The sequence below is a fragment of the Petromyzon marinus genome, chromosome 49 (genome assembly GCF_048934315.1).
Source record: "Petromyzon marinus isolate PM22_M1 ecotype Great Lakes invasive population chromosome 49, UKy_Petmar_22M1.pri1.0, whole genome shotgun sequence".
Taxonomy (NCBI): Eukaryota; Metazoa; Chordata; class Hyperoartia; order Petromyzontiformes; family Petromyzontidae; genus Petromyzon; species Petromyzon marinus.
In genome coordinates, this window is record NC_133715.1 from 11,031,401 (window position 1) to 11,436,815 (window position 405,415).

The following is a 405,415-nucleotide window of genomic DNA, read 5'->3' on the forward strand; positions in this document are numbered from 1 at the left end:
ATGTCTATTCAATTCTGCTCGTCGGTGAAAGGAGCAACGCATGTGTTGTACAGATGTAATCTTTATTCATTATCTGCGTTTTAATAATTTATTCCGATAATTGAAAGCTGGCCGTCCGAGACATTTGCAGATTTTCGCTGAAAATCATATGGAACAGAACTTCATGCAACACGTAAGACTGGCTTTTGTATTGTTTGATACAGACATCCCACGGATATCAAGCACAACTGGAAAAGACTGCTAAATAAACACGGATAATCGTTTTTATAACATTGAAATGCACAACCAAAGAACCAGAGAGAGACATTCGCTAACGTTGGCACACGTTTGAAAAAAAATCGCACACGGCCTGAACATAAAGCTACACGTGCGAGCAATCATTTATTCAGTCCCTGAATAAGATCCCCAGCATGTGCAGCGAAACATCGGACATTAATCCAAACAAAAACGCATCAATACCTTACGAATAACAATCGTGCGCACAATGTACAAATCACGGCCATTGTAACCCAAAGCAGTGGCGCGTCGTCTACAAGCAGTCTTCCCCGCCCTCGCTCAGGAGATGCTGAACTTCCTCTCCAGGATGCCGGCTGGAAGACCATCCACAGGGGGCCATCTGTCACCGAGCTGTCCGCAAGACGGCGACGAGCACGGGCTCTCCCCGCCGCCAGCGCCGCGCTCCTTCCGCCCCCTCGGCGCCACCGGCGTGGAGGCGCAGCAGCTCGTGGCGGTGCCGTGCGGCTGACGCGCCGTCGGGTGCGGGGTGGAGGACCTGGCCCGGGATCCGGCGCGCCGGCCCGCGACGGGGCTGGAGCAGCCCGAGCTGCCCGCCGAGTCGGGCGCGTGCGCCGCGCGAGGCTCCTCGCGCGGAGCCTCTCGCGAGGCGCGCGTGGAGCCTCTCGCGAGGCGCGCGTGGAGCCTCTCGCGAGGCGCGCGTGGAGCCTGTCGCGAGGCGCGCGTGGAGCCTGTCGCGAGGCGCGCCGCGCTCCCCGGGGCGATGGCTTCGCCACCGCTTCTGTGCGGGGCGCCGCGCCACCGGGCTCCGAGCTGCCAAGACCGTGGCCAAGGATTCCTCGCGTTCTGTGACCGACCGATCATCCAAGCGACTTGCGTGCTGCAAGGGGCGATAGCTTCGCCGATTTACCAGACTCGGTGGCTCGAGCCGTGGCGTCACGTGAGGCCGTGGTCAAGAGGTCGAGTGGCGCGAGTGAAGCCCTGTCGCATTGTCCCTCGGGCGATGCGGTGTCGTCGTTATTCGTTGCCGCTTCGGGGGGGAACAAATCTCGTTTTGCACGACCGCTGTGCGGGCGTTTCTGTGCCACCCGTCCACACCTTGGTCTCAGCTCCACAACCGTTCCCAGGTTCGCCAGCGGAATATCGCAGCTCGCACGCACTGCCAAAGGTGGCCACCACTTGCTCGTACCTTGGGGGCACCTTCACATGTGGTTGTCGCGCAGTCGAAGGAGTGCAGCGGCGCAGCGGTGGGTCCACTCTCTTGTGTGGCGGTTTTGTGAAGGTGTCTCGCGCTGTTCTCTTCCCTGGTGGGGGAGTGAACTCTCTCATTCACCGTGCAGTTGGTTTCCCTTGTCCTGTGGACATCGGTGGAGCATTTCAAGGTCTCTGTGGCCACGTTGAGTTGTTGGTCGCGCTGCTGAGAGATCGATGCCACGTCTGAGACTTGCCTCTCGTCACCCCCGCGACTACCAGGACGTTCAACCCCTGCCATTGGTGTCTTTTATAGAAACACAATCCTCAATCATTGAACATCGACCAGCTCCGTTCGTGGAGGTGGCTTATATACAAAGAGAGGAAGTGAAGCGGTGACGTGGCAGCAGCTTCATAGAGGTGTATGTTTTGAAATAAAATGCAACACACACAGGGACATGGACTGTGAAAGTAAACACGCGCAGTATTATTATTATATCGCGATATTACACAGGATTGTTGAACCTTTTGTGTTTCAAGTGTTCTGTTGCATCACACTGTACCGAGCAACACATATTGGGAACGAGAGGTGCACGTGTCCGAGTCGATGCCTTTCATCTCACTGTCCCGCACAGATCGTCATTTACATAATTTCAATCAGCGGGGTCTCATTGCATGCAGATAACTAGCCTTGAGTGGGTTTTCAATTGCGTCACTTTACAATTAAAATGCCACTTAAACGCATGCCCTACAAAAATAAATATGTAAATATTTACAAACAATCGCGAATATTGTTTTTGGGCTAATGAACATGGCGATGAGGGGTGCAAACATTTAGGGCCGGGATCACATCTTGACTAAAATGACCGATGCACATCAGTGCTCTTGATTTACCCAGGCAAGCCTCACTGAGTCTCAAAACTTGAACTGCGATCATCCTAACCGCGGCTTTTGGCTGGCCATCGAACAGAGACAGTGGTCACCACATCGCGTGGCGCTTTCAGATGCGCTTCTGCGGCCGTTTCGAACGCTCTTCCGTCCGATATTAGGAGACCACTGGAGCTACGTACTTTTAAACCTAGATTCAAAGCTCGTTTCTTTAGAACTGCTTTTTTGTGTCTAGTTTGTTGTCCTTCCCCCGCACCTCCGATTGGCACGGTGGGCTACGTACGGTGCGATAGAAGTTCAACATCCATACATACACGACGTTTGGCTAAGCACATTAAAAAGCTTGCGACCTCGGATGTGGTGGGTAATGTTGAGGGTTCGAGCATCCTCATGGGGTTTTGATGTGAAGGCGTTGACGTCTGTGGACGTCGCGACGCACACGGTGGGGGGGGGGGGGGGGCTAGCTCCTCGTCAAAGCAGCGCCACACTCCAGGCGGCGCCTCGTGCCAGCATCAAAGGGCTCCGAGAGCTTTTAATGCCCCCGCCCCGCCCCCTGAGACTCACACAAATAAGGGGCCTCGCCAGCTCAGAGGGATTTTGAATTTAAGCAGTGAACCCAGATGCACGTGTCAAGGTTTTAATGGCCCTCGTTTAATGCAGTAATATGTGTGTATGTGTGTATATGTGTGTATGTGTGTGTGTATGTGTGTAAGGTGCCTCAAATATTGGAAGAAGTCACCCCCTGTGAGTGGCTGGCTGAAGTGCCATCTGTTGAGGAAGTACTGAAGGCGATCTGGAGTCTGAGACCAGGAAAGGCAGCGGGCAGAGATGATCTCCCAAGCGAAATGCTGAGGGAGGGTGGCATTTGTGCACAGACTGCCCTATATGACATCATAACAACAGTCTGGACCACTGGACGGGTTCTGCAGGATTGGAAGGATGCCCTGGTGGTCCCCCTCTTTAAGAAAGGGGACCGCACAGACTGTGACAACTACAGCGGCATCTCACTCCTAAGTGTGCCGGGAAAGGTCCTGGCAAGGATTATTCAGCATCGCCTTGCCAGGCACGCTGAGGAGAGGCTTGCGGAGCCCCAATGTGGTTTTAGGAAAGGGCGGTCCTGCAGAGATGCCATATTTTATGTTCGTCTGCTACAGCAGAGGTGTAGGGAATTCCAGCAAGACCTACATCTCTGTTTTATTGACCTGGTCAAGGCCTATGATACCATCAGTAGGCCTGGGCTCTGGGTTGTTCTTCGTGCTTTTGGAGTACCTGACCCTCTGCTCACGATCATTAAGGACCTTCATGATGGTGAGCGGGCCCGGGTAAAACTACGTGTCCGGGAGTCAGAGCCATTCCCTGTACACCTTGGGGTGCGACAGGGATGCCCTCTGGCTCCCACATTATTTTACATTTATTTTGACCACGTAGTTCGTGAAGCCTTCAATAGCTGTACCGGGGAAATCTCCATATGGTACAGATATAATGGGAGGCTGATCGATGCCCGGGTGCGGTCAAGGGATGGCTCTCTATTGCTCAACCACGTTATGTATACCGATGATTTGGTAATAGCTGCTCATTCAGAGATGGAGTTGGAGACGCTGCTGCTGAGACTGGAGCGTGCCACTAAGAGGTGGGGCCTTACCATCAGCCCCACCAAAACTAAGCACCTGCCTGGGTATTTTGTACCATCGGACACTCCACCCCCACAACTCCCAATCGGTGATGGGGCAGTTGTGGAGAGAGTGGAAAGTTTCCCATACCTGGGCAGTGTGCTTATGACCGGCTCCAGTTTAACAGCGGAGGTTTCACTCCGAATAAGTCGAGCGGCATTATCTTTTCATCGGTTGCGTAACGCTGTGTGGAAGCTACCTGGTCTGTCGCTCCGCACTAAGCTTCAGGTCTTCTCGGCCACGGTCATTCCCTCCCTTCTCTACGCTTGCGAAACGTGGACCCCCCTAATGGAACATCTTCGCCGGTTAGAAACATTTAGGCTAGCCTGCCTACGATCCATCCTGGGTCGAACCAGGCTGGATTGTGTGAGGAGCTCACAAATCCTTGAAAGATCTGGGCAAGGTCCCATCGGTGAGCTCCTCCGGCAGGCAAGGCTGCGTTGGCTGGGTCATGTAGCCCGCATGCCCAGCCACCGCATGCCGAAACAGCTTTTGTTCGGCCGGATCGAGGGGGCTAAACGGGCGCGACACGGGCTAGAGAAGGGATGGAGTGATGTGGTACAGGAGGACGTGGAGCTGAGTGGACTTGCCGATGACTGGTACCAGCGGTGTCAAGATCGGCCTCTGTGGAGGAGGCTCGTGAAGGACGCTACTGGGCAGTTGGAGGTAGTCACCCTCAAACAACAACGGAGGGCGGAGGAGCGACGCTCACAACAGCGAGCGGAGCGCCGGGTGGCTAAAGCACAGCAGGTTGGCACAGTAGGGGGCACAGGTGGTGCATCAGCCAGTCATCTTAGTCAGTCGACCCGTGGCACTTGGGTCTGCCCCGTGACCTCCTGCCCGCGGGCGTTCGACACTTCACGTGGCCTCAGGGTGCACACAGCCTGGCACAAGCGTCGTGGTGACGTCACCGCCACTTAGTGGCGAATGGCGGTTGTTGTTGTTGATATGTGTATGCAGTGTGTGTATGTGTGTGTCCAAGTGATGTTTTGCTCACATTAGCATGAAGGCAAAGCGCATCTCCTGCTTACAGCCCTCAGCCAGTGGTGGGAATTCCACATTCCTATGACAGGGGCGAGTTTATCTACAGGACACCCACTGTTAATTTCCCCACAAAGTGGTTGTTTTATCGACCCGGGAGGGATGATTGATCCTGGAGGAGTAACAAATGAAAATGATTGTTTCGTCGGATTTGATAGTACTTATAATGTAATGATTGTAATATTTTCACGAAATTGCAAGTGGGATTTTTGTTTGTATTTTAAACCATCATCATCATCGCCATACTGTATTATATATATCGTTCCTTCCATACACGAATAATGCTCGGAGGTGCCCTGTATTTTCCTCCAAGGTCACTCTGCCAAGAGACACATTATCTCTGTGAGATCTCAATTGGGGATATCATCTGATGGACTGGAGTATGCTCGTGATCGGTAAACATAAATGGGACGCAGAGGCTCGAAGTGCAATCATTCATCGTTATCAAATACTCTTACACATCTCAAATTAGTTATTTTAAACAAATGCAGGAGATGTTAATATTGAATAAACCTTGTTAATTTTAGCCTCTACATTTTTATTCTCCGAGTAATACTAGTCCGATATGACTCATGCGAAACGAACAAAAACATTTTGGATCCAAACTGGTATATCTATAGCGTTGTCCAGATGTCTTGTGAGCCCCATTTAATTCTCTCAAACGTAATGTCTTTTTAAAGTAAGGTTTATTTATAACATAAACGAAAATGCAAAGGGGAAAACGAGTGAGGGGTTAATTAATTGGGGGTCATAATACATCTGGACCCTCCTGTACGTCTCATTATGGGAATTTTATAATCCACAAATCGGCAACACGTCTAAGGCTACGTGGTAAACGGACGTCTATCTCGACTCACCACTCAGATTTATCTCTAGCTGGAAATCGAACGAAGGTCAACGGATTCGTCGCGCGGTGATTAAAACAACCGCACCACCGCTCTCGATCCCCCTCCCAGCCCTGATAACTGAAGGGGCCACGAATATTCATTCCGTGTGAGCCTCATCACGAGCTCATCAACAAAGGCGTCGAGAACAGAGGACTGCCACCCTCCCTCCCTCCTCTCTCCCGTCGCTCAGAGTCTTCGAGCATTCACATTTACATTCACCACAAACAGCAGCAGCAGCAGCGAGGCACTTGAAGGCTTTGACGGCTTGAAATTTCAATTACGATCGTTTGATGGTGGTTTGTCGGCCGCCCCTTTCCAAAGCCGACGGCCGCTTTCATGTTTAAATTACACGCCCGCGAATACACAATCTCTGACGAGCCCCTGTGTTCCAGGCCAAGGGGTTGAAAAGAGATTCGCCAGCAATTATCTTCTCGATTCGTATTGCCGATATTAAATGGATGTAATGGGCTACATTGTCATTGTCGCCTCTGGCAATGAATAATGAAGCGGCATTAAATGGTATGTGTTCATGCGTACACGGCGCGGACAGACGCGGCTTAGCGCCACCTCGCCGTCAACACGACAGTTAAACAATCAAATTGATGAAAAATAAAGGAATAGGCTTTAGCCTTTATGGCAACAAAACAAGAGGTATTAAGCTGTTCAAACACCAAATAGATTCCTATTGCAAGGCATCAAGTCTGCATTAACCACACATACCTGGTCCATAGATAAATCATCAAAAGCACGGGACAGCATACTCTTGGTTATATTCGGTAAAGTCACGTAGGTAAAAAAATAAAACAACAAAAATCACGACGTTTCGGCCACAACACAAGCGGCCTTCATCAGGTGAAGGCCGCGTGTGTTGTTCATCAGGTGAAGGCCGCTTGTGTTGTGGCCGAAACGTCGTGATTTTTGTTGTTTTATTTTTTTCTACCTACGTGACTTTACCGAATAGAACCAAGAGTATGGATCCTTGCAGTCACGAAAGCTTCAAATCTACACGTGACAGCAGTGAAAGGTAAAGGCGCAACCCTGCAACTGCTTGCTCACCGCCACTGCTCCACAAGAGGGAGCTCTGTCCCTCTAGCCTCGTCGAAAATTGGCCGAGCCTTCCACACTGGTTAGACTCTTAAACTATGTAGATGTGCCCACACTTTACCCTACCAAACTGCTGGGTGAACAGAGGCGGGGGCAATCACCAAACAAGCGTGCCCATTGGCTCAAATGCCGCCCCGGGAGATTGAACCGCCACCTTCCCTGGATTGCAAATTCCATTTTCAAGTTAATTTTGTTTAACCATGTGAGAACTCCAGAGACCAGAATCTCAATTAAAGAAATCTAAAACTTTTTTATTTACCAGGTAAGGCCCACTGAGCTATATAGCCCTGTTTTAGAAGCAACCTGGCCACAAATGATAGCTCAATGAAGTGGCTTATCACGTGGAAATTTATAACAGCCAAATACTCTGAACGCAAGAGTGATCTGGACATTATTTTTTTTATTTAAGTGCACAGATGTTGACATCTATTTTGCAAGTCCAGTGTGCTGACCATTCACACCTCGGCAGCTCCTACTAGAGCAGCAGGAGACGAGATATTTTCCGAACCTACAAAAAGCATCGGGTACCAATCTCTACCCAGCGTGTGCCAGTATCTCACGTGCATTCCCGAGTGCAAAAACATTTCACTTGCTCAACATTATATTCTTGGTTCTTTCGGTAAAGTCACGTAGAAGGGAAACAATGAAAACATAATAAATACTTTATATAATACTATTTTATTTTATTATTTCCCTTATACGTGACTTTACCGAAAGAACCAAGAATATAATCCCTGCAGTCACGAAAGCTTTAAATCAAAAATTGATCAACATTATTAAAGAGAGTTTTCACTTGCTCCGGTGGTGTTAAGTTGGTGGTTAAGCCAAGACTCCATTAACAAGGTCTGTGAACCGCACGAAAGCTGCACATCTTTTCCTGGAGGTCGTGCCTCGTGTGGTCTCAACTGTACCAGCATCGATTCGTTATCGAAACAAGAGCTTAACGCCTTCCAATCAACCGATAACACAAGTGCGCTTTTACTCGGCACTGAAAAACCAGAGGCAGAGTTTGCTTCCTTCGCACGCATCCGATTAGCACGGTTGGCAACGTACGGTGCGAAAGAAGTTCATGCAATCATACATGCGCCGCAGAGGCACGGATGTGGGCAACTTGTCATCATTGTGACCGTTCTCAAAACGGGTCATTCAATTTTACAGAGACGCTGTCGTGTTAAGCCATGGCGCCCCATAGAGGGCACCAAGGAAGTGGGGGCAGGTGAGGTTGGTCTTACCAGATTCCCTGTCTCTATTTAGCGATGTATTTCTCTCTGTCTGCACTCTGTTTCTCTTTCTGTGTTTCTCTGTACCTGTAAGTGGTTAGCTTTTTGCATCTGTCTCACAAGCTCTCTAAAGGACATATCCAGGTAATTCGTTAATAAAAAAAAGAAATCACTTAAATAATGAAAATTAAACATAAATTATGTTTTCTCTCTGACGCTGTATCTCTCTGTGTCTCTCTACGTTTCACTACGTCTGCACATTTTCAGAATGCCTCATACTATTATGCCACCACTGAATAGTAAGCCCGCTTGGTTTGTGAACTGGGAGAATGGGCTGAGTCAAGATTCCCACGCCACGTTTACCCCGTGAAGTGAGCTCAAACCAGGCCTTGTGGCCCACTTTAACTCGGTCGTGTAGCTCACTTTACTCCCTTGGCAAATTGTTCAATCCACCAAATAATCCACGCGACCCACACGGCCTGGGGAGGCCCTCATCCAGAAGTGGACTAACTCCAAGCTCTACGCGTATTATTATCACAGCAGGAATTCAGCAGTAAGAAATATTCCAAACAGGGTTGAGTATAAATCATTCCCAAGCATCCTCCTGCATCTCACAATGCAGACCAATTCAATTCCACGTTCAGGCCAATACTTAAAACTATCCAGTTTTACTGATCTGATGCATAATCTGGTTTTCCTTGCCAATGACATCTGCATGTCAATGTAGATTAGCAAGCTTGGCTACGTACGATGCGAAATAAGTTCTACATACATACATATATACAATATAGATATATACAAGACAGAGAGCTGGTACACTCGCACCTTCGTGATTTTAAGCTACCTCCGTGCTGCGTGTGTCCCATCGATATTGTAGAGCCTTGATGCCTGCCGCGTAGGATTCTTCACCACTCGAACAACACTTCTGCTCACGAGCCATGGATTACCAAACTGCACAGTAGCACAACCTCCTGTAAGATTCATCTGTCTTCACTGTTTCCTTCACCTGAACCTTCGCTGCCCAACACGACCACACTGGTCACCATTACCTCGGGAATACCCAGACTGCTTGTCCCTCACAGAGGAGTTCCCCGAATTGACACCGCCACTCGAGACATTTCAGCAGTGGCCTGTGATTATTATACAATGATCTTGAACAGTGTTCTTCACTCATTTTCAGTGGGGGAGGGGGGGGGGGTTCACTTTCGCCGATAACGCATCATCAGTGTGAGGACCGCCACACAATTTGAAACGATTGGCGGTTTGACAGCAGCACGACGATGACGGGCGGTGTGTCCACTCGCTGTGTCTTGTCGGGGCCGCACGCCAGGGGCCGCACTGAAGGCCCTCAGGGACTGCCAGTGGCCCGTGGGGCCTTGCACTGAAGAGCGCTGCTCTAGAACATCAAGTGGAGATTCAATTTGACGGTAGGAGATTACCCAAGACCATACACACTAATTGATCAAATATAAGTTCGTAAAGGAAATGTGTTTCATGTTTAAGTAAAGAGATAATTATAAGGTTACAGAGCTCTGCCAAAAATCTGCAAAGGCAAAAAAAGTTAAATATTCTAAGAAAGTTTTACAATTCTTTGTTCCATGCCCCGATAAATGAGTGGATTTCATTTTCGTCTAATGGTGAAATAATGGGATAAATTACAAGCCATGTGGAACTTGAAATGGGCAAAGTTTGAAGCAACATGCAGGAAACATTGCACTATTGTAATTACAAACAACAACAACTAGATGTCTGCATGAGTGCTTCCTTGTCAAAATACATAAATTGGAAGATCACTTCAATTCACCCTTTCATTATCGGGAATCTCTGACGACGGCATTCGAGCATGAGATTTAGATGACCACAACTTCTGCGCGTGATATATTGTGGCAATAGCTTTCATCTGTAATTTAAATCCATTTTTTAATAAAGGCTTAAAAGTGAAACATTTTAAATTATACGTGTAAATCAGCATCTTTAAAATCGAAAAGTTGATTGAGAAATTATGTTTTCTATTAATATAACGCCAAGCATGCATTTGTAAGATACTCATCAGCGCATTCTCATCTGCGTTCATCCTCTCATGCATTCGAATATAAATGGCTTAGCATGCTGAGCCAGCTATACCTTGCCGTTGCTTGCACCTTATATTTAAATCCTGAATTAATGAAACTAGCAAATGTAACCACTAATTCGCTGTGTGACTGCCATTATGTGGAGCGATGACATCACACTGCCCCTCTTTATTACTCTCACTTACCCAGAAAAAAAATCCAATCATCCTACAATAGACAAGAAATATGCCAAGAGTAAGGAAGGACTTTAATTTTAGTCGTTAGATTTTAGACGTTTCTTGTAACGTGTCACATTTTCACACTTAGGCTTCACATTGCTTCATTTTTATCACAATTCCATACAAATGAGCCCCCGTAGATAACCAAATGTTAAACTGTGCAGCACGTCAGTGGCGAGTGATGTGTGAACCAGGCCGAGGCCCACGTGGCCTTCACCAACCCCAACTGGCCAACACGGGGAGGTCTTCATCCAGCAGCACAATGACAAAGGGTCCATAAACGATTTCATAATAATTGCCATGACTGCATTTAAAAGAACACGGTGCTGTTAATGAGAACACGTGGGTGGAGCTGTATAAGGTGTGACGGTCTGCATGGTGTTATCTTCGCTGGCTTCATTAGAACAAGTTGACCAGCTGCTGATCTTTGGAGCATTCGCCTGCTGTTTTATAATTAACTCTTTTCCCATGGGAAGCCAACAGCTCTAATTTCGCTGCCAGGTAAAACCCGAAAGAATTAATCACAAGCATTTTTTTCCTATGCATTTTTTTAATTATATGTATTAAAAATAAGTCAAAATGCATGCGTTCTCAAATGAGCATGGGGCACTACTCATCTCCATTGGTGACCCTGAGCTGTCATCACCATCATCATTTATGATCTATCCACCACTGCGTGAATTCCAATGCCGTCGCCATATCACAGTCATGCGATGCAACAATTCACATTGGCTCCCGCACACAAGCTGATTTATTTCAGTGCCTTGCTTACATTTTCTCTACGTTTCACTCCTATCGGTTTGTTGTACTGTTTGTTGTTGTAACTTGCTGACCAGACCCCTACTGAGCTTTGTAGCTCATCGGCTTCCTCCAGGATGAATAAATATTCTTATTCTGATTTAATTGATCCGTCACTGCAGTTGGCGTCCTTGAGGAGGTGTTTCCTCATTTGTCTGCCACTCCATCACCAAGCTCGACTACCAGCTGTAAACTGTTCCTGCCATATAAATGTGGAATTTCCATCAGTGGGCTCAGGTCCTTGTTGTTTTACTGAATTTTAATTATCTGTAACTTGTAGTGGTCCGAGAGCCTCAATGTGAGCTCGGCTTGAGCCATGGAGGCAAATGTTAACTACCTCGCCTGGTATACAGGAGGTCGTGAGTTTTTGTCCCGACCTCTCTGTCTCTCTCTCTGTGGTCGCCCCCAAGTGGAAACAAATGTACAAGTCTCCCGTAGCCAAACGCTGCGGTGACCTCCAGTGGAGGTTGGCACACTGCACGTTGCCATCGGCTGTGTGGCTCAGCCAAATCTCACCAGGGGTAACAGACTTGTGCATTTCCTGCGGTGCCAGGGAGGATCTGCCCCACCAGTACTTACGTTGCCAGCGGCTCAAACCAATGTTCCGCCTTTTGGGGGACATGTTCAGGAAACTGGGGGTACCCTTCTACAACAGCAGCTTCGTATATGGGGTGCCTTACCTGGCTGACAAGCGCCATGACCTCGCCAACTTCGACTGTGCTCGGGCGAAGTTGTCGGTGTACAGAACGAGGAAAAAGACGCTGGAAGGTGACACTGACTACTGCTCTGTGCTTCTAGTGTTCAGGGGCCTGCTTAAGGCGCGGCTCCGGCTGGAGCACGCCACGTACCACATACATGTCGGTGATGTGCACGTCTTCGTCGAACGCTGGGGAGCCGGAAAAGCCCCTCTCTGTACCAGCGTGGACGGCACCCTCGTGTTCACCTTCTGAAGCGCTCGCTCGCTCGCTCGTCACCGTGGCGTGCGCGATGACCACCACCACCACCACGTTACTTTTATTTCGTCTTGTGCGCGCTGCATTTAGCGCCACAGTGCATGGATTTATAGCGATTATTAATTTGTTTGTTGGTGACTGTATTTCATATCGGAATCGCCTCCAGTGCTGTTGCTGCTGGCGGCAATAAAAGTTGTTTAAAAGTCAAAGGTCTCTGTGGTCGTGAGGAATTTTCTCCAGGTCCTCCGGATTTTCCTTCCACATTTAGAAACATGCATTTAAAGTATTTGGCTGTTATACATTCCCACATGGTAAGTCACTTCGTTGAGCTATCATTTGTGGCCAGGTTGCTTCTGAAAAGTAGTTTTATAGCTCAGTGGGCATTACCTGGTAAAATAAAAACAAAATTAGTTTAGTTTTGAGCCGCTCAACTGCATCCAAAGACGTACGAGAGGCTCAGCCAGGGCTTGGCTCATTCTCAGCGCATGCGAATCCTAAGCGTGGCTAGGGCCATGCTGGCTCAGAGCCGGCTCAAGTTAAGCATGACTTTGAGCCAGCTCACTTGAGCCACAGTCAAGCTGGAGCCGAGCCGTGACTGACAAAACGGGCCTAAGACTAAGAATCCTACTCTTACATAAATATCTAAGGTGGACCTGGATGTAGATTATGATATAAAGAGGCAAGTGGGAGCAGGTTAGAGTGCTATCGGAAAATTTAATGTCATCATGAAAAGCAGCATACAACTGTGCCTGAATAAAACATTTTGATCAACGTGTGTTAGCTGCTATGACGTGGTTTTGAAACATGGATCGTGACAAACAGAGTGGAACAAACATTTTAAGCGCACAAAGAAGCACGGATAGATGGATGCTGGGAATGACACTGTGATCAGAGAACAAACTCAGATACATGATATTAGCTGCGCAAAGTCACATGGCTATGATGGCTGCTAGTCCAAGACTTGGTGATGGAATGGCAGATGGAGTGAATATATCAGCCCAGCGAGGTTGTATCGCAAGCCCATGAGGGATGGTGGCGATGTGGGGAGTCCTCCATCATGGCTGTTGACGATAATGGTATCAACGATGGTAATGATAAAAATATCAAGTAAATAATATGTCCTTATGATGCAGGAGGAAACATTTGAAGGAGACATTTTATACAGGGGATTATCGAATACTGTACAGTATATTTATTTATTTAACGATTCCCACACAGAGCCAACGTTTCTACAAAATAGATGTGGCGGGTTCTGTTCATCTTAACACCAGGCGTTACTTTTCGCCACAGAGGCTTAAGAAAAAAATTCCTGGCAGCTTGGCTGCTCGGCAGTGACATTAAAGAGCTCAATTTGTGAACCCCATCTGTGAACTCCACGAACATTCCTCATCCCTCCATGCCTCCCTCCCCGAGAAGAATTAACGTGGCTACGGGGTGAACATGCGAAATCCAAATATACAACAGGCATCGTCAGGGTCAAACCCACGACCCCCTTCTGAGGTCACCGATTTGATGACCTCATAATATTCTGGGGGGGGGACAGAAATAGGACGCCCTTCACACCAACATTTAACAGCTAAGAATGAGTGACTAAGCGTCTGACTGCTTTCGACTAAGAGCATAAGTAACTGTCGATAAAATCCTCAAACTAAGATGTGACTGAAATTGCACAGGCTGTCCTCGACTAGACTAAGAGCACGACCGCAACATTGCTGGCTGAATGAACTCTGCTGTAGATGTACTGACACGGTGCTCGAAATAGCTTCGTTGGTTGGATACTGGAACAGTGTGCCAGACAGCACAATAATCATTTACAATATTTTACGTTTCATAAAATGTTTTTGTAATTGTTATTCTTCTGAGTAGTGTATTATCTTTCTTAATTTGTGCGTTCTTAAATATATGCAATTGAGCGTTGTGTAGTGATACATTACAAAAATATATCTAAGTCTGTGCTCTCCGGTTGCATGAGTGAAAAATGGGCAACGTCTTTGCCCAATCGTGGCCCAGCTGACTCACAACGTGATCAGCGAGACGTCGACACTGTGGCCACAAACAGACCAATAGCCGGTCGATGCATCACCGGCTCTTGGGCAGGGGTCACAACTTGCTGAACCTAAAATAAATACAGATGAAGAATCTTTCACAAAAACTCAATCTCATTTGGTGAATGCTTGACTTTAAAAAAAGGTAAATTATTGACCATTTAATTAACACAACTCTGTGGATTGAGCAAGGTGAGTGTTAATGACACAGCAGCAGACGCTCTGAGGACGATGGTATATTTGGCAGATGGGTCGGCTCATGGTTAATTCACTCTGCACTAAGTCGACAATTCGATTGCTGCTTCTGCTGCTGCCACCCGCTGATTTATGTAAGTTTAAAAAAAAAGTTAGTCCGGGCTGGCTGTCTCGTGGTGCTAATGGATTGAATAATGCGTTCGAGCAATCAGCTCGTGGTGCTAATGGATTGAATAATGCGTTCGAGCAATCAGCAATCAACTGGCACTGCTAATCGACATCCTGGCTTTCAACCCAGGCGGTCCACCCATGATGAAAATGAGTTTATGATCTCACCAATGTACATATATTAAAGTAGGGTGGGCTAAGAGGCCTACGTGAGGCAGAAGGCCTTTTTGTCCTGCTGCTCACACGTGGCTCGTCTGCTGAGCTGCAAAAACTCGTAGCGGGTGCCACTCTCGAACAGGGCAACCTGCACCTCAAACTGATGATGGCTCATGACATCATTTTTTCCATAATAGAGTTTTTTTGGGTTAGATCGCGTAAATATGTGTGTCACCACCCGACACAGCCAACTAGTAAGGGTTGTCACGTAAACAGAACATGCCAATTCGTCACTAGTACAGCACACCGGTGTGTTGGAGAGCCAAGTCACAACATTTACAATCTGAGTACGACGTTTCGCCAGTAATTACAACTAGCTTCATCAGGCTGTCGCCGAATGACGCGTGTTAAACTGACAATTTATGTCAGCATCGGGAGAAAACAGCTATTTCACCTCACATTGGCCTCACAACCCAACTCTACAGTTTATTTTTGTCAATGCACTGCTGGATGAGGGCTTCCCCATGCCTTGTGGGCCATGATGGATATATTGGCCATACTTCACTACACATGGTGGTCACACATTTAACCACTCTTCAGGCTAACTACCATGCTTAGCTCCTCAGATCTGATGAGGTCGGCACTTTACGGCAAATTGGTTATAAGCTCACCAATGATTGCACAATAAATCTCACGATACAAAACTTCGTTTTTCACTTAATTCAGATACTGTCGTGGAGTAATTGCTAGTACAGTGGACTGACAATCGAGACGTTAATCGGTTAAATTCGATCTTCTGGCTCGACAGTTGAAACAATGGTCAAGGATGTTTAAATTATTCCGCTTCTTGATCTCCCAGCAGCGTATATGTGGACACCACAGCTAGTAGATCGGCTAAAGAGTGCCTCCTGCCACTTGTTTCAAGACGTCTGGCCCGCGTGTAAAATTAGGTCAAAATATCCTCCAAAGGGGCTCTGTAGAGATCCATCGAGTGGAGGCCCTTCCGTCAACAGTGGCCCAAATAAACCATTTCAGGCCTGCACATTCACCTATACCTTGTAGACAATGGTAAGCAAATGCTCCAATTCGTACAAATCCTGCTGTGTTCCTCATGCTGGTTGCAAAGTGCTGGCCGTAAACATAAGAGACCTGAATCTTGACTTAAAACTTTTGTGACTGCAGGAATTCATATTCTTTGGGTCTTTCGGTAAAGTCACGTAGATAGGTTCCAAGAAAATAACAAGAAACTACGACGTTTTTGTTATTTTTTTTGAACCTATCTACGTGACTTTACCGAAAGACCCAAATAATATAAGAGACCTGTATACGATTATCAGATGAAAACGGCAACAGTCATTCATGCACAGCTAAGCGCTTGACAACTTTCCATCCACTGTGTATTGAGCTCAACACTGCCCACACCAAGCTCAAAATGTGATGACATTCCTGTCGCCGACGAGAATAGCCGTACAGCTCACGTGAATAATTCAGCCCTGGCCCGGTCGCGCTGACCTTTTTTGTGATTAAAAATGCAACGGTGAAACGAGCGGCGTGGAAATTAGCGAGTCTCTCCGCGTCCACTTACGGCAAACAGCACCCGGGAGGTGGTTAATGAACGGGGCAGCGGTGAGAACTTGGGATGGCAGCAACAAACGCGGAACCGTTGTCAATGATACCGCTGTGGCGATACTTAAAGATAATGTCCCATGAGTCAAACTGGCGAGGTGAATTTGGCTGTTGCCCGGTACAGAGCACGAGCGACACAAAGAGAAGGGGGCACAGCAAATCCGCGGGCAGAATCCCGAAACGCGGTGCTCACACGGGTTGCCGAGAAAGGTAGAGAAATGGGCTCGCCACCCCATGAGTCAGGGACTGCGAGCGGGGGCGTGGATGTTTTGTTTACAAGGGGAAGCGAAGGCAAGGAAAGAGGAGCAGAAGTGAGGGGAGGGGGAATGTGGGGAGTGAGGGGGGGGTGTCCAAAAACAACAAGGTCTGTGAGTAAAATCACAATTTAAGGTCTATGAGATCAAGTAGCCGACACGCACGCAGTGAAGTTTGCATCGACACGAAGGGGCGCCGAGGTGGCGAGATGTTAACGACCTCGCCTGGCAGTCAGGAGGTTGTGAGTTTGATCCCGAACCTGACGCATGATCTATAATTGGAGTTTGCGTGTCGCTCTTGGGTTAGATCGTGTCGTTAAACCCACCACAGCCAATTATTGAGGTTTGTCACGTTAACAAAACGTACCAATTATCTTCTACTCCAACACAGCGGTGTGTTGGAGAGCAAACCCCCAAATTTACTTTACGAGCACCGTGGCGTTTCGCTGGGGTGGGGCGGTGGGGAGTGGGGGGGGGGACTGGGGGGGGGGGCTCGGGAGGGGGACTGGGTGGGGGGGGCTCGGGAGGGGGCCCAGCTTCCCCAGCTTCCCCAGCTTTCCCCAACGCTCCGGGTCGTGCTGAATGTCCCCGCAGTTTGCTGAAACATGATAACGAGCATTGTTAAGTAATTATCGGCAACAAGATAGATGTTGCACTTATAGCACTGATGTGGGGTTTTATTTTCAATATGACTGGTCACAACACTGTAGTATCTCTGAATAATGCATATGTTTTCTCCATAATAAATGACTACGCTATATATGTGTGTGTATATATAGACCATAATGCATCATGAATTGCTCATTAAAGCACAAGGGACTCGAGCGGTGGCGCAATGGTTAGCACATGGCATTGTGAACCGGGCTACGGCTAACATCTGAACCGGCTCTGGTCTTACCCACCCCAGCTAACCCTTAGTCAACCTGCGCTGGATGCAATGAATGTTTACTCTCAAGTAGACTGCACGTGGAGTTTGGCGTCTAGTTAAAGACAGCTAGAATTAGCTAATTGCAAAAACGACAACGTATATAACCCATGACGTCAGTCGTGGCTGTTAAAGAAACAAAATTCATTTTGACGTAAAGCTTTCGTGACTGCAGGTAGTCATACTCTTTGGGTCTTTCGGTTAAAGTCACTTTACCAAAAGACCCAAAGAGTATAAAAAAAAATAATTTTGCAAAACACAAAGTTCCTTCACTGACATCAATACGTCTTTCGTACCACAAGCCATGTTGTGTTATAGCTATTATTCGAAATCAAGCGAGCCAGGGAACATACAAACGTTGGTCAAACGCGTGTAAACATCGCTGGTATTCGTTTGGAAACGTTGCACTAACGTTGGCTAAAGTTCCATGCTTACTGGGGTGGTGGCGTAGCTATTGAGTGTGCAGGAGGTGCAACTGCGTCAGGGTCCAATGGGATGGAGGGGCCCAAGTTCTGGGCTACTATGAGGGGGGTTGGGCGAACGTTGGGCGTACGTTGGACAAAATGCCCCATTTAATTCGTGGCACCAGGGCCCAAGTCAACCTCGCACCTCCGATGATGACGGTTGGTTACGTACGGTGCGAAAGAAGTTCAACACACTGTGCATACATACTGTGCCGCTGAATCCGGCGAATGCTGTTGCTTGCTATTTTCAGAAGTCAACGTTTGCCAGTTCATGAGCAAATGTGTCCAGGCCTCGGTTGTATCCAATGCCAAGTTAGGGTCAAAGACTACAAGATTAAAACGGCGGGAGAATAAATGGCTTCATAATGAAGTGAGCCAATGCGAGAGAGAAGATGATATATTGTTTTGAAAACACTTTGCCAAAAGCCATGCCAATTTGAATGTTAATATGCACCACCTATTATATGCCACATTAATACTCCTCACCATAACGACTTGTAACATATCGCTATTACAAAATATGAATTTTCTATCTAGCCCTAAATCATTTGTAACGTGCTAATTGTTTACAATTTGTTGGTATGTTTTTATTTATGTATAATTGCGCTAATCCATTATTTGAATTAATTCTTTGGTTTGTATTTCTTAATCTACAATGTTATTTGTGGGCTTCATAAAAGCTCTGGGTGAATTCAAAATCTCCACTCGTCTGCATGAATGGTAATTTACGGTATAACCCTTGCTTCAGTACATATTACAACATAAATTTTACAGATTTGTATATCTACACATTTAAACATCTTGGGTGAAACAACGTCATATCATCATAAGCCATCATTAATCCACTGCTGGATGAAGGCCTCCCTCCCCAAGTTGTCACAATCGTTCACGATCCTGTGATGTAATAGCATCAATTAATTGATTCATATTGGCAATCAGGTTTATGATACATGCATTATGTTGTGTGCGTAAAAAGCTACTTTTTTTTCTTCCAACTTGCATGTTCTATATTAAGGGTCAATGACAGCCACTAGAGGCGCTACCATTCACCACAGCGCTATAAATCGAATTCTTGGTGACAATTGTGACACATTTTACAAAATATTTAAAAACTAAAAACATTAACGAAGTTTAAAAAGAAGCTGTTTACCCAGTTGTGAGTTGATAATGGCATAATACCCTGGAATGTAACACACCACAATACTCCACAATGTAACTGCCTTGGCCACACATCTCAGAGCCGGTACAGAATAAATAGTACAGCTCTTTGTCAATACAATGCCAGACAAGTTTCAGTCACGGTCAGTGCGGGTTGGTGTAAATAAGAAACAACAGAGTACTCGTAGTGATGTTTCTCCAACCAGGCAACTATATTACACCTCTAAGAAATGTTCTCGGATTGTGCCATGTCCCACATTTCACTCCACGTGCTGGGCGCTTCTTCAAACAATTGTCATAAGAAGCTCACGGCACGTGGAGCGAAACGTCGTACGTACATCGTGCAGAACAACGCGCGTTAACAACCCCATAGACACATCAGAGAGCTGCACAGCACGGCCGCGAAAAACCCCACACCGATGCAGAAAATCATTTTTTCTGAGTTGTCCCAAACCATTTTCTAACAACGACCACCACCATCGACCGTCGACATCGTCACGCACCGCCGATTGAAGCTCGTCGCACGACTCACAAAAGCGTTCTGACTCTCACACAAAGCGAACGCGATAAGCGTGTTCTCCGGAGGGGCAAGGAAGCGCAGTTCACACAGGACAGTGTGCACGTGGATAATAAGAGGGGTTGGGGATTGAACGGTCAGTGGATGTAATTTATCATTGTCTTGGCGGGGTTAATTTAAACAGCCAACTTTCCCTTATACCCCAAGCACATAGATGATACTCGCCAGCAAAGATCGCCGAGAATGAAAGTGAAGGCTTGCCGACATAGATAGTGAATTTGTAAAGGTAATTTACAATCCACGTAACAGTATAGTTTTGCGATGTAATGATACACCAACATCGCATTGTTCTGCACATTTTCAATAAAGATTGTTGAAACTTGATCTATCTAAAATGCACTGATTTGTGCTAAGGTATGAATACGATAATGAAGATGATGGATTTATTCATTAATTGGTGAAGCGTGAACTACTTGAGACGTCATTTTTTAAACTAAATTATAAATATTCCTGGGTCTTTCTGTGAAAATAAAATAATGAATAACAAAAAAACTACGACGTTTCGATCGCAACATAAGCGGTCGTCTTCACTTTTCCTGAAGACGACCGCTTTGTGTTGCGATCGAAACGTCGTAGTGTTTTGTTATTTTTTTGTTATTTTCTTTGAACCTATCTACGTGACTTTACCGAAAGACCCAAGAATGTGAATTCCTGCAGTCACGAAAGCTTTAAGTCAAGATTTAAATTATAAATGTTCGTTCCTATTTGCTTGATTACACGTTTGCATACATAGACAGTGATCCATTCACTGCAATCTGCACCCTACCTGAGTTCGATTCCCACATCCCCCATCAGCGTCGAGTGATGTCTCAATTAGGCCCTGGGACCCCCATTCCTCTGCCAAAGCGATATGACCAGCATGGTGAAGTATGGTCAAACAATCACCATAAACACCACCGTGTGAGGAAGCCTTCGTCCTGCTAGTGGATTGACATAAGTGCTGCAAATTATAATTTTATTAAAATGATTATTCGCAATAGTGTGATGAGACGTTGTATACTTTTCAGCGGGGCTTAATTGGAGGCGGTGTCCGCAGCGACATCCTGGACAATATTTCCCCGCCCGGCACACCACATCCAGTATACATCTCGGTATTGCTGTGGCTACCGGTCATGTGCCACCTGCCCCAGTCATCGAGACGGTTAAACGCATGCTCGGGTTTAGAATACAACCGCTGTGATTTAAAAAAAAAACGGCTGATGCATACTCGGAAGGACAGAGCAATACTTTATGTTTGAAGGCTCGTGACCTCCCAGCCAGCCCGCAGCAGCAAGAGAGAATTCTGCAGCGGATCACGCCTCATTTAACAAACGTCAGCCCTGAAGCTTCATTCCCTTAGCAGGAGACCACAGTCCCCATGATGAGCAATCCCGATGCTTCAGGCATAGCGTAACCCGCCAAGGTGGTAAGACTTCCTACCGAACAATACATTCAGTTCTCTTTCGTAAAAAAGTTAGTACTTTAATGAATTAGTTTTTACTCAGTAGAGAATGCGTTTTTCTTTTCTTTTCCTTGATGTTTTATGCTCACGCACCAAAGGACAGCAAAGTGGAGGATGGGTGACTCATTGGACGCCAAATAGAAGTGGAACGCGTCCCAGAAGGAGCCACGGCGGCTAGGAGATGTTAACTCCCTCGCCTGCTATGCAGGAGGGCGTGGGTTCGATCCCGACCCCGACGCCTGTATATTTGGAGTTTGCATGTTCTCCCCGTGGTCATGTTGATTTTCTCCGGGTCCTCCGGTTTTTCCCCTCCACATTTAGAAACACGCGTTTAGAGTATTTGTCTGCTTTCAATTTCCACATGATAAGCCATATCATGTGTGGCCAGGTCGCTTCTGACAAAGAGCTATACAGCTCAGTGGGCCTTGGTAAAATAAAATAATGTAAAATTTATAGGTGGTAGCTACCTTGGCGACCCACTTTCTTCGCTGCAGTTGGAAGGCATACGTGAGCGTGACGGTATTGAATGCAGGCCTCAATTTATCACTCGATGTTTTTTTTACAACTTGCCAGGAGACCGACCGAAGTGAACTCTTCACCAGTAGCCACGGACATGGCGCGAGGTTGTGGTGGGTTTGGAGTGCCCGGTGCTGGGAGTTCAGCCCCAGTTAGACGCCGTCTGTCATTCCCTCGGGGTTCGTCTCAGTTCCCGGAGCGTCGCATCATCCAGGGGAAATTGTATTGGAGGCAGTTCGATACGAGAATGTTGACATAAAGAGGTGAACAAGAGCATGACAGACTGTCTTCGGAAAAAAATGAAAAGCAACGTACTAATGTCCCTGAAAAATAATGTATTTCGTTCATTAGCCTGCCGTGACGTGGGTGATAAACATGGACAATGACGAAAGAGGAGGAAAACGTGAAACATGTACAAAGAAGCATGGGAAGGTACAAGCTCTCAATTACACCAAGGGACGGAAACACGAACACAAGTCATGTAACAAACACATATACAAGAGTTATTATAGTGGGCTTCACCTGGTCAAACAAAATAATTCTAGATGTGAAGCTTTCGTGACTGCAAGGATTCATACTCTTGCAGCATAACAAAGGCGGCTTAACTTAACCCTCCCCCCACCCACGTCCCTTCCTGGATCCTCCACCCTCCTTAACCTGTATATATAATCTCGGGTGACTCAGAGCTCTTCACTTGGTACAGCTATTCTGCTGTGACTGTTCCACCTGAAGACGGAAGCTTGTGTTGCCTCCGAAACGTCGTGATTTAATTTGGTTGTTTTCATTTATTTAATTTTACCTACGTGACTTTACCGAAAAAACCAAAGAGTATCAAACAAAATAGTTAGTGTTATTGTTATTTTTAACAGATGTCCCTACCGGACACCCTGCGTAGTGCAATCAATAGCGCGCCCCTACTGGACATCTGTGGGAAAAAAGAGCTTTATAGCTCATCGGATTCCTCCAGTATAAATACATACTCTGATTCTGAATAGAAGGCCAAAATAGCCTCTCGCAGAGGCCCTTTCGCCAGCAGTGGCGTGAGCAAGACATTGCAGGGCTGCCCTTTTACCATTAGCAAGGCTACCATCAGATCGTCACTTCCAATACACATTGTATCGGTGGCATCTCCAGTGCCCAGGGGTCCCGTGTGCTGCGCCAGAAGGCGCCACGCGCAGTGCAATCGACAGCGCGTGTGGGCTTCCACCGAGCTGCAGTTTTGTGTCGGTCTCGTCCACAACATCCATGTTTTAATTAGACGACCACGAGGCTTGAGCCCCACATCTCAGGGGATGTGACCTCTGTGTGGGCAGGGGCTCCCACAGCCTCCAGCCAGCACTCATTACAACCAGGGGTACAGCCACTGTGGAAGTTGGTGGTGTGCCGCCACTACTGTGTGTGTTGTGTGTACTGACTGTGTGAATGTGTGTGTGTTGTGTGTACTGACTGTGTGAATGTGTGTGTGTTGTTGTGTACTGACTGTGTGAATGTGTGTGTTGTGTGTACTGTGTGAATGTGTGTGTGTTGTGTGTACTGACTGTGTGAATGTGTGTGTGTTGTGTGTACTGACTGTGTGAATGTGTGTGTGTTGTTGTGTACTGACTGTGTGAATGTGTGTGTGTTGTTGTGTACTGACTGTGTGAATGTGTGTGTTGTGTGTACTGTGTGAATGTGTGTGTTGTGTGTACTGACTGTGTGAATGTGTGTGTGTTGTGTGTACTGACTGTGTGAATGTGTGTTGTGTGTACTGACTGTGTGAATGTGTGTGTGTTGTGTGTACTGACTGTGTGAATGTGTGTGTGTTGTTGTGTACTGACTGTGTGAATGTGTGTGTGCTGTGTGTACTGACTGTGTGAATATGTGTGTTGTGTGTACTGACTGTGTGAATGTGTGTTGTGTGTAATGACTGTGTGAATGTGTGTTGTGTGTACTGACTGTGTGAATGTGTGTGTGTTGTTGTGTACTGACTGTGTGAATGTGTGTGTGCTGTGTGTACTGACTGTGTGAATGTGTGTGTGTTGTGTGTACTGACTGTGTGAATGTGTGTGTGCTGTGTGTACTGACTGTGTGAATGTGTGTGTGTGTTGTGTGTACTGACTGTGTGAATGTGTGTGTGTTGTTGTGTACTGACTGTGTGAATGTGTGTGTGTTGTGTGTACTGTGTGAATGTGTGCGTGTGTTGTGTGTACTGACTGTGTGAATGTGTGTGTGTTGTGTGTAATGACTGTGTGAATGTGTGTGTGTGTTGTGTGTACTGTGTGAATGTGTGCGTGTGTTGTGTGTACTGACTGTGTGAATGTGTGTGTGTTGTGTGTACTGACTGTGTGAATGTGTGTGTTGTGTGTACTGACTGTGTGAATGTGTGTGCTGTGTGTACTGACTGTGAATGTGTGTGTGTTGTGTGTACTGACTGTGTGAATGTGTGTGTTGTGTGTACTGACTGTGTGAATGTGTGTGTGCTGTGTGTACTGACTGTGTGAATGTGTGTGTGTGTTGTGTGTACTGACTGTGTGAATGTGTGCGTGTGTTATGTGTACTGACTGTGTGAATGTGTGTTGTGTGTACTGACTGTGTGAATGTATGTGTGTTGTGTGTACTGACTGTGTGAATGTGTGTGTGCTATGTGTACTGATTGTGTGAATATGTGTGTGTTGTGTGTACTGACTGTGTGAATGTGTGTGCTGTGTGTACTGACTGTGAATGTGTGTGTGTTGTGTGTACTGACTGTGTGAATGTGTGTGTTGTGTGTACTGACTGTGTGAATGTGAATGTGTGTGCTGTGTGTACTGACTGTGAATGTGTGTGTGTTGTGTGTACTGACTGTGTGAATGTGTGTGTTGTGTGTACTGACTGTGTGAATGTGAATGTGTGTGCTGTGTGTACTGACTGTGTGAATGTGTGTGTGTTGTGTGTACTGACTGTGTGAATGTGTGTGCTGTGTGTACTGACTGTGTGAATGTGAATGTGTGTGCTGTGTGTACTGACTGTGTGAATGTGTGTGTTGTGTGTACTGACTGTGTGAATGTGTGTGCTGTGTGTACTGACTGTGAATGTGTGTGTTGTGTGTACTGACTGTGTGAATGTGTGTGTTGTGTGTACTGACTGTGTGAATGTGTGTGTGCTGTGTGTACTGACTGTGTGAATGTGTGTGTGTGTTGTGTGTACTGACTGTGTGAATGTGTGTGTGTGTGTACTGACTGTGTGAATGTGTGTTGTGTGTACTGATTGTGTGAATGTATGCTGCGTGTACTGCCTGTGTGTGTGCTGTGTGTACTGACTGTGTGAATGTGTGTGTTGTGTGTACTGACTGTGTGAATGTGTGTGTGTGCTGTGTGTACTGACTGTGTGAATGTGTGTGTGTTGTGTGTACTGACTGTGTGAATGTGTGTGTGTTGTGTGTACTGACTGTGTGAATGTGTGTGTGTTGTGTGTACTGACTGTGTGAATGTGTGTGCTGTGTGTACTGACTGTGAATGTGTGTGTGTTGTGTGTACTGACTGTGTGAATGTGTGTGTTGTATGTACTGACTGTGTGAATGTGTGTGTGCTGTGTGTACTGACTGTGTGAATGTGTGTGTGTGTGTTGTATGTACTGACTGTGTGAATGTGTGCTGTGTGTACTGACTGTGTGTTGTGTGTACTGATTGTGTGAATGTGTGTGTACTGACTGTGTGAATGTGTGTGTGTGTGTTGTGTGTACTGACTGTGTGAATGTGTGTGTGTTGTGTGTACTGAATGTGTGTGTGTGCTGTGTGTACTGATTGTGTGAATGTGTGTGTGTTGTGTGTACTGACTGTGTGAATGTGTGTGCTGTGTGTACTGACTGTGAATGTGTGTGTGTTGTGTGTACTGACTGTGTGAATGTGTGTTGTGTGTACTGACTGTGTGAATGTGTGTGTGCTGTGTGAACTGACTGTGTGAATGTGTGCGTGTGTTGTGTGTATTGACTGTGTTAATGTGTGTTGTGTGTACTGACTGTGTGAATGTTTGTGTGCTATGTGTACTGACTGTGTGAATGTGTGTGTGCTGTGTGTACTGATTGTGTGAATGTGTGTGTGCTGTGTGTACTGACTTTGTGAATGTGTGTGTGCTGTGTGTACTGATTGTGTGAATGTGTGTGTTGTGTGTACTGACTGTGTGTGTGTGCTGTGTGTACTGTGTGACTGTGTGTGTGTGTTGTGTGTACTGACTGTGTGAATGTGTGTGTGTGTGTTGTGTGTACTGACTGTGTGAATGTGTGTTGTGTGTACTGACTGTGTGAATGTGTGTGTGTTGTGTGTACTGACTGTGTGAATGTGTGTGTGTTGTTGTGTACTGACTGTGTGAATGTGTGTGTGCTGTGTGTACTGACTGTGTGAATGTGTGTGTTGTGTGTACTGACTGTGTGAATGTGTGTTGTGTGTAATGACTGTGTGAATGTGTGTTGTGTGTACTGACTGTGTGAATGTGTGTGTGTTGTTGTGTACTGACTGTGTGAATGTGTGTGTGCTGTGTGTACTGACTGTGTGAATGTGTGTGTGTTGTGTGTACTGACTGTGTGAATGTGTGTGTGCTGTGTGTACTGACTGTGTGAATGTGTGTGTGTGTTGTGTGTACTGACTGTGTGAATGTGTGTGTGTTGTTGTGTACTGACTGTGTGAATGTGTGTGTTGTGTGTACTGTGTGAATGTGTGCGTGTGTTGTGTGTACTGACTGTGTGAATGTGTGTGTGTTGTGTGTAATGACTGTGTGAATGTGTGTGTGTGTTGTGTGTACTGTGTGAATGTGTGCGTGTGTTGTGTGTACTGACTGTGTGAATGTGTGTGTGTTGTGTGTACTGACTGTGTGAATGTGTGTGTTGTGTGTACTGACTGTGTGAATGTGTGTGCTGTGTGTACTGACTGTGAATGTGTGTGTGTTGTGTGTACTGACTGTGTGAATGTGTGTGTTGTGTGTACTGACTGTGTGAATGTGTGTGTGCTGTGTGTACTGACTGTGTGAATGTGTGTGTGTGTGTTGTGTGTACTGACTGTGTGAATGTGTGCGTGTGTTATGTGTACTGACTGTGTGAATGTGTGTTGTGTGTACTGACTGTGTGAATGTATGTGTGTTGTGTGTACTGACTGTGTGAATGTGTGTGTGCTATGTGTACTGATTGTGTGAATGTGTGTGTGTTGTGTGTACTGACTGTGTGAATGTGTGTGCTGTGTGTACTGACTGTGAATGTGTGTGTGTGTTGTGTGTACTGACTGTGTGAATGTGTGTGTTGTGTGTACTGACTGTGTGAATGTGAATGTGTGTGCTGTGTGTACTGACTGTGAATGTGTGTGTGTTGTGTGTACTGACTGTGTGAATGTGTGTGTTGTGTGTACTGACTGTGTGAATGTGAATGTGTGTGCTGTGTGTACTGACTGTGTGAATGTGTGTGTGTTGTGTGTACTGACTGTGTGAATGTGTGTGCTGTGTGTACTGACTGTGTGAATGTGAATGTGTGTGCTGTGTGTACTGACTGTGTGAATGTGTGTGTGTGTTGTGTGTACTGACTGTGTGAATGTGTGTGCTGTGTGTACTGACTGTGAATGTGTGTGTGTGTTGTGTGTACTGACTGTGTGAATGTGTGTGTTGTGTGTACTGACTGTGTGAATGTGTGTGTGCTGTGTGTACTGACTGTGTGAATGTGTGTGTGTGTTGTGTGTACTGACTGTGTGAATGTGTGTGTGTGTGTACTGACTGTGTGAATGTGTGTTGTGTGTACTGATTGTGTGAATGTATGCTGCGTGTACTGCCTGTGTGTGTGCTGTGTGTACTGACTGTGTGAATGTGTGTGTGTGTGTTGTGTGTACTGACTGTGTGAATGTGTGTGTGTGCTGTGTGTACTGACTGTGTGAATGTGTGTGTGTGTTGTGTGTACTGACTGTGTGAATGTGTGTTGTGTGTACTGACTGTGTGAATGTGTGTGTGTTGTGTGTACTGACTGTGTGAATGTGTGTGCTGTGTGTACTGACTGTGAATGTGTGTGTGTTGTGTGTACTGACTGTGTGAATGTGTGTGTTGTATGTACTGACTGTGTGAATGTGTGTGTGCTGTGTGTACTGACTGTGTGAATGTGTGTGTGTGTTGTATGTACTGACTGTGTGAATGTGTGCTGTGTGTACTGACTGTGTGTTGTGTGTACTGATTGTGTGAATGTGTGTGTACTGACTGTGTGAATGTGTGTGTGTGTGTTGTGTGTACTGACTGTGTGAATGTGTGTGTGTTGTGTGTACTGAATGTGTGTGTGTGCTGTGTGTACTGATTGTGTGAATGCGTGTGTGTTGTGTGTACTGACTGTGTGAATGTGTGTGCTGTGTGTACTGACTGTGAATGTGTGTGTGTTGTGTGTACTGACTGTGTGAATGTGTGTTGTGTGTACTGACTGTGTGAATGTGTGTGTGCTGTGTGAACTGACTGTGTGAATGTGTGCGTGTGTTGTGTGTATTGACTGTGTTAATGTGTGTTGTGTGTACTGACTGTGTGAATGTTTGTGTGCTATGTGTACTGACTGTGTGAATGTGTGTGTGCTGTGTGTACTGATTGTGTGAATGTGTGTGTGCTGTGTGTACTGACTTTGTGAATGTGTGTGTGCTGTGTGTACTGATTGTGTGAATGTGTGTGTGTTGTGTGTACTGACTGTGTGTGTGTGCTGTGTGTACTGTGTGACTGTGCTGTATGTGCTGTATGTACTGACTGTGTTGGCCACCCGCCACCTCGTGTGCCGTGCTGGCCTTCATAGGTGCTAACAGCACTTTCCCCAAAAGTGCATTAAGGCTATACGGGGTATCGTTGTCTTTGTGGGATTGTGCAAATGTGCGCGTGTTTTTGTGGGGAGCAGTAGTTTAGTGGTTGGCGAACCGCGCTACGAACCCCGCCACCCGAGTTCCATTCCCGCTCACAGCCAACATCGGTGACGAATATCTGGACCATTCCTGGGTCTCCTCTAGGTCGACTCCGCCTTAAAATGTGTACCTGTTTCAGCATGTAAACATCAGCACTGGGGAGACAAAGGCGGCCGGGTGTGTTGTTGGCCACCCACCCCCTCGTGTGCCGTGCCAGCCTTATTAGATTCTCGCTTACAGCACTTGCCCCAACAGTCTGCTAAGGCTATAGGGGGATCTTTGTCTCTTTTGACTGTGTGTGTGTGTGCTGTGTGTGTGCTGTGTGTGTGTGCTGTGTGTGTATGTGGTGTGTGTGTGCTGTGTGTGTATGTGGTGTGTGTGTGTGTGCTGTGTGTGTGTGTGCTGTGTGTGTGCTGTGTGTGTGTGCTGTGTGTGTGATGTGTGTGCTGTGTGTGTGCTGTGTGTGTACTGTGTGTGCTGTGTGTGTGCTGTGTGTGTGTGCTGTGTGTGCTGTGTGTGTGTGTGCTGTGTGTGTGCTGTGTGTGTATGTGCTGTGTGTGTGCTGTGTGTGCTGTGTGTGTGTGCTGTGTTTGTGTGCTGTGTGTGTGCTGTGTGTGCTGTGTGTGTGTGCTGTGTGTGTGTGTGCTGTGTGTGTTGTGTGTGTGCTGTGTGTGTGCTGTGTGTGTGTGTGCTGTGTGTGTGTGCTGTGTGTGTGCTGTGTGTATGTGTGCTGTGTGTGCTGTGTGTGTGTGCTGTGTGTGTGCTGTGTGTATGTGCTGTGTGTGCTGTGTGTGTGTGTGCTGTGTGTGTGCTGCGTGTGTATGTGCTGTGTGTGTGTGCTGTGTGTGTGCTGTGTGTGTGTGCTGTGTGTATGCTGTGTGTGTGTGCTGTGTGTGTGCTGTGTGTGCTGTGTGTATGCTGTGTATGTACTGTGTGTGCTGTGTGTGTGTGTGTGTGCTGTGTGTGTGTGCTGTGTGTGTGCTGTGTGTGCTGTGTGTGTGTGTGCTGTGTGTGTGCTGTGTGTGTGCTGTGTGTGTGTGTGTGCTGTGTGTGTGCTGTGTGTGTGCTGTGTGCTGTGTGTGCTGTGTGTGTGTGTGCTGTGTGTGTGCTGTGTGTGTGTTGTGTGTGTACTGTGTGTGCTGTGTGTGTGTGTGCTGTGTGTGTGTGCTGTGTGTGTGCTGTGTGTGCTGTGTGTGTGCTGTGTGTGTGCTGTGTGTGCTGTGTGTGTACTGTGTGTGCTGTGTGTGTGTGTGCTGTGTGTGCTGTGTGTGTGCTGTGTGTGTACTGTGTGTGCTGTGTGTGTGTGTGCTGTGTGTGTGTGCTGTGTGTGTGCTGTGTGTGTGTGTGCTGTGTGTGTGCTGTGTGTGTGCTGTGTGTGCTGTGTGTGTGTGCTGTGTGTGTGTGTTGTGTGTGCTGTATGTGCTGTGTGTGTGCTGAGCAGGCAGTGTAACATTGTGTTGGTGTCTCTTCGCTGTTATCTATAAATATTGGCGGTGTCCGGACACTGACGACTCCCGACGTTGACTGGCCCCTCTCGCAAGTGAAGAGCCCAGATTAACATCGAAAAATATCGCTCGCGAAGGCTTAAGAATGAATTTACAAATTATTCCGTTTCAAATTCACAGGCGACGGAGCCACAATGCCTGGGGCTTCAATTTTAAACGAGGGCGCCGTCACGTGGCACGATGGCGAGCCCTGTGAGGTGCGTGCTTGAATACTGCAACGTTGAGTCGCCCCTTGCTGCTGCAGAATTCAACGACCACACACACATCTTTCTGCTTTTGACTGCGAGCGCGACAACAGATGTGGCCTTCCCTCGGGCGGCTCCGGCGACGGCTCCGCCACACGAGCACGGCGATCGTCGCGAGCACCTTTGAAGTGTCGCACAAATTCACGTCCACACACTCGGCCCCGCAGCCAGAGGGCCCTCGATGAAATATTGAGATCGACCACCGCGTGACTCTAAAGCCTCCATGGCATCGCCAACACGCGAGCTGTCTGCAGGGCGGACATTGAGACGCCTTTTTATGTTTTTCTTCGATGTAAAAAAGTTTACTTCATGCTAGTCCCCGAATCGGGACACTCTGAAAGTCGATTTGTCAACTACATATTTTTTTCTTGTCGCGCCAAGGATTCTGAGAGGATATAACAAACAGAACTTCTGAGAGGATATAACAAACAGCACTTCTGAGAGGATATAACAAACAGAACTTCTGAGAGGATATAACAAACAGAACTTCTGAGAGGATATAACAAACAGAACTTCTGAGAGAATATAACAAACAGAACTTCTGAGAGGATATAACAAACAGAACTTCTGAGAGGATATAACAAACAGAACTTCTGAGAGGATATGACAAACAGAACTTCTGAGAGGATATAACAAACAGAACTTCTGAGAGGATATAACAAACAGAACTTCTGAGAGGATATAACAAACAGAACTTCTGAGAGGATATAACAAACAGAACTTCTGAGAGGATATAACAAACAGAACTTCTGAGAGGATATAACAAACAGAACTTCTGAGAGGATATAACAAACAGAACTTCTGAGAGGATATAACAAACAGAACTTCTGAGAGGATATGACAAACAGAACTTCTGAGAGGATATAACAAACAGAACTTCTGAGAGGATATAACAAACAGAACTTCTGAGAGGATATAACAAACAGAACTTCTGAGAGGATATAACAAACATAACTTCTGAGAGGATATAACAAACAGAACTTCTGAGAGGATATAACAAACAGAACTTCTGAGAGCCTCCTCGTGCAACTGCAATGATGTTGTACAAAATGCCTCCTCGTAAGCAGAATTTATCATTCGCGTTCAACCCTGATTACTGTACTCTAATGTTGACTACAGATTTCTTGTATGACCTTGGTCACCACACCATCATAACCCAATTGCGGTGAAGTTCATACATATGTATATACATATACAGTTTATATAAGTAATATTAAAAGCAAACTATTGTCTTCCAGTTGAAAGCCGCATTAATTTTAACATTCCCCTCTTGGTGTTTCCTCTTTAATGGGGCTTGCTCCACCATACATCCTGGACTTGATGGCACCCACCGGGATTTTGTCCGCACGGCGCCCACGCTCTGGAGTTCCCTGCCCTTGCGTGTGAGGAACTCGCACTCCCTGGAGACTGAAGTCCCGGCTGAAGCCCTCACCACCTGTCCAGCACGGCCCCTCTCTCTCTCTATCTCAGGGTCCCCATCTCTCTCTCGAGTCGCTCTATCCCCGGTGACTACTAATCTGATTTGTTTCCCTCCATTACATACTGGCACTCGGAAATCCATTGTTTTAAGAGTGCCTTATCAATCTGAATTTTAAAAAAATCCTGCTTTCCTATCTAAATGAATGCATGTACGAGAAATCTGTGGAACAAATATATCAACGCACCCGAGCTACACGTGCAATGCATCATCTTAATAGGTTAGAGCGTTAGGGAGGAGAACATCCTTTCAACACAGAGCTCATCTCTGGGAAGGTGAACTCTGTCCCCACAAGCCCTCGGCTAAGAACAAACATCCTTATCTCGACCAAGAGCGCAGATGTACACGATGGCTTTCCTAAGTATTTTTAGAAGTCGCATGAAACGCACGCAACAAGCTCTGATTTATGTGTCCGTTCATCCCGTGATGGGGTATTGCGTGAGTATCGCCTGTATACAGTGGTGTGGGTGTGTGGGTGAGAGAGAGAGAGAGCAATGTGACCTTCACAGCTCTGTCCATTCCGTGGCAGTCTATGAATAGAATGTTGGCCTATTCTTTTCCCTTCTCATCCTGTGCCCATTTCATCATCCAAAAATCACAACGATATGTAAAATATATATATCAAACTAAACTATAAACTTTTTTTTTTTACCAGGTAAGGTCGACAGAGCTATGTAGCTCTTTTTCAGAAGCGACCTGGCCACAAATGAAAGCTCAACGAAGTGGCTTATCATGTGGAAATTTATAGCAGCCAAATACTCTAAACGCGCGTTGCTAAATGTGATGGGAAAAACCGGAGGACCCGGAGAAAAATCCACGCGACCAAATATACAGCGGGCGTCAGGGTCGGGATCAAACCCACGACGTCCTACATACCAGGCGAGGTAGTTAACATCTCCTATCCACTGGGGCTCCTGTTTAACGCGGCCTCCTCTCTCTCTGCTTCTGCTATATCGGTTTTGTTCATACATTTCAGTTAGCCAGGTGGGTGACTGAGGGCTCTAACTCACAGTTGACAGGATGTTGAGCTCAAATCTTGGTTGGATGGTGATACGACCCATCATCCCCCTGGAGGTTGATAACATAATCACGAACGAGTGGCTCAGAGGTCAACGCTCTCGCCTGGCCCCGTTTGAGATCTTGGGTTTGATTCCGAGTTTCAACAGCTTCTAATGAAATCACGTTTTCTAAAATAATGAATTGATGGTCTCCGGCCAAGACACCAATGACTGCACACATCGCGTCAAATTCGGTGCCGCATGTAATTCGTAGAAAATTCCAGCTCTGAGGATGAATACAGTATATCAGACTGGTTGTCACGTCACAAATATGACTCATATTACATTCTATTTTTTGTATATTTACAATCTGAAACTGATACGTGTATTCGAATTTGTATTCAATTATTGTTAAATATAGCCTAGATTGGTTTAATTTAAATGTTCCAATTTTCTGTTCTATATCTCAGGTTGCTCTTGCAAAAGTGGCAATATCCCATGTCTCTTAACAGGTCGATGCTTCATCTCCCGGTTAAATCAAGGATACTACTACTCTACGACTACTATTACATAAGTCAGAGTGGGTGGGAAAGTGCTGCCCTCTGACTGTGTGACCTAGAGGCCACTGGAAGAGATGTCAGAGGTAGCTCTGCAGTGTCCGATCACGTGGTTGGTTCTCAAACACGAAGGCTCGTGCTGTTCTGCAAGAGACCCAAATGGTTACATTTCGATTTGAAGCTTTCGTGACTGCAATGATTCACCTTCTTTGGTTCTGTCGGTAAAGTCACGTAGAATGAGAATAAACTAACACAATAAAATTCTCACGACGTTTCGGCCACAACGCAAGCGGCCGTCTTCACGTGAAAGGAACAGACCTGTCGGGACGACAGAGCTTCTGTTGAATATAATGAGAATTGTATTGCTTGCGTTGTGGCCGAAACGTCGTGAGAATTTTATTGTGTTATTTTATTATTTTATTCTCATTCTACGTGACTTTACCGAAAGAACCAAAGAAGATGAGACCCAAATGGATTGTTTCTTCTGACGACGCGACGCCGATAGCACAATCCGGTTAGACTTGGGACAAATGACAGTCAACTCTGATCCGCCCCTACTGGACATCTGTGAAAAAGAGATTCAGAGCTCATCGGATTCCTCCAGCATGAATACAGTCTGGTTTTGAAACATTCTGATGCTGATTGTCCCACGAGACAGCTTGCCATTACCAAAGGAACGCGGCACAAAATCAGGACTCGTAAAATGAGTCGCAACACTCAACAAGGCCTCCCTGGGATAATTGTGGCATCACAGAAAATGTGAGGGATGACAAATTCATGGAGAGGCCTTCATCTAGAAGAGGATGAACAATAGCAGATACTGATGGGTACATTAATATATGTTCTCATTATTCTTCTTCCTGGTTATTTCGGTAAAGTCACGTAGAATGGAAACAATAAAATAATAAAAATAAAACATGATAAAATAAAATTCTCATGACGTTTCGGCCACAACACAAGTAGCCTTCTTCAGGTGAAGGAACAGAACTGTCGGGACGACAGCGCTTCAATGAACGCTGCTAAGATTCGCAGTCTTTTAAGCTAGGTGAGAGAAGTAAAGCGCCTTGACAAAGGAGTTTACATAAATGTTCTCATTTCTCTTACGAACGTCGTGGGGAGTGGTGGCATAGTGGTTCGTGCACTGTGATATGAACCCAGCAACCCCGAGTTCAATTCCTAGCTAATGTCCGAAGTAATATCTGAACTGGGCTGGTGTGTCCCGCTTTCACTAGGTGACCAGCGTGGTAAAGTATGGTCAAACAATCGAATGGTATTTATGGAACTGAAAGGATGATTCCGCGATCCAGCATTATTTTAAACAGTGTTGCGTTTAAAGAAAGGTTTGTTTTATATAAAGATATCCGAAACGCGATAACTGCATAACGCAATGTTCTTGTGTCAATGTCCCGAGTAGGAGTCGTGTTCTTTGCCCTCTCTATGAGGGAATGGAAAGCCCTCTTCCTTGAGATTTAATTCAACAAAAATAAGGAGGATTTTATGATGCGTAAGCCAATTTATAATTAAATGACGTCTTCCGATAAACATGCAAAGTGTTCACATTCAAGGCATTTGCCCTCCACATTGCTTTTCATTGCAATTTTGTCTGCAGAGTTGTGAAATGTGCCATTCCATTACCCGTCTTACACAGATTACAACACAAGACAAATGAATTCGTCAATATGGATTTGCATTTTTTTGGACTAAATAATTATTACGACATTTATTTTCTTAATGTTTGGGTATATTATACATATAATAATTTGCACACCGGGTAAAAGTCTAAGAGGTCTAGGTGTGATCATAGTCTTTACTAAACGTTGCCTATCCACTTCTGGATGAAGGCCTCCCCGTCACTGATATTTCTAGCAGTCCTACAATGTCACAATTCACCTCCCCCACGTGGACCAATTGAATTACTCCATCTCCACAGTGCACATCTTCTTGAGCTTTGCCAAAAGACATACATGATTCGGCTTCAATTTAGATGTTTAAGTCTCCACTTAAACATTCTTATTTAAGAAGGTGTTCACGTAATTTCATCCATAATAGAGTTTTTTTGGGGGAGTTAGATCGCGTAAGTATATAAATGTGTCGTTAAACCCGCCACCACCCGACACAGCCAACGAGTAAGGGTTGTCACGTAAACAGAACGTGGCCAATTCGTCACTAGTACAGCACACCGGTGTGTTGGAGAGCCAAGTCACAACATTTACAATCTGAGTACGACGTTTCGCCAGTGATTACAACTAGCTTCATCTTTAGGCTCTACTTTTATTATTATTATTAGAAATGTTAATTGATAGATTTTTATGAATATTGCTTTTTTATGCATATTGTTTACAGCTCCACGAATGAAGAGCCCTATTAAATCCAAAATGTATTATTATCCTTTGACTGCCATTCCATCACCAGTCTTGTCAATTGGCCATAAACCCTGCGAGTAATGTGTCTTACCAAAGCCCAATGACTTTTCTCAGCAGGCTGTGCGATGTCTCTGGTTTGCATTTGTTACCTAATCGGTGTGTTCCCCTTCCTCTCTGTAATTATGGAAGTTCTGAGCATGAATCCATGCTTCTCTCAGCCCTTTTCAGTTTTGTAAAAATTATCTTTGTCTGTGTCAATATCTCTGATGTAGATGTAACGCAGGTTGACATCATAAGCACGTAACATTAATAACAATCGTGTTATTTAATCCGTACATTCCGCATCCATGTAGAAAGGCTTTACGGGTTACATAAAAATGTAATCTAACAGAGAAAAGATTGTGAGTGCAGCTTTCACATGTAAGCTGTATACGGTACTTGTGTTTCAAGTACTCTTTATGTGTTTGTGTGGGTAATGATGTGTATCGATCTGCCAATGCACGGAGTGATTGCTCAGTAGTTAACACTACGCTACAAACCCGGCTAACTGTGATCGATTCCAAGGCATCATTAACATCAGTCGTGAGTGATATCCAAATCGGTATTGGGCCTCCACTGGGTAGAACGAGTACCCGTTGCGGTGTGTGACAATGCAACTGGGGAGACAAAGGTGGACGGGGACAGTGCTGACCACAGCACCCCGTTGTGAGTCGTGCTCACTCACAGCACTTGCCCCCACAGTGTGGGCAGGCTATACGGGGGGCCTTTGTCTTCGTGGTGTACTATTGCGGACAGGCAGGAGAAGGACACTGAGGCGTGACGTCCCCAGGCGCTCTGTGCTGCTGTGTAACTGGTGAATAGGTTCGAGCCAAGTCTTGCAATGATTCGTTACGTAAAGAAGAAAAAAAAACCTCACCCCACCAGGAGTTGGCAATATTATTCACTCGTCATTATGGAACAAGCAGGGGCTTGGGAGCGGAAAATAAGTTAATTAAAGCCGATATTCCCAAATGTCATCGCAGAGACAAAATGTAACGTAACTCCATGCTGTTCTTTCACAATGCCGTGTGTGTTGACTTGTGTCATCTCTTGTGTATTTGTGAGCATGATTCTATTCACACAGATAAGGCAGTGCTGCTGTGATTAGCATGCGGAATGATGTTTTGGACAAACTGAGTTCCATCCCTGGCCTTGAACACCACACCAGTGACCAATGATGGCCCAACCCGGCCTGGGCCCTCTCGCCTCGTGTGTGTGGCGTGCTCATTGCTAACGTTCAGGAGACACATTCGGTGAGGCACACGTGGTGCTGCTCACACCAGGCCCCAATGTCCTCGATAGGTCCTCGTTCATGGCTGTCCAACTAAAACAGAAAATCTTTGTTTATTTTTAAGCAAGTTGTACACATGACCATATTATACATTTTAAATCGTCTAGATTGAAAACTCACTTCTTTAGGATTGATTTTTGTGCTTAGTTTGTTGTCCTTCCACGCACCTCCAATTAGCACGGCTGCCTACGTACGGTGCGAAAGACGTTCAACGTACATACAACGTACACGTACACTGTAAGAAGTGAAACATTTATACGATGAAAGTGGCACTGCACGATGCCTCTGCAGTGGAAAACGCTGGCCGGAGGTGAGAAAAAGATGTTTAAAGTTGCTCTCCACTTTTCGTGGCTCAAGGGGCTCCACATTTTTGGCATGAAAAAAATGTACAGCTTGAATTCAGTGGCAAAATTTTTACGTATAAATGCGATTAACAAAAAGTTAATTCACCTCATCTTTATCTAGTTGGCAACTCTCTTTTCTCATCTCACTCCACCTCAATCTTTTGTCTACATCGCTCTCATTCTGTCTCATCTGTTTCTCTCCTCCTGTCTCATCACCGCCTCTATCTTTACCCACATTTCTCTCAGCTCGCTACATCTTTGTCTCTTGTCCATATTTCTTCTTCCATCTCACTCGGAGATTCTAAATTGAAGAAAGGGAGATCCTCAAAAATAGTTTTGCTTTTAGGGCTCAGTGAGGGTCGGCTCAGGATTGGGAGCAATTGCTTCTCAACAGCGAAATTGGAAAAACTCCCAGAGACGCAAACCCTTTCACCACCACTGCACACATGAACACAACTCGCATTCGGGTGCTTGACGATCTGGTTTGCCACTAATGGACCACTAGGATGGGATGCTGCCCTCGCGTCACGGGGCGCACACAGAAGGATGCCGATTTGATTTACTCTCCCGGCACGGCAGTTCAAGCAAAGACCACGCTCCTTTAATTATCCCACCTCTGTCCACCCCGCAGTTACAACGGGTACAAGGCAGGTAGTCTATCGGCAAGTCACGTGTGGTGGGGTAAAGTGTGGGTACAATCTCCTCTTCCAAGATGTCTGGCCAGCATGGATGAGTAAGTTGAAATGCCTTCTAGAGAAGCTCTCTAGAGCTCCCTCTAGTTGGGGGCCCTTCTGCCAGCAGTGGCGTGAGCAAGACATTACAGGGCTGTGCCTTTACCTCTTAATAGTGGCAGATAATGCGGCAATGAATGTGGATTCCCTTAAGCTTTGAGAGGGTATTATATGGCCTCTGCTTCTTTCCCTGATCAATATTCATTGACTGATGAATACAGATGTTGGTATTTAATGTTTTAAACTCTAATCTTGGGTTGCTGTAATACAGTGCAAGAGAGCCGGTGAATAATTCATCCTTGATTTATGGCACAGAGCTAAATCGGCCAACACAAAAGAGCGGGGAAGAGTGGTGAGTCGGGGATGACTCTGCTTTTGGAAACTCGTTGCTTTGCCCAAGAATTAATTCAGAGTCTGAGAAATGTCCACACAAAAACAGCCGTGCATTTTTCATTCACCCCATAACGCCACGCTCTCGTTTAATGAGCACCTGAGCAGCAACTGCGAGGTACAAAAACCTGGGACATATAATGGAAAGAAGGATGTCTCACACTACCAGAAGACGGGGGTACTACATGTAACTGAATTGTCTCGAGTGGTGTGTTCGTACACAACTGATTAAAACACAAGCATTTAATACCCCAGGAAGATTTACAGATTTCCCAGGACAGCAACCAAACACAGAGGACAATATTATCCCGCACCTCCAATTAGCACGGTTGGCTACGAATGGTGCAAAAGACATTCAATATACAGATGTAATGACAGGGGAGTCAGCCTACGGTGTGAGTGGACTAGTGGCCACGGGAGGTAATGACAGGGGAGTCAGCCTGCAATGCGAATGGACTGGTGGCTACGGGAATGATCGAGAATAGGAGCATGGCCAGGTGACGTAAGACGACGGTAGAGTCAGCTGGTAGAACGAGTGGTCTAGAACCAGCGAGAAGGTTCGAGAATGGGGGCGTGGCCACGGACCGTATATAAAGGAGATGCGCGAGTGACTCGGGACTGTTGCAGTGGGGGTTTCCGCCTGTCCGAGTGTGAGCACGTGGCTCCTGAATAAAGAAAACATTCCCAGGACAAGTGCGTCAAAGTCGTCTTTCCACATACATAAAATATTTATGGGAACTTTTTGCCAGTATAAAAAATGATGAAAAAATAAGAATGGACTTTACCTTTTCTGCAATAAAACAGGAGGTGTTAAGATGTTCAAATACCACATAGATACACCTATAGCAATTCCTTAAGTCTGCATTAGCCAAACATACTTGCAAAAAACAAACATACTCTGCTTAGTTACTGAGATGTTGAAGAGATCGGCCACATTCGGGGTGATTTGGCCATAATCACATGTGTACTACTGTACCTAACAATACACACATATAAACATGAATTCTGGTCCACTCAGCGTGTGTACATTTTCCAATGTGCTTTTAAATGTCATGTAAAAACATTTTGTAGACGAGTTTTTAAAACTATTTACCTCTTCTTAAAGTAGTCCCCCCCCCTCCCCGTTTGTTTTAGCTTGACCTACAGAACGGAGCACTTTCTGCCCATACTTTGAGAATAGCTCCACTGTGGTTATGAGTTGTCAAATAGAATGCGTTCAGTACGCATTATATTTTACACTGGATCTGGTTCAATTCAAACTCGGTCATCGAAGGAATAACTTGAAACCCATTAAAGTGTGATTGTTTAGCCACAGAACATTTGGCTATTAGAATTATAATAATAATGATGATATGTGAGAGAATATGCATAGAGATGCTATTGAGAGGGTGCCGCGGTGGTGAGATGTGAACTGCCTCGCCTGGTATACAGGAGGGCGTGAATTCGATCCCAACCCTGACGCCTGTATATTTAGAGTTTGTATGTTCTCCCTGTGGCCATGTGTATTTTTCTTCACATTTAGAAACACGCGTTTAGAGTATTTGGCTGCTAGAAATTTCCACACGATACGCCATTTTGTGAGTTATTATTTGTGACCGGGTCACTTATAAAAAAAGAGCTATGTGGCTCAGTGGACCTTACCTCGTAAAATATACATATTTTCATGTTTAGTTTATAGCTAATACTGCTGCTCATTTTCTGGGGATGAGTGGGATTGGATAATGATGGTAATGATGATTAATTGATATATTGGATCACGATGATATACAGATTACATCACCATCACTAAATGATGATGCAATGATGAGATGTTTAGTTCTACTTTTTGGGTCTTTCGGTAAAGTCACGTAGATATAAAAATAATAGATCACGACGTTTCGATCGCAACACAGGCAACCGTCTTCAGGTGAGAGAGTTCTAGTTTCCATGCTGTCATGATTAGCATACTGGACTTGCAATCGAAAGGTCACTGATTCGATCTTCCGGTGCGGCAGCTGAAACAATGGCCATGGTTCTCTTGAATCCTCCTCCACCTCTGTCCATCCCCCACCATACGCAGGTCACGTATGGTGGGGTAAAGTGTAGGTGCTGTACTCCCACCTCCTCCGAGACACCTGGCCAATAGCGTTGCCACGTGTCCTGGCTTTCCCAGGATCGTCCTATTTTCGAGGTAGCTGTCCTAGGGTATTTGTAAGTTTTTTCTGGGGCTTTAACATTTTCGGTTGTTGCCAGTTGCATTATAATAAAGCACTCAAGGCAGAGGACTGACATGTAGTTCTCCCCTCGTCCAGTATTGTGAGATATTCTTTGACGCATATGTCCCAGTTTTTGTACCTTAGAGGTGAAAGCCCTATTGGACAGGATGGAAGAGTAGGCCAAATACCCATCTATAAGGGGCCCTCTAGAGCTCATCTAATGCAGGTTATTTTGCCAGCAGTGACGTGAAGTAGATATTTCAGGGCTGCGCCTTTACCTTTTTGTTACCTCTGCTGTTTGTTAAACCCTGCGTACTCTCGACGTGAAGGTCTCTACCCAGTTTCCTCTTGGTCTACGATGGACAGTTATTTATAGAGGCTGTCAGGAGATGATCTATTATGTTTCTTAGCCTTACGTACACAACTGGAAGTTAAAGTCATCTGTTTTGAATGCTTCCTATAATGTGTCGCAGAATGTTCGAGCATCATGAAATGAATGGACACGGCTGTCCGTAAAATTGAAATATTTAATCAATGATGGCCCCTAAGTGGTACGGACAATTTAATAGAGCAGAGACCTTCAATCAGAAAATGAGAATTGGCTGCTGTTAATGTGCATTCACCATCGCCGTGCAATGTCGGAAATTATTGACCCAAATCACTCGATAACTGAGCTAATATTTATATTATATTCTTTTGGTCTTTCGGTAAAGCCACGTAGATAGAAAAAAAAATATCACGGCGTTTCGATCGCAACACAAGCAATCGTCATCAGATTAAAAAATAGCGGGGTGGAAACGCTCCCCGTAGATGCGGTTAAATCTTGACTAAAAGCTTTCGTGACTGCAGGAATTCATATTATTTTATATTATACTTGGGCGTTCACGACCAATACGATGTTATTGTTTACAATTGTCAACATTTTGCTTGCTTTTGAACATTCCAGTCTGCTGAAAACCGAGTGGCGTATTTGCCCACGTGGCAACTTGATTTGCTTGGCTCTGTTGGGTGGTGCTGGTTAAAGTAAAATAAACATTATACATTAAGTACACTCTAACCCAAAATCAATAAAATTATACATTAACTACGCTCTAACCCAAAATCAATAAAATTATACATTAACTACGCTCTAAAATTGGTTGAAACTTTGCACTGAGAAGAAAATCATGCACGCCTGTCGGAATGTATCTGGAAAGAGCATCAGCATCATCGGTTGTGGATTCATGGTCAATCGACTGCTGGATGAAGGGCTCACCAAGCTTCCATTCTCTCTCACAATCCTGTGATGGAACAATCCGCCTAGCTCGTGAAAGGGAAGAGCTACTTTACCTAGATGTCCGTGCGTCTACAATACAACTTTCAGCTTAACATGCAGGCTTTCGCGACCAATATCATCCATAATAGAGGTTTTTGGGTTAGATCGCGTAAATATATAAATGTTGTGTCGTTAAACCCACCACCACCCGACACAGCCAACAAGTAACGGTTGTCATGTAAACAGAACGTGCCAATTGGTCATTAGTACAGCACACCGGTGTGTTGGAGAACCAAGCCACAACATTTACAAACTGAGTACGACGTTTCGCCAGTAATTACAACTAGCTTCATCAGGCGACAGCCAGAGTTGTGGAGGATTTCTCCACTGGTGTTGCTGACACCAACACAATCAGCCCATAACACTGACCATTAAAATAGTCTTCACGTCAACAGGGCTCCTTCTCCATACGAGGAGCACCACCTTCTAACGCGCAGCACAGATTGTCAATCGCGTGACATTTAAACGAAGATTAGGTCTCAAAGCTGGAATAAGCCATATTATGTGAAAACTCAAATTTAAAAGTTACGGGGGAGTTTTTTGTAGTCATTGATGAATGGGTTGAGACCACCAATGCATTACCCATGAGAACCCCGTTAAATCACAGGAGGCTGAGACCCAGATGCTAATGCTGGATCTCAGCGGTGCCAGCTCAGGGTTCTGACCTCTGAGTTACTCGGCTACACCACAGAGTAATTGTATGTGCATAGTAATTAGCAGGGGAAATTGTATAAACTGAGCGCAAAGACGGGGCAAAATATATCCGAGTTTCTCATTCATTTGCCTGTTTGTCCTTTCCATGCAACTATGTCTCCTGGGTAATTGTACCATAGAGAATTGAAATTGTTAGGGTCATGGGTCATTCCCAGACCCAAATCATGGTGATCAGTTTAGGAAGCCTGACGCCGTGTTACTATTGTGTGGCCCCTACAGATGGACAATGCAGGTACAATAATAAAAGATCCAGCACTCCAATTTCTTACCATGCCACTGCTGGCAGAAAGGCCCCCAACAAACAGGAGCTATGGAAAGGAGAGGGTATTTGGCCTACACTTTACACTTTAGCTCTGAAAGTTCGACGGCTTGTGCACCAGATCTTATTTATTCACGATGTACTTACAAAAAAATCCGCAGACTACCTGCTGGATCTCCTCTCTGTTTCAAAGAACAAATTTGACCTCAGGTCTTCGCTCATTTACCAGCTTCACATTCCCAATTGCCGTACAAAAACTGGAGGAAGGGCCTTTACTATTGATGCCCTCAGGGTCTGGAATGCTATTGCCAATAAACTGCAACTTGAATCGCTACCAATGAGATCTTCTCTAAAAACTGCTCTAGAGGAGTTGTACACCCCTAGCTGCCACTGCTATTCATTGGCGTATAATAAAATAAAAATGTTTCTCTCCGGATGACGCTGCAAAGTATTATCTGTATTTTGATTTAGCGTGCTGATCTTAAAGGTGCATTGAAAAATTTGATATTCCGACTGATGCTTCTGTTGTTGTGGAGTAACTCATGCAGCCAGCTATGGCTCTAGGATTTGGTGTTACATGTTATTTATGTAGTTTATTGTACAAATTCGGTTAGTCCCTATGATCACTGTTACGTTGCAATTATGGCTTTATTTTTTGGTGATTTCGAAAAGTGTTTTGGTTTGGACATGTTTGTTTTGTTGTAGTACGGAGTTAGACTGACGGCCATAAACTACGTTTTCTTGTGGTGGTTGTTGTTATTGTTTTATTTGCATCCCACCGGGATTTTTTTGCACACAGCGTTGGTGTACGGTACTTTTTTCAGGAATATTTTGCTGGGTTTATTCATGGATTTTCTGTTTGCACAGTCACATAGTCACTTTAAGATGTTTTCTTGTTCGTGTTTTTGTTTTTTTGTTTGTTGTGGTTGCACCCGATTCAAGAGCCGAATGGCTCACAGGGCTATACCAAAATAAATAAACTGAAAACTGAAAGCTGACGAGAAGCGACCTGTTGATCGACTGTGGTGATTCCCAGGTATATATACTATAGGCGTGGGCTGGTATGCTGCCATGGTTTGATCTTCTCGGCCTGATAAATAATGAATCAGCCGTTGTGGGTTGATGACCAAATAATAATGTTTGCATTTTATATAGCGTCATTCATGCTAATTGCATCCCATAACGCTGTACATTAATCATATATAATGACAAAATCCCATATACAGCCACTACCAAGAAAATGAAAACCCTACTAAATTTCGATTTAAAGCTTTCGTGACTGCAATGATTCATCTTCTTTGGTTATTTCGGTAAAGTCACGTAGAATGAGAATAAAATAATAAATTGATAAAATAAAATAACACAATAATATTCTCACGACGTTTCGGCCACAACACAAGGGGCCTTCATCAGGTGAAGGGAGGAGACTGTCTGGTAGGACAGCGCTGGAGTGAAAAAGCCACGTTCAGATCAGCTTAAAGGTCGTGATCTGAACGTGGCTTTTTCACTCCAGCGCTGTCCTACCAGACAGTCTCCTCCCTTCACCTGATGAAGGCCGCTTGTGTTGTGGCCGAAACGTCGTGAGAATATTGTGTTATTTTATTTTATCAATTTATTATTTTATTCTCATTCTACGTGACTTTACCGAAAGAACCAAAGAAGATGAAAACTCTACTACCAAGATAAAATGAATATAGCACCTAAAATAAGCACAAACAACAAAGGAGTTACCACAACAAATAAGCAATGAGTCCATGGAGCACAGTCCCAACCTCCCAACCAAGCCAGGAAACTTTCACAGGGGGGGCGATGGAGTGTCAAACAAGCTATGACCCATTCATGGTGACAGAGGAAGTTGAGGGTGACCCTGGTGGGAGTCTCAGAAGGATCGCACGAAGTCCGCCCCCCAATTTTCCGTGGATTATCGAGTGAAACTGTACAACAGGTACATGCTGCACATAACTTCCACGCACCGACTGCTGGCTACTTTTCGTGCGCTTCGGCGGAGATAAAGGTTCCGTTGCCAGCGCGATGAGTATGTCTCTGCCGCATTGCTGCAGGGGTCAAGGAAATACCGCCACGCTCTTAGTCCAACATCTTGTGGGTGTCTCTGAGCAATGTCCACGCACGGTGGACACAATCTCCATTTTGAATCTGGATTGAAAACGCATTGCTTTCGAACTGCTTTTTGTGCTTAGTTTGTTGTCCTTCCCCGGCATCTCCGATGAACACGGATGGCTACGTACTGTGCGAAAGAAGTTCAACATACACACCCGCAGTGTCTGCGCCTCTGCCAACTGCTCTCCTCATCAACCTCACAGCCCTGACGGTGGCGCGTTCATTGTGATCGTTCGCCTTCACTCGAGTATCCAACGCTGCTTAATTAGGCTTAAATGCTACAGCAGGCATTGCAGTAACGTCTCATTACGTGTACAGCAATATATCAGGTGTAATTAAGTTTTAATCCGCGACTCGATAATAAAGAGAGAAATACGGCAGCTTTGCATTACACGGGTGATTATTCACCGCACAGAAATACTACATCACACAGCAAAGTCAAGAGGGCACTCTTAAAGTAGTGCTTCGCGGGATTTTATGACATTTCCCATGAGCCTGACGATGCCCCTGCCACTTTGCTAGCCCGTGAGCAGACGCTATCATTTTCAGGATGACCGTGCCAAGTAGAGGTAGCACCAATCGAACGCGAAACCTTTAACATCCCCACCAGGCCCTGTATGGTCTCGTGGTGTAACTCGCAGAAGCGCAGGTCCAGCTGTTGTGGAAATCAATTAAGCGATACAAAAATAATAAAACATCTGAGTGGATGCCAGCTGAAATGCGCACAGGACAGGGGTCGTATTCCGCTCACACCGAGCGAGTGGATTTCCGGCCAGGTTTGAAATCACAACCTTAAAATCGCAAACAGCGTTCTCTCTTTTTGATTTAAAGCTTTCGTGACTGCAGTAATTCATATTCTTAGCTCTTTCGCTAAAGTCACGTTGAAGGGAAGCAATAAAATAATAATATATATATAAAACAGAGCTAAGAGTATAGCGTTCTCTCTCTCAGCACTGCATCGCCTGACCAGGTCAAAGGGAAATGAATAACTGCAGGTAGAGAAGAATAAACGTTAAAATATATATATATTCTCCTTAACAACCACCGTTCTGATTCTAGTGAGACTACATTTCTCAATATTTGGTCAATTCTGAACGAGTAGAGCTTTGAAGTCGCACTCAGATTCTGTGGCGTTAGATGGTCCTGACGCGCATTGGTGCCATCTCACCGCTACAGCCAAGGACACGGAAGGGCTGACACGCACGACTATCACTCTCGAGCTAAACGCGGATTGATGAGCTAAGACGCGTTCATACGTCGAGAGCGAATGGAAACAAAACGGATGAGTGGACATAAAAAGAGTCTATAACCTCTTGTTGTTGTAACAGCTCTCTCGCTGGTTCAGCAGTTCCACGACTGGATTGTGTTTCCGCCTGAGGACGGCCGCTTGTATTGCGACGTCGTGATATATTATTTTATTTTTCTACTTACGTGACTTTACCGAAAGAACCAAAAAGTCTAGAAAAAGAGTAATGAGGAGATTCTATAACAGGTTCAGGAGGAGATAACATCTCAGAACAATCCAGAATAGGCACAATATGTACGTATGTTGAAGGTCTGTCGCACGGTATGGAGCCAACCGTGCTCATCAGAGGTGCGGGGAATAGACAACAAACTTAAATGCAAAAAGCAGTTCCAAAGAATTTAGTTTTAAAACGAGATTTAAAAGTGCATAGCTCCAGTGGTTTTCTAATATCGGAAGGAAGAGCGTTCCAGACGGCCGCAGCAGCGCATCTGAAAGCGCGCGACGATGATGATGATGATGCGGTGACCACCGCCTTTGTTCGATGGCTGAGCCAGAAGCCGCTGCTGCTGCTGCCGCTGCTGCTGCTGCGAGGTTAAGCGGGGGAGTTGGTGTGCCGATGGTTCATGGTGCTCCTTGACGAGATCAACAAGGAATTGTGGTCTATTCGTGGCAAGCTCGTTGTGTGTAATATCTGAATTGGACGCATTCTCACTGGCGGTAGCTTGATGCCGGAAGTTCTGGAAGGGTTAGCGATGTTGAGAGAGAGAGAGAGGTCCCAAGAGACAGAACGATACAAATTGCCGCTTGACGACTGCAAGGAAGGAAGGGCCGGAAAAAGAGATGAAGGTCGGACAGGATGTGATGCGATGATGAAACCGACATTCAATACATTGGCAGGAGTGTGACGATGCATTGAAACTTGCTGTAATTCATATTCTTTGGTCTTTCGGTAAAGCCACGTAGATAGAAAAATAACAAAAATTCTATCTACGTGGCTTTACCGAAAGACCCAAAGAATATGAATTCCTGCAGTCACGAAAGCTTTAAGTCAAGATGCTGTTATTCATCCATCTGTCAATAGGTGTGTCTCGCAAGCAATCACAATTGACCAGTCACACCACTCAATGTTTTTTTTTTCCACTCTGCAGGCCAGGTCACAACCTCTCAAAATAAAAATATGGATTTTGAAAAAAGGGAAATGTGTTTGGTCGTGTTGGGTGTCCTGATCAACCTTGTGTACGTGTCAGTTCTCAAGGCATAATGGTGACAACCATCTTTCAATAATACATCAAGAGCAGTCTGACAGTGTAAGTGCCACGGTGTTTGTCGTGCTGCCTATTGGTAAGCAACGCTGAACTTGCCAGTACGAGTTTACTCTTAATACTTCGTTTTCATTGATTCCCTCAATTTTTCTACGAGTATAAATGTTGTGGATTACCCTAAACAGCATAATCATAGTAATAATATTCACCATCCCTTTTCCAAATCAATGATCAATGAAGGATTCACTTTGCCACGTAAGACGTGGGGTGGTTTGGCCATACTTCACCATGCTGGTCAATGTGGGTTTATATCACCCACCACTGATGTTAGCTGTGACCGATAACCAAACTCAAGCTGCCAGGTTGTGTGAAATACTGCAACAAACGCAGTATTATTACTTCTAATTGTATGATGTATTCATGTTCTGTATACATAAAATGTAATGTACTTCAACACTGGTGCTTGTATTGTGTGTACTGTTAACAGTCATGGAAATGTGGAATCTCCACCGCTGACTCTGTGTCCCATTGTTTATTTGAGCAGGGAGACAATGGCTTGTATTAATGTTGTAAGTATTACAACTGCTGTATTGTATGTATGTCGTATGTATGTTGTATGTAGAATGTATGTTAAACCTTTTTTCGCACCATACGTAGCCAATCGGAGGTGCAGGAGGACAACATATAAGTGTAGAGATGCTCCAAAACAAAAAACTTAACACACTCGTTAACAACATCGACTTAAAAGAAGAAAATATACTATCGTCGACGTTTCAGGCAATGGTCCCCTTTCATCGCTCATAAACAGAGACGCCACATAAACAAATATATAGTCAGGGCCATCCATAGCGGGGTGCTGGGTCTGGGGCAATCACACGACATCTGACACTAAACTAGAAACTAAACTATGTTTATTTTACTTAGGTGAGGTCCACTGAGCTATGTAGCTCGTTTTCAGAAGCAACCTGGCCACAAATGATAGCTCATCGAAGTGGCTTATCGTGTGGAAATTTGAAGCAGCAGCCAAATACTCTGAACGTGACGTCGACACGCCGAGCCCCTCAAATCGCGGGGTCCGAGGCGGTCGCCCCGATTAGCCGTACCCTTAGGAGCGGCTTTGTATAGAGCTAATGAGAGTTAAAGACTGCACTTAACACCTGGGTACCTGATGACGCGAATACAAAAAAATGATGACCAGTTTCTAAGTGGGCATAGGAATAATTACCTAAGAGTAGCTATTGAGTACCAAAATAAACCCACTAAATAAACGAATTTACATTCAAAGTTAAATCATAAAATGTTGCTGGCACAACGCATTTTGGGTAAGTTTGTTCTCGTTAGGACAAACAAGGCACCATTCCTGGGCGCAATTAGCATTTGCTGCTTCGCACTCCCGGCTCCGCGATCTTGGCCACATTTTGTGCCGAGCCCAGGCGGAGAGAGAGCGGCACCGCTCGCGCGCGGGGTGGAGGCGGCGCTCGAAGCCACCAACCCCGAGGCCTCGCCGTGAGCAGCCGGACAAAACTACAGCGCGTGAATTTGTTTACGATTTGGAGCAGCCAGTGCCAATGTGAGTACCTACCGACAGCCATTGTGGGGGTAATTTATCCCAGCAGCGACGACGAACGGCTTAAACTCCGTACTCTAGCACTCGATCTTTGTGTGTGTGGATATTGTTGCCACATCATCATTGCCTGTGTCGACTTAGCCCAAGTGTCCTAGCTGAAAGCTGCGCAAAGTGTACATCTGATGCTCATTCCGTAACTCAATGGCAATGGGTTCATTGCGTGCGGAGGCATATATCGGTGAACAAGCTCCATCTGTCACGGTTAGTAACGTTTATCTGTGACAATGTCCAGCCGGTACCTAAAACAAGCCAAGTATATTAATTTCACATCGGTGGATTCCGTTCGTCATCTGAATACAAAAACAAATCAGTTGACTGCCGTGTTATAGGCAACGTCGTGCTGTATTGTTAATGCATACATATCCAAGATAGAAAAGAGCTGAACTCCCACGGCTGTCGACATGGACTACACCTAGAGCTATCTCTTAATTACTCCTCTCTCGTGATGTACAAATGAGATCGCAGTGGCTTTGGAAAGAAGAAGCCATAGAAAACGAAGACCCCAAGAGGTTCACAACTTAATTAGCAACAACGGCAAAAATCAACGCTGGGGCCAGAATCGGACAGAAGATTGATCTCGTGGTCGTCCTTGGCTGGCACCGCCACCGTCTTTGCGGACCCGCACGGACATGGGCAGCAGTGACCACAGTGGGCCTCTCTCGGAGGAGCACGCGAAGTGCCGCGTGTGGAGCCGCGGGACCGAGGGGGCCGTGTTCCAGCTGGCCTCCGTCTTCATGCTGCTGGGCGCGATGGGGGGCTCGGGGCTCGCCGGCCGCCTCTACTCGTACGGCCTCCTGGGAGCCGCCTTCCTCTGCCTCGTCGTCTGGGCCTGGGTCGACGCTTGCGCCATCGACGCGTTCGGGTGGAACTTCTTGCTGCTCGCGGCGTGCCTCGGCCAGGTGAACGTTTTGTGCCTCACCTCCTTCCTTCCCGGCGGTGGCGTAGCTAGCCACATCGGTCAGGTGGGACCCCAAGGTTTGATTTGTCTCGCACCTAGGCTATTGTATACGCGGCTCATCTTGCATAATCACATCGCCGTTACGCTCACGGTATCGAACATTTAACGCTGTAGGGGCGCTCCGTTTTAAATCAATATTTGTTCTTTGACACTGTTGTTGAAAACACATCTAATGGTGGTTGTCAAGGGGGCTCCAACTCGTAGCTTTCGTCATGGGGGGGGGGGCAAGGCACCCCCTTGCTCCACACTCGCTACACTACGCAAAGACAAAGATCCCCCTATAGCCTCAACAGACTGCTGGGGAAAGTGCTGTTAGCGAGCACCTATTAATGCTGTCACGGCACACGAGGTGGTTCGTGACCAACACTACGCACGGCCGCCTTTGTCTCCCCAGTGGTGATGTTCACACACCGCACCAGGTACTGATTTGAGGTTTACTACCATTGCCACCAGCATCCACAACCAGCATGGTCTACAAATGGACACCTCTCCCTCCCATTGTGCTGGTAATGACCAATGGGCCAGTGTGTAGATCAGTTGTGGGGAAACCTCTTTATTTATTGAGAAACGAATAAGAATTTCAAATTCCTTTGGCCAGCCGCGCATTACTAATACACATCTCAGTCATATCTGTCACTACAAGAGGCCCTTGTAGTGACAGAAGTGACTGAGAATGCTAAACTTCTAAAATATTCCCCTCTAGTATTCGATTGTTACGGCTCATATGTTTCCAATAAATAATAAATATTGTTTTCGGTAGTTGACCTCATGTGAAATTAAGTCAGAGTTAACATTTGGCCCAATGGTCATTGGTTCCGTGGTGGAGTCGGAAGCTTTATAAACAGAACTCAGGGTATGTTTTTTTTTTTAAATAAACAAGTTGACTTGGCAATAATGTGAAGGGGAACGCACTGAGCCTGCGTTTATTCCTATGCTACCACTCTCCTAATAAAATATTAATTTCATATTTATTTATACAGGAAGGGTCCATCGAGTCTCGAGACTCTCTCGTACAGGGGAGGCCCGCATTGCTGCTTGTAGCCCAACTATTTGTGGCAAGTAAAATGTTTACATTTAGGCGAGAGCCACCCGTGAGATGGAGTGTTTTGACGTGCGCTGCGGGGAGTTCATGATGTGGCACTGATTTGTGTTTGTGCAATGTTTAAAATTTGCCATGCGACGCGGCTGTTTCTTTGTTGTTCTAATTCCTGTTTGCTTCTTTGCTGTAAGTGACCTTTATTCGTCGTTTGTTTTGCCTTCGCCATGTTTGTTGACCCAGCACAAAATAACTTAAACTTGGCTTCGTTATGAAGTGTGCAAGTGGTGCAACTGCAGCACCGCAGCATCACGGGTTAGAGAGGCCCAGGCGCCGGTTGTCGAATGAATACATTTCGAGTTCGCACATGAACCACAAAACCTGCTGATCTTGTCAAGGAGCATAAACCATCATGCAAACTCCGGTGGTCATCTTCGCAGCGGATTTTGGATGCGCTGCTGCGCCCGTCTGGAATGCATACGTAAAATAGAGAGAGGTAAATTGTACAGAGGCCCCCCCATTCAATGTATTTCACCAGGGCTCTTGTGAACCACGCTTACACCACTGCTGAACTGACTTCTCTTGGCCACCTCACAGCACAGTGGGCATTTGCGTTTCACAAATCTCTCTGCGATCCACCATCTGGGGCCGTCCAAATCGCCGAATGGCAAGGATGGCAAAAGGCGAACGCCACCGCAGTCAGCTGGCCGAGAGCTTTGCTTTCTCTTTGTTGTCAAGATGCAAGTTGCTTAAGACTCGATGAGGTGAGAACAGGTTGGCAACCCTTGACCCAAGGAGGACGCACCGTGTCAACATCTAGAGCAGCAGACAGGGCCTATTGCGATACAATTGACTCCTCCCCCAGCCAGAATATCGAGCAGGGGTCAGCAACCTGCGACGACAGAACCGCATGCGGTGGCTCTTTAAGGACTGCTTCGTGACATTATTAAGGACCACCACCTTCTTGTATTCACATGGCATTGCGGCTCTTGAAATATAATTCGAAAAAAATGCCTTTTGTTGTTATATTGGGTGCCGACCCCTGATATAGAGGTACCACTCTTCTCACTTTGAGTTGGTGGTCTGACATAGCATGCATGATGGGAGGACTGAGCCTATACAATTACTCTCTGCTGCCTGTACAGACACATACCATGAGTGTGTGTACATCTGTATCAGTGTTATATATCTGTATCAGTGTATGTATAGTATATGAGTAACGCTATACAGATACAGACTCGAAAGGTGTGCGTACAGAATATATCTATGAGTGTGTGTGGATAACTCTGTGTCTACATCTCTGTGAACTCTAAACAAACGCGGACTGAGTCTTTCGTTTGTTCTCCTCCTCCCGTACCTCCGATTAGCACGGCTGGCTGCGTACGGCACGAAAGAAGCTCAACTACACACTACGAGTTTTGCGCTGTATCTTTGTTTGGCCATTTTCCATAACGTATCTTCCGTTTGGTTTCCTCCATGCACGTGGATTAACTAAAACAAAGTTGCGTGACTGACCAGATGATGAAGTTGATTCTGCCTACACACACATATATACATACATGTATCACATATATACATACATGTATTATCGCTGCAGGTGTTCTATCTCGCATACCAACTGAGACCGGTGCAGTTGGACCAAGCCTTTGAAGAACTTTACACGAGCATCTTTCAGCCTCTCCAGGTACCAAATGAAACAGTTTACAAATCTTGGGCAAAAAAATAATCACAGCTTAGTGTTGCAAACATCACACCACGGCCTTTCATGACAGCTACAGTGCTCACATTAAAGAACACCACGTGCCACTGCTGGATGAAAGACTCCCCGTGCTGTATGAGTCACGGGAGTTGTTTAAGCATACTTCACCACACTGGTCAGCATGGGTTGGTGAAGGAGGAGGAGTGGGGCGACTAGGGCTGGATCAGGTTTCGCTCGCCACTGATGTGAGCCGTGATCGGTGATTGGATTCAGGTCGCTGGTTTTGTAGCGCAGCGCGCTAAGCATGACACTACCGCACTCTCGTTTCGTACACATAGAAAAAGATCCCCCCTATAGCCTTTACCAGACTGTCCGTGTCTGTATGGAGTTATTCATATATACACGCATTGATACAGATATACACAAATACGAATGTTCAGTTTGATGTCCTTACCCCGCACCGTACGTTGGCTACATATGGTGCGAAAGAAGTTCAACATAATACGTTAGGGCAAGTGCTGTAAAATGAGGCACCGATGGATGGCCAGCACCACACCCGGCAGCCTTTGTCTCCCTCGTGAGGCTGAGTCGACCTAGGAGAGGCCCAGGACCGATTCAGATAATCGTCACTGGTGTTGGCCGTGATAGGGACTCTAACTCGGATCGCCGAGTTCAAAGTGCAGCGCGCTAGTCACTCCAGCACTCACCGCTCTATTAGACAACTTGTGTCACTGCAAGAGGCCTGACACAAGCACTGCCAATACCTCACCACACTGGTCAGCACGAGTGGGTGAGTTGGTTACAGCTGACGGGCGTTACGCTCCTCCTCCTCTTCGTGTGTCGTGCTGTCCAAGGTACCACGGGAAGCCTTCCGCAGGGTCATGGCGTGCAGCGCCCAAGAGGTTCTGCTTCTCAAGCCCCACCACCTCTATGCCATGGAGGGCATCACACCCATCGACAGGCTCTCCATCCTCCTCACTGGCAGGTGTTCCGTTCACTCACCACCACCACCACTGCCATCATTGTCGTCATCATCATTGCTATTATCACCACCACCACCACCACTGTCATCATTGTCATCATCATCATCATCGCTATTATCACCACCACCATCACTGCCATCATTGTCGTCATCATCATCATTGCTATTATCACCACCACCACCACTGCCATCATTGTCATCATCATCATTGCTATTATCACCACCACTGCCATCATTGTCGTCATCATCATCATTGCTATTATCACCACCACCATCACTGCCATCATTGTCGTCATCATCATCATTGCTATTATCACCACCACCACTGCCATCATTGTCATCATCATCATTGCTATTATCACCACCACCATCACTGCCATCATTGTCGTCATCATCATCATTGCTATTATCACCACCACCACCACTGCCATCATTATCATCATCATTGATATTATCACCACCACCACTGCCATCATTGTCATCATCATCATCATTGCTATTATCACCACCACTGCCATCATTGTCATCATTATCATTGCTATTATCACCATCACCACCACCACTGCCATCATTGTCATCATCATCATCATTGCTATTATCACCACCACCACTGCCATCATTGTCATCATCATCATTGCTATTATCACCACCACCACCACCACTGCCATCATTATCATCATCATTGCTGTTATCACCACCACCACTGCCATCATTGTCATCATCATCATTGCTATTATCACCATCACCACCACCACTGCCATCATTGTCATCATCATCATTGCTATTATCACCACCACCACTGCCATCATTGTCATCATCGTCATTGCTATTATCACCACCACCACAACTGCCATCATTGTCATCATCATCATTGCTATTATCACCACCACCACTGCCATCATTGTCATCATCATCATTGCTATTGTCACCACCACCACTGCCATCATTGTCATCATCATCATTGCTATTATCACCACCACCACCACTGCCATCATTATCATCATCATTGCTGTTATCACCACCACCACTGCCATCATTGTCATCATCATCATTGCTATTATCACCACCACCACTGCCATCATTGTCATCATCATCATTGCTATTGTAACCACCACCACTGCCATCATTGTCATCATCATCATTGATATTATCACCACCACCACCACCATTGCCATCATTGTCATCATCATCATTGCTATTATCACCACCACCACCACTGCCATCATTGTCATCATCATCATTGCTATTATCACCACCACCACCACTGCCATCATTGTCATTATCATCATTGCTATTATCACCACCACCACCACTGCCATCATTGTCATCATCATGATTGCTATTATCACCACCACCACAACCACTGTCATCATACTAACTATCATCATTACTATTATAGCATCATGATCAACATCGTCAGCACCATCACCTGCACCACCATCAATACCATCACCACCATCATTAGACGATTTGGAAGATGTGTTGTGCCCACACTTTACCTCACCACAGGAGGGTTTGAAGAGATTTATTTATACCGTCTTGCCAGGAGACTAAACTGGTGACCTTTGGATTGCAGGTTCAGCATGCTAACCATTACTCATGAGCCTCCATAACAATACATAAGTTCGCGTTGTATCTGACGCACACAGAGGAACACTGAGCGTCGTTAAACCCGAGTCTTGTCTGTGGCCGTCATTGTCTAACCCCCAGGATAAGGGTGACTGTGGAAGGCCAGTTTCTGCACTTCATCTATCCCTACCAGTTCCTGGATGCCCCAGAATGGGAGTCCCTGAGGCCATCGGAAGATGGGAAGTTCCAGGTGAGCACGTGTGTGGCAGTGTGTGGCAGTGTGCTGGTGGTGAGCTGGTGGTGAGCTGGTGGTGAGCTGCTTGTGAGATGGGCGCCGCGGCGGCGAGATGTTAACTGCCTCGCCTGGTATAGAGGAGGGCATGGGTTCGATTCCAACCCTGATGCCTGCTGTATATTTGGAGTTTGCGTGTCTCTCTCTCTGCGGTAGCCTGGATTTTTCTCCGGGTCCTCTGGTTTTTCCCTCCACATTTAGAAACATGCGTTTAGAGTATTTGGCTGCTATACATTTCTACATGATAAGCCACTTCGTTTAGCTATCATTTGTGGCCAGGTCACTTCTGAAAAAGAGCTATATAGCTCAGTGGGCCAAAATAAAAATTTTGGTTAAAAAAATAGTTTATATTTCGATTTAAATCTTTCGTGACTGCAGTAATTCATATTCTTAGCTCTTTCGGTAAAGTCACGTGACTTTACCGAAAGAGCTAAGAAAATATTTTATAGTTTAGATACAACACATTAACAACCAGGCTGGTTGTGATTACATCGATGACTGAAGTATGTCCTAACACTCGCAATAAATGCCTTCGTTCGTGCGTATGTAAGAGTATATTTAAGATTCATGAAAATTACATGCAAATGTGACTTTGATGCCTCCACAGGGATATCCAAATAGCTGAGATAACATATAGGCAACATATCACTCAGGGAATATATCACACAGAAGAAATATCACAGAGCTAGGATATCACGCAGCTTGAATATTGATCAATTGGACTCTGCAAGGATGCGTGTTGATCAATTGGACTCTCTGTGGATACGTGTTGATCAGTCGAGAGTAGCACAGTCCGGTAGTTAAGTGCAGGGTGATGCATCCTCTTAGCAGCAGTGGCTTTTGGTTCACATCACGTGGCTCTTTACATGTGCCTCTATGGCCGTCTAGAACGCTCTTTCTTCCGATATTATAAAGTGACTTGAGCTATGCACATTTTAAATTTGAAAACTAATTTACTTAGAACTTATTTTTGCGTCCAGTTTGCCGTCCTTCCTCCGCACCTCCGATTGGCACGGTTGGCTACGTACGGCGCGAAAGAAGTTCAATGTACACACTTAGACAATACGGTGAGTCTGGCACCATCAAATACCCCCCCTCCCGCCCCCGTCCTCCGTGCTCTCTCCTCCACGTGACAGGTGACGCTGACGGCCGACACAACCTGCTGCTTCGTGTCGTGGCGCCGCAGGGACCTGTACCTGCTGCTGGCAAGCGACCGCTACATGGCGCGCCTCTTCTCCCTGCTCATCGGCCACGACATCGCCGAGAAGCTCTACCTGCTCAACCAGCGCCTCGGCGGCCCGCGGGGGGCCTCCCGCTTCGACGTGCGGCTGCCCGGCCTCGATCGCGACGCCGACGACGGTGATGGCTGCACGAGCGTCGCTCCGGCGAACCGCGTGCAGCGCGGGAAACCCGGCGGCGGCGGCGGCGGCGGCGGCACGGTGGACGAGCCGCGCGCGGGCAACGTCGGCGACCCGACCTGGGCTGAGCCACGGAGGGAGGAGGGCCCCCACGTGAGACCCACGCGCAGTTCTAAGGGGGGGCGGCCGGCGACGGGAGAGCGCGCGCCCAGGTTGGTGCGGCGCGACGTGTCCCCTCTGGTCGCCGCGGACGGGCGAGGAGAGTTGCTACTGAGGGCACAACGCTCGGAGGAGGCACGGTCGTCGACGCAGACTCTGAACCTCTGACCGGCGTGTGCCCGGAGGAGGTGGCTTTCCGTTGGCGCTACAAACGCTGCCGTGAGCTTTGAAGTTCGGTTTATACGCAGAGAACTCAATTTTCACAAGCACTCTACTCGTACCTGGCTTACGATCGCCGTTACAAAACGCCACCATAGATTTTGAAATGTACCCGAGAAATATTCCTTTACAAGAACACGTTCCTGGCTTTACGAACGCCATTTACAAACATTGTCATAGAAGATGTAACTAGACACACGAAACACATTTTCGACAACAATTCTGTGACACCTTGTCTCCCCGCTGTAGTTTAGTCACCTGTTTCGATCAACCATGAAGAATATTACTGTATCCATCTACAAGTTCACGATCCCACCCCTGTCTACGACGAAGCAATGAAGATAAATCATGCACGTGTATGGTTTACGTAACGCTTCGCAAACATGCGTTTGTCCTCTTAAATATATATTTTTTGCAACACGGAAGCCAGCGGGGCAGCTTACAGGGCAAAAAGAGATGAGCGTGTTTGCAAGCTGCCCCTTTCAGTGTTGGTTTTGTGTCTGCAAGTTTTGGGTAACCCTTGGGCTGCTTTTAATAGTCCATTATCGCAACACAACTTTCAACCACAGGTTCATTCATATTGGATTATCTCGATGAGAGTTGCCATGTCCTGCAATTATGGACACAGACGGGCGGACGTGAAGTCCCCACACCTCCGATCAGCATGGTTGGCGACGTGCGGTGCGAAAGAAGCTCAAGATACATCTCTACAAGACAGAGCGCTGGTGCACAGAGCGCTGGTGCACATGCTGATACCCAAAACTTTAGCTTGCTTTACTGCACACGTTTCACTTATACGGCAGTGTCAGTCAATTGTGGATAGTGTCAGGAGATAGGTCTGCACTGTAGTTAATGAACGGTGACGGTCATTACCAGAAACAGTAACATCTTGACATATTATTTTCGTATCTGCTGATGTGGCGGTGTTTGTTATACACAAACGATGAACAGTTGAGAGTCCACGCTTTTGAAAAATGCGATCGCATATTTTCTGAGATCATGCTGCACACCAATTGGGAAATGATTCACCATCCTTTCCCTGAAATTTGATTGGAAAAATCTAATTGTGTATTCATCTCACTTCTGTCTGTTTGTGTCTCCTGCTCTGCGAGGTACGTCTCATCCTGCCTTATGTGTTCCACAGCTTTAAAATAAAGTTCGCATTTGCACGTGATTTTAATATGAAATAATTTATTTTGTCATAGACTTAAAGTATAATTTTATTAAAATAATCAATTATTATTTACATGCCTAGACTTGCAGATGGCTGGACTGTTTGACCATACTTCACCACAGTGGTCAGTGTGGGTTATTGCAGGCAGGGGGCCCTGGACTGGTTCAGTATCACTCGCAACTGATGTTAGCCGTGGCTCAGATTGCCAGTTCCATAGTGCAGTGCGTTGACCAACGCATGACTAATACACCCCACACCTCGGGCATAAAATAATCATATACTAAAGACCTTTTCAAATCCACTGCTGGATGATGCCCCCCCCCATACCAAGTTTGTGAATGTACGTATGTTGAACCTATTTCGCATTGTACCTAGCCAACCGTACTAATTGGAGGTGCGGGGGAAGGACAACAATTTGACTGGGATGCTTGACCATATTTCTGGGATGTTTGACCATACTTCTGGGATGCTTGACCACACTTTTGGGATGTTTGACCACACTTCTGAGATGTTTGACCATACTTCTGGGATGCTTGACCATACTTCTGGGATGTTTGACCATACTTCTGGGATGCTTGACCACACTTTTGGGATGTTTGACCACACTTCTGAGATGTTTGACCATACTTCTGGGATGCTTGACCATACTTCTGGGATGTTTGACCACACTTCTGGGATGCTTGACCATACTTCTGGGATGTTTTACCATACTTCTGGGATGTTTAACCACACTTCTGAGATGTTTGACCACACTTCTTGGATGTTTGACCACACTTCTGGGATGTTTAACCACACTTCTGAGATGTTTGACCACACTTCTGGGATGTTTGACCACACTTCTGGGATGTTTGACCACACTTCTGGGATGTTTGACCATACTTCTGGGATGTTTGACCACACTTCTGGGATGTTTGACCATACTTCTGGGATGTTTGACGATACTTCACCGCATTGCCAAGTGCAGGTTGATGAAGCAAGAGGCCCTGGACTAGTTCAGAGAACACTCATCGCTGATGTCAGTCGTGGACAGATATTAAACTCAGGTTTGTAAGCCAGCATGCGAACCACTGCACCATTGATCAACTCCCTTACCCTTGGGTATGTGCCCTTAAAAGCTTCTGTTATGACCTGTGAAATATTTTCAGCGAAAGTGTCCACTTTATGCCAAGGAGCGGAAACGTCCAATTGAACGTTCGCTTTGTAAGTCGCAAGACACAGCAAATGTAAAAACTTTTTGAAGCTGCCATAAAGTTGCAATATTTTTTCAAAGCCAATAAGTTAAATCGGTGGTCACGTGAGTACGCAACATTAAGGTGACTAAACCGAGACAGTGCATTTTACGTCTAACATAGGTGAACAAAAATACGTTTTGTATGCGAATTTAAACGTATGTTGGAAGATCCATTTGCTTTATCCAGGTCATCCCGGATAAGACATTACCCCGAATAACCCCGAGTTGAGTTGATATATTTTGCAGCATCACCAATCGCACGTGACACTGCCAATTGTCCCAAGTGCAACGAGAGACGTGAGTGTCTCGTTGTGCACAAAGGCACCTCCTGGCCCATCTCCGTGCCACTCAAGACGACATTGTTTGACACTTTGCTCTGGGTCAGGGAGACTTCTGTTGACCGCCCTTGTGTGCAAAGAACATGACACCTGTCCTGATGGACACGTCACCAAGTGCCAGACTGGACAGTGATCTGTTTGAAGGGAACAACTAAATGGGAATAGTGGCGTCGACTGTAATCGCGTGCGTCGCAAGTGTGGCACGTGCGATTTAGGAGGAATTTAAAGAGTTAATCTCTCTCTCTATTCCAGCGTACGTTTCGGCAGTTACGCTGGTCAGTGTTTTTGAGTTTCACCGCGTGCTGTTCTGCACAATGTCTGCTGTTGAGAACCGAATTCACTTCCCGAAAGAAGCTCACAGCACAAGGAGCGGGACGTCGGACATTGTGCCGAACAAGATGCGGCAAACCCAAGACACATCAGAGATGTAACCGTCATCATCCTGCGATGCGGCGTGGGGTTTTTGTTGTGTTGAGTTATCTGTATGTACCGCTGTACGATAGCTTCCTGCGATGCGGGTCGGATATTTGTTTACAGATAAGACAGAGTGCTCATTGTGAACCAGACAAGATAGAGCTCGATTTCTACCGTTGATGTAGCGGCTGATTTAAAACGCCGCGTGAGATGACGCGTTATCGCGCAAACACGTGCTTCATTGGATTAGAGGCTAGGCTCCTGTCACATCCGATCTTATAATTGCCCGTTACAAACAGAATGACCTAGAAAAAAGTTAATATATTTTAAATATAACAATTCAGCAATAATGTTCCCGTTACAGACCAAGTTGTCATATATTTGGTTGTGGTTGGTGAGCATATATGCTTTGGATAAGTCTAATGACTTCAATTAACAGAGATAAATTAGTAACACATGAAATCAATCAATTATGTTCCATCGCTCTCCTTGAAATATCTTTGAGCGGCCTCTGGGGCCTTCCAGACTTCGGTTAATGATCAGCATGTACTTAAACATGCAAACTCTGGACCAGTTTTACCCATCTTGGGCTTACAGCAGAGTCAGCTGTGCTAAACATATCCTTCTAGTCTGCTGGATGTTATTGGTAAGGGTCCTCTCTCTACACGACTGGCCATAAGCATAGAAAACAATATTCTACAGAACGTCACTGAGCACTGTCGTGGAATATACAGGGTAATAATGTAGTAACTTCTTCCTAAGCAATTAAACAGGGGTAGGATTAAGCGTCGAGTTATGTTGGATATTAAGGTTTTATAATCTTGCACTAATGTCTAGAATATGCTATGGTTATAAAAACACGACCTTGGCTGTCCTGTGCATTTTGTGCCCTCTGTATTTACAATGGATAACGGCACACTAAGTACTGTACTGTATAGCTGAAATAATACAAGAGACAATAGCGTGTGATATTACCGAAGGCACAGACACACACACCTTCACCTCAACGTCCTGTAATTATGTATTTAAGATAAAGGTGCAGTCCTCCAATATCTTGCCCCTTACATCGCTGACAGAAGGGCCGCTCCTTATGAGGGAGTTCTGCGTGGCTCCTCTATATATTTGTAACTATGTGCAATTTAGGGGGGGGAAAGGGCTCAATGTTTTTTTCTTAAATATATGATGAACACCGATGTTTCAAGGACAATTTAAATCAGTAATGAGCATTTGTCCTAAATCTTCACTTAAAGCTTTCGTGACTGCAGGAATTCACATTATTTGGGTCTTTCGGTAAAGTCACGTAGATAGGTTCAAAGAAAATAACAAAAAAACTCCAACGTTTCGATCGCACACAAGCGGCCGTCATCAGGAGGATGGAATGACCGCATGGCATCAGGAGGATGACGACCGCTTGCGTCGCGATTGAAACGTCGGAGTTTTTTGTTATTTTCTTTGAACCTATCTACGTGGCTTTACTGAACGACCTATAGAATATGTCCTCTAGCTGGTTATATATATGTTTATAAAAGCAAACTATTTTTTAATGCAAAGGTGGGTTTTTTTTTACTCGTTGATTTTAATTTCGGCCAACAACTTCATGAAACTGAAAATTTAAAAAAACATCCGTTATAAAATACCCGTCCGTCTATTACAGATTATCGCAGTCAATCACATTCGCCCTATTTCCGCTGCCAAGGACATACATAAATATTGAGGAATTTAAGGGCAACAAAACAGACCAGCGGCGAAAGTCAACATAAGAACGTTGATTTTGAAAAGCCCTCGTATTGAAAACGTTACATGTTCCTTTTACAATAGACATCAGATGCACCGCATCTTTATTTCAAGAGGTCATCGGTTAAATTTTATCTCTCGGCACGGCAGTTGAAAGCCTGGTGCAAGTGTCTGAAAGCTCTCTTCCTCTGTCCACTCCAGCAGGATAAATGGTTAGTCGACCACGGTCAGTCTATTGGTATGCCACGTGTGTTGGGATAAAGTGTGGGTGCTCCCACCTATTTCAAGATATCTGTCCAGCAAGGAGGAGTAGGCCAACATTCCCTCTGGAGGGCCTCTCTTGAACTCCGTCTTGTGGAGGTCATTCCACCAGCAGTGGCGTGAGCCAGCAGTTGCAGGCCTGCACCTTTGCATCTGTATACTCTAATGTATATATTATCGCAGCAATTGCGAGCACCACTCCGTACATCTATTTTATCTGCAGATAACAGCAAAGACTTGCATTGTATTCCTATGTGTTTGTGTACGCCCGGCAGGCAGGTTTGTTTTTTTTCCATCCAAGTGATCAATGCACAACATTTAAGGCGTGTTCCGAGTCCCAAAGGCTCTCCCCACCCCCACCGCCACCCGTTCGTCCTTTGTGTGGAATGACCGCATGGCAATTGGGGGCCGGTGCGAGCAATCAGGTCTGTAAATGTCAGCGTGATGTGTGCCACTTATAAAAGGGGACACCCATTACCGGCCCCGTTCGCGCGCGACGTTTACAGACCGCGCTGCGTAAATCAGTCGCTGCGCCGAACGGGGGCATTTGTTTCATAATGAGGCGCCTCGCCTCCAAATGCATTCCCCGTGGGCCCCAGCGCATGCACATGTGGGTGGGGGTCTCTGTTAGAGACGGACCTTCCTCCTCGCATCTTGACATTGGAGCTGGAGCAAACACATACACATGCAATTCACGAGTTTTTATATATTTACATATACAAAGATAAAGACACCCCTATCCCCGTATAGTCTTAACATACTGTTGGAGCAAGTGCTTGTTAGCGAGCACCTTTCAAGACCGGCACGGTAAACGAGGGGGTGGGTGGCCGGGACCACGCCCGGCCGCCTTTGTCTCCCCAGTGGTGATGTTTACACACCGCACCAGGTACTAATTTGAGGCTGAGTCAACCTAGGGGACGTCTGGTCAGTGTGGAAGAGTAAGCCAAATACCCTCTAGAAGCGCGCTCGAGCTTTTCTCTTTGATTAGTATACAAGCAGTGCTAATACTCCACAATATGCACGGTGATGTAGGGATGTATGTACGTAAGTCCGTCGATTAAAATATTTTCAGAATTCAATATTTTAAATGTAAGCACAAACCATAGCAATAAAATAGTTTAGTCACCCACAGGATATGCGTATAATTTAACCAATAACCATGGTATTACTCGCCTTATATGAACGTGGTATTGTAGTTCTAATAATAGATCTGATTATATCTTAAACTCTTTTACACATTATAATTGCCAGTTGTGCGGTTGTGACCTCATTATCAACAATCATTATGACCGCCTTCTAAAATTAACTACGGTATAACAAGTTACCAGTTCGGTCAGCTACCCTTCAACTTATAGCAAAACAAGGTTTGGACCTGTTACACCGTTGTTATTTCGCACGTGCCCAAGGCTGCATTGCATATCTCTTGCATGCTGAAAAATGTACGACTAACCTACTGTGTTTTGTAAATTGTATTTTTGACACTCCATATGTGTGTATCTCAACCGAAACAATGCAATTGCTCGAAATAAGGGTATTTTCTATATGTAATTGAATAAATACTACGGTTTCATTATTTTGCACGTGTGTTGGACTTGTGAATAGCGTGAAACGAGATACAACGGTGCTCTGTTTGCTTTCCAACTCCTCCCAAGGCATCGCCACCGTCCCCCATCGCCACCCTCGCTCGGCTCGTCTCCCGGTTCACTCTGCCCCAGGGACCAAACGCCCCCTCCTCTCCATCAGTGTCAAACTTCTACTCCATGGGTGGTGGTGGCTCCTTCTCCTCAGCTGACACCAACGTCTCGAAACCCCGCCCGTGGACTCGTCCCAGACTGTTCACGCTGAATATCAAAAACCTTCCAAATTTAGAACTCGCTGCCACTGTGCTGGAGGTTTCATCGCTCACTCCGCGCGTTACTCACAGTAAGACGCCTCCTCTCGGTCATGTACATCTCATTTCTGTGTGCGCCTCTCATTGTTTGAATTGCACCGACTATATATTTACCATCAGTATTTTATTTGAAAAATAGAGACCCAGAGGAAGGGAGAGCGTACGGTCAGACAGGGTGTGTTGGGAGCTAACATCTCGCCACGGTGGCTAGGAGATGTTAACTACCTCTTCTGGTATATAGGAGGTCGTGGGTTCGATCCAGATCCCAACCCTGACGCCTACTGCTGTTTATTTGGAGTCTGCGTGTTCTCCCCGTGGTCGCGTGCATTTTTCTCCGGGTCTTCCGGTGTTTGCCTCTACATTTAGAATCAACATCACGCGTTTACAATATTTGTCTGCTATACATTTACACGTGTTAAGCCACTTCGCTGAGTTATTAGTTGTGATAGACAGGTCGCCTCTAAAAAAGAGCTATATAGCTCAGTAGGGCCTTACGTGGTAAAATAAAAACTAGTTTAGTTTTGGTTTAGGTAAAGCGTAATGGGAGTAACACCAACAAGCGGGTCAGGGCCCCACAAAGCGGTGAGGAGAGCTGTGGGGGAGGCACGTTGAGGGTGTTAGCGGGTGCTGTGTGCGTTGTAAGGGGAGCGGTGGTGGAGCGGTTAGCGCTACGCCGTGCTACAAATCCGGCGATCAGGATTCGATTCCCGCTCACGGCCACCACCAGTGACGATTATCTGAACCGGTCCTGGGCCTCCCCAAAGGTTGACTCAGCCTCAAACGAGTACCTGGTGGGGCGGGTAAAAATCGCCACTAGGGAGACAAAGGCGGCCGGGCGTGGGGCTGGCCACCCACCCACTCGTGTGCCGTGGCGGCCTTAATCGATGCATGCTAACAGCACTTTGCCCCGACAGTCGTTTAAGGCTACACTGGAGATCGCTGTCTCTGTGTGCGTTGTGGAGGTTGTGTGACACACCGGGTGGTATTCGGTGAGTGTCACTGGATACCGTTACAAGGCCGCGCCTACATTCACCATCACCGTGCAAAGCTTTCGGAAGATTTTTGTTTGATGACCCTTGTATAAATATAGTTTGATTATGTAGAGTGCTGTACATTGCCATTCTAGAAGAGATAGGTAAACCCACAGTACACAACGATCTCAGATCATTAAAATGTGCCAAGTTTGTATCCTGCTTTTTGTTCTTACATTTTTGTCTAAGGGGAGCATATTTAAATTGGTCAGATATTGGTCATAGATGGCTATTGTGGTATTATTATGATTATCTGTAATTATCATTACAATCATTATGGGATGGTACGTTTCCGAGAATGCGGCCTCAGAGGAGATGGAGCGACGCGCTAGGTGGATTATATCATGGCACGATCATGAGCGATTGTGCTGGTTTGGGAAGGCCTTCAACAAGCAGTGGATTAACCATGGCTGGCGATGATGAATTGTCCTGTGTAGAGAGGGTAGTAGTGGCGCAGGAATCAGCACACACCACTACGAATTTGGCAACCCGAGTTTATATTCCTAGCCATGGGTAACGTTAGTGGCAAGCAATATCTTAACCGTTCCACTCACACACTCACAAGTTTGGTGAAGTATGGTCAAACAGCCCCCATGACAGACACGGCATTGAGAGGTCTTCTTCGAGCAGTGGATTGACAAAGGGCAATACATTATTATAAAAGTATAAACACCGTATTATCCGCATGATAAGACACAGATTTTGCCCTGTATTTTCATGCAAAGTTTGGGGGGTGGGTTTTATAGTCGGGTAGCTGTGTACAAGACAAGATTTATACACTTTTATTGACAGGTGTTTGGTGAGTCTTACTTTCCGGAGTGTCTTAAAATCCAAAGAATACGGTGTTTAGTGGTGACGTTATGGTAACTGCAGATATACCACTTTTCAGCGCTCCTCGTGGATTTGACAACTGCATGCATCAACCATTCTGGCGAATTTCCCGATGATACGTGATGTAATTACCAGCGAAACGTCGTACTCAAACTGTAAATGTTGTGGATTCACTCTTCAACACACCGGTGGGCTAAAGTAGTTAACTATTTGTCTTTTGTCAACGTGATTGGCCGTGTCGGGTGGTGGAGGGTCACCACACATTTATAAATAACGCGATCTAACCCAAAAACCTTTATTATGCATGCATCAAGTTCCTTTTGCTCAAGGTTATATGGTCCTCTTCACAGAGGCCTCTATTAATCTCAAAACACGAGTTTGTGCTCAAAAACAAACCACGCATACAAAAACCATTAGTTGCCAATTAGCGATGTACATGCCGTGTGTTCCAATGAGTACATTTTTTACTCACATGATGTGCTTAATGAGGCTGATCGTGTTAGAGCACACGATAGCGTGTTGAGTGTAAGTGTATCACGTCGGCTTTCGCGACCAATATTATTCATAATAAAGGTTTTTGGGCTAGATCGCGTTATTTATAAATATGTCGTAACCCTCCACCACCCGTGGCTTGGAAGTGTATTATTAAATCATACATATTACAATTCCTTATAGGGGAAACACATACTAATTAACGGATTACTAACGTAGCATATAATCACAATAACACACATTACAACTAAATCTACAACTCATTACTAATCATAACCATTGAATGATTACCAATCGATGATATAATTGCAATACCCCCTTCCGCCTCAAATCACTGCACCTGAAATGAGTTAAGTGATGACGTCACCCTGCTGCTCTATTTAAGACCGGGAGCAAGCGAGGGCTTTACCATTCTGGCGAATTGCCCGATGATGCTGGATGTAATTACCAGCGAAACGTCGTACTCAAACTGTAAATGTTGTGGATACACTCTTCAACACACCGGTGGTCTAAAGTAGTGAACTATTTGTCATTTGCCAACGTGACACTTTTTTGCTGATTGGCCTTGTCGGGTGGTGGAGGGTTACGACACATTTATATATAACGCGATCTAACCCAAAAATCCTTTATTATGAGTGTAAGTGTGTTTGTTGTGGGGAGCGGTAGTGTAGCGGTTAGCTCGCTGCGCTACGATTCCCGCTCACGGACAACACCAGTGGAGGATTTCTCCACAATTCTGGCTGTCCGCTTGATGAAGCTAGTTGTCATTACTGGCGAAGCATCGTACTCGAATTATAGAAGTTGTGAGCTTACTCTCCGACACACCGGTGTGCTGTACTCGTAACGAATTGTCATCTTTCGTTTACGTGACAACCCTTACTAATTGGCTGTGTCGGGTCGTGGCGGGATTAACGACACTTTTGTGTTTACGTGACCTAACCCAAAAAAATCTCATGGATAATATTGGTCGCGAAAGCCTACGACGTGTTAAACTGCTGTGGTGTGTAAACATCGCCGCTCGAGAGACAATGCCGGCCGGGCTTGGTGCATGCGACCCACCCTGTCACGTGTCGTACCGGCCTTCATAGGTGCTCGCAAACAGAACTTGCCCCAACAGTCTGTTAAGGCTATAAGGGGGGTCTTTGTTGCTAAATCGCTCTCCCATTTGTTTCACAGTCCTGAACAATGCGTATTTATTAGACAAATGGCTCAAAACATGGCTTATTTGTACCGAAAATTATACATGATAGAAATTACACGGCTTATTATAAGATTGTTAATTTTATTTGAAGGTTGCCATAGCATTATGATAGAGAATAATGTTTCGGATAATAAAAATAAGTAATATAAAATATCTATTGGATATAAACAAAAACTCAACAAATTCATCAATTTTTTATTTAAAGCTTTCGTGACTGCAGGGATTCATATTCTTGGCTCTTTCGGTAAAGTCACGTAGAAAGGAAACAATAAAATAATAAAAAATATAAAACAATACAATTCTCACGACGTTTCGACTGCAACACAAGCAATCATCATCAGGTGTGAAAACCACAGCAGGAAAATTTGAAAAAAGTGGCGTTTTTTAACGTTAGCACCACAGAGAGCGATTTGGCAGTTATTCAGATGGACGAGTCCATCTATGTTCGGAAAAGAGGAGGGGGGAGACGAAAATAATGGATGGGGTCTGAAAGCTACCATAAGCGTGAACAATCAATTATGGCCCGAAATGGTTTATCAAATCCTTCCAATGATTGCTAAGCCAGAATCCATCTTCTCGGTTGAAATTGTCTCTGTGTTTGTATATGTGGATAGCCTCATGAACGAATCTCTCATGGTAGCCAGATGGCTTGCAGAGAACCTCTGTCTTGGAGAAGTCAATGTCATGTGAGTCTACTGAATTATAACAGTGATCTGCCACGGCCGAGGTGTTGGTTCTACCGTGTTTTAGGTCTGCTTTGTGTTCACGAGTGCGGTCAGAGACATGTCGTTTGGTTTCTCCAATGTAACTACTACCGCAGAGGCAACTTAGTTTGTAGGCGCAAGGGTATTGTATGTCCGGAATCACATCTTTTACAGACGGAACCAGATCACGGATTTTATGTAATGTGTTGAATCGGACCTGGATCTTGTGTTTATTCAAGATTTTGGAGATCTTTTTTGCGATCCCCGCAATGTAGGGTAAAGTGATGGTTTTGAATGGAGTCAATAAATAAACGAGCAATTTGTAGCATCCCAACACTTGCTGTCCTGTGGATAAACTGGCCCCCAGTTCCATATGAATGTGGAATTTCCACCACTCAGAGCACACAACGGAGACGAGCAACGCACAATGCTGGCTTCAGAATGGAGACACATTGGCCCAGGCGAACAAATGTCACCCAGGCTCATGGGCTCTGTAATATTTTCCTACATGTGTTTGTCCTCGAAGCATCTATTTGAAAAATATAGGTTAACTTCTTAATAGTAACACAACTTAATACTAACGTTTAAATTACATTGGGTCACATGTACGAGAGTTAGAGTGACACCACGTGATACACAAGAGCACCGAGGTATGCATTAATGCTTGTAACATGACGTAGCTGTAATGGGTTAGAGAGTGAGTGGCAGTGTCCCCATTAGTACAATTGTTTTCGGGTCAATTTTGTTAACATCTGAAGCTGACCCTTTGCCTTTTGATTCCCCTTCACTCCATCTTCTCTCTCCACCCACCACCCAGGTAGTCAGGCAAGATCAGTAGCGAGGCGTGGTTGGCATGGGCCCTGGAGGAAGCAATGAAATGAGGCCGCTTGGGTCCGAGTGCAGTTGCACCGCCTGCGCACTCGATAGCAAGGCCACTGGGTATAAGTTGTCTCGGTTCACCTTAAAGCGACGATGTTCCACTGTGGAACAATCGTCCCCCGTGGCATCGAGCACGCAAGGACGTTCGGCATCCTGACCTTACAGGATTCCATCAAAGCTCCATCTGCGGTCTTCACGCCCCTAGCAAGCCGTGCAATGTTATTCTGAGGTCTCGTGATAGCAGCCGTGTGTATATTTAACACAGGTCCCCGTGCGTTCCAAAGGGACCTGACGTCACCGTCACATCAGGTTCTCACTTTCCGGTTTCGAACATCTGGTTTAATTGAAGGTGGGATGCACAAACACGGCGGAGCGGGAGCAGAGTTTTTGCGAACCGCTGATGATGCTGGTCGTAATCGCCAGCGAAACGTCGTACAAATTTGTCAGATTTTGCTTGATTTTCAACATTCCTCTGGATGTGATCATATACCAAGTGGGTTCGAGAGTACACTATGCACATGCGCACGGTTGGCCACGTACGGTGCGAAAGAAGTTCAACATACATACAATGGAAGATCGTCAATTCTTGCGTACGTCAAACCAATGCATGTGTCATGAGCTTAATAATTAATCGGTATTTGAATTTATGAATCGATGCAAGATTAAACTATGGAAAAATGTCTAGTATCTATGTATATGTTTTTAATATTTGTAAATGCAGAACACGGCTGTGTTACAAAGGTAGACAAATTCAGTACACTGCATTTCTAATTTATTTTTGCGGTAGTTAGTCGGCTGACAGGTCACGTAGAGTGGGGTAAAGTGTGGAGTTTCCCACCTATTCTAAAGGGATCCCACCAACCACCTCGTTACGAAAACCAACAATATCGTCACTGATTAAGGCAGATCTGAAACACGGTAGGACCAATACCTCGGCCGTGGCTGATCATTGTTCTAATGCGGTGGGCTCACACGAAATTGATTTCTCTAAGACGAAGGTACTTTGCAAACCCACTGCCTATCAACAAAGATTCGTTCATGAAGCCAGCCATATTTATCGACACAACTTCAATCGAGAAGAGCAATCATTGGCAGGACGTTATTAACCACCCAACCTTCCGATGTTAGTCGTTATTTTCGGATCTCTGAATTTACATGAACAAGTTACATTTCTCACACTAACACAGCCACCTCGCGCGCTGACGCGGCAGCGGCTCTGCGATCTCCCATTAACATGCTAATCTCTCATATTCACATGTTAATCTCCCACATTAACATGCGAATCTCTCACATTAACATGTTAATCTCCCACATTAACATGATAATCTCCCACATTAACATGCGAATCTCTCACATTAACATGCTAATTTCTCACATTAACATCACTAGGCCCGCCCACTTTGTTTATGACCCTTGGGCTACACCCATTATACACCTTTAAAACAGCCTGCCTCAGCAGGTTTACTCTTTCCTCCTCCTGATGACGATCGCTTGTGTTGTGATCGAAACGTCGTCGTTTTTTTTGTTATTTTCTTTCAACATATCTACGTGACTTTACCGAAAGACCCAAAGAATATGAATTCCTGCAATCAAGTTTTAAGCCAACATTTAAAACGTCTGGTCAATGTGAAAAAGTAGACCTCGATATTGGCTGTTGAGAGCTCCCCCTAGCGGAGGCAGATGAGATGTGTCCGGTTCGATCTCTCGTCACGGCAGTTCGAGCAAGGGGCCAGTATCTTACATCACCACGGCGATGTCCACCCAGCAGGATAGAAATGGGTACCACCACGGTCGGCGGGCAGCGTGTGGTGGGGTAAACTGTGGGTTCTCACACCTCTTCCAAGACGTCTGGCCAGAGTGGAGGAATAGGCCAAGTACCCTCTAGAATTGGCTCTCTAGAGCTCCAACTTGGCTGAGGCCGTTCCGCCAGCAGTGGTGTGAGTAAGCACATGCGGGGCTGCGCCTTTACTCATTACCTTTAGACGAGATCCAGGTGAAGTCTAAGGCTCTGAGCCATGGGTATAAGTCGAGTTTTTTGTTGTACAATCTCTAGAATGTATTGTGCTGTTAACAAGGGCAGGGTTTACAGTAGATGTGACGAGTTATGTTTTGCAGAAAACCTCATTATCAACACAAGCACGTGTATACAATTATCATATTTGTTCTTATGGAAGTAATATTGATTGTTCTTCTTCTGCACCATTAATCCAGGAAAATGTATTTTCTTTGTAAACCACATTTCGGAAATATATCGATGTAGCATAATGCACAGGATCACTCACTCACTCCACTCACTCACTCCACTCACTCCACTCACTCACTCCACTCACTCACTCCACTCACTCACTCACTCCACTCACTCACTCCACTCACTCCACTCACTCACTCCACTCACTCACTCCACTCACTCACTCCACTCACTCACTCCACTCACTCCACTCACTCACTCCACTTACTCCACTCACTCACTCCACTCACTCACTCCACTCACTCACTCCACTCACTCACTCCACTCACTCACTCCACTCACTCCACTCACTCACTCCACTCACTCCACTTACTCCACTCACTCACTCCACTCACTCACTCCACTCACTCCACTCACTCCAATCACTCACTCCACTCGCTCACTCTACTACCCCCCCCCCCGCTCCTGGTCCATCATGGCCCATGCACCTCCTACGTACATCGTGCTCATTTTTATGCTAATTCCTTTGTCAAGCGTTTTGCTTCCTCCCACACAGCTTAAAGGACGCGACCTGGGCTTGACTGTTTTCACTCCAACGCTGTCCTCATGACAGCACGGTCCCTTCACCTGATGAAGGCCACTTGTGTTGTGGCCGAAACGTCGTGATTTTTGTTATTTTATTTTTTACCTACGTGACTTTATCGAATAGAACCAAAGAGTAAGGATATTAGCAATTGCAGAACACGTGCCAGGAATGCACTGCGATCATGTCATGAGCTGGGTAATCCATTCAAAATTCTCGCAGAGCAGTGCAACCCTTCACGTTAGAGACCGGCCCCCGGAAGAGGATATCACAGAGTTACCGCTCAGATCTCTTCACGTTACCTCTGACCCTCACATCAAGAAGGAAACACTTTCTCAGCTGCTTTGCAGGTGACAACGATCGTTCGCCGCATGAGAGTCGAATTGCAGAGCTGGCATTTACACCAATTAAGTGCAAGAACCAAACTGTGTATTGTCGTGCAGTGACGAGTGAATGGGCTGCGCCCATTAAGTCACCACACTCGAGAACCCGGTTTAGCCAGAGGCGGATTAAATCTGGATTCAAACCCAGGCTCTCGTCGGGGCCAGCTCAGCGATTGTGCACCAACCCCGGCTCCAACTCGCTGCGATGAATCGAAACAATCGTAAATCTTGTGCGTGCTCTGATGAAGCCATTGTTCGAAACGTTGCCTATTATATTCAGACAGACCTCGCTTAGAGACAACCCATAGAGCACCGATTCGTTATAGCGCTCACAATCTGCATCTTTATTTAGACTGGAGGAATCCGATGAGCCAAGAAGCACATTTTCACAGATGTCCTGGAGAAAAAGATTACCACTAAAAAATGAAATGAACAAAAAAATCTACAAAAGTGCACAGGATTGAGAACATGCAGCGCGAGCCGAGTAAACACCCCCACCCACCCCAACTTTGTTTACATTCACTCAGCCAATCTGAGCCAACCAGAGCCCATCCCAGTCGTATCGATTATCACGATTCCTAGTCAGAATTCAATGTTTACTAAAATAAATTATCCAGATGAGAACACACACGACCTGGATAGTCTCAAGCTCCACCTCAAAGGAACCTCACCACAGAATTTCGGATTGAGGGCATCACGAAGAACCCTGCGGAGGCCTTGGGGCTCTTCTCTAAGAATGTCGCAGACGGGAGCGCAGCAAGCATCAAGCAGCAGCTGCTCCAACCTCGACTCCCTCCGCTACTCGCGAGTACAATACAGAATAGTTACTGATGTTATAATAAATTAGTATTTAAAATGAAAACGTCACCATCTGCGTTGTTAGTGTGGTTACCCTGAATAGTAGCGCTCATACGAAAGAAATTGATGTCGGGAACGCATCCCCACACATACACTGGGATAATGACCCCCTTTCAACGCCGATTCGATTAGCGCTCCTCACTTCTGCAGGAACGCATCTTGCTCGCTAAGCGAGGCCTGCCTGCACGTGCATTTCCCTATGAAGGCCACGCGCAGTGGCTGTATCTGTGCACTCGCAATGAGGTCGCCATCTAGTGTCGACGCAAACTCCACGCGCGCTTGGCCGCGACACGGGAAGAACACGCGTGTGCGTCCCTCCTTCCGAGCAGCAGGACAAGCACACGTTCTCCACTCGTCCCACACCACCGACGTTAGCCAACTCTGCCCCAGCACACCGCATTTGTCCATCCTAAAATAGCGCGCGGACGCTCACGGAGAGAGAGAGAGAGAGTCGCGCGCGGCACAGCCCAGGGCAGTCAACGCACCAGCACCACCACCACCAGCAGCAGCGTTGGCATATTGCTGCCCAGAGCCCCCGGTAAGTGTTGAGCGTTCTAGAATGTCGAGCCGCTCTCCCGCCTGTGCTTTTCGGGTTGCTACCGCGGTGTTGTTCGGCGTTGATGTCCGACGATTCGCTGCACGTGCTCTATGAAGGCTTCTTCTTGACGGGCTGTTTCGGTTCATGATAAATTGTTCAGAGGATCCCACAGAGCACATGCAGCGAAACGTCGGACATCAGTGCCGAACAGCACGCCGCACACCCCGAAAACGCACGGGAGCGACACAGCGCAACACTGAAGACCGACGCTGCTGTATTGTAGAATTTGCCTTTTGTATGGTGCTGTATAGTGAACTACAGTATCTATGTGCAATAGCCTATAGATGTATTTAAACATTTAAAAGTGTAGCTCAAATAACATAGACACTGGTGATGAGTGTTTTAATTCTTGTATTTTAATCATAAGAACCAAACGCTAATGTTGATGCACTTGTGTGTAAGTAGATGTTTGTCTATCATACAGCAACGGCAATGTACGGACGGAACTTTTCCAAATCTACTGCGAGATGGAAGCATCTCCAGGTCATGGAGTCGTGTCGGTTACGAGGGGTTATTTGACCATACTTCACCCGGCTGGTCAGTGGGGGGGGGGGGGCTCACGACCATTCGCTGCTGATGGTATTTAGGCCGAGCAGGGAGTCGAACCCGTGTTGCCGGGATCATCGTGATGAATTGTTCCCCGATTCTATTTCATTCGGCTTCATTGCTATCCGGTTGTACAGCAGCGCGATACTTGTACAGGTGAGTGTGACAGTGCTTGTACAGGTGAGTGTGACCGTGCTTGTACAGGTGAGTGTGACAGTGCTTGTACAGGTGTGACAGTACTTGTACAGGTGAGTGTGACAGTGCTTGTACAGGTGAGTGTGACAGTGCTTGGACAGGTGAGTGTGACGGTGCTTGTACAGGTGAGTGTGACCGTGCTTGTACAGGTGAGTGTGACCATGCTTGTACAGGTGAGTGTGACAGTGCTTGTACAGGTGAGTGTGACAGTGCTTCTACAGGTGAGTGTGACAGTACTTGTACAGGTGAGTGTGACAGTGCTTGTACAGGTGAGTGTGACAGTGCTTGTACAGGTGAGTGTGACAGTGCTTGTCCAGGTGAGTGTGACACTGCTTGTACAGGTGAGTATGACAGTACTTGTACAGGTGAGTGTGACAGCGCTTGTACAGGTGAGTGTGACAGTACTTGTACAGGTGAGTGTGACAGTGCTTGTACAGGTGAGTGTGACAGTGCTTGTACAGGTGAGTGTGACAGTACTTGTACAGGTGAGTGTGACAGTGCTTGTACAGGTGAGTGTGACGGTGCTTGTACAGGTGAGTGTGACAGTAGTTGTACAGGTGTGACAGTGCTTGTACAGGTGAGTGTGACCGTGCTTGTACAGGTGAGTGTGACAGTGCTTGTACAGATGAGTGTGACAGTACTTGTACAGGTGAGTGTGACAGTGCTTGTACAGGTGAGTGTGACAGTGCTTGTACAGGTGAGTGTGACAGTGCTTGTACAGGTGTGACAGTGCTTGTACAGGTGAGTGTGATACTGCTTGTACAAGTGAGTGTGACAGTACTTGTACAGGTGAGTATGACAGTGCTTGTACAGGTGAGTGTGATAGTACTTGTACAGGTGAGTGTGACAGTGCTTGTACAGGTGAGTGTGACAGTACTTGTACAGATGAGTGTGACAGTGCTTGTACAGGTGAGTGTGACAGTACTTGTACAAGTGAGTATGACAGTACTTGTACAGGTGTGACAGTGCTTGTACAGGTGAGTGTGACAGTGCTTGTACAGGTGAGTGTGACACTGCTTGTACAGGTGAGTATGACAGTGCTTGTACAGGTGAGTGTGACAGTGCTTGTACAGGTGAGTGTGACAGTGCTTGTACAGGTGAGTGTGACAGTGCTTGTACAGGTGAGTGTGACGGTGCTTGTACAGGTGAGTGTGACACTGCTTGTACAGGTGAGTGTGCCAGTATTCCCTCTGTCGCTGTATAATATCGATACCAATCATGATGGTGACTATTTCCTATTGTCTTAAACACCGCTTAAAAGATAGACCTTTGAAATGAAAGCGTTTGTGATGTTTAAACATCCATGTCTATTTGTTGGAAGTCGTTGAATAATCGGCAGCAATAATCATGAATCATCTACAAATCAACCTCATTATCGCTAGTAATTTGACATACTGTAAATCATCACAATCATCCTCGAATTAACCACTTCTTGCGTGTTTAGTGTTGTTGTCCTTCCCAGCACCTCCGATTCTCACGGTTGGCTACGTACGGTGCGAAAGAAGCTCAACATATATGAATGGTAGAGCACACTGGACAGTCCAGAGGTCGACCTGTTTCTATCTCCCGGAGGGGCAGTTGAAAGATAGGGGGCAATTTTTGTTATCCCCCCCCCCGCTGCCCGTTTAGACAGCAGTGTCAATTGATACACAACACAGTCAGTCGATAGGTGGGAACTTCCTTCACACCGTACGTAGCCAACCGTGCTTATCGGAGATGCGGGGAAAGGACATAAAACTAAACACAAAAAGCAGTTCTAAATAAGTGAGTTTTCAATCTAGCTTCAGTGGCTTCCTAATATCTTTTTTGAGACCCATAGACTCACCACACAGATACCCATAGACTCAACACACAGAGACCCATAGACTCACCACAGAGAAACCCATAGACTCAACACACAAAGACCCATAGACTCACCACACAGAGACCCATAGGCTCACCACACAGAGACCCATAGACTCACAACACAGAGACCCATAGACTCAACACACCGGGTGTGGCCATGCCTGGTCCCCTCGCTGTCGCATAAGACATGCACTGCACCAAAAACAAGTGCTCCTTAAAGCTCACAATGACAACATTTCAACCATCATTGGGTCCTCCCTGCAGTGACCGGCACATAGCAGTGGCTCTGGGAGCGGGCCGTGCTCATAGATCCTGCATATGTCACGGCGCAAGGGCTTTTTTGAGCCCCCACTATTAATAGGTCGTGCCAGCTGCCGGTGAGCAGATATGTCCAATGCGCGCCTTCAATTCCCCAGCGCCGAACCGTGCAGTTTCAAATTGGTTCTTGGGGCTTCCCATCGGTATACACCAGACGAGCGCGCGGGTGGCCACGCACGCCTGTAATTATCCAGCACTGTGGAGGTAGCGACGGTTGTTGGATCACCGCACACAAATGTTTTGGAAACCCCCTTCCCGGGGGCGTCAAGGAGGTTGCTATACCCTGACTCGCCAGGAGAATGGGGCGCAGCAAAAATGTGGACTCGACCTGTGACGTGTGTATGGGATAGAGTGTCGCCACCTCGCACGACGTGGGTTTTCCGATTTCCTCCCACGTGTATAAGCACTCGTTAATTGGCTGAAAACATCTCAATATATGGAGGGCCGCAGAGCTTGGACAATTTTTGGTCTCACTGGATAACCCCCTGGCTACTTACTTCCTGCTCGTCTGTGGTTCTTCGCGCATCTGAGCCGTTGAGAGTGAGCGAATACTGAGCAGTGCGTTTCAAGTTTAAATAATTGTAATATTGTGAGAATTGTATATGTTAAATTACATAGAGCTATGTATACTACGGGGTGTCCATAAAGGTATCATCCGTTCAAAATAAATCCAGAACAGCACTTTGTAAATCCACTGCTGGATGAAGTCAGCGGCAGCAATCGACTTCATCTGTAAATGAATATCATTACCAACCACCATCATCACCACTAACATCATTACTACCAACATCAGCACCACCAACATCACCAACATCACTACCACCATATAACATCATCACCACCAACATCATTACCACCGCCGTTGGTGAAGTTCGGACCAAAGACCGGTTCAGAAATATCTCAACCGATGTTAGCCATGGCTGGTAATCGAACTCAAGTTGCATGCTATGCGTGCCAACAGAGCGGGCTGACCACTCTGCCCCACCTATAAACCGCTTGCTAAGGGTAGCTAGGAGACATGCCACGCCATGTCAGACCGTCATAGTTGAGGATAAGTTTGTGTCTCTATGATGCGAGACTGAGATAATATTGTCGCTGTACCTGATTGCCTTAATTTTGAGATATGCGTCGATTATAACTGAGCATCTGGCATGGAATGATTTGGGCTTGGTTCTGGTCCTTGTGGTTTTGTGTTTGAAGGCTCATCATATTTGAAAGGCAGTGCAGACGCAGTACATCACTGCCCTGTTGATTTGAACAATCACTTCGCAAGCCCAGATCCAGTGAAAGCCCAGTAACAGAGATGTCACTTTCAGGATAATTATTACTGTCATCTCAAGACTGAAACTATCGTGTACTTCCAAAACTAGACCGGCTGGAATTCAGTTTTAAAATTGTTACTAATAATAAGCTGTGGGGAATGCAGAAAAAAATGGAGGCTGACACATTACACCAGTTTATTAATGCTACTGTAATCAATGGTGTAACTTATATTTTATTTATACTCTTACATCTGCGTGTGTGCGTCATACTCGTGTGTGTGGGCTAACGTGGAGAACAGCGGCGGAGGTTGGCGCACTGCGCTACGGACCCAGGCATCCGAGTTCGAGTCCCGCTCACGACCATGAACAGAACCAATATCTGAACCATTCCTGAGCCTTAGAATAAGTACTGGGTGCGCCGTGTGAAGATTTGGGAGATTAATGCGGCCGGGGGTGGTGTCAGCCACCCAACCCCGTCTTGTGCCGTGCCGCCCTTCGTAGGTGTCCACTAACATCACTTCCTCCAATCGTCTCTACAAATCTATAATGGAGATTCTTCGTTGCTAACTAAAGTCACTGGATGTGCAATCATCATTGGCATTAGCAGCCATTATCTATCCACTGCTAGATGAATGTGCCATCCCTCGTGCTCCTGCGATGCCAAACCGCAGCGAGCGCTTGCACGCAAGCTGACGCCATCGCTCAGTCCCGGTGGCCGCCGTTCTCTTGGGGCGTGCTCCCTGCTTTGGCTTGCACTCTGTGGTCAGGCTTGGCCGCTGATCGCTGTCCATTGAGACGTGTCTCTGTTCAAGCCCACCTACTTTTCTCAACGGTCTATTCGGAGGTTGTAATTTGCATTTGTTCCCTGATCCATGAATGTTGAACTCTGTAGCAATCCGTGCTAAGGAGAGGTGCGGGGGGCGGACAACAAACTGAACACAACAATCATTTCTAAACAAATTAGTTTGCTATTTATATTTAAAAGTGCATAGCTCCAGTGGCTTCCTTATATCGGAAGGAAGAGCGTTCCAGACGGCCAAAGAAACGCATCTGAAAGCACGCGATGCAGTGACCATCTCTGCGCGATGCAATGTCAGGTGTTCCTATCTCCATGTGTAATCATGAGTAAGCATGTGTCTTTAGGCACTTTTAAGATTTTGTGTACTGTATATGCTTGCCATTGTTCATTATTCCAATACATTTTTAGTCGGAGGTATTATGCATTGGTTTAGAATGTTCTTCCATGGACACATCGTCATGCTGATTTTCATCGTCACGCTTAATTTTCCGAACGCAACTTGCTCTCGCTCGCCGCTTTAATTCAACATCTTGATACTGAACTGTCTTCATTGATTGCGTAAGGTTCCATACTCCGATGTGCTTTTCCAGTTGTGATTCTGCAACAAATATCTTCATTCGCTTAATAAACTCGTCGTGGGATAACTTTCGTTTTATTTTGGCTATATGCACAACGCTTTCGATATTCAAGATTGTATTTGGTCGATTTGTATAAAACAAACTTCTCCTAAATCCATTTGGTGAAAGTGGTTGGTTGGCCCTGATTGGACATCAGCAAGGAGCAAGTCTCATTTGCAACAGATGGGTAATGGCTTACCAATGCACTTTTCATTCAAATAATTGCCATTTGCCGGGGAACAACGGTGTATTGATTAGTGTAAAGAACCTGGAAAACTGAGTTTGATTCCTGACTACAGGTAACATCAGCGGTGTGTAATATTTGAACCATTGCTGATGTATGACCCCTAACCCCCCCCCCCTCCACCTTTCTTATACCAACCTGTATTGACCTCCACAGCTGACATGGTGGAGGCCTTCATCCAGCAGTGTATTGACATTTTTTGTACTTAAGTGACATTTATTTGAATCAAAGTTTTTCGGTAGATGGGATGGATTCAGGTGTGTACATCCTTCCAACAAATGTATCCTACCCACGAGCAGGATGAGAATGTGCACAGTCCCCTCGAGTATTTTTGGTAAACGAATTCCGTCACGATTTAGTCAAGCAGCCCATGTTGGATTCAATTTAATTCCAGACAAGTTGTAATCAGGCCCCACTGTGAAATCGGTGCATTCACCACAGCACACTATGCCAGTCGTGCCCGTTATAGAGAGAGAATTACGTTTTGGAAAACGGTGAGTTACTCAACTTATTCAATACAAACATGGCATTTTTTATTTGAATCAGTTGCGTTATAGCTTCAGCTTCAAAGTGGAAAACCACGGAATGCCTTCCGTGGCCTTGTTAGGCATATTATGTGCCTAACAAGAAGGGCCACGGTGCTATGAGGAAGGGCTATTGCCCGAAACGTCGTCTGTTATGTATGTTTCCTTTTAAGGCCGCACACACACACACGATGTCATTGACGAATGTGTTGAGTCGTTTGTTACATCAGATGCGTGTCGACATCTGACGAGCTGGAAGCCCATGTGAGCAATTAGAATAAAGGCTTCAGTTACCCACATATTTGAAACCAGCAAAACAGATGGCACCATCGCTCGTCACTCGACTGAAGCTCCTTGCTTGGCAGGGGCATAGCCACTGGGAGTGTCGTGAGTGTCTGGACACCAGAACTCATACCAGGACAAAAATCCTTGTATGAATCCGCATTTTTCTCCCTTTTACAAGGCGACATAAATGCCGATCATGCTGAATACGGAACCTTTAAATATCCCCATTAACAGTACGCTGGGTATGCGAGTCAGTATCCAGCAGTTGTGTAGCCTTAATATAATGATAGCTCAGAAGAACTCCTCTCATTCGCGACAAAGTGCAAGGAGTGTTGGAACGTCCTGGATGCTTTCTGTGATCCAATCAATAACCACCGAGAGCCGTTCGTGTGAGAGGACTCCCCAAACTTCCAAGCGTGGCCCGGTGCGTGTCGCTAGCTGTGGAGCAACCGTCCATCGTCGTCAACTCACAGCGGTGTTATTATTCACCATCAGGACCACAAGAGCGAAGCATGGCAGCACAGCCACCCACGGCGGGCGGCGGCAACGTCGCCGCCTCCGCCGCCTCGCTGGTGGCCGCGTCGACTCTGAGGGGCCTCCTGGGTCTGGCCGCCTCCTCCACGGCGCTGCCCCTGGCGGGCACGGCGTCTGTCGACGCGCAGGGGCCCGCCGCTCACCGTGGCGCCGCGGCGACCTCCTCCTCGTCGTCGCCCAACGCCACCTCGGGCGACGAGGGCGAGCCGTGCGTGGCGTGGATGGAGGTGCAGCACTTGACCTTTCACGTCGCTAACGCCTGCTTCCTGCTGGCCCTCCTCGTGCCCAGCACCGTCTTCCTGCACATGGTGTTGTTTCGGACGCTCCTGGGTGCAGGTACGACCCTGGGGGGAGGCAGGGGAGGTGGGAGGGGAATGAGGGTTGAGTCCAGCAGTGGTGTTGGTGCTCGCTCATTGGGGGCCCTGAGCAGAACGCATTTTTTTTGGCGACAGGAGAGATGTAAACAAGAGATAGAGATGTAGGGAGATGAGAAGAGAGCTACAGATGATGACCGAGATGTAGTGAAATGAGATTTGAATTCGAGTTCAGATTTGGTTCGGCCTTATTTTTTCCGCAGATCTGGGACCCCTTGGACTGCTTGAGGCCCAAAGCCTTTGCTTAGATTACTCTCGCCACTGGCGGAATCATTTGGCCCTCTCTCCACACTCACATTGGCACCTTCATTCACACACTGCTCGCTGGAGGTCATTCATTGTTCTCTGCTGTTCTCGCTGGATTTCCTCCCTCATGTTACTTGTATTGCTAATTCCCTTCTAGTTCAAGGCACCACACAAAGCATTTACCTACTGTCCTCTGCGTAAGATTGATGATAGTTAATTGTTTAGTACGTATTTTCTTAAAACACTGTAAGCCGTCATTTGAATTTAAGTCAATTATCACCTCTACATGTGTTTTATTGTTTTAAAGTGTCTCGATGATGTGGCATTTGAACGTTTTATATATGAAAACATTTAATTGTCATTGTAATTTAATTAAAATTACGAATAAATGCCTTCCCAGACCGCCTTCGGGAAGGCCCCAGCGGATGGCACCACAGGAGTGCCTCATTAAAAAGAACACGCAGCTGCTCCATTTTGTGACAATCTCGGAGTAACCACGGGCATTACCTTCGCCGAAAATAAATACGATTTGCATTCCCCTGTGAATACCAACTGTGCCTGGTGTCATCGCCCATTCTCAGAGAATTACCGGCTCGTCACTATCATAGCACCACCGGTTCGCTGGTGTCACGAAGCTTCTTGGCCGTTTCGCTCTGCGTGGGTGACCTGTCGCCTCCAGGTTGTGCTCTGTTTATCACGTGGGCGGCGTTGTACCGCTGCGCCATTGACATCGTGGTGTGGAATTCAATCTTGCTCGCCATAAACCTCGTGCACCTTGTCTACCTGCTCTACCGAAATCGCCCGGTGAGTGTCACCCCACCACGGCTGTCATTGTGTTGTTGGGTTCACACGAGCGGACGCCCACGCTGAACCTGGCGCTCATCGCGGATCATCGCCCTCGATGATTTGGACCATACCTAACGGCGAGAGGGCCATCTGGGTCGTTGTGGGGAGCGGCAGTGTGCCCTTGTGGTTAGTGCGCTGCTCTGCGAACCCAGCGACCCCGATTCGATTCTCGCTCATGGCCAACATCGGTGATGATTATCTGAACTGGTCCTGGGACTCCCCTAGGTCTGCCTAGCCTCAAATCAGTAACTGTCGCGGTGTGTAAAAAACATCGCCACCGGGGGAGACTGAGGCAGTCGCGTGGTGCGGGCCGCTCGCCCACACACCCCGTCTGTTCGTGTACCTCACCGGCTTCACCTTCGTTCTCTGTGTTGCCGGCGGGGGTCGTCTCCCAGGTGAAAGTGCACGGCGAGCTGAAGCGCGTCTACCGCCGGCTGTTCGAGCCGCTCAACGTGTCGCGCGAGCTCTTCCAGACGCTCACGGGCCAGTTCTGCACCATCATGCGGCTGTCGGCGGGGCAGCCGTACAGCGTGGAGGAGCGCACGTCTACCGACGGCCGCCTCAGCATTCTGCTCAAGGGCAAGTGAGTTGTCGTCCGTGTGCCGCAGAGTCGGACCGGCATTCAACTGCCCCGTGAGTCGTGCTTGCCGCTAGCGCTCTTCATTGCTGAGCAAGATCGCACTTGCAACGCAGATTTGTCCCCACCGGCGTGATAAAATGGGGGCAAGTTTCTTAAATGCCCCCCCACTCCACCCCCTACCACCACCAGCAGCCACCTCTGTCCACCCAGCAGTGTAAACGGGTGCACCGCGGTTTGGTCGAGTGGCAGGTCGTGTGTGGTGGGGCAAAGTGTGAGCGCTCCTGAGTCTTCCAAGACGTCTGGGCCAGCGTGGAAGAGTAGGCCAAATACCCTCTATCGAGGCTGTCTAGAGCTCTTGCGAGTGGAGGCCTTTCCGCCAGCGCTGGCGCAAGCAAGAAAACAACCGGACCTTTCTCTCTTACCTTGTGAAAGCGGTCAGTGCTGTAGATAAAAAAAATTTTACGTTGACGCAGAGCAGCGACTACAACTTCACATCCAGGCGGTCAAGCCGGATCGCTGCATCAGGAGCAGCGGGGTGCATCGCTGCGATGCCTTCTTCATATTTGTGGATAGTGCTGCTGTGAGAGCAGTCGAATAATCGAGATTTCATGGAAAGGTGGCACAGTGGTAACAATCATGGCTCACAGCAAGAAGCGCCAGGGCTTGATTGCCGACCCGAGTCACTTTCTGTGTGGAGTTCGTATGTCATGCCCCTGTTCTTGCGTGGGTTTCCTCGGGGTTTTACGGTTTCCTGGCTCGCCAGGAAAAGGCAGGACAGCAAGTAGACTAATCGCTGTTTACATTTGTATGAGGGATAGAGCATTGCCCCTCACGCGCGTGGATTTTATCCGGGTGCCCCGGTTTTCTCCCACTTGTATAATAAACACTTATCGCCAATTGGCTAAACACATCTTAAAATAGAAACCCAATTATAGTGACAGGGCCCTTCGGAAAAAGTCTCCTCCGACTTGGTTTGGCTTTCCTGGATAGACAACGAAAATAACTAATGAGGTGAAACTAAGCAGCGTTGTGTCTGTGTCTATCGAGGGTTTGAAGCCGTTCAACGGCCACTGTGTCGGCTTGGTTGGATGTCGGTGACACTGCCCGCTAATCGGCAGTGCGAGGTGCAATGTGGGATCACGTGACCCATGCTCTGGCGCTTGTGACCGCAGGAGTCACTTTGCGAGTCGTTCTTTATTGTCCATCAATGATGGGGGTGACCACGTGCCCATCCCCTGTCCTGCCGCGGTTTAGGGCTTATCACTGTTTGCTGGGTAGGTCAACCCGTGGAGTTTTTGTGTATAGAAGAGTGTGCCCCCTAGTGTTTAGATTTTTAACAAGAAAGTCACTTGTCAGAATCTCTTGCGTACTCTATGGTTCTACCTGGACCAGATCCCCTTGCAGGGCCCATTGCCCAACAGACACCGTGATGCATCGCGCTGTGACAGTAACAAAATGACTGCTCCGCCTCTTGCCATGAAGCCCATGTCGTTGAAGTGAAATGTTTAGAAAAATTAGAGGAAACCTGTTTATGAAGAGAATGTTTATCGCATCCTTTACATCATGTACACAAATCGGAATGTGCCATCCAAAACGTACCATAATACTTGCTGTTGTTAGTCTATGGCCACGGCTAGTTTGGTATATTCCGGTCTGAGGTCAGGATACTAATTACATTACAACAATACGTGAGGAAAATCATGCATATGCTTGTGTTATGTAATTTTTTGCCAATGTGTGTTTCCAATAATATTTGATTTGTAATACGAGCAGCTATCAAAGGAAAATACTTTGCATATTTGCAATCTTTTTTCTGCGGTTTTTATTTCTAAGTTTTGGGCATTGAGCAATGAATCAATTGGGGCAGTTTACAAAAGGGCAACTTTGTAATAGCAACACAATCTTAAGACGAAGGTTTGCTTCATATTGGGTCGTCTGTGGTTGAGCTACTGTGCCCCTCATTACGGATGGACAGACAGACGGACCGATCGCATGAACAGATTTAAAAATTATTTCGAAAACGTTCACGAAAATGTACAATTAGGAATATTTGTCTCCATTTGTCCGTGTAACCAGCTCCTGAGGGCAGGTGTTGTTTTATGCTGGACGGACACCTCGTGAGAGAATGTTTGCAGATTTGTATTGCCTTCCTTCCGTGCCACCAGAATGAGGGTGACCCATCGCGATCACTTCCTGCACAACATCTACCCCAACGCCTTCGTCGACTCGCCAGAGTTCCGCTCCACACAGCTGCACCGCGGAGAAAAGTTCCAGGTGACCGCCGGCCTGGTCCGGCCAAGGCCGACCGCGGAGCATGTGGCGAGTGGCGTTAGTCTCTGTGGAAACGAAGTTGGTGATGAAAACATTAATTCATCAAAGCTTGCTTTTATTCTATTTCCTGTCAACAATAACTATGAGAGGACAACACGAAGCGTGGTGATTACGACGACCATTTTCACATTTTTTCAGGAATTTCTTGACAGAAATATTGGTAGAATTGTATTTATTTTAGTCAACAATTACTACTATGGGCTGGAGGAAAAGTCAGAGCATGATAAGGGAGGAGTCTACCACTACCAACAAAAGAGCAAAGCATGACTGGCCATGACGAGACAAAATAAACTAGTCCAAATGTACATATGTATGTTGGACTTCTTTCGCACCGTATGTAGCCAACCGTGGTAATAATATATATAATCAAGAGGCGAATGAAGGTGCAGACTAAGATAATACCGAGGAAGACCAGCATGGTAATTGGTTGTGGAGAAATAATGTGCACCTCTCTCACCAAAATTTTATTACTAAATTGTTTGGCTAAATGTTTGAATGTTGTAGTTGATTAGACAAATAGATAGACTACATGAAATCCACAGGTTGTCATTAACTAGTCTAACACTATGATTAAAATATTTTTTTAGCACACGAAACGAACACTGGTGATAAATGCATCGACGACTGCATTGCAATCCCGTGCACGATTCCCCGCTCTCCCATTCCACGAGCAGGTGACGATCACTGCCGACGAAGACTGCGAGTTTCTGTGCTGGCATCGGGAGAGGCTGACCTTCTATCTCGAGGTGGAGCCGTTCCTGAAGGAAGTGTTCAAATACCTCATCGGGAAGGACATCACCAACAAGCTGTACTCCCTCAACGACCCCACACTCAACATCAAGGTGATGCTAAGCCTCAAATGAGCACCTGGTGCGGTGTGTAAGCATCAGCAGAGACAAAGACGGCCGGGGCAGGCGTGGTGCTGGCCACCCACCCCCTCGTGTTCCATGTATGCATGTATGAACTTCTTTAGCACCGTACGTAGCCAACCATGCTAATCGGAGCGGGGGAAGGAAAATAAGCTAATGCCAAAAAGCAGTTCTAAAGAAATGAGTTTTCAGTTTCGAGTTGCCACTGCTGCTGAAGCTGCATGGGCAGCGTTCCCTCTGCAGCGAGATGGAGCACGCCATTCATCAGCCATGTTAAATTGACAAACGTCCTCAATTTAACAAGGCAATAATGGTTGGTGTTTGAAAAAAAAGTAAATTATGCAAAATGAGCTAACGATATAGCAAACATCGAAGAAAAAATTCCGTGAAGGTTCATTACGGAATCTCACACGTATTTCATTTTCACAATTACGTATATAATGCTCATCTATAATTTGTTTGACCTCATTGTCATTAATAGCTAATGGGAGGGACGGATGATGAATATATCTAGCGAATGAAAAGTCTATATGCTGTATTTGGTTTCTGCTTACATACATATGCAATAGAAAAAAACCCACTTCTCACCTCCATAGTGGTACCTATTTAATCGACCTCGAAGTGATGGTGGGCCATTGACCCAGCCGTATGAATTATATGGGTACAATCGATGCATCGATTCACCAATTAAAATGAAAAATGTACATAGGAGAGGATATAATTTCTTTATTTTCTGCACAGTATTTAGTTCACGTGACCCCTGCAGCCAAAACGTTTTGCTCAACGAAAGGAAATAATGGTTGGAGTGACGCAACTGGGAAACACAATGGCGTACGTTGCGAACCGTTTTCTCCGGCCACGACCTCTCGACCTCTGTCTCCCCCTCTCCGTCACCGACAGGCGGCGAAGTGCCTGGACCGACAGCCATCGCTGTGCTCCCACCTGTCCCTGACGCAGGTTCGTAACAGCCTGGCCAGCTCGTCCGACCCCGAGGAAGGACTCGCCCAGCTCCGCTCCACCTCGTCCAATGGGGGCGGTGAGTGAAATTGGGTAAATGTAACCGTCATTACTATTTATTACTCTTTGGTTATTTTGGTAGAACCAAACTCTGGTTGAAAGCATCAATGCAACTGCTGTGGTCCGTCTATAACGTGGGGTTGTGACAACTCTCAAACCGACGATCCCTGTATAAACACAACTTTAGTGCCAAGTTGTGTTGTTCTCTTATACTTTCCCATCGAAAATTGGCCACATTAACCGAATGGTTGCCCACAACAACTTGGAGTCACAGGTAAGAGTGAAAGAGGGCTATCTTGCAAATATGAAAACACGTCGTGGCCTGAGGGTCATGTCAATTAAACACTTCCGTGGAGACGCACGTCGGACAGCGTTGCAGAATCCGTGCGAGTCCATGATTCGTGTTTGTTTTTCTCCAGCCAGAGAGATCGTACCACTACGGGAATCATCAGCAGGTTTGCCACCTATCCCAGTTTCCCCAGTTTTATCCTGAATTTGAGGGAACTGCCCTGGGAAATTTTAAAGGTTTCCCAAGGCGTCAAAAGGTCCTGATCGGCCTTCTCACTTGTATGAAAAGTGGGCCTTGTGGGTAATGCACCTGGACAATGACGATGACTAAGCACATAACGATTCAAAGTAGGGTTGCTATTTAATGCAACGATTATTCCTTTAGCACCAAGTAGGTTTTCATGATTGTGATATATTTCTATATATTCGGCAGGGTGTCCGTGCTGCACAACACTTGGTACAACCCTAAAATATATTCGAGCCCTAAGTGATTGCTTTGTTTCTGTTGCTGTGTGTCGTGGCCTCCAGTGGCAGCAGGGGTCGTGTGGACCCAATGCAAAAACAATCCATTCTCGCGTTGCGTACACGAGTCAATGTACATAACGTATGAGTGGATGCAATTGATTACTCGATGCATCTTTACACCCCTAATGATGATGGTAATGATAATTCACACGATATTCCTTTCTCTTCAGGCATTCCCTCACATATGCTGCCCATTGAAGAAATCGGGGAAGATGATGTTTTCCAGGACAGGTCATGAAAAAAAAGACCCACTGAATATTGCAACCAACATCCACCCAGTGACCAGTGAAATACAGACATTGCTGTGGGATTGACTCTGAACAGTCTTTATGTACACACAGCATATAGAAACCCTGGCCAATTACAAGCACTAAATAAAGTATCTGAAAGTATCAGGCTCTTTCAACTTGGATGTAACAATCCCCTTCATGCTCCTATGCCAACAGTTGGGAGCCTGCTGCTAACTCGTCCTATGGTGGCTCTCCGATGCCATAATTTGCTGAAGCGGAGCTTCTGATTGCACTATACATTGTGCCAACGACGGGGCCTGTAATGGTAGCCAAAGTATGTATGACCTTTGATTTAAAGCTTTCGTGACTGCAGTAATTCATATGTATGACCTGTTTCGTACACAGTACATTGCGTTCCCGGGTAATCTACGTCTGGACTACCGCGTAGGGATACCCGGTTGCGCCGTGTAAATATATATCTGATGTATTTGTGGTCGTACCCCGTGTTGTTCGTCGGGACTTCAGAAACTTCGCTGGAAGCTTCTTTCCATTTGAAACGATGTCCGACATTTCGCTGCATGTGCTGGGAGCTCCTTCAGCAAGCTTAGGAATGAGCTCTTAGCACGTGGGGTGGTAAACGTCGGACATCTTTGCCGAACCATGATGCGTATACAACCCGAAAACACATTTGTAATGTCTGTATTATTATGTGTATATAAAAAATGTATTCAAACAAATGCAACAATCATCCAGTATAATTGTTCTTGAAGCACAGATAAAAAAAGCACAAATGTTTTAAGAGACACAACATATCATTTATTGCAGATAGTTTTACATCAATCATTCAATCTCAGCCAACACTCAACGTCACCTCAAAAAGTATTATTTTTGTCCCCATTATTGCCAGACATCGTGTAAAAGGTAGAGGCGCAGCCTGCATTTCTTACTCGTGCCACTGCTGGCAGATGGGGCTCCACGAGAGGGGGCTCTGGAGAGCCCCTTTGAGGCGGGGGAGTAATTTTGACTCTTCCACGCTGGGCAAACATCTTTGAAGAGGATTTTGTACACGATGTATATATAAACGTTATGAACTTGTGACCAATGTCGATGGCTAAACTTCTAATAGGATACTCGTAAGCGTTGTTTAGGCTGGACAGGACTAAAACGATGTTTGTCGTAAGTGTTGTACCACACATTTTCCACGAATGCTCTGACCGCTTTGGTGTGTGTGCATGTTGTATACTTCCCACAGGATTATAAGATCGGCGTCGCTATGTTCTCACAGGTCAGCAATCTTTAAGACTCGATGGTACATTCCATAACTAAAGGTTCATCCTCTGTTCCTTAGGATATAGTAGTTTTTGGTTTCTTAGTACACCAAGCGAACGGATTTGAAAATAATCATTTTCTCGGAACATGATAATAACTTTTTTTGAGGTGACTGCGAGTAACCAGCTGTAGTTTCACATCGCTCAGTGCAATGATACTACTCAGATTTATGTTCCATTAGAAGTTAAGATTACGTTTAAAAATCACGAATTACTTGTACACACTTTACGTCGGTAACGCTAAACACACGAACATTCATTATGAACGATCAAAGACAATTGTCTGACGTTGTGATTTAAAAGTGTCTTACAGAAATTCAGTCAATTTAAACCAACACGTCACCACAATTTATTGTTTTTCTTTTGTGTAACCAGTTTTCTGCGGGAAGACTTAAAGTCAAATTGTGTATACGCACACAATAAAACGCATCCCACGACTATTGTTTTTGTGGAGTTTTATAAAAGGATGAACATTCAAGTTTGTAGCGAGCACGTTTTAACGCCTCTGATTTTTCATCTGATTCAAACCCCGAGATATTTCAATGCTTGCATCTCTCATTGCCACTGACAAAAAATGAATTCCCTCAAGTTAAAAATGTTTACATAACGATGCAGAAATTACGATGCACTTTCGAATGACTTGTACTATTTTACTGTTCAACGCCTGGCAGAGGTCAGACTACACGTTAATGCAAGCATAATTTTTGCAAAAAGAAAAGTTTCAAAAATTTACATGGTTTGGAGTCTCATTACAAAAACATGACTGAAACAGTAAAAACAAAGTGTTTACAGACATAAAATCATAGTTAATTAGAAAATAATGATATATTTCTTCTGGACACAACAGTGTTCTCTCCAGAAGGGATGATAACACTTTTTTGTTTCAAATATATATATATTTTTTTATCTCAAAACGAATCCAAAAAGACGACCCGGCAGGGCAAATAGGTTACTTCCACGGTCTAGTTGATTGGTTTCATTACGAAGTGTTGTAATTAAGGACAAGTAAAAAATCCAAATGTCTAAAGTGAAATACATATTTGTGGTTTAGATTTAAAGCTTTCGTGACTGCAGGGATTCATATTCTTGGTTCTTTCGGTAAAGTCACGTAGAAGGGAAACAATAAAATAATAAAAATATAAAATAAAATTCTCACGACGTTTCGACTGCAACACAAGCAATCATCATCAAATATGAAAACCACAGCAAGAAATTTTGAAAAAAGTGGCGGGTTTTTTAACGTTAGCACCACGGAGAGCGATTTGACAGTTTGTTCAAATGGACGAGTCCATCTATGTTCGGAAAAGAGGAGGGGGGAGACGAAAATAATGGATGCAGTCTGAAAGCCACCTTAAACGTAATCAATCAATCAAGCGTGATCAATCAATCACACTTAAGGTGGCTTTCAGACCGCATCCATTATTTTCGTCTCCCCCCTCCTCTTTTCCGAACATAGATGGACTCGTCCATCTGCACAAACTGTCAAATCGCTCTCCGTGGCGCTAACGTGAAAAAAACGCCACTTTTTTCAAATTTTCTTGCTGTGGTTTTCACACCTGATGATGATTGCTTGTGTTGCAGTCCCTTCTACGTGACTTTACCGAAAGAACCAAGAATATATTTGTGGTTCTTCAGGTGCTTACAAGGGCATTTGGAACAGAGCACTAGCTCCAAGCTAATCAGTGCCGTTGCAAAGTTGACACGCTTTGAAAACACACAATTATTTGCAAAATTAGTTGATTGGGAGCAGGGATGTTGATTTAATAACCACGCTTTGCTGTCTAGTTCTGTTCACCGCACATACACATTACCAGAAAATACGCAAGTTGACATGACATAGCCATTTTTAATTGTTTCACGGGGAAAAGTTACAATGCATAGATAATATAATACTTAAAATTAAATACAAACCTATATCATCTAGGTTTTTTTTTTATAATTTCAGTCTGTGCTTGAGAATTAAACATTAAATCTATATTTCAACCAATTTATGGATTAAAAGTGCTGTTCGCGATTGATAACATTTAGATAGACGTAGCCGTCACTACTTGCGTAGGTTTTTTTTCGCGGCTGTGCGGCTGCTGCTGCTGCATGTCTCTGCGGCGATCCTTATCGGGTTGTCCCGTGTGCCGTTCGGCCTCACGTCCGGCGTCAGACACGCGGTAGGACCCGAAGGGACATCGGAGAACTACACAGGCAGCCGTTGTTTGCATGATTTAATGTTGCTCTCTCTGATCGTTTGAAACACATAAATCTACGATATTTAATTAAATTAGAGCGTAGTTATATTTCAGTCATGGGCAAGCATTGGCTCATAATTTAAGCACTCACATTTGCTTTCAAGTACACGGAATCACAACTTACCGTCACAAAGTTACGGGGTTTTTTTAAAATCTCACTTTAGGTTGTGTTTAAAGCAATTAAAGTGGCTACTTGTGAATAAGATGACTCCACTTAGAACGCAACGGCTGCTCAAGAGGCATGTAGCCACCCCAGGCCTCATCACAATGCATTCTCTCCGTGAAACAGACCCCACGCTCAACGTTGCACAGAATATCTCTACGGAAGCATTCGATCAAAGCAACGAAGGGCTCGTGTTACACAGAAGCCTGTAGCTGGAGCCCAACCTACAGCGAGGTTTTGGTGCTGTCTCTGAAGTTACATTTCCTTCATGTCTGGACGAGAGCCCTTTTGTGAGATGGTTTCTCCTTGGCAAACAAGATACAGGTCACATACAAACAAGATACAGGTCACATACAAACAAGTTACAGGTCACATACAAACAAGTTACAGGTCACACACAAACAAGAAACAGATCACACAAATGCAGTCAGTTACTTGGAAATTCCCATAACTTAGTTGCGAGCGATTTTGGCAATGCCTCGGGCAAACAAAATACCAAACGGATGTGTCCAATGTCCACTTTCTGGCAACAGGCAGTACCACGTGGCCATTTTAGCTGTTTAAAAGGAAAAGGTGCTGGCCTGCGATTGCTTGTCCACGCTACTCCTGACAGAACTGCTCCCATTACAATCTCTAGAGCCCCTCTAGAAGGTGGCTGCCCTACTCTCACACACTAACAAGAGGTGGGAGTACCCACACTTTACCCCACCACACGCGGCCTGCCGATCGACAATCCGGGGTGTATCCATTCACATACTGCTGGGTGGACAGAGGTGGTAGGGATTTACGTAACTTAAATGCCACGCCAGGAGAATGAACCGGCAACATTTGGATTGCTACCCGGTGTGCAATTATGAAACAGAGCCGACTTTTAGAGGTGGCCACAAGGTTGAGGGACCACACAGCGCCGAGCTATACTGTTGAGAATCTGGGTTCGGATGGGGGCAGACGCCCAGGATGAAACTGGGTTCCCAAGTAGAGAGTTGATGGTCTCCAGGAGTCACATCAATGCCTGCCCACAAAGAAATCATGACATTTGCGGCTCTACGCATTCAGATAAAGGATATACGGAGCCTTGAAGGATTTTTCATCGATGTCCCATGAAAAATCTCTTGCATGGGCCATTCTGCAGCACGTGTCGCACCGCTATGAGAGTTCCAAATTAATTCTTCACCTCATGAAATGATGCTCATACATAAGACAACCAGAATGCACCGAACACAAAAACAAAGATGATCAGCACTACTTACTGCAACTGTATCCCCATATCGTCCGTGGCGTCATAGGTCAGTGTCATCGTCCAGCTACAGCCTGGATTGTAATAAACTCGCACGTTCCACGCGCACCTCCTGGTTTCTCTCTGCAGTCCATCAGGGCCAAGCAAGAAAAAGTTGCTTAAGAGCACAGAAATCAGCAACACGTTTAATAAACACAGCAAATAAAACAAATCGAACGGTCGGAAAAAAAGTTTGGAGTAAAGAAACAGGAAATGAACCACTTCACCCCCCACGTGGACATTGTTGCCAAAAACCGCCAGACTGCTAAAAGAATTGTCAATGCGAATGTATTTCCAAGAAAATAGATAAAGATGTGTTCATTAAAAAAGAGAGGGTGACGACGGATTATATGTGAAGGACGCCAACACCACGTGCCACATCCACATCCAGCTTAAGACGTGTGCATCTGTAACAATGGGGCGACATTTCTCGATTTCTCATAATAATTTAGCAGTAATAATAACCGTGCTCCAACAGGAAGTGGCAGTTCTGTGATTGTAGCAACGTGTCAGATTTTTTAAAAAAAATTCTCGACACAAATCGTCTAGTACACAATACATGACGGTGATGTGAGGACGTGGGTTTGTTGAGTATTCTGACCACTCACAACAACCTAAAGACACGTTTTACACAGCAAGATATCTCACTTTGAACAGCACAGTATAGTCAAGATATAGAGTTAGCATATACTTTTATTTTAATTTCTTATTAATGATAGAGCTTTTACGGCGTCACGCACACACGTACACACATGAGACGCTTTACATTACTGCACGGCCACAACAAACAGAACACCAATTTATCCCAAATCTTCATGACCACACAGACATACGTACGTTACGTCAACTTTAGAAACTTAATCCTCACGAAAACAAAGAACCACTCGAACCAGAACATTTAAAAATAGTCTCTAATATCGATTAGAAGCTGTCAATAAATACACCAATTGTTGGTTTCGTTTGTGGGGTCGGTAGGGGGGGAAGGGTCACGGTGCTTGAGAGAGCGTTGAGGGACTGGCACGGGGGGACAGGATTTTCACGTCACGGGATGGGATGCGAGTACACTCTGAAGTGGCACGTGCCTAAAACTTGATGGGTGTGCAGGTGCTCCGATGAAGCAAGACGGCTGAAAAAAGAAAAACATGCGGATTAAAAATTCGCCACGTCTGGCCTAGGATTCCTCCCTCTGTGACAACACAACCTAGGACGAATACAGTACAACCCTTTGTCAATCCACCATCTGAGATGTTGTTACTTAACGTGTGTAGTGGAGGGCTTGGGCAGGACACACCGCTTTGCCAGATATTTGCCCAATGGTTAAGCGTAATGAGGGAGTGGTAGCTCATTGAAGAGGAACAATGGAATAAAGTGGTGTGCAGACACTCGAATTATTACATCACACGGTGGTCCTTCATTACTGGCTCACGATGAAGATGTTTGTATGTCCCACCACCTGCTATGTTGAACTTGTTTCGCACCGTTCGTAGCCAACCGTGGCTAATCGGAGGTTTGGGGGAAGGGAAACAAACTAAACACAACAAAAAAGTTCTTAAGAAATACATTTTCAATTTCAATTTAGAAGTGCATAGCTCCAGTGGCTTCCTAATATCGGAAGAAAGAGCGTTCCAGACAGCCACGGAAGCGCATCTGAAAGCGCGCGATGCGGTGACCGTCTATGTTCGAGGATGACCGTAAAGGTGACGATGGCCGGCAGAGTCACGCGCAGCTCACCCCAGGCAGGCCGGCGTGGGCTGGGCACTACTACAGCGTGGTGGCCTGGATGAGGACCTTGGGATTCTCGATGTCTCGCTTGCTCTGCACCATCCTGATCTCCAGCTCCGCCACGCGAGGCTTCCCACCACCTGCTTGGGCTGCAGGCAGAGTGATTGTCGCGGAGCGACGGCGAGATTCAACATTCTCTCCGCCTATGGTGATTTTGCACATTTTATGACCTCAAATGTGTCAAGGCTGGCAGTATTCAGATAAGACCACGCGGATAAGAGACACAATGTGACATTTGTTTTAACTTGGCAGTAATTTCAGCGGCACAACAATCAATGTGTGTACAAATGCAGGACTTCATAAAAATCTCCGTGAACTCTGTTTACAAAGAGACAGATATATAAACACTTCCAGAATGATCCATAGAATTTGTTATTCAATACGAATTTTTCCTTTCATTTTCGATAAATAATGTTTATGAACAGGATTAAAGTGCAATTAAATGTTTAGCAATGGCGCTTGGCTCTTTAAGTGTTCTTGTGGTCGAGGGTGTTGAATAATGAATGATTTTACACAACCACACGCCAAAGCAGTACCTTGAGCGCAAGACAGGGTCCTTTTCAAAACGTGCGACATAGCCGACACGGCTTTTTCACAGGCCAGCTGTGGACACAAACAATGGCGTTTAATTTACAAGAGGCGAGGGTCACGCACTACCAACGCGTAGGTTTTTGCGCTTGTGCCGTACAGCTCCCAGATTTGTTTCCGGGTTGTACCGCGTGTTGTGTAGCGCCATGTCCGACGTTTCGCTCCACGTGTCGAGAGCTCTATCCTTTGAAAACCACCACGTCTAGGCCGCCATTGTCTTCCCGATGCTGATAACGCTGCACTACAATCGATATTTGTTTAATGCCAGGTGCATGCACACAAAAAACTGCTTTTTTCGTCCAGTTTGTTGTCCATCCCCTGCACCTCCGATTAGCATGGTTGGCTAGGTACTGTGCGAAAGATGTTCAACATACACAAATGTCTACATTGTCACGGGTAAACACCTACTTAATTTTGTAAGTAGAACAAAATGCCGCTATCTATTTATCATACGACCTGAATAGAAGCTCCAATCACGAGGAGTAACAAGGCGGGCATCACGCCAAACAACAGGCGGAAACAATCTGAAAACCCCTCATGGTGAGGTCAAACATCGGTCATCTCCTAAAGCCACCATCTCAGCATGAACCGCCAATCCTCACTTCCTACTGACTAGATTGCAAGCTGCGCCTCATGCCCAACCGGCCACCACAGCTGCCGTAAATTTAAGACTTGGTGGGGCACGGGGGGGTGGGGTGGTCTTGGGAGTGCTGCGGTGGCGAGATGTTAACTACCTCGCCTTGTATACAGGAGGTCGTGGGTTCCGATCATGATGCCTATATATATATGGAGTTTGCATGTTCTCCCCGTGGTCGCGCGGATTTTTCTCCGGGTCCTCCGGTTTAATCAACATTTAGAAACATGCATTTAGAGTATTTGGCTGCTATAAATTTCCACATAACCCACTTCGCTGAGCTATAATTTGTGGCCATATCGCTTCTGAAAAAGAGCTACAGAGTTCAGTGGGCCTTACTTAGTAAAACAAAAAGTTTAGTCTGGTTTCAAATGGATCTCCGGTGAATAAGACGTGTCGTGTTTTCTAACAAGATGCCCGTTACTGCTACGAAGTGGCGTGAGCTCGGTGGTGGAATCGTGGGCCAGTGTCCAAGGGAGGCTTGGTGTAAGTTTCCGCACACATGCTTGAGTCGATCATGTATGGCCAACTTAAAGGTCCCATTCATTCGGTTTCCAAAACAGGATCAGGAATTTGGAGCGGACATCTACGAATCCTGGCAGCGTGCCCTACCAAAAGAGGGTGGCGCATGTAGAGAGACACAGGCTGCTTCCCACTACCGATGTATAGAATCGTGGTGGGATAATTCTATATATCGCAGGGAGATTGGCGAGCTGTGTTAATTCACGTGCTGTACTTTTACCAATGACTTTAAGTTCATCAATCAACGATGTCTAACACAATCAGTGCGCTGAAGTAGTAACTAATTGCCGCATTTTGTTCACGTGTCAACCTTACTAATTGGCTGTGTCGGGTGGAGGTGGGTGTACAATACATTTAACAAAACAAATCGCAATATTGATCGCAAAAAGCTGACATGTCACATCCACAGGAAGTAACTTGGGTCATATCTCCTGCTTGCACAATGCACGGATTCACGCAAGGGCCGCGGAGATGGAACTCTTTTTTTTTTTCCACGGCCGCGTCACCTTGAAGTTGTCAGGGTGGTGGTGGATCCACGCAAGGAGCATGGCTGCAAAAAGGTCCCCGGTTCCAACAAACACCGCGTCGAGTTTCGGGATTTCCAGTCGGATTTTCTCCTTGCTGTTGGTACCGTCCGGTTTGCCTGCGTTAACACACAAACCAAGACAGAGATCTCCCATATGGCCTTACCAGACTGTTGGGGTAAGTGCTGTTAGCGAGCACCTATAAAGGCCGGCACGGCACATGAGGGGGTGGGTGGCCAGCACCACGCCTGACCGCTTTTGTTTCCCCAGTGGCGATGTTTACACACCCCGCACTGGGTACTCAATTGAAGCTGAGTCGACCTGAGGGAGGCCCAGACCCGATAAAGAAAATCGTCACCGGTGTGGGCCATGAGCAGGAATCGAACTCCAGTGGCCTGGGTTCATAGCGCAGCGCACAAACCACGCAGGTCCACACGCGACGGGATTACAATAAGCCGCATGGCAAATCGTAAAGTTAGTAAACGCTGCCGCGGAAGCGTATGGAACTTTCGTTACTTCGAGCACACGTGTGTGCAGGCCTCTCTAGATGATCGTGCGACGTGCGCGCCATCCTCACAGGTGATGCGGCTTCCCAGCACGACGAGGAGGTCGTTTTCGCAGCTGGGAATGAAGTCGGAGCTCGTGATGAGCACCGTGTGGGGCCCCATGGCGTGCAGTACCTCCATGACCTAACGGCAAAACCGCATTCCGCCTGCGTTATTCACCGCGTGAGTCCAGGGGAGCCGGCTGTGTAAACTGCGGAAGCCACACCGTTCTCCACCCCGTGTGAGGGATTGCCCCCAATGGAAATTACGCTTGGTTTGTAGTCCTACGTAACGTACGTACGTATGTATTTTGAACTTATTTTGCACTGTACATAGCCAACCATACTAATCGGAGGTGCAGGGAAAGGACAACAAAAAGCAGTTCTGAAGAAATTAGTTTTAAATCTAGATTTTGTAACATGTTGAGACACCGAATAAACTGACAGTCATTATTTGGCAAATGCATCCAGATAATCACAAGGCAGGGTGTGTACAAAAACAAAGATCCCACGTTTCGACTTGATAGACTTTTGGGGTAAGTGCTGTTAGCGAGCACCTATGAAGGCCGGCTTGGCCTATAAGGGGGTGGGTGGCCAGCACCACGCCCGGCCGCCTTTGTTTCCCCAGTGGCGATGATTTACACACCGAACCAGGCACTTATTTGAGGCTGTGTCAAGCTAGGGGAGGCTCAGGACCAGTTCAGATATTCAACACTAAGTGTCAGTGACGTCACCACAACACTTGTGCCAGGCTATGTGTACATTAAGGTCACGTGAAATGTCAAACACCCGCTGGCAGGTCACCGGACAAACCCAGGTGCCATGGGTTGACCGATTAAGATGACTGGCCGATGCACGACCTGTGGCCCCCTACTGTGTCAACTTGCTGTGTTTTAGCCACCTGGCGCCTCCACTTGTTGATTGTCGCTCCTCACAGAACACAGAACAACCGCCATTCGCCACTAGGTGGCGGTGACGTCACCGCGGTGCTTATGCCAGGCTTAATTACTACTAACTCGCGTGCCACGCGCACCTACACGAGCACGGAATGTCAGGACACTGCTGCATTGTTCAGGTTGACTGTGCTGCCCCATCCATTATACAGCTCAGATCTGGAATGGTCAAGATTTTTTATGTCTGACACTTTGAAATATTTCCTAGATCGGTATTTATTGATCAACACCGGCATGATCATCATAGGCCGAGCCGCCAACGCCTGACTGGGATTGAAAATGAAAAGCTAGCATGTGAATGTGTCACGGGTGCTCCGAACCGCGCCACTTGGCCAGAACCTGCATTGGCACTTCACCGCTCCGCGAGTTGTGCAAGATGTTTCGTGAGACATTAAAATACCTCCAGAGCTTCCTTCTCGGTGTTTAAAGTCCTTCCTGTTAGGAGCCTGTACAGAAAGACGCGTTCTCGTCAGCCGTGTTTCAGGGTTTTAGGTTCAGTGTCAAGAAACAATATCCTAAGCTCAGGAGAATTTGACCAAAATGGACACATGAAGGATTTCCTAGAAATGAACACATTTTGGTCATTAATATTTTTTTACATGCATTGAACAATTACATACGTTTTGATTAATCTCCCAGGTGGTTCAGATAATTGTGGAGATGTGGTTGTAATTTGATTCGAGAAATGATTGATTCTGGGTTGCTTTTACCATTTGGCGTGCATAGTTTTTTCGTCAATTTCTCTGTCGTTCGTACATTCACTTTACAAGCCTACAAGTAACAGTATTATATAATTTTGATTTAAAGCTTTCGTGACTGCAGTAATTCATATTCTTAGCTCTTTCGGTAAAGTCACGTTAACAATAAAAAAATAAACCAATAAAATAATAAAATAAAATAATAAAATATATATAACAATAAAAAATTCTCACGACGTTTCGACCATAACACAAACGGTCATCATCAGGTGTGAAAAGCAACGGCAAGAAACATTTGAAAGAAGTGGCGGTTTGCATTTATTTATTTTTTAAACGGTGTATTTATTTCTTTTAAAAAACGTTAGCGCCACGGGCAGAGATTTGGCAGTTTATTTAGAAAGACGAGTCCATCTATGTTCTGAAAAGAGGAGGGGGGAGAGGAAAAATTAATGTATGCTGTCTGAGAGCCACCGTAAGCGTGAACAATCAATTAAGACCTGAAATGGTTTATCAAATCCTTCCAATGATTGCTAAGCCAGAATCCATCTTCTCGGTTGAAATTGTCTCTGTGCTTGTATATGTGGATAGCCTCATGGACGAATCTCTCATGGTAGCCAGATGGCTTACAAAGAACCTCTGACTTGGAGAAGTCAATGTCATGTGAGCCTACTGAATTATAACAATGATCTGCCACGGCCGATGTGTTGGTCCTACTGTGTTTAAGGTCTGCTTTGTGTTCACGAATGCGGTCCGAGACATGGCGTTTGGTTTCTCCAATGTAACTACTACCACAGAGGCAACTTAGTTTGTAGACACCAGGGTACTCTATGTCCGGAATCACATATTTTACAGACGGAACCAGATCACGGATTTTATGTAATGTGAGGAGCCTTTCAAAACCATCACTTTACCCTACATTACACAAGATCCAGGTCCGTTTCTGCCAAATCGCTGCCCGTGGCGCTAACGTTTTTTTTAATAAAAGCACCGCCAAAAAATAAATAAATACAAACCGCCACTTCTTTCAAATGTTTCTTGCCGTTGCTTTTCACACCTGATGACGACCGTTTGTGTTATGGTCGAAACGTCGTGAGAATTTTTTATTGTTTTATATATATTTTATTATTTTATTGTTTCCCTTTAACGTGACTTTACCGAAAGAGCTAAGCATATTATATAATTATCAAGTTATTTGCATAAACCAAGGAAAGAGATGCTTTCGTACACAATTCGACGCGGATATAGTGAGCGACAAGAACCGACGCCGATGGATGAACGATTCCAGGCAGATGCATTATTGCACTAAGATAATCTGTCGCAAAAAAAAAAAACATTTCCCACTAAAGTCCACAACTGAATAAAACTCAGCTAGTTCATAGTTCTTATCAATATATTTTTTTTGTCATACAGGAAACGTTTAGGGTAGAAATGTAAGAACACAAACGAATCCGGCAAGGAAAGCGACCATGGCAAAGGCGTGGATGCAATGCGCACTCGGCCTCAAACTGGTTGGGGGTGATGATGTCGGCGAGAGGAACCACTTGGTCTCGGTAGACAGGAAGCAGTTCCTCCGGAACGTACTGCGTCGCACGAAAGTACACACACAACAACAACAAAGACCCCCCCGGCACAAAGCCATTTGTCAGTGCAAGCGCTGTTTGCGAGCAGCACCTGTGAAGGACGGTGAGGCACACGATGGGTGTGGTGGCTCCCATACACCCCCCCCCCCCCGATTAGCACAGTTGACTACGTACGGTGCGAAAGAAGTTCAACGAACGTACATACGGTGTGGCCAGCGTCACACCCGCTCGCCTTTGTTTCCCCTGTGCTGACATTTACACACTGCCTCAGGTACTCGTCAAGGGCTGAGTCAAACTAGGCGAGACCCCAGGACCTGAATCGGTGTCGGAAAAACTTCCCGAAAAAGCTCCCACAGGACGTGGGGTGAAATATCGTACACGTGCCGAACAACAAGCGGTACAGAATCGCATCTATTATATTCTTGCGAAAGGCAGCAATATGTTCAAGGAGCTAATGCCAATGTCGAGGTCTGATAGCCACAAGAGGGCTTCAGGAGATGGTTCGTGTAGTTTTGGAACTCCTCCGTGAAATGAGTGCAGAATACAGTGGTTTACTACATGGTCCAAAGTTTTGAATCAAGTAACCCAGAGAATTATGATGAAAGCAAGCATTGTAATAGCACCAATGACAGTGTATATTGCAACAATAACAGTCTACAAATTATTATAAACCATTCAGACAAAGGGGTACACGCAGGCTGTAAACCATCAAGAGTGATAACACACCTTTCATAAACATTACTATGCTCGACGTATATATCTTTCCGCACTTATGACCCGAGCCACATTATGGTGAAAGAGGCACTGCATTCGGCCGCTCAGTTCGTTCGTAAATCAGCGTGCGGTTATTGCGCCGCCCGCCCCTTTGAAACGCGTGGGTAGTGCAGCGCACGCCAAAATAAAGGAATGTTTTGCTGAATTGGTCCTGGAGTAAAAGCAAACGAGCCAGCTACGGCAGGCAGTTTTGGAACAATAACATCGCAGGTGGACGCGCAAAATGTCGCGGCCCGGTGGACAGATGGCACGCGGACGATCGTTTTACTTAAACTAGCCGGGCGCGCCGCGGGAGAGACGTGCCCCAGCCTCACCATAGATCCCTCGCCATTCCACTTGTCCCCCAGGACTGGGTCGCAGACTGCAATGCAAAAGCAAGTTCGAACACAAAGATAAAGACAAAGATCTCCCGTGTCTGCTGTTGGTTTGGGCAAGTGCACCGACGAAATCCGGCATGCAGCACGAGGGAGCCACGTGGCCAGATCCACACCCGGCCGCCTTTGTCTCCCAAGTACTGATGTTTCATACACACTGCACCAGGTACTAATTTAAGTCCGAGTTGACCTAGGGGAGGCCCAGCATCGGTTCAGATATTCGTCACTGATTGTTGGCCGTGAGTGGGAATCCAACTCGTGCCGCCAGGTTCATAGTGATAACTACTGCGCTGTCGTTCAACAACACACCTGCACACACACACACACACGTGTACGCAAGCGTGCACACACGTGTGTACGAACCATTCATAAAACACATTTGGCAATTAAATAAAATGACAACTGCAAGGTTTGATTAATGAGACGCTAATTAAAGGTTGAAATATTAAGGCCCAACCAAAGAGTGCAAAACTAAGCGCAAAACAGTACTCTGAAGGAGCTAAGGTTCAAAACATTTACACTTTACATATCATGTCTATTTGTAAAGTGTACGTGTGGTCAATTATTACTGTGGTGAGTCTTGCATCGTTGCATCTGTGCAAGTTGAGAGGTGTTAATCAATCTTTTTTTATTACTGCTGTTGGCATATGCCAAAAATGCTTAATCTTCTCCTTAAAAGCTCATCGATGGCAAAATGTGCTCTTGTATTCTAGATTTGAAGCTTTCGTGACTGCAAGGATCCATACTCTTTGGTTCTATTCGGTAAAGTCACGTAAAAAACAACAAAAAATAAAAAAATTCACGACGTTTCGGCCACAACACAAGTGGCCTTCATCAGGTGAAGGGACCAGACTGTCTAGACTCTAGAGGATAGCGCTGGACAGTCTGGTCCCTTCACCTGATGAAGGCCACTTGTATTGTGGCCGAAACGTCGTGAATTTTTTATTTTTTGTTGTTTTTTACGTGACTTTACCGAATAGAACCAAAGAGTATGTGCTCTTGTAGTTGTGGTGAGACATCACAAAACACATAATCGATCAAACAGAAATACTCCTGCAATTAGAGCTCAGAAAGAACATTCAGGAAGGGGCAGTTTAAAATCTGATTTAATCAAAAGTTTCAGACAGAGTCCTGTAGGACCAGCAACTCAAGTTTCAGTCCAGCTTCCATACTGCGTATTATGTAGATTAACAACAGCATTTGTAAAAAAAAAAGGGGGTGACAGATTGTTTAAGTCACAAATATATTTATAATATCGCTCAGCGGAACTTCCGTAACCCACCAACAAGTGGTAGCAGTGAGCTGAAAAGTCTGACACTGTGTGCATGCGCGTTTGCATTAGAATGAGTTTCAGGTAAATAAAATAGAATTTAGATTTCCCATTTGTTGGGATATTTGGATGATGTACATCATGTAGTCATTTCACGTGTCTTCGTGCATATCGAGCAGGAAAAGTGCAAATGTGACGTCACCTCCCACGATGTCATAGTTTTCGATCAACAATAAACAATTTTCTTTTTGAGACATCCAAATATATATACATTTGTGATTTTCGGATTTTTTTTATTAACCCAAAAATCAGGAACACTTCCCTCATGTGTACACTATTTGTAAAATAAAATATGTTGCTGCCTAAGAGCAGAGTTGGAAAAAATGTGTATTAGCCAGGTTATTCTGGCAGCTTCATGAGACGTGCTGGATTATTAAGCTGATATTTTGGACCTTATGGACATCCGCTTAGAATATTAAATTCCTTTCGACACATTTGGGTGAACCCAGAAGGTCCGGACATTTGTTTTATAGTTTAGACTGATGTTTATAAAATGTGTCAGTCACAAATTAGCCGAATTTGAGAAGTTACTCACAAATTACGTGCTCAACGTGAATATGCCTATGTTTACATTATTTCGCACCATAAATAGCCAACCGTGCGAATCGGAGGAGGTGATTAGCACCTGATACCGGGCCTCTTGGTGCTAATCACCTCCTATCCAGGAGGCCTGGCTAGGGGCGATGGATCGCGACACCTCGAGGAACATTCAAAACGGCCCATTGATGGCTTTGTGACTCCTACTGTATAGCAACGCTGCCCCCTACTGGTGAGACTAAACCCACGTGTGATAGAGCACCTTCACGACAGCCTTGCGTCACATTAACTGAAGGGGGTACAAATTTCAGCATGGAACTTGACTCACGAAATGGTGTAGACCAATCAGTTGCAAAGACAATGCATATAATATCAGAGCATGTTTTGTTTGCATGTTCACCACAACTATATGTGGCTAATGCAGACATGATTGCTTGCAAAAGGTTTCAGTTTGTTGTTTTAACATCTTAACACAACTGTTTTATTGCTAGAAAGGGTAAAACCTATTTTTATATTTTGATACTGGCAAGAGAGGTTCCATGATGCAGCAGGGTTTCCTTGGGCTGGTGAATCAGACTGCACCTTTGATCTCTCAAAAGAGGGGGAATGGACAAAATGTATAAATGTGGAAGCAAGGTTTTACTTGGCAACAAAGCTGTTTCGCTTACCGTAAATAACTTTGGGGTTCTGCTTTTTTAAATCCTTCACAATGCCCACCAGCTGTTCCAAGAAGGATTTGTCAGCTGTGTAGCCTGTCAAAAACCAGACGCACATCGACAAGTCTCACAAAGCTCTCGAGAAGCCACCAGCATTCCTGCATGTTGAACCAACACTTTTAGAAGCAATACATAGAATGCATATTTACACATACATTTAAAGCACAGCTTTTATGACAGCATAGAGTGAAACAAGGAAATGTTACAGATGTATGTTGAACTTCTTTCACACCGTTTCAAGTTTCATTTATTAGGTATAGCCCTGTGAGCCATGCGGCTCTTAAGTCGGGTGCAACCGCAACAAACAAAATTTGAACACAGAACATTCCCAAAGCGACGGCGCGCAACAGAAACATCCTGGAATAAACCAGCAGATATTCCACACAAAAAAAAGCTTATTAAAACGCTGTGTGCAAAAATCACAATGTGGTGCAAGCCAACAACAACAACCATAAGACAATTTAGATTAACCATGTTTTTTAATACCAAAATAAACCTATAAAAACAATGTAACAACAGTAATCATAGGAACTGTGATTTTAAATTTAACAATAAACGTTATACATAACACGTACGTCAAAGCCTGCAGCCATAGCTGGCAGCACGACACTCCCAGTGTATGATGTGTGAGTGAGTCAGCAGCAGCGTGAGTGAGTGTATGATGTGGGAGTCAGCGCATGATGAGTGAGTCAGTGTATGATGTGTGAGCGAGTCAGCGGCAGTGCGAGTGTATGATGTAGCCAATCGTGCTAATCGGAGGTGCGGATGAAGGACAACAAACTAAACACAAAAAGCAGTTCTAAAGAAATGAGTTTGTTAAGCTAGATGACTTTAAAGTGCACAGCTCCAGTGGCTTCCTATATCGGAAGGAAGAGTATTCCAGACAGTTGCAGAAGAGCATCTGAAAGCATGCGATGCAGTGACCACCGTCTTTGCTCGATGGCGAGCCAAAAGCCGCTGCTGCGAGTTTGATGTCACTGCAAAAGCTTTGAGTTTCATTCCACGAGAGAGAACCAGAACCTGTCAGAGCGGGATTCAGTTATCGTTTGAGTTTTGATATATTTTCCCACGATTTATTGCAACTGCGCTAACGGCATTATATTATACTAAGAATCCCATCGGAAATCTCGCCGAGCAGTGCAGACCGAGTATCAGAGAACGGCAGCAGCAGGTAATATCCGCGCGACTTCCCAGCAAAAATCCTGCAAGTGACCTTTTTTTCCTCTTTACAATAGGTGTTGTGCACTCTCATACACTCTGCTATGAGATCGCTCGTCGCATGAGAGCCAAATAGACATTTGTAATTAGCTGAGCTAGAATTTAGCCAAAGGAAGCGAAAACCCGAATTTTTACGCAAACATCAGGGACCAGGAGGGGGGGGGGGGTGGTGGTTGAGAGCATCAACTCGTTACACTTGAGAATAAGGTTTAATTACAGGAAACCCACGTGTTGACCCAGAATGTAAGACTGATGGTTCAGCGCTCTGACCTGAGCCACCTTGGGATTTGGTTCAAATAAAATAACATGAGCCCAGCGGTGCAGCCTGTGTGTGGCGGCTCTGGTTACATAACCTCTAAATAAACTGCTGGTGCCACAGTTTAAATCATCCCTGAACATGTCTCAAGCAGGGCTTTTCCCTTACGAGTCTCATTTGACACCTCCGTTAAATTATTGAAGGAGGCGTGGCAGCCGGCGCACCGTGGAGAATCCAACGGGTTATACAACAACAAAAATGGGTAATGTAATTGCTCACATAAACATTTCAGTGCTGTGTGGGACCAAGACGGCCCCCATCTCACTTACAGAATGCTGACTTCTGCGATGGCAAGGGGCGATATTCTGCTGACAATTGTGCATTGCAGCGAACGTAGTGAAGCAGATCAACACCACTGCAGATCATTGCAGATGACTGCGGTATCACTCAGGGTACTGACAACCAGATTTTTTTTTAGGGCAAGGTGTGGCTAAGCATTTCAGAGCTCATTAAAGTGACCATGTGATTTGACGGAAGCGAGGGTACTGTGGCACCCCAGTTGCTGTCACAAAAAAGAAACGGCTACAAACGACAACACCATACCTTTGTGAGTCAGGGACCAAAGTCACGTGTTGGAGCAAGAATATTTTCTCCAGATTTTCGCGGTGGTATTGAAGTAATGAGCTGGCCACAAATGATAGCTCAATAAAGTGGATTATCATGTGGAAATGTATAGCAGACACATACTCTAAAGGCATGTTTCTAAATGTGGTGGGAAAAAACGATGAGAACACGCAAACTCCAAATATACAGGCGTCAGGGTCAGGATCTAACCCACGACCTCCTCTATACCAGGCGAGGCAGTTAACATCTCGCCACCGTAGCGCAGCCGGCGAGCGGACCCACCAGTGAGAACATAGTCATAGCGTGTGATATCGTTGAGCCGGAGGCCCTGGTACAGTTCCTTGAGCTCGTCGGACTTGAGGACTTGGCCACGCCAGTGAGCGTAACCTGCACACGTACACACAACAAAGATCCCCCCCGTAAAGCCTGAACAGACTGTTGGGGCAATTGCTGTTAGCGAGCACCTATGAAGGTGGGCACACCTTGCGAGGGGGTGGGTGGCCAATACAACGCCCGGCCGCCTTTGTATCCACCGTGGCAATGTTTACACACTGCACCAGGTACTCATTTGAGGCCCAGTCGAACTAGGGGAGGCCGAGGACCGGTTCAAATAATCGTCACCGGTGTTGACGGAGCGGGAATAGAAACTGGGTCACGAGGTTGGTAGCACAGTGCGATAACAGCGACACAAGCGCTCCCCACACACACACACGTACACACAAGAGACACGTACACACAAGAGACACGTACACACAAGAGACACGTACACACAAGAGACATCACCAAAGTAAACTTAAGGGGAAGAACCCTCCCACACACCCCCCCTCCCCCCCAAAAAAAACGAACAGCTCTTATTTTGTGGACATCTGGCATCACCTTGAGGCCTCCTTCATTAAAACAGCTGCTGGACTTTTCAATCAATGTTTAAGAGCAGAATTGTATGAAGTGGGAAAACAGTGGACCAGTAGAGTCGGGTTTTATAAAGCGTGCCCCCTACCGTGTTTTTGTGTATACCTCAAAAGTGCTAAAACCAATCTGACTTTTGAAATCCGGATTCATGGAACGGGCAGTGTCGAGTAAGGTTTAAAACTAGAGGTTTGGCAGCCCTAGCTAAAATACAGTATTTGCCCTGTATTTTAAGCCTTTACATCATTACGAAGGTTCAAACTTGTGTGATAAAGCCGAGGCCGCACACAAGTAGTCTAGATTGAAAACGTATTTCTTTAGAACTGCTTTTTGTGTTTTGTTTGTTGTCCTACCCCGCACCTCCGATTAGCACGATTGGCTACTTACAGTACGAAAGAAGTTAAACATACATAAAGTATAAGTAGCTACACTATAAGAGTTGTTTATATTTTGGGTTAAGTGTTTCTTGCAAGAGACTGCATTGGCAGTGGTCTCCAAACACTAACTGAATCAACATCTTTACAATCCTTATCAATCCTCATCAACGCAGTGCCTCACCAACGCCTCGACACTGCCTCTAGCAAACTACACGTTCATCTCTAACAAGGCAATGTTAATGACATTGACTTCCCAAAACGTGGTACTTACTTTATTGACCCCAGACAGCTGAGAAGCTGGGTTCATCTTCAACAGGGATTTGAATTAGGATGCTTAAAATGACGTGCAAATCATTTCTTAATTTCCGTTTTAAACTTTATACTGGACGTTTGCCTTATTGACAACAAGGCATGGTGGTAAGACATTCATCCAGTTGTGGATGTATAAAGGGACTGAAATCTACATGTTAAATGATTCACGTTATTTTTTTCTAAATGGCATTTTACTGCCGTGTTGCTGCTGTATTTTCTTTCGTGAGACCGGCCTCCCGAGAGAGACGTCTCGAATGGGCGAGCACCTGGTTTAAAATCAGGATTTATTACTCAGACAGACTAACCACAGCACCATCTGGCAAAGTTTTAACTTACATTATACTTGAATGATAACAGTGGTGAGGGTTCGATTCAACCACAGGTTTCACAGTCGCAGTCACAATAAGAACTCCGTATGCAGCTACCAACATCTGACTTGTTACCAATGAGGCAAGTAAGATGATTAATCTCTCTCACGATTCGATGGCTCATCGCGATATAGGGAGTCACGATTTTATTTTGGAAATGATTTTTGTCTTCAACACTGTTGGGGGTGGGGGGCATCGTTGTGCCTCTAGTGGCTGCAGGGATCACGTGACATGAAATAAGTGCACATTGAAACAAAAACAATTATCACACCCAGAATTAGACAGATGCATGCGTCGCGAGTGTAAGAATCGGTTCTAGAACAGGAATGTATTTTCAGTCTAAGAGGAAAGCTAAGTGGTTGGCAACAAAAAAAAATCAACAGACCATCGGCAGATATGGTGCATCGGAAATCTACTTGCTGTACTGTCTTCTACAGGAAGAGTCTTTTTTCACCCAAATAAAAACTGCTTTTTTTTCAAGTCCATGTCGCCGTCCATTGGCCTAACTTCAAGAAGAACTTCCCCCGGTGCACAGAGCCACCACACAGTGAGGGCGGGGGGTCAGGTGTTGTACCTCAGCAGAACGACACAAATCTCCGTAGATAAATTTTAATGTAAACACACACACATATATATATGGGGCTGTGTTGTGAGCAGCAGAAGGGCCATACAGCCAAACCTGCTGTTGTACTGCACGTCTATTCTCCGGCATCTATGCTCCCCGCATTGACCGACGTGGCCACCAGGTACGGTCCAATAACCCCAACGACCCGCACGGCGATGTGGGGGTGGGATTTCATCCAGCAGTGGATTAACAGAAAGCGCTGTACAATGTTTATCGTCACTTACTTGACCTGCGTATTCGTAAAATGCATTTGCAATCAAGTGGCTCCCCGCTAATTATTAAGAAAGCACTCGATGACCTGAGAGTCGATGTTATCCTGAGCGAATGTCAATAATCCATTATCTCACACTAAATCCAAGCTGCTGTTAAATTGGCCGCATTCCTCGGCGTGTTACTGTATAATTACCCCAAGCTAATACCAAAAGTCCCAAGCACAGGGAGCTCAGACAATTCCTACGCGGAGCCTAAACATGAACAAAAAACCCTTAGAATAAAATAAATTACACCCATCCTGGAGCCATCAATGGAAGGCCTCCCTCAGGGACCTTGGTTATGAGGGGTGTGTTTGTTTTTAACCATACTTCACCACGTTGGTCAGTGTGGGCAGCTGAAGGAGAGGACTGATTCAGATATCACTCGCCACTGATATTAGCCATGGCAAGGAATCAAACTCGGATGACCAGGTTCGTAGTGAAGCACATGAACCACTACCGATCACTCCACTCATGAAGCACTTGTTCATAATGTCAGGCTGTATTGTGGTCTTAATGAATGCCAACATTACCACCGCTGGAATTAGCTTTGGACTTTGTTATTTCCACTCTTGGTCCCAAGTCAGCAGGGAAAATTTCACATTCACAAGCCAGGGACCTTAGCAATTTAAGTCTTAAATTGCAAGGGCCTAAGAATCAGCCTAGCTCCGTTCAGAAAACAAGACTCTTAAATTGTCTTGAACTCACACAATCTCTCCGGCGGTTAAGAAGCAGTAGGATCCGCCCATTACAACCTGCTTTGGTAATTAGTGCTCGATTAAATCCGACGCAGCCGTCTCAATGGAGCAATTTAAACGTTTTCAAATTGTCCGCTGTCTAGTGGTGAAAGCTCATTAAAATGCACCACACTGACGCATGCGATGCACGAGGCTGCGTAAATACGTCGAGGTGAAACCGAATTGGGAGAAGCTTCATTCAGGAATGCTTAACAGCAGCGAACGCAAACAAAGAAACAGAAGTGCTGTTTTTGGCATCCTGCCTTGACATAACGACAACAATAATAACGTCAACTTGTAACACGTTACACAGTATTCACTCACTCTCCAAGACGGAGAATGGCTCAGAGGCACGCGGAACACCAGACAAAAAGAAAGGCAGCTAAGCGACGAGCCAGCACTAACTATTGTCCAAGCTCTGTGGTCCTGTATATATATTAAAAATGTGGGAGGAAACAGGAACACGTGGAGAAAACTCACGCGTGCGAAGGGGCAACACTACCCCATACAGATGGAACGGAGTGTGTGCTCATTCGCTGTACTGTCTTCTGGGTATGGCTCCTCGACATCCATGGGAAGAGAGTACCACAACATTTGTGCAGTGATCCACCTACCCTTGCATCCAGTGCTGGATTACAGGCATGCACCACCACCATTGAATTACTACAATGGCCAATACAAACACCAGATCAGAGGCTAAAGAGTGGTGATTAGTCGTACGGCTCAATGAGACAAGTTTGATCTTTTTGCCCTCTCAGCCAGCCAGATTTACTGCCTGCCTTTGTCCACGAGCCCTCCTTAAGAAGAGATATAACAACAATAATATTCTAGCTGCCCTCTCTAGCTGATATGAAGGGCTACTACTTTAAATTGAAAGTAGTAGCCCTTCATTTATGCATCTCTAAAAGTATCTTCCAATCTGAAAGAATTATGATCAGACAGTTTGAAATGTGCAGGTGAAATGCTGGCAACATATTCCTTACATACTTATGGGGGGTTTTTAAACTGAAAATATTTAAGCATTCGAATCTATCATAGACAAGATGTTGCTGAACATCTGGGACTCTCATATCTCGATGCAACGTGTGGCACGAATGCCACGGTGGGTACATGAAGGTTTAGAGGGGTAAAACACTAAAACTTGTAGATAAAACCTTCACCATACCACGTGTGTGTGTAGTTTTATTGAGCATGCTCAAACTAGGGTAATTATAACTCTTTAACAATGGATGATAAAATACCTTTACAGACACCCCTGTACTTTAGCCTATTGGCTTTCCGTCTCAAATTGACCGGCCGCATTTGTTTAAAGGCACACACTGTGACTTCTGGTGCCTGGTGCCAAGCGGAGTTCACGCTTGCATTCCGGTTCTAGGTTAGTGGACTAAAACCTTGTTTCGATAACGCCATACACCATGGGTGTTCTTCACAATCACTCTCGTGTGTATTCCTTGTTTCTTTCGGTAAAGTCACGTAGATAGAAAAAAATAATAGACAACAAATAAACACTAATGTAGACTGTAGCCTGGTTCTTAATCGGAGTGAGTGTACTGGCAGTCTATAATGTAGACTGTAGCAATGGTTATTAAGTTTGTTGAGTACTACCAGTCTATAATGTAGACTGTAGCCTGGTTCTTAACCTGAGTGAGCGTACTGGCAGTCTATAATCTATACTTATTCTTGGTTATTTCAGTAATTGTAAAATATAATAAAAATATAAGAAAATAAAAACAAAAACCACGACGTTTCGATCACAACACAAGCGGTCGTCATCAGGAAAAGGGGGGTTAGCCTCTAAAGGCAAACTGTTTATAAAGGTTTAGAGATGGGCGTAGGCCAAATGTGTCAGCAAGTGTACTGCCAGTACGCTCACTCAGGTTAACAACCAGGCTACAGTCTACATTATAGACTGACAGTACACTTACCAAAGGTTAACAACCAGGCTACAGTCTACATTATAGACTGACAGTACACTTACCAAAGGTTAACAACCAGGCTACAGTCTACATTATAGACTGACAGTACACTTACCAAAGGTTAAGAATCAGGCTACAGTCTACATTATAGACTGACAGTACACTTACCAAGGTTAACAACCAGGCTACAGTCTACATTATAGACTAACAGTACACTTACCAAGGTTAAGAATCAGGCTACAGTCTACATTATAGATTGCCAGTACGCTCACTCAGTTTAATAACCATTGCTACAGTCTACATGGTAGCCTGCCAATACGCTCACCAGCTTAAAAACCAGGCTACAGTCTACATTATAGACTGTCAGTACGCTCACCGAGGTTAAGAACCAGGCTACAGTATACATTAGTGTGTTTTTGTTTATTATTTGTATTATTTTTCTATCTACGTGACTTTACCGAAAGAACCAAAGAATATTAATTCCTGCAGTCACTCTCGTGATCATCTCTAGTTCACACCTTCATCCGCTCTGCTCTTCCATGGCAAGATTGTGACATTTGTTCACGGAAACGTCGGGAATAGATTCCGAAATCTTTGAACCCGTCTCTCCACGATGGTGACAATTACAAAGTAACCGTAATGGTTTAAGGGGCGGCAGGGGGGGAGAAATCAATTAGAGATGGAGCAACAACAACAGCAATCAGTCGCTACAACGCACCGGCACATCCGACGGGGTGGCTGGCTGTAACTGTGTTTCATTTACACGATCTGACGGTGCGCCGAGAATTTATAAGCAAAAAAAAATCAAATTATAACGATCAATCGTGGGGCGCATCATAAGCGGATTGTCAGCCGCGACCTAAATCTATAATTACGTACAATTTGACATTTGTAAAACGCGGCTTTCAATGAGCAATGCCCACGAAATGAATGTCAATGTGTTCAGAGAAAGGAATCTGTCAAAGGAAATTACCGGACGGCATATGTGCATTCTCTTTCATCTTGAAACGCGCTGCAGTGGATAGTGGATAATGATTTGCCCTTGTGTTTCTCTTTTTCTTCGGAGTTGAATAAAAAAAAACATCACCAGCATTTTACAATAATAATAATTTTGACACATTCTGTTCTAGGACAAACTTACCTTGCATTGTGTTGGGTCACACGATAAGCATATACTATGTACATTTTCCAAGAACAGAGAAGGTACCAAACACAGTCCAGTAGGACCATGCTTTCCGCTCAATTACATACATATCGCTTCAGCAATGATTCCAACCGTAACGTAACCCTGGGTGTCTCATCAATGAATTGCGATGTTCAGGAAAAGAAGCTGTGCAGCATTCCTCATCTATTTCCATTGGTTGGGTTCTCTCCATGTGTATCTATAAAGATGAAAAACATCCTAACAGATACGAGAGGACCGCAGAGCTTGGACAATTGTTTGGCGCCAGCTAAATGCTTGGCTGCCTTTCAGCTTGTCTGTGCTTCCTCAACAATTGTGCAATGTTATTTGCATGCAGGACGCCACTATTTAAAACAAGCCGTCATTATTAGAGTTTGAAGAAGGGTTGGCTGGGATAAAGGAAATGTATGCAAGGGTTTATTATAAACTATATCTCTCTTGCTACAATGCACTTCACCAAGCTAATTTAATGACAATATTATTTAAAAAAACTGTATACATATTATTTAAATACTCTAATACAGGGTTCTTCAGCTGTATTTTCTGGCCAAATAATACTAATATATATTGTCTGTGCTGGCGGGCAACGTTACGCCATGACATTCGTGAGGACTTTATGACGTCAAGTGGTGTCGTAGCATCATAACGTCGGCACATGTGACCGCAGATATGCATCTCTTGTCCACAGCTCTCTCATCTCCGTCAGGATTGTCTCTCTCTCTCTCTCTCATGTCACTAATCTGTATCTCTTATCCACAGCTCTGTCATCTCTACCTCTATATATCTTGAAGCGCCGCATCTCTTAGTGGGCCACAGCTTGGCAGACCACTCCAAGTGCATTTGCAGGCCACATCTGGGCCCGTGGGCCACCAGTTGCAAAACACTAGTTCAAAATAAAATTCAAGACATAGCACATTATACACAATAATTTTTGTTTTTTTATCATAATCAGCTGAATCAACCCACTTGGCTATTTGAAAACCATGATTTCCTCTGGCGTGGTTGGGTGGCTCAGGGGGCAAATGCTGTCAGAGAACTGAACAATGCCTGTGCCCTGAGCAATGCTACTTGGGTCGCCAGGACTCACGTCTGGCTCCACGGTGGCGAGATGTTAACTACCTCGCCTGCTATGTGGATTTTTCGCCAGGTTATCAGGTTTTTCCTCCACATTAACAATCGACACGCATTAAGAGTATTGGGCTGCTATAAATTTCCATGTGATAAGCCACTTCACTGAGCTAACATTTTTGGCCAGCTCGCTTCTGAAAAAGAGCTATATAGTTCAGTGGTAACAATAATCAATATTTGTTTTTTGAATACCCTTGGGGCTGTTGACAATCTCAAGGAAAGGATGCAAAATTTTAATTGTTGGTATCCCCAACACCAAGGACGACCAGCCTGTAAGGGCAACAGGAAGGTGAAGAATATTATTATTATAATATATCATCATCGCCATCAGCCATGGTGGATCCACTGTCGGTCAGATACTCTGGGAGAGGGGCACCCCTCTCAATGTCTCCTCCTATTGGAGGCCCTTCCACCAGCAGTGGCATGAGCGAGCAATTACAGGGCAGCACCGTTACCCAAGTCGTGTTATTTCTCCAACTGCTCAATGGAAAAACGACAAATAGTACTTAAAATGTCCATCTCTGAAAAAAATTTGATCGCAAACCGCCCATTGCATTTCTTACATCTAACTGTGTTCATCTTTCTTAAATCCCCCCCTCCCCCGCCGACCTCAGCATACCTCATTAATATGAATGACTTCCCGTTACAAGGAATCAGCTGAGCGACAAGAACGATCACCAGGATGTGTCGACGGGGGTCGCGGGTCGCGGGGCGGGGGAGGGAGTGGCGGTGAGAGCTCTCCCCACCACACCAGGCCGCGGTTCACACGGCTTGGTGGGAGGTGGGGGGGTGAGTTGAGGTGGGGGGGGGGGAGTGGTGGTCAAAAGACCGAAGGCAGCAGCGGGGGGGGGGGCTGCAAATGACGCAGCATCGATCGCTCTCGTGCCCGCAAGCTCCGCATCAACGATTCGCTGCTTATCTGTGCTGAACACAAACGGAGCCCAGCTCTGCTGCGCTTCCCCACACACGTCCCGACACACGCCCCTGCGTGGGCTGAGACCCTTTACTGGCCGGACATACGTGCAAATATAAGACGGAAGAAACAATTTTAATGCCATCCACACGTTCATGGTTAAGTCCTCTGTTTCCCTTATAAAAGCGCTTTGAAACCCCACCCAGCGTAAGGATCCATATTATTTTTTTCTTATTATTAATAGTGTAATGTGTTGAGTGTGTACGCATCAGTTTAACTATACATTTTACCATCGTTTTCATGCATAAATGATGGCTCGTCACAGAAAATATATTGAGCAGCTGAATTAATTTTTTGAAGCTCACAGCACGTGCAGCGAAACGTCGGACATCGTGCCGAACAACACGCGGTTGAACCCAAACACAAATTAAAGCCAGGCGTTTGTAAACGAGGCCTTCTGTAGCTGAAAGGAGACGCTGCAGTCTCAGTGGGCTCTCTCCTGGTTATAACAATGATACGTATTAAATAACGTGTGCAAAATAAAATATGACAATAAAAAAAAATCCATTCACAATTACATTTCACACAAATACATTGCAAAGGGCAAGTGCTCTGATACAACACCATCCACCTGAACCGACAAGCCATGCGCGAGCTCGTGTTCTGGCCAATGGCCCTCCTCCTTAGTAGAGGAGAGACAGCGAAGGGAAGGAGACAATCATTTTGCAGCCTTCAAAATGAAGACTGAAACATGAAGAGGCAGTTGCTATATGAAGTTTCTGAGGAGATAATAACAAAAAAATCATTAAACCAGTACAAGTGCAACATTCTTCATACTATGTAGAAATATTGTTGTCCAGGAAATAATCTACGGTGCTTTGTCAGTGCACTGCTGCATGAATGCCCCCCACCGCCCTCCAATGTTGGCAATGACATGAGTTTGACCATACTACGTCATATAGGATACTGTGGCTTAGTGAAGGGGTGACCAGTTCAGATGTCATTCACCACTCATGTTGGCCATGGGTGGGAAATGTATCTCAAGTCGCAGGGCTTATCGGCCAGTGCACTAACCAATGCGCCACCACTCCCCCCACCTCAGCTCAAAATGTTAGCTTATTTCACATGTACTCTACCATGAGGATGATGACATGGGGAAGGGGGCTTCATTCAGCAGTGGATACGTAATGGCTGATGTTGATATTCATGATGTGGTGAGGTTTAAAAATTGACAATACATTTATTTGAGTTATACAGCTGTGTGACGATGGCATCAGTCATTAATAATTTCCAGTCCATATTTACACTCATTTGCCAATGCAGTCTCGTAAGTTTTACTGAAGATGTATGCAATATACACATAACATAAATAGAAAACAAATAGATTGAACCAGGTTCAATGGATTATCCATGTGACATGAGTGAATGGGGGAGGCCATACAGATGCAAGGAATAAAGCTCAAGATTGGAGAGGAAGGGGGCAGTTTGAGCCAAAGGTCTGTCTCGTTGGGCAGAGGATCCAAAGTAAATGGAATGGAAGCCATTGATATATGTATTTTGGCCAAGTGTCCTTTCCTAGGCGAGATGTCTCAACAGTCTGGATCAACCTTTCTCATCCTTCCCACCTATAGTCCGAATACCCTTCAGAATTCAACCAACTGTATGATCTCAATTGATCGTTCATGGCCATCAACAGGATATGGAAAAGGGGGGATAGGCGGTTAATTTTGGTCAGATGCAGCTGAACCAAAGTGTATCCGAGTTTAAATTATAACAGTCATGGTAATTATCAACTGTATGGATACACTATACATTTTAAAGTTATTTTTCCAGTAAATTTAGAGTGTATCCAAAAATTACAGGTTAATAAAAAAAGCAAATTATTGGGATGACCGACCTTCAGGAAAAGCTGAGGTTTACAGTCTCACAATGTTGGTGGAGGAGGTTTGGTTTCCTACGCCTCCCGACTTCGAATTAATTACGTGTCTTATTTGGTAAATGTGTCCCCTATAAATTGTTTATTATTACGTAAATGTACAGCCCTTTTTGTCAATCCACTGCTGGATGAGGCATCTTCACACCGTACAGCTCATGGGGGTTATTTGACTACACCAACACGCTGACCAGCGCCGGTTGGTGAGGAGGTTGTGTTTACAGTCTTAAATCGTCTTCGTGGGTGACTTTGGCTGGTTGGTGATCTCTGTTTACAAGACTCACTGGGGTGCTATCAGCCACCATCATTATCGTTTGAAGATGTTTTTTAATGCACTGCGCACATTACGCTGTGAATTGTCCGACTGAAGCGTAATTGGTTTTCTCATTGTGTGGACATCCAGAAGTCGGTCAAACTCAGATGACTCATTGCACCGCAGAGAGTTCGTCACCTGACACAACACCGCTCTCCAACCTTGCAGATGAATGTGACCCCTCGAGGCTGCTGGTATTGGGATGTATGAAGACAGCTGGCCCCCCAGGAGAATCAAATCCCACCCCGCTCCCCTTGCTTTGTGTTTTTTAAAAATTTGATATCTTTAAACGTTCATGCAAAGTGCATCTCAGACTCATAATGTATTCATTCTGGAGGAATCCGATGAGCTATAAAGCGCTTTTTCACAGATGTCCAGTTGGGGCGGGTCAGAACGTTACAATAACAAACAATACAAAAACACGATAGGAATACAAAGTATAAGAAAGGTTAGAAAACCACTTCAAAATATACATAAAACTAAACCATGTTATGTTACCAGGTAAAGCCCACTGAGCTTTATAGCTTTTTTAGAAGCGACCTGGTCACAAATGAAAGCTCAACTAAATGGTTTATCATGTGGAAATGTACAAGAGCCAAATAATCTAAACGCAACTCACAATAACTTAGGATCCAGAGAAAAGTTGGAAGGCAGTCAGGCGGTGAGCCAATCGTGCAAGCTCTGCGCTCCTACACAAATTAAGATGTTTTTAGCCAGTTAACCAGTGTTCATGCACGTGGGAGGAAGCCCGAGAACCTGGAGAAAACCCATGCGTGCGAGGGCGCAACACTCTATCCCATACACAAAGGACAGATATTCGTTCGCAGGAGCCGTCTTCTCCTGGTGAGCCAGGGGAAGAAGCGAATGTCACAACATTTGTACGATCAACCAAGCCCTCGGCTGCCTCCAGAATGCTGGATTACGGGCCACGTGCATAGCCACCACCACAGGCACTGTGGTGTACAACACCGTGTGAGATGTGTGCTTTTGAGTGACGAACTAATCTCCACAAAACACACGACCTTTCAAAAGACAACTAGGGGCACACACACAACCTATTATTTGAGAATTTACGTATTCCCTTGCTTCGCTGCAAATTTTCCGGCTCTACGAATTTATATTCACCCGCACGCGGAACAGCTCAATAAATTAGATATTCAGGGCTGTCTATTTGCTCCGATGTAGCAGACATTTGCCGAGTTCAGTCACCACGACTGTCCACCTCGTTTGCCTGTCCATTGCTTTGACCCCCCCCTAGTTGGGCAACGTGCTGCGTGTAAAGGCGATCCCCTCTCTCTGTTTGCCTCTCTTGTAGCCGTCGCCGTACAATTACAAACGGCAGGAACGCCGAACAGGAAAGCTAAATCAATCACAACTGCGGTCCGTCGTCTCTGTCGATTAACGCGAACGCGGGATTTTTGTTACAATCAGTGCGAGAGCTTGAAGGAGGGCGGAGGGGGATGTGGGAGATTGCGTTTTTGTTGTTTTTATTTATTTCTTTTTCCGCGACAAATACAAACGTCAGGCTTTTTCACACGAGGGCAATTTTTATTTTTCCATCACTGCACGTCCGCCGCGGCCGTGTGACAGCATAAGGGGCTAGAGGAGCCGGTTACCATGGCAACGCGACGACGTCAGGAGCCGTGAGTTCAGAGGCAGCCACATCGCACGGCTGGCGAGGTGAGCGTGGTGAGGGTGGTGAGGTGAGGGTGGTGAGGTGAGGGTGGTGAGGTGAGGGTGGTGAGGTGAGGGTGGTGAGGTGAGGGTGGAGTGGTGAGGGTGGTGAGGTGCGGGTGGTGAGGGTGGTGAGGGTGGTGAGGGTGGTGAGGTGAGGGTGGTGAGGGTGGTGAGGGTGGTGAGGTGAGGGTGGTGAGGGTGGTGAGGTGAGGGTGGTGAGGGTGGTGAGGTGAGGGTGGTGAGGGTGGTGAGGTGAGGGTGGTGAGGGTGGAGTGGTGAGGGTGGTGAGGTGCGGGTGGTGAAGGTGGTGAGGTGAGGGTGGTGAGCGTGGTGAGGTGAGGGTGGTGAGGGTGGTGAGGTGAGGGTGGTGAGGGTGGAGTGGTGAGGGTGGTGAGGTGAGGGTGGTGAGGGTGGTGAGGTGAGGGTGGTGAGGATGGTGAGGTGAGGGTGGTGAGGTGAGGGTGGTGAGGGTGGTGAGGTGAGGGTGGTGAGGGCGGTGAGGTGAGGGTGGTGAGGGTGGAGTGGTGAGGGTGGTGAGGTGAGGGTGGTGAGGGTGGAGTGGTGAGGGTGGTGAGGTGCGGGTGGTGAAGGTGGTGAGGTGAGGGTGGTGAGGGTGGTGAGGTGAGGGTGGTGAGCGTGGTGAGGTGAGGGTGGTGAGGGTGGAGTGGTGAGGGTGGTGAGGTGCGGGTGGTGAGGGTGGTGAGGTGAGGGTGGTGAGGATGGTGAGGTGAGGGTGGTGAGGTGAGGGTGGTGAGGTGAGGGTGGTGAGGTGAGGGTGGTGAGGTGAGGGTGGTGAGGGCGGTGAGGTGAGGGTGGTGAGGGTGGAGGGAGAGCATGGGTTGGGGGGTTGTGGGGAGAGGGGGCGTGGGAGGGTGTGGGGGGGCGATGTGATGGAGGAGGGAGAACCCAAGGCATTTCATCACCTCGGCCATTATCATCCCACGTCCCAATCACCGTCACTCAAATACAAACGCCGTTCCCCTTTCAGGAACATCCGCCACGATTAGGTAACGAGCGTGCGGATTGAAAGCCTCTGCCACTTGCACGCATTGGGCTCGACGCCGTGCGTTAACATCCATTTAGTCGGTCGTCAATTTAATTTTAATTTATCTAATGGTGCGCGTGTCATTTTGAGGGAGGCCGATTGCTATTTGCGGAAAAAGCAAGGTGTGAGAAGATAATAATCACTCATACATTCCCAAAATAATAAATACTCTCTTATAAACGATATTGTTAGCATGTAATTACCCGTTAATATTTTGATTTAAAGCTTTCGTGACTGCAGGGATTCATATTCTTGGTTCTTTCGGTAAAGTCACGTAGAAGGAAAACAATAAAATAATAAAAATATTAAACAATTAAATTCTCACGACGTTTCGACTGCAACACAAGCAATCATCATCAGGTGTGAAAACCACAGCAAGAAAATTTGAAAAAAGTGGCGTTTTTTTAACGTTAGCACCACGGAGAGCGATTTGGCAGTTATTCAGATGGACGAGTCCATCTATGTTCGGAAAAGAGGAAGGGGGAGACGAAAATAATGGATGCGGTCTGAAAGCCACCGTAAGCGTGAACAATCAATTAAGACCCGAAATGGTTTATCAAATCCTTCCAATGATTGCTAAGCCAGAATCCATCTTCTCGGTTGAAATTGTCTCTGTGTTTGTATATGTGGATAGCCTCATGAACGAATCTCTCATGGTAGCCAGATGGCATCTACAAACTAAGTTGCCTCTGTGGTAGTAGTTACATTAGAGAAACCAAACGACATGTCTCTGACCGCACTCGTGAACACAAAGCAGACCTAAAACACGGTAGGACCAACACCTCGGCCGTGGCAGATCACTGTTATAATTCAGTAGGCTCACATGACATTGACTTCTCCAAGACAGAGGTTCTTTGTAAGCCATCTGGCTACCATGAGAGATTCATTCATGAGGCTATCCACATATACAAACACAGAGACAATTTCAACCGAGAAGATGGATTCTGGCTTAGCAATCATTGGAAGGATTTGATGAACCATTTCGGGTTTTAATTGATTGTTCACGCTTACAGTGGCTTTCAGACCGCATCCATTATTTTCGTCTCCCCCCTCCTCTTTTCCGAACATAGATGGACTCGTCCATCTGAATAACTGCCAAATCGCTCTCCGTGGTGCTAACGTTAAAAAAACCGCCACTTTTTTCAAAATTTATTGCTGTGGTTTTCACACCTGATGATGATTGCTTGTGTTGCAGTCGAAACGTCGTGAGAATTTTAATGTTTTATATTTTTATTATTTCCCTTTTACGTGACTTTACCGAAAGAACCAAGAATATGTACCCGTTAATAGTTAATATTATTCGACAGAATATATTGTATAGTTATTATATTGGTGGCAAGGCTTCAATGGAAGCTTTTCACAAAAAGTTGGCCTTGTGTTTTAATCTTGTCCGTCACAGATGCCTTTGGACCACACGACTGCAATGTACAAATTACCACGTGCCTTATGGCATTCTAATTATTATTATTATTGTAATTTGTATGATCATTTTCACTGCCCATGAATGTTCCCCAGAGCCTAAGAGTTTTCTCTGCCAAAGCTTCACCTTCCCCAGGGACCTGGATAGCAGCTTCCACGGATGTCTATTGGAAGTGGTTATCAGAAATTTGCACACCACTCAGAGCTCCTTCACCCGCCCGGGGTTGTACTGAGAGCACACCTTGAAGAGCACGCACATGCTAGCCTCGCACGCACAGAACACGTGGCACAACACGCACGGTACGCCACATGACATCATCAACCATAGCACATCACGCACAACACCACCACGCACTGCATACATCACTCGGCACGCCACGCACAGCACATCACTCGCCCACAGCAGACCACACGCAACAAACACCACATTACCCACAGCACAGCACCACTAAAATAATTAGTATTGTTATCAGTCGAAGGATCAAATCAACAAGTACCGTGTGTTAGAATCCTCTGTGACTTGATAATAAGCACACTTCAGGGACGGTGCACTTCGTGTCAAGAGACGGAATGTTCCACTGTACGGTAGTAAAAAACATCACGCACTCGAGACGACCAGATCACCTCGTGAAGAATCACAGCCCCCGACAGATACATGATCTCAGCTACTAAATAAGGGACAACCGATTTTATACAACAGATGATTCTATTGAGCATTAATAATTTTTCGTACGAATTAGATGTGGTTAACAGGGCCAGGATCAGAGATTACGTTGGGGTTTCAGGCAACGCACCAAGGATTAGGCAAAGGTGCAGCAATGTAATGTCTCAGTCACGCTACTGCTGGTGGGAGGGCCTGCACTGTAACTCATTTGTACAGGGTGAGTTCGCCTGCTCTTTCCACGGTAATGAGGGATTAATACCCCGGCAAAATGTGAAAAGTTTGCCAACAAAAAGCATTCGATCGCAGACATTCGTGTGCACAGCTCCCAGAGTTCATCATTATCAGTCACGATCAGTCCACTGCTAGATGAAGGCCTAGGGAGCGCGTTCCCTCCCCTTAGCTGCTCACTTTCTCATTATCTCGACCACCGGCTATCATCCCTTCTAGAAGTTGCATGTCCTCCCCCGAGCTCACTTTCCTTAAACTTTGGTGATACTGTGGTTAACAGTGGCGCTCAAGCTAAATAGAAAAAAAACACATTCGTCAATAAAGGCATTGTTGACGAAAGTGTTGAGGTTTTTTTTACTTATATTGACAGAATTATGTCCGTAACTTATAGACGTTGTCAAATCCATTTATTCCCCTTAATGTCTCTCAGTGTAAATCCAAGCGTGTTCTCAAATTCACAGAAGGCTATTTACTATCTTTTGTAAGAGGAAAATTACGACGGAGCCTATTTGCACGAAGTGAGACGACCTCGCAGTGCTTGATTTCAAGAACAATGGCCTACCTGCCACAAACTCATTGACCCAGGGTTAGCTTGTCGAGACAAATGCTGCTGGATGATATTGGTCTGGAAAGCAAATAGGCCAATCGACAATTACTTTTTAATGGATATGTGAAGACTCACAATTGCGTTATACTGTACTTATACATTTGTAATGACATGATGACACCTGCTGACTAGAAAAGGGAAGCACAGGTACAGGTACCTCTAAAACAACATCCAATCTTAAAGGAGAGGTATCTGGGGGCAAAGGTAATGGGCGGGGTTCGCCGAGATGCTCTGGGAAACTGCTCGAAGGTTCCACGATAGAGGGCGTGGCTGGAGACGGAGCCTGGCCACGCCTGGGGAGATATAAGCGGGGGCGGACCGGGGCTTGGGGTTCATGTGTGGATTCTTGGGTCCGGACTGCGTCGCTGCTCGCCGTCATCTCTCTCCGTCGTCCGGCCACGTGGAAGATCCCCTGCGGGCTTCCACCACCCTCCTCGGCACGTCGCCGGCCAGCGGCGTAGCCGAGTGTGGACGGTGGAACCGCGCCGAGTGATCGGCCGTGTGTGTGTAGCCAGTAGAGACGCTAACATCTAAGTGTTGTACTCAGAGTGAGAAGATAAGGTTGGCCTGTGTTGTGCCCGTATAAGAATAAAGAAGAAGTACCCTCTACACGTCGTGTCGTGGAAGTTGCTCTTTACACATGTTTAACCCACAACGGTTGACAGCAACGCAAAATGAGTTTGCTTTTGCCATGAACAGGGCTTCAATTTAGATTCAGTGCTCTTGCCGTAACATCTGCTAATCCGGCAGCAATTTGTTAAACAAATCTGTCTCTGCTAATGAGACCCTGAAGGACAAATATGGTCCAATCTTTGCTTGCTTAAACAAATGCTGCTGCAATGACATTCGTCTGGAAAGCAAATAGGCCAATGGACTACACTTTATTTTTAATTCTTAGTTGGAGACGAACCAGGCCACAATGTTTGTCGTGATAGATTACACGTGAGAGAATGAATGACAACCACCAGACGTTCACCAGTCCCGGCCGGCTAAACACCTCAATAGAAGAGTCACGCTGTTGTATGGCATGCTGAACTTCTTCCGCACCGTACACCGCTAACCGCTTGAATCGGGAGGTGCAAAAGACGACGCAGAAGCTGACGCGCATCCTGCACCACGGCAAGTGGGATGGAGGGTCAGTGATTGGAAGAGTTGAGAATGGGTTTAGTTGAGAATGGGTTGAGGAATGGGATTGTCCCGAGCACAGCCTCTGTATTGAAAAGATAACATCAAAACAAGGTGGCCAGGGGGCTCAGAGGTCAAAAGTGGTGAGCCGGCACAGCTGAGGCCTTGGGTCTGTATCTGGGTTCCATCAACCTGTGATTAAATTGGGCTCTCAAGTGTAGAGAGTTGATTGTCTCAGTCTGGTCTCCAATGACTACAAGAAACAGATCATTTAAATTTGGTTTTACCATTTTATTTTTATTATTCCAGCTCTGAGACTTAACATTTTTAGTTTCATTAATACAATTTTGCAGGGCGTATAAATAAGCTCCTGAACGTGGATAAAGCTGATGAAAGCGATTTCAGAATAAGTCGTGGGAAATCTGGGGCATTCTCTGCCATAGGGTGAAGCACTGCAAGCTGTAGAGTTATGAATATAAATGTCTGTCTTGCAATGAGGCAAATAACAATTGTAAAAACTACAGACATGGAGCAAGTAAGCGGGTAACGCTGCAGGGTTATAACCTGCTGCCGCTAATCTAAAATCCATTAAATAAGATAATACTTCCAACACCTATACAGTGTGCACATTCTGCAAAAGATTTGCCGACGTGCCGCAAATTCTGCTGCATGTCCACAAGGCACACCACCCACAGTACGACACCCACAGCACCCAAACATGGTACACCACCCACGGCACATCACCCACAGCACTACACCCATGGCACACTACCCACGGCACCCATCCATGGTACACCACCCACGGTACACCACCCACAGCAACCAAACATGGTACACCACCCACCGCAGAACACCCATTCCACACCACCTATAGGAGACCATCCATAGCACATCACCCACATCACTCAACCATGGTACCCCATCCATAGCACACTACCCAAGGCACACAATCCACAGCATTCCATCCATGAGACTTCAGCCATCATCCAAAACACGCGATCAATGGCACACCATCCACAGAACACCGGCCACATCACGGACAGCACACCATCTACAGCATGCCATCCGAAGCACAACCATGCACTTCCAACACGGCGCTTGCTGCTGATTTAGCCAGCCATTGTGATGGCAATCCGTGGTGGCGATGGGCATAAACCAAACTAAGCAAATGTATAGGTCGTGCTTGAAGAAGGGCCACTTCCCAAAATGTCGTCTCTTACGTATTTTTTTGACGGCCAGTGTTGCTGACAATGTTTTAAGTTTTGTTAATTGTTTGTCCACTATTGTCAACACAAACACGATCGCTAATTTACATAAAAACAACTTATTTCTCATCATTATCAAGTCTGCATCTCTCTTAGGTCATAACTACATTTTGGCTCTTGTCTACATCTCTAATGTCACGACATCTGTCTCGTTGGTATTTGCCGTAATCTCACGACATCTCTATCTTTTGTCTATATTCGTCCAAATTCTCGACATGTATCCCCATCACACTGCACCTCCATCCCTTCCGGCATCTCACTTGGAGTTCATAAACCAACATTGTTATTTGTGGTTGCCCACAAAATGTATTTCTGCTTCGAGTCCCCAATGGGGCAGCACCAGCACTGATGGCATTGATCACGATGATGGCGTTGATTATGGCGGTGGTGTTGATGGTAATTACAACGGTAGTGGCGAATTAGGCAGTGGATGGGGAAGAACACAGGGTGGCGTGTGGGAAGCAATCAGTTGAGTGGTGCACAGACACTCACTTGCAATTCAATTACACTAAAAACTTGAGCCACCAAATAATTTTTATACCAAGGATTGTAGCACATCTATAACCACAGTTGACACGGTCACTAAATTATGTACCCAGTATTTAGACATGTTTGTGTCTGTGTGTTTATGATGGGTGGCCAAAAGCATTTTTTATTTAATTTCACAAGTGCCACTAACTACAAATTACGTTCTATTATGAAGCCCAATGTTCATCAGAAGATTGAATTATTAATGCTGTTTATGAACAGCACCTTCGGTCAGTCCAATGCTGGATGAAGGTGTCCTCACGCATTGCAGGTCGTGGGGGCTATTTGACCATACTTCACCACGCAGGTAAATGCGAGTTCGTGAAGATGGGAGCGTATTCCAGTACGGCAATGTATTTTTGCTGCAAAGTCCTCTGCTGACGATGTAGTCCCATATCAGCCTATAACACCCCTGTTATATACATGGTGGTCGCCCATCCAAGCACAATCCAGGCTCAACCTGTATAGCTCACGAGATATGTGCACGATCACGTGTATTGCAGGAGCGAGATGTTAATTACCTCGCCTGGTATAAATTAGGTCGTGGGTTCAATCCCAACTCTGACGCATGTATATTTGGAGTTTGCGCGTCTCTCTCCCCGTGGTCGTGTAGATTTTTCTCCGGGCCCTCTGGTTTTCCCTCCGCATTTAGAATCAGCATCATGCGTTTAGAGTATTTGACTGCTATAAATTTCCACTTGATAAGCCACTTCGTTGAGTTGTCATTTGTGATAGCCAGGTCACGTGTGAAAAAGAGCTATATAGCTGAGTGGGCCTTACCTAGTAAAATAAAAATGGTTTATTTTAGATTAAAAGCACAAGCGCCTGCATGCTCAATCAAGTGCTGGGTATTGCTCATTTGCATTAGAACCCTTAAGGCAGTGATGGAAATGCATGAATCTAGTTGCATGGCAAAATAAGTGGAACCTCATTGCGTATTGCTATTCAGGGAACAACTGACCATGTAGTGCAAATGCATCACATTATAAACTATTTTTTGTTTTACTAGGTAAGGCCCACTCTGAGATTTTTTTTTTCTTTTTTAGAAACTACCTGGCCACAAATGATAGCCCAATGAAGTAGCTTATCACGTGGACATTTATAGCAAAACTCTAAATGCATGTTAATTCAAAATGTGGAGGGAAAAACCAGAGGACCTGGAGAAAAATCCATGCGACCACGGCGAGAGACATGCAAACTCAAAAAACACAGGGCGTCAGGGTCGGGATCGAACCCACGACCTTCTGTATACCAGGAAAGGTAGTTAACATCTCGCCACCGCGGCAAGATGTCATTATCATGCCAAAAGGATAATGATCATGGTGGTGGCAGTGATGTGGCAGCAGCGGTTACGGTGATAATGATGATGAAGTTGTGATGACGATGATAATGATGAAGCTGGTAGTGCAACGGTAGCACGAAAATGATAAAAATGACATCATAATGGTAGTAATGCAGAAGCGGTAATTTTGATGATGATGAGGCAAAGGTGGCAATTATGATGATGATGAAGGTAGCGGTGTGAGGCAGCATTGAATGTATGCGTTGCATGAATATGATCATGATGACTAGATGATGCTATTGGAAAATAACACAGGCTAAAATATGAACTTGCAATCTTATGATTGCTGCAATTAACATCATGCTGGAGAAGCTGTGTGTAACAACCAGAGAGCAACAACAAGTACGGTGACAATATTTGCAGTAGCGATGCAAAGGACCGAAACAACAATATATCACATTTAAAGGAAGGAGGCCCATCTATAAGCCATAAAATGTGATAAACATTCATTCCCAACGTAACGGGCGCGAGCTGGTGATTGAACTGCTGTCGCCGGCGTGCCCTGCCGCGGCATATCAAGTGCGCCACGAGCGTGCAAGCGTCGTAGTGGGGAGGCTGCAGCCATGAATTTAAATTCACGATCGCCTCCCGTGTGAGCCGTCGTGTTCACGGCTGGAACTCGCAATGGGCACATTTCTATTTTAGCGCTCCAGTGTCAAATTTTCAGCAGGTGAGGTAAGTAAAGATGCAGACTAGCCCTGTTATCGCTTGCTTGCTCGCACCACTGCTGGCGAAAGGGCCTCCACGATAGAGGTCCCTCTAGAGCAGTGGTCCCCAATCCCCTGGGCCGCGGACCGGTAGCGGTCCGTGGCCTGTTAGGAACCGGGCCGCACAACAGCAGCAGGAGGTGAGAGCGGTGAGTCCGCACGTGGCCCGCCTCCATTAATTTATTCTTTACCACTTCCGTCCGCGCCTCTTTCCCGCACTGCGCACTTGTCTCAGTCACGTGGTGTTGGTAAGCCCACAAGCTCTAACCCCTAGTAGCCACAATGAGTAAGCCCACAAGCTCTAACCCCTAGTAGCCACAGTAAGTAAGCCCAAACCCTAGCAGCCACAATGAGTAAAAAACAAACGTCGCTGGAGAGCTTCTTTGAAAAGGGGGAAAGACCCAATGATGAAACCCCACTCCGCCCCGGACCGTGAAAAAAATTGTCTTCCACGAAACCGGTCCCTGGTGCCAAAAAGGTTGGGGCCTCAGAAAAGATGGGAGTGCCCACACTGTACTCCTCCCACTTGCCCATCAACGAAGCACGGTGTGCTCACATTTACTCTGATGGGGGGACAAAGGTGGTGGGGGGTGAGAAACTCCTCCATTGTGTCAAACAGCCAAAGTCCAATGTCCTAACGTTGCACCACGGCAGCATTCCAGAGCAGTGTATCTTTTATTATTATTATTATGACGTGGCACTCATTGCCCGTGAGGCAAGACTTGCCATTTTAATGCGCGTACTTTTACATGTTTACGTAATAGTGGTTATTTTTTCGCGCTCACAAGACCACAGTTTTAATTTCACAACCAACCCTGCAGCAGTGACGACAACCTTGTCTACACACATAGCTGCTCTGGTGCAGAATCCCCCAAGCACAGACATGTAAGCACAGATCTCTTTTTATCGTCACTTATTTGAATGATTGTGATGAAAACGAATGAAAAGTGAATAAAGGGGCTCGTTAAACTGCTCATAGGAATTTACATTTCAATGATTTGTTTAAAGGGTCTTCGAGTAATGCTTCTAAGTAATGCTTCTAAGAACGTAATGCTTCTAAGAAGCATTACGTTTGCAAAGACACCCCGAGTCAGTGCTGAGTTCACTGGAGCTGAGATATTCGATATTTAAGTATTGTATAACACTAATGATTAATAAATCAGAAAAGTAATGGGCAGAGATTGGTGATGTCACCGGCATCATTTGCTGCGTCACGCTAGACATGGATTTACGGGGGTTTCCAGACTTGGGAAGAAAATGTGGTGGTGGCCATCATTATTAAAGGGGTGCCACAGTGTTGAGATGTTAACGACCTCACCTGGGGTACAGGAGGTCATGGGTTTGATTCCAACCCTGACGCCTGTTGTATATTTTGAGTTTGCATGTTCTCCCCGTGGTAGCGTGGATTTTTCTCTGGGTCGTACGTTTTTTTTTCCTCCACATTTAGAAAATGTGTTAAGAGTATTTGACTGATATACATTTCCACATGATAAGCCACTTCGTTGGGTATCATTTGTGGCCAGGTCGCTTCTCAAAAAGAGCTATATAGCTCAGCGGGATTTGCCTGGTAAAATAAAAAATAGTTTGTTAGTTTTAATAGTTTGAAGGGGCCCGAGTTATCCACTTAAAATGAGTCGATTACAACTTTTAGTCAATGAGATTACTAAGCTAATGGTCCCAGATCTAGACCTCACTCAGTTACCACAAAGCTGGGGTGTCCTGTGGGGTATTATGGGAAAAAGCAGCCGCCCAGAGAATGTGGGAGCCAAACAGACTTCCGGCAACTTACAGCAAATGTTGATAGTATTTGCAACATCTGGGAATCGAATGTGATTGTAACTGCAATAGGCAAGTGAAGAGTGATTGAAGATATGGAATGTCAGCAAATACTATGCAATATATTGGTATACGAGCTTCCCAGATAAATTTTTCCTAAGGCAGATACGTAAAATGGTAAAAATAAGTTTAACGGTGATAGAAACGGAAAAAAAACATTACTGTATTTAAAAGTACTATAGCCTTCCAGCACAGCGCGAAACGCAAATGATTTAACCTCAACGTCCTGTAAAAACTAAAAGTTAACCGTTTCAAACTCAATTATGAACCCAATGTACCGCATTCTAAATGGAAGCTATGGGACGTGTACATTTATTCCATGTAATGTTGGCGGGGCTGCGTTTCACCAAGGCGTCTTCGTCTCTGTACTACATGCACATTGGCGTGCACCGCCAAACCAAAAAGGGCTGCGGCACGCTGGCGGCAGACGCTCGAACAAACACATCCAACAACCGGCAGCCGATAACGACAAAACTGAAATAAACCCGTGCCACCGGACCGATGAAATATGTCTCGGGTAAAGAGAAATTGAGACGCAATGAAAAGCGCGAGAGAGAAACGAAGGGGGGGGGGGGGATGGCGAATCACCGACTGCTCGCTTGCCGAGCTGACGAGGCCTCGCTCACAAAAGCAATTGCCGCGCGGCGTAAGCGTCCATCAGACAAGTGACAAACACGAATTTCATATTGCACGCGTCGGCTCAGTAAGCCGACATTGTAAACCACAAATGGCACCGCAAGGAGGAGAGGAAAGGGAAATAAATACATTCATAATGAAATACAAAGCGCAAAATCAGCGCCGCGGGCACTCGTGGCTGCAAACGGTGGAAAGGAGGAGGGGGGGGGCACTCACCACTCATCTTGTGACGCAGCTTCCAAAATGCTGAGCATCACGCAGCAGGAGCAGCTGAAATGGCCATGGCTGCCGTTGACAAAATGCTCGTCTGCTGGCGTACAGCAAGCCATGCCCACGTGGCTTACAAATAGAATTCGGCCGCGTGCCACTTTTACACATGCAAGTCGTACTTACATGTGTGCATGTTGAACTTCTTTCGCACCGCACATAGCCAACGGTGCAAATCGGAGGTGCATGCAAGCCACATGGGAGTCGAGTTTCTTTGTTGGCAAAAAAATGTCAAGGTGCGGCCCTGCAATTTCTTGTTCAGGCCACTGCTGATCGAAGGTCGTTCACTCCAAGGAGCTCTAGAGAGCCGCTCTACTCTTCCCTCCTCAATTCATACATGTATAATAAAAGATTCATCATTTACAGTCCTCTGTCAACTCAATTCTGGACGAAGGGATCCTCCTGCCATGTTATGCGGGTTGTTTAACCGTACTTCATCACGCTGCGTCAGTGCACAGACATGGAAGCATATAAGTATATTACAAACGCAACTATGAAAACCTGGCATGCATTATGGTCACCCATCCAGAGTCCTATCCAGACTCATGTCTGCTTGGCTTCCGAATCTGTTGGGATCGGGCACATTGAGTGATTTTGTCAGGCAGCCAACAATACAAGTCGTGTGATAAAACACAAGGATGTATAACTCTCTGAAAGTGTACCAGGCACCGGATGGTGTTCAAGGTGCAGAACGTGCCGAAAACAACAAATGGTTCCAGGTCTAATTAACGGAAAGGTAAGAAGTTAAAGGTGCAGCCCTGCAATTCCTTACGCCACGCCACTGCCGCTGGATGGGCCGCCGGACGGGCCGCCATTGGAGGCGCCACTGAAGGGTTTTTTGACCGACTATTCCATCCTGCCCAGAAATGCTGGAAGAGGTGCGAGAGTACCCACACTTTACCCCACCACACAGACTGCTATTCTACAGACGGCTCAAGCAGTGGAACTTGTTGGATAAAAGTGTGCAAGTCGCAGATCAGATGAAGCGTCAATAATCTTTTTGCAGCTTCTTCACCCGTCAAAATGGGCTCTGCTTCTGCCACAATGTGGCCAGTCTGTCCGAAGCAATCGGAATCGCCTGTAACCAGAATGAGTGGCGCCTCTTCATTGACAGCTCCTCCAGGAGCCTCAAAGCCGTGCTGCTGCATAGTGGTAACATGTACCCGTCTCTTCCCCTGGCTCACTCAGTGCACCTCAAAGAGGATTATAACAGCATCAAGACCTTGCTGGATGCCTTGAAATATGAGGAGTACGGCTGGGAAATCATACGAGACTTCAAAATGGTTGCATTCCTGATGGGTCTCCAAGGCGGTTTTACCAAGTTTCCCTGCAATATTTTGCCTTTGGGACAGCAGGGACACCAAGGCGCACGCACTACCAGGCGGGACTGGCCACAGCAGATCGAGTTCTCTGTGGGGAGGAACAACGTCAAGTGGGAGCCACTGGTGGACCCCCGGAAGGTGCTGATGCCACCACTGCACATCAAATTGGGCCTTATTAAACAATTTGTCAGAGCTGTAGATAAGGAGTAGGCAGCCTTCAAGTACCTTCAAGACTTACGACACAGGAACAAAAATTGTGTTACATTGTGTAATTATCTTTGAAACGGATTGGCCTACACCAGAGACAGTCTCCTTTAGGGCCTAGGTTCACCAGTGTCAGACCAGAGAATGCAAAAGGTGAACAGTACAAACACAATGCACTGTCACGGAAATTTACAGCTCGGGGTGAGCAACTACAAAATGGGACCTTTTTGCCAGTATCCAAGTTTTGCTCTTTCTGAAATCCTGCGTCCTTTCACTGGAAAAACCACCTCTGCGGTACAAAATTCTACTCACCTGGTATCGACAATCAAGGGTATTTCCCTGTCCCCAGACGACCTGCTTGTCAGTTTTGATGTAGTTTCCTTATTCACCAAGGTTTCTGTACCTGACACCATCGCAATCATTGAAGACTTGGTTCATCTAGGACTAAACACTGAGGTACCCCCCCTGGTGAGACACTGCTTAACCAATACATACTTCACTTGGAATGGAACTTTCTAGAAACAAACTGAGGGCACCCCAATGGGCTCCCCCCTATCTCCGGTTATAGCTAACATTTTCATGGAGAAATGTGAGACTGACGCCATCCAGACTGCCACTCTGGGCCCAACCTTATGGAAGAAGTACGTGGATGACACTTTTGTCATCTGGCCACATGGCCGGCCTGCTCTAGACCAATTCTTCGATCACATCAATTCCATACACCCAGCCATCAGATTTACCATGGAAGTTGAAAAAGATGGCAAGCTACCTTTTTTGGATGTCCTAATAAAAAAGAGACCTGATGGTTCAATGAGCCACTCTGTCTACAGGAAAGCTACCCATACGGATGCTTATCTGAAACCGGATTCCCACCACCATCCATCACAGAAGAATTCTCTCATCAAGACTCTGTACCATAGAGCCCAATGCATATCCGACCAGGAACACATAGGCAGTGAACTCAAGCACGTACACCAAGCTCTTAAGGCTAATGGTTACTCCGACTATACAATCCGCAAAGCTATCACTCAAACCATGAAGAAGGACCCTCTTGAGGAGCCTTTCAAAACCATCACTTTACCCTACATTGCAGGGATCACAAAAAAGATCTCCAAAATCTTGAATAAACACAAGATCCAGGTACGTTTCAACACATTACATAAAATCCGTGATCTGGTTCCGTCTATAAAAGATGTGATTCCGGACATACAGTACCCTGGTGTCTACAAACTAAGTTGCCTCTGTGGTAGTAGTTACATTGGAGAAACCAAACGCCATGTCTCGGACCGCATTCGTGAACACAAAGCAGACCTTAAACACGGTAGGACCAACACATCGGCCGTGGCAGATCATTGTTATAATTCAGTAGGCTCACATGACATTGACTTCTCCAAGACAGAGGTTCTTTGTAAGCCATCTGGCTACCATGAGAGATTCGTTCATGAGGCTATCCACATATACAAGCACAGAGACAATTTCAACCGAGAAGATGGATTCTGGCTTAGCAATCATTGGAAGGATTTGATAAACCATTTCAGGTCTTAATTGATTGTTCACGCTTACGGTGGCTTTAAGACAGCATACATTAATTTTTCGGCTCCCCCCTCCTCTTTTCAGAACATAGATGGACTCGTCCTTCTAAATAAACTGCCAAATCTCTGTCCGTGGCGCTAACGTTTTTTTAAATAAATAAATACACCGTTTAAAAATAAATAAATGCAAACCGACACTTCTTTCAAATGTTTCTTGCCGTTGGTTTTCACACCTGATGATGACCGTTTGTGTTATGGTCGAAACGTCGTGATAATTTTTTTATTGTTTTATATATTTTTTATTATTTTATTGTTTCCCTTTAACGTGACTTTATCGAAAGAGCTAAGAATATAATAATAAAACAGGTGTTAGGAGAGTATCAAAGCATGTGTTTGCATGTTCACCACATGTACGTGTGGTTAATGTAGACTTGATTCCTTACAAAAGATTAATATTTGGTTTTTGAACATCTTAACACCTGTTTTATTGCAAGAAAAGGGTAAAACCTATTCTTATCTTTTCATACTGTGGTGTACCTATTAAAATTGCTGGGGTGATTTAAGAAACATGCACCATTGTTTCAACTTCTGTGCACCGGGAGATTGAGCCATTAAATTGTGTATTGCAAATCCAGCGTGCTAACCATTACACCATGGCAACGACCACTAATATGTGCATAATGATACGTATGAATGGTGATTACAAATTAAGGGCCGAGGGAGAACAGCAAGAGTGGTGGTGCCCATCTCAGACGAGCCGAACGTCCAATCAGATGGCAGGAAGAGTCGTACGAAGAGAAGAAGACCACGTGGGAAGAAGTTAATGAACATGAAGCACCAGGGAGGAGGACAAGCAGGAGACCAATAGAGAGGTGGTTCCAAGGGGCGAACTGGGATGTGAAGGATTGCGGAGTGGACGTGGAGACGATGGCCCAGGACAGGCGTGAGGAGAGACAGGACCAGGGAGGCCGACCCCACACAAGTGGGGAAAATGCCCAGAAGAAGATGCATCGTGAATATAATTGTGTTGAGTGGTGCTTACTTTAATTTTAGTGGACATTTCAAATAAATATGGCAGGGGCCAGTCCAGTCCTCAACTTAGCATGGTCAAATTTTACACACAATATGGACAAAGGCAATCAATGGCTTATCATGGGAAGTACATGCGAGCACAATGATCGGCCATATAGTCATGGGCTGTCAGTGAGCATTTATGAAGGTAAGCGTGTTCGAGAGGGTGGTGTCAAATCAGTGAATTTACTGGGGTAGAGCAGTGGTGACACAGTCATTAGAGCACTGAACTGTGAATCCAGCGACTTGAGTTCGATGCCTGTTAACAGCTAACATTCGATTCCCGGCCACAGCGACCGTTTGTGGTCAGTGAGGCAGGAGCCAGTCCCTGAGTTCCCTCCGTCACCAACCGGCACAGACCAATGTCGGAGTTCATAAATCTCCATGACCCATTATCTTGACCACTAAAGCACTGGATTACAGGCTACCCGCTGCATCAATTAATATTTTTTGTCAGCAATGTGTCCATGATTATTTCAGGACCGGGAGTTCATTAAAGACAACAGGACAGATATCAGTATGGTAGAGGTACAAAGATGTTTCCAAATGAAAGGGTATTCATTCAAAGGCAGAGTTGGCGAGACAGAGGGGAAGTGTCAAACTAAGACAGCATCAACGGAGAAGGAGCGACCTCGACTTGGGCTCAGGTTCACTATGGGTTTCAACAGGAGGCCTTGGTTGCCCAAGAAAACATGTGGGAGGGGTGTAGTAGCAGGAGCTGACGAGGAGGGAGAAGACGTGGGGATGATTCCTAGGACGATCGTGGAACAAATGTGCACCAGCCCCAACTGGTCTAGGAAATGCTCACAGAAAGGTTCAAATGTCATACGTGCTGACCAGGTGTCACAGTCACCAGAATTGCTAAGGAGTGTTAGAACCACTCTGCCACCACTGCCCACATATGCACTTCAGATAACGTAATTGGTGATTTTAATTGTTCATTTTTAATATCAAGATGATACAACAAAAACAGAATGACAGAAATATGATATTGATGAAGATATTATATGATTGAGTAAAAAGTATCATTGAGCAACATGTTGACCATCCAGTGCATTAAGTAGTTACTCTAAAATTAGGGAATAAATGAGGTAAACATTAATGGCAAATTGACATTCATTTAAGGTGCAAAGTATACAGCAGACATCCCTGGCTATATATGAAACATTTTCTTCACGTACATTTCTGAAAATTGTCCTTATCTATCCGACTGATCGTTGAGGAATTAAAAATGTGGTGCCAATATTTGCTGTGTACACATAATTGTCACTTTTAAGGCCTCCTGCCCAATGCTGCTATCGTCACCCCATAGACCAAGTGCAAGGCTGGGCAGTGGGAGGGGGGCATGAGCCGTGACATCACGGCAGCGTCATAGCGACAGCGGTTCTAATTCAACGCAATTACAAACATAATTGTATTGCCACTTGCACAACCCCACACAGTATACTGTATAGATTGTTTTGGCTTTAAAACAAATGGTGAATTTATTCTACGAAACAAATCCCATTATTTCACACCAATCTACGCTAAACGATAAGATAAATATACCTCACAGACACAGCAGAGCGCTCGTATTGCCAGCGTATAAATAATTATTAAAACGCAGATAATTGTCATATGAACATTTGTGAGGTAGTCTCAGCTCATATATATTAAAATAAAAGACAACCCTTTCCATTCTATGCATGCGGATTCGAATTATATAACATTGCAGCCAAAGACGTTACACACATTTGTATGTGACGTTCCCTGCTTATTTGTGAACAGCTCATGAATTTTAAAACGCTACACGAACCCCGACAGAGCAAACGCATCACTCACGCACCACGGCTACTAAAAGGGCTTCAATTCAATACCCAGACCCCAATTATAGAGCCGCGCGCCCCACAATAAGACCAACGGCATATCTACATTCTCAATCGGTTAAGAAATTGTCTGAATTAGGACATGTCCTTCATGAAAAGAGACCCGTCAATAAGGCCAATCGTATAAATATTGTGTTTCTTGTACACTATGCTCAACGTGGGATAAATTCATACCTAAGCAGTGCCATGGATTTACAAAGCCTAACTCAAGAGCAGAAAAATATTCACCACTGATAACCTTTCCTCTAAAACAACCATCATGAGCCATCATCTTCTAATGATTACAGCGATCCACTCCGCTGCTCCTGACGCGGTTATCTGGCTTGACCACCTGAATGTGAAATTGTAGGTGTTGCTCGGCATCTACAGCAGCTGTAGAACAGAAAATAATCTAATGGAGAAAATAATGGTATGCATCCATTAAAAATGTATACATTTTAATATGTAACATGTTTTAGCGGTATGGTTGGCTACAGGACTTATCGCCATTGTTAATAATGAATGTACTTTAAAATCCTTTTATTAATCCGCTGCTTCATGAAGGTCTCTCACAGTGTTGAGATGGTGATGGAGGATGTTTGGGCATCTTTCACCACGCTGGTCAGTGCGGTGGGGGCATGCCCAGGATCAGCCGTGGTCAGGAATCAAACTCAGGTGGACCGGGATCCCATTATAATACACTTACAACTGCGCCACCACTCCAGAGTATAAGAAATTATATTTCATATGGCATATTATACATTAATGGGGTTGTATACAATAATTTAGACACTACTTATTATTATATCCTTAAATATATTTGTATTATTTTATTGTTTCCCTTCTACGTGACTTTACCGAAAGAACCAAGAATAAACAAATTTAAATAAATTTAAATACAAATAAAATTTAACATCACTTTACCTTGCTGAGAGGAGTTGATAGCCTACAAATTAATTCGCAAAAAAATCACGTTCAAATGACAAAAAACACGTGCAAATTCACAGAGTTATAGCAAGTGTTGTGCACCGAACGAGATCTACTGTACAGGCTGACTTGAGGATCGGCGCTTTATTTCAGTCGTGAACGGGGTCTACGCGGGTACGCGGTGACTCATCCCGACCCATACATTTTCTAGCAAGCTCGTCGTATCCCAAGCAAGACGTCGTATCCCAAGACATTTTTTTCTCGTCAAAACACGACGTATACCAAATTCGATGTATTCCAAAGCAGTCGTATACTGAGGTATGACTGTACTTGTATACTTGTGTAGTGACATAGAATCGGTCACGTAGCAGCATAGCCCTGGCTGCTGGCAGGGAAGGGGATCTGCAGCTTACAGCAGCCCTGACTGACAGCAGGCCAAGTGAAAGACCAGAGAGGGATGTAGGGGAAAGGTTACAGAAGGGGCACATCGAGAACCCGCTAGTAGGTTCCAGAAGGGGGCGTGGCCGGGGGCGGAGCCAGGCCACGCCGACAGTATAAGAGGGGCCCCGGGAGGGGACCTCGGGGCTGTCGTGTGGAGTGGGATCCCCGTCGTTGCTGCTGCCGGAGTCTTCACCGTCGTCTTCATCTTCACCATCTCGGCGGCGCCAGTCAGGCAGTCTACCAGCTGCCCTGACTGGGAACCGTAGTTACTAAAGTTTGAACTGTTAAGCCATGTTAATAAACAGAGTGCCTCCTACTCTTAGTGTCTCTGAGTCAGTCACTACACTTGTATGCAATCAAGGATGGAGAGGTCCATGCTTGGAATTACACTGAGAATGGAGAACAGATGGATCGTTAAGCGATCACAAATCACAGATATCCTCATAAATGTTAAAAACGTAAGTGGACTTGGGGCAGAACACATCATCGCTAGCAAGGATGAGACTGGCGATGGAATTGCAGCCAAAAGAGTGAGATTAACTATGTACTGTACTTATTTCGCACCCTACGTAGCCAAACGTGCTCAGCGGAGGTGCGGGGGAAAGGAGAACAATCTAAACACAAAAAGCTGCTCTAAAGAAATTCGTTTTCAATCTAAAATTAAAAGTTCAAAGCTGAAGTGACTTCCTAATATCAGAAGGAAGAGTGTTCCAGATGGACGGAGGAGCGCATCTGAAAGCACGCGATGCAGTGATCCGTCTTTATTCGATGGTTAGCCAAAAGCCTCTGCAAGAATGACCTGTGGATATCAAGCACTGCAAGTGCATTAATAAGTAGCGTAGTGTGCACATGCGTTGTTTTCTTATCATGTCCACTTTCCAATTACTGCCATCTGATTGCAAGAGCAGCGCTCCTTTGGCGTTAAGCTAACTCCAGCTGTGACAAAACTGTCTAACCAACCACCTAGAGCGGGCACTGTGAACCCACACACTGAAACGCCATGCCTTCTGATACTCGTCAGCAGAGGAATCTCGGGTAAAGAGCACGGGCTAATTCCTAGACATGCTGGCCTAGACGAATAGTTTACGACTTTATATTCGAACGCTCACACAGCACTGCGATGGTAAACGCGTGTCGCGTACGCGCATGCAATACGTTACTTGATTCGTGTAACTTGTAACTGGGTGAAGTCACTCCCTGGAAGGCACTAGGAACACTACATTGACCACTATGTTTAAAAAAAAAACTAGGAAGATCATTCATATGCACAGATTACGTAACAGGCAGCACAGTGCCGAGATGTTAACTACCTTGCCTGGTATGCAGGAGGTCGTCAGTTAGATCCCGACCCTGATGCCTATATTTTTGCAGTTTGCATGTTCTCCCCGTGGTCACGTGGATTTTTCTTTGGGTCCTCCGGTTGTTCCCTCCACATGTATTTGACAACTATACATTTCCTCATAAGCCACTTAGTTGAGTTACTATTTGTGGCCAGGTCGCTTCTAAAAAAGAGCTATATAGTTTAGTGGGCCTTACCTGCTAAAATAAAAAGTTTAGTTAGTTTACCACGAATATACCAGATGTGTAAATGATTGCAACTCACTGCATCTCTGAGTGCAGGTTCGAAGTCGGCTTAATCACTCACCGACCTCGCCCATTAAACATTTGCGCAGAGGATACAAAACTAATTCTGTGGAGAAAAATCCATAAATTCCAATCCACCGAGTAATTCTAATCCATCACAATTCTAATCCATCACACGGCTGATGAGTGTGCAAATATGCATCGGCAAAAGTAATCAGCACAGTAAAACAAACCACTTTAAACGCTAGCCTGCACAAACACACACATCTTGTTCAGTTAAGCAGAACCAATAGTCATAAACACAAGCGAGAACAATAATTCATACGCACATTAATAACGCACACACACAACGACAAATGTATCACCCAGCGCAGCGTACTGGACTGCTGAGGAAATTTATGCTGGCAAGGAGCTGGCAAGACGGGCACAGAATTCTCGTGAATGCCAGGTGCGGTCCAGTACCACATGGTTGCGTTTAGCTCACGTGTGTTCGCGACTACCACACTGCACCAGGTACTAATTTTAGGCTGAGCTGACCTAGTGGAGGCCCGAGCCAAGCTCACAATAATCCAAACCGATCGATAGATGATGTGGAAAAGCAGGGCTAAACAACGGTCAGCCAGCATAGACTGGTGTTGCTCATCACTGCACTGGGGTAATTTCAGATTTGCGCAAACAGTAGATGCTGCGGTTTCAGATAAGCGCCACGGTGGAAAGATGTCAACTACCTCGCCTGGTGTACAGAAGGTCGTGGGTTCCATCCCGACCCTGACGCCTGCTGTATATTTGGAGTTTGCATGTTTTTCCCGTGGCCGCCTGGATTTACTCCGGGTCCTCCGGTTTTTACCTCCACATTAAGAATCAACATGCGTTTTAGAGTATTTGGCTGCTATACATTTCCACGTGATAATCCACTACGTTGAGCTATCATTTATGGCCAGGTCGCTTCTGAAAAAAGAGTTATATACGTCAGTGGGCCTTACCGAGTAAAATATAAATTGTTTATAGTAAGCGTAGGAGTTTTCACTTAAGGGTGTCCATAGCGGAGTTGGAGTGATCAGATCCGTCACTGTGCAGGTGCTCCGTGGATTGTTGCATCGCGAAACTAAGGTATGGCGACAGCTTGTGGAGGCCTTCATCCAGCAGTGCCTTGGTCTTGGCTGGGATGATGATGATGATGAATAACTGTGGCTTTCATCAATCTACTGCTGCACCAAGGCCTCCCGACACCATGGCAGGGACTGTTTGGCCATACCTCACCACGCTGGTCAAGGTGGGTTGACAAGAGGAGGGGGGGGGGTGTGCACGCGCGCCCCCAGGCAACGGTTCAGATATGAATCGCCACTGATGTTAGCCGTGAATTGAAATCGAAATCGACCGGGTCACCGGGTTCTCAATGCAGTGCGCAATCCACTACCCCACAGCTCCCCAAAGTCTAAATGGGACGTTTATAACCAGCGCAGTAAACGGATAGCACACGTTAAAAATGTTTATAACCAGCCAGTACACGGATAGCACACGTTAAAAATATGTTTATAACCAGCCAGTACACGGATAGCACACGTTAAAAATATGTTTATAACCAGCCAGTACACGGATGGCACACGTTAAAAATATGTTTATAACCAGCCAGTACACGGATAGCACACGTTAAAAATGTTTATAACCAGCCAGTACACGGATAGCACACGTTAAAAATATGTTTATAACCAGCCAGTACACGGATGGCACACGTTAAAAATATGTTTATAACCAGCCAGTACACGGATAGCACACGTTAAAAATATGTTTATAACCAGCCAGTACACGGATAGCACACGTTAAAAATATGTTTATAACCAGCCAGTACACGGATGGCACACGTTAAAAATATGTTTATAACCAGCCAGTACACGGATAGCACACGTTAAAAATATGTTTATAACCAGCCAGTACACGGATAGCACACGTTAAAAATATGGGTACAAGGGCTGCAGAAATGCGCATAGCACATCAGATATATAACACCCCAGTGACTTAACCAAAAAAATAGCAAATGGAAGTAATATTTATTTGGTCTGGTCTTGCTTCTTTTTGCACTTCCTTAGGAGACTAATTACCAATCCCCCTTGTGGACAGACTGTCCTGTTGGTAGCGTAAAATAAATAAATAAAGATGCAGCTCCGCAATTGTTTGCTTACGCCACTGCTTGCAGAAAGCCCTCCACTCGAGGGAGCTCAAGAAAGACCCCCCCCAGAGTATTTGGCCTATGTCTGACTATGTTGGCCAGATGTCTTGGGAGAGGTTGAAGTACCCACAATTCACCACACCACACCTGACGAACTGCGGTTTACCCATTTACACAGCTGGAAGGACAGAGGCGGGGGGGAGTTAACAAACGTGTTTTTCAGCTGCAACATTAGGAGATCACGCGGTGTTGATTTACGGACAGCGTCATGTGTGGCTCATCTCCATATCCCCGAATCTGAGCCAGTTTTAAAATGGACTTGCTATGTATCATCAGTGTGATCAGTGTGGCCCATTCGTCATGGAACGGACTCATAAGGGTGCGTAATAGCAAATGTTCAGACTTAACTTAATTCTATTGTGTTGGACAAGACCAGTCTATTTTCAAGGACAATGACCGCTGGTGACGTTCCACAACTTAGTACATATTCTATTGGCTCCAGGAGCGTAATGTGTGGAATTGACCCCCGACTGAGATGTAGACTCTAAATCCTCGTGATTGAGTTTTGGTGCTGGACCGGTTGGATTATTTGGATGAAGTTGCTGCCCAGCCAATAATTGCACAGATCCAAATTTCACCGTAACCAGTCTGCCACCAGAGGAACTGTGTAAGGGTTTGTTCATTTCGTTTTGTTCGTATTACGAGTCTACTGCAAGCAACAAAAATCCATGATCGCTCTCAGAAGTGTTTTCGGATGTAGCGCGTGTTGTTCGACAAACAAGTCCAACGTTTTGCTCAATTTGCTGGGAATCGAATTCAGTTCCTGAAGCTCCCAAGCACGTGGATCGAAACATCGGAGGTCGTGCCGTACGACGCGCAGCAATGGCCCGAAAATGAATCAGAAATCTCTAAAGCACAACTGCAAAAGTTGTAGCAAAAAATTATCTTATCGGTTAACCAACCAGCACTGACCAACGTTGAGTATGTTCAACAAAATCCTCTTGACTCTGACACAGCATGAATATGGGCCTTGATACAACAGTGGACTGACAAAGGGCTGTAAAGTTTTTTTTTTAACTTGTATGGAATGGGTCATCATGTGACCAATCCAGTTGAAATGCACCATGTGGTTTGGACAATAAAATTTAAATTGGACTTGATTATCGATTACATTACTTTTTAAATCAATAATCGATTGGGTAAATGATTATCGAAAAATCGATAACCTATTAACAACCCGAGTGAAGTATACAATGTTTGGGAGATCACTTAAAAGAAATGTAGCCCCTGCCAATTTTAGGTTAATACGTTAATGATCAAAATAGGAAAAAATATTCAGTTACAAAGCAAACGTTGTTGACAGGCCTGATATGTAGGTAAAAGGGCATGTCTCCCAGTCATGGAACTGGGAGTTACAATCCCAGTCAGGGCCAATGCAGCCCCTCATCCATACATCCATCATCATTCATAGCAGCCATCATCTGTGCACTGCTGGATGAAGGCCTCCTCAAGCTGTCGCCATCCATCACATTCCTGTGATGCAACGGATCCTTTCAGCTCCTGCATATGGGCTGAATTCATCACTCCATCTCCACAGTCGTCTTGCTTCCAGGCTGCCATTCCATCGTTTTCCTCGACCATAAGTCATCATCCCTTATGCCCAAGCACACTTATTTTTCTCTGCAGTCAACAATTTCAATATGAGCTATATCATATGCCCAGGGTGGATAAAATTAGCATTGCCTTTTAAGAATTCTCCACTTGGTAGGAAGCCAGCAGCAGTTATTCTGAGACCACACACATTCATGGTAAGTCACATAGGAATGTGGAACCAACTGCTCACGAAGATACATACACCCAGATAAGACATTATTGGACCTTAAACCATTTTGGTTAATTTGTATTTAATTGCAAACAAATAGAACATCCAGTCCCTGACTGACAATAACTTTAACTCAACAGCCCATAAAAAAATCACGATATACCCTTTTACAATGTATTGGCCGAGGCAATACTACCCAAATAACCTGTTGCACTCTTTAATCCCATAATTTGACTCAGGCATTATGGAACATATTTAATTGATGATGGACTGGTTGGGGTAGCGTTATGAAGCAGTGAGTCACGAGCATGCATGTTTGGCCAGGCGTGATGAAGCCATGGGAGCGGTAGCGTGGTGAACACAATGGTGCGTCGGTGCTACTGGCGGCGCCGGGCAGTGGCTTGGTCCAGCTTGCTGTGTGAGAAGCAGGTGCTGTATGCGACGGTGCAGGCACAGCTGAGGCACGGCATAGCCATCGCTGTCATCGTGAAGGTGGGACCGTGTGTGTGAGTGCATGTGTGTGTGGGGCGTCCGGCAAAACAACCCCCTACCTCCTCGAGGTGCGGGCAGCAACACTGTGGTGGGCAGTGCTGTGGGGGGAGGGCCAATTTTTTTAGCCTTTCCCCTCATGGCGTTTGTAACCGCCACAGCGGCCAAATGGGGGCTCTGGACGGGTGTGAGGGGCCAGTAACCCCTCCACCTTCAATTAATTACCACAAAACCATTACGAAAAAACTTAATTAATAAGCTTGTGCCGGAGGCCCCGGGGGGACATGCGTCCATGATGTCTCCTGGCCAACCCCATTTGGCGGAGCCAGGAAACTGAATCTTTACCCTCGGGACTCCTCCAGAAACAACAAAAAACCACGACGTGTGGCCACATGGAATGTTCGAATGCTCACTGTGGAGGAGAGGCTGCCACTGCTCTGTCGGGAGCTGGACCGGTACCGCCTGGATCTCTGTGGTATTCAGAAGGTCCGATGGACCGGCTCTGGTTCCTGCCATCATGAGGGGTGGACAGTCCTTTTCTTGGGGCAGGAGACTGCCAAACAACAGGGAGTGGCTCTTCTTATGAATAAAATAATGAAGGGGGCGTGGGAGCGTGGCGGTGAGGTGTGCGAAGCTGTAAGCCCCAGGCTACTTTGGGCTCGCTTTCCCATCAATCAGAGGCAAGAAGTGGTGGTCGTGGTTACTTATGCCCCCACTGAAGACGAACATCCGTGGAGGGATGCAGGCAATGCCGATGAGTCCAATGCCTTCTATGACCTCCTGTCACAGGTGCTAGCTAAAGTGGGCCCTCGGGATAGAGTCATCCTTGTTGGGTGACTTCAATGCCCGAGTTGGTCATGATGCTGGCACCTGGTCTGGAGTGATTGGAAGACATGGGCCAGATCAGCTCAATAACAACGGCAGGAGGCTGCTAGATTGTTGTGCAGTTTATGGGCTTGTAATTACCAACACGCTGTTCCGGCAATGGCGCATCCACACATCATTGATGCATGCCGGGTCCAAGCAAGAACATCTGCTGAACTACATAGTGACGGAACAGCGGATGCGGGCGATGTCCTTGACACCAGGACCTACCGTGGAGCTGATCTGCCCACTGACCATCGACTTGTCATCTGTAAGATGTGCCTGCCATTCTTCCACCCCGGTGGTGGGTGTACACCCAGGACCCCATTCAAACCCTTAGTGGCATGGTCTCAGCTAGCTGATGAAAGTTGCAAGCGAAAATGTAATCACTTGCAGTTGGAGTTGGCATAGTCCCCCACTCCTCCTGATGTCGAGGGGAAATGGGCGAGGTTCAGGACTGTGGCTCATGCAGCTGCAATGGCTGCTTTGGGTACACGGTCCAGACCTCCCCAGAGACCCTGGCTGACAGAGGAAGTGTTCAAGCTGTCTGAGAAAAAGCGACAGGCTCACTCTCATCGGCTACAGCATCCCACGTCAGAGAATGAGGAGGCTTACCGCAGCCTTTGCTCGGAGGTTCGGAGAGCCGTGAGGCGCTGCAAGGATGGGTGGTGGTTATGGGTTGCTGAGGAGATGGAGTCTGCCTCAATGGCTCTTTAATTCCATCAAAAAAGTAACCTGCCGCACCACACCTATTACCATCATTAGGGGAAAGAATGGTGATCCAATCTCTGACCCCCAGGAATAGGTTTGCAGATTTGCTGAGCATTTCTGTGAGGTCCTGGGGGAGGGGAAATCCCTCAGCCTGGAAAATGTGGGACAAAGTGGGGATGACCCTGCTGAGGCTGTGGTGCCTTAAATATTGGAAGAAGAAATCACCCCCTGTGAGTGGCTGGCTGAGGTGCCATCTGTTGAGGAAGTACTGAAGGCGATCCAGAGCCTGAAACCAGGAAAGGCACCGGGCAGAGATGATCTCCCAAGCAAATGCTGAGGGTGGCATTTGTGCACAGACTGCCCTACATTACATCATAACAACAGTCTGGACCACTGGACAGGTTCCGCAAGATTGGAAGGATGCCCTGGTAGTCCCCCTCTTGAAGAAGGGGGACCGCATAGACTAACAACTACAGGGGCATCTCACTCCTCAGTGTGCCGGGAAGGGTCCTGGCAATGATAATTCAACATCGCCTTGCTAGGCACGCTGAGGAGAGGCTTGCGGAGCCACAATGCGGTTTCAGGAAAGGGCGGTCCTGCACAGATGCCATATTTTCTGTCCGTCTGCTACAGCAGAGGTGTAGGGAATTCCAACAAGACCTACTAATCTGCTTTATTGACCTGGTCAAGGCCTATGATACCATCAGTAGGCCTGGGCTCTGGGTTGTTCTTCGTGCTTTTGGAGTCCCTGATTCTCTGCTCACGATCATCAACGACCTTCATGATGGTGAGCAGGCCCGGGTAAAACTACGTGTCCAGGAGTTGGAGCCATTCCCTGTGCGACAGGGATGTCCTCTAGCTCCCACATTATTTAAGATCTATTTCGGCCACGTAGTTCGTGAAGCCTTCAATAGCTGTACCAGAGGAATTTCCATCTGGTACAGATACAATGGGAGGCTGATCGATGCCCGGGTGCGGTCAAGGGATAGCCCCCTATTGCTCAACCATGTTATGTATGACGATTATCTGGTAATTGAGTTGGAGGCGCTGCTGCTGAACATGGAGCTTGCCACTAAAAGGTGGGGACTTACCATCAGCCCCACCAAAACTAAGCACCTGCCTGGGTATTTTGTACCATCGGACACTCCACCCCCACAATTCCCAATTGGTGATAGGGCAGTTGTGGAGAGAGTGGAGAGTTTCCCATACCTGGGCAGTGTGCTCATGACCGGCTCCGGTTTAACAGCAGAGGTCTCGCTCCGAATCAGTCGAGCGGCATTATATTTTCAATGGTTGCGTAACGCTGTGTGGAAGCTACCTGGTATGTCGCTCCGCACGAAGCTTCAGGTCTTCTCGGCCACAGTCATTCCCTCCCTTCTCTAAGCTTGCGAAACGTGGACCCCCCTAATGGAACATCTTTGCCGGTTAGAAACATTTAGGCTGGCCTGCCTACGATCCATCCTGGGTTTAACCAGGCTGGATTGTGTGAGGAGCTCACAAATCCTTGAAAGATATGGACAAAGTCCCATCGGTGAGCTCCTCCAGCAGGCAAGGCTGCGTTGGCTGGGTCATGTAGCCCGCATGCCCAGCCACCACATGCCTAAACTGCTTTTGTTCGGCCGGATCGAGGGGGCTAAACGGGCACGGCACGGGCTAGAGAAGAGATTGAGTGATGTGGTACAGGAGGATGTGGAGCTGAGTGGACTTGCCGATGACTGGTACCAGCGATGTCAAGATCGGCCTGTGGAGGAGGCTCATGAAGGACGCTACTGGGCAGTTCGAGGCAGTCGCCCTCCAACAACAACGGAGGGCTGAGGAGCGACGCTCACAACAACGAGTGGAGTGCCGGGTGGCTAAAGCACAGACAGTTGGCACAGTAGGGGGCACAGGTGGTACATCAGCCAGTCATCTCAGTCAGTCGACCCGTGGCACCTGATGTAGCCAATGACCTCCTGCCAGCGGGCGTTCGACACTTCACGTGGCCTCAAGGTGCACAAAGCCTGGCACAAGCGTCGTGGTGACGCCACCGCCACTTTGTGGCGAATGGCGGTTATTGTTATTGTTCGCGTAGTGTACCGGTTAGCGTGCTGCGGCTAAGAACCCGGCGACCCGAGTTTGATTCCCACTCACGGGCCAAAACACCAGTGACGATTATCTGAACCAGTCCTGGGTCGAATCAGCCTCAAACGAGTACCTGGTACGGTGTGTAAACATCACCACTGAGGAGACAAAGGCGGCCAGGTGTGGTGCTGGCCACCCACTCCCTCGTGTGCTGTGCCGGCCTTCATAGGTGCTCACTAACAGCACTTGTCCCAAACATTCTGTTAAGGCTATATGGGAGATATCTTTCTTTGATCAAGCCATTGGGGGGGCGAGGTGGGAGGGGCTAGCAATCCCGAGCGCTCAAATCGATATTCACACACACATGACGACACACTGCACGCTCTGCCCGTTGTCAAGGCAAGGTGAAGAGGTCATCACAGCTGATGTAGCCAATGTTACCACAAAACATGGGAAACTGGGGGAAGAAATCAGTAACAGTGAGCGGCTTCTATCAAAGTGAAAAGCACTGGAGTGGAATAGTGCGTGGCCGCACCCGTTTAGCGAGAGATGGTGGCCACTAGGGAAGGCCTTCATCCAGCAGTGGATTGACCAAGGCTGAAGGTGATGACAAAACGTACTGAGTCAACACTAACATAGGCTGTGGAAACGTTAACTTTAAGGTGGAGGAAGGACAATAAAAGACAAGCCGTTGAAAGGAGAAGTTGATGAAATAGAGTGAGGAAGAGGACACAGAGGCATAGTAGAAGGTGAATCTATGCAAAGGAACTATGGTCACATTAAGAAGAGGTAAAAACACTAAAATCTATTATTATTATTTTACGATGTAAGGCCCACTGAGCTAAATAGCTCTTTTCCAGAAGTGACCTGCCTGGCCACAAATTATAGCTCAACGAAGTGGCTTATAACGTGTAAATGTAAAGCAGCCAAATACCCTAAAGGCATGTTTCTAAATGTGGAGGGAAAAAGTGGAGCATCCAGAGAAAAATCCATGCAACCACAGATGGGGAGAACATGCGAGCTCCAAATATACAGGCGTCAGGGTGGAGATCACACCCACGACCTCCTGTATACCAGGCGAGGTAGATAACATCTCGTCACCACGGCGCCCAGATTGCCAAGGCAAGCTATTTTGAGATGGGAATAAAGAACCAGGTAAAACCGTAACTGCTTCATGGTTGTGTCTATCATAACTATCACATCTGCCCGGGTACTAGTCTATTTTTCCGAGTTAATTCCCCCCCCCCCTGCATCCCCAGCTCTCTCGGCCTCCCACTTCCAGCCCCACCCACTTCCCCCCCCCCCAGCCTCACGTCCCCTCTACGAGCGCTCACGAAGCTCTCCCATCCCCCTACCGCCCCCTTTCTCTCTCCCCCCTTGCCCCTCCCCCTTCTTAACTATATATCCTCTTGCCACAGCAGTTCTCTCCCCTGCTTCAGCAAAAAAAATATTGCTGTGGTTTTCCCACCTGATGATGATTGCTTGTGCTGCAATTGAAACGTCGTGATTTGTTTTAATTTAATTTATTTCTAACTACGTGACTTTGCCGAAAGAACCAAAGAGTATAGAATAAAGCAGACCAACAGGGCCAAGAAAGGAGCGGGACAGATGGCGTTATGGAGGCCTTAAAAAAGAGAAACCAGGACAGGGCAGTGTTGAAGAAAGAGGTGACAGGTAAAAAGGGAGACAGGGAGAGATGTCATCTACCAACTGACCCACGAATTTCCTGGACGTGGAGACCAACGATGGGAAATGATGACAATGATGACTGTAATGGCGATGATTATGAGAATGATGAGTGGCTAAAATAAGTACAAGCTCATGAGGCTGTATCACTTGGCAGTGATTATTATAAGACACGTCTGACATCAGTGCCATAGGAATGTGGAATTTACACCCATGGCTTAGGAGCACCACCAGAGTTGAGAATGGGCAGGGAAGGTATATTCTGGTAACGTGTGTAATGTGTAAAGTGCCTGGTACGTATGGTAATGAGAGAAGTTAATAAACATTTGATTAAATTCCAATAAATGTTTCATTCATGCCAAAAAATCCAAGATAACAGAAAACTCTTAAAATCACATTTTAAACACATACTGTATAATAATCAAACACTCAACCAAATATCACCAGACAGGACCTTAGACTCCCTTGGTTATTGTTTTACTTCATGTACATACCAACTTCTTACTGATAGTGAAAGGTATGCAACTCTACCAAGGTAGCTCCATCCCACTCAAAGAAGTTCATCCAGTACAGGTGTAGTGACATAGAATCGGTCACTTAGCAGCATAGTGCTGGCTGCTGGTAGGGAAGGGGATCTGCAGCTTGTAGCAGCCCTGACTGACAGCAGGCCACGTGATAGACCCGAGAGGGATCTAGGGAAAAGGTTATGTCGAGTGCCCGCTCGTAGGTTCCAGAAGGGGGCGTGGCTGGGACGGAGCCAGGCCACACCCCCCAGTATAAGAAGGGCCCCGGGAGGGGACCTCGGGGCTGTCGTTTGGAGTGGGATCCTCGTTGTTGCTGCTGAAGATCGCCACCATCATCGCTGTCGTCTCACCGCCTTCGTCGCTGTCGTCGTCACTTGAGACATTGCGCTGCTTGACGGTAGTTGGCTGTCTTAGTTCAGCGCCGTCAGTGTCAGACGGATAGCGTTGTGTGTAGGCTAGCAACCAGTGTACAGTTTCGTATAAGTGAGTGGCAGCAGAGTGTGTAACAGTGTAGGGTGTGTATTGTACAAAGTGTGCTCGGTGTTTAATTAACGAACTGCCTCCAAGAACTTATGCCTTATTATCTCTCTAATAAGGCCAAATCCCTCCTTTACACACAATTTGTAGGATGAATGCTTCCACTGTGGTTGCTGAGCATGGCTACAGGAGAGGTGTGAACAGCGCAGTGTTGTGCATCTGGAATTATGACATTCAAACAAATTAATCTCCTGGACGAGATGGAGCCACTTTGGCAGACAGAGGATTAGTGTTCACCGATTAGTAAATTGGAAAATGCGGCAAATTTAGTTTTGTTAGACAATTTAGTTTTGTTAACAGTCTTACCTACGGTGCCATCTTTTATGCAGTCATGGATTCCTGCTAGACATTGAATGAGAGAACGAGCTAACTTAAAATGAATGTTAACACTCCAAATAAAAAAAAAGCATAAAAGGCAACAAAAATAAAACACAAGTAGCACAGGCTGAACCCATTGACTCTGTATCAACCATGTAAACATACGACACTATCCATATCACAATTCGCACAACAGCTTTGGGGAGTTCAATTTGGAGCATTCCAATGCATATGGGGGGGGGGACTTCTATTTGTCAATAACCTTTCCTTAAATGCGACATTTCAGGCAATAGTCCTTCTTAATAGCAGACAGGCCAGAAAGATAGAGCGATATCGAGGTGACACAGAGTCTATGCCCTGCACAACAATACAAATCAAATGATTGAGAAAACCAAACAAACCATAAAAATGTAATGGAATTGCTTGTGGTTGTGTTCATACCTGTGTGATTTGAAAACTGCACAGAGTTGATTGTGTCCACTTCAAACCCCAACACCTGGGCAAAAAAAGAAAACTGGTTAAAATTCCGACTCATGTCCATAATAACATTAAATTCCTCAGAAAGCAAGTCCGTTTAAGGTGCATGCTGCATTGGGAGGTGGGCCAGAGCAAACATTGGCACCACCTAATGTGGAAAGCTTTAATAATACCAATGTATTAATATGGCCTATGAGTGAATAATTTGATAACCCACTGATTTCCAATGGTTATCACACAATACGCTGTGATTGACCAAAAATAAATTGTAACCGTTAAGTGAAACATCTCAACACACCCAACAACAACCTCATGCAGCAATGGATATAATAGGACACATGAAAGGCAATGGCCATTTTGCATCTACTGCCTAAAACGTCACCATTTATATATTTATTTTCAAGGTAGCATTAATGAGTGTGTTGAGTTTTGTGTTAATCGTGCTTGCACTCCACTGCCAAGTGAAACATCTGGTCTGGGCCCAAGGACCAATGAGTAGAAGAACACTAGAGAACACCCACACTAAAGAGATTATAACACTCAAAATCAAAACAAATGGATATCAGAATCATAACATTTATTTCTACTGGAAGAATCTGATGTGCTATAAAGCTCTTTCACAGATATCCAGTAGGATGGGTCATGTAATGCCCTCCCTCCTATACTCCCATCTCCTCATAGCCCCAAGCCAACAACAACTGCCAATGCCTGGAAGTCTGCCATCCAAATGCTCACCAATCTCATCCCTGCTGAGCTTTAGTGATCCACCAAGAATGGGCTTACCAGCGTGAGTTCTGTCTTAATGCCGAGCCGGTGGTAAAAAAAAGGACCTGCAGCCAAGAATGCTGAAAAATTTGGCAATTACATATTGACAGCTTCTACTTTCCTACAATCTCCTTGAAACTTTTCTGTTCCAAGTGAAAAAAGGTGTATTTGGGCAACCAGCAACCGTGTCCTATAAATGTGTACGAGCGAGTGTTAACCTCACAGGAATTCAAGGTTACTGAGAAGCCCTTCTGTTTGTGTGCTACCAACCAGACAATGGCATTGTGCATTGATGGCTCTGGCAGGGGAACATCTGTCCATACCAGATCCATCTGCTTCCAAACATTAATGAGGCAGGACGATCTTTCCCCAGAAGCAGGGTTTAATATAGAATCAAAATCAACACCAAGCATGATCGATCAACTCCTGAATTAAGGCCATTCCAAGCCGACGTGATCTCTCAGGGTACCGCGATGCAACAATCCACCCGGCACACGTGCCGATCTCATCGCAGCGTCTTCTTGCTGGACGTACTCTCTGACGCACTCCCTTCTGTGCCACTCTGTCACCATACTTGACCTCCGATTAGCACAGCTGGCTACGTATGGTGCGAAAGAAGTTCAACAAACATTAATTCCTTCCAGAGTTTGAATTAACCTTGCACATGTTCTGTAATCCGTGTGTTCCTCTCCTTCTCTTGACGTAGTCTCCAAGTCTGCGCCTCTCCGGACTTCGAAGCAAACTTTCAGTTGTTTTCATTTTTTGTTGATGACCATGTTTCTAAACTATATGGCCTAGCAAGTAATATACACTACTCTGGAATGCCTCTGATATTAGCCAGTTCACTGATTTTAGGTTCGTCAAAAATTACTGTCAAAAGCCAGATGTTTATTTTAGCATTGATGGGAATGCCGAGGCACATGCTGTAAGTGAGCACCTGTTCAGGTCGGCAAGCCAAAACCAAGCTTATTGTTTTTCATCTAACCAATGCTGATGATAAGACCACACTATTTAACCAGTGTCGCTACCTCAGGAAAGGAAAGGTTGGGTTCCGAAATGTATTTTCCACTGGTATAGTTCACGGATCAGAATCGAACCCAGGTTCATTGGTCCCGCAGCACATTGGGCTCACAACCATTTCATCGCCACTCTCCCTTAAAATGCACACAGACACACACGTGCGGGCAATTGATAAAAATCACGAGCACAAATCATAATGGCTACTCTACAAAAATGCTAAAGAGGTCCATGAATCAGATGATAGTCAACACGGCGCCATTAAGAGAAGGTAAATGCACACAGCGTTCACTGCGGGATCCAAACGCGATTGCTTTGCAAGCGAGGCATCTGGCACTCCGTGTGCGCAAGTGGTTTAGACCCCCTCCTTGCCCGCCCCCACCACCGCCCCATCATGACTGGACCCCTGATCCCAACCTTCTCATCTCGCCTGTGCACATGGCTAGGCAATAGGGCCATTTTGCCAGTCAATTATTTTTAAGGCCACCTGGGGAATTGAAACCCAAGGCTAACCCAACTCAGCATCTGCTCCAATCGCAACAGCAGCGTCACATCAGATGGGTTATTTTATTTTTTACAGAGTGTGTATTGAGCTCATTATTATCATAATCATCAGCCATGATTAATCCACTGATGGATGGAGGCTTCCCCAAGCCATCGCAATCTCAGTCCTGGGATGTAACATTCCACCTAGCAACATGAGCTGATTTCATCACTCCATCTCTGCAGTCAGGTGACTTCCCTGTTGGCTGCCGCTCTTGAATTATTCTGAATCCTTGGCCATCAACTCTTGACTGGTGGTCAAGAATAATGAAGGAGGTCACTAATCGCATTTTAAAAATCAGACAAATTAGATTGTTTGATGCAGTAGAATGCAAACAGCTTCATGCATGTGCTTCAAAAAGTTAATTAATTTGTTTACTATTGCTTGTACCTACTTACTTAAGTATTTACATTGAATTATTTACAATTACTTGTTAATTATCTGCATCAGGCCATTAACTACACTCATTAATGTACAACCATTTATGTGCAACTTTTCCAGTTACCCATCAAATCTTTCTTTAAATCTCAAAACCTTTGTGGACTGTAATGTCACGTAAGAATGTCACTGTTTAGAGTTGAGTAAATTATTATTGATTTCCCTTTTAGGATGGCGATCAATTAGGGATTTAATTCACCAATTTTTTTACAGGGTGTAATTGTGTTTGTGAAATATAAAAAAGGGGCAGCTCAATATAATTTACTTTTCCAAAAGTTCAACGAGAACCTCGAATGAGCAGATATTTATGCAGTCACGTAGCAGACAACAAAATATTACATTTCGATGAAAATATTTCGGAGATAATGCGCCCATGCTAAAAGGACAGAAGGTTGTAGGCAATTACGCTGTTACAAGCCACGTGTAATATATAATAAATATGCTTGTTTAGCATACAGAAACATACATTTGACAAAATGACATGACAGACAGGTTATACGACGGATATTTAATCTGTTTCTTAATATCAAATTGTATAATACAGTGACAGTTTTTTTACATTTGTAGTTCAGCTTACAAACACCACTGTACAAGCTACTGGACGAAACTCTTTAACGGGATGCACATATTGCTGCTTGTCATTAAGACTAAAAACACATGTATGGGTTACATCTTCTTAGTTATTTCGGTAAAGTCACGTAGAAGGGAAATAATAAAATAATATAAAATATAATGTTTACATTTTATTATTTTATTATTTCCCTTCTACGTGAAATTACCAAAAGAACCAAGAAGATGAATCCCTACAGTCACGAAAGCTTTAAATGGAAATGTATGGGTTAGTTAATTTAATGAAATTCTTTTTAAAATACTGTCAAATGCAACAGTTTTCACGGGTTAGTTAATTTAATGAAATTCTTTTTAAAATACTGTCAAATGCAACAGTTTTCACAAAGAATATAATACTTTAGGAAATGTAAGAGGCAATGCATCTTCTTTCACGCGTCACATTGTAATAGACAGGGGCATATAACCTCCGAAGTGCCACTGTGATTAATACATCATTATAAAGCGGTCTGCTCTAAGAGAACGTCAATATATATCACGTAAATGGCATCTTCGACATAGCAAGTTGCCATATCGCAAACTTCAACCATTTACAATGTTCAAAACAGCATCACTGCCATTTTTTATAGAGCATTGCCATACAACAAAAAATATAAAACATAAACAGTGGCAGAACTGTGCGTCACGGCAATGAGACACCATTGCCCACTTCGTAAATAACCTGGGTTTTGTGATTTCATTGTAGGCAGGGCTCATTACACAACACCAGGATTTGTGGTCTTGAACTCAGAACCCGTATAATACCGGGGCATACGCTCCACTGATTACAAAATGACAGTCCGTATTTTTTTCAGCATCTAACACACAACCGCAACACAATACACTGCACATCAAAGACGAGGTACCGATGTGCACAGGGTAGGATTAAGGTGGTAGTTAATGGAGGTGGGGAGGAAGATAATACACTGTATGGATGCAGAGAGCCCGGTGAGAGGCATATAAATGAATGTGAAGAGAGTAATCATGATTTACAGCGGATTGTCAATCCAGTGGAGGAAGACCACACTATGCCATATGGTCATGAGGGGTTGTTTGACCATACATCCCCAGACTGGTCAGCTGCAGATTGGTGAAGGGGAGGAGGGTTTAGAACCAGTGCAAATGTCACTCACCACTGATGCTGGCAATGGCCGGGAATCAAACGGAGATTGCACGGTTCATTGTGTAGCGAGTTAACGACTGCGTGCCACCACTCCAACGAGATTAATTCGTATTTTTTACGTGAAAATAATTAAAAAGTGTTTCACCGCTCGAACATAGAGGCAGTGCTCCTCATCTCCATCAGCAGCCATGAGCCAACGGTGTCATGAGACTACGCCGTCGGCAACAGCGGGGACAGGACAGCAAAATCCATTGTTGTACTATACCTTCAAGGTCCCACATCTATGCTAGCCGCCTTCACCATCCACACTGACCAGCATGGTAAGGCTGTTCTAAGCCAAAACCCTGGGCCAATGGTGGAAATTCCTCCCTCATTTCCTATGGTATGAGTGGGCCTTCATCACACCCCAATGACAAGTGTGAATGATCAAAATTACCCCCAGGACCCACATGGCATGGCGAGGCCAGTAGTGGATTGACAAAAGGGACTGTAGATGTATCATACAAGGTTTTGTGTATTTTATTAAATGGATGGGTGCTTGTTTTAACATGCAAAAAACAAATTTATTCCACTTAGCCCGATAAAGACAAGTGCTGTGATTACGCGCCTATTAATGCCAGAACGTCACATGTGAGTTAACTATTACTAAACTACGAGTGAGTGAAGCAGTGGTATGGCCATGAATGCAAATCCCATTAGTAGGGGAACCTACCTAGGTCCTGTGGGCTGCATTGCACAACACCCACAGCCACTTGGAAAAGGCCTGCCAATTATATTACCCGTCACTGCAAGCATATTTGCCACACTAATCGGGCAGTAAAGAGGTATATTTTCGAAACTGTCAACACTGCGTATATAATGTGGGTTAAGCCACTTTTATGACTTAACTATGGGTCTTAATGTGGACAGTTAAAAAAAGTGAAATACCTGTTCAGCCCTGAATGATGAAAAAGTTCCAATATATACCTGGCCGAGCCACGAATATCCTCGTGTGTATGTTCATGATCACACTGAACCATTCCTCATGAGGATTATGGGTCATTGGAATCAAAGCTCTGTGCGCTAAATGCAACACTACAGTAGAACAGACACCGTACAAAGACAAATAGCAAATTCAGACATTCCAGATGAGCAAGCGCCGTTCACGAGCACCTATCAAGGATGGTTAAGGCACACCAGAGAGTCACTTGGACACAGCCCTCTGTCCGTCGGTATGAACGCCTCCAGCAGGTACCGATTTCAGGCTAAGTCAACCTAAAGCGAGTCCAGTACAGGAGGTTCTAACCTCACGCGCCACTGATATCCATGGGCAGACATTTAAACCAAGTCAATGTCAGCATAGCTGTGTACCATGACCCAACAACCGCCGTTCACCACAAAGTGGCGGTGACGTCAACACGGTCCCTGTGCCAGACTAGGTGCACCTTGGACTCAAGGTAGACCGAGCCATAACTCGACACGTACACACGCCAGACATCCAAGATCCAGCATGATGTAACTGAGGGTATAGGTGTCAATGGCAGTGTGGATGTCTCTGTCGCGCCAACCTGTTGTCTGTCACACTATCCACCTAGCATTTCGCACACAGCAGCAAGCACCGGTGATTGGTAGATGATAGAAACCAAACAAATCGCGTATACCACATCTCCCCTATAACCTTGCAGAACGTAGGGGCGAGAGCGATTGGCGAGTGCATGTTAATGGATATCAAGGCAGTCGTGTTTATCGAGTCCAGTATCACTATGTGCGTTAACACACGCGATCATCTAAGGCTGGGTCGATCTAATGGTGGCCAAGGACAAGTTCAGAAGCCATGTGCCGCTGATTGTCTGCAACAGAATCGAACCCAGGTGACCCGAGATCATAACGCACGGTGAGAGCCACCGTGCCACACACGTTAATGCACGTACTCACTCGCACACACACACACGAGCATAGGTACATACACGCACACATCTTACACACGTGCGCCAAACCAACCACATCCACATAGACCACACGGCGACAGTGGAGGAGTGACTGACAGATAAACGCTCCAAGCTCCCCACTGTAAACATTGCCACAACAAACCTCACCATTAACAATCTCTTTTAACGTCTACATCCACTAGCCCCAATACCAACCACTACGATAATTAAACTATCAAACCAGCAGTCATTCACTCCCCACCACCATCACTAAGCAACATAACCATCTCCACCAACATTACCACCATAAAATTCACTACAGCCACAATCACGACCATTCTCACAATTGGCACCATCATGAACCACCTCCAACCAGTTACCACCCCAACATCACCACGACCACCACCAATAAAACCACAACTCACTCCCCCCACCATCACCGCCTCCTCCCAGCCCCATCGTCACCTGCAGCGGGAAGGCTGCCGACTTGTTGCCCACGTATCCGCGCACCACGTGGCTCTGGATGGAGAGCACGCGGCACTCGGGCTCGCACTCCATCTGGGCGTCGCGACTTTCTGCTCCTCGGCGACTCGGTTGGACTCCGGCTCCCAGAACCGGCGTGGCTTCGGTTCCGGCTCCCGGCTCCGGCGTGGCTCTAGCTCCGACTCCGGCTCCCGACTCTAGCGTGGCTCTGGTTCCCGGACCTGGCGTGGATCTGGCCCCAGCTGTGGCTCCCGCCGGTGTGGCGTAGACTCTGCCCGTGACTCCCGGTGTGGCCCTGGCTGAGCCAAAGAGCCGCGCTAAGCTCACCACGTGTGTACGCAGCGCGCGCGCCAGCATCGCTTCTACAGCGGCCCCGCCACCAATCACCGTCAAGGAACGCCGGTGGGCGTGCTCAACCCTGACCAATCGGAGCGCGCTGTAGCGCAATGTAGGCGTGACCGAACGCGCGAGATGACATCATTGAGACGTTGATTCAAGAGGGCTGCCCAATCGGAAGGTGACTCTAACGTGACATCACTTTACTGGCTGTTCTATGACGTCATTCGATTATATACATTAAATTTTTAACAAGGCGACGTCATTAAAATTGAGGGCGTGGTATCCATCGGCCAATCAGCAGTGCCCTTAGGGGTCGTCTTGAGTCTATTTATAGCCTGCATAGAATACAATAGACAGCCCAGCCCCCCTATACAGTGTTGTAGGTGTACAATAACATTTAAATGAAGGTTAATAAAAATAATGCTATGCTGTACAGTATTTTCAAATGCATTTCATTACCAGCTATACAATAACCTATTCATATTGTAATGGAGAATTTAATTGCAAAATATGGTGCATGCTAAAGCAATGTACCAGCATGCACACTCAAGCCTTCACATTTCATTATAAACAATGGCTTATTTAAAATTGCAGTCTTGCCAGATTATCTGGGTTTCAAAGTGAAGGAGTTCCACCCAAACCCCCAGGCAAGCCACACAAATGATAATATCTTGTGCTGTAGGTTTAGGAAATTTGCTGGACCAGTGGCAATGACTGTGATGTTCACCCCACTTGGTTGTAAAAACGATTTCCAAAATCATGAGCAAACACAAGATCCAGGTTCAATTTAACACAGTACATAAAATTCGTGATCTAATCCCATCTGTGAAGGATGTGATCCCTGACATGCAATACCCCGCCGTCTACAAACTAAGCTGTCTGTGGCAGTAGTTACATTGGGGAAACTAAGCGACATGTCTCGGACCGTGTTTGTAAACATAAGGCAGATCTGAAACACAGTAGGGCCAATACATTGGCCGTGGCTGATCATAGTTTCGGTGGGCTCACACGAAATTGATTTCTCTAAGACGAAGGTACTTTGCAAACCCACTATCAACAAAGATTCGTTCATGAAGCCATTCATATATGCAGACATAGACATAATTTCAACCGAGAAGATGGGTACAAACTGAGCAATCACTGGAAGGACATTATCAACCAGTTTAAGTCATGACTGGCTGTAATGTTGCCATTTCAGCACTGTCCGTTGCTCACCAGTTTTTTTAACCCCCCCCCCTCCCAATTACATTAACATAACCATCTCCGCCCCACAAGTGGCAGCCTACCTTTATAATCCCTGACATTAACATATGCTCCTCCGCCCATGCTGTCCCAGGGCCCTTGTGCCCCGCTCACTCCGATCTGACACTCCACGATCATAATCTATCTCATACGCACAGTTTGAAAGCTGTGTTATGTTGGCACATTTGGGTGTTGTTTTTAATTTAGCTCCATTCTCCGAAGGTACTCCAATCTGCTCTGGCTCATTCCTTTATTTCATCATTAGATCCTGGTTTGCCTTCAACAATAGTCCTGAGTATACAAACTCAAAGCACGTGGTCGACCGAGAGATCCTCCTTTTGCCGATCCGCCTTGACGGCCGTGATGTACGATCACGTGACCCCACAACTGACGCGTCGGAGGGAGTTCTTCAATTAGATAGAAGTAGCTTTACAAAGGGTTGCAAACAATCATGTATATTATTCCTTGAGTAAACATACTTAAAACAAGGGTACATATATTTTTAATAGTTTATAACTTGTATGAATTTTGTAGAAAACACATTTCTTTTATAATTTTTACAAAAATCAAACTAAATATACAGTAGAATTCAGGGAGTGTTTTGGATTGTGATCATACGGCATAAACACGAGTTTTTTCTATTTTTTTATCGTAAGAAAAACTAAAATAAGTGACTCATAAAGGTCAGCAGCGATTGGTTTTGATGTCTATGGCACGTACACACTTGCAAATGCGTTGACCTCAATGCATGTGAAGTTATCAAAATGCACTAATAAATATTTTAAAAGATTCCACACTTACCCAAAAATGTTTTACATTTCAAACTATTCTGACTAATGTATAATGTATACATTTAAAGGCCCTATCACCATAAGCATTCTGTATCAGGTCTACAAATGTACTTATTTTAATATGTTATAAACATTAAAATATTAACATTTTTTACGTACCATCGCTAAGGTTATATGTGCATGAGCATGTGATGGAGTGAAATTATAATATGCACACACTGAACAGGATTATCACAGAGCAGTTTTCTTCCAGACCACAGTAGCGAATACACAGAGCCTTATTCACACAACTGCACGTCTAAAAATACAGCCGGCTTTAAGGCACAGAGAGGGCTTCTTTTTTCCTCAGTGCATCAAGCAATGAAGCATATAATTCTCCATGTAACTTTGGAGTGGGAGGATTATTGGATAAGATTGAAGTGGCTCACAAGAAATCCTCAATTTTTATTTACTGTATATTGAAATGAATGTTAAAAGCTAAAGACATACTCTCTTATAAGTTAATATTTTCACCACCATCAAAAAACCAGCCTCACACGTCTGGACGATGATCTTTAGACAACACATCTTATTGAAATCTTGCCCGAATATGGAACTAACTCTTGCACAGCACTGTAACTCAAAAGGTACCTAAAGATGGAAACATTTTTCATCAAATAGGACAACTTAAGGGATTAATTCAATTTGACATTCTACATACCAGGGCTGTAAGAGATAGTTTGTGTTTTAAATAAGAAAATCATTATTAATCCAATAACAGTGATCACCGTTCATTGAAAAATTGGTAACCTTTTGCAGCGCTTTCCATAAACTATTTTTATTTATACATACATACATAAGTAAACGTATATTAATTCCATTTGGTATTCTACATACCACGGCTTTAAGAGATATCGTTCATGTATATAAGAAAATAATTATGAATCCAATGACAGTGATTACCGTTCTTTGAAAAATTGGTAACCTTTTGCAACATTTTCCATCAACTATTTTTGTTCATACATATAAACATAAGTAAAGGAAGACTAGATTACAGCAGTCTTTAACCTGAAATGCCAAGTTGATTTAAGCTCAAGGAACCACATGACTCAGTAGGATTTACTTGAATCACGAAGCTGAGAGGTTAGGGCCCGGTTTGACCTTCAATACGACCTCTATCTCGGACATTGACGTTAGCAGTTTCTCCTTTCCATTAAATGGTCTGTCAATAGAATAAAGGAATGACTTTTTATTTTCTGTAGTCGAATGAGATAAGCACCTCTGGGATTAGCAGTACTGGAGAAGCACCATTGAATGAGATCTGATCGAGGTGTATTGACAGATCGCTATAGAGTTTGGAGCTGACTCATTGGGTTAATTGAAGCTGCCCTCCTCACTCAAGCAATAGATGAACAACCACCACGTTGGTTAGCATATCTTTATGCCAAACAGTATTTGCTGTACAGTACCATGTTCATTTTGTGAATATGAATCCTAAAATGTTTGCTTTCACAAAAAACAAATTAGGTGTTATACCTAATGCATGCCGAGCAAAATAATAATATTCATACAAGCTTAAGAATGGTATAATCTGCATTGTGTACATTCTTTGAAGCAGGGATTTAGAGTACTGTACAGTATTATTACATTATGCCCATGGACTGCATACAGGCAGAAAGGAACATGACTTTCTAAATGTAAAGAAATTACTGGATAAGTTAAATTCCACTTCATGAAAAAAAATTATATTAAGCAGTAAAATTTGTATTTATCTTTTTATAAAAAGGTGTCTATGGCTTATTGTACTGTTTACCCATTCTCGTGGAGAGCCTCTCATCCAGCAGTGGCTTGACAAAGGGCTGTTCGTGTACATACCCATTGTCATTAATTACGATACTTTTATATAAAGCGTAAATGTAACATGATAATTCAAGAGCAATGCTGAGTTAACTGACATTAACCCATCATTATACCAGGTAACCAATTAAAAATGTGTAAAATCAAAACCATTACACAACATTGCATGGAATTAATTATTATATTTTATTAACAGCCCATGTGAACAGTTTGGCTAAACCAGATCAACGTACAATGTGATCCATTCTTATTGCTTTCATTAAAACATTTGTTTTTATTATTATTAACAATGGTTCATTTTAGGTTCATTCAAAAAAAGTGATGGAGTGGTAACCAAGGAATGGTACACGTTCCATAAGCACGTGTACCGAGGAGATGAAGCGATAACATGAGGATGTTTGCAGGTGTTGGGCGGATTATCACATCGCAGGATTGTGAGGGATGGCAACAGCTTGGGAAGGCTTTCACACACAGTCAAGATCCAGTTATACTGGTAGGAACGAAGTTGTAAACTGAGTGTACCAGCCTGCAATAGATTAATGTGTCCGTCCGTCCGTCCCCTTTCAAAAGCCCCATACTACCGTATACCGGGAAACAATTCCTCATTTTAAAATGCAATTGTTGTCATTTTTCGGCCCAGCCCTTAACGATTTTATGATACATTGCTCCAAAATGAGCAGATTTCAGTCAATAAGGATTTCACCATTCCATTCCTCTACAGAGGTTAATTTGTCCGAAGAACCCTCAACGATTTTGAGGGCAAAAAGGTGGGCAGACGCTCTCAATTTGCACAATTTTACGTAACAATGTCATAAAATTGCGCAAAATTCCAATGTTCCTACCAGCCCACCCTGCAGGGACCTGTTATATCAAGAAAGGACACTAATACAAAAAAAGACAACAGGAGAACGTACGACCACACGAAACAACTTACACGCCACCGTCTCTACACTCGCTGTGGTGAGCGGCATGAGGCCACGCTTTGGTAGGAAATACTTGCATTGGCGGTGCAGGCAAACGGACATCGACTCAACGATCATAAACTTCTCATCAAGTTAAACTCGCCACGAGATTCAGCACCTGCACCCAGGCCGCAATGGCCAGCAGCATTCTTATGGAAAAGCCAAACACACCCCAGAAATTCTGACAACCATACATTTCCATAGTCTCACCCTAACGCTTCTCTTCGCAGAGGGCAAGAATCTATGCATGGAACCTTTTTTTTGCACGATGCATTTTCAAATCTTATTTTTAATTCCAAGAAAAATAAATTACACAGATGCCATTACACATAAACCATATGGACACAGTATCAAATTCTGAATACAGTTAACGCATATAATATGCAACCTTTGAATGTTAAACCCCATGTCATGAAAGGGCTAAATTATTCTCGAGCATTGGTTGAATTTGCCCAAAATCTATAAAAAAAATAGTTAACTATGTTAATTATTTAATTGATGGAAAATATATTTAGATGAGGAAAAAAATCCCCAACAGTAATGGACGTTACCCTCTGTACAATTCATGGCTCACAAATATCTGCAGATAAAGAAACTATTAATCAATTGGAAACAACATTGCAAATGTTACGTTTACTATCGTTGATATAATTACAACAGATATCCGATAATTTGAGGTCCCATAATCCACAACTCCCTGTAATTCTCAGAAACGAGGCAGGATTCCGATTAAAACGCTGCCCAAAACCAATTCCATCACTTGCAATTCAGCTGGAGTGTTCTGAAGCACCATCGCAGAACTTAACAGTTGTAAAGGCTAACCGGTGTTACAAAGGCTGATTTGGATCTGGTGAACTCCACATCTAGTTCGACTTTCCAGTACCATACCCCGACAAGAGATCAAAGTGTGCTGAAGAAAGAGGCCCTTGAGGGAGTAGCTCATCTCTCTGTGGAAGGGGTCACAGCAGCTCCGGAGCCGCATGCATCAGTGGCTCTTTAAGAACTGCTTCGTGACGTTATTTATTCAGGACCACCGTCTCATATTCATATGCATTGTGGCTCTTGAAATATTGAGTATTTTGGCCGAATTCGATCAAAATGGCTCTTCTTGTTATTTATGTTGCCGACCTTTGGGATATAGCATTTGCCAACGTGACACATTTCATCCGTATTTACGTTATTGTACACATTATTGTGCATGGCAGCCACGTTTCAAGATTTAAAAAAACATTCAAATGAGCTAACTGTAGGTTGGTTACGCCACCGCCTGACCGGTATTTCACTATGGCAGTGATCAAACAGGATTGGCAACTGTGTGAGGAGGGTGACCTCTGCTGGAATTTTCATAGAGGTGGACACCGCCAAGACGACCTGTTAAAGATGCCAGAAGCTTTGAAGCAAATACTGTATATCGGGTGTGTAGGTAACAGGTCCCTGCAGGGTGGGCTGGTAGGACAAGTCTCTGCGCTGTCTATTGCTGAATTTACACCCAACAGCACGAGATTTCACTTCGTTAAAGTATTGAAAGGGGACGGACGGACACATTGATCTATTGCAGGCTGGTACACTCAGTTTACAACTTCGTTCTTACCAGTATAATATATACCTACACAGGGGTAAATATTTATTGAGGGGGGAGTCGACAATTTTTGGTAACCTTTTAGATCAACCATTTTACCCGCCCCCCACTTTCGATAACTTTTTGGACTTCAATTTTGATTTAAAGCTTTCGTGACTGCAAGGATTCATATTCTTGGTTCTTTCGCTAAAGTCACGTAGAAGGGAAACAATAAAATTATTTTGTTAATGGAGAAATGGACAAACGGCCCACCGGCCTTTCACAATAGCTTAGTATCTGTGTATGTATATGTAAGGTTTTTAAGAGAAGTTTTGAAATATATTTTTCGCCCGGGAAACGCCGGGTACTTCCCGCTGGTATTATTATTATTATAAATATAATTTACGTGCTCTGATAGATGGTCGCCTATTAAACGTTCCTTTTAAGGCTACATGATAATGATTGAGGAGGAATATATGGCATATCTATTGCTGTTATTTTTTTATTTTAAAAATATATAAGGGTATACAGTATATTAATTTATGTGATCAATAATTGAGGATATATTAAATACAATATTTTTTATTTTATTTTTGAACATACAGTACAGTATATAAAATCATCTACTGAGCTTTATAGCACATCGGATTCCTCATGCAGTCTAAATACACATTCTGAGTCAAACGTAGCAACAATTATTACCCCGTACATGTTGTCGATAATTGAGCATATACTGAACGAGTTTAGTAAACATCTTGCTGATCTTTGAACATACAGACAAAATATTAAACAAAATCACACGCAGCAACACACATGGCCATGTTACGTGTGTGTTGCTGTTACATGTGTGTTGTTACGTGTGTTGCTGTTACATGTGTGTTGCACAATGTGTGTTGTTGTTATGTTGCTGTTACATGTGTGTGTTGTTACATGTGTGTTGCACAATGTGTGTGTTGTTATGTGTTGCTGTTACATGTGTGTGTTGTTACATGTGTGTTGCACAATGTGTGTGTTGTTGTTATGTGTTGCTGTTACATGTGTGTGCTGTTACATGTGTGTTGTTACGTGTGTTGCTGTTACATGTGTGTTGCACAATGTGTGTTGCACAATGTGTGTTGTTATGTGTTGCTGTTACATGTGTGCGTTGTTACATGTGTGTTGCACAATGTGTGTGTTGTTATGTTGCTGTTACATGTGTGTGTTGTTACATGTGTGTTGCACAATGTGTGTGTTGTTATGTTGCTGTTACATGTGTGTGTTGTTACATGTGTGTTGCACAATGTGTGTTGTTATTATGTTGCTGTTACATGTGTGTGTTGTTACATGTGTGTTGCACAATGTGTGTTGTTATTATGTTGCTGTTACATGTGTGTGTTGTTACATGTGTGTTGCACAATGTGTGTGTTATGTGTTGCTGTGACGTTGTGGGCGTTGCCGTTCCGTGAGGGAAGCCCGCACTGACGTCATCACTGCGCGTGCCACGAATCGAGGCCCCCCCCCCTCCTCCCTCAAGAGTCGAGGCCTCGTCCCGTGCCACACGCGTACCTCTGGTAAAGTCTAACAAACACTTCTCTTGAATTTGGAGCTTTCGTGACTGCAGGAATTATTCTTTGTTTTTTTTCCGGTAAAGTCATTATTTCTACGTGACTTTTGACGCCTTAATGATTGACGCGTAAGTTGGTTGGTTGTCATTCATTTTGTTGAGTGCTTGCAGCGTGTGAAGAGAGCATTGTTGACGTTAAGATTGTGCGCGTTGCAAAGTTTCGCTCTCTTAATGAGTGACGGGCACGGTGATGGTGATCGTGAGCCAGTATCGATCGCCTTTTTGTAACGAGGTGAGCTGCAGTGATGGTGCGTTGACATTTGAGAGCTTCGTCGTAATAAAGTTACAATGGGGCCAAATAAACAGAGAACAGGATGGGCCCTAATACTGATCCCTGAGGGACACCGTGAGGAACTAAGTTGTGGATTTACTTGGAATGGCACCTTCTACAAACAAAATGAGGGTACCCCCATGGGATCTCCCTTATCACCAGTGATAGCCAATGTTTTCATGGAGAAATTTGAATCAGACGCCATCCAGACTTCCACCCTCAGACCTTCCCTGTGGAAGAGATATGTAGACGACACTTTCGTCATTTGGCCACATGGCCTCCCAGCTTTGAACCTTTTCCTACACCACATCAATTCCAGACATCCCGCCATCAAATTCACCATGGAAGTGGAGAAAGATGGCAAGCTGCCATTCTTGGATGTTCTGTTTGAGAGGAGACCTGATGGCTCATTGGGACATTCTGTCTACAGGAAACCCACCCACACAGATTCCTACTTGAAACCTGATTTCCCACCACCACCCAGCTCAAAATAATTATCTCATCAAAACGTTATACCACAGGGCTCATTACATTTCGGACCAACACCACCTGACCAGTGGATTAAAACATGTACACCTGGCCCTCAAGAGAAACGGATACTCTGACCGTACCATCCGCCAAGCTGTTTCTCCCTCCATACAGAAACAACCTCTTGATACTCCGGTCAAAACCATCACACTACCATATATAGCAGGCGTTACTAAAAAGATCTCCAAAATTCTAAACAAACAAGATCCTGGTCCGGTTCAATACAGTACACAAAATTCGTGATCTGATCCCATCCGTGAAGGATGTCATTCCTGACTTACAGTACCCTGGGGTTTACAAATTGAGCTGCACTTGTGGTGATTGCTATATCGGGGAGACGAAGCAACATGTCTCTGACCGAATTCGCGAGCACAAATCAGATTTGAAACACGGCAGAACGAATTCTTCTGCCGTAGCTGATCACTGTTACAACGCTGTGGGTGATGACGATATAGTGTTCTCCGATACCAAGGTTCTTTGCAAACCCACGGGTTATCATCAGAGATTTATCCACGAGGCAATTCAGATTTACAAACACAATTTCAACCGAGAAGATGGTTTCAAATTAAGCAATCATTGGAAAGATGTTCTAAATCATACCAAACATTAAACTAATTTTCAATGGTACAGTATATCCAAGTAGTGATATACCAAACTTTCACAGCAGCTTATTTCCCTTCAAAACAACGTTTGTAATCTCCCCTCCCCGTGCCGGTCCGTTACGTTGCTGTACGGTCATTTCCTCTCACCATCATTTGTAAACTCCCCTCCCCCCGTGTTGTTACTCTATGAGCATTTTATGCTAATTCCTTTGTCAAAGCGTTTTGTTTCCTCCCACACAGCTTAAAGGACGCGGCCTGGCTTGACTTTCTTCATTCCAACGCTGTCCTCGTGACAATACGGTCCCGTCACCTGATGAAGGCCACTTTTGTTGTGGCGGAAACGTCGTGATTTTTGTTGTTTTATTTTTTACCTACGTGACTTTACCGAATAGAACCAAAGAGTATGGATTTATAGGTGCCCATTTTCACAAATTGCATGCGGTTTGAAAGATAGAAGTTGAACCATTTCAACGTTGTGCCTGAGATCCCCATCAAGACTTCCAATCGGTTGAGTAAGATATTGTGATCAATTATGTCGAAGGCTGCGCTTAGGTCAAGAAGGAGGAGAGCACTTGGAGAACCTTTATCAGCAGCAATTAGGAGATCATTAATTATTCTTACTAAGGCTGTTTCAGTGCTATTGTGGTTGTATAGGCGACCTACCTTGTATGCCAGATTTCCTTAGGCGGCTGTGGAACTGCTTAGTGAGCAGCAGAAGAGCAGTGCAGATACATCCATTGTTGTACCGTACTGTGCTTTCATGTCTATGTTCCCCGCTTTCACCAAAATGCACTGACCGGCGTGGTGAAGTATGGGACGATAACTCCCACCTCCCCGCACAGCGTGGGGAGGTCCCCTTCCAGTCGTGGAAATACTGTACAAAAGGGCTCTACATGTGCAACTAAGTCATCTACCCATATAAGAGTTTATCCAGATGCTTTGCATGTTCGTTGCTGTTTTAATAAAAATAAATGTAAAGCAGCTTTGTACAGGTTTGCATCAGCACGTTAAAATCTCTTCATTCGCGTATTTTTCTTTCATGAAATTCGATTATTCGCAATTTTAGAATTTGAATATCTTTTCAAGTTTCACGCCTCTTTTCTCCTCGACTATTCGCAATGTGGCATTATGTCAGAGGACTGCGTGTAACGCGCACTCGACGCGCTCACGCACAGCGCAAATGTGCGCACACATTATTGCCATGTGCATATAGTCGTCCACTTGTTGAGGACGTGTCATAGGGACGCTTAGATCAGTGTTCTGAACTAATTGTCAGAGGGGGGCCGCTTTCACCGATAATACATCAGTGTGAGGGCCACCATACCGCCTGCAAGGGGTGTTTTCACATTTATGTATTGTCGGGGGCCAAACGTCAGAGGCCGCACTAAAGGCCACCAGCGGCCACCAGTGGCCCGCAGGCCTTGCAATGAAGAACACTGGCTTAGGTGATGCATGCGATCATGTAAAACATACCCGACACGCTCACGCACAATGCAAATGTGCATCCTCCGTATTTGCCACATTTAGAAGCTTGAAGTTAAACGTAGGCTTTCGTGACCAATATTATTCATAATAAAGTTTTTTGGTTTAGGTCACATAAATATAAAAGTGTCGCCAGAATTGTCAGATTTGTCAATTCTGGCAAATCGCTTGATGAAGCTGGTTGTATTCACCAGCAAAACGTAGCCAAATTTTAAATTTTGTGGATTTTCTCTGTATTACACCGGTGTTCTGAAGTTTCAACTAATTGGCACGTTTTGTTTACGTGACAAACCTTACTAATTCGCTGTGTTGGGTGCTGGTGGGTTTACGACACATTTATATTTTTGCGATCTAACCCAAAACATTTATTATGAATTTAGAAGCGTGTTCACGATATATATAAAAAGTTATTATAATGACGACTGCCTGTTCTTGTTTCTTGTAAGCGTGGAGGTGATCACGTAAAGAGTCACATGTCAGCATGGCCGTTCGTGATCTCCAACAGTGCTGCCAGCGTTTGGATGGAGAGAAAGTGACAGAACGCAAGGCATGCCACCGCAGCCCACCTCTTTCACCTAACCCAGGAATCGGAAATCTGCAGCTCCAGAGCCGCATGCGGCTCTTTAAGGACTGCCTCATGACGTTATCTATTAAGGACCACTGTCTCTTATTCACATGCATTACAGCTCTTGAAATGTTGAGGGTTTTTTTTACCAAATTTGAAAAAATGCCTTCTGTTGTTTTGGTTGCCGACCCCTGTCGTAACGTGATGCTCTCGCATGGCCATTAATTTCCTTCGCCCAGATTAGACAGAGCCGAAAGCCATAGAACACAATTTGTGTTTTGGCATGCGTTGGTTATGATAAAAAATTGGTGAAAATGTGCCAATTCGTTACCAACAATGTGTATAATTGTAAAGTTGATATATATTTTCTCTGTATTGTGTAGATTTCATTAGTAAAAGGTAAAGGTGCAGCCCTGCAATTGTTTGCTCTTACCCCTGCTGGCGGCAGGGCCTCCATTAGAGTAAACTCTATAGATCCCTTCTAGAATCTAGAGGGTATTTACCCGACTTTTCCATGCTGGTGAGGTATCTTGGATGAGGTAGGAGTACCCACATTTTACCCCACTTATATGGTGGGTGGAAAGTACTTACTAATGAGTACTAATAGGTCAAGGGTTTCTGGCCATATCACCTAAAATGGGCCTAATTTTATCAGATCTTGGAAGCTAAGGAGAGTTGAGCCTGGATAATGCTTGGATAGCAGGTTATTATAGGCTGTGGGGCTAGGAGGTAGAGAGCAGAGCCAGTGCAGGAATATCCATTGTTGTGCTGTATGTAGTTGTATGCTCCACATCTTTGCTCCTCCGCTTCAACCTGCACTGACCATCCTGTTGAAATATGGTTAAATAACGCTCATGACGCGCATGGCATAGGGAGGCCCTCCTTCAGCAGTTTATTGACAACAGGAATGTACACAGAGGCAGAGCGATTCAACCAATAGAATTTGTTTGCACAGTTCAGTCAAACACTGCAAGCACCCGAAGTTCCACTTGGTCCTGCCAGTTGATGCCACCTGATTGGCCACGTGGCCCTGTGTTGTCTGATGGGAGCAGAAGGAGGCGGAGCGCTTCAGCAGGTTGATCGTGCTCCCTGACGTGATCGTGGAGCTGGACCGGTGCTCAGACTTGCGGCCTCCTCGTGGCCTCACCTGGGATGCTGTCTTCAAGTGAGCACTGCTTTGTCTGTGCTTCCCGTTAAATGGAATGACTTAACCACCACCTGGTTGTAATGCGTCAACAACGTATTGCAATTATTGTGTTCCGTGTACGTCACCATCCAGCAATTAAGGCGAGTACATCATTGTGACCCTTAATGTTAATGCCACTATCACACTTGCTTTTTGTAGAATTCTCATCTGTAGTACAGTTAACACCCAACCTCCTACGTCTGCTCTTACAGTCTCAACAAAGTAATCTGGCTCATGAGGACGATGAAAATGACAATAATTGTGTTATATCAATGGTTTCATGATGACATGGACAGTGTTTATCATGAGACCATAAATTCCTAAAGCAGAGGAGGGGAACAGACAGGCTGGATATTACTAATGAATGGCATGTATGTTAGTTGTTGATCCATCAAAAGCTTTTGAAAATTCTATCTGGCCCTTAGAAAAAGATTCCACACCCCTGTGTTAAAGCCTGCGACCCTGTTAATACGCTTCACAGTTGTACAAAACACAAACACGCGGATATCTTAAGACAGAGATAACGGTGGCCGCTTGCGTGCGTCAGATTTGTGCAGCGTTACATGCAGCGGGAGACTGATGCTCTACAGGCAGCGGCCTCCACTGCCTCCACCTCCACCACTGCACGCAGCAACCGCCAGACACGGAGCCGCGAAGTCGCCACGCTCTGCAAGCGCTTTGTGCGCATCGCCAACCGACGTGCGTGCACACACGCCTAGAGCCAATCCGCATACTTGTCTGTATACACTCTTGCTGTCAGTGCACTGCTGGATGAGGGCCTCTCCATGCAGTACGGATTTGTGGGGGTTATTTTATCATACTTCACGCTCGTCAGTGAATGCATGTTATGTAAGTTGAACGTTTTTCACACCGTACGTAGCCAACCGTGCTAATTGGAGGTGCAGATTGGTAAAGGTAAGGAGTTTAGATGTGGAAGCATAGACTCAAAGTGCAAAAATTATTTGTTCCTCTGCCTTCTGCTAACGACCATATAGTATTGTCCTGCAGTTGCCTGGGGCAAACTGGTGTCCACGGTAGTCACCCATCCAATAATCATCCAGGCTCAACTTTGCTTAGCTTGCAAAATCTGGCATATTTTGGTGTATTCTGGGTGATTGGTGATGAGTCATGATTTTTTTTACTGAACTTCTGGTCATCTTAATTGTGCTATTGCCCAAGTCATCTCTCAAGGTAAATCAACATCCATCTTAATATTATTGTGTTGCCTAGGTGGCATATGTCAGATGTGTAAATACTAATCAAATTCAAAGTGTACTTTGCTGCTCATGTGTGCAATATATTGGTGTTCATTCCTGTTAAGGACCAACATAAAGGGCCTGGGTGTTTATTTACATCACAAAATATAGCTGCAGATCTGGGAATGTGTCCTCAAGACCCACTTTTGGTCAAACGAGTGGGGAACCTGGAGAAAAGTAGGAACAAAAGCCAAGGCGTTAGAGGGAGTCAGAACACAGTCGACAATAGCTTATTTTATCTCCTGCTGCTGCCCTGACAAATGGTAAACCTGTAAGTAATGTAGTATGTCTGGGTAGTAGATTAACACTAATATAATTTAAGAATGATGTTGAATGTTGTCATTTGTATTGGTGAGTGTCGTTTTGGTTGAAGCACTTAATTAAAATAATAAAATTGCAAGGTCAAATCCCTCTGCCAGGTGGCACGCGACTCAAGTGCTCAGAGCTGGTGCGCCACGTCCTCGAAACCCTGAGCAACAAGTTCGCTCGGATGCAGTTTGGCTCCGAGTACATCATGCTGCTCATACGCGACGTTCTCTCCGTGCGACGCTACTGGTGTGAAATCCCTGCGTCCACCTGGGCAGGTACGACACAATCGGAAGTGGCAGTGAGGAAAGGGGCTGCTTTCACATTGCAGATGCGCAGCGCCTTCCCCATGACAAGATCACCCGAAACGCGCCCAATCTTGTCATATCTTTGGAAGCTAAGCAAGTCCAGCCTCCATACCGCTTTGATCGGCTACCAACATGTCATAGGGACTCCACGGTGACGAGATGTTAACTACCTCGCCTGGTATACGGACGGGCGTGGGTTCCATCCCGACCCTGACGCCTGCTGTATATTTGGAGTTTGCATGTTCTCCCCGTGGTCGCTTGGATTTTTCTCTGGATCCTCCGGTTTTTGCCTCAACATTTCGAAACGTTTTGATTTAAAGCTTTCGTGACTGCAGTAATTCATATTCTTAGTTTTTTCGGTAAAGTCACGTTGAAGAGAAACAACAAAATAACAAAATATATATAAAACAATAAAAAATTCTCACGACGTTTCGACCATAACTCAAACGGTCATCATCAGGTGTGTCGGTTTGCATAAATTTATTTTGAAAACGGCATATTTATTTATATATATAAAAATAACGTTTGCGTCACGCGCAACGATTGGCTGTTTGCCAGGACTAGTCCATCTATTTTTTGAAAAGAGGAGGGGGGAGACGAAATTTGTTTTTATGTATGCTGTCTGAAAGCCACTGTAAGCGTGAACAATCAATCAAGAACTGAAATGATTTATCAAATCTTTCCAATGATTGCTAAGATAGAATCCATCTTCTCGGTTGAAATTGTCTCTGTGTTTGTATATGTGGATAGCCTCATGAACGAATCTCTCATGAAAGCCAGATGGCTTACAAAGAACCTCCGTCTTGGAAAAGTCAATGGCATGTGAGCCTACTGAATTAGAACAATGATCTGCTACGGCCGAGGTGTTGGTCCTACCGTGTTTAAGGTCTGCTTTATGTTCACGAATGCGGTCCGAGATATGGCGTTTGGTTTCTCCAATGTAACTACTACCACAGAGGCAACTTAGTTTGTAGACACCAGGGTATTGTATGTCCGGAATCACATCTTTTACAGACGGAACCAGATCACGGATTTTATGTAATGTGTTGAAACGGACCTGGATCTTGTGTTTATTCAAGATTTTGGAGATCTTTTTTGTGATCCCAGCAATGTAGGGTAAAGTGATGGTTTTGAAAGGCTCCTCAAGAGGGTTCTTCTTCATGGTTTGAGTGATAGCTTTGCGGATTGTATAGTCGGAGTAACCATTAGCCCTAAGAGCTTGGTGTACGTGCTTGAGTTCACTGCTTATGTGTTCCTGGTCGGATATGCATTGGGCTCTATGATACAGAGTCTTGATGAGAGAATTCTTCTGTGATGGATGGTGGTGGGAATCCGGTTTCAGATAAGCATCCGTATGGGTAGCTTTCCTGTAGACAGAGTGGCTCATTGAACCATCAGGTCTCTTTTTTTAATTAGGACATCCAAAAAAGGTATCTTGCCATCTATTTCGATTTCCATGGTAAATCTGATGGCTGGGTGTATGGAATTGATGTGGTCGAAGAATTGGTCTAGAGCAGGCCGGCCATGTGGCCAGATGACAAAAGTGTCATCCACGTACCTCTTCCATAAGGTTGGGCGCAGAGTGGCAGTCTGGATGGCGTCAGTCTCAAATTTCTCCATGAAAATGTTAGCTATAACTGGAGAAAGGGGGGAGCCCATTGGGGTGCCCTCAGTTTGTTTGTAGAAAGTTCCATTCCAAGTGAAGTATGTATTGGTTAAACAGTGTCTCACCAGGGGGGGTACCTCAGTGTTTAGTCCTTGATGAACCAAGTCTTCAATGATTGCAATGGTGTCAGGTACAGGAACCTTGGTGAATAAGGAAACTACATCAAAACTGACAAGCAGGTCGTCTGGGGACAGGGAAATACCCTTGATTGTTGATACCAGGTGAGTAGAATTTTGTACCGCAGAGGTGGTCTTTCCAGTGAAAGGACGCAGGATTTCAGACAAAAAACGAGCTAGTTTGTAGGTGGGGGAGCTGATAGTAGAAACTATGGGACGAAGAGGTGTATCAACTTTATGTATTTTTGGTAAGCCGTATAATCTTGGTGGCCTGGCAGCAGAAGGTTTCAACGAAAACTGTTTAGATTGATCAATTAATGCGGTTGAATCAGAAATTATTTTGTTGGTTTGTGTGACGAGGCTGTTGGTGGGATCTCTTTTTATTTTTGTATAACTACCATCGTCGAGTAATTCTTTAATTTTGTTGTTGTATTCTATTTTATCCATGATAACAGTAGCATTGCCTTTGTCAGCTGAGAGAACTACAATATCATTCCTCTTTTTTAATTTATATAATTCAAAACGCTCATCTTTGCTGAGGTTGCTAGCTGGCATCTTAGCGTTTTTGAGGGTTGCAGCGATTTCAGATCTTGCTACGTCTGCAGCGATGTGACCCAGGCCCCTGAGAGCAACGTCTACTTGGGCAATTATATCATTAACTGGTATGTGTTTAGGTGTGACTGCAAAGTTTAGACCTTTAGCTAAAACGGATTTCAGACCATCGGAAATAGAACTGTTACTGCGATTAATTACGACTTTATTAACGTCTAACTTTTTGGTGTGTGGGTCCGGTCTTTTGTTTAAGAGGAGGTTAAATTTGGAAATCAGGTTTTCCTTACATTTGGTCGACATAGTAGCAGCTGAAGAGGCAGTCATATTGTCTACATGTTCCCAATCCGATGTGGACATTATTGCCGTCAATGATAAGTGTGATTTGTAGAGTGTCTTGTCTAACTGATCTAGTTCTGTGCGTATAAGTCTGATTTTTTCTGAGATAAGAGCTAAGCTAGTTTTGAAAAGAATTCGTTTCGCATTAGAAGAAGTTACAGTAGCAGAGGTGAGTGTAAATGCGATTGGTATTACCCCAGAGTCGCGGCATCTCTTCAGGAAGGTGAGAGACTCGATCAGCTGAGCTTTCTTATCCCGGAGTTTGTTGAAGGATCTTAAAGTTATGTGAAAACCCTCCCCGTAGAGGCGATTAAATTTTGATTTAAAGCTTTCGTGACTGCAGTAATTCATATTCTTAGTTTTTTCGGTAAAGTCACGTTGAAGAGAAACAACAAAATAACAAAATATATATAAAACAATAAAAAATTCTCACGACGTTTCGACCATAACTCAAACGGTCATCATCAGGTGTGTCGGTTTGCATAAATTTATTTTGAAAACGGCATATTTATATATATAAAAATAACGTTTGCGTCACGCGCAACGATTGGCTGTTTGCCAGGACTAGTCCATCTATTTTTTGAAAAGAGGAGGGGGGAGACGAAATTTGTTTTTATGTATGCTGTCTGAAAGCCACTGTAAGCGTGAACAATCAATCAAGAACTGAAATGATTTATCAAATCTTTCCAATGATTGCTAAGATAGAATCCATCTTCTCGGTTGAAATTGTCTCTGTGTTTGTATATGTGGATAGCCTCATGAACGAATCTCTCATGAAAGCCAGATGGCTTACAAAGAACCTCCGTCTTGGAAAAGTCAATGGCATGTGAGCCTACTGAATTAGAACAATGATCTGCTACGGCCGAGGTGTTGGTCCTACCGTGTTTAAGGTCTGCTTTATGTTCACGAATGCGGTCCGAGATATGGCGTTTGGTTTCTCCAATGTAACTACTACCACAGAGGCAACTTAGTTTGTAGACACCAGGGTATTGTATGTCCGGAATCACATCTTTTACAGACGGAACCAGATCACGGATTTTATGTAATGTGTTGAAACGGACCTGGATCTTGTGTTTATTCAAGATTTTGGAGATCTTTTTTGTGATCCCAGCAATGTAGGGTAAAGTGATGGTTTTGAAAGGCTCCTCAAGAGGGTTCTTCTTCATGGTTTGAGTGATAGCTTTGCGGATTGTATAGTCGGAGTAACCATTAGCCCTAAGAGCTTGGTGTACGTGCTTGAGTTCACTGCTTATGTGTTCCTGGTCGGATATGCATTGGGCTCTATGATACAGAGTCTTGATGAGAGAATTCTTCTGTGATGGATGGTGGTGGGAATCCGGTTTCAGATAAGCATCCGTATGGGTAGCTTTCCTGTAGACAGAGTGGCTCATTGAACCATCAGGTCTCTTTTTTTAATTAGGACATCCAAAAAAGGTATCTTGCCATCTATTTCGATTTCCATGGTAAATCTGATGGCTGGGTGTATGGAATTGATGTGGTCGAAGAATTGGTCTAGAGCAGGCCGGCCATGTGGCCAGATGACAAAAGTGTCATCCACGTACCTCTTCCATAAGGTTGGGCGCAGAGTGGCAGTCTGGATGGCGTCAGTCTCAAATTTCTCCATGAAAATGTTAGCTATAACTGGAGAAAGGGGGGAGCCCATTGGGGTGCCCTCAGTTTGTTTGTAGAAAGTTCCATTCCAAGTGAAGTATGTATTGGTTAAACAGTGTCTCACCAGGGGGGGTACCTCAGTGTTTAGTCCTTGATGAACCAAGTCTTCAATGATTGCAATGGTGTCAGGTACAGGAACCTTGGTGAATAAGGAAACTACATCAAAACTGACAAGCAGGTCGTCTGGGGACAGGGAAATACCCTTGATTGTTGATACCAGGTGAGTAGAATTTTGTACCGCAGAGGTGGTCTTTCCAGTGAAAGGACGCAGGATTTCAGACAAAAAACGAGCTAGTTTGTAGGTGGGGGAGCTGATAGTAGAAACTATGGGACGAAGAGGTGTATCAACTTTATGTATTTTTGGTAAGCCGTATAATCTTGGTGGCCTGGCAGCAGAAGGTTTCAACGAAAACTGTTTAGATTGATCAATTAATGCGGTTGAATCAGAAATTATTTTGTTGGTTTGTGTGACGAGGCTGTTGGTGGGATCTCTTTTTATTTTTGTATAACTACCATCGTCGAGTAATTCTTTAATTTTGTTGTTGTATTCTATTTTATCCATGATAACAGTAGCATTGCCTTTGTCAGCTGAGAGAACTACAATATCATTCCTCTTTTTTAATTTATATAATTCAAAACGCTCATCTTTGCTGAGGTTGCTAGCTGGCATCTTAGCGTTTTTGAGGGTTGCAGCGATTTCAGATCTTGCTACGTCTGCAGCGATGTGACCCAGGCCCCTGAGAGCAACGTCTACTTGGGCAATTATATCATTAACTGGTATGTGTTTAGGTGTGACTGCAAAGTTTAGACCTTTAGCTAAAACGGATTTCAGACCATCGGAAATAGAACTGTTACTGCGATTAATTACGACTTTATTAACGTCTAACTTTTTGGTGTGTGGGTCCGGTCTTTTGTTTAAGAGGAGGTTAAATTTGGAAATCAGGTTTTCCGTACATTTGGTCGACATAGTAGCAGCTGAAGAGGCAGTCATATTGTCTACATGTTCCCAATCCGATGTGGACATTATTGCCGTCAATGATAAGTGTGATTTGTAGAGTGTCTTGTCTAACTGATCTAGTTCTGTGCGTATAAGTCTGATTTTTTCTGAGATAAGAGCTAAGCTAGTTTTGAAAAGAATTCGTTTCGCATTAGAAGAAGTTACAGTAGCAGAGGTGAGTGTAAATGCGATTGGTATTACCCCAGAGTCGCGGCATCTCTTCAGGAAGGTGAGAGACTCGATCAGCTGAGCTTTCTTATCCCGGAGTTTGTTGAAGGATCTTAAAGTTATGTGAAAACCCTCCCCGTAGAGGCGATTAAATTTTGATTTAAAGCTTTCGTGACTGCATACATAAAAACAAATTTCGTCTCCCCCCTCCTCTTTTCAAAAAATAGATGGACTAGTCCTGGCAAACAGCCAATCGTTGCGCGTGACGCAAACGTTATTTTTATATATATAAATAAATATGCCGTTTTCAAAATAAATTTATGCAAACCGACACACCTGATGATGACCGTTTGAGTTATGGTCGAAACGTCGTGAGAAATTTTTTATTGTTTTATATATATTTTGTTATTTTGTTGTTTCTCTTCAACGTGACTTTACCGAAAAAACTAAGAATATTTCGAAACGTGTTTAGAGTATTTGGCTGCTATAAATTTCCGCTTAGTAAGTCACTTCGTTGAGCTATCATTTGTTTCCAGGTCGCTTCTGAAAATGAGCTATATAGCTCAGTGGGCCTACCTGGTAAAATAAAAAAAAATAGTTTGGTGGGGTAATTTGTGCACAGCAAAGGGCATAGTGGTAAAATCGATTGTTGTAGTCTACTTCAGCTTGATGAAGTATGGTCAAACAACCCCCACATCCAGTAGATTGACAGTGAGTGGACAGAAAGGCTGTTTCTTGACTGAAAGGTTGTACATGTACTTGTCTCTGTGGATTTGTCACCAGACCTGCAGAAGCTGTGCTGCCGATTGCTGGAGAGCAAAGAAGAACTGGACCGTGCTGTCTTGGCCCTCGCTGTGCGGTTGCTGCTCTCTGCCTGCAGCTTCCAATGCGACACACCCTATCGAGACCTCCCGTGCTTCTCTTTGCGCGCCCTGCATGCCCTGCGGTCAGCATTAAACGCACACACACGCTAATATCACCACATGGATTAACACTACTGTTTAACAGGAAAAGTACACATGAGGTTAAAATTGCAGGCATTTGACCATCAGACGAGAACACAGGTAAAAAACGATGGCCTAGTCCGTGGCATCTCCTCATATAGCCTGCAACCAAATGAGACCTACCACTGTGAAATGACCCACTTTGTACCCTTTAATGCAGCCACTTTAGCCACACTAATTGTGATTCTTCTTTTTTCGTATGGCATTCTACGTGACTTTACCGAAAGAACCAAAGAAGATGGAAGCAACAGTTTGTATATATGTCATAGTTGAATGTTAAGGTTTTTAACCATTCCAAGGCAGCAGTAGTTGCTGTATGGATTGCAGCGATACCGCCAGGGTATGCATGGATGGCGCACTCGTCGATATGTTATCAAATTAAGACTCCAGCATGTATCTGCATCATCTTCCACTCGCACGTTTGTTCAAGGTGGTAATTCTCAAGGCTTGTAGAGCCATAGACGACACCCTTAAGATTGCGATTAAAATCCAACTTTCTCGCTGCACAAAGAAGCAATCTCAGCTGGTGGCTCTGAGCGAGGAGTGAAATTCAACACTCCCATGTTGAAGGCCAGGATGATTATGGCTCATTGGTAATACTGACATTATTATTCTTTCCTCCTCTACCCCCCCCCCCCCCCGCACATCCTATACAAATGTAATGGGCTCAGATAGGCGCACACAACTTCTTGGGAGGCAACACTATTTATTAACACCAACACGTTCCACTTAACATAGGGTGGTAACCACTGACCTGCTCTAACACATACCATCACTCGCAAACACGGACTCTCGGATACACAAGCGTGACCCAGCCAGGTGGGCTACTGGTGGGTCCGCTGGCTGCAGGCTTGACTCTTCTTAGGAGGCGTCTTCAAGATGCATCTTCTTTCTTGACACGAGCAGCCCCGAACCCGGTGGGGAGGCTGCTTATATGGGCCTCGGCGTGTCCGGGCCCTAGCCCGGTCACACCTTCCTTCAAGAACCCTCTCGAAGCTCCTCGGCTGTTCACGTGGCCCCCCAAGGTGCCCCCCGGGCCCCCGGCCCCCACCTTGATCCGGTCACGTGTCCAGCCGGGTTCACTCAGAGTGCCACGGTCTTACACAACCCCCGTGGCCTCACCCATGGTCTCCCGATTTCTGACACGGCCCTGACGTCATTCCCGCCTCCAGACGGGATGACGTCATGTGTGTGTGTAGACCCGTGTGGTAGTGACGCTCCCCCGCAAAGTGACATCACACGTGTGCGTGTGTGTGTGTATCCAGTAGTGACACTGTAAAGTCACTACACAAACATGCTGCGTGTTTGCTTCATCAAACGTTAAGGTCTACAACCAAATCTACCTGAATGCACCCAATCTTTTCACATTTCTGGTTAATACTTGGATAAGAGGCTGCCAGGTCATACCAGGTGTTGGAGGATTAGGCTGCGAGGTGCCCAGGGGATGGCAGTACAGGAATTGAATCTTGATCATATCTCTGGGCTTTGAGGACTACACCTTTCTCTCCATGGATTTTTTCTGGGTACCCGAGTCTCCTCTCACCAAACCCTCAAAAAGGAAATTAGCCAAACTTCCCAATGCAAAACCCTACTGATAGGGAGTGTTGAGATTCAGCGAGGCTCTTTCTGGATAAGGGACATTATTGTAGAAAGCATATCGAAGCAACCTTTGTATTTTAAAGCAAAACATATTAATGTGTTATTTACTTTTTTAAATACTTTATAACTAAGATTGACAGCATTAAGGCAATTGCTCTGTCTATAATATTGGATCTGATTATATCACATTGCAATATTAAGTTGTGTTGATATTAGGGATTCGGCCGATAAAAAATGAAATCGATCAAATTGACCAGATGCTTCCCCAATATTTTGCAATAAAATGAATTATGTCACATGTTGTGCATGTACCTCACCTCCTTTTTCGATAGTGTCATCACACATGACCCCATCTTGTCATGCAGCTTCGAAGGTAACATTTCGACATTATCGGCAATTAAATACTTCCCAGGACAAACACGTCGGGGAAGCATTGCAAAATTCACGCTCGTTCGTGATTTTTCTTCCCTGCTTTAAGTTGCCATCCATGGGTTTCGCACTATCGTAGACACGAGCGCTCACCGGACGTTCTGGAACGCACCGCGACAGCGGTGACCGCCTTCCTGCGTGCCGCCGGCGCCAACGACGGGCAGCGGCGGCTGCTGTGCCGCGTGGGCGAGGAGTCGGGCGCCGCGCTGCTCTACGTGTGGCTCAACATGCGGCCCTGCAGCTCTGCCAAGCGCGTCCTCTGGGAGTTCTTCCTGTTGCAGATGAGCGCCCACCACCCGCGCGGGGCACGCCACGCTCACCACGGTGTGTCCCCATTGGCTTCCCCGGATGTTTCATGAACATATGCATTTTCTTAACACTAGTTTGCAGATAATGAATAGGTGTGCCCATCCCCAAATTGACCAACACAGTCGTAGCAATCCTCGCTGTAATAAGCATTGCAGAGAGTCTTTACAGATTCCATTGGAACCATGTGAATTTAATTTGGTCTTTGTGATGCTGGCGGGTCTGTAGATTTGTAAGGATGTTACTGGGCCTATATTGATCCGATTTGATCTCCGCATGTCCCATTGGTTTTAATTGGTTTGCTTTTAGACACAATGTAAAAAAAAAACACATTGCATGATATATATAAAATTACCAAAAATTTTTATCTTAAAATGCTAACGTACCATATTCTTTGGTTCTTTCGGTAAAGTCACGTAGGTAGAAAAATTCTCGATCACGACGTTTGGATCGCAACACAAGCAATCGTCATCAGGTGGGACAACCATAGCAGTTTTTTTCTGCTATGGTTGTCCCATTGCTTGTGTTGCGATCCAAACGTCGTGATCTATTATTTTTCCGAAAGAATCAAAGAGTATGGATTCCTGCAGTCACGAAAGCTTAAAATCAATACTAACGTACCACTAAAGATCAATGAATGTGTTGAGGAGTAGAGGGATGACGGAATGTCACACTCGCCTCGGGAGGCGTGACGTCATGTCCCCTCGGGGTATTTGAGGGGGGACCCGTGACGTGGTCGGGGTCTTCGCCAGGAGCCGGGTTCGTGAGCGGTAGGGAAGTGGGGACCCAGGGTAGGGGATAAATAGCACCAGGCTAGGGGGGGGCTGCTTTACCCGGCTGGCCGAGTTGGTCAGCGCTGTGGGAAGAGCCCATTAGCCTGGGGGGGCGTAGGGATTCCCAGTACCTTTCCCCCGGGGAGATTTAGCTTATCCAAGTCCTGTGTTAGCCCTTCCCCAAAAGCTAGGCGACAGCCCTTAATAAACTGTTGGCGTCACCGCCGACAACGTCTGCCTTCGTGTCGTCATTTACTCCACAACAAATGTAGTATATATAGCAATTCCTTCATCACCACACCTCAAACGGCACCGGCTTAATCACGCAGATGTTTCATTCAGAGCCGCTGTCCCCACTTCACCCCGCGACACCCAGCTCCACCCTGCTCCACCCCGCTCCACCCTGCTCCACCCCGCTCCACCCCGCTCCACCCCGCTCCACCCCGCTCTCGCTTCGACCCGTTCTACCCAGTTCTGCTTCACCCTGCTCCACCCTGCTCCATCCCAATCTCGCCCTAACCCACTCCAACCTGCTCCACCTCGCTCCACTCCAGCCCGCTCCACCCTGCCCCAACCTGCTATGCCCCGCTTTGCTCCAACCCGCTCCACTCTACCCCGCTCCACCCTACTCCACCCCACTCCACCCTGCTCTAACCCGCTCCACCCCACTCCGCCATGCTCTGCTCCACCCCGCTCTATTCCACCCCGCTCCACAATGCTCTGCTTTACTCCGTACCACTCCACCTCACTCCACTCCAACCTGCTCGACCCCGCTCCACCCCGCCCCGCTCTACTCCACCTCGCTCCGCCCCACCCCGCTCTACCCTGCTCTGCTCCACCCTGCTGCAATCCACCCCGCTCCAACTTGCCCCACCCTGCCCCACCCTGTTCCACCCCGCTCTGCTCCACCCCGCTCCAACCCACCCCGCTCTGCCCCACTCCACCCCACTGCACTCCCCTCCACCCTGATCTGCTGCACCTTGCTCTGCTCCACTCCGCTCTGCCCCGCTCCAACCCACCGTAGGTGCACTTGCGGGCGACATCGCCGCTTGGCATCGCGTGCTGGCCCAGCTGTACGACGCGGTGTGCTCGGAGCTGAAGGAGATGGGAGGTCGCATCCGTTACTCGGGCCCTGGGCGGCCTGCTCGGTCCGCGCCCTCCCTCCCGCCAGCCTTCGCTGATCTTGCCGCTCACGTCTGCCATCAGGTGTCCCCTGCGTTAGCCCACCAGCCACGGGGATTGGTCGGTTCTGTTTGAGGAGGAAAATTCTACCAGAATCTACAGTGAGCAGTATCTTCCATGGGTTGAAATCTTGGCGTAAATCCTATTTTTTTTATACATACGCTTCCTGTTTGTTTTCCTCTTCCGTGGATGTTTAATATCACGGAACTTTTTTTCCCCCAAATTCTCTGAAACATACTATTATCGTCCTTTAGGAAACATTTTCCCGTAAAAAAACTGCCACGGTAACCTTGCTATCATACATATTTTATATCTGGGGATAAAATAATTCAGGAAAATAATCGTTATTCTTTGGGTCTTTCGGTAGAGTCACGTAGATGGTTCAAAGAAAATTATTTAAAAAAACTTCGACGTTTCAATCACAACACAAGGAGGAAAGAGGAAGAAAGCTGCTGAATGCAGACTGTTTTATAGGGTGTAGTCTTAGGGTCATAAACGAAGTGGGCGGGGCTAGTGATGTTAATGTGAGAAATTAGCATGTTAATGTAAGATCGGAGAGCGGCATCCACGATGAGTGCACGGGTGGCTATGTTAATGTGAGAGATTAGCATGTTAATGTGAAATCGCAGAGCCACCGCGGCGCAGAGGTCAGCGTCCGTAGGTGGCCACATTGGCGTGAGAAATTCAACCTGTTAATGTGAAATCTGAGAGCCGAAGCCACGGGGAAATTTTTGTTATTATTAACATCGGAAGGTGGCAGGAAGGGAACATCACAGCCATACACCCATCCATCAATGTCACCATGGAAGTAAAAAATGATGGCAAGCTACCATTCCTGGATGTTTTGACCGAGAAGAGACCTGATGGCTGTTTGGGACATTCTGTCTACAGGAAAGCCACCCACACGGATTCCTATCTAAAGCCTGATTCCCACCACCATCCAGCCCAGAAGAACTCTCTCATCAAAACACTACACCATAGTGCACGTTGCATCTCCGACCAGCAACACCTAGCCAGTGAGCTGGAGCACGTACACCAAGTCCTCAAGATGAATGGATATTCAAACCGCACATTCCATAAAGCTATATCCCCAACCATGGGGAGAGAGCTATCTGAGGACCCAATCAAAGCCATCACCTTGCCATACATAGCAGGACGTAACATCAGCATAAGACTAAAAGAACACCAAAGAAATATTAAATTATCTCAAACACAACTGTCGGCAGTGGCAGAACATGCTTGTCAGCAAGGACACTCAATTGATTTTGATAGCGTTGAAGTGTTGTGTAAAAGTAATTATTACTGGCAAAGACTAATTAGAGAATCCATTGAAATTGAGAGAAACAGAAATAACTTTAATCGTTCTGATAGCTATAGGCTTAGTGCGGCTTGGAAGCGTATTATTAAATATACATATTACAATTCCTTATAGGGAAAACATTAATTAACGGATTACTAATGTAGCATATAATCACAATAACACACATTACAACTAATTTACAACTCATTACTAATCATAACCATTGACTGATTACCAATCGATTATATAATTACAATACCCCCCTCCGCCTAAAATCATTGCACCTGAAGAAATGAGTTAAATGATGACGTCACCCTGCTGCTCTATTTAAGACCAAGAGCAAGTGAGGGCTTTACCATTCTGGCGAATTGCCCGATGATGCTGGATGTAATTACCAGCGAAACGTCGTATTCAAACTGTAAATGTTGTGGATTCACTCTTCAACACACCGGTGGGCTAAAGTAGTGAACTATTTGTCTTTTGTCAACGTGACACTTTTTATTGCTGATTGCCCGTGTCGGGTGGTGGAGGGTTACGACACATTTATAAACAACGCGATCTAACCCAAAAACCTTTATTATGAAAAACACAAGATCCAGGTTCGATTCAACACAGTACACAAAATCCGTGATTTGATCCCATCTGTGAAGGATGTGATTCCTGGCATGCTATACCCTGGTGTCTCCAGACTAAGTTGTGTCTGCGGTAGCAGTTACATCGGCATGTCTCGGACCGTGTTCGCGAACACAAGGCAGATCTGAAACACGGCAGAACCAATGCCTCTGCCATGGCAGATCACTGCTTCAACGTGGTCGGTTCACACGACATTGTTTTTTTCCGAGACCAAGGTACTCTGCAAACCTTCGGGCTATCATCCAGATATATAAACACAGACACAATTTCAACTGAGAAGATGGGTACAAACTGAGCAATCATTGGAAGGATGTTATTAACCAGGTAAGTCATAACTTGCTGTGATGTTTCCATCCTTCCTGCCGTTGTTTAGCAGTTATTTCTGACTCTGAATTACATCACCCTGTTAAATGTCTTTACATTAACAAACTAAGGTCTCACTAACATAGCCACCGCTGCTCCCTTTTGCCTGGATGTAACGGTAGCTCTCGCTGTTCAATAGGCTGTATGTCTCACTGGCACGGCCACCGTTACGGTGGTTCTCTTTCGTTGATACGCTGGCATCTCACTGTGCAGCAGCCAACGCCGCAGCTTGTGTTGCCCACGAGGTGGCGCTATGCCCGGTCCTCTGACACAGACATGCTATCTTCCCATTTAACTCGTTTACATTGACATGGCAATCTCTCCCATTAACGCAGCTGCTGTGGGTGTGTACGGCGACGGTGCTTGTGTGCGACGACGGGGCTCATTTCCCATTATTCTCGTTGACCTTAACATGCCAATCCTCCTTTAACGCAGCTACTGTGCGTGCGTGCGGCTGTTGTATATGTGGGTTATGAATATTTTGATGAAAATTAAATTAAATTCCAAATTTGTAGGATTATCAAAAATTATGTTAATTGATGTATTTATGCGCATAAATAATGATAATTCGAGAGATAATCGTATTAATTTATGTGAGTGTGTGTGATTATGCTAATGCGAGTCGTTATGATAATTAGGTCCCGCCTCGCTGACGAGGTCGTATTATCAATCGGGATAATACAATTAATCGTATGCAGTTATGCAGGTGCTGTGAGCATGTCAGATTGAACTCGGCTTCGCTGTTTAACTTCGTATTATCGATCAGTATAATACAATTATTCTCGCTTTAACATTTATTGAGTATGGATTAGTGTGTTATGCCAGGTCTCCAAGTTCAGATCTCACCGCAGAATACAGTTCTTATGCATAAATTTCAGGAAAGAACACACAACCACTTCTGCATTAATCAATTTATTTTCTAATTAAACCTTAACTCTAAGAGATGCGACTCTCAATCTTGGAATTTCAGCACAGTATCAACACAGTATCATCAACGACTGTGTTGTTTCACTTTGACAACGGCACATTGATTCCTTCCCCCGCATGACGCGAACCCAGTTGGTGAGAGAGAGAGTTAAAAACATGGATATGCTATTCTAAACAAAAACCTTAACCTTATAATATATAATTTTAAAATTGCCCACACCGTCCTGCATTCATTTATAGATCCATAAGCAACCTTTAAGGCAATTCTTATCACGTTTCACTTTTGATATCAGAGCAATTAATTCTTATGCAGCGTAACACGAACACGTGCGGCAATTATGAACGAAAGGTACTTAAAGATAATACCGCGATATTCATACGAAAAGACAATCAAAAACAGTTATTATTCTCAAAGGCACAAATATCAATAGATCCATTGGCAAGATTATATGATTACAGAAATGGCTTGGAGTGAGGGCGTGCAATGGTGTGCGCGCTTTCCCCTGAGATCCTTATCTTGGGCCAACTTTTAATTAATTATGGACCAGATCGCCTGATAAGGAAACCGGTTGGACACGCTATTCCCCCCCCCCCCCTTGAGTGTAGTTCCGTGGCGAAGGTGTCAAGGATGAATTCGTATTGATGGATCTGTTGGTAATTTGTGCGATTAGAAGTACAACCCAAAATAAAAGCATTGAGGAGGAAAATTATTACTGTACTTATAAACGACGGATGGTTATCCTTCGTCTGTCGCGATGCTTTTACGGCCACTGATGGTTCACGTCTTGAGGAATAAGCTTTAGTTAATGACTTGTGTGTGTTTTGAGTGATATGGATTGTGGGGAGTAGGCCAATGTTCGGAATTAATTATTTGCGTCAAGCAGACGCCTGGTTTGTCGTGTGGTGGGGGGGCAGTGCATCATACGTATGGTTGATCCTCCTTTCACAGTAGTTGATTCGATCCTCGCTGGTTGACGGAGTGGCACGGTGCTGTAGTCGCGGCGTTCGGTCGGTAGATGGCGATCACAGCTCGCTGCAGCTGTCGCGGTCGTGCGCCGTCGGCGTGATGGCCGGCTGACGGCTCGCTCGTAGCGGGCCGAGCTGTACGATCGGTAGATGGCGCTTGTCTGCTGGTCGCTGGCACGGTTGTCGTTGACGTGATGGTCACTGGCGCTGGCGATGCACGTTCGTTGCGAGGCTCCCTTTTGATGGTGCTGACTCGCACAGCGTAGCCTGTCGCTAAATAGCGGGTCTTGCCATTCTGGCGAGCTGTAGAGACTTCTTCTGCGTCGGTGATGGTTGATCTTCTGATGATGGATCTTCTTCTGCAGGGATGAGTTGAGCTGGTCCGCAGGCTGATGCTGATTTCAATGCTGTAGCGTTCTATCTTTATGCCAAAATCTCTCCCCTTGGCTCCTCCTTACGTGGGCGGAGCCCCCTTTGATCTAGCTGTGTGTCGTGGGGATGGTGTGTGCGTGTCTGTATGTGTGTGCATGTGTGTGTCATTTATGACATAGTTCCGTTGTTGGCTTCCTCGAGCCATAAACCATCAAAGGATACAGTTCAAAATCGTCCCGCAGGCGTCCCTCTGTCTGCGCTATACAATCTGGAGGGAGGGGCGAGATTCCCCCCTGTAGGACATTTTCCGGCGCACAAAGGAGTTTAAGGTTTTTAAAGTTAACATTTATTTTATCACGGTTTGGCATCGTACCACTTGCAGCTATGATTCTGTCTGTGACTCAAGGTATTTGATTTTATTTCCACAAGGAGATGATGCTCTCTTGAGCGTATGCATATTCTTATCACGTGCTGCAGGAAGACAAAGGTGGCCGGGAGACTCTCTTTTTCCCTGGCCCCCGGTTTAACATTGCTCAAATATCATGTGGTTTATGTTCAACAAGGTTGTAATTCACCCCGTTATCCTGGCCCTTCCTCAGTTTTTTATTAATTTCGTCATTCCGTGTGTATGCTTATATCATTTTATTTCCGATATCCTGGGTTAAGAGGTATGTTTCTTGATCCTGGGAATACGTATTCCTTGGTGTTTGCAAGGTTATATAAACTGAATATAGTTTACATATTATATAGCGTTAACATTAATGTTATGTATGAAATTATGTATTGTGATTTCTTTAGCTTAAAACTTGCTCGCCTGGTTTTGCTGTTAATTACTTGTCTGCCCGCGGTAGCAGGGTGGGGTGGGGGGCCATTATTAAGGCCCGCACATCGGGTGTGCAGATGGCCCTCGCGATAAGGTGTAATTCCTGCTCCCCCGCGCTGCGGGAAGACAAAGGCGGTCAGGGTCTCTTGGAATATTGTTTAAACTCGTTTCGTAAGTTTGCCCGTTCGCCTCATTCCTTCTCGATAACCCTTGATGTGACTCTGTATTTTCTGTCCCAAAGATTTGTGATTTAACAGTAAAAGTATTAAAGGTGAAAATCATTTGATATCGAATTAATAAATGATTAATGATTCACTGATGTAGATTATGGCCCGATTTTTATTTGGAGTGGGTGTGAGGATCGATAATGTTGGCTTATTCCTGTTGTTGGATTTTGAACTTTGTAACCGTCGTTTTAATAGCAAAATAAGAGGCAACTGTTTAACTCTTAGCGTCACTATGTCTGCGGCTGACGGAAAAGGGGGCGAACTCTTGGCTTGGAATTTTCCCTCCCCTCTTGGTGACCCCGACCTAGTGTCACATCAAACAGGCTTGTCCATCTGGAGATCTCTCAGATAACCACCAACCTTTCCTTCGCCCCGGGAGTTTGTTATTTGTTTATTTATAATTGCCCTATTTACAATCTACATCTGTTGTTTGCTGGGATGAGGTTGCTTGTTGGTTCGAGGGTGCTATTATTTATAAAAAAAACATATCTATCGGCAAATATTAATATCAATTTTGAAAAAGGCTCATATCCAACACGGCGACGTTGCTCGTGTGCGACGACAGGGCTCATTTCCCATTATACTAATTTACATGAACATGCCATTCTCTCCCTTTAACGCAGCTGTTGTGCGTGCGAACGGCGACGGGACTTCTTTCCAACTCTGACCCCGCCTGCTTACCCTTGGGTGACACCCACCTCAAACATCTATATAACCTCTTGTTGCAACAGCCCTTTCTTGTTCAGCAGTTCTACTGCTGTAACTTTCTACCTGATGACGATTGCTTGTGTTGCGACCGAAACGTCGCGATTTCTTATTTATTTTTCTACAAACGTGACTTTACCGAAAGAACCAAAGAGTATGGATTCCTGCAGTCACGAAAACTTCAAATCAAGCCAGTTATGACTTAAACTGGTTGATAACGTCCTTCCAATGATTGCTAAGTTTGTACCTATCTTCTCGGTTGAAATTGTGTCTGTGTCTACATATATTGTTGATTATAATCAACAATACTTCGAACTGTTTTTTGTGTTTAGTTAGTTGTCCTCCCCTCCAATTTGCATGGTTGGCAATGTACGGTGCGAACAAAGTTCCACATACCTACATAACTCTTACCCAACACTGAAAGGTTGCTCTTTCATGCATTGTACAGAGTGATTCGCTGCATGTCATCCGGCGTGTATTTACAAATGGCATGTCTCTGGTCTGGCAGCTGTTCAACTCGGAGACAAACGTTCTGGAAATGATTGAAGCCGGTGGCGGTGGCGGCAACGGTGTTCCTACCAGTGGTGACAGGGGCCATGTGAACAGCCGCGGCGCTTCTGGGGGCAGTAACGGCAGTCTCTCGGGAACGAGCCGGCGACGGGGAAGCTCGTGGGACACGCGTGACGTGGCGAGCAAGAGGCGCAGGGTGGATCTGGGCTGGGAGGTGCTGAGGGAAACTTTTCTCAAGTCACAGGTCGACGGGGAAGTCCTGCCCTGGTGGGAATTCTTTCATTTGTATTTTATTTAATAAGGAGATGGATGCTCTCAGCGTGCGATGGTTATCATACTGGATGTAAATCCAGACGTTGCCTGTTCATTTTTCTGGTGCAGCAGTTGCAACAGTGGTGCATGTTTCTTAAATTATCCACTGTCTTAACACAGCAGAATAAATGTATACACCACAGTCGAAAATTAGGTCGTGTGTGGTGGGATAACATGTGGCTACCCTCACCTCTTCAAAGATGTCCGGTCAGCGTGGATAAGTAGGCCAATATACCCTTTTGGAGGGCTCCTACGGTGGAGAGTCTTCCAGCAGCAGTGGAGTGAGAAAGTAATTGCCTTGGCTGGGTGTAACTAATGTGGTAAAGCAGCCAACTGGTGGTAGGGTAAGTGGATCTTGCAGAGATGTCGCCGTGTTTGTGTGTCACCTGCATGGCAGAGTTATGTTTTACTCGAGTTCAACTACTGTCCAGGGTTAATTCATTAGATTGTGATTTCAAATTGCGAGTCTAAAGTGAGCTCATCCCCTGTGTTGTCATAGTCAGCAGTGGAATCGATATCACCATGATCGCCATCATTATCATCCTTCTGAGGTTATTACAATTAATACAGTCTGGTGTCTGGGAATATGGTATTTATACTGCTGGCTCAGGACTATCATTACATAACATGATAACAAAGGAAACAAGTATAGAAGCTATCTTTTCTGTCTGTGGCTTTAGGTTGGAGATCATGAGCCGTCTCTTGGACAGGCACCCCGACAGCCTGCCAAGGAGTGAGCTGGTTGCCACGGTAACCACTCTAAATCGGCTGCAGGCCTCCCGGCGTCGCCAAGGAGATGAACGGACACGGCTGTCCTTGCTGTGCCTGAACCAGTTAGCCAAAATACAGCCAGTGGTGAGTTCCCATTCGTGCCAGAGATTGTAACAAAAGCATATTACTGTGTGGTCTTCCTGGTTATCCTCGTATTGAGAAAGTTTTCTCTCAAGCTTTCATCATACACACACCTGCTTCGGTTCCTGCCTACTGCTGTTGTAATTATAGTCCCCTTAGCCACCAGGCCACCTTGGCCAGAGACGTTTGAACAAAGAGGCCAAACCGAATCGAATGTATGCCAAACTTCTTTTGCACCGTTCGTAGCCAACCATGCGAATTGGAGGCGTGGATAAAGGACAAAAAACTAAACAAAAAAAAGTTATAAAGAAATTAGTTTTAAATCTAGATTTAAAAGAGCATAGCTCCAGTGGCTTTCCAATGCCACCTAAACAGACTTAACGGGCCACCTTTCAGTGCCATGTATTAGGTATAGCCCTGTGAGCCATGCGGCTCTTGACTCGGGTGCAACCGCAACCAACAAAAACATGAACAAGAACATCTTAAAGTGACTACATGCCACAGAAAAATCCAGGAAAAAACAGCAAAGCCTTACAGAAAAAAACACCGTAAATCAACGCTGTGTGCAAAAATCCCAGTGGGATGCATGTCAAACGATAACAACCATAAGACAATTTAGATTAAAGTTATCAGGCTAACTCTACTTCAACAAACAAACATGGCTAAACCATACGTTTTGAAAATCACCAAAATAAAGCTATAAAAACACCTGTGATTAAAATTGAACAATAAGCGATATACATAACATGTACGACCAAACTTTGCAGCCATAGCTGTATCAGCAGGAGTATCAAAATGTTTCAACGCACCTTTAAAGATCAGCACACTACAACATGCCTCCGACAGCTTCCAAATCGTTCCCGCGTGTCCATTTGTGCTTCCTCCTGCCCAGGATGTGGGTGTGGAGGAGCGCCGTGTGTGGCGCACGTCGTGGTCGCTTGCACTGCGCTCGCTCCCTTCAGCGCCTGCGTGTGAGACCCGCGCGCTTGCTCTGCTCTCAACGCTGCTGCAGCGCGGACTCGTGCCCCAAGAGCCGGACGCCTGGCGTGCCCTACTCACCTGCCGGCCCTCACGGTGAAACCCTGACTTACCCCCCCCCACCCCCCGAAACCTTTCCCACCACAGCATGCCGCAACTGCTCAACACGGTCATCGCAATCGCGGTCCAGACCACCACAACCACCAGAGCTGGCAAGCGCAGATTCATCATCACTGTCACATTTCGTCATTTGTTACCACTTTCCTCTGTCTTGTGCTAATATGTTCAAGTAGTGCACATCTTCCTGGCACCAATCTCTTCTGTCGTTAGGTCTCCTCTTTCTCTTTCCTTTCATTTTCCGAACAATACACTTTCATTTTCCTGTTGTCCATCTTACATATGTGTCCGTGCAAATCAGAGGTGCGGGAGAAGGACAACAAACTAAGCACAGATTGTGGTGTCCTAAATCATTTATTTTGTCTTAATTGGATTGCGTACCTGTAATTAGGAATCTTGCCTTGTGACCAAATTGCCTGGAATGCACCTGATCTTTTCAGTTCTTGGCAGTTAAGCAGGTTGAGACTGGTTTATGCTTGGAAAGGTGACCACCATACACAAACAGGTTGTAATGGGATTGTGAAGCTAGGGGCGCTGCGGTGGCGACAATAACTACCTCGCCTGGTATACAGGTCGTGGATTCGACTTTGACCATGACGCCTGTATATTTTGGAGTTTGCATGTTCTCGCTGTGGTTGTGTGGATTTTTATCTGGGCCCTCCGGTTTTCCCTCCTCATTTAGAAACATGTGTTTAGAATATTTGGCTGCTATACATTTCCACATGATGAGCCACTTAATTTGGCTATCATTTGTGGCCAGGTGGCTTCTGAAAAAGAGTTATAGAGCTCAGTGGGCCTTAGCTGTTAAAATAAAAATAGTAGTAATGTGGTGGGCAGCAAAGGGGCAGGGCAGCAAACTCCATTGTTGCACTATACTATTGTAGTGATATGGAATGGGTCACTACGGCGTTTTGCGCTGGCTGCTGGCATGAAGGGGCTCGGCTGCCATGGCAACCCTGTCGGCCAGCAGGTGAGGGGGTAGGCGGGAGGAAGGGATGTGGGGAGAAGGTGGTACGGGAGAAGCCCGGGAACCTTCTAGGACAGGGGTCGGGAACCTTTTTGACTAAGAGAGCCATGAAAGCAAAAAATTTGGAAATTTATTTCAGTGAGAGCCATATAATATATTTTAAAAGTGAATTCGACTAAATGTCAGTATAATAAGCCTCTGAATTTATTATTTTAAATAATGTTGTTATAACACTCACCATTAATGCGACTTCTGGTGCTGCATGGATTTGCTGATGTCTTTGTAGTCGGGTTGGTACTTGGTGAGGTTAAGCTTCATGCAAGCGTTGAGGCTTTCATCCGTTAAACGTGATCGTAGGTTGGACTTGATGTTTTTAAGATGTGAGAATGACTGCTCACATGCATACGTAGATCCAAACATGGTCAATACAGCAATACTCACACGCTGCAGTGTGTGGTATGTGACAGGAAGCGCGTTCCAAGTTTTGAGAATCAGCTGGTCTTCGGGTTGGAGTTTTTTCATTTCTGTCCACATGTGCTTGCTCGCCAACTCCGCTTTCTGTCGTGTGATTCTTTCCAAATCTTCATTCAGTGACTTGAACTTATTCACCCACATGTCTGAGGCCTTCAGGTCAGCCACTTCTGCTTCAAAATCTCTGACGGAGACACCAGGGATGTAATTCAGGTCGGCTGTGTTCAGTGAACACTCGTTTGGATGGGTGATGAACTTAAAAAGACGAGTGTGCTCACGAAATTCTCCAAAGCGTGCTTTGAAGGACTGTAGGAGACTGGATGTGCAGCCAGCTAGCTGGTGGAGATCAAGGTTTTGAATGGGCTCACTTGCTGTGCATGCATCTTTAAATTGGCTCAGTTTTTCAAAATGTAGTAAACGACCTGTTTCAAGATCCGTGATGAAAAACTCCAGCTTGTTTTCAAAAGCAAATACAGCTTGTTGAAGGGATAACACTGTATTTCCAATGCCTTGCATTTTCACGTTGAGCTGGTTCAGATGTTCAGTCAGATCTACGAGATAGTAAAACTTGAGGAGCCACTCGGTGTCGGCTAGCTCAGGATGCCCGACGCCTTTCATTTCAAGGAAAGTCCGGATTTCGTTCAGGCAAGCCGCAAAACGGCTAAGCACCTTCCCTCTTGACAACCAACGCACATTGCTGTGCAAAAGCAGACCAGGATAGTTATTTACAACTTCATCCAGCAGTGTTTTAAACTGGCGATCATTTAAGGCTCGGGCAACAATAAAGTTGATCACACGAATGACCAGCGACATCACTTCGCCAAACTGCCTGTCACACATCTGAGCACAAAGTGCCTCCTGGTGTATAATGCAATGGAAACTTAGGATGGGTCTATTTTCATGTTCACGGAGAAGCGCCACAAATCCTTTGTTTTTCCCCACCATACACAGAGCACCATCAGTACACACTGAGAGAAGTTTATCCATAGGTAGACTTTTTTCTTGAGCAAACTCCATGAAAGACTTGAATAAATCCTCACCTCTTGTGGACCCTTTTAATGGCAGAACAGCAAGACTTTCTTCGCGCAGTGTGTCACCAACAGCATATCTTGCAATCACGCTGAACTGCGACAAATGGCTCACGTCTGTTGACTCATCCAAAGCCAGAGAAAAGAACGGCGCTGCATTTATGTCCTTCACTTGCGTTTCCTCCACTTTGTTTGCCATCACGATGGTACGATCATGAACAGTTCTTGCCGACAGAGGCATGTCTTGTATCCGTTTTATTATCTTGTCTTTGTTCGGAAGATCATCAAAAAGTTCATTGGCTACATCCAGCATGAACGTTTTAGCATACTCGCCATCTGTGAATGGTTTTCCGTTCCTCACTATTGCTAAAGAACCAGCAAAGCTAGCCGAATTATAGTCACCTTGCCGGGTCCATACGCGGAGTTGCTGCTGGCTAGCTTGCACCCTGCTCAGAAGCTCTTGGCACGCTTTCTTTCTGCTGTCTCCCGCAGGGTATTTTGATGCAAAGGTAGCGTGGCGCGTGTCGAAGTGCCGCTTTACATTCGACCGTTTCAACGATGTAATTTTGTCATTGCAAATTAGACACACCGCAGAACCCGCTCTCTCCACAAAGGCGAATTCTTCGGTCCATTCGTCCTGAAATGTACGATACTCTCGTCTTTTTTTCTTTTCGCCATCTTCTTCGTCGAAGGGTTAGCTTTGAGCTAATGACTTAGCAGACGCAGTCTCAGACTGATTCAAAAGGGGGAGTTTACCTGTTTTACCCAGCAACGGCAAACGTAGGCCAGTATCATCCAATTAAAATAATGGACAATTGCTCCTGCAGCCCTGAACAGGACATGCGCAGTGAAAAATCGATGGATGGATTAAAACAAGTGAGAATATTTTGTTTTATCTGCGAGCCATATGCAATCATCAAAAGAGCCACATCTGGCTCGCGAGCCATAGGTTCCCGACCCCTGTTCTAGGAGGTTCTAGAAGGGGGGCGTAGCCAAGGGGGAGTGAGGCTGCGCTGGGGGGATAAAAGGAGGACCCAGGGAAGGGGAACCCTTGGAGCGACACAAGTCTTCGTCATCGTCTATAGCATTGTGGGTCAGGCAGCCTGTTGCTGTCCTGACCTAAGTATAGTGTTCCCTGTGCCTGTGAAGACTATAATAAACAGTGCCTCCCATTTTAGTGTCTGCGAAGTGCGTCACTACACTATGCTTCTACATCTATGCTGACCTTCGCGAACCTGAACTGAGCAGTGTGGTGAAGTATGGTAGAACAAGCCAGCTGGTGGTGGTGGTGCATACTGTCATCCAGTACTGTGGAGGCATCGGATGGACGTCGAGGTGCCATATCCTGGCTCACCAAGAGAAGGCGGTGCAGCAAGTGAACTAATCACCATCTGTTTCCATAAGTATGGGGATAGAGTGTTGCCCTCTCGCATGTGAGTTTTCTCCGGGTTCCCCCGGAATGTGTATAAACAGCTCATTTATTGGCTGAAAACATCTTAAAATAAAAACACAATGCAGGACCCTTCTGAAAAAGAGTCCAATGACTCGGTGTGGCTTTCCCGGTTAAATAAGTAAATCAATAATACATTATCCTAACGATATGTGCAGGCGTCGGGAGGTCCTCTTCTTAAAGGGATGCAGATGTACATGAAGTTTTGTGACTTAACGTATTTCCAATTTTTGGCTCTCATTAGATCGACTACTGTGGGTTGAGCTGTGCGTGAGTGCATCCACTGAACAGCAGCCGCGATGACCCCCAAACTGTTGAATCGCCATCTCTGTCTCCGTATGTGCATGATCGCGGGCATTGTTTTCCAGCTCTGCGGTGGAGCTCCTGCTCCGGCTCGTGTCACGGCAGATGGTGCCAGCAGAGGGCGGCACGGCGGCGGTGGCAGCGCTGGCTGCCAATTGGCAGCCGGGCTTGGTGTCGGAGGGCAGCGAAATCACCTCCCAGGAGAGCACCGAGGAGGCGGCGTGGACGGACGGCGACAGGCGGGACCCCACGCTCCGCCGCAGCCTCATGGCGTGGCTGCTGGCGAGGCAGAGCTCTCCGAGCGAGGAGGACACTGAGAAGATCGAGCCTCCAGCTATCTTGCAAGGGTGAGGGCAGAAAGGAACCACGTGTTAACATTAGTGCTGCTGCTGCCGTTGGCTTGATTGATACTGTCCAGACGATCCCTGTTCCCCTGTGGACCTGATTGGTCCTGATTTTGTTTAATATCATTATGTGAATGTAAGCACGCTTCATGTAACATCACGTGAGAGCTTTTGTTTCAAGGGAGGGCCTGGGTTACGAAAAGAACAAAAACAGCAAGTGGTACGGACCAAATGTCAAAGGAATCTTGAGGAATTAAAAACATAAATACGTAACTTATATCGATCTTGCAAGATTATTTATTTATTTTGTTTGTGTTCTTTCATCTTTTTTCCCAGAAATTTGCCCCCTTTCCTGGTGTCCCGTGCGCTCGTTTGCCTGACTCTAAAGGATAACCGGGCTGCAGCTCGGACGATCTTCTCTGATACGGATTTCAGGCACGTGTTTAACATAATTCGCCACTCGACCAGCATACCGAATATTCCGATAGTAGCTCTGTTAATTTCTGCAGGGTGTTATTATGAACAAAAGTTGATTGCAATAACACTGACTTCACTCAAGGTAGTGCTCAAGTGGCATCACTCTGCCATTTTGAATTCGCAGCAGTCGTGCTGCAGTGATGGGCATTGTCCATCTTCGAAAATGTGAGCTGTTGAGCTTGTGTGCCTGCATGCCTGGCTATAATATTTTTGTAGCTCACAGTCCTCCCCATTTGAATCCTCACTTCTCAGCAATGAAGACAACACCTACTACCCTCGTGACGAAGGCCTGGAACAAATGGAGGAGCTCTTCCTTCTGTCCACCTTCGAGGTCTCCGACCCCGAGCCTACACTGCCGGGCCACACAAATGCCACGCACTTGAGCATGGCATCCATACACACTGGGGTCACGGCCGGATCAAAGGTCATGACCCCTGTGAGATTCACCCTCGAGGAAAAGGTGGTGGCGTTCGCCGAAAACCTGATTGGAGGCCAGGACGTCCAGGTGAGTCGCTGTCTGTTTCCTGTCTCTCTGATTTTTTTTATTTATCTGTGTTTCTCCCTCTGTTTTCCTCTGTTTCTGTTTTTCTTTGCATCTGTCTTCCTCTACTTGGCTCTTGCGCGTTCCCTGTCATTCTGTGTGTGTACAAATCTCTGTCTTTTACATTGATAACCACATTTTGAATATCACATAGATAAGATTGCGATGGGAAATGTCAGTGTCAAATGAGAGGCTCGTAGACACATGTGCGAGATGGGGTCGTTTTCTTTATGCCATTCAGCCAGTGCCTCCAGAGTGTTTGGCTCGTGGTGCTGCCTTGCTCTGTGGATTGGTGGCTGGGTTCCAACTGGCGGGGGCGGATGCTGATGATGCTGGCAGAAAAAGTGTGCTACTTCAGAAAGCTAAGGTATGAGCATCCACCACCTTTGTCCTGGCCTTTGATGATCATGTGAATAACAGCTGAGCTATCTGATTACTTTACCATTTATGAGTTGACTTCGTCCACCATTTTTCCAAGATCAATAAAAACTAGTACCACTTTTTAGGAAGTCAATATTGGTTGTTTTTGGAAATACTAGTCCTGACCAGAGAAGGTGAAGTTCATAATATTGCCTTGTGGCTGTAAACTGAGACATGCAGTCCAGATTGCTTGCCTGAGTGCGGTGGTTATTGTTTATTTGTGTCCTTTGTCACCACTTATATCCACAGCTACTGATGCGGTCGGTGGGTGAGTTCGTCAGCACCAATGTAAACAAGGCGACTGAGAGCCATGTGGCATGCGCGATCAAGTCACTCGTAGTGTCGTGCGCTTCCGCTGTTGATGCCCTGGACTCCACACAGGTTCGGGTGACTCATGACTCCTTGGAAGAGGATTCTTACACTTTTGTCATGCCATCATAGACAATAGCGTTAGTCTCATTGTCTCACCCAATGACAGGTAGATTGCTTAGCTTGACAATGTGAACCATCAGTAGGATTTAGACTAATATTTTGAATTTTTACTTAACACTTTACTGAAGTGTTATGGAAGAACTGAAATCAGGAAGTCATTCAGGCCAATGTTGTTGATGCCACCACTCCTTTCCATTGCTGGCTTTATCTGATATACTTTGTAACTATTCCAAGTGAACACCTGCATCTTAAAACATTGGAGTCTTTTCAAGACCACGATAAAACGCTTTTCTGTGAAAATACACTTTTATCCCCCCAGGATCCTTTGGGGCAGTTGGCGTCTTCGCTCTTCCTGCTCACCATCCCTGCGTGTTTCATCACTGACCTTTTGGGGCTTGTCAAGCATATGGTAAGGGCAGCTTATGGTTAAATATTCATGACATGATTACACACTGCCTCTGCAGATTATATGTTAATGACATTTTTAAGTAAATAGTTTCAGTCAATTATCAAGCAATGAGCTGGTGCTCATTCTGTTGCCTGCCATAATCCAGTGGCAGATTTTCAGTATCTCTGCTGTAAGGGCCGGTTTCTCTTTTATCTGACCAGTGTTGACTTCCCAATATGTGATACTCATTTCATAGACCCAAAGGGGTAGATAAGCTGAGCCTACTCCAACCAGGATTTGAATTTGCAATCTAACCACTGCGATACACCTAGAGTTTGGTTTCATTTCTGAAATGAAATACCATTTAATCCCTGAACCAATGAACATTCTCGGTAATTGTATCTACATATAAAAACAATTTCCAACGTTTGATACTTTAGCTTTACGAATAAAGTTCTCTGTTATTGTTACGCTTAAAATGCATTGATTGCTCCACTGATATTTTAACTTCAAGATTCTAAATTAACTCTTCATTTGTTGACTCCAGGACAAGCAAGTTGGGTCAACCGACCTTTTTTCAGATGATATGGACACTAGCACCACAGCAACAAGCTCTAATTCCAGTGACATAGAAATGCTCGGTGACAACTTGGGTCGTGGTGGGGAGAGCTGTGAAGATGGTGCCGGAAGTCAAGTTGGAGCAGGTTAAACAAAAATGTGCAAACACCATTGGACAACTGACATGAGTTGCCGATTTAATGGAGTCCTTGGATATCTCATCAATGCTACCAAACAACCTGGTCTCGTTTGGGACAGTCCCATGTTCAGAAAAGCTGTGCTTGTGACTATTTAAGTATTTGTAAAATATGAGATTTTGTCCCATTTTAAAATGTTCTAGCCTCATGGGCCAAGCTAATTGAGTAGTTGGTGGTGTTGGCAGAGGAGTAGGCAAGTACCTACGAGCCAATATAAAGCATGAGGCCACTCAATGTGTAGGTGGGGCTAGTGATTGAATGGGTGTGGTTAATACAAAGTGGGTGGGACTAACTGAAGGAGGGGCTACCAGCTTTCCGTGTCTTCCTGGTTGAGCCTCGAAAAAAAGTGATATCTTGAGAACTCTTAATGCTCATGTCAGGTATCTGGGTTGATGTATGATCTCTGAGCTAACAATCCTGAGATGCTGGTTTTGAATCTGGGATTCAGTCACATGTCACTAAACCACATTTTTGGTGATGGGAATGTTATAGTCTCTACATTGGTTGTCAATAACCCCTCAAAAAGTATGTCATGTTGTACATGTTTTTTTTTCTTTTGATTCTGTCAAGGCCACCACTGCAAATGTATTATGATTTGGTTGAGTGCTCTTATTCTTAACCAGTCAGCACCTGCATTCTAGGAAATCCAGTCAGTATATTTTTAATGAAGTTACATACTACCTTGTATGGAGAGTAAAGTTCATAAAATGTCTTCCATACTCGGCGGACAGACCGGGTGGTGATGCGGTTAAATTCCTCAACTTATAGGCAAAAGGTTTTGAGTTTAAATCCTGGTTATGATTCATTCACATCCCAGTTGGCATTACTGCTTTATGACACGGTGTGCCCAGCTGTACAACGTGGTTTGCTTGGACCCGCACTGCGTGAGAAGGCCCTCATCCAGCATCAGCCTTGGTTAATACATTGCTGGATGAAGGGCTCCCTCCAAAAGCCATTGCCGTCTCTCACGGTCCTGCAATGTAATAATACAGCTAGCAGCTGCACTCAAGCTGATTTCATCGTTACAACATCCTGTATTGACTTTCTCTCGGATGCGATTCGTTCCTTGGCTGCCACTGCGATTGAACATTGGCCATCATCCCTTCTAGCGATGTGCCCTGCCCAACTCAACAGTTGAATGATGTCATCAGCCTGTGTACATTCTCTAATTATCTAATAAATGCGTTCCTTTTACCGTTTCTCATACACACACTCTTCTAAAATTCCTTAGCTGGCAATGCTCCACTCTGATCTTGCTGCCTCTGCCCTTTGCCCCCCGCAGTGCCCCTGTGCGTGCTTTCGGACGAGCTGCTGAGCCGTGCCGATCAGCTGGCTCTGGACACGACTGCCTTCCTGTGTGCGTGCGCGCGCGGCGCATCTGTGGCGGCCCGAGTCTCAGGCACCGCCCCCCAGTTCAACCCCAGCAAGCTCAGGTGTGGCCTCCTGACCCTGTGCAGCCCGGCGCAGTTGGACTTCACGAGGGCTGTGCACGTTCGAATGGTAAATACAGCACTGGGAACAGGCCAGGCAGCTCATGCCGTATTGTAGCACCGAGTCGGCACTGATCACATTATAAAATGCTTGGGTTTTTCTCGTATCTAAATACAACCATATCTCAAAACAATGTAAAAATGCAGTGTGAAATTCGCTTTACGTAGTTGGTATTATATACAATATATGTAGATAATTTGTAGAGAAAAGGGAAGGTCTTGTGCCGTTAGGTAGGGCTGTGTGCGGTTGTAGGCGGCTTCCCAATATACCGTATAATCTGGCGAGTGGTGAGGGTCAGGTGAGGGTCAGACGGGTGTCGTGTGAGTGTCTTGTCACCCCATCGAAATGACAGGCTGCCCACTATTCTATTCTTGCTCATGGAAATGTGTTCAGTAGCTAAATGCCACTGTCGAGGTCTGCTCGCCATAAGAGGGCTTCAGGAAAGAGTTTGTGTAGTTTTGCTGCTCCACCATTGAAGGAGCGCAGATTATAAAATTGTACGTAAAATTATAGTGATTTGAGATGAAAAATGGGGTTATTAAAAGTGGCGCTGTAGTTTTACTGCCAGGAGAACAGGCGGAAGTGTTCAGGAGAGGTTTAGTAGCCTTAATCGTAACTGGGGGATGACGAAAAGTTGGAGGGCGGAAAAGTGTTGAGGCATTGCATTGGGAAGACAAAGAGGGTCGGCCGGGGGGACCCGGGTGGTGCCGACTCTCGATGCAGTGCTCTAAATCCTGGTGACCATAACATGGCTCAAATAACATTCATTCCATTTGTTATGTTCACAGTACCTCTGCCTGCTTGAGAAATTTCCAAGTACAGGAGGAGACTCCTTCGGCATGGACTACAGCTCCTTGCTCACCTCGCTCAGGTGTTGAACTCAGTATTGCTTGATTGTGGAATTTAAAAGTAGGTAATGCAAAGCCTAGTTGACATTCCTTAGGAATGGTGCTCCAACTCCTCTATTAGGATGTGGACTTTGCCATTGTAGACCTTCAGAAATGAGTTTCTGCAGTCAAGGTAAAAAAAAATGTTTTTTTGTTCCATTGTTGAAACAGTATTTAGTTTTTTAACCTTGACTGCAGATTTATTCCATTGTCATGTGTAATTTACACCATTGGCCCATAACACATATAAGGGCATTTTAACCTTTTATTATTACTTTATGTGTATACCCTTGTGAATGACTCTAAATCTTTCATGTATGATGGGTAGACAATCATGGTATTCATACCACTGCCCTCGTCATGTAACATATTAAATGGATGCTTACACTATCACAAGTCAATCCGTTTCAGCATTACAGTTTGATTTACTCACCGATTCTGTTCTGTGTCGCTCACATGACATTGACTTTTCCAAGACAGAGGTTCTTTGTAAGCCATCTGGCTACCATGAGAGATTCGTTCATGAGGCTATCCACATATACAAGCACAGAGACAATTTCAACCGAGAAGATGGATTCAGGCTTAGCAATCATTGGAAAGATTTGATAAACCATTTCAGGTCTTAATTGATTGTTCACGCTTACAGTGGCTTTCAGACAGCATACATTAATTTTTCGTCTCCCCCCTCCTCTTTTCAGAACTGCCAAATCGCTGCGCGTGGCGCTGACGGTTTAATAAATAAATAAATGCGCCGTTTAAAAATAAATACATTTATGCAAACCGACACACCTGATGACGACCGTTTGTGTTATTGTCGAAACGTCGTGAGAATTTTATTTTATTTTTTATATATATTTTATTATTTTATTGTTTCCCTTCAACGTGACTTTATCGAAAGAGCTAAGAATATGTGTCAACTCTGTAATGTGATGATGGACCCATCTTAACATACATGGCTTAGAAGTATGTTTTAGACAGTTTAAAGCATCGATTCATTTAATAACTTCCTTTATTGAAACCAAGTGAGATATGATTGAGACTAAACATCTCATTCACAAGGGAGGTCCTGGATTACAGAGTGATACAGAAGTAACAGCAAAATGACATACATTTTGTTGACGTAGCGAAGAATTTATATTAATAACTGAATGTTCGATTTGTTTTTATTCAAATCGATTCTTACACTCACGACAAATATGAGCATATACCAGATGCTTATCTGGGTAGGAACTGATTTTTATTGGTGGATGCATGAATCGTTACATATGAAGCCCTGACGTCGCCTTGTGCTGTTCGATGCGCGTATGCTCTGCACAGGACCATTTGCTCGCACTACCGCAGCGATCAGGAAGTGTGTGCCGCACTGCTGTGCCGGCTGCCCCCGCTCATTCGTGCTCTGGGCTGCACCTCCGGATCAGGCCCAGACAGAGATCTCACAGATGCCCGTCAGAAACTTCGGGCTGCCCTCTCCGGCTTTTGGTAGATGTTGACTTCCCACCCCTGACACCTCATACCCACCGTCTCTCTGCGATAAAACCAACAGCAATGAGCCAGTCCTATGCAGCATACCGCTTGGTGCACCTTGGCTGGAGACTCAAATATGAACACGCAAAATGATAATCATGTCCTTTATTCAGGAGAGCCTCACTGAGTATCAAGACTTTTCAAGATGTTTGGCCATTTCCACTGCTCAGTGTTTTGCTTGTGAAAGGAATTACAGGGGCAGTCAAATGATTTGCAGGAGCGATTTGAGTGTGGCGTTAGAGTAAGTTGGGAGAATGCAAGTGTCGTGTCAGATTAAGTTTTGGGATTTAGTGCGGACCATAAATTCCACTCATTTGATGCATTTTGTTGTTTCTGTTGCTTCCCAGGTTACTCCGCGGCAAGGGGCAGTGCACAGCTGCAGTGCGAGCCGCCTTGCTTACATGCATGGCCATGATGCTTGAGGTATCGTCCTGGTGGGGAATTAATTAATAAACAAGAAAACAAATAAGGAATTGAATGAGTGACCCAGTGTCAGTAGGCTCAGTGAAGCCCCACAACACTCGTATCATTCTTACCTAAATAATAAAATAATAAATTATTGCCATTGTCAATCAGCAGACTATGTACATGAAACATAGCCTTGATATAGGTAGCCTTGCACTCTAAGAATGCTGTGAATATTGTAGTTACTTATGATTTGATGATGCTTTATCATTGGTGGCCAAAAGTGTCCGTGCGTCACCTGCGCAGCATGTGAGTTGCTGCCCATCTACCCGTGGACATCTATAAAAAAGAGCTGCATAGCTCATCCGGATTCCTCCAGTATAGATATTCTGATTCTGATATCCGTACTTCACGTGCAGGTGGACGCACGGTGCAGGTGGGCCATCCTGGAGGTCGAGAGCGCCGCCCTGCCCGTCCGAGAGGCTTTCCCAGAGTTCCTGGACGACAGGCAGCACCGTGTGCGCATGCTGGCAGCCCAGGCGCTCTACAGGTGCACCTGCCACTTCAACCCGTTACCGTCGCCTGTGTGTTGATTGTGTTGAAGGCTGGGTGTGCAGAAGGCATTGGTGTATATTAGGGACACACCCAATTCGTTATTCAGCCAAACTTTTTATTTGAAGCAGGTTATTATATTTTTTGTGGATTTCTTCCAATAATTGGGTAAGTCTCTGTTTTAATTTTTCCTCTGTCCCATTTAAACATTTTCTCCCTGTCTCTCTGTCTTTCTCTTTGTCTATCTGTATGCCTCTGTCTCTGTATCTATCACTGTATATCTGTGTTTGTCTCCCTCTGTCAATCGTTTGTTGCTGTCTCTTCCTATTTTGTCTCTATTTGTCTCTCTACCTCTGAATCTGTTTTTCCACCTACCCTGTCTCTCCTTGCCTCTGCGTCTTTGTCTCCCTCTGCCATTCTTTTTCTCTCTATTTGTTTGTCTTGACTCGACTTTTCTCTCTTCTCTAGTTCTGCCTCTATCTCCATATTCACTTGGTCTACAAATGTATACATTCAAAAAAATCACAAACATCCTTTTGCTCAAACGATAACTCGGCTCTTCCATCCAAAAATCATAACAGTTTCAGTGTCCCGAGAGTAAAAACCCAAACAGGCAATCTCCCAAGCATGCTCCAACTTAATAAAATATTTAATTAAAACTCACACAACATGTGGAACTGTTTCGGCGAGAGAACTTTCTAATTGAATCAGCGTTTATACGCCGGTTAATTATTTATTCATGTAGTTATGTGTTGACTGCAATGTGCTGTTCATTGCATGCAAGTTGCAGGTATGTGTCACTTGACACTATCAGATTACCATATCCTCAGTTACACACAGTCAAGACGAGATGCCGCAGTAAGTCATGATCCTAGACGCACACACATTTACACACCAGCGGTGTGCTCAAATGGGCATAGCGCTTGAGATCAATCCAGAGCACTTATCTATTTCACGACCTGTAAGCCCGGAGCGCATGGTTACAAGAGCTCACGTTCTGTGGAGCTACCTTGCTGAACATTAAGTGGACATGTCAAGATGGCGGACATTCATTACCAATTCAGAGGGTGTCCACGTTAGTTCATTTATCCATTTAAAAAATCACCCTCCTAACACCATTCAAAAAGAGCTTACTTCCACCTCATAGTGCCACGGCAGAGCGCTTTGCCTATTTGAACATACCTTAGATCACACTGTACAGAAACACACATTAACACTCCAGATACACTACTCACAGCAGTAACACACAGGAGGAGCATGTGTGCATTGTAACACAGAGAGCAGTGTTTTGTAAGTAGCTCAGGCCCATGCTGTTTGCGGCAGCACCGAATGTTTCCGTCTGTGTGCCAGACTGTTTCTACAGCGGGCGGGTGACGGCCTCTCAGCTGAGTGGCAGCCGCTGCCGCCAGCTGTGCAGCAGGACTCGTTTGAGCGAGTACGGGAGAAGGTGTTCACGTGCCTACGCACCACGGTGAGTGAGCCACTGGTGTCATGACCGTCCATTCGGGCACCACAACAGCCGTCTGGAACGCCATTCCTTCCAATATTAGGAATCCACTGGAGCGATGCACTTTTAAATCTAGATTCAAAACTCAGACGTTCAACATGCATACAACATTTTGTGCTCAGTAGCTGAGCAACGCTCCAACCATCACTCCTATTACTCTCTTTCTTGGCAGGTGAAGGAGCAGGGCACGGACCAACTCGAGGACAAGTGTGTGGATTCTGAACCCAATGGCGCGTCGGTGTTACTGGCGGCACTGGGCACAGTGGCTCGCTGCAGCTCGCTGTGTGAGAAGCAGGCGCTGTATGCAATGGTGCAGACACAGCTGAGACACGGCGTAGCCATCACTGTCATCGCGAAGGTGGGACCGCGTGTGTGAGTGTATGTGTGTGTGTGTGGGCGCGTAGTGTAGCAGTTAGCGCGCTGCGCTACAAACTCTGTGACCTGACTTCTATTCCCGCTCACGGTCAACACCAGTGACGATTATCTGGACTGGTCCTAGGCCTCCCCTAGGTAAACTCAGCCCGAAATGAGTACCTGGTGAGACATTGGCGTCCGGGTGTGGTGGTGGCCACCTACCCCCTCGTTTGCCGTTCTGGCCTCTATAAGTGCTCGCTCACAGCACTTGCCCCAAAAGTCTGTTAAGGCTCTACGGGGGATCTTTGTGGGCTGTGATGGCACACACATGAAGGTGTGTGTGGGAAGCAGGAGTGTGGTGGTTAGCGCACTGCCTTAAATTAGTCCCTCCAGTGTGTATACATCAGCATTGGGGAGACAGTCAGCTGGGAATGTTGCTGGCCATACCACCCCATTGCGTACAATTCCAGCCTTCATAGGTGTTCGTGAATAGCACTTGCCCCAAAAGTCTATTTGTCTTTGCCTTTTTGAGCACAGCTGTGACTATGATTCTATCTAAGGAGTGTAGATTTGTGTATGAGTATGGTTATGCGCTTGCTTGAATCTGTGCTTCCAACCGCTGTACTCAATCCAGATTATATTATTTTTACTACCAGTTCTACATGGCATTGTGTCCAGAAAAAGTTATCCAAGATGACACTACTGAACCACTTATTTGACAATTTAATAGGCCTTTTTCTCCCAACGCTTTACATTTTTTTTTAAATCATCAAATGTCCATCGACTGAAATTTGATTTTTCCACTGCTGCTTTTGTTGTTGTTGTGCAGGCAGTGCGGGTGGTGTCTTTGGCCTTAAACCAGGCCAGTCCGACTCGCTACCTGGAGTCTCATCTGGGCTACCTGCTACACCACTGGCTGTCGGACAGAAAGACACTGGAGAACTTTCCCTTCCAGCTCTTGGAATGCGACACGGTGGAGGAGTTTTACAGGTGAGCTCGCTCCCCCAGTTCACCCACTCACTCGCCATCTCACTCACCCACTTACCCCTCAACATTACATAGACACTTTCCAAACCACTCTCAGTTGTACTCAAGTATGTTGGCTAGATACTACATCAGAGGCCTGTCTCATGACCAAAAGATCATATGAGGGACCACTGAAAGATTATTATCTATTATCAGGCTCTAATCTGTCAGTGTTTTGTCTAAAGAACTCATCAGATACCAGTTTACCAGTCTGTTGTCTAACAACCATATATGTTGTTCGACAATAGGCAAAATAAATCGGTAAGTGTCCAACTGATGACAGTAGTACAATAGGTATTTCATAAAATATCCATGGCGAGTTTGGCAGCGTGGCAGCTCACTAGTAACTTGGCAACCCGAGTTTGATTTCTGACTATGGTTAACGTTAGTTGCAAGTAGTATCTGAACCAGACATGCTCCCCACTTCACGAACCCGCACTGGTGAAGTAATGTCAAACAACACCCATGACTGACATGGCATCGGGAGGCCCACATCCCGAGGTAAATTTACAAAGGGCTGAAAATATTGTTTTCATTCATTATAAAATTGCCACAGACTGCATGTAGTAAGATTAAAATACAGAGGTGGGTGAATCCATTGGGGTCATTGTTACATCGCATGGCCAAATCACTTGGATCTTGCCCAATCCCATTAGATGTCAGAAGCTGAGCAGGCTACTCTCCTGGATAGTGCTTGGATGGGTGACCACCATGTTTAGCAGGTTGTTATCGACTGCGGGGTAAGCAGCAGAAGGCAGTGCAGCAAAATAAATAGTTGTACTGTACATCTATGCTCACCTTGTCTGATCGGCAGGGCAAAGCATGGTCAAATAACCCTCTCGACACCCATGGCATGGGTAGCTCCTGACAAAATGGCTGCACATGTACGATCATTAGAAAACGCTATCAACGCAGCTGCTCCTCCGTCCTCTCTATGTCGCAGGAAGCACTGGTTGGAGGTGGTACCACGCCTGGCCATGCGACAGGACTTTAATGGCGTGCGTGCGGCAAGCGCAGCGATGGGCGTGGATTGGCGCGACGCCCTTGTCCGTGCCTTCCCGCGCCTTTTCACCCGCGTGCTGCCCCTTTTCGTGGAGGAGGGCAAAGGGCATCCGGCGACGGCCGGGCGGCACGAGAGGACCGAGGCCGTGCATGTCTACGAATTCCTGTGCCGCGACGACTGCCTTGGCAAGAAGGCAAGTGCCACTCTAGGACAGACGTTCAAGTCTTGTCAGACATACTCTTTGGTTCTTTCGGTAAAGTTACGTAGGTAGAAAAAAAAATAGATCGCAACGTTTCAATCGCAACACAAGCAATCGTCATCAGGTGGGATAACCACAGCAAGATAAAACTGCTGAAGTAGGCGAGAGATCTGCCGTGGCACGAGGTTATATAGGCGGCCTCGGCAGCAGGGGGGCAGAGAGAACGGGGGGGTAGGAGTAGGAGGCGGGGCAGAAAGTGGACCCCGCAGTAGCACCCGGGTCACTGGAGTAAAGTGGGCCACCGCATCAGCACTGGAGAGATTGGCTGCAGGGGGGGAGAGAGAAGGGGGGGTGGGAGGAGGCAGGGCAGATCGAAGAGAGATGCACAGAGAGGGAAAGACACACAGAGTCGGAAATAACAGCTGACATAGGCAGGTAGGATGGAAACATCACAGTCAGTTAAGACTTTACCTGGTTAATAACGTCCTTCCAATGATTGCTCAGTTTGTACCCATCTTCTCGATTGAAGTTGTGTCTTTGTTTATATCTGCATGGCTTCATGAACAAATCTCTGATAATAGCCGGTGGGTTTGCAGAGTACCTTCGTCTTGGGAAAGTCAGACACTAGACTGATAGAACGATGTCTGGTGGGGTCTTTAGACAATCGGCTGGCAGATTGCATTTCAGATGTGGTTTCTGGACAATAGACAGATAACTCAGTCACTGAAGTGGTGTCTTGGACAACTGACAGACAAGTCCCTGATGACATTTTAGACAATGTTTGACTGATTGACAGACTGAGTGGTTTGACAGGATATTTAAACTATGGACGGTCTGGTAATTGATGGGGCTTCTCAGCAATGACTTGACAGATTAGTCTGTTGGAGTGTTAAGACAGTAGACAGACTATGGCCGGTTTCTGATGGATATTATTGACAGATTGGTGGCTTATAACATCTTTATAATGGATCAGGCTTTAAGGTATTCCCTTAACCACAGCCTGATAAACTGACCCCTAATTTAGTCTTAAAATAATAGGTCACAAACCAGTCTGTCAAGCTATTTTGGGATTAACAGTCAACGTTCCCATTTTTAAAACCATCCTTTGCCTTCCCTGTTTTGCTCACTTTCCCACCCCACAACCTTGCAGAAGATAGATGAGCTGGTGCAGGCGAACCTGCCTGAGGTCGTGACGGAGTTACTTGGGACCTTGCATGAGCCCTCGACGTGTGGCGAACCGTCAGATGTTGGGCGCTATGCCAGGTGAGAATGTACCATGAAGTGGCCTCTTGCTTTGACCTGGTGAGAGCCCTCTGAGACAATGTGTGTGTGTGTTTTGTGGGGTGACTCCAATGCCCGAGTTGATCATGATGCTAGTATATGGTCTGGAGTGATTGGAAGACATGGGCCAGATCAGCTCAATAACAACAGTAGGAGGCTGCTAGATTTTTGTGCAGCCCATGGTCTTGTAATTACCAACACGCGGTTCTAGCATCGACGCATCCACACAACATCATGGGTGCATACCGGGTCCAAGCAACAACATCTGCTGGACTACATAGTGACGGAACAGCGGATGCGGGCCCATGTCCTTGACACCAGGACCTACCGTGGAGCTGATCTGCCCACTGACCATCGATTTGTCATCTGTAAGATGTGCCTGCCATTCTTCCACTCCGGTGGTGGGTGAACACCCAGGACCCCATTCAAACCCATAGTGGCTTTGTCTCGGTAACTGATGAAAGTTGCAAGCGAGAATTTCATCATCACTTGCAGCTGGGGTCGGCATCATCCCCCACTCCTCCTAATGTCGAGGGGGAATGGGCGAGGTTTAGGACTGGCTCATGCAGCTGCAATGGCTGCTTTGGGTACACGGTCCAGACCTCCTCAGAGACCCTGGCTGACAGAGGAGGTGTTAAGGCTGGCTGAGAAAAAGCGACAGGCCCACTCTCATCGTCTACAGCATCCCACGCCAGAGAATGAGGAGACTTACCGCAGCCTTCGCTCGGAGGTTCGGAGAGCCTTGAGGCGCTGCAAGAATGGTTAGTGGTCGTGGGTTGCTGAGGAGATGGAGTCTGCCTCAATGGCCCGCGATCAGAAATCGCTCTTTAATTACATAAAAAAAGTTACCTGCAGTGCCACACCTATTACCATCATTAGAGGAAAGAACGGTGATCCAATCTCTCACCCCCAGGAACAGGTTTGCAGATTTGCTGAGCATTTCTGTGAGGTCCTGGGGGAGGGGAAATCCCACAGCCTGGAAAACATCGTGGGACAGAGTGGGGATGACCCTGCTGAGGCTGCGGTGCCTCAAATATTGGAAGAATAAGTCACCCCCTGTGAGTGGCTGGCTGAGGTGCCATCTGTTGAGGAAGTACTGAGGGCGATCCAGAGCCTGAGACCAGGAAAGGCACCGGGCAGAGATGATCTCCCAAGCGAAATGCTGAGGGAGGGTGGAGTTTGTGCACAGACTGCCCTACATAACATCATAACAACAGTCTGAACCACTGGATGGGTTCTGCGGGATTTGAAAGATGACCTGGTGGTCCCCCTCTTTAAGAAAGGGGACCGCACAGACTGTAACAACTACAGGAGCATCTCACTCCTCAGTGTGCCGGGAAAGGTCCTGGCAAGGATTATTCAACATCGCCTTGCCAGCCATGCTGAGGAGAGGCTTGTGGAGCCCCAATGTCGTTTCAGGAAAGGGCGGTCCTGCACAGATGCCATATTTTCTATCCGTCTGCTGCAGCAGAAGTGTAGGGAATTCCAACAAAACCTACATCTCTGTTTTATTGACCTGGTCAAGGCCTATGATACCATCAGTAGGCCTGGGCTCTGGGTTGTTCTTCGTGCTTTCGGAGTCCCTGATCCATTGCTCACGATCGTTAAGGACCTTCATGATGGTGAGCGGGCCCAGGTAAAACTACGTGTACGGGAGTCGAAGCCATTCCCTGTTCACTTTGGGGTGCGACAGGGATGTCCTCTGGCTCCCAGATTATTTAACATCTCTTTCGACCACGTAGTTCGTGAATCCTTCAATAGCTGTACCGGAGGAATTTTCATCTGGTGTCGATACAATGGGAGGCTGATTGATGCCCGGTTGCGGTCAAGGGATGGCTCCCTATTGCTCAACCACGTTATGTGTGCCGATGATCTGGTAATTGCAATCAGTTGGAGGCGCTCCTGCTGAACCTGGAGCTTGCCACTAAGAGGTGGGGACTTACCATCAGCCCCACCAAAACTAAGCACCTGCCTGGGTATTTTGTACCATTGGGTCATGTAGCTCGCATGCCCAGCCACCGCATGCCTAAACAGCTTTTGTTCGGCCGGATCCAGGGGGCTAAACGGGCACGGCACAAGCTAGAGAAGAGATGTAGTGATATGGTACAGGAGGATGTGGAGCAGAGTGGACTTGCCGATGGCTGGTATCAGCGGTGTCAAGATTGGCCTCTGTGGAGGAGGCTCGTGAAGGATGCTACCGGGCAGTTGGAGGCAGTCGTCCTCCAACAGCAATGGAGGGCGGAGGAGCGACGCTCACAACAACGAGCGGAGCGCCGGGTGGCTTAAGCACAGCATTATTTTTGTTATTTTATTCTCACCTACGTGACTTTACCCAATAGAACCAAAGAGTATGGATCCTAGCAGTCACGAAAGCTTTAAATCTAGAAAAGCACAGCAAGTTGGCACAGTAGGGAGCACAGGTGGTGCATCAGCCAGTCATCTCTTGTCATCTCAGTAAGTCGACCCGTGGCACCTGGATCTGCCCCGTGACCTCCTGCTAGCAGGCGTTCGACACTTCACGTAGCCTCAACGTGCACATAGCCTGGCACAAGATTCGTGGTGATGTCACCACCACTTAGTGGCGAATGGCGGTTGTTGTTGTTGTGGGGAATGGTAGTGTAGCAATTTGCACGCTGCACTACGCTGCAAACCCGAGTTCGATTCCCGCTCACAGCCAACACCAGTGACGATTATCTGAATCGGTCCTGGTCCTCCCCTCGGCCGACTCGGCCTCAAATGATTACCTCGTGCGATGTGTCAACATCGCCACTGGGGGGACAAAGGCGGACGGGTGTGGTGCTGGCCACCCACCCCTTCATCAGCCATGCTGGCCCTCATAGGTGCTCGCTAACAGCACTTGCCCCAACAGCCTGTTAAGCTTACATGGGGAATCTTTATTCCTGAAGACAATTAATTGGATACATCAATTGAGAGACCGGCAAGTTCTTAACGTTTGTATCCACATGCAAGCTTCTACTCCTACAGAACGCAATTGTTTGAATGTGGCAATCATAGATCAATTTCAAGGTCACAGATTCTCATGAGCAGGATAAGGCTTCACAAACTAATGGCACTGGGTACCCTTGTATTTTTTAAGGAAAGGGGGAAGGGTTTGGACTAGTTTACTTCCTGGGAGATGCTTACAGCAAGTTGTGCCTCACATTGTTGCTTGGTTGGCTGCTCTTGCCATTAGAATTTGGGAGGTGTGTTTAATTTAGACTTTACTTGTCGCTCACCTGTCGTCGCGGTCTTGTCACAGCGAGCTGGACCCTGCTCCAAACCCTCCCACGTTCTCCGCTTACGTGATTCGTGCCTCCATGGAATACCTGGGCAAGTGCCACGGCGGCGTTGGCAAGAGTCTCATTGGACACCTGGCCCGGACGCCGGTATGAGTTCAAATCCCGGTCCTGGTCGGTATAGCCTCACGTTTATCATCACTCTCTTCGTCATTGTCATCAACAGTAGCAGCGGCATTCTGTATTGTCGGAATTATTAAGTCATCCTCATCATCGTCATCACTGGCAGCAACATTATCATTAATTTATCATCAGCAGCATCATCTATCAGGAACATTGTCATCGCTATAATCTTCATCACCAGCATAATCACTTTCATCACCGCCATTGTCAGCGTCAGTTGCAGCATCATTATCAGCACCATCACTACTTTCATCATCAATAGCAGCAACAACTTCAACACCATCATCATTAATATAATCTATTCTATCAGCTTTTTTGCCACCATCATCATCATTTACCATTACCACTATAGTTATCTTTTTTGTTGTTGTAAATTTTTCAAATGTTATCCCGAGCGTGCTATCGGGTCTTGTTATGAGAAAAAGTACCATTTGGCAGATCTACCTCAAAGGTCCCTTCAACGGGACCTCTGGTTCACACAATCGTAAGCTACAGAGAGTAATGTTCATCACACGACGGGGTCAAGCCGATATATTTAATTATCAAAAGCTGAAATTACATTTTATTGCAAGATTTTATTGAATGTCACGAGGTTTTTTTGTGCAGTCATAGGTTAACCCAGCTGACACCATGAGCTCCCTACACTTGCGAACCCCGTTTAATCATAGGCAGCGGTCTGGATATGAATCCAAGATCTCAACACTGCTAGCTCAGCACTCTTGACCTCTAAACAACCTTGTGATCTCCACTATAATAATAATCGTCATCGTCGTCAGCACATGTTGCCTTGGAGTTTGCGTGTGACACCACTTTTCTCTTTGGCTCTGCACCCATAGGACTCCATCCAGAAGATCCTCCTGGCCGTCGGACAGCAGGTACAGCTGGCCACGGATGCCCACGAGCGCCACCGGGTCCTCATGATGTACCGCCTGTTCATCGGGCACCTGCTAGGGGAGCTGCAGGATGGCCTCGGCGGCTCGGGGGCCTTCGTGCTGCGCGACGTCATCTACACTCTCGTTCACCTCATCAACAGCCGGTGCCGCCCCAACTCCCCTCAGCTCACTCCCCTCCTACGGGGGGGGGGGGGGGGTTTCACAATGGCCTTGTCAGAGGCACCTTGGCCTGCATTGCCGAGATACTGGGTTCAGGCACTGGAGTGATATGACAATTTCCTAGGTGGGCTCTTATTGGCCGTGTCGGAGATGCAGAGCCAGCACTGCCATGATTCTGCGTTGAAACCCCAGGGTTACGTGTATTTCTCAGAGGTGCTTATAATGGCCATCTTGTGTATGGCTGCATGAAAAGTAACTTGTATGTCTATGTTCAGATATTTTAGCCAGGAATGGCTTCAGTTGTGCTCGAGTGCCTAGACTGTTTCCACAATCACACACTGGGCTTTTTTGGAATTTCCACTTGTTTAGGTAGTGGGTGGATCTGGCTTGCGACATCCAACACAAATCCAAACTTTATTCAATGGACCGATACATAACCACCCCATCGTCGCACTGTAATTATTGGATGTAGAGATACATTTTAGTTTAGAGACAAATGGGATATCACAGTTTGGATATGTCACGGTACTGGATAAAAAAACAGCACCCACTCTCGCTCTCTTAGTTAAAAATGGGCTTTCTGTGTGGCGTGTATTTAACCCATCAGCCCCAACGTCCAGGATGAAACATCTGGTCGGAGTTTCAGCCTTTGCCTTGACCTCTTGAACGTGTCCTGCCGTGCTGGAGTCACCTGGAGACCAGAGGCTCTGGCTCCACACCTCCACGCCATTGTCGCTGCCCTCCTGCCACTCATTACCTGGACATCCCCACCACAACAATCATCATCAACATCTTCATCAACATCGTCACAAAAAAAACATGGTTACGCAAGTGACATCGCAAAGCAGGTCAGTTTATTGTCATTGAGAAGTGTCACTTTGTGTGAATTGTACAGGGAGTTGGAACGCGTGGGTCGCGTGCTGTGCAATTGGTTCTGTCTAGGTTAAAAGACCTTGCTGTGTTACACTTAATGTCAATTGGTATCTGAATCTGGCTTTGGGCCTCCCATAGGCCTCTACATGTACAGCTGTTTTCAGTCCACTGATGGATGAGGGCCTCCCCACTCATGGAGAGTATTGGACTACACTTCACTTTGCTGTTCAGTGTGGGTAGGGGAAGTCAGAGATCAAAGAAGTATGGCACAACAATGCATTTTCTGCACTTTCCTATGCTGGCCACCACATAGGCCCACAGCCCCTTTGCCAACCTCTTTATGCATTACAGTCGCCCATCCATTCACTCACCCCAGGCTCAACCCCGCTTTGCTTCCGATATCTCACACGATCTGGTGCATTACGGGGGATTTCGTCATAAGCCCCATCAGGTATATTCTGCCTGAATTGAGTAACTGAGCATTATTGTAGATGTCAGCGCTGGCAAAACAAAGGTGGCCAAGCACCGTGGCCATGCCACCCCATCGTGGCGCTTGGAGTTGTCAGAGTGATTTTCTTGCTGCATTGTAAACCCAAGTTATCTGGCTTCAATTCACAGCCCTTTACAACATCAGTATCGAGTTGTTACCTTAACCTCCCTTTGGCCTTCCCTAGGTTGACTGAGCCTTAATTGAGTATCCGGCATTGTATATGAACCTCAGTACTGGGGAGGACACAAAGGGAGGTGGCATGGTGCTGTCCACACCACCCCTTCGTGTGCCGTTACGGCTGTAATTGGTGTTCACTAATTGCATGTGCCCTTAAATCTTACGCAAACTCATTGGGAATCATCGTGTCTCAGCAGGCTCTGGCTCTGTTGGACTTCTTGGTGATCGACTGCCAGGCTGTGGAGCCTCTATCCCGTGCTCTAAGCCGTCTGGACCCATTCCCACACCAACAAACCCTGGAGCACCTGCGGTTGGCCCAGGAAAGGGTTAAATACCAGCACGGAAAGCTGTCCCTGCTGCAGGTGAGTGAAGGTGTAACCTTAACACGTAGGCTTTCGCGACCAATATTATTCATAAAGGTTTTTGGGTTAGATCGCGTTATTTATAAATGTGTCGTAACCCTCCACCACCCGACACGGCCAATCAGCAAAAAAGTGTCACGTTGACAAAAGACAAATAATTCACTACTTTAGCCCACCGGTGTGTTGAAGAGTGAATCCACAACATTTACAGTTTGAGTACGACGTTTCGCTGGTAAATACATCCAGCATTCACGGGCAATTCGCCAGAATGGTAAAGCCCTCGCTTGCTCCCGGTTTTATATAGAGCAGCAGGGTGACGTCATCATTTAACTCATATCAGGTGCAGTGATTAGAGGCGGAGGGGGGGGGGGTATTGTAATTATATAATCGATTAGTAATCAGTCAATGTTTATGATTAGTAATGAGTTGTAGATTAGTAATTAGTTGTAATGTGTGTTAGTGATTATATGCTATGTTAGTAATGCATTAATTAGTATGTGTTTCCCCTATAACGAATTGTAATGTGCATTCATATTCTTAGCTCCCTCGGCAAAGCCATGCCGAAGGGAAACAACAAAACAACAAACATAGATATTCTATTATTCTATTGCTTCCCCCCAACGCGACTCCACCGAAAGAGCCAAGAACATGAATTACTGCAGTCACGAAAGCTTGAAATCAAAATTTAATGTGTATTATTTAATAATACGCTTCCAGGCCGCACTAAGCCTGTAGCTGTCAGAGCGATTAAAGTTATTCTTATTCCTCTCAATTTCAATGGATTCTCTAATTAGTCTTTGCCAGTACTAATTAGTTTTACACAACACTGCAACATTGTCAAAATCAATTGAGTGTCCTTGTTGACAAGCATGTTCTGCCACTGCCGACGCTGATGTTACGTCCCGTCTGTCCAATATAGCATCTGCCACATAAACAATTAATCCGATATACACCTTCTGTTGATAATTTAGGTAATGCGTCTTTAGTGCAAGATACTAGTTTTTGAATTTTGTGTACTGTACCAAATCTTACTGTAATGTTTTGCTTTTGCAAAACATGGGCTAATTTGTCAGTTACTCCTGAGATATATGGAATTTTTATTGTTTTAACAATCTGATCGCTTTCAGCAGTATTGCTTTGCGATCGTGATTTGGCATTCAGTGCTCTGTTAATTTAAGCATTATTGTAGCCATTCTGTCGTAGTGCGTCTTTAACGTGTTTAATCTCTCTCACTAGACTCTTACCATCTGACACTGTTTTAGCCCGATGTATGAGCGTCTTGATAAGAGAGGATTTCTGAGCTGGATGATGATGTGATTCTGCATTCAGATAGGCATCAGTGTGCATTTGCTTTCTGTAAACGCTGTGTGTTATTTTACCGTTTAGGCCATGTCCAAGCAAAATATCTAGGAATGGGAGTGTGTTATTCACCTCCATTTCCATGGTAAACTGGATGGCCGGGTTTTGTGCATTGAGATTATTTAGAAAATCATTAAGTGTATCTTTGCCATGTGGCCAGACAACCAAAGTGTCATCCACATATCTAAACCAAAAGGTAGGTTTTAATGTGCTCGAGGCAAGTGCTCTTATTTCAAAGTTTTCCATGTACAAATTTGCTATAGCAGGGGATAAAGGAGAGCCCATTGCTGCTCCTTCCTTTTGTTTAAAGAAATCTCCTCTCCATATGAAGCAAGTGTTATTTAGACAATGGCCAGCAAGTTTCGGAATATCTTTTGGTAAACCGGTATTCTTTACTAGTGTATCAAGTAATTTAAGCGATTCGTTAAGCTGACTAACCTCTATGGGGAGGATACTTTTCATCCAGCTCAGAAATCCTCTCTTATCAAGACGCTCATACATCGGGCTAAAACAGTGTCAGATGGTGAGAGTCTAGTGAGAGAGATTAAACACGTTAAAGACGCACTACGACAGAATGGCTACAATAATGCTCAAATTAACAGAGCACTGAATGCCAAATCACGATCGCAAAGCAATACTGCTGAAAGCGATCAGATTGTTAAAACAATAAAAAATTCTATATATCGCAGGAGTAACTGACAAATTAGCCCGTGTTTTGCAAAAGAAAAACATTACAATAAGATTTGGTACAGTACACAAAATTCAAAAACTAGTATCTTGCACTAAAGACGCATTACCTAAATTATCAACAGAAGGTGTATATCGGATTAATTGTTTATGTGGCAGATGCTATATTGGACAGACGGGATGTAACATCAGCATAAGACTAAAAGAACATCAGAGAAATATTAAATTACCTCAAACACAACTGTCGGCAGTGGCAGAACATGCTTGTCAACAAGCACACTCACTTGATTTTGACAATGTTGCAGTGTTGTGTAAAACTAATTATTACTGGCAAAGACTAATTAGAGAATCCATTGAAATTGAGAGGAATAAGAATAACCTTAATCGCTCTGACAGCTACAGGCTTAGTGCGGCCTGGAAGCGTATTATTAAATAATACACATTAAATTTTGATTTAAAGCTTTCGTGACTGCAGTAATTCATGTTCTTGGCTCTTTCGGTGGAGTGCTCCTTCCTTTTGTTTAAAGAAATCTCCTCTCCATATGAAGCAAGTGTTATTTAGACAATGGCCAGCAAGTTTCGGAATATCTTTTGGTAAACCGGTATTCTTTACTAGTGTATCAAGTAATTTAAGCGATTCGTTAAGCTGACTAACCTCTATGGGGAGGATACTTTTCATCCAGCTCAGAAATCCTCTCTTATCAAGACGCTCATACATCGGGCTAAAACAGTGTCAGATGGTGAGAGTCTAGTGAGAGAGATTAAACACGTTAAAGACGCACTACGACAGAATGGCTACAATAATGCTCAAATTAACAGAGCACTGAATGCCAAATCACGATCGCAAAGCAATACTGCTGAAAGCGATCAGATTGTTAAAACAATAAAAAATTCTATATATCTCAGGAGTAACTGACAAATTAGCCCGTGTTTTGCAAAAGAAAAACATTACAATAAGATTTGGTACAGTACACAAAATTCAAAAACTAGTATCTTGCACTAAAGACGCATTACCTAAATTATCAACAGAAGGTGTATATCGGATTAATTGTTTATGTGGCAGATGCTATATTGGACAGACGGGATGTAACATCAGCATAAGACTAAAAGAACATCAGAGAAATATTAAATTACCTCAAACACAACTGTCGGCAGTGGCAGAACATGCTTGTCAACAAGCACACTCACTTGATTTTGACAATGTTGCAGTGTTGTGTAAAACTAATTATTACTGGCAAAGACTAATTAGAGAATCCATTGAAATTGAGAGGAATAAGAATAACCTTAATCGCTCTGACAGCTACAGGCTTAGTGCGGCCTGGAAGCGTATTATTAAATAATACACATTAAATTTTGATTTAAAGCTTTCGTGACTGCAGTAATTCATGTTCTTGGCTCTTTCGGTGGAGTCGCGTTGGTGGGAAGCATTAGAATAATAGCATATATATGTTTGTTGTTTTGTTTCCCTTCGGCGTGGCTTTGCCGAGGGAGCTAAGAATATGAATGCACATTACAATTCCTTATAGGGGAAACACATACTAATTAACGGATTACTAACATAGCATATAATCACTAACACACATTACAACTAATTACTAATCTACAACTCATTACTAATCATAAACATTGACTGATTACTAATCAATTATATAATTACAATACCCCCCCTCCACCTCCAATCACTGCACCTGATATGAGTTAAATGATGACGTCACCCTGCTGCTCTACATAAAACTGGGAGCAAGCGAGGGCTTTACCATTCTGGCGAATTGCCCGATGATGCTGGATGTATTTACCAGCGAAACGTCGTACTAAAACTGTAGATCTTGTAGATTCACTCTTCAACACACCGGTGGGCTAAAGTAGTGAATTATTTGTCTTTTGTCAACGTGACACTTTTTTTTGCTGATTGGCCGTGTCGGGTGGTGGAGGGTTACGACACATTTATAAATAACGCGATCTAACCCAAAAACCTTTATTATGAATAAGGTGTAACCTGTTAAATACCAAGTTTTGTATGGTTTCTTGCTCTGCCTCGATTGTACAGTTATCCTTGCTGCATCAGCCTAAACGTAACATCGGCATACCATTTCCATATCATTCTCATGTATCTTTAATTAATTGATTCCTATACACGTGATTCCATGCACACATTGCGAGTGTAAGATGTGATTTTAATCAACAAATAAATGCATTCCTAGCCAAATACTCTAAGATGTGGGATGTGCACATGCACACTCTGTGGAAACGACCTTGTGACAATCGTTAATCAGATAAAATCATGTAATTTTGTTCAATAAATCAGGGAGCTGACATAATTCACAATCTCTTGCCTTCTGGGGCTATGACGTGGCCTAGCGGTAGCGCATTTGCCGCTTGTTGCAAAGGTTCACGGTTCGAATGCAGCGGCTGTTATGGTCATTACTACGGGTTTATTAACCATGAAAATTCCCACTGCTTCAAAGTGGACGTTAAAGATCCCTTCGCATCATTCACAAGAGTAGACCTTTGTATGCCAGTGTCATGTTCCAGAAAAAAAAAAATCCGTAATTGGAATATACAGAGCAATCATTGAAATAGAGTCATGAGACTTGGGCTTTTATGTGTAAACAAGTGTAATAATAACAATAAAATAATATTTATCCTGTTTTTCGCACTCACCACGTTATTCTTCCAGGAGTTGGAGCACTTCCTGTCGGCGGGTGTCTGGCAGGGCCTGGCCGGGGCGCGCGTCGAGGGCGTTCGTCACCTGCATGTGCAGCTGGCGCAGCGCAAGGAAGAGCTGTGTGGTTTGCTTGCTGCCCAGCAAGGTCAGCACCACTCTAAATATGTATCTATGTTGAACTTCTTTCGTACAAATGAACCACAGTACCTGCTGATCTCGTCAAGGAGCATAAACCATCACGCAAACTCCAGGCAACCTCGCAGCGGCTTTTGGCTGGCCATCAAAAAAAGACGGTCACTGCATCGTCCGCTTTAAGATGCGCTTCTGTGGCCGTCTGGAATGCTCTTCCGATATTAGGAAGCCACTTGGAGCTATGCACCTTTAAATCTATGTTGAAAACTATTTGCTTTAGAACTGCTTTTTGTGTTTAGTTTGTTGTCCCTCCCCCGCACCTCCGATCAGCAAGGTTGGCTACGTACGGTGCGAAAGAAGTTCAACATACATACATACATATGGGCTGTTGTTGCAGATGCCTTGGAGGGTGGCGTGCTGATCCGTTTAGTGGGTGGCCTGGTGCGCATGAGCCGGACTGCCCTCGCCTCTCCAACCGGGGCTGAAGACACTCTGGGTAACTCATCCTCGTGATCATCGCCACACAACACAGCGTAGATTAATGTTGAGTTGAATTAAAAGTACAGGTAGTCCCTGACTTACGATGGTCCGACTTACGATATTTCGATCTTACGATGGCGATAGCGATATGACAAAATTGTAAAATATTTTTAATTTCGCGCGGCAGGCAAACGCAGCAGCGTACAAGATATGATACTGTACTTTATCATCGCCATCCTTCTCTTCCGACAACTAAGTTAATGTAGCCATCAACAACCTAACACCGTTCAAGTATGCAGACGACGAACAGAATCTTGGTGAGTACAGTAGAATGATACGTTACGATACGTTCAATGCATGTATGATACGTATCTTTAGCGATTTCATTTCAGGGTTACCACGATACGATACATACGTTCAATGCATGTTAAAAGTTTTTATAGCAGATAGGATTGTTTCCTGAAAAAAACTTTCTATGAAATTGCAGTTCATATAGGTAGGCTAAGAATTTACCTTGTTTTTTACTTTAAATTTTACTGTGCAATATAATATTGTAATTAATAAATACATACAGTATATCGTTTATATAGTACGGTACTGTAAATTGCTCTGTTTTGCTAAATTATCACCATTCTTTAAGACTCCTGGGTAGGCTAGGCCATTTTCGACTTACGATATTTTCGACTTACGATGGGGTCGTCGTAACACATCTCCATCGTAAGTCGGGGACTAGCTGTATATCTCGAGGTGGTTGTGTCGCCCAACATAAAATCCATCAAACTGTTTCCCTCCTCAAGGAATCATTGCGCGGTGATTATCTCTCTTAATGCCAATTAGCCAGTGGTGGAAATTCTACATTTCTCTGGCAGGGACCTGTCACTCGATAGGGTTCTTCTTTTAAGTGATATGATTTGAGCATCAATCATAATTAAATACGGGCATTTGAAAATACAGTTGATGGCTTCAGGAGATAGTGAGTGTGTACCACTCATACGACCTTGAAATGCTCATAATGAACAGGAGTTTACAGTGTGTTTGTTTGGCACGGCACGGCGCGGCGCAGTCGCTCACTGCATAATCTTTGGTGAGCAATTAATAACTTCCCTTGAAGGGGTACTTATTGTAACAGCCATGGGGGAGAGCTTGGGCTGTCGACTTATCAACCAGGATTTGAACTCTGAAGTTTAAAATTATCAGTAGTGCGATCAAACCACAGATTTATAATTATCATGTCATTGCACTAAGCCCACACCTCTGAGGTTCTGTGTTATGCTCCAAATCAGCCGTGCTGTTTATCTTGTAGAGACTTGGTGAAGACCTAGTGCACAATTGATTGATTACATACACGAACTTTTGTGAAAAATTAGTTGCGTGTTCAATTTGGCATCATCCGTAGAAGCTTCTCAAGATCACTTCCCTAACTCACCCACATTCAATTGCACATCCACCTCCTCACATCACTCACCCTCATTCACCCAGTAATTCACACGCTTACTCATCCATCCAGCCACTCACATAGTCACTTACCTACTCATTTACACACCTACCCACTCACTCACCCATTCAATCGCCTTTACATCCCTCCAGCCACCAACCCACCCACCCACTTAACTAACCACCCACTTAACCAACAACGTATCTACCTAGCAATTAATTTGCTTACTGTTTCGCTTGACAGCTCAGTCTCTCACTCACAGTCACCCACCCACCAATCGAATCACCCACTCACTAAAATCCAGAATCAATTGTTTTTTCTCCATAAATACAGAGGCTGTTGCTGCCTGCCTTGGCGAGCTGGGTCCCGTCGCTTTCTCCACCACGGCCCTGGAGAGGGATACTGAGGGCCAGCCCTTGGGTCTGTTGACCTCCATCACCCCCGAAGACCCCGGATCCACCACCACACAGTGGACGGACATGGCCGTGGCACTGCTGAACGACGCACTGACTGACAGCAGGTGGTTACACTGCCTCATGACGACCTCGTATAGTTAATTCTGCTGTTGTAGTTGGGAGTGATTAGATGGATGGCTGTGTAAGTGGGTGCCTGGGTGAGTGAATGTGCAGATGTGTGGTTGAGTGTGGAAGCGAGTGCATTTGTAGTTAAGCCAGTAAATTTGTAAGTGAGCATTTGGGTATATGTTTGAGTGAACGAATGGTAAGTTAGTAGTTGAGTGAGTGAGAGAATGAGTAGATTAATGTGTAGATCATTAAGTGACTCAATGGTACCAATTGTCAGTACAACTCAATTTTAACTCAACATCTCTCTGCTGCTCATGCTACCGCTGCCATCCCTTCTGTCGTCACCACCGCTCGCTGTTTTCCATGCCAGTGTGGAGGTCCGAGCAGCCAGCTCCACTTGCCTGAAGGCCGTGCTTGCCACGCGCGCTGGCGCTGAATTCTGGGAACGTCAGGCAGCCCTACCTGAGACAGAGTTCCTCCTGCAGATCCTCGCGCCCTTTCGCAACCCTAAAAAGAAGGCAAGTGCGGTGTAGCCAGGCAGCTCTTACAGACTTAGCACCATCTTCTCATCTTTACGTTTAGTCCTGAATGAGAATGAACTGGAACGGTGGCGAAGTGATTAGCTGACTACGCTGTAAACCCGGCGATCTGAATTATATTAAATTCTGGCTCACTGCTAATATCAGTGGTGAGTGACATGTGAGCTGATCCTAGACCGACCCCCGCAACCACCACTGACTTAGCCTGAAGAAGCTTGGTCCAAAAAAAAGTGAATATGTTAAGCTAAAATGCCTGAACATACAGCGTGGGGTGTGCACGGACGGAACCCAGAGCCACCACCAAGGCCAGTATGTGATAAGAGTTATGTGTAGGCCTCCTGTACACACTGTAAGAGGAATTAAATACAATACAGCACTGCATAGTAAAGTATATGCTTTTGTATGTTTATCAGAATCTCCATGTGCCGTACTCAACAGTAGCAGGGGAATGTTACTCCTGTGACAAGACATTTGTTTCCCACTGCAATTTGCATTCTGCTACGATGATGAGCTATGCATTGCTTTTAGGCCAATAGGACACATAGCACTTATATATCTGTCTTAGCCTAATTCTCGATGGTACTGCTTACATCACTGTTGATAAACAGTGTTCAAATGCATCTCCAATCCCAACAGTTTCTAAATTATCACAGTGCAAAATACTCGTATACATTTTATATTAAATTTTATAAATGACTTCACTGCTCTGGAAAAGGCTACTGCCCAAAAAGACCAGCACACAATACATGTTTGACAGTGTTAACATAACAGTGAAACTTCTTGCATTTCTGTTTTCATGCCTGGTTTGACCCTTGACCCCCCCCAGTTCTTGGAGCTGCCGCCCCTGCCGCTGGACGGCCGCCCCTCTAAAGAGCTGGAGAGTGATGCATTATGGGTGCCGGACGGTGGTAGCCATGATCTGTGGCTTAAAGGCTTAACGTGTGCACTCATCCGAGGCGGTGCAGCTCGCTGCGATGTCTTGCGTCTGCTCGGGCCCATCTGTGAGGTAAGGGGCTCTGTGTGTTTACAGCCAGCTTGTTTATTGAGCCATTAGAGTGAGTTATCAGGTGGCAAACTTGCCTGTTCTAGATCTTCTAATTTCCGAGAAAATTAAGCACACGTTTTCACCAAGATATTCTCATATGGTGGTGGTGGTGGTGGTGATGATGACCCTTCTGCACTCTGGCCCTGCATGCGTGTGTGCTGCGGCTGTAGGCCAAGGCGGAGGCTTGCGAGCGAGTGCTCCCACTGCTGCTGCACGATGCTCTCCTGGGCGACGCTGAGGTCGGTGGTAGCTGGATGCCTCTTATCTCGAGCCACCTCATGAGGGCCCTCCAGCCCCCACGGCGGTCCTCGGCACAGGGCTCCTCCAGGCCCACCACGCCAATGCTCACTGCTGGAGGTGGGGCCACCCTCCTGCTTTGTGCGATGAGCAATGGATTCTCGATTATATCTGTGCAATTATTTTAGTGTTACCCCCTAAGCGTATGCATGGGTTTTCTGCAGCTGCTTCAGTTTCTTCGCGATGCTGAACACTCATAAGTGGATTTGGTCAAACATCCCAAAACAGGGGGTCCTCCTTAAAAAGAGCCCTGAATATTAGTGGGGCTTTTTCTCATCTTAATGGGTTCATACTTTGTAAGTGATTGGACCTATTCATTGATTGAATGAAAACAAGTGCATTAAATGCTGTATGTGTCGAAATGCTGTTGCTATTGTATGTGAAGCTCTTCTTTGCCGATGTGGTCACCATGCAATCTTTTTGAAGATGCCTCGGGGGGACATGTGGACCCGGTGTCTGTGCGTTCTGTCCTCCGGGCCATCGGTTACCTGCGTCGCCACCAGCGGTAATGGCGTGCACTCATAGTGCGCACACACACTGCTTACACCACACACACCGCACTCCATACACACACACACTGCTTACACCACACACACTGCTTACACCACACACTGCACTCAATACACACACACACCACACAAAGACAAAGATCCCCCGTATAGCTTATAACAGACTGTTAGGGCAAGTTCAGTTAGCGAGCACCTAAGAAGGCCGGCACGGCACACGAGGGGGTGGGTGGTCAGCACCACATCTGGCCGCTTTTGTCTCCCGAGTGGCTATGTTTACACACCGCACCAGGTGTGTAAACATAGGGGAGGCTCCGGACAGTCACTAGTGTTGGCCGTGAGCGGGGAATTAAATCCAGGTCACCGGGTTCGTAGCGCGGCGCGCTAACCGCTAGACCACCACTCCCCGCCACACCTACAACACACACGCATCTACCACATCACAACTTTTCTGACTACACGCAAAGTTGTGGTCCTTGCTGCCGTGGTTGCGGCCATGTGCATCTGCGTGTGTCAGGCCCAGCTCGCAAACGCCCTGGGACAACAACTTCTGGCTGAGTCTCAACCACCTACAGGTGGCGTGCGCGGCACAGGCATGCGGCGCGCACTTCACCGCACTGCTCTACGCCGAGATCTATGCCGGCACGCATCGGTACAGACCACATCACTCGCTCGCTGGCTCAGCCTCGCACATGCGGCAATAGACGGATAGATGTTTATGCAGCCAAGTGGATGGCTATGTGTGCAATTGGATGGATGGATGGGTGATTATTTGGATATATTGACTATAAAAGAAGGAAAAGACACGTACAGAGATAAGGATGAACTGATAAATTAATGGACTGAATAATGGACATTTCTGAACAGTAGACCTCTAACATTTAACTTCCTGTCTTGCCTGCAGCGATTCAATGAAGTGTCATCATTCTGGTTTATGACTAGAATAAAGAATCAATTCTTTTTTGTCTCCTTTTTACAGTGTAATTTGTAAAGTTTTGTTGCACCATTGAGAAAATGTAGCATTAACATATTATATATACTGCATTTGCATTAAATGTAAATATTCAATTATTACATAGACAAACAGATGTGTTTCTTGAGTATAAGATTTGATTTTAAGTGATGAATCGATGTTTCGTTATATGCATAATGGCCAGGCAGGTGGACATAGACTGATTGATCAATGGGTAGATAAATTATGGATGTATGGATAGGCCATTTATAGAAAGAAGGATTGACTGACGAATGGGAGGTTGGATAGGACAGAAAGGTGGGTGGGTGGATTGATGGATGTACAAAAGAACGGACAAACATATGACCATATGAATGGATTCATAAGTAGACACGAATACAAACGGATGGATGGACAGATATGCATACACAAAATAGTGATGGATGGATGGGGAGGTGGACATACTGATAGATGGGTGGACACACAGGTAGTTGGATAATCAGACTGATCGACAGATGAACTGACGGATGGATGCAGACAGGTGGGACAGGTGAAAGACAGTCAAGCATTTGTGATCACATTACTCAACCACCTCACCATGTCATCCACTCCTGCCATCGTTGATGCAATCTCAGGCCCCAGAATGGAAGCGGTGATTTCAACAGCCGCTCGAGCCATGATGAGGACAGCCACAAGTCACTGCTGGAGAACATCAGCGAGACAGGGATGGATGAGGCGAACATCAGCCTGCAGGTCATACCATGAACATAATGTGTGCTTCGTGAATTGGATCAGTAAACGTATAAGGATGAGGATTTGTATTAATATGGTGCTTGCTTAAACGCCTCGGCAAATTAAAACGCCTTATATCACATGTCATATCAACCATTTGAATGCCATGCTGCAGTCTAACCAATGTGACCCACAGTGGCAGCTGTCCTTTTGCAGCACAGATTTTACGCAGTACCAGCCCGCACGTGGGCATACGTCTGCCAGTAGGGGGTGACGCTGCAATGTAGCTTCATCCACTTAATTCATTTACAAGCAATTGATCACATTTTCCAAATTTGCACCATAACGCCAGCAACAAATGGACTATTGTTCGAGTAACAGCGGGATCCTCGTAACGTCCGCTACGAAGTAGATGGCGCACATTTAAGTATAATACACTCGATATTGTTTGAATATGCTTTTTGATAATGGCTGCCATTAACCTCTTAATGTTACGTGATTGGTCAAGTGACATTACATGCAAAAACATTTCAAAAAAACGTACGGCCCTTTGTCGCTCCACTGCTGGATGAAAGCCTCACCACAACATGTCAGTCATGGGGCTTTTTTATCATACTTCACAAGGCTGGTCAGAATGGGTTGGTGAAGAATGGCAAACCAATATTTATTTTTTATAGTTTTCTTTTGTACATGTTAATATTGATAACACTAACACAATCAAATTAACAACCCTGGTTCCATAATGAGGTTTTTGTTTCCACCGGGTGACTCCAGGATCTGCTGCTGGAGGTTTATAGAAGCATCGGGGAGCCCGACAGCCTGTACGGCTGCGGGGGAGGTCACCCTGTCCATGCCCTGGCCAGGTGATTTCCTCCTTTCCATCATCCAAGCGCTCATGCGAGTACATGCAAATTCTGGCACCATCCGTGTTTTTTTTATGCTTTCCAACTAAGGTTGAAAGTTTTGATTTAAAGCTTTCGTGACTGCAGTAATTCATATTCTTAGCTCTTTCGGTGAAGTCACGTTGAAGGGAAACAATAAAATAATAAAATATATATCATCTGGCCACATGGCCGGCCTGCTCTAGACCAATTCTTCGACCACATCAATTCCATACACCCAGCCATCAGATTTACCATGGAAGTCGAAAAAGATGGCAAGCTACCTTTTTTGGATGTCCTAATAAAAAGAGACCTGATGGTTCAATGAGCCACTCTGTCTACAGGAAAGCTACCCATACGGATGCTTACCTGAAACCGGATTCCCACCACCATCCATCACAGAAGAATTCTCTCATCAAGACTCTGTACCATAGAGCCCAATGCATATCCGACCAGGAACACATAGGCAGTGAACTCAAGCACGTACACCAAGTTCTTAAGGCTAATGGTTACTCCGACTATACAATCCGCAAAGCTATCACTCAAACCATGAAGAAGGACCCTCTTGAGGAGCCTTTCAAAACCATCACTTTACCCTACATTGCCAGGATCACGAAAAAGATCTCCAAAATCTTGAATAAACACAAGATTCAGGTCCGTTTCAACACATTACATAAAATCCGTGATCTGGTTCCGTCTGTAAAAAATGTGATTCCGGACATACAGTACCCTGGTGTCTACAAACTAAGTTGCCTCTGTGGTAGTAGTTACATTGGAGAAACCAAACGCCATGTCTCGGACCGCATTCGTGAACACAAAGCAGACCTTAAACACGGTAGGACCAACACCTCGGCCGTGGCAGATCATTGTTATAATTCAGTAGGCTCACATGACATTGACTTCTCCAAGACAGAGGTTCTTTGTAAGCCATGTGGCTACCATGAGAGATTCGTTCATGAGGCTATCCACATATACAAGCACAGAGACAATTTCAACCGAGAAGATAGATTCTGGCTTAGCAATCATTGGAAGGATTTGATAAACCATTTCAGGTCTTAATTGATTGTTCACGCTTACGGTGGCTTTCAGACAGCATACATTATTTTTTTGTCTCCCCCCTCCTCTTTTCAGAACATAGATGGACTCGTCCTTCTAAATAAACTGCCAAATCGTTACCCGTGGTGCTAACGTTTTTTTTACATAAATAAATACAAACACCGATTAAAAAATAAATAAATACAAACCGCCACTTCTTTCAAATGTTTCTTGCCGTTGGTTTTCACACCTGATGATGACCGTTTGTGTTATGGTCGAAACGTCGTGAGAATTTTATTGTTTGATATATTTTTTATTATTTTATTGTTTCCCTTCAACGTGACTTTACCGAAAGAGCTAAGAATATAAGGTTGAAAGTGTTAATGAATTAGCCATACCTGTCTGCTTGTCTGTCTGTCTCTCTGACTATCCATCTCTCTCTGTCTATATATATTTTGAACTACAAAACCTTGCTGATCTCGTCAGGAGCATAAACCATCACGCTAAATCTGAACATCTTCGTAGCGGATTTTGGCTAGCCATCGAATACAGACAGGCCACTGTATCGTACGCTTTCAGATGCACTTCTACGGGGACAGTCTGGAACACTCTTCCAGTATTAGGAAGCAACTGGAGCTATACACTTTTCAATATAGATTTAAAACTAATTTCTTTAGTACTGTTTTTTGTTTAGTTTGTCCTTCCCCTGCACCTCCGATTAGCACAGTTGCCTACGTACAGTGTGATAGAAGTTGAACATACATACATACATCTGTATGTATGTTTTCATTTTTTATTTTATTTTAACCTACGTGACTTTACCAAAAGAACCAAAGAGTATGAATCCTTGCAGTCATGAAAACTTCAAATCTAGAATTAATACATACATCTGTCTGTCGGTCTGTAGCTGTGGATCATAATAAATCTCGTAAAGATGATCGAATGTGAATCACATGTTTTAGTTTAAAGCTCATTACTATTTAGGACTTATGCTATAGAAAACTGGCCAAAACGGAAGGTGCCATTGTTATTATTGCAAATTAATACTTCCGTGGACAAATACAAATTAGAAAGCATTGCAGAAGCCATGCAATTTCATGAGTTTGTTTCATTGTTTCTCATTAATGAAGATTCCAACCCATGTCAAACTGGGTCACACAATCTTAATACTAATTTACAAGAGAGTCAATTTGAGATTGAGACTTATAAGATAAGCCTTTAAATTGATTCTGAATTCCTCATACTTTTTTATGTGTGTTGTGTGTGTGTGTGTACTGTGTGTGTGTGCCCTGTTGAAGGGTGCGCACCTATGAGCATGAGGGGGAGTGGGAGAAGGCACTGGGAGCGTATGACCTTGACACTGCGTTGCCCATGGGCGTCAGGCAAGCGGGGATCTTACAGGTACTGGTGCCAAATGCCATTTCAAATAAAATTTCCCCCCCCCCACCCCTACCCACTTCATTGACCTATACACTTTGGATCCTGCAAGTGCTGGCACTGGGCCTCACTTCGCATTAAAAGTTCCCCTGCTGCTTCACCTCCACATTCACCTCGGATCCTGTAGGAGCACACTTTGGACTCCATTCACAATAAAAGTGTGCCCATGCACATTTTAGATATCTCTTTATCTCAGGTCCTGTAAGTGCTGGTGCTGGACCCCACTTCATATTAAAAGTACCTTCTGTTCACTTTACCCATCCCTTCACCTAGACAAGTGTTGTAGACTGCTGCCGGGCTATGGTGTCAGCAAGAACAGTGTAGAAAAATGCATTACACTGTCTAACTTGCCCACCTTCATCAACCCACACCAACCAGTGTGGTGAAATATGTCAAATGACCCCCACAACCCGCACTGCGTGATAAGGCCTCATTCAGCAGTGGGTTCATAATAAGGCTATCCATGTACATCACCTGATGACGATTGCTTGTGTTGCGATTGAAATGTCGTGATAATTTTATTATTTTTCTTCATTATTTTTCTATCTACGTGGCTTTACTGATGATTGCACTCTTGTTGGAGATCATCGACAGAGTGATGCTGTTATTTACCATAAGGAAGCCTAAATTAGTCTCAATGCTTGTCACTATGTTGGTTAGGCCCACTCAGCTATGTCGCTCTTTTTCAGATGTAAAGCAAGCTTTACATCAATGATAAAATTGGACAGAGCATGACAATAATTTGAAATAAATAATTGGCTTATTGTGCGTGGTGTAGTTTTGATGCAGCAAAGCAAGATGGATTGATAAAGAGGGGTTGGGATAGGCCTGGTCGTAGTTGGGGGGCGACAGAAAGCTGGGGGGCTGAAAGGTAATATAGCTACTTTCAGAAGCGACCTGACCACAACAAAGTGGCTTATCATGTGGAAATTATAGCAGGCAAATACTCTCAATGCATGTTTCTAAATGTGGAGGGAAAAACCGGAGAACATGCAAACTGCAAATATGTGTGTCAGGGTCGGGATCAAACCCATAACCTCCTGCATACCAGGCGATGGAGTTAACATCTCGCCAACATGACGGGAACCATGCAATGGAACATTTGGCCAGTATTAACGAGAATTTGGCCCGTGCAAGGAAGCTGGAGTACCCGGTGCGTGTGCGTTTTCACTGGGAGCAGGCTCTGCAGAACTGCGGCCTGGACTTGGTGCTGCAGCGATACCTTCGAGGCCTGGAGGAGGAGTTGCCTGAGTGCAGCGCGGACCTAGAGGAGATGCGCTACCAGGCAGCCTGGCAAGCGGGCCAGTGGGACCGCGAGCCCAGCTCTCGGTGGCACTCACACACACTCGCACACACTCAACCACGAACACACATTCGCACACAAGATCAGCTCATGTGCAGTAATGGAATAAATTATTGCACCACGAGACAGAGAGATGGAAATGACGTGGGACGACCTTAATCCAGCAGCCAATGTATGATGATTATTTCCATTGGTTCTTATAATGGCGGTCATCAACTCACTCGAGAGGGCTTATATATTGTCAATTTGTTTCATGCCTTAATTTCTCCAATTCAGTTTACAGAAAATATCTTATGTTGATGTAGCGTTGGTAAGAGCAAATCTGTTTGCCTGACTCCTTTGATTTGTATTTTGTTACTTTCTTCATGCAGCCTCGATATAGCTGTTCCATCTTACAAATAGTTTCGATAATGTCTATGTATGTTTAACACGTAGGCTTTCGCGACTAATATCATCCATAATACAGGTGTTTTGGGTTAGATCTAGTAAATATATAAATGTGTCGTTAAACCCGACCACCATCCGACACAAACCTTACTAATTGGCTGTGTCGGGTGGTGGCGGGTTTAACGACACATTTATATATTTACGTGATCTCACCCAAAAAACCTGTATTATGGATGTCTATGTGTTTTATTAAGCCTCGGTTTGTGAGAGCTTAGATGAATAAATTAAAAGTTTTCACTGAAAATAGAATCAAATGCCCTTACATAATCTCCAAAAGGCCAGGCATAATTGTATTTGTTATTGATTTGTGTTATCTACGATCTGACGAATGGTAGTTTGTGTCATGGTAGAAAACCCTTTTTCTAAATCCAGCTTGCTTATATGATTGGTTGGCCTTTCAAACGTCCACTATTTATAAGAGGTTTTTTGGGTTAGATCGTGTAAATATGTAAATGTGTCAGTTTAACACGTAGGCTTTCGCGACCATTATTATTCATAAAGGTTTTTGGGTTAGATCGCGTTATTTATAAATGTGTTGCAACCCTCCACTACCCGACACGGCCAATCAGTAAAAATGTGTCACGTTGACAAAAGAAAAATAATTCACTATTTTAGCCCACCGGTGTGTTGAAGAGCGAATCTACAACATTTACAATTTGAGTAGTACGAGGTTTCGCTGGAAATTACATCCAGCATCGTCGGGCGATTTACCAGAATAGTGAAGCCATCCACCTGCCTCCGGTCTTAAATAGTGCAGGATGACGTCATCATTGTCGAACCCCATCAGGATTCGAGATCAGAGGCGGGGGTGGGGGTGTATGCAATTATGTAATAGATCAATAATCAGCCACTTAGCATGTGACGCACCTGTAAGGAATTGTAATGTGTTGTGCTTTACTTAATAATACTCTTCCAGGCTGCGCTGAGTCTAAGCTATCACAGCTGTTGAAATTATTTGAATTCTTCTCAATTTCAATTGATTCTCTAACTAATCTTTGCCAGTAATAGATAGTTCTACATAACACTTCAACGTTATCAAATCAATTGAATGTCCTTGTTGGCAAGCATGCTCTGCCACTGCTGACAACTGTGTTTGGGAGAATTTAATGTTCCTTTGGTGTTCTTTTAGTTTATATAGAGGCGTCTATATATAAGGAACGAAATCGTTAGACTTCTCCACAAATCTGGCTGCCGCCTGATGAAGCTTGTAATTACTGGCGAAACGTCGTACTCAGATTGTAAATGTTGATGCTTGGCTCTCCAGCACACGGGCGTGCTGTACTAGTGATGAATTGGCATGTTCTGTTTACGTGATAACCCTTACTAGTTAGCTGTGTCGGGTGGTGGGTTTTGACGACACATGTATTTACGAGATATAACCCAAAAAACCTCTATGGATGATATTGGTCGTGAAAGCCTACATGTTAAGCTGTCTGTTATTTAGTTCCATGTAGCTGTGGTCCAGTGGTTAAAACACTGTGCTCTAAACCCTTGAGTTCAATGCCTGGTCACGGCTTGGCGAGTCATATCTGGGTCCCTTCTCACCAACCTACACTGAACCGGCGTGGTACAATATGTTCAAACAACCCAACAACACACATTGTGTGAGGATGTTTCTTTCAATACACTGTTGGATAAAGTGCTGTAATCATAACTATGTGTTTGATGAGAGTAAAAGCCCCTGCAGGCTGTAATGTTAACCGGCGGGGGTCGGGAGGGGTCTTGGTGTGCTTGTGTGTGATCAGCAGGTCAGAACCCCACAGCCTGGGCTACCACGAGTGCCTCTACTACTGTCTCCAGGCTCTGCACGATCGAGAGTTCAGCAGCTTCACACAGCACCTGGCAGCAGCACGGTGAGACGCACAGTCCACACGGTAGCCACAGCCGGTGTGAGATGGTATTTACATGCCGGGGTCAGAATACTATATGTGGTTAGGGTATCTGCCAAATGGTTTCTTACAATCTTATTAAAATTGTCTTTTGTTTATATCAAGGAGCAACACTGATAGGCTAACTGCCAATATCATGGGAAATAATTTATCAGACTGGCACCACTAGTGCCAGCGTACGGATTTTTTCTACTCAAGTCCGTTGGGCCACTGCTTCTGCACCCCTGCCCTGACAGCAAGTGTATCATCACAATCGGAGCTCCAGATAAGCAGTGTACTGGGTGCTTTATGCATTAAAAAATACATCAATTATATTTGGAATTTAGATTCAATGCTTAATTATATGCGGAGCAGTTATTGTACGGCTTGAGTTTGCATTCCAGAATATCAGTTGTAGCATGCATGGAGAAGGAGCCCTCGACCCATGTTCCTTGGGACCCCCGAGGGCGCGTTTGCTAACCAGCACCTCTTATCTTTGTTTTCGGAATGTAATGTCCGGTGCTTTGTCGATCCACTTACCTGGAGCGCGTTGCCGCGCTGCCTCGTGCCAGTGTGCAGGAGATGCGTGAGCTGAGCGCCCTCAGTCTGGAGTCGGTGCACGCCGTGTACCCGGCGCTCTGCCGCCTGCGCTCGCTCAGCGAGATGGAAGCCGCTGGACAACGGCTGCACAGGTTTCGCTTGTTTCAATTTCATTATTCAGTTGTCTTGTTCCCCCAGTTGTGGTTCAGTTGCGTTGTTATTGGTGGCGGGTTTTTTTCATGAGACATCGAGCTGTTTCAACGTGGAATGCTCACGGCGAGTCTTGGGATATTAGTCTAAGCTCTGTTTGACAAAGATCAATTTCTTATTAATGAACAATACACATGTATCATGATATCTACTGTTGGATGGAATCTCCCCATGGGTTATTTGACCATTATTCACCATGCTATTCAGTGTGAGTTGTTAACGGCCCTTATAAGGCACCACGTAACCCCTCAAGCCCTATGACCTGGTGGTCACCAATCGAAGCTCTATCCAGATGCAACCTTACTTAACTTTCGATTTAAAGCTTTCGTGACTGCAATGATTCATCTTCTTTGGTTCTTTCGGTAAAGTCACATAGAATGAGAATAAAATAATAAATTGATAAAATAAAATAACACAATAATATTCTCACGACGTTTCGGCCACAACACAAGCGGCCTTCATCAGGTGAAGGGACGAGACTGTCTGGTAGGACAGCGCTGGTGAGATTGGGTGCATGCTTGGTGATTTAGTCACGAAATATTTTTTGTGCCTTCCTGTGCGCAGTATGTTGCACCCGTTGAGTTTTGGTTAATTTGTATTTTCTTGTTTGTATTCATACACTGCTTGAATTCAAATCAACTTCATTATTCTTATTTGGTTCTTTCAGTAAAGTCACGTAGAATGAGAATAAAATAATAAAATAAAACATTCTACGTGACTTTACCGAAAGAACCAAAGAAGATGAATCCTTGCAGTCACGAAAGCTTTAAATCGAAACCTCATTGTTATTCTTGTTCTTAGCTCTTTCGGTAAAGTCACGTTGAAGGGAAACAATAAAATAATAAAATATATTATATATTATATTGTATTGTTTCCCTTCAATGTGACTTTACCGAAAGAGCTACGAATATGAATTACTGCAGTCACGAAAGCTTAAATCAAAATGTAAAACTCATTATTGTTGTTTTTGTTGATGTGGCAATGCAAGCACTGGGCCCGACGTGGACGCGCTGGCGCCGCTGCAGGACTCGTGGCGCCAGCAGCTGCTGGTGCTACGGGAGACCGACTTCCGCTACAAGGAGCCCGTGCTCTCGCTGCGCACGGCGCTTCACCGCCAGGCGGCGCCCGAGAGCACGGGGGCCCTCGTCGATCATCTCACCGAGCTGGCGCGGCTCGCACGCCTCGCCGGAAATGCACGCGTGCGTCCCCCACGTCTCTGTCTGCCTCCGTGTCCCCGTATCCTTGTTTCTACATGTGGCCGCCTCTCTTCCATCTCCATCTATTTGTCACAAAGGTTGTGTCCCTTTGGGGAGCGGTAGTGTCACGGTTAACAGGCTGCGCTACGAACCCGGCGACCCGAACCTGGTCTTGGGTCTCCCCTAGGTTGACTAAGCCTCAAATTACTACCTGGTGTGGTATGTAAACATCGCCACTGGGGAGGAAAAAGGCGGTCTGACGTGGTGCTGGCCACTCACCTCCCCGTGTGCCGTGCCGGCCTTCATAGGCGTTCGCTAACAGCACTTGCCCCAACAGTCTGTAAAGGCTATACGGGGGATCTTTGTTGTCTGGAGATTCAACGTTGCTTATGTCCATCCATCTGTGTTTTTGTCTGTTCTGTCCGCATGTGAGTGCCTGGGTGCATCCGTCTTATATTTTCCATCTGTCTTGCAAATAAAATACCACTACCGTTATTATCTTCACCAACAATCATTAAGAACGATTATCAACATCACCTGCATCACTGTCATTATCCATTCCTGTGCTGTCGTACTGCCGTTTAACCACAGGTGTCGGAGAGGGCGATACAAGCAATCAGGCAGTGCCCGAGACGCCCACATGGGGTCCATGCCTGGCAGGTGGAGGATGCTGAGATGTTTTGGGCCAAACAAGAGCAGGGCCGGGCAATGGGCATCATGAAGGGCCTCCTGGGAACACTTAAAGCCCAGGTGCTGCCTCCTTACTCCATGCGACTTCAGAGACACTTAAAGTCCTATAGACAGCAGAGAGGCTAATGGAGCAAAACAACTGTATTAATGGGACGTTAAAAATGGGACAAAGAATCGAATCTTGAATGAAAGCGCAGCTCTAAATGATGACTTGGATCGCTCGTATTGGTGTAATGTTACCCCCATTATATTCAACCAATTCCTTAATTATGTTGTATTTTAATATGCAGAATGAAAACTAAAATGAGGGGAAATCCCATGCATTTAAATGAGAAAAACATTAAAACTGCACTCTATAGACAGCCTGTTAAAAAACGTCCCACGTTTAATATTCTGGAGGATTATAATCAAAATGTTATCATTTATTCGAGTCATGCTTATGATCTACCAATAATACATTTATGCCGATGCAATGACGGAGAAGGAACAAGATAACACATGCGAGAGCATAACATACGAATGAGACAAACACAAAAAAATGTTGATTTGACTGTTTTAATCTAATTGTGACCTCGAGTCTTGACCCTGCATTATGACAATTCATCAAATCACAAAAAGGTGGGGGGCGGTTGTGGATTGATTAATGCCCAGTTAGCGTGCTCCATGTGGCCTAGTTGCATGCTCCATGTGGCTTTGCCGTGCACTTGCAGGTGGCAGGCGAGTGTGCGAAGGAGCTGTTAGCACTGTACGCCGAGTGCCTGGGCCGCTATGGACACTGGCTGGCCGAGACGTGCTCCGAGAGCCCCTCCATCATCCTCAGCGAGTACCTCGAGAAGGTTAGGGCCTTTCTTTCAGAATCTGAGTATTTTTTTTATCCTGGAGGAATCCGTTGAGCTAAAAAGCTCTTTTTCACAGATTTTAAAATACACATGCAAATATTACGTAGTGGTCGACACACTTTGCTACAATCGCTGAGAAAAGTGTTCGATTCCTGGCTACCTACGACATCATTTGAAAAGTGGTTTCAGAGCCTGTTGTGGGCCAGCTCTCGGGTACTTCAGCCTTAACTGAGTGCCGGGTGCAGTGTGTCAACGACCGCAATGGAGAAGCAAAAGGATGGTTGGGCATATCGCTGGCCAAAGTTTCCGCTTAGGCTGGCAGTGGCAGCCTCAATATAGGTTTGCAAACTAACTTAAGTTACTCCACAGTCAGTATAGTTAATTGGGTGAAAATCTAGCAAATATTGTGAATATTTTCCATGATGGTGTGTTGTTGAAAATGGCTGGCATTCTGAGGCATCAAAAAACTATATTTTGCTAACACAGCTAAACATGCTTCTTTGAATACACTTTTTGCTGACTGTTACATGAGCAACACTATTTTTTTATGATTGCATTAGAGGTTCCATATTATTTAGTATGCCACTATGATATGGTTATGTAAGTGAAAATTATAGGTGAGGTACCCACCCTATTTCTATGTTACACAATGTTTAGTCAGAAAAATGTATACAAGGTAAAAATACAGCAATTTTTTACGGTTTTATATTTTGTTCTCTTAGTTTAGTTGCTACATTTTTTTAGGATGCAACATTTTAACCATACCTGCATCTCTTTTTTATGCTGTCTCCTCCCTCTCGCATCTTTGCAAGATTCCCTTCATGGTAATATCTTACATCCATCTGGCACCTCCACTTCCCCATCCCTGTGCCGCGCCTCTATGCTCCCCCTCCGTCTGTGCGCCACCCCTCTGTGAAACATCATCCATCTTCGTGCTGCCCCTCTACGCTGCCTCTTCCACCTTTGTCTCGCCCGTGTATTACTGCCTTCTTGGCACCCACCCCCCTTTGCCCGTCGTGCCCGCCTACAGTCGGTGAGCGTGGCGGAGCGTGCGTGGGGTGATGGCAGCGGCGGCAGCGGCAGCGACGAGGGCGAGGGCGGCCGAGTGTGCAGGGCGGCGCTGTACCTGTCGCTGGCACGCTTCGCCGATGCTCAGCACCGCAGCATCGTGGCGTACATGCGCTCGGCCGAGTACGAGAACAAGCGAGCTCTGCTCCGCAAAGCTAAGGAGGATGTCACCCTCTTACAGTCACTCAAGTTGCAGCCATCCAGGTGAGTCGGCTGTGCAGGTGGACGGAGGCGGGTGCTGTGTACCTTGCCAATTGGTCTCTCATTAATAAGTTCCATTAAGCACACTGGGCGATACATTTATGGAACGCAGCTACACATAGGCGACCCTATCACACAACCCCATCGTCGGCGTCCAACTACGTATCTGTCCGACCAGTGCAGCAACGGCAATGATGAGAGCCTTGCAGAAGATTGACCACGTGGTCGGACGATGAAGAAAGATCACCTTGCCATAAATAGCAGGGGTCACCAAAATAACTCCAAAATCATGAGCAAACACAAGATCCAGGTTCGATTGAACAGTTAATTGAAGCGCTGTCGTCCCGACAGTTCTGTTCCTTCACCTGAAGAAGGCTACTTGTGTTGTGGCCGAAACGTTGTGAGAATTTTATTGTCTTATTTTGTTATTTTGTTTTATTGTTTTATTCTCATTCTACGTGACTTTACCGAAAGAACCAAGAAGATGAATCCTTGCTGTCACGAAAGCTTTAAATCGAAAAATACAGTTAGTAAAATTTTGATCTGATCCCATCTGTGAAGGATGTGATCCCTGACATGCAATACCCCGACATCTACAAACTAAACTGTGTCTGTGGCAGTAGTTACGTTGGGGAAACTAAGCGACATGTCTCGAACCGTGTTCGTGAACATAAGGCACATCTGAAACACGGTAGGACAAATACCTCGGCCATGACTGATCATTGTTTTAATGCGATGGGCTCACACGAAATTGATTTCTCTAAAACGAAGGTACTTTGCAAACCCACTGGCTATCAACAAAGATTTGTTCATGAACCCATCCACATATACAGACACAGACACAACTTCAATCGAGAAGATAGGTATACATTAAAGAATCCAATCGAATTAGAGAATCCATTGAAATTGAGAGAAACAGAAATAACTTTAATCGCTCTGACAGCTACAGGCTTAGTGCGGCTTGGAAGCGTATTATTAAATGATACATATTACAATTCCTTATAGAGGAAACACATACTAATTAACGGATTACTAACGTAGCATATAATCACAATAACACACATTACAACTAATTACTAATCTACAACTCATTACTAATCATAACCATTGACTGATTACAAATCGATTATATAATTACAATACCCCACCTCCGCCTCAAATCACTGCACCTGAAATGAGTTAAGTGATGACGTCACCCTGCTGCTCTATTTAAGACCGGGAGCAAGTGAGGGCTTTACCATTCTGGCGAATTGCCCGACGATGCTGGATGTAATTACCAGCGAAACATCGTACTCAAACTGTAAATGTTGTGGATACACTCTTCAACACACCGGTGGGCTAAAGTAGTGAACTATTTGTCTTTTGTCAACGTGACACTATTTTTTGCTGATTGGCCGTGTCGGGTGGTGGAGGGTTACGACACATTTATAAATAACGCGATCTAACCCAAAAACCTTTATTATGAACTCTCACATTAACATAGCCACCTCTACGCCCTCATGGAGGTCGCCCTCCGATGTTACATTAACATGCTAAGTTCTCACATTAACATCACTAGCCTCGCCCACTTCGTTTATGACCCTTGCGCTACAACCATTTTAAACCTTTAAAACAGTCTGCCTCCGTAGCTTTTCCCCCCTCTTTTTTCTTCCTGATGACGAACGCTTGTGTTGCGATGGAAACGTTGCAGTTTTTTTGTTATTTTCTTTGAACCTATATCTGCGTGACTTTACCGAAAGACCCAAAGACTAGAAGGGGATGTTCCTGTTTTTTGTGAACTATGCACGCTATGCAAGGGGCCGCTTGTCCTTGCCTGTGCGTGTCCCCAGGTACATGGTGAAGCTGCAGCGCGAGTGCGATCTGGACGAGCGGGAGCTGCTGTCACTGCGGCAGGACCGCGAGCGCTTCCTGGTGGAGGCGCTGGTCAACTACGTGCGTTGCCTGCGCAGCGGCGGCGCACACGGGGAGGCGCGCGCATTCCGCCTCGTCTCGCTCTGGCTCGAGAACTCGGCGGAGCAGCAGGTCAACGACGTCATGCGGGTAAGATTCCTGCGTGCGTGACGCGCGCTACAGCATGCACACGCACGCACTGCTGTGATTTTCCCCTGTGTTTTGTTTTTGTTACAAACAATTGCTTTCCTATATTTTATCCCAATTGTGCTCTTCCTGACATTACCCTGAACAGTGGCATAATCACTGTCAGCATAATCAGAATCAATTGTGGCATCATTTGTAGCAGCCCCATCGATACTTCCATCATCAGCATCAGTAGCAACAACATCTTCATTACCATCTTTAGTAATATCATCTATTGCCATAAGTATCACCATCATTACTACAATATTTTTTTCCAAATTTATACATTGTTCCAGATGGTTATCCTGATTGTGCTATTGGTGTCATGACTTGAGATGGGGAATCCATTCAGGGTTCTCGCAGAACAGTGCAAACCTGCGTGTTAGAGAACAGCGTTTTGAAGTAGATGTCAACAAGCTACCTCTGAGATCCCTTTAAGTGACCTCTAGTTCACAGCATTAGGGGGCAAAACTTCCCCACCACTACCTTTGCCACATTTAATGGGACAGTACTCCTGGTATGCATACTATGAGTTGGGTAAACAAACGAACCATATGGCATACTAGCCAAGACAGTACTTCCCACGAAATGGAGGTGTAATGCCAGGATATGGGGGAATTAATGCTATGTTTAATATAGATTTTAAATGCACTAGTTAACTGCTGCATAGCATATGTTTATTTAATGCGCACAAATACCATTATGTAGCATATAATTCATAGTAAATGCACAAATACATTACATCGTGTGGAATTTATATTAAATGGAAGGTAATATGTTACGTAGTATATAAAGCATATTAAATGCAATAGACTTAACATTATGTAATAAAGTGCATTTCTATTCATACAGCACTTTTTGTAAACCCATTTTAACACCGATTTCACCCACTGCCACAACCATCGCCATCCTCGTAAACTGTCACAGACGGGCGTGACAGACATCCCTCCGCACAAGTTCCTGCCGTTGATTTACCAGCTGGCGGCACGCATGGGCACCAAGATGGCGGGCGGAGAATCCTTCCACAGCATCCTGCAGAAGGTGAGGGCGGCCGACACTGCCGTTTAGGGTTGTCGTGATATGGCGATGCTGAGGCACATCGTAAAACTAGATATGAATATAAAAAAACAACAGTTGTCATCAGAGCGCTGCTGGCCATTACTTTAAATGCGTTTTCGCAAGAACGAAGTTGCAAAGTTATGTTGGACAGCCGGGGCCACACAGCCTTAGTATGTTGCTACAAGAAAAGAGCAGTTTTTTTGGTTCGATATTCTTTGAACACTTGCGTATGCAAAGATAAAGATCCCCTGTATAGACTGTATTAGACTTGGGGCAAGTGCTGTTAGCAAGCACCGATGAAGGATGGCATGGCACACAAGGGGGTGGGGTTTGACCAGCACCGCCTTCGTCTCCTCGCTATTGAGGTCCACACACTGCAACAGATACTCATTTAAAGCTCAGTCAATTTACAGGAGGCCGAGTTCATATGTTGGCTCCTGATGCTTGCCATGGCTGCGATTTGAACTCAGGTCTTTGGGTTTGTAGCCTATTGTGCTAACCACTACGACGCCACTGCTCCTCACAACACACACAAAGACAAACATGGATCCATCAAAACCGTTTTTCCCCCTCCCCCCCACCAGCTCATCCTGCGCGTGACGCTCACGCACCCGCACCATGCGCTGCTGGTGGTCCTGGCGCTGGCGAACGCTGGCAAGGACGAGCTGCTTCAGACAGTGGCAGCCAGGGATGGTGCACGCGGGGGCAGCCGCTTGAGCCGGGGAGATAGCAAGGGGTCCTCGGCCCCTAGTGACGACGTAAGCACTCGCAGTCTCATTTGTATGTATGTTGTTTTCCAGGTAAGGCTACCACTGAGCTATATGGCTCTTTTTTCAGAAGCCACAAATGACAGCTCTACAACGTGGCTTATCACGTGGAATTTTAAAGTAGCTACATACTCTATATGCTTATTTCTAAATGTGGAGGGAAAATCCGGAGGACCCGGAGAAAATACACACGACCACGGGGAGAACATGCAAGCTACAAGTATACAGGTGTCAAGGGTCGGGATCAAACCCACCACAACCTCCTGCATACCAGGCGAGGAATTTAATATCTCGCCACCGTCGTGCCCACTTTTGAAGCCATGGAGAGGACAGCATAACCCTGACCCTAAACGAGACCATCGCAAATACCCAGACCATTGCTTTAAGCCAGACCATAGCGATAACCGGATTCATACCCTAACTCACAGTTATACCTAGACCATAACTCTACTCTGTTAAAATTCATAGCATTACTCAGACCATATCTTTAACCATAACTCAGGGTTTATCAATATTTAGACACGAGCAGGAACCTGCGGAACTTCCGCGAGGATTTGGGCAGTCCCCGAAGACATACACACATAAACACACACTGACTTTCACATCTGCACACGAAGACACAGATCCCCCGTATAGCCTTAGACTTTAGGGACAAGTGTTGTTAGCGAGCAGCACATCTGAAAGTCGGAACGGCACACGAGAGGGTGAGTGGTCAGCACCACGCCCAGCCGCCTTTGTCTCCCCAGTGGCATTGTTTACACACCAGGTACGCATTTTAGGCTAAGTCAACATAGGTCCTAGGGGATAATCATGACAGCTGTCAAGGTACACACACTCACTTTCACATGCACACAAATACAAAGATCGCTCATATAACCTTAACAGACTGTTGGGGCAAGTACTATTAGTGAGTAGCACATAATGAAGGCCGGCACGGCACACAAAAGAGTGAGTGACCAGCACCAAGCAAGACCACTTTAGTCTCCCCCAGTGGCGATGTTTACTACACACACCGCACCCAGGTACTTATTTGATGCTGAGTCGACCTAGGGGAGGCCCAGGAGCGGTTCAGATAATTGTCACTGGTGGTGGCCCTGAGCGGGAATGAAACTCGGCTTGACCGGTTTTTAATGCAGCGTAGCGCTAAGCACCTCACTACCGCTCCGTGTAGCAAGTTGGGGCAAGTGCAGTTAGTGAACACCTATGAAGGCTGAAACGGCACACTAGGGGGTGGGTGGCCAGGACCATGCCTGACCGCCTTTTTCTCCCTAGTGGCTATGTTTACACACCGCACTAGTTACTCATTTTAGGCTGAGTCGACCTCGGGGAGGCGATCTCGGTTGAGATGACCGTCACTGGGGTTGGGCGTGAGGGGGAATCGAACTCGGTTTTCTGGGTTCATAGCTAACCGCTACACTGCCGCTCCTGACATACACACATATACAAAACATACATGCGCACGCACGTGTACACACACTCTCAACAAACACACTCACAGCAGTAATGTTAGGACATACCAGCTGGCGGAGGATCGCTCCGCCGAACCAAAGTTGGGCGGTTCGTGTCGCCAGTGCGGGTAGGTGTTTGCAAGTTGTATTGAAACAGTTATTTTACAGAATGTGTTATCTACGTTTTGTCATAAGTGGGGCTTTCGTCCAATGAGTGTCGACTTACGATCATCAATTGGACCAGTGAACGGGCAGGGACTGGCCGTAGAGTGGTATGACAGTGAGTTGCAAATAATGTTGCATTTTGCAGGAATATTATTGCATGCATAGGGTGTCTCACACTCTTTGGGTCTTTCGGTAAAGTCACATAGATAGAAAAATAATAAAACATCACGACGTTTCGATCGCAACACAAGCAATCGTCTTCAGGTGAAAAATACAGCAGGAGAACTGCTGAGGCAAGAGAAATATAGCGGGAGAGTGTTTCACCTTTATTTTAATATCGAAAGTTTGTATCATAACGTTGACAGGTAATTGATACTTGAGGTAACTCTCAGCGAGCAGCCAGTATAAAATTGCGAAGTATCAAATTATGTTAACGAGTCCTGTCGCACACACCGATTGGTTGCGGTGCTTAACGTCACCGCGACCAAGCAACCAACCAGAGCGACAGAATGTTACAAGAAAAAAGTGTCTTAGCTTATTATTATTTATGATTACTCTAACCCTAACCCAAACTGCAGCTCTACCCAGACCATAATTCTAATCCTAACCCAGACCATAGCTCTATCCAAAGTTCCACACTACCGATTCATAAGAGTGCATGTACGTTATTAGTGCCAATACACTACCGCCCGTTCCCATCTTAAGTACTCTAGCGCATGTGTACGAGTTTGTGCATGTCTGTGTCTGTGTGTTTGCTGTGGACAAGTGCAAGTGTTTCGGCGAGTGTGTTGCATGTGTGTATGCGCGTTCGTGGACAGGATCGCGTCAGGGCAACGCGAGCCCTCGTGGAACAGGTGCGAAAGCAGCAGCCCGAGCTGGTGCGTGACACGGAGAAACTGTGCGACGCTTACATCATGCTCGCCAACATGAACGCCGAGGCCTGGCGCAAGCAGACAAGTGAGCACCTTTGATGACTGTGGAAGCCCCATGATATCTGCCTCTCTCACCTCTCCTGTCTTTAGTTTCCTCGCCTTATATGTCCTTGTCTTTCATCAGCTCTCTCCTGGTGCCTCTTGCTGATCATTTTCCATAATGTTATTGTAAAAAAAAAGTATCTCCAATAAAACTAGAAGCAAAATTTATATTTTTGTGAGAGTCTGTTTTTATTTAAGAATGTCTGCATTTTCATTGCAGAGGACATGCTCATTCCAAAGGATCAGCCCATCAAGGAGATCAGAAATCTGTACAAAGTTGTTATCCCCACATTGGAACTGAAGGTAAACCAATTCTCCTTGGTAAAGAACACAGGAGGTGGGTGGTGGATTATTGGCTTGAGAGGTCAGAGCACTGAGCCAGCAACAGCTGTAGTGTGGAGAATGGGAGTCCGGTGACGAGTGGAATTCCTGGCTCGAGGTCCCGAGGGGCGAAGGACGGGAGTGCGAGAGCTCCTGGTGCTTGGCAGCGAGAGAGCGAGAGTCTGCAGAAGGGTCGCCTGATCAACGCTGCGAGCTGCATCCAACTCTGTGTGCTAGGCCATTGTCTTTTTCGAGTGTTCATTGTAATATCGAATGTCCAGTGAGGTGTCAGATATTAATTGTTGCTCTACTCAGTATGCACTGCACGTCTCATGTGAATGCCATTGTTCAACAAGTAGGCTTTGTCACTACCATTGTGCTATGCCGTGTACAGTTGCCTCTCTGTGGATTTGTGAAGTGTTTATGGGTACGCGTGCGTATCCCCAGCATACAATGTATGTGTGAGATGGGTTGCAGAGTAGGAAAGGATCAGGACCTATATAGGTGTATGTGTGTGCACTCTCATCTATGCGTTGATCTGCTGCTTGAAGGTGGAAGTTGGTGCCTTCTCAGTGTATAACCCACAATATAGGCTGACACCCCTACTCTTAAGTGTCCACCCATGGTTTGTCATTGGCTGCCCCACAGCTCATCACCACCCACCTCCAACGCTAAACATGTCCTGGCTGTAAAACACAAAGTGGTGCATAACACAAACCTCAACATTGACTTTGTTATTGAAATAACGTTGTTGACTAAATGGAAGGTCTAAGGAGTTGTTGTCACTCTCGTCCCTGCTTGTATATTTACTTGTTTATATCCTGTGAAGTTTTGACTTATTGGAAGCTGATACATAATCGTGAAAATAATCTATGTTCCGAATTTCTTCCCACACCTTCAGGTGGACCCGACGGGGCAGTACCCTGATCTCGTGACGGTGCGTGCTTTCCGGCCACACTTCCGGCTCGCCGGAGGCGTTAACCTCCCAAAAATCATCGACTGCGAGGGATCGGATGGACGAACATACAGGCAGCTTGTAAAGGTGTGTTGGCTATTAAGGAACAGCAGCTCCACAGCAGAGGACCCGATACAGTGAGACAGGGCCAAACAAATGGTGTTGCACAAATATATTCTGATGCACGTTGTCCAAAGGCCCCTTCAAACACACTGGTCTGCCAGCTTATTGTGTAATATTCTAAGTCTGTTGTCTAAAGACCCTGTCTGAGATCGAATTGTCAGTCTTATTTCTAAGGACCCTGTCAAGATCAGTCTAGCAGCTGGTTAAAAACACGTTTATTTAATCGCTCAGGGTTGCACAATTCTGTAATTAAAACAAACGCATACAGGGCATCGCTACAAAAAGAAAATCCGTGTGACTGTCACAGCAAACAATAATAGCTATGGAGTTCTTACAGTGACAACAAGAGTAGTATCAATGACCGTGATGATTATGACGATAATGATGGCGACTTTATTGTTTGTATGGCCTGGCTTGGCAGGGTCGTGATGACCTGCGTCAGGACGCCGTCATGCAGCAGGTTTTCCACATGTGCAACGAGCTGCTGGCCGGGAGCGCAGAGACACGCACCCGCAAGCTCAGCATCCGCACGTACAAGGTGGGTGATCGTGCGCCCGTCATACTCAATTATGCTGGGTTTAACAATCAGCATCACGGGCGTCGGCTGTATCTCTTCCCTTCGCGCCTTCTTAATGCTAACTGGGCTAACGAGATCGGGTGCTTTGCCTGTGCCGCCCTCCCACGTGGAACGTAAGGTGGTGCCTCTGTCCCAGCGCAGCGGCGTGCTCGAATGGTGCGTGGGCACCATGCCCATCGGCGACTACCTCGTCCAGAAGGACACGGGCGCCCACACCAAGTACCGGCCCAACGACTGGCCCTCCATGCACTGTCGCAAATTTATGAATGTAAGGGCTATCTGGTAACCAGGGCTGCCCGCACTTCTTATCACCAAACCCTGAGTAATTAAGCTTTGAAACCTAACCTGGAAAGCCTTAAGGCCTAAGCTGTAAGAATTAAATGTAAAAATGTGTGTATATTTATTTTAGTGTTTAGCTTCTAAGAATTAAGCCTGAAGTCCATTGCCGTATCTTCTTTGTACAAACTAAGCCCTAAGCTTTTGACCAGGTATCAGTCGTAAAGCCAACCTTAAGAACAAGGACAACAACAACAACAACTTGTATTTATGTTGTGCTCATAATGCAAGAAACATCTCAGAGCTCAGGTTTTTAGCTGAGAGGAGCCCCTAATGGCAGCTCAACCCCATGGCCATGTAACGATAGCCGACCTTGATGGATGGATGGATGGGTGTGCCGCGGTGTCCACATGTTGCGGCGCAGGACCGTAGGAACGGGGACTTGTTCCTCGCCTACCAGGAGTTGTGCCACCACTTCCAGCCTGTTTTCCGCCACTTCTTCTGGGAATGCTTCCTGGACCCGGCCGTGTGGTTTGAGCGACGCCTCTCCTACACGCGCAGCGTCGCCACCTCCTCCATCGGTCAGTCCCCCGGGCTCCCGTTGGTATCTCAGTGTTTTTCAGATATCTTATACTTTGGGATACTCTTAGAAATGTAACTTTAGTAGGTGGAGCCGGTTGGCTCAGGGGTCAGAGCACTCGGCCATCTCTGCTGAGACCCCAAGACCCATTGTGGACCACCGCCCATGATTAAACCAGGTTCTCAAGTTTTATGGTCTCAGCAAGTTGATGGTCTCAGTCCAGTAATCAATGACTGAAACAAACCCATCAAATTTTATTTCCTTTTTTTACTTAATATTGCCTCTTCCAGTTATACGAATTCAACATGTAACTTTCATTTACATCAGATGAATAATATTTATATGGCATTAAAAGGTATGCTGTTGGTTTGGATAAAGGGACCTATACACTTGTTTTGACTATCAATTCAAAAGAGATGCATTTATAATAAATGTTTCCTCTTTTTTTTAGTTGGTGGTTTGAAACGAGGCTTTGTGCATTACACACATAGTATAGTGATTTCACGTTACATGCAAAGCATAATGAGAGGACTGATATTTTTATCACAATCGTGCCTTTTGCTGTCTGAAAATCATGTTTTTGCATGTATTATTACTCTTGTTAGTTTTCAGCCTGGAAGAATGTCTACTCTACACGAAGGGGAAGGCCTAAAACCAGAAATTGGGATGATGTAAGAACACACAGTGGATGTTAAGTGTCAATCATATAGCAGAAGGAAGAAAGTAATGGTGCGGAGTACGCTGGCATCGACATTATTGGATGTGATCATCCGAATGTTGCCGTAGATTGTTATTGTCATTTGCCGTTTTCCCCACAGTGGTGGTTGTTTCGCTGTAACCCTCCCCCTCCACTCCGCGTGTGCTCCCCGTCGGTGCAGTGGGCTACATCGTGGGGCTGGGCGACCGCCACGTGCAGAACATCCTCATCGACCTCAACTCGGCCGAGCTCGTACACATCGACCTGGGTACTCGCCGACTCTCGCTCCACCGGCAACTTGATCGCTCGGGATGCGATGATGCACCCACTGTGCGACGATTCAATGGATTGTATTTGTTCGGGATAAAAATAATTAGTATATACCATAGTGTTAGTGCAGTTCTTAGAAAAGAAATATATCACAAAAGTGCTATGTTTCACATCGGAGGTATCTCCTAATTATTTTACTCAGTTATGTAACTGAGCATCGGACCACGATGCAGGAATCAATTGCCGACTCTTTGTTGATTAATATCCTGGGATATTTTAATCTTTTGAGAGTGTGAGTACTTCATAGAGGCAGGTGGTTGAAGTTCTATAAGCAGCTGTGTAACCTAGCCACTTGCCACTGTTGGAATTCCTGACAAAAAATCTGAAGGACATTGGTTAAAATAGTAGTTTGGGATAGGCTCAGCCCATCACCCTCCAGGGTCAACAAAGTGGGTCACCACATTGTCTAAAGTTAACGGTGGTTGTTAATCTACTGACAAGCAGCATAGGAATGTGGATTATTATTTGTTTTATAACTGGCTTAAGCTTGTCAATGCAGGCAAGGACTCTGCCCCACTTGGTTCATCTGACAAGGGGGACACATTGGCTTTGACTTGAAAGTGGGCGTTGCATCGTGTTTTTAATTGGGAGTAGAGGAAACACCCTGGGACACAATGCTGTTGCTGTGCGCTCGTCCAGGTGTTGCGTTCGAACAAGGCCGCATACTACCGACTCCCGAGACTGTGCCGTTCCGACTAACGCGAGACATCGTGGATGGAATGGGCATCACGGGCGTGGAGGGCGTCTTCCGCAGGCAACGCTTCCCTTCGTTGTGCTTACGTCATCGTGATTGCGTTCGCGTCGGTCATCATTGCCGTCGTTGTCATCATCATTTTAGTGGTCATTGTCGTCATCACCTTGGTTTCCATTATAAAGTGCCGTCATCATTGTCGTAGCATTGTAATCAATATTATCATTCATGATAAAGGTTTTTGGGTTAGATCGCGTTATTTATAAATGTGTCGTAACCCTCCACCACCTGACACGGCCAATCAGCAAAAAAGTGTCACGTTGACAAAAGACAATTAGTTCACTACTTTAGCCCACCGGTGTGTTGAAGAGTGAATCCACAACATTTACTGTTTGAATACGACGTTTTGCTGGTAATTACATCCAGCATAATCGGGCAATTTGCCAGAATGGTAAAGCCCTCACTTGCTCCCGGTCTTAAATAGAGCAGCAGGGTGACGTCATCATTTAACTCATTTCAGGTGCAGTGATTTGAGGCGGAGGGGGGTATTGTAATTATATAATCGATTGGTAATCAGTCAATGGTTATGATTAGTAATGAGTTGTAGATTAGTAATTAGTTGTAATGTGTGTTATTGTGATTATATGCTACATTAGTAATCCGTTAATTAATATGTGTTTCCCCTATAAGGAATTGTAATATCTATTATTTAATAATACGCTTCCAAGCCGCACTAAGCCTATAGATATCAGAATGATTAAAGTTATTTCTGTTTCTCTCAATTTCAATGGATTCTCTAATTAGTATTTGCCAGTAATAATTAGTTTTACACAACACTTCAACGTTATCAAAATCAATTGAGTGTCTTTGTTACGACACATTTATAAATAACGCGATATAACCCAAAAACCTTTATTATGAATAATATTGGTCGCGATAGCCTACGTGTTAAACTGATTATCCTCTATGGGGAGGATACTTTTCTTAAAACCAGAAAGTTGGAGAAGCTCCGCATTAAGCGGATGAAACTGTTATCTTCACTGGCGTTCCTCAAATTATTTAGGTCTTTCGGTAAAGTCATGTAGATATGTTCAAAGAAATTAACAAAAAATAACAAAAAACTACGTTTCGATCGCTTTTGTTGTGATCGAAACTTCGTAGTTTTTCGTTCTTTTTTGGTATTTTCTTTGAACTTATCTACGTGACTTTACCAAAAGACCCCAAAAATATGAATTCCTGCAGTCACGAAAGCTTTAAGTCAAGATCTTTTCTTTATAACTGCTTTTTGTGTTTAGTTTGTTGTTCTTCTCCGCACCTCCGATTAAGATGGTTGGCTATGTACGGTGTGAAATAAGTTCAACATACATTCATACATCACCAGCATCAACATCTTCATATATTATTTTTAATGTAAGAGTTGGCGTGCTGGTAGTGGTGATGTTAAAGCTGTTTTTGGTACGAGTGCTGGTATTGGTGGTGCTGTTGATGGCATAAATGCTGATATTGGTGATAGTCGTGGTAGTTGTGATGGTGGTTGTGGTGGTAGTAATGGTGGTAGTAGTGATGGAATTGGAGAATCGTCAAAGACAGCACTAACACCGATCCTATGTGCAGGTGCTGTGAGAAGACAATGGAGGTGATGAGGAATTCTCAGGAGGCCCTACTGACCATTGTTGAGGTCTGTTCCCAATGGCACTTATAGACTATATTATTTAACATATATTGTTATTTTTTGGTTTTTAGTTCAAGTCATGTTTCAATACGAGGCTACATTGTGGTCAGAAGTCAGTGCACCAAAATCCACTGCTGTACTATCCCTCTGTGCACCCACATCTATACTTCCCATCTCCACCAATCAGCACTGATCAGCATGGTAAAGTATTGTCCAATGAATGACCTGCATGGCATAGAAAGACTGTCATCCAGCAGTGAATTTGACAAAAGGCTGTATGTGTACAATTGTTATTTAAACATATTTTTTATTATTTTAAATGCACAAACATTAAACAATGTTTATGTTTGTGCATGAGGGAACTGTCAACGTTTTAAGCACTGTTGCACTGTGATCCGGGCAGCCTGTGTTTGATTGTTATTCACTGATATGACACCAATGGCGCCTGGTGACTAACACTGGCCTGAGCCACCCAAAGGTTGATTCAAATGAAAATGTGAACCTACTACAATCTGTGTTTAAGTAAAGGCAGGCAGGCATGTGTGGGCCATGCTATAGGTGTGGTGTGCCTCCATCAATTGGCTCTTTCTAACAGATCTTGCCCAGCTGCATGTTTTGGATAAACGGGGAACATTTGATGAGTGTGGTGGGTAACCTCGTGCTTTGGAGATAAAGGTTGGTAGATCACAAGATATGTAAAACTTCAAAACCTGCTGGGGCTTTAAGGTGAACAGGTGATAGCAGTACAGCAAGCCATATGGCAGTTTGAGTTTTATCTTCTCATATATGTGGATTCGTTTGGGTACTCCAATTCCTTCCACCATGCAAAACTCTTATGAAAAAGGAATGGACCTAACATGTTAATACAGGACTGAAAAACGCCTGACAGTGAAGCCCTCCTTGTTAGATAAAAAAACAAATGACACCATTGCAATGTTCGTGGCAACAGAGTTGCTCAGGCGTGACACTTGTGTGCCTCACGACGAGAAGGAACTCGGTTCAGTTTCTGACTCGGGCGCATTTCTGCGTGTAGTTTATATGGTCTCCTCCTGTATGGCTTTCCTCTGGATGTTCCATTTCCTCCCATGGCTAAAAACACATTGGTGTTGGCCAAACATTTAAACGCAGGATCCTCCTGAAAAATTGTCTTTGATAAGTCATTACTGTTATGTAATATATGTTCATGGTGCCACTTTGATCCTAAACTCTCAACCCCCTAAATCTTTCTTGGCAGGTGCTGTTGTTCGATCCACTGTTTGACTGGACGATGAACCCCCTGAAAGCGCTAACGCTGCAGACACGAACCGAGGACGAGACTGAGGGCACCTCCACCATGGGCCCCACACTGGGGAAAGCGCCTGCATCTGGGAGAGCCGTGCACCAGGAACGAAACGGGTGAGGAGAGAGCACGTGGCTCAGACCAAGGCAGCTCCGTTGCTCCGACGAGATGCTAAGGTCTCCAGGTGACCAGAAGGCTTCAGCAGAGGACTCTTAGAGCAAAATGAACCCCCTAAAAACGAATTACCATCAGCTATTGCCTGTCTACAGCTGGATAAAAAACCTTTCCTGTCTCATGCCTGCACGTAAACCAAGCTCATCGCTATGGTGGTTATTCGCTTGGGGTTCTGTTTTCTTTCGCTGCCTTTATGCTACCAATCTCGTCCATGGATCATCATTCCTTCTCGTGATATGATCTGTAGAAGCCCACTTCCTTTAACAGTATGATGTATCTGATTTGCATTTGTACCCTGAGTTTCATGCTCTTCTTTCTGTCTCAGTGTAAATCCAGCATGCGTCCCTCCATGCTTACTTGTGCACTTTCCAATATTTGGTCCATTTTTTTGTCAGTGTTTAAGTTGGTAATGCACAATTCTTCATTGCTGTTGTGGTAGCACACTGCTGTTGCCATGGCCATTGCCTCTGTTGCACCGCGGTTGTATTGTTATTGTGTCTTGGACCGCGTGTTTGATGTTTCTCAAACAGTGGTGTTGTGTATCAGATTGTGTTATATCATGGAACTTGTATCTCCGACTAGGTTGATGTTTCTTTTCACAATATGACCTGTCAAAGCCCACTTCCTTTAACAGTATGATGTATCTGATTTACATTTGTACCCTGAGTTTTATGTTCTTAGTTCTGTCTCAGAGTAGTCCCAGCATGTGTCTTTCCATGCTTCCTTGTGCACTTTTCAGTTCTTGGTCTACTTTTGTCAGTGTTCATGTTTTTTTTTATCCATATCCAAGTGGGTAATGCACTTTTGTTCATTGCTGTTGTGGTTGCACACTGCTATTGCCACGGCCATTGCTGCTATTGCAACACTGCTCTATTTTTATTGTGTCTCAGACGGTATTGTTATTGCATCTCGGACTGGTGATGGTGTTGTTGTCTCAAACCATGTTGTTGTTGGGTCTTTGACTGTTGTTATTGTATTTTGGACTGTGTTAGTGTTGTGTCTTGGACCATGTTATTATTGTTTTGAACTGTATAGTTACGTCTGAGACCATGTTATTGTTGTTTTCGTTATGTCTCAGACCATGTTGTTGCTGTGCCTCGGACCGTGTTGATGTTGTGTCTCGGACTGTGGCCGCGTGCAGCATGGACCCACAGAGCCTCAACAAGATGGCAGAGCGCGTCCTCATGCGGCTGCAGCAGAAGCTGAAGGGTGTGGAGGAGGGCTCGGTGCTCAGCGTCCCGGGCCAGGTCAACCTTCTCATTCAGCAAGCCACCGACCCCAAGAACCTCAGCCGACTCTTCCCAGGATGGCAGCCCTGGGTTTAAGGCTTCTTCCACCAAAAGTACCACAGTAGAGCATCTCGCTTACTCCCACCCCCCATTTAAATGGTATCTGGTGAAAGGAAGGAAGCAATGGCATGGCGTGCTGGCATCATCGTCATTGGCCATGAGGACATAGTGACCTGGACTTCAGTAAACAGCAACGTGCTACCACAGCAACAATTAAAAGTTGTGTTTTGCTATTGTAACTGCTAACGAAGGAGAAGACATAGAAGACATATAGGCAAATGATAGAATAGTGTAAGAGCAGATATTGAAAGTTTAATGTTGACATTGTAACAATGGAGCTCATTGAGCTGTGCCAAACCACTCAGCTCCCATAGGGTCATGAGATAATCTTCCAGCCAGGGGTGAACTTAGTTCATCATCCCTCTATTTCATATAGAATTTGTACCACGTAATGAGAAGTCAGCAATGGCTGTATCGTGATACTCTGGTCTTTGTCGTGGGAGTTTGGAATGTCCTACATTACCTCGAGGCCTCTAAGGGAAACAACCATTGCCCAATGCTTATTTGAGTGTGAAGACTTCTTTGACATGTATTTTGCACTCAGGTGGTTTACTCCAAAGTTTAACCGAAAATGTCTGTTTATTTGGAAATTTTCCACTTGAAATTGGAAAAAAACTGCCCAGCAGCTCACTGAATGATGGATTCACGTGAATGTATCTTGGTGAACACCTTAGCCTGAACAAAAAACAAATGTTGCGCATGTTCTTCCCTCATAATAATCAAATAATTTTCAAGGAGCCTTATAACTGTGCCTTTACTATTGTATATGTTATCACCGTACTTTAATATTCACATCATTCTTGTCTTTTATGATGAATTGCACGTAAGTTATACTTGTAAGACTTTCTGGATGTGAAATATAGCTTTTGTTTATATGACACTGCTTGAGATTATATTTGAAATGTTTTTTTACAATGTGGCCAGAAACATGAATACTCATGTTGCCAATTTTTTTTAGCAAACCAGCCTTTTATTTAGTACACGAGACTATTCGACTCCAACAAGCAAATCTTAGTAATCTTCGATGTGAATTTTACCAACCTTCATGAGCTCATATATACCCAAAACTAGGCAATTGATGGAGAGGATATTAAATTCAGGATCATGGGAATAACAAAACTGCAAGTGAAAAAAACAAATTTTGAAAGAATGCAAGATTCCTGGATCGAATTGTGACCCTAAATTATGACAATTTCTCCAGTCACTAAAGGGATGAATATTTACATTCCTACTTAGATTTAATTGAGGTTGACTGGGGGAGAGAATCGGAGGGACAGTTATGCATCCACGTGTGAAAAACAACAACAGCTGCCATTCACCACTAAGTGGCATTGACATAACCATGGCACTTGTGCCAGGCTATGTGCACTTTAAGGCCACGTGCAGTGGTGAAGGCTCGCTGGCAGGAGGTCATGTGACAGGCCCAGGTGCTATGGGTTGTCTCTGCCCCCTACTGTGCCAACTTTCTGTGTTTTAGCTGCTCGGCGTTCCACTTGTGAGAATCGCTCCTCCACCCTCCACTGTTCTTGGAGGGCGACTGCCTCCAACTGCGCAGTAGCGTCCTGCCCAGTAGCGTCATTCATATGAGCCTCCTCTAGAGGCTGTTCTTGACACTAGGTGCACTCAACTCCACATCCTCTTATACCCCATCAGCTCCATTTATTTTCCAGCTTGCTCCGTTCCCGTTTAGCCCCTTATATCCAGCCAAACAGAAGCTGCTTGGGCATGCGGTGGCTGGACATGCAGGCTACATAACCCAGAAAACGAAGCCTCGCCTGCCTGAGGAACTCACCGATGGGACCGTGTCCAGATATTTCAATCATTTGTAAGCTGCTCACACAATCCAGCCTGGTTAAACCCAGGGTGGATTGTAGAAAGGACAGCCTGATTATTTCAAACAGACGCAGATGCCCCAGCAGAGGGGCCCACGCCTCACAAATAGAGAAGGGAAAGCATGATGGTCACTGCATCGCAAGCTTTCAAATGCGCTTTTGCGGCCGTCTAGAACGCTATTCCGATATTAGGAAGCCACTGCAGATATGCACTTTTGAATCTAAATTTAAAACTGCTTCATGTGTTTAGTTTATTGTCCTTCCCCCCACGTCACCGATTATCACAGTTGGCTACGTACAGTGTTACAGAAGATCTACATACATACATTCGTGGCCAAGGAAACCTGAAGATTCGTATGGAGTGACAGACCTGGTAGCTTCACATAGCGTTACACAACCAATTAAATGATAATGCCACTCGACTGATTCGGATGAGACCTCCACTGCCAAACCGAGCTGTTCATTTGCACACTTCATAAGTATGGAAACCTCTCCACTGTCTTCACACCTGCCGCATCACCAATGGGAAGTTGAGGAGGTGGAGTGTTTGATGACACAATACCCAGGTAGGTGCTTAGTTTTTAGTTTTGGTGGGGCTGATGTTAAGGCACACACTCAAATACATGCAGGCACACACATGCTTACAAGTTCAACTCTAAATTCACACTCATGGGGGAGGCCCAGGACCAGTTCAGATATATACTACCACTCCCAATTATATATGCACGCTCATGATGACATATCTTATCACCTAAATACTGTACATCTCTTACAAATAAAGCTCGTTATGGCTTCTATCACTTTGAACACATCTCTCTCCTAGCTCCATATATTACATCCCTTAATACATCTCTTCTATAACTTCTCAAGACACTGTTTTAAGTTTATTTATAGCTGTTGGAAGTGCTTTTTCATTCCCCCTTGCAGCACTCAAGTAATTTTCGCCATGCAGTCCGGGGCCTATTTTAACCTGACGTAATCGGAGATGCCTTGGGGTGTGGTTAAGGCTACGATTTTGACATGGTACTGTAATTTATAGGAAATAATCATAGTCGTGGTGTGCAGGAAAAACAAATTCACTTAAAGGTAAGAGAATGAGATGGGGCAAGGCCACACCAAAAGCCTTGGTTAGAACCACTATATGGGGGCACCTGGTTGCATCGAGGTTGATCTATACCCCTCCATTATTTCCAAGATTTAAGATCCTTCAAATTTACGATCTCTGTGACCTCCATGACAATCGCAGCCTCTGATGATTACTCATCGTGTACACATACAGCCCTGTTGACAATGTAGCCCTGGTAATGGCGTACAATCAAAATATTAATAATTACGTTATCTTTGGAGCAATTTTTACTACTAAAAACGTGAAGTCCACTGCCTCGTGGATAAAGTGTAGTTATTGCATCTCATGTGAAAAGTGACTGGGCAGCGGAAGATGAAGCCTAACAGAGCTCTGGGTAACTAGTGTGATTGAAGATTTTTATTAAAATGTGTCGTGTATAATAAGATGGCCTCATCTATGAGATGGTTTGTATTGCTTTATATGTAATCAAAATGATTTAATTTTCATTATTACACGCTGTGTGTAATTTGGGTGATAATTTTTATTTTACAGGTGGCTGGATTTGGCGTTTTTGGTATTTTTACATTTTTGTTGTAACCTGTGCCATTCGGAGAAAGAGCTCAGTGAATGCTAAGACATTGAAGCTACATAAATGCTATGATGAAGTTGCAGTGAAAGCTTTAAGAGAAGAAATGAAAGCGTTTGCAAAAGAGAATGCAAGAAAAGATGTGCATAACTTAAAAATGCAAAGAGAAAACTGTGATGAAAGGTGTTTCAATGAGATGGTCTTTGAAACGAGTTCCCCAATTAACACTACTCAATTGAATCCACGAGACAGTTTCCTAGAAAAGCCATCAACGTAGCATGGATGTTACTAATCCTAATGAAGATGAGCAACGTGGACTGCTAGCAGAGCAACAAGGTGATGATACACGTGTAGTGTTGTGGATTCTGGAGACGTCGGACGCAAGTCTTGGAGGCAACACTATTTTATTCAACACAATGTCTGGCAGTACAACCCGGCACACTCAGGACATCGGCCCTTCTATTACCTTGCTTAGGGAGGTACTGCCTCCGGGCTAACTCAGCCGATACGGGACTGCCCCTCTGGGTCGTCCGGCTATGGGTCCCTAGGGGAGGCTAATCTAACCCGACCGAGCCAGGGTGCGGGTTCCAACCACTGGCCCGCTCAGACCCGGCCCTTAAAAGGACATCGGGCCGGCGGTTCCCAGGGTCTCACCACTGAGCCACACAGAGTCCCGGCCCTGACAAGGGCAGCGGGGCTAGGGGTCCCAGGGTCCTAGCTGACCACTCTTCTTGCTTCTGTCTTCAACTGGCCCCGAGCCTGTAGAGAGGTCCGGCTTATATACACCTCCCCACCCGAGGGGCGGGGTCCCGAGGGATCCTAGGACACCCTGCAACCCCCTCCCCCCGGGGCTAGGGATATTGCGGAATATATCAGCCCTTACAGGTAAGTGTACACTTCAATTTCGATTTAAAGCTTTCGTGACTGCAGGGATTCATCTTCTTGGTTCTTTCGGTAAAGTCACGTAGAATGGAAATAAAATAATAAAACATAATAAAATAAAATTCTCACGACGTTTCACTTGAAGGCTACTTGTGTTGTGGCCGAAACGTCGTGAGAATTTTATTATGCTTAATTTGTATTATTTTATTTCCATTCTACGTGACTTTACCGAAAGAACCAAGAAGATGTACACAGTTCGTTTACGTCGCTACACATAGCCCATACACGCCCTTACACACGTGTAGTGTCAGTGAGTCGGAGACGAGGTTTGTAGAGGCACCTTTATTGAACACACACGATCTCGCCTGCACACTCTACAGTTGCTAGCCTATACACAACGCCAGCCGTCTAACACCGAAGGCGCGGACGGAGACAGCTAACAGGCTATCTAGCAGTGCAATATCGAGCGAAGATGGCAGCAACGACGAGACGATCCAATCCCAAAACTGGCAGCCACGCGCTCCCGCTTTCGTCCCCTATTATGCTACCAGGTGGGCCTGGCTCCGTCTCCCTTCTCGAACCCACGAGAAGGTTCCAGGGGCTTCCAGATAGGGCCCTCCATGACCTTTGCCTCGGTTCCTCCGCCCTGCCGACACACCCGTGTATATGCTCACCGGCGTGTGTACTGTTTGTCCATCGCAGTTGCCGCTGCTGGTCACCAGCCGGCGCTATTACACTACACGTACCGATGTTGCTGAACTCACCCTGCCTATAGAGAAGAATTCACCTATAATGTGGTGAAAAGCCCATCGCTAAATGTATTTTTTGCAAGGGAGACTTTGGAGAAATACTTGTACAGGAAAAATAAAAAGCAAGGGAAACGATACACAGTTCATAATGTATGTGTGTGTAGGTCATTTAATGATCTGATCGAAGCTGTATCATTAGGAACCCTCCACCCACCCGACGCGGCCGCACAAATTGTCACATTTAGAAGAGTTTAACGCAACTTGTTTTACACGCTTTTATTTAACTCCGTCTTGTCGTATCCTCAAAAAATCTTGTAACTCAAATTTCACCCACTTCCCAATGTGCTATCGACTGCAAACTTGGTATACTTATAGTATACTGATGACAAAACTATATTCTATCATATAAAAAAATCCAAAACATTTTTTTTACATTTTACACGCTTTTATTGAACTTGCTCTGTCATCGTATCCTCAAATCTTGTAACTCAATTTCAACCGTCTTCCCAAAGTATCGACTGCAAACTTAGTATAGGTATGTCATACTGATGACAATACTATATTCTATCATTAACATTTTTCAAAATACTGTATATATTTTGAAACAATCTTTTTTTACGGGTATAATTGTCCACGCTCAACTCACGTTGGCTGTAAATCACCACGGGACCTTACGTTATGGAAAGCTTCGGCGGAGTCACGCCGAGGGGCGATGGAGGATGTGGAAGGAGGGGGAGGGGCGATGGGGGGAGGGGCAGCTCCCTTACGCTGTGGCAAGCTGCAGGGCCACTTCCTGGAATCCGTGTAGTTCTGGCATTACTCGTACGGTATATTTCATTAAAGCGTGTTTTTTTAAAAGTATGTTTTAATGTTTTATTTAATGCGCGGGAAGAGTTAAAGTCACACGCCACTGCACCACAATACTCATCAATGCATTGCACCACTACTGGACTGCACCCCCAAATGAATACACCACTATAGTACACACTATACCACTTGCTTGTACTACAACACCATTTAATTACACCACTTAAAACACTATAGCACACCAACACACCACAAAGCTACGCCGTCACTTTCTCACTTGTGTCTACCTCATTTACTCCTTTATCTCAGTAAATCATTCTACTCATTTGTAATGTGCACACGTTGTGGCGAGCAATTAAATATTTGATTTACAATGCACAAGCGCTTTAAGGTCTGTTGTAAGTATTGAATTTAACAGTTCATATACGCGGCAATGTGTGATTGAAAAACTATTTTTGAGGTTATGTGCATTTTGAGGCTCCGTGGAGTGTTGATGGCTCGCTGACAGGTCACTAGACAGACCCAAGTTGAATGGGCTGACTGGGATGACGGACAGATGCACCTCCCCCTGTGCTCCCTGTTTTGACATTGCTGTATTTTAGCTGCCCCGCGCTCTGCTCTTTGTTGTGTCGCTTCTCTGCCTTCTGTTGTTGTTGGAGGGTGACTGCCTTCAACTGCCCAGTAGCAGCCTTCACGAATCTCCCCCATAGAGGCCGATCTTGACAACAAGGCTGCTCTTGGTACCCATCATGGGCAAGTCCACTCAGCTCCACGTCCTCCTGTATCGCATCAGCTCCATCTCTTTTCCAGCCCATGCCCCACCCGTTTAGCCCAAACTATCTGGCCAAACAAGCTGCTTGGGCAGCCTCGCCTGCCTGAGGAACTCACCAATGGGACAGTGTCCAGATCTTTCAAGGATTTGTGAGCTCACACAATCCAGCCTGGTTAAACCCAGGGTGGATCGTAGGAAGGACAGTCTGAATGTTTCAAACAGGCGCAGGTGCCCCAGCAGAGGGGACCAAACCTCACAAAACACAGAGAAGGGTGTGGCCGAGATGACCTGGACCTCCGTATGGAGCAATAGACCAGGTAACTTCCACACAGCGTTGCACATGATAAAAAAAAAATATGCCACTAGACTAAATTTTGACTTTAAACTTTCGTGACTGCAGAGATTCATATTCTTTGGTTCGTTCGGTAAAGTTACGTAGATAAAAAAAATAAGAATATAATAAAAACCACGACGTTTCGATCACAACACAAGCGATCGTCTTCAGGAGGAAAGAGGAAAAACGATCGCTTGTGTTGTGATCGAAACGTGTTTTTATTCACTTTATTATTATTTTTTCTATCTACGTGACCATACCGAAGAAACCAAATAATATGCCACTAGACTGATCCAGTGAGACCGACTGCCAAACCAGAGCTGGTCATAAGCACACTGCACAGGTACGGGAACGTCTTCACAACTACCCCATCAGAAATGAGGAGTTGAGGCTGTAGAGTATTTGATGGTAGAGAATACTTAGGCCGGTGCTTAGTTTTGGTAGGGATAATTGTAAAACCCCATTTCTGATTCCACGCTCCAGTCTCCAACTCCTCAGAGTGAGCATGTACCTACATGGAGGCATACAGTGAAATAATTAGAATTATATATACTGACTTTGTGTACAGTAAAGTATTTCAAAATAACATTGTAGATAAAATATAAAGCTTGGTTTATGCTTATCCGATAACCTAACATTAAGTATTTTACAGTGTTCCTTGACATTACTTTATGTTGCATTTTACACTTTGAACCTTACATACTTTCAAAATTTAATTTTACTCAAGCATAGTTTTGTTGTTTGGTTAAAGTACCTCTTATGCAGTGTAAATTAATTCTTAACAGCCCACTTTTGCCTGTTAAAGTAATCGAAGTGCCGACATTTGGTATGAATTTTACCTCCGGCATTTTCAGTTCACTTTTGTGCTACTAAAACTAATGCACACGGACTTTTATTTTTGAATCACCTTTGATGATAAAGAGTTGAATTTCCTCAGTGTTGGTCGACATCATTTGTTCCACTTCCGGAGATCTCAGGTGTGGCTGCATTGTCATTGCCCATTGCCATCCGATGCATGGTGCTCATATAATCACCACGTTTAAAACAACAACAGCACTCTAACTGCTCAGAAAACTCAGACATGCCATTCCATGTCTCTTTCTTGAGTCCAGTCTTCTTATCTTTGTGGTTAACTACACATTCAACATTTTCTTCAGCTATTTGTTTAATGTAATCTTCCATTTTCTTTTTGTACAGTTGTCGTTCAACCTCCCGGTAGCGCATTCGGAACTTCAATTCTCGGACGCTCATTCTGCTGCAGCACCGGATGCAGCAGGTGACAGCCAAGGCCAGAACCGCAAGAAGCAAAAATGCACCGAGTCCCACCATCTGTATTAAATTGGAATAACAGGGCAAGTGAACGGCACGTATGTGTTTGAGTACATAATCCTTGAATTACAATTGTTTCAGATGTTACATTTAGGTTTGCAACATTATAATGAGATGAGAGGCCATCAAGACGAGTCTTACTTAATGACTTTGTAAGAGGCACCTGCTTAACTTACAAGATCTGATGAGATCGGATGCATTCTGGGTGAGTTGCCCATAGCTACCAATGGCTGAACCTGGATAGTGCTTGGATGAGCAAACACCGTGCAAAACATGTGTTATAGGCTGCTACGGGCTACGTTGTGAGCAGAGTGCAGCAAATTCTATTGTATTGTAGTATGTCCCCTGTCTCCAGCAGCCTGCACTGATCAACGTGAAGTGTGGACAGACAACATCCATGTGGAGCTCTTTGTGTGGGGAGCCCCTCATTGAGAGTGGATTGAGAAAACGGCTATGCCGGTACATACAAAGGCACCATATACATATTAAGCCACAAATACATTGAACAAATTACTGAAACTTGCAAGACGTAATACTTATTTATTTTTCGCGTAATATATATTGTAAAGTGCAGTCCTGTATTATGCAAATAATGTAATGATAGTACAGTACCTGTGAGATGAACGTTATTTCATATAAGACCTCTTTCCGCACGATGTTGCTCGTTTCGTTGAGGACGTTGATTGTTGGGTGCAGAGTGATGGCCTCACAAGGCATACGAGCGAGGACCAAGTCCATGTCCGCTTTGGTCATGTTCAGATGCAGGAGTCGTGGATATTTGTTGATGTCAATGTACGTCGTAAATGCACATACCATGTAAACCCCTTCCAGGAGTGACGAGATTATCCAGATGCATCCAGAAGGCAGGGCCAGTCCAAATATGTAGAAGGCAAAACAACATTTTAAACTTTGTGTAGACTTTATATTTTCTTGATTAGTTGGACTGTCTTCATTTGGTTGACCTCGTCTGATCTTACACCTGTTCCAGCATTCTGTTGACCATTTGCATGCCCATCTGCAACTAGATTCCTGCTCTCCATGCTGTCCAATTTGTGTTTCACTCTCCTTTTCTGTATATGAACAGAGTCCTGATGCCCAATGCCATGTTATCCGTTGGAGAAATATGCTGAAGATGAGCAATACAAGTGCTGGTACCAATAAGACACAGAATCCAGCTGAAGCATTATATTTCCTGTTCACACAAGGGCACTGGAAGACGTACTTAGAGAATATTAACTGGCTAGCAATTACAAGAAAAGGTATCATTCCACGCCATATCAATTCCCGTTGATGCTTGATATAATTCAAAAGGACTGTAAATATTTCTGGCATTTTTTTCAGCAAATCAGATATAATGAAATTTCCCAAAAATGTAATGGCTAACATAAAAAATTATAATATTTTTACATACCGTATATAACTTTCAATGAAAAGTATATTAAAAATAAGAACTCGCTTTATATGAATTGCACAGCACGGTGTTAGTAGCAGAGTTCTGGAGTTAAACGAAGGAGAGTCGGTTAGTCCCTTGCAGTTCAAGTCCTGCCTTCCTGTGGTAAACACCGTTTATAAAGAAGAGGAAAATGAAACGTATCTCTCGTACTTCCATCTGCATTATTAAACAGACATAGTTGTGTCACACATCAGTTGTGAAATAGAATGTTCCTCTTTCTGATATCAATACCCCCAGTACATGTCAAGAAGACGCCTACATATGAACGTGTTTTCATATGCAGGCACTACGCGCTCACCTCCAAAAACAAGCGTGACTTGGCATCTGTCCACGATAGAGGCTGTACAGCAGATTGAAAGCTTTCAAACATATGCACAAGGTTTTGTTCCCTCTGAGAACGCTACTCTGAACAAAGAAACAGGCATTATTGCAACTTTTTATCGACGAATATGTGACGATGTGGTAATGATGACTGGGATGGTGATGATCATGCTCATTAAAATATTCTGTGCAAGCAATATAGCTAATTTCCCAAATTTAAAAGGTACTTTACTCACAATTACAAATGTAAGGTGTTCTTAAAAAAATCCACACTGTGACTATACTTTTGATTGCTAACAAGAGGGAAGTATATGGCGTAACACTTTCATTTTGTCTATAAAAACCTTAAAAAATTCGTCAGCACTCCCTTAAAATAAAAATATATAATTGGCGATGTTTCAGGCAATGGCCCTTCTTCATAGCACAAACAGAAAGGCTCGAGAGAGACAGTTAATAAGAGTTGGAAACCCCATGGGGCTTAATGAAAAATACATTTTTTATGTTTTCTAATCAGTTTTTTTATTCGGCATATGAAGTTACATTATCATAGCTACTGATAACTCAAATTAATCATAAGCATTTTTGTGAATATAAATAACAAAACAAGTATACTTCATCATAGCGGTCTCTACACATACAACATAAAAGTGTTTATATTCTTGGTTCTTTCGGTAAAGTCACAATAAAAGAATACAACTATAAAACATTTGAATGTTTTATATATTTTTATTCTTTTATTGTTTCCCTTCTACGTGACTTTACCGAAAGAACCAAGAACATGAATCCCTGCAGTCACGAAAGCTTTAAATAAAAAATATATATAAAAGTGTTTCTTACACGACCCAGCATCACCACAGTTTTGTGGAATGTGTAATTTCAGCAGATATTATTTCAAGGCCGTAATAAAGGTTTGTTGGGTTAGATCGCATAAATATAAATGTGTCGTTAAACTGGATGACATCAAACCTTCTGAAGCTAAACTCGAAAAAGACTAAATTCATCGTACTTGGAACCCACCATCAGCTTGCTAGTCAACTGTGAGTCTATCCACATAGGTGGCTGTGACATCCCAGTGTCGGATAAGGCAACGTGCCTTGGTGTCCTTGTCGACAGCGAACTGACATTCGCCACTCACACCAGGGGCCTGACTGGACGGTGCTTCTTATAGTTTCGACAACTGCGCCGTCCGTTGTCCTCTGTGTGCAATAACTGTGCAGGCTGCTAGGATGCTCGTCCACGCATTTATCGTCACAACTGCTGTGCCAGCGCTGTTCACCTGCGGCCACTCAAGTCGGTGTTAAATGCTGCAGCTTGTCTGATAGGAAACAGAAACATGATCCGATCACGAGCTTGGTATGGGATGAGCTGCACTGGGTCCTCATTAAATACAGGATTGCGTATAAATTATGCCTACTCGTCTTCAAGAGTCTCCACCAATCTGCTCCGTCTTATCTCGCCGATCAGTGCGTACCAGCTTCAACAGACCCAAACCGACTCCGACTACGATCCACAGCTCGCGGCGACCTGCTGCTGTGCCCGCTGCGTGTAAACCTCGTGCCTTACGGCCAGCGCAGTTTCGGAGTCTCCGGCCCAAAGAGCTGGAACACGCTACCAGCTAATTTTCGGAATCCGTCCCTGAGTCTAAGCCAGTCCTGCAACAGACTCAAAACAACGACTTAAAACTTTCGTGACTGCAGGAATTCATATTCTTGGTTCTTTCGGTAAAGTCACGTATATAAAAAATTGAAAATAATAAAAGCAAAAAAAACACAAAATATAGTAAAATTAAAATAAATTGAAAATATATTCGTTGGGTCTTTCGGTAAAGTCACGTAATAGAAAAAATAATAAAAATATGATATTTCGATCGCAACACAAGCAATCGTCATCAGGAGAAAAAAGAGGGGAAAAGCTAACACAGGCTGTTTTTAAAGGTTTGTAGGTCAAAGGGTCAAAACAAAGCTCACCTCCTCCCAACTCCCACTTAGTTTTACTCCTGCATGCATTAACGTGCTGCTTGTGCAGCTCTCCCCCGCACACTCACTTTGGAACCCTTATAAGCAGTTACATTTGGAGGCTTGCCCCCTCTTTTCTCTCCGCCTGATGAAGACCGCTTGTGTTGTGATCGAAACGTCGTGGGTTTTTTGCTTTTATTTTCATTTTTTATTGTATGTTGCTTTTATTTTTTTATTTTTTTATTTTATTTTTATTATTTTTGGTCTTGATTTCATGACTGCAGGAATCCATACTTTCTGTTTGTTTCGGTAAAGTCACGTAGATAGAAACATAATAAAAGAAACGACGTTTTGCTCGCAACACAAGCGTCCGTCATCAGGTGAGAAATAATTATCTGCTGTTGTAGCTTTATATAGGTGTAGTGGGTTGAATGACTAGAAGGGAACTTCTCTGAGGCAACACAGTTTTATTAATACTTAGAGGGGTAACGGCCCCTCACACCCGATACAGCATCCGTGTGATGCCAGCGAGTGCTGCTACAGTGAGGGAAAAAAGTATTTGATCCCCTGCTGATTTTGTACGTTTGCCCACTGACAAAGAAATGATGAGTCTATAATTTTAATGGTAGGTTTATTTGAACAGTGAGAGACAGAATAACAACAAAATCCAGAAAAACGCATGTCAAAAATGTTATAAATTGATTGATTTGCAGGAGCGGTTCAGATAATTGTCAATAGTGGTGGCCCTGAGCGGGAATGAAACTCGGCTTTTTAATGCAGCGTAGCGCTAAGCACTACACTACCGCTCCGTGTAGCAAGTTGGGGCAAGTGCAGTTAGTGAGCACCTATGAAGGCTGAAACGGCACACAAGGGGTGGGTGACCAGCACCATGCCTGACCGCCTTTGCCTCCCTAGTGGCTATGTTTACACACCGCAATAGGTACTCATTTTAGACTGAGTCGACCTCGGGGAGGCGATCTCGGTTGAGATGACCGTCACTGGGGTTGGGCGTGAGGGGGAATCGAACTCGGTTTGCTGGGTTCATAGCTAACCGCTACACTCCGCTCCTGACATACACACATATACAAAACACATACATGCGCACGCACGTGTACACACACTTTCAACAAACACACAACAGCAATGTTAGGACATACAGTGAGGGAAAAAAGTATTTGATCCCCTGCTGATTTTGTATGTTTGACCACTGACAAAGAAATGATCAGTCTATAATTTTAATGGTAGGGTTATTTAAACAGTGAGAGACAGAATAACAAAAAAAACCAGAAAAACGCATGTCAAAAATGTTATAAATTGATTTGCATTTTAATGAGGGAAATAAGTATTTGACCCCCTCTCAATCAGAAAGATTTCTGGCTCCCAGGTGTCTTTTATACAGGTAACGAGCTGAGATTAGGAGCACACTCTTAAAGGGAGTGCTCCTAATCTCAGCTTGTTACCTGTATAAAAGACACCTGTCCACAGAAGCAATCAATCAATCAGATTCCAAACTCTCCACCATGACCAAGACCAAAGAGCTCTCCAAGGATGTCAGGGATAAGATTGTAGACCTCCACAAGGCTGGAATGGGCTACAAGACCATTGCCAAGCAGCTTGGTGAGAAGGTGACAACAATAGTGCAATTATTTGGCAAATAGAACCAAAGAGTATGGATCCTTGCAGTCACGAAAGCTTTAAATCTAGAAACAAAAGAACTGTCAATCTCCCTCAGCCTGGGGCTCCATGCAAGATCTCACCTCGTGGAGTTGCAATGATCATGAGAACGGTGAGGAATCAGCCCATAACTACACGGGAGGATCTTGTCAATGACCTCAAGGCAGCTGGGACCATAGTCGCCAAGAAAACAATTGGTAACACACTACGCCGTGAAGGACTGAAATCCTGCAGCGCCCTCAAGGTCCCCCTGCTCGAAAAAGCACATATACATGCCCGTCTGAAGTTTGCCAATGAACATCTGAATGATTCAGAGGACAACTGGGTGAAAGTGTTGTGGTCAGATGAGACCAAAATGGAGCTCTTTGGCATCAACTCAACTCGCCGTGTTTGGAGGAGGAGGAATGCTGCCTATGACCCCAAGAACACCATCCCCACCGTCAAACATGGAGGTGGAAACATTATGCTTTGGGGGTGTTTTTCTGCTAAGGGGACAGGACAACTTCACCGCATCAAAGGGACGATGGACGGGGCCATGTGCCGTCAAATCTTGGGTGAGAACCTCCTTCCCTCAGCCAGGGCATTGAAAATGGGTCATGGATGGGTATTCCAGCATGAAAATGACCCAAAACACACGGCCAAGGCAACAAAGGAGTGGCTCAAGAAGAAGCACATTAAGGTCCTGGAGTGGCCTAGCCAGTCTCCAGACCTTAATCCCATGAAAAAATCTGTGGAGGGAGCTGAAGGTTCGAGTTGCCAAACGTCAGCCTCGAAACCTTAATGACTTGGAGAAGATCTGCAAAGAGGAGTGGGACAAAATCCCTCCTGAGATGTGTGCAAACCTGGTGGCCAACTACAAGAAACGTCTGACCTCTGTGATTGCCAACAAGGGTTTTGCCACCAAGGTCTAACTCATGTTTTGCAGAGTGGTCAAATACTTATTTCCCTCATTAAAATGCAAATCAATTTACAACATTTTTGACATGCGTTTTTCTGGATTTTTTGTTATTCTGTCTCTCACTGTTCATTATAGACTGATCATTTCTTTGTCAGTGGGCAAACGTACAAAATCAGCAGGGGATCAAATACTTTTTTCCCTCACTGTACGAGGCAGTGATAGGCGAGGTTTTCGCTTGTCCCTCTCCCTCCGACTCCCACAGCGTCAGTGCGCCGCCGGGAGTACATCTACGAGGTACATGGTAGCACGTTTGAGTAGCTGGGTTCACAGGCAGAGTTATGCCAGGCTCTCCTCGCGAAATATTCCTCCTCCAGGTAATGCGTATTGGCGCCATTAATAAACTCTAGTACAGAACATCGGTGTCGTGTGATCTCTGTGCGTGTGGTGGGCAGAACCTCGGCGTAGCGTCTGTGATCTGTGCGTGGCGCGTCTGCGTGGAACGACGGTGTGCCCGGCGTGAGCACAGGGCTGCAGCGTGGGGGTGGTGCGAGTGATTTGAGTGTGCGAGTGATTTGAGTGTGCGAGTGATTTGAGCGTGCGTGTGATTTGAGCGTGCGAGTGATTTGAGCGTGCGAGTGATTTGAGCGTGCGAGTGATTTGAGTGTGCCCGGCGTGATGCGCGTGTCCTGCAGCACACACGGCCGCCCTCGTGTGCGCGTGCTTTCGCCCACGTGCGCGTTTACGCAGCGCGTTAACACATCGCTCTATCCCCGCCGTTCCTTTCCCGCTGGCATTAGCCTCTGTTCGCACAGCGGATTAAGGCTTATCCACCCGGGGGGGGGGGGGAGTGCGGTGTGCATATTCATACCGCCGCCGGTTCTTTTGTTCAACGCTAACTTTTTGCGAGAGAGAGAAAGGCGCCTCGTTCGTTCACCTTTTGTGGTGGGGGGTACCGTGGACGTGTGGCGCGGGCGATCGCCCCGTCGGCGGGGGCCTGGCGAGAGGCGGCCGCACAGGGGGTGGGCGTCGGCCCCCAAAGTGACTCTAAGCACAAAACCATTCCATGCTTCTTTGCTTACAATTAGAAAAGTCCGAACAGCAACTATTTCTTATACTGGTAGGAACGAAGTTGTAAACTGAGTGTACCAGCCTGCAATAGATTAATGTGTACGTCCGTCCCCTTTCAATACTTTAACGAAGTGAAATCTCGTGCTGTTGGGTGTAAAATCAGCAATAGACAGCGCAGAGACTTGATATGTCTTATTGCACCCAACATTTCGAAGTCACGTAACAGGAATGCGTAACAATGTCATAAAATTGCGCAAAATTCCAATGTTCCTACCAGCTCACCCTGCAAGGGACCTGTTTTTCTGTCACTCATTTGGAGCGGTTGTCAGCTGTCCCTGTATATCCCAGGATTGTCCTCTTTTAGGAGGTCGCTGCAGGGGTCAGCCACCAGGTGGCTCTTTGAAGACTGCTTCGTGACGTTCGTCACCCAGGACCACCGTATCGACGTATTCTCGTGGACATTGCGGCGGCTCTTGAAACATTGAGGGGGGTTTTTTTCACTGAATTGGGAAAAAAATTTGGTTCTTGTTATTTTGCTTCCTGACCCCTGTGTCAGGTGTAATTATTAATTATTATTGTTATTGCATGGCAGCACAGTGCTGGATAGCGATGGGTTTGGGGACGTACTCATCCAGCAGTAGACAGTTCATGGCTAGCCATCGAACAAAGACGGTGGTCACCGCATCGCGTGGCGCTTTCAGACGCGCTTCTGCGGCCGTCTGGAACGGTCTTCTCTTCCTTCCGATATTAGGAAGCCACTGGAGCTACGCACTTTTAAATAATCTAGCTTCACAAACTCATTTCTTTATAGAACTTATTTTTGTGTCTAGTTTGTTGTCCTTCCCCCGCACCTCCGATTAGCCACGGTTGGGCTACGTACGGTGCGAAAGAAGTTCAACACAAACATAGGCTGATGACAACGATGATGGAATTCTAGAGGTTTTTGTCACCCCCCACCCACCTCTCACCCCCTTGATCTGGAGGGTTTTCCCCCTCTGAGCTGGCATCGCCGTCGCTAGCGAGCCGTGTTGTCGGAAGTGACGTCGCGGGGTCCCCGGCGTCTCTGGCTGTACAGTAATCAGCTTAGATGTGTATTTTTATAAAGAATTAAAGACACGGAAATAAACAACAAAACTTTGGCCATGGCGAGTGAGGAAAAGCCAGTGGTCTACACGATGGAGAATCGGCCTATAGTGACGTGTAAGATACAATATTAACGCGTGTGTGTGTGTCTGAATCAATGCGTGGGTCTGGCCTGGGACTGCTCCTCGAATCGGCCCAGGCCCCAAATGCTTCATGAACTATAAATCTCAAATTTGTTTAACTATTAACGGTTATTGTTTTAATTACATGAATACTGCAATATTTTACGTGCACGGTTCTTCAATGCATTTGGTTGTGATGTAAAACATTGCTGAGGTTTAATTGTGTACTGTAGTTGTGGTAGGTCCCGCCATACGAACGTGGACAATAGCGATACGCAGTGCTTGAAGGTTCGGAGCAATTAATTCGAATGTTCGTGTTTTAATATGGTGGGTATATCTTGTACGTGTCAAGCCCGTTCGGCAATGCACTGCTAGGTTAGGGCCGCTTCTTCGCCGTGATGACCGTGGGAGCTATTTTGACCATACTACACCACGATGCATAAGAGGTTTTTTTTGGGGGGGGGGTTATATCGCGTAAAAATGTGTCGTTAAACCTGCCACCACCCGACACAGCCATCTAGTAAGGATTGTCACGTAAACAGAACGTGCCACCGCGATGGTTAGTGTGGGTTGGTCAGTGCGGGGAGCATAGACGTGGGAGCAGCGTACTGTTCAACGATGGATTTTGCTTCACTAACTTTTTGCTCCCCACAACGTATCCTCGAAGGAGCCGATCACGGTTGGCTATGTACGGCACGAAAGAAGTTCATACATTAAGTCATGGTGGTCATCCATTCAAGCACTATCCAGGTTCAACTCCACTTAGCTTTCGAGATCGGGCGCATTGCGGGTGATTTAGTCATTGGCGTGGTTTACATTATTGTAATACAATTGTATACCTTAACATCACAGTGCTGTACTAATTGAACTTACGTTTATTAAACGTGCGAGAGCCCTTTTAGGTCAATTGTTTACATTTAGTATTTCAATACGGTACATTAAAAGAGAGTTGCGTCATTGGGCTCTCACGAAGTTAAATGTTGACAACTACAGTACAGTATTGGCATCACCACCTTAAGTACGAGACCTGTGAGTCAGCCTATGGGGATTGGACGAATGTATTTCAGCTGCATTTTTAAAAATTATGGACGTTCTCACATTCATGAGCCTTAGCAGACCGTGGCAAATTCAAAAAATGCTTCTGTGTTTCCTGAATATTATGGGGTCGATTCAAAACACGACAGAAATGCAAAACCAGGCCAGTTTCCTTGCATTAACACATGCCGATGTAAAATGTTGGACCAAAAGTCCAATATTCAGGTAGTGCATTTTTTGTTTTATTTTAAAGTAGTGTAGCAGACACTTTTGTATGATAATGTGATACCCACAATCCAGCATGCAAGTAAAGATAGGTGGTGCAGTGGTTAATGAATTGGGATATGAACCCAGCGACCTGAGTTTTATTCCTGTATACGGCTAAGAATGGTGGCGAGTGAGCTCTCAGAATCATAATATTTATCCTGGAGAAATCCGATAAGCTATGAAGCTCTTTTTCACAGATGTCCAGTTGGTCTGAATCGGTACTGGGTGCCACACCCATTCACCAACCTGCACCGACTAGCATGGTACAGTGCGGTTAACACCCAAAACCATGTCGACTTAAGGAAGAAGGAGGCCTTGATTCCTCAGTAGATTGACAAAGGATTGTGCATCATTATTATTACTATAGCATGACAGTGCATGCTATGGTTTTTATCTGAATTTGGTTTTGTTACTGGTTGGTGCCCTTTAACCAGATATGTTTTTTGTTTAACAAATCCTAAACATTCAGAACTTGCTTATGGTAAACACAGCTGTTTTGTCTAATATCAGGGGCTATATTTCTCATCGCATGCAGGTGGTGGAGACCAATCTCTCTTCTCATCTATTTACCAAACCTTGGTGCAGCAACTCCCAAAAGAAGCAGTTGAATGGAGGCGGTAAGTGTTGTCTGTCTGCATTTGACACACCTTACAATATTTCTGAGCCATCAAACATTAAAGTAGGTTGCAACCAAAAAAAATGAATTTTCTTGTATCTAGGCTGCATGTCTTGAGTTGTTCAACACGAGTTTGATGTGTAGTTTTAAATAATAGACTTTAACTTGAATTTGTGACATACTTTTTCTCATATCACTACAGGGACATGACCTCAGCATGTCACTGCAGTGACATGTCATCAACACTATTGCAATAAGCACCATCACCATTCGTACTATAATCGAACGTACACGAAGGTCATGGCGGTGTGCGTGAGGGCGATTACATCACCATCTCCATTCGCAACACTGCCGTCAACACCATCATAAGGGAATGTGCACGAGGCTCTCGGAGATCTGTGAGATGATGATGATGAGGGGAGCGGCATTGTCGGCATCAATATGTGCCTCAGCTATTACTGATGCTATGTACTGTATAAAAAAAATCACTCTCAGGTCTCGTTTCTTACTCATGAAGGTTCGACTCATGTCAGAAAGCCCGCAACACATGGCCTATTTTGGAATCTACATCATAAGTAAAAGTAAATTTTGGTTACAAATTTTATGAATTACCTTTTAAGCATTAATGTCCATCTGTAGCAAGATTTTGAGAATGTTGCATTTCTGTGAACGAAGTGGGTGACTCAATGAATGGGTGCCATGCGCAGGTCATATGGGCGTCCCCCAAAGATGATCAACCTTGAAGCGAACTTTGTGGCGTTCAAGGAAGATCTGCTGCCAAAGGAGGGAAGCAAGGCCCTGCTTACATTCCCCTTCCTGCACATATTCTGGACGGATTGCTGTGTGAGTTATCAGCACAACATCAAGCGTGCTGTTAAGCATGTTAATGGAAACGTAATGCCCATTTTGGGTGTGTAAGTAGGTGAGTAGGTATGTGTGGAGGTTGTTATGCAATGTATGAATTTGAAAAAGAAAGTCATGAAAAACAATATGAAAACAACATGTGTACATGATAATGTGTAATAATATGAAACTTAAAATGACTGTGAAACCATAACTTTGCTTTAAATTGACATTTTCAATGTAGCTCCTAGTAAAATTGGTTGCATTATGTTTCATGTTCCCACTTTTAAATGCACTTACATATTACACTGCTAACATGAGCACCATAGATTAACTATGCACTTGGAAGCTATTTGCACAGGAAACTTAAGTTAGCCTAAGTTATCACGTTCTGATTTCTCTGGTCAATTCAATTCCAAAAATACTTTATGTCTGTCAGGATTCATAAAGATGAGCAGCATTCGTTGAGAAGTCAATGGCAACTGTTATCTGGATTGACTGACTGCTGCAATCAGAATATGGGCTTTACATCACCTTTTCAGAGCTATCAAGAGGTTATGAGCATCTCGCTTTGCTCGAGTAGAAAACCACGGACTTTAACAAAATTAAATGTTTGTCATTCATTATCACATTACCACTTTCAAAATAGTGCAGCTGAAAATGGTTTAGAGTTTCCATATTCATATTCTTAGTTTTTTCGGTAAAGTCACGTTGAAGAGAAACAAAATAATAAAATATATATAAAACAAACAAAAATTCTCACGACGTTTCGACCATAACTCAAACGGTCATCTTCACCTGAAGATGACCGTTATGGTCGAAACGTCGTGAGAATTTTTTATTGTTTTATATATATTTTATTATTTTGTTGTTTCTCTTCAACGTGACTTTACCGAAAAAACTAAGAATATGAATTACTGCAGTCACGAAAGCTTTAAATCAAAAAGTTTCCATATTGTTACTGAACTGCCAAAGGAAAACAATCTATTGGACCATGATTTGGGACTTTTACACTTCAGGTAATGCTGGTGGTGATGGATGTGTTTGGCACTTGGGTCTGCCCCGTGACCTCCTGCCAGCGGGCGTTTGACACTTCACGTGGCTTTAAGGTGCACATGGCCTGGCACAAGCGTCGTGGTGACGTCACCGCCACTTAGTGGCGAATGGCGGTTGTTGTTGTTTGGTGGAGGTGGTTGTGGTAGTTGTGGTAGTCTTGGCATCGGGTAACCAGAAGTTTTTCCGGCTGTGGGTTCTATATGCAGGAGTCGGAAGTGTACAAGGCGTCGACGAAGGAAGAGATCACGCGTTGGCAGTCGCTGCTGCGTGCGTACAACAGCCCCGACTGGCTGGTGGTGCTAGTGGAGAATGAGAACCGAAAGAAGAAGCAGCCCATTGCCCTGCCACGCACCTCAATCATCGACAAGATCAGAAACGACTTCTGTAACAAGCAGAGTGACCGGTGAGGCAGCTGTGGTGGGCGCTGGCACGTATAGGGCTAGGGTTATCGTGTGGAGCTAGGGCTAGGCATATGGTCAGAGATAGGGATAGTGTTAGGGTTTGTTTGGCTACTTTGGTTGTTTGAGAATAGCGTTGGGTTGGCTAGTTTGGTTCAGGGTATAGTCTTATTAGCTAGTGTGGTCTCCCACTTGCCAAATATGACGTTATCTTTTAGATGTTGCTTTTCATTTTAGGGACCGGATTTATGTTTTAGAAATAAATTTGAATCACATTACCTCGTCACTTTGCCCAGCTATACGTAATGGAGATATCTCCACATCTCCGGAAAAAAGTGCGTGGAAAAGTAATATTCACCAACATGTCAATATGTAACCCTTGGCATTTGCAGTGCAGGTCTGCAACAGGTATTTGTAGGAGGTTTCAAACTTTGTATGGACGTAATAATGTTTGTTAAACACTGTGTAGAGCAGCAAGATGTCTGTAAGATATAGTACAGTACGTAGATTATTAAGCTGTCTGAATATCAGCGTTTGATCATATTTATTCCAAATTGCATTGGGGATTCTCAGGACACTCCGGTTTTCTCCCACGCAAAAACAGTTCTCGGGAATTGGTCGTAGACGTGTAACAATACACCCCCAACACAATTCATTGATATTTGACAATTATGGGTCATGATTTCATTCAAGAATCAATTATTTAATTTTTCCTTTGGACTGTCTCATATTTATTTTCTGTCTTGTTTGAACCATTATGCTGAGTAATACATTATATAAATTGTAAATATTAGGATCTTAGTTAGACAATTGTATGCATTAATCGATGAAATGTTCGTTATCAACAGCCATCATCAATCCGCCACTGCTGAATTCAGGCCTACCCAAGCCGTCGCCATATCTCAGTCCCACAATGTATCAATTCGTCCAGCTCCTGCACATGATCTAATTTAATCACTCCATCTCTGTGCTCGACATCTTCTCGCATATTCTCTGCTTTTTCTTACACTCCATCATTAATCTCTTGCATCGCTATCGTCCTTTCTAGCCCGAGCGTGCTTTTTTTTTAGCAGTCATTCTCTAATTCATGTGTTCCTCTTTCTGTCTCTCATTGTTATTGTAAGCATGAACCTCGTTTTCTTTATGCACATTTCAGCTTTGGTTAAATATTTTTTGTCTACATCTATGTTGCTTATTTGTAAGTCTGAGCATACGTTGATTAAACATGTATCTCAATTCGGTGCAATTGAATCGTTACGTACGAACAAGCCAGACCCTCGTGTAAGAACGGTCTCCTGACACCCGTGCGTCTCCCCCCTTTGCCCCCTGGGCCGCGGCGCCGCCGCCGCCGCCGCCGCCTTTAGGTGTGTCGTGCTAACCGACCCCCTGCGCGACTCGAGTAAAGCGCAGGAGTCGTGGGCCTCCTTCGTGGCGAAGCTGCGCACGCTGCTGCTCATGTCGTTCACGCGCAACCTGGGTCGCTTCGAGGATGACATGCGGGCACTGCGGGAGAAGCGCACGCACCCCTCTTGGAGCTTCTGCCACTACTTCATGGTGCAGGTCCGTGCGCGCGGGGCCGGGTGGCGCGCAACGGTCAATGCACATGTTGCCCTCTATTAATCCAACGCAGACCATTCTATCACATATAGAACGGATTCCTCTTTTCTTTGAGCAGAGATCACTGTTTATTCAGCTGTCAGCCGTTCTTTATACAACAAAAATGACTTTTTAATTTAATACATGCCACTAATTAATCGAGTGCAGGCTTATTTATTCCAGCGATTACATTAGCATCTAAAGGCAGATGACTGGATTCCATAAAATAGGTTCTTGGATATTGGGTGTAAGCGTTGCAATAACTTTGGGATCTAGCAGTAGGAAGTCGGCAAGGGGGAGGTGTGGTGGCTTATCGACATGAGCTGTTATGACCACTCAACCCTGATATTGTTAACTACTCTTAGAGACCCGTGGCCTTATTTACATGGATTGTTTAAACAGTTCCATATGTCAAGATATATTGTTTGCAGATGGTTGTTAATGGAATGGTTTGCCTGTTTAAATGGGGAATGTGGCAGAGTGTGTGTGTGCATTTATGGTGCCGGCCCGGGAGGGCTGTAGCGTCGTGGACAGCACCGGGTGGGTTGCTGTGTGGGGCCGGCTCTAGAGCAGCACGGCGTGCGATGCACCGTCATCGTGTACACCCCGTAGGTGGGTGTAGTACCAGCCCTAGCGGGGCTTGGTGAGCGCTGGGCTAGCGCGGGCACCACACAAGGGGGAGCGGGAGAGTGTCAGCCCAGGGACAGGGTTGCCCCGGGCCATGGCACTCTGGTTGACTCCGTAGACACGTGATTTGAAGTGTCCACAAAGGAGGCCCCAGGTGGGGGGGCTAGGGGGTGATCACGTGTCCAGGGAGAGCTCTCGAGAGGGATCGAGAGGGAGCTAGAAGGCTCAAGAAGGCGGGCGGGGCCAAGGGCGGAGCAGGCCCCGACCCGGGGGGATGTAACGCGGGTCGCTGAGAGAGACCCGGAGTCTCTTCGTTCTACTAGCTGGAAGCTCCACGTCGACGTGCTGGAAGCTTGTCGACGTTGGGGTCCTACCCTTCGTCGCTGTAACTCCTACGTATAGTGCAGTTATCTGGGTGGTCACCACTCTAGGCTGTATCTGGTAAAGGGGCAGTTACCCCTTTGTTTCTCCGTCTTACAATAAATGTGTTGCCTCTAAAGAATAACGTCTGCGACTCAGTTGGACTCACTCCACATTGATTAATACACTCGGCTACACTAATGAGCTCGGTGACCTGTCTTCAATTGCCGGCCATGAGGAACAACATCAGTGGCCTTTGTAAAGTAATACTCAGCATAACATGAATACCTGATAAAGTGTCATGGTCAACATTGGCAATCGGGAGACAGAGGTGACCGGACATTTGTGGTGCTGGTTACACGACCGCCCGTGGCATGTTAATATTAGTGCTAATAGGCAATCGCTAACAGCACTTATTACTGTGGGCCGGTCTGTGAGATTAAATGGGGATTTGTTTGTCCTCTTCGCCTGCATGCTTGCAGGAGGAACTAGCGTTTGTGTTCGAGATGCTGAAGCAGTATGAAGATGCACTGGTGCAGTACGACGAGCTCGATGCTCTCTTCACTCAGTACGTCGTCAACTTTGGTGCCGGAGGTAACAAGTCTCGCCCCATCACCCCTGCGGGCTGTATCGCTCTTGAGTAGTCGGACATAATAGATGCATATTATTTGGGTCTTTCGGTAAAATCACATAGATAGGTTCAAAGAAAATAGCAAAAAACAAAAACTATGACGTTTCGATTGCAACACAAGCGGTCATCTTCACGAAAACTTTAAGTCAAGATATAGTAGATGCAATTTACTGTAAACATTTAATAGAAGTGAGCATTTTGGATAGAAAATTGTTCCATGGTCTCATTGTATTGAATGTCAGAATAGCTCCTATCAAATCAATAATGGAGTGTCCTTATGCAAGATGGTGAAATTTGTTCAACTTCACATTGGTGAGGCTACATTCTGCTCTTACAAATGCAGGTAATTTGTTGTAGTTTTTTTCTGAAAGTTTTGGGCAACCCATTGATCAATTGGCACATTTATATGTAGGGTAAGGCCCAGACAGCAACACAAGTTTAAAATAAATTATATCGGATCATTTTCACGAGAGTTATTTTGACCATATTTTACAGATTTACAGACAGAAGGACAGTGTTAATACGTGAATACTTTCAGCCTTATTGGTAAGCATTAATCAGGGTCCTGAGAATCAGTGCAGCGTTCCTGGACACACGGTTACATTCATGGCACCATTCTCATTAACACCACGCGGACGCATGCGTGCTTGTGCGTGTTTGTGCAGACACCGCCGATTGGTTGTCAAGCTTCCGTCGGCCAGTCAGCAGCTGGGTGGGCCTGGCACTGTGGCGGCCGATCGACATGGGAAAACGAGAGGCGGTGCAGACGGGGCAGGCTTCGCTGCTCGATCTGCGCAGCTACCTATTCTCGCGCCAGTGCACGCTTCTCTTCTTCCTGCAGCGGCCTTGGGAGGTGGCGCACCGGGCCCTTGAGTTGCTGCATAACTCTGTGTTGGAGTTGCGCATGCTGGAGGTACAGCACAAACGTAGCAGCAGCAGCGCTTCACGTGAGGTCTCGGCAGCCGAGTATGCCATGATAAACCAAACGTGACTGGTCAAGATCCATCCTTATATGACTTGGCACCACAGAATACTGAACACATTAATTGTTAATCATTAGTGGAATGGTTATTGTCTCTTAAGGCCCGTAACCACATCACCAGAAATGCACCCAATCTCATCAGGAGTCGCAAGATAAACAAGGGAAAGTGATTTCGATGGGTGACCACCATATACAAAAGAGATTGTTATAGGCTGCGGACTACATTTTGGCCAGCAGAGGGCACTGCAAAAAATAATTTGTTTTACTGTACTTCTATATGCCCACATCTGTGCCACCCCACTGTCACTAACCTGTAATGACCAATGTATTGATGTACAATCAAATAACCCCAACGACCTTCATGTCATTGGGAGGCTCTCATCGAGCAACATATTGACAAAAGGGCTGTATATATACATTGTCTCTAAGATTGTTTTATCCAGTGGAGTTAGTTTACCAGTAATATACTGCTGAGATGTGAATTTGTCGTGTAAAAAGAAAGCGCAATGCAAAAACAAATTGGGTGCTGTATTATTTCCAGCAACAGGATTTAGTGCAGCCTCTACGGACTTGACACTTCCCATTGATTGTTGACTTGATGTGTCATGATATAGATGTAGTGTAGAGTCTTCACAAAGGTGAGGCGGCATATCCCCGTGATATCACCGCCATGCCCCAGAGAGCCTCCATGGTCATGTAAACATGGCAAGAGAGACACAGAGACAAGACAGACAGGTATAAACACAGAGAAAGACATTGAGAGATTCATAAAGACAGATAGAGATGTATGGAGAGAGATGCACAAATAATGTAGGGGCTTCTAAATAAGTAAGGGGGGCCCTGTGTGCATGCACATGTAGTACACAAAGACTGTACTTAAATACGTAGAAATGAGAAAAAATAAAATTACATAATATACAACATTTCGATTGCAACACAAGCAATCATCATCAGGTAGAGGAAACACAGCCGCAGATATATATACAGACCTTAAGTAGAGGGAATTAACACAGATATACCAGGGGATACAGAGAGATGGAGCATCACACTAAATCAAACAGGGTTTAGCAAAATTTGGAAACTATATAAAGCAACACAGACGGTCGGTTAAAACACAACGCATGGTCTGGTTGAATACACTATTTCAAAGATTGTTAAATTGTAAGTTGAGTGTGAAATTTAAGATAGTGATAGAATACATACCGTAGAGAGACCTATGGGGGGAGACACGCACACAGTTAAGAGGTAAAGCAGCTCTGTACCCAGGCCAATCGAAACGTCGTATATTACGTAATTTTATTTTTTCTTATTTCTATGTGACTTTACCGAAAAAAACAAAGATTAATTCCTGCAGTCACGAAAGCACCAAATCGAGACTGTACTTAAATGTCTATAAAATAAGAGCTCTTTTTTTGTTTGTTTTATTTAATTAAAATAAATAGTACAGAGATATATTTAAAGAAGGCATGTTAAAGGAACATATTTTTTTTTATTTTAGCGATTCAACAGATCCCGTTATCTTTATTATGGTCTATTAAATCAATGTAGTCTCCAAATCATATTGCTCACATTGAAATTCCCAGATCCAAATGCCAGTGGGTGCGGTTGATTGCTGGGTCTACATCAGCTGCCTGGAGGTGCTGCAAAGGATCGAGACGTTCTGCGACACCAACCAGAATGACTCGTTCGCTGCTTATGCGGCCGGGCTGCGGGCATACGCACGGGAAAAGGTGGGCATCTTGCACACTCAATTTTAGAGTATTTGGCTGCTATGACGTTTCACGTGATAAGCTATGTCATTGAAATATCATTCGTGACCAGGTTGCTTCTAAAAAAAAAAACCTATATAGCTTAGTGGGCCTTACCTGGTAAAATTAAATATAGTTTCTAGTTTAGTTAAAATATATATTAATCCCAGAAACCAGGATGCACACATTGTGCAGGCCTTCATGCAATGGGACATTGATACTTGGTTATGAAGCTCTCAGACTAAATGTTTTGCTCGTGATTTTTGTGTTTTCAATTAAATTCAGTGCAAACTTAGCCTAGCTTTAGAGGAACGCTTTTTGAAGCCCTTTTTATATTATGGAACACAAACTGGTTGTAACTGTCTTCACTGGAAAATTAGTATAATAAAGGTGGAATTATTTTGTAATATTTTTAAGTGATAAATAACTTAATATTATTGCTCATGAGTTGTTTTGTAAAAATATTTTATTTAAACCAGCCTATTTGCTTATAATGTAACAATGTTTTCTGGTTACCATCCACAAATAATAATATGTTTTTGTTTATCCAAAAACATATTATGGTGTTTCATGACCCTTTTCATTAGATGCCTGTTTGGTTATTTAGTTGGTATATTATGAATAGTTTCCAGACCAATTGTGGTTTCCATAACAATGTTTAGCCCTTTGTCAATACACTGCTGGATGAAGCCCACCTCCCCATGTAATGTTAGTCATGGCGGTTGGGTGTGACCATACTTCATTCTAATAAGTGTGGATTGGTGAATAGGGAATTTACCATATTCTTTGGTTCTTTTGGTAAAGTCACATAAATAAAAAAATAAAAAGTGAATAAAAATACAAAATAATGAAAATTAAATGAAGTCAAAATAATAAAAAACTAAAACCAATAATGTAGACTGTAGCCTGGTTCTTAATCTGAGTGAGTGTACTGGCAGTATATAATGTAGACTGTAGCCTGGTTATTAAGTTTGGTGAATGTACTCCCAGTCTATAATGCAGACTTGCAATGATTATTAAGCTGAGTGAGTGTACTGGCAGTCTATAATGTAGACTGTAGCCTGGTTCTTAACCTCGGTGAGCGTACTGGCAGTCTATAATGTAAACTGTAGCCTGGTTCTTAACCTCGGTGAGTGTACTGGCAGTCTATAATGTAGACTGTAGCCTGGTTTTTAAGCTTGGTGAGCGTATTGGCAGTCTATAATGTAGACTGTAGCAATGTTGATTAACTGTAGACTGTTGCAATGGTCATGACTTGATTTGTGAAAAAAAAGTCTACATTATAGACTGCCAGTACGCTCACTCAGGTTAAGAACCAGGCTACAGTCTACATTATAGACTGCCAGTATGCTCACTCAGTTTATTAACCATTGCTACAGTGTACATTATAGACAATAAGCCACGGCTCTATGCTTGAGATATATAAAATCAACACAAATTCTAGTATGTGCCATGCTTGCTTGCAAATGTGCATGTTTGTGTTTAAACAAGCAAGCTTGTGCTACATTTATGCATGTTTACTTACAGCTCCAAGGCCTGGGCTCTCTCTGTGGCCTTATGTCTCCTAATGGCCCAGACTCGGAGGAGCTGAACCGCACAGTGGACCTGCTGGCTGGCCTGCGGGATGACGACGAAGACAGTCGTAAGATGGAGCATGCACAGGCTATGGATGACAGTTTATGGAGCACTCCCTGGCAGCGTTGTTTCATTTACACTAGGCTACAAGTAACACCGTTTAGTCAAATGTCAGCAGTCACTGTTAATCAGCTGTCCCTGTTAGTCTATACAAATATATTAACTGGTTCCCATCATGACAATGTGGAATATTCACCATTGACTCAGGACCAATAGCAGGGATTAACATCATCAGTGCCTATTAGAGAATGGGGCCTCTGATCTGTGTTTATTCAATAACAGTTAGGTGCATGGGAATTATTCTGTAGTTCTGGAGGTAAGCAGTCATTGGGGCCTATGCCTAAGGACAAAGGGCTCCTGAGTAGGCTATTAATTTATGGGGCACAGCAAATGGCGTTCTCCATATCTGAAATTTGGCGTGCAGATGCCTTTTTGGCCCCCTACGTTCCCATACTCATGATACTCGAATTCCATTTTTTAAATGGTCAATTTTAAGATGTATTGCCTTTTATCCCTCTGTGGGCATCTGCATGATCATAACCACTTGCAAAGAAAATTACCTACTATTGTATGAACATTCACAATGTATTTGCTGTTTGTAAGCAACTATAAGAAACACTACTTGGGGTAGTTTAAAGTAAACAAGAGTGAAGCTTTGATCTCATGTTCTTCAAAGGACCAGAAACTGAACTTGAAATTCAGCAAAACATTTAACCAGGGAAGGCTATTTCTTGCCATAAAAAATATGCATTTCATGCAATGGGTTTCTGCTGTAATGCTTATCTCAATCTATCAATACCTGTCTGATGCTGTATATCTATCTCATGGGAAAACATGAATTAGAGAGTTACTTTTTGCAAGTAAATTAAAAATCCTGTTGGTAGGAATATTTCAGACTTAAAGAATGAGATTAAAGATGTGGGAATACACAAGCAATGGGAACGTGGTAATGAGGTTTAATTCTAAAGTATTTACACATTTAATAATAGCATCTATACTCTTTGGATTTATGCAGTCACGAAAGCATCAAATCAAGAATAGCTTCTATGCTCCCACATACTGACTATTATGCCTAAGTAATGGAGCTCATTTTATGTCATTGTTTTTTGTGATTAATTTTGTTTATTCAGTTGATTATTTATTTGCAGCAAGCAACATTAACAACCCTGGAAAGAAGCTAAGAGAAGCCCTGTCTTCAATGGAAGCCTATGAGAAGCATTACATGGTATGGGATAATATGAACGCATTGTGATGTGCAATCATTATTATTACAATTGCCGATGAGCAAATCAGCCAGAATCCAGTGTGGGTCATGGGGGCTATCTGACCATACCCAAGCTTGTCAGATCTCAGAAGCTAAGCAAATCTGAACCTCGCTAGGTGCTGGTATGGGTGACCGCCATGCATAAAACTGGTGGGGATTCTTTTCAGCAGAGGGCAGTGCAACAATATCCATTATTGTACTGTACTATTATCCAATGTATATGCTCCTCGCCCTCACCAACCCATATTGACCATCGTGTTGAAGGGTAGTCATAATTCCCTCATGACCCGCACCGCATTGGGAGATTCTCATCTAACAGTGGATTGACAAGCATGGCTGTACTTGTAGATCATTAATACTGTGGAATGATGTTTTAATGAGGTGAAGTGTTGCGAATGACCATGTGTCAATGTATGTCCTTTGATCTTTGTGATTGTTACAATGCTCACACACTCATCGCTAATTGTCTCAATTAGGACACTGCAGCAAATGGATTTGCTGCCCGTTTGGTGCATGCCACGGCTTTTGGCGTTTAAGCAAGCAAGCATTGTCAGAGCTAGTATGCTAAATATATATGCTGTGTATGACGCATTAGTATAGATAAAATGAACTGCATAGAGCTCATTTACATAAGGCCATAGTTTCCATTTTTGTACACAGCTCCCTTTGCCTTGGGATCTTGTAGTTCCCTTTGCAGACTAAGTACTGGCAGGCAATACCTCTCGAAAAACGCACCTGTGAAGGTTGGCGTGAACACTGAATGTGACCGTGTGTGACTGCTGACAGGAGCTGTCGGAGATTGCAATGGGGACATACAAACACATAGGGAGGATTCGTTCAGCCCGACTGATAGGCAAGGACCTGGCGGAGTATCACATGTGAGAGCCCACACTGCTTCATGCACGCAGTTCCGCACAGCAAACTCATGTGGCGGTATCTCCCATCATCTGTGCTGGTTATTTTGTTTTTTTTCACTGCATTTTTTCGGGGGCAACTCGGGTTTGTACGATTAAGACTCGGCCGTAAGCCCTGCACCCTCTGCTTGAGTGCAGGGATATGTGGATCGTCTACATTGTGTGTGTGCTTACTGAGTCTGTGCCCCTTTGTGTATGTGTCCGTTGTATAGGAGAAAGGGGGAGCCGCAAAAAGCCGAGGCATTCTTGTATGATGCGCTGAAGACATACCGAGACGAAGGCTGGACGCTGCCCGTCACACACACACGCAAGCAGATTGCCACTTGCCAGAAGCAACTGGGAAACACCACCAAATATCCTCGGTCAAGGGATCCTACCTGCAGGACTTCATGTCTCTCGTGTATTTCTATATTATACTCTGCATGGCGCATACTGAATACTATATGCTTGACACTCCTACATCCATTGTTTTATAAGGGGGTGTTTGTAAGGCAGCAGCCTGTCTCTCTCTCTCACCTGAAGACGGTTGCTTGTGTGGCGATCGAAACGTCGTGATCTATTATTTTTCTACCTTCGTGACTTTACCGAAAGAACCAAAGAGTATTTATTCAGATACTTCGACACCAAAAATTTACCTTGGACATAAAAAAAAAATTCATTGAAAAGCAGTTGGACACATTCCAAGCAGGATTCTTCTAAACAGCAATGATGTCCATTTATTTAGTAAAGCCTCACTGAGTGTTATGAGTTTTGTCTCACTGTTAATACAATTCCCATTCGGGAGTTGAGTTACAAATATCTAAATATATAGCACCACTTTGTTAAGAGGTTGTCCTTTGCAGAATCCGACCCCTGACAAATATTCACCACTATTTGAGGGCTGCTCATAAAGATGCGGACCACCCTACACTCACTTGAGCAAATTGGAACTCTATTTCCATTATCCCAGAGGAGAATAAGTTTTTGGTCCCTGTGATTTAAATTACCTATCGCCAAATTCTAGGGAATGTGCCTGATTTATTTAGATGTCAACCTAAGCAGGGTTGGGCTTGGAGAGTGCTTGAATGGGAGTAACCATAAATTGAATGTTGTAGGCAGCTGCACAGGTGTGTTATCAGCAGTGGGAAGTAGTCAAATATGATTTTTGTGTTTCACTTTTCTCTAACGTCTATGCTGCCCACCTTAAACCAACTCGCACTCACCAGTGTGGTGAAGAATGGAATAGATTACCCCCACAACCCCTCATGGCATGAGGCCTTCATCCAGCTGACGATTGACAAAAGGGCTTTGCACATGATTTATCATGGCTTCTATGCATTGGTGCCCACACAGGTTGCATCAAATTCAGTATCTGGTGTTTTTTTTTACTTTCACGTTTAAAAATTAGAAGCTAAAATGTAATTCTAGATTTAAAGCTTCCGTGACTGCAAGGATCCATACTATTTGGTTCTATTCGGTAAAGTCACGTAAAAACAAAAAATTAAAAATTCACGACGTTTCGGCCACAACACAAGTGGCCTTCATCAGGTGAAGGGATCAGACTGTCTAGAGGACAGCGCTGGAGTGAAATGTAACTTAATGTGTTTTATGCAACTGGTCTCATGGCTATTTAAAGCCCTACCATTGAGGGCATAATCCTTAACAGACACTGCTGCACATACCTGGAGATGTGCAGCCTCCTGGCCAGTGATCTGAACCTGCCTGTGGATGAGAGGGAGTCTTACTTCAAGGAGATCCTGGGGTCCAGTGGTGCAGAGGAACATGGTGAGTTCAGATGTCTGTGCGTGCGGTGGGCTTAGCACCCAAGTGTTTGCCTAGGGGTCTCGCCAGATTGCACATGGTCAAACGCATCTCAAAGATTCTTATATTTCAGCCAACAACCTTGTCAGGATACCTGTAAAATTATTACGTGTAATTTTTGAAGCGCAATCTGGGACGTGCCACTGCAGACTGGACACTTGGTTGTGTTCCTTCATACTCTGAAAATAGTGATGAGCCCCATGTAACTCGTGAAAAATGAACGTCCTCAGAGCTGGGGTAGGCCAAATAAAGTGGTTATTTTATGATTTTACAATGCAGAGTCGGGTTTAGTTGTGGGTAGTTGAACCTAGATTTGAACATCGGATCTCAGAGTTGCTGGCTCAATGGTCTAACAACGCCATTCTAAGCCCCTATGAGACGCGTCACGATACACATCAAGTGCCTTGGCTTGAATTCATGACTTTATTAGTGCTGGACTCGGTGGCTGTAACACATCTATTTGGCCTGGCTTTCTTTTAAACTACCATGTTTACCTCAAAACTATTTTGTTTCAAAGGGAGATGATTACTATATTCGGGTACAGGAATGTACACATACATAGTGTTTATTTCTCTTTACCCGATGGGCTACATGATTAGTGAGCCCATTGTAATAATCTTTGTCTCAACAGAAAGCTGGGTGCTTTCTTTCAGAACTGAACTTTCCACCAACCAGTTATATTTCGCACCTGCAATTAGCCCAGTTGGCTATGTACGGTGCGAAAAAAATTCTATATACATACGTATTAAAACAAATAAAATTAAACACTTCCATTTAGATGTAAGGGGCAAAGTAGTTGCATCAATAACTAATCCACATTGTGTCAAGCGGGAGAAACGTCGCAGTCAGCCCCATCTATCTGCCTTGCTGTCGTTTCGGGCGGTGCAGGCGAAATCCTCCTGCCTCTTGAGCCGGTGCTGCAGCTGTCGAGCGTGCGCTTTACCCCGGCCTCTGCGCTCGTCAACCTCAACGGCACGCTCGTTCTGCAGCTGGTGCTCGTCAGCCGGCTTCCCACCAGTGCCAACTCCACCGCCATTTCCATAGCGCTTGCTCATGAACCGCGGCCTGGTTCCACCGCCGCCACCGGGGCTATCGGCAGCACGCCCCGTTACCCGGATGGGCGAGTCGTGTTCCCGGGAAACGCGGCGACGGACTTGCCCGTGCGCCGGCAGCTCCCGGCATTGATCGACGTGTGCGAGCTCAGGGAGAAAGGCCCACAGGTGCGTTCGTGTGGCACCGCCCACCGGGAAGTCAGTGTTGCAGGGTATTAGTCGAAACCCACTGTGTTGTTGGATGAAGTGAGCTGTGGTGCGCTGGTGTCGTAGCTCACACACCAAACAATACCCCAAATTAAGTTATCGGCTAACAGGAAGGTAGTTGTATGGGCCTTTCCCATCATTGCTAGGTTTCTAATAAATTGAGCACTAAGGATGAAGACTTATGATTAAAGTTATCCTGTCTCATCTGCTATAGCTCTTACATTTGATCCTACTGCATCCATTTACTTATTTTATTATGTCTGTGGCCCAAAGTTCTCAGCAGGTTAGTCAATCTGAAAACAGTATGAACACCCTTGGCCCCTCGATCCTCGTTTGAGAAATGCTAGAGTAAAAAAATCACTTGAACTTAGCCTGGTTTCTTGTTGACAGCAACTAACGAGAGCCGTCTTGTCACTGCCCATAGGCGGATGCCCCACTGGTGTCAAGCGGCGTCGTATGCCGCAACTCGCACATGCTGCTGCGCCGTCAGGACTCCAACACGTCCTCAGGCCGCGGTGCTGATGTTACGAGGGAAGAGGCATCACGCTCGCTCAGGGCTGCTGGCGTGCAGCTGAGGCCTGGAAAAAACACCGTCACCCTCTCTGCCGTGGTGAGAGCAAAAGCGCCATCGTGGAAGTCCTCTACAGAGTGGCTCGCTTCAGACTCATTTAGGGCTGATCAAGCATTGGGGTGGACACGGTATGTGGGGAAGTCTGTGTTGCCACCGAGTGCTTCCCTCCCTTTCTCCCTGCGCTTCTGCAGGTCACAGAGTCTGGCTCGTTCACACTAAGGCAGCTTTGCGTGCAGCTGGGCCGCGTGCATCTCCTGTCACGTCGCCTCTATCCTCCACTGCAGTACGACGTCTATTCACAGGAGCCACAACTCAACCTGCTGCCCTCGCATGGTGCTGCCACACAAAGACAAAGATCCCCCATATAGCCTGTAACGGACTGTAGGGGCAAGTGCTGTTAGCGAGCACCTATGAAGGCCGGAACGGTACACGAGGGGGTGGGTGGCCAGCACCACGCCCGACCGCCTTTGTCTCCCTAGTGGCGATGTTTACACACCGCACCAGGTACTCATTTGAGGCTGAGTCGACCTAGGGGAGGCCCGGGACCGGTTCAGATAATCGTCACTGGTGTTGACCGTGAGCGGGAATCGAACCCGGGTCGCCAGGTTCATAGCGCAGCGCGCTAACCGCTACACTATCGCTCCCCACACACACGCACATGCACACGCATACAACACCAGCCACCAGTCGCCATTAAGTGAGAGTGACTTCACACCGCTCGTGCCATGAAAGGCAGCCTAGTGTAATGATGGCCTCGCTACTACCTCGTGCGCTATGCTGGCTTTAATAAGTGCTCAGTCCTTGCTCCAAAAATCTGCGAAAGGCTATGCAGGTGTTCTTTGTTTTTGTAAATGCTTGTGTGCATATGTTTTGTTGGTGCACGATGAACAGAGCCACTGCTAGCGGGTGTGCCACAAGAGCTGACTGTGACCGTGAACACCGGCTGCTACCCTGTGCGTGGGGGTGACGCCTTGCAGCTCAGCCTCCCAGCCGGGCTGCTCATCCTTAACTCTGGCAAGAACACGGCACGCATCAGCACCGATACTGGCGGTAAGGGCTTTGGGGGATTGCGAAATGCCGCACGATGTTTGATTTATTGCACTGCCACAGCTGCACAACATGGATACTGTTCAAAGGATTCCAAAGAGATGACTGTGTACGTGTGTTTGTACCAGTAGGCAGCCCGACCTACTAATGGGGTCACATGATACTCACCTGACCCTCACCTCCTCGTACCACATGTACTCGGCAGACACACATACTAGACACTCACCACATACTCACCACTAACTAGACACGGTGCACTCAGCACACACTTACCAGACACTCACCGATCACATGATACCATTTACCAGACTAACATTCACCAGTCACTTTTACTGACTTAATAGACACCTGACCACTCACCTGACACTCATCACTCACCTGCTATTCTACTCTTTGGTTCTTTCGGTAAAGTCACGTAAGTAGAAAAATAATAGATCACGACGTTTCGATCGCAACACAAGCAATCTTCATCAGGTGGGACAACCACAGCAAGAAAAAACTGCTGAAGTAGGCGAGAGATCTGCCGTGGCACGAGGTTATATAGTAGGCCTCGGCAGTAGGGGGGGAGAGAGAAGGGGGGGGGGCAGAAAGTGGACCCCGTGGCAGCACCCGGGTCACTGGAGTAAAGTGGGCCACCGCAGCAACACTGGAGAGATTGGCTGCAGGGGGGGAGAGAGAATTGGGGGGGAGGAGGCGGGGCCAGAAAGTGGACCCCGTGGCAGCACCCGGGTTACTGGAGTAGAGATCGGAGAGAGATGAACAGAGAGAGAGAAAAAGACACATAGAGAGTCGGAACCAATACCATCACTTTGCCATACTTAACAGGGGTTACCAAAAAGATTTCCAAAATCTTAAACAAATACAAGATCCAGGTTCGTTTCAACACAGTACACAAAATCCGTGATTTGATCCCATCTGTAAAGGATGTGATTCCTGACATGCAATACCCGGGTGTCTACGAACTGAGTTGTGGCTGCGGCAGCAGTTACATTGGGGAAACGAAACAACATGTCTCGGACCGCGTTCGCGAACACAAGGCAGATCTGAAACACGGTAGGACCAATACCTCTGTCGTTGCTGATCATTGTTTTAACGCAGTGGGCTCGCACGAAATTGACTTTTCCAAGACGAAGGTACTCTGCAAACCCACCGGCTATTATCAGAGATTTGTTCATGAAGTCATCCGGATATATAAACACAGACACAACTTCAACCGAGATGGGTACAAACTGAGCAATCATTGGAAGGACGTTATTAACCAGGTCAAGTCTTAACTGTGATTTTTCCATCCTACCTGCCTATGTCAGCTGTTATTTCCGACTCTCTGTGTCTTTCTCTCTCTGTGCATCTCTCTCCGATTTCTACTCCAGTTGCCCGGGTGCTGCCGCGGGGTCCACTTTCTGCCCCCCCCCCTTCTCTCTGCCCCCCTACTACCGAGGCCTATTATATAACCTCGTACCACGGCAGATCTCTCGCCTACTTCAGCAGTTTTTTCTTGCCATGGTTGTCCCACCTGATGACAATTGCTTGTGTTGCGATCGAAACGTCGTGATCTATTATTTTTCTACCTACTTGATTTTACCGAAAGAACCAAAGAGTATGGATTTCTGCAAAATCAAGATGCTTCAAATCAAGATCTTACCAGACATTCACCACTCACATAGTACTGACAAACGTAGTATCATTAGTATCACAGGCTGTACGACAATGCAGTACTATATAAGTGGTGTGCACAGAGTGCAGTAGTGTGTGACTGGTCATGGTTTATTTGACTTGTCAGAAGTCTTAGGTTGTACTTGAGTCAAAATTTAATACTGTCGTCCTGTCCTCCAACTGCAGAGGAGCTCCCGGATGCCGTGTTCACGGTGTCTCCCTCGGAGCGCATCGTGAGCGTCAACCTCCCCGCTACGCCGTGCTACCACACTCTGCGCTTCAGCCTGCGCGTCGCCTGTGCACTGCCGCTCGCCGCGGCCGGCGGAGCAGACGGGCAAGATGGAGCACCAGCGGATAAAGTGGAGTCACGAAAGGCGGGCGGTGGTGCTGTCATCGAAGCAGACGTTCTTGATCAGAAGGCAAGCCAGCATGTCAATTGTACCTGTGGATGGCTGCGAGGGTTTTAGGGTGGTGTTAAGATTCACACATTGGACTGAGGTCATGAACAAATTGCGTATGTGACAAATATCATCACTCAAACGTCAGAGGAAGGCTTCTTTGTGAACACTTATGAAGACTCCCAAATGTAAAATATATAAAAATATAAACATTTTTACATTTTGATTTAAAGCTTTCCTGACTGCAGGGATTCATATTCTTGCTTCTTTCGGTAAAGTTATTTTATTGTTTTCCTTCTACGTGACTTTACCGAAAGAACCAAGAATATTTTTACATTTGTCGAAATATATTTTACTGCAAACGGTGCGAGTGTAAGTGCTGGTATTGGGTCCTATCATGGCCATTTATGATACACATGTTATGGAGTAGTGGGGCCACCATCACACATGCCAGGCCACCTTTGTCTCATCACTGCTCGTGTTCCTGATGGGTGAATTCGTCATAAACATTGTCACAATAAACATTAAATTACATACAAGAAAATTCCAGATATCTATTAATAAAGAAACCTTCCCAGTAATGGAGTGAATGTGGTATGCTGTTGGGCTGTATGTATTTTATCTGTGTTCAATCAAGTCTAGGCTGAAATGTTGCTAATTGACAATCTCCTCCCTGGCAGATCTCTATTGACAGTCCCTGGTCCATCTACTCCACGATCGTTCCCCTGGCATTCAAAGTTCCCTTCCGTACGCGGCACTCTCTGCTCACGGCTGGGGAGAGGTCAGTGGAGGCCACGAGCTCACTTTGCACAGCACCACCATAAAGATAAATCAACCCTGGTATTAGTATTAAAAATACCCTGCTTCTAACTATTCCTAGCCCTACCATTACCCCTGTGTTTAATCCTGTCCCTTTGGTTCTTATCATAACCAAAATGTTAGCTCTAACCCTTGCCAAAATGTGTCCCTAAGCCCTTGTCCATGGTTCTAACCTGAGTGAAGAGAACTCTAATTCTGTAATTAACTCCAGCCCCAGTCTTAGCCTTTAGATCTGGTCTTTCTTCACCGATATCTTAACCCTAGTCCTAGCCATAGGTTTAATCCTAATTCTTTCTCTTGTCCCATCCTATCTACTCGAATGTCTAACCCTTGAAAGTGTCGGTGTCTTCAACCGCATTCCTACCCTTGTTCTATCCCTTCCGCTACCCCTATTATCAATCTTGACCTTTTCTTACCTCTTACTCAATTCCTAACTCTATCTGTAATTCTAGGTCTAGCCCTTGCCTTATATTTAGCTCTAACCCTAGGCTACACAAGATTATATCCAGTAGGGAATTCTAGCTAAAAATTCACCAGTGGCTGTGCAAAATAAGAGCACACCAAATACGATATTTGAATGGTCACTGATGGCTCAAACAGCTCAGCTTATCCAATCTAATTATTGCGTCTGCTTTTTTTTTCTTTTGTGGTTTAAAAATGAACAGAAAGTTTGTGCAGGTGTGCCTGAGCAACATGACTGAGGTCGCGTTCGTGTTGCGCGACCATCATCTGGGCGATGTGACGACTCCTGATGGTGATGACGGCTGCCAGAGTGCCCAGCTGAAACCTGTCAACCCACTGAGCCACAATGTAAAGGGTGCTATATAAATCTGAAATAGAATAGAATCCGAACTCCACACAGCACCGCTCTGTTACCTTTGTTCTGTGCTGGTCAACTGTACTTCTTAAGTCCGTTCGCACTTCAAGACTTATTTTATACTTATGTGAGGCATAATAAGGCCATCACAAAACCAGTCTTGTCCATCAGCCATCGTCCCTCCCAAGTCTTCTTCCTTTTAACAATCAATATTACATTTCGATTTAAAGCTTTCGGTACTGCAGGGATTCATCTTCTTGGTTCTTTCGGTAAAGTCACGTAGAATGGAAATAAAATAATAAAAATAAAACAATACAATTCTCACGACGTTTCGGCCACAACACAAGTAGCCTTCCTCAGGTAAAGAAAGAGAACTGTCGGGAAGACAGCGCTTCAGTGAACACTGCCAAGCTTAGCAGCGTCTTTTAAGCTGGGTGGGAGAAGCAGAACGCCTTGATGAAGGAGTTTACTTATCAACAGAAGAATTTAGCATTGAAGTAGCTGTGTTAATGTGTTGGATTAGCAGGATGTTAAAGTCAGAAATTAGCATGTAACTGGGAGATTAGCTTAATGTTAGTGTGAGGGATTAGCATGTAACTATATCGGAAAAAGTGGCGGTTTCTTTTTTCTTTTCAACGTTAGCACCACGGAAAGCGACGAGCTTTGTTCAGACGGACGAGTCCATCTATGCTCGGAACGGAGGAGGGGGGAGAGAAACAGCCACGATGCGCTGCTCTGTCCTGTGTTGCGTTACAACTATGCTATAAACTAAACTACTATACATTACAATATACCTTACAATCTAAACTACACTGTATAATATCGTATACACAGCTTTTGGTCCGACTACTACTCTAGCCCTCCGGCAAGCTGGACCTAGGGGAGGCTGACCCACCGCTGGCACCGGTGGGTCTTCGACCACTGGCCCGTCCAGACCCGGCCCTGAGAAGGGCGTCGGGCTGAGGGAACTTCAGGGTCCTAGCCTGCTGATCACTGGTACCACACTGAGCCCTGGCCCTCAGAAGGACGTCGGGGCTTGGGGTCCAGGATCTCCTCTTCAGGCGGCTCCACGGCTTCGGCTTGAGACCAACTCCCCGCTGCTCTCAGGAGCCCGCCTTTTATACCATTTCCCACCGAGGGGCGGGGGTTCCGACGGATCACAGATCCCTCGCAGGCCCCTCCCCACAGGAGAGGTGCTGGTCACAGGGAGCCCAACAATCTGTGCTTGTTCGACCCCACTTTCTGTCTAGGACCAGGGTTCTGGGGGATCCCACACACACACACTTCACAGCCTATACCCCTCAGGCGGGGTCTCCATCAGGGTTATGAATGACCCCGCTCTGGTAGTTACTGTGTAGCATGTGCGTGTTTACAGAGTGACCACCACATCTCTGCAGAACCTGAAGCTCATTTTCTCAGTCGTGACGTCGACGTTGGAGACTTAACAAAGCCTCCTCTCTCGTTCCTGCAGGTTGTCCTGGGCGGGCAGAAAATGTGGTTCGTCTGGGAGCTTTTGCCTACGTCTCCAGCCACACCACTGCGATGCCACTTCTCTGTGGGCTTCTGGCCGGAGGAGGGAGCCCCGGGCAGCCCCTCTGCTGGCCATCCGAACCATGACAGTCCCCTTGAAGACGTGGACAGCGCCCCTGGGGGCCCTCCTGGTCCCACCACCACAGCCGCATCCGCTGAACCCAGCAGGCACCGCTACGAGTTCACGCTTAGTGACTTTAAGGTGAGACGAAGGCTGTGTCTGGATTGTGTAGAGCCTTAGGCAAGATACCACTATTGAGAATTAATACTCGAGTCCGGGTTATATTTTAAATGTTTTCAACAGCAAGAGGCACAGGGAATGCAAGAACCAGGGTACGTGGCATCCAGACGACATGCAAAACAAGTGTATAAAATTGAGATCCCCACATTATGATCTAGGAAACAACAGACGAGCAATAGAAACGAAAAAGGACTAAAACAGAATAGAAAGAGCTATGAAAAAGATAATAGGAGAGGGACAGTATGTACATAATACGGTGAAGGGTTGTCACGTCAGGAACTAGTCAAAAACAGGAGACAAAATAGTCTCATTAACTAAAAGTGACCACTAACACTTGTATATTTTAAATAACTCCTTATAATGGAATTGGCCAGTGCACTACCCTCTTGAAATGGTCTTTAGAAGTTAAGGATTCTTTTGTAAAAAAAATTATTCAAATTTTCTGCAGTGAAATATCATTTAGGCCTACTGGTCTATGGGATGTTCTGATAAATATTTCGAAGTACATGTATTTTAATTGGCACACCTTGATGAACAGATATTGGTAATTAAAATGTCAGTGGCTTCTCACCTTTTTATCTAAACTGCAAACACGTGATTCTCAAACGGCTCTCACCCAGCTAAATAAATTACAATTAGAAATTAAATGGCTAAATTAATTTGCAAGCTTTATAACCAGATGAAAGCTCATTGGGGCAAGCTTTCTTTCCCAGAGAGATTGTGAATAAAACAGAGCAATATAAACAGAAGGGGCATTAAAAAATGATCATTCACAAATTATAATTTAGTAGTAGGTTGCCTAGATGCTGCATTTCGTAACTCTAGCCCATTTGTTGGAATAGATGTTCATGTAAGGAATCAAAGATGTATGTAGAACTTATTTAGCACCATACAAAGCCAACTATGGTAATCGGAGGTACGATGGTTTGGGGGTGCCAACGCTGTTGTCATCAGTCAAAATCATCCGTTGTCCAGCAATGATAAATCATGTGAAATGCACAATTCATAAGAATTCTCAATGCACCATGTCTAAAAGTAAATTTGCATACATAGGCTGACTGGTTACATACCTCTAAAGATAATTCGAGTAGATTTTAGACAACAAAATATAATCGATACCGAACCGGACTTTTTTATTTATTTATATTGTTAGATTGACCTTGAACATCCATATTTTCAATTTCAACTGTAAAGTGCTCATTTCTTGTCAACTAAACTTCAACAGTCTCCTGGGATGTAGACCTCCGATGGCTCATGAACACTGGGCCTGCTGCTAGACATGCAGGCGAGTAGTGGAGGACAGTAACTTAGCTTAAACCTCTTAACGGTGTAGGCCAGCAAGCAACAGGTTGTTTTTCCACTGCAGAAGTCGGGCCGTTCCACCGACATCACATGACACGCAATGAACAAGTTGAGTCACATATAGGTGATGCTGTTCTCTCACCGAGTAATAACTGATGTCACATGCAATATACACGTCACTAGCCCTGCCCTAGCACTCAATAGGTCGTATTCAGATACAGACATTTTGTGAGGCAGATTACTGTTGGGTTCCGGCTCAGCATGGCCAATAGCCAGTGAAATACCATCTGTACCACGAGGGCCTCGCTCCTGCTAGGCTCGAATGTGCAAGTGTAAAGTGTTACAATCCTGTTTGTAGGTATCTCACACCGTTTCCTATGCACCACAGACTCTGTACGTGGTTCTATCTGAAGTGCGGCCACCTCCTGGCTTTGACGCATGCCGTATGGGCGAGCTGTGCTCACTGGATGTGAGCATTACGCGGCTACAGAGAGGAGGCGCTGCCACCGATGAGGAAACCCCGAGCAGCCAGCTGCTCTACCAAGGTGAACGACACAGCTATCAGGGATATTTTTTGTTCGATTGAAGCTCTTTGAATTGAAAAGGGCCCCCATTGTTTCGATGGAGCGCTCTTGCCAGTAACATGTCAAACCCAGCAGCATTTGTTTAAAAAGTCTAACTCTGCTGATGAGGCCCAAAATGTCAAAACCTGTGTAGTTTTCATCCTTAAAAAATGCTGGTGGAAATTGGTCTGGAAAGCCATGACTAAATATTAATGCATTTATATTTGGGGACAAGGAACAGAGGTCTGTTTATATATGAAGCTTATTGAAGGATGCAACCCAAACACGTTAGGAAAATCATGCATATACATGGATTATAAGAAAAAGCATGTCTTTGGAATTATTTCATTAGCACAGAATGACGAATAACTGTCATGGCAAAATGCTTTTGCATATTTGCAGTCCTTTCTCTTGTCTCCAAAGTTTTGGGCATTTTCTCAACCCAGGATAAGCATGTAGTTCACCCACTTGGAAGTGGGATGAGTGTATCTCAATTTAATTTGAGTTTATTTGATTTGTTACATGGATCCCATTTAGCAAGTTACCCAGCTATTTTACAAGGGAGATCTGTGGTGCATGTGTACAGCAACAACATAAACATCAATATTGCAGAGAACAGTACAGGGCCCTTAAGGAATACTGCAGAACTAATAAACAATGTATTTGATGGCCATAAACGAAACACACCTGAAAAATAAAAAGCTGCAAGAGGTGCCAGAAAAAGTTAGGTGCATGTACAAATAAACTGTGTATTTTAGTCAGTGACAAACACATACAAATAAAACAAAACTGCATCTAACATTACACATCTGGTCATAGCCACCTACAGCAGCAGGGTCAGTGCCAGTATGAGGCAGAAGAACTGGCATCGGGATTGAGTTTAATTTGGAGACCGTGTCCTCCTTGATCCACCTGTCCCTTGCCCCCTTGCAGTGGCTGACAACTGCAGCAATTGGGCTGTGTGTGGCAAGAGCTCGGGGCTAGTTCAGCCTGCTCCCCGGCCAGGCACGACCCACTCCCTGCAGCTACAGCTGATGCCGCTATTTGCAGGGAAGCTACCCCTGCCCGACGTGAGGCTGGCGCGGTTACTGCCATCGCAGGATGCACCCGCCCCTCCCTCTCTGCACCCAGACAATGGTGAGGCCAGCCCTGATGCGAACACGACCGTTGGAACCCCTTTTGTCAGAATATTTATACTGGAGGAATACAATGAGCTATGAAGCTCTTTTTCAAAATGTCCAGTAATTTCACATGTCAAGTAGTCTTCCCAACCATAAACCTAATACAGTGTCCTCAAAATACTGGGTAAACCTGTGGCTCATAGCAAATCAACTCGTGATGACAAAATAAAATGCGATATCCAGTAATTCCATCTAACAGATGAAAAAAAATGTATGATGCAGTGTCTGTTCTCATTGTCCTGCTCTATAAAAAACAATTTGGGTTTGAGCTGCTCTAAAATAACAAGGCCGTACACAATATACATGCAGTGTGGTAATGTCTTGGAGATGCCAGGTGTGATCAGAGGACCAATCCAAGGCACAATTACTGTACGCCTTTTTCGGTCTTTCCATCTATTACAGAAAGCGTTAGAATTGGGTTTTACCCCAGAGGCAGTGCCAAACTGTTTCCACAGCGATCAGAAACCGCTGATCAACTGAAATTCCAGACAGCACTTTACTGTTGAGTAATCACCTTTTATTACTTATATTAGTATTCAGCAACTTTAAGTGGCTGCATATAAAATAACAAAACCCATGCACTGTCCTCTCCATCCATGCCCAGTGCCAGACGGAGAGGGCGAACATGACGACGCGGGAGCAGCAGTGTTGCCCAGTGACACGGACAGTGTGCGCAGCCGGTGGTCTGGGGGCAGCGCGGGTAGCGGTGGAGCGGCTCTGCTGGGCAGCTCCTTCCCGCTCGTGCCCCGGTTGCAACAGTTTGCAGCAGGGCAGGTTTACCACGCTAGCCGTGCTGCGCAAGTGCTGGTGCTGCCGGCACATGACCACAGCCTCCTGGACGTCACGGCACCGTGACAAGCGCTCCAATGTCACCGCTCCCAGTTTGTGCAGTTAAGTCTCTCAATGGGAAATATACGATTGCACTGGCACAAGCCAGGATGGGAGAGTCACGGTATGAGTAGTTTTATACTGATTATTTGGCATGCTGATCTGTAAACAATCCCTCGATACACTGGCTTTGGTTCCCAAGCCAGATAAGAGACAAACAGGGCAAAGGGGATAGGGCTAATGGCTAGAGCGTCACCACATCATTTGTATCATTTGCCAACGGTGCTAATTGGTGGTGTGAAACCTCTTGATAGGATTGTCAATGAACCACATTTTGCTCGTCTCCAGATGCAACTTCAGTGTGATACCATGGCCACCATTTTAAATACATGGCTCTGCCTGAGCTATACTGGGCAACCTCAGCCCTGATGAGGCTAAGGTTGTGCAGTGGAAGTAATTTACAGTTGTCAGGTGGCTCAATACCATTTCTGATCCTGTGTTTGAATCTGGAAATTCTGAGATCCAATTGGATTCTCAAGTTTAGTAAATGGTCACAGCCTAGTAACCAATGATTGGACATGAGGTTTTTTTTAATTTGATTGGTCTTTTTGCATATAATTTAAAAAAAATAGGACATGCAACACTTTGCAAGACATTGTGGGGCCTTAAATGTGGAAAGGTGCGACTATCTTTGGGACACCTTGATTCTATTCTTTAGGCCTTTTGGTAAAGTCACGTAGGTTCAAAGGAAATAACTACGTTTTGATCGCAACACAAGCGGTCGTCATCAGAAGGGTATTAAGCTTCTAAAGGCAAACTTTATAAAGGTTTGAGATGGGCGTAGCCCAAATGTCAGCAGCATGGGCAGGGCAGCTGTTAATGTAAATGGTGGACGGCGACTGCGAAGGTGGTGGGTTTTCCACCAATTGAAGGGCTGCCAGGTAAAAAATGAGCATGTTAATGTAAGATCAGTGAGCAGCCTCCACGGCGACCACGCTGAGGTGGCTATGTTAATGAGATCAGCGTGTGAATGGCAGTTGGTAGGTGCGCGAAGGCAGCTGTGCCAGACATTTAACCAGTTAATGTAAAATCAGAGCCCAAAAAATAACTATTGGAAGGTGGTAGGATGGGATCACAGCCAGTTATGACAAACTGGTTGATAACATCCTTCCAATGATTGCTCAGTTTGTACCCATCTCAGTTGAAATTGGCTATATATGGATGGCTTCATGAATGAACCTTTGTTGATAGCCAAAGAATGAATTCCTGCAATCACGAAAGCTTTAAGTCAAGATTTAACCTTGATGCTATCTAGTTAGAAAAGTGGCCAAAAAACAGGACTATTGGATTCAACATCTTCACTGAAAAGGGGTTTTCATCTCATGGCAACACCATATAGCATGTATTGTTGATCAGCTTGTTATATAGACCTGCTCCCTTGGTGTCAGGACTCAAGCATCAATTTGCTGTTGTGGTGCATGTAGAACCTAACCGCTAATGGCTGCAGGGGATCACGTGAACCAGTCAGTGTACATAGACAACTAAAGCTCCCTTTGCTAGGCCCAGTCGGTTCCAAATAGCTTTGCACGATTTAAGGCTGGGGCATTCTTCAAACTAATTGTGATGTAATTGAGCTGTTGCAGCCTGAATAAAGTTTCAAGCCCATTAAAAATTAGTTTTTATCATACTCTGGTTCTTTTAGTAAAGTCACGTAGGTGACTTAGGATATCTGACCAAAGCTTGTTAAAATAATCATGCTCATCAGTTCCCTCAAAGCCCATATAGCTACTTATGACAAGAGCTGCGCCATGCCATTCCTGGAACAGCCTGTTACTCATGCAAACCTAGATCCAATGTCTTCCTAATTACTATTTCTAAGCTAGTCATTGGATGAAACTCGCGTGTCACGCACGAACAATTTTATCCATAGATGTCTTGTGTAAGAATCACATTTCAAAAGGCTTGTACACTGCATATTCACAAATTAATGTACATTTGTTCTTCGTGTCCCTATTTATCATGAGTGCATGCCTAAGAGGAAAGTGTTGGATGGATGTCAGGCACCAATTAATAACTGCTCATTCTACATTACTTTTGCAGTGGCACTGATCACCTTCTTGCGTCATTTAAGCGACCACTGATGAATGGATCAGGTTAACAGTCATGTATAAGTCCTTTGGAAGTATCAAGTACTCCCATACGTTTAGTCAGATCCAAATGGGAAATAACCCTGGAAATGGCTAAATATACTGGGTTTTCTTCACGTTTGAATGAGCCACATGTATTTACAGCCCATTAAACATTCTGTAAATGAGGCAGGATTAGCTAAATAAGAGATCAAAATTACTGAGCACTGTCCCAATTCCTTTCGCAGGTCACATTCAAACACCACAGCATTATCCAATGTGCATGTCAACAAAGTATGAAGAGAAAGCCCTTATCAAGTGTCGACAGGTCAGAATATATTTCACTCGTACCACAGTGATTGAAATCTATTCAGGACCTTTTTAAAGGTGGTTGATCTCATGTGGCTGCGAGCCGTGTGAAGATTTGTCCCACATTCATTAATCCAGGAAAAATCTATGGGAGAGTAGCTTTGATTGGATGTAAGATCACAATAAAGGGTTCACTTTGCACACCGAGGCAAGTAGTGAACTATTTGTCCTTTGTAAACGTGACATGTTTTACTGTTTGGCCGTGTTGAGTTGTGGAGGGTTACGACATTTATAAATAACGCCATCTAACCCAGAAACCTTTATTATGAACATGTCACCTGTATTCACTCATTCACCAATTAGGCACCTCCATTTCCTACTGCTGAATCGGATGGTAGTCATGCGTTTTAACCAGCAGCTAGTTTCTCAACAATCAAGGCAGATTCTAGATTTGAAACTTTCGTGACTGCAAGGATCCATACTCTTTGGTTCTATTCGGTAAAGTCACGTAAAAAACAACAAAAATTTCACGTTTCGGCCACAACACAAGTGGCCTTCATCAGGTGAAGGGACCAGACTGTCTAGAGGACAGCGCTATCCTCTAGACAGTCTGGTCCCTTCACCTGATGAAGGCCACTTGTGTTGTGGCCGAAACGTGATTTTTTTTTTAACGTGACTTACCGAATAGAACCAAAGAGTATGAATCAAGGCAGAATTATTCATGTACACTGTCTCCCCCCCCTCCCCCAAAGGTTGCACTCAATAAAACTCGAGCTTTAAAAAAATGTTTTACATTTTCTGCTCACAAAGCACTGTTTTGAGTTGGACAATTCAGTGATCACCATGAAATAAAAAGGCACACGAGGTCAGCTCATTGACTCAAGATGTATTAACAATACAGGTTGACCAAAACACCTCATATGAGGACACCGTACTGCTTCAGCACCGCTGTGTATGCGCAGATCTTTTTCTCCACGTTCTTCTCAGCCTTTTTGCGCAGCGTCTAAATAAACACACACTTGCATTAAGCTTAGTCGACCATCAGAATCGAGTTTTACCATGGGCGTTTTTGGTAATGACGCATTTGCATTCTCAAACAACCCATGGGGTAGAACAGAAATTTAAATGCATGCCCCCATGCAGAGCCCACTGCCTTCTAGCATGCAGAATTTTGTTGCTAAAATGGTAATTGTTATTGCCCTTGCTCCATCTCAGAAATTAAGTTTCTATCACACTCAGTCAAACAATGTAGGTAAAAGTAAAACATCATCGATGGAGTGGCATGGGCGCATGCACAAACTGATATTTAAAGGGGGTAACACCACTTTCACCCTTGGCATTCATCTTCCACTTAAAACTACTGCTTTGTACATGCACTGATGGTTATGTCATATAGGGTGCAGCTTTCTATTGTGCATCACAACTGTCGCGTGGTTTTGTATGACTGTTGTGTACTGTCAAATAAAACGTTGTACACGCTCTCATGAGTGGTGTGGTGGGGGACAGTGTTGTGTATTACAAACCACTGTTTTCTTCTTCTTTTCATAGTGCAGCTTGGCTTTCTGCTTCCTCTTCTCCTCCAGGGTAGCAGTCACTGCCTGGTACTTCCAGCCCACTTCATGGGACAGGCGGCCCAGTACTGCAAACTACATACAAAGCGCATGCCAAGCATACAGCCAACACACACTCACGCCAGGCACACCACACACAACACGATACACCATACACCACCATGGGCAGGCACAGCACACCACTCCAAACAAGCAGAACACATCAAACAATGCACAGGACACACCGTCACCACAGCACACATGGTGAGTTTCAAAACATTAAGCAGTGGCGCAAAAGCTCAACGGTCATGAAACCATTAATAAGATACTTTATGCAGTTCTTAAAAGTTTTAACTTGCTGGGAGTTATTAATATGGTGTTCTAACACCACCATGCAGCTTCTGTGATTGGGAGCCCTGGCTCAGATGGTAGTGCATGTAAGTGTAATTTCACTCTTGCTAAAGTCAAAGAAGTGTTAAGTTAGCATCACTGCCAGGGGCTCACAGATCCTCTAACCTAACCAAACTCAGTATGCATTAACATTTGTAAAGTTCACATGTAGCACAAATTTAAATCATGACACTGCAATGACAGCGAGCCGGCTGTGTTGCTCACCTTGCGTGTGGGCTTCAGACGGACGACTTTGAGGGCAGCCGGAACAACCATGCGCTTCCTCTGTGCAGACACCACAGTGTCACTTCACAATGCATCCACAATTGTTCCATGCCAGGTCACATTAGCCACTCAATCATATTAGTGCAATGCACAAGGCTACTAAGATAAATACAATTCACATCAAGTGTTAAGAATTTTATTTCAATTATATTCACCATGATTGCAATAATTCACCCCCACAATGTGATAAATTGTTGAAAAATTACACCTATTTTTTAGCCTTGTAACAACACTTGGATGAGTTTCACATTTAAAGATCATGTATATGCTTAGTATTCGGACCAACAAGAGTGACATCACTCAATGCCACTTGAAAACATTTGACATACAAGCTTGCGAAAAAACATGCACTAGATACTCTTTGGGTCTTTCGGTAAAGTCACGTAGATAGAAAAATAACTAGAATTGTATTCCTATACACAAGGACCGTGGCATAAATGTAAAACCCAATTTAATAAATCTAACCATCCCCATTCACTTTAGAGAAAGCCAGGCTATGGTTTAAATTTATGTAACATTTAGTATCTTACAATAAAAACCTCGCATGGAGCAATGTACATAAATCATCAGAGTACTGCAGTAATATTTTATGCCATGGTGCGAGCCTCAGAAGCCAGATCCGTAATGGGCATTTTTTCATCACGTGTCAGGTTAGCAAAGGTTCTCATCATCAGCTGCAGCATCATGGCATTCTTCACAACTAGCCGACGTTATCACGGGGGTAACACAATGAGTAGGCACCTTGTCATAGGGCGGCGGGATCCCGTCAAACACCTTCAGGCGATCCAGTGCGGCCTGGCCCCGCTTGGTCTTGTGGGGCACCATGCCTGCATCGCACCAATCGCCGCACAGGTGTTAATGGGAAATGAATCGTTGCGGTGATGAGTCCACAGTATGAGCTGATCAACAATCCTGCCGCAAACTGGGGAGGACACGCATACATGAGGCTAGCAACGCAGCGGTTGCTAGCCTCAACGCAGTGGTTGCTAGCCTCAGAAGCCAGATCCGTAATGGGCAACTTTTCATCACGTGTCAGGATAGCAAGGATCCTCATTGGCTGCAGCACTACGGCGTTCTTCACCACAATTACCTCACATTTAGCACCTATTAGCACGGTTGGCTACAGACGGTGGCGAAAGAAATTCACACAAAACTAGCAAACACCATCATCACAGGGAGTGAGAGCATGCACCTGCCATAGGATTGTGGGATTCCATCATATAGCTTATGTTACCTGCTGGGAGCCATGAGGTAGTTTTTAAAAGGACAAACTCAAGAGCCTTATTCTTTCTTGTGTAGTTAAAGGTATTATTTAAATATTCCAATTTTGTCTATTGCTGTTTAAAGTCAGACAATGTCAGATTAATGTTGGACCATTTAAGCCTGGCAGACTCCCCTATCTTAGTGGTACTAACATAAAAATGCCATCCAGCAAACATGTTTCACAATCGTGGTTTTTCAACCTCCACCATACAGCAGGAAGTTCGCTTTGTTAATTCACCCCAAAGAAAATCGCCATCAACTCTTCTATAAAAGGCCACTTTAGAGGTAGGCTTGTTAACCACCTGGACATCTCATCATACACGCGAGCAGATGGTGGTGCGGTGCCAATGCGCAGTGCAAGTATCGGGCAAAAGTGAGCAGTACCTCTCACGGTCCGCCAGAAGATGCGGCTAGGCGCACGGAAGTGGTACGGCCCGCGCGACGGGTTGGTGTTCATGCGCTTACGCAGGAAGGCCAGGTACTTCACTGTGGAGAAGAGGAAGAAACTGCATGCGACTCTCGAATCTGTTGCATCTTCAGACACTAGTTGCACCCATGATGTCTCAATGGATGACTGTGTCAACTGCAGTAGCACTTTCCATGGCTATGCAATGGGTGAATGTGAAGGATATGTAGGTTGTGTTGAAATTTGTCTGAAGACCTTGTTCAGAATCAAATTCTGCTTTTATGGGTTCATTTGTGGGATTTGTGATGCAACTCGGTGCATTGTAGGCTTGCAATTTATCACGTTGAGATGTGTCGATTAAAAAGACAACCACAAGGGCAGCTGTAATGCAAAAAAATGAATACTGCCAAAATTATCCAAATTCTAAACATTCAAAGGCATTTTGAGTCTTGGTTTACGATGTACATGTGGTTACGTAAATGTAGTACAGGCATGATTAAAACATGCTGAAAACAAGGCCAGGCTCAGATGGTAGTGCATGTATAAGTAATTTCACGGTCGTGAAACTCAAAACATATATATTTGGTCATCATCATTGCCAGGGACCCATGTTGTTCCAGCAAACTCAAATATCAACAAGTGCTTAAGGTTTGCTCTTACCAAATCAGCAATATCATATAAACGGTTGTCTAGGATTCTGTTTCAATAACCACATGTCTTCACTTACGCTTGTTCCTGTAGAAGTTGCCCGAGATGTTGATTCCCTCACATCGTACAACTACCACTTTGTGACCTGCACATCAGACACAAGCAAGCACAATTTAAGGACTACATTAAATCAGACAGATTTTTTTTAAGGAAATACCAAGGATATATGCTGATATCAAACGTTCTATACAGCCACAATAATCGCACCTGGAGTGCAGAAATATGTTTCACTTAATAGTTGTATTAAGTAACTGCCAATCATATCCAAGAACTAAATGGTTCTGACCAATGGTAATGGTATCGCTAAGATGTTCAGCAAGTTTAATGGTTCTAGACTTGAAGCTTTCATGACTGCAAGGATTCACACTCTTTGGTTTTTCGGTAAAGTCACATAGGTAAAGTAAAATAAAACTAAATTAAATCACGTTTCGGAGGAAACACAAGCTTCCATCTTCAGGTTTCCACCTGAAGACGGAAGCTTGTGTTGGTTTCCACCTGAAGATGGAAGCTTGTGTTGCCTCCAAAACGTCGTGCTTTAATTTAGTTAATTTAGTTCACCTACGTGACTTTACCGAAAAAAAAACAAAGTTTAATGGTGATACACCAAGGGATTAATAGTTATAAAAATGTGCGGTGTCCTTGGATGGACACATTCCTGTGCATGACAACCAGCTCGCTTAAAATCAACACCTGCATATATCCAGACTACATAATAGTCTGCATCCATGTGTTCATGGAGCAGTGTTTGTTTATTTTCTTTATACGGCAGTGGGCGAGCTTTCAAAAGTTAGGTTACAAGTGGTGATCAGAAAACAATGGGTATCAATTGCCATTTCACAATTTATTGATGTTTACCATGAGACATCCACTGAATCAGCGTATTCAAAATATTAGGCTCATAGAATACCAAATAAAAATCAAACACACGATACTGTATAGTACAAGGGAAAAAAATCCTTGAATAAAATTGTGATCCTGAATTTATGACCAATTAATTTCATGGTACAGGTGAATCATTACACCTAAATGGCCAATCGCTTTCACCATGCTTTTTCATTCAACAGATCACCCATATAAAGACCGATGTTCAACAAGGACTTCTCAGGGCATCAGGAAACATCTAGTTATCAATCATTTCACAACCACAAAACACAAGTCTAACACGCGTGAACTAAGTGTTTCGCTGCTGTTCTGTGCCTTTGCTCCATCTCAGAAAATAAGTTCCTATCATGCTGAAGTCAAACAATGTAGGTAAATTTAATGCATCATTGATGGAGCAACAGGTAAATGCGAAATTCGATGCTAAAAAGGCGATACTAGTCACCCTTAGCATTGGAAAATATCACATCTGAACAGTGTATGCATAAATTTCGATTAAGCTTTCGTGACTGCAAGGATTCATCTTCTTGGTTCTTTCGGTAAAGTCACGTAGAATGTCTTATTTTATTATTTTATTCTCATTCTACGTTACTTTACCGAAAGAACAAATAAGATGAGTGTATGCATGAAATACATGGTGTTCAGTGCCGAAATTATACGGGATTGCTTATTATACAAATTCGATACTTTATTGGGCCCTCCAACGAGTCGAATGAACAAAAAAGATACATCAGCTGCCTTGTTTTATTTTTAATTCAACAATCACTTGCGTGTACATTACTCACCAATTAGGATCTGCTTGGCAACGATAGCCGACAGACGACCGAGCAGGTGACCCCGCCCGTCAATCAGAAGCACCTGGAAAAATATATTAATGCACTCATTATGCTGTGTGCTTATGTACGGCCCTGTTTATCCAGCGGAGAATCGCTGCATACGGATCAAGGGAATTATATGTCCATACTTAACGACGTTGATCATTGCACGCATGGGGGCAGTCTTCTGCTGCGCTATAACGTACTGTACTGTATATTAGACTATAATTGTACGTATACAGCGGCATTAAAGTCGCATAACTCTAATGAAACAATGCCAAGATACCGAGCTACAACGTAATTCAAAATTGCATTTAACACGGTATTTCCTGTAATTTTAAAAAAAATGTTTCACTCTTAAGAGTTTCATGTGGTTATAAGTGAAATAAGTAACGTTACGTTTTTAATCGTGAGATTGAACAAATTCCCAACATGATCTGATAAAAACGCAATACGAACATATAGCTGATGGCGCACAAGCATCACATTACCGCAGCGTAAAAGTAACCACGTAATTTTATTTCAGACTCATGATGCCAAGTGCCGAAAAACCACATCACTATGCAGTTTACACGAGGGCTTCATTAATTTTCGTAAAGGCTGCGTGGTCATAGATTCGTATAATACTTTACGATGAGACGTTAAAGACGCGCGATATCATTAAACGCAGGCCATAGAGGGCCGGGGTTGCCCAACTAAGGCGAGTCGAAGCAAGTCTGTCTGGTCTAGCGAAAGGGCCTAGAGCCGGCAATGGACATTCCACATTACCAAGTTGGTGACCTGCCTATCCACGAAATTCCCAGTTTGTAAGAATGATATTACTAAACTGCTTCTCGATGTAGTCAACGAGTCTTAAGCCGGTTAAATAATTCAGAACCTAAAACTACAACCACCTACAAGCGCTAGTACACTACAGAATACGGGCACACAGGCTGTTACCAGTGTTTACTCGCGTTACCGTACAAGCGACAGTGAGCGTCACCAAACAACTATTCACCATGCTAGTTTACTGTGAATATTTTACAAAACTATTTTAAAACAAGAAATTTAACCCTAATGCCACGTGAGAGGCGCGGAGCCTCGCCTCAACCAGGCCAAGGCCTCACATGCTATATCAATCACCCAACTTTCGCGCAGCAATTAAAAACTAAACCACTACATATAAGTGCCACCAAATCGACGTGTTTACGAGAACATTACACGCCAGAAACAAGCAAAATAGAGCGAAGCAACAGTGTAACGACGAAGTGAGATTATCCCGCACGCAGAGCACCTTCTGAAAGCGGTCCGCCATGGTGGCAAAAGAGAGAGGCGCGGGGTTTCACAGGCTCACATGTAGGGGCTGGGAACGTGCGTCATTGCGTCACTTCCACCGTACGCTTGCAATGACGTCATCACGCAAACTGGCGTGCTCTTGCGCAACGTTTCGTGAACGCTTTCGATGGTTACGTCATCACGTACTCAAAATGAACATGACGTGACAATAGGAATAGGTTTTACCCTTTTAACTGGCACAAAAACTGACACCTTTATTCAAGGCATCATGTTTGCAATAACCACAACACAAGCAGTCAAAATGCAAACAAAAAAGACAACTCTGATAATAATATGCACTGTCCTTTTCTGTGCCAGTTAAAAGGGTAAAACCTATTCCTATATCTTGTTACTGGCAAAGGAGGTCTCATAATGACGTGGCAACTTTCACCGTTTGAAAGTAGCCAACGTAGGCAAAAAGATGTTTGAATTTGACTTAAAACTTTCGTGACTGCAGGAATTCATATTATTGGTTCTTTTTTTTCACTCCAGCGCTGTCCTACCAGACAGTCTCGCCCCTTCACCTGATGAAGGCCGCTTGTGTTGTGGCCGAAACGTCGTGAGAATATTATTGTGTTATTTTATTTTATCAATTTATTATTTTATTCTCATTCTACGTGACTTTACCGAAAGAACCAAAGAAGATATTGGTTCTTTCGGTAAAGTCACGAATATAGAAAAAATATTAAAGCAAATGAAATAAAAATAATGACGACGTTTCGATCACAACGCAAGCGACAGGTTGCAAACTGGCCATTCGTGTCTATGAAGTTAAATTATTTGGTCATACTCCGTTGGCTGTGGTGCACAATAAAAACATATTTTTTTTGGTTCGATCTCGCAAATAAAAATGTGTCATTAAACCCACCACCACTCAACACAGCCAATTTGTAAGGTTTGTCAGCAAACACAACGTGCCAATTTGTTACGACTTCAGAATACCGGTGTGTTGGAGAATAAACCCACACACATTTACAATTCGAGTACGACGTTTCGCTGGTGATTACAACCAGCTTCATCAGGCGATGAACCATAATTGTGAAGAAGTCCAGTTTAAATTGAGCTATGGCAATGCCATCACTGTGAGTTTATTAGGTGCGCAGACCAGAGGGGAGTTAATGTAGCCATATCAATTACAATGGATCGTGTTAATCTTCCGATATTCAGTACCTATTATTATACTATCACTATAATACTCTTTGGTTCTTTCCATAAAGTCACGAAGTTTAACACGTAGGCTTTATTACGAAAGTCACGTAGGTATAAAATAAAATCAATCACGACGTTTCGAGCGCAACACAAGCGCCCGTCATCAGGTGGGAAAGCATGATCTGCTGCTGAGGCAGACTGTTTTAAAAGGTTTGAAATGGGTGTAGCTCAAGGGTCATAAAGAAGTGGCCGGGGCTAGTGATAATGTGAGAAATTAGCGTGTAACTGTAAGATATGAAAGCGGCATCCTCGACGAGGGCACGGAAGTGGCTATGTTAATGTGAGAGATTAGCATGATGTTAATGTGAGAAATTAGAGGGCATGGAAGTGGTAATGTTAATGTGAGAGATTAGCATGATGTTAATGTGAGAAATTAGAGAGCATGGAAGTGGTAATGTTAATGTGAGAGATTAGCATGATGTTAATGTGAGAAATTAGAGGGCATGGAAGTGGTAATGTTAATGTGAGAGATTAGCATGATGTTAATGTGAGAAATTAGAGGGCATGGAAGTGGTAATGTTAATGTGAGAGATTAGCATGATGTTAATGTGAGAAATTAGAGGGCACGGAAGTGGCTATGTTAATGTGAGAGATTAGCATGATGTTAATGTGAGAAATTAGAGGGCACGGAAGTGGCTATGTTAATGTGAGAGATTAGCATGTAACTGTAGAAAAGGAGAGCAGCCTCCTCGAAGAGGGAGTGCAGCCCAACGGGTGCAATACAAAGGGCCTGTGAGTATGAGAGTGCAATCCAAAGGACAAGAGAGCATGAGAGTGCAATCCAAAGGCATGAGAGTGCAATGCAAAGGACATGTGAGCATGAGAGATCTAAGAGAGAGGCATAGAGAGAGAGAAAGACACAGAGAGTCGGAAATAACAGCTGACATAGGCAGGTAGGATGGAAACATCACAGTCAGTAGTAATAGGTTTTTAGCCTTTTATCTGGCACCAAAACTGACACCTTTATACAAGGGATCATGTTTGCAATAACCACAACACAAGCAGTCAAAATGCAAACAAAAAGAGACAACTCTGATAATGATGTGCACTGTCCTTGAAATTGATTGGTCCACACCCGAGACGGCTTTTCTTAGAGCCTAGTCTCCACTGGTGTTGGACCAGATGACGCCAAAAGGCGTACAACTCAAAAACCGCACTATCAGAGTATTGAGAGCTCGGGGTAAGCATTTACATTAAGAGACCTCATTTGCCAGTAGCAAGATATAGTAATAGGTTTTTAACCTTCTATCTGGCACCAAAACTGACACCTTTATACAAGGGATCATGTTTGCAATAACCACAACACAAGCAGTCAAAATGCAAACAAATAGAGACAACTCTGATAATGATATGCACTGTCCTTGAAATTGATTAGTCCACACCAGAGATGGCTTTTCTTAGACATCTTTTCTAAGACATCTTCTCGGTTGAAGTTGTGTCTGTGTTTATATATCTGGATGGCTTCATGAACAAATCTTTCAAGGTAGCCGGTAGGTTTGCAGAGTACTTCCGTATTGGAAAAATCAATTTGTGTGAGCCCACAGCGTTAAAACAATGATCAGCAACCGCAGAGGTATTGGTCCTCCCGTGTTTCAGATCCGCCTTGTGTTCACGAACGCGGTCCGAGACATGTCGTTTCGTTTCCCCAATGTAACTGCTGCCACAAACACAACTCAGTTTGTAGACACCAGGGTATTGCATGTCAGGAATCACATCCTTGACAGATGGGATTAAATCGCGGATTTTGTGTACTGTGTGGAAACGAACCTGGATCCTGTGTTTGTTTAAGATTTTGGAAATCTTTTTGGTAACCCCTGCTATGTATGGTAAAGTGATGGTTTTGGTTAGATCCTCAGAAGGTTGTCTCGCCATGGCTGGGGAGGCAGCTTTGCGGATTGTACGGTCCGAGTATCCGTTCATCCTGAGGGCTTGGTGTACGTGCTCCAACTCACTAGCTAGGTGGTGCTGGTCGGAGATGCAACGGGCCCTATGGTGTAGTGTATTGACGAGGGAATTCTTCTGGGATGGATGGTGGTGGGAGTCAGGCTTTAGATACGCTTCCGTATGGGTGGCTTTCCTGTAGACCGAATGTCCCAATAAACCATCAGGTTTCTTCTCGATTAAAACATCCTGGAATGGTAGCTTGCCATCCTTTTCCACTTCCATGGTGAATTTGATAGACGTGTGTATGGAATTGATGTGGTTGGGAAATTGGTTCAGTGCTGGCAGGCCATGTGGCCAGATGACGAACGTGTCATCTACGTATCTCTTCCACAATGAAGGACGTAGGGTGGATGTCTGGATGGCATCTGTCTCAAATTTCTCCATGAAAACATTCGCTACCACGGTAGGACCAATACCTCTGCCGTTGCTGATCATTGTTTTAACGCTGTGGGCTCACACGAAATAGATTTTTCCAAGACGGAGGTATTCTGCAAACCTACTGGCTACCTTCAGAGATTTGTTCATGAAGCCATCCAGATATATAAAAACAGACACAACTTCAACCGAGAAGATGGGAACAAACTGAGCAATCATTGGAAGGACGTTATTAACCAGGTAAAGTCTTAACTGACTGTGATGTTTCCATCCTACCTGCTAATGTCAGCTGTTATTTCCGACTCTCTGTCTCTCTCATGCTCACATGTCCTTTGCATTGCACTCTCATGCTCTCATGTCCTTTGGATTGCACTCTCATGCTCTCTTGTCCTTTGGATTGCACCCATTGGGCTGCACTCCCTCTTCGAGGAGGCTGCTCTGCTCTCCTCCTTTTCTACAGTTACATGCTAATCTCTCACATTAACATAGCCACTTCCGTGCCCTCTAATTTCTCACATTAACATCATGCTAATCTCTCATATTAACATAGCCACTTCCGTTCCCTCTAATTTCTCACATTAACATCATGCTAATCTCTCACATTAACATAGCCACTTCCGTGCCCTCTAATTTCTCACATTAACATCATGTTAATCACCCACATTAACATAGCCACTTCCGTGCCCTCGTCGAGGATGCCGCTTTCATATCTTACAGTTACATGCTAATTTCTCACATTAACATCACTAGCCCCGATCACTTCTTTTTGACCCTTGGGCTACACCCATTTCAAACCTTTTAAAACAGTCTGCCTCAGCAGCAGACCATGCTTTCCCACCTGATGATGGACGCTTGTGTTGCGCCCCAAATGTCGTGATCTATTATTTTTCCACCTACGTGACTTTACCGAAAGAACCAAAGAGTATGGATTCCTGCAGTCACGAAAGCTTCAAATCAAGATTGAGAGCAAGAAACTCCACATCAGACACAAGCTCGCCTCGCTGGCAATACTAATCATCCGTCTCGCAGGACAAGAATGTCGTAGTCAAGCTATTCGTGCTGAGGCAAATCACTTTGTGGAAGCTGAATTGATTGAACAACTGCGGCGCATTGAATGTAGATTGCCAGTTCTGTGGTTCACGAAATTTTGCTGCTGAGCGGCCATCAGATGGAAAATTCACAAGTTGCTGTCGGGAAGGCAAAGTGAAAGTGGAAAAGCCGATCGACTCGATGGAAACGTGGTCCAATATCCTCAATTTCTCCGTGAGCCTCTAGCAAATCCTGAGCATAGCAACTACAGAAATTTTCGTGAAAATGTTCGTTCATACAACAGCGCATTGTCGTTTGCATCAAAGGGGGCTAAGATTGTTGACTTTCATGGAGGCGGTCCTCACGTGTTCAAGGTTCATCGCCAAATTTACCACAAGACAAGCCATCTTCAACCAACTAACGGTCAAGCAAGACAATACGCTCAACTTTATGTTGCCGACAGCACACAAGCAACAGAAATTCAAACGAATCATCCTGCCAACGCTCAGTGCAATCCACGGCTTCTGGATCAAATTGACCACTCCTATCGAATCCACAATCGACTCGCCAACACATACACCATGCTTCGCGAAGTAGAAGATCGAGCTGCACAGGAAGCAAATGCTGCAGGCGAGGCGATGCCGGTTGTGAATTTGGTGTTTCGGCAAGATTGTCATTCAGATCAGCGTCGCTACAATGCACCAACTGCCAACGAGATCGCTATGATGTTTGTGAACAATGATGGTGAGCCGCCCTTTGAATGTGACATTCGCGTGTATCCGAAGAATATGAATTACTGCAGTCACGAAAGCTTTAAATCAAAATTTAACTCCCAACAGCCTTTCATTAATCTGAACATTCTCAGCCCAAATTTGGAGCCAATGTCCTATCTGCTGTTGTATCCATTTGGTGAAGCTGGATGGCCACCAAATTGGCAATGTGAGGCTTATGCTGGAGCTCAAGTCAATGCAACGAGAGTGAATGTCACCGAATTACAGTATGTTGCAGCGCTAACGGCGATCAGAGACACATTCACGAAGCAGTGCTGGAAAGCTCACGCAACAGTGGATTGTCGATTCGTACCTGCAGGTTGAAGTGAATAATTTGAATTACATTCGCCAACATCATGCAGAAATCACGAGTTGAGCTTTATCAAGGACTTGCCCGATCACATGGAGAATGCCTCTAAAAACGCTGGAAGACAAGCTGGAGTTCCCGTTATTCTGCCTTCATCTTTCGAAGGTTCACCGCGGAACATGAAAGAGCGAAGCGCAGAAGCGATGTCAATTTTCGCGAAGCAAGGCGCTCCCAATCTCTTCATCACATTCACTGCAAATCCAAGGTGGAAATACATCACCAACAATTTGCATCAAGGTGAACAAGCATCTGGTCGACGTGTTTTCAAGTTGAAACTTAAATCGTTGATGCAGGATCTCACTGTGCATGGTGTTCTGGGAATCTCAACGACTTTCGTCTACACCATCGAGTTCCAGAAACGCGGACTGCCTCACGCACACATCTTGATAACATTGCGAGTTGATGATATATTCACTAGCTCTGAGCGCATCGATCAGGTTGTATCTGCTGAAATTCCCATTGCGACTGAAAATCTGTGGTTGCACGAAATTGTCACTAGATCCATGATGCATGGCCCATGTGCAGCTGGAAATCCTCGAGCACCCTGCATGCAAGATCGAAAGTGCTCAAAGGCGTTCCCGAAGCAATTTTCTACCACGACAGCACACAATGTGAACAAATATCCTCTGTATCATCGGCGATAAGGAATTTCAGCAGAAGTTCGTGGATCGTCAATGAATAACAGATGTGGTGCCGTACAATCCCTATCTACTGCTGAGGTACAATGCTCATATCAACGTCCAAGTCTGCACATCACTAAAAGCTGTGAAATATATTTATAAATATATTTACGAAGGATTCGACTGTGCCAATATGACGATCATTGCCGGCGAGAATCCTCAACGTCGACACGACGAGCTGTCAAATTTCATCAACACAATATACGTGAGTGCACCAGAAGCTATGTGCCGTTTGCTCGAGTCGCCAATGCATGATCCTTCGCATGCCGTGATTAGATTGCCCGTGCATTTGCCAAATCAGAAAGGTGTTGTGTTTCAAGAAGCTCGAGAAGAAGAGGCGTTGGAAGCGGCTCGATCAGGTCGCACTAAGCTCGAATCTTGGTTTCAGCTAAACATGATTGATCCAAACGCCCAATATTTTCTCTACAACGACATTCCATACAATTATGTGTGTGTCAACAACAACTGGAAGCAGCGACAAAGAGGAGGCACTAAGATCGTTGCGAGATTGCACACTGTTGGAATCAAAGATGAGCAATTCTATCTTAGGATGCTCTTGCTGCACCGTCAAAGGCGCTACCAGTTTTGAATTCCTCAGAACCGTCGATGGCGTCGTTTACACCACATTCAAGAAAGCTGCCTTTCATCGTCATTTGCTGGATTCAGACAAAGAATGATGCATGCAGGAGTCCGTGACATATCAAATGCCGAATCAAATGCGACAGACGTTTGCGTACATTTGCTGCTTCTGTATGCCAACAAACGCTGGCGAGTTGTGGAACAAGCATTCACTTGACATGTCGCTGGATTATCTACGGCGTCATGACGAAAATGTTGCATTGAACATGGCTCTGCAACGACATCAACGCAATTCTCAAACAACATGGATTGTCTTGCGCATCAATTGGTATTCTGAAACCGATAGGACATCCAATCGAAGCTCAGCTATATGACGCAGTGCAAGAAGAACAAGAAGCTGAAACGAGAATTTGCTCCCTTAATGGGCAATAGTTTGAAGCTTTCACAGCAATAATGAGAGCTATCGACGATGAGCATGTCCAGAACAGGCTTTTCTACTTAAATGGTCCTGGCGGCTCTGGAAATACTTTTTTTTGTACTCCACGCTGCTGTCATTTGTTTGTGGAAAAGGTCAAATCGCTCTTCCTTTTGTGACCACTGGAAGCGCAGCGACTTTACTGAAAGGCGGACGAACTGTCCACAGCAGATGCAAGCTTCCAGTTCCCCTCCTCGACACATCTTCTTTGTCGATGAGACTGAATTCGCCAGAAGGCGAAACGCTACGACAACCTTCGCTCATCATCATTCATGAAATTACGATGCTGACAAAGCATGGCCTTCGATGCATCGATCAGCTGTTGCGCGACATCATGCAGATTCAACGACCATTTGGTGAAAAAGTCGTCGTAATCGGTGGCGACTTCAGACAGACGTTGCCGGTTGTAGCAAAAGGCACCCGTGTTGATGTCACCGAGTGCTGCATCACATCCAGCAGATTATGGCAGCAATTTACCAAATTGACTCTCACGGCAAACCTTCGGAGTGATGATCAAAATAAGTATAATAATTGGCTGCTGAAAGTTGGATTGGGAACTTTGCCCGAGATATCTGGAGTGCTGTTAGGTTCCATGGAAATTCCACCTCAAATGATAACGGTTGATGATCTGGTCATCGCAATTTACGGTGAGAACTTGCAACGCATGCCTGCCGAAAAGCTTACGAAAATAACGATTCTGGCCCCTACCAACAAGGACACTCTCGAAATGAACCGAAACATCATCACACAGCTGTCTAGAAATCTCCGAATTTATTTCAGGTCTGACTCGATCGTGTCGGAAGATCCTGTGGACGCATTGAATCACCCTCCAAAATGTATTCGTGATCAAACGCCTTCAGGAATGCCGCCACACACATTGGCACTGAAGACAGGCGTTATCATCATGCTGCTGGGAAATCTGAACCCGAAGAACGGTCTTTGCAATAGAACGCGTTTGATGGTCAAATCAGTACAGAATAACTTCATCACCGCAGAGATGGTATCGGAATGCAACCGAGGCAAAATCGTCTTCATCCCGAGAATCGACCTAGCTTCAAGTGATGTCACTCTTCCTTTTGTACTGAAACAACGACAAATTCTGATAATTCCTGCATATGCGATGACGATCAACAAGTCCCAGGGTCAGACTTTTGAAAATTTGGGAATTTAACTCGAATAAACCCGCATTTTCCCATGGACAGTTGTACGTGGCTCTGTCTAGGTCTAAAATCCTCAGCGGATCAAAGTGTTCATCAAGGATAGTCTACTGCAGTGAAACCTTTTGAACAGTGATAAGAGATTCACACAAAATGTCGTATACCGAGAAATCTTCCAAAGTCCTTAATTTCATTTTTTAGGTTAAGAAAAAATAATTTAAGTGCAATAATTCCTACAAAAATTACAATTACAATCACAAAAGAAAACGTAAATGTACATCTTTAATATTACAGCTTCCGTCTAGGACGGGCAAAAGACTAGTTAGTAATAGTTGGCTGTGTCGGGTAGAAATTGGTCGCGAAATGCTGTGTGTTAAACTGTTGTGTTCAAGCACAAATGACAAAAAAAACCCTCAGCATTCATCAATAACGCTACCTTAAAAAATATATACGACGCTTTGGGCAATGGACCTTCATAATGCATAGAGCAGCCAGAAAGAATGGACAAGAGTTGGACACTGCAATTTACACAATGGGCCTCATGGGAATACAATTTTGAAATGTTTCCTGATGAACAGTTTATACATTACTCTATGGTTCTTTCGGTAAAGTCATGTAGAAAGAAAATAAAATACGTGACTTTACCGAAAAAAACAGAGTAATTCCTGCAGTCACGAAAGCTTCAAATAAAGTTGATACATTGGCATATAAAGTTACCTCATGAGTATATTTTGAATACCATATAGAACATTAAATAGTAAAAAAATAATGACTAAACTAATTGCGTTAAAAGTGAAATTTCTAAAAGTTGCTGGAACATTGCATTATGGGTGACCCCGTTGTAGTGAGGTCAACCGAACATTAGAAATGTACAGGTTTAATAGGCCAAAGCGACTTGCAAATATTTTCAATTCATTAACCTTTTGGGCAAATAGAAAAAAAGTTGTATTTGCTATTCATACCTCTAGTCTGTTAAGCTCTCTAGCAGTGGGCGCCACGTGGCGAGATGTTAACTACTGTACTTCGCCTAGTATGCAGGAGGTTGGTGAGTTCGATCCCGAACCCCGACGCTTGCTGTGTATTTTAAGTTTGTGCGTCTCTCTCCCCATGGTCGCGTGTATTTTCTCCGGGTCCTCCGAATTTTCGCTCTAACATTTAGAAACATGCATTTGGAGTATTTGGCTGCTATACAGTGAGGGAAAAAAAGTATTTGATCCCCTGCTGATTTTGTACATTTGCCCACTGACAAAGAAATGATCAGTCTATAATTTTAATGGTAGGTTTATTTGAACAGTGAGAGACGGAATAACAACAAAATCCAGAAAAACGCATGCAAAAAATGTTATAAATTGATTTGCATTTTAATGAGGGAAATAAGTATTTGACCCCCTCTCAATCAGAAAGATTTCTGGCTCCCAGGTGTCTTTTATACAGGTAACGAGCTGAGATTAGGAGCACACTCTTAAAGGGAGTGCTCCTAATCTCAGCTTTTTACCTGTATAGTGGAGTAGAAAATACACATGGGTAAATTGGCCATATACAGTACATACAGTGTGGGTCATATAAGGTCGGGCAGGTGATGAAGTCACGGGTGGCGTAAACAAGCCAAAGTAATTAAGGGATTCAAGGGACGAGGGCTGTGATTGGTCGAGAGGCTGTTAGCGTTAAGTGGCAGCGTCACGGAGTCTGGGCCGTTGGACAGGTGTGGAGCTGGTGGGATAATGCCAGCGAGGCACGTGGCAATTAATTAAGGCTGATTGGAAAGGGGATAAAAACGCTAGGTGATTTGGACGGCGGGGGAGTTGGCGAGAAGTGGAGACAGCAGCGGGTAGAGAGAGAGAGATGCGAAGAGTGGAAGCCCGGCAAGTGTTAGTGAGAAATAGATTGAGAGCCGAACCCAGAGGACAATAAATAGCGATAGCGAGAGTTAGCGTGAGCAGAGTGGAGATTACGGTATAGGTAGGTGCAGGGAGAGTTAGCGATAGACAAGTCACTGTGTGTGAAGAGATAGACAAGTCACTGTGTGTGAAGAGATAGACAGGTCACTGTGTGTGAAGAGATAGACAGGTCACTGTGTGTGAGGAGATAGACAGGTCACTGTGTGTGAGGAGATAGACAGGTCACTGTGTGTGAAGAGATAGACAGCTGAGGGGAATTCGAGTGTTCGAGTTGGCGGAGCGCGGAGAGGAGAAATTAAAGTGTGTGTGTGTGCGGAACGATGTAAATAAAAGTGACGGTGGAAGAAAGGCAATTGTCGTCCGAGTGAATCCAAGGCACTACACCTGTATAAAAGACACCTGTCCACAGAAGCAATCAATCAATCAGATTCCAAACTCTCCACCATGGCCAAGACCAAAGAGCTCTCCAAGGATGTCGGGGACAAGATTGTAGACCTACACAAGGCTGGAATGGGCTACAAGACCATTGCCAAGCAGCTTGGTGAGAAGGTGACAACAGTTGGTACGATTATTCGCAAATGGAAGAAACACAAAAGAACTGTCAATCTCCCTCGGCCTGGGGCTCCATGCAAGATCTCACCTCGTGGAGTTGCAATGACCATGAGAACGGTGAGGAATCGGCCCAGAACTACACGGGATGATCTTGTCAATGATCTCAAGGCAGTTGGGACCATAGTCACCAAGAAAACAATTGGTAACACACTACGCCGTGAAGGACTGAAATCCTGCTGCGCCCGCAAGGTCTCCCTGCTCAAGAAAGCACATATACATGCCCGTCTGAAGTTTGCCAATGAACATCTGAATGATTCAGAGGACAACTGGGTGAAAGTGTTGTGGTCAGATGAGACCAAAATGGAGCTCGTTGGCATCAACTCGCCGTGTTTGGAGGAGGAATGCTGCCTATGACCCCAAGAACACCATCCCCACCGTCAAACATGGAGGTGGAAACATTATGCTTTGGGGGTGTTTTTCTGCTAAGGGGACAGGACAACTCCACCGCATCAAAGGGACAATGGATGGGGCCATGTACCGTCAAATCTTGGGTGAGAACCTCCTTCCCTCCATGCCAGGGCATTGAAAATGGGTCGTGGATGGGTATTCCAGCGTGACAATGACCCAAAACACACGGCCAAGGCAAACAAAGGAGTGGCTCAAGAAGAAGCACATTAAGGTCCTGGAGTGGCCTGGCCAGTCTCCAGACCTTAATCCCATAGAAAATCTGTGGAGGGAGCTGAAGGTTCGAGTTGCCAAACGTCAGCCTCGAAACCTTAATGACTTGGAGAAGATCTGCAAAGAGGAGTGGGACAAAATGCCTCCTGAGATGTGTGCAAACCTGGTGGCCAACTACAAGAAACGTCTGACCTCTGTGATTGCCAACAAGGGTTTTGCCACCAAGTACTAAGTCATGTTTTGCAGAGGGGTCAAATACTCATTTGCCTCATTAAAATGCAAATCAATTTATAACATTTTTGACATGCGTTTTTCTGGATTTTGTTGTCGTTATTCAGTCTCTTACTGTTCAAATAAACGTACCATTAAAATTATAGACTGATCATTTCTTTGTCAGTGGGCAAACGTACAAAATCAGCAGGGGATCAAATACTTTTTTTTCTTCACTGTATATAGGTCCTGATCCTTTCCTACTCTGCAACCCATCTCACACATACATTGTATGTTGGGGATACGCACGCGCACCCACAAACACTTCACAAATCCAGAGAGCCAACTGTACACGGCATAGCACAATGGTAGTGACACACAAAGCCTACTTGTTGAACAATGGCATTCACATGAGACGTGCAGTGCATACTCAGTAGAGCAACAATTCATATCTGACACCTCACTGGACATTTGATATTACAATGTCAATTTCCACGTGAAAAGAGCTATCATTTGTGGTTAGGTCGCTTCTGAAAAAAGGATCTACATAGCTCAGTGCTTCCTTACCTGGTAAAATAAAAATGTAGCTTCAATTTAGTGACAGTGGTTTCAGTGCCCGCCATATTTCTTATATAAGTTACCAACGAGGGCTTTCCAGCAATGCCTAAGAAGCGGTGGATTCTGGCTTTTGTCCAATTTATTTAACTCGGCGACAACTCGAAACCAGGATCGTCACATGGATAGTGACGTAGGTTTTCCAAAATGACAAAAGTAAAATAACGTACATCAGCATGAATACAGCAGTGTTAATGAATGTTCTCAGTCTTAATAGTGAACACGTTTATCGATATAGTATTTCCATCCACAATACGTTATTGTGGGGAGGCCTTCATTTAGCAGTGGCTAGACAATGGAACATCTGGGTGGATGGTGGTGCAGTGAGAACGCTCAGCTCATTTGGAAGGTGATTTCAGATTGGTTTGGAGATGATTCTGCGGTGGGTAAATTGAAAACAATTGTTTGGAATCACTGATTGAAACGAGCATTTCCTGCTTGAATAAAAAACACACTATACGTGTTATTTCAGAAGGTACACTTAAACAATCATGTTCATTCATTGCTGTATGAAGGGAAGGCTTACCGTTTCTGTGTTGGTTATTGGGGTAGTGTGCCCATACTTCACGTCGGTCTGTCCAGTGGTCGAAATTCCACATTCCTGTGCCGAGTGCGAGTATACTAATGACAACCACTTTGAACTTTCTCCCATTGGTTTAGATGTCACACGTCACTGATGTTAGGCTTAACCATTACATTGCTCAAGACTATGCCCCATTGTACGATGATCTGTATAAAGTTAATCTGCCCGAGCCAACTTACGCTATCACTGATTTATGTTTGTGAAATATATTCGTAAGTCGTTTTGTTTGAATTTCTATTTGCATCATTGCTGTACGATATTTTAGTTGTTTCGTTTTTCATGTTCGTGACCCAGGTCACAGGTGGTCTCAAGTTCTCACTTGGTTAAACAAATAAACTCATGCTGCATGCACAATACAGTGCATAAAACAGTTTGCCCTTTCAACTGAAAAAATAATAGATGCTGCCATGATGTAATTGTTAGCACACTGGAATTGTAAGTCATTGGTCTCTGGTCCGGCTCAATATCCCGGCGTAACAGTTAAAACATGCTCAAGTTTCTTAATTCCACCACCTTTCCCCACATAGCAGTATTAATGGTGACACCGTTGTCGATCTGTGGTGGGGTAAGGTGTGAGGACCTGCACCTCTTCCAAGCCGTCTGGCCAGTGTGGAAGAGTAGGCCAAATACCCTCCATAGAGGCTCTCAAGACCTAGCTCTAGTGGAGGCCTTTCCTCCAGCAGTGTAAAGCGCAAAATGTTGCAGAGCTGTGCCTTTAACCTCATGAGCAAATAGACACTGACTTTGAAAAAAAGACAACCATACTTGTTCTTGATTCATACTATTGCATTTTATTTGGTAAATTATTTATGCAAAGTTTTAAGAAATGTTACAAGCTGTATTAATTCACAAATATTTAGATTAATCGTAATGGACACCAGTATGAATGCTTTAATTGCTCATTCACACGCTCTCCAATCAATACAGTATAGTGTAACTCTGTAACAATTATAGTTTTACATTGCATAGTAACTCTATCGCATACTCTATACATATAATTCTATAATTTTTTTGCTTTGTTAACATAATTTTCGTACAAATCTGTATTTGCGTAATACGAAACAGGGACACACGGTGTAAGAAGAGATGGTGCCGTATCCAGTGTCTAAACAATACTGGTTAGTGTTGCCAGATATGGAAAAGCATAGCTTGTGAAGCAGTGGTCCCCAACCTATCTGGACCTCGAGACCACTGTCAACCCTAAAGAGATATTCACAGACCACCATGCAGTAAAAATGTTCTTAATCTGCAACAAGTGCACTTCACATTTTCCACAGCCTAGGGTCCACTGGTGATCTGCGGAACCACAAATTGTGAACTACTACTTTCTACAGTACCATGGATACAACTTCCAGGTTTTCCAAAACAATACAATAATTTCTACCAGAGGTGTACAGATAATAACGATTCGATTCAAGGATAGGTTATCTCAACATTGTGGTGAATGTAGCAGCCACTAGTGGCTGCAAGGGGTCGCTTCCAGCCGTTACATAAGCTGTGCACGAATGGAACAGGGTATTCTTGCAGCAGGCAGAAGCCTTGAATCATCAAAATTGAGGTCCACGTCAAGAAGACGCCTCTACAACTTATTAACACTATGTAACCTTTAGATAGAGGTAAAACCTGCTATCTGGCAACACCAGTGCTTCCCATCACTGGACACGTGAAGGGGAACTGAAGCACGTCTTACACAGGATAGGATCTGGTCTAAGGTGTCAGTTGTTGAGGTGACACTGGCGTCTTATGGTCGGTCCTAACTGCACCCACACTAAAGCCAGCTCGAACAGCGTACGAAAGGCCGCTACCCAGGGGCCATTAGGAACAGTGTTTAGTGGTCTCATCCCAACACAATCTATTCACACTCTCCAATAACAGTGCGTCTACAACAGAGGACAACTGTGAGTTAAGGCTCAGAGATAAAAGCATTGTGCAGCCTAACATTCGAGCTGCGCCAGTGTGTGGTCACGTTTCATGATCCATGTGTGGGGGTCATAGCAGCCTATTTCAATTACGTCTGCCCATCAGAAATTAACCCGGGTGGATTTCTCTCAGTGGGTTTACCGGATTTCACGGGTTTGTATAAAACACAAATGCCGACCTGAACTCAGAGCAAGACCACTGTTGTAGACAATAACAGCAACTCCTAACATTGAGGGAAAGACAGTTTGCTCTTCCACATTTAACCAGTAAGTGTGGTGCTCATCATTTTATTTGCTTAAACTTCCACAAATTAAGAGACATATTGGTTTATATATACATGCACACATTGAACAGTTTTTTTTTTACAGTTCAATAAACATTACAATCATGTGTTCAATAATGCAATTTAATAATGAAGCAAACATCCCACTGAGATTCATTAAGAAATGTTGACCTTGATATCAGAAAACACGTTTTTCCTTGCTTAGGTAATTTATATGCAAATTGATATGACATGGGTTTATCAAATATGCGTGTAACGTAATGGGGAGTTAATTACAATTACAATGACAGATGCTCGATTAACATTCTTCACAGCTCCAGCCTGGTCTCGCTTTGGCTTCTTTTGCCGTGCAATGGGGAGCAACCATTTGCACAAGTCGCTGCTTTTCTGGATGTATCAGGATTACCTTTTCGAGCCTGCCACCAGCATCCATGCCACGTCGTGTACTCGTACACTGTGTATGGGATGATAGTTACAAATATTGAGAACAAGACATTAAAAGGCAATTTCGTGCCTGCTACTATTAGCCCTAGCGCCAATTCACGTATTCTATTATGAGATAGTGTGGTACATTTAAATGGGGTTTCATATAACATCAATAGTGTGACAGTTGGAATATCATGTTCTTATTAGGTTTTGCCCAGCTCTTGATTATGTATATGTACTTTACTATATATAAGAGTATAGAATTATAGATTTGAAGTGCATTTTGAATGCCATAAAATAGGGCTAAGGTCATTGGCATGGCATGGCAAAGGTATTTGAAATGAAAGCTTTTATTCCAGTGTAATTCATTTTATATTTTGAGTGTTCAAATATTTCAACACAGAACAGTCATGATTTATAACAGATTTTTTTTGGTCCGATCGCGTGAGTACAGTGCCAATGTGTGTCATACAACTTCCACCTGACACAGCAGAAGGAAGTTGTCATCCTGTGTTGGGTGGAGAAAGATGTATAACATATTTTGGCATTGTACTCACGCAATGTGACCAAACAAAACAAATTAAAAGCATACAATTAGTCGCAAAAGCCTTTATGTTATAATTTATCAACCTATATAGGGAGGATATGTTTCTCAAACCTGATGTTGCTGGATGTAATTACCAGTGAAACGTCGTACCTATTTGTAAAATTTTGTGGATTGCTCTTCAACATAATGGTGTGGTGAAACAAGAAAATGGCGGGCTTGTCCACGTGACTTTATTTATTGGCCTATGTCGGGTGGAGGAGGGTGTATAACACACATTGCCATTGTACGCGCACGATTTGAACCAAAATATCAATAATGGATGATAACATTGGTCGCAAAAGCCTATGTGTAATACAGGACAGTCAACTCTCGATTATCCAGGGTAATAGGGGGATGGCCTACATGACATAAAAACATGCATAACATAAATCGAATGCAAAATAGGCCATTAACAAAAATCAATTGTTTACTTGTGTAGAATTAGTGTGAAAACACCTGTTTTCTTTGTGTTTTTTTTTATTGTTAACTGAGCCACGAGTCATCTGCAGCGAATACTATAAACACCACTTGCTTAAAAGGCGTGAATGAGTGTGTGATGTACGATATTGTTACACTTTCCCATTGATAATCCACAAACCTGGATTTTATACCCATGAATGACTGAGAGTTAACTGTACTTTTCATATTTGGAACAAATTCAGACAGAGACCACAGATTTTAGGCATAGCACTGCTTTGCTTCCAAAAGCGATTACATTTCCACTCGGGGCACCACCCAGTGTAAGTTTCACCAACGCCCCTACCACCATTAATACAGAAAATACCACTTGAGTCTCCATTGGGAGGAAACTAAAGCATCCGAGTATGAAAACATTTAATCAACTAAGTGGTCGATAGGAAAACACTCAGTGGATTTAAAGCAGATGCAGCTGAATTTGGAGGCAGGTTGCCAACAGAATCAGAATATGTATTTAGACTGGAAGAATCCGATGAGCTATGAAGTTCTTTTCACAGTTGTCTATGTTAAGGGACTTGTACAAGTGACCAGTGCAATCATGAGCAGCTGCAATCCGGTGGCTTATAGGTCTGATTTTGATGATAGCCTCACACGAGCCTGGTTTGAAGTGCCTTGCAACTGCAGTGTGTTCCGTGATCGCGATGTGCAATAGCCAGCCACATACACCACACCATCTCTTTACAGCAGCAGACATAAATTGGACCGACCAGAACGTTTTGAGAACAAGATGCAGAAAATCCCCTTGAGTCGACACACTCACCATTGTATTTTATTTGTAAATACTGTACAGCGGCTCTTAACATAAAGGCACCTTTTCCCATAACATGATTGGTTTATAAAAACAAGAGGAATTGAGGCTAGGAATTTGCAGTTGTTGGAGACTTTTAAGTACCAGCTTAAGACTCGCTTTATTTAAAAAGACCTCCTCTCTTGAGTTCTCCAAGTCTTTTTCTCCCAGGTTACCTCTGATTTCTTTTCATCCTTTATATGCATGGCAGTGAGATCCATTGTTTAGGGGCACCTTATGCATCCAACTCGTTATTATGAAATATATGCTTAACACTATTTTGTTGGTAGGATTTTTTAGCATCGCATTCTCATAACTGACCACTACATAAAAAGACTAATGATATCACCCCAGCTTGTGAAGATTCATTATTGACTTCATGTCATCTGATGCAAATGTGGCATCGCAAGACAATATCACAGGCAGATTTTGGAAACATCTGGTTTTGGGCAATTCTTAAATGCATTTGTTTCATCCAGTGTAAATCTGTGAATGAAATCGGACAACTATTTCGACCAGGAATAACATCACATCACAGGAAGATGTGACACGTAGTTTTTACGTAACTTTGCGGAATTATCCAAATTAACGTTTGTTGAAAGCAGTGGTTTTACAGCGGTAAAAGCAAATTGTGTTCACTCTTGCGTTCAGTGTAGTGCACATTGTTTCAAACCTCTTCCCGATGCGACTTAAAACTCACGCACTTATAGTGATGTGTTCACCGAGACACCATGAAGAAACCTTTACCCTGTGCTGCAAAGTAGTTTAGTAGTAACATCAAAAAGAGCCGTTATGACATCACAACATTGACAATACTCTTTGGTTCTTTCGGTAAAGTCACGTAGATAGAAAATAAATAGATCATGAGGTTTCGATCGCAACACAAGCAATCGTCTTCAGGTGAGAGAGAAAAAGCTACTGAAACAAGGTCTTATATAGGCCTGAGATGGGTGCAGCCTCAGGGTAAGAGGGCGGGGCTAGAGATGGTCTCCCTGAGGCTGTCGAAGTGGCTATTGTACTGTGAGAGGTTAGCATGTCAATGTACGAGTTTGTATGTCGCAGCATCGGTGACTTGCCTAGTATGTCGCAGCATCGGTGACCGAGCAAGAAGGACATCCAACCCGTCAATACAAAGACATCCAACATAATAATGCAACTCAGAGAGTTTTATTATCTATCTACGTGACATACTAGGCGTCACCGATGCTGCGACATACAAACTCGTACATTGACATGCTAACCTCTCACAGTACAATAGCCACTTCCACAGCCTCAGGGAGACCATCTCTAGCCCCGCCCTCTTACCCTGAGGCTGCACCCATCTCAGGCCTACATAAGACCTTGTTTCAGTAGCTCTCTCTCACCTGAAGACGGTCGCATTTGTTGCAATCGAAAAGTCATGATCTATACATTTTCTATCTACATGACTTTACCGAAAGAACCAAAGAGTATGGATTCCGGTAGTCACGAAAGCTTCAAATCAAGATTGACAATACTGTATAGAGAGGCAAGGAGGGTAGACCAGCGCTATTCCCTCGTGTGACAACATCACAGAGAACGGTGATGTGGGACACGCATTGACGACAGTGCACGATTAGGCATAAGAGTGGATTACGAGACAATTCCAGCACTCTTGGCCTTTGTCAAGTTACCAATGAACAAACACATTGCAATACACATTGCCCAATGCATACGCCAACTCACAGTTGGCTCTGCATGTGAATGTTGAAGACTGGTAGATGTAAAACACTGGTGGGCTATACAGACTGGGGTCAAAAACCTGGTGTCATATATGTTTGAAGGATGACACAGTTAATCTGGCTACACCAAGTACCAGCAATTGAAATGAAAAATGACATTCATTGGGCACGGAGTACACACGTTTTAACATAGCATTGTGTTTTTTTACTCCTTTCATATGTAGGCTTTGCACTTCTACGAGCCATGAAAACTTGGTAAAATTAAACATTCTAAAACTATATTCTTGGTTCTTTCGGTAAAGTCACGTAGAAGGGAAACAATAAAATAAAAATATAAAACAATAAAATTCTCACGACGTTTCGACTGCAACACAAGCAATCATCATCAGGTGTGAAAACCACAGCAAGACAATTTGAAAAAAGTGGCGGGTTTTTAACGTTAGCACCACGGATAGCCATTTGACAGTTTGTTCAGATGGACGAGTCCATCTATGTTCAGAAAAGAGGAGGGGGGGAGACAAAAATAATGGATGCGGTCTGAAAGCCACCTTAAGCGTGATCAATCAATTAAGACCCGAAATAGTTCATCAAATACTTCCAATAATTGCTAAGCCAGAATCTATCTTCTCGGTTGAAATTGTCTCTGTGTTTGTATATGTGGATAGCCTCATGAACGAATCTCTCATGGTAGCCAGATGGCTTGCAAAGAACCTCTGTCTTGGAGAAGTCAATGTCATGTGAACCTACTGAATTACAACAGTGATCTGCCACGGCCGAGGTGTTGGTCCTACCGTGTTTCAGGTCTGCTTTGTGTTCACGAATGTGGTCCGAGACATGTCGTTTGGTTTCACCAATGTAACTACTACCACAGAGGCAACTTAGTTTGTAGATGCCAGGGTACTGTATGTCCGGAATCTTTTACAGACGGAACCAGATCACGGATTTTATGTAATGTGTTGAATCGGACCTGGATCTAGTGTTTGGTAAGACACTACTTATACAATACATACCTCACTTGGAATGGGACTTTCTACAAACAAACTGAGGGCACCCCAATGGGCTCCCCCCTATCTCCGGTTGTAGCCAACATTTTCATGGAGAAATTTGAGACTGACACCATCCAGACTGCCACTCTGCGCCCAACCTTATGGAAGAGGTACGTGGATGACACTTTTGTCATCTGGCCACATGGCCAGATGACAAAACACCGTTTTGAGACTAAGCTCAAAAGAAAGCTGTCTCTGGTGTGGACCAATCAATTTCAAAGACAATGCATATATTTTTTATTTAAAGCTTTCATGATTGCAGGGATTCATATTCATGCATATATTATCAGAGTATGTTTTTTTGCTGCATTCTGACCACAAGTACTGTGGTTAATGCAGACATGATTCCTTGTAAAAGGTTTCAGTTTGGTGTTTTAACATCTTAACACAGCTGTTTTGTTGCCAGAAAAAAGGGGGAAACCTATTCTCATAAGCAGAAACACACAAAATAATTAGACATTGATAGTGAAACAGGGAGTTCGCTGGAATTCCATTGGTCACACCTTAAAATGAGTTTGGCAGAATAAGCATGTCCTGTGACAGATCGATTGGATGGGTTTATCAGCACTGCAGTCAAGAGACCAAGTTCGTATGCCTATGCAGTCTCTACATGAAGGTTCTAACATGAATGTCACTAAGTCCGACTACAGTTGGCAAGTGACTTTATTGTTCGCACCCATCCCTCCCTGCCTCAAAATTCCAACCCAAAAACAATAAAAACCATACACAAAACATAAATTATCACCCATATGAAAGGGAAATCAGGTACTATGTATATTCATGCATTCTGTACACATAACATCGTTTACAGACACTCTTACGGCCAGGACTTGCGCATGACCTGGATGTGCAGTTCAATTTTGCAAATGGGAAAACAGGGATAACACATTAATGGATGGCAACACATTCGGCATACTGAGCATAAAGTGTAATTTCTACAAATTGAATTTGAATACAGGCATGGCTTTTTCTACAAGACCAAATGATAACGGCAAATAATCAGGACATGCGCAAGTTGTCGACAAATCCATTCACGTACACAAAGGTAACTTAAGTAGATTAAACAGAAACCTCTAATCAGAGGATTTTCAAACACAGCAGTAAAGAACTCTATTTCATTACTTGTTTAAAGGAAAAGGTTAACAAGCGTCCCCCCTTTCATATGATTAAAATGTAGGATTTTCATCTATGTTACTAATAAAAGTATCGTTTATGAAAGTGTGGATTTGATTAGCACTTTTCATGACCAAAACTGGGGATTGAAATCCATACTGTACTCCAACGCCCTGTGTCAAATGGAACATTCCAAGCATTGTCAATCCAGCGCACACTAAAGTCACGGAGAGACTGCAAGCCTTTGAATATAGCATTGTCCCCTAAGGGAGGAGACAAATCATGTGGATTTCAAATCAGATGTGGGTACAAATATGATAAAAGAAAAAAAAACTTAATAGTATTTTTTTTACATCACATTTGAAGTTCACAGTTTTTTTTTGTTTTCATAATATGCAAAACACCTGGGGTTATTGTTTAAATATAGATATGCTAGCAATAATGGTACACAACAAGCTGTGATTCCGCACATCCACACTCACATTCCGCTGTTTCAGTCGGATTTCTTCACCTCCTGGTTTCCATAGTTGGATCCTCTATCGATCTCCGTGACCCGTATCAGACGACGCACCCCCAAGGAAGCTGCAAAAGTAAACACAAGTCAGTCACACTGTCATCACCACCACGACTGCCCCACAAGAATAATAAAACATGCAAAAATTTGACTATAAGATCAGTCCTACCATGATGCGTTGTATGTCACAAGACATAACCATACTGCACGAACAATGGACAACCGTTTTGATTTAGAACACCAGAATTCACAATCGTGGCCATATCTTAAGACACCAACAAAACAATGAGACATCTGAATACTGGTTACATCTTTGTTAGGAATTATCATTACAGTATAGCCATCACAAATCTCATAAAAATGAGCCAATATAAATTACATTTAATATGAAGAATCAGAATTAGAAAGGGTTTTATTCGCCATGAAAGTTCACACAGACACGGAATTTACTTTGGCAGGATGGTGCATACATTCAACATATAGGAATCTAAAATCTTAAATAAGTGGTAAACAAGTCTTACTATAAGGGTTCAAAGTCTAACTAACACCAAGGGGCTAAGTATATAAAATTGAATAAATATCGAATATAAAATAGCTTTAAGATACAATCTAAAAATAAAAAATACAAATAGGGTAATATAGTTAATATTGGCAAGGTGTCATTTTGTAGATAAAATGTTAAAGTCAGTGTAAGCCCTTGGCCTTGTTTAAGAGGCCAGCAGCGGATGGGAAGAAACTGTTTTTGTGGTGTGAGGTTTTGGTCCTGATGGATCGCAGCCTTCTGCCGGAGGGGAGTAGCTGGAACAGAGAGTGTCCAGGGTGGGAGGAATCAGCCACAAATCTTCCTCGCTCGCCTCATGGTCCTCGTGGTGTGCAGGTCCTCGAGGGATGGTAGATTGCAGGCAATCACCTTCTCAGCAGTGTGGATGATACGCTGCAGTCTGCTCTTGTCCTTGGCAGTGGCAGCAGCGTACCAGACGGTTATGGAGGAGGTGAGGATGGATTCAATGATTGCTGTATAGAATTGCACCATCATTGTCTTTGGCAGGTTGAATTTCTTCAGCTGCCGTAGGAAGTACATCCTCTGTTGTGCTCTCTTGGTGAGGGAGCTGATGTTCAGTTCCCACTTGAGGTCCCGTGAGAGAATAGTGCCCAGGAAGCGGAAGGACTCTACAATTTTGACTGGGGAGTCGCACAGGGTGATCGGGGTGAGTGGGGCTGTATTCTTCCTGAAGTCCACAACCATCTCAACTGTCTTTAGAGCATTTCGCTCTAAGTTGTTCTGGCTACACCAGGTCTCCAAGTTGTCAGCTTCCCACCTATAGTTAGACTCATCCCCACCAGAGATCAGCCCAATGAGGGTGGTGTCGTCCGCAAACTTCAAGAGTTTGACGGACAGATGATTGGAGGTGCAGCTGTTGGTATACAGGGAGAAGAGCAGTGGGGAAAGGACGCAGCCCTGAGGAGTTCCAGTGCTGATGGACCTGGAGTCAGAGACTTGTGTTCCCAGCTTAACACACTGCTTCCTGTCAGACAGGAAGTCTGTGATCCACCTGCAGGTGGAGTCGGGCACGTTCAGCTGGAAGAGCTTGTCCTGAAGCAGGGCAGGGATGATGGTGTTGAAGGCAGAGCTGAAGTCCACAAACAGGATCCTGGCGTAGGATGCTGGGGAGTCCAGATGCTGTAGAGTGAAGTGGAGGGCCATATTAACTGCGTCGTCCACAGACCTGTTGGTTCTGTAGGCAAACTGAAGGGGGTCCAGGAGAGGGCCTGTGATGGCTTTGAGGTGTGCCAGGACCAGGCGCTCAAAAGACTTAATTACCACAGATGTAAGGGCGACCGGTCTATAATCATTTAGTCCTGTTGGCCTTAGCTTTTTGGGCACAGGGATGATGGTGGAGGACTTGAGACAGGCTGGTACATGCCATGTCTCCATGGAGGTGTTAAAGATGTTGGTGAACGCCGGTGACAGCTGGTCAGCGCAGTGCCTGAGGGTGGCTGGAGAGACAGAGTCCGGCCCAGCTGCTTTGCGTGGATGCTGCCTCTTAAAAAGTCTATTAACTTCTCCCTCCTGAAAGGAGAGAGTCGTCTCTGTAGTATGGGTGGGGGATAGGGCTTTTTGGTTGGGAAGGGGTAGTTCAGGACACTCCAATTGTCTTTCAAATCTGCAGTAGAACTCGTTCAGGTCGTTGGCTCGGCGGGAGTCGTTAGTGGTGTGGGGGGCTCTGGGTTTGTAGTTGGTGATCTGCCTGAACCCTCTCCAGACAGAAGCAGAGTCGTTAGCAGAGAACTGGTGTTTTAGTCTCTCTGAGTAGTCGTTTAGCCTCTCTCACCGCCTTGCTAAACCTGTTCTTCGACTCCTTGAATCTGTCTCTATCCCCACTCCTAAACGCTTCCTCCTTCTCCAACCTCAGCCTTCTGAGCTTTGCTGAGAACCAGGGCTTGTTGTTGTTGAAGTTCACCCTGGTACGTGTTGGGATACAGCAGTCCTCACAGAAGCTGATGTAGGACGTCACAGCCTCTGCGAGTTCATCCAGACTATTGGTAGCAGTCGTGAACATATCCCAGTCAGTACAGTCCAAGCACGCCCGCAAATCTTCCACAGCCTCACTGGTCCACTGTTTAGATGTCCTCACAGCAGGTTTACAGAGCTTTAGTTTCTGCCTGTATGCAGGAATCAGGTGGACCATGGCATGGTCAGAGTGTCCCAGTGCTGCTCGGGGGATGGCGTGGTAGGCTCTACTGACTGTAGTGTAGCAGTGATCCAGAGTGTTCCCTTCTCTGGTAGGGCATTTAATGAATTGTATGCATTTGGGGAGTTCGTGGCTGAGATTACCTTTGTTAAAGTCGCCAAGTACGATAACCAACGAATCTGGATTTGCTCGCTCCACACTCAGAATCTGGTCGGCGAGCATGCGTTGGGCCTCTTTAACCTGAGGACACGGCGGCAAATAAACTCGGACCAAAATGAGCGACGCAAACTCGCGAGGCGAGTAGAAAGGTTTACAGGTTATAAAAATTGATTCAAGGAGTGGAGAACAATGTTGCAGAATCACTGTGACATCTACACACCAGCCACTGTTTATGTAAAAACAAATACCACCGCCTTTCGTCTTGCCGGAGAGTGCTATGTCACAATCCGATCTTACAAGATGGAATCCTGCTAGTTGTAGCGCAGTGTCCGGAATCAAATCACACAGCCATGTCTCCGTGAAACACAAAACAGAAGATGAAAGAAAGTCTCTGTTTTTCACCATCAGTAGCTGAAGTTCGTCCATTTTGTTGCACAGTGAACGTACGTTGGAGAGGAAAAAGCTCGGAAGCACTGTTCGGATCCCGCGTCTGCGTAGCCGTACGAGAGCCCCCGACCGTTTACCCCTTGGGGGGCGTTTCGCTACTTGAGCAAAGCCTCGCGTGGCATTGACTAGAATGCCCACTAATTCTGCCGCTGGAAGCAGAAAAGTAGGAATTAAATCCACAGGAGTTGTTTCCCTGATATTTAAAAGTTCGTCTCTTGTTAGGGAACTCCGAAAATCTTGGCAAAACACTGAATTAACAGACAAAACAAGACAAAACAGGGCGCACCGACCGGCTGAGGCTACCATCATCGGCGTCATCTTCTCAACAGCACGGGTGTGCTGAACAGCAGGCCTCTCTCACCAGCACAGGTGTGCTGAATAGCAGGCCTCCCTCACCAGCACAGGTGTGCTGAACTGCAGGCCCCTCTCACCGACACGGGTGAGCTGAACAGCAGGCCCGTATCACCAGCACGGGTGTGCTGAACAGCAGGCCGCTCTCACCAGCACAGGTGTGCTGAATAGCAGGCCTCCCTCACCAGCACAGGTGTGCTGAACTGCAGGCCCCTCTCACCGACACGGGTGAGCTGAACAGTAGGCCCCTATCACCAGCACGGGTGTGCTGAACAGCAGGCCCCTCTCACCAGCACGGGTGTGATGAACAGCAGGCCCCTTTCACCAGGTCGTGTTGTGATGAACAGCAGGCCCCTCTCACCAGCACAGGTGTGCTGAACAGCAGGCCCCTCTCACTAGAACAGGTGTGCTGAACAGCAGGCCCCTCTCACCAGTACTGTTGTGATGAACAGCAGGCCCCTCTCACCAGCACAGGTGTGCTGAACAGCAAGCCTCTCTCACCAGTGCTGTTGTGATGAACAGCAGGCCCCTCTCACCAGCACGGGTGTGCTGAACAGCAGGCCTCTCTCACCAGCACGGGTGTGCTGGTGAGAGAGGCCTGCTGTTTTTGGAGGTTACCCTTTAGAAAATCGGCTACACCGATTAAAGGGTTGAGCAGAAACTCGTAGGCACAATATGATGCTATTTGCAAATATGGAAACGTGTCTTGTTCTGACAGCTATCCATCGGTGTTCATACTGCTAATCAACACTTGAGGACAAACCCAAGTTGAAAGGCATCACAGAACCCACGCACACGTTTCTTTCATTACAACTTTGCGCGCGTTTGTTACCGGCGGTGAGGGCGATGAGCAGCGCGGTGATGGCAAGGGCGGATCCGCTCGTCAGGATGTTCCACGCGAGGCAGCCCAGGGGATAGAGCAGCAGCGTGGCCCAGAAGAGCCAGTTGAGCACGGCCCAAGGCCGCTTGTTGGGCTTGATGCACTCGCCCGGGAAAACGCCCGTCTTGCTGTACTCCTCCTGCAGGGCATCCTGCGTGACATGTCGAGCATGGATGGAGGAACAATGAGCGACACACACATTGAGATGATTCTCAAGAAAAGCGAGACATGATTAAATGATCGATTTATTATATAGGCACTTAATTACACAATCACGCAATCGTACATTCATTCAAATCAGAATCTTTATTTATACACAGATGTCCAGTAAGGACGGGTTAGAAAGTTACAATAACAAAAATATGATATGAGCGCAAATGATTGAAAAGGTAAGCAAATAAAAATACTTTCTACTTTACCAAGTAAAGTCGACTTCTCTTTCAGAAGTGACCTGGCCACAAATGATAGCTCAACAAAGTGGCTTATGTGGAAATGTATAGCAACCAAGTATAAATAATCAATTTGGCAATCATGGTTACAAATGCTTGTCTGCCTCATTCCTTTCTCATTCGTTTTTGTTTTATCTCTAATTTGTAAAAGCATTATCAATGCAATCCCATACATCAATTCACAAATTTCCCCACTCTAAAGCTATGTATGAAGACATTTTCTGTGAATACTTGGGTCCCCAATTTTGTCTCATGTGTAGAGCATCAGCCTCAACTTTACTTAGCATATAGTATTTGGCTATGGTATATTTTCTCCCATGGTGTGGTTAACACAACTCACACACCAGTAAGTTGAAAATGTATTTCTAATGTATTTTTACTGAAATGAGGTAGAGTGTACGTGCTTAAAACTGATATTTTTTTGGCATTTCCCTTAACTTTATTCCCAGAGTAAAACAATGAAGTTAATTTGTCTGAAGAAAATGTTTACAAAAAACGTATGGCCTGGTAACATCGCACGTGTACTGTATGTCTCCATGTGGAACCACTGATACAAACGATTCACCCTAACCACTGGGCGGCGCAAGTGGTCGTGACATTCTGACGTCAGCAGGTAAAACGTTCTAAAACCTGCTTTGTAAAAACAAGTGCTGCGATTAGCAAACTTTGAATATATTAGCAACACAACTTGTTATCTTATTCTTGGTTCTTTCGGTGAAGTCAGGTAGAAGGGAAACAATAAAATAATAAAAATATAAAACAATAAAAATATAAAACAATAAAATTATCACATTTCGACTGCAACACAAGCAATTATCATCAGGTGTGAAAACCACAGCAAGAAAATTTTACCGAAAGAACCAAGAATATGAATCCCTGGAGTCACGAAAGCTTTAAATCAAAATTGAACTTGTTATCTGTGCATGTAAATAGGGTCATTGTACACTTTTAAAATCTGTAAAATGTTCGTAAATCTCTTTTAAAAGATGTGTCAATTACGCTGCCTTTAAAGAAAAAAATCAACGACTTTTCAGGCAAAAGTCCTTCACACTGACGAATGTGTTGAGTATTTTGTGTTAATAGCCATGTTGCCAAGGCAGCATCACCAACTAATATGTTTGAACATTTTAATGAGCTCTTTCTGGCAGTGGGGCGTAAACGCTGTTTACACTTTTGAAAAAAAGATGTCGGTAACATTCAACGATTATGACATCAGGAGTGGAGTGCCTTTACGAAGACCCCCTCAATGTTGGAGGCAGAAATGTGCTAAGGAGGCGGCCTCACCTTCTCCAGGTAGAGGTTGTAGAGCCACATGGCACACTTTTTCTCATCTTCAGGCAGATCCTTCAGAGGAAACCTCCTACACATGCGACACACACAGCGGGGAAAGACACGTCGTCATTGGGTTTGAACACAAGCTACGTGAATGACGTCACCATGATTACAATCATATCACACTGTCGCGAGCGCGCTTTAGTTTTGGACGTCCCATTGTCAAAGTCGTCATCAGAATGTATCAGCATCAACATTTCATAATAAAAAAATAACAACTGATAACAATCATCGTTATACATCTGACAAGTACCGCTTTGTGGCAGTTGGGTTAAGAGGGGTCCATTTCAGATGAGCACAGCAGCACATACTGATGTCAGCAAATATTCCAGCAAGCGTAAGACAGTTTCACAAAAAAATTGATGTCGCTTCAGTCGCATGATGTACTGCACCATTTTCTCTGAATTCAAAGGGTAAGGTAATATTTACAAAAATTCATGTCAATGAGAACACTGTTTTGTACTATATTATTTGTCTCATATGTGCTATGTAGTCTCGTTCAACTATTCTTCTAATGAAAATATTTAGTATATTTATATGAATTGACATAAATGATTGCGCACACGATTAAATGCATTTATTCTGAGCATAAAATTCTGTTTTAGCCAATGAATGACCCAACTTTCCATATTTTCCATTTCAAAAGCAAATGCAAATTAATTAAATTCAACGGATGAATGCACGGAATTAAGAAACAGATAGAGGAATTATGAAAGGACGGGAACTCATAAAAACACTTGAAACACTGCACCCATTCGCTTACACACAGAACAACTGACATCATCTCCATAACTATAAATTAAAATTCATATAAATGTATTAAGGAAACTGACACTGTAATAATTAACTTTTAACATGTCTCGGTCATAGTGATAGATCAGCGTGCTCTAGCAGCCCATTTATGGCCTACTTCCAACTGTGTCTGTCTCTGGCTTTAGCCAATCCGTGTCTGGGAGTGTCTCCCAGTTACAGTAACAATGTTCCAGCCCAGTAGTTCCCAACCTTTCTGGACCTGCTGACCACTGTTAAACATTAAATTTTCTTTTGTGGACCCACCATGCCCCAAATCATAAAAAAAAACTATTTTTTATTTTACCAGATAAGGCCCACTGAGCTATGTAACTCTTTTTCAGAAGCGACCTGGCCATCACAAATGGTAGCTCAACGAAGTGGTTTATGTGGAAATTTATCGCAGCCAAATACTCTAAACGGATGTTTTTAGACATGGATGGAAAAACTGGATGACCCAGAGGAAAATCCACGTGACCACGGGGAGAACATACAAACTCCAAATATACAGGCATCAGGGTCAGGATAGAACCCATGACCCTACTGCATACCAGGTGAGGGAGTTAAGATCTCGCCATCGCGAGATTGTACTAACTGCAGCAGTTCCACGAGCCACTTCCCGCAATGTTGTGGACCCACCAGTCGTTTGTAGATGACAGGTTGGTTACCAATGTTGTAGCCAATCCACATTTGAGTGTGAGTCCCAGCTCCAGTTAATCTTGTCTAATGGTATCGACCCATTGTTTACTCAAATAACCTCGAGTGCTAGTTTCACTAATGTGGCTGTACAGGAGGAAGTTGGGACACTTGTCTTTTTCCATCCTAATAATAATTTCCTTAAAATAAAGTCTACCATGTCCCTTTCCATTCCTGGTTCCAATATAATTTCTCTGACCTCTCCTGGTGAATTTAATTATCTTGCTCACCATACACAAACGATCAGGCTAGTGTTTAGGTTAAAAGTCAAATGATCTCTCTGGTTATAATGAGCATATGTCGGTGTGTGGCTAGAAATGTTGCATTACTGTAATGGGTGCCATCTCTCTTTGGCACAAGCGCAAATTATGACCCGCCCCTACTGGACATTGGTGAAAAAACGCTTTATAGTTCATCAGATTCCTCAAGTATAAATACATATTCTGATTCTGAAATTCTAGACAATGGATAAAAAAATCCATCGTCCACCGTGGAGGGTTATGAGCACTGGAGTGTGGAACGCGCTGGACTAGAAGCTGCCCTCCCTCGTACCTGACACACATGTCGGCTTGGTACTTCTTGCCGTAAAGGATCCCCAGCAGAGACGGGTTCTTGTTGTCCTTGAAGTTGAGGGTTACGTCGTACACGGCTCCGGCTGCAACACAAAAACCGGGCACACGCAAAGATGGGTTGGAGGTGGACCAGGACCTCCCCATGCTGTGTGGGTCCTAGGTTACTTAGACCATTAAGATTGTTTAACCACATGAGATTATTTCGATTATTTGACTGCTAGAAATTTCCACGTGATAAGCCTCTTAGTTGAGCTATCATTGTGGCCAGGTCGCTTTCAGGCTTTACATGGTAAAATAAAAGTTGAGTTTATTTGTATATATTTTGATTTAAAGCTTTCGTGACTGCAAGGATTCATCTTCTTTGGTTCTTTCGGTAAAGTCACGTAGAATGAGAATAAAATAATAATTTGAGAATAAAATAATAATTTTATTCTCATTTAACGTGACTTTACCAAAAGAACCAAAGAAGTTGTATATATTTCATATTCTTAGCTCTTTCGGTAAAGTCACGTTGTTTTATATATTTTATTATTTTATTGTTTCCCTTCAACGTGACTTTACCGAAAGAGCTAAGAATATGAATTACTGCAGTCACGAAAGCTTTAAATAAAAATTGTATATATTTGTTAGTGATTTGCTTACCTTTCCTATACTTTGCACTCCAATTGTGTTTTTAGATTGTTTCTTGTACTGTTCTGACCCCATGTCCCTACTGGACATCTGTGAAAAAGAGCTTTATAGCTCATCGGATTGCTCCAGTATGAATTAAAATTCTGATTCTGACCTGAGGAATGATTCTGCCAGCAAGAGGGTGATGGTTGCTGTGTATAATCCCAATTGAGTAATTTGAATTTAACAAAGTTGGACCCTGACGCTGGCACACCAGGGCCTACTATTGTAAACGACATCAGGGGGATCTTTAACGTCCATTGTGATGCAGATGACATGCATTGTTATTCCACACCATGGTAATAATCAGGGCGGCTGCTGGATTTGAACCATACATACATGTCATTGTAAAGTAAAATTATACTCTGCCATGCTTTGAGACGTTTGTGGCAGTCAAAAGTATATTTAGGCCTTAGAGCTGGAAATGTGCTACTTTAAGAGAAAACTAAATGTAATAAGTTGTTTTGTGCACTCACCGATTCCCAGGCTGAATACATCAACTCAATACACTTGAGAACCCTGGCCTAGTAACAGATGGCTGCATGGATTCCAACTCCAGATGCCTCCCGTGGCAGCTCAGTGCTGACACGTTATTAGCTGCCTGAGGCATCTGGCCACCTTGTGCGAGAGACTATTCAAGCTGAAGGTCCTAATAATCAGAGAGCTTCCCACTGGACCAGTGCAACCAGTCAACCAGTGAATATTTTTCAACATAAATTTGAGCTCTTTGTCAATATACTATTGGATAAAAGTCTCCCCACACAATGTTAGTCATTGGGCTTGTTTGACTATACTTCACCGCACTGGTCAATGGACGTTGCTGAGGGAAGCGCGCCCAGCTTTTCCGGAAATTGAACCCAAGTTCTAGGGTTCATAGCATAGCATTCTAACCACTGCGCCACCACTCCAATCCTACCTAATACATAATGTTTTATAAAGTATCAAAGCATGCGATATTCTGTACAATAGACACTAAAGACCTTTGACATTGTTTTATATGCTGGTCTTGCAGAAAAGTCCACACATGTAAAAGTTACTTGTAAACATTAGTTCTAAAATGTATGTTCAACTTCTTTCACAGCGTACACATAGCTAACCGTACGTAGCCAAAATTATCTTGTTAAATATACCTGTTTGTATATATGATTATAAGATCACGCTTGCAAAAGAGACAATTAATCTCAGAGGAGGTTGTGGGGGTGGGGGTTCATGGCATTAAATACCACACAGAATTGCTGAACTGCCACCACTGAGATCCTGGGCTCAAATCCGAGTTGCAGTTTCTTGTACTTTTTACCTACGTGACTTTACCGAAAAAAACAAAGAGCATGAATCCTTGCAGTCACGAAAGCTTCAAATCTAGAATTCAACCAAGTTCCCATGTCGACTGAGTTAATGGTGTCAACCCAGTCACCAATGACCACACAGCAATGCCCACTCCTTGCAGAGCATATACAATGATTGCCTCTAACGTGGACAAAGAAGGGATATACGTAATTATGTGACTATCTTCCTAGGTCAAACACATAGTGGACAAAACTGCTGTCTGTAAAAGATTCAAGTAGAAATATCTTTGTCTTAGGGCATGACACGGATATCCCAAATGGAATAGGATTTAAAATATAACTGGAAGGAAAAATTATAATGAATTAATATTGGTGGAATGTTGCTCAGTCAAACAGAACACATTGGTCCTTTTCAGGCCAAGCATGGTCGGACAGATTTAAGTAGAAAGAGGTTTCTTTAGGTTAGAAAGTCGCACAACTAGTGTATTAAGCATACATCACATCCCTATCAAAACCACTGAAATTAATATATACTCATAATTCCCCACATTTAACACAAATGTATAAAAGTTCAGCCCAACTCAGACGTGATAATGATAAGTGACACGCTAACCACAGTGTGACTGCGGGTTATTCGGTTGCCCCTATTTCAAGATCGTGATATGCGCAATATTTCCAACTGCACTGTTTTTCCTCTCCTCGAAAAGCTCACTGGTAAAGTCTCAGTTAAGTTTAAACATCCAGATGGTGCATGCTTATTTAAGACGGTGAACGAATAATGAGTTAAGTGGCGACAACCCACGTGAGTGTGTTAGACTGATGACCATGCCTTATAGCCAAAACATCTCATTAAGTTAAACCCCCTGCAGTGTTGTCAAGGGTTCTCTCATTCCCAGCTGCTGTGCATGGCATGCGCATTCAGAGGCTTAGAGCACATACAGTGCGGGCAACGAAAAGCAACAGCAAGCTTCCACATCACAGCCACGCGCTTCAAGTACAAATCTCTATGCAGTAGCTTTCCTGGTTTAGAGAGATCTCACGTCTCGCAAATTTGACGGGACAATCACAAATTTGTGGTAGTTCTTACGCTCTCACACTCTCCAGCACCTGCAGTCAGAGCTGGATTTAATACAAACAGCACATTGGGTGAACGAACATTTGTGTGTGTTTCGAGGGGTAACCACCGCAGGGGTTTGCTGGTGGTCGATGTTATTCTTGTGTCTGGTACTATGTTTTTCAATGCATCTATTTCTGTTTGACGGTGTCTGTTTCCCACTGTTTGTCGATATTCATGTTTCTCTGCTCCCTCAATGCTTGTGCATTTCTCTCTCATCTCCAACTGTCTTTTTCTCCATCTCTCATTCTCTATACAGTACGTCTCTGCGTGTCTCTTTATGTCTCTGTGTTAGTTTTCTTAGTTTCTCTCTGTAGCTCTATGTCTCTATATGTCTGTGTCTCTATCATTGTCTTTGTTTCTGTTTCTCTGTTTCCCATACAGTTTTGCTCCTTGGTTGCTGCCATGATTAGCCGCCCCTTAGGCCGGGTTTTCCTAAAGCAGATAACCTGATGCTGGGGAATATTAACATAACGCATGCAAATGTCATCTCCTTTGGTACAAAACATCATGAGGTGCAATCCCTTATACTCACACTGGCAACTTTTCAATTGGCTCTGCTGTCTTCTATCCAATAATAAATAATATGTATTTATCCAGTAAAGACTTGAGCATTCAGTGTCATGACCCTTTTTCAGAAGTCTGCTGCATTGCAACGTTTGGCGCATTCGTTTTTAAGGAGCGATTTTCATGTGGGAGATACTGCAGCAATTGGAGAAAATTCATACATATGAGAGGATACCACTCAAAGTTCTATACAGATGATTTCACAAAACTCATTATCTGTAATGGCATACTTTGGCCACTTATGGTTCCATTGGGTTTGGAATTTTTACAAATTTGCATGATCCACCAACCTTTGCATCCAAAGTGTGAGCCACCGACTCTCACAGGGTGATGAGCCAATCTACCACCATCCAGTGGCTAGGATTACACATTGACGCATTCGCTGCTTGGCATTGTGGGAGCTCTGGACTTGGCTCTCTTGAGTTTGGGGCCACAGAGGGCCCATTGTGTCCTTCATATAACACATGACCTTTAATTCTCTGGCTTTACTTTTAATTTTCCTGCCCCCTCTGGAGACATTTATTCTGGATGAATGAAAACATTTAATATTATGTATATGAATTTAAAAAACCCTTAGCTACTCAAAAAAACTGTTTTGCACTTTTGAGCAAGGCTATTCAATAGTGTTATATTGCAGGAATAAGAGAGTTAATCCTCTTGTATGCATGGGTTGTTTTCCAGACACTTGTGTTTTCTCACACATTCAAAACGAATAATTATAGAACGTACTATATGAACCCCGCTTCTCGTGTAATGTCCATTATGCAGTCATTTTTAGTCTGTTGATGGTCGGCGATGCGGCAATCGACTCATCTCGACGAGCTGTACACGATGCACTATTCAAAATTGAAATTCTCCTGTACAACTGTTAAATGATGGGTGCTTAATTGGTCAGGGAGCTAAGCCGGAACCACTGGGATATAGGTTTTAATCTAGGTTACAGCCACTTGTAATTTAACTGGGTTCTCAAGTGCATTTGATGGTCTAAGCCCAGTCACCAATGACTATATATGTATAAAAAATTGCAGGTAAAATGTTCAATTTCATTTGGCTGAATAGCAGATCTGTCATGAGAAAAATCTCATGTCTGCACCACACCCATACACAAAACACATTCATTTGGTTTTCACTTACTTTGGCTATATTCCAGCATTGAAAGCTTAAACATCGAAAGCTTAAACATCGGTTCTTTGGTTATTTCGGTAAAGTCACGTAGATAGAAAAAAATAATACAAATAAAATGAATAAAAATATCACGACGTTTCGATCGCAACACAAGCGGTCGTCATCAAGCAAAGAAGTCAGCCACTAAAGGCGAACTGGTTATGTTATACCTACGTGACTTTACCGAAAGAACCAAAGAGTATGGATTCCTGAAGTCACGAAAGCTTCAAATCAAGATTATTTATAAAGGTTTGGGGATGGGCATAGCCCAAGTGTATCAGCAGCACCAGGAGCATGGGTGGTGCAGCAGTGCCAATGCAGCAGCAATGCCAATGTAGCAACAATGCCAAAGCAGCAACAATGCCAATGCAGCAACAATGCCAATGCAGCAACAATGCCAATGCAGCAAAGGGCCGCCAAGAAATCACTGCACCCCGCTCCACACACTAGACTGCTGACGGTGGAGGTTGATTCACAAAAAACACAAGTCAAGTCATGACCCAAAGTGGTTGATGACATCTTTCCAATGATTGCTAAGTCTAGAACCTTCCTCTCAGTTGAAATTGTGTCTGTATATATGGGTGGTTTCATGAACGAATCTTTGTTGATAGCTAGTGGGTTTGCAAAACACCAACGTCTTAGAGAAATCAATTTCATGTGAGCGAGCTGCATTAAAATAATGATCAGCCTGATGTTCACGAACACAGTCCGAGACATGTCGCTTAGTTTCCCCAATGTTTGACTTTCATGGGAAATGCTCATCGCAGGGTGCATGGAAGAGTTCGACCACGAGTTTGTGAGACATTCTGCATAAAATAATAATTCTACTGTGAGACTTCCAAAGGGCTTATTTGTCTCATCATATGGCGCTACGACCTTGAAATAAATTGGACAGAACAAAAGATCCCTTTTTTTCCGTTTCACATGCACAGTTTATGGCAAACAGGCAGCGAGCCTCACTCAAATCTTGGGCATTTAGCGACACTCTTGTAACACGGTAGCCCACAGTACACCCGAACAAAATCGCTATCCTCAGGGATTTGTAACGATTCACTCCACTCCCCCACCCTCCACTCCCCGAAAAAAGTGTCCCAGAAATAAAATATTCAATTGCCTCGGCAATGTTGTATTATTTGGTACCCCGGGGTACCGCCATAAGGATCATGTAACAAGCAGGGCGTTCCTGAAAACAGTCTTCATACTCAGTTCAGGTTTTATGGGTAAAAAAAGCTCTATTATTTAAATCAATATTTGTTCTTTGCTCATTCAGAAACTACGAAATTCATGATTGATTAAAATATATATTTACACTCAATTATGAAAATAACATTTAGGCTAATGAAGCAAATGAGACTACACAAATGAAATGAAACAAATTAGAAATACTCATGAGAAAGTAAAAACAAGACAAAAATGTACATTCCGTGATCAAATCTCAATTGTGAATTGTAACACTTAATTGTATTGCAGGAGGGATGAATCATTAAATAATATTGCTAATTATTTGCACACGTATTATTTAACCATAAAAGTCATTATTTATTCAATGAACTTCAACACTTTTTTCACGACAGGTCTTGTATTAGGATGTTTGGCCATCAATGAGCGTGTGGCCTTATGTAGGAGGAAACCATAGAACTCGAAGAAAATACTCTTCTGCAACGGGGAGCTGACACTCAGCACTGCCTTCTCTTGGCCACGTCTCATATCCCCATGTCTGCAACGGCTGATAAGTTCTGGTGGTCACCCAGCCAAAGACTAACCAAGTTAAAAACTGCTTTGCTTCCGAGACCTGAATCCTGCTATGGGCGCATTTAGGTTGCTTTTGTCATAATCAAAACAAAAACAAGTACAGATAGTTCCTGGTTTATGGAAGACCAGACTTTCATAAATCCGACTTTACGGAAATGCTCCCATAAATCATGGTTTTAAAAATATATATTCTGTTTGCGTAAATGTTTGCGTTACGTAAGCACAAAATAGTGCAGCACGGTGAGGTTGCAGATGAACGCCGTGGAGCAAGGCGAGCAGCATACAGTATTCCCCAAGGTGGTAGTGTATTGTATAGCAACTCTGAGTTACGCTGTTACATTGTTACCATGAGTATCCTGTACCCGCCGCATTGTCTCCTAACTTTCAGTGTAATATTACCCTTAATTGCATTGCAATAATGACTGTTTATGTATTCATAAACAATTGGATGCAGTAAAGTATATGTTCCATTAGTTTAATTATGGGTAGAGTGTTTCGGTAGATATTCGATCAAATTAAAGAATGATAGGAAGTGCAGAGCGAATTTACAGCGATACGATGAGGGTAGCAATAGAAAACGGAAGACAGCGCAATACAGTACTGAGAGAAAATGGTAGGGGAGGCACAACTATTTTCTGCTATGAGAATTTAGCGTTGATTTTGGGGGGAAATTGTTCAGTTTCCGAAATATGTAAAATTCGGGTTACGGATCGTTTTCGGGAACCTAACCCTTCCGTAACCTGGGGACTGTCTGTAATTACCAAATGAGAAAATAAGATCTCCTTTAAAACCAGTATCTATCCGATATAAGGTTCAAACCTGAAATCTGTCAGTTTTAGTGAAAAGAAATTATAATCAATGCAGTTTGGGAAGATAACCTCTTATCTAAGCCATCTGTAATAGTAATTAAGCTCAATGCTGAGGAAACTCTGGATTAGCTCTAACAAAAGCCACTATTGTCTATGCCCAACACAAAGCCCTCACAAGCCATCACCTGGCTCCTGAACATCCATGAATGAGTCAGCTAACTGTCTTCAAAGGGATCCTGATCACAAAAATAAAAAAAGCCCTATCTGGAAATGAGGGATTCACCAGATGAAGTTAGGGGTTAAAGACTTTTACGGTGAACATGAAACAAGGATATTTTAAATTATGTTGTTAACACACATATCGGCGATTTTTTTATGTAATGAAAAAAATGTGTGCAGAAATGTCCAAACACAAGGAAGCACTTATAAGCATCTGGTGTTAGGCAGTAATGTCACATGGCTGTAATCCGCTTACTCAGGATTAGCAAATCTCAAGGTTAGACAGTTCCATTAAGCTCTGGTACATACAGTTTTAACAGATCTTACACCTCCTCGGTGCCGCTGCTGAAAACAAGCGTGCTATTCAAGGAGAAGAAGGAATACAAGGAGGATATTTTAAAACTTGGATCTACCTTCTTAAACATTATGAAAGATGCATTATGAACGATGTATTGACACCAACATACACTTAAATAAGAACTAGAAAGGCATGTTTTAGGCATTTTACAAACACCACATAAGAGAGGATGGTTAGCGCGCTGAACTTGCCATCCAGAGGTCGCCGGTTCAATTCGATCGTTCGGTACGGAACCTGAAACGGCGGTGCAGGTTTTTTGAATCCCCCCCTGCCTTTGTCCACCTGGAGCACGTGTGGTGGGCTATAGCGTGGGTACACTTTCAATGTCTGGTTATCATGGAAGAGTTAGCCAAAATACGCTCCAGTAGTGGATAGCACGAAACATTATTTTTAATATTTTCTATATTTTTGTCCAATCTGGGTTGGACCGAATTAAGTGAATAAACAGAATTTTCGTTATGTCACTGGGGGCTGGGATTAATCCGCGTACACTGGACCCCTGCGGTGTTGGTTCAGTTCTATGACCACAACTGCCACAGGTGTAGTGACATAGCCCTGGTAACGGAGAGAGACAGGGCGCGTGAGGACATGGCCTGTGGGTGAACCCGGGAGGAAACGTGAACGGACAAGGTGGAAGGGCCTACCCCCCCTAAAAGGGGGAGAGAGCGACATGTGATGGGGAACCAGGACCCTCGAGAACAATCTGGAAGGGGGCGTGGCCAGGGGCAGAACCTGGCCACGCTGTGGCGGATAAAAGCCGGTGCGGAGGAGCAGGCAGGGTCGCCGTCATCATCGTTGCTGTCATAAGGAATGGAATCCGCCAGCCAGGTCTTCGATCCTCGGTCTTCGGACAAGCCGTCGAGAGCCAGGCAGCGTGTTAGCTGACCCAGTCGATTATATAGTGTTCCCATGTGGTTATGTAACTATCTGTGGTGGTCACCACCCCTTAGTCGTTATCCCGTTGAGTGGAGACTTACCTGTTATATTAGTGAATAAAACGTGTTGCCTCCATACTCGAGAGTGCGTTTCAATAGAACCCACTACACAGGGACAGACGTTGTGTCGTTGCTCATTTTTATGTGTAAATCACGGGCCTGTTAGCGGCCCCTTGCAGGCACCGAGCTGAGATCCCTGGCTCCTTTGCCAAAACGTCTCTCCGCACGACGCTTTCTCTAATGGATATAAAGGGAGCCACAAGCCACTTTGAAACATCCTCGCCGTGGCGAGCGCACTGGGATAAAGGGCATGGCCCAAAAGGGCGTGACCTTGTGGTGAAATATATTTCCCCATTGATCTGTTGTGAAAGTGGCTCTGCATAAAACCCTTTGAAAGATCTTCACAAGCCCTTCATCTGCCACACTGTTTCATGGAGACTAACAAAGGCCTACGATTTCTGGGGTCGCTAAACAGTTTTTTCTTTTCCTATGATTCTATTTTATGTGACGTTCATAGTTTGTGCCTTTTATCCACATTGTCATTATATACACAACCGCGAAGATATACCTGAACAACAAATATAAGTAGGGAACCTCGATGTATTACAAGATGTTGCACAGTACAGGCTAGCACGCTGGGTAAAAACTGTCATCTGGAGGCTCCAGGTTCAATTCCCAGTTCACGGTTGTAATTTTAGTTGATTAAAATGAAACTAGAGGTGTGTTTAGTGAAACTATGCATTGTATTAATGGGTAAATTGCACCTCAACGACCATGGGGAGTTTCACAACATTTGTGCGATCCACCAATCCTCGCTGCCTACACAGTGCTAGATTACAGGCCATGTGCGAAGCCACCACCACTACTGTGATAACAGCGCACCAAACCTTACTTTTCAGAATCATAATTTGAAAGAGTTCACTCTATAATACACGACGCGCGTCGGTAACTTAAAATAATAAATTACTGGGTAACAACTGTAGTAGAAAATGAGCTGTCAACTGCAAACTGGATGAGTGGTGAACATACTCACATCTTTGCTATTTACGGCATCATAACACAATTTGCCACTGTTTACACAAAGCTGAGTGATTTGCTCTGGTTCTTTCGGTAAAGTCATGTAGAAAGAAAATAAATTAAATAATAGAATACCACGTTTCGATTGCAACACAAGCAATGGTCATCAGGTAGAACTAAATTTGAGAGAGAGACAAAACACAGACACAGAGACACACAGAGAGAGACACAACATAGACATCGGGGTGGATTCCCACACAACTCCCTCCAAAATTCACCAGGTCCTGCTGGGTCCCTCTGGGTCCCTCTCTCCCTGATGACGATTGCTTGTGTTGCAATCGAAACGTCTATTCTATTATTTAATTTATTTTCTTTCTATGTGACCTTACCGAAAAAACCAAAGAGTAATTCCTGCAGTCACGAAAGCCTCAAATCAAGTTTGAGTGATTTGGTTTTAACTAATCAAAGCATTTCACAAGACAATTGTTTTTCTTCTAATCAAAGTAAACACAGTGTATAACATAACAAAGCTTAAAGTGATCCTGTATTTTGTTGCAAGCCAGTCTACTTTATATAGATTTAATATTATACTATATATAGTCACAGTACAGGATAGCATGCCTCTTGTTTAAGATAGCTAAGCCGAGGGCAGTCTCAGTGACTCTACTATAATCTAATACTTCTTACGTTCAACGCAATTTAAGAGGTGCTGCTGCTGCTAGCAACATCCAATGCAGTCAAAACGTATTACAAGTAGGCTAGACTTTCTGGCTGCCTCAGCATTTGGGACAGCCAAATTGGTTCATGGTTGTGATCCAGCATTTATGGATTCTAGGGTTTTTGCTATTGTCATGACATCCACCTGCAGTGGAAGCAAGGAGGCCTGGAAAAGGCAGCAGAGCAAGTAGGTTTCTAACAAGTTATTCTATGCAGAGTCTGAGTGCTGTCACTGCATATGCGTGAGTATTCTTTGGTACAGTAAAATCTCTTGTAGCCGGATTAATAGAGAAACAGCCTTTCTGGTTATGGGGGATATCTGGAATAGCACAAATAATTAAATTCTACATAATTGCTAAACAAGTTAAATTGCGTGTACACGTAATTAACAACTTCCACATTTAATCAACACTTATAACATTTAACTAAATGTTCACGATATAAGTATTTACAAAAGTACAAAAAAAATCAGAGGATGGCTGGGATTAACTGGATGTGGAAGGCTGAAAGTGTTTTTTTCATGACAGTCTTGAAGCTTATATTTAGGTTATTTGTAACTCGAATGCAAACCAAAGTAAAGGTGAACAAAACAACCCAGAGAGAACTAATAGAGCACGTGGCATCCAAGTGTACAGATTCTAAAAACAGAGAAGTATAAACATAGCTTTAGAATGGCTAGTTCACATACACATGCAATCTCCAACCACATGCTGCTGAATGAGCCCGAGTACAGTATTCCAGTGGGAGTTGTGGTTCCTGTATTTTGGGCTTTCCCCCCGAATTCCTGCTTACTCGAGTCTGGCTTCCAGAGATTTTACGGTATATTGCAGCTTGATCGCACACTCAACAAAGTTGAAACGAATTTTTTCGAACACTGGCAGCAGGGCCCATCTGGAAAATGTCCTTAAGACTTGGTGAGGCTTGCCTGGGTAAATACCGGATTGTCATTACTGTTACACGTTCATGTACACCTTCACGTTCTGCATAACAGCCCTTGGCTATGGTTCAAGTGAGGACGGAGGCTCATTCTTTCTTTCCTGGGTGCTTGCCAGCCCACCCACTAACAGTAATTGGGCACCGAATGCCTCGTTGATGGACGTACTGGGCACAGCGGAAAATTTAGTTTTAAATACTCCAGCCCCAGAGGGGCTCCGGTGGCAGTCTGCTGGCTCACGGACAAAGTGTAAGTCTAAAATAACGTCGTGCGATCTCGCCTTCACAGTTTTTTTCCAAGTTCATGCTATTTGCGGTCAAGTGTGGTGGAAAATAAACTCCTTCAACACAATTACAATCACACTCTTCACCGATACCGATACCAATTATAGCTGGGGCTCAGCAATTTGGATGGCACCCAGAGGTTCAGTGGCCTGTAACTTTGTACGGAGTTGGGTAGTGCGCAAATGACCCAGTGTGCAGAGTGGTTGCTCGTATAATGACAACTATTAAATAATAGTTTCCCCTTGATTTATAGAGCACTTGGTGCTCTGTCTCTGTTGGTGATCCTGGGCCGGCAGTTGAAATTTCACATTACTATGGCAACAACCAGTCTCTGGACGCAACAACGACAACCGACTTTTAGCCAAGTGGTGCAGCTGTCTCTGTGAAGTGTGACACAGTGAGCAGTCTTGGTCCAATTGCTACATTCTGGAGCCATTGCCAAGTTAACACCTGACCTACAAAGTCAGCTCGCTTTGTATTCCACCATCCGAATTTAGGTCTTCACCTTGGTTGCTACTCCAATGACTGTCCTGGTAACTTGTTCAATGTCATTCTAAATGTATCCCATCCATTAAAATACCATCTTCCTGCTTCATTTTTGTTTACAATTATTTTCTTTAAAAAAATGTTCCAACTATATTCAAATTTCCTATTGGCATCAGGCCATAAAACATTTTAATTTCCATTCAAACTTTTGCATCTAGTAGTATATCATCCCGTGGCCTTAGCATATCATGTCACGTGGAATACTTTCTTAAGTCCCTTCAACAGCCTCTTCATTCACACTAGCAGTACACATATGCCATACAGAGAGAGTTCTCATTCCACTCAAATTATGTTTTGACTTTATTTTCAGGTGGAATAAGTAAAACTAAGCAAAAACAAAAATTATTATATGCTATCATTGGTAACCACACTGACACCACTAACTCACTAAACTTCGGAACTCAAACCCAGGATCTCAACAGTGCTGGTTCAATGCTCTGACCTCGGTGCTACATGGCCACCTCACAAACGTTCCTCTTCCTGACGACTGCTGCTACACTTTCCTGCCACATTCTCTTAGAAACTTCCAAGTTGCTTACCCTAGCCTTCCATGAAATTCCTAACAACCTCCGCATGTCGTAGTATATTATGCATGTATTGAAATAATCCTGTGTCGAGCGGTGCGCCATGTGTAATGTATTACGATATCGCTTTGTGTTGAGTAGTGTAGTGGAGCACGTGCAATGTATTTCTGTATCAAGATCCACTGACCGCCGCAGCGAGTATCATTTCAGTGCTGTCCTAAGTTGGCCAATGTAGCAAGTATGATTTAAGCATTCTGTCGAACAGCGTCGCACATCTGTTGCATTTCGGTTCATCGTGTGTCGAACAGCGCAGCACGTGTTATCGCCCGTCGCTGCATTTCTGCGGCGCGTGGACCGTGTCCATCAGCGCACACAGCGGTAGAGACACCTCTCCGTGTCGTCACGCGGCCACACGACGCGACGCGTGCTCTGCGCAAGCCAGCGCCATCTCTCTCACCCATGCCACGCAGGCAGTGCACGGTAGTCGTGAAGCCCTTGGTGCGTGGCAGGAGGTGGTGCTTGAGCTTGGGCAGCCCCTTCGCCTTGGCCACCTCCATGCTGATACGGTGCTTCTTCTCCGTGAAGCGTGTGCCCTCGCAGTACAACAGGAACTGCCGCCGGGACAGACGGACCGACGGATGGACAGACGGACACACACACACACACACGCGTGCGTGCGTGTAGACAGGTGCAGATGCCACCACTCATTATTTAAACTCCGTTTCCATCAATTGTAGAATTTGAGTACAGACTAAAGTTTTCCGTCCCACCCCAATTGCACCCCATTTCTATGTTTATAGAATTTTGGAAATCTTTTTTTCTCTAAACAAACACAAGATCCAGGTTCGATTCAATACAGTACACAAAATTCGTGATCTGATCCCATCCGTAAAGAATGTCATCCCTGACTTAAAGTACCCCGGTGTTTACAAATTGAGATGTATCTGCGGTGACTGCTATATCGGGGAGACAAAACGACATATTTCTGACCGAATTCGCGAGCACAAATCAGATTTGAAACACGGCAGAACGAATTCGTCGCCCGTAGCTGATCATTGTCTCAACACAGCGGGTTCTCATGAGATTGTTTTCTCCGATACCAAAGTACTATGCAAACCTCCCGGTTATTACCAAAGATTTGTCCATGAAGCCATCCAGATATACAAACATAGACACAACTTCAACCGAGAGGATGGTTTTAAATTAATCAATCACTGGAAAGATGTCATAAACCAAGTCAAAACTTTAGCTACCTTATAAGCACACAGCATATTCTTTCCGAACTTTTCCATTTTTGTTTCCATTTTTCCATTGCCTCCGTGCAGTGACCCACTGCATCCCCCGCACCCTCAACATAACAAAAGACGGATTAACTTAGCTCCACACAACATCAATGTGCACTACTTTGCTCCTCCCCCCCCCCTTAACCTGTATTTAAGCTCGAGGCTCTCAAAGCCTCCCCACTTGATGCAGCGATCTTGCTGTGACTGTTCCACCTGAAGACGGAAGCTTGTGTTGCCTCCGAAACGTCGTGATTTAATTGTTTTCTTTTAATTTATTTTATTTTACCTACGTGACTTTACCGAAAAAAACAAAGAGTATGAATTCTTGCAGTCACGAAAGCTTCAAATCTAGAACCTTTGATGTTTGTTACGTACCCTGACCACGAACGGAACTCAAGTCACCATACGTGAACCACCAGGGCACCCTTACCTACAGTAAAACACATGGTGCCAGCCTACAGACAAAGGCAAGCCGCCGGGCATGGGAACCTCGGTCCTGGGAACGTACCCAGACGTATTCGGGGTAGTCTCGGATCCTGTGGAGGCCCTGAAGAACGGCCTGGCGGTCCTCCTCCCAGCGCCGCTTGCAAAACACGATCTCAAGGAAATACCACGTCCAACCGATGAGGGGCACCTTCAGCAGTTCCCGCTTTGCCAGCACTTTGGAGGCCTGGGCCAGGGCATTCAACACAAAACTATTTTTACGTCTGAATACATCTGAAACGTAAGATGCTGTCCATGAACATCATGGGGACCAGCTGAAAATTTTAGAAGATGCTGTGGTAGAGACAACGCTGTGGTAGAGTGCAAATGAAAGTATTTCATAAAGGAGAGATAGTTATTCATACGAGTGGAGAAGAGGATGGTCCTGAGCCTGAAATTGAACAATGCGAGTCAAATAGCAGTGTAAGATACTTTAGGGAGACAATTCTAGACCACAGGGGCAATTGCGGAGAATGAGTAATCTCAATTGAGTGGAAGGAGACTAGAGAGGTTTTGACCAAAAACTTTGGCTTCTTGTGAGGAGAGCACGTGAAGGGCAGTAGAGCAAGATGAGAGGGAAATATTCAGCAGGGGTGAGTCAATGGAGGATGTCATGACCATTGTTAATTCCAAGCTCAGTGCAAGGTACACTTTCCGACAATCTTCATGATAGTATGACCAAAAACGATGTGGTCTGATATAGAGGTAGTGGTGCTACCTCTAGACGTGCATTATAGTTCGAGAGTTACGCAATGCCATCTTGACATACAATAGCTGTGATAGTTTAACCATTGTTTTCCATAATATTGTTTGTGTGTGAACTGAATGGATACAGTTTAAAGGTAAAGAGAGATAGGACGATGAGTCAGTTAAAATCTAGATATCTGGAAAAAACCCATATTCACCAGACCAGCTCGAATGAACCTCCTGACATTTCCACAGTTAAATAATTATCAAAGGCAGTGGAAGAAATTTTCTTGTAACCAAGGGCTAGGGATATATGCATTTTAATAAGATGAGATGGCAATGAATGTACTCAAATTAGCATTGAGGCAGTGCTCATCTATTGTTTACAGCCCTGAGCCAGTCGTAGAAATGCCACATTCCTACGACAGTGGTGAGTCTAACCATAGGGCTACCAACGATTTTCCCTCTACATTTAGAACCATGCATTGAGATTATTTTTTTATTATTTGCTGCTATAAATGTCCAAATGATGGGCCACTTTGTTGAGCTATCATTTGTGGCCAGGTCGCTTCTGAAAAAGAAGTTAATACCACAATGGGCTTTTCTTGGTAGAATGGGGATGGTTTAGTTTTATGTGTATGGGTGATTTCTTTACCTTTCTTGTACTTTGCATTACTATCGTGCTTTTGTACTGTTTTATGTTGTAACGTTCTTACTCACCCCTACTGGAAATCTGTTAAAATAGCTTTATAGCTCATCGGATTCCTCCAGTATAAGTAAATAAATAAATAACTCTGACTCTGAGTTCCCCACAAAGTGGTACGTATTTTAATGACCCCAGAGGGATGATGGGTTGAAGTCAATCCTCAACCAGGATTGGAACTTTCTGATTGTGAGCCACTTGCTATACTGCTCAGCCACCTAGCTGGTTAAATTACATTAACAAAACGAAAAAGCCCGAGTGCCCATGTTGGGCGTGAACAAAAGACTGATCTGTCAATTAGTCGATTTCCCTATTGATCACAGTAGAACGGAGCACTCAAGAGAAATCTCAAGAGGATGCATTCGATAAATCAGGTCATACTCCATCTCACAGTAATACTGAGGTCTTGGGCACTGTATGTTAAAAACATTGCATGTGTTAGTTGAAAGGACAGAGATAGATCGTAGAGGGAAGCACACAAAAGGAATTGACAAATAAAGAGTGAGAACGACAGATGCACGAGAGAAGTGAAAAGCTGTGAGAACACAAAGAAAAAGAAGAATGGAAACACAAATGCAAAAAACAAAGAGGACAAATAGACGATTTTTTTTACGACCATGCTGTGTTTTCTGACTCACGCCCCCTATGAATCTCGGCTCCCAGTGACCAACCTATGGGGACACTGTAGTGGCATTGGTTGTTTTTAAAGCTCACAATTCAGCAGATCGGCTTTCTCACGGAGTGCTGGTCAATAACGGGTATTCTCCTAAATCCAGATCGTCCCAGACAGAAGGCAATTCAGAGATAATAGCGGATGAACAGAGAAAATTAAAGAAAAGATGAAGGGATTAGGGGAAGTCACAAAATACTTAAAATAATACAGAATATGATACCCATTTACTACAAAAAGAATGAACGCAATGATTTCGGCTAAATATCGACTAAAAAAAATATAGAGCAAGTGCCACTGTATTATACAGACACTTATCTATACGAGCTAATAATAATCAAAAGGGGTCTTACTGCTCAATAAAGCTCCGAGAGGTATTCAAAGCATCAATAGCCCTGAGCAAGTGGTGGAATATCCACATTCCTATTGCAGGGGCATCATCATGCACTACATCAAGGAACCAGAAAAAAAGTATTTTAGCAAATTACTCTGCATCAAGAAACAGGATTCATGATTATAATGTAAAGCTCTTCATCAATCCACTGTTGGATGAGTCTCCCCAAGCCCCTCAATCACCTGGATTGTGAGAGCACACCCCACCACATTGGTCATAACGGGTCCCAATATTACTCATGACTGATGCTAACCATGGTTGACAATCAAACTCGGGTCACTGAGTTGCATGCTAATGAGTACACCATTGAATGTCCATATGTCCGCCCATATGGACATTCAGTAAGCCAGTGGGTCCAAGTAAGCATCTCACGAGTCACTCTCCTTTGTTCCGTGAATTTACAATAAATCAGTGTCAGGATAAATTAAACTTTTTACCCCATAAGGATTAATCCAGTATTCAAACTTATAATCGGAAGAGTAATCAATTACTTAAACAATCGGTTAGCCTAGCTCTAGCAATCATCAATATTAACTATTAACTACTATTTGTATTTTATCACATAAGGCCCACTGAGCTATATAGCTATTTTTCAGAAGATACCTGGTCACAAATGATAGCTCAACAAAGTGGAAATGTATAGCATCCAAATACTCTAAATGCATGTCAATTATAAATGCGGAGGGAAAAACCAGAGGACACGGAGAAAAACCACGCGACCACGGGGAGAGAGACATACAAACTCCAAATATACAACAGGGGTCAGGGTTGAGATCGAATCCACGACCTGTATACTGGAAAGGTAGTTAACGTCTTGCCACCGTGGCATTACACACTTTGCTATCCCGATTGCTCCGTGGCACTTCTGCCACAGTTCCGGTGCCACGTACCCCCAGCACGCCGTATCGCTCGCACATGGTCCATCCGCACAGGAAGTCGACCTCGTAGTTGTGGTTGAGCACCACGATGGCGTGCTCCTTGCCGAACTGGTCCACAGTGCCCGGTTCGGCAAACAGCGTGCACTCCGTGCCAGACCAGTGCTCCAGGACCATCACCAGCTCTGCGCAGCACCGGAAGCAACGGCAGTTCAAGCGAGAGTTCCGATCGCGCTCGATGTGCAAAGGCTGAATTACTCTTTAAACATTATCCAGGTCGCAGGTACACTGGAATTGGTGGCCCGTGGGAATGGGTTTGCACAGTTGTATTGGTGCCATGGACCTAAATGTAAAATCAGCATTTTGTGTAAAATTAATCTAAATTGTCAACACATTTTTTTAATATTATGATTCACAATACAGTTTTGGGTCAGATCGTGCAAGTTAATTGTGTATCGTACAGCTTCATCCACCCAATACAGAAAATTAATGAAGTTGTCATGACAACAACCATGTCAATATATTACAGCCTCAGCACATTGGTGTGTTGGATAGCGATCCACACACACAACATTTGGATACGGACGTTTCGCTGTTACAACCATCAGGCAGCTGCCAAAATTGTGAAAATGTCCTCCAGTCTTGGGTCTTTAATAGTATGCTGTCATCAATATATGTGGATGCATGTATCATGTGTTGTTTCATCCGTACTATTTTATATATCTTTAAACTATTCTATATTATCTCTACAGAAAAATACATATAAAATGTTGCATATAACCTGCTTGTCGAGTGCCCCTTTACAAATTAGACAGTATTGCTTGTGGTAATAAATATAAAACACATTGTCAGCATAGAGAGATGAATTATCTGTCTCGGCCTTGATGTGTTCATATGCCTGCATGCAATTGGATTTTGCAAATATACACAATTAACTTTCAATTACAGTAAAACCTTGGATTGCAAGCATAATTCGTTCCGGAAACGCGTTTGTAACCCAAAGCACTCGCATATCAAAGCACTCGTATATCAGTTGTGATCATGTGACGCTCGGCAGACAAAGCGTATACGTACTACTCGTATTGCAAGACCTCGCTCGTCTATCAAATTAATATTTACTTTAAAAATTTGCTCATCTTGCAAAACACTCGCAGACCAAGTTATTCGCAATCCAAGGTTTTACTGCATTCACAAGAGGACCATCTTTCTACTTTTCACAAAAGATAACCCCTGCATTAGTATGAATGAATGAGATTTTCCCGGATATGTTGGCAGTTTAGCGATCTGTCTAATCACGGTTCATTGTGTTAAAAAACACAAAATCCACTAAGATACATCTTTTTCACCCAGAGGGATCAGAGGTGACGATTCAGCACCCACAACGCCATTAAACCAGTAAGTATTTGGCTAGGGTGGCAGTGGCATCTGTGGTGGTCCCCGAGCTAGTGATAGTGGTGGTGGCATCAACGGTGGTTCTGGTGGCAGTAGTGGCAGTAGTGGTGACGCTGGCTGTGGTGGTGGTGGTGGAGGTATCAGTAGTGGCAGTAGAGGTAGCAGTGGCGATGTCAGTGGTGGTGGCGGTGGCTGTGGCAGTAGTGGCAGTGGTGGTGGCTGTGGTGGTGGTGGTGGCGATGACAGTGAAGGTGGTGGCGGCGGTGGCTGTGGCAGTGGTGGTGGCGGTGGTGGGGGTCGTGGTAGCTGTGGCAGTAGCGGCACTGCCAGTAGTTGTGTGGTTTCCTGGCCGTGCGGCATTAATGCGCCAGGATGTGCAACCCACGGCTCCACAGGCTGTAGGCGAGGCGGCAGTTGACGCGGCGGTAGAGCTGCCGGTCTATGGGCCACAGCACGAGCGTGAGCAGCTGCACGAAGTTGATGATGAAGCCACTGATGAGGAACACGTAGCCCAGCAGCAGCTGGCAGATGAACTGCGTCTTGAGCCACGCCACAAAGCCCATGGTGGTACGGGTGGGGGAGAGGGGAGGCGGACGAGCGAGCAGGGCGGCACGGGGAGCACACGGACGGCTCGGCGGAGTTTAGGCACGTGTGACAGTTTTCTGAAGAGCACAGGAGGGTGTGAGCGCCTATGGCAATGTTCTGGTGAGCTCGGGAGGGGTTGTGGACTGTGTGGCCACGATTAGGAGAGAGAGTGGGAAAATCACGCGTTTGAGAACACTATGGGACATGCGAGAGAATGCGGCGGCACTTGGGAGTGGAGATTGGTGGCGCCGTTGCTGATAGCAAAAAACTGGAGTGAAAAATCGATGCAAAGAGCAGCGTGCTGGGGAGGGAGGGGCAACTTATAAAAAACACCGAATTAACAGAATGGTGATGGGGGTTGCACTATGGATACTTGCACGGACCTTCGCTTAATATGACCTCCCTGCAAGCACAGCACACATGGGTGAGGGGATGGTGGGAAGAGAAAGACGTAAGAATACAGCTTCACAATAGGGTCAGCACCAAAACAACCCTAACAACAATAACAGTGGCAGACTCGGCAGGCATGTGCATCAGTATGGGTGGCTTTCCTATAGACATTGTCCCATTGAGCCATCTGGTCTCCTTTCGTGGAGGCTACTCTCTGATCTGACATTAGCATAGCCACCTCCGCGCCCTCGTCGTGGACGTCGCCCTCCGATCTTACATTAACATGCTAATTTCTCACATTAACATCACTAGCCCTGCCCACATCGTTTATGACCATTGGGCTACACCCATTTTAGACCTTTAAAACAGTCTTCCTCAGCAGCTGTCCCCCTCTTTATTCTTCCTGATAATGAACGCTTGTGTTGCGATCGAAACGTCGTAGTTTTTTGTCATCTTCTTTGAACCTATCTACGTGACTTTACCGAAAGACTCAAAGAATACAATACTGGACATTCCACATTTTCATTGTAGGGGCTGGCCCATCCACGGTATGGCCACTGTTGACTTTGATTCCAAAGGGATGGACAGGTGAAGTTGAACTCAACTACCTTGTGCCACACAAGTGAACACAGTAAATTCTGGTCACACCCCAAACAAGGCCAGACTGCCGGAGGCTCCGGCCAAGTTCGCACCAACCAACCTACATCAACCATACTGCCAAAAACACTTGTGCACCCCTCCACTGTCGCTCTGACACATGTTCTGCTGCGCTTGGCACTTCTACCGGCGTTCTCAGCAGTGATGATGAATGTGGTGGTCAGTGCTCCTAAGCTGGCTGCTGACCATAAAGCTTTTCAAAGATATGTTTGCGCGTGTGCACTGTCCACCCAGAGCCATGAAAACATTCTTCATCGCCACGTTGCGTGATTACAGGCCCTCGAAACCTAATTCTCAACCCAACTCTTGTTAACAAACTTGGCGCATAGAGCTCAGCTCTCTGTGACTCAAAAGTCGGAGAAAATTTGAGCAGAAAACACGCCGTAGGGCATTTTTGGTCTATTGATGTTTTTTCTTTACTTCGCAGGATAGGACTTATTTAACTTAATAAACCTGAGCACAAGGTTGTGGTGTTAATGCACACAAATAACAAATGCATATATATTAAATGTAATTAAAAGTCAGAGTTCCCCCTCTGCTCAAATGAATAATGGGGCAGTGTTATCAGCTTACAGCTCTGGGTCAGTGATAGGACATTATACATTTTAATTGTCTCTGTTTATAAAGAGCATTGCTGATATCCCACAGAGTGATGTCTATGTTGTCAACACCGGATGGATACTGGGCTGAATCGACTGCCAGCTAAGCCTGGAACTCACATCTGCTTAGGTGCTTGAGGTTGTTTTTCTTTCGTAAGGTTGTACGGTGTGCTTTTAGGCACCATGTGCGACATTTCACTGCATGTGCTGGCAGTTTCTTCAGAAGCTGAAAAATTCCTTGACTCTTAATTAATTAAAATTAATTGCACTTTTAATTAAGTGTGACATTTCTGTCTTGGTTATTGAATGCATTCACACAATAGCCTATTGTTCTGCTCTGTCAAGTTAATTGAGCTGAATAGTTCTTAGAGCAGCTATCAGCACATGGAGTAAAACAGTACAAAGCATAGGAGAGCAGTATAGTCCTTGAACCACAGTCCCACCGGGCTGCACGATCATATATATAGTTAAACTGTTTAGTCAATTATAAAAGAAAATCCACCTATATTAAAATCCCTGAAAACAGGGAGTATGTTTATCTACGCATCACATCATCATAAGGTAAAAGCTGGTAAATATCCATACACCAAAGTATAACTTTAATTTAAAAAATGGTGGTGGCCCCCAGATCCTGCCTCCTGAAGGCAGGAAACCCCCTGCAAGCTGATGTCGATGACGTGGTAAAGTCCCACCCATTACTTCCTGTACAGCGACACAAGTGGGAACAAAAGTAATACTTTTTCCCCCCAACAAATTTCTTGTTTTTCGATCAGTCAAAGCAATAATTGTAAAGAGTAATCAATTACTTAAGCAATCGCATAATCCAGCTCTGCACTTTATTCAGAAAATGGCTAACACTAAAAAGCATTTGGATTTTTCCATCTCTGAGCGGGGATTCTGAGGAGACTAATCGCATCAATTTCAAATCAGACTAGGTAGAGAAATCCAGCAGCTCCTTCCAAAGACAGACGCTTCATGATCATAGCCCTCAGTGGCTTTTGGGAGAGACACGGGGTACTTGGGAGAAAGCCACTGTACTGGCGGGGACAACATGTGCAGTATCTCTACAGATAATAGAAGGCACCAGAACACGACTGATTGATCTAAAGCCAGCCAGGGGTACGGTGTTTCCTCCATGTGACCTCGTAGGGGCATGAAGCACTGGGCCAAGGGTTTGGCTCTGATGAGTGGGTTGCACTCATGTTGCTGCTGAAGCACAAACCGTGCCACTCTGAATGCTGCACACAAAAAAACGTGTAGCTACATTTCTCAACATATGAATTGTTCAATGTGGATATTCTTAATTACTCATTAATGGAGAAATCAAATCGTCACGACCCATACGCCTACTTACTTACTCCTCTTCGCTCCCTGTGGAGCATAAGGCCGCAAAAAGCCCACGCCGTGCCGGACGGTTTTTAGCAGCTTTCTCTGACCCATACACTTAGAGTGCAAGAAACCATTCTGGGTACATGTATCAATACTTGTGTCTGCCGGAAAAAAACATCACTAGCTGATGGAAAGCTAAGTGGTCAGCCTGCGATATCCATAACAACACAATTATTGAAGATCCAACGCAGAACCTTCCGGGTTTCTCCTTACCTTGAAGACAATGGACTGTGCCTAACTGTGGGTTAGGACTACACAAGGCAAGCATGATTACCTCCTCCATAAATACTTTCCGAACTCATAATACAGTTATGAATTAAAACCGTTCTTTGCTAAAGGACATATAAGAGATAGTGGAACAATACGAGAGCTTGATAATGTTCTGTTTCTGAGACCACCTTTGCTTTTATATATATGGTAATACGTCACATCTTAACTGGTTCGATTCCCCTCTAGCACCAACCCATACTGACCATGGTGGTGAAGTATGGTCATACAATCCCCATGATTGATACGGTGTGGGAAGACCTTCATCTAGCAGTGGATTGACGCAGGACTGAAAAAATAGTTATATTAATTGTGAGTGGATGTGGTAATCCAGCAGTGGAACTGCTGGTTCAGCAGTTAGGCAGTTCGGATAGCCAGTTCCACTGCTGGATTATTTTTCCCGCCTGAGGACGACCGCTTGTGTTGCGATCGAAACGTTGTGATATATTATTTTTAATTAAATTTTTCGACCTACGTGACTTTACTGAAAGAAACAAAGAGTATGGATTCCTGCAGTCACGAAAGCTTCAAATCAAGATTGGTGTGTTTCTACCAAGTACTTTTTCAATTAATTTTGCGTGTGGGAAGAAAACTGCATGTATCAGGTGGAAAGTCACACGAGCAGTAAGATAACACACAATGTTCGCGCAGATATCCCGTGAGAAACGTACATGCTGAACTGCTTTACACAGGTAGCACCTAATTGGTCTGCAGGAAATGACTCATGCAGACAACATCTTCCCTTGATCCATTCAGCCTGCCTGCAAGGGTTTGTGGATCTATTAATGGATTCTATCAATGGTCGATAGTTGCAACTCTAGTATAATACGTGGGAGGCATGGTATAAATAATAAATGATTATGCTGCTGCATCATTGTTTATATGACTGGGTTACAGGCTTGGAGGCATACCGCATCATCAGCACTAAAGCTGCAGATTTCAACTATTGAAATAATCGATTCGTGTCACTATAATTCATTTGATTAATCAGATTTAAAAAACATAAAATTCGCATATTATTTCCAAAAATACAAATGCACGCATCCAAGAATTAAAACTTGTGCTTTACTGGCACTGCACCTGAGACCCAGGACCTGAGATCCTGGTGGGCAGGGGTTGTCGATGTCATCATTGTAGTCACCGCGTTACGTATGTATACGTGTATGTTGCACTTGTTTTGCACCGTATGTAGCCAACCGTACTAATAATCGGAGGTGCAGGTGAAGGACAACACACTAAACACAAACTGTTCTAAAGAAATTAGTTTCCAATCTACATTTAAAAGTGCATAGCTCCAGTGGCTTGGGTATGCACTGCGGTGAGTTTACAGCGTTTTGGAGGCCAGATGCCCTGTATGTACGTTGCATCTGCTCTACAACAATAGGGCCAAATAAATTGCATTCATTTATTTCTCCCAAGTGGGTGTTACTGCTTCATTCTCTCTCTCTCTCTTCCTTCTCTAGCTCTTTTGTTCTTCCGTCTCTCCATCTGGCTCTTTGTCTTCCACTGCTCCTATTTCTTCCACTTAGATAAGCATCGCAAAGTACGGGATCCTATCCGAGCTCATTCCTGCAACATGTCCGAACCACTGTTGTCTTCTTTTCTTACCTTTATCAAATTATATTCTTGGTTCTTTCGGTAAAGTCACGTAGAAGGGAAACAATAAAACAATAAAAATACAAAACAATAAAATTCCCTTCTACGTGACTTTACCGAAAGAACCAAGAATATGAATCCCTGCAGTCACGAAAGCTTTAAATCAAAATTTACCAAATTAGTTTCTTTTTACTTCCAGACAATCTCTTCAGACTCCATATAAAATATCTGCTGATAAATCGATGTTTAAATCTATTTTTATTGTAAAAAAAAAGATATACTTTCATGAAAAGTAAATAATTGCGAGGCAAACAGGCAAATAACACCAAACATTGACATGAGGACATCATGAGCGGGAACATAATTAAAAAGATAACTCGTGAAACCAGAGAGGGAACGCAAACAAAATATTGTTTATAAATATCTCAAGATACTATGCTGCCAATATCAACGAGTGCCTAATAAATGGATGTGTATGTGTCTTGACTTAAAGCTTTCGTAACTGCAGGAATTCATATTCTTCGGGTCTTTCAGTAAAGTTATGTAGATAGAAGACCCAAAGAAGAAGGGTATGCGATTTATAATATTGTACGCTTTATCCCTTTGCAGAGAGCTGCCACCCACAGAGCGAACAACGCTAAACACATTCACGAGAATCACAACATTGTCCAAACCTATCGCAAAAATGCCACGCTGAAAAGGTCAATGAGCCAACAGGGCATTTAATAACGTGTACATAATTGCAACCGAAGTGTGGCGCGTTATTTTGCTGGGATCTGATCACTTTCCTCCCCTGACTTTCGAACCAAGAAATCTTCTTGAGCAGTAAACTCGAGCTCCAGTCCTCAAGAGCCATGCCGACCCAGCCGTGTGTGCCGGCCCCAGAATAACAACTCTCGCCTCCCCCCAAAAACGAATTAATTAATCTCTTTAGATCGGTTATTTTTATGATCGTTCGATCAAGTAAATCGATTCACTTACATCAGCACTAATGAGCACACTCAGCATTATAGTGCAGACACGCAATGCTTGTTTAATCTGTTCAGTTATTTTGTCTTTCAGGGCAAATACAGTGCACCTGCTATACATATTCACGTAGTGTCTGTTCTAAACTGGCTTCAAATCTGCTGTTCACTATTTAATGGATCGCCAATTGGCTTTGCGAAGGGGACATTTGAAGGGTGATACAGGAAAATAAATGCATACATATTAAAAGGAACTACCACATCCATGCTTAAAGGACAGTTAAAGCAAAAATCAGAATTTGCAGTTAAAAATAATCAGAAATAGCATACGTTTATTAAGTTAATTTGTTTATCAAATACAAGAAATACGGGGTGATGAATTTAAAATTATAATGCCACATGTATTGCACATCATTCAAATGCATTTCTAGTCAGTCGGGGCAGAGACCAATCTCACTACAGGACAATTACTGATGACTTTCCTGCTCCAAGATGTGAAGGATAAATAAGTTCCGCTTTTCTCAATCGCAAAGAAACAATGATGATGACAACGACTTTCATGCACAAGTCAGAGTGATTTCGTGTTCAAATGAGCATCGAGGTGGTGCCCATCTCCTGTTTACCAATGGGTGAAATTCCACATTATTATAGCGGGGGGAGGGGGGGGTACTATGTAGGTTGAACTCCTTTTGCACCATACGTAGCCAACTGTGTTAATCGGAAGTGCGTGGGAATGACAACAAAATAAACACAACTACATCCATAAAGCAACCACTGTTCACTTCCCTACAAAAGCAGTGCTTATTGTATCGACCCTGGATAGATTATGGGCCGAAACAATGACCAACCAAGATTTAAAGTGGAAACCATCTGTTTGCGAGCCACTCACTCTACTGCTGAGCCACCTGGCTGGCAGCGTGCATGAGTGGCATGTACATCTCAATCTAGGAGAGATGACGATAATGATGATGCTGATGGTACCCATGATGGTGGGGGGCTGTAATGAACAAGGTTCATTCACATGTCAGGATTTCAACTCGATCCTCACAAAATGAAGCATGCACGCAATATCAACAGAGCTATATCCTGGCCATGCCCTGCAAATTCGGCATGTGTGTTAAATGCAAAGAATTAAAACGTACTCACCAGTAAATGTAATAAAAAAGCACCACAGCAACCAATGCAATACAAAATCCCGAGAAACACACAAGCGTCCTTTCATTTCCAGTCGGCATCCTTCCCCTGCGAGCAATGTGTTGCGTTTTTGATCAAATCCGAACCAGACTTCAATACATTTCACCTGTGCAAGCTGTGCCTCAAAGCCCCGCTTTTTGCTAAGCAGGATTATGTGAGCATTAGAACAGACAAATATAATGTGGGCTGCACCAACTATGGTGAAATAGAAGCAAAACTACATTTTATGTATCCAAACCAACCATGAAACATTCAATTGAATATGAACTGAGATTAAGGGGCAAATAATGAACCACTCACAACAAAAACCATGAACAAAGACAGCATATCATGGAGGACCTTTGAAAAACAGAGGCTGAAAGAAGGGTAATGCCTTGCTTAGGACAGATGTAATCTTTAATCGGATTCCACTAACAAACTATTCCAAGTAGATTTACTCCAGTTGTGTCAGGGCCAATTTGAAAGTGTCTCCTGTGAAGTTTCGTTGGCCGAAAAGATGATCCACTTTTCAGATTTTTCTATCACGGTCGACTGAATTCAATTGCCACTTAAGTGCAGACGTTTACATTGGGTGGGACTGTCAAGCTAGTTCAAAGCATGGTCATAATTGAAGTAATGAGCAAGTCATTGTTTTAAGCGTGACATAATTGTACGTTTAGTAACAATTATGCTATCTTTAAAATACAGTGCATTATAATGTTTATACAGTCTACGGCTTTGAATTTAAATAATACATTTTAAACAGACGACTGCCGCCATCAACATGACCAGGGTGTAATCTAGTTCGTACTCACATGGACGACTACTTAGAAACACCAGGTATTGTGGGCTTCGGCTGAGGTGGACAGTCAGTGGAAATTTAGCAAATGATTCTTAAAACTACCTGTGTGAAGCTTCGAATACTATTCCCTCACATGTGTGGTGTATCTCCAGGTACTCTGGTTTCCTCCTACGTACCACGAATTATTAACGGAATTGATCAAACATCACAATGCAGGACAGCCCTAAAAAAGAGAGTCCTTGAGACTCGCTGGAGTTTTTGTTTGTAAATAATGGGCATTGGTCATTCCCTTTTGAAGAGCAGCAGTGCAAGAGAGGTTTTTGTAAGGTTAACGCCACACACACACACACCCTGAGCACATGACTGTCAAACCCGATTTCACCTCTCCTGTCCCAGCACTTAAAATGTAATGCCATTATTACAATATTACAATCTTGATTCAAATCTTGATTCAAATCAAGATTGTAATATAAATGCTTTAAATATAAATTATACCGGTAGGCACAGGCCTGTAATGGAATACCGATATCTACAGATTGCAGAGCAGCATGCACAAACGATACAAAAACCCAATTTCTCAGTCAAAGATGCACTGTATGTGGCTTTACAACTCCTTTCACCATAAAGATAACTGGAAAATGGTGTGGAAAGCGATTATTTGAAAAAGCAGACATGATTGCATGACAGTGCCCCTTTGTAAACCACGTAATTGTTCCACAACAGTTGAGGAGTAATGCAATCAGAGATCACTGCTGCACCAAGATGAATTCCGCAGCCTCACTGTAGCAGCATTCACATCTCGTCTTGCTGCAAATGCCTCAAAGCACTTGTCGACGTGAATATCTCCGACACGTGATTTAACCCAAAAAAAAACCTGTATTGTGGGTGAATATCTCTGTTGGGATTTTTTGGTCAGAGGCACTGTGCAGTCAGCATATGCCTCAGGGTCGCGATTGAGACACTGCTATGATACACAGGCTGATTGCACTGCACTACATGTTTCTGATTTAGACAGAGGCACAGCCACCGAGGGACCGCACCATCCAACTGATCCCTTGAGTGCTCATTTCAGTGCCTAGGGAGAGTCAGAGGTGACATTGAATTATGGGACATGCGCTCCTACTGAGCAGTGTGGAATAAACGCCACAACTGTTGACACATTTCTCCATTATCCTACCCCTTGCCAAGCCATAATTTCTCCATGGACTGGAGTGTTGTGTGGTGCGAGAGGACAAAGATCGGTGCAGTCTAGAAGGTATCAGCGCCAAGGTTAAACGACGCCTCTTATCTATTGGTTTATTAAACCAGGTTGTGTACCAATGGACCCTCAGTTCAACCTCCAGAGATAATTTAACACGAAGGCTTTTATGGCCAGAGATAAAACCAGACATTCTGGTAGGGTTGGGAGGCGGGATTGGAGGATCATGTACAGATGGAGATTTTGTAAAACATCCGTATGCAAGGAAGATAAGGTACCCGTATGGGACTATACAGAAAGTAGGTTTCTGACTTATTTTAGCATTATCCTCTCCTATGTATGGGATTTCTCTGGACAATAAAAATCAAATTTGGTCACATGTAAAACATCTATCAAATATATATTCATTAAGCACTGTGCTATTGACAAATGTTTTGAGTTCTTGCTTAAAAAGGGCGTTCTGACCCTCTCGGGCTTTTCTGGGTAAATAAGACTTTAACTACGCAATTCATGTGCGGCTGTAGCACAACAATGATCAGTTTAAGAAGAAACGCGGGGGAGGGCTCGGCTTCAAGGAATCGTGGCTTGAACAAGTGCCAAATATGTTGGCTCAACGCCAAGGCGGCCAATGGTCAGGGAACGGCCCTGGATGGCACACAACGTGGCTTTTCGTTTAGCCACTTTAATAGGCTGCTCATATCCAACAATAAACGTGTCCTTTCACGCTCTGTAAAAGTGTTTTTTTATCCAATGCAGTCATCCATTGTATGTATGTTGAACTTCTTTCACACCGTACGTGTATGTATGTTGAACAAATGTGTTGTCTGTCCAGATCAAATTTTATGAAATTTTTTAAGCAATCATTGTTGCCTGGACAGAGATAATCAAATTCACTGCAATGTAGGTCCTGGATTTGAACCTCGGCTCTCAGTTGTACTTACATATTCCGCAATGTCGCCTTACCTTTTGTTATCAGTTGCGTTAAATTAGCTTATTTTTGCAACTCAACGTCAGAAAGCATTTAGAATCCACATAAAACTTAAAAGTGCACTGGCAAATTGCGCAACATTTTGCATGTCCCCATAGAAAGAAAAAAAACATTCAAACAACACGGTAGGAACTTGAAAGTACCTGCATATAAATGGCACGGCTGCCAGCTGATGGTTGAAAGACGAAGCAGGGAGAGCACGTGAGAGGAAAGTGGAGAGAGAGAGTGAGCACTCGCGCACACATCCAATGGCATAATCTACAACGACGGAACACATCTCACGTGCCCCAGGTCCCCCCCCACCACAAACAGCGCCCACCCCCTCGGACCTCGTGTCACTTGCGCCCCATGAGGCACTCAGGTGGATGACGGAGCCGGTGAGAGAGGCCGTCTGTGCGCTAGCGCAGGGGTCAGCAACCTGTGGCTGAGGAGCTGCATGCAGCTCTTTCAGGACTGCTGCTTCGTGACGTCATTTATTAAGGACCACCGTCTCGTATTAACATGCATTGCAGCTCTGGAAATATTGAGTTTTGTACCGAATTGAAAAAAAATGGCTCTTGGTATTTTGGTTCCCGACCCCCCTATGCAAGCACATCGAAGAGCAGCGTAATTTTTTTTTAATTTTTTTGTCTTATTTGTTTACCTTTCCTATACTTTGCACTCCTATCGTGTTTTTTTATTGTTTGTTGTTTTAACTTTGTGACCCCCTACTGGACATCTGTGGAATAGAGCTTCATAGCTCATCGGATTCCTCCAGTTTAAATAAATATTCTGATTATGAATGTGACATCATCAGCCACATGTCCGGAAGAATTTTATTCTCCTCGACAACGATCGCATGCAGGGGGGGGGGGGGGGGGGGAATTAGTATAGATAAAAACACATTTCTGATTTTAAATACATAGATTTCCTCTATTCTCAAGGGAAATCGCGGCAGAGGAATTAAACAAGATGGATCGTGCAATATATACAATACATTTGGGATTCATATAGCATCTATATACAACCGCAAATGAATTAGACCATACATGTTTTTTTTTATTGTTGACCGACGTAGAATGCGTCGTCTGCTTTTACTACTTAAAATAATTATTTTGTGTAACTATATATTTTTTTGTTCCTGGGTAGTAAGTGTTATTTCCTAATTGCTTATGCCTCAAAAGTACAGAAAATGGCTATTATTCCCCACAAACTTTGCTTTTGTGACCAGGACAGTGAAATTTTGAAATGCACCTATTTTCCAGAACATTTCATATAGATTCAGTGCTGAGTAAACTTGGAGTAACTTCTAGAACATTCTCGAACTTTCCAGTAATATAAATAGTAGTATAAATACAGGGGCCTTTCTGAGATGGCATCAAGAGGCTGCAAGCATCCGGCAGATGCATTTTGCTATGTCTGCGGCCAATTTATTAAGACAAGAGCAAAAAAGTACTCTGTGGAAGCATCTGCTAAGATGTGTGAGGCCCACTGACCACTCAAAAGCAACTGCTACTTCTGCATGGTGGACCCTTCCAAACGTCGGACTGGAAAGAATGCACCTGCTATTACGTATCCGGACCTTCCTTCATCCATCGCCCCAGTGCCACACTGCCATGAGCTCCCCATACCCACTCCTCCAGAGTGAGAGCAGCCGTCTTTAGAAGAGGAACACATTGTAGATCTAGACGACAATTTCAGAGGTGGAGCTGAGGAGAGAAACCCATACTACCCCAACCAAAAAGACCTCAACGACTTGATCAGAGATCTTGGTCTCACCAAGTCGAATGCCGAGCTTTTTATGTCTAGGCTCAAGCAGTGGAACTTGTTGGATAAAAGTGTGCAAGTCGCAGATCAGATGAAGCGTCACCAACCTTTTTGCAGCTTCTTCACCCGTCAAAATGGGCTCTGCTTCTACCACAATGTGACCAGTCTGTTCGAGGCAATCGGAATCACCTGTAACCAGAATGAGTGGCGCCTCTTCATTGACAGCTCATCCAGGAGCCTCAAAGCCGTGCTGCTCCATAATGGTAACAAGTACCCGTCTCTTCCCCTGGCTCACTCAGTGCACCTCAAAGAGGATTACAACAGCATCAAGACCTTGCTGGACGCAATGAAGTATGATGAGTACGGCTGGGAGGTCATCGGAGACTACAAAATGGTGGCATTCCTGATGGGTCTCCAAGGCGGTTTTACCAAGTTTCCCTGCTATCTTTGCCTTTGGGACAACAGGGACAGCAGGGACACCAAGGCGCACTACCACAGGCAGGACTGGCCACAGCAGACCGAGTTCTCTGTGGGGAGGAACAACGTCAAGTGGGAATCACTGGTGGACCCTCGGAAGGTGCTGATGCCACCACGGCACATCAAATTGGGCCTCATGAAACAATGTCAGAGCTGTAGATAAGGAGTCAGCAGCCTTCAAGTACCTTCAAGACTTCTTCCCTAAGCTGTCTGAGGCAAAGGTCAAAGCCGGTGTCTTCGACGGACCACATATAAAGAAGATCCTGGAGTGCAATGAATTCCTCAAGAAGCTCACTAGTAAGGAGAAAGCGGCTTGGAACAGCTTCGTCGCAGTGGTTCGTGGCTTCCTGGGCAATCACAAGGTCGAGAACTATGTGGAGCTGGTTGAGACTCTGGTGAAGAACTATGGCACAATGGGCTGTAGGATGTCCCTCAAAGTCCATATCCTTGATGCTCATCTTGATCAATTGAAGGAGAACATGGGAGCGTACTCGGAGGAGCAAGGCGAGCGCTTCCACCAGGATATACTGGACTTTGAACGCCGCTACCAAGGACAGTATAACGAGCACATGAATGGAGACTACATTTGGGGGCTGGTTTGTGAAAGTGATTGACAGTATTATCGTAAATATCGAAAAACTACTCACTTCTAAATCTTTTGCAGTCATTTTTTATTACTTTAGTATAAATACATGTTAATTTTGATTCATATGTTGTTTTTTTCTGACTTTATGTGAACAAAAAGACACAAATTCACCTGTTTTCTCATTGAAAATAGGTAAATTTCCAAATATCACTGTCCTCGTGACAAAAGCAAAGTTTGTGGGGAATAATAGCCATTTTCTATACTTTTTAGGCATAAGCAATTACGAAATAACACTACCCAGGAACTAAAATTGTGTTACATAGTGAATAATCGGTTTACTTGACAGCATGTTTGTGGTTATGTTGTCACTGACCGCCAACAAGTGAGGATCTGCTAATAGCACCAGCGTGCATGCAAAAGTGAAGAGTACTGTTAAACCGCAAGCCGAATAATTAAGAGTTAACCGTATCATATCAACTGGTAACTGGTGGGGGGGGGTCAACCACTTATCTTCGGCTTGAGTGTTGTGACATTGCAGGAGGTGTAAACATCTTATTTAGCTGCTGATGGGAATCATTTATTCGTAAGTGTTGAGTATGAAGCTCCAATATTCTGGTGGGTCAAAATTTAAAACACTTTGTTGTTGGATTTTTCTCAATTATAAGCAGAGATTCTACTACAATTGTGGCAAATGAAAGATATTTTAGTCCTTCTAAGAGGCCAGTTCCATAATGTTGGATAGAGAGCCATGATTTGTCCTCTTTTCTTCACGAGGGAGAATTGCTCATAGGCTACCCTGGTGTCGGATGTACTTGTAAAAAGTGAATTTGCCCACCTTTCTGGGAAGGAGATGGTGCATTCATATTCTGGAATGTAAGACCATGGAAGTAAAATAAACCATATTGTATTACTTTCAACAGGACACATATGCCTTCTTAGGATGATTTTAGAATTTTTTAAGTGAGATTGTCAAATATGTGGAACTGATTAAAAATGTCATAATTTGTATTCGTCAGTCACAATCATCCAAATGTATTAAACAGCTTACACATTTTGATTATATAGCTGGGTCGCACTGTGGATATAGCGCTTGACTAAAAATTGGAAAGTTGCGAATTTAAAATCATTTTAGGGGGCATCACTCCTCCACTGTCTCTTCCACTTAAAACGCTCCCCCCCTTTGTGGGACCCTAACCCGCTTGTTGGTATATTTATAGTTCCTAAACTATTAGTTCCTAAACTATACTATTTTTTTATTTTACCAGGTAAGGCCCACTGAGCTATATAGCTCTTTTTCAGAAGCGACCTGGCCACAAATGATAGCTCAACAAAGTGGCTTATCATATGGAAATGTATAGCAGCCAAATACTCTAAGCGCATGTTGATTTTAAATGCGGATGGAAAAACTGGATGACCTGGAGAACATAGACGGGGGGGAGTGTAGAGTACAGTACTGTACAACAATTGATTTTGCTGCACTTTCATCTGCTGCTCACTATGTAGCCCCACAGCCAATAACACCTGGCTGTATGCATGATGGGCGTCCATCTAAGCATTGTCCAGGCTCAATTCTTCTTAGCTTCAAGATCTGATGAGATAGGTCATATTTGGTTGAAGGCTTAGACATGCTATTAATAATAAAAATGTACAGCCCTTTATCAATTCACTACCAGATGAAGGCTTTCCCAAGCCATGTCAGGTGATTGGGGGTTTTCTGATTATACTTTACAATGCTAGTCAGTGAGTTGTGAAGTATGGTCACCAGCTTGACAATGCATAACATTTAAACATTCCATAAGTAACGAGGTCCATTCAGCTGCGAGTGTCTCCTGGCGTGGTTCGTTCCGCTACATTATTTATTTGCTTAAATAGAGCAACTGTGATGCGCACAAGCGACGGGGATCTCGCTTACAGTGGGGCTCTGGTCATGACATGGGCGAGTACGCTCTTGCGGGTGTACGTTACAGCCACACAATGGCAGTGCGCAGTAAATTATACCGTTCTCTCAGCCTAGGCAGCAAAACAAAAACACAAGGAAACCGCGTTTCATCATCACCAAAACTCCATCGTCCGTCCAACAACTTCCAGCTTTAACCGCCGAGTGTAAAAATGGAACGGCGTATGAACACATCTATTGGGTGGTCAAGGTTCAATTAATGGCCATGAAGGTCGTCATAAATGATTGCTTATCAAAGCTGGACTTCCCTCCACTGAGTTAACTCAATCTCAAATAATATTGTATGCATTTTTTTCTGTTCGCTTTTACGGCTATACTGTTTTCTCCATTGATCCAGATATCTGTTGTAAAATGTTTTCCGATTCTAAATAGTTTTTGGATCAGATAGTGTGAGCAAGCGCCAATGTGTGTCACTCACCCTCCTCCTCCTGACGCAACCAACTAAATAAATTTGTCAAGTGAATAAACAGCAGCAATTCGCATTGCTGTATGACACTGGTACACTGCAGAGCAAACCACAACAGTCACCAATTTGGTACGACACAGGAGGGTGCACGACACACATTGGCACTGCCTCATACAATCTGACCAACAAAACAATTATGAATCATAATATTCAGTCATAAAAGCCGACAAAATAACGTATTTTTTCACTGGGCTCTTATCTGCTTCAAACGAAGTTTTGTTCAAAGTTAGATTGACATGTGTACAGTATATGAAACAAAAATATATGGTGCACTGTATTACAAGTTTGTCTTTCGGACTGTTGGGGCAATGACTCTAATTGATTACCTGTTAGGGCCGGCAGGGCACATTCCATGGCGGCGTAGACAACGCCAAATGTGATTAGCCATCTCTGTGTCATCAGCAATGATATATACCCTGCTATATGAAGGCCTACCCAGGTTGTCACCATCAACAACGGGTTCATAGCAAGATATTAACTACCTCGCCTGGTAGACAGAAGATTGTGGGTTCGAGCCTGACACTTGACGCCTGTATACTTGGAGTTTGCATGTTCTCCCCATGGTCGCATGGATTATTCTCCGGGTCCTCCAGTTTTTCCCTCCACATTTAGAAACACGCGTTTAGAGTATTTGGCTGCTATACATCTACATATGATAAACCACTTCGTTGAGCTATCATTTGTGGCCAGATCGCTTCTGAAAATCATCTATGTAGCTCAGTGGGCCTTACCTGGTAAATAAAAAGTTTTAATTTAATACCTGAAACAGGGAACTCTCCATCATCACCCAGGTAGCACTCAAATTATAGTTTAGTAGAGTGACAATGACAGCTACTATATCATGTAACTCCCACAACAATGATTACAATCACAACATTAATGAATTACTGCAGCATAATTTGAATTAACTGCTACTGCGATATTGTAATTTACTGTTATGCACTATCATAGAGTGCATAAATTAATGATAGTTAGTAATTCCTATAACAATACAGTAATACTGCAATATACGGTATAAAATACACCACTCTTTCAGTGAACGTGAAAGAGGCGCTGACAAAGTAAAACAAAAACTGTCATTAGCTTGCTTCACCAGGGTCAGGAATTCAACTCTAAGTCACCAGGATCATAGCGTATTGCAATACCCAACGTGCCACTCCCTTTCATATTACATTATAACTTTTTTCTCCAATGCTATGGGGGTACTGTTGGTGGACCCTGTTATCCGTGTATATCCACACATTTCCCTCTTATATGGCCAAAAGTAAGCACGCACCAGCATGAATGAATGCCGTATGACCTACTTTCACAACACCACTTTCAAGTCAGGTGAAATCCACCACCAGCACCAGCACTGCCATCATATAAAACACGTGACATGCCCAGGGATGTTCTTATTTGCAATTCGCGCATTTACCTATTATTTCCTCTTATCTGTGATAAGCTATTTCTTCTGATCGAGGGCCTGGGTCACATCGCTGCAGACGTAGCAAGATCTGAAATCGCTGCAACCCTCAAAAACGCTAAGATGCCAGCTAGCAACCTCAGCAAAGATGAGCGTTTTGAATTATATAAATTAAAAAAGAGGGATTACATTGTCATCCTCTCAGCCGACAAGGGCAATGCCACTGTCATCATGGATAAATATAATATAACAACAAAATTCAAGAATTACTCAACGATGGCAGCTATACAAAAATAAAAAGAGATCCCACCAACAGCCTCGTCATACAAACCAACAAAATCATTTCTGATTCAACCGCATTAATTGATCAAACCAAACAGTTCTCGTTGAAACCTTTTGCTGCCAGGCCACCAAGATTATACGGCTTACCAAAAATACATAAAGTAGATACACTCCTTCGTTCCATCGTCTATACTATCAACTCCCCCACCTACAAACTGGCTCGTTTTCTGTCTGAAAACCTGCGGCCTTTCACTGGAAAAACCACCTCTGCGGTACAAAATTCTACTCGCCTGGTATCGACAAGCACGGGTATTTCCCTGTCCCCAGACGACCTGGCTGTCAGTTTTGATGTAGTTTCCTTATTCACCAAAGTTCCTGTACCTGACACCATCACAATCATTGAAGACTTGGTTCATCAAGGACTAAACACTGAGGTACCCCCCCCCCTGGTGAGACACTGCTTAACCAATACATACTCACTTGGAATGGAACTTTCTACAAACAAACTGAGGGCACCCCCATGGGCTCCCCCCTATCTCCGGTGGTAGCCAACATTTTCATGGAGAAATTTGAGACTGACACCATCCAGACTGCCACTCTGCGCCCTACCTTATGGAAGAAGTACGTGGATGACACTTTTGTCATCTGGCCACATGGCCGGCCTGCTCTAGACCAATTCCTCGACCACATCAATTCCATACATCCAGCCATCAGATTTACCATGGAAGTCGAAAAAGATGGCAAGCTACCCTTTTTGGATGTCCTAATAAAAAAGAAACCTGATGGTTCAATGAGCCACTCTGTCTACAGGAAAGCTACCCATACGGGTGCTTACCTGAAACCGGATTCCCACCACCATCCATCCCAGAAGAATTCCCTCATCAAGACTCTGCACCATAGAGAGCAATGCATATCCGACCAGGAACACATAGCCAGTGAACTCAAGCACGTACACCAAGCTCTTAAGGCTAATGGTTACTCCGACTACACAATCCGCAAAGCTATCACTCCAACCATGAAGAAGGACCCTCTTGAGGAGCCTTTCAAAACCATCACTTTACCCTACATTGCGGGGATCACAAAAAAGATCTCCAAAATCTTGAATAAACACAAGATCCAGGTCCGATTCAACACATTACATAAAATCCGTGATCTGGTTCCGTCTGTAAAAGATGTGATTCCTGGCGTCTACAAACTAAGTTGCCTCTGTGGTAGTAGTTACATTGGAGAAACCAAACGACATGTCTCGGACCGCATTCGTGAAAACAAAGCAGACCTAAAACACGGTAGGACCAACACCTCGACCGTGGCAGATCATTGTTATAATTCAGTAGGCTCACATGACATTGACTTCTCCAAGACAGAGGTTCTTTGCAAGCCATATGGCTACCATGAGAGATTCGTTCATGAGGCTATCCACATATACAAACACAGAGACAATTTCAACCGAGAAGATGGATTCTGGCTTAGCAATCATTGGAAGGATTTGATAAACCATTTCGGGTCTTAATTTATTGTTCACGCTTACGGTGGCTTTCAGATCGCATCCATTATTTTCGTCTCCCCCCTCCTCTTTTCCGAACATAGATGGACTCGTCCATCTGAATAACTGCCAAATCGCTCTCCGTAGTGCAAACGTTAAAAAAACCCGCCACTTTTTTAAAATTGTCTTGCTGTGGTTTTCACACCTGATGATGACTGCTTGTGTTGCAGTCGAAACGTCGTGAGAATTTTATTGTTTTATATTTTTATTATTTTATTGTTTCCTTTCTACATGACTTTACCGAAAGAACCAAGAATACGTAATTAATTTCTTTATTTTTGGCGACTCCGTCCCACTGCATACATTAGCTCTGCGACCCACCTGGCACGGATCATTCTGTTGTCATGTCGTCCAAGCGCAGCGAGGACGAATACGCAGAAGAAACAAAACCTTGAAACTTTGATTAGCGCGTCGTGTAGAGCTTGTCGAGAGGAATAGATTGCAATATCGTTCACCTTTAACAGACATAAAATGATGTCGCAATGCAGTTTATGCGAGAGCCGGGCGCTTATGGGACCCTGGGGTCCCGCCATAAGTTTCATTTATGGGAATGGTCCAAATTTTGGCAAACTTTGGCCATTGTGTGCTGGCGCAATGGTCCAAATTACGTCATGGGATCTTTCACGTCCACTACAAAGAAGACGATATGTAGCTTTACAGTTAATACACCCGCAGTAATAACCAGGGCAGCCAATGGATTTTAACTGCAAACCTCTGCAACAAGCGGCGAACATGCAACCGCTCGGCCACGGCACACACCTGGAATGTTGCTGAATCTCACCGAATCTCAGAAGCTAAGCTAGAATGAGCTCAAGTAGTGTTTGGATGGGTAACCATCATACACAAACAGGATTATGGGTGTCGAGGGTGAGCAGCAGAGCACAGTGCAGCAACATCCACGGATGTTCTGCACTTCTATGTTCCCACATCTACACTGCACACTTTGACCAACCCAAACTGACCAGTGTGGTGAAATATGGTAAAATATCCACAACCCACACACATGCCTTGTTATGTCATGACAGTCCAAATCACAAGGTAGCTCAGAGGTCTTATAATGTAAATGTTGATACGCTGTTGTTATCACTGAAATAGCAAGGTCGACTAAAACTCATTGTCCCTCGAGGGTTGATAAGATTGATGACCACTTTGTCAAAAGTCAACAGTGGTTTGTCTTGAGAGAGGATAACCCTCGTCACAAGAAATATGGATGTTCCACCTCTTGCTCAATGCTATAAATGGAGATGACTACCACTCAATGCTCATATAAGCAGAGACACATTTTATTTATTTACACAGAAAGGCCTAGAAGTCTCAAGACTAATTTTCAAGAAGATCCTATTTACGACAATTTGTCAGTTTATGTTTCCTTATTTTTGTGTGTAGGCATAAATGTAAGTACAGTAAAACCTTGGATTGCGAGTAACTTGGTCTGCGAGTGTTTTGCAAGACGAGCAAATTTTTTTAATAAATATTAATTTGATAAACGAGCGAGGTCTTGCAATACCAGTAGTACGTATACACTTTGTCTGCCGAGCGTCACGTTATCACAACTGATATACGAGTGCTTTGAATTACAAGCACGTTTCCGGAACGAATTATGCTCGCAATCCAAGGTTTTACTGTACCTAGAGAAATTCCATGCATACGATGGGACAGCTCAACAATCCATACTGATGGGGCAAGCAGTCTAGTTGCAGTCCTGACCAACAAGATCTCTGCTAGAATGTACCTCGCATTACCCTTCAATCATTACCACGTTTCATAATTTAGTCATGGGGACAATAACCACACCACTCTTTGAGGCCACGAGGAATGGAATAAACTTGGCACCAGGATATGACAAGACAGACCCATTAACAATATACAAATAGAAAAATTGTCTTCACATAGATTATTTTGGAAAGTACTGTTCGTGAGATCCTATTAAGGCCAGCAGAGAGACACAAGCATCAGTGTGACAAACACCATGCCCAGCTACCTCTGTCTTCCCAGGGCAGATGCTCACATCAGACTCAAGACTTTATTTCAGGTGAGGCCTGCATCAAGTACTCATTTAAGGTTTAGTTGATCTATGCGAGGCCCAGAACCAATTTAGATAGCACTTCTTACTTATGTTATCCATAGATGATAACCAAACCCAGGTCGCCGGGTTCGTAGAGCAGCACGCGAAGCAATGTGCCACAGGTTCTGACAACATTACAATTACCGCCTTTCGCCACTTAGTAGCAGTGATGTCACCATGGTTATTGTGCCAGGCGAGGTGTAAATTTTAATAATACCCAATAACATACATACTAAAAGCCAACTTACTGAACCATTAAAACTGTCAGCAACCACTTATTACGTTTTGCTGCCTTCACAGCCAAGGAAATGATCACGTCCAAGATAACGTCCACCAGGAAGACGGAACAATGAAGTCAGCTCATGTATTGGTGACAAGTGGAATATTACATTGCAAGATCGTGAGAGATGGTGGAAACTTGGGGTGGCCCTCATCCCGAATTGGGATTCACCATGGCTGATGATAATGTTGAAAAATGTGGATGTTTACTTACCCTTAGGACACCACTTTGAGGCCTGCCACACGTCCCGGGGTAAGCTTACGTCCACTCGATCTCATCTGGCCTGCTTTCCTTCAACTTCCTGCTCCCATCACGAGGCATAAAGGACAGAAAACTCATTACAGCAAACAATTGTTTTAAGTACAACTCTCCAAAGGGCTTGTAGGTTGTACCATGTGTTGTCAGGCATGATGTCCCATGTTGCGCTTTACATGCTGCGGCTTACTTCAGAAACTGATCGAGCGGCCCACTTTCTCCCTTGATTATATAGGGAAAGCGCTATATTATCAGGGGAGAAAGTGAAAACACATTGGAGAGCTATACAGCGAAAACGTGAAATCCTATACCACTAATATTGAGTGTTTTTTCCATCAGAAATGTAACTTCGTTTGTTGGTGTTGTGATGGCAGTGTGAAAAATATGACACCAGGTCCCTCCTAACAAAAAGAGTAATGGAAGAAATGAAAATGATTATTGTGTGATTATGCTCCGAAAAACATTTTCTCGGATGAAGAATTTTGTGAAGCTCAGCGCTTGCTGTAAATGTAATAATGTTGCATGGCTTTGTTCACAACTTGTTTTGTTCTTTTCTAAGATTAATTCAAAGACATGGAACAAACTAATTATATCTACAGCATGTAGAGCAATGATAGCAAATTATTACCAACATTACAGTTACAAATTCCAAGTGATAATATAAATTACCCTGGTATATACGAGCATATTTTTCAAAAGCATTATACCAAAACATGGTTAAAATAGGTTAAAGGTGAAGTGATATCTCGAAAAAGTATACTGTAATAAAAAACCTGGTTAGAATGTCCCCACATTTTGCATGTGTATGTGTACAGTACTTCCCACTGAGCCAGTTTACAAGAGCCAAAAGTTAAATACCAATCAATGTTGCAGTAAATGGCGTTTGTCCAATGCCCTTGTGTGCAGTTGGCAATGCAGATACTGTCGAATAATAATTTTCTATTCTTTGGGTCTTTCAGTAAAGTCACGTAGATAGGCTCAAAGAAAATAACAAAAAAAACTACGACGTTTCGATCGCAACACAAGCGGTCGTCTGCTTGTGTTGCGACCAGCAGTTACGAATGCTTTAAGTCAAGATTTAAACATTTTCTCTTATGCGTCTTGTCATAGCCCAGATCCCAAATCAGAAAAACATGCAACTGCATGCAATACATTTTTAAGGACTTGATTTATTTAGAAGTTATTTAAGTATTTCTACTAGATAACTGAATACAACTATTTAGAAAAGTGGGCTTGAACATGCCACCTTGCAAAAAGAGATTAAGGCAAGCTGATTGAGACCAATGACATCGTAGGGACCCTAAAGGATGATGCCAACTTTGGGAGGCTTTCATTCAGCGGTCGATCGATCATGGCTGATAATGATCGTTATCACAATTACATGTCTTTACAAAGTGGCTAAACGATTGCATGCAAGAGGTAAAACTAAGACCAGCAACAAACACGGTTGGTTTCTTTACTCAGGACAAGGTTAGAGCCAACCAATATTTTGCATCTGAAACGACCTTGTTAATTTGATACAAGCACGCCCCTTGCAATCACCTTAACAACACACGCTGTATGGGCCTAAAATAAAATAATCTTGCATATTTACTGAGCAGAACCACGGCCGATTGATTTTAATTATGAGAATGACATTGATATTAATGCTGTCTTGATGTGGGTGTGTCATTGATATATTTTTTATTGTGGCTGCTGTTGTTGATGCTGCTACTAAGAGCGATGATACAAACGAAAGCACTGTCATGGGGATGATGTGCTGATGGATAAGATAACGATGATGGTGATTGTCCTGAGGATATACACCCTACAGAGGTTATCGAGGGACGTGGTGTCTATAATGAAGGCACTGATGATGATGAAGATGATGACGATGTGCAATTTGTTGGAAACTCTGATGACAAAAGTTGTAAGGAAAACAGCAGTGAGCTTGACACCAGTGTGTAATGACATTGATATGATGCTGCTGATGATAGTGATGGTGGTGTCGGTGATAATAATGGTGCGTGATTATGATCACGGTGCATGTGATGATAGTGTAGTTGGTTTGGATGGTGGTTATGTTGATCCAGATAATAATTTAATTAGGTGCAGTGAGTGTAAATATCCATGATTATGGTGGAGGTGGTGCAGTGGTGGTCTATGATTATTATAATCACGATGGAGTTTATGAGGGGTGCATGGTGATGGTGGTGCATGTTGATGTGGATAGTAGTGATGGTAACTAATGGTGCATGCTGATGATTATGTTATATGATAATGGTCATGATGATGTAGGTGTTAGTAGTAGTTTAGTATGATGACGATGATCCTGATGATATAGTTGATGTCGACGGTTCATGATGGTGGTGTGTAAGTGGGCCGTGAAGATGATGCTCATGATGGTGGTTGACAGTGATACGTGATTATGCTCGTGATGGATCGTGGTGCATGATAATGATGATACACGTGATGATAATGGGTGGTGATGATGCTGATATTACCAGCTGTGATCTGTGTATGCTGGATGGAGGAGGGGTGATGCAGCGGCTCTCTCGCCCACGTTTACAGCCTTACCTCACCATCATCCTCTGAGCTCAATTCGTCCCGTTGGCGTGCCCAGCCATGCCAGTCGGCCTCCTGCACTATAAATAACCAGCCTCTGCAAAATGACAAAAACCCACCCTTCCCACTACCTCCCACACCTCACCGCAATGCCCAAGGTTTAAAGGGGCTCCCTAACACACGCACGCAGCACTGGGGCATGTCCACATATGCCCATCAGTATCTTTACATGCTATACAGTCACAATTTCACATCGTATTTTGTTTAAGCCGTTCTCTTTCATCAGCTCAGCAATAACATACTGATAAACAAAATCTTAAAAATACCACGTAGCAAAGAAAAGTGTTCTTTAATTGAATTGTTTGTATAATGAGGATGAAACGCACGCACGCACGCTTACTGCACAGCAGCGAGCACGGGACCACGTGACCGGCCTCTCGAGAGACGTCACCGGAGTGACTCGAAACCGCCACCGATGACGTCACCAGCACGATTGCACGGGGCGGGGGGCTCTGGCTCAAGTCACGTGGTCTGCCCACGCTCATTAATATTCATGTTGCGGGGGGGAGGGGCAAAGGGTTTATGAAAATCGCGTGCTGCTGTGAAAAACGCGACTTTGAAGGAATACAACAATAAACGTTAACGTTGTAAGAGGTGATATATTCACTTCAGAGTATTGTATAATTGTGATTAATCAAGGAAATACGTGTTTTCAGGAATGCCCTATTTTGATATTTGTCCAATGTCATATTGTGTTATTGCAGCGGCTTTGAGAGGCCTTCGTCAAGCAGTGGATTGACCATGACCTGAAGATGATTGTAGTTGCATACACGTAATCTCAGTACAATATTACAGAATTTCCAATTTGTAGGTTTGTGCAACTGAGGATATTAAACAAATTAAGTTTTGATTTAAAGCTTTCGTGACTGCAGGGATTATTGGTTCTTTCGGTAAAGTCACGTAGAAGGGAAACAAAATTATAAAAATATAAAACAATAAAATTCTCACGACGTTTCAACTGCAACACAAGCAATCATCATCAGGTGTGAAAAACACAGCAAGAAAATTTGAAAAAGTGGCGTTTTTTTAACGTTAGCATCACTGAGAGCGATTTGGCAGTTATTCAGATGGACGAGTCCATCTATGTTCCGAAAACAGGAGGGGGGAGACGAAAATAATGGATGCGGTCTGAAAGCCACCGTAAGCGAACCATCATGGACACTCGCTAAATAACCTAACCATCATGGACACTCGCTAAATAACCTAACCATCATGGACACTCGCTAAATAACCTAACCAACATTTACACTCGCTAAATAACCTAACCATCATGGACACTCGCTAAATAACCTAACCATCATGGACACTCGCTAAATAACCTAACCATCATGGACACTCGCTAAATAACCTAACCATCATTGACACTCGCTAAATAACCTAACCATTATGGACACTCGCTAAATAACCTAACCATCATGGACACTCGCTAAATAACCTAACCATCATGGACACTCGCTAAATAACCTAACCATCATGGACACTCGCTTAACAACTTAACCAACATGGTGCTGTATCGCCACCGTGTGGTTACATGGTACAACTGCAGTGCCTGGCGCGGTAACAGCAGCAGTGGCACTGTGCGGTGTCTTCATTGCAGCCAACCGCGCTTGGCACTAACGCCAGGACACCGCAGCACCAGCGACTCACAACTGCGGGGAATGTGCGGGTGAGGCCTGACAGCGGCAACTGCTGGCGTACTGTGTTGGCCTGTACTGCACAGGTCCACCACGTAGCAGACGTAACCACGAATTGAATGGTTGTGGTACTGCACTTGTCCACCAGAGGGCACATCTGGAATGTTCTGATATTAGGAAGTCACTGGGGCTACGCATTTTTTAAATCTAGATTGAAAATACATTTTCTTGAGAACTGCTTTTGTGCTTAGTTTGTTGTCCTTCCCCCGCACCTCCGATGAGCATGGTTGGCTATGTAAGGTGTGAAAGAAGTTCAACATACACACCAACATGGACACTCGCTAAATAACCTAACCATCATGGACACTCGCTAAATAACCTAACCAACATGGACACTCGCTAAATAACCTAACCATCATGGACACTCGCTAAATAACCTAACCATCATTGACACTCGCTAAATAACCTAACCATCATGGACACTCGCTAAATAACCTAACCATCATGGACACTCGCCAAATAACCTAACCAACATGGACACTCGCTAAATAACATAACCATCATGGACACTCGCTAAATAACCTAACCATCATTGACACTCGCTAAATAACCTAACCATCATGGACACTCGCTAAATATCCTAACCATCATGGACACTCGCTAAATAACCTAACCATCATAGACACTCGGTACATAACCTAACCATCATGGACACTCGCTAAATAACCTAACCATCATGGACACTCGCTAAACCACTTAACCAACATGGTGCTTCTTCTTTGGTTCTTTCGGTAAAGTCACGTAGAATGATAATAAAATAATAAATTGATAAAATAAAATAACACAATAATATTCTCACGGTAAAGTCACGTAGAATGAGAATAAAATAATAAATTGATAAAATAAAATAACATAACACAATAATATATTATTTTTAAATTGATAAAATATTTTATTTTATTATTTTATTATCATTCTACGTGACTTTACCGAAAGAACCAAAGAAGATGAATCATTGCAGTCACGAAAGCTTTAAATCGAAATTCAACATGGTGCTGCATCGCCACCGTGTGGTCACATGGTACAACTGCAGTGCCTGGCGCGGTAACAGCAGCAGTGGCACTGTGCGGTGTCTTCACGGCTTTAATTGCAGCCAACCGCGCTTGGCACTAACGCCAGGACACCGCAGCACCAGCGACTCACAACTGCGGGGAATGTGCGGGTGAGGCCTGACAGCGGCAACTGCTGGCGTACTGTGTTGGCCTGTACTGCACATGTCCACCACGTAGCAGGCGTAACCACGAATTGAATGGTTGTGGTACTGCACTTGTCCACCAGAGGGCACAAGTAACACGTCAAGCGCCGGTAATAAAAACGAAACTGGCCGATTTGCACTGCAATTCTTTATTTCTTCACGGATTTTCAAGTAACAAACTACTGCATTGACATCCCAAGCTGTCCCATACGTTTACACAGTTGAATATTTGGTGAACATCGGTGCTGAAGTAGTGAAACGCGCTGCATTCCCAAACAGTGCGCTACAAATCGGCAACAATCACACCCATCATAGACTTCAATGCAAATGCCGCCCCGGTTCCACAAGTCACACAAGCAAGTGGTGTTTGCTCTTCGACTCTACTCGACAGAGTCACGCCATGTACGATTCAACTCATCTCGCTGAGACGCGTTTAAAGGCATATGGATTAGAGTTAGGATTAGGGGTTAGGGGTAGGGGTTAGGCCACTTATGCAGTTTTTTTTTTTCCCAAAATGAGCCAAATTTTCATAGCTACATTTTCCAAGAAAAAGTTCATTCCTCCATTGTATTTGCCCTTAGTATGCTATGTATTAGATTAAAAGTGGAAAATCTTATGATGAAATGTTCACGTCCCAAAAAATATAATCGGCATACTAACCTATGCCGTTTTTGGCCATTTTTACAGCTGCATTTTTAACAAAAAGTACATTCCTCGGTAGTGCTTAGCATAAGTATTCTATATATTACATTAAAAGTGGGAAATTTCACCATGACAATTTATGGAAAAAAAAAGCAAATCGGCATACGCATCATTTTGCCAAAAACTTGGCCCACTTTTCATAGATGTATTTTACTGCAAAAAGTCCTTTCCTTGGTTGGGTTTAGCCTAAGTATGCTATATATCACATTAAAAGTGAGAAATTTTACGATTACATTTTCACGTCTCAAAAAGAAAATCAGCATACTAACATATGCCGTTTTTGACCAAAATTTTCATAATTTTCATAGCTAGATTTTCCAAGAAAAAGTTAAATCCTCCATTTTATTGAGCATTAGTATGCTATATCTTACATTAAAAGTGGGACATTTCACCATGAACATTTCAAGTAAAAAAAGCAAATCGGCATACCGTTTTTTGGCAAAATTTGCCCAATTTTCATAGCTTTATTTTCCAATAAAAAGTGCATTCCTTGGTTGTGTTTAGCCTTAGTATCCTATATATTATGTAAAAACGTCGGGAAATTCATCCATGAAATTTTCGAGTATAAAAAGTAATTCGGCATACTATTCCGTTTTTAGCCTAAATAAGCCCAACTTTCAGTTTTTTTTGGACAAAAGTTAATTCGTCTATTGTATTTAGCCTTATTATGCTATGTATTAGATTAAAAGTGGACAATTTCACGATGAAAAAGTGCATTCACATTGAAATTTTCCCGTCCTATGAAAAGAAATCGGCATACTAACCTATGCCGTTTTGCCCAATATTGGCCAAATTTTTGACAGCTTTATTTTTCGACGAAAGTTAATTCCTCCATTGTATTTAGCCTTAGTATGCTATGTGTTAGATTAAAAGTGGAAAATTTCACGATGAAATGTTCACGTCCCAGACAGAAAATCGGCACATTAACCTATGCCGTTTGTTGTAAAAATTGGATGCATTTTTACAGCTGTATTTTTAACAAAAGTGCATTCCTCGGTAGTGTTTAGCCTGAGTATCCTATATATTACATTAAAAGTGGGAAATTTCACCATGACAATTTATGGAAAAAAGAAAGCAAATCGCATACTAACCTACGCGACATTTTGCCAAAAACTTGGCCCACTTTTCATAGATGTATTTTTCTGCAAAAAGTCCTTTCCTTGGTTGGGTTTAGCCTTAGTATGCTATATATTACATTAAAAGTGAGAAATTTTACGATTACAGACTTGAGACTACGATTACATTTTCACGTCTCAAAAAGAAAATCAGCATACTAACTTATGCCGTTTTTGACCAAAATTTTCATAATTTTCATAGCTAGATTTTCCAAGAAAAAGTGAATTCCCTCATTTTGTTTAGCATTAGTATGCTATATATTACGTAAAAAAGTGAGAAATTTCACCGTAAAATTTTAAAGTAAAAATAAGAAAATCGGCATCCTAACCTATGTTGTTTTGGGCTGAAATTGGCCAAACTTTCACAGCTTTAGTTTTCGACAAAAAGTTAATTCCTCCATTGTATTTCGCCTTAATGTAATAAACGACTTCCACGACATGACGGGTACTGCAAGATCCGACCATGTCTGTCTAGTGCTCACCGAACTGCATTGGCTTCCTGTTGCTGAACTCATACATTATAAGGTTGCACTCATTACATACAAAGCGCTTGCCGCAAATGAACCACAATACCTTGCTGACATCATGATGCAAACTCTGGTAATCCTCGCAGCACCTTTTGGCTAGTCAGTAAATAAAGACGGTCGCTGCATCGCACGCTTTCAGATGCACTTTTGCATCCATCTGGAATGTTTTTCCTTCCGATATTAGGAAGCCACTGGAGCTAAGTATTTTTAAAATCTATATTGAAAATTAATTTTCTTTAGAACTGCTTTTTGAGCTTAGTAAGTTGTCCTTCGATGAGCATAGTTGGCTCTGTACGGTGTGAAAGAAGTTCAACATACACACCAACATGGACACTCGCTAAATAACCTAACCATCACGGACACTCGTTAAATAACCTAACCATCATGGACACTCGCTAAATAACCTAACCATCATGGACAACTCGCTAAATAACCTAACCATCATGGACACTCGCTAAATAACCTAACCATCATGGACAACTCGCTAAATAACCTAACCATCATGGACACTCGCTAAATAACCTAACCATCATGGACACTCGCTAAATAACCTAACCATTAAGGACACTCGCTAAACAACTTAACCAACATGGTGCTGTATCGCCACCGTGTGGTCACATGGTACAACTGCAGTGCCTGGCGCGGTAACAGCAGCAGTGGCACTGTGCGGTGTCTTCACGGCTTCATTGCAGCCAACCGCGCTTGGCACTAACGCCAGGACACCGCAGCACCAGCGACTCACAACTGCGGGGAATGCGCGGGTGACGCCTGACAGCGGCAACTGCTGGCCTACTGTGTTGGCCTGTACTGCACATATCCACCACGTAGCAGACGTAACCCCTAATTTAATACTTGTGGTACTGCACTTGTCCACCAGAGGGCACAAGTAACACGTCAAGCGCCGGTAATAAAAACGAAACTGGCCGAATTGCACTGCAATTCTTTATTTCTTCACGGATTTTCAAGTAACAAACTACTGCATTGACATCCCAAGCTGTCCCATACGTTTCCTCTGTTGAATATTTGGTGAACATCGGTGCTGAAGTAGTGAAACGCGCTGCATTCCCAAACAGTGCGCTACAAATCGGCAACAATCACACCCATCATCGACTTCAATGCAAATGCCGCCCCGGTTCCACAAGTCACACAAGCAAGTGGTGTTTGCTCTTCGACTCTACTCGACAGAGTCACGCCATGTACGATTCAACTCATCTCGCTGAGACGCGTTTAAAGGCATATGGATTAGAGTTAGGATTAGGGGTTAGGGGTAGGGGTTAGGGTTAGGCCACTTATGCAGTTTTTTTTCCCAAAATGAGCCAAATTTGCATAGCTACATTTTCCAAGAAAAAGTTCATTCCTCCATTGTATTTGCCCTTAGTATGCTATGTATTAGATTAAAAGTGGAAAATCTTATGATGAAATGTTCACGTCCCAAAAAATATAATCGGCATACTAACCTATGCCGTTTTTGGCCATTTTTACAGCTGCATTTTTAACAAAAAGTACATTCCTCGGTAGTGTTTAGCATAAGTATTCTATATATTACATTAAAAGTGGGAAATTTCACCATGACAATTTATGGAAAAAAAAAGCAAATCGGCATACGCATCATTTTGCCAAAAACTTGGCCCACTTTTCATAGATGTATTTTACTGCAAAAAGTCCTTTCCTTGGTTGGGTTTAGCCTAAGTATGCTATATATCACATTAAAAGTGAGAAATTTTACGATTACATTTTCACGTCTCAAAAAGAAAATCAGCATACTAACATAAGCCGTTTTGCCCAATATTGGCCAAATTTTTGACAGCTTTATTTTTCGACGAAAGTTAATTCCTCCATTGTATTTAGCCTTAGTATGCTATGTGTTAGATTAAAAGTGGAAAATTTCACGGTAAAATGTTCACGTCCCAAACAGAAAATCGGCACATTAACCTATGCCGTTTGTTGTAAAAATTGGACGCATTTTTACAGCTGTATTTTTAACAAAAGTGCATTCCTCGGTAGTGTTTAGCCTGAGTATCCTATATATTACATTAAAAGTGGGAAATTTCACCATGACAATTTATGGAAAAAAGAAAGCAAATCGCATACTAACCTACGCGACATTTTGCCAAAAACTTGGCCCACTTTTCATAGATGTATTTTTCTGCAAAAAGTCCTTTCCTTGGTTGGGTTTAGCCTTAGTATGCTATATATTACATTAAAAGTGAGAAATTTTACGATTACAGACTTGAGACTACGATTGCATTTTCACGTCTCAAAAAGAAAATCAGCATACTAACTTATGCCGTTTTTGACCAAAATTTTCCTAATTTTCATAGCTAGATTTTCCAAGAAAAAGTGAATTCCCTCATTTTGTTTAGCATTAGTATGCTATATATTACGTAATAAAGTGAGAAATTTCACCGTAAAATTTTAAAGTAAAAATAAGAAAATCGGCATCCTAACCTATGCTGTTTTGGGCTGAAATTGGCCAAACTTTCACAGCTTTAGTTTTCGACAAAAAGTTAATTCCTCCATTGTATTTCGCCTTAATGTAATAAACGATTTCCACGACATGACGGGTACTGCAAGATCCGACCATGTCTGTCTAGTGCTCACCGAACTGCATTGGCTTCCTGTTGCTGAACTCATACATTATAAGGTTGCACTCATTACATACAAAGCGCTTGCCGCAAATGAACCACAATACCTTGCTGACATCATCATGCAAACTCTGGTCATCCTCGCAGCACCTTTTGGCTAGTCAGTAAATAAAGACGGTCGCTGCATCGCACGCTTTCAGATGCACTTTTGCATCCATCTGGAATGTTTTTCCTTCCGATATTAGGAAGCCACTGGAGCTAAGTATTTTTAAAATCTATATTGAAAATTAATTTTCTTTAGAACTGCTTTTTGAGCTTAGTAAGTTGTCCTTCGATGAGCATAGTTGGCTCTGTACGGTGTGAAAGAAGTTCAACATACACACCAACATGGACACTCGCTAAATAACCTAACCATCACGGACACTCGCTAAATAACCTAACCATCATTGACAACTCGCTAAATAACCTAACCATCATGGACACTCGCTAAATAACCTAACCATCATGGACAACTCGCTAAATAACCTAACCATCATGGACACTCGCTAAATAACCTATCATGGACACTCGCTAAATAACCTAACCATCATGGACACTCGCTAAATAACCTAACCATTAAGGACACTCGCTAAACAACTTAACCAACATGGTGCTGTATCGCCACCGTGTGGTCACATGGTACAACTGCAGTGCCTGGCGCGGTAACAGCAGCAGTGGCACTGTGCGGTGTCTTCACGGCTTTAATTGCAGCCAACCGCGCTTGGCACTAACGCCAGGACACCGCAGCACCAGCGACTCACAACTGCGGGGAATGCGCGGGTGACGCCTGACAGCGGCAACTGCTGGCGTACTGTGTTGGCCTGTACTGCACATATCCACCACGTAGCAGACGTAACCCCTAATTTAATACTTGTGGTACTGCACTTGTCCACCAGAGGGCACAAGTAACACGTCAAGCGCCGGTAATAAAAACGAAACTGGCCGAATTGCACTGCAATTCTTTATTTCTTCACGGATTTTCAAGTAACAAACTTCTGCATTGACATCCTAAGCTGTCCCATACGTTTCCTCTGTTGAATATTTGGTTAACATCGGTGCTGAAGTAGTGAAACGCGCTGCATTCCCAAACAGTGCGCTACAAATCGGCAACAATCACACCCATCATCGACTTCAATGCAAATGCCGCCCCGGTTCCACAAGTCACACAAGCAAGTGGTGTTTGCTCTTCGACTTTACTCGACAGAGTCACGCCATGTACGATTCAACTCATCTCGCTGAGACGCGTTTAAAGGCATATGGATTAGAGTTAGGATTAGGGGTTAGGGGTAGGGGTTAGGGTTAGGCCACTTATGCAGTTTTTTTTCCCAAAATGAGCCAAATTTGCATAGCTACATTTTCCAAGAAAAAGGTCATTTCTCCATTGTATTTGCGCTTAGTATGCTATGTATTAGATTAAAAGTGGAAAATCTTATGATGAAATGTTCACGTCCCAAAAAATATAATCGGCATACTAACCTATGCCGTTTTGGCCAATATTGGCCAAATTTTTAAAGCTTTATTTTTCAACAAAAGTGCATTCCTCGGTTGTGTTTAGCCTTAGTGTCCTATATATTACGTTAAAAGTGGGAAATTTCACCATGAATTTTTTAAGTAAAAAAAGCAAAACGGCATACTAACCTATGCCGTTTTTGGCCAATATTGGCCAAATTTTTACAGTTTTATTTTTCGACGAAAGTTAATTCCTCCATTGTATTTAGCCTTAGTATGCTATGTGTTAGATTAACAGTGGAAAATTTAACGATGTAATGTTCACGTCCCAAACAGAAAATCGACACATTAACCTATGCCGTTTGTTGTAAAAATTGGACGCATTTTTACAGCTGTATTTTTAACAAAAGTGCATTCCTCGGTAGTGTTTAGCCTGAGTATCCTATATTTTACATTAAAAGTGGGAAATTTCACCATGACAATTTATGGGGAAAAAAAGCAAATCGCATACTAACCTACGCGACATTTTGCCAAAAATTGGCCCACTTTTCATAGATTTATTTTTCTGCTAAAAGTCCTTTCTTCGGATGGGGTTAGCCTTAGTATGCTATATATCACATTAAAAGTGAGAAATTTTACGATTATATTTTCACGTCTCAAAAAGAAAATCAGCATACTAACCTATGCCGTTTTTGACCAAAATTTTCATAATTTTCATAGCTAGATTTTCCAAGAGAAAGTTAATTCCTCCATTTGTTTAGCATTAGTATGCTATATATTACATTTAAGAGTGGGACATTCACCATGAACATTTCAAGTATAATATATCAGCAAATCGGCATACCGTTTTTTGGCAAAATTTGCCAAATTTTCACAGCTTTATTTTCCAATACAAAGTGCATTCCTTGGTTGTGTTTAGCTTTAGTATCCTATATTTTACGTAAAAAAGAAGGGTAATTCATCCATTAAATTTTCGAGTATAAAAAGTAAATCGGCATACTGTTCCATTTTTAGCCTAAATAAGCCCAACGTTCACAGTTTTTTTTGGACAAAAGTTCATTCTTCTATTGTATTTAGCCTTATTATACTATGTATTAGATTAAAAGTGGAAAATTTCACGATGAAAAAAAGTGCATTCACATTGAAATTTTCCCGTCCTATAAAAAGAAAAACAGCATACCAACCTATGCTGTTTTGGCCAATATTTGCCAAATTTTTACAGCTTTTTTTTTCAACAAAAGTGCATTCCTCGGTTGTGTTTAGCCTGAGTATCCTATATATTACATTAAAAGTGGAAAATTTCACCATGAAATTTTGAAGTAAAAAATAAGCAAATCGGCATACCAACCTATGCCGTTTTTGGCCAATATTGGCCAAATTATTACAGCTTTATTGTCAAAATAAGTGCAATTCTCGGGTGTGTTAGCCTTAGTATCCTATATATCACGCAAAAAAGTGGGTAATTTCACCATTAAATTTTAACGCAAGAAAAAGCAAATCGGCATACTAACCTATGCCGTTTTTGGCCAATATTGGCCGCATTTTTACAGCTTAATTTTTCAACAAAAGTGCAATCCTCGGTTGTGTTTAGCCTTAGTTTTCTACTCTTTGGTTCTTTCAGTAAAGTCACGTAGGTAAACAATAAAATATAAATAATAAAGCAGTAGAAGTGCTGAACCAGGAAGAACACAGCGAGACAGTTGCTACAACAAAGGGTTATTTATGTTTGAGGGGCATTTAGCTCAAGGGCAAGCAAGCTGGGTCTTAGCTGGAACGGATTGCCATTCCCGCACGCAAGCACATCAGTTGTGTTAATGGGGGAGATTAGGGGGAGAGAGATTAGGGAGAGAGATTGGCATGTCAAAGTAAATGAGCTTCCGTCACTGTATAAGAGCACCGTCGCCGCACATGCGCAGAGCAGCAGTGTGAATGGGAGATTAGCACTATGTTAATACAATATATTAGGGATAGAGATTGGGGAGATTAGCAAGTTAATGTCAAGTCTATGTGTGGCGCAAGCTGTGGAAAGGCCTGTGCTGTGAGAGGCAAGAGCGTCAACGCAACAGAAACACCGCAACAGTGGCCATGCCAGTGAGACACACAGCCAATAAAACATTAAGAACCATCGATACATCGAGGCTAAGGGAGCAGAGGTGGCCGTGTTAGCGAGACCCCAGCCCGTTAATGCAGAGGCACCTAACATGGCAATGCAACTCAGAGAGGCGGAGATAACAGACAAACGGCAGGAATGATGGAAGCATCACAGCCAGTTATGACTTCACCTGGTTAATAACGTCCTTCCAATGAAGGTACTCTGCAAACCCACTGGCTATCAAAAAAGATTTATTCATGAAGCCATCCAGATATATTAACACAGACACAATTTCAACCGAGAAGATGGGTACAAGCTGAGCAATCATTGGAAGGACGTTATTAACCAGGTAAAGTCATAACTGGCTGTGATGCTTTCATTTTACCTGCCGATGTTAGCAGTTATTTCCGACTTTCTGAGTTACATTACCTTGTTAAATGTCTTTACATTAACAGGCTAAATGTCTCACTGACATAGCCACTGATCCCTTTTCCTCGATGTGGCGGTGGCTCTCATTGCTTAATAGGATTAATGTCTCACTGGCACGGCCACCATTTCGGTGATTCTCTTGCGTTGACATGCTGGTCTCTCACAGTACATTGACATGCTGGTCTGTCACAGTACATTGACATGCTGGTCTCTCACAGTACGTTGACGTGCTGGTCTGTCACAGTACATTGACGTGCTGGTCTCTCACAGTACATTGACATGCTGGTCTGTCACAGTACATTGACGTGCTGGTCTCTCACAGTACATTGACATGCTGGTCTGTCACAGTACATTGACGTGCTGGTCTGTGACAGTACATTGACGTGCTGGTCTCTCACAGTACATTGACGTGCTGGTCTCTCACAGTACGTTGACGTGCTGGTCTCTCACAGTACGTTGACATGCTGGTCTCTCGCAGTACATTGACATGCTGGTCTCTCACAGTACGTTGACATGCTGGTCTGTCACAGTACATTGACATGCTGGTCTGTCACAGTACATTGACATGCTGGTCTCTCACAGTACATTGACATGCTGGTCTCTCACAGTACATTGACATGCTGGTCTGTCACAGTACATTGACGTGCTGGTCTCTCGCAGTACATTGACATGCTGGTCTGTCACAGTACATTGACATGCTGGTCTGTCACAGTACATTGACATGCTGGTCTCTCACAGTACGTTGACATGCTGGTCTGTCACAGTACATTGACGTGCTGGTCTCTCACAGTACATTGACATGCTGGTCTCTCACAGTACGTTGACATGCTGGTCTGTCACAGTACATTGACATGCTGGTCTCTCACAGTGCATTGACATGCTGGTCTGTCACAGTACATTGACATGCTGGTCTGTCACAGTACATTGACATGCTGGTCTGTCACAGTACATTGACATGCTGGTCTCTCACAGTACATTGACATGCTGGTCTCTCACAGTACATTGACATGCTGGTCTCTCACAGTGCATTGACGTGCTGGTCTCTCACAGTGCATTGACGTGCTGGTCTGTCACAGTACATTGACGTGCTGGTCTCTCACAGTACATTGACATGCTGGTCTCTCACAGTGCATTGACGTGCTGGTCTGTCACAGTACATTGACGTGCTGGTCTGTCACAGTACATTGACATGCTGGTCTCTCACAGTACATTGACATGCTGGTCTCTCACAGTACATTGACATGCTGGTCTCTCACAGTACATTGACATGCTGGTCTCTCACAGTGCATTGACGTGCTGGTCTCTCACAGTACATTGACGTGCTGGTCTCTCGCAGTACATTGACATGCTGGTCTCTCACAGTACATTGACATGCTGGTCTCTCACAGTGCATTGACGTGCTGGTCTGTCACAGTACATTGACGTGCTGGTCTCTCGCACCCACACACCCACGCACCCACTCACTCACCAACACACACAGCCACCCACTCACCCACCCACCCACTCACCCACCCACCCACTCACTCACTCACCCACTCACTCACTCACCTACTCACCCACCCACCCACTCACCCACCCACTCACTCACCCACTCACCTACTCACTCACTCACCCACTCACCACTCACTCACTCACCCACTCACTCACCCACTCACTCACCCACTCACTCACTCACCTACTCACCCACTAACTCACTCACCCACTCACTCCCTCACCCACTCACCCACTCACTCACTCACTCACCCACTCACTCACCCACTCACCCACCCACCCACTCACCCACCCACTCACTCACTCACCCCACCCACTCACCCACTCACCGACCCTCTCACCCACTCACTCAGCCACTCACTCACTCACCCACTCACTCACTCACCCACTCACTCACCCACTCACCCACCCACCCACCCACTCACTCACCCACTCACCCATCCACTCACCCACTCACTCACTCATCCACTCAATCACTCACCCAACCACTCACTCACCCACCCACCCACTCACTCACACAACCACTCACTCACACAATCACTCACTCACTCACCCACCCACCCACTCACTAAGTCACCCACTCACACCACTCACTCACACACTCACCCAACCACTCACCCAACCACTCACTCACCCAACCCACTCACTCACCCACCCACTCACTTACTCACCCACCCACTCACTCGCCCACCCACTCACTCACCCACCCACACACTCACTCACCCACCCACTCACTCACCCACTCACTCACCCACCCTACTCACTCACCCAATCTCACCCATCCACTCACCCACTCACTCACTCATCCACTCACTCACTCACCCAACCACTCACTCACCCACCCACCCATTCACTCACACAACCACTCACTCACCCACCCACTCACTCACTAAGTCACCCACTCACCCACTCACTCACACACTCACCCAACCACTCACCCAACCACTCACTCACCCACCCACCCACTCACTCACTCACCCACCCACTCACTCACCCACCCACTCACCCACCCACCCACACACTCACTCACCCACCCACTCACTCACCCACCCTACTCACTCACCCACTCACCCATCCACTCACCCGCTCACTCACTCATCCACTCACTCACTCACCCAACCACTCACTCACCCACCCACTCACTCACACAACCACTCACTCACACAATCACTAACTCACCCACCCACCCACTCACACACTCACCCAAAAACTCACCCAACCACTCACATACTCACTCACCCACCCACCCACTTACACACTCACTCACTCACCCTCACTCACTCACCCACTCACCCACTCACCACTCACTCACCACTCTCACTCAGACCCCTCATTCACTCATCCCCACCCACTCCCCCACTCACTCACCCACTCACCACTCACACACTCACCCAACCACTCACCCACCCACACACTCACCCAACCACTCACACACTCACCCACCCACTCACCCCCTCACTCACTCACCCCACCCACTCACTCACCCACTCACTCACCCACTCAACTACCCACACACTCACCACTCACTCACCCGCTCACTCACTCTCACCCACCCACTCACTCATCCACCCACTCACCCACTCACTCACCCACTCACTCACCCACTCACCCACTCACCCACTCACTCACTCACCCATCTACTCACCCACCCACTCACTCACTCACCCACCCACCCACCACTCACCCACCCACTCACCCACTCACCACTCACTCACCCACCTACTCACCCACCCAATCACCCACTCACCCACTCACCCACTCACTCCCCACCCACCCACTCACCCACTCACCCCACTCACTCACCCACCCACTCACCCACCCACTCATCACCACCATCATCATCATCACCACCATCACCATCACCACCACCATCACCACCACCATCACCACCACCACCATCACGACCACCACATCACGACCACCACCATCACCACCACCACCATCACCACCACCACTACCATCACGACCACCACCATCACCACCACCATCACCACCATCACCACCACCACCATCACCACCACCATCACCACCACCATCACCACCATCACCACCAAGACCATCACCACCACCATCACCACCATCACCACCACCACCATCACCACCACCATCACCACCACCATCACCACCACCACCATCACCACCACCATCACCACGGCAAGAACTATTCTTTCCACAACAACATCCAAAATGGATCGATTTATCGATAATAAATAACTGCACAACAATACAAATACATTACACGATCGATTCACTGCGCGAGAGAGGGAAGAGAGGGGAGAGGGGAGGGAGGGGGAGGGGCGGGGGAGGTTTCGGCGGGGAGGGAGGAGGGGGTGAGGGGAGGGAGGGGGAGGGGGAGGGGCGGGGGGAGGGGAGGGCGGGGGGAGGGGGAGGGGCGGGGGGAGGGGAGGGAGGGGCGATGGGAGGGAGGGGGAGGGGCGAGGGGAGGGGGAGGGGGAGGGGCGAGGGGAGGGAGGGGGAGGGGCGAAGGGAGGGAGGGGGAGGGCAAGGGGAGGGAGGGGGTGGGGCAGGGGAGGGAGGGGAAGGGGCGGGGAGCGGGGAGGGAGGGGGAGGGGGGGAGGGCGAGGGGAGGGAGGGGAGGGGCGAGGGGAGGGCGAGGGAGGGGCGAGGGAGGGAGGGGGAGGGGGGGCGAGGGGAGGGGGAGGGGAAGGGGGAGGAGTCAATGTCTCCCTCTCCCCATCAACACGAGCAAGCAACACACAGACAAAGCTCCCCCAGGTAGCCTCTAAGCAGGTCTGTAGGGGGCAATTGCTGTTGCATGAACAATGACAAAACTCCCCCAGGTAGCCTGTACGAGGACTGTCGGGGCAAGTGCTGCTGCTAGTAGCGAGTAGCAGCAGCAGCAGCAGCTACCACGTCTCACCGGCACCACCACCACCACGACCGTCCCGCCTTTGTCTCTCCCCTAAGTGACAGTCAGACGCGGTGTGAGCTAACCGTTGCACCACCGCTCCCCTCCCACCCCACCCACACCCACCACACCTCCCCCAATACCCACCCAACTACTCACCCACTCACCCACCACTCACCACCCAACCACTCACTCACCCAACCACTCATCCACTCACTCACTCACCCACTCACCCACCCACTCACCCACTCACTCACCCACTCACCCAACCACTCACCCACTCACTCACCCACTCACTCACCCACTCACCCAACTACTCACCCACTCATCCACTCACTCACCCACTCACTCACCCAACCACTCACCCACTCACCAACTCACTCACCCATTCACCCACTCACCCACTCACTCACCCACTCACCCAACCACTCACTCACTCACCCACTCACTCACCCACTCACTCACCCAACCACTCACCCAACCACTCACCCACTCACTCACCCGCTCACTCACCCAACCACTCACCCACTCACTCACCCACTCACTCACTCACCCATTCACTCACCCACTCACTCACTCACCCACCCACTCACTCACTCACCCACTCACTCACCCACCCACTCACTCACCCACTCACTCACTCACCCACTTACCCACTCACTCACTACCCACCCATTACCCACTCAATCACTCACCCACCCACTCACTCACCCACTCACCCACCCACTCACCCACTCACTCACCCACTTACTCGCCCACTCACCCACTCACTCACCCACCCACTCACCCACTCACTCACTCAAACACTCACTCACCCACCCACTCACTCACCCACTCACTCAGAATCAGAATCAGAAAGGGTTTTATTCGCCATGTAAGTTTACACCGACACGGAATTTACTTTGGCAGGATGGTGCATACATTCAACATATAGGAATCTAAAATCTTAAATAAGTTTTAAACAAGTCTTACAATAATAATAAGGGTTAAAAGTCTAACACCAAGGGGCTGAAGTATATAAAATTGAATAAATATCGAATATAAAATAGCTTTAAGATATAATTTAAAAATAATACATACAAATAGGTTAGCATAGTTAATATCGGCAAGGTGTCATTTTATAGATAAAATGTTAAAGTCAGTGTAAGCCCTGGCCTTGTTTAACAAGCCAGCAGCAGATGGGAAGAAACTGTTTTATGGCGTGAGGTTTTGGTCCTGATGGACCGAAGCCTTCTGCCGGAGGGGAGTAGCTGAAACAGAGAGTGTCCAGGGTGGGAGAAATCGGCCATAATCTTCCTCGCTCGCCTCATGGACCTTGTCGTGTGCAGGTCCTCGAGGGTTGGTAGATTGCAGGCAATCACCTTCTCAGCAGTGTGGATGATACGCTGCAGTCTGCTCTTGTCCTTGGCAGTGGCAGCAGCGTACCAGACGGTATGGAGGAGGTGAGGATGGATTCAATGATCGCTGTATAGAATTGCACCATCATTGTCTTTGGCAGGTTGAATTTCTTCAGCTGCCGTAGAAAGTACATCCTCTGTTGAGCTTTCTTGGTGAGGGAGCTGATGTTCAGTTCCCACTTGAGGTCCCGGGAGAGAATAGTGCCCAGGAAGCGGAAGGACTCTACAATTTTGACTGGGGAGTCTAACAGGGTGATGGGGTGAGTGGGGCTGTATTCTTCCTGAAGTCCACAACCATCTCAACTGTCTTTAGAGCATTTAGCTCTTAAGTTGTTCTGGCTACACCAGGTCACCAGATTGTCAGCTTCCCACCTATAGTCAGACTCATCCCCACCAGAGATCAGCCCAATGAGGGTGGTGTCATCCGCAAACTTCAATAGTTTGACGGACAGATGATTGGAGGTGCAGCTGTTGGTATACAGGGAGAAGAGCAGAGGGGAAAGGACGCAGCCCCTGAGGAGTTCCGGTGCTGATGGACCTGGAGTCAGAGACTTGTGTTCCCAGCTTAACGCACTGCTTCCTGTCAGACAGGAAGTCTGTGATCCATTTACAGGTGGTGTAGGGCACGTTCAGCTGGAAGAGCTTGTCCTGAAGCAGGGCAGGGATGATGGTGTTGAAGGCAGAGCTGAAAGTCCACAAACAGGATCCTGGCGTAGGATGCTGGGGCGTCCAGATGCTGTAGGGTGAAGTGGAGGGCCATGTTAACTGCGTCGTCCACAGACCTGTTGGCTCTGTAGGCAAACTGAAGGGGGTCCAGGGAGAGGGTCTGTGATGGCTTTGAGGTGTGCCAGGACCAGGCGCTCAAAAGACTTCATTAACCACAGATGTAAGGGCGACCGGTCTGTAATCATTTAGTCCTGTTGGCCTTAGCTTTATGGGCACAGGGATGATGGTGGAGGACTTAAGACAGGCTGGTACATGGCATGTCTCCAGGGAGGTGTTAAAGATGTTGGTGAACACCGGAGACAGCTGGTCAGCACAGTGCCTGAGGGTGGCTGGAGAGACAGAGTCTGGCCCGGCTGCTTTGCGTGGATTCTGCCTCTTGAAAAGCCCATTAACTTCTCCCTCCTGAAAGGAGAGAGTCGTCTCTGTAGTATTGGTGGGGGATGGGGCCTCTTGGGTTGGAAGGGGTGGTTCAGGACAGTCCAATTGTCTTTCAAATCTACAGTAGAACTCGTTCAGGTCGTTGGCTAGGCGGGAGTCGTTAGTGGTGTTGGGGGCTCTGGGTTTGTAGTTGGTGATCTGCCTGAGCCCTCTCCAGACAGAAGCAGCGTCGTTTGTAGAGAACTGCTGTTTTAGTCTCTCTGAGTACAGTCGTTTAGCTCTCTCACCGCTTTGCTAAACCTGTTCTTCGACTCCTTGAATCTGTCTCTATCTCCACTCCTAAACGCTTCCTCCTTCTCCAACCTCAACCTTCTGAGCTTTGCTGAGAACCAGGGCTTATTGTTGTTAAAGTTCACCCTGGTACGTGTTGGGATACAGCAGTCCTCACAGAAGCTGATGTAGGACGTCACAGCCTCTGTGAGTTCATCCAGACTATTGGTAGCAGTCGTGAACATATCCCAGTCAGTACAGTCCAAGCACGCCCGCAAATCTTCCACAGTCTCACTGGTCCACTGTTTAGATGTCCTCACAGCAGGTTTACAGAGTTTTAGTTTCTGCCTGTATGCAGGAATCAGATGGACCATGGCATGGTCAGAGTGTCCTAGTGCTGCTCGGGGGACGGCGTGGTAGGCTCTACTGACTGTAGTGTAGCAGTGATCCAGAGTGTTCCCTTCTCTGGTTGGGCATTTAATGAATTGTATGCATTTGGGGAGTTCGTGGCTGAGATTACCTTTGTTAAAGTCGCCAAGTACGATAACCAACGAATCTGGATTTGCTCGCTCCACACTCAGAATTTGATCGGCGAGCATGCGTTGGGCCTCTTTAACCTGAGGACAAGGCGGCAAATAAACTCAGACCAAAATGAGCGACGCGAACTCGCGAGGCGAGTAAAAAACGTTTACAGGTTATAAAAATTGATTCAAGGGAGGGGTG

The 405,415-nt window shown here is 44.8% G+C and overlaps 7 protein-coding genes and 5 non-coding genes across 26 annotated transcripts; 4 read left to right on the plus strand and 8 right to left on the minus strand.

The window, feature by feature from the left end:
- Positions 1-48,446: 48,446 nt before the first annotated feature.
- On the plus strand, positions 48,447-64,327 carry LOC116953055 (popeye domain-containing protein 3-like). Its single transcript, XM_032972907.2, has 5 exons — positions 48,447-50,229; positions 52,922-53,008; positions 53,878-54,008; positions 55,716-55,824; positions 57,003-64,327. The coding sequence occupies exons 1-5, from the start codon at positions 49,960-49,962 to the stop codon at positions 57,549-57,551; spliced, it is 1,146 nt and encodes a 381-aa protein (XP_032828798.2). The 5' UTR covers positions 48,447-49,959; the 3' UTR covers positions 57,552-64,327.
- Positions 64,328-74,042: 9,715 nt separating this feature from the next.
- LOC116953053 (popeye domain-containing protein 1-like) lies at positions 74,043-90,633 on the plus strand. 2 transcript variants are annotated; one of them, XM_032972906.2, is made up of 8 exons: positions 74,043-74,333; positions 81,524-81,898; positions 82,862-82,986; positions 83,424-83,611; positions 85,774-85,882; positions 86,614-86,781; positions 87,709-87,858; positions 88,809-90,633. In XM_032972906.2, the coding sequence occupies exons 2-7, from the start codon at positions 81,541-81,543 to the stop codon at positions 87,850-87,852; spliced, it is 1,092 nt and encodes a 363-aa protein (XP_032828797.1). In that variant the 5' UTR covers positions 74,043-74,333; positions 81,524-81,540; the 3' UTR covers positions 87,853-87,858; positions 88,809-90,633. The 2 variants fall into 2 exon arrangements, with proteins under 2 accessions (XP_032828797.1, XP_032828796.1); XM_032972905.2 differs by having other exon boundaries at positions 74,046-74,333; positions 87,709-87,844.
- PDXK (pyridoxal kinase) lies at positions 89,662-159,688 on the minus strand. 4 transcript variants are annotated; one of them, XM_032972786.2, is made up of 13 exons: positions 159,284-159,688; positions 152,383-152,437; positions 151,930-151,962; positions 107,812-107,916; positions 105,384-105,467; positions 102,789-102,835; positions 101,615-101,700; positions 99,823-99,868; positions 98,503-98,614; positions 97,908-98,044; positions 96,194-96,260; positions 95,607-95,746; positions 89,662-95,001 (listed from the first exon to the last, which is right to left on the minus strand). In XM_032972786.2, the coding sequence occupies exons 1-12, from the start codon at positions 159,656-159,658 to the stop codon at positions 95,637-95,639; spliced, it is 1,257 nt and encodes a 418-aa protein (XP_032828677.2). In that variant the 5' UTR covers positions 159,659-159,688; the 3' UTR covers positions 89,662-95,001; positions 95,607-95,636. The 4 variants fall into 4 exon arrangements, with proteins under 4 accessions (XP_032828677.2, XP_032828676.2, XP_032828678.2 ...); XM_032972785.2 differs by having other exon boundaries at positions 151,930-151,965; XM_032972787.2 differs by lacking the exon at positions 151,930-151,962 and having other exon boundaries at positions 159,284-159,686.
- Positions 159,689-167,368: 7,680 nt separating this feature from the next.
- ATM (ATM serine/threonine kinase) lies at positions 167,369-257,657 on the plus strand. Of its 5 annotated transcripts, none has more exons than XM_032972796.2 (64): positions 167,369-167,579; positions 170,962-171,062; positions 172,133-172,245; positions 172,814-172,965; positions 173,942-174,106; positions 180,426-180,588; positions 182,754-182,998; positions 184,778-184,959; positions 191,760-192,028; positions 192,754-192,928; positions 193,818-193,999; positions 198,305-198,586; positions 198,920-199,018; positions 199,313-199,565; positions 199,843-199,968; positions 200,271-200,402; positions 200,773-200,862; positions 201,389-201,545; positions 202,879-203,096; positions 203,876-203,958; positions 205,292-205,453; positions 205,846-205,921; positions 206,323-206,453; positions 207,806-207,926; positions 208,135-208,320; positions 209,146-209,306; positions 210,286-210,538; positions 211,695-211,807; positions 215,085-215,211; positions 216,081-216,280; positions 216,904-217,144; positions 218,031-218,198; positions 222,922-223,054; positions 223,439-223,537; positions 225,290-225,476; positions 225,851-225,998; positions 226,846-227,025; positions 227,235-227,421; positions 227,788-227,866; positions 228,385-228,519; positions 229,455-229,572; positions 230,326-230,414; positions 232,766-232,868; positions 234,085-234,233; positions 236,400-236,507; positions 237,095-237,214; positions 238,261-238,471; positions 239,060-239,218; positions 239,869-239,994; positions 241,028-241,269; positions 243,096-243,306; positions 244,270-244,383; positions 244,986-245,159; positions 247,600-247,738; positions 247,976-248,058; positions 248,978-249,118; positions 249,576-249,692; positions 249,850-249,999; positions 250,432-250,588; positions 251,466-251,552; positions 252,254-252,368; positions 253,920-253,983; positions 255,212-255,372; positions 256,572-257,657. In XM_032972796.2, exons 2-64 carry the CDS (start codon positions 170,997-170,999, stop codon positions 256,753-256,755), a joined length of 9,561 nt encoding a protein of 3,186 aa, XP_032828687.2. In that variant the 5' UTR covers positions 167,369-167,579; positions 170,962-170,996; the 3' UTR covers positions 256,756-257,657. The 5 variants fall into 5 exon arrangements, with proteins under 5 accessions (XP_032828687.2, XP_032828693.2, XP_032828692.2 ...); XM_032972802.2 differs by having other exon boundaries at positions 236,403-236,507; XM_032972801.2 differs by having other exon boundaries at positions 218,034-218,198.
- A 15,845-nt stretch (positions 257,658-273,502) lies between these two features.
- Positions 273,503-305,623, plus strand: TRAPPC10 (trafficking protein particle complex subunit 10). Of its 3 annotated transcripts, none has more exons than XM_076074692.1 (24): positions 273,503-273,705; positions 275,548-275,629; positions 276,336-276,471; positions 277,734-277,930; positions 279,290-279,485; positions 280,991-281,102; positions 281,805-282,052; positions 283,705-283,851; positions 285,397-285,511; positions 286,635-286,729; positions 287,555-287,646; positions 287,895-288,035; positions 289,340-289,446; positions 290,371-290,702; positions 291,166-291,351; positions 291,504-291,645; positions 292,204-292,362; positions 294,199-294,431; positions 295,091-295,191; positions 295,895-296,039; positions 297,518-297,778; positions 299,508-299,664; positions 300,616-300,819; positions 301,468-305,623. In XM_076074692.1, exons 1-24 carry the CDS (start codon positions 273,648-273,650, stop codon positions 301,716-301,718), a joined length of 3,897 nt encoding a protein of 1,298 aa, XP_075930807.1. In that variant the 5' UTR covers positions 273,503-273,647; the 3' UTR covers positions 301,719-305,623. The 3 variants fall into 3 exon arrangements, with proteins under 3 accessions (XP_075930807.1, XP_075930808.1, XP_075930809.1); XM_076074693.1 differs by having other exon boundaries at positions 273,504-273,705; positions 286,653-286,729; XM_076074694.1 differs by lacking the exon at positions 273,503-273,705 and adding an exon at positions 273,725-274,037.
- On the minus strand, positions 304,998-311,807 carry RPL13A (ribosomal protein L13a). Its single transcript, XM_032972565.2, has 8 exons — positions 311,696-311,807; positions 310,393-310,465; positions 308,748-308,813; positions 307,999-308,100; positions 307,093-307,178; positions 306,292-306,351; positions 305,650-305,772; positions 304,998-305,129 (listed from the first exon to the last, which is right to left on the minus strand). Exons 1-8 carry the CDS (start codon positions 311,714-311,716, stop codon positions 305,043-305,045), a joined length of 618 nt encoding a protein of 205 aa, XP_032828456.1. The 5' UTR covers positions 311,717-311,807; the 3' UTR covers positions 304,998-305,042.
- Positions 305,331-305,404, minus strand: LOC116953060 (small nucleolar RNA SNORD34). Its single transcript, XR_004404531.1, has one exon. It is a non-coding gene; the product is annotated as a small nucleolar RNA SNORD34 (small nucleolar RNA).
- On the minus strand, positions 306,092-306,173 carry LOC116953059 (small nucleolar RNA Z195/SNORD33/SNORD32 family). Its single transcript, XR_004404530.1, has one exon. It is a non-coding gene; the product is annotated as a small nucleolar RNA Z195/SNORD33/SNORD32 family (small nucleolar RNA).
- On the minus strand, positions 306,955-307,027 carry LOC116953064 (small nucleolar RNA SNORD50). The gene has a single exon (XR_004404535.1). It is a non-coding gene; the product is annotated as a small nucleolar RNA SNORD50 (small nucleolar RNA).
- On the minus strand, positions 308,539-308,623 carry LOC116953058 (small nucleolar RNA Z195/SNORD33/SNORD32 family). Its single transcript, XR_004404529.1, has one exon. It is a non-coding gene; the product is annotated as a small nucleolar RNA Z195/SNORD33/SNORD32 family (small nucleolar RNA).
- Positions 309,931-310,005, minus strand: LOC116953061 (small nucleolar RNA SNORD34). Its single transcript, XR_004404532.1, has one exon. It is a non-coding gene; the product is annotated as a small nucleolar RNA SNORD34 (small nucleolar RNA).
- Positions 311,808-327,021: 15,214 nt separating the features above from the next.
- AGPAT3 (1-acylglycerol-3-phosphate O-acyltransferase 3) lies at positions 327,022-386,169 on the minus strand. 5 transcript variants are annotated; one of them, XM_076074699.1, is made up of 12 exons: positions 386,075-386,169; positions 385,687-385,771; positions 383,089-383,176; positions 362,428-362,447; positions 361,845-361,898; positions 360,083-360,252; positions 356,764-356,925; positions 355,430-355,583; positions 342,058-342,160; positions 339,973-340,048; positions 338,192-338,390; positions 327,022-333,777 (listed from the first exon to the last, which is right to left on the minus strand). In XM_076074699.1, exons 6-12 carry the CDS (start codon positions 360,242-360,244, stop codon positions 333,689-333,691), a joined length of 945 nt encoding a protein of 314 aa, XP_075930814.1. In that variant the 5' UTR covers positions 360,245-360,252; positions 361,845-361,898; positions 362,428-362,447; positions 383,089-383,176; positions 385,687-385,771; positions 386,075-386,169; the 3' UTR covers positions 327,022-333,688. The 5 variants fall into 5 exon arrangements, with proteins under 5 accessions (XP_075930814.1, XP_075930813.1, XP_075930812.1 ...); XM_076074698.1 differs by having other exon boundaries at positions 361,845-361,998; XM_076074697.1 differs by having other exon boundaries at positions 361,845-362,121.
- Positions 386,170-405,415: the final 19,246 nt, after the last annotated feature.

Excerpts from the sequence above, each read along its gene's own strand:
- LOC116953055 (XM_032972907.2), top strand. The coding sequence starts at position 49,960 with ATGGGCAGCAGTGACCACAGTGGGCCTCTCTCGGAGGAGCACGCGAAG. Across the intron at positions 50,230-52,921 it reads TCGCGGCGTGCCTCGGCCAG|GTGTTCTATCTCGCATACCA; the intron begins GTGAACGTTTTG and ends TTATCGCTGCAG. Across the intron at positions 54,009-55,715 it reads TCCATCCTCCTCACTGGCAG|GATAAGGGTGACTGTGGAAG; the intron begins GTGTTCCGTTCA and ends TCTAACCCCCAG.
- LOC116953053 (XM_032972905.2), top strand. The coding sequence starts at position 81,541 with ATGGCAGCACAGCCACCCACGGCGGGCGGCGGCAACGTCGCCGCCTCC. Across the intron at positions 82,987-83,423 it reads TGCTCTACCGAAATCGCCCG|GTGAAAGTGCACGGCGAGCT; the intron begins GTGAGTGTCACC and ends GTCGTCTCCCAG. Across the intron at positions 85,883-86,613 it reads ACCGCGGAGAAAAGTTCCAG|GTGACGATCACTGCCGACGA; the intron begins GTGACCGCCGGC and ends TTCCACGAGCAG.
- PDXK (XM_032972785.2), bottom strand. The coding sequence starts at position 159,658 with ATGCTGGCGCGCGCGCTGCGTACACACGTGGTGAGCTTAGCGCGGCTC. Across the intron at positions 152,438-159,283 it reads CGGCAGCCTTCCCGCTGCAG|GTGTTGGGGTTTGAAGTGGA; the intron begins GTGACGATGGGG and ends TTTTTTGCCCAG. Across the intron at positions 101,701-102,788 it reads GGAATGGCGAGGGATCTATG|TACGTTCCGGAGGAACTGCT; the intron begins GTGAGGCTGGGG and ends CGTGCGACGCAG.
- ATM (XM_032972796.2), top strand. The coding sequence starts at position 170,997 with ATGGCCGTTCGTGATCTCCAACAGTGCTGCCAGCGTTTGGATGGAGAG. Across the intron at positions 238,472-239,059 it reads GCCTCGCCGGAAATGCACGC|GTGTCGGAGAGGGCGATACA; the intron begins GTGCGTCCCCCA and ends GTTTAACCACAG. Across the intron at positions 239,995-241,027 it reads TCAGCGAGTACCTCGAGAAG|TCGGTGAGCGTGGCGGAGCG; the intron begins GTTAGGGCCTTT and ends GCCCGCCTACAG.
- TRAPPC10 (XM_076074692.1), top strand. The coding sequence starts at position 273,648 with ATGGCGAGTGAGGAAAAGCCAGTGGTCTACACGATGGAGAATCGGCCT. Across the intron at positions 286,730-287,554 it reads CCTATGAGAAGCATTACATG|GAGCTGTCGGAGATTGCAAT; the intron begins GTATGGGATAAT and ends GACTGCTGACAG. Across the intron at positions 297,779-299,507 it reads TCACGCTTAGTGACTTTAAG|ACTCTGTACGTGGTTCTATC; the intron begins GTGAGACGAAGG and ends TATGCACCACAG.
- RPL13A (XM_032972565.2), bottom strand. The coding sequence starts at position 311,716 with ATGGCGGACCGCTTTCAGAAG. Across the intron at positions 310,466-311,695 it reads TGGCGGACCGCTTTCAGAAG|GTGCTTCTGATTGACGGGCG; the intron begins GTGCTCTGCGTG and ends ATATTTTTCCAG. Across the intron at positions 308,101-308,747 it reads CAACTTCTACAGGAACAAGC|TGAAGTACCTGGCCTTCCTG; the intron begins GTAAGTGAAGAC and ends TCTTCTCCACAG.
- AGPAT3 (XM_076074697.1), bottom strand. The coding sequence starts at position 362,022 with ATGGGCTTTGTGGCGTGGCTCAAGACGCAGTTCATCTGCCAGCTGCTG. Across the intron at positions 342,161-355,429 it reads GCACTGCCTGCGTGGCATGG|CCGGAGCCGTGTACGACGTA; the intron begins GTGAGAGAGATG and ends TTTGTGTTGCAG. Across the intron at positions 333,778-338,191 it reads GCTCATCGCCCTCACCGCCG|CTTCCTTGGGGGTGCGTCGT; the intron begins GTAACAAACGCG and ends TTACTTTTGCAG.